Raw genomic sequence first — 540,429 nt, 5'->3', positions numbered from 1 at the left:
TGTTTTCTCCTTGGTATACTCCCACCTCTCCTTACCTCTCCCACCCCTCACTGCTCATCCTCTCCAAAATGCCAATACTCCCACTCAATTTTTACAAAACCCTCCTTGGTCCTGCCTTATGCATCCAGACTATGTCGTTAGACCAAGGGTTGGGAAAAGCCACAACCCCTGGGCCAATTCTGGCCTGTGACCTGTTTTTGTAAATAAAGTTTTATTGGACCACAGCCAGAATCACTTGTTTGTGTATTGCCTGTGGCTGCTTTCTTACTACAAAAGAGCTGAGTAGTTGCAACAGAGATCATATGACCTATAATATGAAGTCTAAAATATTGACTCTCTGGCTCTTTACAGAAAAGTTCACAAACCCCTACCTTATACAATCAAGATGTTCTTCAAAACATGCAGTTCTAAGAAACATTCTTCCCCTGAGATACCTGAAAAGTGCAATTCTTAGTACCATATGGTCCCTTGAGAAATTATTTTTTAAAGTTTTAATAGGTGCCTAGGATATAGCAGTCTTTTTAACTATAAAGAATTAATAAAAACACACAAAAAACTCACTTTTGAAGCAAATTCTGTGAAATGGTATGAGTGATATGGTGGGCAATAAAGATTTGAAAGAGGGCAGACATCTCTTTGCAGAGTTCTAGCCATGGAGGAAAGGAAAAGCTGGGGCAGTGGCTGGAGAGAAGTGGTAATTCTTATTATGCCAACTTGCTGTGGTGACCACAATGTGTGAAGCAGTGAACATCCAGCAGACACTCAGAAAAAGAGCTGTCACAACACTGCCTCCCCCCGTCCCCCAACAAAGTCAGAAGAGGACTTCTGAAGGTCTAATGACTAGTAAACCAACATATGGAAATATGTTCAGCCTTAGCAGTTACAATAATGTGTGATGCTATTTTCACTAATTAGATTAGGAAAATAATTTTTAAAAATCTGACAGTATCCGTACAAGCCAGAGTTCAACGGTCACTGCAACCAGTCCACTCACACTGATAGCAGGCACTGTTCCAGGGCTCACTACAGCCCTTGTTGCCATTTCAGCGTCACCTCAAATGGACCCACACCAAGGGACTCTCTTCCTCCTACCATTAGCCCCACCCCCCCACCCATGGGAGAAAAATTTAACCACCAAAAGAAGTCACATTGAAAAAAAGTTTATTTAAAAAAGTTCTAGCAGCAAGAACAGTAACAAAACAAAAGGAGAGACGGACAAACAAAACAAGAAGGAGGCTGTGTCCTGTGGGACTTGTCTCCACTCTTTAATCGAGTTCTTTATACCGAGCAAACATGACTCTTCGCACAGCGTCTCGGTAAGTCTCATTGGACTGTCTCTTGCTGGTTCTTCCTGGAGCTCCCACATTGGGACCCCTCATCCGGCTTTCAGTCTGTAAAACAAAGACAAACAATGAAGTGAGCTCTATGAATTAATTAGCCTCAGGGCTGGTCTTTGACTATAAGCATTTCTGGACTAGTAAGGAGCAGGATATAGGAGAATTTTAAAAGAATGCTTAATAAACAAACACTCAAGATGAATAAGGAGGGTGGCGATGCCATGATTTCAGGATACAGGATTCAACACCAGAAATGTGAGAAGCCCATCTCATATATGTGGCATTTTCAGACAGGGACTAAGACAACACAAAATGGAGAGGGTTCCCTCTTATCACCTTTTCTATCTTCTCTTCTTTTCCTTAAACATGAGGGGTGAGGCCCTTCATGGGACCCAGGACTAGTCTGTCATACAGAGTGAAGTAAGTCAGAAAGAGAAAGACAAATACCATATGCTAACACATATATATGGAATTTAAGAAAAAAAAATGTCATGAAGAACCTTCGGGTAAGACAGGAATAAAGACACAGACCTACTGGAGAACGAACTTGAGGATATGGGGAGGGAGAAGGGTGAGCTGTGACAGGGCGAGAGAGAGTCATGGACATATACACACTAACAAACGTAAGGTAGATAGCTAGTGGGAAGCAGCCGCATGGCACAGGGAGATCAGCTCAGTGCTTTGTGACCCCCTGGAGGGGTGGGATAGGGAGAGTGGGAGGGAGGGAGATGCAAGAGGGAAGAGATATGGGAACATATGTGTATGTATAACTGATTCACTTTGTTATAAAACAGAAACTAACACACCATTGTAAAGCAATTATATTCCAATAAAGATGTAAAAAAAAGAAAAAAAAAGACTGACAGCCTTCGGGGCTTTCCTGGTGGCGCAGTGGTTGAGAATCTGCCTGCTAATGCAGGGGACATGGGTTCGAGCCCTGGTCTGGGAGGATCCCACATGCCGCGGAGCAACTAGGCCCGTGAGCCACAATACTGAGCCTGCGTGTCTGGAGCCTGTGCTCCGCAACAAGAGAGGCCCGTGCACTGCGATGAAGAGTGGCCCCCGCTTACCACAACTAGCGAAAGCCCTCGCACAGAAACGAAGACCCAACACAGTAAAAATAAATAAAATAAATTAATAAACTCCTACCCCCGACATCTTCTTTTTAAAAAAAAAAAAAAAAGACTGACAGGCTTCTCAGCTCTCACGTTCTTTGCCAGCAGTGGTGAAAGCCCAGCTAATAGGCAAGGACATAGCTCTGGGCCACAGAATGAGAGGAAACTAAGTATATGCCAGGTTCATGCCACCCCTAACAAGATGGAAACCATTTCACCTCCTCTGCTGAAGCCAATCCAGGATGGCCATATCCGAGGCCTGCCCCCTTCCTCCAGCCAGTGGCCTGTTGGACACAGCCTCCTTTGCTGCTATTGTCGATGCCTTCTTTACCAACAGGCTTACGATCACTGCAAAAGAAGCATACATACTTAGACACCAGCACTTTCAAAGTGACATGCTTGTGAGCCCAATAAAAACCTCTGTCCTCTTGATTCAGATTTGCCTCCTCTTAAGAATATTAAACAGTATCTTTGAGTGCCTGCTATCTATGAAACTGGCTTTGTCCTGAGGATACAGAGATGACCAAGACCTGACTCTGTTCATGGGGAAGGATGTGAGAAGGATAATATGTGAATAGATGCTTACAGCACATTGAAGAGCTCAGCCATGGATGTAGCAACAGTATATACCTACTATGGAAATACAAACAGGGAACACAAACCTGAAGGGGCATCACCAAAAATGAGGAATTCTAACAGGAGGGTATACCTGAACTGGGTCTTAACAAATGAGGAGGTTGTGAGCTAGAAAAAGCATGGGAGGAAAGGAGGACACAAGCAAGGAGAAGTGAAAGAATACAATTTGTCCAGAGGAAGAGTGGCAGGAATTGATAAAAGGCTGCTTGAGCCAGATTGTGAAAAGCCTTGAACATCATGCTAAATCATGACTCTGTACTTCATACTTCAGGCAAAGAATCTCTAGAACCCAGGCCTCCCTTTAGGCAAGGTATATGTTCACAAAAAGGCTAGTTTTAGGAGATTTCTGTTTATAAAGGTCATTTTGATGGTAGGGTAGAAAGACTGAAGAGCAAAGATGGGGAGTAAGCAGTCCAGTTTGGAGGTGAGCTAGGAATTGGGGCAAGGCTTAATTATGGATGTGGCCACTAACGATACAGAGGATAAAGGAGGAAGATTGGGACAGACCAGGTAGACCATGATGCGATGATGTTACTACTCTGAAATAGGAATACAGCAGGTTTAGCAGGACTGGACTAGAAAATAATGTGGAATATAATATTGAGTAATTGTTTAGTGTGAGGAGGCTGAGGAGTGGCCAAGAGGATATGCCCAGAAGGTAAACAGAAATGATGATTTTGAGCTCAGAAAACAGAAATGACTTGAGATGGAGCCATAGGACTTGTTAGCCTGTGAGTGGTGGCTAAAGCCTTGGGTACCGTAGGCAGTCCAAGTCAAGAGGATGGAGGAGCAAGAATAAAGGAAAACTGAGGGCAGAGTCCTGGAGAATATCTGGAATAACCCAGAAAAGGAAGAGGAGCAGGAGAGAAGACTTAGAAGGAGGAGAGCCAGTAGAATGTGATGTGATGGGTGCTGAGAATAGAGAGGCATCTCTTTCTACACCCAGCTACACCCAACTGACTCAGGGCTAAGGTGCTCTTCCTCCTCCTGGCTGACTCCTTCAGTTTTGTCATCGTTCAGTGTATTTCAAATTGCAGAGAATGACCCAATGGGATGCTACATTGATTAAGTGGTCCCAACTTAGCACTTCTTACAAATGCGAATAGAATAGACTAAAATAAAAATGTCAGAGTTTACTGCACAGTAAGGAAGTATTTTTCATGAAGATTTCTTTTTCAGTTATTTACACACATACATATATTCTGGGCCACGATTCAAAATAATCTCTTATTGAGGGCTGTGAACAAATAAGTTGGAATGCCAGAGCCCCAGACCCCACCTAGACTTCTTAGGGGACTTTCTCCATCAATTATCTCCCCTTTCCCCACAGGCATACTCTACCCTCGCTACTAGTTCTTTTGCTTACCAATGTAGAGACTTGTTCAAGTTTCACTAGATCAATACCCTGCCTAAAACCATTTCATAACCTCCCACTGCCCTAAGACAAAGTCTTAGCAAGGTGTTAAAGGAGCATGAACTTCAAGAACTGGACTGTGTCTGTTGAGCCAGCCTCATCTCCTTGTCACTCAACCACTTATCTTCAGTGTTCAGCCCATCAAGCTACTTACAGCTTCTCAAATGCATCATGACCTCTCTCTCTTTCATCCATGAAGCATGCAGTTCCCTCCAATTGAAATGCCCTCCCCTTCTCCACCGGATTTCTGTGTCTGCCCTACAAGACAAAGTACCACCTAAGCCTTCCTATTCTCTGTTCAGACAGTCAAGGATAATACGTGTCTTGTCCACATGAATATTCCTTGCCCTTGGTGCAGTACCTGTACACAGTGGGCTATCAGCAAATTCTGTATAACTCTGGACTCACAACTTTGGAGCTCTCTGACCAGAAACAAGCACAGGAAGCTAGAGATCATATATTTCTATCAGCAGCCAACCATTTATTCAGCACCTAATGTGTGAGAATGGAGGTTCCCTAGAGAAAAAAGTCCAAGAGTGTGACATTCTTATCAGGCTAATACGGAGGTACAGTGTTACTGATGAGGAGAGAAAGGGTTCCCAACTATAGCCACTCCAGCCCTGGTTTTGAGCAGCTAAGCAGCCAGTGATTCTTACATGCAAACATACATATTCCCTGTGTTAAGACAGGTGGTAAAAAGGCTGGGGTGAACTTCATGCTCAAGAGTTCAGACAGAACCTGCTCCCGATAACCTCACTCCCCGAGAGAGAAAAAGGCAGCATGTTAAAGAAAGTGATGGTTTCATCATTAGGCTTGAGACCTAGGCTGAGTGAAGAGTTTCTAGCTTACCTGTCAGTTTCCCTGGAGTATTTAATTCGTTTCCTTTCTGGAGAATCAAAAGATTGGAGCTTTTCCCTGCGATCATTTCCTCTTTCTTTAAACCTTCCCTGTTGGTAAGCAGAAGAACAGATCTGAGACTCCCATCTGAGGGGGTGGGAGAGTGCGAAAGCTTCACTTTATTCCCGATATTTCTTCTAATGTGAAGGGATTCAACTGGTAACTCCTGGAATCTCTCATTCCTTCAAACATTCTTCTTGAGAAAGTAGTGGCTTCTCTAACTGGTAAATTTGGGAAGAAGAGGCTATCTTTTCCTCTTCTGAGGAGGAGGTGCTCTCCAATACGCCTCCACAGGTGGATTCTTGACGGTCACATAAGACCTGTCATGGGCCAGTGAAGCCTGTAGCTGGGTAAGTGAGTCTGCCTAATTGGTCTAGATAGCAAGTCCATTTGGCTCTCACTCTAAGCTACTTCCTCCAACTTGGCCTTTAACAGTAAAAGATGCTATTTCAGCAGCCCTATCCAACACTCCTTCATTGATTTTAAAAGCTGGGCAGGAAAGAGGAATGTTATTTCACCTACCCAAAGACCCTAACATCACCTTTAAAAAAAGCAACTTTACTAAGGTATAATTTATAAACTATAAAATGTACCCACTTTAATGTAGTTTGATGAGTTTTGAGAAATATATACACCATCTTTTGGGGCTTCTTCGTTCTTTATCTTCAGCACAGCCTACAAATGCTACACCAGAAAGCAAAAAGAGTTGGGGGTCAAGGGAGTAACAAGTCACCAAATCTTACCTCCCGTTCTCTCCTCTCCAGATAGGCTAGCTCCTGCTCAGACTGTTTTATCTTCCGATGGATTTCCAGGTTTTGCTGAGAAGAGAGGGAGTTCTATGAGTGTAGGTCTAAAAAAAGTGGTCCTAGAAATGCTCTAGGCCTTTCCTGATAGCTGCTCTAGGACTGTAGCTCCTTTCACTGACTAACCCTCCCAAGTGATCACGGCACCATGCAAGCAACAATCCCTAACTGGTCTTGCGTTAGGCTCACCAATGGGAACCCAGGTTCTAACACTGGCTTGTCACATAGATTAGTTACATGTTGTGACACAAGACAGAATTTTATCCTACTTCTCTCCAAAGTGTAGAAGACACAAATCTGGTTTATATCTCTTTACCTAAGGTAAAAATGGGAGAGGGGAATCTGACTACACCAGTGAAGAAAACCAAATGCCCACATGTTCTGCCTACCACCACTACCACCTGCCATCCTCAGACACTATTCTCTGTGGGCACTATTCAAGCCCACAGAGAAACAGGAAAAGGAACTCCAAGGTCACAAATGAACAGATTTCTCTGAGAGTCCTGTACTCCTTGAGGGTCCTACACTCCTGAAGCGTGGCTCCTTCTGGCATATATAAGAAACTTAAGGTGTCCAGAGCAGCTCTTGTACAGAAAGGGGATTCTTTGCATTGGATTACTGCAAGGAAAGGAAAAGTGCTATAGTCCACGTTCCACTGTCCCAGGGCTAGTTCAGTTTGTGGATTCATCAGACCGCTGGCTCCTCTTTCCTGACAACAACTTTTTAATCTCTTTAGCAATTTATTAGCACTTTCATAAGAGAGCTGAATTTTAAATGTTTTGTCTGATGACTCAGAATTCCAGAAGGTCAAAGGAACTTGGAGGTAGTCTGTTGCAGGGGTTGTCAGAAGGAGCCTCTCAGAATCCTAGAAACTTTGCAGAGCCTCAACAGAGGCAGCTGGAAGAAGAGGTGTGCCTATCATCAAAGCAGAGCTTTTCAGCTTTTAGCTACATAGGACTTTGGGTTTTATATTGAGAGAAAGTCTAAATCTTATCCCCTCACGTGCTCTAGCAACATCTGCTGGAAAAGGAGTGTGAAAGAAATTACTTTATACTGAGAACACGAGTCCATCTAGGGGCTTTACTTGTCCAGAATTTGGCTCCTTGGCCAGTACATATAAATGAGAAGACTGCAAGGGAGGACCAATGTATGTCAGTTTAACACCCCAAGAATAGTTTTTGTGCCATGGCTTATAGCAATAACTCACTACATGAAGAGATGGCAGAATGTGACTCACCCTTGGGGAAAACCACACACTGTCAGAGCTAGATGGAACCAGGTGAAGCCACCAAGTATCAAAGAAGAAAAGGGCCTTATCTGAAGTCCAACTCTTAGGTTAATGGTAGAGCTAAGATGAGAAACCCAGCAGGTGAGTTTCCTTTTCCACGACCCCTTCTCCTCCTGTCTTCAGCACAGCTTCCATGTTTGGTGCCCCAGCCACAGCCATGATGCTTGCCTTGGGTCTACACCCTGAAGTTTTTTGAAGGTAGGCACCATCTTAATGTAGAGCAACTCATGAACAAAAGGTGGAGGAACAACTCATTTTTGTCTTTTTTTTTTTTTTGGCCGCGCTTTATGGCATGTGGGATCTTAGTTGCCCAACCAGGGATCGAACCTGCGGCCCCTGCAGTGGAAGGCGAAGTCTTAACCACTGGACCACAGGGAAGTCCCAGCAACTCATTTTTGAATTAAACTGATTTAATTAGAGGAGTTGGGGAAGATACAGGCTGAGGAGGACAGCATAAGCTTCTTTAGTCACTGTAATGCTCAACAGTGATAAAGAGTCAAAAGTTCGAAAGGTCAGGGCCCTTCCCTTAATACCTTGTGCAGGTCTGAAAGCTGCTGGTGTTTGCTCAGAACTTCTTTATTGGGAAACTGCCTTCTGCAGAGCAGACAAGCCAGTTTATTCCAGTCAGTGAGTTTGTCTTCTTCATTCTCCTTCTTGGTCAGCTCCTCCCGCTGCTGGGGCTGTGCTGTGCGGGGCTGTGGAGGAGGGGTCTGCTCCTCCTCCTCTTCCTCCTCATAGTCACTGTCTCCTCCATATTCACCCAGGAGGCCGATCAGTGGGTTTACCACTTTAGGCTGGTAGGAGAAGGCCAGGGATTAACGCAAACTCAACCTATATTTGGGGCCTGTTTTCTGGATATTCTGATATGGGCATCTCATTTCTTTTAGCCTGAATAATGAACTGGGTTCAAAACAGGCCCACTGACCATGTTGCTCATTTCCCAGATGGAAGCAACATGGCTCGAGCTTGACTGTTCTCCTTGTCCACTGAGATAAGCCAGAAAGTTTCCCTTAGGAGTGACTCTAGCAACAGAACAGTGATGAGAAGGAAGAGAAAGGGAAACTGACAGAGACCACAGGGAGAGTTTAAAAGTTACTTTTGAAGAGGCAGAGATAGCAACCACCTCCAAGTCACTGTAACCCATGGAGAAAAGGAAAGATAACTTTCATCAAGGCTACAGTAACTCCTAGAGCAAAAGAGATTTAGGAGATGGACTAAAAGCAACTGAAGGATAAACACTCAGGTAGACAGATTCAGTTCCTGAGTAAGGTAAAGACAAAGGCATGGTTAGGACAGATGTTATAGTGAACTGAATCAATAATGTAGAGCAGGCAAAAAGTATTTATCAGTAGCTTATAGGAAATGTTAAATAATGATGCATGATCACTGGCATATGATCAATCAAAATAAAAACAGAGGGTCTCTATTGTTATATATTTGTATTTAATCGAAATAACTTGTGATTAGATTGACACTATCACTTAAAGGCATCTAAAAAATGGGTACGAATGTTAGCATTGTTCACTCTGGCAGGCAAACTATAAAAATGACCATGCATGCACTCGACATCTAAGAGATTCTCATGCAGCACCAAAAGGTAGGAAACATCAGGGCCAGGAAAATGGGTTTCCTTGGTCATTTAGAAGAGAAGAATTAACAAGACCGAGATTCTAACTTAAAAAGGGCCAGTCTGGTGGGAATGTCACAAGGCAGAGGGAAAGAGGACCGATAACTGCCTCTGATTCTCCATCAATACCCCTTTTAGCAGACAGGAAAATTTACCTCATGCTTATACTCAAGAAGAGTCTTGTCTGTGAGACAGAGAGAGCTAAAGGACCAACACCAAAGTGAGGCATCAACCTTTGAACTTCCCTTCCCATTCGGAACCAGCCCCAGCCCTAGCCCAGTGCATCAGCTTAGCCTTACTGGTGGAGGACTCTCTTCCTTCTTCACAGTGGGAGGCAGAGGCTTCTTAAAGACATCTTCTGGGGGAGCTGTCCCCTCACTGGCATTTTCCTGAAACTGATCAAAATCCCAGATAATTTTTATATGATACTTATAAAAGCTGGGTTTAGAGTTAACCCTGTTGAAATGAGTCTGATTTTCCAAACCTCTTAATTTGTGAAATATCTGTAATGTTACTATAACGATTCCAAAATTAAAAAAAAAAACTTTAAAAACATCACATTTAGTATATATTGAGTGATTACTATATGTCAGGCACCAGATGATGCATTTATATACATTATCTCCTTCAGCCTTTACTATAATCCTTCTAAATAGGCATTAATATGCTAATTTTACAAATGATTGAGAATATGGTTAGAAAGAATAAGGGGCAAAAGCAGAATCCAAGTATTAAGCCAGGGGCTTCCCTGGTGGCACAGTGGTCGAGAATCCGCCTGCCAATGCAGGGTACATGGGTTTGATCCCTGGTCCGGGAAGATCCCACATGCCGCAGAGCAACTAAGCCCGTGCACCACAACTACTGAGCCCATGCTCTAGAGCCCATGAGCCATAACTATTGAGCCCATGTGCCACAACTACTGAAGCCTGCGTGCCCATGCTCCACAACGAGAGAAGCCACCGCAATAAGAAGCCTGCGCACTGCAATGAAGAGTAGCCCCCACTCGCCGCAACTAGAGAAAGCCCGCACGCGGCAACGAAGACCCAACACAGATGAAAATAAATAAATTTATAAAGAAAACAAAAAAAACCCCACATATTAAGCCAGTATAACTTTAAAGTCTAAGTTTTCAGTGGTGATCATTTTGTAATGTATAGAAATTTTGAATCACTATGTTGTGAACCAAAACTAACATAGTGTTGTAGGGAAACAAAAGAAAAACATAACAAAACACCCAAACAAACAAACAAACTCAAAGAAAAAGAGATCAGATTTGTAGTTACCAGAGGCAGGGTGGGAGTAGGGGGTGGGGAAATTGGATGAAGGTGGTCAAAAGGTAAGAACTTCCAATTATAATATACATAAATACTAGACATGAACAGTGCTGTATGTTATATATGAAAGCTGTTAAGAGGATAAATCTGAAGAGTTCTCATCACAAGAAAAAAACATTTTTTTCCTTTTATTTTGTTTCTTTATGAGACAATGGATGTTCACTAAACTTACTGTGGTAATCATTTCATCATGTATATAAGTCAAATCATTATGCTGTATACCTTAAACTTATGCAGTGCTGTATATTAATTATATCTCAACAAAATTAGAAGAAAAAAGTTCTCAGACAGATTCTTTCTCTCTATATATGTATCTGCATAAACACTAGTAGTATTAGAAGGGGGGGGAGAAAAAAGACAAGTTATGAATTAAGCCACAGGCTAATTCATCCATTTGCATTAATGCATAACTGGTGTCAGGGTGAATCAATATAATTCTTTGGAAAACAATTTGATTTTATGTCAGGAAATGTAAAAATGTTCATCATCTTTGTTCTTGAAAATTTATCCTAAGGAAGTAATTTAAAAAAGAAAAAAGAAAATGTTAAATGCTGTATATTATAACAGAATAAGATTAGAAAGAAGAGACAAACAATGTAGGAATGATGAAGAAAACAAGGTCACAGTTTTACTATGAATTTTTACCATACAGGCATGGAAGTAATAAAGAGTATTATACAAACATGAAAAAATACTTATGATCAAATATAAAGTGAATAAAGAATAGAAAATGGTATCCCCTGCCTATAGAAGTGTGTATACGGAGTCAAGCACTGAAAAGGGATGTAGGAAAGTGAAACTGTGTGGAGCTGAGGTATTGGGGTTTGAGCTGAGCCACTTTGTTCCACCATCCACAGTTTCTGTATTTAGAAAAGAGAGGGACGACAGGCTGTAAGAGGCTAGGGGACTGCCTGCTTTTTTAGTAACTCTACACCTGAAACCCAGACCTCGTCTGTCTATGACTCTTTTCTTTTAATCTGTAATTATGTGGTGAAAAGGGAGCAGATTCACAAGTCATCTTACCCTTGTCACTCCTCGGTCTTTTTTCTCCTTGCTATCTCTTTTAGACGTTTCCTTCCTGCTGCTTGACTTTCCTTGACTGGTGGGTTTCTTTTCCTTGATGTCTTCTTCCTCAGGTGACCCAGGGTCCTGGGGCACATAGACTTCTTGCTGCAATACAGTTGGAAACAGTTAAGTCTACAGAACGTTTTACTTTCCCAGTAATTCCAGATCTAAGGAGCACAGTTCCCTTCTGAGGGAAAGAACAGCTCTCTCCCTCAAGCCTAAGAAGAGACCATATCAAACAATCGAAAACTCCACTTCAGGGGCCAGGATGTAGCCAGACCACTCACTGTCCATTTTTCCAAGAACAGCACTGTTCTTGCCTGTAATGCCACAACGCATTGATTTTCTATATGTACAACAGTTAACATGAAGATTATCATCTTTAAAATCCACCTAAATAAATATAACTCAATATAAAACCTGGACTTTTTAAAACAAGAAGTAGACATGAGGTACACATAGTACAACAGTGGAGCAGCTGCCTTGAATGGAGAAATATTCAGCTTATATAGATTTAAACTTTTATACTTTTCATGTAATGAGCAACCAGAGAATACAGGGAATAAAACCTTCAAAGTAACAAATCACAGGTACTTTTCTCAAAAGAATCACTGACAAAATAACAAAGCCAAAAACTCACCTGGGTATTGGGGTCATAATAAGTTCCTGCCAAGGGGTCATAATAGTAGCCAGTAGCAGAATCATATATGTAGCAGTCAGATGAAGCTAGAGGGAATAAAACCAGAGCCAGTGTTAGTCCCTGTCCAATGAAGCCCTTGCTGGGGACTCATCAAGAACAATCTAAGAACGAGGCTGGCCAACCCAAAACAGTACAGAACCTGTAGACGATGCTCTCTGAGACATAACCCCTAGTCAACTGCATCTCTTGCCAACTTTGTGACCATGAAGATTTCAATGAATGAGTAGTCAAGCCAAAAAGAACAATAGAAATAAGACAAAGGTCACTCACACTGTTGTCCTTGTCGATTTGTATCTGAAGACCAGTCTGAATTTCTGCCACCTCCCCGCCTATCTCGGAAATATTTTTTACCCTATCACAGAAAGACAAGTTAAAATTATGGAACTTCTGATAGCCATTTACCTTAACAATTACCCACTAGAGAAAATTTAAGATCACTCTTTCAGTCACTTGAGGATTTTAATAGAGCACCCCCCAACTGCTGAAGCCTACCTGATAGTAGTGCATGTGGTCAGAATGGTCCCCAGAATCATTTCTGCAACAAACAATACAACATGTCTTGAGCCTGCTACCAAAAGCCACTTGAGGAGTGCCCAACCCTACAGATTTGCTGAGAAACTCTTTTCCCTCTTTTGTATGGAAAGGAACCAACCCAGACAGTAAGCAAGTCTGGTGATGCAGAGACTCCCGAGGGGAGGGGCAGTGGGACTTCTACAAAGCTATCGGCTGAAGCAAAACAGCAACTGAGTTGAGGGTGCCAGAGCAAGATCTGCCCCATCCCTGTAAGCTTGCCTCTCTGATGCAGCCATTTCCCAGTTACCACTCCTGGGTCAAGATGAATGAAGGAGTAAAGAAGAATAAGATTTCCCAGCACTATGGGGGTACGAACAAAGTCAAGACAGCATTTTCTTAGGATTCCAAGGGGCAAGCATATATTGCAATTTTTTCCCTGCACATCCAAGACTGTACCATCACCTGGGACCCAAAGATACCAGAGAATCAAGAGGGAAAAAACAGAAGTACCTAGTACTGCTATTTAAAGAGAAAAACAAAAACCTAGAGTCAGAACAAGGCAAGCTTCAGAAAAAGAAAACATACACACGTACCTGAAGCAACTCATACTGGGAAAGCACCACGTTTTACTACCTGTCTCTCCAGCCAGGAATAAGAGTTTCCTCCCAAAAACCTGAGTGGGGGTAGCACCCCTCTGCTTTACCTTCGTTTTCCAGTGGCCAGGTTTACAGCTACCATCTTCCCATCAATGCTAAATGGTGGATCAAGGTTCTGCAAGATCTTCACTACGCGAAGAGCTTCCTGGGGAAGCAAAGACTCATTTGAACCCAAAGAGGGAAAAGGACATGTCCCTTGAAAGAAAACTGAACATGGATTTTCCTTCTCAAAAGAAAAATTTCTAGGGCTTCCCTGGTGGCGCAGTGGTTGAGAGTCCACCTGCCGATGCAGGGGACACAGGTTTGTGCCCCGGTCCGGGAAGATCCCTCATGCCGCGGAGCGGCTGGGCCCGTGAGCCATGGCCGCTGAGCCTGTGCTCCGCAACGGGAGAGGCCACAACAATGAGAGGCCCGCATACCACAAAAAAAAAAGAAAAATTTCTAAACATTATGTTCTGGTCATAACTGTAATACTAAGAGCACACTGGCAAAAACAGGCAACTCTTAATGAAGGGTTGATCAGAATAATGGTCAGAGTAGACATCAGTTCTTGGTATAAATTTCAGAAATTCAAATCCTCTTCTAGTCTGCAACTGTCATTGCATCAGATTCAGTTTACAAAGTCTCTTGTGATTTCTGAGCATGAAATCTAAGAAATATCAATGCTTTTCATTGTTATCCTGTGAAATCTAAGAAATATCAATGATTTTCATTGCTATCCTCACATTACTTCCATAGAAAAGGGCCCCACAACTAAAACTTCAAGCCACAAGAAATCTATTAAAGCAACACTTTGAGGAAAAAGAGGAAATGCTCTGTTTCCATCAAACATAAAACTGTCTGTGGCCAGGCAAAATGATTTTAAGAAATCAGAAAATTCACTAAAATCTTGAAAAGGTTTAGTCCTCAGATTTTCCACAAGTGACTAAGCTGTCACTTTATTTTAACTGGAAACTGTAAATGCCACAAGACAAAAATGGATCTGGAAAACCACTCAGAGTTCCAACTTTCAAGGGCAGTCATTTCACCTGAATGAACCCCAAGAAAAGAGTAAGAGGGGTTATGGTACCAAGTAGCAAATGAGAATTCCAAGATTAAAGTCCTTCAAACCTTCTGGAGGTTTCTATAGCCAGCCATCCCTGGCTGAGGTAGTAGGAGGTGAGGGATCCAGGGGGTGGGGGTGGTGGTGACGGATAACTACGACTCACCGCATGGGAGTCAAGGTCAATAAAGCCATAGGTGTGGCCCATGGGGCCTGTTCTGTTCTTGATGATACGGACGTTAGCAGTAGTAAGGCGGACGTAGGGCTCCAGCACTTCCACTATCACCTCAGGTGGAGTGGAACGATAGATGCGTTTTAGCATGATTGCTGAACAAACCAAGCACAAATGGGAGAGGAGAAAGGAGAGAGAGAGAAAGGTTTACATTTTTGAAGTCCTCAGAGCCTGAGTGTGTGTGTGTGTGTGTGTGTGTGTATTTTTTTTTTTACTGCAGATGACTGCAGATGTTACCCTGCTCTACCAAGGCTGGTTCTATAACAAAATGCTAGTCAAATACTTCATATTTTTCTTCCCCAATACTTAGATATCTAAAGTTATGCTTTGCTGCATCTGAATAGCAACTTGCTATTTGGAAGATATAGATTACTTCAGAGAGGCCGGGAAAAGCAAGAGCCTCTTCAATCAGGCCGAGCAGTTTTACTAGGGTGCAGGAAGCTGCTGGTCCAGAGCCACAACACAAGCAATCTATGTTCCAACCACAGTGGTCACGGTCTGGTACATGCCCCAACAAACCACTTACTTTTGCTTTCCCCATCCTGGCGTGTCTCCCCAGACCATGGCTCCTTCTCTCGGTCTCTTCGGAAGGTGAGCCCTTCCCTCCGCGAAGGAGGGAGATACCTTTCTGCTTCTCTCTTTTGATGTCCCAAGCGTGGTTCTTGTCCTTCTTCCCGCTTCTTGGGTTCAGATTCCTTATCAGCTGACCTTGGTTGGCTGGGTTGTTTTTCTGACGGTACTGGTATGGATGTTTTCTGAGGCTGAGGGTAGGTTATTAATTCTTGCTTGGCCTCTGTCGCTAGAGGAACAGAACAGAAAGAGAATCTCCAACAGGTTTTATCCCCCCAAACACTGTGATTCCTCCTTACCTGCCACCAAATACTTATACTGGAATGCTTTTATTTTGTTTTGTTTGGCTGCACCACGTGGCATGAGAGATCTTAGTTCCCCGACGAGGGACTGAACCTGGGCCACAGCAGTGAAAGCACCAAGTCCTAACCACTGGACCACCAGGGAATTCCCTGGAATAGTTTTAAAAGTCAAAGAAATACCTACAAAAAAGTCCTCTGACAGACTTTAAGCATGGCTAATAAGACAGCATATAAAATAGTTAACAGAAGAAACTACCCAGTATTTAAAAAATTTAATCTTACGAGTTTTCTATCACTTCCCCAACATTTAAATCTTTCATGAGACCCTGATCTTTATTATTATAACCAATGATAGAACAGATCTGGGGACAAAATTACCAAAGATATGGCCCTTGCTAGAAGTTTGCTAGAAACACTTATCTCAAACGTGTATGGCTAGGGGCCTTGCTTCTTCCAGTGTTACGGTACTAAGATAGCTGCTCAAATTCTGTAGAACCAGACACCCTATTCTCCGGCGAAGCTAAGAAGAGACCTACCTGCACACAGCTCATTTATATGCAAATAATTACAATGGGCAAATGTCCTTCAAAATATAAATGACTCATTTCAAATCTCTTTCTAAAGCAGGATAATTTGTCCAGTTAATTGGAGGTATTTCTGCAATTAATTCATTCTTAGAGGAAGTCATGAGGCTCAAAAAGACATTCTATGGGAGCAGTGTAGAGATTACTTAAAAGCAGTGACAGGCAACCAATGAATACTTGCTATGTATGTTTCCATGTTAAAGTTGTTTCAGCCATCTTAGTGGTATGGTGCTCAAGGGTTTTTATAAACCATCTGTTCATTTGTTAGAGTAGACTGAGAAAGAAGTCTTTCTTGAGGGAAAAAGTACAATTTTGCCTAATTGAAGTAATACAACAAGCTAAAAATCTCCAACCTGTCCATGGGGAAGTTATTTACTCACCTTCCCATATGCTGGTTTGGTCTCTAGAGCATGTAGAGCCTTCCCCAAAGATTTTCAGAACACCTGCTTCACAGCCCTCACTAGAGAGTAGAATCTCCACTATAGGCCAAAAGCCCAGCTAAGGAATTCTTTGTAGGCATGCTAAGTTCTAACCTTGGAACAAACAGATCTTTCAGAAGACTAACAGGATCCCAGCACTGAACTGTATTTTATGGTCATGCACTAGCTTTCCTTACAGAATAATATCAGAAAGAGGCACATAACAGTCATTGTTATAGGACTATTGTTACAGATGCCTTTGACACACTCTTCAAGGTTGTTTACCTACAGGTTCTCAGGAGAAATTAACTTTAAAACCAAGTTACTGAGAAGCTGTTAGGTTTATTACTCTATAAAAATAACACAAACCCTCAATCCTGATTATTGTCTCTTGTTTATATTTTTACTGTTACTTTAACAAATGTTTTTGTGTTGAAGATCCTCAAATGTTTAGAACGTAAATGAGAAAATAATAACAATAGCAAATTATTCCCAATAACTTCAAAGAAGCTGGGGTAGGGTGGGTGGGGTGTCCACATGGACTAATGCCATGTAGACTCCTTCTCAGTCTAATATCCTTAAAATGTATTCTGAGTAACAATACTACTGACATCTGGTCAGCTGTGTTATGGATAAGGAGCCCATAACCCATCTCATTCCCCTGGCAGAACTCTGAGATCCAAAACGATTTACTAACAGGTCACACGAAGTTAGCTATCACACTGCACTTTTAAGAGCTTTACAGATCATCTTGTATTTAGGGATGATCACTCTTTGAAGCCAAGGAAAGCATGAAATTTGTTTTGCTCAGTGCACAAAATAAAAACTACCACCTCCATCTCTACCACCACTCACCTTCCCTTGGGCACTTGCAGAATGAACATGAAAATCGGTGTCCACCAGTGCTGGCCTTACACTACAAGGGAAAGGAAAAGAATTCAAATTGACCAAAAAAAAAATTTTTTTTTAAATCTTACTTATATCCAACACAGCAACAACTGCCAAAAAATGAAAGAAATAAGCCATATCCCAGATCACCTTAAAACCTTATCAGTCTGATGTCTTCCACTCATCAGAGCTGACGTGGACTCTGATGAGCTGGTGTTTGAGAGCTGCCTCTAACAGGGTATATGGACCTTGGAGCAGCCCCAAATGCTTTTGCTCTGGACAAGGATTTCTACAGGAAGTAAACTTGACTAAGAAGACTGGACTATTAAGTGGTTTATAGGATATACTGCCCTAAAGCTGTTACCACTCAGTCTGCATCCAAAATTTGATCCTGAACTGGTTATGACAACCCTATTCAGGCTTGGCTGGAACTGAGAAGAATCCAGTGATCAATTCCTTTCTCAAACACTGATTTTAAAAAGGGCACAGAAGGAGGAGGATGATCCATAAGTAGTGTCTCTGGCAGCTATTCTGAGGATGTTAAAAGGAAAAGTTACATTCACTACCCTAGAACAAGGGAAGAGACACTTTGCATTGTGAGTGTAGTTCTTCTTATCTGAACCTATGAACAAATAGGCAAGTCTATCATTGCCCAACCCCAAACACAGCCCCAAACCTGAACTTTTGCCACTGAGCTCAGAGTGTTAGAAGGGCAGAGTTGACTGGTAAGAAACCAAAAGAGCAGGAACCATGAAAAGGATTCTATGAGTAGGGTCTTGTAGGTTGAGTAAAAGAATACCAAATGGAGGAGGAGAGAATAATAATAAAAGCAGCAGCAGCTAATGATTAAACAGCACACAGCATGTACTGGGCTTACTTTACATGTGGTCACTTGCTGATCCAAACAACTATTATCTCCCCAATTTGTAGATAATGAAACTGAGGCCTGGAGAGGTTAAGTCACTTGAGCAAGGTGATTAAAGTCAATTACTTTATTGTTCCCTTCTCTGTAAGCAGATCATACACACAGCCCTGCCCACTGTCAAGTGACTGTGGTGCCTCCCTGTAGGGTGAGTGACTTCACTGTCAGCCTTGCCACATGTCTTGCTTTGGTCAATGGAGCATGAGTGAACGTGATCTACACAGGTCTGGTAGAAGCTTTAAGAGCCAATGCTTGTGTAGATGAGCGTCCTGTTCTTTCCCTTGGCCAGGAGTCCCGATGCGGGACTAACTCCTTCCACCTGGGTCCCAGACTGAGCAGCCAAGCCGAACTGCAGCAACTGCCCACAGCCCCTGGACATGTAATGTGAGCGAAGAATATGTTTGTCAATGTAAATCACTAGGATTTGAGGGCTATTTGTTATTACAGTTGGCCCTCCATATCCACAGGTTCCACATCTGCAGATTAACCAACTACAGATCAAATATATTTGGGGGAAAAAAATTCCAGAAAGTCCCAAAAAGCAAAACTTGAATTTGCCACATGCCGGCAGCTATTCACATAGCATTTACATTGTATTATCTACTATAAGTAATCTAGAGATGATTTAAAGTACACGAGAGGATGTGCCTAGGTTATGTGCAAATACTACATCATTCTATACAAGAGACTTGAGCATCTGTGGATTTTGATATCAGCAGGGTGTCTTGGACTCAATCCCCCACAGATACCACTGGATGACTGTACAGCAGAGCTGTAAGTGGGGGAATCAGGATCCTAACCTGAGTAGGTATAATTTAAATACCATAAAATCCATCAGTTTTAAGTGTCCAATTCAATGATTTCTAGCATATCTATAATACAATCATCACCATAATCTAACTTTAGAACATTTTCTTCATCCCCAAAAGAAACCTGGTGGAGTCATCTCCCATTCTCACCCCCAGTCCTATAGAATTAATCTTTTGCGTCTGGCATAGTCTTTTCCCAGTTCATTCATGTTGTAGCACCTATCAGTACTTCATTCCTTTTTACTGCTAAATAGCATTCCACTGTATGGCTATACCACATTTTGTTTATCCATTCATCAGTTGATGGGCATTTGGGTTGCTTCTACTTTTTGGTTATTATGAGTAATACTGCTATGAATTTTTTTAAAAGTCAGTGCATTTCACATCAGGCCAAAGATCACATATGCAGGGTTGGCACCTCAACTCTTCCAGAAAAGCACAAAAATTACAAAGGATCTCTGAAACAGCTGAACAAGTGGCCTGCCATTTTAGGGAACAATTTAACCAAGCTATTCTGTTCTTTCAAGCAACAGCCTTGGCAACAGCTACATAATTCTGATGTCAGATATTAACATTTTTGTCTGCTGGTTAACAGAAAATAGAGTTCAAAACTTTCCCTTTAATGCTAGCTCCCTCCATCTCTTGATTATAAAATAAACAATACGTGTGCATTATAGCTAATAATGGAAAGTTTAAGAGACAGGGGAAAATCACTCATAATTCTAAGACGTAGAGGCAGTCACTATTAAAATGCAAAATGTTCTCAAAATTCTAATGGCCTTTTTTGCAGAAATGGAAAAGCAATCCTCAAATGTATATGAAATTGCAAGGGACCCTGAGTAGCCAAAACAGTTTTGAAAAAGAAGAACAAAATCGAAGGACTCACACTTCCCGACTGCAAAACTTACTAAAGAGTTACAGTAATCAAAACAGTGTGGTGGGTTTCCCTGGTGGCGCAGTGGTTAAGAATATGCCTGCCAATGCGGGGGACGCGGGTTCAAGCCCTGGTCTGGGAAGATCCCACATGCCGTGGAGCAGCTGGGCCCGTGTGCCACAACTACTGAGCTCTCACGAGCCACAACTACTGAGCCCTCATGAGCCACAACTACTGAGCCCACATGCTGCAACTGCTGAGGACCGCGTGCCTAGAGCCTGTGTGCCACAACAGGCAAAGCCACCGCACCACAGCCAAGAGTGCCCCTGCTCGCTGCAACTGGAGAGGGCCCATGCGCAGCAACGACGACCCAACGCAGCCAAAAACACAAAAACAGTGTGGTACTGGCATAAGGATAAAAATATAGATCAACAGAATAAAACTGAGAGTCTACAGAAATAAACCTATACATCTATGGTCAAATGATTTCCAACAAGAGTACCAAAACCATTCAACGGGGAAATAATAGTTAATTCAACAAATGGTGCTGGGAAAACTGAATATCCACATTCCAAAGAATGAAACTGGACCCTTACCTCATACCTGGAACAAAAATTAACTCAAAATAGACCAAAGGTCTAAATATAAAAGCCAAAACTATAAATTTCTTAGAAGAAAACATACGGATAAGTCTTCAAGACCTTGGCTTTGGCAATGGTTTCATGACACCAAAGGACAAGCAATAAAAGAAAAAAAAATAGGGGCTTCCCTGGTGGTGCAGTGGTTAAGAATCCGCCTGCCAATGCAGGAGACACAGGTTTGAGCCCTGGTCCAGGAAGATCCCACATGCCGTGGAGCACCTAAGCCCGTGCACCACAACTACTGAGCCTGCACTCTAGAGCCCGTGAGACACAACTACTGAAGCCCGCGCTCTGTAACAAGAGAAGCCACCGCAATGAGAAGTCCGCGCATCCCAATGAAGAGCAGCCCCCGTTCACTGCAACTAGAGAAAGACCGTGCACAGCAACGAAGACCCAACACAGCCCAAAATAAATAAATATATAAATAAATTTTTTTTAAAAAAGAAAAAAAATAGATGAATTAGACTTTATCAAAATTAAAACCTTGTGTATCAAAGGACACTATCAAGCAAGTGAAAGACAACACACAGAATGGGAGAAAATATTTGCAAATCACGTATCTGATAAGGGATAAACATCCAGAAAATATAAAGAACTCTTACAACTTTTTCTTTTTCTTTTTTTTTGGCCACACTGCACAGCTTGTGGGATCTTAGTTCTCCGACCAAGGATTGCCACTGCAGTCAAAGCACCAAGTCCTAACCACTGGACCACCAGGGAATTCCCAAGAACTCTTACAAATTAACAAGAAGACAGAGGGGAGGGATATATTGGAAGATTGGGATTGACATACACACACTACTATATATAAAACAGATTAACTAATAAGGACCTACACTGTATAGCACAGGGAACTCTACTCAATACTCTGTAATGGCCTATATGGGAAAAGAATCTAAAAAAGAGTGGATATAAATATATGTATAACTGATTCACTTTCCTGTACACCTGAAACTAACACAACATTGTAAATCAACTACACTCAAAAAAAAAAAAAAAAAAAGACAACCTAATCAAAAATGGACTTGAATAAACGTTTTTCCAAAGAAGATATACTAGTGGCTACAAACACAAGAAAAGATGCTCAACATCATTAGTCATTAGGGGAATGCAAATCATCATCATAATCATGATGATGAGATACTATTTCATACCCACTGGTGGTTGTGAAATAGTTTGATGGCTACTATCAAAAAAAAAAAGGAATATAACAAATGTTGGCAAGGATGTGGAGAAATTGGAACCCTCAGACACTGCTGGAGGGAATGCAAAATGGTGCAGCTGCTGTCTGTGGAAAACAGTTTATTGGTTCCTCAAAGAGTTAAAAAATGAAAAGTACCATATGACCCAACAATTCTACTCCTGGGCACTTCCAAAAGAACTGAAAACAGGTTTTCAAACAAAAATTTGCACATGAATATTCATAGCAGTCTTATTCTCAATAGCCAAGAAGTAGAAACAACTCAAATGTCCATCAACTGATGAACAGATAAACAAGATGTGGTATATCCATATAATATTATTCAGCCATAAAAATAAATGCAGTACTGATACACACTATAACATGGATGAACCTTGAAAACATGCTAAGTGAAAGAAGGCAGACACAAAAGGTCACATAATATATGGTTCTACTTACATGAAATGTTCAGAATAGGCACATTCATAGAGATAAAAAACAGAATAGTAATAGTGGTTTCCAGAAACTGAGGGAAAGGGGAATGGGGAGAGACTGTTTAATAGATATGGGGTTTCCTTTTAGGATGATGAAAAAGTTCTAGAATTAGACAGTGTTGATGATTGCACTTCATTGTGAATGTACTTAAGGCTACTGAATTATATGCTTTAAAATGGTTAAAATGGTAAATTTAATGTTATGTGTATTTCACCACCTTTTAAAAGATAGTTAAATGTTTTCCTAAATTGACAGCTTAAGGTACTACATCCATGAACTATGAATACTTTGGTCAATGACAATCACAGCTATTCAAATTGTATTCAAAAATGTAAAGCTAAAACTTTTACTTAATTTTATCAAGTTCTACAACACTTTTAATGAATCTTGGTTCAGAAACTTTATATAGATTTTTCAAATTTATTTTTGAAACTAAACAGTAGCAATGAAAAATGACAAAATATATTTTCATGCTCATTTGCAATCAAACTGGACTTCTAAAAAGAGTATAGCCTGGGGCTTCCCTGGTGGCGCAGTGGTTGAGAGTCCGCCTGCCAATGCAGGGGACACGGGTTCGTGCCCCAGTCCGGGAAGATCCCACATGCCGCGGAGCGGCTGGGCCCGTGAGCCATGGCCGCTGAGCCTGCGCGTCCGGAGCCTGTGCTCCGCAACGTGAGAGGCCTACGTATCGCAAACAAAAAAAAAAAAAAAAGAGTAGAGCCTAAAATCTTTATATATGCCATTCAAGAACAATACGAAGTTGAAGAGAGGAAAAATACCATGGTACCTAAAGTTCTATATCCTTGGAAACCCCTGAATATCCAAAAAAAATGTGTATCTCTCACAGAACCAGCCTCTTTATATACATCATTCCAAACACTAATAAATCCTCTTTACCCCAGGAAGGGTAACTGGGGAGAGGTTATAAGTCAAGGGACTGTTTTTCTTTCAGTTTGTAATCAACAGAAAGCATGGCATATGTCCTTGGGAAAAGGTCTCCAACTACAGACCCAGAACCCTCTATGGCCACAGGCAGTAGCTGGGAAGCAGAAATTATAGATGATCTTGCCCTGACCTCCAGTTCATCTGAAGTGAACCAAGGAAGAAGAGCTTTGCCCTTGGCAATGCATACTACACCAGGCAGCATTCCTGTAGACATGGAGGAGCTGTGATGCTGGATCCTTACTTCTAAGGAGAGGAATTCTTGGCACTTACCTGTTTGCAGTACCAAAAATCCAGGCTTGGTACATACTCAAGGGTGACCTCTTTGTCATGGATCATTAGAGTTCCCTGTAAAGACAAAGACAGAAGCCATTAACATTAACCTTTGGAGAAACAAAGAGACAGGAAAGCACAGAGAGCCTTTCCAGTCCCTAAGTTGAAACATTTTACAAAGAGTGGGCTTATTCATCAGCAAAAGGAAATGGCTGTTATAAGCCACAGACTTGGGACAGTGTGGCAGAGCAAGCTTAAGCTTAGGGAAAGGGAATGGGAGAAGGTGAAATCAGTCTTCAGCCTTGGCTCCTGTGGGTTGGGGCGCTGTCTTTGGGCAGGTTAGGCCCAGTCTACTCCTCCAGAGGTCATGTAGTCCCAGCACGTCCCCCACCTGGCTAGGGAGCTGGCACACTGTCAAGAAGCAAACTCTTTCCTTCTGAAGCACAGAGGCACAGGAGCCCTCTCAATTATCTTCTTTTCCATGGCTAACTCAAATCCCCTTGGTGAGGTAGTAAGGGCTCTTAACTTTGGTGCCTGAAAACTTTTTTTGCAATACTGCTGCATGGCAAAAGCACCAAAAGAAAGAGGTACAACACCGAAGACAGGAAGAAAAGAGGAATGTGAAAGCTTCACGGCAGGTCACATCCTTAGAGCAGGAAACTGAATGGCTGGTGGTGGCAGCAGTGGTGGTAGTGGCGGTGGTGGCAGCAGCATCACTGTGGCTTGGAGCCTTCAGAGTGAGCTGGCCATGAGAACTGAGGAGCAATCATTGGCAAATAAGCACTTTGGGAAAGCCTGGCACCAGAACAGGTGGGAAAAGGGGTTCAACAAGCCTGCAGTTACAGAGCTCCTTTGCCTCTGCATTTTGGACAAGACACGAATTCTTTCACATCAAGAAAAAAATAAATTTTGTTTAATAAACACTGGACAGCAGATATGTGTTAGAGCAGAGGAAAAAAAAATCTCTGCCTACTGACAAGGGACCCTCACCCACACTTGCAAGTGAACTAACCGAGGATGCGACTCTGGAACTAGCCCCTGCGCTGTGTTCATTCTCCGCCCTCTAGGGTCCTCTGTGTCTCCTCAGACAGGGCTCTGAGTTATACAAGGCATTTCTTTGCAATTGGACCTCAGTTTCTTGCTTGAATCCATACATCTGTCAAATAATGCTTTACCTCTCTGCTTTTCACACCAAAAGAGTCAAGAGAAATACATAGAATAAAATTATTGTCTTGTGAAAACAAAACAAAACAAAAAAAAACCTGCCCACCTACCTAAGTCCTAGAATCTGGTCTCTGAGAAACTGTTTCATGGTTTGTTCTCAAGGCTAGAGGACAATGATAATAAAAATTTGCTAACATTTTTTAAGTGCTTACTCAGAGCCAGAAACTGTTAAGTATGTTATCTCATTTAACCCCTAAATGATCCCATGATCATTATCTCCATTTTACAGATGACGAAACATGCTCAGAGAGGTAAGGTTACCCAGCTGGTGAAAGGGAGAGGCAGATTCACTTCTGGGGCTGTAGATAAGGGACTGCCTGCTGCATTTGGCAACTCCTGCTCACTCTTAGGGATAGGTAATCTGCTCTAGGAGCCAATCCAGGAAAGAGAAAAAGCTCTGCAGACAGGGAGGGTCGGGGGATTATCACTCTGCCAAGCTCTACCTATACAGGAGGTTGGTCAAAATGATACCCTTCCACCCAGATGCAGTATATCATGTCATTTAAGAATATGGACTCTGGGTCAGGTTCCCTAAACTTGCATCCTGACTCCACTCCATGACCTTCATCAGCAAGGTCCTTAACTTCTCTGCGCTTCAGTTTCCTCATTTGTAAAGTAGGAATAACAGTACCTACTTCATAAGGTGGTTATGAAGATTAAGTAAATTAATACATGTCAAGTGCTTAGCATGGGATATAGTTAGGGCTCAATACCTGTATTTCGAGCCCTAAGTGCTAGAAAAGGACTAGTCACTCATTCATCAGATTAGCTACTCACTTCATCTTACTTGCTTGTCAGGTGATAATACTTCACACTCCATTTCAATCTACTGAAAGACTAAGCTTTCATAAGGGAATGGTCACTGCATGTCAGAACCTGTATCTTTATGACAGTGCTTAGTGTTAGTTTTCAAATGCTGGGCCAAATCTGATCAACCAGGCTAAATCTTGCTGGTCTTTTATTATCAGTACCAAGCTCAGTACTTGGTACAGAAAAGGAGCTTAATAAGCAGTTATGGAACGAAAAAAAGACTGAATGGATCCAACTATCCCTGGAAGACTGGAGTGCTTTAGCACACAGCGGCTCTAGAGGAAGGTACTGCTGTCGTGTACACCTGTACACCCAGTCCATAAAACATGGGGGTTGCTATTTGAACAGTGAACAGTGCCATCAGAACAAGGTACTACTGTGAATTGCAGTCAATTGCAAATTCTGATTGTACCACTGGGAGGCATCAGTAGACTCAGGAATTCCTAAGGCAAGGAGCACGTTATACTTATCAGATAACAAATATGATGTTCCAGAAGCTGTTGATGACTTTCTGTCGAAGCTAGGGAACTCGCCCTGCTAGGAGTACTCACAGCATATCAATTTGAGAAGATTACCTTCAATTCATGTGTTACAATGGCATGCATGATTTCTTTTTTTTTTTTTGGCAGCACCACGAGGCTTTCAGGATCCTAGTTCTCGGACCAGGGATTGAACCCGTACCCCCTGCAACGGAAGTGCAGAGTCCTAACCACTGATTTCTTATTCCTCAGAGCCCCCTACAACTAAGGCGGCCCTTTCTTTTCAATCTGCACATGGTTAGACATGAGGCTACCAGACACCACTGCTAAAGAATACAAAATGGCTGTTAAACCCATCACTATTGAAGAACAGAGCGAATTGATTTTTTATAAATTTATTTATGGCTGCATGGGGTCTTCTCATTGCGGTGGCCTCTCTTGTTGTGGAGCACGGGCTCTAGGCACGCGGGCTTCAGTAGCTGTGGCTCGAAGGCTCTAGAGTGCAGGCTCAGTAGTTGTGGCGCACGGGCTTATTTGCTCCGCGGCATGTGGGATCCTCCCAGACAAGGGCTCGAACCCATGTGTCCTGCATTGGCAGGCAGATTCTTAACCACTGTGCCACCAGGGAAGCCCAGGAGCCAACTGTTTTAATAAGAATAAACAGACACGGGACTTCCCTGGTGGTCCAATGGTTAAGAATCTGCCTTCCAATTCAGGGGACACAGGTTTGATCCCTGGTGGGGGAACTAAAATCCCACTGCCTCGGGGCAACTAAGCCCACGCCCCACAACTACTGAGCCCATGCATCACAACTAGAGAGAAGCCCATGCCCCGCAATGAGGAGCCTGTGTGTTGCAGTGGAGAATCCCACGTACTACAACTAAGACCCGATGCAGCCCAAAACAAATCAATAAATAAATATGTTTTTTAAAAAATTCTAAGAAAAAAAGAATAAACAGACATAAAAAACTCGAATAAGAACAATCAGGTTGATTTATGATTTGATTCCCCAGGTGTTATACAGCAGCTGCCCAGATGTACCAAGCACAGGCGTGACTTATACTGTACTCCTCCCCATTCCTGTCAGGTCTTTTGTTCAGATTTCATAAAGATATGCCAGTGTCTCCTAAGGAAACAACCTGTGGGGAGTTGTATTAATAAGTGGGTAGGATGATTTTGTAACTTTTTGGTTGACCACTTTTTTTTTTTTTTGCGGTACGCGGGCCTCTCACTGTTGTGGCCTCTCCCGTTGCGGAGCACAGTCTCTGGACGCGCAGGCTCAGCGGCTCACAGGCCTAGCCGCTCCGCGGCATGTGGGATCTTCCCAGACCGGGGCACGAACCCGTGTCCCCTGCATCAGCAGGCGGACTCTTAACCACTGCGCCACCAGGGAAGCCCGGATGACCACTTTTAATTGTCTATTACCCACCACCTTCACACACTAGAATTTTTATTCATCATTTGAATTATTGGGTTATTTATTAAGCCACTTGAAGCAAAGGTACCATGAAGACAAGTCTGATTAACCACATCTGGCTTCTAAAGATGTACCACCATATATTTGAAAGTAAAACCAAAGACACCCCCTTTCTCAGTCGTGTTAGATTAGGCGTAAATTAGATTAAAACCTGCTAGAATCCTCCCAAGCCCAAAGCTCTCACTTGACAAAGTCACATATATGCGTCCCTTAGTATATTTCAAAGGGTCTTAATGTGAAAAAGCTGCAAGCAGCGAGAGATAATCACACTCCTGAAGAGCAAAGCGAGTCCTTACTCTCCACCTCAGGGACACTAGAGAGTAGCATATTCTGGGTCTGAGGGCTGCTAAATTCAACATTCACATTTCCATTTCCCTTTTCATCTGCTGCTCTTGGAGACTTCATAACTCCATTTTGTGACTGTTAACCTGTGAAAAGGACTTGGGTCAGAGAATTGAGACTCTATCGTAACTTCCAGCTGGTTTATAACCAAGCTCAAGGATTCTTAAGGTACTGGGGAGGTACAAGAGAAAATGGAAAGGAAAGAACGTTTCTGGCCAGCAGCTTTGCATCTTTTCTGAAGATCTCCCACAAGCAGAGTCACAGTTATACTCTGTATTGAGAATATGATTGCTGTGTGGCATAAAAGATCACCCCATTCAAATATGGAGAGAGAGGGAGACAGACAGGATCAAAGGCAGGGGGAAAGTATGTGAGCCTTGTGAATACAACTCACGCTGAAAAATGAGCAAGCCCTCTTTGCAGATTTGTGCTTCTTCCAAACACAGGATGGGAGAATCAAGTTACTGGTGGCTGAGAACTGGTACTGTCTATCAGAGATAGTAATCTTTATTCACAAAGCAATTACAGTTTATAAAGGCATTCTTCACAAATGTCATCTTGATAAATCCTCACAATAGGACATAAATAATACCTACTTCCACATGGGAAAGTATGGCTGAGATACATGGAGCACCCTGCCCAAGATTATAGAGCTAGTTAGCAACTTATATGGGACTGAATGTCAGGTTTTCTTTTCATCACATTGCTTTTCTTTGTTTTTAAACTTCCAAGGTGTCAGTCAACTCATAATACTTGCCACACCAAAGAGGTGGCTTCTCTACTGAAGCCCGCGTGCCGCAACTAGTAAGCCCACGTGCTGCAACTACTGAAGCACGTGCGCCTAGAGCCCATGCTACACAAGAGAAGCCACCGCAATGAGAAGCCTGTGCACCACAGTGAAGAGTAGGCCCCGCTCGCCACAAGTAGAGAAAGTCTGCGTGCAGCAACAAAGACCCAACACAGCCAAAAAAAAAAAAAAAAAAAAACAGGTGGTTTCTGATGAAAAGGTGCACAAGGCAAGTCTAAAGAAATTTACAGGCAATGGCCCCACAGGGAGTTTTTAGAGAGACTGCCATAAAGACTCTGTTTCTTGATAGCACTGCCAATCCTCCAACTGGCCTGCTCAAGGTGCTCTTTATGTTCTTAAAGTACCTACAATTACTTTAGGTGCTGTGTCTAAGACAAAGAGGGCTGCTAGTAAGTACATTACCAGGAATTTCAACACCAACAACAATCAAATGGACCTGCTGAAAGAGTAAAGCAAGAGGAACAAAATAACAGGTTTAAAACAGATGTATCTCTTGGTAACTGTGGGAGATTGGTTCCAGGACCCCCACAGATACCAAAATCCAAGGATGCTGAAGTCTCATCTAAAAGCCTCTAGTAGGGCTTCCCTGGTGGCGCAGTGGTTAAGAATCCGCCTGCCAATGCAGGAGACAGGGGTTCGGGACCTGGTCTGGGAAGATCCCACATGCCGCAGAGCAACTAAGTCCGTGAGCCACAACTACTGAGCTTGTGCTCTAGAGCCCGCGAACCAAAACTACTGAAGCCCGTGTGCCTAGAGCCCATTCTCCACAAGAGAAGCCACAGCAATAAGCCCGTGCACCACAAGGAAGAGTAGCCCCCGCTCACTGCAACTAGAGAAAAGCCCGTGTGCAGCAACGAAGACCCAATGCAGCCAAAAATAAATAAAATAAATAAATTTATACAAAAAATAAAACAAAGTAAAATGGTGCAGTATAGCTGGCCTTCTGTATCTGCAGATGCAGAACCTGTGCATATGGAGGGTTGACCATATGTCATTCCCCTCAGTATAAAAGGGTAGTTTTTATAGAACTCTTTTGCATAGCAGCTAGGCTCATTCCTTCTGGTACAAGGATAAGTTACAGTTCAAACATCTTGTAAAACTCAGTATCCCCAAAGGCCAAAACCAGAATGAGACAGAAAGAGAAAAGGAAAGGAAGGAAGGAGGGAAGTAGAGGCCAAAAATCCTGAAGGAAGTACACAGAAGGCTCTGTGACACCTCTAGCTTGGTCCACTGACAACCACTCTAGCTTGGTCCACTGACTGCCATGTACCCTCTGCTTAGAATGGCCTTTCACCCAACAGAAGCTGAGTTGCCCTCTGAGCCACCAGGAGGGCAGCCACCTGATGGAAACTTCACCAGAAACAAAATAGCACTTGAGGGTCCAATTAATACTGAGGAGCAAAAATAGAACTACCATACGACCCAGCAATCCCACTACTGGGCATATACCCTGAGAAAACCACAATTCAAAAAGAGTCACGTACCACAATGTTCACTGCAGCTCTATTTACAATAGCCAGGACATGGAAGCAACCTAAGTGTCCACTGACAGATGAATGGATAAAGAAGATGTGACACATATATACAATGGAATATTACTCAGCCATAAAAAGAAATGAAATTGAGTTATTTGTAGGGAGGTGGATGGACCTAGAGTCTGTCATACAGAGTGAAGTAAGTCAGAAAGAGAAAAACAAATACTGTATGCTAACACGTACATATGGAACCAAAAAGAAAAAAATTGGTTATGAAGAACCTAGGGGCAGGACAGGAATAAAGACGCAGATGTAGAGAATGGACTTGAGGATATGGGGAGGGGGAAGGGTAAGCTGGGACAAAGTGAGAGAGTGGCATGGACATATATACACTACCAGATGTAAAATAGCTAGTGGGAAGCTGCCGCATAGCACAGGGAGATCAGCTCGCTGCTCTGTGACCACCTAGAGGGGTGGGATAGGGAGGGTGGGAGGGAGACGCAAGAGGGAGGAGATATGAGGATATATGTATATGTATAGCTGATTCACTTGTAAAGCAATTACACTCCAATAAAGATGTTAAAAAAAAAAAAAAGATTGAGGAGCAAGGAGACACTGCCCTCTGGGCGGCTACTTATCTGGATATCTTTTCTTCTCCAGACAAAAGCACAACAAACATGTTTTCTAAAATGCTACTTAATAACACTGTTTACTGCCTGACCAGTTTAACTGTCATTTCCTAAGAGGACACAACCTACCTCTTGCTAAAAACTAAAACCTTATTTGTGCTCTTTGAAGCAGTATGGCTGACCTGTGTTTCACTGGGCCCTACTCACCAGGCTCAGAGATGGTGGAAGTAAGGTCTCTGTTCCAGAAACACAACACAGGCGCTGACGACACAGGCATCTGGTGCTGAGAATATATTCCACCCACTCCACCACCATTCCCTGCCATTCTTTTGTATATTTTAAAGTAAGATCCCATAAAATGCCTCTATCATTGTGAAAGAAAATCAGTGATCTGCAGTCTTGGAGATGATTTCATTAACTTAGGTCCTGGAAGACTTAGGATGGATAGACTCATCTACCAGGGGATCTATGAGAGACTTCTATTCTAAGAGTCATTTGAGTCAAAAACAAAGAGGGAAAACATAAACAAACAAACAAATAAATAATCAAAACAGCCAAAAGTCTTTTCGTTCCTTGTGAGAAGATGAGGTCCTATTACAAAGACTGAGACTGCCAGGCAGATGGGGCACTCAGCAAAGTCCCTCACCACAAATATCTTACCATAAAGAAACAATTGACAAGCTCCAGTTAACAGTGCTTAGAATAATCAAACAACTGTGAACCACTAAAATGCAAATATTTTTGAAACTTTCAGTTTGTTATAATTTTGTATGTTTTAGAACAACGTTTCAGCCAATGTTTATAGAGACCTCAGTTTAGTTAAGATTTCCCTGATTATTCAATTACTTATTTCCAAAGAAAGATACCATCTAGTTTTTAGTGGAATTAGAAAATTAGGTTTGAACATATCTTACTGATATCCTCAGAATTCCTTTCAGAATTCCGGTTTCTATAACCTCCATTTTATTCTTTCATATTCTAAGATGACTATTGTTCTAGATCCCCTGGCTCTTTTCTTCTGGGAAAAGTGGACCCTAAATTCAACATATACTCATGCTTCATTGTCTAGGTCTCTAAACTGAGTCACCGTAGGGGAAGAAAAAGCAAGTTGCTAAAATCAATGTGGAGAATATACAGCTTCTTATTTTGCTTTGTTTGCTGAATAATGTTCAAACCATTTCTCTCTCATTTCTTTTTCTTACAGAGCTGACGACTGGAGGTAGCAGGAACAGCCAAGAGAGCAGATGAGGCCCACAAGTAGGCCACACTGCTGAGCCTACCACAAAGGCTGCACAATATTCCCCAGGCATCCCCCAAAGAACCAGCAGCTATTCTTCTGGCCTCACCATTGAAAAGAGATTATTTCTCCTGGCTCTTTACCTACTACCTCCCACCCAAGAATCTTAGCTCTCTTGAAGGTGGTCTCTATTAGCCTCTCTGGCTTCAGTGTTCTGGGCTCAGACACTTCAGAGAATCCTGCTAACATACTTTCTGCAGAAACAGGGCCTTGAAAAGATGAATAAAATACAAAGCTGCCAGACTTCTGAACACTCATTGTTCAACTGCCATTTTAGCAGAAGTAACCACCCACCATTCTTTATTTCTTAGTCAAAAAGCTAGAGACCCACTGCCACTCTGACAGAAGCTACAAGACTAACAATGGAAGTTTCAAGTCAGAAAAGGTCCACTAGAACAAGTTGGATCCCTAACTCTTTTAATTAATTAATTAATTAATTTTTGGTTGTGTTGGGTCTTCATTGCTGTGCCCGGGCTTTCTCTAGTTGCGGTGAGCAGGGGCTACTCTTCGTTGCAGTGCGTGGGCTTCTCACTGCGGCGGTTTCTCCTGTTGCGGAGCACGGGCTCTAGGCGCACAGGCTTCAGTAGTTGTGGCACATGGGCTTAGTTGCTCCGCGGCATGTGGGATATTCCCAGACCAGGGTTTGAACTCGTGTCCCCTGCATTGGCAGGTGGATTCTTAACCACTGCGCCACCAGGGAAGTCCTCCTAACTCTTAGATCTACTCATTCTCACATGCAAATAACAGAATTATCAAACTTCAGCCCCTAATAAAAACAAGGGATGGCTTTTCACATGGAAGATGTGCCCACATTAAATTAGTCCATACTGAGGAAGCAACATCTGCTGAGCTGTAATATCATGGTTGCCATTGCAACAGATACATATAGAGAATGAGGGAATGATCTCTGCACAGCGCAGAAATCTCTGGTAATCCAGGAGTTTGGGAGAAGACAAAGCCAGCGGGTCTCTAACACTATCCCAGCTAGAGGTACTATCAAGTGCTACAAAGGCACAGCCTCTGGCCATGAAGAAACCCTCCTGGTCAGACCTGTGTGCCCTGGAAATATAACAGAGACTTAACCCTTGGATGCCTTGAAACACTCTCAAGACCTAAGATACACCATCCAATGTATTAAAAGGCATCCCTTATATTTGTTTGAAGACCACCAAAATAACCAAGATAAGTGATCATGTAATTGAAAATTTCTCCTCTTTATAAGAAAAACTGGGGAAAAAAACACATTAAAAAGGGGAGAGCCTTGAGCAGTGTCAGGAAGCATCTTGAGGTTTCTAGCACACAGAATAGCAGGCATGTCTAGATTTTTTAAGAAAGTTCCAACTTCATGTTTTGTCCCATCAAAAGGCTATGTGGGGCTTCCCTGGTGGCGCAGTGGTTGAGAGTCCACCTGCCGATGCAGGGGACATGGGTTCGTGCCCCGGTCCATGAAGATCCCACATGTCGCGGAGTGGCTGGGCTCGTGAGCCATGGCCGCTAAGCCTGCGCGTCCGGAGCCTGTGCTCCGCAATGGGAGAGGCCACAACAGTGAGAGGCCTGCGTACCGCAAAAAAAAAAAAAAAAAAAAAAAAAAAGGCTATGTGTCAGGCAACGCAAACCAATTTGACATTTGAAGATGGTTAACGTTACAACACAGCTGGCTCCTCTCCAAAAGATTTCAGTTCAATACACTAAGATTATTTCTTCTTGTGGAAAGACTTCTAGAGTTTTATAGATTAAAAAATGCCTTTACCCTTTCCCTACCGAGTCCTCATCCCCCAAAATCAGTAGCCAGAACAGGCTATGTATTCATTATTCAAGAACAACTGTTTTCTCACAGCAGACTAGGCATGGGGGGGTTCAGTGGTGAACAAAACCTAGCAAGGCTCTCATGAAGATTATTTTTTAAAGCACTAGGACAACAAACAAGTACAGTTTTAAACAAATAAACAGCACATATCTCTATCTGAAATTCTTATCAGGAGAAATACAGAATGGAAAGTGTTCTTTAATATTGCCAGAAGTGAAGAGGGACAAAAGGAGAGTGAGAAAGTTTATGCTAAGAGGTCAACTGTGTGACACAGTTCACCAGGTATAAAGTGCACTGTGAGCAGCACATACAATGGACAAAGCTGGATGTGACCCAGAGAGGAGAAAATGATAAACCACACTTAAGAAAAGTGAGAGAGGCTGGCTTCCCTGGCGGCTCAGTGGTCAGGAGTCCGCCTGCCAATGCAGGGGAAACGGGTTCAAGCCCTGGTCCGGGAAGATTCCACATGCCGCAGAGCAACTAAGCCTGTGTGCCACAACTACTGAGCCTGAACTCTAGAGTCTGTGAGCCACAACTACTGAGCCCTCGTGCTGCAACTACTGAAGCCCACGTGCCTAGAGCCCGTGCTCCGCAACAAGAGAAGCCACCACAATGAGAAGTCCGTGCACTGCAACGAAGAGTAGCCCCCGCTCGCTGCAACTAGAGAAAGCCCGCAAGCAGCAATGAAGACCCAACACAGCCAAAAATAAAATAAAATAATTTATATTGAAAAAAAAAAAAGTGAGAGAGGGACTTCCCTGGTGGTCCAGTGGTAAAGAATCCACCTTCCAACACAGGGGACGCGGGTTAGATCCTTGGTCAGGAAACTAAGATCCCACATGCCGCGGGGCAACTAGGCCCGCACGCCACAACTACTGAGCTCGTGCGCGTCAACAAGAGAGCCTGCGTGCCGCAAACTACAGAGCCCACATTGCTCTGGAGCCCACGCACCCTGGAGCCTCTGCGCCACAACTAGAGAAGAGAAAACCCGCATGCCACAGCTAGAAAGAGGCCCGCGCACTGCAACAAAAGATCCCACATGCCTCAACTAAGACCCGACACAGCCAAAAATAAGTAATAAAATAAATAAATAATACATAAATCTTAAAAAAGAAAGAAAGAAGAGTAAGAGAGCCAGAAATAAATAAGATCAAGATATATTCTTTTTCTTGCTAAGATGGGCCTGGCAGAAATGCTAGTGCCTTCAGGAATGGGGCATTCTACTTCTGCCCTCTATAAATCTTACAGTTTACATATAATAAGTTGTAGAATAACTCATACAGAAAAACTACATCCAAAGCTGCCTAGGTAAAATATGGTCTTTATCATACTATAACTTCTCTAGCTTCTGAATCTATTGATCTTATATTCAAATTTTAGACACTGACATCAACACTGGTCTATTCCACATCATAAGCTTTAGCTACTAGTCGTAAGTCTATGTGACATTTTAAAAAATACAAAAACAGAAGCATACATTTTAATTATATTTTATTTATATAGTTTATTATTGTTTAGTATATTTATTATTATTATCAGGATAACTAAAGTTTGAAGAAATAAGTTCCATAACCTAAAAGAATTTGGAATCTGGTTCTTAGCCTGGAAAATTAAGAGACTACAAGTAGTCTCCCAATGCCTATTTGCTTTCTTTTTCTTGGAAGCAAACCCTTGATTTTTAACTGGGTACATGGCTGCCTGAAATAAAGAAGTTTTCCAGCCCTCCCTGCAGTTAAGTGAAGCCATAAATTCTAATACACTGGACATAAGCAGAAATAGTACTTGCAAAGTTCAGGAACTATTCTTGAAGGGAGAACCATGTCCATTTTCATCCCTTCTTCTTTTCCACTGGTCAGCAAGTCAAAGTGATGGCTGACACTCAAGCAGGTAGAAGTCACAGGTTGAGGATGATAGGGTTACACAACTAAAAGAGACTGGGTCCCTGATGATCATACCACCATAAGAAAACCTGGATGGCTTAGACTTCATTTACGGTAAAGAGAAATAAATCACCTCATTTTAAGCCACCGTTATTTCTAGTGTTTTGTCACTCACCAAATCTAATCCTAACTGATAGAGATGCTTTTGGAAATTATTGGTGATAGGCAGAGGTAGGTATTTTGCCGTAAAGACTATGAAATAAAAAGAAAGCTGTAAATTAGTTAAATAGTGAAACGAAAGATACAAAAAATGACAGTGAAAAAACTGCATGTTTATTCTGCCAGGCATCAATCTTGTATCTCTATCAGTTACCTAAAGGTCCTGCTGTCACTTCACACTCAACAACCATCTTCGTCCCTCCCTTCCAAACGCCTTCCTTTTCCAGATGTTTTATTTCTGTTCAAGGTACTACCGTTCTTCTAACCTCTGAGTGGCCTCTGAGTCTACCCTCCCTCTTGCCCCTCTGTCCAATATCCAGTGTTACCAAACCTCAGAGAGTCTTCTTTCAAACCTGACTTCTTCATTACATACCTGCTCCCAGCCCCTAGTGGAAGCCATCATCTCCTCACATCTCAATTTCTGCTCCAGATTCTAAAAGACCTTTTCCTCTTCAGTTTCACCCCTCTAGTCAAGTCTATATACTACCACAAGGAGAGTTTCCCTATAGTGTCATTTTGACTTCGTTACATTCTTGTGGTTCCCTCATGTTTTTAAATTAAAGACTAAATGTAAGGCCCTTGACAACCTACCTTGCACTTTCCAAGCTATTCCTTTCACTAATTCCTGGAGTATGAGGACAAGAATCAAACAGAAACTTGGAAATTAGAACAAACAAGATGTGGCAACCTCTGTTAGAATAGAAACAGTATATTACTATCTGCTATCAAAGATAACAAGGTAGAAGCCTAATAGAAGTACCAGAATCTGGCAAGTCAAGAGGCTACTCAGGTTGGGAGAACAAGAGACTTCTACATTATGCAGAAACTAAAAAGATCACTAAAGGCTTATGAAGAAGGAATACAGAGTCAGAAACTACTTTTAAGTTGTATTAATATCCAGAAACAAATATTTATTTAGCACATCATGTGTTGCCAGTTATAGGTCTAAACCATTTAGGCAGTGAAGGAAATAAAAGTGAAAAAAAGAAACAGTCCCTGCCCTCTTGGATCTTTAAATCCAGAGACGTCTATTTCTGGTAACACCTGCTTTACTGTACATAGATCTTTGTTAGTCATGACCTGGGCACTTTGTCTGGTTTAGCTATTTACACCTTTATTCCGTATTTCTCAGGGTTCCAGTGCTATCTTGAAACTACCTAAGCAAACGCCTGACAACACAGAGTCCCGTTCCTCCCAAGCACTCAAATGAGCCACAAGAAGAATTTTCCTAGGCAAGGCGCCCAAACTAATGTTCTCTGACCTTAAAGAGGTCCAGCTGAGCTTAGAAACCAGATAGGAACAAACACAAACATTTCTCTGTGCTGGCACTCCTCCAGTTTATAGGGAACCGAACATATCCTGCATTGCTCTGGATTCACAGTGCACAAGAATCACATCGAAGAAGAAGAAAGAAAAAGACCTTTATATCTTTAAAATACCTCAGGCGGGGCTTCCCTGGTGGCACAGTGGTTGGGAATCCGTTTGCCAATGCAGGGGACAAGGGTTCAGGCCCTGGTCCAGGAAGATCCCACATGCCGCGGAGCAACTAAGCCCGTGCGCCACAACTACTGAGCCTGCGCTCTGGAGCCTGTGAGCCACAACTACTGAGCCCATGTGCCACAACTACTGAAGTTCGTGTGCCTAGAGCATATGCTCTGCAACAAGAGAAGCCACTGCAATTAGAAGACCGTGCACCACAACGAAGAGTAGCCCAGACCGCGCAGCTACAAAGACCCAGCACAGCCAAAAATAAATAAATAAAATAAATAGATTTATTTAAAAAAAAAAAAACTCAGGAATTAGACAACCTGAGCATTATCAGATGCATAGGCAGAAATAATAAATGTGCCATTTAACAGTTGACTATGAGAAGGAGAACCTATAAGGAATGGAAAGAAGAAAACTAGCTGTTCAACCATCAACTGCAAATCCTGGATATGCTCAAAACCCAAATAACAAAGGCTGATCTATGTCCAGGGCAACAAGTGCCCTGAGGCATCTGGCTGAAAATAACAAAACAAAACAACATGAAACAAGACAAAAAACCCAACAACAACAAAAAAACAATCCATAGTCCAAGGGAGAATTCAAAATGGCAGCATGAATGCCCAAAGGCATCCAAAACAGAACTGAAACCTGGCCATTGGAACTGTGAGTATTCCATGTTTTCAATAACACACCACTCCAATATGGGGTCTAATCCATTTGGAGAAAGCTCTTGAAAAAAATACCTGAAAACTTTAGCATTTCCACTCCTAGACATACATCCAAGAGAACTGAAAATGTATGTTTACACAAAAATTTGTACATGAATATTCATAGTAGCATTATTCATAATAGCCAAAAGTGGAAACAACCCAAATGTCTATCAACTAACTAACGGATAAAGAAAATGTATTACAACCATACAATGGAATATTCAACTATAAAAAGAAATGAAGTACTAATTCATACTACAACATGAATGAACTTTGAAAGCTTTATGCTAAGTGAAAGAAGTCAGTCACAAAAAAGTGTATGATCCCATTTATATGAAACATCTCAAACAGGCAAATCTATAGAGACAGAAAGTAGATTAGGGGACTTCCCTGGCAGTCCAGTGTTTAAGACTCCATGCTTCCACTTCATGGGGCATGGGTACGATCCCTGGTCTGGGAACTAAGATCCCGCATGCCATGCACAGCACGGCCGAAAAAAGAAAAAAAGAAAGTAGATTAGTGGACGGTAAAAGCGTGAAACAGGGAAAGGTGAAGGGAAATGGGAGCAACTGCTAATGGGTGCAGGTTTCTTTTGGGGTGATGAAAATGTTCACGAGTTAGATAGTGGTGATGGCTGCATAATTCTGTGACTATATTATACTAAATGCCACTTAAACTGTACACTTTAAAACGGTGAATTTTAAGATATGTGGACTATATCTTAATTAAAACAAACCAAAACAAAAAAAGCTTTCAGGGCTGCAAGACTATTGCCAGAACAAAGACATTCAGTTATTTCATTCCTCTCTCTTTGCCATACCCTGGCCCACTTAACCTGTCCCCACCCCACAGCCTCTCAGTGAGTACTCTGCCCCCAGCCTTTTCTCCTCTAACTGTGCATACCACTGCCACACTCATCCTCCTTAGCACACCTCAATTCTTGCCCAAAGCTCTGGTTCCCAATGACCATATATAACTGAAAATTAGAGAACTCTAACTAGAAGGGAACATCCATTTTCCCAACAAAAAGATGGCCAAAAGGCAACTTGACCAACCTTTTTTTAAAAAATTTATTTATTTTATTTATTTATTTTTGGCTGCATTGGGTCTTTATTTTTGGCTGCAAAAGGCAATTTGACCAACCTTTTTTTTTAAAAAAATAAATTTATTTTTGGCTGCATTGGGTCTTCATTGCTGCGTGTGGGCTTTCTCTAGTTGCGGCAAGCGGGGTCTACTCTTGGTTGCGGTGTGCGGGCTTTTTGTCGTGGTGGCTTCTCTTGTTGTGGAGCACAGGCCCCAGGTGCACGGGCTTCAGTAGTTGTGGCACGTGGGCTCAGTAGTTGTGGCTCGCGGGTTCTAGAGTGCAGGCTCAGTAGTTGTGGCGCATGGGCTTAGTTGCTCCGTGGCATGTGGGATCTTCCCGGACCAGGGCTTGAACCCGTGTCCCCTGTGTTGCCAGGCAGGTTCCCAACCACTGCGCCACCAGGGAAGCCCAATTTGACCAACCTTGAATGAATAAACTTTAGGGATATGAAATAGCCAAATGTCTACTTAATTTATTAATTAGTTTTATATGTTTAAATTATAAAACAACATGGTCTGAATTACAACTGTACCCCCAATACCTATACACTGGCAGGCATATAAACACAGCAAGGAGCTCAGCAGCTACTGAATGACTGTATCTAGGCAGCAGTCAATGAAGTTTAAACTACTAGGTGACAGACTGAGGATACACTCAAAATCCAAGTCCACCAATGGGTATATGTTAACAGGAATGAGTGTACCTATTCACCAAGAGAAGTAATAACTATGAAATAGCCCCAAATGGAAAAAAAACCAAACAAAACCCAACCCTCCATGTTCTTTGACAGTGGAACCAATGAATAAATTGTGGTATGTTCTTTTTCTTTCTTTAAATATTTGTTTGTTTATTTATTTATTTAATTTTTGGCTACATTGGGTCTTAGTCACGGCAGGCAGGATCTTTGTTGTGGCATGCAGGATTCTCCGCTGTGGCACGCGGGCTCAACAGGTGCAGTTTAAGGGCTCTCTAGTTGTGACACGCAGGCTCCAGAGCACGTGGGCTCTGTAGTTGTGGCCCGAGTGCTCAGTAGTTGTGGCACATGAGCTTAGTTGCCTTGTGGCATGTGGGATCTTAGTTCCCTGACCAGAGGTTGAAACCATGTCCCCTGCATTCGAAGGGGGATTCTTAACCACTGGACTGCCAGGGAAATCCCTGTGGTATGTTCTTATACTGAAAGACCGTACAACAATGAAAATGAACACATCCCACTTAAACACAAAATGAATTTTAAAAACAATACTCAGTATAGAAGTCAGGTAGAAGAACACATCATGTGTGATTCCATATACATAAGGATCAAAAGCAAGTCAAAGGACTCTACAGAACGACAACTTAGGACAGTGACTACCTCTGGGAAGGGGAGAAAGATTAATGACCAGGAGAGGCTTCTTCACGTGGAGCAGCATCCTGTTTATTAACCTCGGCTGCAGTTACATAGGTCCTTGGACAGAACGTTTGTGTCCACCCCCCTACCCCAATTCATATGTTGAAGCCCTAATCCCCAATGTGATGGTATCTGGAGGTAGGATGTAATTAGGTCATGAGGGTAAAGCCTTCATGAATGAGATTAGTACTCTAAGAGACAAACAAGAGAGAATCTTTCTCTCTACCATGTGAGGATACACAACAAGGCAGCAATCTGCAAACCAGGAAGAGGGCCCCCACAGGGAAACATACTGGCTGGCACCATGATCTTGGACTTTTCAGCCTCTAAAACTGTGACAAATTTCTACTATTTAAGTACTGTAACCAGTCTATGATATTTTGTTATAGCACCCAAACTAAGACAATAGGTGTATTCAACTTGTGACAATTCACTGAATAGTATGCTTATGATCTCTGCTCTTTACTGTAAGTACGTGATACTTCAAAAAGCAAAGAAGAGAGAGAAGAAATAATGATTTAGAGACAGTACCCCTTCCATTTGTACACTTCTATTTTATTCAAGCTTTTTACATGCTGCATTTTTAATCACCAACAGAGCCATTTTAGGTCATCTAGCAGTTCTCTAGAGCACATCATTCATTCATTTATTTATGGCTGCGTTGGGTCTTCGTTGTTGCATGCTGGCATTCTCTAGTCGTGGCAAGTGGGGGCTACTCTTCGATGCAGTGCATGGGCTTCTCATCGCGGTGGCTTCTTTTTGTTGTGGAGCAGGGCTCTAGGCACATGGGTTTCAGTAGTTGTGGCACACAGGCTCAGTAGTTGTGGCTCGCGGGCTCTAGAGCGCAGGCTCAGTAGTTGTGGTGCACAGGCTTAGCTGCTCCGCGGCATGTGGGATCTTCCCAGACCAGGGCTTGAACCCGTATCCCCTGCATTGGCAGGCAGATTCTTAACCACTGCACCACCAGGGAAGTCCAAACACATCATTTTTAAAAAATTTATTTTATTGAAGTTTAGTTGATTTACAATGCTGTGTTAATTTCTGCTGTACAGCAAAGTGATTCCATTAGACATATATATACATTTTTTATCATATTCTTTGACATTATGATTTATCAAGGATATTGAATACTGAGTTCCCTGTGCTATACAGTAGGACCTTGTTGTTTATCCATTCTATACGTAATAGTTTGCATTTGCTAATCCCAAACCCTCAGTCCATCCCTCCCTCTCGCACTCCCCTTCCCCCTTGGAAACCACAAGTTTCCTCTATGTCTGTGAGTCGGTTTCTGTTTCAAAAATAAGTTCATTTGGGCTTCCCTGGTGGCACAGTGGTTGAGAGTCCGCCTGCCGATGCAGGGGACACGGGTTCATGCCCCGGTTTGGGAAGATCCCAGATGCCGCAGAGCGGCTAGGCCCGTGAGCCATGGCCATTGAGCCTGCGCGTCGGGAGCCTGTGCTCCGCAACGGGAGAGGCCACAACAGTGAGAGGCCCGCGTACCACAAAAAAAAAAAAGTTCATTTGTGTCATATTTTAGATTCTGACTTAGTATGATAATCTCTAGGTCCATCCATGTAGCTGCAAATGGCATTATTTCATTCTTTTTTATGGCTGAGTAGTATTTCATTATATATATGTCCCACATCTTCTTTATCCATTCTTCTGTCAATGGACACTTATTTAGGTTGTTTCCATGTCTTGACTATTGTGAACAGTGCTATGAACATAGCGGTGCATGTATATTTTTGAATTATAGTTTTATCCAGATATATGCCCGGGTGTGGGATTACTGGATCATATAACAACTCTAGGTTTTGAGGAACCTGTATACTGTTTTCCACAGTGGCTACACCAATTTACGTTCCCACCAACTGTGTAGGGGGGTTTCCTTTTCTCCACACCCTCTCCAGCATTTGTTATTTGTAGATTTTTTAATGATGGCCATTCTGACCAGTGTGAGGTAGTACCTCATTGTAGTTTTGATTTTCATTTCTCTAATAATTAGTGATGTTGAGCATCTTTTCATGTGCCTGTTAGCCATCTGTATGTCTTTTTTGGAGAAATGTCTATTTAGGTCTTCTGCCCACAAAATGTGGTATATCTTAAGCAAATTTGATGGCAATTAAAATGATGTGCTCTAAAAAGGGAACCACTTGTACAACCGAAGCCCAAGACATACAGATCATGCTGTTTGGAGCTGCTGATAATGCTAATAAATGCTTTATGTAGCAAGTCTTCACTTCAATCAAAACATGTTGGGAGACTTCCCTGGTGGTCCAGTGGGTAAGACTCTGCGCTCGCAATGCAGGGGGCCCAGGTTCGATCCCTGGTTGGGGAACTAGATCCTGCATGCGTGCTGTAACTAATAGTTCGCATGCCACAACTAAGGAGCCCACCTGCCGTAACTAAGACCCAGCATAACCAAATTAAAAAAAAAGAGAGAGAGAGAAACAGAAACCGACTCACAGACATAGAGAACAGACTTGTGGTTGACAAGGGGGAAGAGGGGTGGGGGAGGGACGGATTGGGAGTTTGGGATTAGCAGATGCAAACTATTATATATAGAATGGATAAACGACAAGGTCCTACTTTATAGCACAGGGAACTCTATTCAATATCCTGTGATAAACCATAATGGAAAAGAATATGAAAAAGAATGTATATATATATGTATAATGGAATCACTTTGCTGTACAGCAGAAATTAACACAACATTGTAAATCAATTAAACTTCAATAAAATAAATTTTAAGAAGATATACCACATTTTGAATCTGTGAATAATGTTATTGTGGGGAAGTTTATCGTAAGCCCGAGTATTTTTTGGCATGAAACTACAATAGTCAATTCTTTCAATGGTCCTGTAAGTGAATTTGAATACTTGTTTTATTAAACATGTTATCCAACTTTTTATTTTTGAGATTATAACCCTGGAATAATCACCAAAACTGTGTTAAATTTCTTTGCCTGCTTAAAAAAAAAAAAGGATTCTCTTTTCTGAGGGATAAAGTTTTGAGAAACCCCATGTCATATTCAGGTAATATACCTATTTTCAACATTTCAAAAAGTCTAATAGATATCCCTTAAGACTAGACAGGGTAACTAAGATGTCCTCTTTTTTTCACTTTTAGCTGAATATTCATCAGGAACCAACAATTTACAAAAGAAATACAAATAACTAGTAATCAAATGTAAAAACATTCTATTTCACTAATAACCTAAGACAGAAGATTAAATCACTCCCTTCTTTGCTACACAGGCAACATTTTTTTTAAAAATTATGAAATATTTCAAACATACAGCAAGTTTGAGAACACAATAACACACATCCATGTACCACCACTCAATAAAAATATTTTGTTATTAACACTTGGCACCCATTGGGATGCAGGGAAGACAGGTACTCTCAAACACTGTTGGTAAAAAATAAATCAGGAAATTTCTGGATGGCAATTTGACTATATTTATTAAGTCATAAAATATGCTTACCTCTTAATCTGGCAAGTCTACCTGGAGGAATTAACTTAAAGAAGTAATTAAGGATGTATGACTATTGAGCTACAAGGAGATTCATCATAGCATTCTTTAATAAAATAAAGAAATAATCTCAAAATATCAAATGAAGAACTCGTTAAATCATGGTAATCTATACTATGGAGCATTACAGAGCCATTAAAAGTGGTATGATAAAAATGTATTTAATGACAAGGAAATATGCCCACAATACTTGAAAAGAAAAGGTTATAAATTCATGTGTACAAGATTATCCTACTTTGTAAATACAAAGGTTATGGATGATAAGTACATAGGAAAATTTGAAAGGGTACACATCAAAATAACAGCAATAATCTATTCAATGTTTATAGACTATTTCATCCAAAAATAGAAGAATACACATTCTTCTCAAGCTTAGATGGAACATTCACTAACACAGACAACATTCTGGGCCAAAAAACACACCTTATCACATTTAAAATAGAAATTATAAATGTATGTTCTCAGACCACAACATAATAAAACTAGAAATCAATAACAGAAAGATAGCTGTAAAATCTCCAAATACCTGGAGATTAAACAACACATTTCTAAATAACACATGGATCAAAGAAGAAATCTCTCAAGAGAACTTTTTTTTAAAATTTGAAACTAAACGAAGCTGAAAACACAACTTGTTGAAATTTGTGGGATGCAGGGAAAGCAGTGCTCAGAAGGAAATTTATAGCACTGAATGCACATAATAGAAAAAATGAAGATCTAAACTCAATAATCTAAACCTCCACCTTAGAAAACTATAAAAAGAAGAGCAAGTTAAATCCAAAAAGAGCAAAAGAAATGATAAAAATAAGCACAGAAATCCATTATACTGAAAACAGAGAATTCATAGAGAAATATCAATGAAACTAAAAGTTAGGTTTTTAAAAATATCAATAAAATGGATAAACACCTAACCAGGCTAACTAAAAAAAAGAAAGATACAAATTACTAATAGCAAAAATGAAATAGGGGCCATCAGTACTGATTTCATGGACAATAAAAGGATAACAAAGGAATATTATGAACAACTCCATGCCCACAAATTTGATAACCCTGGTGAATAGGAGCAATTCTTAGAAAAACACAACCTGTTAAAACTCACACAAGAAGAAAAAGACAATCTGTATAGGTCTATATCTACTAATGAAATTGGATCAATAATAATCTTCCAAAACTGAAAGCACCAGGCCCCGATGAGTTCACTGATGAAGGCTACCAAACATTTAAGGAATTTATACTAATTTTCCACGTCTCTTCCAGAAGACAGAAGTAGAGGACACATTTTCTAACTCACTCTATGAGGCAGACATCACCCTAATACTAAAACCAGACACAGATATTACAAGAAAAAAACCAATATCTCCCATGAGGGTAGATGTAAAAATCCTCAACGAAGTATTAGCAAAGCAAATCCAACAATGTATGTAAAGAATTATATGCCATAAACAACTGGAATTTATTCCAGGTATGCAATGCAAGGTTGGTTCAACTTTGAAAAATCAATTAATATAATCCATCACATCAACAGGCTAAAAAAAAAAAAAAGAATTACAAGGTCGTATCAATAGAAGCAGAAAAAGCATTTACAAAATCCAACAGCCATTCATGATAAAAACTCTCAGCAAACTAGAATAGATGGGAACCTCTTCTACTTGCTAAAGAACAATGCGGGTGGAGAGGGGTGGGGCAGAACCCTAGAGCTGGCAAATAAGCTTATGAAAAGATGCTCACATTCTATGTCATCAGGGAAGTACAAATTAAAATGAGACACCATTACATAGCTATTAGAATGTCCTGAATACTGACATCAAATGCTGGTGAGGATGTGGAGCAACAGGAATTCTCATTCACTGCTGGTGGGAATGCAAAATGCTACAGCCACTCTGGAAGACAGTTTGGCAGTTTCTTACAAAACTAAACATACTCTTACCGTGAAATCCAGGAACTGCACTCCTTAGTATTACCCAAATAAATGGAAAACTTATGCCCATACAAAACCCTACATATGGATGTATCCTATAGCAGCTTTATTCATAACTGCCAAAACTCAGAAGCAACTAAGTTGCCCTTTAGGTGAATGAATAAACAAACTGTGGTACATTCAGACAATAAAGTATTATTCAGAGCTTCAAAAAAAAAAAAGAGCTATCAAAACACAAAAAGACATGGAGGAAACTTAAATCCATATTACTAAGTGAAAGAAGACAATTACTAGCAAGTGCATATTACTATGTGAAAGAAACCAATCTGCAAAAAGCTACATATTGTATGATTCCAACTACATGGGATTCTGGAACAAACTATGGAGACAGTAAAAAGAAAATGGTCGCTAGGGGTTTGCAACCCAGCAACCATTGAGGAAAGGATGAACAGGTAAAGCACAGAGGATTTTTAGGGCAATGAAACGACTCTGCATGTACTATAATGGTTGATATATGTCATTATCAATTTGTCCAAACTCACAAATCTACAACACCAAGAGTGAACCCTCATGTAAACTATGGACTTTGAGTTGACAATGATGTATCAATGTTGTTTCACTGATTGTAATAAGTGTACCACAGTGGATGGTGAAGAAGGCTGTGGGTGTGGTGTTGGAGGTGGGATGCTCAATATTTTTGCGAGCCTAAAACTGCTCTAAAAAACAAAGTCTATTTAAAAGGAGAAAAGAAAAAGTCCATTAATTTATTTTTTTAAAAAAAGCAATATAGGGCTCCCCTAGTGGCACAGTGGTTAAGAATCCGCCTGCCAATGCAGGGGACACAGGTTCGAGCCCTGGTCCAGGAAGATCCCACATGCCGCAGAGCAACTAAGCCCATGCACCACAACTACTGAGCCTGCGTGCCTAGAGCCCGTGCTCCCCAACAAGAGAAGCCACCACAATAAGAAGCCTGCAAACCGCAACGAAAAGTGGCCCCTACTCGCCGCAACTAAAGAAAGCCTGCGTGCAGCAACGAAGACCCAATGCAGCCAAAAATAAATAAATAAAAAGCAATATAGAGATCACTGGAGATACTAACCCTTTTCTCTTAACCTGTGTTTTCTACTTTTTCTACAGTAAAATGAGTAACAACCACATAGAAGAGTGGGTGAGGTGGTGAAGAACCACCCTAACTAACTTTGGGAAACAGTATTTTGACTATATACTCTCAGGCTAAAGACAAAAAGAACTGTACCCAAATACTGGATTCTAGTTTTTCACAGGGGGATGAATTAACAATCTGAAACTACTTTATGTATACTCTGGGATTGAGCAAATAAGTAAACATATTGTGGAGAATGAAAGCCAGGATTTTTACTATTAGAAAAAGAATTACAAATAAGGAATGAGGTAAAGCTAGAATGAACTCTGTGATATTGGATTAGAATTGGAATTTATAACATCATGAAATCATGGTTTTTAATATATATACACAGATAGATATAAAAATGCATATGTGTGTATACACCATATTTTTTAGTTCTATTCACTACATAAAATAAGGGAGATGGGATGGTTCAACCTTATAGTAGAATTCTAACAAATGTGTAAGAAATGATGGAAATAGAAAATTGCCCTTAGACAAAAACCCACAGTAGTAACTTTATGTGCAAAAGCTATCAATGGATGCTAAAATTATTAAGTGAAAAAGGCATGCTGAGAAATAGGATATTTATAATCTCAAAGTATGCCCCCACATAATACTTATTAATAATTATAATTAATTAATTAATTATAACTTATAATAGTAAGTTAATTATACCTAAAATAGTAACTTTACAGTGGTAAAACCTGACAAACACCACCTTAACCAAGTGGTCTAACTTAATATCACTAGTAATAGGACAAAACCATGTGCTACCTGATGATATATAAGAAAAGACACACATCACTCCTGGGGTATTCTTGCCAAAAAATGCATAACCTGAATTTAATCACAAGGAAACACACAAATCCAAACAGAGAAATGTCCTACAAAATAACTGCCAGTACTTTTCTAAAGTGTCGAGGCCATGAAAGACAAAGAAAGACTGAGAAGTGTCACAGAGAGAATAAAAGGAGATATCACAACTCAATACAACATATGATCCTGGCTTGCATACTAAACCAGAGAAACGACATTAGCGGACAACTGGCAAAATCTGAAAAGTTATGTATATTAGATAATATTATATCTATGTTAACTTAATGATTATGAAATGTTGAAGAGTATTGGTATTCTTTCCACTACTTTGTACCCCCTTGAAAGACTGAGATTATTTCAAAATGAAAAGTTTTAAAAATTAAAAAATTTTAAACAGTGTCACCCCACTAGACCATAAGGAGACATGTCCATTTTTTCATTAATAAATGTATACTACTTAGTCCAAGGTCTTACACATAGAAGAGCTCAGTATTCACCATGTTAACAAAAGTTAAAATGAGTTGTTTCTGATATATCCAACATGATTCCAGAGAGACCAACCAGTTTTGCACAGGAGGGTATGTCCCATTTACAGTAAAATGCTATTATATTAAGATAAAATATATGCATCTTTTACTTTGAGTTGAGTCTCTATAACTAGTTCAACATGCTGGCTCCAGTTATAAGGCTCTGTGAAACCTTCTTCCAAAATAAAGCCAAATGAAAAGATATTCATTTGGCTTCCAATATTTGATACATTATAACCAAGGGCTATGAAAATCAGCACCCATATTTTAAATACTCCCTGGAAAACTGACAAGTGAAATACAATCTGTTTAGGGAATTCTCAACTTGTTTTTCTAGCAACTGCTATCAAATGTGTGTGATCTGCTGACCCTCAAGCCCCATATCCAGCTGGTAATGTCTGCTGGATAACAGAATATCTTAGTCATTTCTCAGACTGATTCTAAAAATCACCTTTGGGGGGGAGTTCTCTGGTGGCCTAGTGGTTAGGAGTTGGAGCTTTCACTGCCAAGCCCAGGTTCAATCCCTGGTAGGGGAACTAAGACCCTGCAAGGTGCGCAGCATGGCCAAAACAAAAAACCAAAAAAAAAAAAAAACCCCATAAAACCCTTTGGTTCTTTAAAGAACTTATTCTGGGCAATATATCAAGTAGGTCTCATTCTGAAGCTCCTACCCCAAGGGCACAGGCTAGGCTTGTGACTGGCAGTCTGGAAGGTGGGCAGGAGCCATGTCTGCACTCTATCACTACACTCTTAACCCCACCCACCACTCCCCATTCTGTTAGGACCAGGAGGAAGGTAAAGAGAAAGGTGATTCATTAAAAGTCAACCCATGGGGCTTCCCTGGTGGTGCAGTGGTTGAGAGTCCGCCTGCCGATGGGGCGGACACGGGTTCGTGCCCCGGTCTGGGAGGATCCCGCGTGCCGCGGAGTGGCTGGGCCCGTAAGCCATGGCCGCTGGACCTGTGCGTCCGGAGCCTGTGCTCCGCAGAGGGAGAGGCCACGGCAGTGAAAGGCCCGCGTACCGCAAAAAAAAAAAAAAAAAAAAAAGTCAACCCATGGCAAGTTGGGTCATCCTCTCTATGGCTAACCATAACTCCCGTCCCCTTATACCAGGGTTTCTCAAACTTGGCACTGTTTAAATTTTGGGCCAGATAATTCACTACGGGGGCTGTCCTGTGTGTTGTACGATGTTTAGCAGCATCCCTGGCCTCTACTCACTAGTGCCAGTAGTGACAACCGAAAATGTCTCTGGATATTGCCAAATGTCCAGTGGCTGGGGAGGGAAGAAAAGGATATCCAAACTGCCTTCCCCCCGCCCTCTCCCCACTGTTAAGAACCACTGTATTACAAAAAAACATCAGGCCAATGGATGTAAGCTTGCTTTGCCTTTCCCCTGGCTGCTGTTGCTTCTTGGTCTAATGCTAGCTAGCACACAAGTCCTTCTTTGTGTATCAGGCATCCAAATGCCAGCTCTCTCACGGGGGAAAACATTTGTTGGGTTTTTTTTAAGCCCCACAAAAACCTTACAGTGTGCAGGAGTGGGAGATTTGAATCTGGTCCTATTTCCCATCCTCCAACCCCAACCCCCAACCTCAGCTCTGCCCAGCAGGGGACCGACCCTCTTGGGAGCACTGACAAGATAGCTTAAGCCCTCATCACTTTCCAAAGCATCCACTCAACCCACCAGAAATTTACTTACTTTCCCCAACCAAAGAGTACCTCAAACCACCAAGGGAGGAGGTGTGATGGGAAGACAAGTTAAATGATGCCTCTTCAAGAGAAGGGATCATTCAAAAATCTCTGCATTTGTTAAGACTCCCCCTCCCGGGTTTCTCTCCTGGCCCTTGCATCCCTCCACAAAGTGATTTAGCATTCTGAGCGAGGAAATGAGGCCTGAATCGCTTGGCATTCTCCAGCTTCCGTAGGGCCATGGCTATATGTGCTGCCGCTGTGTTTCTGGGTTTTTTTAACTGGGTTTGGGGTTTGATTTTTATTTCTCTGGGGGCTTTATTTTTCTTGGCAAATACTAAAAATCTCGTCAATGTAATTTCTGTGGTTTCTATTCAGCTTGGGTTTCATGTTTTAAAATAAACAAATTTAAAAAAAAACAAAAAAACCCAAATGTGGTAAAATGTTAACATTTGGGGACTGTGTGTGCAAAGCACATAGAAAGTCTTTGTACTGTTTTTACAACTTTTAAGTCTGAAATCACTTTATGGTTGCACGACTTGGTAAATTTACTAAAAATCACTGAATTATATACTTAAAATGGGTGAATTTTATGATACTTAAATTATCATAATAATTTTTTTCTTTAAAAAAAAAGAACCTCTGTGACCCTCTGGTACTAGAGGTAAAAGATGACAGCTACAGTGTCAATACTGCTGAAAAGGGACTTCCCTGGTGTCACAGTGGTTGAGAATCTGCCTGTCAATGCAGAGGACATGGGTTCGATCCCTGGTCTGGGAAGGTCCCACATACCGTGGAGCAACTAATAAGCCCATGCGCCAGAACTACTGAGCCTGCGCTCTAGAGCCCACATGCCACAACTGCTGAAGTCCTCACTCTTAAGAGTCTGTGCTCTGTAACAAGAGAAGCCACCGCAACGAGAAGCCAGCGCACCGCAACAAAGAGTAGCCCCACTCGCGCAGCAACGAAGACCCAACGCAGCCTCCCCCCAAAAAAAGAATTAAAAAAAAAAAAAACCTGCCGAAAAGAAGCCTCTGAGAAAGATACAGGGAGGGAACCTCCCTCAGCAGTGATTTGTTCTTCTCTACCCACATTCCAGTTTTGAGCTTTGGTTAACAATTCCAGGAAACCAGGAAAGATCCATGTTGGTACCTACAAAGCATTCGGTTACAGGAATGTTGTCTCTGTAAAAAAAAAAAAAAAAAAAAAAAAAAAAAAAAAGCCCAAGGATTTCCCAGCAGCACTTTCATTTCAAATCTATCAATACTTCAAAATACTCCTTTCCTTTCTTTCTTTTTTTCCTTCTTTTTTTTCTTTTTTTGGGCTGTGCCGCGAGGCTTGTGGGATCTTAGTTCCCCGACCAGGGATCGAACCCAGGTCCTCAGCAGTGAAATCGCTGAGTCCTAACCACTAGACGGCCAGGGAATTCCCCTTTCCTTTATTTCTAACTGTATGGATACTAAAACAGAAAGCCCACTCTGTACTGAGCAACTACTGTGCACTACTGAGCAACTACTGTGCAACTACTGTGTTGAGCAACTACTGTGCACAAGCTATGTGGCCACTTCAGATGTGGCTTGTTACCAATTCCATCCATCCCCTTTCAGACATTTAGTTTAAATGTTCTTCTGTGGCATGTAGATACCATTAACAAAGAAATTCTTCAGACATTTTACGATCAAAGCTTTAAATCTCTAGCTTCCAGACAAACTGACATACCACCTTTTTTTCTGTAAGTGAATCTGTATTTTATTTTAGACCCGGATTCATTCCCATCAGGCTGGGATCCTGAACTAAATTCCATGCTAAGTTTAAAGACTTTAAAACTTGAGATATGGTTCGCATACCATAAAATTCACTCTTCTTTGGTACTTTGTACAATTCAGTGGGTTTTAGTATATTCACAAGGTTGGTCAACCATCACCACCAACTAATACTAGAACATTTTTACCACCTCAGAAAGAGCCCCTATTACCCATTAGCAGTCACTCACTATTCCTTCTTGCTTTCCCCCTCTCTATAAGAACCTGGTAACCAATTATCTACTTTCTGTGATAGACCTCTTTTTCTCTTTATATTTTCCTTTGGAAATGGTGTTCATACAGATTAAATACAAATTTCACTTGGTCATAGATTTTGGTAAAATATGTATCATTAGTATACAACATCAGCATTACTAAATCTCACCATGAGAGATTAAAGATAATTATTTTTTAATACATTTATTTATTTATTTTTGGCTGCATCGGGTGTTCATTGCCACGCATGGGCTTTCTCTAGCTGTGGCGAGCAGGGGCTATCCTTCGTTGTGGTGCCGGCTTCTCACTGCGGTTGCTTCTCTTGTTGCGGAGCACAGACTCTAGGCGCACGGGCTTCAGTAGCTGTGGCACGTGGGCTTGGTAGTTGTGGCTCACGGGCTCTAGAGTGCAGGCTCAGTAGCTGTGGCGCACGGGCTTAGTTGCTCCATGGCATGTGGGATCTTCCCGGATCAGGGTTTGAACTCGTTTTCCCCTGCATTGGCAGGCGGATTCTTAACCACTGAGCCACCAGGGAAGTCCCAAAGATAATTATTAATCTAGATAAGCTTATCCATGATTATCAAAGTCATACCATCAATACTCTTAACAAGAAATATGTACATATTATATATAATACATATTACATAGACACATATTTATGTATCTAGCTCACATACAAATGAGCTAGAGGGCGGAATGACAACATCTGAACAAGTAGCCCTGCGGAGAACGGAGACACAAAGACACATGATAACCTCCAATTTCAACTTGAATGGAGAAGACACCCAATAAACATTCAATGCCACCTGTGGCCTAAGTGAATTCTGTGACAAAACTACCAGCAATGCTAGATTCAGAAACAAGGCTCTCCACCATATGAGTGCTGGAATGGCCATGATCGTCTGCCCTCACATGCCTGGATGCCTGTGCACTCATCCCTCAGACACTGTCAAGACAGGTGCTACCCAGCCTCTTTCACTTTCAGTCCAGACACCCCAAGTTTCATGGGAGAGACACTGTGCAGCAACACAGAACTGGCTGTCAAAAGATCTAGCTGCCACCCAAAGCACTGCCTCCACTTTTCAGGCATCTCTGCGTCCCAAGAGGTAGATAAGCAGCCAAGAAAAAGGAAGGCAACCAAGTAGAGTCCAGTGTTATAGAATCACCCTGTACTACTGAGTATATACCATATGCTAGCTGCCATACCAAGCACTTCACATACATTACATACTTTAATCTCACAACTGCTCTGAGGTAGGTACTGTGATTATCCCTCCATTTTATAGATGAGGAAACTGAGCTTCAGAAGTTACAAGAGCTAGGAACTGATGAAGCTGGAATCTTAAACCTGTCTGTGCTCTTAACACTATACTGTCTGGAGGTATACAAAGTCATAAACCAAAGCTATAACCAAGACCACAAAGGGAACTGTGCCTTTGTATAACCCCTGTACTAGTTAGTTAGAATTATACAAATTCTGCTTTTTGTTTTCAATAACTGTCTGTAATCAAGTTCCAAAATTAGCACTTTGCACAATCCCAATTTTTATAAAAAGTCAAACATTAACTAAAAATACAAGCTGGGGGCCTCCCTGGTGGCGCACTCGTTAAGAATCCACCTGCCAATGCAGAGGACACGGGTTCGAGCCCTGGTCTTGGAAGATCGCACATGTCGCAGAGCAACTAAATCCGTGCACCACAACTACTGAGCCTGCGCTCTAGAGCTCGCAAGCCACAACTACTGAGCCCGAGTGCTGCAACTACTGAAGCATGCATGCCTAGAGCCCGTGCTCCGCAACAAGAGAAGCCACCACGATGAGAAGCCCGCGCACCGGAATGAAGAGTAGCCCCGGCTCGCTGCAACTAAAGAAAGCCCACGTGCAGCAACGAAGACCCAACGCAGCCAAAAATAAATAAATTAATTAATTAATTAAAAAAAAATACAAGCTGAAAGAAATATGGCAACAACAAAGCACAAGGTTAAAATATACAGGCACATGCCCAATTTAGAACAAATTAGGAACTAAATTTCTTCCAACCACAGAAATGAACCATGTGTAACAAAAATAATCATAAATCTCATTATAGGAGACACATTGGAAATTTCCCTTAAAACTGCCAAATGATAAATATTTACTTTTCAAATTCAAGAAAACTAAACTGACTCCAACTTAGAGTACCTTTTACAATTATTGGAAAAAATCTGAGATAGGCAACGCCAGTGGCTAGTTACCAGAGTTTAGGGTTTTAAGGTCATAGGCTAGATTCCCAGTGTGGTCTAACCATACTCCATGCCCCACATGTGGTATGTCTCTTGCACTTCCTCTTGAGAAAATTTAAGATTTGATCACTGAGGCAGGAGAAACACCTAGAAAGACCTGATAATCAGTCCCAATCAGCAGGCTAAATAAGAAGTATTGTTGATGTAAAAATAATCCCCTGGACACTGCCACCAAATCCTCTTTTTAACCATATACTCCATGAAGCCAAAACTGGAGCTGCTATAATTTAGGACTTTCTTGTCCAGTCAGATAAGTTGTGTGCTAATAACAAATAAACACTCAATGTTCACTGCGTGCCAGGCCCAGTTCGAATCACCTTACATGCATTAACTCATTTAATCCCTAGAAGTATGAGAAGACATTGAGACACAGAGATGTTATGTTATGCCACTTGCCCAAGTTACATAGTAGAAGGTGACAGAGCTGAGAAGCAACCCTGAGCAGTCTGCCTCCAGAGTCCATGTATTTACCTACTGAGCTAGTTGGATGGAGATCAGAGTCCATATATTTAACTACTATGATATATTGCCTGGTGCCCAGCCAAGACTCAATCACTGGACAGGTAACCAAACTGCATAATCAGATCATCAATCCTTACAATCATTTTTTAAAAATATTTTATTTATTTATTTATTTGGTTGGTTGTGCCGGGTCTTAGTTGCAGCAGGTGGGCTCCTTAGTTGTGGCATGCAAACTCTTAGCTGCAGCATGCATGTGGGATCTAGTTCCCTGACCCAGTATTGAACCTGGGCCCCCAGCATTGGGAGCTCAGTCTCAACCACTGCGACACAAGGGAAGTCCCCCTTAAAATCATTTTTAATTCTCCAGAATTCCCCAACTCTCCGGTGAGTGAGAATCTTCAATTGTTGATTTACACACATTTTAGAATTCATTTTCCTTTCTGTTTCCCACCAATACCTCTACTGAGGGCACTCAAGAGAGGGTACTGAAATTGAGATTTCCAGAAAGAATGGCATGACTCAAGCCACAAGTTATACAGCTGAGCTCTGGCCAGGATGCCACATTCTCTTCAGTGAAGTAGTTTTAGGGTGAGGGTTTAGGCAATGCCACAAGCCTTGCAGGTTTAGGCAACGCCACAAGACTTGCAGGTATTTATAAAGATTATTTTTTTTTTGTTACCTGGAAAGCACACAATTCAAGTACTGAAATGTTTCATACAATATTGCTAACAACTTAAATAAGATTCCAACAAACTGAGTCTCAGCTCATTTTTTCCATCATGGCCTCAACAAAGTCTTTCCCATCCCCCAAAACATAAGCGTTCCCTATTCATCTCATTTTAATCACAAGGACGGATCCTATTTAAGATTTGGCTTCCTTCACATACCTTCAGAAATACCCTGGCCGTCCTGGTATCTTCAAAAACTCAAACTCTCTTAAGTTTGTTGACACAAAAAAACACTATTTCATAAAACTTCATGTATTCTACAGTCTTCATTCCACATACTAGAAAAAGGCAGTGTCTGAAGGAATTTTCATGTTAGGTGATAACAGCATCCTTTTCCCTTGCACTTTATAAAGTCAGGCTGATTCTGTCATGTAGCCAAGTCATCTTTAGTAAAGAAGGTCACTGATGCTAATAAAGTTGAGTAAAAACTGCAGAGAAATGAATTATTCTCCCAGAGCCCTTTTATAAGGGCACTTTAGTGACTATTTGGTCAAACAGAAATAGGCAACAAACATCATACCTGCAAATTTGAGAAAATAAAATGCTGCAGACCAAATGACAACGGTTTGAGAGAACTAGCACAACTGGGCAGCCATTGAGAGATATTCTAACACAATGCTTCTTACTCCCCTCCCCAAGTCCCAGTGCAATGGGACAAAGAGAAAAGAGATAATAGTCACTCTCAATCCTCAGGGACTTGGACAATAAAGAAAGCCAAGGGTATATGACACTGCTAGAAATACCTTTCCCAGGAAGGGATAGAATAAAAGGTTCTGCATCTCACAGTGTTTGCTGGCTTTATACTTCTCCTAGACAGAGATGGTGAAGGTATGAGCTGACAGACCTCTGTAGGAAATTACTTTCCCAGACAGACAGCTGCTGGCTAAGTGATGCCCTGATGAGTCCCCTTGGCCACCATCCTCAGTACTGCTGCAGAGCATCCTACTAGTTTGATGTCTCCATTAAGGCACTGGGAAAGGGCTAGAGGGGCCTTAGTTATCATCCTGAACAACCTCATTATGCACACATACCCCACAGTATCTGACAAACCAAGCTGACAGAAGCCTCCTTTATCCCCTTCCCCAGACTTATAAGTATCAGTCAATGATAAATAAAAGACATTTCACATCAAGAGTCAGGATAGTGAAGAGTTATAAAAATCTCAACCCAAAGCATTTCATAGAACCCTCCTCAGAAGCATATACACAGACTACTCAAAGGTGCCCTGTAGATGGTGACTCAGAATTCATACTAATTTTTCTATAAGTAAAACTTGGACGGAAGGAGAATGGATGAATAGACATCTTCCACAAACACTTGCACCTTACTCCAAGGAGTAAGGACTTCGTCCCTCACATTCTTATGTCTCTCATAAGATTTTAAACTGCTGTGTTATTGGGAGCTTGATCCACATCCATTTCCTTAAGGAAAATCCAGAGATAAAATTTTTTTCCCCAGAATTATGATTGGAAATTACTTGACATGAAGAAGAAGAAGAGGAGGAGGAGGAGACGACTGTCTAATTTCAAATGCTTACTAGGTATCAGATGCTATGCTAAGTGTTCTGTATACATTATGCACCAAGAGTCACTACTCAAATTCTATGTTATTCCTCAAGAAGTTTCCCTAACCACCTCATCTAAAACTGCCCTCATATGCATTCTCTCAATACCCTGCTTCATTATCTTTATAGCACTTAGCATTATCATATATTATTTTAAATTTGTCTACTTGCTTATGCTCTGACTTCTATCACTAAAACAGAAGTTATATAATCTGTCTCGTTTACTGCAGCATCTCCAGCATCCAGAAAGGTGCCTAGTACACAGCAGGCACTCGTGAATGCATGATCTCGTTTAATCCACTCCAGGGTCCCATGAGGTACTGGTAACAGAGGGAACTGAGGCCAAGGGAGGTTAAGAAATTTGCCAGAGACAACCCAGCTAGGAAGTAACATCTGACTATAGAACCTACACTCCTCTTTTCTATGCTATACTACCTAATTACAAAAATCCCCCTGAATATTCCATTCTCAAAATTTTTCTCATCAGAATGATTTGTATACATCTGAGCTGTGGTAAAGGTTGTTAGAAGAATACTGACTGGGTCATGAAGTCTATGCAGTTCAGCGAGAGGATTCTATTGCATGGCAGTGTTAGCAGTGTGACCTCTGTCCCATGGCTAGGGGAAGAATAAAAATCTAGGAAATCGGGTTGACTGAATAAGGATATGGTGATATCTTATTAAGAAATAACTCCAGGGCTTCCCTGGTGGCGCAGTGGTTGAGAGTCCGCCTGCCGATGCAGGGGACACAGGTTCGTGACCCGGTTCGGGAAGATCCCACATGCCGCGGAGCGGCTGGGCCCGTAAGCCATGGCCGCTGAGCCTGCGCATCCGGAGCCTGTGCTCCGCAACGGGAGAGGCCACAGCAGTGAGAGGCCTGCGTCCCGCAAAAAAAACAAAAAAAAAAACAAAAAAGAAATAACTCCAGTGAATACTGAAAATGTTATCGGACAGAATTTGGAGTTTATCTGAGAGAACACTCTATGGAATCCATGAGTACCACATAATCTCTGTCACCTTTCTTAGTATGAGATTATAAGGTCCTAGAAGACAGAGGCTGTCTCTTATTTGCTCTCCTGCACAGAGTGACATATGCAAGAGCATGGTTACCCGTCTAGAAAAATTCTGGCCTTGCTCCTGCTTTATTCTGGTGTCCCATTCACTGGGCAAAGGTCATTCATGAGGGATCTGGGAGAGTGTTCAAAGAATGGGTGGGAAGGGTGGGGGGAGATATGTCTATAGGCCACACCCCCTTGACACTGCTTGTGTAAATGAACATTTTTCTAGATGTACCTCTAACAGAAATCCAGCATTATGATAATCCTTATTTTTAAAGAAGGCTGCCCTAGTTCTATTTGACATTACTCTTTAGGAGGCTGGATACTTTAGATAGGATTTTTTGGGGGATAGAAGGAAGAGGCAGTTAAGACACAATATGGTTATTTTTAAGATTATATAGCTCTGATAAAAAGCAACATCCCTCTACGAGAAACACACAGTTGGGAGAATGATACTAAAGAAATGGCATCTGCCATGGCTCCCCATTTATGTTTCTACCACTCACAATATTCTTTAGTACAGTGGCAAAGGATTTAAAGATTACTCACTGATAAAGACAAGATGCTTATGAATTAAATGAATGTTCTCAAATTAGGACAGATTGCTAGAATGGAATCAACCATAAGCATACAGACTAGGACTTTTATTCCTCTCCCCAAATATTGGCAGATAGCATTTGCTGACACATAATTAGTATCTGTTAAATGACTGACTCAATGATGGACACTGAACAAATCAGGCAACGAGAACTCTGTGAAGGGGATATAGTCCTATTGCAGTCATTTTCTGAGGATCTAACAGTATTTATACTACTAACAATAGGAATGGATACATCAAGTTTCCTCTAATTACTTCTTGATCCCAGAGGATTTAGAGCATGTCATCTCCATTGCCATAAAGGGGGAACATGGTCAAAGAAGGGAAAAAGTTAAGTGTGATGAGCCATGCTGAATGGAACAAAGCTGATGAAAGGGCATTCGGCTATGAAAGAGAAACAGTTCTCATGCAATACTACTCTTCCCTGGCAGAGCCTTCTTTTAAGATTCTGGGTGCATCGCAATCACAATGTTAAGCACAGGCAGTGGGTACATAAAAATCAAACTGTATCACTAAGCTTCTTTCTCCCACTTTACAGATGGAGGAACTAACACACCACAGAGAAAACAACTTTCCCCAAGGAAACACGATGACAAGGATTCTATCCATTTCATAATTCCTCCCAAAACTACCAGGCAGCGTTCAATTAAAGACCCAGATGACAGTTCTAGGTGGCAAGCTAAATACATCTAGGTGTTTAAAACATAAGGTAAGTACAGATTCAGATTCACCAGCTCTGACTATATGCAGCTAAGAACTTGAGTACGAAACCCCAATTTGCAAAGAACAATGATGAATGCAAAAGACCCCAACAATCAACAACTAACTCTCTTCTCCCCATTGGCCCTCTTCCAAAAGTAGCACTTGCAGGCAGGACCTGAGTGCCACAGGAGTTGCCATCAGTGGTCTTCACCCTAGGTCTGGGTGTTAAGTACTGACCTAGAATTCCTGTGCCAGGAAGTTCCTTCAGATCACAGACAGGCAAGGATCATTCTTTGCATCTGGATCCCAAGCTCAGTCACATCCCAAAGGGAAGCACTCCAGACCTGTCATTTTTTTCCATCTACTGTCCTTGGAATATGGTGCAACTACAACTGAATGCTATTTTTTAAAATACACTCTGTGCCCATTAACTCTTCTAGAGAAACCTTCCCAGCTTCTTTTAAAGTTTCTCCTGGTTGGAATGTGGTATGCTCCAAATACATATTTCTGGTGCCTTTCCAAAGTTTAATCATTTGAAGCCCTCCCTCCCCGTACATAAAAAATATATCCTTCCAGCATCATTTGACCGAAGTATAAAGCAACCTGGTTGGCCTCCATGCATCCGATGGCATCTTCCAAGAGTGAAAACTCCACGCAGACATAGCCATAGTCGTAACCTGGGGACAGCATTTAAATACAGACGGGAGTGGTGTTAGTGCCTTGAAAACACAAAAGACACACTTAAATCCCCTGTTTCTGAACCCCTTAAACACAAGCCCTCCCCATAGCCCCCCCCCTCCCCTGTACTAGGCAAAGCTGCTACCCCAAACAGAAAAAAGTACTGAAGGAAAGTCTGGATGTTTCTGGACTTAGAAAGTCATTCCAAAATGGCCTTTTCTATTAACCAAGAAGATTCTTTGCCCTCTTTAGCACTGTTGATCTGGTGAGGGTGCCCCAGAATTGGGTAATCCCACAGAAAGTTCAAAGGGGAACCCGAAACATTTTAACCACAGGCTGAGTCTTCTGGAAAAACAAGGTCAACAAGAACAGGAAAGTATCTGGAAAAAAAAATGTATACCGAGAGAAGGAGGAGAAGCAATTATCTCAAAGCTATACTAATAGTCACCACTTATCAAGCAGAAACCACCTTCAAAGACAGAAGTGCTGACAGACTGAGGCAACTATATACCACAGGAAGCTTCTGGTTGGCAGGGGACAGACCATATCAGGTCTCCTCTTTTTTTCCTTGTTTCAACTCAAGTCATAAGCCAGCTAAAATCTTTATGAAAGGAAGAAGGTGTAAAAGCATAAGTAAGTACAAATGGCTGGGTCCAAAACTGTGCTTATGCACAAAGTTGGGGTAGGCTGGGGGAGAGACAGGAATTGTTAGCAATCAGTACATGTTCAAGAATTGTATGTACCATCAGAGCACAAAACACCCTTCACCATTTTCCTGAGCAAGTGTCATTTGTGACTCTCGTGACCCATGAGATGGGAAGTCATGGGATTTACAAGCTGACAAACTCTAACACTAACCCCATCCTATAATTTCCTTGATACTGCCACCATATGACTACAAAAATATACTTATTAAAGCAATGCTCCACAAGTGGCTTCCATGTTTCCGCCACTCTACTGCCTCACAGGATAAAGAAGTTCATCTTTAGGAGTGACACTGTGCAGATGGAACACCAAGAAAAAGATGTGATTTGCTCAAATAAGAAATAAAACTCAGGGGCTTCCCTGGTGGTGCAGTGGTTAAGAATCTGCCTGCCAATGCAGGGGACACGGGTTCGATCCCTGGCCCGGGAACATCCCACATGCCGCGGAGCAGCTAAGCCCATGTGCCAGAACTACTGAGCCTGAGCTCTAGAGCCCGTGCTCTGCAACAAGAGAAGCCACGACAATGAGAAGCCTGCGAACCGCAATGAAGAGTAGCCCCCGCTCGCCACAACTAGAGAAAGCCCCGCGTGCAGCAATAAAGACCCAACACAGCCAAAAATTTTTTAAAAGACACAAATAAATTTATTTTTTTTAAAAAAAGAAATAAAACTCAGGGAAAGAGAAACCACACAAAACCTAGGTCAATTTTGAGCACAAAGTATATATAATAATAGAAAACTGGTATCATTGAATCAAGGTAATAAAGGCAAAAAAAGAAAAAAAAAAAAAGGGAAAAGGAAAACAACAACAAAAAAGCTAGGGCAAGAGAAAATATAACTTAAAAACAGACCAAACTTGGTGAAATGGGTTGGATCCCTTGTCACATGGAATGAATGGCCTGAAATGTTTTATTATGATATAGGTAAGGCTTTAGATCTGTTACATACTCCAAGTTCATTATGAAATGTTACAATGGTATAATTTGATTCTTCCTTTGAATTTTAGGAAATGACCAGGAAGAAAAGAAAGCTACTAGAAATCTCAGCACCCCCTTAGGTGGACAGACTTTCTACCTGATTTCACAGCTTTGACCAACACAGATTAGAACTAACCCCTGGAATCTCTATTTAAACTTACCACAACAAAATTAGTCTTCTCTAATTAGTAACTATTTAGAGAAATGAAACTACTTTAGAGAAACAGTATATGCATTTGTATATACCCTATTAACAGGAGAAATTGTTTTGTTACATATTTCCTTTCAAGTGGATTTCTTGATTCAACTCAGTGAACATCTCATACATAAAACATTCTGCATTTTGTAAAGGGCTCTGAGTGTTCTTGGGAAACACTGCAGAAGAGCAGAAGCAACTAAAGTGCCTTTTATCACCAAGTATCTACTGTAAACATTCAAATGTATGTCCACAATCAGAAAGGGGCAGCCACAGAACAAGCAGATATACTCTCAAGTGTGTTGATTACCTCTACAGAACATTGTCAAAGGAGCATCCAGGTGTGTGGAAAGCAAACCCTCTCCATAGCTGCCAAAATGAAAAACACAGAACACCAACACCAAATTGGCAAAGCCCTGAGTTTCCTTTCTGTTCTTAAAGAAGTAACTATTGTGGCCCAGAGGAGCACACAGAATCTATGTGCAGAAAAAGAAAGGATTCATGGCAACATTCATACTTTGCTAAAGAACAAATAGACTTTGATACTAATGTCACTGCAAAGGAAAAGATACTAGAGGAGACATAATGAGCATCTAGAGCAGACATAATGAGCATCTAATAGCATCTCTATACATTCCTGAGATATTATATGTTGACAATGTACTTCAGATATAATATTTAAATTTATAAGCCCAACATTCAACTTCTTCTGCCTGAAACTTTATGAAACAAAAACAGAAATTTAAAGTTTAGGGAATTCCCTGGCGGTCCAGTGGTTATGACTTGGTGCTCTCACTGCTGGCGTCCAGGTTTGATCCCTGGTCAGGGAACTAAGGTGCTGCAAACCATGCAGTGTGGCCAGAAAAAGCAAAAAAGTTTAACTATAATACCTAAAACTTTAAAAATAAATAAATAAAAATTAAAAAGGACCCAATCTTGATCCAAAGCATTTTGTGTGTCCAAGACTCAGAGTTGTACTATAAGGATTTTCATAAATTGCCAAAACGGGTGATGATATCAAGTAATATTTACAAAGCACTTGTAGGTGCAAGACTGTATTCTAAATATTTTACATATAGTTAATCCTCACATGACTATCCTATAAGGTAAATATTATTAACCTCATTTTACCCATCATGGGGAAGCAGTCAAAGAAGGAACAAGTAATTTGTTCAAAATCACCTCAATGGTAAGGAGCAATACCTGGCTTCAAACCCAGTCAGTCCAGATTCAAACTGATGCTATTAACCACTACACTGTATAAGTTAATCTGATTTCCAACCTCCACGGAGCCCAATCACAGAAAGGATCCCACATGCCTAAGCACAGATAAGACTATGTCTACAGTTAAGAAATATTGAAATTTGAGCACAACAGTTATTTTTATTCTAAAATATCTATGGCAGAACCATTGTGAGTGGGCCTGACTGTGCAAGTTAGAAAGCATTCACTTTCATGGACTGAATATACTGGCTATCAAAATTCTTCTGAAAAGACAAAACCCCAAAAGTCTTGTTGTAAATGATGGCTATAAAAATTACAATATGATAAGATACTTGATATAGTATATTGAATATAGTATATTTTAAAAACTTTAAAACTGAGAACAATTATATAAAATGTGTATAGGAAAAAGAACTAGAATTAAATACAATGAAGTTGCATCTAATTCAGAGGTCAGAGACAAAAGTCAGCATATGAGATGAAAACCATGCATTTTCAATATCATACTTGAACACCCCAAGGTGAAGAACAACATACCATCTCTCAATATAGGTTAAGTCCAACACTGCCAGTTTTTCCTCCAGCGTCGCAACAGATCACTTTTCTTTTGGCTGACACCAGATGAAGAGGTTGGCTTGCATTTAAGGGCCATAATGTATGAAAAATATATCACTTTAAATGACAGAATCACAGCCAGCATAGTGAACGCTCATACTCAGAGAAAACTGGAGAGACCACCTGAAGTCATAGCCGAGTCACACCCCACCTCTCATGCTCACTCCATGAGAGGGAAAATGGGGTGTGGGGTAGGGGAGAGGAGTTGAGCAAGCACAGGTGAATATACAGAAATCTGAAAATGATGTAATGTGACACAACTGTAAACAAAAATGATTACAGTGGTTGTATTGAGCTAATTGTGATTTTTTTCCTTTAGTTCTCAAATGTAATTTTATAATTCACAGAAAAAGTTCTAGTAGACACAGAAGATGTTCCACTCAGAGACCTAAATGTTCTGAAGACTACCAACCAACCTTGCATTCAGAATTGCTAGGAACCATCTGGAATCATCAAGATGGTAAACTCAGTGTTAACAGTCCCACAGACAAATTCTCACCTAAAAAGAGTAATAAAAAAACCTCTTTTATTACCTTTTTCTTCCATCATCACATGTTGGGAAGAAACCTGGTGGGCTGATGGGTCTTTGTGGCTTATTTGTATGACTATTAAAAAGCATATCTTTCTCCATTTCCTAACCTAAATGTATAGATTTCTCATAGAAATGTGAATGCTCCTTATACTTTTTTTTGCAGTTGAGAAGGATGAGAACAAGGCAAAGGAAGGAAATCTATAAAGGTAATATTAAATTTTCAATTCTTCTCCATCTTCATTAACCATGTGGTTGCCTGTTCCCCAAAAAAGTATCTGTGATAATAGCTAACCAGGTGCTTAGGGGAAAACAAGGTACAGAAAACAAAGCCCTGATAAATAATATCCAATCCCAGAACTAATTCTTTAGTCTCTGTCCCTAGAAAAGCTGACTCAGTGATGCTGACAAACATGGCCCTTGATCATTCAAGCCAACTGTTAGTCTATACCAAGCCCTGTTTTCGTAACCGTTATACACCAAGATTTTTATTTAGGCAAATGAGATGAGCAGCCCTATATTCAAACTGACCAAGAAAAACCCAACTAAACATAAACAAGTCCAGTTGAATTTCCCATTAGGAGAGTACTGGTTGACTTTGAAAAAGGCCAGAATATACATACCAACTATGAAATGTAAGAAAGAATCAGGATTTTAAAGGACACAGGCAGAGGGAAAAATTAATTTAAATGTTATTGGGTATCTTTGAGGAAAAAGAAAACACAGGGATTTCCCCCTTTAAACAAGGAGTAATATTTCTGTGGAAACAAAGCATTATGAATATAAAAAGCACCATGCAAAATATTAATAGAGATTCAAGAGGGCTTAGTTCTATCGGTCTTGTTTTCCTAATTCCATTTCACTGGGAATATAGGTGTTTAGAAGAAAAGTAAAATATTATCAGGTTAGAGATTTTAACAAAAGTCAAACAGAACTGATCCAGGTATCTGAATTCCCATCAATGGAAATAACATGACAAAGGAGGCCTGTGTGAAAGATTTCCAACAGGTACTTTGCTATGTTAAAACCTCAAATGAGTATGTACCTGCAGCTTTCATTAGGAAAATTAGGAAAATATCTGACTTACATGTCAAAATACCATCTGGGAAGAATGAAATTGGCCTATATGAAATCATCACTTTGACATCTTATAAGCACTTTCAATTCTCTCTCCTTCAACTATGCATATAAGGATTGCTGGTTTATAATAAGACAGATGAAACTACGAAGATATGCACTGATGATTACTTGCTAAATTTTTGAAAACTGCATATGGTTCTATTTTATCTAGCTTTCCATCTGCACCAGATGGTTATTTTTTTTTAATATTTTTTATTGGTTTGTATTTTCAAGTAGTTTTCAAAATCCAAAATTAATCTTAGGGTTACTTCATCCTGATGATGGTTCTCGGGCCCAGATTAACATTTGTTAGGAAATTCTCACCCTTATTCAACTCATTAGTTTCCACTGACATTTACAACGCTATGTGAGCACAGAGGAGGGGAGTGTCCTAGCCCTCAGAGAGCTTAGCCTAATGGAAGAGTTATGACAAGTAGATAAGCATAGACCATCTCAAAATGCTATGTAAGTCAAAAAAGGGAACTTTTTTTTTCTGAACTATAATTGACAAATAATATTGTATTACTTTTAGGATACAACATGATGATTTGATATATGTATATACGGCAAAATGATTACCACAATAAGTTTAGTTAACATCCATCACCATACACAGTTACGATTTGTTTTCCTTGTGATGGGAACTTTAAAGATCAACTCTTACTGCAACCTTCAAATATCCAATACAGTACTGTTAACTATAGTCACAACCCTGTATATTAAATCCCCAGGACTTTTTAAAAATCTGGGAACAACTACTCTTTTTAGAGCCAATGATCTAGTTCAATTTTTGTTCACTTGAAAACAAACAAAAAAACCTACAGAGCAACCATCAGGAGTAAGATCTGAGTTTCTCCCCCCAGCTAAGAACACTCCAACCTGACAGGAAAGATGGTACAGGAGTGGCAAAAGGATCACCCAAGAGAGGAGTAGCATCAATGCTGAAGCAAACTGCCCATGCAGAGAGATGATGCCAGAACAATAGAGGTCCCAGACTAAGTGGGGGAGGGGGATATTTTCATTTCTGTACACCCAACACTAGCATAATACCCGGCACGCGGTGGCGCTCAGTCAATGCCACATCACTTGTAATGAGTATCTTCACTGGAGCAACACACAAAGTAACTTCTACAGTTATGTACATAGGCAAGAAGCTACAGCTAATTCATCATGTGCCCTCAGGCAAGGCACTTCTCTCTGGGCTTGGGTTATCTCATATGCCAAGTAGCAATGATGGTAACTCCTTTGCAGGGTGGTTTCAGGGGTGCATGAGATAATACATTTCAGTACCCCTGTGCTTCTATTACAAAGCACTCTCAGGGACTAAAGATGAGACAGCTGCCCCTGTATTGCTGCTAACTTACTGACAGCACTTGTCCTCCATGCAGCCATTTTAAAATACAGGACTGGGCTTCCCTGGTGGCTCAGTGGTTGAGAGTCCGCCTGCCGATGCAGGCGACACGGGTTCATGCCCCGATCCGGGAAGATCCCACATGCTGCGGAGCGGCTAGGCCCGTGAGCCATGGCTGCTGAGCCTGCACGTCCGGAGCCTGTGCTCCGCAACGGGAGAGGCCACAACAGTGAGAGGTCCGCGTACCGCAAAAAAATAATAATAATAATTTTAAAAATAAATAAATAAAATACAGGACTATTCTTGATTAAGATTTACCAAAATCTTTCATCAGATATGCTTGTACATTGTCAAACATACTCATTGTCTGATAAACAAGGTGAGCACTTTCTAGGACTTGATATTAATGTGAAAGCTAAAATGAAAAATTTTCTAAAAAATATAGAATTTTAAATTACTTACAATTATACAAACAGAACACTCTACTCCCTCAACATAACACCACTGCATAGTTTTAGAAATTAAAATTAAGTATGTCAGAATTTTTGACAAAAATTTCTTGAGAGGATCTACTCATCCAATATTTTATTTCCAAAGTTAGCACATACATGTTAACTAATGTTAACTAATACTTTCAGGTTGAAGAAACATATTCCAATACTTACACAAATATTATTTAACCACCAATTCACACATAACCTCACATATTGCTACCAGGAATTTTTGTAGCTTGGCTAATATTTTCTTCTTTGATTTGAAGACAAGCAAAGGCAGGAAATCATTTAATTTGTGACACAAATTCAATTGCTCGGTTATTAGGAAAAAACTAATGAAGCTTAAGCTTCATTTATTAAGCAATGATTTTCCTACCCTGTCAGGGACATTTGATTCATTTTTGAAAATGATGTTATCTAAACAACAAGGTCCTACTGTATAGCACAGGGGACTATATTCAATACTTCTGATAAACCATCATGGAAAAGAATATTAAAAAAGAATGTCTATATGTATATAACTGAGTCACTGTGCTGTACAGCAGAGACTGGCACAACATTGTAAATCAACTATACTTCAGTTAAAAAATAAATAAATAAAATTAAAATCATCTTATCTAGTCACTTTCCCTCACCGGAGAGCTATGAAGTACTATTCAGCAGCTCCCACCCCAACTCCTGTACCATGGGATTTTCTAACATGCATCTGACGACTGTGACAACCAACATTCATTTCTGATAAACTCAAAAGCACTGGTGGGCATTCAAATAAACATGAAAGGAATTTTTTGTTTTGTTTTACTTTGTTTTTCCTGTTCCCCCTGCCCCTAAAACAACTGAATGAACCATGAAAGATATAAACCAAGCCAATAAATATCTTTTTTTTTCTCTTTCCAGTCCAAATCTAGTTTTTAAAATCGTGGTCAAAACAAAAACAAGGGCTTCCCTGGTGGCGCAGTGGTTGAGAGTCCGCCTGCCGATGCAGGGGACACGGGTTTGTGACCCGGTCTGGGAAGATTCCGCATGCCGCGGAGCGGCTGGGCCCGTGAGCCATGGCCACTGAGCCTGCGCGTCCGGAGCCTGTGCTCCGCAACGGGAGAGGCCACAACGGTGAAAGGCCTGCATACCGCAAAAAAAAAACAGAAACAAAAAACAGTAGGCCCCACAAAACCAAAAGAGGCAATACCACAACAAAACTAACATTCTTTCAACAGAGCCAGGACTAAGTTCTACAAATGAAATATTACCATTTCCCCTATCCTGGTTCCTAAGGTACATTTTGAGGTGGTTTGGAAGTCACATTTCAGACCACTCTAAACATCTCAAAGTGCTCCAGATCATTTAAAAACTCCCCTGAAGGCAAAGCAGCCCTCTTTTAGTAAGGAGAAATAGTAGAGAAACTTCCCAATACTGAGACTGAAATAACCAAGACCTTCAAGGCCTCCAAAGGTCTCCTATGTAGAAAACAGCTTCTCTCTGAGAATTTACAAATTCTTACAACCCAACTACATTTTTAGAGGTTGAAAATATTCTTTTTAAAAAATATGCATTGGGGGCTTCCCTGGTGGCGGAGTGGTTAAGAATCTGCCTTCCAATGCAGGCGACATGGGTTCGAGCCCTGGCCCAGGAAGATCCCACATGCCGCAGCGTAACTAAACCTGTGCGCCACAACTACTGAGCCCACATGCCTAGAGCCCGTGCTCCCAACGGGAGAAGTCACTGCAATGGGAAGCCCTTGCACCGCAACGAAGGGTGGCCCCCGCTCGCCGTAACCAGAGAAATCCCGTGGACAGCAACGAAGACCCAACACAACCAAAAATAAAAAAATATAATAAAAAATAAAAATAAAATAAAGTGAGTCTTTCATAGACAGCATATAGTTGGATCATGTTTATTTAAAAAAAAATGCATTGGAACAGAGGTACAATGAGCCTTCCAGAAAGCACACAAAAAAGGTCCATCTGTATGCATTTTTCTCTACTTCTTGTCTGATCATTTCCTATAATACTCATGAAAAGTCTTGATTTATTTTACTTCTCTGAAACTCAGGGGACATCACTTTATTTGCTGATCTCTTTGACCAGTGATTACCTTCAAGCATTCACTTAGGTGTTATTCTCTTTTAATCCTGTTGCCTCTAGAAGTTGTCAATCAGTTTTCAAGAAGGCTTATTTTTTAAAATTGAGATGTAATTCACATACCATAAAATGCAGTGGTATATTCACAAAGTAGTGTAATTCAGTAGTGTACAATTCAGTAGTGTATTCACAAAGTAGTGTAACCATTACCACCAAATAGTTCCTAAGAGGCTTGTATTTAAATTAGATAGAAGACCTAAGTGATAATCTAAGTAAGAAACATGGAAGTAGGGGAAAATTGCTTTAATTTACATTCTGAGGGTAGAGAATGTAAGCTAGAAAGGGCGAGTACAAATCAGATGTTCTGCAAGGGGAAAGTTAAAGGAAGAAGCCAATGTACTTTAAATCCCATAAATAGTTTTTATGGATGGCCTCTATCTACTTCCCATTGAAGGTAACTGTATAAATGACTTTTCCTCCCTGGACTGAAGCTGGGACTCAAGCAGGCTCCTGCACTATGCAGGCTGATTAACGACTCTTTTCTTCTTGCTACCCCATCAGAGGGAACTCTTCAGTGAATTCTTCTAACTACCAAAAGGCACAGGAATCCCCATACAGCCTTATACAAACTAAGATTCGGCCAAAGCCACCTAAGCATTTGACCAAAAAGACAAGTGAGGACTATAGCAATTCTACCTAAAGAAGAGTGAGGAACTCAGAAAGGCAGTGAACTGACACAGGGCTATAAACAGAGTTCAAACACCTTCTGCATTTCAGAGAGGCAAATTCCATCTCAGCCAAATAGTTCTAGGGAAGAGAATATAACTTGCCAATTAAGGCATCTGCTCATCACTGTCATGCTATACTGTCACCTGTCTGTTCTACCTACAGATGTCCTGTGTGGTTTAGATAGAGACCTCCAATGCTACATAGTCTACCAACCAAAAACTGCCAAGCTGGTGGTCCCTGCTTATGAATAAAGTGATGCCTTGGGTTGCAAAAGATGTCCCATTCTCAGATCCAGATTAAGACTCTATACCCAGGACTTCCTCGTGGCGCAGTGGTTAAGAATCTGCCTGCCAACGCAGGAGACACAGGTTTGAGTCCTGGTACAGGAAGATCCCACATGCTGCAGAGCAACTAAGCCCATGCACCACAACTACTGAGCCTGCGCTCTAGAGCCTGTGAGCCACAACTACTGACCTGTGTGCCTAGAGCCCGTGTTCCGCAACAAGAGAAGCCACTGCAGTGAGAAGCTCTAGAGCCCATGAGCCACAACTACTGACCTGCGTGCCTAGAGCCCGTGCTCCGCAACAAGAGAAGCCACTGCAATGAGAAGCCCGCGCACCACAACGAAGAGTAGCCCCTGCTCGCCGCAACTACAGAAAGCCCGCGCGCAGCAACGGAGACCCAACACAGCCATAAATAAATAAATTAATCAATCAATCAATTAATTAATACCATATTAAAAAAAAAAGACTCGACACCCAAAAGCCCCAAGGAAAGGTAGCATGCAGGGAGCCCAATAAAAAAGTCAATAAAAATATTAAAACTTCCCTACCAGGGCTGCAAACTACCACTAACCATCCTTGCTAACTTAAGGGGTTTTAATAAGGAAGCTTAAATTGAAGAATAAGCCAGCTCCCAGAATACAAAATGAGTTTCATCTTAAGTGTTAGGAAAGTTAACTACCCCAAAGAAAAAGATTAAGTAAAACCAGAAATTATAAAGTCTTGCTTTCCAAAACAGTACTGGGATTCTACTTTAAAGTCAGCAACAAACCCTCAAAAGTACCCAGCCCTGACCAAGCCCTGAAAACATACTTATATCCTCTTAGGCTACCCCTCCCCTTACTAGCTGACAGACCTAAACTCAAACTTCCCTTAGTCACTAAACCTTAGTGCCTTACTGCTCCTATAAATTCTACAGGGACCTCAAGCTATCGTTCCCAATAGTCCAGTGAGCCCCTATTCTGCAGTAAGTACCACACCACCTAATGAGGTTCAGAATACATCAACACCAGAGACAACTCGCTCATGTCTCTGCTCATGGTACTTAGCCAAGTTGTCCATTTCCAGAGTCTACACCAAGGTAATCTCTCAGGAGAGGTAATCCCTTAAAGTGAGGGTAAGAGTCACAAAACATCCATATTCTCTAACAGGACCTTCTACTCAAAGTCTTTGGGGTGGGAAACGTTAAAAATGAAATAAACAAGACCAATCCCCAGGTAATGCCAAGGATGACTAAAATTAACCCTAGTTCCAGCACCTCTCCCCAGTTCACCTGATCCCTCTAGGACCACATCACAGGATTCTTCTCCAGGTGTACTGTTCTCCATTCAGCCATAGAGTCCATCCACTGCCTCCACAAGACCCACCCAGCCCTAAAAAGTGCCTCTTGGCTTTCCAGACATTCTTATTTTTAAAGCTCAGCCACCTTTCCTTAAGGCTCACCTGTAAACACCCTCCCCAAATGTGGTACCAAACCCAGTAAGTCTCCTGGCTGAAAAGATCTTCTGTAGTTTTAGAGATGTGACAAGTAAGTGTGATATTTTCTGATTTGTCAGTTTTCCCCTAAGAACTAAAAGTTTTACTTGTCTATTCTGTAAGTGCCAGGAAAAAAACCCAAAAATGTGTATTTGCATTTTCCAACTATAATTTATTTTTTCTAAATGATGTTGAGCTACTCCATCTGGAATACCATAAACTATGCATGTTTTGTATCATCCATGTCAACCCATTTCACAATGGATTTCTGCCCTAAACTGAAAGATTCTCTTAGAGTTTTTTCTTTTCTTAAGGAAGGCACTTCTGTTTCATCAACACAGATGTAAAAAACTCAAACCATTTCAATTGTGAAAAATGAAAGGATGTGAGCCTATTCCCTTAATAAATGCAGAGAGCCTCTGACACTTTCAATATACCCAAAATGCTAGGGTACGAGACCAAGTGACTCGGTTGCTGCAAATGCTTACTTCCTAAGAAGAAATTTCCTTCACAGGGTCACAAAAACTGTGTCCACTCACTATATGAACACTGACAGAATCAAAGCAAGATATTGCTTCTTCCTACTAACACCACCCTATTAACCTTCTAACTTTCTGACACTACTTAATGAAGCAGTACTAAAACAATTCTGTAGTACTGTAGTTTACTGTAAGAGAGTTACTTTCTATGTCTGAGACTTATTAGGAAACATAATCCATAAGCTATATTGTTTTTACTTAAATGATACAAATTCCTTTGGGAAAAAAATCACAGCAAGCTTTATACTGTCAGTATTCAAGTCCATCTAAAAATCAACAGCAGTTCTGTCTGCATTCAAATATCAGAAAAACACTGTGAGAATGAGAACATCTACAACCATTCCAAGACCTCTGGAGGAAGTATGCTACATAAACAGAAAGAACAACTAAGAACATAAAATAACATCAACACTACTCCAGTTCCTGCCCCAGCTCTGTACAGGAGAACTGATATCAGGTAGGCAAGGCCCTGCCATGGGCTCCTAAGGCACATATGCATTAGGCTTTTCTACTTACTGAAGGTCCACTTGCTTACTGTCTATTTTAAATGGTGCAAAAAAGTTCTAGAATAAAGACTATAAACAAATAATCGAATGCAATCATTCTCACAATTCAAGGTGCATCAAAAATCACATGGAGGGGGCTTCCCTGGTGGCGCAGTCGTTGAGAGTCCGCCTGCCGATGCAGGGGACACAGGATCGTGACCCGGTCCGGGAAGATCCCACATGCCGCGGAGCGGCTGGGCCCGTGAGCCATGGCCACTGAGCCTGCGCGTCCGGAGCCTGTGCTCCGCAACGGGAGAGGCCACAACAGTGAGAGGCCCGTGTACCGCAAAAAAAAAAAAAAAATCGCATGGAGGGACTTCCCTGGTGGCACAGTGGTTAAGACTCCACACTCCCAATGCAGGGGGCCCCAGTCTGATCCCTGATCGGGGAACTAGATCCCACATGCATGCTGCAACTAGGAGTTCACATGCCACAACTAAGGAGCCTGCCTGCCGCATCTAAGACCCGGCACGACCAAATAAATACATAAAATAAGCATTAAAAAAAAATCGCATGGAGGGCTTGTTAAAGCAGAGATTGGTAGGCCCCACCCCCAGAGTTCCTGATTCAGAAGGACTAGAAAGGAATCTGAAAATATGTATTTCTAACAAGTGAGAGGTAGTACTGACACTGCTGGTCCAGGATCCACTCTGAGGACCACTGCTCTATAGTTTGTTGACAGAAATAGTTCATTGTAGTCTTTATCTTGCGAGATTTCTGCTGATTGTTTTAAAATAGGATACATCAGATTTATGTCAGTTTTTCACATTTTTATTGGAAATAATTTCCAAGTTACAAAAAAAGTTGCAAGAACAGTACAAAGAACACACTCATATGCCCATTACCAGTTTCATCTATTGATACATGCTGTCATATCTACTCCCTTGCTTCTCCATATTCATCAAATTTTTTTTCTAAACCCCATGAGAGAAAACTGCATACATCATGGTCCTTTACTTCTAAAAACTTCACTGTGTATTTCCTAAGAATAAGGATGTTCTCTTACATAACCACAGTAGTTACCAACTTCAGTGAATTTAACATTGATACACCACTGCCACAATCAATATATAAAACAGTTCCATTATGCCCCCCAATTCCCTTATGCTTCCATTTTACAGTCAACTCCTCCCCCAATACCTTGGCAACCACTATCTTCTATTACTATAATTTTTCTTTTTCCAGAATGTCATATAAATAGGATCATACAGTATGCAGTATTTTTTAAAATTATAATCAAGTACAGAGAACATAAAATGTACCATGTTAAAGTGTACAATTCAGTGACATTAAGTACATTCACCGTGTTATGCAACCATCAGCACTATCTAGTTCCAGAAGAACATTTTTATCACCCCAAAAGGAAACCCCATACCCATTAAGCAGTCACTCCCCTTTTCCCTCTTCTCCAGCCCCTAACAACCACCAAACTACCCAATCCATTTTCTGTCTCTACAGATATGCCTATTCTGGATATTTCACATAAATGCAATCAGACAATATGTGCTCTTTTGTGCCTGGTTCTTTCACTGAGCATAATGTTTTCAAGGTTCATTCAAGTTGTAGCATGTATCAGTACTTTATTTCTTTTCAGGGCAGTATGTAGCCTTTTGAGTCTAGTTTCTTTCACTTAGCATAATGCCTTTGAGATTCATCCATGTTATTACATGCACACATAGTTTCATCATTTTTGCTGCTGAGTAGTATTCCATTGTATGTGTATATCAGAGTTTGTTTGCTCAGTCACCAAAAGACATTTCATTCCTGGTACTTTCCCCAGGAATATAATCATGTAAGTCAAGGTACTTTTACAACTAATAGGGTTATTATATATTTGCACATGGCAATAGAAAAACTCAAACGTACACAATATGTGTAGGTTCACAGTCCCTTATCTGCAATTCCAAAATCTAAATATCTCCTAAATACCAAGTTTTTGGTAAATTTTCAGTGAAGTCATTTGGAGACAAATCTTGATCTATATACTACACTTAGTCTCTTTATAGTCATCTTCTTAGTAAGAATATTCATTTTGCTGCAGAAGTATTACGTCTGATACACATCCCACTGGGAGAAATAATTCATGTATGAGCTATGTACCACATTACCTTTCTATATTCAAAAAAATTCATAAATTCATCTGATCCCACAGATTTTGGATAGAAGTTGTGGCCCTGTACTTACACAGCTCTAAATGAGACAAAAATTAAACTGATATTACTTGAGTCAGTGAAGAGGCATTAATGTTTTCTCTGTTACAGACTAGCTCCCCAATACATCAACTAAAAGGATGAACTCTACCCCACAATCCCCCTCTTATGATCAACATCCATCCTACATGGTCTCTGCAGGTTATCCTAGCCTAAAAAATTGACTGCCATTTATAAAAGACACCATTTCTACTAAAATTCACACAAAACCTTTGAACAAGTAAATGTTAAAGTTCTCAGAACATCTGATTGTTTCAAGGTATGTTCTTCAGCAGATATATAAGAGTGCACAGCTGTGAAACCTAAACTACCCTTTAATGCACCTCACCTGAAAGGAGACCACAGCTGCTCTCCATATACATTACTCCACATACACCACGTTAATCATTCCAGGCATGCTGGGAACCCATCAGGGCCTGGCAGAGTGTCAAGAACTGGGTAAACAAGAGGGAACAAGACAGACGAGGCTCCTGCTATCATGGAGCTAACTCTCTAGTGAGAGGAATAAGACACACAAAACCGCTGAGAAAAATATCAAAGTGATAAATCCTATGATGACAAACCAAGATACAATAAAAAATGACTGAGGAGTGATTTTAGATTGGATGGTGAGGCAAGGCCTCTGAGAGCTGAAACTGAAGTCAAGAGCTAAACCCCAAAAGACAAGTGAGGATCAGTGGGAAGAGCAGTGCAAAGGCCTTGACAGAGAAAGAAGTCTTTATTCGCCAAGGACTAGAGAAAGGCTCAGTGTGGCTACAGTATAATAAGAAAGGTGGAGAGCAGTATGGGATGAGGTCAGACAAACAGCCAAGGGCAAACTCATGCAAGACTGTGTAAGTCAAAACAAGAAGTTGGGAATTTCTTCCAACTGAGATGGAAAGGTGTTAAAGGGTGTTAGGCAGGGGAATAACATGATCTGACTGATAATTTAAAAAGTTCATTCTACTTGCCACACAGTGATGTAATATGGATAACATGGGACTGGTAATCCAATCCATTCATTTCAAAAGGTATATATATATATACACATATATGTATGTGCATATATATTTTTTTATTACACTATCACTTCATATATTAAAATGCCAAGAAAAGTGCATTTCCTGAAAGCTGATTTTTTTTTTTAAACCACTGTCCTGTCTTGAATGATTTCACATTCGTATCAATATCTCTGGTGTGCCAGCTACAATTTTAATAGCTACCACAGCCAGGAAGTTTAAGAACTCCCTCTGTGAACCATGTAAGTTAATGTAGGTTTTACTCTGCTAATAAATCTGACAATACACATAGAAAGTCAATGACTACTACAGAAATGGAAGAACTGCAATTGCTGCTATTTAAACATCAAGACATGTCTTTTTCCTAAAAATACCAATACTTAACGAAAGCACAGCTCATGAAACAACATAAAAGCTGAAATTATTGCCCTATGAGTCAAAAAGCAACGGCAGCCTATAAATTCTATTTTTAATTCCCAAAGTTAATAGTAAATCAAGAAAGTATGTATGAGACACATGCCCCTCCCTGCCAAAAAAGTGGTGTGCAAGAACAACTTAACTACTCTTAGTCATGTTTCCAAAAATTTAGAGTTGACATATTTAAAACAAAGGAACAATAGCTTTCTGAGAAATAATGCTTCTGAGTTTGTTGTCAAATTACAGAAAAAAAAATTCTGTACTTAACTCAAACACCAGATTATTTCAAGCACAAAAATTTATTTGTGCTTGAAATTTGTGGATAGTTTTCCTCTGTAGAACCAATCAAAAGAAGCTATCTAGTTAATGCAAAAATTTTATTCCATGGTAAACTGTTTAAAAGTAAACTACTCAAAAATATGGCTTACTCTTACTTGAAGAGTTCTTTAACATGAATTACTGAAATTCTAAGTTTTGTGAAAAGACTAATGCTCTACTTCTTCAATTTAAAATTCTGCAAAATAGATCACTTAAATATTACCTTTTTAAACCATTTCATATGTGTAGTCCTAAAAATATTGGTCCAATACCTTGAGTGCATGGCATTTCACTTTTGATTACTTTTTCTGTAATAAGATTTGAAGAAACTGACCAAACCTGGTACTCTAAAATACTAGGAGGATATTCTGAAAGTCTAATCAGCAGTTCAGACCACAGAACAGAGGTCAAAAAGAAAGCTCTTCTGGATCTATTCATGGGTTTCAACAAAATAGCTGTTGCAGGAGTCTGTTCGCAGAATAAGACTAAAATTTCAAGAAACCACTAATTTGTACAATTTCTCTGGAAAGTTGACAATTCCACGCTGAAGAAATGAAATGTAAAAGTTTACATATAGTAAGATAATTAAAATCTTACCAGGCTCAAACGTAAACATTCCACCACCATGAAGAACATAAGCAGTAAGTTTAATGATTCAATTATATAAAATATATTTGGGGACAAATGCTACAACACTCACTTTATATCTCACAGGCACTCAGAAGAACTGGAACATGCATCCTTATTGCCCATGTGTGGAAGAACATCCACAAAGAACCACAGCTAACACTAAAGCTGGCTGTTATTTGAAGGCATCAACAGGAGACTTCCGAAAATCTTAACTATGGTTTCTTAAAAAAATTTTGAGTAGCTCAAGATGCAGAGATCTGACAAAGACTCTTCCTAACCCAAGGCTGCATGCAAGTCATGAAACTCACCTGTGTTATACTCCTTCAACTGCAAGTCCTTTACAGGCGTGCCATCAGGAGTCCGAAAGGCATTAAGAATCTGCAAGAATATGGTATGTACAGTAATGATACACATCATAATCAAATACTGAATATTATATTTCCCCTAGTGGCTTTTATTCTACATAATTTAAAGCTATGATTACTTTACAAAGGCAAAACTGAGCCATACACACTCCAGGCATTCAAAAACTGCTGAATAAGTAGAACATAATTATTTAAAAATTCTCAAGTACATAAAAAAAGCAAAAGAGCATAAGCTCAAGAACTCAAGCTCTGAAATCAGACTGCCTGTATTCCAAGCGTCTCCTGCTCATGTGCTGTGTAACCTTTCAGCATCCGGATTCTCATCTTTTAAACATAAGATGATGCACTGAGCTCTTTCCAGTCCAGGGCCATGGCACCTGAACTCCCTCAGCCTGGTCAGTTCTTCTCCCCATTTTCAAATGGACTGTTCTCTCACTTGCATTCAGGCCTGGGCTCAAATGTCACTTCCTCAGTGATGTCTTCCCGAACTACCCAATCTAAAATAGCCTATACCCCAATGATGCTCTAAACCCTTACTTTAGTTTCCTTCAGGGCATTTATCACTGCTTGATTTTTTTTCTTTTTTTTTGCTTATTTTTTATTATCCATGGAAGCAGTGACTTCATAATGTTCACTGCTATATCACTCAGTGCCTAGAACACTGCCTGGAATAAAATAGTGCTTAATATTTGGAATGAATGAATAAAGAGTATGTGTTTCATAGGATGTTGTGATAATTAAATGAACTAATGCTTGTAAACATCACACACTGCCTAATACAGAGTAAGGCACTGTCTGCTCTGTGTTGTATATTCTGACCAAACTCTTCCTTAAGGTCATCCATAGTTTAGTCACCAAGTCCTTTACCACTGAGGAGTTAGGCAGATCCCAGTTTTTACTACTGTCAATAAACTGCATCTTTATGTATCTTTATGTAACTGCATCTTGGATCATCCCCTAAAGGACGATTATCAGGCCTAAGGACAGCAATCATTTGTCATAATTTTTTTTTTTTTTTTAACAAACCTCACCTCAGTTGAGTACATGTGTAACTGGTGAAAAATGAATGAGCTCTATGGATTACACCAAAGCCAATTTCCTGGTTTAGCTACTGTACTACAGTAATACAAGATGTTGACACTGGGGGACGGGCAGGAGAAAGCTGGGTGAAGGATAATCAAGATTTCCCTGAATATTTCTTTACGCTTTCCTGGGAATCTACAATTTTTCAAAATAAAAAGTTAAAAAAACAATTTTAATTGATGAAAAGAAAGGAAAAGGAAAAAAGAAAATAAGCCTTACCTCTTCTTTTGATGCATTTTCAGGCACCCCATTTAATCGAATAAGCTTGCTTGGTTTCTCCTCACTTGGGCCAGTCCTATAATCTTGATCCTTGAATCCAGAATAAAAAATTATTTTAGAAACAAATACATGTTAATGCGCAAAATGAAACAACATGAAATACAGGTACTCAGGATCAAAAATCAAAATGACTTACATCATATGAAGATATGAAAAATTATAATTGTCTATTTTTCTGAGTTCCAAAATTTGATTTCTTTCTTTCTTTTTTTTTTTTTTTCGTGGGATCTTAGTTCCCCGACCAGGGATTGAGCCTGGGCCCCAGCAGTGAAAGCACTGAGTCCTAACCACTGGACTGCTAGGGAATTCCCCCAAAATTTGATTTCAAATCATTAGAATACAAGTGTGCTAAGACCCATGGTCATTGAGGGAATTTTAAAATAGTAAAGCAGAAAATTAAGAGAAACAACACTGAATGTGACTTTTATAAACAGGAAAAAAAATCACCTAGATTCTCAAAACTAAAATTTTCTTTTCCTGAATGAGAAAACAGCAAATAAATAAATAAAACCAGATGTCACTTATCAAAGATGTCATCTATAAACAAATTCCAGAACAGTCAAAAGGTGTCATATGACAATATAACTTAACAGTACAATTCAGAGAAATTTGCATTTTCCATATTCACAAAAGTCTCAGCTCTCAGGGCTTCCCTTGTGGCGCAGTGGTTGAGAGTCTGCCTGCCGATGCAGGGGACGCGGGTTCATGCCCCAGTCCGGGAAGATCCCACATGCCGCAGAGCGGCTGGGCCCGTGAGCCATGGCCGCTTAGCCTGAGCATCCGGAGCCTGTGCTCCGCAACGGGAGAGGCCGTAACAGTGAGAGGCCCGCATACAACACACACACAAAAAGTCTCAGATCTAACTGATCCTCTTTCATTTCAACAGTTATAAAAAGGGTTTAACTTTTGGGAAAAAAAAGTCTCCTATAACTATGTGACCACACCTCCCAGTTATGCCTACTCTCCTGGCACAATTATAAATAGTGTCCTCTTTTACTCTTTTTTTTTTTTTTTTTTGTGGTACATGGGCCTCTCACTGTTGTGGCCTCTCCCATTGCGGAGCACAGGCTCCGGACGCGCAGGCTCAGCGGCCACGGCTCACGGGCCCAGTCGCTCCGCGGCATGTGGGATCTTCCTGGACCAGGGCACGAACCCGTGTCCCCTGCATCGGCAGGCGGACTCTCAACCACTGCGCCACCAGGGAAGCCCCCTCTTTTACTCTTGAAAGTGTCCTGACTTGAACAATAAATTATATGGCCATCCGCCTCTAACATTCTCAAAATCCATTATTTGGTTAGCATGTCTTAGAATTACTGTCCAAAATAACAGAAACTTCAATAGAGATGGGTAATACCTATTTTAAAAGATAATATTTTCAATGTCCAACTGCAAACATAATTCTCCTCGCTTAGATTATATATACATTAGATTATACATTATACATACAGAAATTCAACATTTAAGTCAATTAAGTTAGCTTCAATAGAATACTTGCAACATTAATATCACCGCCTCATAACTAGGTATTCTCTATCTCTATATCCTAGGTATCCTCTAAATGAGTTTAAATAAGAAAATGAGCCCTAAACAGCCACAGGCCTGACCGTGTAAGAGTTGAGAGAACCAACTCGCAAAGACAAATACTTTCAAACTAAATTATCCCAAAGCATTTCGATCAGTACCATCAAGCAAAATAATGAAGAGACACACATCAAAAATATGATCTGAACTGAGGGCCCTTTCTCTAGAGATGTACACTGAATACAAATCTTGCTTTTTAATGGATGTACAAAGTTAAGACCTCGGACTAATGGTCCTGGACTCTACACTTCACCCTCCAGAAAAGTCTTACGAAAAAGCAAAATTCAAAAAAGCAATCCACTCCATTAACATACCTGAAGGTCCCGTTGGGCATCTTGGGAAGTTTTGCCCTCTGGAAAAGACTTGCTTTGGCCATAGCCAAATATCTGGCTTCCTGGAAGCCTGTGATCCACATCACGGTACTCCATGCTTCTGTAATCAGTGTCTTGCCGGCCAAGGAAGTCCAGACCACCTTCTTCTTTAAACATACCAGCATCTGAACTCTGTTGTTCACCTCCAGAAAGCTGTGACTTGTCCTGGTCTTGAAGTGGACTTTGGCTGGTCTGAAAGTCTGGTGGAGACTCATGTTCAAAAGCTACACCTTGTGTTTCTCCTTCTCTTGTTTCTGAATGCTCAAATTCTCCCTTCTGAATGCCAAAAGCAGGCCTTTCTGTTGTATGGTCATGTGCAGATTCTTCTCTCTTGTTCACATTCATACCAGAATGTTCTCTATCTTGTGTAGAGGGCTGAATGTAATCCAAAATATTTGGATCCACAGAGGGCATCTCCCTATCTTTAAATTCCATACAAGGTCCCACCTCTCTGCCCCTAAAATCCTGATCAGTCCTGGACCGGTGTCTACCTCTGAAATCTGAATGTGGTGTATCCCTGTCCCTAAAGTCTAGATCACTAGTACCTGAACCTCGGCCTCTAAAGTCCATCTGTGTTCCGTCTTTGTCCCTGAAGTCCAAATCAGATACATCTCTATTCCTAAAATCAGAACGGGACTGATCTCTGGCCCTGAAATCCAAATCTGATAAATCCCTTCCCCTAAAATCTGCATGGGATCCATCCCGGCCTCTAAAATCTAAATCATAAGTGCCCCGGCCCCTGAAGTCAGGTGGAGGAGCATCCCTACCTCTAAAGTCAACAGTATGAGCATCCCTGTCTCTGTAGTTCACGTGAGATGTCTCCCTACCTCTATAATCCATAGAAGTACCATCCCCACCCCTATAGTCCATAGGTGGTCCTTCTCTATCGCGAAAATCCCCAGAATGTATGTCCCTACTTCTGAAGTCCAACTGTGATGAATCTCTGCTCTGGAAATCAGAAGATGAAAAATCTCCCCCCCTGAAATCATGTCCAGGTCCCTCCCCTCCTCGATAGTCACCATGCTGTCCGTCTCTAGCTCCATAGCTGAAAGAATGCTCCTCTACATTTGCAAAGGGAGGCCCCGAATGCCCCTGGAAATCAAAGGGAAGTGAATCTCTGCCAGGAAAGTTGCCAGAGTGTCTCTCTTGAGCATGACTCTTAAGGGGAGGAGGAGGATAATCCCTGTTCCACCCGGGAGCAAACCTTTCTTCTTGGCTCCCACTGTAGAAACAAAGACAGTGTTATTCATATTGTCCAGAGAGTTTGAAATCTACACACCAGCATATTCTTCTCTAATCACAGCACATTCTTCTGTAAACATTTTTTTTTTTTGGCAGAGTTCTGTAACAAGGTCCTAGATCTGCAGAAAACAGCAATGTTTTGCTATTTTAAGACGAAGTGGCGTAGTAAACTTTTATATTCCCATTTCAGAACACGAGGAAAGTCAACACAAGGTTTTCAACATGACTGCTGCAGAAAAAGCTTTCACCCAGTCCTGCAACAGGGAAAATCCGCAACACCAGATAAGCTAGCAATGGTGACACTCTACAAAAATTTCCATTTCCTATAGCCAGGGAACTTAGAATTCCAAGATCAGCATGATGATTCCTATACATCAGAAAAATCAATGCACTGTAAATTTTATACAGTAGGTTTCAGGAGGTGTCTTTCTCATTGGTGCATACAGGAGTAACATTCCAAAATATTTGATTACAGCCACAGTATGGACACCACCCAGTCAGAATGGATGCAGGCCCAAAATAAAGAAACACTGGCTGTAAATCACTAGGAGTATACCAGTGTTCACCAGCTGAGCATCAGCCCTGGCTGCATCTAAATCCTAGTTCTACAGTGGCTCTGCCTAGAACTGCTCTCACCTGGGTCCTATTATTGTAACTACTCAAGGGTATCTCAGAAGGCAGCATGAATCATGCCACAAAGCATGTGTTAAGTCGACTAAACCAAGCAACAGCATCCAGGAGCTTAATACTGAAAGGGACCTAGAGAGAGCATTAGGCCTTCAAGCATTATCACCAGGTCCCCAAAAAAGAAGCTGATTTTCTAGATTCTAATGCCTCATCTAATTTTTCATGGTAATACAATATATTTTAAAATAAGCATAGTATTCACATTCTCAGTTTACAGAACTCAAGAGATAAATGAGAATTGGCCCAATCTTTCATACTACCTAACTTCCTCCCTTTGTCTTAAGCTCCAGACCATTTTATACGTTTTGACTTTGGTAAAAGATTAGGGAATTTAAATAGGCAATTAGGTACCTAGGATACTGAGCTTGAAGGGGAGGGGAGAGAAGGGCATGAAAAAGGAAAACATGAAATGATCTGAATGGTTACCTGCTTTTTAGCAGTAAAACAAAAGTATTAAGAGATCAAGTCCAACTCAGTTCTCTCCTTCCAGAATATACAGGTTCTATTACATGACCCTTCTGAACTCAGACTACACTGCTATAGAAAGATTCAACAGACAACTGCTTCTGGGTTACTCAGTGCAAGCGAAACAGTTACAATGCCAAACCCTTTCCAAAAAGTAATAGGAATTTAACGATAGTAACCTAAACAGTTGAATGATGCATATTTAATGGATTTTCAGAACATGGTAACTTCCAATAGCTCCTATTAACATTAGTTATATCTATGGGGTTCATCATAAGAGAAGTAACTTTAAATGTTCTTCATAAGTAATACAATATAATACTAAAATTAAGACATTACCACTAATTCTGGTGTCACCCATATTTAAAATCATTCAAATCCCAATAGTTAGGGACTTCACTGGTGGCGCAGTGGTTAAGAATCCACCTGCCAATGCAGGGGACACGGGTTCGAGCCCTCTTCCAGGAAGGTCCCACATGCCATGGAGCAACTAAGCCCATGCGCCATAACTATTGAGCCTGCGTGCCACAAAAATTGAGCCCACACACCGCAACTACTGAAGCCCACGCGCCACAACCACTGAAGCTCACGCGCCTAAAGCCCGTGCTCTGCAACAAGAGACGCCACTGCAATGAGAAGCCTGTGCACCGCAACAAAGAGTAGCCCCACTCGCCACAACTAGAGAAAGCCTGTGCACAGCAACAAAGACCCAACACAGACAAAAAATTTAAAAATTAACGAAAAAAAAATCCCAATAGTTAGCTTGCAGGAAGACTTAAGCCTCAGCAGACACTCACAGGCTGAGTGCTGCCGTATCTAAATCTACATGTTCTCTGACCAGAACACATCCAACAGTGTCTTTGAATACTACCCTAAGGATTACCTTACCCTCTTCAGCGGAGAAGATCAAAGAGATCTAGAGTAACCACTGTATTAGGGTTCTTAGAACTGTATTTTATGTAGACTATTCAAGAAACACTTCTATTAGTATAAAATAGCAGTGGCTACGAAAATCATTTTCAACCAAATTTTAAAAAATTTTAAGAAGATGAATACAAAATTATTTTCCTGCAAGATACCTTTTTCACCCAAATTAGTCCCCCCAAAAGTTATGCTATATAAACTATGTCTCTTTCTGGTCAAAGATCTTAAAAAATAGCATGTAATGACTTATATTTAAACTAAAATTAAGGTGGGGAAATACAACTTTAAATAATAAATTCAAAGAGAAAATGTTCTGAAAAAAATTTTTAAGTGATGCAATAGAGCTAAAGTTACCTAATTCCTGAAGGCTTATAGGAAACAGCCTTACTTACAAATAATTATCCATAAATATAAGTAAAAAGGAGAGATTTTTAAATGTTAAAGTACAAACTCACTAATCTAGACTAGGGATCTGCAAACTTTTCCCATAAAGAGTCAGACAGTAATTACATTAGGCTTTGCAGTTTCTGTCAGAACTATTCAACTCTGCCATTGCAGCATGAAAGCAACCATAGACAATTTGTAAATGAATGATCAGGGCTATGTTCCAATAAAACAAAAACAAGCTGCAGGCTGTACAGCTTGTTGTTGTTGACCACTGATCCAGACCTTAATATTGTGAAAGGAAAAACATAACCAGCATCACCACCACTGCTTTAATTTAAAGACTGTTAAGCAGAAAGTAAAGACCCCTGTATTCATGAAACTAGTTTTACTAAATATTATACGGATTTTTTTTTTTTTTTTTTTTTTTGTGGTACGTGGGCCTCTCACTGCTGTGGCTTCTCCCGTTGCGGAGCACAGGCTCCGGACGCGCAGGCTCAGCGGCCATAGCTCACGGGCCCAGCCGCTCCGTGGCATGTGGGATCTTCCCGGACCGGGGCACGAACCTGCGTCCCCTGCATCGGCAGGCGAACTCTCAACCACTGCGCCACAAGGGAAGCCCTATACGGATTTTTTTAAAACTTAGTTCTCTCCCTTAATTTTTCATTGGAACCCCAAGCTTCAAAATAATAAAACATCTGTTGAATTTGCACAAGAAGATCCTGCAGACTGCCAATCAAAAAGAAAATTTACTAGTAACAGAAGTTTCAATTAGAACATAAATTTTGTTTTTTGGCCACACCACGTGGCTTGTGGGATTTTAGTTCCCCCACCAGGGACTGAACCCAGGCCCTTGGCAGTGAGAGTATGGAGTCCTAACCACTGGACCGCCAGGGAACTCCCTGGAGCATAAATATTTTTTAATGTATAGCTTTAAAGGTCAGATTTCTTTGCCATATACCAACTAAAGCCATAACAATCATATTCCAATTGTAAACACAATGCAAAAGTTTTAAAATACCATCATCAGTGTTTATTATACTGCCTATAAGAAATTAACTTCCCACAATTCTAAAATATAATCCATTTACAACTGAATGGTACCACCTTCTCCACTTATCTTTGTACCTAGTAATCCTTAAAATTGAAATGTAGCTTAGAAAATTGCATCGAGTAATTTTTCTTTCTCAGAACTATTTTTGGTAGCTGAAACACAATATGTCACAGGAAAGACAGAGCTCTGGATTCTAGACATAAATTACTGAATTTAATGAAACATTTACATACATTTATGTACATTTTTTACTAGCTTTCCTTATTAATCAAATATGTATGACTTTGCTAAAAGAGACAAAAAATATTTTTAGAAATTGGGGGATTTTGTTAATGCTTTTAAAAATGCTAAAACACAAAACACTTGGCACACTGGGTATTTATTTAGTCTCACAATCACTTTAGAAATGACTAGAAAAATTTTAAATAGTTTCTATTTTTAAAAAATCAGAGCTATTTCTAGAAAATATCCCTCCTTATGGTAGGCCAAAAATATTATACTGTATCATTAAAATACTGACATTTCAATATTCAAATTTAAAGACTTACCGAAAAGGTCCTGTTCTGTTAGCAGATCGAGAATCCCCCCACATCTCTTTCTATGTCAAGAGGGTCCAATAAGTAGATCCTTGCTACCAAACTCTGGTTATCACAGTACCTGTACAAAACAAACCACAAAAAATGAGTACATTGGAACATGAAGTAAAGAATAAACCAATTTCCTCTTGTTTGGCTTATCAGGGACAACATCAGCAGGTATACTTTTGGAAGTCACTTTTAAACATTTACATGCTAATTTATAGCAAGAAAAATACATTTTAAATTTAAAATGTGTACTCTAGGGCACCATCAACTTCTCAATGTACTAAGAATGCTTCATAATATATTTACTAATTTTTCTGGCACCCATTCTATCTTCCTTTTCGGAAATAGCACCTTAGCATAAACACCACTCCCAGTCTGTGCGGCTGATCCTACTCTATTCAGCCTGGCCAATCAGAATAGTCTATTACTGGGACTTCCCTGGCTGCCCAGTGGTTAAGACTCCAAGCTTCCAATGCAGGGGGCACAAGTTCAATCCCTGGTGGGGGAACTAAGATCCCACATGCCAAGCAGAGCAGCCAAAAAATAAATAAAAATTAAAAAAAAAAAAAGCAAGAATAGTCTATTACCTCACCACAGTGATTGCTTTGAAGATGGGCATGTAACCTAAGGCTGAGAAGTCATCACAGGACCTGTGCTCCAGCTACTAAAAAAGTGGCAAACTTTTTTTTTTTTTTTTTTGGCCATACCACGAGGCCTGTGGGAGCCTAGTTCCCCGACTGAACCTGGGGCCAGGCAGTGAAAGAGCCAAGTCCTAACCACTGGACCACCAGGGAATTCCCCAAAAGAGGCAAACTTTTATGACCTTGGATTTGGCAATGGTTTCTTACTATGACAACGAAAGAAAAAATAAAGTAGACTTCATCAAAATTGAAAACTTTTGTGAATCCAAGTACACTATCAAGAGAGTGAAAACACAACCCACATGTCAGCGAAACAGCAGACTATGAAATTCCAAAGCCTCATTCCTCAACAGAAACATCAAAAAACAAGCAGTCTGAACCAACTTTGTTGTAGCTTTAGAAAACAGTCAAAGCTTTACAACAACCAACTGAACACTCAGTCAAGAAAAAGTCATCCTCGGGACTTCCCTGGTGGTCCAGTGGTTAAGATCCGGCGCTCCCAACGCAGGGGGCCTGGGTTCGATCCCTGGTCAGCGGCACTAGATGCCGAATGCCGCAACAAAGATACCACGTGCCATAATAAAGATCCCACGAGCCGCAACTAAGACCAGGCGCAGCCAAATAAATAAATATTTTTTAAAAAGAATAAAAAATGAAAAAGTCATCCTCAAAATAATAGCAAAGTTTTTTGGTGTTTTTACTGATCCTTGCCCCACCCCCACCCCAGCATGGCAGTGGTTCTTGTCTTGAAGGCAGCCCAGTTTTCAGCTCCCTCCCTAAACCCAAGGGAAACCTGATTTGTAAATTATTGTGTACATCTGTTCTAATCTGTATGGGGGCTATCTGAAGGACTGATGCAAGGTACTTGCCTCTGTTTTACCTAACTCAGAACTCTGGGGGGAAAAGCGCAGGCACTGCTAATAAAAGCTGCAAAGCAGACTACAGACTCACAGATATGGAGAGGTTGGGGTGAAAACACTTTGGGGAGTTAGGACATTCCAAGGCACCATGTATATGAGAAAATTTAGAACACCACAAGCATACCCAGACACATGATCAGACAAAACCTGAGAAGACTCTAAGCTTTCACCTCAGGCTGATCTCTAGGTTCAGAGCAAGCCTAGCTAAGTGTTGAAGGAATGGCTCCAGCACAGAACCAATCTGCAAAAACAAAGAGAGGTGGGTTTTTCTTTCTCTTATTTTTGTTGGTGTGTTTTTTGTCCATTTTTGTTTTATCTGTTTGAGCTCCTAGAATTCAAGGAAATCTTGGTTAACACATTAGATGAACAAAGGCTAAGAGAACAGGTGTCAGTGATCACACCTAAGGAATACAGCCTTTGCAAAAATGGTATAGGAAAAGAATTCTATATCTAGCAAAACTCTCCTTCAAAAATGAGAAAGAGGGACTTCCCTGGTGGTCCAGTGGTTAAGACTCTGTGTTTCCACTGCAGGGGGCACGGGTTCAATCCCTGGTCAGGGAACTAAGGTCCCGCATGCCACTTGGCGTGGAAAAAAAAAAAAAAAAGAGTAAGAAATTAAGACATTTCCTGATAAGCAAAAGCTGAAGGAATTTGTTACCAGTAGATGGGCCCTGCAAGAAATGAAAGAAAGTCAAAAGTAACTTGAAGCCATATGAAGAAATAAAGCTTCAGTAAAGATTTAAAAAGCAAGAGCAATTATAAAAGCTAGTATTATTGTGACTTCAATTTTTAACTCCAGTTTTTACTTTCTACATGATTTAAAAGACAAACGCATAAAAAACAATTATTAACCTAGGTTAATGGGACACAATTTATAAAGACGTTATCTGTGACATCAGTAACAGAGGGAAGGGGGACTTCCCTGGTGGCGCAGTGGTTAAGAATCTGCCTGCCAATGCAGGGGTGACGGGTTCGAGCCTGGTCCGGGAAGATCCCACATGCCGCGGAGCAACTAAGCCCGTGCGCCACAACTACTGAGCCCACGCACCTAGAGCCCGCACTGCGCAACAAGAGAAGCCACCACAATAAGAAGGCTGCTCACCGCAACCAAGAGTAGTCCCCACTCGCTGCAACTACAGAAAGCCCACGTGCAGCAACGAAGACCCAACGCAGCCAAAAATAAATAAATAAATGAATAAATTTATTTAAAAAAATTATTAATCTAGGTTAATGGGACACAATTTATAAAGATGTTATCTGTGACATCAATAACAGAGGGAAGGGGGACTTCACTGGTGGTGCAGTGGTTAAGAATCCACCTGCCAGTGCAGGGGACAAGGGTTCGAGCCCTGGTCCGGGAAGATCCCACATGCCGCGGAGCAACTGACCCCGTGCACCACAGCTACTGACCCTGCACTCTGGAGCCCGCGAGCCACAACTATTGAAGCCCATGCGCCTGGAGACCGTGCTCCACAGCAAGAGAGGCCACCTCAGTGAGAGGCCTGCGCACCGCAACAAGGAGTAGCCCCCGCTCACTGCAACTAGAGAAAGCCCGCGTGCAGCAACAAAGACCCAATGCAGCCAAACATACATACATACATAAATAAATAAATAGAAGCAATGGGATAATATATTAAAAAACAAAAAGACAGAGGGAAGGAAAGGAACAGTATAGAAGCAGTTTTTCTATGCTATTGAACTTAAGTTGGTATAAATTCAAATTAAATTGTTATAACTATACTATGTTAAATGTAATTCCCATGGTAACCACAAAGAAAATATCTTTAGAATATACACATAAGAAAATGAGAAGGCAATCAAAACATTTCACTATAAAAAAATCAACTAAACACTAAATAAGGTAATAATGGAAGAAATGAAGGGAAAAAAGCTATAAGGAATATAGATTACAAATAGCAAAATGGCAGAAGTTCCTCCTTATTAGTAATCACTTTAAATGTAAACAGTTTAAAATTTTCTTCTCAAAAGACAAGATTGGCATAATAGATTAAAAAACATAATCCAACTATACGCTGTCTACAACAGACTCGCTGTAGATCCAAAGACACAAATAGGTTGAAAGGGAAAAGACAGAAAAAAATATTCCATGCAAATAGTAACCAAATGAGATCTGTGGTGGCTATACTAGTATCAGACAAAACAGACTTTAAATCAAAAAAGGTACAAAAGACAAAGGACATTATATATTAATTTAAAGGTTAAAAAAACACAAGAAGATAAATCATAAACATTACACATCTAATAACAGACCCTCAAAATATATGAAGCAAAAACTGAAAGAAACTGAAGGGAGAAGTAGACAGTTCTATAACAGTTGGAAACTTCAAACCTCACTTTGAATAATGAATTGATCAACCAGACAGTATATAAGTAAGAAAACAGAGAACTTAGCACAATAAACCAAACACATCTAATTGACACAGAACACTCCACCCAACAACAGTAGAATCACATCTTGTCAAGTGCACATGGGATATTCTTCAGGATGGACCATTTGCTGGGCCACAAACAAGGCTCAACAGATTTTATAAGATAAATAACCGTACAAAGTATCCTCTCTAACCCAAACAGGATAAAGTTAGACATCAATAACATAAGGAAAAATTCTACAGTTTTCCATAGTTTTCCTTCTACATAAACTAGAATTCACAAAATTTTAAATGCATATTACTTCTGACTTTCTAGTTCCTCTTCTAGGAATTCATTCTCTAGAAACTTACAATGTGAGGTGACATGTTTACAAAGGTACATAGTGCAGCACTGTTTGTAATAGCAAAAGATTATAAAATCTATATTACATCAACAGAATATATTTGTACTACTGAAATACTATGCAACTCTCAAAAAATGAAATAGCTATGTTAATTTATATAGGATAAACTATTACATATTAAGTTTAAAAATATGTGCAAAATATTATTTGTAATATGGTATCATCTGTGCAAAATAGAAAAGAACACATACCACAAAGTTAGGGGACTCACATTTCCTGATTCTAAAACTTAACTACAAGCAACCTAAATGTCTATTGACACATGAATGGATAAAGAAGATGTAGTATATACATATACAATGGAATATTACTCAGCTATAAAAAAGAACAAAATAATGCCATTTGCAGCAACATTTAGATTATCATTCTAAGTAAGCCAGAAAGAGAAAGACAAATATCATATGATATCGCTACTATGTGGAATCTTAAAAAAATGATATACATGAACTTATTTACAAAACAGAAAGCGACTCACAGACATAGAAAACAAACTTCTTGTTACCAATGGGGAAGGGGGGATGCAGGGAGGGATAAATTGGGAGGTTGGGATTAACATATACACAATACTATATATAAAATAGATGACCAACAAGGACCTACTGCATAGCACAGGGAACTATACTCGGTATTTTTTAATAACCTATAAGGGAAAAGAATCTGAAAAGGAATATGTGTATGTGTGTGTGTGTGTGTGTGTGTGTGTGTATACGAAAAAACTGAATCACTGTGCTGTATACCTGAAATGAACACGATATCCCAAATCAACTATACTTCAATTAAAAAAAAAAGAAAACAAAGCTACAGTTATCGAGACAGTGTGGCACTGACATAAGGATAAACAAAGATCAATAAAACAGAATTGAGAGTCCAGAAATAAACCCTCACATTTAGGATCAAGTGTATTAGACAAGAGTTCTAAGACAATTCAATGAAGAAAGAACAGTCTTTTCAACAAATGGTACTGGGACAAGTGGATGTCCCCATGCAGAAGCATAAAGTTGAACCCCTACTTCATGTCATGTATAAAAATTAATACAAATGGATCAAAGACCTAAATGTTTTAAGAGGTAAAACTATAAAATTCTTAGAACAGGCATAAATCTTCATGACCTTAGATTAAGAAATGGCTTTTTGGATAAGATGAATACCAAAAGCACAAGCAACAAAAGCAAAAATAAAATAGATCAATTGGATATCATCAAAATTTTAAATTTTGTGCTTTAAAGGACACCATCAAGAAAGTGAAGACAGCCCACAGAATGGGAGAAAACTTGTGTAAATCATATTTGATAAAGGACCTGTATCTAGAATACATAAAGAACTATTTTATAACTCAGTAGCAAAATAACCCAATTTTTAAAATGGGCAAAGGCTATGAATAGACATTTCTCCAAAGATGATACTTTTAAAAGGCCAATAAGCATAAGAAAAATGCTCAACATTACCCATAAGGGAAATGCACATCAAAACCATAATAAGGGGGTTCCCTGGTGGTCCAGTGGTTAGGACTCAGCACTTTCAATGCCGTGGCCCAGGTTCAATCCCTGGTCGGGGAACTAACATCCCATAAGCCAAAAAACAAAACAAAACAAAACAAACAAAAAAACCACAGTAAGATACCACTTCATATCCACTAGGGTGTCTCTAATAAAAAGATAAGTTGACAAGAATCTGGAGAAATTAGAACCCTCATATACTACTGGTGTGAATGGGGCCAAAGATATGTACAAACATCTAGTGGTTCCCTCCAAAATTTTCCTCAGAATAGCTGGAATTCTTTGGACAGTTTAATCCAGCAAAGCAAATGATTACAGGTCTTGGGGCTGAAATGATGTTAAACTATCCTTAAACTTTAAATGGGTAAAAACTCTTGAGTTGGGCTTCCCTGGTGGCGCAGTGGTTGAGAGTCTGCCTGCCGATGCAGGGGACATGGGTTCGTGACCCGGTCCGGGAAGATCCCACATGCCGCGGAGCGGCTGGGCCCGTGAGCCATGGCCGCTGAGGCTGCGTGTCCGGAGCCTGTGCTCCGCAATGGGAGAGGCCACAACAGTGAGAGGCCCACATACCGCAAAAAAAACAAACAAAAAACCAAACAAAAACTCTTGAGTTACTGGCATGGAGCCAGGGCTACTTTTGGTAAACAGAACTGGCACTGCGGGATGAACTGAATGCCAGGTTAAGGCTTTAAATTCTGAAGCTCATCAGAACCCAGCAGGGATATTGGTTGATATACACAGCAAGACAGGAGCCAAGAAAGTCAGAATCCACTAAGGAATGTATAACAAGTCACCTGCCATACCACCTAACTCTGAAAATAAGTGGCACTATAACACTAATTACACAACTGTACCTGGCAGTGAACATGAGTGGGAACGGAAGGCCTGCCACCTCAAATGCCCAGATCCCACCCCTAACAGATGCAACATAGCAATGAGTAAGAGGGCCCCTGTGGCAAGGCTGAGATGTAAGTCCAGGTGAAGCTGCTGCAGGTGTAGATCTTGGTGGTAGTAGTAAATAGTCAAATGAGAGGCTTTTGTTTGTTTGTTAGTTTTTATTGTAGTATAATTGCTTTACAATGTTGTGTTAGTTTCTGCTGTACAGTGAAGTGAATCAGCTATATGTATACATATATCCCCTCCCTCTTGGACCTTCCTACCCCCTCATCCCACCCATCTAGCTCATCACAGAGCACTGAGCTGAGCTCCCTGTGCTATACAGCAGGTTCCCACTAGCTATCTATTTCACACATGGTAGTGTATTTACGTCAAACCTAATCTCCCAATTCATTCCACCCTCCCCTTCCCCCCACGTCCACACATCAGTTCTCTACATCTGAGTTTCTATTCCTGCCCTGCAAACAGGTTCATCTGTACCATTTCTCTACGTTTCACACATATGCGTTAATGTAAGATATTTGTTTTCCTTTGACTTACTGCACTCTGTATGACACTCAAATGAGAGTTCTGAATGCTGAATTGAAAAGTAATTTCATGTGAATACTGGTTGAACAGGAGTCATTTAATCCTGAGAGATGGCAAGCATCACATTAAACCATGGATTGCACTCCTAGTGATGCCCTTCTCATCAATTCCTTTAATTTTCAGCTTTACAATTATACTCCCCCAGAACATAAAGACTGGTTTCCTGGAAACCAACCAGTGGGTATGGGAATAAAGCCTCCCCATTGTATAGGGTCAGCAGCCTTTAAGGTTAGAATGATGATGTTAGCTGATTGTTTCTAAGCCTCCTCTGCCTTTGACTCTTGATTAATAAAAACATTATTGGCGGGACTTCCCTGGTGGCGCAGTGGCTAAGAATCCTCCTGCCAATGCAGGGGACACAGGTTCAAGCCCTGCTCCGGGAAGATCCCACATGCCGCGGAGCAACTAAGCCCGTGCGCCACAACTACTGAGCCTACACCCCAGAGCCTGCAAGCCACAACTATTGAGCCCACGTGCCACAACTACTGAAGCCCGCATGCCTAGAGCCCATGCTCCGCAACAAGACAAGCCACCGCAATGAAAAACCCGCCTGTCGCAACGAAGAGTAGCCCCCGCTCGCCGCAACTAGAGAAAGCCCGCGCGCAGCAATGACGACACAACACAGACAAAAATAAATTAAATTAATTAATTAAAAAAAATTCTCGGCAAATAGTTTCACTTTGGTCCATTCTGCACATGTCCAAGAAATTTACCTCCAGCAAAATAAAACCAATACCCAGGGCCACCCCTCTTACTCATGACTTCAGTTCCAAAAGCCAACAAAGCAGAACCAGGGGTACTATTCCATTAGTTTTAGCTGTGGCATATAGCAGCCTGTTCCTGCTTTAAACATTCTAATTTTTTCCAAAGTAAATGCTTTGAGCCAAACAGGACACTCAGCTAAGAGGATCAAGGGGGCACCAACAGGCAAGGACTGGTGTGAGCACCTACCCAACTATGATCCAACTATGAGTTTTTAAACAGCAGTAATTTTAATATGCACTATTGGACCTAGAATTAGTGACTGCTGGAAGCACCATTGCTCCCCCAACCCCTGCAAATTCCCATTAAAAAAATTTAAGTGTATTCATTTCAATTACACTTAAAAAGATTTGTCCTCGGGACTTCCCTGGTGGCACAGTGGTTAAGAATCCACCTGCCAATGCAGGGGAACCAGGTTCGATGCCTGGTCTGGTAAGATCCCACATGCCACGGAGCAACTAAGCCCGTGCACCACAACTCCTGAGCCTGTGCTCTAGAGCCCGCAAGCCACAACTACTGAAGCCCACGTGCCCTGGAGGCTGTGTTCAGCAACAAGAGAAACCACCGCAATGAGAAGCACATGCACCACAGTTAAGAGCAGCCCCCGCTCACTGCAACTAGAGAAAGCCCGTGAGCAGCAATGAAGACCCAACACAGGCAAAAATAAATAAATAAAATAAAATAAATTAAAAAAAAAAGATTCCTCCTCAAATGTAATAGCGATTTTTCAGGCTTCCTCTCCAGAATCATATCCTAAATCCCCATTGATGGCATTTGCTTTGCCTACTATCATACCACATTAAAAATGGATCTACATAAATGCAGAAGCTAAAACTATAACGTTTCTAAAAGAAAACACAGGGAATTCCCTGGCGGTCCAGTGGTTAAGACTTTACGCTTTCACTGCGGTGGTCCGGGTTCAATCCCTGGTCAGGGAACTAAGATGCCACAAGCCAAGAGGCATAGCAAAAAAATAAAACACAGGAAAAATATTTTTGAGCTTGGTATCAGCAAAGACTTTTGTCAAGGACCTAGAAAGCATTAGCCATAAAGAAAAATATTAAAATCAAAATCTGTTCTTCAAAAGACACTGTTAGGCTTCCCTGGTGGCGCAGTGGTTGAGAGCCCGCCTGCCGATGCGGGGGACGCAGGTTCGTGCCCCGGTCCGGGAGGATCCCGCATGCGGCGGAGCGGCTGGGCCCGTGGGCCATGGCTGCTGAGCCTGCGTGTCCGGAGCCTGTGCTCCGCAGCGGGAGAGGCCACAGCAGTGAGAGGCCTGCATACCGCCAAAAAAAAAAAAAAAAAAAAGACACTGTTAAAAAAATGAATAGGTAAACTACAGAACAGCAAGTAAATATTTGTGACACATGTCTGACAAATGCTCCCTATTATTAGTCAGAAGGAAAAGATTAAAACCACAATGAGATACCAATACACACTCACTAGAATTGCTAAAATTAAAAAGATTCACAAAATCAGATACACAAAGATTTCCAGCAATCAGAACTCATACACTACTCGAAAGAATGCAAAATTGTAGGGCTTCACTGGTGGCGCAGTGGTTGAGAATCCGCCTGCCAATGCAGGGGACACGGGTTCAAGCCCTGGCCTGGGAAGATCCCACATGCCGCGGAGCAACTAAGCCCATGTGCCACCACTACTGAGCCTGCGCTCTAGAGCCCGTGAGCCACAACTACTGAGCCCGCGTGCCACAACTACTGAGTCTGTGCTCTAGAACCCGCGAGCCACAACTACTGAAGTCTGTGCACCTAGAGTCTGTGCTCCGCAACAAGAGAAGCCGCCCGGGCATGGCAAGGAGGAGTAGCCCCCTCTCACTGCAACTAGAGAAAGCCCCGCGTGCAGCAATGAAGACCCAATGCAGCCAAAAATAAAATAAGATAAATAAATCAAAAAAAAAAAAAGTTCACACACACACACACACACAAAGAATGCAAAATTGTACAATCACTTTAGAAACTGGCCTGAGAAACACTACCCTATGACCCAGCAATTCCACTTCTAAAGTATTTGCCTAAGATAAATGAAAATAAAAGACCTCTACAAAAATGTTCACAACAGCTTTATTCATAATAGCTTTAAAAAAAAATGGAAACAACCCAAATATCCTTCAATGAGGGATGAGATATAAACATTGTTTGGTGTCCTAAAGGGTATCCTCCCTGGCACAGTGTACTTCAGTTAGATTGCAAATGCAAAGGTGACTTTTTGGTAAAGTGGGAGAAGGGTTAGTAAGAAAGAGGAAGTGGAAAAGGAGAATCAACAAGAGCCATTTTTTAAAAATAATTTAAGTTTACCACTTTAACCATCTTTAAGTATACAGTTACGAGGGATTAAGTACATCCACAGTGTTTTGCAAATATCATCCCCATCCACCCACAAAACTTTTTTCATCTTGCAAAACAGAAACTCTGTACCCACTAAACAGTACTCCCCACTCCCCTCTTAACCTAGTCCTTGGCAACCACCGTTCCACTTTGTCTTTATGATTTTGACTACTCTAAGTACCTCAATACTAGTGGAATCATACAATATTTGTTCTTTCTGGCTTATTTCATTTACCATAATGTCTTCAAGGTTCATACATATTCCAACAGCTATCAGAATTTCATGTCTTTTTAAGGCTGAATAATATTCTATTGTGTGTACATTTTATCTATTCATCCACTTATGGACACTTGGTTACTCCCATCATTTGGATAATGTGAATAATGAACAAGGGTATACAAATATCTCTTTGAGATCAGTTCTTTTGGATATATATACCCAGAAGTAGAATTGCTGGATCATATGGTAATTCTATTTTTAATTTTTTGAGGAACCACCATACTGTTTTCCACAGCAGCTACACCATTTTACATTCCCACAAATAGTGTACAATGGTTTTGTTATGAACTGAACTGTGCCCCCTCCAATTCATATGCTGAAGCCCTAACTCCCAATGTGACTGTATTTGGAAATAGGGCCTTTGAGGAAGTAATTAAGGTTGAAAGAGGCCATAAGGGCGGGGCCCCAATCCAACAGGACTGGCATCAGTGGAAGAGACACCAGGAATGCATGCACAGGGAAAAGGCCATGTGAGGACATGGACAGAAGATGGCCTTCTGCAAGCCAAGGAGAGAGGCCTCATCAAAACCCAAAACTGCTGACACCTTGATCTTAGACTTCAGCCTCCAAACTGTGAGAAAATAATTTGCTGTTGTTTAAGCCACCTAGTCTGCAGTATTTTGCTATGGCAGCCCTAGCAGAATAATACAAGTTCCAATTTATTCACATCCTCACCGACACTTGTTATACTGTTTTTCTGTTTTGTTTTGTTTTTTAATAACAGCCTTCCTAATGGGTATGAAGTGGTAAATTATTGTGGTTTTGATTTGCGTTTCCCTAATCAATAATGATGCTGAGAATCTTTTCATGTGCTTATTGGCTATCTGTATATCCTTTTTGGGAGAAATGTCTATTCAAGTCCTTTGCCCTTTTATTTTTTTTTTTTTGGCGGTACGCGGGCCTCTCACCGCTGCGGAGCACAGGCTCTGGACGCGCAGGCCCAGCAGCCATGGCTCACGGGCCCAGCCGCTCCGTGGCATGCGGGATCCTCCCGGACCAGGGCACGAACCCGCGTCCCCTGCATCGGCAGGTGGACTCTCAACCACTGCGCCACCAGGGAAGCCCCCTTTGCCCATTTTTTGATTCAGGTTTTTTGTTGTTGTTGTTGAGTTTAGAAGTTTTCTATATATTCTGGATATTAATCCCTTGTCAGACGTGTGATTTGAAAATATTTTCTCCCATTTTGTGAGTTGCCTTTTTACTCTGTTCATAGTGTTCACTGACCACAAAAGTTTTTAATTTTGAAGTCCAATTTGTCTATTTTTCCTTTTGTTGACTGTGCCCTTGGTGTCATATCCTCTAAACGATCATTGCCAAACCCAACGCATAAAGCTTTCCCCCTATGTTTTCTTCTAAGAGTTTTCATTCTTACACCCAGGAGCAAGATTCATTCTTTTTTTGTTTGTTTTAATATTTATTTAAGCTGCACCAGGTCTTAGTTGCAGCATGTGGCATCTTTCAGTTGTGGCACACAGACTCCTTAGTTGCGGCAGGCATGCAGGGATCGAATCTGGGCCCCCCACATTGGGAGCGTGGAGTCTTACCCAGTGGACCACCAGAGAAGTCCCCAGATCATTCTTAAGAAAAGTATTTATGGAAGGCAAGTTCTGCATATTGATTCCTTTAAAAATATACATGGCCATAGTCTCTCTGGGATGTTTTTGTGTACCCGTTAATTAAAGACTGTAGTCTGAAGAACGTACCCTTATCTTGCTCCATCACTTAACTCATTTTTTGACCTATATTACCACTCTGCTGACTACTTCCTTTTTGTTTGTAAACATACTCAAGTCTCCCTCATGCAAAACACACACCCACACACCCAATACAAAACCTTTAAATATTAGTTCAATATATAAATGAACGTCCACCAAATACTGCTAATCCCCTAGCCTCTATTCTGTTCCCCAGCATGGTTCTTGATGCCGTCTCTTGGTGCTATAGACTAAACTGAATGTTTGTGTTACCTCAAAATTCATGTGTTGAAGTCCTAATCTCCAATGTGACGGTATTTGAAGATGGGGCCTTTAGGAGGTAATTAGGTCATGAGGGTAGAGCCCTTAGGAATGGGGTTGATGCTCTTATAAGAAGGGACAAAAGAGGACTTCTCTGGTGGTGCAGTGGTTAAGAATCCACCTGCCAACGCAGGGGACACGCGTTCGAGCCCTGGTCGATTCCACACGCTGCAGAGCAACTAGGCCCGTGCGCCACAACTCCTGAGCCTGCGCTCTAGAGCCCGCAAGCCACAACTACTAAAGCCTGCACGCCTAGGGCTCGTGCTCCGCAACAAGAGAAGCCACTGCAATGAGAAGCCCATGCACCGCAACAAAGAGTAGCTCCCACTTGCTGCAACTAGAGAAAAGCCCGCACGCAGCAACGAAGACCCAAAACAGCCAAAAATAAATAAATAATTTTATTTTTTTAAAAAAGGGACAAAAGAGAGATGCTCTCTCTCTCTCCCTGCCATGTGAGCATACAGCGGGAAGGCAGCTGTCTGCAAATCAAGAGGATCTCACCAGGAACCATACTGTCTGGCACCTTAATCTTAAACTTCCCCGCCGGCACTTCCCTGGTGGCTCAGTGGTTAAGAATCCACCCACCAATGCAGGGGACACGGGAAAGAGCCCCGGTCCAGAAAGATCCCACATGCCACGGAGCAACTAAGCCCATGCGCCACAACTACTGAGTCTGCGATCTAGAGTCTGCAAGCCACGACTACTGAAGCCCTCACGCCTAAAGCCCACGCTCCACAACAAGAGAAGCCACCACAAATAAGAAGCCCATGCACATCAACAAAGAGTAACCCCCACTCGCCACAACTAGAGAAAGCCCACGCACAGCAACGAAGACCCAACGCAGCCAAAAAAAACAAACAACAACAAAAAAAACTTCCCTGGCTCCAGAACTATGAGAAATTTGTATTGTTTAAGTCACCCAGTCTAGGGTATTTTGTTAGAGCAGCCCAAGCTAAGACACTGGGCAATCTTACCCATTCCCAATTTAACCACTATCTCTACCATCTCTATGATGATAATTTCCACATCTCCATCCCCAGCTTAGACTTCTCTATAAAGTCCAAATGCCTGCCAGAAATGGCCACTTAGCTATCCCATAGGAATCTCAAGCTCATGTACAAATAAGACTTTACTACTATAGGGAGACATTTAAATACTTCATTAGAGCTGCTTTTTCTTGTGAATAGAAATTTCCCAGATTTTAAATATTATATCCTGGTCCCTTACACCAGCAAATTACAGTCAGGTTCCTAGTTTAAAAGTGAGTTTTATAAGAAAGCACAGTGTGGTAGTGAAGGGACAAGAGTGCAGTCTCTGGACATACTCTGCTGGGGTTCACAGTTAGATTGCCTAGAGGCAAATCTTGGCTCTGCACAATGTAGCTCCTTAAGCAAGTTATTTAACTTAATGCCTCAGTTTACTTCTCTCTAAAAATCAGGATAAAGATGTCTACTTCATAGTTATCAGGATAAAATGACAATGTAAATTCACTAGAACGGTGCCTCATAAATAAATGCTCAGTAAATGTTATTACTCTTTTTAACAGTTTATTTCAAAAATCATTGGGATTTGGAATGTTCCCATTGATGCAGTCTGGTTTGGCTAAATGATTGACATTAAAGTTTGATTTGCCAATTAAATTAAATGGCAGACATTTTCCATAAATTAAATCTGCAGTTCCAAGGTTTTGTCAACTACATAGTTAAAGCATATATGCAGCATATATATTATACCAGAAAATACATCCTTTGCAGCCATTTATGACAGAAGTGTTAAGATGCCAACATAGAAATGTACAAGGTGGTAAAAAATTTTTTCGAAATTTTAGGGGTTAAAATTTTTTTTAATCCTTTTAGGTGGTTCAAGAGTAAAAGGGTTTCAAGACCATTGGCCTAGTGAATATGTTTTAGAGTCAGACTGCCTGAGTTTGAATCAAAACTCCAGCTTCTGGTAATTCCCTGGTGGTCCAGTGGTTAGGACTCCAAGCTTCCACTGCACGGGGCATGGGTTCCATCCCCGGTTGGGGAACTAAGATCCCGCATGCCACGCAGCATGGCCAAGAGAAAAGAAAAAAAAAAAAAAGGAAGACAAAACTTTAGCTTTCTTTCTTTTTTTTTTTTTAATTTATTTTTGGCTGCATTGGGTCTTCATTGCTACGCACGGGCTTTCTCTAGTTGTGGTGTGTGGGGGCTACTCTTTGTTGCAGTGCGCAGGTTTCTCATTGCGGTGGCTTCTCTTGTTGCAGAGCGCAGGCTCTAGGCACACGAGCTTCAGTAGTTGTGGCTTGAGGGCTCTAGAGCGCAGGCTCAGTAGTTGTGGTGCATGGGCTTAGGTGCTCCACAGCATGTGGGATCTTCCCAGACCAGGGCTCGAACCCGTGTCCCTTGCATTGGCAGGAGGATTCTTAACCACTGCACCACCAGGGAAGCCCAAAACTTTAGCTTTCTATGTACCCTTGGTAAGTTATATTTAACTTCTATATGCCTCAAAGCTCTCCTCCTACACAAGGGGAATAATAATGGTACCTACCTCATATGATTACTGTAAGGAGTAAATGAGATCATGCATCAGAAGCAATTGCATTGATAGCAACATTATTCATGACAGCCAAAAACTGAAAAGAATCCAAATGTCAATCCACAGGTAGATGGATAAACAAATGTGATATACTCGTAAAAAGGAATGCAACATGGATAAATCTCAAAAAAGATTACAAGTAAAAGAAGCCAGACATTCCAATTATATGAAATTTCTAGAAAACATAAAACTACAGAGGCAGAAAGCAGATCAGTGGATGCTAGGACTTGCAGTTAAGAGTGGGAAGTGTAGATTAACAACAAACAGGAACTAGGGAATGTTTTGAGGTGTTGGAAATATTCTAAATCTGAATAGAGGTGATGACTGCATCAAACTGAACTGTTACAATAAGTGAATTTTATGATATGTAAATTATGCCTCCAAAAAAAAAGTTTTGAAAAATTTTAAAGCAACAATGTATTAAATATTATTACTACTGCTACTATGGTCAGGTGTTTAAAATGACAATAACATTAAGCTGGAAAGGACCTTTCTGAGTATGTCTATTCCTACTCTCCGAAACAAGAGTAATAAAGGCAGGCACAGCTGAGTACTGACTCTGCCACAGTTGCGCATTTTACACGGGTTCTCTCACTTAATCATCACAGGTCCTCCATGGGGTAAGTTCTGTTACAATCCCCACTTTACAGACTATGAAACTGAGGCTCAAATAGGTTGAGAGACTTGCCCCAAAACAATATAACTAATATGAGGAAAAGCCAAAATGCAAACTCAAGACCATCTGATTCCAAAGCCCATCCTAAAATTCGTATAGAATTTCATAGGTCTCTGAATAGCCTTGAAAAAGAACATAGCTGGAGGACTCTCACTTCCCGATTTCAAAACTTACTTACTATAAAGTTACAGTAATCAAAACAGTGTGGTATTGGTATAAGGACAGACATACAGAACAATGGAATAGAGAACCCAGAAATAAACCCTCACATACATGGTCAAGTTATTTTCAACAAGGGTGCCAAGACCATTCAATGGGAAAAAGACAGTCTTTGCAACAAATGGTCATAGGGAAACTGGATACCCACACGCAAAAGAATCAAGTGGGGCCCTTACCCAACACCATATACAAAAGTTATCTCAAAAAAAGGATTCAAAAGAGGGAAGAGGGCTTCCCTGGTGGCGTAGTGGTTGAGAGTCCACCTGCCGATGCAGGGGACATGGGTTCGTGCCCCGATCCAGGAAGATCCCACATGCCGCGGAGCGGCTGGGTGCGTGAGCTATGGCCGCTGAGCCTGCGCGTCCGGAGCCTGTGCTCCGCAACGGGAGAGGCCACAACAGTGAGAGGGGAAGCTTCATGCATTGGATTTAGCAATGATCTCTTGGATATAACACTAAAAGCAGAGTCAAAAAAAAAGACAAACTGGACTTCATCAACATTAAAAACTTCTGTGCTTCAAAGAACACTATCAACAGAGTAAAAAGGCAATTCACGAATGGGAGAAAATATCTGCAATACACATATCTGATGAGGGATTAACATCCAGAATATACAGAAAACTAAAAGTCAACAACAAAAGACAACCTGACTCAAAAATGAGCAAAGGACTTGAACACACATTTCTTCAAAGAAGACATACAAATGGTCAATAAACACAAAGAAAGACTCTCAACATCATTAGCAATTAGGGAAATGCAACTCAAAATCACCAGATACGCCTTCACACCCATTAAGATGGTTACTAAACAAAACAAAAATAAACGAACAAACAAACAAACCTAACAAAGGCTGGTGAGGATGTGGAGAAATCAGAACGCTCTGTGTTGCTGGTGGGCATGTAAAATGGTGCAGCCACTGTGTAAAACATATGGCAGTTCCTCAAAAAATTAAAAACAAAATTATCATGTGATCCAACAATTCCAATTCTGGGTATAAACCCAAAAGAAATGAAAGCAAGAACTCAAGTAGATATGTGTACCCGCACCCATGTTCATTCCTGCATTACTCACAACGGTCAAAAGGTGGAAACAACCCAATGCCCACCAATAGATGAAAAGATAAACGTAATATAGCATATATATATATATAATGGAATACTATTCAGCCTCAAAAAGGAATGAAATTCTGACAGATGCTATAACATGGATGAACCTTGGAGACATTCTGCTACGTAAAATAAGCCAGTCATGAAAGGACAAATATTGTATAATTTATGATTCTATTTATGTAAGGTACCTAGGACAAGCAAATTCATAGAGATGGAAAGTAGAATGGTGGGTACCAGGGGTTGGGGGAGGGGAGAATAGGAAGTTATTGTTTAATGGGTACAGAGGTTCAGTTTGAGAAGACAAAAAAGTTCTGAAGCTGGATGGTAATGATGGTTGCACAACAGTGGGAAGATACTTAATACCACTGAAGTGTACACATTAAAATGGTTAAAGAAAGAGAGGGAGAGAGAGAGAAGAGAGAGAGAGAGAGACACTACTTCACACCCATTTAGGTGGTTACTGAAAAAAAACAAAAACAAAAAAACAGAAAATAAGTGTTGGGATGTGGAGAAGTTGGAACCCTTGTGCATTACTGGTGGGAACAATGCAACTGCTGTGGAAGACAGTATGGTGGTTCCTCAAAAAGCTAAACACAGAATTACCATATGATCCACTTCTGGGTATATACCCAAAGATACTGAAAACAGGGACATGAAGAGATATTTGTATACCCATGTTCACATCAGCATTATTCACAACAGCCAAAAGGTGAAAACTCAACTGTCTAGCAAGTGAACAATTAAACAAAATGTGGTCTATACATACCAACTGAGTTTTGTTCAGCCTTAAAAGGGAATGAAGATGTCAATTACATCTCAGTTTTTAAAAAAATCTTTAATTAAAAAGGAAAGAACGGGGACTTCCCTGGTGGCGCAGTGGTTGAGAATCTGCCTGCCAAAGCAGGGGACACGGGTTCGAGCCCCAGTCCGGGAAGATCCCACATGCCGTGGAGCAAGCCCATGCACCACAACTACTGAGCCTGTGTTCTAGAGCCTGTGAGCCACAACTACTGAGCCACCGTGCCACAGCTGCTGAGCCTGCGCACCTAGAGCCCGTGCTCTGTGGCAGGAGAGGCCATCGCGATGAGAAGCCAGCGCAGCACAACGAAGAGTTGCCCCCGCTCGCCGCAACTAGAGAGAGCTCGCGCGCAGCAACGAAGACCCAATGCAGCCAAAAATAAATAAATAAATTTAAAAAAAAAAAAAGAAGAAGAAGAATGAAGTTTGGACACACGCTATGACATGAAAACATTTTTACCTGAAATAAGTCAGACATGAAAGGACAAATATTGTATGATTCCACTTATATGGGTTACCCAGAACAGGTAAATAAACAGAGACAGAATACAGATTAGATGTTACCAGGGGCTAGAGGGAGGGGGTAATAGGAGTTACTTGCTTAATGGTTAGGGTTTCTGTTTGAGGTGATGAAAAAGTTTTAGAAATAGATAATGGTTATGGTTTCATTACATTGTGAATGTAATTCATGCAATGAATTTTATGTGAAGTTTACACATAAAAATGGCTTAAATGGCAAATTTTGTTACAATGTATGTAACAAAATATATTCATCACAACTTTGTAAAAAAAAAAAGTAACGTAATATACGAAAAAACACTGAATTAAGCACCTTAAATGGGTGAACTGTATGGTGTGTGAATTATATCTCAACAAAGCTATTTCTTAAAAAGGTAACCATGGCTAACATTTAGTGAACACTTTCCACACACCAGGCACCGTTCTAAAAGGATTACATAAACCTCAAAACAACCTACCGAGGTGGCTACATTTCTTAACCTCATTTCACATATGAGGAAATTGAAGTTAAGTAATTTGTCCAATGTCACTCAGGTAGTGGAAGAGTCAGGGGTTCAAACCCTACCAGATTTTAGAGCTCCTACAGTTACCCACTCTGCTCTACTGAGTCCCACAGTGTGATAGGAAGGTTATTAAAGGCACCCAATAGATGCCCCGTTAACTAAGTGAATGAGATGAACAACTACTGTGGAATTCTAGCAGGAAAATAAATTCTAAGCACTTGGAATGTAGCCAGAAGAGTCCATGATTTATCATCTTTAAAATTTCAGGACTTTCCAATAGCGGGAATTTCCTGGTGGTGCAGTGGTTAAGAATCCGCCTGCCGATGCAGGGAACACGGGTTCAAGCCCTGGTTTGGGAAGATCCTACATGCCACGGAGCAACTAAGCCCCTGCACCACAACTACTGAGCCCGCGCCCAGAGCCTGTGCTCTGCAACAAGAGAAGGGACTGCAATGAGAAGCCCGCACACCACAACAGAGTAGTCCCCACTCGCCGCAACTAAAGAAAGCCTGCACGCAGCAACGAAGACCCAATGCAGCCTAAAATAAATAAATAAATAAATAAAATTTAAATTTTTTTCAAAAAAGAATTTTCCAATAGCTTTAATGTTAATACAACTCTGAGTTAGATTATTAACACACCATTTCATACATTTAAACACCGGCAGAAGAGTATAACCTTGCCCATGTATCTTCAATAAGACTGGAGAGTTCACTTAGTAACCTCTCCATTGACAATTCTCCTCTGAAAGGCTACAAAAAACTAGGCTCCTAAAAGCAACAAAAGTAAACCCAATTCTGGTAACAGAATTCTATAAAGAAGGGTGCTACAAATGTCCAGAAACAGAGACCTAGTACCTATTCTATAGGTTAGGTACCTAGTTAGATGCCTGTTAACCAGGCAAGGTTCAGGTCCAACTTTTGTGTGTTTCACCAGAATGCTAACATACCATTGTCAGTCCTACCGTCACTTATCAGTTCTTGATACCTCTCCTATAGTCCTCACAAGTTTGCTGATGTTGACATTATTAAACCATTCACATTGGTGGCACTACTCAACAGGAAGTTGAAAACTAACAAACCTAGGGCACAATCCAGAGTTCAGAAATGAATCAGGTGACCAGGCGCATCTAAGTCTACTGAACTCCACCTAGATCCCCGCAATTCTGACCTTCACAAGCAAACCTGGAATGTGCAAAAAATACAAGTACTCTTACAGTTTATGTACCCTACAAAACAAGGCCCTTTGTTTTATTAAAAAATGCACGCCCAGAGTTGAGCCCATAAGCACAACATCAATTCTAAAATTAAGAGAAAAACACAGATTTACAACGCCAAAAGGAATCTAAAAAGCGAATACGAGGAAACTTCCCTCTCCTCCTACCTGCGCCCAACGGGTGCAGGACCCACCAGACCACTCCCCTGGCTCCAGATTCTACAGCCCCGAGTGCCGGGCTCCGAACTCTCGCGCCCTGTGGTCCGGCTGAGCCCACTCGGGTCTGTCCAGGTCTGAGAGTGAGGCTACATGCTAAGCACAAAAAAAGCTCCCTCTTGAACGATGCCTCAGAACTGTATCAGAATCTTTAAAAAACAGGAAAAAAGGAGGAAGAAAGGGCCGCCTGCTTGGAGCTCCTCAGACCAGGAGCACCGAACCGCAACCACGCGCCAGCTACAAAACACCGCAGCCGGCCGCCCCGAGACTGGACCGGTAATTCCACCGCCGCGCCGGGCCCCGCCCCGGGCCCGCGACCATTCTGGGGCGTTCCTCCCGTGGGCGGCGCCTCCCTCACCACACCGCCACTTGGCTCTCTTCCTGAGCGAGGCCGCGGCCGCCCCGCGACACCGAAGCTGCAGCTTCTAGCCCGCGCGGGCCCGCGACGTCCAGAGCGGCCTGGCAGGCCGGCTCTTTTCCCCCAGGCTCCGGCACGCCCTCTCTACGGCCCCAAGCCCTTACCGAGGCAGCGCGGCCTCCGCGGCCCGCTCCTCCTAATCCTCGGCCGCTGCCACCGACCCAGCGCCGCGGAGACCGGAACTTCCTCCGCGCCGAGCCGCTGCCTTCACAAAGGCGCCGCCGCCTTTAGCGCTCTGCCCGCCGGGAGATGGAGTACCGCGGCCGGTCGCACCGAATCCACTCCCGGCGTACCCCGCGCGGGGGGCGGAGGGCGGGGCGGGAGGGGGGGTGCTTGCCTGCCCGGGTGGGACGTAAGGGCACGCTCTCGTCGGCGTCCAATGGGAGGGCGCCCTCCCCTCCCCCCCCAAACTCCGTCCGCCGGGGCTGCTGGGGGTTGTGGTTTGGCCTCTGGCCCACGGGTTCTAGTTCTTTTTCGGTCTTTGGAGTTGAGCGAGGCGTGCATTTTCTTGGTGGCTTGGCCTTCTCGAGTTTTGCTCCCCGCCAGAGCGCACATATGGCCCCGGCCTGCATAGCTTGAAAACGACTTATTTTCCGTTAATATGAAGGAAATGGAAGGGAGGCGTCTCCAGCCTAAGACTTCCGAGGCAGGGGCTTCTGGCCCACACAAGAGCCTGTTTTCCGACCCTCCCATAGGATAGGGAAGCAGTAGTCACAGAGGCTCGTCTCCTTTTCCTTCTGATGGGTTTCCAAGTTAGGTATTACCGACTCAGGAATACCAGGTGGGTGTCATCTGTGTTAAAGGTTTAATATCCCTACCTACGAAGGAAAATCTACTCAGTTTACACAGAGCCTTGCTAGCTCGGGCAATACATCTGGCCAAGAGTGACTTGTGCGAGGTCACAGAGGAACTGGAAAGTATCTGCAAATCAGCAATCTAGTGGAAAACGGGGCAGCACAACTTTCAGTTTGCAGCTCATGTCCAGAATCTCCTTACAGCTAATGTTCTTCAAATGGCCAGCTCCAAGCTTCCAGGTGGATCATCTACATTGTTGAAATGCTTGCTGGTTCCAGCTACCTGGTATCGCCAGGTAGTGGCTCGTCAGGGAAGGTAACCTGATTTTATAGCCTGAATTCAACATCATGGAATCGAAGAAGTCTGCTGCAAGAAAAGCCTATAAATCATTCTAAAATAAAGCAAGACTTATCTGTAGAGAAAAGAGATTGTTGAGTTAAGTAGTCTTTAAAGTTACCTTCCCACTTTTCAGACATCTTGTCTGGAAGTCATTCAAGAACTGCATGAAGCTCTTGCTGTGTGCCAGGCACTGTATCAGGTGCTGGGGCCACAGGAACCTGAACAAAGCTGATAAACTTTGCTGCTCTGGGGACTTACCTGGTGGTCCAATGGCTAAGACTCTGCCCTAGCAATGCAGAGGGCCCGGGTTTGATCCCTGGTCGGGGAACTAGACCCCACATGCATGCCGCAACTAAGAGTTTGCGTGTCGCAACTAAAAAGATCCCGCATGCCACAACAAAGATCCCGCGTGCCACAACTAAGACCCGACACAGCAAAATAAATACTTAAAAAAAAACAAAAGCAAAACTGTGCTGCTCTGGTGGAGATGGGTGTGGGGGTGGTTACTGAAGACAGACAACAAACTAAACAAGATATACAATCTCTGCTGAAATGAGTTTGATTTCTGTAAGGAGGGAGATGGAAAGCTGTCGGAGGGCTCTAAACAGAATAATATCATGGCTTCCATGTAACCGGGATCCCTCTGGCTGCTGTGTAGAGAATAACCTGAAGGTGGGAAGGGCAGAAGCATGCCAGCTGATTAAGAGACTGTTGCAGTAATAAAACCACAGAAGGATAATACTTGTACCTATGTGGCCACAGTGGAAACAGGAAACATGGACTGGGATGAGGGGAAAGAGGGAAGAATGTCAGAGGAGCAATTTTGGTAGGAAGAGCAGGAGTTCAGTTTGGGGTAGGTTGTGGGTTTTTTTGTTTTTTTTGTGTGCGGTACGCGGGCCTCTCACCATTGTGGCCTCCCTCATTGCAGAGCACAGGCTCCAGACGCACAGGCTCAGCGGCCATGGCCCACGGGCCCAGCCACTCCGCGGCATGTGGGATCTTCCCGGACCGGGGCACGAACCCGCATCCCCTGCATTGGCAGGCGGACTCTCAACCACTGCGCCACCAAGGAAGCCCTGGGTAGGTTGTTTTTGATGCCTAGTAGACAAGATGTGGAGTTGGCAGTTGGCTACATGAATCTGGAGTTCAAGGTAAAGGTCAGGGATAGAGATGCAAATCTGGGAGATATCAACATATCGCTGGTGCTGATATTTAATGACATGGGCCTGGATGAGATGACCTAGGGAATGAAGGAGTGAGAATAACCGGAGAGCAGAGTTGCAGCCCTGAGGCCTGGGGCACACCAGCACTAAGAGGTTTCAGGGAAGAGGAGGAACACCTACACAGAGCTGTGGGTACTTTGACTTTGCTTCCCAAACTGGACCATTGTTGGTGGTTCTTTCCCTTATCGGATAGTACTTTGTCCTCTAAGGAGGTAAACATATGAAAGAACTAATTATTTTTGTCTTATGCCCAAGCTCCTTGGGCAATAATAATTGCTACCCTTGTTCACAACTCTTTGCCTGGCCTTGTGCTGACATTTCATTATCTCATTTAATCTTCACAATAACTGTATGATATCCCCTTTTGTAGTTATGGAAACCAAAGCCCAGAAAGATTAACTTGCTGAAGCTGGAAAGTAGAGGGTGGGGGATTCCAACCCAGGTCAGTCCTACTCCAAGGCTCATGTTCCTGCCTACTTTCCCCTCTTCCTTATGGTGATTATTGAGTTTTCAGAGGAAGCATCTAGAATTTTTTTTTTTAACTTACATTGGCCCATAGTACTTGTAAGGTTGTTTATATTGCCTAAGACCAGGAATATGAGTATTTAGAATAGCTGACCCAGAACAGCGCCCTCGCCCGGAATGGGGAGCACAATGTCCAGCTGCAGAGGTAGCTTGACTCACTTTCAGCCCCTAAATTCTCACATGGAAGAACCCAGCAAAGAGGAAGACTGTTGTGCTGCCTGTTGTTCTTTGTTGCCTTGGTCACACTTGGGGCCATGACTCTTCAGCATCGAAAGTAGGGACTTGATCAAATGTTAAAATGAGAGACAGGAACCAGGAGAGATACAGATAATACAAGGGCCACAGAGGAAATTTTCCAGCAGAGCAGGAAAACCAGCTGCCTTACCAGGAACTGCAAAGTAATAAAAACAGGAAGGAAAACCTCTTCAAAATTTCCAGGGAAGAACTATTCTTCTTTTTAAAATTAATTTATGTTATTTATTTATTTTTGGCTGCGCTGGGTCTTCGTTGCTGTGCGCGGGCTTTCTCTAGTTGTGGTGAACGGGGGCTACTCTTCACTGGGGCGCGTGGGCTTCTCATTGTCGTGGCTTCTCTTGTTGCGGAGCATGGGCTCTAGGCGCACAGGCTTCAGTAGTTGCGGCACGTGGGCTCAGTAGTTGTGGCTTGTGGGCTCTAGAGCTCAGGCTCAGTAGTTGTGGCGCACGGGCTTAGTTGCTCCGCGGCATGTGGGATCTTCCCGGACCGGGCTCGAATCCGTGTCCCCTGCATTGGCAGGCGGATTCTTAACCCCTGCGCCACCAGGGAAGCCCGACTATTCTTATTATTAGCTCAGAATACTTCATATTATATAATCTTGTATTTGTAGGAGGGAGAAACTGCTGAAGATGCTGAAAGAGTCATTTAAAAATTTGCCCTGAGTCACACCAGCAAGATAGCAACAGGGCTGGTAACAGATTCCAGCCTCAGGATACAATCGGGTCTTTTCACTTCAGCTACAGCATTTTCACAGCACCTCAGGTTCTGAAATGTCCACTCAAGCTATGAAAGAAAAGACATCTGGGGAAGAACAGAGGTCTTATTACCTTTGCTCCAGTTCTAGCTAGTCCTCACCACTGCCCAAGGCTAATCCTCACTCAAAGCCCAAGGCTTGAAGCAGCATCATACAGGGCAGCAGAGCCATCACAGAATTGACATGTATTATTATTCCAAAAGACCTAGATTTATTTCCTGGTAATTCTATCAGTAAAAAGTGACCTTTAGGGCTTCCCTGGTGGCGCAGTGGTTGAGAGTCCGCCTGCCGATGCAGGGGACACGGGTTCGTGCCCCAGTCCGGGAGGATCCCACATGCCGTGGAGCAGCTAGGCCCGTGAGCCATGGCCGCTGAGCCTGCGTGTCCGGAGCCTGTGCTCCGCAACAGGAGATGCCACAACAGTGAGAGGCCCGCGCACCACAAAAAAAAAAAGTGACGTTTAGGAAGGGTTGTCCCAATATTCAAATATAGGTCAATAGGTTGATTTAAACAGAGTTTTAAATCACAACCTTAAAACGTTTCGTAAGTAGCCACAACGGTTTGCTCTGAGTGTCCTAGGCTCAAGAGTTAGCCAGAAGCCCATGGGGTAAATGGCCACTTGCTTGGCTAAGGAGATGCAATACTTCCAAATGACAGTGGTGCTATCTGGTTGAGCTGATGTGCTTGAAAGCAAGAGTGGGACTCAGATAAGCCCTGAGGTCACGTGGAGACTGTTGAGGAGATTGGTTAGGTATGTTAAAAAAAACTTTAAATTTGTCTTCTATAGGGATCAATTCTAGGGGCTGCAGCTTCTGGTTAATGGAATGTAGCCAGGATATTTCTGTGTCAACCAGAGAATATGAGACCTTCTTGGCTTGAACTCTCATAATGTAATATGGCAGGATTAATGAGAGTAAAACTATATAAATGATATTTACTCTAAGGGTGGGAGCCTGTCCTGCTGAGCTAGTAAGGAGAGAAAATACTGAGTGACCTGTGGAGACAGGGAGAGACTCCTCTCTCCTTCCCAGGGGAAAAGATAGTCAAGGAATTGGGCATTTTCTCACACGTTCTTAACTATCAATAAAAGGGAGGAGAAAGCTCCCCTTAAACTATGTGCGAAGGTCTAAGCCCTGTGCAAAGCCATCTCCGGTAAAAGGCCACAGCTTTGTCACAATGTCAGTCACAGTCCAGTGTTGTGGAGGTAGGCTCCAAGTGGCAGCTGTCTGAGACTATGAGAAAAGCCCAGGGGCAGAGCTCTCCCTCAATTCCAGTGTAGGACTGAGATGGAGACAGAACACTGCATTGGGGTGTTTGGAGCAGCAGAGAGAATCAAAGGAGTGACTTCATACTTTTTCCTTCATCCCTGAACTGTTGGGTGAATTAACCATGAGGTTATTAAGTGATTTAATTGCTTCAGAGAAAACATGAGCAGTATTGTTGTTAATCCCTAATTTTATTTCTTTAAACTACTCTCCAAAAGTAAACTTGTTGATTTTATGTTTTCCTGTTTTTTTCTAGAGGTGGTATCCAGGCATTCATCTTTTTTTAAAAGTTCCCCAGGTCATTCTATGTGCAGAGTTGAGAGCTACATTCTAGAGATTCATACTGATATATGAAAACGTGGCTAAAAGGATGTTCTGGGACTTCCCTGGTGGCACAGTGGTTAAGAATCCACCTGCCAATGCAGGGGACACGGGTTCGAGCCCTGGTCCGGGAAGATCCCACATGCCGTGGAGCAATTAAGCCTGTGCACCACAACTCCTGAGCCTGTGCTCTAGAGCCAGTGAGCCACAACCCCTGAAATCCGTGTGCCTAGAGCCTGTGCTCCGCAACAAGAGAAGCCACTGCAATGAGAAGCCCACTCACCGCAACTAGAGAAAGCCCGCGCACAGCAACGAAGACCCAATGCAGCCAAAAATAAATAAATTTATTTTTAAAAAATGTAAAAAAAAATAAAAGGGTGTTCCTTTAGCAGCAGTTGGTGTGCCTACATCCTTTACAGTCAGTGTGGCCGGGTCCACTAATGACATTTATCCAGCCCCCAAACTTGCACTGTCCTTCCACAATTAGTGGAGGAAACAATGCCATAGTCTCTTTCTTTCGCTTTAAATAAACCTCTTGTTGGCTCGGGCGGAGGAGCTAGGAAGTCTGGGCCTGCGGTCCACCCCAGGCTTTGGGTTTGGGGAGGTGCCTGAGTTTGGCCGGGACCCTGTAAAAGGCGGTGCGGGATGATGCCACCGCTGACCCGGGTCAGGCCCCGCCCAGGTCTCTGCCGGGACCTGGCGCCCCGCCCCACCTCGCGGCGGCCGTGCACTGCGAACTACATTTCCCATAATGCACACCGGGGCGGGCAGGGCCAGGCCCAGCGACTGGAGCCGGGCCTCCGCCGCCAGAGGCCGGCGAGTGCTGTCTTCTTGAGCCGGCAGCCGGGCAAGGGGCCGTGGGAGGGAGCGGTGGCCTGCGCTGTGGCCATGTCTGTGTCTGCAGGGGGCCGTGGTCCCGCGAACCTGAACCATCAGTCCGGGCCCGGCCGGACACCCGTGACCTCCCGGGGATCCGGCAGAGGGCAGTGACCGGCAATCTCTGTGCTTCCTGACCCCTTCCCCCTCCCCGAGAAACAGGTGAGTCCGACTGCCAACCCACGTGGCTTGGGGGCGCCGAGAGACTGGAGAGCTGTCATCTTTGAAGGGAGGGGCTTGAAGACTGGGGGCCCCTGCAGTCTACGCTGCTATTTGCGGTAGAAGGACTGGGTCTCTCTGGGGTCCCTTCGCCGGTTCCCAGCTGGGGAATACAAAAGGCGAGGCCTGGAACTCTTCCTTCGGCTGGAAGGGCAAAGTCCTGTAGCCCCAACGCACACACATTCGGCCCAGCAGAGTGCTCTCAGAGACTGGCAGAGGTTGACTGTGGGGTGAGCAGGAAGCTCCTGAAAGTGTCTTGAGGCTTGGGACTTTGCCTTCAAGGGTGCCCTGGCTCAGATAACCAAGCTGCCTCTTGCACCTGTTGAGCCACACTTTCTGGGCTCGAGTTTGCTGGGGAGGGTGAGCAGCCTTTGTCAGAAAGGGGAGTGACCACTAGCAGTGACAAGTACCAAGCTATACTCTCAGCGTGGAGTAGGCATCCTGCTGAAGCAGTTACAGCACAGCCTCACCTGGACCCTGTCTGCCACACATCCATGCATCCTGGCACCATCCTCCCAGATAGCCCACTCCCCAAAGGGTCAAGGCAGGATAGGGCACAATCTAAGCAGGAAGAGGGAGCAAGAGTGGTAGGGACCCAGTAGGGAGGAGTTCTTGCAAGGCCCTTCCTCTCTCCAGGCCAGGCACCTAGAGGAGGGAGGCATACCAGAAGGGCTGATTGAGCTAACTTGTTTGGTGACATTGCTCAAAGGCACAGCAGAGCACTTCTAGGGCAAATAGCAAGCCCTGGGGGCTTCTAGAGAGGCTGCCTGAGAAGGGGCCCCAAGGGAGTATCTGGGACTGTTTCCAAGAGACCTCTCTTGCTTAACTGCTTCAGGCCCAGCCACCCAAGAGCTTCAGCCACACAGGTTATGGCTCCAGTGGGGTTTGGGGTGGGTTTTGCTATGAGTCATTCACCCTCCCTGCCTAGTTTCCAGTGTAAATGTCCAGAGAACTGTTTGCTTCACCAGGGCTTTTGGCTGGACCCCGATACTTGCCTTGGAGATATTGAGGTACTACATGATTTCAGGTGGTTGGAGAACTGTTCGGAAGGAGATGTCCACTAGCCCCAGCCAGCTGACCCTGCCCTCACAACATGCAGGTACCATGTTGGGTAGTACTCAGCCATGCTGGGCGCAGTTACCTAAATCCCACTGGGATCAGTGGATAGTGGGCCCTCAGGGGTAAGCTGCTGTAGACCTTGTTTTGGTCTTTGAGCCAGAGGCGCAAGGCCGCAGAGTAGGGACATGTGGTAGAAAGGAGTTCAGCTTGGGAGAGACTTCTGGGAGCAGCAGGGAAGTTACAGGTCTGTCCTGCAATTTCAGGATGAATAGCCAGTGAGCCTGGAGGAACTCCCAGCCCTAGGCCCAAAGGCATCTCTGTCCCAGCATCACAGATGGGTCATTTCAGGCCAGAGCCCACCTGGCTTCATGAGGTCAGAAGCACGTCCTGCTCACTAAGGGCCTGGCTCAGGATGAGCAAACTCGCAAAGGACTGATTTACATGGCAGAGATTACTGGATCTGTGTATAAGTGCAGGTACACATGGTCTGAATAAGAATAATCATGATGTGCTAAAGACAGCTGAGTGTATATGTACCTACTCTGTGCCAGGGTAACCAAATTACATGGATTATCTCATTTAATCCTTCCACAACCCAATGAATCAGTGCTGTCATCATCCTCATTTCATAGGTGAGAAAGCTGAGATTTATAAAACCAAGCCAGGTTAATACAGGTCCCTCTGACTCCAGAGCCACTGTTACTGAACACTTAACTACTACCAAGGACTAAGTCTTCCCTACAGGCAGGAGTCTCCCAAGGCTACATTGGAGCTGGGTGTTCTCTGAGGATCTTTCATCTTCTCCCTTCCAAAGTTATTTATCTGACAAATGTTAATTAAAATCCTGCTTATGGAGCTGACATTCTGAAATTTGCGACAGCTCACAGGGTTACCTTCAATGTAGAAAAATAAAGCAGGGCAAGGGAGATAAGAATCCAGGATATTCCAGGAAGGCCTCTCTGATAAGGTAACACTTGAGCAGCAACCTGAAGGAAGTGACAGAGTGAGTCATGTAGATATTTGGCCAAGTAGTGGAATAGGTGAGGTGGGGGGCAGGGGGAAAAGTAGGGAGGTGTGGTCCAGGCAGAAAATTCAGCAAGAGCAAAGTTCTGAAGTGAAGGAATACTCAGGATTTACATTTACAGTATACTCAAGGAAAGCCATAATGTCAGTGTGGCTGGGTTGAAGCAAAGCAAGTAGGGGAAAGAACAGGAGATGAGGTTGAAGAAGTAATTTGGGGGGTGGGGTGCAGTGCGTGTAGACAGAGAGGTTCTTGTGCACCACTGTGAGGAAATTGGCTTTCTCACTGGGTTAGGTGTGACCGTTACAGACTAGTGAGCAAAGGAGCTACGTGACTTGACTTCTGTCTCAAGCAGATCACTTTGAGTGCTGTGAGAAGGATAGACTGTACAGGGACAAGGACAGAAGTGGGGAGACTGGTTAAAAGACTGTTGCAATGCTGGAGAGGGTGTGGAGAAAAGGGAACCCTCTTATACTGTTGGTGGGAATGTAAATTGATACAGCCACTATGGAGAACAGTATGGAGGTTCCTTAAGAAACCAAAAAGTAGAACTACCATACGACCCAGCAATCCCACTACTGGGCATATACCCTGAGAAAACCATAATTCAAAAAGAGTCATGTACCACAGTGTTCATTGCAGCACTATTTACAATAGCCAGGACATTTACAATAGCCAGGACCTAAGTGTTCATCGACTGATGAATGGATAAAGATGTGGCACATATATACAATGGAATATTACTCAGTCATAAAAAGAAACAAAATTGAGTTATTTGTAGTGAGGCGGATGGACCTAGAGTCTGTCAAACAGAGTGAAGTAAGTCAGAAAGAAAAACAGATACCATATGCTAACACATACATATGGAATCTAAAAAAAAAAATGGTTCTGATGAACCTAGGGGCAGGACAGGAATAAAGACACAGACGTAGAGAATGGACTTGAGGACACGGGGATGGGGAAGGGTAAGCTAGGATGAAGTGAGAGAGTGGCATTGACATATATACACTACCAAATGTAAAATAGATAGCTAGTGGGAAGCAGCCGCATAGCACAGGGAGATCAGCTTGCTGCTTTGTGACCACCTAGAGGGGTGGGATAGGGAGGGTGGGAGGGAGACGCAAGAAGGAGGGGATATGGGGATATTTGTATATGTATAGCTGATTCACTTTGTTACGCAGCAGAAGCTAACACGACATTGAAAAGCAATTATACTCCAATAAAGATGTTAAAAAAAAAAAAGACTTGCAGCAATCTGCTAGAGAGATAATGTTGACTGGGACCAATGTGATAGTGGTGGAGGTGATGAGAAGTGGTCAGATTCTGAATATGGGCATTTTCCTATGGAACATCAATAATCTGTTCCATGAAAGTTGGACATTCTGTCTGGAATCACTAACTTAGTATCTGTTTCCCACTTTTTTTTTTAACATTTTATTGAAGTATAGTTGATTTATGTGTTTCCCCATTATTTCAAATGGGAAAAAGTATAATTCTTCCTTCATCAACCCCAAATCCCCAATTTTCTAAAATGGCACTAAAACACAAGGAAAATACATACCTAATATATGCCAAACAAATTATAATGTTAGGATACAAAATGCTTAAAACACTTCCTCCTGATCAAACAGTGTTGCTTTGATACAGCATCATGGCCTCTTTCAGTACCTGCAGATAGCCATGATGTAAGTAAACCCCTTTTGTTGGCACTCAATGATCTATCAGTTCTATTTGAAATGTAATTTGAGGCTTTAAATGCACATTCCTTTATTAAAAAATATAGATCAAGTGTTGATAATAGTTTTTTTCTATGTAAACATAAGCTCAATCAGTACAAGTTTGTTGTATTAGTTATCTATTGCTGTGTAACAAGTTATCCCAAAACTTAGCAGCTCAAACCAATAATAAATATTTATTATCTCATACAGTTCCTGAGGTTCAGGAATTTGGGAGCATCTTAGCTGGATGATTCAGGCCCAGTGTCTCTCATGAGGTTGCAGTCATTCAAAGGCATGACTGGGGTTAGATGATTTGCTTCCAAGACTGCTTGCTCACATGACTAGCACATTGGTACTGGCTGTTCTCAGGTTTCAGTTTCTTACCACGAGCTCCTCTCTTTACGGCTGCTTGAGTGTCCTCACAACTGATGGCTGATGGCTGCACCTAGAGAGAGTGATCCAAGAGAACAAAGCAGAAGCCACAATGTCTTTTATGACCTAGCCTCAGAAGTCACACATTGTCATTTTCACATTATCCTGTTGGTGACATAGATTAGTTCTGCTCAGTGTGGGATGGGAGTATATAGACTTGAATGCTGGGAGTTGAGAATCACTGGGGACCATTTGGAAGGCTGGCTACCACAGCTGTGTATTAAAAACCAAGAGGCATTCTATGTGGCAAAGGTTAATGAGAGACATTTTGCTGGGTGTACCTGTATTCTGAAGTAAAGCTGACAAGATTTGCTGGTGGTTTGGTATATGAGGTACGGGAAAAAGAGAGGCATAAGGGATGCCTCCAAGATTTTTTGCTAAATAACTGGAAGTATCAAATTGTCTTTCACTGAGATGGAGAAAACTCTGAGAGGAACAACTTTTTAAGGGGATGATCAGGAACTCAGTTTTGGACATATAACTTTGAGATACTATAAGATATCCAAGGGCAGACATCAAGTAAACAGTTAAATGTGTGTGCCTCTGGAAGTCAGAAGAGAGATTAGGGCTGTGAATAAAATTTGGAATCATTAATTTATTGGTGAAATTTAAAACCATGAGACTGAATAAGGTCACCAAGGGATCGAATGAAGACAGAAAAGAGATCCAAGACCTGAAATCTTGGTCCCTCAACAGTAAGAAGAACTGTAAAGAGAACTTAGAAGGAGTGGTCCATGAGGTAGGAGAACCATGAAAGGAGAGTGATGTGCCAGAAGCCAAGAGAAGAAAGTGTTTTGAGAGAGAGGAAATAATCATTGTGGCTGCTGAGTGAAGTGAGATGATCCTGGAGGTCACTGGAGACCTTGAGGGAGCAGTGTTACTGGAGTAATAGTTGGAATGGATTCAAGTGTGAATGGGAAAAGTGGAGAGACACCTGAGCGCTCCACATTTCCCAGTCCCTCTGGCCACATGACTAGTTCTGGCCAATCTGGACTTTGAAGTATTTAAGAGTTCTGACATGACCCTCCAGCCCTGTCTTCCATTGCCAGGTGACGGCAGAACTATAAGATGCTAGTAGCCTGGATTCCTGAATCACTGCCCGGAGGGAGCTGCTCTGAATTGCTACCAAACCCACAGTACGTGAGCAAAAAATAAGCCTTTAGTGCTCGCTTCGGCAGCACTAAAATTGGAACGATACAGAGAAGATTAGCGTGGCCCCTGTGCAAGGATGACATGCAAATTCCTGAAGCGTTCCATATTTTTTGGTTCAGGCGGTAATGCGAGTGATGGGGAGCGGCGCGGGGTGGCAGATGAAGCTTCGGCTCTCCCGCTGCTCACCTCCTGCTGTGCGGCCCACTTCCTAACAGCCCACGTCCCAGATAGAGGTCCGCAGCCTGGGAGTTGGGGACCCCTGCTGTATATAATGGAGTCAGCCTGTCAAATTAGGAACTTGTAAATATTTTAATACATATTATCCTTTAGAGTTTATTAAAAAATGGTTGCAAAATCTGTGAAGGTGGTCAAAAGGTACAAACTTCCAGTTACAAAATAAATAAATCCTGAGGATGTAATGTACAGCATAGTGACTATAATTAATAATGCTTGTATATTTGAAAGTTGCTAAGAGAGTAGGTATTAAAAGTTCTCATCACAAGAAAAAAATTTTGTAACTTTGTGTGGTGATGGATGTTAACGAGACATGGTGGTGACCATTTTGCAATATATACAAATATTGAATCATTATGTTGTAGACCTGGAACTAATATAATGTTATACATAGATTATTTCTCAATAAAAAAATGCTTGCAATAAAAAAAAAAAAAGAAAAGCCTTTAGGGAATTCCCTGGCAGTCCAGTGGTTAGGACTCTGCACTTCCATTGCCTGCAGCCCAAGTTCAATCCCACAAGCCATGTGATATGGCCAAAACAAACAAAAAAAGCCTTTATGTGTAAAGCCTCTACCATTTTGGCACTCATTTGTTACACAGCATAGCCTAGCTTACGTGACTAATTAAACTCCAAGTACTGTTTACTGTTTTGAGGTTTGTTTGTTTGTTTTATAAAGGACAGCAAAAAAAAAAAAAAAATAGGGTGGTACCTAGAGGGGAATGTAGAGTTAAGGGGAGGTTTGTTTTAAGGTTTTAATTGAAATAAAACAAACATAAAGTTCACAAATCATAAGTACAGCTCAATGAATTATAACAGAGTAAACACATCTAAGGGAAGGTGTTTGGAAAATGGAAGAAACATCAGTATATTGGTGATGAATAGGGGAGAAGGGGACACTGATGATCTGAGAGAGAGAGGGACAGCTGCTGAAGCCATATGCTTGGATGGGTGAGAGGGGCTGGAGTGGAGGTGTTAGTGGAGCCCAGACAGCTCATCTTTAGTAAGAAGGAGGAAGGCAGAGTCTGGCAGGTGAGGTGAGGTGGTAGTGGGAATCTTGGAAGTTCTCTTTTGCTGACTTCCATGTCCTCAGTGAAATAGAAGGTAAGGTTATCACTGATAGTGCTGAGGGTGAGCATTGGAGAAGATGATGGAAGCTTGAGAAGAGAGAAGATGTGAAGCTCTCCACTAGGGGAGTGGGAAAGTGAGTACACACAGAAATGTAGGGCATTCCCATTTAAAGTAGTTGTTCTGGACCCTCTCCTCAGAAAAAAGCACATACCAATCCAGGCCTCCATCCAAGGAGCCAGGTCCAGAAGCCCTGGCCACAACCCCAGGACTGGCAGTAGCAGCTTGCCCTCTGCCTATATATGGACAGACTCATCTCTCTGGGGTCGCTCTCTCTTTACACAGCAATGCAGACCCCAACCGGGCTTTTAGGTTAGCTTGTAAAATAATGGTCTCCAAGGTTCTCGTGTGGCCTGTGTCTTCTTGCTCAAGATCTGGACATGCCCTAGTTTCCTTAGCACCCACTGCCCTGGGCTCCGTGGTGTTGCGGTGGCTGTTTTGGCCTGTTTTGGATTGCTCCTCTTGGTCTCAGTCTCAGAGGAGACCTTTCTGGATGCCTCCCCAGGTTCCTGTTGAGGGCATGCAGCTTCTTAATTACTCTTCATCAGAAAAGGTGGACCACACCTTGGTCTTCTGGGCTCTGACCCTCGCTGGGAACCATCACTCTTGATTGTCTTGATGGACAGGACTGGTGGCCTAGAAAATCCCAAAAGGTAGATGTTCTCCCAAATAATCTTCCTTTGAAGATTATTCAAAGGGCACTCTGTGTGGGGTGATGCTGTTGACCAGTGGTACCCAACCCCCACTTAACTCTGTGGTGCTCCGGGACCAGTGGGGGGCGTGGCCATCAGGCCAGTCTCTGGCCCTGCCTCCCTCTCTGTCTGTTTTGCACATTGAACTGCTTTACAAGATTAATTTGAAGAAAGGATTCCGTAGCTTACAACAAAGATGACAGAAGAGCTTGAAAATCAACTCTTTGGGTACACTTGCAGGAGCTGCCCGCTAGGAACTTGTGGTCGGAGAGAGTTCTTAGACACAGGTAAGCGGGGGCCACACAAATGCTAGTGCTGGTGACACTGTTTTGAAATCACTCTTCTCATGAACGTTTTTGAGCACCTACTTCATGCCAGGCTCAGGGTGGAGTCATTTGCCCAAGGTTACAGAGCTAGTAAGGGACAAGCCTCAATTATTCCCTATGGACTCTGCTCCAGGAGGGCAGGGACAGAGTCTGCTTTGCTCACACTAACACCAGTCCCCCCCAGGCCCCTGGCCTGCCTGCAGTGCCTTCCTCATGAGTCTCTGACTAGTCTTCGCTGCCCTTCTAGCCCATCCAGCCAAATTTCTATTCCCTAAAGGGTTAGTGCCTCAGATGGAACCCCTCTCCTATGGATTGTTTGTTGCCTGCCAAATGAAGACCCTTCAGCCTGACATTAAGGGACCTTAGAGGCTGATCCCAAGAGAGCCACCCAACTTCGTTATCCCTGACATCCACTCTTGGCCACCTCCACCTGGCCCTGAGGCTGCAGAAGGACTGGGAGATCAGGCTGAGTTTGTCCTTAGTGTCCATCAAATGGGCACTGAGAACCGACATGTCCATAGTTGTTTTTAACTGGAGAGGTGAGCCCTGGTGCCAAATTCAAAAGGTACAGAATGCAAGGAGAAAAGCAAGGCTTAGGCCTGTTTACTCTGACTCACTGTGTTCATAGTAAATGTCTAAATATCAAAAAGAACTGATTTGTCAACTCAGTTTTGAATGGAGAAATGTTCATGATAGGATGTACAGTGGAAGATATCAGGATACAGAATGGTTTCAATTACCAGCTCCAGCTCTTCTTTCCTGTCGTGACATTGGACAATGTACTTACACTCTCTCAGCTTCAGTTTCTTCATATATAAAGCTTGTCTGACAAGAGTGCCTGCCTCAGAGAAGAGTGATCAGGATTACATAAAAATCCACATAGGGACTGGGACTTCCCTGGAACTTCTAGGGGTAAAGAATCCGCCTTCCAATGTAGGGGATGCAGGTTCGATCCCTGGTCAGGGAACTAAGACCCCACATGCCGCGGGGCAACTAAGCCCACGTGCCATAACTAGAGAGAGAAAGAAACACTGCACACCACAACTAGAGAGAAGCTTGAGTGCCGCAACTAAGACCCGACACAGGGACTTCCCTGGTGGCGCGGTGGTTAAGAATCCGCCTGCCAATGCAGGGGCACGGGTTTGATCCCTGGTCCAGGAAGATCCTGAAGATCGCAGAGCAACTAAGCCCATGCGCCACAACTACTGAGCCTGCGCTCTAGAGCCCGTGCTCTGCAACGAGAGGCCACCGCAATGAGAAGCCCGCGCACCACAACAAAGCTTAACCCCTGCTCACCGCAACTAGAGAAAGCCCACAAGCAGCGACGAAGACCCAACACGGCCAAAAAAAAAAAAAAGTATATTTATTTATTTATTTTGGCTGCACTGGGTCTTAGTTGCATCAGGCAGGATCTTCATTGCAGCATGCAGGATCTTTAGTTGTGGCATGAGGGATCTTTTAGTTGCAGCATGCTGCTCTTAGTTTCAGCATGTGGGAACTAGTTCCCTGACCAGGGATTGAGCCGGGCCCCCTGTATTGGGAGCACAGAGTCTTAACCACTGGACCACCAGGCAAGTCCCCCATGCATTCTTTTATAATCAGAAAGAGAACAGCACGCTTCTTTAGAAGGGAATATTCAGAACCCATTCCCCAGAGGTTTGAGTTAGCTGGGTCCTGGTGAGGGATACTTTCCTGTACTTAACCACTCTTAATTATGCCAGTGACTCCTGCCACTAGCACCTTCCCGCTTACCCTCAATGATGCCTTTGTTTGCCCCACAGGAGAGCCCAAGGGATGGCTGCTGACATGCAGAGGAAGAGAAGCAGCGAAGGCCCTGATGGCACGTTGGCTCCTTCTGATGGGCAGAGTGTGGAGAGAGCTGAGAGCCCCACACCAGGACTGGCCCAGGGAATGGAGCCAGGTATGGGCAGGGTGCGCAGCCCCAGCCAGCTTACAGCTAGAGCAGCCTCGAGGGCAATCGGGATTCCCAACCACTCTTTCACTGTCACTCATTCATGCATGCTCACTTGTTAGCTATTTGTCATGTGCTGGGGATACTGCAAGGATCCAGGCTCAGTGTGCATCTGGCCTTCCTCTCCACTTCATGTTGTGCCAGTTGCCCTGTGCTGTCTTGCCACCAGTGTGGGCTCTTCTCCTATTTCCTGTGTCTACAGGCACCTCCCTGGCTCCTTCTCTCTCCCTCAGCTCTCAACTTAAATGTCACCTCCTCACAAGAGAGGCCTGCCCTGACCATGCTCTGCACAGAACACTAGTTATTTTGTAGTCTTATTTGTGTGTGTATGTATTGCCCATCTTTCTTGTCTACAAGATTGTGAGCTCTTTGAGCACAGAGCTGTTGTATCCCCAATGCCTGGTACAGTGTTGAACTCATAATAGAGACTCAAAACATATCTCTTGAACTCTTCTGTCCAAAAAAAAATCAGTAAAGGAAAACTGACATTGTCCCTGCCTTGGGGGAGCCACAGGCTAGTGAGAGCATTCCAGTGGAGGGGGTTAGGAACCATGGGTCCCTGTGCAGGGTCAGGGAGCCTTCTCCCAGGGAGAGAGATTTGCTGAGCACAGGAGGTATTCCAGGCACAGGGCGAGGTGCTGGGAACACAGCAGCAAAAAACCAGGTTCCTGCCCATGAGGGGGAACCCCACTGCAGTTGGGGAGAAGGGCAATAACTGATAAGTGCCGCAAGAGAAGTCAAGGAGGGGGATATGATAGAGTGCCTGGGTTTGGGGGTCAGGTGACAGGGACAACTAACATCTTTGCTGTGAGCTGAAGTGTGACAGGGAGCTGGCATGCAAAGAGGTGGGAGTGCCTTCCATGCAGAGGGAACAGGAGATGCAGAGGCCCTGAGGTAGGTGGGGATATCCAAAGAGCAGATGCACGAAGGGCTGTGAGATGAGAGTGAGAGGGGCAGGCAGATACTGGCTACCACCGCAGCCTTGAGGGGTTGGGGTCTTATTCCCAGTGTGAGGGGAGGAGGCTGGTGGGCTGTAAGTCACAGCAGAGCATGACTTGTAGCCAGAAGGAACAGTGGCTTACCTCATCAGGACAGGCAGAGTACTGTATTGGGCACCTTGCTGGTGAGGTGGTCTGCCAGAAGCTACTGCTCTAAACACCAGTGCTTTTGGCTGGCAGGTGCCGGACAGGAGGGTGCCATGTTCGTCCATGCCCGTTCCTATGAGGACCTGACAGAATCAGAGAATGGGGTGGCTTCTGGGGAGAGCCCCAAGGAGGGTGCTGGTGGTCCTCCACCTCTGCCTACAGACATGCGCCAGATCAGCCAGGACTTCAGTGAGCTGAGCACCCAGCTGACAGGTGTCGCCCGAGACCTGCAGGAGGAGATGCTTCCAGGAAGCTCTGAGGACTGGCCGGAGTCCCCAGGGGCAGCTGGGCGACCAGCCACAGAGCCCCCAAGAGAGGGCACTGGTGAAGGGGATGAGGAGGAGACTGCTGAGGCATGGCGCCTGCACCAGAAGCATGTCTTCGTGCTGAGCGAGGCGGGGAAGCCTGTGTACTCCCGCTATGGGTCAGAGGAGGCACTTTCCAGCACCATGGGTGTCATGGTGGCCCTGGTGTCCTTCCTGGAGGCTGACAAGAATGCCATCCGTTCCATCCATGCAGGTGAGCCACCAGGAGGGGGGGTGCCAGGAGGTCTCCCTGGCCAGGAGAGACCATACCAGGTTTCGGACTCCCAGGGACTAGAGGGCTGGGATGTGCTGTGTGACCAAGGTTAGTCCCTCCACCTCACCGAGCCCCAGGTCCTCATCTGAACACGGGAGAACAACACTGACTGCCTCATAGGGCTGTTGTGGGGGCCAAAGGTGGCTCGCACATGGGCTTTGCCCTTGGAGAAGGTGAGAAGCCGGGGGAGGTAACCAAAATAATCCCAGGTCTTGAGCCCCACCCAGCTCTTGCCACTTAGCCCAAGAACGTGTGTCTTTCTGAAGTGCTTCCTGCATTTTAGCTGGTCCCAGTCTGTGAAACAAGTGGCAGGAAAGGGGAAAGGGGGGGAAAGGGGGGCCCATGGGCATCTGTTTTTCTTTCATCCTGAAGCCCCCTCTGTGTGCACAGTTCTGAGGGGAGGTGGAGAGATTGTGGAAAGCGGGGCTCTGAGGGTGCTAGGGCAGGCCATTCAGGGAGGGCTTTCCGGAGAAGGGCTGAAGCTGACACCACCCCTATCCATCGGTCCCATCAGATGGCTACAAGGTAGTATTCGTGCGCCGGAGCCCACTGGTGCTGGTGGCGGTGGCCCGCACGCGGCAGTCGGCACAGGAACTGGCGCAAGAGTTGCTCTACATCTACTACCAGATCCTGAGCCTTCTTACGGGTGCGCAGCTGAGCCACATCTTCCAGCAGAAGCAGAACTATGACCTGCGGCGCCTGCTCTCGGGCTCTGAGCGCATCACGGACAACCTGCTGCAGCTCATGGCGCGAGACCCCAGTTTCCTGATGGGGGCGGCGCGCTGCCTGCCCTTGGCGGCGGCCGTGCGCGACGTCGTGAGTGCCAGTCTGCAGCAGGCGCGCGCCCGCAGCCTCGTCTTCTCCATCCTGCTGGCGCGCAACCAGCTCGTGGCGCTTGTGCGCCGCAAGGACCAATTCCTGCACCCCATCGACCTGCACCTGCTCTTCAACCTCATAAGTTCCTCCTCGTCCTTCCGCGAGGGCGAGGCCTGGACGCCCGTGTGCCTGCCCAAATTCAACGCAGCCGGCTTCTTCCACGCACACATCTCGTACCTGGAGCCTGACACGGATCTCTGCCTGCTGCTCGTCTCCACCGACCGTGAGGACTTCTTTGCAGTGTCTGACTGCCGCCGCCGCTTTCAGGAGCGCCTGCGAAAGCGCGGAGCGCACCTGGCGCTGCGGGAGGCACTGCGCACACCTTACTACAGTGTTTCCCAAGTGGGCATCCCTGACCTGCGCCACTTCCTCTATAAGTCAAAGAGCTCGGGACTCTTCACCAGGTGAGGGAGGGCCTTGGGGAGACTGCTTGAGGAAGACAAGGGCGTGGGGGGGGGGGTGGGCGGCTGGTTGGGCCTGAGCTCTGATGCAGTCCTGAAGCTGATGACCCCTCTGGGAATGGACCGACCTGCTGTGTCTGTTTGACTCTGATACCAGGGGCCCAAACCCCCTATCACCCTACTCCCCATCAGCATACACCTCTCTACTTCAGTCATTTCCCATAAGGCCTTGAAATACCCAATACACCCAGGGAAGGAAGCTGGAACAGAGGTCTCCTCTGTTTGGTCAGTTTGGTCCAGCCCAGGATGCACAACTCCTCCACTTCCTCCTCCAGCAGAGGGGCTGGGGCCAGATGAGGCATCTTCTATCCTCCTTTTACCCCTTTTTGGTCCAGAAGGTTCCTGGCTCACTTTTCCTTCATCTCAGACCTGTCACTCTGTCTAGGACACCTAAACCCAGATTGGTTTCTCCAAGGGAGGGTCACCAAAGATGCCATGAACTTGGGGGAGAGGGGAGAACAGGGCTCCAGTCTGGGTGGGCCCAGCTTTGTCCTGGGGAGTCTTCAGTGGTGAGGAGACAATGCCTTGTCCTGGGGTGGGGGGCATTTGGAGGGTAGGACCCATGGTGGAGTCTCCCTGGCCAGGAATAGGTGTTTCTGGATCTCCAGAGAAGCCAGTGGAAGTCATTCCTTTGCGAACCCACTCCCCCATCTCCAGCCCTGAGATCGAGGCCCCGTACACCAGTGAAGAGGAGCAGGAGCGGCTGCTGGGCCTCTACCAGTACCTGCACAGCCGCGCCCACAATGCCTCCCGCCCACTCAAGACTATCTACTACACGGGCCCCAACGAGAACCTCCTGGCTTGGGTAAGGCAGCCCTGGGATGGGCTGGGCTTCATCGGGGTCCTGGGCAAGGGCCACAAGGGTTGTCTAATCTGGATGACCACCCTGTGCCCCCTTCCTCCAGGTGACAGGCGCCTTTGAGCTCTACATGTGCTACAGCCCCCTGGGGACCAAGGCGTCGGCCGTCAGTGCCATCCATAAACTGATGCGCTGGATCCGCAAAGAAGAAGACCGCCTCTTCATCCTCACGCCCCTCACATACTGATGAGAATGTGTGTGGGCTCGGCCCTCCTAGGCACACCAGGCTGTGGAAGCCATGGGAGCTTCCAGGTGGGGCTGGCCTCTGGCCCAGGCAGCAGGCAGGGACTGTGGGTTGGTGTGTGCATTAAAGTGCTTTGGGGAAGACACTTGTGGGCCTTGTCACTGGTTCCTTCACTCTCACTCACACACAGACGCTGGATCCTCCTCCCTAGGCCCTGCCCATGCTTCCCCATGGACAGCATCACATGTGCTCAGAGTTGGCCCCTGGGCTGGGGCTGTTTTCATTCAGCTGAAGTCCTGCCACGTGTAAAGTGTTCTCTAGGACCCCACTGGCCTTCCCCACCACGACCAACCTCCCGCGATGCCCCACCCCACACTCAGTCTGAGCCCCTGGTGCCTCCCCTGTCACTCCTAGGTGGGATTCCCAGCTGCATGGCCTGAAGGACCACCCAACCACCTGGGAGCCCTGACTGTGGCTCTGCTTAATGGACTGCTGTATTTCAGCAGGGGCTGAGCTGAGTAAGACAGGGACAGTCAAGTGGAGAGAGTCTGAGCCCGGGCATGGGTGGGAGCCCTTGGTGAGGTGGCCCAGTGTTCAGCACAAATTCAGAGTCCAGCCTCACTATAGCTGTAGGCCTCTGGGGAAACTATTCCAGCTTAGGGTTCCTCATGAAGGCTGTCCACCTCAGCTCCCCTACCTCTAGCCAGCACATTCCTTAGGATGGCCCCCAGGAGTGAGCCAGAGGACCTGAAAGAAGACCCAGCTGACCTCTGGGGCTGGAGTGGACCCTGCCCTAAGAAGGGCTGATGCTCTTTTCAGTCACCCTGTTCCCTGGCATGGCCCAGCCTACGTGGGTCACTAGGAACATCCCAGGAGGCTCAGCAGTGAAGGCCCAGCCCCATTCACTCTACCATGAGACCTTCTTAGGACAGAGCCCAAGGCACAGTGCAGAAAGCTTCTACCTTCCTGCTGGGGACTCTCCCAGTTATGCCACAACTGAACCATCTCACTGGCCAGGGGAACAGAAGACCTAGGAAGTGTTTGGGAGAATAGTGTCCATGGAATATGGTCTTCAGACTATAGAGTGAATCACCTTCATGCAGTCTCTGAGTGCTGGAGCAAGATACTGTGCCACTGAAACCAACCCATGCTGGAAAATGTGTCTTTGTAGGTGGCATAGGCCAAGGATGCACTGGAATGAGTCACTTACTGTCCCAGGAAATGGCAGCACAGCGCCTGCCCTTGGCCCCACCCCAGATCACATTAGAATGGGTATGGCAGCAGGCCACCTGCCCAGACCCCAAAGCCCCTCTGGAGCAGCCACAGGCTTGGTGGGTGCTGCTCACACTGCCCACATGCCCTGGGTCTCTTTTCTGTCTGCTTGCTGTTTCTGTTCCTTCCCTGAATCCTGGAAAGGGCACCAAACCACTGCCTCTGGGGCCAGGGTGATGCCAGGCTAGCTGTCTCTGACTGCTACCGGTGTTCTGGTCAGTGGTCAGCCTCCAGGTGTCCCTGCTGGCTACCCTGATCCTTGCAGGGCTTCCAGCTTCTTGCCGTTCAGCACCTATTCTGGGTGGGGGTGGGAAGAGATAGTCACAATTAGATAAGTGTGTATACCTAGGACAGTAGGCACCTAAGAGTGCAGGGTTTACCTGTTTGGGGAGCAAGGAAGGGACAACAGACAAACAGGAAAGGTGTTCCTAGTGGAGCAACGAGCATGTGCAAAGGGATGAACCTGGTATGAAACCTGGTATGGTAAAGAACCTTGTCCGACTGGGTAACAGTGAAGCTGGAGGAGTCTTTAAAGCCTAGGGTTCTCAAACTCCAGGTAAAAGTCTGGCAGTGGGGAGCCACAGAATGTTTTAAAGCTGCAGAGTGACATGGTCATATTGTGGTTACAGAGGTCCCCCTGCTGTCATTAGGATGATCTCTTTGCGTTGGAGAAAGAGGCTGGCACTAGTTCTCTGGAGTAGTGTTCAGAGGGGAGTGAGAGCCCAAAGAGGGCAAAGTAGCTAGCACTCCTTCAGGGTGACAAATGCAAGGGCAGTGGGGTAGGTCCTTAGCTGAACGTGGGCCAGGCCTTGTGAACTCACCTTGAGAAAGTGCTTGTATTCGGCACTGCAAGGCTCCATTAGCTGACTTCACCCACATGGCTTGCCTGCCCCCCTCCCACAGACCAAGTGGATGAGGAGGGAGGAAGGGGCACTCTGTGGATGCCTGCTGTCAAAGACCAAGGCTACCTCAGAGGAGATGCCAGCCTGGGGGCAGCCAACAACTTGGCCACATGATGGCAGCAGAGAACCAACTGTTGACTGCTGCACATCCACCCCCAAAACAGGTGAACGGGGAGGACCCCTCAGGTTTCCTCCCAACCTCTATAAGTCTCTCCCAATGTCCTGAGGCAGAATAGGGGCCACAAGAACCCATGTCTCAGCGCCGGGCAGGGAATGTTTCATATCAGTTTTGCCCTGCATGACTATCTTTAGACATGTTGACTGTGGAACACAGGAATGGTGCCATAATTTCTGATGTGTGTTTATTCATTTCCGGGCCAATTCTGGTTAGCGAAGGGAGTGCCTTTTATGTTGCCTCAGGCACGGTATCCTCCCAGCACTGGGTGTGGCCGCCCCCCGTGCTGTTTCCACCCTGTCACCAGATGCTCATTAAGCTCCAGCCTGGAGGGGTAGGGGAGTCCAGCATTATGAATGGGAGATGGGGGGAGTCAGGTATCCAGAGTAAACTGTGCTGGGGTAGGTGTAGCACAGGGTCTGTGGGACCCACAAGATGGACTTGTCACCGCCTGGATCAGGTAGGCTTCCTGGAGGAGATGCCACCTAAGTTACAAGAGAAGGAAGGGAAAAGGGTGCTCCTGGAAGGAAGAACAAGGAGTATGGGCTGGATGGTGAGTAGAGGAGATACTTGTAGGGTCAGGCTGAATCCTGTTGGGCTGAGGGCTCCTCTCCCCACCCCCACCCATTACCCTCCAAAGCTCTGGGACTCACAGTTCACAGGTCCCTCAGACCTCAGCCATGGGCCACCCTGTGATGCTTTCCCTCCCTCCAGGGTCCAGGCCCACCTGGCTGAAGGGGATGTCAGGCTAAGGATGTACCCCAGGGCCCCCCTCCAGTGTTGCGGGGAGCCAAGTTACCAAGGAGCAGATGCTGAGAGATGGCAAGAGCAGAACTGAGTTGACTCCCCTATCCCTGCCCTGCATATATCACAGCCTGGAGAGAGAACTCTGGGTAACCACCTAGCGAGAACTGCACCCTCATTTCAGAGACTGAGAGGCTGAGGCCCAGCATGGCTTACAGAGCAGGTTAGAGGTGCCCTGAGAGCCAAAGCCCATGTTTCCCTCATATCAGGGAGGCCCTGGTGCAGAGCCAGGAATGAAGGCCAACATTTTGTGTTTTATTGTCCCCATCCTACAGCTTCCACCTACTGAGGCAGCAGTGGACAGACCAGAGCTAGGGTTGGGCCTCCACATAAGTTGCTTCTCCTCTGACTCTAATGTCCAGCCAACAGGGCTGGCCCCATCTTATAAATCCCACCTGCCCTGGGCAGGCGGGATGCAATGCACCATGCTGACACCATCCTGTCGCTGTCAACCCAGGGCAGGCCCACAGAGGGAGAGTCTCTGCCCACAGAGGCTAGTGCCACTCCTGAGGTCTCTCCACACCTTCCCTCTGGTTCTCCACACATTCCTGGCCTCTGTTTCCCACACGGTGGGTCCCCCAGGCCCTGCCTGGAACGAGTGTCTGAGGATGTTGCTGTATCCTGGCGCTAAGAGAAGAAATAGGCCAGGTGGTCCTCAAATGCGCTGGGGCAACACGCCCCCTCACTTCGCCCAGTCGGTCGTGGGGGGCAGGACGGGACAGCTCAGATCTACTTAACCTCTCTCCAGGCCACTCTACGCACACCCACCCACAGGCCACTGAGAAAAAGGGGACCAAGTGTAGGTGTAGGACCCAGGCTTCCGAGGGCCAGGAAAGTCGAACAGGCAGAAGGGCTGGGCAAGGCCAGGCATAGAGCAGGCCCCGCCCACGTCCCCGCCCCCACACCCTGGCCCCGTCCGCCCCGCCCCTGGCACTCAGACTTTGCTCCAAGCCCCGGCTTCTCTGCGTGTGTGTACGCCCGCGCCAGGTGCTCAGACCCGAGGGCAGGAGAAGGCGGCGGGCATCTCAGGAGTCCTGGTGGGGTCGGTGCCCCAGGGCTCCCAGGACCGGCGCTCGACGCTTGTCCAAACCCAGACTTCTCGTTGGCTCCCAGCCAGGCCCGGGCCTGCAGGAACCTCCGCAGGCCGCCATCTGGGCCTCGATGGAGCTCCACCCGCCGCCATTGCAGCCCTTCCTGTTACTACTGCTGCTACTGCTGCTGCTGCTTCTGCCGGCGGTGCCCGAGACGGGAGGGTCCTGGCAGTGCCCGCGCATCCCCTATGCTGCCTCCTGCGACTTTGACGTGGAGTACTTGGTGCCCAGCTTCTCGGCTGGCCGGCCGGTACAGGCTGTGGCAACCTACGAGGGCGGCAGGGAAGGGAGTGCCGTGTTCGTGGCCACACGTAATCGCCTGCATGTGCTTGGGCCTGATCTGCAGCCAGTTGAGAGCCTGGCCACCGGCCCTGCTGGGGCCCCTGGCTGCCAGACGTGTGCGGCCTGTGGCCCAGGCACCCACGGCCCACCGGGAGACACAGATGCGCAGGTTCTGGTGCTGGAGCCGGTGCTGCCTGCACTGATCAGTTGTGGCTCCAGCCTTCGGGGACGCTGCTTCCTGCATGAGCTAGAGCCCCGCGGGACAGCCCTGCACCTGGCGCCACCAGTCTGCCTTTTCTCGGCGCACCACAATCATCCGGAGGACTGTCCCGACTGTGTAGCCAGCCCGCTGGGCACCCTCGTGACCGTGGTTGAGCAGGGTCATGCCTCCTACTTCTACGTGGCATCCTCACTGGACTCGGCGGTGGCCGCCAGCTTCAGCCCACGATCAGTGTCCATCCGGCGCCTCAAGGCCGACGCCTCAGGATTTGCACCAGGCTTTGCAGCACTGTCAGTGATGCCTGAGCACCTGGCTTCCTACCGCATCGAATACGTGTACAGTTTCCGTGCAGGAGCCTTCGTCTATTTCCTGACTGTGCAGCCAGCCAACGTGGTAGATGCTCCTGGCGCCTTACACACGCGCCTGGTACGGCTCAGCGCTGTCGAGACTGACCTGGGCGACTACCGCGAGCTGGTCCTCGACTGCCGTTTTGCACCTAAACGCCGGCGACGCGCGGCCCATGAGGGCGCACAGCCCTACCCGGTGTTGCAGGCGGCCCACGCTGCTCCAGTGGGCGGGCGACTGGCCACTGAGCTGAGCATCGCTGAGGGCCAGGAAGTGCTATTCGGGGTCTTCTCGGCTAGCAGAGACAGCGGCCCAGGTGTGGATCCCAACTCTGTCGTCTGTGCGTTCCCTGTAGACTTGCTGGACACTCTCATCGAGCAGGGTGTGGAGCGCTGTTGTGAGCCTCCTGTCCACCCTGGCCTCCGGCGAGGCCTCGACTTCTTCCAGTTGCCCAGTTTTTGCCCTGACCCGGTGAGCAGAAAGAAAGGGCCCTCACTTGTGAGCAGTGTGTACATGCTTCTCTTCCAGCACTGAGAGGATCTGGGACGGGGAGGGCAGGCAGGGAGAAGTTTTCTCTTCCACCCATTTTCTTAGGGGGTGGTGTGAGGGAATCAGCCAAACAAAGGCCACACTGGAAGCTCATCTCCCAGCCAGGCTAGACCCTGTTGCTACACCATTTTGCTCTTTCACCCTCTCACTTACCGTGGCCCCTTGCTTTTTTAGGTAATTTCTCTTGTTATGTGAAAATTGGATTACATCATAACTGTCTCTCTACCAGGCACACTTCCAAACTCTGGGTACAACGATGGTTGTCCCTTCCTACCTGCCCACCACATATACCCTTAGGGACACACAAAAAAACAGCACCCTCCCCCCCACAGGCAGATACTCACAAATTCACCCAGACTCACATCTACTCACCAACACGTTTTCGCTTTCCCTGCGGGAATACTTGTTTTGCTCTGCTTTCTCAAGAGGGTGGGGCAGGAGTTGTCAGAGAATGCTCCCCTCCACCCCTGTTCCAGAGAGCCTTCCGGGCCTTGGAAGATGGGGGCTTGTCAGAGAGCCTGCATGCCTTGGGCTTTCTGGACCCACTCACCCCTGATTGTTCTCCATGGGGTGACTGGGGGAGGATTCAAGACATAGTGAGAAGGTGGCTTGGCTCTAGTAAATTCCAGGAGGCTCACCCCGGTCTTGTGCAAGCAACTAAACATCTGGGGATGAGTAAAGGCCTAGGAGGGGCTGGTTGGATTTGGTTCACCATGTAGGAGTCCCAGACTTTCACCATAGATGGGGCCCTTCTCACCCCAGGCAGGAGGTCTCCCAGCCTATGTTGAACTAGGTGCTCCTTCCTGCAGACCCTACCCAGGTTCTCTTCAGCCATGGTGTCAGGGAGCTAGAGCAGAGAGTAAGAGGACATTCCTTAAAATGCTTCCCTGATGACAAACCCAAAACCGTATCCCTTGAAGCCATTGAAACAGTCCCACCCTACGTTACAAGAGATTACGCCAAGGAAATGGGGTGAACGAACAAACAAATGGCATTGGACAAGTGGCCTTTCACGGAGCTAACCCACAGTCACTGCTCTCTGAGTCTTTGGCTGCCCTGGGGCTCTGGCCCTTCTGTGATATTCTTCACTGACTCCTTTCGCTCTGATTGATGCCCCAGAGGTGGGAGAGAATTTACACACAATGAGGGGTGGGGGGATCTTCTGCCTCCCTCCTTCAACTGACTCCCTCTGGGTTGAGGAGGCCCTAGGGGTTGAGATCCCTAGTCTGGGTCTGGGCAGCCCTGACTGCCCTCCTCTCCTTCTCTCTGGGGAGTCAGAACCTCTCCCTGACTTGGCTAGTGGTCAGGGGATCAGAAGACACCCAGCACGACTTGGCAGTGCAAGGCTCCAAAAGGACTAATCTCAAGCCCTGGAGCCCAGGGGCAAACAGGCAGCGGTGCAGCTCTGACCAGGGTAGGGCCTCTATTCCACCCCACAGCCCCACCTGTCCCTGAGTCATACTGAAAACACCTGGCTGGCTTCCTGCTAGGGCCAGGACTTTTACTCACCTCCAGTGAGGACAGAGTCCCAGTCCCCACCCACCCACCCTATAGACCCAGTGTGTGGAGTTTCAGAGCCCAGCTCTATGCTGAGGTCTTGTTCCCAAGACTTATAATCAGCACTGAGGTCTCAGGACTGAGTTAAGCATACTTAGTCTGATAGGGGCCTTCCATCAGCCTTGAGGAGTGCCCTTAGGGTTGGCAAGGGAGGGTCCCAAGCTACGGGGCTACAGAGCCCTGCCCCCACCTTGCACCCAGCTCCAATACCCTGCATCCATACCCTCACTGCCTGGTTTCCTAGAAGCTTCCACAGCTCTGCACTGGGGCACTGAGTGTCCCCCAAACACCCACCTGCTAAGAGCAGGGGAGAAATTAGTGTCTCCTCTTACCTGGGCCTTCAGGCCTTGGTTTATCCCTCCTGTACCCTGAAGGAAGTACAGGTAGAAGCTGGAGGTACAGAAAGACCTTTGGCATCTCAGGGAGAAGGACGACGTTACCAACCCTGTGCTGGCCAGTTAACCTCAGAGTTCAGCCCCTTAAGCAGGTGGAGAGACTGAAGGCTGAAGAGGGGACAGGGTTTGTTGAAGTGCAGGGCAGGACCAGCAGGGGGCAGGAGAGGACTCTGGTCAGGAGCTCAGACTTCCGACCTGGTTCGTCTTCTGAGAGGCGATAAGGCCTTTGACATGTGAGCAAACCTCTCTGAGCCAGTTTCCTTATCTATAAAATGGGGGTGATGAGAGAACCCACTCTACAGCGTGGCTGTGAGGACAGAATGGGGTTGGCTCTGTAAAACTCAGTAACTCATTATGAGAATGGCCATGGCAGGGTAGGGCAAGGCGTAGGGGGAGCCAGCGTTCCAGCCTTGGCCTTCTTCCCTGGCCTTGCTACATCTGAGAGCCCCATGGAGGCAGTGGGGTAACTGGCAGGACTGGGGCCTTCTCCAGCCAGGCCAGGTGACGGGTGGGAGTTTAGGCTGCTGTGGTCACTGACAGAAGCCCCAAGGGGTCAGTTCATGGAGATGAGCCCTGACTCCTTCCCTGACCCTCCCCAGCCTGGCCTGGTGGCTCCCAGCCCCAAAACCAGCTGCCGCCACTTCCCTCTGCTGGTCAGCAGCAGCCTCTTACGGGTGGACCTATTCAACGGGCTGTTAGGACCAGCGCAGGTCACTGCATTGCACGTGACACGTCTCGACAATGTCACAGTGGCCCACATGGGCACAGCCGATGGGCGCATCCTGCAGGTAGGTCCCTCATCTCCACGGCCCCTTGTCCCGGGATCCCTGTCCCCATTTTGCTCACAGCCGACCTGTCCCAGGTGGAGCTGGCCAGGTCTCTCAACTACTTGCTGTACGTGTCCAACTTCTCACTGGGCAGCAATGGGCAGCCTGTGCATCGGGATGTCAGTCGCCTTGGGGACCACCTGCTCTTTGCCTCTGGGGACCAGGTAAGGTGGGCAGGGTAGGGCCCGGGGCCGGGCTGTTGGGAGCACAGCTTCTCCATCAGATCCAAGGAGGCATTGACACACAGGTCCCCCCACCCTGATCTACAGTAGGACCAGGGGGTCTAAGGGGCTTAGTCTCCCCCTTCAGCCACCCCTGAGCCCCCTGTTTGTCCAAGGTCTTCCAGGTACCTATCCAGGGCCCTGGCTGCCGCCACTTCCTCACCTGTGGGCGTTGCCTGCGGGCACAGCGTTTCATGGGCTGTGGATGGTGTGGGGGCATGTGTGGCCGGCAGAAGGAGTGTCCTGGCTCCTGGCAACAGGACCATTGCCCACCCGAGCTTACTAAGGTATGGCTTACCTGGCAGGGCACAGGTAAGTGTGGGACAAACCGGGCCTGGGGTGGAGGTCAGCAGGTCTTAACCATGATCTTCCTCAGGCCTGGGATGTCTTCAGTGTTTACAAGGAGAACATTCTTTTTTTTTAATTTTTAATAAATTTATTTATTTATTTATTTATTTTGGCTGCGTTGACTTGGGTCTTCGTTGCTGCGCACGGGCTTTCTCTTGTTGTGGTGAGCGGGGGCTACTCTTCATTTCGGTGCATGTGCTTCTCATTGCGGTAGTTTCTCTTGTCACGGAGCATGGGCTCTAGGCGCGCAGGCTTCAGTAGTTGTGGCTCACAGGCTCTAGAGTGCAGGCTCAGGAGTTGTGGCGCATGGGCTTAGTTGCTCCGCGGCGTGTGGGATCTTCCCGGACCAGGAATTGAACCCGTGTCTCCTTAATTGGCAGATGGATTCTTAACCACTGTGCCACCAGGGAAGTCCCAAGGAGGGTATTCTTGGCAGACGGGATGGCACACGCAAAGACTTAGAGGCAGAAAAGTATTGAGTGAGGACAAGCAAGTGACCTAGAGTGACTGGAGTGTGGGGCAGGCAAGGAGTGTGGCAGAAAACTTAGGGGAAAGCAGACAGGGCTGAGAGTCCTGACCCATAAAGGGACTCAGGCTATCTTCTCCTCCCCTCTCAGTTCAGCCCCCACAGTGGACCCCTAAGGGGCAGCACAAGACTGACCCTGTGTGGCTCCAACTTCTACCTGCATCCTCCTGGTCTGGTGCCTGAGGGCACCCATCAGGTCACTGTGGGTCAAAGTCCCTGCCGACTGCTGCTCAAAGGCAACTCAAACCTCAGGTACGACTTGGTCCCTGCCCTTTCTATCCCTGATGGGGATAACCAAGCAGCCCCTTCCCTGTGAGACCCTGTCCTCTGCTTGTATGGGGCAAGGAGGTATGAGGCAAGCTGTAGTAGCTCTGTGCTTTCTGTCTGGGGGGACATCTCTGTCCCTTCTTGAGCCTACATATGCTCTACCTGTCTGTTGAGTCATGGCAAAGCTAGTCCCTTCCCCGTCAGATCCTGCCGACCCTGGATGAAGCCATGGCTAGAGAGATGCTATCTTCAAGCTCAGATGAGACCTGTGATTTGTGGTGGGCATGCAACCAGGCCTGTGTGACCCCTGGCTGACCTTGAGTTCCCCTGATGTCCCAGCCAAGTACCCCGGAAGGACTTTGTAGAGGAGCTTGAGTGTGAACTGGAGCCCTTGGGCATGCAGGAAGCCGGGCCTGCCAACGTCAGCCTCACTGTGACCAACATGCCACTGGGCAAGCACTTCCGGGTAGATGGCACCTCCATGCTGCGAGGCTTCTCTTTCATGGTGAGGCCACTTTTCCTTGTTTGTGCCCTTGGCCAACTGGGCAGTTCGGGCAGGGAAGAGTTTAGAGTGGAGTGCCTCCTGCTCCAAGCTAAGCCACCTCCGTGCCCTCTTAGGAACCCGTGCTGACAGCAGTACAACCCCTCTTTGGTCCACGGGCAGGGGGTACCTGCCTCACCCTTGAAGGCCAAGGCCTGTCTGTTGGCAGCAGCCGGGCTGTGCTGGTCAATGGGACTGAGTGCCTGCTGAAACGGTAAGTGCCAGTGGGAAAGGGAATGGGAGGCCACAGGGTCCCACGTAGGGGAGCCCTCACCAGGTGGGGCTTGAATCCCCGACAGGGCAGGGGGAGGAGGGCTCAGTCACTCAGTGTAGGGAACAGGTCCAGGAAGAAGTGTCTTCTGCTCCCTCCAGCCCAGAGGTGGTTTGGGATGGCAAGAGAGCCCATTACAGAGTCCACTGGCTGCAGCCAAGGCTGTGGGGGGAACCTGTTCCCTCCCTGACTTCTTGGAGGCCTTTCTGGGACCACCCTATCTTCAGACAGACCCATGGAGTATGGGCAAGTTGAGGAGATGACCAACAGAGGAATTGGGAGGGGTCAGCAGGCTCCTGGAGGAGTCGGGCCTAGCCATCACATGGAGGGTGCCCCTGAGCCTAATCCACCTGTTCTGCAGGGTCAGCGAGGGGCAACTTTTATGTACCACACCCCCCGGGGCTGCTACCGCCCGCGTTCCCATTCGCCTGCAGGTGGGGGGCGCCGAAGTGCCTGGCTCCTGGAACTTCCACTATCAGGAAGACCCCATCATGCTGGGTATCAGCCCCAACTGTGGCTACACGTAAGTGCCACCTCCTTGCCCGCTCTGGTCTCCTAAGAATGAGGGATCCAGCCTCGGAGAGCACCCCAAGTCCACCACCCTGCTCTCCTCTACAGTGGTTCCCACGTCACCATCCATGGCCAGCATCTGACTTCAGTGTGGCGCCTCGTGCTGTCATTCCATGATGGGCGCAGGGCAGTGGAGAACAGGGTGAGTGGGCACTGGTAGCTGCCGAGTGGGCACTGGCCAGGAGGGAGGAAGGCCACACCAGTCCCCTGAGTTCCAGCCCCAGCCCATGCTGGGCTGAGGGGTCTGGGGTGGCTGTAGGTGGGATACCGGGCTAACCACTCTCGCATGGACCCAGCAGTGTGAGGGGCAGCTCCCGGAGCAGCACTGGTGCCGCCTGCCCGAATACGTGGTCCGAGGACCACAGGGGTGGGTGACAGGGAACCTGAGTGCCCAGGGGGATGGAGCTGCTGGCTTCACGCTGCCTGGCTTTCGCTTCCTGGCCCCACCCCACCCACCCAGCATGGACCTGGTCGCACTGAAGCCTGAGGAGCATGCCGTTAAGTTTGAGGTAAGTGGGGAGGATAGGGGGTGGAGGCAGTGGAGCGTTAAGGCTGCAGCCTGCCCGGAAGAGATGGGGGCAATGGCCAGCCCTCATGACTGTCTCTGCAGTACATTGGGCTGGGCGCTGTGGCTGATTGTGTGGATGTGAACGTGACCGTGGGTGGTGAGAGCTGCCAGCATGAGCTGCGGGGGGATGTGATTGTCTGCCCCCTTCCCCCCTCCCTGCAACTTGGCAAGGACGGTGCTCCACTGCAGGTAGGCAGCTCAGTTGGCCCTCTATGGGAAACATGGGTTGAGGACCTACAGGCTGGGCCTGAGCTGCCACCTGCCTCCAGGTCTGTGTGGATGGTGGGTGTCACATCCTGGGCAAGGTAGTGCGGCCAGGTCTGGAAGGGGTCCCACAGAGCACACTCCTTGGTGTCCTACTGGCCCTGCTCCTGCTTGTGGCTATACTGGCCACCATACTGGTCTTCAGTTACCACCAGAGAAAACAGCTAGGTGAGCTCTCCACTCCCATCCTGACCCAACCCCACCCCCAAACTCTGACATCTCCAAGTCCCTATATCCTCTCTCTGCCCAGGCCTTAGTGGTCTACTCACACCTCCTGGGTAGGGGTCAGCCTCTAGGAGCTTGGAGTGGCTGGCTACCAGGAGCCATTTTTCCACAGTCCTTTCTCCGAACCTGGATGACTTGGCATCCCTGGACCGGACCACTGGAGCCATGCCTCTGCCTCTGCTCCGCTCAAGCTCTGACTATAGAAATGGCCTTGGTGAGATGGTGGAGGTGCTAGAAGCTGGGACCATACTCTCTGGTCCACCAGCCCCTCATTCCCTCTCTTTCTCAGCAGCCCCTGCCATTGATAGCCGGGATTCCACCACTCAGGTCCACAGAACATCCTTCTCAGGCAACGGGGATGGGTCCCATGTCCCACTGCTGCGGAAAGAGTCCATCCAGCTTGGGGACCTGAACTCTGCACTCCTGGCCGAGGTCAAGGATGTACTGATTCCCCACGAGTGGGTAGTCACCCACACTGACCGAGTCATTGGCAAAGGTCTGGGGGCCAGGCCAGGTGGGGTTGGGGCTCAAGGGATAGTTGGGCAGGACTCTGAGCCTCCATTTGCTCATCTGTGAAATAGGAATTCTGTCTTCCGTGGGTTCTGGTGCAGATTACGTGGGTGTGGGGGGGCTGCAGGCTCTGCCATCATGAAGCTGCTGCTTGTCTTTAATGTCAGGTTGGCCAGTTGGGGCTCTGAGGTCTGGTTGCCAGTGGGAGGGTGTGGCGTGAGCCCTGGGCACTGGGCCCCCTCTCACTGTCTCTCCCTCATCAGGTCACTTTGGAGTTGTTTACCATGGAGAATACACAGACGAGGCCCAGAATCAAATCCACTGTGCCATCAAGTCGCTGAGTCGTAAGTGGAGCAGAGGCTGGGAGGATACTCGTCCCTGCTGTGCTACCACTGCTCTGAGTGACCTTGAGCAGGAGACCTTTCTTCTCTGTTTCCCCATCTGACCCTTGTAAAGGGCCTCCCTGCCCTGGGCCTGACTCCAGCCTCTCTGCAGGCATCACGGAGGTGCAGGAGGTGGAGGCCTTCCTGCGTGAGGGGCTGCTCATGCGCAGTCTGCACCACCCAAATGTGATGGCTCTTATTGGTATCGTGCTGCCGCCTGAAGGGCTGCCCCGCGTGCTGCTGCCCTATATGCGCCACGGAGACCTGCTCCAATTCATCCGCTCACCCCAGCGGGTCAGTGCTCAGCTGGCCCTGGATTGGGGGGCTTGGGCAACAGCTGGGGATGGAGCTGCTCCGTCCTCGCCTACTGACCCACCTGTGCCCCCAGAGCCCCACAGTGAAGGACCTCATCAGCTTCGGCCTGCAGGTGGCCCGTGGCATGGCGTACCTGGCAGAGCAGAAGTTTGTGCACCGGGACCTGGCTGCTCGGAACTGCATGTGAGCAGCCAGAGTGAGGTTGGGGTGAAGCCAAGGGGCAGAGCACCAGGGCGTGCAGCTAAAGGTGCCTCAGGGAAGGCCCATGCTCCAGTCCTTGCTGTGCAGCCCTGGGCATGTCCTTCCCTCTCTGGGCTTCAGTTTTCCTGTCTGCCCAATGCAGGCTTGAGTCGGACACTGTGGCTCAGAAACCTTGTAAGGGTCTGAAACAGGTGGGTTCAGGGCCTGGTGGGGGCCCGTCCTGAGTGTGATTCTCCCCTCCCAGGCTGGATGAGTCATTCACAGTCAAGGTGGCTGACTTTGGTCTGGCCCGCGATGTCCTGGACAAGGAGTACTACAGTGTCCAACAGCGCCGCCATGCTCGCCTACCTGTCAAATGGATGGCGCTAGAGAGCCTGCAGACCTACAGATTCACCACCAAGTCCGACGTGGTTAGGCCCCACCTGCCCCAGAGTCCACACGGCCTCAGAGAACACTTGGCCTTGCCCATTGATCTCCGGATGGTGATGAGCCCAGGGAATCCCCACGCTGGGCAGCCCCACAGCCCATTCGTCCACCTCTGGGCAGGTGTCAGGGCAAGAGGAGGCTGTGAACTCATTGGCTTCTCACAGACAATCCAGGCCCTGCCCAGCCCCAGCTCTGGACGGCTCTGGTGGTGGGCGGGGACAGAGGGAAATGCTTGTGAAGTATTGAGGAATGGGCTCTGACTGGGGGCGTTGAGCCCCTCATTTCCAGCTAGAGGGCTCTAGGAGGTAGAGGACCTGGGGGGGGCCCACCTGTCCTCCCCAGGGCGAGAGCTGAGTCCCTTCACCTGTCCCCTCCCACAGTGGTCGTTTGGTGTCCTCTTATGGGAACTGCTGACACGGGGTGCCCCACCGTACCCCCACATCGACCCTTTTGACCTCATGCACTTCCTGGCCCAGGGTCGGCGCCTGCCCCAGCCTGAGTATTGCCCTGATTCTCTGTGAGTATGTGGAAATGGCGATGGGGAGGGAGCTGGGCCCCAGAGACAAGGAGGGGAGGAGGGGGCCAGAGACAGAGTTCTTGCCTGGCTCTCTGACTGATTCTCTGGTTGACCTAGAAAGGGACCCTCTCTGGACCTCAGTTTCCTCATCTGTGGTTCCACCACCGTTCGAGGCTTGGTGCTGGAGGGATATCATGGTTGCCATGGTAACACCATTCCCAACTCAGAGTCTGGGTTGAGGCCAGTGATTTGATTTCCCAGCACTCTTCTCCCCTCACCACGCCAAGAGGGGCTGTTTTCCATTTATTCCACTTACTTAACCTCAAGGAAAGGTTCCATTAGCTCTCACACTAGCCCCCTCCACGTCTCCAGATCAGAATGTTTTCTTCATTGGATATAGTTTCAGATTCCCTGTTCCCAGAGGCATGGCAGCAGCTGTGTTTCATCAGTGCCTGTCGCGTGGTTCAGCTTCATAAGCAGCATGCATGCCTTAGCTGTGCTGAGGTCTTTGAGGTTAGAACAGGAAAAGCCAGGTCATAGGTAAAGGTGGTTGATGATTACTGTCTCACCCAGCTTGTGCTCCAGAAGGGTATGAGTCACCCTTCCTCACAGCCCTGCCTGCCTTGATTTTGCTTTTTATTATTTATTTCACTAATGAACCTGGTTCAAAGTAAGGGAAATTAACTTCACTGCCTATCTGCTTCCAGGTCAGGCTCCCTGAAACAGATTCTGAGATGGAGGTTTACATGCAGGGGGTTTATTGGTAGGTTAGGGGCGAGGGACGCAGGACTAGGTAGGGGGAGAAGTTGGGCTGTGATGCAGATGCAGCAGAGGCTGCAGTCCATCCCCTGGGGACCTCTGTAATTGGGATGGCCCTTCAGAGTTTTCTGAAATTGAGACCAAGGGGCCCAGGTCTTTGCTCCAGACATCCATTAGTCACTGCTTACAGATGTCCCTGAGGAAGGAGTGTGAGCTTGGAGGAGGCATTTCTTTTCTACCTAGGCCAGTTCCTAGAGGGGGCCTCAGCCAAGAGCCATCAGAAGTCACAGGGGGAATGAAGGGGGGAAACTGGATGGCATACCATGGCATCCTCCATACCAGGGGAAGTCCCTTCTCTCTGGGCTTCAGTTTCCTCATCTGCGAAGTTAGAATGATAACAGTACCACCCTCAGAGGTCTGAGAATTATATGAGATTATTGTGTGTAGGTCACTTTTAGTATCATTTAAGGCAGGGATGACATTTCCAAGATAAAGGGTCATGTATTAGGACCCAACAGACAAACCTAGAGAAACTCTGCTTGGAATCCATGGTGTAATGAGCTGCCCCACACATCTCAGGGCTTTTAATCCCCATTTCACTGGACCTGGGCTTCCTTCCTGGAAGACGTGATGATAACCATGATAGCTTGTGAGCCGGGGCCTAAGCTAAGAACTTCACAGGAATCCTCTCACTTTATGCCCCAATAGCTCTGTGGTCAGAGAAGACTCCAGAGGCACACACAGGTTAAGGAACTTGCTCAAGATCACATAACCCAGGTCACAGGACACAGGAGTCCAGCCTCTCAGCCCTGAGGCAATTTGACCTCTGCCAGGGTGGGAAGGCAGTCGAGAAGAGCTGCCCCTAATTGGCTGATGCAAGGCACCAGGCCCTGTCACCCGCTCTACATCCCATGTGGCCTGCCAGGGGGCTAACAGCAGGTGGATAACGCAGAATCTCTGGGTAGGGGTGCACCGTGCCCCTCATGTTTTCCTCTACCTGCTAGGTACGCAGTAATGCAGCACTGCTGGGCTGCAGACCCTGCAGCACGACCCACCTTTGGAGCACTGGCAGGGGACGTGGAACGCTTGGTGGCCGCGTTGCGAGGGGACCACTACGTGCAGCTGCCTGTGGCCTACGTGAACGTGGGCCCTGGTGCCCCGGACAAGGCAGAAATGCCCTTGGAATAGTCACCATCCCCACCAGTGCACAGGAGTATAGGTGGCCCGGCCCCTCTCAGAGCCACCAAAGTCCACGTGACCTCAGCCCCAGGCAGGCATTGGGGGGTTGGACCTGCATAGCGGTGGGAGTTAACCCCAAGCTGCCTCTGGGCTGGCCTCTGCCCTGTCCCTGTCCCTGCCTCTTAACCTTCAGGGGCACAGGAGGGCTACAAGGCACATTGGTCTCTCACTCCCCAGTGGGGGCCAGTGATGGGATCCTTGATGCAGTGAGTATTTATGGAGTGTCTGCTGTGTAACTGGCTGCTGGGCACAGGGGACTCAGTGGTGACCACTGGCCCTTAGATCATTAAATGAACAAATAAATATTTAATTACAAATTGTGGTAAGTGCTATGGAAGAAAAAGACAGGCTGCTTTGAGGGAATGGAGGATAGCCTTAGATAGATGAATAGAGAGGTAAGGGAAACCACCCCAGGAGGTGACATTTTTGCTGAGACTTTGTCAGGTGGGAACTGTGCCAGAAGCGGTCGGGGGGGAAGAGAGTTTTTGGCAGAGTGAACAGCACATGCAAATACCCTGAGGCTGGAAAGGGGTTGAGTCAGCAAGAAGGCTCCAGAGAACAGGAAGGGGAGGCCAGGCCCAAATCCAGGTTACAGGGTCCTGGGGGCTTTTGGATGGAACCGAGAGGGGTGGGTTGAATACCCAGATATGCAGCAGCCAGGTTGGCTTCTCCTATTGCCCAGTCTGCCTGTCCCATTCCCCAGGCCCTAACCCCACTCCAGGGCTCCCTGCTCTACCTGCGGCCTTCCCCCAACTCCCCCCGATACCCCCCCGCCACTGATAAGTCATGGAGACTTGCTCCCCTTCCCCCCAATCCTGCCAGCATTGCTCTTGCAGCCTTGAAAGAGATGAGCCAGCAGCAAGGCCTCAGCTCCACACTTTCAAGGCACCAGCTTCAAGGTGCAGACTGCTTAGGCTATTTATACTCGTCAAGGCCACTGTACAATACCCACTAGAGGGGCAGGCTCCACCAGAGAAGGAGAACAGCTTCCTCCTTGTACTATCCCTCCCCCGTGCCCTCAATGCTGAGGGGGTCGCTGGCCTCTGCTGGTGTGGATGACTGGAGTATCAGGGTGACTGAGCCCGGGACATGCACTATGGCGGTTCCTCTCTCTCTCTCTTTTTAAAAAAAATATTTATTTATTTATTTGTTTGGTTGTGCTGGGTCTTAGTTGCAGCAGGCAGGCTCCTTAGTTGCGGCACGCAGGCTCTTTAGTTGTGGCATGCAAACTCTTAGTTGTGGCATGCACGTGGGATCTAGTTCCCTGACCAGGGATCGAACCCAGGCCTGCTGCATTGGGAGCATGGAGTCTTAACCACTGTGCTACCAGGGAAGTCCTGGTTCCTCTCTCTTGCTCGGGTCCCCCATGGCCTCTATCTCATTAGTTGGGAGACCCTGGCTCACGCTAAAGGGCGTAGGCTCCCTTCCCTTTGAGTCCCCAGCTCTTTGCCCTGCCATGCATGGAACCCTGGGTTTAGGCAAGAGCTCCCTGGTAAGCAGAGTGGGGGTCTCCTTGGGACTGGAGCTGCCTAGCTGTTTTCTACCCATCTGTTGCCTACTCTGTCATCTCAGGCCAGAGGGAGGCCCAAATATGGGGACCCAAAGGACTCTGAGGACAGGGGTAAAGCTTAAAAGGAGACTCTCACGCTCAAGTGCAAGGGTCTGAAGATCAGGGACCTATGAGCTGGAGAGGGGAAGAGATGGACTCCGTCTGCCTGTTTACCCCTACACCTCTGATGCCCGTGAGTGCAGGCACAGAGGAGGTTGTAGCCTTGCATGCTCTGCCAGGGACCCTTGGGCTCTCTCTCCCCCATTGTGTCACCCCTGAGGCTGGGAGAGAGGTGAGTGGAATGTCCTGGAGCATTCCCACAGCTGTGGTCCCCGTACCAGTTGGAAAGGACTGTCTCCATCCCTCCAACTAGTAGTCCTTGTGCCCTAACCTCATCTTGGGGATCTAAGGGTCACCCGGGGCTTGGAGCTGGGTGGGGAGTGAGAAGAAGGCTCAGAGGCTTCACTGAAGCTGGACTGAGGCTCCTTCCCTACTGGGCCTCTGCAGCGTATGGACCATGGGCTTCTCTGTTCATAAGAGAGGGACTCAGAGAGAAGGGGGTCTCTGGATGGGAGGGAAGCTTAGCGAGGAGAGGAGTCCCGGAGAATGGAGACGGAAGAAGCTCAGGGGATGTCAGGTTTCCTGTGTAGCCAGAATGTGGGGCTTTGGGCCTGTTTCTGGGCCAAGGGCCTCCAGGGCCAGGATTCTCCAGGGAGGGGACACAGTTAAGCAGGTGCTTGCCACAGCTGCACCCCCTCTCCCTGATGCTGCAGCCCCCAAGCTCTGAACTCTTTTCTCAGAGCCACTTGATAGTCCTAAGTCCATCTGGAGTGTCGGGAGCTGGAACTACTTCAGGGTTCCAATTCCTGACTGGGCCGCCAGGAAGGAGAGGAAGGGAGGATAGGTTCTAGGCCCCGTGATGGGCTGGAGGACCAGGAGTTTTCTGAGTGGTTTCCAGGGCTAATGAAGGCTGGACTGCCTTTGCCTTGGGGGAGGCCTGAATAATGGTTGGTCCAAGGAGAAGGTTGCTGGTGGCCCTGGTGGGCCTGGGCCTGCCACTAGGGTGGGATGGCGTGAGCACGGGTTTCTCCCAGGGCTTTGGGAGTCCAGCATTGCCATCATGAGCTGTGGAGAGCTGGTGTCAGTTCCTCTCCTCATCTCCAGTGGGGCTGGGGCCCAGCAGGTGCCAATAAAGGCTGGAGGAGGCCAGGATGGAAGCTGGGGCTGAGGAAGCAGCAGATGACTCACATCCTCCTGATTGCCCACTGGTGTCGCTGTTGTCTGGCACCTGGAGGGCAAGCATGGGGTAGACCGACCTGCTTTGATAGGGGACCATGAGTCTGGTCTGAGATTCCCCTTATGCCAAAGCCCCAGCCTATCAGAGAATTTCCTCAGGGATCCAAAGGTTCTCTAGGGGGTCACACCTGAGGGCTCTAGACACAGCCCCATTTCAAATCCTGAGAACTTTCTGGGACAGTGGCTTCATCCGCCACTCCCTTGGTTCAGCCCATGAGATCCCGGGTCCACCTCTGGTGCCATTTCATGAACTAACTCCCTGCACCTGTAGGAGAGAGCAGGACCCTCCACTGCCGGGTGGGGTTGGGGGACGTGGGCACTGCTGGGAGTGTCTGAGGCTCAGGAAGGCCTGGGATGCACCTCTCACACTTATTGCCTCTGCCCAGAGAGAAGCAGCCCCAGGAATCGGTAGCTGAGCACTGATCCAGTATCTGCCAGGCCCTGATGAAAAACACCATTTACTCCATGCTGGGCTGGAGAACTCTCCTCCATGAAGACCCCAGGAACCAAGCATCTCTTCACTCAGAGCCTCTGTTCTGCCCGTGTGAGGGTCCAACCAGCTTGGAGGTGGAGCTACTCCGGCCTGGAGGAGGGGGGATGACTTGATGAACCACCCCCAGCATTCCCCATCAACTGGCACAGGGGGGCCAGTTGAGCCTCAGTCTCTCCCTCCATTCTTTTGGGGTTTGTTCCAGTTGGGTTTTTTAACCCAATGAGCCTAGATGCCAAGAGAGCCCAGGACCAGCTCCTGTCCCTCCACAGCTACCCATTCCCCCACAATTTCTGCTCCACCCATCCTGCAGCCCAAACATTGGAAGGGAAGCAGATGCACTAGTGGTCCTGAGAGCCAGCCTTTGCTGGGCAGGTGGCAGGAGGGCCCTTGTATTTGGCCCTCGCCTGTCTCACTGTTGCTCTGTGGGAGCTTGAGGGCCAGGCCCATGATGGTTCCTATTCTGAGCTCAGGTGGTAGGAGCTGAGGGAAGTTGCTGAATCCCTGGGGCTCAGCATGGGCAGAGGCAGAGGGAGCGCGAGAGCCACGGGCATCCTTGCCTTCTCTCCAATCTGTTGCCTTTCTTGTTGGTTTAGCCACTTGCACACTTGTGGTCAGTCTTGGACTGGGCAGTTGGGATCTGGGAATGCATCAGGGAAGGCAGGGGACTCAAAAGCAGCAGCTGGTGGCCAAGATCACAGGATTTGATCAGCTTTGAAGCCAGAGCTCCCTCTCTCATGCTACAAGTCCACCCCCCTGACCGGCTCCATGCAGCCTGGACCATGGAGACTTAGAGACCCCCAAAGAGTCAGCTCCACCCCTGGGCTCCACCGTAGTGACAGCTTCAGCCAGGCATCGGTCCTGCTGACATGTCTCTCCAAGCTGGGGAGGCCCCTCTTCAAAGGGTGAAAGGAATTGTTTGGGCTGCCCCAGTCACTTTGCCCACGTGGGCTCCTGCCCTGGTCTCTCTGACCCAACCGTCTGTTCCTTTTTTTTTTTTTAATTTATTTATTTAATTTATTTATTTTTGGCTGCATTGGGTCTTCGTTGCTGCGCGTGGGCTTTCTCTAGTTGTGGCGAGGGAGGGCTACTCTTCATTGTGGTGCACGTGCGCGTGCTTCTCGTCACAGTGGCTTCTGTTGTTGCGGAGCACGGGCTCTAGGTGCACGGGCTTCAGTAGTTGCAGCACACGGGCTCAGTAGTTGCGGCATGTGGGCCCTAGAGTGCAGGCTTAGTAGTTGTGGCGCACGGACTTAGTTGCTCCGTAGCATGTGGGATCTTCCCGGACCAGGGATCGAACCCGTGTCCCCTGCATTGGCAGGCGGATTCTTAACCACTGCACCACCAGGGAAGAGGGAAGTCCAGCCATCTGTTCTTTTTTTTTTTTTTTTTTTTGCGGTACGCGGGCCTCTCACTGTTGTGGCCTCTCCCGTTGCGGAGCACAGGCTCCGGACGCGCAGGCTCAGCGGCCATGGCTCACGGACCCAGCCACTCCACAGCATGTGGGAATCCTCCCAGACTGGGGCACGAACCCGTGTCCCCTGCATCTGCAGGCGAACTCTCAACCACTGTGCCACCAGGGAAGCCCCAGCCATCTGTTCGTAAAGTCGCCCCCACCCTCCACTGGGCCCGGGTTCCTCAGGGACCCTGAGGGAGGGCAGCTTTCCTTACATCCCCTTCACAGGTGTGGTTGGAGGTCTTTTCTTGCCAGGCATGAAGTCCTGCCTCCTCCCCCCACTCCCTGCTGCTGGCTCCTGGATGGGAGGCTGCTCCCAGGGAGGGTGAGGAGCTGGCCGCAGCCCCTAAGCCAGCTGTGGACAGCAGTCAGGGGGGTGCCAGTGCTCTTGTCCTCCCTCCTGGCTGGTGCGGCTGGCCATCTTTCACGCAGAGTTACGTAAGCTTGAGTCAATTGGAGCTCAGAGCAGTTCATTGTGGGCTATTTTTAAGCTGTAACACATCACAGCAGAGGGGTCACTGCACCATGGCTTGCAGGGAAGGTTGTTTAAACATCTGTTATTTAAATTTCCCTGTGCCTTAAAGCTCAAAAGCCATGTCCTCCTGCACTCTCAGGTTCTGCATTTCACATCCCAGATGAGGAGTGGATTATCACCCCTCACCCTGCCATAGTTTCCTCTAGGACTGGGGTTTTCTGCACTGTGACTGCCTTTCTTTGGGGTGAAGCAGCGGGGCAGGGAGAAGGTGCCAGCTCCTTCAAACATGGTGCTGCCTCCGTGGAATGGGTGCACCCTGAACAGGAGAGACTTCCAGGGAAGCAGGAAGTTAGAGTTCACAGGGTGGAGAGGAAAACACAGACAGAGTGCTGGGTCTAGAGCTGAGAGACAGACAGAGGGTACAGCCTTCCTCCTGGGGGGCTTTGGTTTCCCATCAGGACCCAGAGAGTGTTGATCACAAGGTCCTTGTGGGTCTCTTCAGAAGCCTGCCTCTGCTTGGGCTGTGCTCCTACCTGCAGTGCCCTCCCTCCACAGACCTAAGTGCTACCCACGTGCAGCCTCTGGGACAGAGGGCTGGTGTCTGAGCCCTTGGACAGTAGGCAGAGATGAACCTCTGGGGAAACAGGCATTGCTTTTCACTCCATTATCAAGTGGTTAGCTGCACTGGGAGCCCTTTAAGGCTCCTTTTTAATTAATTAATTATTTATTTTATTTATTTATTTTTGGCTGCTTTGGGTCTTCGTTGCTGCACGTGGGCTTTCTCTAGTTGCGACGGGCGGGGGCTACTCTTTGTTGCGGTGCACAGGCATCTCATTGCGGTGGCTTCTCTTTGTTGCGGAGCACAGGCTCTAGGTGCGCAGGCTTCAGTAGCTGTGGCTCACGGGCTCTAGAGTGCAGGCTCAGTAGTTGTGGCGCATGGGCTTAGTTGCTCTGCAGCATGTGGGACCTTCCTGGACCAGAGCTCGAACCCATATCCCCTGCGTTGGCAGGCGGATTCCTTAACCACTGCGCCACCAGGGAAGTCCCTAAGGCTCCTTTTGATCCTAGATTTTTGGAGATGTCGAGTCTTCCCAGAGTACAGGGAGGGGAAGGCAGGTAGACTGGAAGAGTGCAGGGCCAGGGACTTGACAGAGCTGACACCTGAGAGCACAACAGAGCCCAAAATATGTCTGTGTTGGAGAAGCAAGTCTGGGAGACTTGGCTGGTCATGAGGTAGAATGGGGCCTTCTGTGCCTCTCCTCTTGATGCCCTTCCTGCCCACCACCCTCAAGTTCTCCTAGGTAGGAGGATTCCAGCCTGATCCACTGGGAAGGAGGGTTTCTCAGAGTGAGGTGACTGTCCCCATCTTCTGAAGTCTGACCCTCTCCACAGGGTTTGGGGCCTTCCCCCAAGCCTGCCCGGAGCGGGTCAGGTGAAGTGTGAAGGGAGGCAGTGCTGGAACCCGCCCTCATAGAGGAGCCTCTGTATGGCCTCGCCCTCAGACTGAGCTCCTTCCTGTTGCTTCCTGGCCCCTCCATCCCAGACAGCCCTCAGCCTGGGGAATGGGCTCAGCCTGGGGGAGGGGCTCTCTAGGTTGCCATGGTAACATGTTGGCCCTCCTCACTTTCCAGAATCAGAAATAGAATTGGATGCCCTTCTTCCTGGTGAGAGACTATTTAAAAACATGTTTGGGGGAGGGGTACAGGGGCAATGTCCCTGCCTGATGAGGTGGGAGGGGATGGGGGGGATGAGGGGTGGGTGCAGGAGGGGGCTAGGTAGAAGGGGCCCAGCCTGGGATCCTCTCTAACTGCCTGCTGCCCCTCCCCTCAGCTGGATAAAGCAGAGGGGCTTCAGCAGGCCAAGAATTCTGAATACAAGAGACTCAGCCAGGTCCCACAGGGTATGTAACTAGCCCCTACTCAGTACTGACAGCTTCCTGGGAGGCACTGGCTTAGTGCCCCCCAGGAGAATGCCCCCTCCCATGCCTGAGCCACCTGCTAAGCTATTGGGAGGAGGAACAGGGCCATGTGGGTTACAGCTTGGGTGGGGGCTTGGGGCTGCAGCAATCGGAAGGGAGGCATGTTGGCTCCCCTCCAGCAGGGTCCATGCCAACGTGGCCCTGCGCATGACACCTGTGATGGCATTGTAGTTTCCTGAAGTGTGGGTCCAAAGCCTGGTGGCCTGGCTTCGGATTCTGGCTCTACAACTCACTAGCTGCAACCTCTGTGAATTCTCTCTCTTCCCTGTGCCTTGATTTCATCATTTATAAAATAAGGGTGACAGCACCCGGCTCTTGTTGAATTGCTGTGAGGCTGGGTTACAGTGCTCAGCACTGCCTGGCACAGAGGAAGGGCCCAGTCAATAGCAGTCACTGTTCTTATTGCTATAAGGGGTGTTTGCTTCCCAGGTGGGAAAAGCTTTCTCCTCTCTCTGGGCTGCCTTCTTTGGTCTTTCCTTAGTGGGGCACACCCTTCTCAGATCCGTTGTTCATGAGGACTCCAGCCCGGAAAGGGAGAATTATGCCTCACTTTCGCAGGAGTCGGGGGATGGCTCAGTGGTCGGACAGGCAGGGACTCAGGGCCTCCCTCCATGCTTCTCCAGCCCTCCCACAACCACAGGAGGCTGCTACTAGCATCTCTGTCATGGGGAAAAACAAAACAAAATTAAAAAACAGTTTGCTTGGGGCCAGAGATTAATGAAGTTAATAGTGTTCAGCAAGTATGTGTGTGTGAATGCACACACGTGCAGACCACAGACCCTTGGGCTCTGTCACCTTCCTGGGCCATAGTGTGTAGTGAGCAGCAGTGTCCAGCCACATCTATCCCCATTCTTAACTGAAGGCAGCATCTGGGGAAGGGGGAGGGGTCCGGGGGCCTGAGACATGGCTGAGTCAGGCTTTGCCCAGTGCCGAGTCAGGAAGGTGCAGACGAAGCACAGAGCTAGCCTTGGTCCCTGGTCACATCGCTTCACACCCCATGGCCAACCGTAAGCACTATTTTTAACTTCTGTGAAAACACACCGCTTCAGAGGACGAGACTACAGCTTCGTTCTCCACAAACCTGTTTCCTGGGTAGAAAGACTGAGGCCTGAAAGGATAGCCCTGGAGGACAGAGGGAGGAGGCCCAGAGCTCATAGCTGGGGGAAGGAGGAAGGTCTGACCCTGCCCCAGTCAGAACCTCCAGACTCAGGCCTGTAGCACTGGTCAGTTCCCCAAACTAGGCCTGTCCTCTGTGGCTGCAGGGCACATCTGGGCCTTGGCTGGTTGTCCAGGCAGGTCCCACTCCTCCCTGACCCTCTGCCCATCTACAAAATGGAGGGTAGGACTGCCCACCTCGTCTAATAGCTTTCTTTTCTGTGTGCTACCCAAGTCCAGTCCTTTGTCCAACTTGTCCTCACTGCGTATGCAGTTGTACCCAATGTGTACGCAGTTCTGCACCCACCATACCTGCACTGTGTAGCCAGCCCTGTGCCCACTGTGTGGACAGCCCCCTAACCACTGTGTCCCCACTGTGCCCATCCTGTAATTTCCACTGGTGGCCTAGCCCTATGCCCAGTGTTCTGCCCCCCTTCTGGCCAAGGTGAAGTTGACACAATATGACAAGGGCTAGAACATTCTGACTTGAGGGTTCTGAGCAGAGGCCCCACTCCCACCCGTGTCGTCCCCATCCCCACCTCTGTGGGATACTGGTCCTGGGCCTCAAGGACATGTGACTCTGGGGAGGGGGCTCTGTGAGGCACAGCAGGGGAAAGCCATCTGGAGCAGAGAGACTGCCAAGGAGCTGCTGTCCCTGGAGCGGGAGCTGGGGAACATGGGGGAGGGGAGTTAGAGCCTGAGCCTGGGCCCCTCACCCACTTCTGCCTCGCAGGACTGAGTGGTGAAGGGGCTTTGCCCCCCACAGGGGCCTCGGGTCACACACTTGGAACTGCATCCCTGGGTCAGGGCTTACGTCTCAAGTTGCCACGTGGGAAATGGGGAGAAAGAGCCAAGTCTGGCATCTGAGGTAAACTGGGAACCCAGGGGCTTCCTCAGTATCTCCCCTGCCTACCTTTTTCCCTTGGCCTTATACACGCTCTCGCCTCTAGGAGCACTGCCCTCCCTCTAGGGCTGGCCTGGGCAGAGTGGCCACCTGGCTGACAAGGAGAGAGGAGGCCAGTCTAGGTTTGGCAGAATTCACTGGGGTCCCTTGGCCTTTCTACCTCTCAAGATTCCCTGGGCAGGCCCCCATTCCTCAGGGGGGTGGGGCCCCTGGTTTCCCACACTCTCTCACCCTCCCCCAGGTCACTGGGGGCTGTGATGTATGGGGTTGCCACACATGGCAACGAAGTGGGGGCAGGGCACCTAGGGCATGGAGCAGGACTATGGAAGTCACCAAGAAAGTGGGGGGCCCTGATCCATCGGGCTCCCAGGGCCACCCCTCAGCTGGCAGCCAGCAGCTGGGCGGTGGCCCTAGAGGGTCCCAGGGACCATGGATAAGCTCAGGATCTGTATACTTGAGGCAGGGGTTGTCACTGTCCACCGAGGCCATCCTTGATGGGTCCTATGGCTCAGCCTCCCAGGCCCATACACACGAGCCCAGTCACCAGCAACTCTGGGACCCTCTGAGGTTAGCTCCCAATGTGGCTGTGAGCGGGCCTCTGAGGATTCCCTGAGACTCTCCTCCACTAGCTCGTTTCCAGGCTCTATCGTGGGAGCCCAAACACATCTCGTCACAGAGAACAGGACCCTGGCCCTACCAGTGTGCAGGCACGGTGACCGCACCAGTGATGTGGCCCAGCTCGGACTCTGCTGTTCCCGGCTTCAGGTGCAGATGGCGGGGGAGGGCAAGGCTCCAGCTAAAGTCCTAGTAGGCTGGGGCAAAGGCCCCTGCAGCCCCAAACAGATAGCCCCATTGGGCATTAGGAAGAGCCGGTGGCTACCGTATTTTCTTTCAGGGGAGGATGGCTCAGCTGCAGCCCAAGGTCCTCTTCTGGCTCCGGCCCAAGCTCAGGGCCAGGGCCAGTGCCCATGTTCGGCTCAGGCTCCTCCAACTCCAACTCCAACTCAGGCAAATACTCCAGCTCTGGATACAATCTCAATGTCAGCAGCAGTTGAATCTTACACCTGCAACCTTGACCACCTGATGGATACCAATGCCATCACCAAGGGCCTGTCCCAAGACCTCTTGCCCAGGAAATGTGGCAACCAATGGTCTATCCAGTTGGAGTCTCCCAAAGGGGTCACATCCTGCCAGGACAAAGTGAATTTCCATTCTCAGGATGAGCCTGCCACCCCAGCACGCACTCCAAAAGAGTCCCCAGACCAGGCCCAGGAGCTCGAGGTTGCCCAAAGGCCGGTGTTACCAAGGCAGCCTGAGAACCAAGTGGAGAAACCCATGGTCTGTACCTCCAGGCCAGGCAGCCCCAAACCGGGCTCAGGGCCTCCAGAAACCCCCAAGTCCAAGCGGGGTAACCAGGAGATCTGCAGCTCTCAGCCAGGTCAGCAGCCCCTCAATGCTTGCAGCAACACCTGCTCCAATGTGCCGCCGTCTGCCTACCAAGTAACCTGCCGCAACTCCCCCACAGTACAGCCTCCCAAGGAAGCCATGCAGATACCCCCCTCCAGTGCCCCTACCTGCCAGCTCCGGGATGCTGTGGAAGACCGTGTGCTGGTGTTTGATATGGCCACGGGCAACACCAGAACGGGGCTGCTGTGCCATGACCCCATGGGCTCAAGGGCAGTGCTGGTGGGCCTCATGCCCAGCCACCCATCCATCTGTGCCTCTGAAAATACGTTGTCCACCCGGCCATTGACCATGCCCATCTTCTCCCCTGACAGTGATGGCTCTAGCTTCTGGTCCACCACACCCATGGTGTCCAGCCCTGTGCCCTCCAGCCTTTCATCTGGAAGCTACCGAGAGGTGGCCCTGGTTCCCAAAGAGGCCAGGCTCAACCTGGAGTCACGAGGCTCCCCTGGTACTGAGACACCCATCAGGATGGGGATGCTCACTGGGCATGTTCCACTGGGTATGCCCCTCCAATTTGGAGAGAGGATACTGAGCCATGCCTATGATCCTGGCTGGTCCAAACCTGACGCTGAAAAAACCGAAACTAGTCACACCATCTGGATGCAGGATGCCTCCAGGATGCAGGACACCTCTATGGTCCAGGCCAAGAAACTGCAGTGGATGAACTCAGAGCTGACCCCAGAGCCTGTACCACCAGCCAAAAACCAGCAGGTGCCCAGACCCCTGCTCCAGGAGGATGTAGGCAACCACAATCAGAAAGAGGTCGTTATTGCTCACCCTGACAGCCCTCAGGTCAAAGGTGCTGGGCACGCCCCACTCTGTGGTCAGCCCCCACTAGCTGAGCAGCATCCCCTTTCCCGGCAGCCCCCTTCGGCCGGTCAGCCTCCCTCTGCAGAGCAGCGTCCCCTTCCCAGGCAGACCCACCTTTCTGGATAGCCACCCCTAGCTGAGCAGGCCCCCTCCACCAAGCAGCCCCCACTTCCTGGTCGGGCCCCTCTCACTGGAGCCCCTATTGCCAGGCAGCTTTCTCTCACTAGGCAGCCTCCCTTTTCCCAAGAACCCCCCATCTCCAATAAGCCCACTCTCTCAAGAGGTCCCCCCACCACTAGGGACCCTGGTCAGGCCTCCACCCCGTGCCAGGAAGGTGAGCCATTGGGCCCGCCTACCCATGTGGGGGTACTTCGGGTGACCCCGGCCCCTGAGGAGACCTGTGTCTATGTAAGCAGAGAAAATGTTGGTGTCAGTGCTGGTCAAAGCTTCAGCTCACATCGGCTCTCATCCTGGCAAGCTGGCAGCTACCCCAGGGAGTGGGAGGAGCAGCCTTCCCTGCTCACATTCACCACACCTGGTCCTGGCTGCAAGGTCTTGCCCACGGCCCCCGGTTCAAGCTGACAGCTGAGGACATTACACACTCGCCAGTGGTCGTGCAGCTTGGCCTTCTCTGAGGAGCCTGCTATGAGCTGGTGCCCACCATGGATGTTCTGCCAGTACGGTCCCCAGTGCTCTGCCGCCATTCACGGGACCCCTACCAGGACATGGCATCTGTGGTGATCGACACAGGCACAGGCTTCACCAAATGTGGACTGGCTGGAGAGGACCACGTCCTCAGTGTGCTGCGCTCACGCATCCAGCTGCTCCAGCATCCAGTCCACGGCCAGCCCAGGTACGCAGTGCCTGAGAACCGAGAGGGTTCCTACTCGGTGCTGAATCGAGGAGTGGTCTCTGACTGGGATGCACTGGAGGTGCTGTGGCAGCACCTGTTCTATTGCAGGCTGGGTGTGCAGCCCGAGAAGCTGGCTGTGCTTGTGGCGGACTCACCCACATCACCATGCACGAACCGAGAAAAGGTGGCTGAAATACTCTTTGAGCATTTCCATGTGCCAGCCATGCAGACAGTGCATCAGGCCCTGCTGGCACTCTATGCTTATGGGCGGACCACTGGGCTGGTGCTGGGCAGTGGCCATGGCACCTCCTCTGTGGCACCCATCATCACCGGGGATCTGGCCCCACTTGACACCTACCGGCTGGATGTGGCGGGTGCTGACCTCACTGAATACCTGGCTCAGCTGTTGCCGGCAGGTGGCCAGTCACTGTTCAAGGCATGGCTGGTCAACCAGATTGAAGAGGCCTGCTGCTATGTGCCCATGGACATGACAGCTGAGATGGCCCGTGCCCAGGCCCTGGCCCGGGTGGACTTTTTGCTTGCAGACAAGCAGGTTATCACACTGGGCTCTGAGTGCTTCTGCTGCCCCGAGGCCCTCTTCCAGCCCAATATTCTAGGCCTCAATCAGCCAGGCCTTCCACAACTAGCCCTCCTAAGTATCAGCCGGCTGGAGGCCAAGCAGCAGGAGCAGCTGCTGGCCAGTGTGGTGCTGGACGGTGGCGGCACCCTGTTGAGTGGCTTTCCTGAGTGCCTGAGACAGGAGCTGGGCCCCGGTGCCACTGTGCTGGGCTCTCTGCACTGTGCTGCTGCTGCTTGGCTTGGAGGCTCCATCATGGCGTCCCGGGACTCCTTCCAGAGCCTGTAGCTCAGCCACCGTGAGTACGAGGAGAAGGGCCCATGGGCCATCTGTAAGTACCATCTGTGAGCACATAAAAGTTCTTTCTGGTTCTGCTTCTTTTGACCACTGTGGCATATTTTAGGCACAGGGTGGTGGAGGGAAGGGCAGGGATCCAGGCATGTGGTCAGGGATGGGGCCCTTGGCACTGCCAAGGCATACCCTGCCTCTACACACTGGAATTCCATGGGCCTTGGCAATCCTATCCTTTCCAGAGAGCCCCACAGCCCCACAGCTGACATTGGCCCTGGTCTAGCCTGACCTTTATTGCACCCCAAGGGCAACCACAGAGAGTGGCAGCTGTGGGTTTTGCCCTGTTGCCCTGGCGACAAGCTCAATTACCCTTGATTGCCAGCTCGTTGCCATGGCAATTTCAAACATAATGTAATAACCCACACAGCCTGGAGTGAGTCATGGGGGCGGGCAGCCCCCTCCCCTAGCTCCAGAGGAAAAGACTGCTTGCCTTCCCCCATGTTGGGCCCTCTACGGGGCGCTGAGGCCAGCAACATTGACAACAGCCAAACAATTCTACAGATGGCTGGGGCCCTGGAGCACTTGTTACCCCCAAGGAGGGTCCCTGTCAGAGTCTGGGCTTCCTGGGGGAGCTGGCCTGATAATGCAGATACCTCCTAAAGTCAGAACCTTGGCTGGAGCTCTATGCTGGTTTGGCAGGTGCTTCTGTCAGCCAGTCAGAATATGAAGGTATAGGAGTGCTGGCCTTTGGTTCCCTGGGGCAGGAAATCAGGGTGGGGGGCTGATAAATCCTGAATCCTGGGTGGGAGATACAACCTGAGCTGGGGGATGAGGCTCTGGCCTGCTTTGTAGTCTCTGAGGACGTGGAGACTCACACCTTATCCTGCCTCTCTGACTATCTAGTTTTGGTGGGAGCCAGAACTGTCAACTTTGGGCTCCCTTCGCCTCCTGTGCCTCCCAAGATGGGCAGCCTCTGCCCACAGGGTGGCCAGGGTAAAGGCCTCGTCAGGAGATCTTCATAGAGGCTATGGGGCAATGCCAGTGCCAACTGCCCTGCTCTTGTCCCAAACTCCACTCTGTTTTAAAGGGCCTCCCGCTGTCCCTCTGGCCAGGGGAGTGGCTAGAAGCCACGGCCCCTGACCTTGTCTGGCTCTGAATAGTGGGGGTAGGAATAAAGGTCCATGTCTTCCATGGCCTGGAAGAGCTGAGAAGAAGAATTCACCTGGTGTTGCTACTTCCTGCCTGGAGGGCAGCTGGAGGTTGAAGCCAAGACACTGAAGCCAGGACTTCCCTGGTGGTGCAGTGGTTAAAATCCGCCTGCCAATGCAGGGGACACGGATTCGATACCTGGTCTGGGAAGATCCCACATGCCACGGAGCCAATAAGCCCATGTGCCACAACTACTGAGCCTGCGCTCTAGAGCCCGTGCTCTGCAACAAGAGAAGCCACCGCAACAAGAAGCACATGCACCGCAACAAAGAGTAGCCCCTGCTCGCCGCAACTAGAGAAGCCCACCTGCAGCAATGAAGACCCAACGCAGCCAAAATAAATAAATAAATTCTTTAAAAAAAAAAGACACTGAAGCCCTACCCTGCTGGTGCCCCTCTGGCTGGGAGCTGAGGGACAAGCCATGCCCCTGTCCCAACCCTGGGTTCTCGTCTTAGGTTGTCCTCTCCACAAAGGGCAAAGACCTGGCTATCCCCACACACACCTGAGAGTGAGGGGCTGCCCTTCGTGGAGAGACTATAAATGGCCAATGATATAAGGTCATCACAGCCCCCACCCTCCCCTGGGCATGGTCCATGGTCCACCCTCTTCCCATGTCCAGCTTTCACACTGTAAGTCAGCCCCCACGATCCTGAGGCCTATGCCAGGTAGGAAGAGGACCAGTGGCTCTAGGGACTAGCTAGCTACAGCGTCCATGTGCACATGCAAGCAAGCATGCCTGGGTGGACACAGAATGCAAACACATGTGCCCCTGGGCACCGCTGCACACACTGTGCTGTTGCCATCTCCTTTGGCATAAGAGCACACACACACAGACATAATCACACGTGTGCACATACACCCTGCCACGTGCTCACCCACAGGCACATGGAGTGTGCATGGGACCAAGAAGACGTGGAGCACTGCCAGCAGCAGGCAGGGCTCTAGCGAGCCACCTCTTCCCCTGCCTCTAAATCCCCCACATTCCAGCTTCTCCTTGGCCCAGCTTTTCTGTGCCTGGATAGCCATGATCTTCAGGAAAGGCATTAAATGTGTGTACCACGTGTGGGGTCAGCAAGCCAAGGATCAGATGCACCATACAACACAGGGAACCATTGTTTCAATGACAGTGGGCAGACAGCAGGAAAGACTGAGTGCCAGGCCATTCATTAATTCTGCAGACATGAACTTAGCATACTGAGATGAGACTCAGAGCTCTGCCCTGCAGATGCCCAGCTTACCTGGAGATTCCTACCCAGTGGAGTTGGTGCCATGAATGAGACCACCCAGAGCCCAGGGAGCCCAGAGGTGACACCCACCTGGCCTGGAAGCAATGACCAAACCAGGGAAGGATGTGAAGGGCTCCTCGACACCCCCTCTGGAGAAAGATATCGAGGGGTCCTGTTCGAGCAGTCATTTCCCAGGCTAGACTTCCAGCCCCAGCATGAGCTCCAACTTCCTCACTTGGGCAGTCACTCCTGTCAGCAGCTGTGGGGAACCATCCAGGAGAGACTCACTCAACATGGCCAGGGGTTTGGAGATGACCCCACCCAGGATGGGGTCAGAAGGCTCACTGAGAGGGTTCTGGTTGGGTGGAGCCCAGTTTCAGGCACAGAGAAGCCTAAGTCTGGCCTTCAGATACTGGCCTCAAGGCTTGTGGTGGGGCGGGGCAAGCATTTGGTCCATGTGCCTCTGTGACAAGGGACAGAGAAATGGCCAAGGACTTCCTTCAGAGGCTCTTCCCGGCAGTTCTCAGCCTCCTCCAGTCAGGGGCCATGTCTGGTGGGGCACCATGGTGCTGTAGTTCTCTTGTATCCCCATATCTCAGCCCAGGCCAGCAGTAGTGATGCTGTTCAGGAAGGGTTCGAGGGTGATTAAACTGTCAAGAAAGCAGAGTCTATGCCATGTCATAGGTAACTTTTAGAGCTTGAGAAATTCAGTGCCACACAGGAGGGGGCAGGCTGAGCCAGCCACCCTGGATGGGACCTTGCAGGAGGGGAGGGGAGGATGGGTAGAAGACTCTGCCACCAAGGTCTGGAGCCCTCACTTGCACACACACACCCCGGTGTGTTTACTAGCTAGGGGAGGCCTGTCTGTAGCACAGCTTGCCCTAGCAACTGCCCACTTGGTTCTAAGTGGGTTCCGCTCTTTGGGTCAGGTTTTGGGAGCTGGGCAGAACGCCAGTCCCCTGGGGACTACTACCTGCCAAGACACTCCTGTGCAGCTCCAGGACTCAGGCTTTCCCCACACCTTCTACTCCGCACCCTCTACAATGGGCATAGGAAGGCCCCTCCGGTCCTTGTTGCCCGGTCAGTCCAAGGGCCTAAGGGAGCCTTTGAAAGCCTGGCCGGGGCCGGGAAGGCCAGTGCTCACCTTCTCTGCTGCCACCCCATCCTCAGCCCTCCTTCGAGTGAGATTCCGGGCTCAGGCTCCTCCAGGGTCGGGGCGGAGCCGGCTGAGGGAGGCCCCGCCCCCAGCCCGCCCCCGGCCCGGGGTGCGAATCCGGACGGCGAGCGGCGGGAGATGCTGGAGGTTCGCGAGCCGAAGTGGCTGCAGCTGGCGCCGCGTCTGCCCCGCGTGCCCGGAGCGGATTCTGCCCGCCGCCCCCGGAGCCCTCGGCGCCCCACTGAACCCGCGATCGCTTCCTCCCTGTGACCGACCAGCGCTGCAGGTGCGGGGTGACCCGGGAGGGGGTGGCGCCCCCGGAACGTACGTTGTGGGGTCTTAGGGGATTGAGTCTCTGGCTCGAGGTTCGGGTAGCCGAGTGCGCCGGGGCGCTGCAAGGGCTTGGGGTCCCGGCGGGGGCAGAGCACGCGGGCTCTGCAGATCCAGGGCTCGGCGTGCGGGGTTGGGCTAAAGTTCCCCATCGCCTCAGACGGGTCGGGGGTCCCAAGGGGAGCCTCTGAGACTCAAGTCCAGGCCAATCTCCCGTCCTTGTCGCCCATCCCACCTCCGTCTCGCTGGGCTCCTAATTGTGGGAACATTAACCCTCCAACATTCGTGGTGCCCCGTGGGGGTAGGGGCCGAGGGCTCAGCTGTACCTCTGGACTCCCAGAGCTGCCTCCGGCCCCTCCCAACTGCCCCCGGGCCCCCTCCCTCCCGCTAAGCAGTCACTAATTTCCATGACAACGAGAGTTCTTTATGGGCGACAACCTGAAGGGGGCTGGGCGGGGCTGCCGCGGGGTGGGGGAGGAGGCTCAAGCCCTTGGGGACCAGCAGCCCCCTAGCCAAGATCCATCTTCCAAGCCTCAACTCGAGGGCCCGCCGGGGGTCCAGGACACCGACCCAGCGCTGGGCGGTGGGGCTGGGGGACGCACATGTTTCTGCTGGGAGGTGCGGGGCTGGGTGCTCACACGTGTGCCTCCCGCATGTGTGTTGCTGTGCCAGCGGGGGCGAGTCAGCAGCACTGGGGAAGGGGGTCAGGGTGGCAGCACGGTGGGGAGCAGGGCCCCCGGCTGGCAGGGTGAACAATGAGCGAGTGAGTTTCTGCTTTCCCCAGCCTGTAGTGTCTGGCAGAGACCCTAGGCTCTCCCAGCCCCCCATAGCTCTGCCAAACTGCTTTTGTCCGCACCGCTAGGCAGAGCCTGCTTCACCAGGTTCCCTCCCAGGGAGCAGGGCTCTCTGTCCCTCACCAAAAGCTCAGTCTGCAGCAGTCCAGCCCCTGTCCTGCCACCCTCCTCCAAGGCCCAGGCTTTGAGCAACACCCCCCCACCCCCGCCCAGGACCGCGCGTGGAGACCTGGTGCCCTTCCTGCCCCCCCAACTCCCAGTTGATTCCTGCCAGCTTTAGGCACCTGCTGGGCCCCAGTTTCCTCAGCTGGGCAATTGGTGACTCTACTCCCCTCGGTGTCAGACGCCGGGCCCTGTGGTGGAGAAGAGGTCTCTCTCCCTTTCTTTTACAGCATTTGGTGTGGGCCCCCAGGTGCCATAGGCTGCCTTTCCCATATCAGCTTTTGGCCCTCCTCTCCAGCCCTTGTCCTGGCAGGTGGGCAGTCCTTGCCCTGGGAGAAGACTACAGAGTCAGTGATATCCATCCAGGGAAACTGAGGCATAGTGGAGGGATGCTGTGCAGTTGTTATCCTGTTTCTAGGTTGCTTGGGGTGCTGTTTCTGGCCCTCAGACAGGATCCACTATCAGGGAGGGGGACGGTGGTGGCAGGGAATTAGGCTGAGCTGCAAGAGAGGCCCTGGGGACCCAAGGCCTCTAGAGGACAGCAGATGGGGGTGGGGGTGGCTGGGGAGTCTAGGCAGAGCTGGGTCAGCTGAGAGGAGGGGCTGTAAAGGGAAGCAGCCAGGTCTCCAAGCTTCATTTCCATCCCCCAAGCCTGTGCCTTCAATATGTTGGACCTTCCTCACCTAAGCTGCTGTGATGACAGGGAGAGAGGCTGAGGAACTGTTCTGAGGGGACCGCAACAGCTGGCCTCTTTCCCAGAGCTACGGCTGTCCCACACCAAGTTCAGTGCATGTCTAGGGGAATACAGAAGGGGTCAGTCTCAGAGGTCCTGGCATCAGGGGCAGCTCCTGGTCCAGGTGTGCAGAGCACATGGTCATGGAGGCCTTAGGGCTCTGCTGGGCATCCACAGGCCCCTTTGAAACCCCCTGCCCACCTTCCCTCCTGTGTCCTTGTGCCTGCATCCTTTTTACTGTGTCAATTCTTTACTCCCCTTCCATCACAGGTTCTGCCTTTGTCTCTCTGTGTCCCTGCCCCTCTCTTTTCTAAAGTCTCTCAGTTCCCCACCTCCCCTTCCTTGATGGGGACCAGGGTCACAGAACCCATGGGGAAGGAATCAGGCCAAAGTCTCAGGGAATTCTTGGAGAATTTGAATAACACCTCTCCTCTCCCCTCCCCTCCCCTCTCCTTTTTAAAAAACTTCCATCACCATAGCAACCCTTTACTCTGGGGCCTTCCCTGAATTTCCCCTCCTCCGCTCACAGGGAAGCAGGGCCCCCAGTGAATTTTCCTTCAGAGGCTCAAAGACTGGGACCCCAGGTGCCTGGAAGGGGCCAGCTGGCTCTCGGCTCTGCCTGCTTATTGAAGGCTGAACTTTCTGGAGGCAGCACCTGATCCTATGCCCACCCCTGAGACTGGAGAGCACCCCCGCCCTCTGCCTGCGCCCTCATTAGATGGGAGAGAGTCAGCAGCAGGAACTACGGACCATGATTTAGCTAGAGCCTGAGGCCCAGCCAGGGCAGCCCCCTGCCCAGTTACCTAGAGCAGTTGGATAGTGGGCGAGAAACTTGACTCTGCCTCCTGACACAGACCTGAGAGTGAGGTCTCTATTTCTGCTGGTCCTGCATCCTGTGGGTGAGGTCTCTGCGGCAGGCTGGGCAGAGCTTGGGCCTAGGCATGTCTATTACAGCAGGAAACCCAGCTCCAGTCCCTGAGAGAGGAGAGCAGGGAAGGGAAGGGGTTGCCTGCAGGCTGGTGTTCACAGCTGCCACTAAATTGGGAGGTGTTGCCCACAGTTGTTGGGAGGCAGCTGGAGGCCTCCTGGGCCCCCCCGGCCTCCCTAGTTTTACTGCAAGGTCTGAAGCCCCACATGGCAGAGGACCAGGGTGCCAGGTAACTCCTGTTTATGGCTACGAAATGTGGGGCTTGAATCAGGCTGACCCCAGTAGAGGAGGGGCCAGGACTCTCTGTGGGACCCCTGGGCCTCTGGAGCTGGCCTCTGTCCTATTCGGGCCTCCCCTGGGCCAGACTTGTCTTAGGCTACAGTAGGGTCCCTAGGGGACCCTTTATTACCAAGGCAGAGGCTCCATCAGCATTGCCTGAGGGGCCAGACCTGAGGAGCAGGCAGTAGCTAGGGAATGCTTGGCCCTCAGGCTCCCTTAGAGGCTCCCCCAGGCTCTGCACTTCCCCCAAGCTCCCTTTGGACCGCCCCCTGTGCACACCAGTCAGTTTCTCTGCAGAGAATGGAAGGAACCACGTCTTTAGGGAAACAGCAGCTATGGGACCTCTGTGCCCTCCCATGTCCCAGTGTGGACTTAAGGCCGAGCCCAGGTCACTTGTCGTTGCGGGGGAAGCCCTCTATTGTTGGATGTTGAGTCTGGGCTGTCCAGGCCATGGGGGTTAGAAATGCACGCCCTCTTTCTGCCTGGCCTTCTACTGTTCTTGAAGCCGTCCCTCAGTTTCTCCTCCCTGCTTTGGGGCCAGGGCCCCCTTGTTGCAAGCAGGTGCCAGGGGCTTGGTACGCATACCGGCAGCCTCCTAGGCAGGAGCAGTGGGTAGCAGATGGTAGAGTGGGTGGGGGTGGAGGGGACCAAGATGCTAATCTGAAGCAGGGCCCCCTTTTCTCCTCTCTTTGCCCTGGGGCCAGGTTGCGGGTGGAGGCAAGTGAGTGCAGTTAGGTTAGTGAGGAGAGGCAGTGACTGGCTGAGATCAGGGCCGCTGTGGGAGGGAGGAGACAGATCTGTCCCTGCCCCTGCCATGAGGCTTCAGGACATGGCTCCAGGCTGATGTGACTGAGCAGAGATCCGGATTTCCGTGGTGGAGACAGACCCCCATGACCAGCCCTGGGTCCCTGCGGGTACGAGTGCCTGCGCACGGCCAAAAGCTGGGCCAAGATCAGGGACAGGCACGTACAAAACCTCCCACGCCATGCGGCTGAGCAGGGAGCTCTTGGTGTGGGGTGGGTGGAGGTGGAGTTTGTGGAAGTTACCTCAGCGAAGGGTGGTTTTGAGCCTGGAGCTTCAGGATCGTTGCAGCCAATCTGTGGCACAAATAGCCTTATAATGTCAGAAATCACAATGAAAGAAGAGATTTAGCCCTGGTCTCAGCACCTAGCTCATGTGGAGGCTGCTCCACAGAGAGGCCAGGATGGGCAGTGCCCTTGCCAGTGCCCACAATTCCTGCCATTGGATGGACACAGTTGAGCTGGCGAGTCACCTGTTGTTGGTTGTTTAGGTAGTTGCTGATTTTTTTAATGTTAAAAATAACTCTGCCGTGACAAATAGGATACTGATGGGAGACTTTGGGGGAAGGGCATTCCTGCCAGAGGGAATGGTGTAAGCAGAGCGGCAGAGCTGGGACACAGGTCCCTCCCAGCCCTCCTGGGGGACCTGTAGGCTGAGGTACAACCCTCCCACCCAGTACAGGGCCCTTGGATTGCAGCCTGGGAAGGGAATCGCTGCACATAAGACCAATGAGGGGACTGATGCAAGCCCCCTCCCCCGGATTGTTTGGGCATAGAGATGGGTGGCCGGCAGTGGTGGGTGGCCATGCCTCTGCTCTCAGCTGTGAGAGTGGGATTCTAGCCACAGGCTCCTTCCCGGCAGATGCAGGAGCAGGGCTGTGACAATGGCGGCAAAGATACGCAGTCAGGGACGATCTTCAAAGCTTCTCTTGTTTGCCTCTGCAGTGCCTCACAAGATGGCTTAAGCCCTAGCTTGAATCACACTGATGAAATGCGTTTGTGTTCCCTGAGTCCAAAGAACCTGGATGGAATTTGTTCCCTAAAGCGGAGGGCAAATTTGAGGGAGAACTTTCAGGACTGAGTGCCCTAGGAAGTGGGTAGCCTCCGCCCAGGAGGAAACAAGCAGCAGCCAGCGCTGACCAGGGGGCTTGTGTGGGTCCTGGCCTTTGACCCTGGCTGGCAGAGTCCCTCTGACCAAGCTGCTTCCTCTGGTGGTGGCTTCCTCTCTCCTTCACTACCCTGTGGCTATGAGTCACTTCAGGTAGGGGGGCATCTAGGTAGCCAAGGCCCCAGCCCAGCCCCTTAGCATAGCAAGTGCTAATCGGGGTGGAGGGAGACTATGCACAGTCAGCAGAGCAGTTTCAATGCAGCCTCAGCGTGAAGTGTGTTATCATCCCAGTGTCACACCAACCAGGCATTAAGGAGGCTGACTCTGGGTCAGGTCTGGAAAGGTCCAGACACTGTCCCCAATTCCCCTCCTGAAGTTTACCTCTGAGCAAGGACCGTGAGTGCCTTTTCCTGTGGGTGCTGGAGCCAGTTCACTCAGCACCTCAGGTGAGGATTGGGCTGGCAGGGTTGCAGACCCGGGGGGTGCCATGCTCCGGGTGCCAGAGTGCCTGGAACCTACTGGAGTCAGCTGCATGTGGTCATCCTTGTGCCTGGAATAGCCACCCCTGGCCAGGGGCCTCTCCCCTGGACCTGATGGTCCAGGTCTCCTGCGGGCCCTGGCAGTGAGGCACTAGGCAGGCTTGTCTTGCTTTTCTGGACCATTACCCCTTCCTGCCTCCTGGCAAATCCTTTCCCTCTAAGGCCCAGCCCTAATGCTGCTTCTTCCTCAAAGCCTTTCCTCATTTCTCCACCCAGATGGGAGTTCTCCCTCTGAAGAATCCCCAAGCAACATTTATTTATTTATTTATTTATTTATTTATTTATTTATTTATTTGCATCGGGTCTTTGTTGCGGCAGGCGGGCTCCTTAGTTGTGGCATGCGAACTCTTATTTGCGGCATGCATGTGGGATCTAGTTCCCTGACCAGGGATCAAACCCAGGCCGCCTGCACTGGGGGCGTGGAGTCTTATATACTGCGCCACCAGGGAAGTCCTGCAGTATTTATTAAATCAGTAAAAGTAATCACAGTACAAATCCTAACAGAAAATTAATAAACAATTGGTATAAATCTGCCCCTCTGACACCCAATTCTTTCCCCCAAAGAGAACTCTTATTTTCTCCCAGAAAAGAGTCTGTGAGTGTACACAGGCATATAAACTTTAAAAATTTTTTCCCAGTGTAGCACGCTTTACCCACCATTCTGTCCCCTGCTTTTTTTCAGAGACTGTCCTACAGTAGCACATTTTGATCTATTTTATGCTTTTTAATAGCTATCAAGTATTCTTCAGTATGGATAGCCATAATTTTTATTAACATTTTTTATTGTGAAATATAAGATCTAGGAATGTGCCCAATATGTGTATGTACATTTTTACAAATTATTATAAAGTTGAACACCTGTTAAACCACGACTCAGGTGGTTCTCAGGTTCAGAAATAGGTCCTCCAGAATCCCCCCGCCCCCAATCACAACCTCTTTGTTTCTCTTAGAAAGACTCATGGTGTTTATTTCTTAGTGTTTCTTTATAATTTTACCAGTATGTCTGTATCCTTAAACAGTATAGGTTAGTTCTGCCTGTTTTGAACTCTGTATCAGTAGAATCCCACTATATGTATTTGGTATTTTTTTCACTCAACACTGTATTGGTGAGATTGACCATGTGCTTGCGTAGAGCTGTAGCTCCTCATTTCCATTGTTTTGTAACAATATTCCATTGTGTGACTGACTCTACCACAATACATCTTGCTCTTGATGGATATGTGGGCTGTTTCCAGTTTGGGGCAATTCTGAATATTGCAGCCATGAGCACTCTTGTACCAGTGTCCTGCTGCACAAATGTACATAGTCAGTAGTGCAATTGTTGGTGCACAGGATATGTTCGACTTCAGTAGTTTTACCAAACTGTTTAGCAAAGGGGAGACTTGCCCTCCAACAGCAGTGCTCGTGTTCTCCACATCTTTGCCAACACTTGGCATCTTCAGACTCGTGGAGATGATTCTCTGATGGGTGGGTAGATACAGCCCCTTTCATCTGTGGAATTACTGAAATTTAAATAAATCATTTGATAAATCTTCTTTAGATTGTATATAATGCGAAGTGATTCACGGATATGTCAGTTTACTATATTTTTCATAAGCGCAGGGGCTTGTTGTAGTTCGGGCAGCCAAGCTGAGTGGTTGGAGGTACAGCCAGAAAAGCAGGCACTGGATCTGAGCCTGATCACCCTCTAGCCCTTCCTGGTGTAGACTCTGCCTCTGACTTGGTCTGAGACAGGTTGGGGTTTCCCAAACGCAACCTTTACATTGTGGGGAGAAGTGGGCTGTGGTACAGCTGAACCAGACCGCATCCTGCCCACAGCTCAGAGCCCGGCAATGCCGTTTGGGTGTGTGACTCTGGGTGACAAGAAGAACTATAACCAGCCATCGGAGGTGACTGACAGATATGATTTGGGACAGGTCATCAAGACGTGAGTGCCGGGTCTGTTGGGCAAGGGTGGGTGGGCAAGGGCTGGGGAAAGGGGAGCGGAGTACAGCCCACGCTGAAGCCAGGGCTGAGTGGAGTGCCTGCTGGCTGCAGTGAGGAGTTCTGTGAGATCTTTCGGGCCAAGGACAAGACAACAGGCAAGCTGCACACCTGCAAGAAATTCCAGAAGCGGGATGGCCGCAAGGTGCGGAAGGCAGCCAAGAACGAGATAGGCATCCTCAAGATGTGAGTATGTGGCCCAGGGGTGGGGTGGGGTAGGGGAGGTAGCCGGGAAGGGCTTCGAGGTCCGGAGGCCTCAAGTAGTACCAGCCTCTGGCCAGTTAGTCTGCTGTGGCTCACAGTGGTGACCAGAGCCTCTCTTAGGGGTTCACCCAGCCCTATCTGTTGGCTCTTCTCTCTGTTGCCAGGGTGAAGCATCCCAACATCCTACAACTGGTGGATGTGTTTGTGACCCGCAAGGAGTACTTTATCTTCCTGGAGCTGTGAGTGTGGGTCTGGGTTCCAGGATTCCTTAGTCCCCCAGGTCTTTACCTGCTCTGCTCTCTGCAGCCAGGGAAGGCCCCCCTTCTGGACCCTTGGGGTCCCAGGTCCCTGTGCCTTGCCCAGCCAGCTGCCTGGTGTAGGCAGCCTGCCCACGTGCTCCTGCCCCACCCCCGATCCTGCCCACGCCGGGCTCAGGGGCTGGTGTCCCTCAGGGCCACGGGGAGGGAGGTGTTTGACTGGATCCTGGACCAGGGCTACTACTCGGAGCGAGACACGAGCAACGTGGTGCGGCAGGTCCTGGAGGCGGTGGCCTACCTGCACTCACTCAAGATCGTGCACAGGAACCTCAAGGTGAGGCCAGCAATCAGGTCAAAGGGTCAGCTGGCAGCCGGCCTGGGGCTGGGGTGGGCAGCACCTCAGGGCCGTGGTCCAGCCTCTGAGGGTTCCATGGTCTCTTCCTCTGCCCACCCACATGCCATTCCTGGCTGGAGCAGCTGGAGAACCTGGTTTACTACAACCGGTTGAAGAACTCAAAGATTGTCATCAGCGACTTTCACCTGGCTAAGCTAGAGAATGGCCTCATCAAGGAGCCCTGTGGGACCCCCGAGTACCTGGGCAAGCAGGGAGTGGGGTGGGGCAGGGTGGGACACAGCCTTCAAGGAGTGGCTCTGGGTGGGTGGGGGGGGGAAGGAAGTCCCTATCCCAGCAAATGGGTGTGAGTGGTACAAGGCCTGGCCAGGCCTGATATTGACCAGCAGGTGGACACTGTTTGCAGCCCCAGAGGTGGTAGGCCGGCAGCGGTATGGACGCCCTGTGGACTGCTGGGCCATTGGAGTCATCATGTACATCCTGTGAGTGGATAAGCCGGCAAACAGCCTGGCAGCCAGGTGGGGTGGGGGTCTGTGTCCATGGCCTTCCTGAGTAACCCTGTCCTTGGGACCCTGTGTAGGCTTTCAGGGAATCCACCTTTCTATGAGGAGGTGGAGGAAGATGACTATGAGAACCACGACAAGAACCTCTTCCGCAAGATCCTGGCTGGCGACTATGAGTTTGACTCTCCATACTGGGATGACATTTCGCAGGCGGGTGAGGAGGTGCCCAGCATGAGGGCAGAGTGAAGGGTTGGCATGGGGGACTGCTCTCAGCCTTCTCTGTTGGACTCTGATCCTATCCCCGAGCCCATTCATCACCTCTAGACAGTGAAATGGGGTGCCCAAGCCTAGCCTCTCCCTGGCTTTGTCCCCAGCCAAAGACCTGGTCACAAGGCTGATGGAGGTGGAGCAAGACCAGCGGATCACTGCAGAAGAGGCCATTTCCCATGAGTGGTGAGCAGGGCCCAGGGAGGATGGGAGGAGAGGCCAGGGGTCCCTTGGCCTCTGTCCTCCTCACACCTAGCAGCCTCTATCCTTGAGGCCTCAAATTGGGGTTCAAGGGACACCCAGAGCTCAGGCCAACCCAGAGGGTCTGCCTGGTAATCCTTGGGTCTTACAAGAAAGGGCTGGGCACAGTCTCCATGAAGGCCATACCCCCTCAGATCCAGACGCACTTGCACCCTTTCCAGGATTTCTGGCAATGCTGCTTCTGATAAGAACATCAAGGATGGTGTCTGTGCCCAGATTGAAAAGAACTTTGCCAGGGCTAAGTGGAAGGTAAGGCTTGGATGGCTCCCTTTCCTGGCTTGATCCCAAGTGCTCCTTCTGGCACCACAGTTTCTTGCCTGCATCACACCCCTGCAGCCACACACAGGCTTTTCTTCAACCGTCAGGTGTAGCTGTAGCCACTGCTACTACCTTAGGCAGGTGTGCTGAGCAGCTGGGTCCCCGGCCCTGGGTTGGTCAGAGGCAGCCAGGGCACGATGGAATGGTCTGGGTTTGGCCTTCGCAAAGGAATGGATCCAGCTTCTGTAAGCCTCGCTCTGAGCCTCTCTCCACTGTCCTTCTTTCAGAAGGCTGTCCGAGTGACCACCCTCATGAAACGGCTCAGGGCACCGGAGCAGTCCAGCACGGCTGCAGCCCAGTCTGCCCCAGCCACAGACACTGCCACCTCTGGGGCTGCAGGCGGGGCCACAGCTGCAAGTGGAGCTGCCCCAGCCCTTGGGGGCAGTGCCACCCCAGCCACAGTGGGTGGTGTTACGAAGAGTGATAATGTAGCCCCTGCAGACCGTAGTGCCACCCCAGCCACAGATGGCAGTGCCACTCCAGCCACTGATGGGAGCATCACCCCAGCCACTGATGGGAGCATCACCCCAGCCACTGATGGGAGTGTCACCCCAGCCACTGACAGAAGTGTTACTCCAGCCACTGATGGGAGAGCCACACCAGCCGTGGAAGAGAGCACCATGCCCACTACCCAAAGCAGTGCCACACTGGCCACCAAGGCTGCTGCCACCCCTGAGCCGGCTTTGGCCCAGCCGGACAGCACAGCCCCAGGGGGCGCAACAGGCCAGGCTCCACCCTCTAGTAAAGGGGAAGAGGCTGCTGGCTCTGCCCAGGAGTCTCGGAGGGAGGAGACCAGCTGAGTGGGCAGGCTGTGGGGGGGCGGGGGATGGGCAGGAGGGTGGGAGAGTGGACGAGGGGCTTCTCACTGTACAGAGAGTCACTGGCATGATGCCCTCGCTCTCCCCTGCCCCTGCCTCCCAGCATGGGGCATGTCTGGGGGCCACAGGAGAGCAGTTTCGTCTCCTGTGTGTATGTGTGTGAGTGGTGGGCAGGCCAGAGGCAGGACCAGCCCCAGCCCCTGCATGGATTCCTTGTGGCTTTTCTGTCTTGCTAGCTTCATCAGTTTCTGTTTCTTGTGGGATGCTGCTCTAGGGATACTCAGGAGGTCCCTGCACCCCTCCCCCTTCCCTTTTTGCCTCACAATTCCCCCAGGCAGGCCCTGCAGGTCCCATCCTCTCCCAGGCCCTAAATTGGGTGGCCTTGCCCTGAGAGCTGGTCCTCCAGCGAGGCCCTGTCAGCGGTCTTAGGCTCCTGCACATGAAGGTATGTGCCTGTGGTGTGTGGGCTGCTCTAGGAGTGGAAACAGGTTGGTATAGAGAATGCTATAATCTCAGGCAGTATGCTTTAAGACAAGACTGGTCACATGGCTGGGGGCACTGCTTGGTAGCCATGGGGGTCCTCAGAAGTGAAAGAGAAAGAGTTGGAGGCTAGAAGCCTCCATCTTTGTCCCTGGAAGTCTCTCCCAAGATTCTTGTTCTATTTCCTGCCCTCCTGGGTCCTGTAGTGGGTTGCCCTGTGCCCTGAACTGCCTGAGCCTGTAAGGGGAAGGAGGAGCAATGAGGATGTGGCAATGAGATCTGGGAGGGCAGAGTGCAGGCCCAGCACCTAGTGTATCAGCCTAGCTGGGTCCTTACCCTGGGCCAAACAAGGAGTGCTGCCCCTGGCTCTTCCCACATGGGCTCCCTCAGGCTCAGTCCACAGTCCTCTCCATACCTGGGGGCCTGCTGTATGGCAGTGTCCCATAGTCTGATTCGGGGTTTGCCCTTCACAGGGGCAGATTTTCTGCTCTCTCAATTCAACAACAAAATGGAGAGGAACCCCCTCTATGTCTATGACCCACTTTCCCTTCTATCAAGGCTTGGAGAGAGGCCCAGGTGCCTCTGAGCCATGCTGAGTTGCTTTTGCTGGAATGAGGGAGTGGAACAAAGCTCCCCAGTTTCCTAACGGAGGCTCCTGGCAGGTGCCCTTTGTCAGACCCCACTACAGCCTGGGCAGGCAGCTGCACTGGTCCTGGCCCTCGCTTGGCACTTGGGGGTAGTCCTGCCCTTCTCCCTGCATGCCTGTGGGTCTGCTCTGGTGTATGAAGGTCGGTGGGCTGTGTACCTGCTGAACCTGGCAAATAAATGTCACTCTGCCAAAGCCTCTGGCCACCCTCTCGCCTTTGCTTCCTCTATATTACTGGGGAAGGGCCCCTGGAAGGCAATGGGGAGGGGAGAGGCCGGGAGTTAGGTTCACAGGTAGTGAGTGGTCTGTGCTCAGTGCCATGCGGATTGCTTGGGCTGAGAGTACAGTTCATCCCTGCCACAGGGTGTTCCTTGATGGTGTGGCAAGGTCCTCTGGACTCCAGAAATCCATGTGGGTGGTGGGTACTGTGCTGGGCGTGTGCCGAGGAATAACCTCTGGTCTATGTTCTCACAAGTCCTGTTGAACAAGGAGCCCTTATCTTAATTTAGGCGTAGACCTGGAACCCACCAAGTGCCATCCACCATAGGGAGAGACCTTTGGGCTTCCCTGGGTTGGGGAGTGGATGCAGGGTGGGCATTACACAAAGATTCTAGCCTGCCCTTTGTGTTGATTCCTCTTTCCTGTAAACAACACCTTTGTTTTCCACATAGGCCCCAAGGACTTTACTGTGGGTCTACTTCAGGTGGAACAGATCAGCTTTATATTATGGGGCTCTGTACAAGGTTTTTTTCTGGGGAGACGGGAGTAACACTGCTAAAAATAATTAATCATGAAAACTCCTAGGAATACTTGTTCCAGCCCAGATCAGCCCAGGTGAACTCACCAGGTATGCTGCTCTTTCTCAGAGAGGACCCCAAAGATAACTTCTCTGATGTGGGAATAAGAAAAAGGTTTGTTAGCCACTCATCTATGAAGCATCTGGGCCTCCAAAATTCCAACCCTACTGCAGTCCCGAGGAAAAACTTGATCCTCCTGAGAGCTAGGAACTAAAGTCAGGATACTGACCCTGCCACCTCTAAACTTAGGGATCATCAAGCTTTGCTTGTATAGAGCCAGAGTGAGCTTGAGGTGTCTGGACCTTGTCCATCTTTCTAGGACCACTCAGAGCGGAAGGCTGAGAGGGTGGAGCGTTCTTTTGGTCTGGGAACTATGGGCTTCCACCATATGGTCGAGCACTGTCCAGAGGCCAGGGGACCCGCTCTCCATCGGGACCGTCGTCCCATTCCCCTACGGCCGTGGTCTTCTCGACTCCCCCGAAGTGCAGAGGAGGCTACGCCGAGAGAACAAGGCTGAGAAGCCCGTGCCCAGCGCACCTGGCACCAGCTCTGGCTTGGGACCATAACTCCCAGTCTTGCCCCAGAAAGGGGCCCGGCCGGCGGCGCAGCTGCTCTTCGTGCCAATCCAACGCTGCGCTCCTGCGGTACCGGCTGCCTTCCCGCGAGCCGCCTGAGAATTACCGCTAACAATTTCAGGCCCGCGCTCGGCCCCAGGATTCTTTACGGCCGGTGGGCCGCTAAGCCCCGCCCCTGAGGGTTCGTCCAATCCGGACCCAACCTTCAGTCCGCGCTTTCACGTGCCTTGTCGCCACTTCCGATCCGCTCCCGGAAGTTGCGCTCGGGAGGCAAATTTGAAGCAAGCTGAGACGCGGAAGCACGGCCAAGAAGCTGAACCCGTCGCGTTTTCCTTGGCTACCTTGGCCACTTGAGACCAGTCGTCATGCCTATCCGTGCTCTGTGTACCATTTGCTCTGACTTCTTCGATCACTCCCGCGACGTGGCCGCCATTCACTGCGGCCACATCTTCCACTTGCAGTGGTGAGTGACTGCTCTGTTGGAGCTGGGCGCTTCCCCCCGTACGGCTACAGGACTGTGGGGTGTCGGGCCTCCGGGCGACCCAGAGCCCAGACTGGTGATGAGGACGGCATTAGACGGAGCCCCACGAGAGGTCCTGACCTGGGCAGAGGCGGGTTATGGCAGGCTTCCCGGAGGAGGTGACAGCTGAGCTGAGGTCGGGGGTACAGGATTGGTTTAATGAAGACAGAGTAGGGGTTTCTTTGATCGACTTGCAAAGAGATGTGATTTCAAAATTAGCACCCCGGGCAGAAATGAACTTTCACCACATTAGCGAGCCCTTTTGTTTCTTCGAGACCTAGTAGACTGCTGGCTACCCGATTTCTTGTGGTTTGTTTGATGGTTTGGAATGATTCTGTCCAGAGTCATCTCGTTGGTCAGACACTTCAGTGTATTCACTGACCTCAGCAAACCCAAGTTAACATCGAAGGGTAAGGAGGTGCTTTCTAATCAAGCCGTTCTGTTGAGTGTGCAGCTAGTGGGGAGATTCCTCTAGCAGCTGTGAACAGGCTGATTCCGAGCTCCTTTTTTAATTGTGGTGAAATATGTGTAACATAAAATTAACCATTTTTTCATTTTTTTACTATACACTATTTTATTATAGTAAAAAATATATAAGATAACATTTAACATTTTAACCTTTTAAAAACTTTTGCAAAAGTTTACGTAACAAAAAAGTTTAGTATGAAAATGTACACAACCTGATTTTTATATCATTGTAAAACAGGCCCTTTGGAAAGGGAACACGTGGAAACAATTGATTTCTTTGGTGAACACAGCCATTGTTTATACTCGTTCCAAAACTTTTAACATGCTACTATTTCTTCATATTACCACCATTTCAGTATTGTTCTGTTGCCCAGTAGTTGCCATCTCCACACATTCACCTGTCACAAGATTCATAAAGGGATCAAATTCCTGCAATATTCCTTGGACGTGTCTGCCACCATTTAATTTCAATGATAACTTCTTCATAAAATTTTAAAATTTATCAGAAGCGTGTTTACTCAGTGAGCTCAAAGATGCCTTGCATTTTAACCTTTTTTTTTTTTTTTTTTCCGGTACGCGGGCCTCTCACTGCTGTGGCCTCTCCCCCCGCGGAGCACAGGCTCCGGACGCGCAGGCTCAGCGGCCATGGCTCACGGGCCCTGCCGCTTCGCGGCACGTGGGATCCTCCCAGACCGGGGCACGAACCCGCGTCCCCTGCATCGGCAGGTGGACTCTCAACCACTGCGCCACCAGGGAAGCCCTTTAACCATTTTTAAGTGTACAATTCAGTGGCATTAAGTACATTCACAACGTTGTGTAAGCATCACCACTATCTATTTCCAAAACATTTCCATCATTCCAAACAGAGCACTGTATCCATTAAACAATAACTTTCCATTCTCCCCTTCCCACAGCCCATGGAAACCTCTATTTTACTTTCTGTCTCCTTGAATTTTTCTATTCTAGCTACCTCATATAAGTGGAATTGCACATTTGATTCTTTCGAGTCTGGCTTATTTCACTAAGCGTAACGTTTTCAAGGTTCATCCATGTTGTAACATGTTTCAGAATTTCATTTTTATGACTAAGTAGTATTCATTGTATGAAAATACCTCATTTTGTTTATCCCTTTATCTGTTAATAGACATTGGGTTGTTTCCATGTTTCAGCTACTGTGAGTAATGTTACTATGAACATTGGTGTACAAGTATCTGTTCACATTCCTGCTTTCATTTCTTTTGGGTTATCCCCAGAGGTGGAATAGCTGGATCATACAGTAATTCTATATTTAATTTTTTGGGAAGCTGCCTTACTGTTTTCCACATCAGCTGCACCATTTTACATCCCCAGCAACAATGCACAAGGGTTGCAGTTCCTCCACATCCTTGCCAAAACTTATTTTCTGTTTTGTTTTTTTTCCATAATAGCCATCCTAATGGGTGTCTTCTCTTTTATTCTGTGTGTTTAAAGCTATCAGATTCCCTCTTAGCACTGCTTTTGCTGTATTACACAGTTTTGGTATGTTTTCATTTTCATTAATCTCATGGTATTTCTAATTTCCCTTGTGATTTCTTCTTTGACCCATTGGTTGTCTAAGAGTGTGTTGTTTAATTTCCACACATTTGTTCATTTTTCTTCTGTTACTGATTTTTAGTTTCATTCTATTTTGATCAGAAAAGATACTTCGTGTGATTTCAGCCTTTTAAAATTTAAGACTTGTTTTGTGGCCCAACATATGACCTTCCTAGAGAATGTTCCATGTGCACTTGAGAAAAATGTGTGTTCTGCTGTTGTTGGGGGGAGTATATGTCTGTTAGGTCTATTTGGTTTAAAGAGTTGTTCAAGTCCTCTATTTCCATATTAATTATCTGTATGATTGTTCTATCCATTATTGAAATTGTGGGGTACTGACATCTCCAACTTTTTAAATAATTTTTTTTAAACTTTATTTTTTTGGCTGCATTGGGTCTCCGTGGCTGCGTTCGGACTTTCTCTAGTTGTGGCGAGCGGAGGGCTACTCTTCTTTGCGGTGTGGTGCACGGGCTTCAGTAGTTGTGGCTTGTGGGCTCTAGAGTGCAGGCTCAGTAGTTGTGGCACACGGGCTTAGTTGCTCCACAGCATGTGGGATCTTCCCGGACCAGGGATTGAACCCTTGTCCCCTGCACTGGAAGGTGGATTCTTAACCATTGAGCCACCAGGGAAGTCCCAACACCTCCAGCTTTTATTGGGGAACTTTTTGTTTCTCCCTTCAATTCTGTACAATTTTCTTCCACGTATATATTTCATATGTATTTTGTTAGGTGCATATATGTTTATAATTGTTATGTCTTGTTGGATTGAACCTTTTATCAATATGTAAAGTCGTTCTTTGTCTCTTGTAAACATTTTTGACTTAAAGTCTATTTTGTCTGACGATAATATAGTTACCTCAATTCTCTTTTTGTTACTATTTTTAATCTGCTTGAGAATCATAGGTTTCTTTAACTTGTGGAACAATTTCTTTAATCAGTTCTGGGAAATTATCAGCCATTATCTCTTCATGTATTGCCTCTATTCCATTATCTCTTTTCTTTCTATGTTAGTTTTTCATTTCTGCTATAACAAATTAACAACTAACTTAGTGGCTTAAGAAAACACAGATTTATTATTTTATAATTCTGGAGGTCAGAAGTCCAAAATGAGTCTTGCTTGGTTAAAATCAAGATGGAAGTGGAGCTGTGCCTTCTTTGGCTCATGGCCCATTTCTCCATCTTCAGAGTCAGCAGTGTTACATCTTCAGCTTTCTGTATGACTCCAATACTCCTGTTGCACTTACAGGGACCCTTGTGGTTACATGGGACACACCTGGATAATCTCTCCATCTCCTTAACTTAATCACATCTGCAAAATTACTCTTGTCATATAAGGTAACATACTCATAGGTTTCAGAAATTAGGACGTACACTTTTTGAGGGGAGGACACTATTCTACCTAACACTTTCTTTCTGGAATTCCTAGTTATATGTATGCTACACCTTATCACAGTATCTTTTATATCTCTTATCATTTCTCATATATTTTCCATCTTTCTAATTCTCGGTGTTTCCTCTGACCTATCTATCAATATACCAGTTCTTCAACTGTGTCTAAACTGCTATTAAACTCATCCATTGAATTCTTAATTTTGGCCATTTTTTCAGTTTTAGAATTTCTGTTTGGTCCTTATTAAATTCTGATATGTCACCTTTTATTTTCGAATTCTCTGCTGATATTTTCTTTCTTTAATTTTTTTTTTTTTTGCGGTACACGAGCTTCTCACTGTTGTGGCCTCTCCCGTTACGGAGCACAGGCTCCAGATGCGCAGGCTCAGCGGCCATGGCTCACGGGCCCAGCCGCTCCGCGGCATGTGTGATCTTCCCGGACCGGGGCACGAACTCGTGTCCCCTGCATCGGTAGGTGGACTCTCAACCACTGCGCCACCAGGGAAGCCCTTTTTTTTTCTTTAATTTTAAAAAAGTTTTTATTTATTTATGGCTGCACTGGGTCTTCGTTGATGCGTGTGGGCTTTCTCTAGTTGTGGCGAGCGGGGGCTACTCTTTGTTGCGGTGCGCGGGCTTCTCATTGCAGTGGCTTCTCTTGTTGTGGAGCACTGGTTCTAGGCGCACGGGCCTCAGTAGTTGTGGCTCGCGGGCTCTAGAGCGCAGGCTCAGTAGTTGTGGTGCACGAGCTTAGTTGTTCCACGGCATGTGGGATCTTCCCGGACCAGGGATCGAACCCGTGTCCCCTGCATTGGCAGGTGGATTCTTATCCACTGCACCACCAGGGAAGCCCTCTGCTGATATTTTCAATCTTAATTTTTATTTATTCAGCATAATGTGTTTATTATGGTCTGTGAAAATCCGAATATCTTAAGTCTTTGTGGATATGTTCTGGTTGGCACTATGTAGTGCTTTTTTCCTTGTATAACTGTTTACTTAAAAAAAAAATTATTGAAATACATTACAGGGACTTCCCTGGTGGTGCAGTGGTTAAGAATCCGCCTGCCAATGCAGGGGACATGGGTTCCATCCCTGGTCGGGGAAGATCCCACGTGCCGTGCCGGAGCCACTAAGCCTGTGCACCACAACTACTGAAACTGCACTCTGGAGCCCACAAGCCACAACTACTGAGCCCACGTGCCACAACTACTGAAGCCCACATGCGTCTAGAGCCCGTGCTCCGCAACAAGAGAAGCCACCACAATGAGAAGCCCGCACACTGCAATGAAGAGTAGCCCCTGCTCGCTGCAACTAGAGAAAGCCCATGCGCAGCAACAAAGACCCAATGCAGCCAAAAATAAATAAATAAATAAATTTTTAAAAAAGAAATGTTACATAAAAGTACAAATATAGGGCTTCCCTGGTGGCGCAGTGGTTGAGAGTCCGCCTGCCGATGCAGGGGACACGGGTTCGTGCCCCGGTCCGGGAAGATCCCACATGCCATGGAGCGGCTGGGCCCGTGAGCCATGGCCGCTGGGCCTGTGCGTCCGGAGCCTGTGCTCCGCAACGGGAGAGGCCACAGCGGTGAGAGGCCTGCGTACAGCAAAAAAAAAAAGAAAAAAAGAAAAAAAAAAGTACAAATATAGGGGCTTCCCTGGTGGCACAGTGGTTAAGAATCCGCCTGCCAATTCAGGGGACACGGGTTCGAGCCCTGGTCCAGGAAGATCCCACATGCCGCGGAGCACCTAAGCCTGTGCGCCACAACTACTGAGCCTGCGCTCCAGAGCCCGTGAGCCACAACTCCTGAAGCCCGGGCGTCTAGAGCCCATGCTCTGCAACAAGAGGAGCCACCGCAATGAGAAGCCCACGCATAGCAACAAAGACACAACACAGCCAAAAATAAATCAATAAAATAAATAAATAAAACCTTTAAAAGTACAAATATAATAAGTGTGTAGCTTGCAGAATTTTCACAAACTGAACACGCCCTTGCAACCAGAATTCAGAACAAGAAACTAGACATCAGCACTCCAGAAACCTCCTCCTGAGACAGGCTGGGACCTGGGACACTGCCAGAGTGCTTGCACTTGCACCTAGACAAACCTCTCCTCAAGCAACAGAATACAGAGAAACTATAGGGGACTAAAAATAAGTACATGTGTGCAGCAGCTGGGGCAAATTACAAACAAAAAATACAAAAAGGCCAAAACCCAGCTGTCGCTTCTGAAATGCCTGGAGCAAAAGCAGGGTACTGTGCATGACCCCTGCACATAGCACCAAAGGGGTGGGCAGACTACCTAAGCCACCCCTGTGGCTCAATCTGCCAACCCACCCCTACACTCACCCCATTTAAGGAGCCAGCTCCCCCCCCCCCCGCCCCACAGTGAGCAAGCAAGGGCACCTGTTGCTTGTTTTTGCTCCCTGAGGTGCAGCACAAGTCCCAATAAAGCCTTGCCTGAATTTCTCCTCTGGCATCTTATCAGTTTCTATTGATTAAAGAGTCCAACGACCCAGGTTGGTGCACTCTTTCAGTTACTCCCACCTGCCCGCCTTTCCGCCACACATAAGGATAGCCACTGTCTTGACTTCCAGCAAAATAGATGAGTTTTGCCTACTTTTTTACTTTATGTAAATGGAGTTATACACAATATACCTTTTTTTGTATCTGGCTTCTCTTCCTCAATGTTATATTTATGTAATTCATCCATAATTTGTTCTTAGTTGTAGACTCATTCGTTCTCATTGCTGTGTAGTATTCCATTATGCATTGTTAGCTTTGTATTATATGTATTTGAAAAATTATTTATAGAAAAAAAATTGAGGCCTAGGATTATGGTATCATCTTCCTGAAAAGATTCTGTTTCTCCCTGGTTCCTGGGGGTGGGATTGTTTACCAGTAGGAGACTACGTTTTGTTTTTGTTTCTTTTTGACTACGCTGCATAGCTTGTGGGATCTTAGTTCCCCCACCAGGGATTGAACCTGGGCCCTTGGCAAAAGCACGGAGTCCTAACCCCTGGACTGCCAGGGAATTCCCTAGCAGGAGACTATTTTAATTAAAATTTAAAGCAGATGGTGCATAGCTGGGCTGTGTTTTGCTTTTACTGCTACTTGCTTTTACCTCTAGTTTATCCTTACTTTGAAAGTGTACCCCTTTGGAGCCCTAGCTCACATGGGGGTATTATTACAACCCCCATCTCTGAGGGAGTCTGGCTTTGACTGTTGCTCCCCCATGCCCTGCTCCAAGCCTAGAAAGTTGACAAAATTGCAGCTCAGGGGTAGGGAAATCTAAGCCAACAGGGCCCAAAAAAGGGCCAGTTGGTTGGAGTGCTTGTACCAGTCAGGCCTTGTGGGATATACCGTCATGGCCTGTGGTGCTGCCCTCCTGGGTAGGCAGGCATTGGGTCGAGGAGGAGCAGGACAGGCGCTGTTCTGGTCGGGGTGGCTACCTGGCCTGTATGTCTCGCTCCAAGCCATGGCTCACAAGTCTGTTTTTCTGTTTCTCATTCCAGCCTAATTCAGTGGTTCGAGACAGCACCAAGTCGGACCTGCCCGCAGTGCCGAATCCAGGTGAGGGTGGTAGGATGAAAACACCTCAGCTAAAGACAGCTCCTTGCCAGGGAGCAGGAATGAGGAAAGATCTCTGAAGCTAAGCAATGTCTTTGACCTATTTGGACCCTCGTGGTTTGAGGCTGGTCGAGCCTCACTTGTGCTTTTGAGCGGCTCGGGAGGCCTCTTTGTACCCAAAGATAGCAGACGGATGGACTCATTGCCTGGGCCAATCTTCACCTGGGTAGATTTGGTCTCCTTCCCTGCCTTTCCCCTGCAATGCCCAGCACCTAGAGTTGGGGTTTCTTTTGAACAGTTACCACATGGGTCTGCAGTGACATGACTTCAGTAACCACCAAGCTAGTGGCACCAGCTTGGGCCACCTACAGGGTTACAGAGGTCCTCTCACTCCAAGGGATGTGCTGTGAAAGGTTAGGCCTGAGATGGGCTAGGCTGAATGTACACCCTTATCCTTGCCCATGACCCAGCTGTGCAGTCATACTGTATCTTGTTCTTTCATTCAGGTCGGTAAAAGAACCATTATCAATAAGCTCTTCTTTGACCTTGCCCAGGAGGAGGAGAGTGTCTTAGATGCAGAATTCTTAAAGGTACCCAGAATTTATCTCATTCTACTGAACCCCAAGCCCTCTGAGAGTTCACTTTCTGCTCCTACCCAGGGAGAGTACCTCGAGTATGGAGATGGAGTTCTGGAGGGAAGACTTGGTAGAGATTTCAAGGCAGAGGCTGAGAGAGCAGAGGACAAGTGATGATGCTACAGTCATTGGAGAAATACGCTGTTAGCGGGGAGGGGAGCCACTTGACTGTGAGCCCTCCCCTGGGGATTTCAGAGCAATTCTGACCATAGTTCAGAGTGCCTCTCCTGAAGTTCCCCCACCTCGCAAAGGGTCTACAACCATCTTTTCAGTCCTCAGCCAGGGAATATGTGTGAACCTACTGTTCACAAACCTGCCTGTGCTTCAAAACTGCCTGGGGAACTTGGTATATATCCAGGTGCCTGAGTCTTTCTCAGAGGAGGAATGGAGGGTAGAGCCCCTGGAATCAAGATATGCAGCCAGGATAGAAACCCACACTGCAGGGGAGGATGGGTGGCTTCCCTCCTACACTTATACTGCTTCCCCTCCAAGTGTAAAGTTTAGCTTTCTTTGTGTACAAAGGGATTGGATTGGCAGAAACCTCTCAAATAAGTGGGATTGGGATTTGCAAGTGAACCTGGACTCTGAGGGTTAATTTGCTGGGCATCTGTCAGATCAGGATTCATTTGGCCCTGGTCCCAGGGTGCTGTGATGTCCTTGGAACCTCACTGCTTCAAGAACGTGGAACTTTTATGCCTAAAGCTAACATGTTCATCGTCATGGTAACTGCTCCCAGTTTTAAGCCGTGTCCTCCCTGTGATAAAGGCAACAAAGGCAGCTTCATTTCTTTCTGGCCTTCTGAGCCAGATCTAGGAGACAGGGAGGCAAAATCTTGAGTAGTTTGGAGCAAGGGCTTGGAAGGCACCCTGCTTGGGTGTGGAAGGAGCCAGGGGACTAGCGGTAGCTTTGGGCTGGCAGCCGTTCTCAGGTAGCCCGTGTGTGCCCTTCTCTGCCCACCGCTTCCACCCCAGATGTCCGGCCTATTTGACCAGCTCAGCCACCAACAGTTCCTGCCCCAGAGTCCTGGGTAGAGAGTTTGACAACAGGGACTTATCCACGCACTGGGGCTAGGCCTTAGTATTGGTCACATGTGATATTCTGAGCCTTTTTTTTTTTTCTAAACTTATTTTATTTTATTTATTTTTTATTTTTGGCTGCGTTGGGTCTTTGTTGCTGCGTGAGGGCTTTTCTGTAGTTGCATTGAGCGGGGGCTACTCTTCGTTGCGGTGCACGGGCTTCTCATTGCAGTGGCTTCTCTTGTTGCGGAGCACAGGCTCTAGGCGCATGGGCATCAGTAGTTGTGGCTTGCGGGCTCTAGAGCGCAGGCTCAGTAGTCGTGGCTTGCCGGTTCTAGAGCACAGGCTCAGTAGTTGTGGTGCAAAGGGCTTAGTTGCTCCACAGCATGTGGGATCATCCCGGACCAGGGCTCGCACCTGTGTCCCCTGCATTGACAGGCAGATTCTTAGCCACTGTGCCACCAGGGAAGCCCGATATTCTGAGTCTTGCGTTGACCTGGGGAGGGTAATCTGGAGGAGGATTTTTCTGGATTGCATCGAGCTACCACCATGAACCCTAGGCCAAGCCTTTCAGGTCTGCCGAACCTGGTTTTCCTGCTTATGGAGTAGGCATGTCTCTTGCCCACAGGGGTGTTGAGTACATGGGACTCCTGAATGGGAGCTGGGCTCAGTTCTGCTTCAGCCTCTCAGTGGTTCTGTAGCAGTGGCTTCGGAACATAGGCACGCACTTTGAGAGGCCCATTTGACCCTCACAACAGTCTGGTTAGAGCCTAGCGCAGGTGAGGTTTCATCCAGGGGTGCAAAGTTGTCCTGGTTCACCTACCTGTTGGATTCTGGGGCTGGAAGATTCATGGTGCACAGAGCCAGCTTAGAGCTTGGAGAGGGGCAGACCATGAAGCAGGCAGGACCCAGGGTGGAGGGAAGCAGTGGTGGCCCAAGGTGCTTGGACATCCCAATTCTGTGTCCCCAGTGAGTGCAGCTAATGCCAGAGAGGGTCAAGGCCAGCACAGGCCCAAGGAAGCGATGGAAGCCTCTGCCATGAGACTGACTGCACAGGCGCAGCTCCACTTCTTTTGCCGCTTTTATGCCTCTTTTCCTGTCCTAGGGTCTTGTACCTGAGATTATTTTCGTCCATTTTACCTACTTTTTAAAAAGGCACACAGAGATAAAGCAAGGTTTCTCTCTACATTGTTGACTTAGCTTGGCCTTGAGGTGTGCAGGGTTCATGCTTCCCTGGGCCCATAGGCCTCCTTGTCCCCTCCTGGGGCTCCCCACAAGCCTTATGGGAGGCTGAGTGGAGGCCAGCTCTGATGCCTTCTTGCTGCTTATTGTGGATATTGCCTTGCAGAATGAACTGGATAATACCAGAGCTCTGCTTTCCCAGAAAGGTGAGTTCCCAAGGGGCCCTGGGAAGCCCCTGACTTGGGTAGTGGAGGGAGAGGCCCTGGGAGGAAGGCCTCCAACCTTCTGGCAGAGCCAGGGACTCTCCCTGCTTCATATGTCCAAGAGTCCTATCAGCTCTTGTGATTGGCAGAAAAGGAAAGGAAAGGGAGGTGACTGAAGCTGTCCACCTAGATCAGGTGAGCCTCTTCTCTTTGTCTGAGGCTGCTTGCCTAGGACCCGGGCTGGGAGGGGGCTATCTGATAGGACAAAATATTTGTAGGTGAGGGTTCCACTGCCAAATTTGGCAGGAACTTGTTTGAGTTCTGGGATGATGAATTAACTAGACCCACAGGAGCACAGAGCAGTGAAATCTTTACTCAAGTAGTTCCAAGCATCAGAAAGAGGGTCTCATCCCCTGAAGGAAGAGACTCTGGCTGGGTGTCCCTGGTTTGGTGTCTGCCAGAGAGAGAAGCGGGCCACCCAACTTTCTGGCCTGAGACTTGTTCCTCACCTGGCTCTGGGGTGGTGTGCTGGAGCCCAAGGGCCCATGTTCTCATACTGCAGTGTGGACGGGCCTCTCCTCTCCCTCTATCCCCCACCCTTGCTCCAGAGAAGGAAAAACGAGACGGCCAGCTTATCATTGACACTCTGCGGGACACGCTGGAAGAACGCAACGCCACTGTTGAATCCCTGCAGAAGGCCTTAGACAAGGCTGAGATGCTGTGCTCCACCCTCAAGGTGGGTCCCCAGGCCTTGTGGACACAGATTGCTGGGGAGATATAGTTTTAGTCCTGGACTCATCACTCTGGGCTTGTCTTTTGGTTCTGCCTTGGTCAATACCTTGGTTTGTGCAATTGTAAAATGGAGGCAAATCCCATCTTCCCCAGGCTTCCCATGCTGTACCCATCCAGCCCATGAGAAAAGGGTCGTATTGCCTGCACTTATGGATTTGGTACTAGGTAGTTTCGAGAGGTGAGGCCTGCCCAGTGCTTCATGGAGGGGCTGCTCAGCCAAGACGTCAGTGAGGCTGGGCCGTGCTTCCAAAAGTGGTTTGTACTCCACTGACAAAGCCAGCCTGAAGAACCTTCCATTAGCACTCTAGTTCTTTGCTGGGCTGCTCTCTGGAGCCAGATCAAACAGCATCCCAGGGAGGAGCAGGGGGCCTTTGAAGTCGGCTGTGCTGAGCTGACCGGGCAGATCAAAGCCTGCAGAGCAAGTGGCTCTAGACCCAAATGAATATTGTGTCAGCCTAGGTTGGTGAGCCTCTTGCTCTCCGAGGGGCATGAGGTGATTGACTTGAATCCACAATTGATATTCTGGCCTCGTAGGAAGGAGCAGTCCTTGCTGGATGCCATTTGAAAGGGAAAGGGAGCCATCCTTGTGAACAGATAGAGCCCCAGGGTGTTCATTGTTTCTGTCTCTGCTTCGTGGCTGGCCTGGATCACGTGGCCTGGCCAGTGGGAAGGAAGGAGTGAACCAGCACCTGGCTGTAGAGCAGGAGTCTGCTGGCAGTCCCAGGTCAGAGATGAAGTGGCCAGGTACTGAGGGCAGCCTGGCCAGCTGCCTCTGGCTCAGCTCTCCTACCCCAGCAACTGTCCATAGGTCTAGCTGGTGGATAGCGCAGCCTGGATTTGTGCTCCAGGCTTCTTCAGCTTCCTACACAGCAGGCCACAGGACCCTGGCAGCCCCCAGCAGGCCTATAGATCCTGGGAGTGGGCTGTGCCTATGGTAAGACCTATCTCAGGAGGAAGCAAACAGGGAGGTGAGGAAGCAGCTGGCCTAGGGCCTCTTAGCAGAAAAAGCATAAGCCAGAGTGGGGCCCAGGAGCCTTACCTCCTGGGGGTTGGAGCATATGCTTATCAGCATTTTCAAAAGCATACAGTTCTAGGGTAGTGTTCTCCCAGTGACTTTAGCCTTGGCCCCAGGAGCTTCCAAGCAACAGATATGTAGGGGTACGTTTGCTCTTCAGAAGCAGATGAAGTACTTGGAACAGCAGCAGGATGAGACCAAACAAGCACGGGAGGAGGCCCGCCGGCTCCGGAACAAGATGAAGACCATGGAGCGGTGAGCTTGGATCTGGGGCCTGCCCTGTGCCCTTGCATCTAGGGCCCTCTGGGGCACAGCTCTCAGGACTTCAGCAGGGGCTGGCTCACCTCTGTAGCTCAACTCTCCATAGGCCATGGGGGGCTCAGGCTAGCTGAGTATGGGCACAGGTCTTACTCAACCTCTATGGGCTCCTCTACTTTCCATGGGGGCTCTTGCCACACTCCTCCCTGTCCCTGTTGCCTGTGGCCAAATGACCTGGCAGGGGTTTTGTTCCAAGAACCTCTCTCTGGGGATCCCTGACCTGAGGCTCTCTGTCAACACCCCTTCTTCCTCAGCAGCATCACTGCAGCTGTGCTTAGCTCTGCTGTGGGGCCTTTCTTTGGACAGACCTGCCTGCTGAAGCATCCTAGCAGCTCAGGCTGTCACCATAGCAACGGCAGCAAAGGGAAGCAGAGCTGCACTGGGTACCTACCCATCAGCCTCCAGATTTTAAATGCCGTGGGCTGGGTGTTTTTCAGAATTGAGCTCCTACTCCAGAGTCAGCGGCCCGAGGTGGAGGAGATGATCCGCGACATGGGTGTGGGACAGTCAGCGGTGGAGCAGTTGGCTGTGTACTGCGTGTCCCTCAAGAAGTGTGTACTCTGGCCCCTCTATCCAAGCCCAGGAGCTAAGCCATGGCACCCCAGCCATGCCTCTCTGTCTGTTGCCCATCTCTTGTAAAGCACAGCAGGTGGAGTTAAGGGGCAGGCTCTGGAGCCGTGCTGCCTCAGTTTGAACCCTCACCCCTTTCACCATGTGGCCAGGAGCCAATTTCTTAACCTCTCTGATCCTCAGCTTCCTGAATGGAGATAATAATAACTTGCCTCACAGGATTTTGAGAGAATTGAGTGTGAACTATAAGTGTTATTTCTAAAGACGTTGGCACAGCTTTCTGAGCCATGAGCCCCATCATGATATCTGGAGCCTGTTTCCTATTAGCACTGTTACTGACCCTGCCTGGCTTGCATCAGAAACTCAGCTCAGATGTTTACTACAATGGGTGTGAGGTGGGAGAAAAGGGACCACTTGGCTGACAGGCATGGAGGATCCCAGATGCCTCGTGTAGGGGTCAGGTGGTGTAGGGGGCCTCGTAGTGGGGCCGGGGCTTCCTGCACACCCTCTCAAATCGCCAGTGCCTGCAGGCAGGCAGGGAACAGAGACTCACCAGCTCTCCTTGCATTGGGTGCCAGACCCTCCACAGCACCACCTGGTCCCCTCTGGGCTCAGGTGTCAGAGTAGGAATGAGAAGGGCTGAGGGCTTGGGCTGGGCTTTGTGTTTGGTTGGTGCTGTGGCTCAGTCTGACCAGCAGGTGTCTGGTGCTGACATGTCTTTCCATGGCCCCTTTGTAGAGAGTACGAGAATCTAAAAGAGGCGCGGAAGGCCTCAGGGGAGCTAGCCGACAAACTGAAGAAGGATTTGTTTTCTTCCAGAAGCAAGGTAATTCAGTGGGGAGCTGACAGTGAGGGGAGAGGTGGCTGTCCTTTTGTCATGCTCATGTGTGTCTCCTAAGCAAGGCCATGGGGCTGTTGGATGACTCACAGAGGCTGGTTTCTGATCCTTACTGGGCATTGACTCTGGCTACATGGCTTGTCCAGTTAGGGTGGTAGATCAGGCAGGTATCCCCCCAGCCTCTGCACACTTCTGTTCCTCTCTGCTCTTCTGGGTACCTCTCAGCTGGCTGGAGCACACAGGTCCCAAATGTGACAGCTGCAGGTGCCTGTTTTTTGTTCCAGGCCCAGAGTATGAGGCCTCTTGTTTGGGGGTATTTTTTGTTTTGTTTTTATTTTGTTTGTGTTTTTTGGCCACGCCGCTCGGCTTGTGGGATCTCAGTTCCCCAGCGAGAGACTGAACCTGGGCCATGGCAGTGAAAGCCTGGAATCCTAACCACTAGGCCACCAGGGAACACCCAGTAGAAGGCATCTTGGAACCTGATGCAGTCAGCACAGCAGTTTTTATTTCTGGGCATGGTGCATCCATGGGCAAGGGTGTAGGAAGTAGCCCTTGCTCCTGGGCAGCTCCAGATGGACATTGCCGGACTAAGGTCCAGCCCCATGGAGCTAGGGTCTCCCTCCCGTGTTCCCAGCTCTTCTGGACCCCGGGCTACCACGAGCTGGTGTAGCAGCAGGTGCGGGCAGGGCACATGGGCACCCCTGGGTTCATCCTTTTCTCCTTACACTTTCTTGTAGTTGCAGACAGTCTACTCTGAACTGGACCAGGCCAAGTTGGAGCTGAGGTCGGCCCAGAAGGACTTACAGAGTGCTGACAAGGAAATCGCAGTGAGGGACATCTCTGGCCAGGCGGGAACGAGGGGTGGCTTATGTGCCCTCCAAGAACAGGGCTGGCCAGTTCTGCCCGCGAAACCTTGCACCAGTCAGTGGTGGTGGCTCTGGGATCCCTGCATCCTCCTGGGTCAGGGTGGGTCAGGACATGTGCCTTGGCCCTTGGTCTGGAGCCGGGGCCTCCTCAGCAGAGGACAGAGAGCACCTGGGTCTTCCTCACAGTCTGTCCTGTGCCTACATCCTTGAGACCACCAGAGTAGGGGCTCCACCAGAGACGGGTTCTGAGGTCGGGTGGTCCTGGCTTCCTGAGCCTGATATTTGGGTTTCGGGCCTTGTTCTGTTCCCAGTGGGCTTGCCTTTCGTGTGTGGTGCTCAGTCCTTGGTAGTCCCTCTGGACTTGGTGCCTCAGCGGCTCTTTCACTCTCTTCTCTTTCCTTCCCCAAGAGCCTGAGAAAAAAGCTAACGATGCTGCAGGAAACTCTGAACCTGCCACCAGTGGACAGTGAGGCTGTCAACCGCCTGGTTTTAGAGAGGTTTGTTGACCCTCTGGGGTGGTGCAAGGGCTATAGGCTGGAAGAGCTCCCTGGTAAGGGTGTCCTCACTCTTCCTGGCTTTGTGGGAGTGGGTGGCCCATGTGGGCCTGAAGGCTGTGGACCCCCTGCCCTGGGAGATAGGCAAGATTTAGCTGGAAAGCAGCTTTGAGGTAGATTCTGGGTTCTGACAAGGAGAGGCCAGGGGAGGCCAGAAAGTACCTAGGGCTGGTCAGAGAAAGGGCAGGAGCACCAGCTCAGGGCATCCTGTTTATGGAATGGCTCACCTAATGTATCCGTCTGCCCCAGGTTCTGAAACAACCATGGAAATACTGTAACTCTCTTCTGGTTCCAGGAATATGCACATTAAAGCTGCCAGCAGAGGGAGCCAGAGGCAGAGGGATGGGTGTCCTCCTCCCCAGTGTTCCACAGAAGCCAATGGGCTGAGAGGGTCCTCAGGGCAATCTCCTGCCTAGCAGCCCTCCTGATGGTCCAGACAGAAGACACAACCCAGCAGCCCAGCCACTTTTTTTTTTTTCCCCGAGCCACGCGGCATGCAGGATCTTAGTTCCCCAGTCAGGGATTGAACCCATGCCCCCTGCATTGCTAGTGCGGATCCTTAACCACTGGACCACCAGCATAGTCCCCAGCCACTTTTTTTTTTTTGGCTGTGTTGAGTCTTCGTTGCAGTGCATGGGCCTCTCATTGTGGTGGCTTCTATTGTTGCAGACCATGGTCTCTAGGCGCGTGGGCTTCAGTAGTTATGGCACGCAGGCTCAGTAGTTGTGGCGCACAGGCTGAGTTGCTCCGCGGCATGTGGGATCTTCCCGGACCAGGGCTCGAACCCGTGTCCCCTGCATTGGCAGGCAGATTCTTAACCACTGCATCACCAGGGAAGCCCCCCAGCCACTTTTATTTCAGCCACTTTTGTTTTTATTTAACTATTTATTTATTTAGGCTGAGCAGGGTCTTAGTTGCAGCATGAGGGATCTTTAGTTGTGGCATGCAGTCTTCTTAGTTGCAGCATGCGGGCTGTTAGTTGCAGTGTGTGGACTTCTTAGTTGCGGCATGCCTGTGGGATCTAGTTCCCCGACCAGGTATCGAACCCGGGCCCCCTGCATTGGGAGTGTGGCATCTTACCCACTAGACCATCAGGGAAGTCCCTTTGAGCCACGTTTCAACGTTGGAAACTCATTATGCTCCCTCTTCCCCACATCCACTCAATTGCTAGAGCCTGCCCATCTAACTTCTGTGGTGCCTTCCTGACCCTTTTCCTTGCTCCCACCTCCGTGTGAGACTTGTGACCCATCGCCCCACTCCTCCCCCCTGTCCTGTATAGCAGCCCCAGGGCATCATGCCACTCCCTTGCCAAACATCTCCCAGGACCCTTGGCACTGGCCTCAGGCCCTCATGGAGCTGGCCTTGTGGGCTGCGGTGGATATTCAGGCTTCAGCCAAATCACACTGCCCAATGCAGCAGAACACCCCTTGCCTTCCTGCTCCTATGCCCTCCTGTGTTTCTGCTCTTCTCCACACTGAAGTGTCAGCTGCCCTGCGGAGCCTTCCCTAGTCTCCTCAGCAGAAATAAGCTCACTGTCCTCTGCACAGGTAGCACTTCTTATTCAGATGTCATCAGCTGCTAGGGTCCACAGAGGTGCTCTAGAGGCTTTCTGGAGCCTGGTCTACCCCCTGTGTACACACCCGGCTGTGAGTAGACCGGGAGCTGCCTCCTGATCTGTGTCCCCACCATCAGCTTCCTCACACACACGCTCCTTCCCCCACACCATAGTACCCGGTCAGCATCTGAGGGGGGCAGTGAATGCATGCAAGCCAGTTTCCTCTCATTCTCCTACCTTTCATTCCTCAGTCTTTCTCTTTCCTTTCATACCTCAGGTCCTCCAGTGTTTCATTTTTTTTTTTTTAATTATTTAATTTATTTATTTTTGGCTGCGTTGGGTGTTCGTTGCTGTACACGGGCTTTCTCTAGTTGCGGTGAGCGGGGGCTACTCCTTGTTGTGGTGCGCTGGCTTCTCGTTGCGGTGGCCTCTCTTGTTGTGGAGCATGGGCTCCAGGCGCGCTGGCTTCAGTAGTTGTGGCACGTGGGCTCAGTAGTTGTGGTGCACGGGCTTAGTTGCTCTGCAGCATGTGGGATCTTTCTGGACCAGGGCTTGAACCTGTGTCCCCTGCATTGGCAGGCAGATTCTTGACCACTGCGCCACAAGGGAAGCCCCTTCCAGTGTCTCTTTACAGAGCCAGGGCTGCCTGCCTGCCCCAGTTTAGGTCTGAGGGCTGTGGGAGTGTGATGGGCACATGACTCTGTGAGGTCCAGCCTGTGGCTGATTTTGACAAACTGAGCTCTGTTTCTGGTCCCTCCTACCTACTCTACACTCAGAGTCTATCGGCCCAGCCACCTTGGAAGCCCCAGGTAACATGAGGGCTCTGTCCGGAGCTTGGCAGGTATAGTACCCACCCTCAGGGAGCTGTTAGTCTCAGTGACCATCTCATGTAGATAGACCTTTAGAACCCAACCTGAGTCAAGGCAGAAAGTAAAAATCCTTTTTTTTAGGATATCACTCAAGGCTGCTGTCTGCAAGCTCCCCATCGTGCTCCCTCCACTTTCTATTCCATGGGCCTTGGTGTTTCCATGCACTTGTCATCTGTGTCTGGCGTCCACAGTAAGGGGGAGCACAAGCACAGAGGCTTCCTCTAGGTGCCCAGGGACTTTCCATTCCTGCTTTTGCTTACTTTCTTTTTATTTATTTGTTTGGTTGGTTAGTTGATTGCACTGGGTCTTAGTTGCAGCAGGCAGGCCCCTTAGTTGCAGCTTGGATGCTCCTTAGTTGCAGCACATGGGCTCCTTAGTTGCGGCAGGTGAGCTCCATCGTTGTGGCATGCGAACTCTTAGTTGCGGCACACATGTAGGATCTAGTTCCCAGACCAGGCATCGAACCTGGGCCCCCTGCATTGGGAGCTTGGAGTCTTATCCACTGCGCCACCAGGGAAGTCCCAATTTCCTTCCTTTTTAAGGCTGAATCAGCAATCGCATTTTAAATTTGCACACATTCTTTCTTGCTCGCTGAATACATCCTTGGCAAAATATGCTATACCTTGTTTTATGGTCTAGCATTTTCATTTCTGTCAGGGCCAGTGTTTGCACATCATGGCCTTTCTCTTGGACTTCCCTCTCATGCTTGGGGGTCCTTGGCTGCCTGTGGCCCTCTGAGGAGGAATAACAGAAAGGTGTCCTGGGAACCCAACCTTTATGGGCAGGGATTGGGAGAATGTGCAGTCATCTGGTATCATGTCTGAACCTAGGTGCAGAGGGATTTGCTGTCAGGTCCAGTACTGGCTGCTGTAAGATCCCGTGGATGGTTTGCAGGTGACTTTAGAAAAGGCCCTTCTCATTCTTGGCCCCAGGTAGCAGGCTCACTTCCTGGTGCTCACTCCCTGATGTAGGGAGGGGTGGCACCAAGCTCGCACCTTCCATCAGTACCCCCATTTTCAGGCTTGTTTAATGCATCTGTAAATCCAGGTCTTCCCCGCTCCTCCCTTGCATCCGTAGCCCTCTCCTGGTGGGTTCTGGCTATTGTGTAAGTCTCCTATCCCCTGGCCATGCTCTCTCCCAGATTTTTGTGGAACTCTATGGGTACTGATGATGGCTGCCCATTCCATTTGTTGCAGTAGGGTTATCCTTCACTCCTGTCATTTTAGGGAGGCCTCAGGAGGTAGCTATCACCCCCAACCACAGAGGAGGTGTTTGGAAGACCTCTCTCATGGACCCCAAGAGCCCCTGACCTCCAAGCTGAAGGGAGTTGGGGAGGCCTTTGCTTAGGGTAGGCCTGCCGGTTGCCATGAGTTCATGGAGGACACACTGACTAACTCCCGTGCCACACAGGTAATAGGTCTGCCCAGGGCCTTGGTTGAGTTTTGGAAAGAGGGGTGTCTTGCCCCAATTCCTGAGTCCTCTGGCATGAAGCCCTGTATGTTGGCCATGGGTGACTATCCCAAAGATGATGGTATCACCCAGGAGGACCTAAAGCCAAGCCCTCAACCAGTTGGGGGGTGTATATGGCCACTAAGCTCTAGACTCTTCCACCTTGTCTGTCAGACAGACAGAAGGTGGGAAGGAAAGAAGGACCATTGGCAGGAAGAAAAACAGGGTTCGAGCTTATAAAAGAAGAAGGATTTACCAGGAAGTGTCTGAGGGAACAAGAAATGTGTTCATATGAGCCAGATGGTGTGGGGGAGTGAGGGAGGCACTGAGAGAACCTCCTGAGTCTTGAATTTAGTGTTGGGGATGGCCAGGAGGTGTGAGTGAAAAAGACTGGCTTGGCTTGAGCCAAGGCTGGGCACATGCCATGAACACCACTGGGCAAGGTCTGAGGCAATGGCAGCAGGAAGTCCTACCCTGAGCCACCTGGAGGGCAAAATGGCTGTCATAGCCAGACCCTGCCTGCCACCTGAGTGCACCTCTCTTAACCCGGACCTGGACTTGCTGAGATTGGTAAAAAGTGGCAGAGTAACAGATCTTACAGAAGATTGGCATGGGGCTTCCCTGGTGGCACAGTGGTTAAGAATCCTCCTGCCAATGCAGGGGACACGGGTTCAAGCCCTGGTCTAGGAAGATCCCACATGCCGCGGAGCAGCTAAGCCGTGCGCCACAACTACTGAGCCTGCACTCTAGAGCCTGCGAGCCACAACTACTAAAGCTCACGTGCCACAACTATTGAGCCTATGCTCTAGAGCCCCTGGGCTACAACTACTGAAGCCCACGCGCCTAGAGCCTGTGTTCCACAAGAGAAGCCACCGCAGTGAGAAGCCCGAGCACCACAATGAAGAGTAGCCTCTGCTCACCACAACTAAAGAAAGCCCGTGAGCAACAACGAAGACCCAATGCAGCCAAAAATAAAAATAAATAAATAAAATAAAATTATTAAAAAAAAAAAAAAGATTGGCATGAGTGGTCCTGACTGCTGCTTTATGCTGTGGTTCCCAGAGTGGGAAGCAAAGCAATGCGTGAAGTTGGTCTGAGGTGGGTCTATGCAGCCTTTGCTTCCACCTACAGGCAAGGAAAGGGTAGAGCTTCCAGGGGTCTGGCCAGGGAAAGAAAGAGAGAGTCCAAGCTTCCCAGATTGCTTACCTACCAAAGTCAGTGCAGGTAGTTCCTTTCCTCTGATCTGCACACCCCATCTGGCTCCTGGCCAGAGACTAATACGGCACAGCTCATCCCTCTGTCCCTGAGTAGTGAGAGTAGGGCTATGGGCAGCTCTGAAAGGCTCCTGAGGGAAAGAGTGGTCTTGGGGCTTCCCCTGCCACTCCCCGGAGTTCTCTGATCACAGGAGCTGGGGAGCCCCACCAGGTCTGGATGGGCTAGAAAAAATCCTGTTGGCTTAAATTTTCTAATAGAATTATACCCTTCCCCCATTAAAAAAAGTAAAAACACATGCATTGTTGAGAATTTGGAAAATATGGACTTATCCCAGAGGTAGTCACCATTGACCAGCGGAAAATCCCTTCAAGTCCTTTTTCTGTATGTGGTAGAGTGGGGGATGTGTGTGCACAAGTCATGTGATTATACTATACATAGAGTTTTCTTTGGTTTTTTTCCCCCCAATTTTATTGTGGTAAAATATACATAACATAAAATTTACCAACTTTTTTTTTTTTTTGGCTGCATCCGGTTTAGTTGCGGCACGCGGGATCTTCTTTGTGGCATGTGGAATCTTTCACTGTGGCGCGCGGGCTTCTCTCTAGTTGTGGCGTGCGGGTTTTCTCTCTCTAGTTGAGGCACGCAGGCTCAGTAGTTGTGGCGCATGGGCTTAGTTGCCCCACGGCATGTGGGATCTTAATTCCCCGACCAGGGATCGAACCCGCGTCCCCTGCATTGGAAGGCGGATTCTTTACCCCTGGACCACTGGGGAAGTCCCTTACCAACATTTTTAAGTGTACAGTTCAGTGGTATTAAAGATGTTCATAAGGTTGTGCAACCATCACCAACATCTATCCCCCGAATTTTTGTCTTGTAAAAAATGCTATACTCATTAAACAGTAACTCCCCATTTCCTCCCCCTCCCCCTCAGCCCCTGGCAACCACCATTCTCCTTTCTGTCTCTATGGTCTTGACTACTCCAAATACCTCATGTAAGTAGAATCATACAGTCTTTTTGTGACTGGCTTCTTTCAGTTGGCATAATGTCCTCAGGGTTCATTCATGTTGTAGAATTTCTTTTTTGAAGCTGAATAATATTCCATTGTATGTATATACCACATTTTGCTCATGCATTCTTTTGTAGATGGACTCTTGGGTTGCTTCCACCTTTTGGCTATTGTGGATAATGCTACTGTGAACACGGATACACAAATATCTCTTTGAGATCCTGCTTCCAGTTCTTTTGCACATACACCCAAAAATGGAATGGCTATATCACTTGATAATTCTAGTTTTAATTGTTTGAGGAACTGTCTTTCTGTTTTCCACAGTGATTTAATCACTTTACATTCCCACCAACAGTGCACAGCGTTCCAATTTAAGAACATTCTCACCAATAGTTGTTATTTTCTGTTTTGTTTTTTTTTATGGTAGCCATCCTAATGAGTGTGAGGGGTGTCTCATTGTAGTTTTGATTTGCATTTCCCTAATGATTAGTGGTATTGGGGGTCTTTTCATGTCTTCATTGGCCATTTGTTTAGGGGGGTGGTTTCTTTTGGCCATTCTGCGGCTTATGGGGATCTCAGTTCCCAGACCAGGGATTAAACCTGGGCCACAGCAGTGAAAGCCCAGAATCGTAAACATTAGGCCATCAGGGAACTCCCCTTTATTGGCCATTTATAAATCATCTTAGGAGGAATGTCTGTTCAAGTCCTTTGCCCATTTTCGATTGGGTTATTTGCTTTTTTGTTGTTGGGCTATAGAAGTTCTCTATATATTCTGGATTTTAATCCGTTAACAGATATATGATTTGCAAATATTTTCTCCCATTCTGTGGATTGCCCTTTTACTCTATTGATAGTATCTTTTGATGCGCGAAATTTAAAATTTTTGTGAAGTCTAATTTTTCTGTTTTTTGTTGACTATAGAGTTTTGTATTGCTTTTTAAATTTAACATATGAGCACTTTCCCATGTTATTAAGTTTACTCTCTAGAAACACTACTTTAATGTGTATATCATATTCAAGCTATGACAGTACCAGCCCCCTAGGGGAGTCATTTTGCCAGTTTCTAAGATTGTGCCATTTGTCATAATAAGTAGCACTGGAAGGGACATCCCTTTACTTCAGTCTGTGGTCACCTCTCTGACAGGATCCTTGCCTTGCATTCTGAGAAATGAGGCTACGTGAACAAAAGACCTTTTAGTTGTACATTTGGGTTTTGTGTGAGTTTTTGCTTGCTTCCTTTCATGTCTTCCAGACTTCCACTGTGTGAAGGACTAAGCCAAGTGGTTTTTTCTGTAGAGATTTGGGCTTCCTTGCAGGATGGCTCTAAACCAGGTGTGGGCTCCAGGCCCCTGGAGCTGAGCCATCTCTGATGCTTGAGGGGCTTTTGTCCTTCTGGGCTGCCGCTGTGGTCTTGATTAACCAGGCCATCTCTGCCTATAGCCCAGCTCCTGTGGAGATGCTGAACCTGAAGCTTCGCCGGCCAGCCTTCGGCGATGATATTGACCTCAATGCCACCTTTAATGTGGATACTCCCCCAGCCCAGCCCTCCAGCACCCAGCATGGCCATGCCAAGAGGCTCTTCCCAGAGAAGGCACAGTAAGTGGTAGCCCCTGGCCCTTCCACAGCCTGGAGGGAGGATGGCTAAGAGATCTCTGCAGGTCCTACCCTAATAACTCTGAGTGGCTGACAGGGCAGTGAGGGTCACCTGGGCTTGGCCATGGCCATGGCCATGGCTTTGGTTCCAGCTACCTTTCTGCCCTCTCCTGAGTACTCAATCTGTACAAAGCCCTTCTGTTGCTTGTCTCATTAATCTTCACAATCACCCTTCAAGCAAAGTTGGGGATGTGAATTAGAGAGAACATGGGGGTCCCAGCAGGGGCAGGTCTGGGCTGATGCTGTTGGGAGGCAGGGTGCTCCCAGTACCTTGAATGGGCTCGCTGGAGTCTTAAGTCAGGGACTCTGAACTTCCTCTTCCATTGTGTGCCCCACAGGCTCATGCTTGAGGCAGGACCATATCAGACCATGGAACCAGAGCCCTACCACTTAAGGAGGTAGCCCACAGGGGCAGACATGAAAAGCTATGAGGAGCTGCAGTGGTATGGGTGGGACCTGCACTATTGGTACAGTGGGACTGGGAGTAGGGAGGCTGTCTCCTTGGCCAGGCAGGCCACTAGTTCATCATGGAGACAAGAGCTGCTCCTGTACATCCATGTAGTTGTATGCTGCTCAGGTAAGGGAGTCAGGGGCTGAGCAAGTTTTTTCTCAGTCAAAGACTTTGGACATGAGAGAAAGAAATTGAGATGTTAGGCAGTGGAGGTAGAGGAGGCCCAGGGAGAGGACAAAAGGGAAAGCCAGCTGGATTTTCTACCCCTCCCCAGACTCAGGGGCAGAGGCACCAGTGCTGTATAGGGCCAGGCCTGGTAGCAGTGAGAAACAAACCTAGAGCATGTGGGCTACAGTCAGGGGGCCTATCAGTGCCTGCTCGGTACGCTGGCTTCCTCTTGTTGCTCTTTAACTATACAGGTTGAAAGTGGGCACCTGGGGCCTGCAGGCTACCATACCTTTTAGAGACATTTCTACCATCTTCAGTGCCTGTGAGGGGGGTGAGGGAGCCCAGCCTCCCCAGAACCGGACTTGCAAGTGGAGCAAGAGGAGATTCTTCCCATGGTCATCATGCGGCATCACCACAGGCTATGGGGACAGGAACAGAGGGGTTCAATATTTGCAGGCCCTGATCCTGCCCCTGTCCTTATGGCTTTGAGAATCCACAGGGTCAGCCTTAGGTCACCATTCTCCCACTCTTCTGGGAAGATATGAGAAGAGGGTATCCAGCTGCTAGGGTCCCCAGGAGTTGGATGGAAACACTGGGTCCAGCTCTGGAACTAGGAGTGGCAGACTAGGGCCTGGGGCCATGACCTGTTCTGCCCCAGACCCTACCTGCACAGATTTATCTAGGGACATGGCCTAACCCTGTGTTCTGAGAGTACTTTACGGGCTCTCTAACTTACTGAGGGTCCTCTGGAGGTGGTGACCCCTCTCTGGGCAGATGGGGCTAGGCCTGAGCTCATTTTCAGGGCATGAGTGGCCTGCCTTCTGTGGGTAGTGAATTTGTTGGGCTCTCCAGCCCCACATACAGCCCAGGATGTGGTGAGGTGACTGAGAGCCCATCATTCCAATGGTGAGTGGAATTGGTTTGTCCCTGAGTGGAAGCCACAAGATTGGAATATGGCCCAACCTCCCCTGCCTCCACCACTCTGGTGGCTGTGGCTATCCAGCTGTTCACAGACCTGCTCTTGGGGTAGGGATTACTGAGGTGCCTTGCCCAGCACGCAGCCATGCCAGCAGCCATGCCACGCGGTGGCTCCCCAAGGGGAATGTGCTGAGCCTGGTTCGCCTGCCCCCCCCTTTTAAAAATATATTTATTTGTTTGCTTGTTTGTTTATGGCTGCGTTGCATCTTTGCTGCACGGAGGTCTTTCTCTAGTTGCGGCGAGCGGGGGCTACTCTTCCTTGCGGTGCGCGCGCTTCTCCTTGTGGTGGCTTCTCTTGTTGCAGAGCACGGGCTCTAGGCATGTGGGCCTCAGTAGTTGTGGCTCACGGGCTCTAGAGCACAGGCTCAGTAGTTCTGGCTCACAGGCTCTAGAGCACAGGCTCAGTAGTTGTGGCGCACAGGCTTAGTTCCTCCGCGGCATGTGGGATCTTTCCACACCAGGGCTCGAACCCGTGTCCCCTGTATTGGCAGGCGGATGCTTAACCACTCTGCCAACAGGGAAGTCCCTCACCTACCCCTTATGTCTTGCTCACCTGCCTCTTGTCTTCACGTTTTGCTCTTGCAGTTCTCCCTTTCAGGACGTTCTCAAGAAGATGCCCAAAGGCCCCAAGCAGGTAAGGCTTCCCAGAAGAAGCTCAGGCAATCACCCTCCAACTCTGGCCGGGACTGAGTATGAATCTGGTTTTCTGAGAGGTCAGGGTCTTGCCAGAGTCCTCTCACCCCTGGAGGACTGAAGCACTTTGGAGCCACCCTGGGAACCCTACTCACTGTCCTTCCTGCCTCCTGATGAAGCATCAGAGATCCTGATCCTATTCCAACACACCTCCTACCCTCCTTGTTTGCTGCCATCCGGCTTATCAAGCCTGGCTCTGGGGTCTCCTCTGCAGGAGTCCCAGCTCTTGCTGGGTGGCCAGCGCTGTCTGGGAGAGCCTGATGAGGAGCTGGCTGGTGCCTTCCCTGTCTTCATCCGGAATGCTGTCCTGGGCCAGAAACAGACCAAGAGGACCAGGGCAGAGCCCTGTCGCAGCACAGATGCAGTGAGTGTGGTTTCCTAAAAGTGGCAAGTGCCAGCCTCCTTGGGGGTGGGGCTGGGTGGCCAGCCCCCTAGCCCATTAGCCTGGCCCACTCACCTCTTCCTTCTGCTTTAGGTAAGGACTGGCTTCGATGGACTTGGAGGCCGGACAAAATTCATCCAGCCTGTATCCTTGTTCTGTAGCATTGGGCTGAGCTGAGCTGTGGCGCCCACATCATCCCTCACCTGTACCCCCAGACCCCAGCCCACCAGTGGCTGCAGCCCCAGGTGTGCAGAGCCAGACCTTACTCAGTATAGCAGGGCTGCCCACCACCAAGTCTGAGCCTTTCCTGCCCTGCATTCCATTCCAGTCCCCTCTTTGGGCCTCTTCCTTGACATTTCCTTCAGACTGACACGACTATGATCCGCTCACTGCCCGTTAAACCCAAGCCCAAGGCCAGGGCTAAGCAGAGACTGGGGGCCAGGACAGTGCTCCCTCCCTCCCAGGCCAAGCTGGACACCTTCCTGTGGTAGTGAGAACAGTGAGTCTGATCAGTGGCCAGATACATGCCTCTGACTTATAGGCCGAGGACTGCGGACTGGCTCGGCAGATGGTTTGCGGGGCATGGCCCCTCTTCTAGGACCAGCCCTGAGGACAAGGATAAACAAGAAGATGGGGGTGAAGGTGAGGCCCAGAAACTGTGCTTTTCCTGCACACACACACTGCCCCACCCCCCATCATACTGGGTCTCCCTGTGAGAGCTGATGTGATCAGCTCACTGTTCCTGCCAGCAGGGTTTGCTCCGTATTCCAGGCTCCCATTTATAGCCATGATCGGATGTGGCTGGGCTGCTTCTGGTCCTCCAGACCAGGGTTTTTTGTTGACTGTAAGGACCAAAGTGCTTGAGGCTTCTCAGGCAGCCTCAGCCTGCCCAAGCTTCTGCCTGTCTCTCTGACTTGCTGTTGGCCTGGACCAAGCAGGGCGGGGAATGGGGGATGGTGGTAGGGAGAGGAGGGGGGCCAGATTTCTTCGTGAAATAAAAAAGATAGAGTCTTTTCTTCCTGACTCTGGGAGTGTAAATTTGCCCTCACTTTGGAGAACTGTCTGGCATGATTTTCTAAAGCGGGACCTTCACCTAGACCCAGACCCAGCAGCTTCACGCTTAGGCATTTGCCCTCTCATAGGGCACAGGGAGACTGTAGCAAGAGTGACATCACCTCAGCTTTGTCCACAGTCTCTAACCTGGGCACAGTGCAAAGGCCATAAGCAGGAAAGCAAATGGGTGAACTAGGGTTTAGACACACAGGGAACTCACAGCAAGCACAACAAATGACCAGTGACACCCCCCTCTTCACCTTTCAACTCTGCCAGACAGATTGCTAGCCTCTGCATCTTAGCTTCAAAAGCACTTTCTCCCAGAAGACTTCCCTTTGAACTTCTAGCTTGGATGAGGACCCCTAAACTTTCCTCTCTCACTACTGGATGGGAGTTCACCTGTTTCTGCAGATCCCAGCATGGACGTGGCACAGGGGAGAATGCTTCAGGCTGAGAGTGCCCAGCTGCTCTCCAGCAGGTGTGGAGGAGCCTTGGGCTTCTTGGGGAGGAAGTGACGCTCTTGGTTATGGGGGTTGGACCCCTCTGGTGCTGCCTTGAGACGGGGACAGTTAGTGAGGGGAAGTGTAGCATCAAGTTAAGGGTGCAGTGGCTGGCTAATAGCTTTCTTATAGATCAGTAATGAACGATTCAAATTATTTTTAATTTTTTTTTAAATGTTTATTTGGCTGCATCAGGTCTTAGTTGCAGCACATGGGATCTTCGTTGTGGCATGCAAACTCTTAGTTGTGGCACGTGGGATGTAGTTCCCTGACCAGGGATTGAAACTGGGCCCCCTGCATTGGGAACATGGAGTCTTAGCCACTGGACCACCAGGGAAGTCCCAACAACTAAAATTAAAAACCCAATACCATTTACTTCAGCACCAAAAAAGAAGAAGAAAAAAGAAAACAAATATTTAGGTATAAATCTAACAAAATATGTACAAGATCTCTGTGAGGGAAAACTACAAGACTCTGGGTCTATACATACAATGGAATATTACTCAGCCTTTTAAAAAATTCTGAAACATGCTATAACATAGATGAACCTTGAAGACATTAAGCTAAGTGAAATAATCCAGGGACAGAGGACAAATACTGTATAATTCCATTTATATGAGAAACCTAGAGTAGTCAAATTCATAGAGACAGAAAGTAGAATGGCTGTTGCCACGGGTGGGGAAGGAGGGAATGGGAAGTTATTATTTAATGGGTTGAGAGTTTCAGTTTAGGAGGATGAAGTTCTGGAGATGAATGGTGGTGATGGTGGCACAACAATGTGAATGTCTTTAATGCTACTGAACCGTACATTTAAAGATGTTAAAATGGTTAATTTCATTTTATGCATATTTTATCACAATAAAAAAAAAGGACCGAAATTCTGATACATGCTACAACCTAGATGAATGTTGAAAAGGTATGCTAAGTGAAATAAATGAGACACAAAAGGGCAAATACTTTATAATTCCACCTACATTAGGTACCTAGAATAGGGAAAGTCATAGAGACAAAATAGAATAGAAGCTCCAGGGAAACAGGGGATCTAAGATTGTTGAAGAGTTACTTTTCAATGGATACAGTATTTCTCTTTGGGATAAAGAAAAAGTTCTGGAAATAGTGGTGATGGTTACACAATATTGTGAATGTACTTAATGCCACCGAATTGTACATTTAAAAATGGTTAAAACCACAATTTTAAAAAATATCTACTTCTATTTTAATAAGAGTTAAAAAAAATCAGGAATGGATGTTGAATTTCATCAAATGCCTTTTGGTATCTATTTGAAGATACCACTTACTTAAGAATCTGGCCCTGGTTTCTGTACCTAGTACGTATAACACAGCCAATAAATGTTCACTGAATGAAAAAAAAAACCCACAATTACCTACTACTTTACACCCTCTAGGATGGATATAATTTGAAAAAAAAAAAAAAAGGAAAACCAGTTTGGCCATGATGTGGAGATCACTTCTGTACATTGCTTGTGGAAAATAGCTTTTTGGTCTGTCAAAAAATTAAACATAGAATTACCATGTGACCCAGCAATTCTACTCCTAGACATATACCCCAAAGAATTGAAAACAAGTACTCAAATACTTGTCCAAGAACAATCGTAGTAGCACAATTCATAATATCCAAAAGGCATAAACAACTCAAATGTCAACAGGTGACTGGATAACAAATTGTGATATAGGCCTCTGATGGAATATTATTCAGCCATAAAAAGGAATGATGTACCGATACATGCTACAATTTGGATTAACCTCAAAAAGATTAAGTGAAGGAAAACAGATACCAAAGGTCACATTTTGTATGATTCCTTTTATATAAAATATCCAGAATGGGCAAATGCCTAGCGACAGAAAGCATATAAGTGTTTGCCAGGGGGTGAGATGTGGGATGTGGGATGGGTAGCAATTATTTAACATGGTTGTGGTGTTTTTCCGTGGGTGATGAAGTCTTGAAACTAGAGAGAGATTGTGGTTGCACAACATAGTCAATACACTAAATGCCACTACATTGTATACTTTAAAATGGTTATTTTAATGTTGTATGGATTTTACCTCAATTTTAAAAAAAGAATTTATGATAGCACCTGGTTTAGCTATTGTGGACTTTTGTGGGGAGCTGTGGTCCATCCTCTAAAGAACTGGCCCCAAGTTCCTAAGAAGGCAGAAGGGGACATCTGTGGGTGAAGGGTACACAGGATCTCTCCTTTCTATTTTTGCAGCTTCCTCTGAGTCTATAATTATTTCAAAATAAAAGTTTAAATGACAAATAAGGACACGTGATCATGGCTGCCCCATGCCTCCCACTCTCAGGGCTGGCACTCAGAGACTGAGAACCCTCTTTGAGTCCTGGCACTCATCAGTGAGAGATCCTGACAGGCCACCTAGAGCTGCCGACTGTCCTGACCAGGCAGCTGTGGGCAGAGGGGAATCCCTGATCCCTGAGGAGATGGCGCAGGGGCACACAGGTGCTCTCAAAGATGTTAGGCTCCACCCCAAGTCTGTAGTTTAAACCCTGGATGTGGGACAACATAATCCATAAGCTCTCACAGCCTCTGGGATGGGACTGGCTCTGCCCTCTAGGGTCTCTAAGTCTCTGTGTGTGGTTAGGAGACCAGGTGAGTGCTCAGGACAAGGGAGTTCCCACCGGTACTCTGTGGGCAGGAAACCCATCCAGGCAGGGGCCCCTGAGGGGGATAGGGGCCTGAGGTTCAGGACATCTAGGGAGCTACAGGAGACCGCATGGATCCCTCCTATGGCCCTGCCCCCTCCCTCAAGAGAAATACCTGCTCTCCCAGAGGGGGAACAGATCCAGGAATTCTGTCTTACCTTACCAGTGCCCTAGAGCTGCCAGAACTCTTCCTTGCCTGGCTAGGCTGTGCTGGACAGGCTGGAGGCAGGACCAGGAGCCTGCTCAGTCTAGTTTCACTTTCACTTTTGCTTCCCCCCCCCCCCCCGAAATGACAGAGGAACCAGGAAGAAAGCTGTGACTAGCAGTGTCCTTCACTCCTTAGCCTTAGTGCCTGTTTGCACTGGCTCCTGCTGGCACTACCTGCCACGCAGAGACCCTATCTGTAAGCGCTGCAGCCTGTTTTCCGGCCCCAGGCCTCAGGATGGATGTCTTGGAGACCTCTAAGTTGCTGGATGAAGAGCTATACTCGCGGCAGCTGTGAGGCCCGAGGTGGGGAGGAGAGCGGGGTGGCCTTCTGACTTCTGATCTCCAATCGCCTGCCCTCTTACTTCCCACCCACAGGTATGTGTTGGGCTTGCCAGCCATGCAGAGGATTCAGGGAGCCAAGGTGCTACTGTCAGGCCTGCAGGGCGTGGGGGCTGAGGTGGCCAAAAACCTGGTCCTGATGGGCGTGGGCAGCCTCACTCTTCATGATCCCCACCCTACCTGTTGGTCTGACCTGTCTGCCCAGGTGAGGGTCCTGGGGGGCTATGGGTTTCCAGACCATAGCCCTTGGGGAGAGGGCCCAAGAGAAAACTCCTTGCTAAAGCCAGACTGGGTCTCTCTTTAGTTCTTCCTCTCAGAGCAGGACTTGGGAAGGAGCAGGGCTGAGGCATCTCAAGAACTTCTGGCTAAGCTCAATGGAGCTGTTCAGGTGTGCATCCACACAGGTGACATCACCGAGGACCTGCTGCTGGACTTCCAGGTGCCCTCCCAGCCCTACTCTCCAGGCCAGCCCAGTGTCCCCCTCCAGCCTTTAGCAGCAGGGTGGGCTTGAAGTGGTTCTGGCCCTGCTGATCATGAGGTCCACCCAGGTGGTGGTGCTGACTGCCTCGGAGCTACAGGAGCAGCTGAAGGTGGGCACCATCTGCCATAAACACGGAGTCTGCTTTTTGGTGGCTGACACCCGAGGCCTCGTGGGGTGAGATGGCTTACCTAGCCTGCCACATCACAGGCAGCAACTGGTCCCAGTGCTGTCCCCAGCTCCAGGCTTGCTCCAGATCCCCTCCACCCAACCTCAGGCCTGTCCCGGCATCCCCTCTTGATTATACAGTCCCCAGTCCCATTTGTGTGCTTCCTCTACCCCAGCCTCCAGACTTGATCCAGTAAATCCTTCAAGCCTCTCCCAGCATTCTTTTCCCGATTCCTCTGGGCTTGCCCTAGTGTACGTCACCCTTCACCACAAATGTGGCAGTTAACAACTGAGCCATCTCAGTGACCCCTCCCACCCCACCACAGGCAGTTGTTCTGTGACTTTGGTGAGGACTTCACTGTGCAGGACCCTACAGAGGCAGAACCCTTGGTGGCTGCCATCCAGCACATCTCCCAGGTGGGTGCTAATGTGGGGGGTGCTCACCTACTAAGGAGGGGCTGCCAGAGCCTGTGGAAAGCAGGGACAGGCAGCCCTGAGCAAGCCACCTCTTATCCAGGGCTCCCCTGGCATTCTCACTCTGAGAGAAGAGGCTGATGCCCACCGCTTCAACAATGGGGATTTGGTGACTTTCTCAGGCATTGAGGGCATGGTGGAGCTCAACGGCTGTGCTCCTCGGCCTCTCCACGTGCAGAGTTAAGTCAACCCCACTCCAACTCCAGGCTCAGTGCCCAGGTCCCCACTGGGGGTGGACACAGCCTGGTCCTTGGAGATAAGTTCTCCCTCCCCCTTCCTCAGGGTGGAGCAACATCAAGAATGTAGATGCAAGACAGGATGGGGTGTGGGGAACTAGTCAGGTTCAGAGGGCATACTGACCAGGCTCAATCTCCCCCAGGAGATGGGACCTTGGAGATTGGGGACACAACAACTTTCTCTCATTACTTGCGTGGTGGGGCTGTCACTGAGGTCAAGAGACCCAAGACTGTGAGCCACGTGAGTTCAAGTGCATCTGAGGTTGGGGAGCTTGGGCACCTCGAGGGACCCACAGTGTTCTGGACATGAATGTGAACCGAGTGCCCCCTGCAGGAGCCCCTGGACACAGCCCTGTTTCAGCCCCGTGTTGTGGCCCAGAGTCCCCAGGAAGTTCACCGTGCCCACTGCCTGCATCAGGCCTTCCATGCACTGCACAAGTTTCAGCAGCTCCGTGGCCGCCCTCCTAAGCCCTGGGATCCTGTGAGTGGCCCCGATGCCCCTCCCTCCAGCCTCTGTCTTAACGGGGCCTCACCTACCAGGAGGCAACAATGACTGTCTTACAGATCCAAGACTGAATCCAGAAGCAGTTCCCCGCTCATATAAAGGAGATGGTACACAGTATCTGTAGACCAGAGGCTGGGTCCATGAAAGGGCCAAGCACAAAGCCTGGGGACCCATGCTACTCCTAACCCCTAAGATCTGGCCTGGAAGGTGCCTCCAGGTTGGGGAAGCCTCCAGGGCCATTGTCTGCCACCGGGCATCCACTAGTGGGACCCTCCCACTCAGGCTTCTGCTTCCTCTTCTGTGGAACAGGGTGGATGGCTGCCTGAAGGTTTCAAATGGGGAGTGGAGCTCAAGCTGGGGCTGCTTTACCGACGGAGTTCTACCCGATAGGTTGATGCAGAGATGGTGGTGGACCTAGCCCAGGCCCTGGAATCACTGAAGGGGACAGAAGGAGAGCCTTTGGAAGAGCAGCTGGATAAGGCTCTGGTGCGGAGAGTTGCCCTGAGCAGTGCTGGTGGCTTGAGCCCCATGGCAGCTGTGCTGGGTGCAGTGGCTGCTCAGGAAGTGCTGAAGGTGGGTACAGGTAGAGGCAGGGCGGGGCTGGGAAGGGTGCAGAGGTCGGTGTGGGTGCCACAGGGTGCCCAACACCAGATAGTGACCCTGGGGGTTTCACCAACCTGGGTGCAGCCCTCAGCCAGGATCTGAGGGGATTAGGAGGTGGGAAGAGTCCCCAGACTGAAGTGCTGACTTCTAGGCAGTCTCCAAGAAGTTTATGCCCCTGGACCAGTGGCTGTACTTTGATGCCCTTGATTGCCTTCCAGAAGATGAGGAGCCCTTTCCCAATCCTGAGGACTATGCACCGGTGAGAACCTGGGGTAGGGGTGCAAGCCTTATCCAAACTCAGGACTGGGGGGAAAGAGGAAGCACGGTCCCGAGATCCTGACCTGGAAAACTGGGTGCAGGAGGGAGATGCAGCACAGGCCAGTGGCCATCACTGACCCCTGTCTGTGTCCCCTAGAGAGACTGCCGCTATGACGGGCAAATTGCAGTGTTTGGGGCTGGTTTTCAGGAGAAGCTGAGCCACCAGCGCTACCTCCTGGTGAGCTATGTCGTGAGGTTGGGAGTATGTGGAAGGGCAAGTCCTGGCCCTCTGGCTAAGGTTGCTCCTGCTGGCAGGTGGGTGCTGGCGCTATCGGCTGTGAGCTGCTCAAAGGCTTTGCCCTAGTGGGCCTGGGTGCTGGCGGCAGTGGGGGCGTGACTGTTGCTGACATGGACCATGTGGAGCGCTCCAACCTCAGCCGGCAGTTTCTCTTCAGGCCTCAGGACTTTGGTGTGAGTGCTGACCTAGCCCCACACCCGTGTCCTGGACTGTCCTCCCACAATGCGCCCCTTCCCCCACCCAACGTCTTCCTGCTTTCTTCTCAGAAGCCAAAGGCGGAGGTGGCTGCAGAGGCCGCTCGCCGCCTGAACTCAGACTTGCAGGTGACCCCGCTCACCTACCAGCTGGATCTTACTACAGAGCACATCTATGGGGACAACTTCTTCTCCAGTGTGGATGGCGTGGCTGCTGCCCTGGACAGTTTCCAGGCCCGTGAGTGCTCAAGCCTAGAACTCACCCTTTGTCTGAGGCTGTGCCAGCCCCACTTCTGACCCTCTGCCCCCTTCGCCAGGGCGCTATGTGGCTGCTCGCTGCACCCACTATCTGAAGCCACTACTGGAGGCGGGCACAAAGGGCACCTTGGGCAGTGCTTGTGTGTTCATACCACACGTGACTGAGGACTACAGAGCCCCCGCCTCCGCTGCAGCTTCTGAGGATGCCTCCTACCCTGTCTGCACTGTGCGGCACTTCCCCAGCACAACCGAGCACACCTTGCAGGTGAGAAGAACCCCAGAGACTCCTACCCACCTGGCTCAGTCCTCAGCTGCAGACCCCTTTGCCAACCGGCACCTCATGGTTCCTCCCTCCCCTCACAGTGGGCCCGGGATGAGTTTGAAGGACTTTTCCATCTGTCTGCCGAGACCGTCAACTGCCACCAACAGTAAGACCGCCAACAAGGGTGAATGGGAGTCCAGGCTCCCTAACACCAAGAGGCTTAGGGCTTAGCCTCAGACCTTCTCCTCTGTCCGCAGGGCACTCACGTCTCTGGCACACTTGGATGAGTCACAGGTGCTGACCGTGCAGCAGGTGGTGCTGGGTGTCCTGAGACAGCGTCCACAGACCTGGCGAGACTGCGTGCTTTGGGCCCTTGGCCAGTGGCAACTCTGCTTCCATTATGGCATCACACAGCTGCTGAGCCGCTTCCCACCCGACAAAGTGGGTGGCTAGGGGTCAGGAGGCTGAGGGCTCAGGGTGGCCCGACTGAGCCCAGCAGCCTCCATTTCCCTAGGTGCTAGAGAATGGAACTCTTTTCTGGTCGGGTCCCAAACAGTGTCCCCGGCCCTTGGAGTTTGACGCCAGCCAAGTGAGTGGAGTCCCTTGGCGGCCCTGAGATGGGAATATGGCCCCTCAGAGCGGAGGTGGGCACCTCTATATTTTGTAGAGATGCACAGATGCTGAGAGGGAGAGAGCCATGTTTGTGCACATGTGGGTGTCCAAATGGGAGGCAGAAGCAGGCACTCAAAACAGATCCACAAATGGGCGGTGACCCCCACCCCATGCACCCACACAAGCTCGCTCAAGCCCATGCAGCCACCCGTGCTCTTGGTCTCATTGCAGGACACACATCTCCTCTACGTGCTGGCGGCTGCCAACCTGTATGCCCAGATGCATGGGCTGCCTGGCTCACGGGACCAGACTGCGCTCAGGCGACTGCTGAAGTTGCTGCCATTGCCTGACCCCCAGGACTTAGCCCCCATTTTTTCTAGTGACCTGGAGCTGGCTTCAGCTTATGCTGAGTTTGGTGAGGTCCCTGACCCTGGCCCCCCGTGCTGTCACCCAAAGGCCTGACCCTCCTCAGCCTGTGCTGCAGAAAGAAGACAGGGTCTGGGGGCCCTGAAGCCAACTCAATACCTCTCAGGCCCTCTGACCTTGCTTCTCTGTAGCCTTGGGTTCATCCTCTGGCCCCTCAGTAGGTCCTCTCCCTGCTGCCTACCCCACCCCCACCCCACCCCCATTCCTTTGGCAGACTCTCAGCCAAAGAAAACAAAAACAAAAAACAAACAAAAAAACACAAACCGTGGAAGCAACTAGCTGTGGCCCCCAGATGAGAACAGAGTCACATAGGTGTGCATGGGCGCACACACACACACATACACACACACAAGTGAGGGCTGGGGCTGCTAGACAGGAGACTGCACCATCCATCAAGGGGTCTCCCTGAAAGTGGTAAGTGATAGGCTTGGCAGGGACCAAGGATAGGCAGCAGGCTCCAGAGGAGCGCAGGACATGGGGACTAAGGACTGCCCCAACACCCCCTTCTCCTGACAGGCCCTGAGCAGTCGAAGCAACTTCATGAAGCCCTGGAAATCTGGACTGTGGGCCCTCCCCTGGAACCCTTGACATTTGAGAAGGTGGGAGCCCAAGTGGGGGTGAAGGGCCGGGCTAGAGAGGTTGTTGGGGAAGGTCAAGAGCTAAGAAGGTAGCTTTGAAGCCCCTTGGCCTGAGTTTTCCTCCCAGAAGGACCCCAGAAGCAGCTCAGCTTCCCCGAGCCTCAGCCTCCTTATCTGTTAAGTGGGGAGATATGAGCATCCACCCCACCGAATTGCGTGAAGAGCTGTGCAGTGGCACAGGGTCGGCCGAGGTGAGGGGCACTGGGACAATGCTAATACTACTGTGCCTTGGGCCTCACAGGACAATGATTTCCATGTGGATTTTGTGGCGGCAGCGGCGAGCCTGCGAGCTCAGAATTATGGGATCCCACCAGCCGACCGCACCAAGGTACCCTGCCCCTTGGGGCTCAGGCCTGGAGGTGGGGGTCAAACCCTAGCCTTATGCCTTGGGCCCAGACCAAATCTCCTGTCCTTGGCAGACCAAGCGAATTGTGGGCCAGATTACCCCAGCCATTGCCACTACTACGGCAGCTGTGGCTGGCCTGGTGGGCCTGGAGCTGTATAAGGTGGTGGGCAGCCCACGGCCCCGCAGTGCCTTTCGCCACAGCTACCTGAACCTGGCTGAAAACTACTTTAGCCGCTGGGTACCTCACGCCCCAGCCATCCAGAAGGTGAGCCCTTGACACCCCACCCATACCAGACCTGAGTTTTCCCTGCACCTACCCAAACAGGCCCTACTTCAGCTTCAGGCTCTCATCAGGACCCAGACTCTGGGGGAGTCATCAAGACTCCCTCCAGTCGCCTCCCTGCTGCAAAGCCAGGCTGGGACCTGTCAGACACAGGAAGCAGCCGTCAGCCACCCCCACCCCCCAACAGTCAGGGTCTGGGGGAGCTGCAGCTTTAACTCATTAGTGGAGCCAGACATCCCCCGCAGTTCCCTCCTTCCCAGAAGTGCCCCTGAGGGGGAGAGGGGACTAGGGCCCTAGCCCCAAACAGAGCCTAATATCGGCCTGCAAAGCATGGGGATCCTGGCCCGCCCCCTCGACCTGAGTTAAAGGGCACTGAGCTCACCACCACGGGTGTGGGGTGTGCAGCCCTGTGGGGATGTGTGCATTCATGTCACAGGTGTGAGTGCACACTGGTCTGGGCATCCCTGGCCCTGTGGTGTGTGGGCATGGAGGGAGCATGCTTGCACATCTGTGTGCCAGATGGGACTGCAGGGCTCTTTCACAATGTGGGCTTGCGTGTGTGTGCATGTGAGTACACATGTGGGCTTGTGTACATGTGTGTTCCTTCAAGTGTAGGGCTATGAATGCCCCTGGCTGTGTGCCCAGGCTCTGCAATAGTTGGCATTTCCTTAGGGCAGAGGAGAGGGTACAGAGAGAATTCCCTCACCAGGGGAGAGGGGAGAGGTCATGGGCCAGCACTGGGCTTTTGCTGAGCAGCCCTGGGGTCCCTCAGGGCACAGCACACAGAGCCCCTTTGTGAGGGGCCCCTCCTCTAGCTAGAACACAAGCTGCCTTTGTCCATGGAGGAGGGGGAGGGGAAGGGTCCCCCATCTCACCTCTGGCCTCGTCTCAGCTTGACCCCACTGTGTTTTCTGGGGAGCTGGCAGAACTCCTCCTGTCTTGGTGCCTGGCTGCCTGCCACCCTTATGCCCTCAGCTCTGGGTACCAGAACCCCAAGACTCCAGAAATAAGGAAGGAACAAAGGGACAGGAAGAGGAGTCCTCTGTGGACTGTGTTCCTGCTAGAGTCACTGTGCCTCTTGCCATGTGTCCATGAGTAGTCCAAGGCCCTGGTGGTAAAGGATTAGGGGACAGGATTTACCCCACCCCCAGCATCCAGCCTTGCATTTGAGGAACAAGCAGTTTTATCAGAGACTGCAGCAGCCCTGCTCCCGCTTCCTCAGGAAGCATTGCTCCCCCCAACAACACACACACACACACACACACACACACACACACACACACACACACACACGACTGTGTGATGGATCGCCTGTTTCCCTCTGTGGGGGCCCCGTAGCCCCATTTCCTGTGCTGGCCCCAGCATGGGCGGGGAGGGTGTTGAGATTCTGGGCCCAGATCCCACCTTCCACCCCCACCCACTGGCTTCTCCTTCCTGCCTCTAGTCCAGCTCCTCCCCTAGGAAAGGGGCCATAAGCTATTGGTAACTGGGGTAGGGGGAGGGTGTGTGTGTAAGAAGCTTCTCACTCCTCCCCACTACCGCCCCCCAGTTCCATCACTGGAAGTGGACCTGTTGGGACCGCCTGGAAGTGCCTGCTGGGCAGCCCGAGAGGACCTTGGAGTCACTGCTGGCCCATGTCCAGGTGTGCCCCATTCCTGCCCTTCCCCCAGGCCTGGCCCAGCCTGGCCCAGCTGGCACCTAACCTGTCTCTCTCTAGAAACTAAATGGGCTGAGGGTGAGGATGCTGCTGCACGGGAAGGCCCTACTCTACTCGGCAGGATGGTCTCCTGAAAAGCAGGACCAGCACCTGTCCCGCAGGTGAGCCCACACCTGGCTTTAACCTCATTCTGTCCTGGAGGTTGGAGGTGGGGGACAAGCAGCCTTTCCTCTTCCCAATCCCATTTGGGCCCCTCACACCTTCCTGAAGTTTTCTTTTGCCAAATGGAGCCAGCAAATGGGCTGGGGGCGGGGTGAGGGCCAAGAGCCTGAGGAGGGGCCTCTAGGAGCTGCCTGCTTGGCCAGCCCCACCAGCTCACGCCCTGCTCAGCTCCCCTTTCACGGCCCACTCCCAGAGGACTCACAGCTTCCTGCCTCCTGCCCACCCCGCCAGCCGCTCTTAAAATAGTTTCAGATGTTTCCTGTCTTGGGCTGCTCCTGCTCCTGGCTTGGGCTCCTTATGGCCCGCCAACACCCTATAGTCCATGCCAGGACACTCTCTGCCTGCCACTGCTCACCTACCCAATCTCCCCACCCCTCTTCCCCCCATGCCACCAGGGTGACGGATCTGGTGCTGGAGGTGACACGCCAGGTGCCTAAGCCTGGGCAGCGGGTGCTGGTATTGGAGCTCAGCTATGAGGGTGAGAAGGAGGATGTTACCTTCCCACCCTTGCACTACAAGCTGTGACAAGGCAGCAGCCCCACCACCCAGTTCTGTTGAGCCATGCATCCCAAGCCTACAGTAGGCGCTTAATAAATGCTTGTTGAAGGAAGGTGTAAGTGGACAGGATGGATGATGGAACACGGGGCAGACACATGGGGTGTGACATGGACATGACAGGGACCCCTGCAGGGAGGGAAAAGGCTCTTTAGATTCGCCTGCCTGAGTTGTGCCTTGCAGGACTGAGGCTGCCTCCTGGAGCCTCAGGGGTATGGAACCAGGACAGTGCAGAGAAAGGCCTTTATTGTCCCAGGCTGGAGGGCAGGGTCAGAGGTAGCTGACAACATCATTGCAGATGATGGGCTGGCGACTGCGGCAACTCATGAGGGCTGCAAAGCGTGAGACATCTGCAGGCAGTTCGGGTTCCGGGCGAGGTGGGCATGACAGTCGCTTTCCTGCCACTGCTGCCCGGCGTGCCCTGGCCAGCTGGCGCCGCAGCTGCTCAGAGAGGCCAAGCAGGAACTGGGGGGGCCGAGCACGGGCACGGGGCCCACCCCCATTGTCCCCCTCACCTGCTGCCTCGGGCAGCTCCATCCAGTTGTGCACCAAGTCAGCAAAACAGTTGTCTCCCAGCACCAGGGGCTGGCGACTACGACCTCTGCTAAGTAGGGCTGCTGTCCAGTCCTCAGCTTCCAGCCCCTGCCAGTGCTCCAGGCAGGCGTCTGGGGTGGACTTGGGCCGTGGTCGGTGGGCAGGTGGTACACTGGCCGCAGGAGCTCTGCCAGGCAGGGGGATGCCACTGGCCGAGAGGCGCTGTCTACGGGGGGGCCATGCTGAGGGTGCTGGATGCTGGAGTACAGGCAGCTCTTCCTCTCTCCATGTGCTGCCTGACACCTCTGAGAAGCCAGAGTCCCAGTCTAGGGCATGCTCCCTGGGGCCTCCCAAGGCTGCACCCCTGTCTTCTGTCACCACAGCTTCTTCCTCCTCTTCCTCCACACCACAGGCTGAGTCCTCTTCCAAGGCATCTGAGGCCCTGAGCCGGTGCTTGAGCCGCATGCCTGGGCCAGGTTTGGGGGGTTCTGGAAGGGGGCCAGGCATTGGGGGTGAGTCTGTGTCCCGGCCACACAGCTGTGGAAGAAGAGAGGGCAGAAGTCGAAGGAGCAGTGCTTGTCACCCCTGTCTGCCTGGTCAGGCCAATTCCAAAACAGAAGGCCCAGGAGGGCTGGATTGGCCTGCAGGCCTAGGCAGCAAAGCCTCTAGTGGGCACAGGGCCGGCATGGGGCGCTGGCACACGAAGCTCGTGTGGCTCCCATCGGCCGACCTGGTGGCAGTCCGGCAGGCTGCAGCACGCAGCACCGGGCAAGTCGGTACCCGCCACCAGGGCGGGAGGCAGGGTTGCGGGCCTGCATTGGGAAATAAGTCCTGCTCAGGGCTGGGGGGGGGCATCCTGTGACTCTTGAGGGATTCAGCTCCCCAAAGCCCGCAGCGTCTTTCAGAGAAGAATAGAGCACCTGCCAGGTGGGGTATAGAGGACAGAGGTACAGGCCAGCCTGGAATAGGGGGCATCCATAGCAGCGCCACACCTCTTTAGTCCCTCACAGCCCCCTGCTCCACCCCACAAGAAGTTTCTCCCACCAACTTCCTCCGCCGCGCCGGCAGCACGGCCAGCTGGGCGGCTGTTACTTGATGCCCAGCACAGCTTCCAACCGTCCGAAACCCGACGCGGGCCATCTGGGTCATCTGCGTCGCCCCGCCCCCATCCTGTCTTGGATGGGCACTCGGGAGAGCCCCCCACCCGAGTGCCGTTCGGGCAGGAAGGCAGCCGAGCACCCCACACACGTCCTCACAAGCCACACCCGCTCCCAAGCCTCACCAGTTCCCAGCGGAGCTGGCCCAGGAAACTGTCAAGCCGAGCACTGTGCATGCCCGTTCCGGAGCCCCCGCCAGGCCTGCCAGTTCCTCTTCGAACTCCAGCCAGAGGGATGCGGAGAGGGCCCCGCGGGCCGTCCAGCGGCGCCCTTACCCTCCGCCTGGCTCCGCGGCTCCTCCCTCTCCCTAGCTCCCGCCTTCGCTGCCGCCCCAACATCTGGCAGCCCCGGCCCCGCCCCTAGCGCCGCAGCCAATGGGGCTGGGGCGGGGCTGATGTGGCCCCGCCCCCCGGACTCTGCCGGGTGGGTGAGCCGGACACCCACTACCAACTCCACAGCAGCTCTGGGGGGAGGGGCGGGACTATAGCTGGAAGCTGGGCCGCGTCCGGCCCCTGACTACCCGGGCCGTTGAGCTGACTCCGGGTTCGCTGCATGACCCAGGACAAGTCGCTGCCTTGCGGTAGCCTCAGCTTCCCCATTTTTCCCAGGATAGAGTTGTGGTCCCTCCCGCGCGGGTTCCCCGGCTGCGCCCTTGGGCGGGCAGAGCGCCCCCAATCGTCGGATTCGGCACTGATGTGGCCCACTCGCGGTTCGACCCACTGAATCCGCTCCTGTAGCCGGCCTTGACAGTCCCTGGAAGTCATGGGAGGGGTCCGGCCCCTCAGAGGACTCCGGGAACGCCGAACCTCTTTGCAGCACCGGGGAGGAGCCTCGGCCAAGGCCCAGACCCCGCCCTATCTGCCCCTCATCTCGGCCTAGCTAAGCAGGGCTGCCCTCTAGTGGGCAGCGCCTGGTTAGCTGCGATTCCCCCGGCGACACTCCCATCCCCTCTGCCCCAGACCACATGCGGGCTGAGTACAAGGGGCTACGGCGGGGCTCTCTGACCCACCTTCCCTGAGCCCGCTCCATAGTCGGAGGCTAGGTTCAAGGACACAGACTAACTGGAGACAAACTAGACAAGTCTGTAGACAGAAAAATACCAGGGAATGAGGGCAACGGGCCAGGTTGGGAGAGGGGACTCTCAGAGGAGGTGGCATTCTGTATGGGATCTGGATGAGCCATCAAGGGGAGATCAAGAAGAGGGGCATTCTAGGTGGTGGGATCAGCCAGTTACAGGCCCTGAGAGGACAGGAGCTAGACAGGACATAACATAAAGAAGACTTAGATATCTCTGATGGTGGTAGTTGGGGGAGTGAAGAGGTCAGCAAAACCAGGCTCCTAGCAGTCTTAGAAAGGAATAAGGGGTTTTGTTCTTGGTGTGATGGGGAGCAATGGGGGCTTTTGAGCATCACCTGGGCTGCAAAGAAAGGGGTCCCTTGGGGGAATGTTTTGGAATTAAAAATCAAGCCTTGCTGATGCATGAGTATGGGAAGAGAAAGAGAAGCATGAAGCATGACTCCTAGATTTCTGGCCTGAACAACTGATTGGATGGAATGGCCATGAATCAATCCAAGCAAGACTGGAGAAGAGTGGGCTTGGAGACGAAAATCAAATGATCATTTGTGGACATGTGACCCTTAAGATGCCTGTTAGGCATCTAAGAGGAGATGCGGGGTCAGCCACTGGGTGTGTGACTCTGCTGCCTGGGAGAGAGATCAGGACTGAAGCTTTGGATCTGGGAGGCAAAGTGAGTGGATGGTATTTTTTTTTTTTTTCCAAAAGAGAAGTCATTAATTAAGCAATGCTTTTATTTTTATTTTCACATATATTTTTTGAATTTTATTTATTTTTTTATACAGCAGGTTCTTATTAGTTATCTACTTTATACATATTAGTGTATATGTATCAATCCCAATTTCCCAATTCATCCCATCCCCCCACCCCCACCCCACCACTTTCCCCCCTTGGTGTCCATATGTTTGTTCTCTACCTCTGTGTCTCCATTTCTGCCCCGCAAACTGGTTCATCTGTACCATTTTTCTAGGTTCCCCATATATGTGTTAATATACGATATTTGTTTTTCTCTTTCTGACTTACTTCACTCCGTATGAGAGTCTCTAGATCCATCCATGTCTCTACAAATGACCCAAATTCATTTCTTTTTATGGCTGAGTAGTATTCCATTGTATGTATGTACCACGTCATCTTTATCCATTCATCTGTCGATGGGCATTTAGGTTGCTTCCATGACCTGGCTATTGTAAATGGTGCTGCAATGAACATTGGGGTGCATGTGTCTTTTTGAATTATGGTTTTCTCTGGGTATATGCCCAGTAGTGGGATTGCTGGGTCATACGGTAATTCTATTTTTAGTTTTTTAAGGAACCTTCATACTGTTGTCCATAGTGGCTGAATCAATTTACATTCCCACCAACAGTGCAAGAGGGTTCCCTTTTCTCCACACCCTCTCCAGCATTTGTTGTTCGTAGATTTTTCTGATGATGCCCATTCTAACTGGTGTGAGCTGATACCTCATTGTAGTTTTGATTTGCATTTCTCTAATAATTAGTGATGTTGAGCAGCTTTTCATGTGCTTCTTGCCCATCTGTATGTCTTCTTTGGAGAAATGTCTATTTAGGTCTTCTGCCCATATTTTGATTGGGTTGTTTGTTTTTTTAATATTGAGCTGCATGAGCTGTTTATACATTTTGGAGATTAATCCTTTGTCCATTGATTCGTTTGCAAGTATTTTCTCCCATTCTGAGGGTTGTCTTTTCGTCTTGTTTGTAGTTTCCTTTGCTTTCCAAAAGCTTTGAAGTTTCATTAGGTCCCATTTGTTTATTTTTGTTTGTATTTCCATTACTCTAGGAGGTGGATGAAAAAAGATCTTGCTGTGATTTATGTCAAAGAGTGTTCTTCCTATGTTTTCCTCTGAGAGTTTTATAGTGTCCAGTCTTACATTTATGTCTCTAATCCATTTTGAGTTTATTTTTGTGTATGGTGTTAGGGAGTGTTCTAATTTCATTCTTTTACATGTACCTGTCCAGTTTTCCCAGCATCACTTATTAAAGTGATTGTCTTTTCTCCATTGTATATCCTTGCCTCCTTTGTGATAGATTAGTTGACCATAGGTGTGTGGGTTTATTTCTGGGCTTTCTATCCTGTTCCATTGATCTATACTTCTGTTTTTGTGCCAGTACCATATTGTCTTGATTACTGTAGCTTTGTAGTATAGTCTGAAGTCAGGGAGTCTGATTCCTCCAGCTCCGTTTTTTTCCCTCAAGACTGCTTTGGCTATTCGGGGTCTTTTGTGTCTCATACAAATTTTAAGATTTTTTGGTTCTAGTTCTGTAAAAAATGCCACTGGTAATTTGATAGGGATTGCATTGAATCTGTAGATTGCTTTGGGTAGTATAGTCATTTTCACAACATTGATTCTTCCAATCCAAGAACATGGTATATCTCCCCATCTGTTTGTGTCATCTTTGATTTCTTTCATCAGTGTCTTATAGTTTTCTGAGTACAGGATTTTACCTCCTTAGGTAGGTTTATTCCTAGGTATTTTATTCTTTTTGTTGCAGTGGTGAATGGGATTGTTTCCTTAATTTCTCTTTCTGATCTTTCATTGTTAGTGTATAGGAATGCAAGAGATCTCTGTGCATTAATTTTGTATCCTGCAACTTTACCAAATTCATTGATCAGCTGATTCACCGATCAGTTTTCTGGTGGCATCTTTAGGATTCTCTATGTATAGTATCATGTCATCTGCAAACAGTGACAGTTTTACTTCTTCTTTTCCAATTTGTATTCCTTTTGTTTCTTTTTCTTCTCTGATTGCCATGGCTAGGACTTCCAAAACTATGTTGAATAATAGTGGTGTGAGTGGACATCCTTGTCTTGTTCCTGATCTTAGAGGAAATGCTTTCAGTTTTTCACCATTGAGAATGATGTTTGCTGTGGGTCTGTCGTATATGGCCTTTATTATGTTGAGGTACGTTCCCTCTACGCCCACTTTCTGGAGAGTTTTTATCATAAATGGGTGTTGAATTTTGTCAAAAGCTTTTTCTGCATCTATTGAGATGATCATATGGTTTTTCTCCTTCAGTTTGTTAATATGGTGTATCACATTGATTGATTTGTGTATATTGAAGAATCCTTGCATCCCTGGGATAAATCCCACTTGATCATGGTGTATGATCCTTTTAATGTGTGGCTGGATTCTGTTTGCTAGTATTTTGTTGAGGAGTTTTGCATCTATATTCATCAGTGATATTGGTCTATAATTTTCTTTTTTTGTAGTATCTTTGTCTGGTTTTGGTATCAGGGTAATGGTGGCCTTGTAGAATGAGTTTGGGAGTGTTCCTTCCTCTGCAATTTTTTGGAAGAGTTTGAGAAGGATGGGTGTTGGCTCTTTAAATGTTTGATAGAATTCACCTGTGAAGCCATCTGGTCCTGGACTTTTGTTTGTTGGAAGATTTTTAATCACAGTTTCAATTTCATTACTTGTGATTTGTCTGTTCATATTTTCTATTTCTTCCTGGTTCAGTCTTGGAAGGTTATACCTTTCTAAGAATTTGTCCATTTCTTCCAGGTTGTCCATTTTATTGGCATAGAGTTGCTTGTAGTAGTCTCTTAGGATGCTTTGTATTTCTGTAGTTTCCGTTGTAACTTCTCCTTTTTCATTTTTGCTTTTTTTTTTTTTTTTTTTTGTGGTACGTGGGCCTCTCACTGTTGCGGCCTCTCCTGTTGTGGAGCACAGGCTCCAGATGCGCAGGCTCAGCGGCCATGGCTCACGGGCCCAGCCGCTCCGCGGCATGTGAGATCTTCCCAGACTGGGTCACGAACCCGTGTCCCCTGCATCAGCAGGCGGACTCTCAACCACTGTGCCACCAGGGAAGCCCCTCCTTTTTCATTTTTAATTTTATTGATTTGAGTCCTCTCCCTCTTTTTCTTGATGAGTCTGGCTAAAGGTTTATCAATTTTGTTTATCTTCTCAAACAACCAGCTTTTAGTTTTATTGATCTTTGCTATTGTTTTCTTTGTTCCTATTTCATTTATTTCTGCTCTGATCTTTATAATTTCACCGAAATTATAAAGCCTGAAACATTCTTTATTTTAAAATCTATTTTATCTGATATGAGTACTGCTACTCCAGCTCTCTTTTGATTTCCATTTGCATGGAATATCTTTTTCCATCCCCTCACTTTCAGTCTGTATCTGTCTCTAGGTCTGAAGTGGGTCTCTTGCAGACAGCATATATATGGGTCTTGTTTTTGTATCCATTCAGGAAGCCTGTGTCTTTTGGTTGGAGCATTTAATCCATTCACGTTTAAGGTAATTATCGATATGTATGTTCCTATTACCATTTTCTTAGTTGTTTTGGGTTTGTTTTTGTAGGCCCTTTTCTTCTCTTGTGTTTCCCACTAAGAGAAGTTCCTTTAGCATTTGTTGTAGAGCTGGTTTGGTGGTGCTGAATTCTCTTAGTTTTTGCTTGTCTGTAAAGCTTTTGATTTCTCCATCGAATCTGAATGAGATCCTTGCCGGGCAGAGTGCTCTTGGTTGTAGGTTCTTCCCTTTCATCACTTTAAGTATATCATGCCACTCCCTTCTGGCTTGTAGAGTTTCTGCTGAGAAATCAGCTGTTAACCTTATGGGAGTTCCCTTGTATGTTATTGTCGTTTTCTCCTTGCTGCTTTCAATAATTTTTCTTTGTCTTTAATTTTTGTCAATTTGATTACTATGTGTCTCGGCATGTTTCTCCTTGGGTTTATCCTGCCTGGGACTCTCTGAGCTTCCTGGACGTGGGTTGCTATTTCCTTTCCCACGTTAGGGAAGTTTTCGGCTGTAATCTCTTCAAATATTTTCTCTGGCCCTTTCTCTGTCTCTTCTCCTTCTGGGACCCCTATAAGGCGAATGTTGTTGCATTTAATGTTGTCGCAGAGGTCTCTTAGGCTGTCTTCATTTCTTCTCATTCTTTTTTCTTTATTCTGTTCCGCAGCAGTGAATTCCACCATTCTGTCTTCCAGGTCACTTATCCGTTCTTCTGCCTCAGTTATTCTGCTATTGATTCCTTTTAGTGTACTTTTCATTTCAGTTATTGTATTGTTCATCTCTGTTTGTTTTTGGTCTTTAATTCTTCTAGGTGTTTGTTCTTTAATTCTTCTAGGTCTTTGTTAAACATTTCTTGCATTTTCTCCATCTTTGCCTCCATTCTTTTTCCGAGGTCCTGGATCATCTTCACTATCATTATTCTGAATTCTTTTTCTGGAAGGTTGCCTATCTCCACTTCATTTAGTTGTTTTTCTGGGGTTTTATCTTGTTCCTTCATCTGGTACAAAGTCCTCTGCCTTTTCATTTTGTCTATTTTTCTGTGAATGTGGTTTTCCTTCCACAGGCTACAGAATTGTAGCTCTTCTTGCTTCTGCTGTCTGCCCTCTGGTGGATGAGGCTATCTAAGAGGCTTGTGCAAGCTTCCTGATGGGAGGGACTAGTGGTGGGTAGAGCTGGGTGTTGCTCTGCTGAGTAGAGCTCAGTGAAACTTTAATCTGCTTGTCTGCTGATAGGTGGGGCTGGGTTCCCTCCCTATTGGTTGTTTGGTCTGAGGTGACTCAGCACTGGAGCCTACCTGGCTCTTTGGTGGGGCTAATGTCGGGCTCTGGGAGGGCTTATACCAAGGAGTACTTCCCAGAACTTCTTCTGCCAGTGTCCTTGTCCCCATGATGAGCCACAGCCACCCGCTGCCTCTGCAGGAGACCCTCCAACACTAGCAGGTAGGTCTGGTTCAGTCTCCTATGGGGTCACTGCTCCTTCCCCTGAGTCCCAATGCTCATACTACTTTGTGTGTGCCCTCCAAGAGTGGAGTCTCTGTTTCCCCCAGTCCTGCCGAAGTCCTGCAATCAAATCCCTCTAGCCTTCAAAGTCTGATTCTCTAGGAATTCCTCCTCCTGTTGCCGGACCCCCAGGTCGGGAAGCCGGACGTGGGGCTCAGAACCTTCACTCCAGTGGGCGGACTCCTGTGGTATAAGTGTTCTCCCGTTTGTGAGTCACCCACCCCGAAGTTATGGGATTTGATTTTACTGTGATTGCGCCCCTCGTACCATCTCACTGTGGCTTCTCCTTTGTCTTTGGATGTGGGGTATCTTTTTTGGTGAGTTCCAGTGTCTTCCTGTTGATGACTGTTCAGCAGCTAATTGTGATTCTGATGCTCTCACAAGAGGGAGTGAGTGCACATCCTTCAACTCCGCCATCTTGAACCAATCTGAGTGGATGGTGTTTAAGGCCATGTGCCTGGATGTGAGGCGGAAGGTGGACAGAGGATGGCAGCAGTCAGGACTGAGCCCTGGAACACTCCACTGGGTGGAGGTAGGGACGATGAAGCAGAACCAGCAAAGGAACTGAGCAGGAGCAGCCAGAGAGGTGGGAGGAAGCTGAGAGAGTGTGGGCACTTAGGAGCCAAGGGGAGCAAGCATCAAATGCTGCCGAGGCGGTAAGAGTAGAGAATAAACTGCAGTTTGAAGGTCTCTGAGGACCCCAACAAGGGCATTTTTATGGAGAGAGGGACAAGCTCAACTATAGTGGGTAGAAAAGAGAGTGAGAGGTGAAGAACTGGAGAGGGCATGTGTAGACAACCTTTTAAACATTGACATATAATGTAAATAAAATGAACAGACAACTCTCAAAGGTACAGCACTATAAATGTTAAAATCTGTAGAAACCTGTGCAACTGTCACCCAGATCAAGATATAGAGTATCACCAGCCACTCCAGGAAGCCACTTTTTGCCCCCTCCAATTGATACCCCCAAAAGTAACCACCATTTTTATTTGTCACCAAGGATACCTTTTGTTTGTTTAATGTACACAGGTTTTGAGAGATTTTGTTGATGGTTGGGCTCAGGTTTTATAGGCAGATAATGTTCTTTCTTTTTTTTTCTCTTTTTTGTTTGGCTGTGTTGGGTCTTCATTGCTGCGGTGAGCGGGGGCTACTCTTTGTTGCAGTGCACAGGCTTTGCAGTGGCTTCTCTTGTTGTGGAGCATGGGCTCTAGGCGCACGGGCTTCAGTAGTTGTGGCACGCAGGCTCAGTAGGTGTGGCTCATGGGCTCTAGAGCGCAGGCTCAGTAGTTGTGGTGCACGGGCTTAGTTGTTCCGTGGCATGTGGGATCTTCCCAGACCAGGGATCGAACCTGTGTCTCCTGCATTGTCAGGTGGATTCTTAACTGCTGCACGACCAGGGAAGTCCCTAGGCAGATAATGTTCTAATGAGAGTGGGCAGCTGGAGTTCAGACTCTGTGGGGTAGCAGGTCCTGGGCCCAGTTTTCCTGGGTTCTGTGCTTGCTCTGTCTCCAAGGACTGCATGACCAAGACTTCCTTGAGCCTCAGTTTCCCTATCTGAAGCTTGATCCTTCTCCCCTCACATCTCCTTTGAATTCTAGTAATAAATAGGGGAATTCATTGGGAGCAGTGAAAAAAAATGGAGTTTTCCAGGCCTCTTGATGGCTGTAGAGTCTAGAGCTCAGTCACTAGGGATGGGCAGGGCTAGAATCTTGGAGGCCCAGCTTTGTTTGAGCAACTGACCTGGCAACGGGGTGGGCCTGACAAACACTTCTGGCTTTCTGTAGTCTCCTCTGCTGTCTGTATCTTCAGGCCACTATGGTGCTGCTCAGGCCCCTGGTGCTTCTTCTTGCTCTGGTTGTCTCTGGTGAGGAGCTGGTGGGTGGGGGAACTCCAGTTCTCATCCCCTGACTCCACAGTGGAGTCTTGATCCCTCTCAGATAAGCTACCATGGAGGACAGGGGGTGGGGGGAGCCAGGAAATGGCAAAGATCTGTATCCCTGACCCTCATTCCTTCTCTTGGCTGCTTCCTCGACCAAGTTCTCACTCCCAGTCTGTGAAATGAGCTGACCCATGGTTGGATGTGGGGGACAAGGAAGGACTTTGGCTGCTTGTTTCCAGGATGTGGCCAGGCCCTAAGGCAGAAAGGAGGGACTCTGATTGTGTATATGGTTCCATGAGAATGGGCGCCTCCAGCCTGAATCATCTCTTCCTCACAGACCTCCACTCCCTGCCCTGGTTCATAAATGTCTCTGAGAGCCAGGGACCTGGCACCATCCTTCAGTCTTTCTCCTTCAACTGCTCTTCACACACACCCACCCTGGAGTTGCTCCATGTGCAGCCACCCACCACCTTCTTCAACCCACCTAGCCTAACTAGATGGCAGGGGATCTATGTGGGCAAGGTAGGGTCATGGGCACAACTGGGGACCATGGGGGAACAAGGACAGACCCTAAATTCACAAAGCCAGAGGTGGCATAGGGGGATGGAGAGCCTAGGCCCCACAGGGCACTGCCTCCTGCCACAGATGACCTTGAGCAGCTCAGCCCGGCTGGATGCCCTGACAGTGAACCACTATGAACTGCAGCTGCGGTTCACATGTGGCAACCATGTGATGGAGGGGCCACTGTCTGTGGATGTGCAGCGGGACCCTGGCCATATCCAGTGTGCTGGTCGATTTGCCAGCCCAGGTGAGGCCAGGGACAGCAGGCAGGGGGTGTGGGCAGGCATGACCTGAACAGAACCCCCCATGACCTCCCCTCTGGCCAGCTGGGGAAATCATTCAGGTGCCAGAAACTGTCAAACCTGGGGCCCGGCTGTACACTCTGCTGCTCCCAGGCCAGGGAGCCCAGGTGAGCCCTGCACATGGGCAGTGGTGGTGGTGGGGGGTAGGATGGAGGGTCAGGGGGAGATGCGGAGACCAAGCCCAGCCCCTGCCTGGCCAAGCATAGCCCGCAGAAGGATTCTTTAGTCTACAGCTGAGCCTCAGCAATGATGCATGTTTTTGGAGAGAGCCACTGAGGGCTGCCCACCCCCAATGACTATGGCTGTTCCCATAGGGACATCTCAGGGGCTGAGTTCTTCTTTAAATTCTTCTGAATTCTTCATGAAATTTCTGTATCATGAAATTTCTGTATCAGATTTCCAAAAGAAATCTAGATTAAAAACAAAATAATTAGTTTAAAAGCAGAGAGGATTGAGGATCAGGGCCCGGGGGAGCCCAGGCTAGAGTGGCAGTGGCAGGGTATGGGAGAGTTGAGAGTGGGCAGCTACCTGCTGGGTTGTTGGGGGACTTTGACAGGGATGCTTGGGGCACTGAGGGTTGGGGAAGGGGCCTCCAGCATCTCTGTCCTGTCAGATGAGCATCACCAGTGCCCAGGATCCGCCATACTTCCCTGGACCTTTCTCTATCAATGGGCAGGGTTGGCTGCAGGCGCCATCCCAGGGCCTCAAAGGCCAGGCTCAAAAGGTGAGCATGACTTGGGACCTGGAGATATCCATGAATTGGGCATAAAATGGGCAGAGCCACTACCTCCTGGAAGTTTGTTTGTTCCTGACCTCCTCAATCATGCTGCCTTTTCCAGACATAGCCCATACCTGTACCTGCTGCCCCATGCTGGCTGTACTCCCACCTTGGCCTGGTTCTGTGCTGGGCTCTGGAGTTCTAGAAAGAAGAGGGATCCCTGGCTCCAGGAGCCCATGGTGCCCCTTATAGAAAGGAGAAAGTTCTGAGCAGTCACACAGGAAGTGAAAGCTCTGGGTACAGTGCCTAGTGTAGTCTGGAGGAGGTTAGAGAAGTTCCTTCTTTAAAACTTCCACGTCTTATTGACTGACTCTTAGCAACTCTAAGATGATAATTCACATTGTGAATGATTCATATATTACTCTTTTGGGGGCTGTATGCATCCTAAGAGAAGGACTTATGACCCAGAAGAGTGAGACACAAAGGAATATCTGTCAGCAGAGTGACAGGTCATAGGGAGGAGTGAGTGTCGGGGTTCCTTGCGGAGGTCCTGAGGTGGCGCTGCCTATTTGAAGGGACGACTGGGCACAGATATACAGGTAGACACACACCGTGGTTCCCTTCTTGTTTTGTGTGCACCGCAGGTCTTCCAGCTTCAGATCCTGGTGAACTTTGGACAAGGCCGAAGCTGCTGTGGGATGCTGACAGTGAAAGTTTTGCCTGCTCCCTCCAGCCAGGTCTCCTTCCTGTAAGGTTCCCCTACCCTGGGAACAGTGGGGAAGGCAGGACCTAGCCCCAGGGAATTAGGAGTAGGGTTAAGGTGTGGGGCTGCTTGAGCATCCCCAGCTGGCTCCTGTACCAGGGAAGACCCAGGGGAGGGGTCGGCAGACCCCGCCGGGGTGGCGGGAGAAAGTAGGAGCCAGTGCCCCCATTTTGGTCCAGGCAGCAAGCCCAGAATATCACCATCCCGGAGAACCTGGTCCCCGGAAGTAAGGTGGTTCAGGTCCAGGCCCGGGGCTTCGATGTGCGCTACGAGATCCTCTCCCCAGTGCCCTGCCGGCTCTTCTCCATCGGACGCGGTGAGGGGCACGGAGGGCGGGTAAGGGGATGCCTCTGCGGCTGGTCTAGAAGCGACCCGCACTACCTCATCGCTCTGTTGAGTAAACGAGCCTGGTGCCGAGGCAGAAACTGGGGCGAGGTCGCGTTTGGGGGCCCGAAGTTAGAAGCGAGCCTTGGCGGAGGCGGCCAAGTGGTCAGTCTCTGCGCCCTCCCCCGCCAGCGGATCCGTGGGAGGGTGGGAACTGGACTGAGCTGGGGGCGGGGCCGAACTCTGCGTCCCCCGCCCTCCCAACCCGCCCAGTCGACGGAGTGGTCCGGACAACGTCGCCCCTGGAGCTGGCGCAAGCCCCAGACGCCGCGGTCACTAGGCTGCGGGTGAAGGCCTTTGAGCGTCTCCGGCCGTGGGCCAGTGCCGAGCTTGATTTCAAGGTGGACGTGCAGTCGGTCAACCGCTGGCCCCCGCGCTGCACACCAGCGCTGCTGGCGTGAGTATATGGGAGCCTTACCTTGGCTATTGGGTAGAGCCATGGTTCGCCGCCCAGCCCCAGCTCCCGCCCTGCCGCCCTGCCCTCTGCTCCCAGGACTCAAATCCCCGAGACCATGCCTGTGGGCACCGTGCTGAATACCTTCACTTGCACTGACCCGGACTCTCCTGGCTCCACCCTGGACTACCAGCTACTGTTCCACAGCCCTGCTGGCGCAGCCAGCCTCTGCCTTCAAGACAGAGTCCTGGAGGTGCCCAGTCCCCGATCCCAGACCCATGTGCAGAGTGCTTGAACAGGAAGGGGGGGTGGGCCAATGGTCTGCGGGAGCAGAGACCATGAGGGTGAAGGAGATGGTGGTGGAGCCAACCTGCTTTACAGTCTGGAAAACGGAGGGTCAGGGTAGGCTATCTGTGAGTAACCTGGCCTGAGGCAGCCCAGTGTGGCTCAAGGCTCTCCCAGGCCTTGGCTGGGCATCACCCTCTGGCCCCTCTGACTAGGTGAATGCCACACTGGACTGTGACACTCCTGGCGCCTGCTTTCATCATGCAGCTTCCATCCTGGTGCTTGATGGTGGTCAGCCTCTGATGACCAGTGAGTGACCATGCCCAGGCCTGGACATTCAGGACCGGGTTCTTCTATACCCTTCTTCCTATTCTCAGGATGGGGTCATCTCTCCTCCCTCAGAAACCAATAGGGCAGGGTTGTCTCCACCAAAGACCCCTGGCAGAGGCACATTTCTCCTCGCTGAGACCCCTTGGCAGGGGAGGGCTATTGTCCTTCCTCCTTCCAGAGCCTCTACCTCCTTAAGCCGCCAGGGCAGGGCTGGGCAACCCAGGCCAGCTCCCTGACTGCCAAATGGCTTCCAGCTGAGGTGCCAGTACTGGTGATGGTAACACCTGTCAACGAGTTCGCCCCAGCCTGTGTCCCACGCACATTCCGGGTTCGTGAGGATGCAGGGCCCCACGCTCTTCTGGGCTCTGTGGTGGGCAAGGACATGGATTACCCGCACGACAGCATTGAGTACTCCACCCCTGGCGGGTCTGCCACTTTTGCTGTGGACCGTCTCAGCGGTACTCCCACCCCAGGGCTGGGATGGAGGGGTGAAGCCAGAGTGGACTCTGCAAGCTGAGGCACTGGCCACCCCTTCTAGGGGAGGTTCGCCTCCTGGGGCCTTTGGACTATGAGCTGCAGAAGTTCCACAGGCTCACTGTCCTGCTGACTGACCATAGCCAAGACCAGGACCCCACCTGCCACCGCTCAGGCTCTTGCACAATTACCATTGAGGTGGAGGTAATTGAGCCCCGAAGCCTTGGAAAGAATTGGAAAGAGTTCATATCTCCCTCTGGCCTTCTGCTTTTGCACTGTCTCAGGTTCCTCCACTGGTTGGCTGGAGAGGGGTGGGGTCTCACTGTGGAAAGCTTTGGAACCTGTTGCCTGATACCAAGGTTCTGGCTGCGGTGGGAGGAGGCTGAGGGGCTGGCCTGGGGGTTTGGGAGTGGGTGATCTGACTACCTGCCTGCAGGATGTGAACGACCATGCCCCCGAGTGTGAGCCCCCATTTCAGGAGCTCACCGTCCACACTCACCTGGGCCGCAGCATGGAGGTGACCAGGGTGTCATGTCGGGTGCCCCAAGAGCCACAGCGCCTGGCTTTCTCCTACAGCATTGTGGGAGGTGAGGGCCAAGGGGACCACTGGGCTGTGGGGGAGAGGCAGGCCAGCAATGGTCCCCTTCTTCTGCCACTCTGTTTTCAGGGAATAGTTGGAGCCAATTCAGTCTGCAAGGAGCTGTCCTGGTGCTCAACGACCTCATGTTGGGGCCCTCCTGGCCAGAGCAGCCCCATACTTATGAGATATTGATCCGTGTGGCCGATGCAGGTCCCTCCACCCCCCACCTCAGCACCACAGCCACTGTCATTGTGCATCTAGTTCCCTGGAGGGCCAGCACAGTGGCCACCAGCACCCACAGAGCCACAGTGAGGGGGGTCCTCAGGCCCTTGGTGGGTGGGAAGAAAGGATCTTGGAGGATGCAGGGACCTAGTTTTCCAGGTGGAACGATGGGGGAAGGCATTTTGGAGGGAACTGCTGAGTGCAAAGAGCCTGGCAATACAGAAGAGAAATCTGGGGTGTGGAGTGGCCCAGCCCTTGGAGGGCTTTGAAGGCTGGATGATCAGGGCATTTTGGTAGGGCAGTGGTGAAGCTGTGGCCCCATTTCAGGTGACTTCAATGATGACACCTCTGCTTGTGACAGACACGGAGGCTTTCTGGCAGCCGGAGCCCTGGTTTGTGGTGGTGCTGACAGTGACCAGTGCCCTTCTCCTCTTGGCTCTGGGCTGGCTCCTCAGCAGGCTCCTGTGGGGGTAGGGTTGCTATCCCTGTACTGACTGCCTCCCCCCAGCCCACTGGGGGGCTGGATCGCAGATGGATCGCATCTGTGATAGCTGGTTTTACCCAAGATTGCCCAAGTTGATGAGCAGACAAACTGATATTCGGGACTGCTCTCCTTCCAGTGGTCATCAGGTTAGAGGCAGAGATACACTGGGAGAAAGTTGTCTCCATCGCTGGCAGAACCCAGTCCTGGAATGAGATGAGGCCCAGGGCTTTAGAATCTGAGTCTGTCATGCATTGGGCATTTATCCCTATTTCTGACCCCTGCCCTCCATTTGAAACCTGACCTTCCCCTTAGACTCTGAGTTTCTTGTGAGCACAGGACTGAACCCAGGGGTAGGTGGGAGTAACAATGTGGGCACTGCATACAGACATAGGCTATCCCCAATAAAAGGGGCAGATGAATGGTGCTGGTTTCTGGAGCCAGCAGGTCTGCTGCTCTCACTGCTTGGTCCCTCCTCCTGGCATTTTAGGTTGGCCCAGGTGCTACAGGTACCAAGCAAACCAACCCAGGCTCTACTGCTGAACAGGTAAGCCTCCTTTGCATACCTCTATGCCTGGAAGTACATCTCTTAAACTCAGGCTGGGGCCCAGAGCCCTATCCTGTACTCCAGCTCCTACTCTGTCCCAGTATCCAGGGAACTGAGGGGTCCGTTGAGGGGTTCATGGAGGCACCGAGGATGGAGACACCCCAGGCACCCAGCAGTGTCATGAGCCTGGTATGTCAACCTACCATCCTGTGCAGTGGGCACTGAGGCTGCTGCAGAGTGCTCCCCTGCCAAGCCTGCCCCTTTTCCCATGGATGGCTGTTCCTGTGGGAGGGCCCATACCAGCACCATCAGCATGGAGGAGGCAGGTGGGCTCCTGACCCTTCTGGGGGCAGGCCTCCACCTGCTCCCCATGGGCAGGGTTCAACTCATTGCACCCTCTCATTCTTCACCTCAGCAGCATTTTGATGGCAGAGCACAGGACCCCCGTGAGTCCCCCTCTTTCCAAACCATTCTCTACTTGGGCCCACTTTCTTTCCATACCCCATTTCAGTATCTCTGCCTCCCACCAGGCATCCTATCTACTGTTTCCCTGAATGGGGTCTCTTCTCACCCCCACTCACCCCTCAGCCAGTGTTTGCCAAACACCTGGCGAACGTGATCTGGTTCCTGCCCATGGGGGAAAGGGGGAAAGGTGGTGAGGGAAGAGGCCCCCAAATGCTCCGCTGTCACCGTGAATTATAGCAGAGTAATCTGGCACTGGGCTTAGGGGAGCTGGTGTCCAGTTTTGGGGAATCATGGATGCTTCCTGTGCATTTGAGCCAGACCTCAAAGGATGTGCTGAGAAAGGAGGGAGGGGACAAGCTGGATCAAGCAGAAGGGAGGGGGTCACACCAAGGGTCCTGGAATACCTTTCCCTGTCCTTAGGGGATGGAGGTAGTTCTGCTGAAGCCAGCAGTACCCTCCCTCTCCCCTGACCATCTGAGCTTAGGTACAGGCAGAGATTACCTGTTCAACACGCACACAGGAGCCCGGCGCTGGCTCTGAGGCCAAGAAGCTGCATCATATTTGTGGAATTTCTTCTTCACATGATTATGTGTTTTCAAGTTGATTCAATAATAAACAAAATTACAAAGAGAAGAGTCCTAGCCTTGTAACTTACATGTGGGAGAAGCTCTGAGATCTGTGCTTCCTTGTTCTCACTTGGAGAATGCCCTGTCTTGTGGAAACATTGTAGGTAGTAAGGTTATTTTTCTTTTAAGAAGGCATTGTACAATGCTCTGAAATGTAAGAAGCTGTTATCCTTGCCAGTGACTGAGGGGGATTGAGGGGGCCTCCAGTTGGCCTGTCCCCTCAGAGGACACCTGCTCTGGCAGATGGGAAGGGCCCAAGAGCTTCCTTTTTCCACTGAAAGGAGGGCATTGTTCGTTTGAGAGCCCCACCAACTTCCAGGGCAGTTTGCCAACTGTATGTGGAGGTTTTCTTGAAAAGGATCTGGAGCTTTTGCATTGAGGTGAGGGTTGGTGCAGACTTGAGCACCCTGTGGCATGGGTGGCCATGGAGGGATTGAGAGTAGCCCCCTTTTGAGCAGGTGTTCCCATATCCTCCTTATCTGTTTCTTCTAGTTCCAGGGCCCTCTGTCCTCCCTGTGCTGAGCTGAGCTGCTGCACATGGCCGGGTGGCCTACAGTAGCCTGCAGGAGGGTGGGTTCTGTTGGGTGCAGTGCTAGCTCACTCCCAATACCCAGCCTGGCATCAGGTCTCAGGTTACTGACAGCTCTCCCAGAGGACCTGCTGTCCTCGTGGAGGCTACCTTTACTGTGGTGTCCCCAGGTTCTCTCAGTCTTCTCCCCTCTGTCAGGTCTGTGGACTTGAACCATCTTAGGGTACCAGAGATCCTCCCTTACTGAGCCAGTTATGGTACCCCAGGTGGAGGGAGAAGCTGAGTGCCTTCTGTGGGAAAAATATGCTTCACGGTGCTTCCAATAAAGTGAGGGTGTTAGAGCTGGCCTCAGGGCCAGCAACTTGACAGCAGGCCCTTACTGGAAGGGGTTGCAGGTGGATTTTTTCTGAGCACTTTACCCTGCTCTAAGGGCTTCTTAAATCCTCATCTCTGAGGAGCTTAATTTTTATCCTCATTCCGCAGGTGGGGCAACCAAGCCTCAATAGTAACAAAACTAGCTAGTCCAGGTACTTGATGTGGGTCAGGCTGTGCGACTGCATCAGATGCCAAGCCCAGGGCTAGGTTCTCTGCATGGGGGGTAACGGTCTTCCCAAAACTCATAGTTGGCCTCGGGGGCAGATCATGACAATCCAGGGCAAAAGATGTTATAAGAAGTCAAGACGAGATGCTCTAGGGTAGGAAGAAAGAGTGCCCGCTGTGTGCCAGGGCTTGTGCTGGGGACTGAATTGGGGACTGAACTCCAGGCAGGACAAACGTGGGCAACAGGCCAGGGACTGCTGGGGCAGCACAAAAGGCTGATGAAGGGCAAACCTAGGGAAGCCGCTGGGAAGAGGGCATTATACACTGGAGCCGGTAAGAGGAGGCACGAAACCTGGTGCTTACATTTCCAGAGGTGGTGTAACCTTGGCCCGGCCTCCCCCTCTGAGCCTCAGCTTCCTCACTAGGGAGGGACAAGTCCTGCCTTCTAGGGTGAGTGATTAAAAAAAAAAGGGATGTAGCACACAGCAAACATTCCCTAAGCATGCGTGGAAGAAGACGCTGCCGGCTGCGCACGGGGGCGGCATACTAAGAGATGCCAAGGGTGCTACAGACTCGGAGTACCCTGTGAAAGCTCTGCCGCCAGCAACTCCGGGAACGGCGCGCATGCGCCAACCCGTGCCGTCACAGTCATGTGCTGAGGCGTTCGGCACGGGCAGCGAGAGGCAGGGTCTGACTGACAAGCTGGTCGACCTGTCAGCGGGAGGCACTCTCCTGGGCGTCGGGCAAAGAGGTTGTTGATTGGGGATATTCTGAGCCGGGGGCGGGTTCTTTGCCGTCCAGGTTACTATGACGCCCGGCCCCCGCCCCCTCGGCTGGCCGCCATCTTGTTGTTGATCCGTACCTAGTGGGCAGCGCCGGGAGGTGGTCCGAGCGGCCGGTGTGGGGCCGCTGTTGCGGGGCTCAGCCACCTGCGTTGCCTGCCAGGGGGCGGGTCGAAACCTGGAGGCCCGGGGGGCCCAGCTCCCGTGGGGAGCCGTGGGCGCCCGCTGCCCGGGCCGGCCGGTGAGTGACAGGAGCCGGGCCGAAAGACCGGCCTGACGCCGCGGGGCGGGCGGCGGCGGGCGCGGGGTTGGAGCTGGCGCGCGCAGGGAAGGGGTATCGGCTGAGCATCGCTCGATCGTCCTGACGGGCCGCCCGTGGAGCCTCCTAGATGCTGGTGCCGAGGTCGGAGGACGGCCTCGGGGTGGAGGTCCGAGAGCCCCGCTCCCGAGGTGTAGCGGGAAACTAGTTTCTGTGACTACAGCCCTGGGCTCCGCTGACCTGCAGCGCTGAAACGTGTCCAGTGCCAGCTTGATGCTCTCCGGGGTCTTGTGTTGTTCCCAGGTGAGAAACACACGTACCATTTTCTTAGATGTCGCTCCTGCGACTGACTTTCAGACCGCTTGAGACTAAGACTAGACGAAACAGTCGAAAGCCCCCGCGAGCCAGGCAGGCCAGTGTGACGGCCCTGTGATTCTGACAGGGCGAAGGCCCTCTGCCCGGCGCCTGCCTTCTGTGCTTCTCGGAGCTTACCGTTTGCTTCTTCCTGAAGGGCCTGGTTAAATGTTCATGATGCCCGAATTTTATTTTGGGACAGAATTTCTTTGGTTCTGGACCACCACTCTTTGGAGTTGTGGTAAGGCTCTTTTGCCTCTGGGAGAAAGTGAATATTATGGTGGTGAGTTGATTGATTTTATCTCCTAAAGAGATAATCTGGCAAGTGTAATCAGGAGACAGAGGAAATGTGGGAGTGTGCTAGAATCAGAAAAAGAAATGAAACTTCTTTTTGTCTCGTGAATGCCAAATTAACTTTTAATAGAGTAAATGTATCTTGCGCAATGAAAACAGACCGCCAGCCCCCGCTTCTTGTGAGGGTAGGAGGGTTAGAGACGCTGGGCAAGGTGTGCAGGTCTAGGAAGAGTTCTGAGTGTTCCAAAACACATTTCTCTTTCCCTGTGGTCCTTTGGCTTCTCAGCATAGGCTCCTGTATATGGTCTTACAGCAAGCCTGCCTGAGACGACTAAGAAGTCAAGCAACAATACTTTGTGGGTTTGTGTCAGGATCTTGTCGCCTCAGAATGTGTTATTTTGAAGGAAACTAGCTGTTTGGTCAGGAAATCTTTTTGGAGAAGATGCTGAAACCAGAGACAGCTGGTGGCCTCTTGCTGTTTCCCTTACTTGTGAGAAGAGAGAGAAGTTGAGTGAGTAGTTTTTAGATATTTTATTACCCTCCCTTGGGCCATTTTTTGAATGTTGAATGAGTTTTGATTTTGGTGAGACTAGTTCCTTGGGCAGTTCTTTACAAGAAAGGAGGGAGATATGAAAATATTAGGAACTTCTCAAAATGGCCTCAATCTAACTTCCCCCCAACCCCCCCCCCCCATTAACACTTCCTTTAGAAAGTTAAGGCTGCCACAGGGTTAAATTCTCGCTGTTTTCTTTCCTTTTTTTTTAAAGATTTTTTTTGATGTTGACCATTTTTAAAGTCTTTATTGAATTTGTTATAATATTGCTTCTGTTTTCTGTTTTGGTTTTTTGGCTGTGAGGCATGTGGGATCTTAGCTCCCCAACCTGGGATGGAACCCACACCCCCTGCATTGGGAGGCGAAGTCTTAACTACTGGAGCGCCAGGGAAGTCCCCAGATTCTCGCTGTTTTCTATTAAAACAACCCTAAGTTAGGCTCTTAACATATTTTGGGTATCTGACCTCTTAGAGATATAGAAAGAGACAGATCCACTCAGTCAACTTCACTACACTAACTTTTGCATGCAATTTTAGGGAGGTCAGGGGGTCCATTAAAGTCCATTCGTAGTCTAACCCTGTGTTAGAATTGCTGCCCCAAGGAAATTATAGAATATCCAAGAACTTTATTGCCTTTGTTTAATGCTTTTACTGCCTCATGAATACTTATGAGTATTGGATGATGCTTGCTTGATTCAGTGTATGTTATTAATAGCAGTACTTCTGTGCTGGGCATTTTTAAGTGCAGATGAGTAGGGATGTTAGAATAGTGGCCCTTCCATCTACTTTAACTTTGTATTTACATAATTCACCTGTAAATGTCAACACTTTTAACTATTATGAGCAACAGACATAATTCACAACTATGGAGATCCTACACCAAAGTCAAACTGCTGCAGACTTATGGGATGAGATCTGATGTCCTAATGTGGCATTTAAGGTGCTGCTGCCCAGCTGGCCGCAACCCACCTTTTCAGGGTTTGTCCTAACCCCACTAACCAGATGGTTTGGTAAACATTCCATACATGATATTTACTTAGACAGATCCTTTTACCAGCTAATCCATTGGCTTTTGCCCCTCTTTGCCTTCAGTGTCACTTCTCTTTTCTCCAGAGTCCAGCTCACATCCCTCCTACCTCCTTTATGAAACACTCCCGAAACATTCCAGTTCTTGGGAATACTCCACTCCCTCTGAACTGCAGTAGTATCATTGCCCTTATTAAAAAACCAAACAAGCAAACAAAAAAACACAGTATATACTCTTTTGAGAATAATTGTTTTCTCTGATTAGACCTAACCCCTTTCCTATAGAGATTGTGTTTTTGTGTCTTGTACCTGCATGTAGTAGATAAGGACTAAACGTTTACAAAAATGTGCTAAATTTGTCTGAGTTAGAACACCCTCTAATTAAATAGGGAAATGGAGGGAATGGGCAAGTAGAAATGAGAATTTGGCCATGGATCTCCACCTCCTACGCTGCCTGGAGTGCTTGCACTCTAGCACCTTATGGAGGCCCATTCCTCATTCTGCAGGAGGCAGTAGAACTTGCTCAAAGTGCATGACTGAAGCCTGAGAACAGAAAGCAATTCTGCATCTCAGAAGGGGCTATGCGACTCAACCCGCTTCCTGGCTAAGATGCCACTTTTTTTTTTTTTTTGTGGTACGCGGGCCTCTCACTGTTGTGGCCCCTCCCGTTGCGGAGCACAGGCTCCGGAGGCGCAGGCTCAGCGGCTGTGGCTCACGGGCCCAGCCGCTCTGCGGCATGTGGGATCCTCCCGGACTGGGGCACGAACCTGTGTCCCCTGCATCAGCAGGCGGACTCTCAACCACTGCGCCACCAGGGAAGCCCGGCTCTCAATCTTTAACTTAAAAGGTTAATGCTAGTTTAGCTTCTTAATCAGATTATAGTATGGATGCAGATCATTTTTCAAAGTTCTCTAGAGGTACTAGTTTGAGAACGATTGGTATAAAACTATGATTCGAGCCACAGATTTCTGAACATTGCCCGTAGAATAAGCCTGGTCGTGTTGATATCAAGGTTGTTTGGTTTAGGCATCCAGGGATTGCATCTGTTTTTAGGCCCAGGGAGGGCACAGGTCATGAGTGTGATACGTCTTCGGAGGAGACTAGCATTCGGATTGTTATTTCTATGGGTAAGACTATTCGGTTGTCCACTTCTAGTAGTCGTAGCTCTCCTGGTTTTAGGTCTGATGTTGGGATTATGTAAGAGTCGAAATTTAGGTCTTCATAGTCGGTGTATTCGTAGCTTCAGTATCATTGGTGGCCTCTTGTTTTTACAGTGAGAGAAGGGTTATTAATTTCATCTATTATGTAGAGGATTCGTAGGGAGGGTAAGGCAATTAGAATTAAAATGATGGCTGGAAGGATAGTTCAAACAGTCTCTACCTCTTTGGCGTCTATTGTACTGGTATGTGTTAGTTTGGTTGTAAGTATTAGGGTGATGATATAGAGGACTAGGGAGCTAATTAGGAAAACAATTATTAATGTATGATCGTGGAAGTGTAGGAGTTCTTCTATAATGGGTGATGTTGCATCTTGGAAGCCTAGTTGAAAGGGATATGCCATGGAGATATACAGGATTTTCACTTGTGACTTAACTTTGACAAAGTTATGTAAGGTTTTACTAATATCTCATTTATGAAGAAAGACATAGTGGTTATGGTGTTGGCTTGAAACCGATTAGAGAGGGTTCGATTCCTTCCTTTCCTGATCATTTTGGGTTGACGTATGCTGGTTCTTCAAATGTGTGATATGGCGGAGGACACCCATTTAGTCACTCAAGGTTTGTGGAGGTGAGGTCTACTGTTAATACTTCTCGTTTGGATGTAAACGCTTCTCAGATAATGAAAATTATTAGTATAACTGCTGTTAGTGAGATGAAAGAGCCTATGGATGAGATAGTGTTTCATGTTGTGTAGGCGTCTGGGTAGTCGGAATATCGTCGAGGTATGCCGGATAAGCCTAAGAAATGTTATGGGAAGAATGTTAGGTTTACACCTACGAATATAATTATAAAGTGGATTTTTGCTCATGTTGAGTTAAGTGTGTATCCCGATAATAGTGGGAATCAGTGGGCAAATCCTCCTATGATGGCGAAGACAGCTCCTATTGAAAGTACGTAGTGAAAGTGGGCGACTACGTAGTATATCATGAAGAACAGTGTCTAGTGATGAATTAGCTAGAACGATGCCAGTTAGGCCACCTACTGTGAAGAGGAAAATAAAACCTAAGGCTCATATTAGAGCTGGGGATCATTTAACATTCCCTCTGTGAAGTGTTGCTAATCAACTAAAGACTTTTACTCTTGTGGGGATAGCAATGATTATAGTGGCTGATGTAAAATATGCCCGTGTGTCAACATCTATACCAACTGTGAATATATGATGAGCCCATACGATAAAGCCTAAGAACCCGATAGAAATTATGGCTCAGACTATTCCCATATACCCGAAAAGTTCTTTTTTTCCCGAGTAGTAGGTTACAATGTGTGAAATTATTCCGAAGCCAGGAAGGATTAGAATATATACTTTGGGGTGACCAAAGAATCAAAATTGATGTTGATACAGGATTGGGTCTCCCCCTCCTGCAGGATCAAAGAAGATTGTGTTTAGGTTCTGGTCAGTTAATAGTATGGTAATTCCAGCTGCTAAGACGGGTAGTGACAATAGGAGTAATACTGCTGTGACTAGGACTGATCATACGAAGATCAGTATATTATGAGCATCTGGGTTGGTAAACGATGCATTTACATCAAGGGCTAGCTGGCAGTAAATTAGGGAAGCAGGGTGTAAGGACAGTGGTGAGTGGTGGGGACTTCGGTGATCTAGCAACCACAGGCGCTATTGGAAAAGGGGCACTGTTTCTTAGTTTTAGCCAGTTGTTGTGTTACCAGATCTTGTGATTTTGGGGTTTTTTTTTTAAAGGAAAACCAGAAATCTGGATTTTCATGTGAAATTTCCTGATTTTAAAGTTTGGTGATGAATTAAAATTTGAGCCACTCCAGTGATCAGAGAAAACCCTTTGCAGACCAGAAATGGTGAAAAATTTGAATTGCCTGGTATACATTCCCAGCTGAGGTTGAATCAGGTGACACGCTGCCATCTTGTTTCAGCTGTAATACATATTTCCCTTGATTTCCAATGAAAGTAGAGTGCTTTCAGATGGAAGTAGAGTGCTCCTATGAAACCTTTCATGAGCCAAACGGCTTAAAGTGAAGAAGCAATTACCTTAGGACACATCTTCTAGTTGTGGCATGCGAACTCTTAGTTGCAGCATGCATGTGGGATCTAGTGCTCTGACCAGGGATCGAACCCGGGCCCCCTGCATTTGGAGCGCAGAGTCTTAACCACTACACCACCAGGGAAGTCCCCAGTTTACTGTATTTTTTATAGTTTGTTGGGAGAGAGAACTAATATGTAGTATTCCTCTTGCTTGATTGGAATCTTTATTCCCTGGTCTTCATGTTTTTCTTTTGAATAACTAAGTGGATAAGAGAAGGAATTTCTTTTTTAATAGACCTATGAGACAAGTAGTAGTACATTCACTTTACATTTGACAAAATGAAGTGAGAATAATGTTTAGGCCACACAGCCAGCGAGTATCAGTGCTCAGACAGTGCCCATGCCTTGTCATGATAAATAGGCTCTGCTTCAGTGTTTGTTTAAGTACATATTTTTTTTTTGCCCCTCAAATGATTAGATTTCCCTGTTAAATTTTTGTCTTCTTTTAAAGTAACTTTTATTGAAGCATAAAATATATATAAAGTACACAAAATTACATGATTTTTTACACCTGTATATACCTAACAACCACCCAGATAAAATATTAGAACATTTGAATAATTTGGCTCTTGGGGGACTTCCCTTGCGGTCCAGTGGTTAAGACTGTGTGCTTTTACTGCAGGGGGCATGAGTTCAGTCGCTGGTTGGGGACCTAAGATCCCTCATGCCGCACAGCGTGGCCCAAAAAAACAAAATAAAAGAGCAAAAACAAAACAAAAAAATTGGCTTTAAAAAAAATAGATTTTGGGACTTCCCTGGTGGCACAGTGGTTAAGAATCCGCCTGCCAGTGCAAGGGACATGGGTTTGATTCCTGGTCTGGAAAGATCCCACATGCCGCGGAGCAACTAAGCCCATGTGCCACAACTACTGAGCCTGCACTCCAGAGCCCGTGAGCCACAACTACTGAGCCCGTGCGCCTAGAGCCTGTGCTCTGCAACAAGACAAGCCACCTCAATGGCGTACCGCAACCAAGAGTAGCCCCTGCTCGCCTCAAAAGAAAGCCTGTGCACAGCAATGAAGACCCAATGCAGCCAAAACTTAAATAAATAAATAAAAATTGTTTAAAAAGATAAAAAATAGATTTTGTTTTTTAGAGCAGTTTTAGGTTCATAGCATAATTTGAGTGGAGAGTTCCCATATACCCCTAGGCCCCACTCATACATATCAACATTCCACACCAGAGTGGTACATTTGCTACAGTTGATGAACGTACATTGACACATCATTATCACTCAAAGTCTGTAGTTTATGTACCTTTTATGGGTTTTTACAAATGTATAACGACATATATCTACCATTATAGTATCATACAGAATAGTTCCACTGTCCTAAAAAAAATCTCTGTTCTTCTGTTCATCCCTTCCTCTCCCTCAGCCTCTGGCAATCACTAATCTTTTTTTTTTTTTTAATATTTTATTTATTTATTTGGCTGTGCTGGGTCTTAGTTGCTGCACGCGGGATCTTCGTTGCGGCATGTGAACTCTTAGTTGCGGCACGTGGGATCTAGTTCCCTGACCAGGGATGGAACCTGGGCCCCTGCATTTTGAGCACAGAGACTTAGCCACTGGACTACCAGGGAAGTCCCACTGATCTTTTTACTGTTCCTTTTCTAAAATGTCATGTAGTCGGAGTCATACAGTATGTAGCCTTTTTAGATTGGCTTCTTTTACTTAGTAATGTACATTTAAGATTTCTCCATGTCCTTACAGAGCTTTGATAGCTCATTTCTTGTTAGTGCTGAATAATCCATTGTGTGGGTGTACCACCATTTATTTATCCGTTCATCAGTTGAAGGCCATCTTGGTTACTTCTAAGTTTTGACAGTTATGAATAAAGCTACTATATAATTTGTTTTTTATACAAAATAGATCTTGATGTTTGTTTTTCTAGAGTGAAATGCTTGTTCCGTCCTCCTCCCCTTGGCCGTGCTGCGTGGCTTGTGGGATCTTAGTTCCCCAACCAGAGATCGAACCCGGACCCTCGGCAGTGAAAGTATGGAGTCCTAACCACTGGACGGCCAGGGAATTCCCTCACTTGCTCTTTTTAAAGAAGAGTAACATGCATTTCATATTTGTTGTGAGCTTAGGCGAATGTTTAGATTCATAACCTATTATAAAGTGGGCCAAATAAAGCTTTCCTTTTCCTACTTTAGCTTTCATCTGATTACCTTCTGTGTGCTTTAGTGTCCTCATCTTTTATTTTTTTAAATGATATATCAGTTTTTAAAAAATATTTATTTTATTTATTTTCCTTATTATTTTTTTTGGCTGCATCGGTTCTTCGCTGCGGCACACGGGATCTTTGTTGAGGCATGCGGGATCCTTTCGTTACGGTGTGCATCTGCTCGGGTTTCTCTCGAGTTGAGGCATACGGGCTTCTCTCTAGTGGTGTGCAGGTTTTCCCTCTCGTTGAGGTGCGCAATCTCAATAGTTGTGGCATGCGGGCTTAGTTGCCTGACCAGGGGTCGAACGTGCGTCCCCTGCATTGGAAGGTGGACTCTTTACCACTGGACCACCAAGGAAGTCCCTAGTTTCCTCATCTTTTAAATGTGGACAACTTTTCCTTTCCTCCTCAACAGCTGTGCACCCTGGCCTGATACCTGGGAAATTGGGCTTTAGGTAGGTAAGCATTTTACTTGGGAAACTATAATCTGTGCTGTGAGCAAACCTTATTGCTGTATGTGGTCCTTATTGAAATACTGGCCCTGTGGGAGGGCGAAGGATCTTGGAGCTGTTTGTAAAACTTATTGAGGGTAAAAATCCTTATCTGAAGGTGATGAAAGCAAATCAAAACCAACTTTCCTTTAAGAATTTTATCTTTTCAAGTATAAGACTGTAGTTAGGGTCATACCCCCTGAACAAAGCAGGTCGATTTTCTAGTCCTCGTACAACCTGAGATTAAGGTAAAATCCTTTGTTAGAAAAAAGTTCAGATAATTGGTTCCGATATTCTTCATTTGACTGATAAGCCCTAAAAGCTATGCAGAGGACTTTGTTTCTCCTTTGGGCTCATCTTGGAGCCTTTTGATAACTGTACCCTTTGCTCCCTGTATCCAGTCTGACTGCTGGGTCTGCTGAAGACTATGTGAGTGGCTTTGGTATACTGACAGCATTGCTTGGCTGTACTTTCTTCCCAAGTCAATTTTTTTGTTTTTATGTATTATTATTACTTCAGTTTTCCCTATTAAAATATTCAAATTTTGGACTTCTCTGGTGGCTCAGTGGTTAAGAATCCACCTGCCAATGCAGGGGACATGGGTTCGGTCCCTGGTCTGGGAAGATCTCACATGCCGCAGTGCAACTTAGCCTGTGCGCCACAACTACGGAGCCTGCGCTCTAGAGCCTGCACACCGCAACTACTGAGGCCACGCACCACAACTGCTGAGCCCGCGTTCTGCAGCTCCTGAAGCCCTCATTCCTAGAGCCCATGCTCTGCAACAAGAGAAGCCACCACAATGAGAAGCCTGTGCACTGCAATGAAGAGTAGCCCCCACTCGCCACAACTAGAGAAAGCCTGCGTGGAGCAATGAAGACCCAACACGGCCCCCCCCACAAAAAAAATTCAAATTTTGTCTTAACAGATGTTGTTAATGGAGCCCCACAGAGGCCTTGCATCTGAACTATAGCATTGTCTTGGTAGCTGAACTGGTGATGCCAGTATGGTTTCTCCTCTGCCAGGATAGAGAGTGGGGGAAGGTGGGAGACCTCATTTCTTTTGAGTTGGCTTATAAATTAGTTTTATAATGCAAATAGCAACTGCTACTGGATTTGGATGTTGTGGTTTTTTCTCTTCCATATTACCTAAGGATACAATTTCAGCCGCTCTTCTCAAAGTTTTCTCCTGACCATGTATTGATGCTGGTTGTCAGCATTCAGCGTATTTCCTGGGAGATTTGAAACCCTCCAAGATTATATTATCACCCAAACATTGGAGCTATAATGTGAAGGTTTCCAGATACCATGCTTTCTTCAGGTGGGATGGTTTCAGAGTCTTAGACATTATTTTAGATTGTGGGGACTTTGGCAATGTTGTGTTCAGTTTCTAGGTGATGTCTAAAGTTGTAGAGAAAATATGTGATATTCTTAAGGGCCAGCCTGGTTCTGAAACTTTTGGTGTCCCCACTATTTAGTTTCTCTTCCTCACATTCTGTGGCCTTGCTTCCTTGTAGTGTGAAAAAGGCACAGGAGTGTTGTCTCTAGTGTCTGAAAGGTTTGGGGTCCCCGCATCATTTTGTTAAGGCAGTAAACTTTTTTTTTTAATTTTAAAATAAATTTATTTATTATTTTTGGCTGTGTTGGGTCTTCGTTGCTGCATGGGAGCTTTCTCTAGTTGCAGCGAGCAGGGGCTACTCTTCGTTGCAGTGCGTGGGCTTCTCATGGCAGTGGCTTCTCCTGTTGCGGAGCACAGGCTCTAGGCGCGTGGGCTTCAGTAGTTATGGCGCGCGGGCTCAGTAGTTGTGACTCGCAGGCTCTAGAGTGCAGGCTCAGTAGTTGTGGCACACGGGCTTAGTTGCTCTGTGGCACGGCACGTGGGATCTTCCCGGACCAGGGATCGAACCCGTGTCCCCTACATTGACAGGTGGATTCTTAAACACTGTGCCACCAGGGAAACCCAATGCAGTAAACTTTCTGGGCAAATGAACCTCCCTGTGTACTTACTGCCTAGAGTACTAATCTCACTCAATCCTGTACAGGAGTGGTGCCTGCCTCCCCAGACTAGATTGAAAAGATCCATCTTGGAACTCTTCTTGGAACCAGGTGAGGAAGGTGAATGCTGGTATTTCAAGTATTAGTTGTGGAGCCTTACTTAGACAAGTCATCTGATTTCTCTGCTACTTTGCTTGTAATATTGGATTGACAATACCTAATCTCTTTACCTTATGGTGTTGATCAGATAAAGGGGAAGCTTGTCAAATGGTTAACCTATAGCTTGTTTTATTTTTCTAATGTTATTTTTAAAAATTTATGTATTTGGCTGCATCGGGTCTTAGTTGTGGCATGCGGGATCTTTCGTTGTGGTGTGTGGGCTCTCTAGTTATGGCACACGGGCTCAGTAGTTGCAGTGCACGGGCTTAGTTGCCCTGCGGCATGGGGGATCTTGGTTTCCCGACCAGGGATCGAACCCGCATCCCCTGCATTGGAAGGCAGATTCTTAACCACTGGACCACCAGGGAAGTCCCTATCATACTCTTTTTTTTTTTTTTTTTTTTTTGCGGTACGCGGGCCTCTCACTGTTGTGGCCTCTCCTGTTGCGGAGCACAGGCTCCGGACGCGCAGGCTCAGCGGCCATGGCTCATGGGCCTAACCACTCCGCGGCATGTGGGATCTTCCCGGACCGGGCACGAACCCGTGTCCCCTGCATTGGCAGGCGGACTCTCAACCACTGCGCCACCAGGGAAGCCCCATACTCTTTTAAAATTGCTTATTTGCCTCTCCTCTCTACCTGCTCTCCATCCTCACTTTCAGTTTTCTGAGGGCAGGAACTGTGTTTGTCTTATTACTACAGTATTCTACAGGGTCTCATTCATTTTGGGTACTCAGCATATATTTGATTATATACTTTAAAAAGGTTTTTTTGCAGATATTATTTTAATGGTTCACGACTGATTTGGAGACTTTATAATTGCGACTTAGACACAAACTTGATTTGGTGAAAAGTGTTCTGAAACTTATAAAGACTGCTCAACTGGAGGATATTGTGTGGGTCAGGGCCAAGTAGAACACTAGATTTTTCAGGCCAGCACAGGGCATGCCTAGGCTGTTTTGGTTTTTGATATTCTGCATGAAAAATACAATTATTTTTTTAGCATAGAAAGTGAAATGAATGATAAGTTTCTTCCGTATTTTGGAAGGTGTATTATAAAATATGTGGTTGTGTTAGCTATTTCATGAGTGTCTCCAAAGAAAATGCTGCCTTTAGCTTCAGGGAGCTGAATATTAAGCTTGAGTAACTTCATGAAGCAGAATGTACCAGGTAGGGCTCCTTAGGCCCTTAAAGATGTTAACTTGACTGTTTACAATGTTGTATTACTTTTCATTGGTAGATTGTGAATAAAGCAGAAGCATGTGGATTTTATGTAGGTAATAAAATTTATCATTTTAGGTGTATGCTACTTAGCCTTTTCAACTCATTGAAACAACTTTCAGGGTCCATTCAGAAACCACACAGTAATTTGAACAGGTAACAGGAGATTGGAGTAGTGATGGGTTGGCTAGTAAGAAGTAGAGTGAATAGCTACTACCTGTAGGGCTGATACAGGGTGCTTAAGGAAGATACCCTTCTGGGACTGAAATCCATATCTTGTTGGAGGATAGGGTGGCCATGACTAACTGGATGGCCGAGAAAGTCATTGTAGTGTCACACTGGCAGAACATGTTGGAAATCTATCCTCCAGAACTTGCTGGGAGTCTACCCTCTTGGATGTCAGAGAAAGCCATTTATGGAGGGGTGTCTTGCTGGAACCACTCTGCCGCAAAACTGCTTGAGTGAGGTGTTAGAGGAAGCTACTGGACACTGCGTGCTGCTGACCACTATGCATTGCAGGTGTCAGGCACCCATCAGTGACTGGACAGTGCGGGGAGCTGACTGGCTGGCAGGGGCCTGGTGATAGGAGCATACTGGAACCATGTAGAGAAGCCTCCTCTTTTTGCAGTGTCTCTCCCGTGTCCTCTACTGATAAAGTTTAACATCAGTTGGCAAAGGAAAATATTTAATGGGTTTAGCTCCATTTTTGCAGAGCAGGCCATGATGTTTGGGTTTGGAGCAAAGAGGTAATATATTGATAACTGGTAAACTGCTGTTTGTCAGCACTATATAACAAGTTATTAATTTAAAACAATTTATTTATTTAATAAATAAATAAATATTGGCTGCACTGGGTCTTGGCTGCACCGGGTCTTCGTTGTGGCACATGGGATCTTTAGTTGTGGCATGTGGGATTCTTAGTTGCAACAGGAGGACTCTTAGTTGTGGCATGCAGGCTTCTTAGTTGCAGCATGTGAACTCTTAGTTGCAGCATGCATGTGGGATCTAGTTCCCCGACCAGTGATCGAACCCGGGCCCCCTGAATTAGGAGTCTGACCTACTGGATCACCAGGGAGGTCCCAAGTTATTAATAATTTGATAAGTATTTTCTTAACAGAATTCTCTTGTTGCTACCACCTTATGTTTTCAGTTTGTTTTAATGTAAGTGATTAAACCACTGTTCTGTTCTAGCCAGAGACAACTTCTCTGACTTTTTTCATCATACATTAGTTAGGCTTGTTCTAAAATTTCATATAAGTGGAATAATATCTTGTGTACTCTTGTATAGGGCTTCTTTCATGCAGTATACTGTTTAGGGATTTATCCATGCTATTGCCTGTATCATTGGTTCATTCCTTTTTATTGCTGTGAAGTATTTCATCGCATGAACATTCCAGTTTGTTGATCTGTTCCCCTGTTGATGGACATCTGGTCTGCTTCCAGGGTTTGACTTATAAGTAAAGCTTCTGTGAACATTTTTGTACAAGTGGTTTTGGAGAACATATACATTCATTTCTCTTGAGGGGAAATGAATTGCTGGATCATAGGGTAGATGTATGTCTTGTTTTATAGGAAACATTAACACCTTTTTCAAAATGGTTGTACCATTTTACATTCCGACCAAGAATATATGAGTTGTGATTGTTCCACGTCCTCAGCAACATTTAGCGTGTTGTCAGTGTTTTGAATTTTAGCCATTTTTGTGAAAGTATTATGATATCTCCTTGTGGTTTTAACTTGCAGTTACCTGATTACTGATGATGTTGAGCACTGGTGTCTCTACTTAATGGTCATTTGTATATTTCCTTTGTGAAGTACAATACTTGTTCAGATTTTCAGCCCATTTAAAAAAAATGGAACTGTTAACTTCCATCTATTATTGTGTTTTAGGAGCTCTTTTTATATTTTGAATACCAGTCAGATATATGTTTGTGAAAATTTTCTGCCAGTGCATGGTGGCTTGCCTATTTATTTCTTATAAGTATATTTCGAAGATTAGAAGTTTTCAGTTTTGTTGAAGTCTGATTTATCAATATTTTCTTTCATGGCTATTGCTTTCTGTGCCCTTGCCTATCTCTAAGTGCAGGAGATTTTGCCTGTGTTTTCACTAGAAGTTTTACAGTTTTAGCTTTTACATTCAGGTCTTTGATCCTCCTTGAATTAATTTTTGTGTATTGTGTAAGATTGAAGTTGAGGTTCAAACTCCCTCCCCACCCTCCACCAGTATGGATATCTTGTCCCAGTACCAGCAGCATTTGCTGAAAAGACTTGTGTATTTGTTATCTATTCAATTACTCCAAAATTTAGCAGTTTAAAACAGCAAACATTTATTACTTCAGTCTCTGAGGCTCAGTAATTGAAGAGGGGCTTAGCGGGGTGATTCTGGCTCATAGTCTCTCATGAAGTTGCTGTTAGGATGTCTTCTGGGGCTGCCAGTCATAGAGGTTTGCCTGAGGCTGGAGGATCTGCTTCCAAGATGACTTACTTGGCTTTTGGCAGGAGTCCTCAGTCCTTTGATATGTGGGCTCTCTGAGTACCCTCCTGGTATGCGGTTCTGTCCTCCAGAGTGAATGATCCAAAACAGTAAGGAAGAAGCTTCTTATCTAGTCACATACTGTCACTTCTGCCATATTCTGTTTATTAGAATGAAGTCATTAAGTCCATCCCATACTCAGGGAGAGGCGAGAGGAGGGCTCTGCCTTTTGGGGGAAGGAATGTTGAAAAATTTGATGTAGTTTAAAATCACCACAACTTTCTCTGCTCCTCTGTTTGCTTTAGTACTTTGGTCAAAAATTAATTGACTGTGTAGGTATGGGCCTATTTCTGGGGTCTCTGTTTTGTTCCATTAATCTGTTTATTTACCTATATGCCAGTACCCCACTGCTGTAGCTTGTTTTATTTATCTATATGCCAGTACCCCACTGCTATAGTCTTGAAGTCAGGTAGTATAAGTTGTCAAACTTTATTCTTTATCAAGATTGATTTGGATATTTTAGGTTCTTTGTATTTCCATATACACTTTAGAATTAATTTGTCAATTTCTGTGAAAAAATCTGACATTGTGGTTGAGATTTCATTGAATCTATAGATTCATTTGGAGAGAATTGACAACTTAACAATATTGAGTCTTCTAATCCATATACATTATATAGATCTCCATTTATTTATGACTTCAATTTCTCTCTGCATTGTTTGATTGTTTTCAATGTTGAGGTCTTTCATATATTTCATTAAATTTATTCCAAGATATTTAATGTTCTTTTAGTGCTATTGTAAATGAATTGTTTTTTGTCAATATTATTCTTTTTATTTAATTGAAGTACAGTTGATTTACAATATTATATTAGTTCCAGATGTACAGCATAGTGAGTCAGTATTTTTACAGATTATACTCCATTAAAAGTTATAACAAGATAATGGCAAGAACTCACTGTTCTATACAGTATATCCTTCTTGCTTATCTATTTTATACATAATAGTTTGTATCTGTTAATCCCATACCCCTTATTTGCCCTGCCTCCCTTCTGTCTCTCCTTTGGTAACTACTAGTTTGTTTTCTGTATCTCTGAGTCTCTTTCTATTTTGTGTATGCATTCATTTGTATTATTTTTTGGATTCCACATATAAGTGATATCATACAGTATTGTCTTTCTCTCGCTTATTTCACTAAGCATAATATTCTCTATGTCCATCCACTTTGCTGCAAATGGCAGAGTTCTCCCCCTTTTATGACTACGTAATATTCCATTTGTGTGTGTGTGTATATATGTGTATATATACACACACACATATGTATATACACACACACACACACATACATATACTACATCTTCTTCATCCATTTATCTGTTGATGGGCGCTTGGGTTGCTGCCATATCTTGGCTATTGTAGCTAGTGCTGCTCTGAACATGGGGGTGCATATATTTTTTCAAATTAGTGTTTTAAGTTTTTCCAGATATATACCTGGGAGCAGAATTGCTGGATCATATGGTAGTTCTGTTTTTATTTTTATTTATTTATTTATTAAAAAAATTTTTTTTAACATTTTTATTGGAGTATTCACTTTGCTTTATAACAAAGTGAATCAGTTATACATATACATATATCCCCATATCTCTTCCCTCTTGCGTCTCCCTCCCTCCCACCCTCCCTATCCCACCCTTCTAGCTGGTCACAAAGCACTGAGCTGATCTCCCTGTGCTATGTGACTGCTTCTCACTAGCTATCTGTTCTACCTTTGGTAGTGTATATATGTCCATATATACACTACCACTCTCTTACTTTGTCCCAGCTTACCCTTCCCCCTCCCTGTGTCCTCAAGTCCATTCTCTGGTAGGTCTGCGTCTTTATTCCCGTCTTGCCCCTAGGTTCTTCATGACCTTTTTTTTTAGATTCCATATATATGTGTTAGCATACAGTATTTGTTTTTCTCTTTCTGATTTACTTCAGACTCTAGGTCCATCCTCCTCACTACAAATAACTCAATTTCGTTTCTTTTTATGGCTGAGTAATATTCCATTGTATATATGTGCCACATCTTTATCCATTCATCTGTTGATGGACACTTACATTGCTTCCAAGTCCTGGCTATTGTAAATAGAGCTGGAATGAACGTTGTGATACATGACTCTTTTTGAATTATGTTTTTCTCAGGGTATATGCCCAGTAGTGGGATTGCTGGGTCTTATGGTAGTACTGTTTTTAGTTTTTTACTGTTTTTATTTTTTTAGAGGAAACTCCATACTGGTAAATGAATATTTTTTTTAATTGTAGTAAAATACATATAACGTAAAAGTTGCCACGTGAACTGTTTTAAATGTATAACACAGTGGCATTAAGTACATTCATAATGTTGTGTAACCATTATCACTGTCTATTTCAAGAACTTTTTTCATCATCTCAAATAGAAGCTCTGTACCCATTATATAGTAGCACCCCATTCCCCCTGCCCCCCACCCCCTTGCAGTCTCTAATCCACTTCTATCTCTATGAACTTGCCTATTCTAGATATTTCATATAAGTGGAGTCATATAATTTTTTTCCTTTGGTACCTGGCTTGTTTACTTAGTATAATGTTTTCAGGGTTCATCCATGTTATAGCATGTATCAGAATTGCATTCCTTTTTATGACTGAATAACGTTCCATTGTATGTATATACCACATTTTATTTATGCATTCATCTGTTGATGGATATGGGTTGTATTCACTTTTTGGCTATTGTGAATAATGCACACTAGTGTATAAATATCTGTTTGAATCCCTGCTTTCAGTTCTTTGGGTTAGGAGTGGAATACCTAGGAAAAGAATTGCTGGATCATATGGACATTCTCTGTTTAATTTTTTGAGGAACCACCATATTGTCTTTCACAGTGACCTCACCATTTTACAGTCCTACCAGCAGTGCACAGGGTTCCAATTTCTCTGCATCCTCACCAACTTTTGTTTCTGCTTTTTTGATGATAGCCATTCTAGTGGGTGAGAAGTGGTAGCTTATTGGGGCTTTGATTTGCATTTCTTTTTTTTTTTTGGTACATGGGCCTCTCACTGTTGTGGCCTCTCCCATTGCGGAGCACAGGCTCCGGACGCTCAGGCTCAGCGGCCATGGCTCACGGGCCCAGCTGCTCCGTGGCATGTGGAATCTTCCCGGGCCGGGGCACGAACCCACGCCCCCTGCATCGTCAGGCGGACTCTCAACCACTGCGCCACCAGGGAAGCCCTGATTTGCATTTCTTTAATGACGATGTTGGGCATCTTTTTATGTGCTTATTGGCATTTGTATATGTTCTTTGGAGAAATGTCTAGTTAAGTCCTTTGGTCAGTTTTTAATTGGGTCATTTATTTTTGTTGTTGTTAAGTTGTAGGAGTTCTCTTTGTATTCTGGATATTAATCCCTTATCACACGTGGGATTGCATATATTTTCTCCCATTCTGTGGGTTGTCTTTTCATTCTCTTGATAGTGTCTTTGATGCACAGAAGTTTTAAATTTTGATGAAGTCCAGTTTATCCATTTTTTTGTTTTCTTGCTTGTGCTATTGTTGTGATATTCAAGAAATCATTATCAAATCCAAGGTCATGAAGTTCCCCCCACCCATGTTTTCTTCTAAGAGTTTTATAGTTTTAACTTGTAAGTTTAGGTCTTTGATCCATTTTGTTTATTTTTGTATATAATGTGAAATAATGGTCTAACTTCACTCTTTTGCATGTGGCTGTTTTGTTTTCCCAACACCATTTATTGAAAAGATTGTTGAGACTTTCCTGGTGGTCCAGTGTCTAAGACTCCATGCTGTCAAGGCAGGGTGCCCGGGTTCAATCCCTGGTCAGGGAACTAGATCCCACATGCCACAACTCAAGATCCCGCATGCTGCAACTAAAGATCCCACATGCTGCAGTGAAGATCCCGCCTGCCGCAACTAAGAGCACGCCAAATAAATTTAAAAAAGAAAGAAAGAAAGAAAAAACTGTCCTTTCCCTACTGAGTGGTATTGGCACCCACGTCAAAAATCATTTGACTGTATATTTGAGGGTTTATTTCTGGACTTCCTATTCTGTTCCATTGGTCTATATATCTGTCTGCATGCTAGTACCATACTGTCTTGATTATTGTAGCTTTGCAGTAAGTTTTGAAATCAAGAAATGTGATTCCTCCAACTTTGTTCAAGAATTTTGGCTGTTCAGAGTCCCTAGAGATTTCTGTATGAACTTCTGGATGGGTTTTCTATTTCTATAAAACCGCCATTGGGATTTTGTTAGGGATTTCAGTCAGCCTGTAGATCTCTTTGGGTGGTCTTTGTCATTTAACAATAGTAAAAGTTCCAGTTTATCAAATGGGCTGTCTTTCCATTTATTTACTTCTTTAATTACTTTCAACAATATGTTATAGTTTTCAGAATACAAGTCTTTCATCTCCTTGGTTAAATTCATTATTTATGTATATCTTTGATTTATGTATCTCTTTGATACTATTGTAAATGGAATTGTTTTCTTAAAATTCCTTTTCAGATTGTTCTTTGCTAGTGTATAGAAATGCAGCTCTTTTTTTGTGTTGCTTTTGTATCCTGCAAATTTGCCAAATTCGTTTATTAGCTCTAACAGTGGTTTTGTGTGTATGTATGTAATTTTAGGGTTTTCTATATATAAGACCATGTTATTTGCAAACAGATAGTTTTTACTCTTCCTTTCCAATTTGGATGCCTTATATTTCTTTTTCTTAATTGCTCTGGCAGGAACTTCCTTTGTAATTTCTTGAATCCATTGGTTGTTCAAGGTTGTATGTTATTTAATTTCCACATATTTGTAAATTTTCCAGTTTTCTTTTTATTGATTTTTAGTTTCTGTTGTGATTGTAAAAGATACTTTGTATTATTTCAGTCTTATAAAATGTATTTAGACTTGTCTTCTGGCCTACATATGATCTTTCCTGAAGAATGTTCCATGTGCACTTGAGAAGATTTATTTTTCTGTTATTGGGTTGAATATCCATATATATCTGTTACGTCTAATTGGTTTACAGTGTTGTTCACATCCTCTATTTCCTTATTGATATTCCATCTGTTTTTGATATTGTTCTGTCCATTTCTGAATGTGGGATTTTGAAATCTCCAACTATTCTTGAAGGACTGTCTTTTTTTCATCTTCTGTGCTATCAGTTTTTACTTCACACGTGTTTTGCCAAAAGCCTGCTTTTGGTTTCAAGGTTCGTTGGAGTCACTGGCAAAATAACCACTCGTCTCACACAACTGAACAGATTTAATTAATTTTTTAATAAAACATTATTTAACTTAAGTTCAATATATAGTCATTAGAAGGGGGTGAATAAAAGTATTCGAGAGACATAACAGAGTACATCACCAGATTGGGCCAACACCTACATCCAGATTCAAACAGCAGCTGGGAAGTCCCGAGTAACAGCAATCTGGAGTCCCAGTGGTGAAGGGTCCCGGGCGGTGTGTCCACCCCACAGGTGAGACTTCAGATTGAAACTCTGGGGACTTCCATTTATAATCCCAGACCGTACACTGTGATTTTGGTTTGCGTGCAAAAATGCAGCCCTGATTTAACTGTAACAATGCTGTTGGTTTCACTGCTTGAGTCACAAGATTTTCCAGACCCCGGGGGACTGGCCAGGTGCCCGGGGCTAAAGAAATTCCAAGACGCACTTCCCTTTCTTATCTTAAGTGCTACTTGTTGGTAACAATTGTTAGGTGAGCAAGCAAGCACACAGTCCAGACAGGGTCACAAATCAGTCTGAGGCCTACTTCTGCCTCTGAAGCCTGAACAAGACTACTTTACTAGTTTTCCCAAGATTTGGCCTCTAGGATTGTTTAGGCTGAAGAGCGTAAGAATAAGGCAATATAACACGAGCAGTTTTTCGAATACGGTAAGATAAGTAACAGTTACAAACAGTGAGTAAGAGTAATATAATCAAAAATACAAGCAGTGGGTTAAATAATGCAGAGAACAATTGTCGAGCCTTGGGGGGTTGAGTAAAGAAAAAGTCCCACCAAGTATGAGAAGTATGCTTTTGTACATTAACTCCCACATCTATTAATTTGTTAGCTGCAATAGTAGTAACAATAGAGTGTTCGAACAAAGTACAGTTATGTTTACCTATAAATTTCTGTAGTAACGCTGTTTACTGTAATACCTTTTTCAAAGGTTCAAGTGGTAGGTTAATATTAGGAACAGGTAAAGTAGGAATTAACATTTGAGTCCACAACAATTGTGTGTGTATGGGGGAAAAGAAATAAGTTGTCCCTTTCCAATATAAGTGATCTGTATGTGCTAGACATCCTGAAAAAGGGTTTCCTAGCTGATAATTAGAAGTTGTGTTAATATCATCAGTTATAATACATACAAATTGGGGAGCAACGTCAAAAAACATACTATAAGATTGAGGAAATATAGTCGATTCACAGTAGTTAATGGAATTCTCTAATAAACAGGGTTCCCAGATGTGTGAAGTCTGGCCACAAAGCAATCCTTGAATAGTCTTTTCACTGTCTGTCAATAAGTGGTTGTGATTATTAAAATCTAAGTAATTTCCAGCAAAATGAGGCAACCAATATTCATTTCCAAAAACAGTAGGCAACACGTGAAATTGACAGCCATAGAAAGTCATAATTAGAAAAGGACAGGCCTTGTTTGCAGGGCAGGTGAAGTTGTCTTGAGTTCGGGTGTGGCTCATGTTTTCCCAACAGAAGATTCCCCAACGTTTTCCTTCTTTATCCTTTCTCAACCAAAGCAGATATCCTGGGGTTAAGGCATGGGTGACGATCCACATTACAGTCAAGCTTCCAAAAACGGTCTATTCACGAGAATAACAATGGGTTAATGGCGCATATTTTCATTTTTCTTGTCCAGGGATCAACACCAACACAGTGTCATCCTTTCCCTGCACAATTACATCAGCAGGTATAGGAGGGCCATTGGGTTGCTTCACCTTTAGCTCCAATTGAATTGTGCTCTGTTGTGGATCTAAATCCTCCATCTCCCCAGACAGTTAACAAAGTAGGGGGTTCTCCTTTCTTGATTTTCCAATTAGACAGGGGAGAATAAGTAGTTGAGCAACCCTGTTGTGTTTATTAATAAATAAATCATCATTACCTTCATTTTGTAAAATCACTTTAATTTCTCCTTGATAGTTCAGGGTCAGTCACTCCTCCTTGGACACAGATGCCCCTAAGGGCTAAGCTAGAGCATTTCTTAATTAGCCCAAAATGTCCAGGAGGCATTTTCATACCAATGCTAATTGATATAGTAAAAATCATTCTCTTAGTAAGCCTCTGCTCAGTCATAGAATGCAAATGGAGGCCTGCTGCCTCAGGAGAGGCTCGAAAAGGAGCTAATGCTCCAGGTAAAATTTCCCAATATTCAATTATCTCTGGATGGAAATCCATCCTATGAATTTGTAGATTTGGTAGAGTCATTCTCATTAAACCCAACTGGACGATTGTTCAGAATATTTAAGGCAGCATTTAAGTTAGTCCTCCAATTTTTATAAGAACCCTGTCCCAATTTAATCACTTATTCCTTTAGCAATCCATTCATTCTTTCAGTTAAACCAGCAGCTTGAGGATAATATGGAATATGAAAAATCTATTGTGTATTATGTTCCTGGGCAAATTCACCTTTGAAAGTTACCCGTTACCACTTTGTATTTGGAGTGGAACACCATAGTACAAATTAATTATTTCTAATGTTTTAATAGTGTTAGTTTGATTGGCTTTTCCACATGGAATGGCCACCGAGTATCCAGAACAGGTGTCCACTGCAGTGCACACATATTGGCAGCCTTTATCACAGATTAATGGGCCAGTGTAATCAATTTGCCATATCTGCCCAGGCAGTTTGCCACGTGCCAATTGTCCTTTTATTAGTTGTGACAAGCTCCTGTGTTTAACATGTTGGCAGATTGGACATTGTAAAATAACAGGCTTAATGAGATCCATAGTCAAGGAAGTACTTTGATCCTGAGCCCACCTGTATGTAGCTTTTTCTCCCAGATGGCCACATTTTTCATGTGCCCAAAGTGCCAAACCTTTGAATTCACTAGAGTGTGGGTCGACTTCCATCGTCTGGATCTGATTTTGTTCATCTGTAATTGAATTATACCATCATTCCGTGGAATGGGAGTACTATGAGCGTCTACATGAAAAACTGAAACATTAGTTTTCTGGACAGTTTCCTAAATATCCACCCATAATTCTTTCCCCCACAACTCTTTTGAATGAATTTGCCAATTATTTTTAACCCACGTTGGAAGCCAAGTTGCTAATCCATTGGCCACAGACCAGGAATCAGTATAAATAGGACATTCTGTTAAGTTTCTTTTTCAGAACCTGATATACTGTATATAGTTCAGCAAATTGACTGCTTTTTCCCTCTCAAGTGTTAACAGTTCAGTTGTGACTGGGTTGTAGGCTACTGCTTTCCAGTAATGAACAGATCCTATATATTTTGCTGAGCCATCTGTAAACCAGGCATGTTTCTTTTCTTTCTCAGTTAAAGAGTCAAAGGGGCTTTCCCCATTTTACAGGCGACTCGGTTAACTCGGGTTTAATCATAGCCTCTTGTTTTTAAATTAATTAATTATTTTTGGCTGCGTTGGGTCTTCGTTGCTGCGCGCGGGCTTTCTCTAGTTGCAGAGAGTGGGGGCTACTCTTCATTGCGGTGCGTGGGCTTCTCATTGCAGTGTCTTTTGTTGCGGAGCACGGGCTCTAGGCGCACGGGCAGCGCGTGGGCTTCAGTAGTTGTGGCTCGCAGGTTCTAGAGCACAGACTTAGTAGTTATGGCACACGGGCTTAGTTGCTCCAAAGCATGTGGGATTTTCCTGGACCAGGGATCGAACCTGTGTCCCCTGCGTTGGCAGGCGGATTCATAACCACTGTGCCACCAGGGAAGCCCTAATCATAGCTTCTTGCTCAAGACCTTCAATTGGAATTTTAGAAATCCTTGCATGTAAAACAGCGGCACCCTGTGGGCCTGGTTTGGCCCAGTCCTGTATATACCATTTCCGTTTGACTATAGTAGACTCTTGGGCTTGCCCAATTCTGTGGGTCTTTGGTGAGCTTAAAATCCATTACATAATGGGCACTTGGGGTCTCAATATAATTGTGTGATCTACAGTCAGTTGTTTGGTATCAGAGCCCAGTAACATTCTAGTAGCTGTTTTTCTTTTTATTAATTTATTTATTTTTGGCTGCGTTGGGTCTTTGTGTGGGCTGTGTGCGGGCTTTCTCTAGTTGTGGCAAGCGCGGGCTACTCGTTGTGGTGGTTTCTCGTTGCGGAGCACGGGCTCTAGGCACGCAGGCTTCAGTAGTGTGGCTCGCAGGCTCTAGAGTGCAGGCTCAGTAGTTGTGGTGCACGGGCATAGTTGCTACACAGCATGTGGGATCTTCCTGGGCTAGGGATCGAACCTGTGTCCCCTGCATTGGCAGGTAGATTCTTATCCACTGTGCCACCAGGGAAGCCCGCCAGTAGCTGTTTTTCGAAGGTAGTATAGTTCTTTCCGGCTTCTGGGAATTTTCTGTTCCAAAAACCCAGAGGTACTCTTTTGCCTTGCTGTTTTTGTCATAAGCTCCAATTAGTATACAGTTCATTGATTGACATATGTAATTCTGTGTGCCCTGGTTGTAGGTCACGGGGCGTCTGATCTCCATTCAAAGATAGACTACTGAGATAAGCTTTAGAATAATTCAATTAAACTTTTTACCAGTAAAACATAACAACGAGGAACTATCTCGGAAGTGAATCTTGGTAAACACAGACCTCAATTAACAAAACTAGAATTTAATATTCAGTGAAACATAGTTTTTTTCTTTTTCATTGTGAGGGCATTAACCCTGCTGCCAGGGAAGGCTTTATCCCATCAAATAAAGAATGAGGTTTGTCAGGGAGCCAGGAAAAGCCAAGGGACCGTCTTGGATTTCCCATAACCCTGACTGTTTGATTTACAGCTATTGTTTACCCATTTTAAATTTTCTGACTTAGGAGTAGACCGTTGCCATGTTATGAGGACAACAGGATAGCAAAAGTCTGACAATGAGGGGTTAATTTTTTTTTTTAAGAAGGGGAATGAGCTTTATCTACGTGTGCCATAATCTTCATAGATCATTGTGAATTAATACTTATTTACTTTACCAAAGTAACAATATAAGATTTCAAAGGCAAATATAGAACAGATCACTTAAAAGGTAAGAAAACTTAAAATTTGTTATCAAAGGCAGTTCAACATATTAAGAAATCTTGTCCTCTTAAGAGAGAGAAAAGCCAAATTCAAGTTTTACACCTGCTTACTTTTAAAATTCATTTACTCAGTTAAATTTATTTTAAACTTTGTCAGTTCTGACCATGCACAAAACTCTTTTCTTGGGGTCCACTTTCCACAAAACTTTTTTTATCAGTTTCTATATCCATCACTTTATATTCCCATTCAGAAATAGCCAGCTAGGGGCTTCCCTGGTGGCACAGTGGTTGAGAGTCCGCCTGCCGATGCAGGGGACGCAGGTTCGTGCCCCGGTCCGCGAGGATCCCGCATGCCGCGGAGCAGCTGGGCCCGTGAGCCATGGCCGCTGAGCCTGCGCGTCCGGAGCCTGTGCTCTGCAACAGGGGAGGCCACAACAGTGAGAGGTCTGCGTACCACAAAAAAAAAAAAAAAAAAGAAAAGAAAGAAAGAACTAGCCAGCTATAGGTCAGACCTACTTCCTTTTCCCTTAATAAAATGTAATTCCATTCCTCATACCTTATTTACTGACAACACATCCTACTTTCCTACTATACACTGAAATGTTTCCTTTATTATTTTTATTAGCTTTAATTACATGTTTAAATTAGAATCCTCAGCTCTTAAAACCTTAATTTCTTGTGAAAACTAAGAAGTAAGTAATTATGAACTGTCCTTTACATTAGCATTCTGTAGATTGGTGAACATAAATACCAGTGATTTATTCTTTTTTTTTTTTTTTTTTTCCGGTACACGGGCCTCTCACTGCTGTGGCCTCTCCCGTTGCGGAGCACAGGCTCCGGACGCGCAGGCTCAGCAGCCATGGCTCACGGGCCCAGCCGCTCCGCGGCATGCGGGATCCTCGCGGACCGGGGCACGAACCTGCGTCCCCTGCATCGGCAGGCGGACTCTCAACCACTGCGCCACCAGGGAAGCCCACCAGTGATATTTTCTAAAAACATTTATTTTCTTTAGAGAACGTGGCACCAAATGTATTCATTAATAGTCCTAAGTATCTTTTGTTTCTCTGTAAAAGGAAGCCAGTGTTCAGTAATTAATGTTTCAGTATCTTATGTTATTTGGGAATGACCTAGCTATTCAACAAGCTTCCATCACTTAATTTAGCATAACTCTAGAATTTCAAGTTAACAGAATCTGGAGAGACTATTTTAGATACACATTCCTAAAGCATAATTTTTTTTTTTTTTTTTTGCGGTACGTGGACCTCTCACTGTTGTGGCTTCTCCCGTTGCGGAGCACAGGCTCCGGACGCACAAGCTCAGCGGCCATGGCTCACGGGCCCAGCTGCTCCGCGGCATGTGGGATCTTCCCGGACCGGGGCACGAACCCGTGTCCCCTGCATCGGCAGGCGGACTCTCAACCACTGTGCCACCAGGGAAGCCCCAAGCATAATTATTCTTAATAGAGTTTATCTAACAGCTCTTATCTCATTTACATTTTCTTAAAAGTTTCTTCACATCAAATTACTTTACTTGCTGACAAATCTGTAACAAATATAACAAGATTTTATGTAGCTTATATTAAACCTAGGCACAATAAAAGCATTACACTTAATGTTGATGACTCCTAACACATGTCTATATTAATTAGATTAACAAACATTAATACCAGGTATTAATTTAATACTGACTATTTCCCATTTCACATGAACCTAAAATTCATGTAGCTTAATTTCTCTTGTATTTCGAATTGTTTGATTTGTAAGCACTTACTTTGCTTTAAGCCATTTAAATAGAGCTCATTTATAAATTAACCTCAGTAATATTATCCAAAGAGAAAGACACATACTGAGACATACACATATACCCAGAGAGACAGATCTCTCATAGTTTCTGCTTGAGATTTAAAATGTCTTGGGCTTCCCTGGTGGCGCAGTGTTTGAGAGTCCGCCTGCCGATGCAGGGGACACAGGTTCGTGACCCGGTCAGGGAGGATCCCACATGCCGCAGAGCGGCTGGGCCCGTAAGCCATGGCCGCTGAGCCTGCGCGTCGGGAGCCTGTGCTCCGCAACGGGAGAGGCCACAGCAGTGAGAGGCCCATGTACCGCCAAAAAAAAAAAAAAAAGTCTCTTGGTCCCTTTCTTTTTAAAAAAAAAAAAAATATTTCCCATAATTCCTTTGTAGTTATTCCTTCAGTCTTTTGGGACCCCATTTGTAATAAGGGCCAGGAACGTGTCCTTTCCAGATATCCTGTCTGCTTGTCTTGCTCTTTCTTTATCTTCTTCTTTCTTTTCAAAGTTCCACTCTCCCAAGTCTCCCAATTGTTGTACTTTATTTAATGACTTTGGAGATGGGATTACCTGTCTCATTTAGCAGGAGAGTCACAATTACATGCTTGTAAGTAGGAGGAGCAGTTTTAAAAACTTTATTTCTCATTTGTACAGTCAGGGGAATGTCAGACATGTTATCTAGATGTACAATAAAAATAGCACCTTTCATAGCATCTTCCTTTAGTCTCTGGACACAGTCTTTAAGAGTGTACCAGGGACGGTCCCTTCCAGGCCAAGCAGATTCTATAGGATATTTCTTAAGGCACCCTTCAGCGACTATTTCCAATAGATTGGAATCTACTGGGCGATTAGCTTTATCTCTAACAGCCTGTTGCACAAAAGACTCATTGCTAATGGTGCCAAATTTATGAGCATCTCCATCATCAGTTAATATTCCAGCGGCCCCTGCATCATAGGTACTAACTGCCCAAGTAATTAAAGGCTCTCCTGACCTTTCAGTTAACTGTCTTAAAATATCGTTAATCTCATGCTGAGTATAATCCTCCAGAGTATCTTTTTTTATTGTATTCCTCTGAGCATCAGTTTCCATTTTACGCTGCCAAGCTTGCTGTGTCTTAAAGTCAGGCGGTTTCAGTTCTTCCTTTGACTGTGGGGCTGACTTCCATCCCAAATCATCATTTTCATCAGATTCTGATTGTGAGCTATCATCCCAGATACCTCCGTCCCACGTATCTGGGTCCCAGTCTACTCCAGCTTTAGCTATAGCCAGATGTACCTTTTATTTTACTTTGCCCCGCCACTTTCGATATGTGGCTTGGGCAACTTTAACAGTGGCTTTTTCGGCTACCGACTGGAAAGTGGAAACCTAATCAGCTAGAATATAAATTTGGCATTGAATCATGGACAGTCGTCCTTGTAAGTCACACAGATCTTTTTCCAATTGAGCTTTCTCTTCAACCAGTTTCTGCTTAGCTTAATGCACCTTACGATAGGCAGAAAGGAGGATCCAACCTGTGTGGTACATTCTTGCCCTTTCTCTATCAGTGTGAGCTATAAATAGTCACATCCAAAGGTTCGGCTCGCTTAGATTTAGATCTCCAGTTCTCACACAGTCCAGTCGATATGCCCCACTCTGCCACTAATGAGCTGTAAGGGAGCTCGTCCCATCCTGGAATAAAAACCTGATTAACTAACTTCTTTCTTTTTAAAGAGAGGCATTTTGCTGTACGAATCCTGCTCACAGCGCCAATTTAATGTTTTGCCAAAAACCTGCTTTCAGTTTCAGGGTTCGTTGGGTTTGCTGGCAAAATAACCACTCATCTCACACAACTGAACAGATTTAATTAATTTTTTAATAGAAGATTACTTAAGTTCAATATACAGTCATTAGAAGAGGATGAATAAAAGTATTCGAGAGATATAACAGTGTACATCACCAGATTGGGCCGACACCTACATCCAGATTCAAACAGCAGCTGAGAAGTTCCGAGTAATAGCAATCTGGAGTCCCAGTGGGGAAGGGTCCTGGGTGGTGCGTCCACCCCACAGGTGAGACTTCAGATTGCAGCTCTGGGGGCTTCCATTTATAATCCCAGGCCACAAACTGATATCATCAGTTTGTGTGCAGAAATGAAGCTCTGATGTAACTGTAACAATGCTGTTGGTTTCACTGCTTGAGTCACAAGATTTTCCAGACCCCGGGGACTGGCCAGGTCCCCAGGGCTCAAGAAATTCCAAAACCCACTCCCTTTCTTATCATAATTGTTACTTGACTCGTTGGTAACAATTGTTAGGTGTGCAAGCAGTCACGCAGTCCAGGCAGGGTCACAAGTCAGTCAGAGGCCTACTTATGCCTCTGAAGCCTGAACAAGACTACTATACTCGTTTTCCCAAAAACACATTTTGTGGCTCTGTTATGTGCATGTATAATTGTTATTTCTTCTTGCTATATCTAACTTTTTGTCAATATTTAATATCCTTTGTGTCTTGTAACCTTTTATAATTTCAAGTCTATTTTATCTGCTATTAGTAGAGCCACCTCAGCTCTCCTTTGATTAAGATTTGCATGGAATATCTTTTTCCATCCTTTTACTGTCAACCTCTTTATGTCTTCATATCTAATGTGAATCTGTTGTAAGCAACATATAGATGGATTGATATTTTTTTAAAGTCCTTTCCACTAATCTCTGCCTTTCAGTAGGAGAGTTTAGTCCGTTTACATTTATTGTGATTACCTATCAAGAAGGAGTTAACTTTCATTTATCTTTTTGTTTTCTGTGTGTCTTGCATGTTTTTGTTCCTCAGTTCCTCCATTACCATCTTTTTTAGAATTTAGTTGATTTTATTTTGTAGTGAATCATTTTGATTCTCTGTTTTTCTGTATGTTTTAAAGTTATTTTATTAGTGATTATCTTGGGGATTAAAATTTACATCTTAAACTGATAACAACCTAGTTAGTTTATACAAACATTCTGCCCTTATACACCTCTATCCCTCCCTCTTTTTATTTATTTATGTGTACATATATTTATAAGATTACATCTTTATACATTGTATGCCTATTAACGTAGATTTATAAGTTTTACGCATTTGTCTGCTAAATCATTTAGGAAGAAGAGAGAAATTACAAACCATACCAAATATACAATAATACTGGCTTTTATGTTTATCTATGTAGTCATGTTTACCAGTGGTGTATATTTTTTTCTTAATGGCTTTGAGTTGTCCTTTCATTTTAGCCTGAAGGACTCCCTTTAGCATTTCTTATAGGACAAGTCCACTGGTAACATACACCTTCAGTTTTTGTTATTTGGAAATATCTTAATTTTCCCTTCATTCTTTTTTTTAAAATTAATTAATTAATTAATTTATGGCTGCGTTGGGTCTTCATTGCTGTGCGCGGGCTTTCTCTAGTTGTGGTGAGTGGGGGCTACTCTTTCGTTGTGGTGTGCAGGCTTCTCATTGCGGTGGTTTCTCGTGTTGCAGAGCACGGGCTGTTGGTGCATGGGCTTCAGTAGTTGTGGCATGCGAGCTCAGTAGTTGTGGTTCGTGGGCTCTAGAGCACAGGCTCAGTAGTTGTGGCACACAGGCTTAGTTGCTCCATGACACGTGGGATCTTCCTGGACCAGGGCTCGAACCCGTGTCCGCTGCATTGGCAGGTGGATTCTTAACCACTGTGCCATCAGGGAAGCCCCTCCCTTCATTCCTGAAGGATAGTTTATCCAGGTATAGAGTTCTTGGTTGACAGTTTTCTTCTTTCAGGATTTTAAATACTGCCTTCTGGAGGATTCTGAGGAGAAATCAGCTGCTAATCTTATTGAAGTTCTCTTGTACATTACCAGTTGCTTCTGTCTTGCTGCTCTAAATATTCTCTCGTTGTCTTTGGGTTTCAACAGTTTTATAGTGTGTTTTTGTTTTATGTGTCTTGGTGTGGTGTGAATCTTTGAGTTGATCCCACTTACGCTTCATTAGGCTTCTTGCACATATATACTCATGTCTTTCCTGAGATCTAGAAAGTTTGGGGCCATTATTTCTTCAAATATTTTTTTTCCCTTTTATTTCCTCTTTTTGGAATTTCTAAAATGTAGATATTGTTACATTTGGGAGTGTCCCACAGGTCCCTCAAACTCTTTACTTTTACTTATTCTTTTTTCTTTTTGCCTCTCGTGTAATAATTTCAGTTGTTTTACCTTCTGGTACACTGATATTCCTTATGTGTGCTCAGATCTGCTGTTGAATCCCTCTAGTGACTTTTTCTTTTCTTTTTTTTCTAATTTATTTATTTAATTTATTTATTTTTGGCTGCATTGGGTCCTCATTGCTGTGCGGGCTTTCTCTAGTTCCGGCGAGCTGGGGCTACTCTTCGTTGCGGTGCCTGGGCTTCTAATTGCGGTGGCTTCTCTTGTTGTGGAGCACGGCCTCTAGGTGTGTGGGCTTCAGTAGTTGTGGCTCATGGGCTCTAGAGTGCAGGCTCAGTAGTTGTGGCGCAAGGGCTTAGTTGCTCCACAGCATGTGGGGTCTTCGCGGACCAGGGCACGAACCCGCGTCCTCTGCATGGCAAGCGGACTCTCAACCACTGCGCCACCAGGGAAGCCCTTTTGTTTTGTTTTGTTTTGTTGGTAAGAAGTAGATCTATTTAGAGATACAAATTCTGTAGACAGAATACAGTCCATCTCAAAAGGCAAGAGCGGCCCCAGGGCATGGGGTTGTCTTGGAAAGTGAGGGCAGCAAAGGGAGAAACACCCTTCACAGACAGAGTGTAGGCTGTCTCAGAAGGTGGGAGGCCACGGTGTTTTGTATTTTTTGTCAGATTCTCCTTTTCCTGTGATCAGGCATTGATTTTCTGTTTCTTAGTATGTTTTTAAATTTTTTGTTAAAACGACATTTGAGTAAAACAACATTTGAGTATTATGTTGTGGTAACTTTATTAATTTTTTTAATAAAAAAGTATTATTTTTTATTTATTTGTCTATTTGGTTGTGCCAGTCTTTGTTGCAGCAGGTGGTCTCCTTAGTTGCGGCCAGTGAGCTCCTTAGTTGCGGGTGGTGGGCTCCTTAGTTGTGGCATGCTAAATCTTAATTGTGACATGCATGTGGGATCTAGTTCCTTGACTAGATCCCAGGATTGAACCCAGGCCCCCTGCATTGGGAGCATGGAGTCTTTAACCAGTGCGCCACCAGGGAAGTCCCTGTTGTGGTAACTTTAGCAGTCTAACTTTCCCACTCCTCAGGTGTTGCTAGTTTTTGCTCATTGAGTGTGAGAGCCTTCCATTTGTGACTTTTACAGATAAATTTTCGAAATGTGTATTCCTTATTGTATGTGATAATTGAAGTTTCTGTTCAGTTATATCTGCAGTTATACAGTGACCTGACAAAGATTTCCTTAAATGTCTGGCTCCCAAAAGGGGGAAAAATGAAAACAAGTACTGTTCTCTTAACTCTCCTGGAAGCTGCTTCAGCTTGTGGGTGTTGGAACAATGGTCACCAGCCTCTGCCTGCTCCTCAGTGATCAAAAGCAGCCGTCATCAGTCAGAACACACAACCCCAATATTTGGAGGACAAGATCTTTATTGTGTCCACCCTAGCCTCCAGCAAGCTATATCCGGAATGAAGGTAGCCATGCCACTGTTGCTTGCTGTGAGGCTGGGGGTTGGGTAGGTGCTACACAAAAGGCTTAAATTTACCAGTATTCACCAGCCTCTTCATCAAGCTCTACCTTGGAAGTTTCATGTTTTCCAGCTAGACTCCAGAGTTCCAAAAGTTACTTCAGACAGTTTCTGCCAGCTCATTAGTTGTTTGGGTGAAGGGATGGATTCCTGAAGCCTCCTTCTCTACCGTCTTATATGAAATTAATCCACTAAATTGTCTTTTAATTTCTAATTGTTTGCTGCTAGCATAGAAAAATATAATTGGCTTTTGTATATTGACCTTGTATCCTATGATCTTGTGAAATTCACATAGTAGTTTCAGAAGTTGTTTGTAGATAGCTAAGTATTTTCTATGTATTTTATGTATAAAGTATTGCTATTAGGTTATCTATGGATAGAGAAAGTCTTGTTTTCTTCTGGTCTTTATGCTTTAAAAAAAATTTTCTTGCTTTACTATACTGACTGATAAAATGTTGAATAGAAATGGTGAGAATGGACATCTTTGTCTTATTTTGATTATATGAGGGAAATGTTCAGGATTTCACATTGACTGTGATGTCAGCTATAGTTTTTTGGGGGTTTTCATAAATGCTCTTTAGCAGGTTTTTCATAAATGCTCTTGAGCAGGTGAGGAAGTTTTTTTCAAATTTTTATTTGTGAGAGTTTTAAATTATGAGTGGGTGTTGAATTTTGTTGAGTGTCTTCCTGTATGGTTTTATTCCTTTCTTCTGTTAATATGATGGATTACATTGATTGATTCTACAGATAGTTAGTCAGCCTTGCATCCCACACTTTGTCATATTATTCCGTCTGTATGTCACTGAATTTGTTTTGCTAAACTTTTATTTATTTATTTATTTTTGGCTGCATTGGGTCTTCATTGCTGCGCGCGGGCTTTCTTTAGTTGTGGCGAGCGGCGGCTACTCTTTGTTGTGGTGTGTGGGCTTCTCATTGCAGTGGCTTCTCTTGTTGCAGAGCATGGGCTCTAGGCGCACGGGCTTCAGTAGTTGTGGCACATGGGCTCAGTAGTTGGGGCTCATGGGCTCTAGAGCGCAGGCTCAGTAGTTGCGGTGCACGGGTTAGTTGCTCCGTGGCATGTGGAATCTTTCCGGACCAGGGCTCAAACCCGTGTCCCCTGAATTGGCAGGCAGATTCTTAACCACTGTGCCACCAGGGAAGTCCCTGTTTTGTTAAACTTTTAAAAGGGATGTTTGTGTCTGTGTTCATGAAGGATATTGGTCTCTATATATATATATTTTTTTTCTTTCTTTCTTTTCTTTCATTTGTTTTTTCTTTCTCTATGGTTCTTTTTTAGTTCTTGTTATCAGGGTTACCTGACCTCATAAAACAAGTTGGAAAGTGTTCTTTCTCTCCTCATTTTCTGAAAGAATTTGTGCAAGATTGGTGTTATTTCTTCCTTAAATGTTAGATAGAATTTACTAGTAAAATCATCTGTGTCTGGACTTTTCTTTGTGGAAAGAGTTGTGATAAATTCAGTTTTCTTCATAGATATAGGTCTATTCAGATTTTATGTTAATCTTGTGTCAGTTTTGGTAAATTGTATTTTTTAAGGAATTTATCCATTTTGTCTAAGTTGTTGAACTTATTGGTATGCAGTTGTTCATAATATTACCTTATTATTCTTTTAGTGCCTGTAGGATCTGAAGTGATATCCCTGTTTTTCATCCCTGATAGTGGTAATTTGTGTGTTTTCTTTTCACTGATCAGTTTCTTTAGAGATTTTTATCAGCTTTATTGATTTTTTTTTTTTTTTGGCTCTGTTACTCATTCTCTCTCTCTCTCTGTCTCTCAGTGAGTTCTCGTTGTATCTTATTTCCTTCCTTCTACTTACTTTGGTCTTTTTCTAGCTTATTAAGGAGAACCTTAAGTCATTAATTTTATATTTTTACTTTTAAAGCTGAAAAATTTTAGCATTGCTTTAGCTGCATCAGTATAGTACATATTTTTATTTTTTAATGAACACTGATTTTATTACATTTTTAATATTTTTTAATTTAATATTTTGGCTGCACCACGTGGCATGGAATCTTAGTTCCCTGACCAGGAATCAAACCCATGTCCCCTGCATTGGAAGCATGGAGTCTTAACCAGTAGACCACCAGGGAAGTCCCTGTAGTATATATTTTTAAATTGATTTCTCATATATTACCTCACCCTGAAAAGTAGGACATACAGTCTCAAGTCTAGCTTCTTGTCAGGGAAAATAAGGTGAATTGGTGTATTGAAGGGTACACAACTTACTAATCATGGGATTGATGGTTGCTTCCAGGTTGAGTTCCACTTTTTTTTTTTTTAATATAGTTTTTGACTCCCAGAATCATGAGAGCTCTCTACATGTTCACGCTGTTCAGTTCCTTGTATCACATGAAGGTCAGGAAAGGAAGCTGAGAGAGTGGAGAGATTTGGAACATGCTCTTAAGGAGTGACGTTTCTTTGGAGATATCTCTACACTTTCCTGAGTTGGGAAGTTGTTGTGTGGGTGAAAGTTAGTCCCTTCTCTATCTAGAACTATGAGTTATTTATGAGGTAGATAGAAGTTCTTTTCTGATTTTTAAAAATACATTTATTTATTTATTTAGGCTGTGTCGGGTCTTAGTTGCGGCACATGTGATCTTCGTTGCCGCGTGTGGGATCTTTAGTTGCGGCATGCGGGATCTTAGTTGGCGGCATGCAGGATCTTAGTTGTGGGATGTAGTTCCCTGACCACGGATCGAACCCAGGCCCTTTGCATTGGGAGCTCGGAGTCTTAACCACTGGACCACCAGGAAGTCCCTCTTTTCTGATGTTTAAAGGTGCTTAAAAGTACCTTTTAAAATTCTGGTGTTTCACTGGAAGGTAGAAGACAGAATCTGTCTTGACAGAGCAGTCAAACTCTGTTGCATTTTGTGAGGCATTAAACAGGTCATTTGCCTCTTCTGTTTACAGGTTTTCCCCACATTCACTGTCATTTTGCATGTTGCTCATCTGCTTCTGGGTACTTGCTAATAAAATCTTTACCCACAGGATAGATGTTCAGATATGTCATAGTGTGGCCGTGAATCGTATGTGGTTCTAAGTGGAGGGACTACCTGTTGAATTTGTGCTCTGAAATCTCCTTGCATTGTTTTCTGAATGTCTGACTATATAAGGAAATATGCTTTATGGGCCTTGAAGGGGAGAGGTCTCACAGGAGGTTAGGAACATAGGATACTAAGAACATGGTCCTTGGAGGAGAACCTAAGTTGGTCTCAGCCCCTTTGTGGGAGTAGCCGCAGATTATCCCAAAATAGCAAAACTCAGCAGTGCTATATTTTGTGGTGGACACTTCATTGTATCCCCCAACTACAGCTGAACACAATACAGTGCCCATGTCTGAGGAATTTGGTTTTTGATTATAGTTTCAGGTAATCTGCAGAGTAGTATAGTATCAAGACCTTTAAGTATGTGATTTCACCACCAAAGGCAGCCCTCTGGATTGTAGCCATCTTTGATTTTTAGGTGTATATTGCCTCTTGGTGTGCCTCTTTTAAATAGTACAGAATTCGGTGATTTAAAACTCCTTTGGAGTTCTAACAGTTGTGTGGTATCATTGAGATGTCACAGGAAAGACAGGAGCTATTCTATGGTTGCCTAATTCCTTACTCTGGAGATTTTCTTGTTTTAAGCTAGTAGTCATCTTTCATGGCAGGGGGTGGGGGATCTACATGAGGCCCCCAAGTAATCTGAAAAGCTCAATGCTGTGACTAGAACTTTGACTTCACCTGTCCTAGGTACAGGAGATTTTATTTCCATGTTTTACCTCTTTAACAGGACACATGTGAATATCACTAGTACAAGGTAGCAGATTTGTACCTGGAGTGACTTCCAGTTATAAACTCAGAGTTACAGCTAATTGAAATTTGGGTGAGTGACAAGAATTATTTTTCTTTTGTTTCTCTTCTGAAATAGAGCAGATTTTATTCAAAAAAAATTTTATGGTGGGGGGAAATCTCAAGTAGGGAGGTGTCTACATCAGTTTCCCAGTCACCTTAGGGTGTGTTCACTTCTGCCTCAGCCCTGTCAGCTTGCCTCCACTGTGCTCAGCTTCTCTTTTAGTTGAGCTGCAATAGGATGGTAGTAAAGAAAAGGAACTAGAGTTACCAGTCATGTCAGGAACCTAGGTTGCTAGAACAAGCCTTGTACTGTTCCTTTGCATCTTTCAGTTGTGCAGAAGCTTCTGTCTTCAGCTTTGGGTCTTCAGTGGGATCAGTAGTATGAGATAATAAGTCTGGAAAGCTCCCCATTCCATACATTAGCATTTTAGACAGTCTCATTTTAAGTGTTCTTTGGTTTTGTGTTCCTTTTTGAACCATTTCTCCTATCCTTCTACATGTGTGCTTTCTAGGTATGACCATGTTTGTATTCAGTTCTAACTGTGCTAGGCAGAGACTTACCTGATCCAGGTATGGCTTGTCTGAACTGACTAGTCACAGCACGGGTATTTCTTTGGATTCTTGTTAAAGAATAATCCCGTACAAATTGTGAGCAGACACTCTTTCTGGTGAGAAGGATGGGGTGCCTTTGTTTCCCCTTTTTGGTGTTTTCTAGTTTTGATTTCCCTATATCACTTTGGACCTGTGTTCTTAAAATTCTGTCCTGAAACCTCCTTACTTACACTCTTTTGAGCAAGTTGAAATAGACACTTTCAAAAGGATCGTCACTAAAAAAAAAAAAAAAGAAAGAAAGTGTATATATATACACATATACATATATATATATGTCTGGGGAAGCACAAGTTTCTAATCTTTAGAAATACAGTAAAAGAAGGAAAGGGGTTCACTGGATTTTACTTAGATTCTCTCTTTGTCCTAAATTAATTCTGTTCTGGCTGTTTCTTGATGGGCTGGCACATCTCAGGCATCCTGCCAAGTTTCCTTTCCTCCCTGTTTGCTCTCAGCCTGGTGTCCTCAGGAGGATGCCACTGTGTCCCTTGCTCCTGGATAGGACCAAGATGTCTAAACAATCCTTCCTCTTCTCTGAGGATAAACAAAATAGATACCTTTAAGCCTTTTCCCCCTTCTCCTTTTTTCAAACCTCCCAGATTGCTCTAGGCCTTTGCACATATTTCTGGTTTCTAGGTGAGGGATGTCCCAGTTCCTGGTAGATTGGAAGGGCAGGCTCAGGTTGGCAGCCATACTTACCTCAAGAACGATGCCTATATTTCTGTCTTCCTTAAAGGAGAGGTTTGTGAGCATCTGCTTGAAACAGTCCTTAGGGGTGAAGGAAGGAGGATTGTTCTCTTTCACCCTCATAAATATACCTAATCTATATCAGTACCTACAGTCTCATACGTAAAAGCACTAATCGACCTGAATTTCGGAAAGCATTAGGTTCCCTTGATTTTATATGCTTCAGAGAACAAACATGCTTTCATGTTAGTTTTCAGCTGTAGTTTTGGGTTTTTCTGTCCTTGAATTTGAGAGTATTTCAGTATCTTTTCCTGTTAGAGTCCATATTAGCTTATTATTTCTGAAATAGTTAGAAATTAGTTTTCATAAAGTCCAGAGCTATGCAACCAGAGCTTTATGTGTTGTTCTTTTCTGTTAGAGTGACTTATCAGTCCATTGTGTTCTTTTCAGTTACGAGTGATTTTGCTGTTTTTCCCTTGGATTGTATCGGAGAGTAAAAAACAAATGAAAGATACATTATTGCCAAAATTTTACTTAGCATTCCTGTCTTATCAAGTTTAAATTACTTTTAAAAGACTTTTAAAAGACTAAGTAGGACTTTCTGGTAGCGCAGTGGTTAAGAATCCTCCTGCCAATGCAGGGGACACGGGTTTGAGCCCTGGTCTGGGAAGATCCCATGTGTTGCGGAGCCGCTAAGCCCCGTACTCCACAACTACTGAGGATGTACTCTGGAGCCCGCGAGCCACAACTGTTGTGGCACACGGGCTCAGTAGTTGTGGATCGCGGGTTCTAGAGCGCAGGCTCAGTAGTTGTGGTGATTGGGCTTAGGCGGCTCCACGGCAAGTGAGATCTTCCCAGACCAGGTCTCAAACCTGTGTCCCCTGCATTGACAGGAGGATTCTTAACCACTGTGCCACCAGGGAAGCCCTCATATGCTTTTTTAAGGGCGTGATACTTTGTCATTATGCTTTTAGTGCTTAAGTGGGTATATTTATTTTAGAAGAGGTAGTAGAAATACTGGATTTTTAAACCAGTTTCAATGAAAATTTGAGGAAATTTGCAAATATACCTTGTTCAATGTGAAGGTACTAAGTATGCTTCTCTTTACAAAAAGATTGTATATCAAACCCAAGTGGTTAATCTCAGGCTATAAAAATACATCGGCAACAGAATTTCCAATTCTTTTTTCTTTTTTTTGGCCGCACCACGCAGCATGTGGGATCTTAGTTCCCCGATCAGGGATCAAACCCCTGTCCCCTGCATTGGAAGCGCGGAGTCTTCCGCTGGACCGCCAGGGACGTCCCAGAATTTCTACTTCTAACCAAGCTCCTTAGAGTGCATGTCTGCTGGTCTGCATTTTGAGTGTGTGTCTGTGCTTGCCCGATTAACAAAGTAGGTGACCAGGTATTGTCTTTCTCTTGCTGTGAAGACAGTGCTTTCCTAGTTCTTAAAATAGTTTGGACCTCATTCACCACCATATCTGATTGCAATTTCTCTTTCTTTGCCAGTGCTTTTATTCATTGCCACTTTCTAGCTTTGCTGTGTTGTTGAATTAAAACAAACAAAACTACTTATATATCCTAAATTTGGTTCAAGTTCTTTGATGTGGTTTATTCTTTATAATTGAGATTATCTGTATGTTTGCCTGATTTTTTTGCCCCTTGTTTCTCTTTTGTATCATTAATGAAAATGATCTAATCATCCTCCCTCATAAGATGATTCTTTTTTCCTTCCATATCTAGTTTAGTTTCTGTTGTTGTCATTCTTATCCAGGTAAATTTAAACATCTTTTTCTTTCATATATCAACTCTTTTTCGAGTCAAAACACAGAATTTTGCGTTCTTTTTATTTCTTTGGTTTGGAATTCTATCCTTTGGTCAACATACTTCTCTGTAAAGGCACGTTAACTCTTTGTTCTGGGTTTGGTAGCCCTAGGTTAGAAGTCTGTAAACTTTTCTGATTTACAATCCTAATAGTAAAAAAAAAAAAAAAAAAAAAAAAGACCTTGTCCTGTCATAAACATTTTTCATATGTTGTATACTTACCCTACTGTACACATCTGTTATATAATCATATACATACATTCATTTATTCAGCTGTTTTTATTGTGTGGCTGCCACATGCCAGACACTGCTCCAGGCAGTTTGGATAAAATATAGTGAAAAAACAAAGAGCCTTTCCTTCATGGAGTTGACATCATAATAATAATAAACCACAGACATTATCAATAAATAAAATATATAACATGTCAGAAGGGGATAAGTGCCATGAAAAAAAGAAAAAGTAGAGCAGATTAAGGGGGATGGAACATCCAGGCGGGTTTGCAGTTTAAACTTAGGGAGGTTAGGGTAGACCTAATTGAGAGAGACATTTGGGCACAGACTTTTGTTTTGGCTGCGTTGGGTCTTCATTGCTGCGCACGGGCTTTCTCTAGTGGTGAGTGGGGGTACTCTTCACTGTGGTGCACAGGCTTCTCATTGCGGTGGCTTCTCTTGTTGTGGAGCACGGGCTCTAGGCGTGCAGGCTTCAGTAGTTGTGGCACGTGGGCTCAGCAGTTGTGGCTTGCGGGCTCTAGAGCTCAGGCTCAGTAGTTGTGGTGCATGGGCTTAGTTGCTTCACAGCATGTGGGATCTTCCCGGACCAGGGCTCGAAACCCTGTCCCCTGAATTGGTAGGTGGATTCTTAACCACTGCACTACCAGGGAAGTCCTGAGCCAAGATTTTTGAAGGACGTAAGGGAGTTAGCCACTTGGATATTTGGGGGAAGAATGGTCCAGACAGAAGGAATGGCTGGTGCAAAGACCCTAAAGTAGGAATATTCCTGTATGTCTAGCCAGTATGACTCAGAGTGAGGTAATAAGCAAAGGGGAAAGGGGTAGGAATCAGATAAGAGAGAAAATGGGGGTGGGGAGGAATGCAGATCTTATAGGTTATGGCAAGGTGTTGGGTGAGATGGGAGCCATTGCAGGATTTTGAACAGAGAAGTCACATGCTCTGACTGTCAGTTTAACAGAGTCACTGACTGCTGTGTTGAGAACAGATTGCAGGAAGGCCATGATAGAAGCTGGATACCAGTTGGTGATCACACCAGGTGGTAGCATTAGAGATGGTAAGAAGTAGTTGGATCTGGATTTGTTCTGAAGATAGACTCGGTAGGATTACATGATACCCTACTGATATCATGGGGTTTGAGAGAAAAAGAGGAATCAAGAATGCCTGTCAGGATTTTTGTGAGAACAGCTGTGAAAATGGAGCTGGGGATGGGTAAGACTGCAGGTGGAGAGGTTTTTTGGGGGTGGGGGGAAATGAGTTCTGTCAGCAGTGTTAAATTTAAACTTCCTAGATCAAATAGGCAGTTGGATATATGAATTTGGTGTTCAAGAAAGAGGACTGAACTGAAAGTGTAGCTAGACAAAAGAGAACCAAGGACTGAGCCCCAAGGCCTCCAGCGTTAGGCTGGGAAGAAGAGAAAGAACCAGCAAAGTAGATTGAGTAACAGGAAGATGAGGGGAGTGTGGTGCTTGAAGGCCAAGTGAAGAAAACAAATCAAGGAGTTCTAATATTTTTTTCCCATTTCCAGGGGACTGTGATGGTATTCATACTCCACTTTGGGAACCATTGCTAGTATGTTCTTCTCCTGTCATGTGCTGTGTATTGACATCAGGCTTTTAGCACTGTGAAGGCTTTTTGTTTTATTTAATGAAATATAAGTTCAGGGAATAATACAATACTAGTGTACTGGGCACATAGATTAAAAAATGTTAACATTTTACCATATTTGTTTCAGACATTTTAAAAAGAAATTAAAAATTATTAAAAGAGCTGAAGTTCCCTTTTCTTCCTAGATACCAGTCCCCTCCTTTCCTTTCCTCCTGTAAAGTTGATGCACATTCTTCCATTCCATATCATTGTTGTCGTTAATACATATGTGTGTCCATAAATTCATGTATAATACTGTTTTATGTATTAAAAATTTACAGTGATGGCATACTAGAAATATTTCCAAACATGCTTTTCCAATTTGTTTTGAAATGTATTCATGTTGACATATGTAGATTATTAATTCAGTACTATACAGTTTATGAATATACCCATTCATTTATCCATTCGCCCATCGATGAACATTTAAATCGTTTCCCATTTTTCTGTTATAACAATGCTGCAGTGAACATCCTTGAACCTGCCATCTTGGGTACGTGCTGGGTTGTGGAGAGTACAGATCTTTGGTTTTGTGTTACCATAATCAGAATAGGAGAGGAGCCATTTCTCCCCGGTTTGCCAGTGCTTGGTATGTTCACACTTTGTATTTTTTGCTGATCTTACAGAACTGAAATGGTTTCCTGTTTAAATTTGCAGTCCTCTGGTATTTGTGAAGGGGGGCATCTTATCACATGTTTATTAGCCATCTGAGTGTTTTCTTTTTTTCCATTTTCTTTTTTTTCCCCACTTTTATTTATAGGAGTTCTTCATATATTGTTTACTAATATTGCTAATTATAAATATTGCAAATATCATTTCTTTGTCTGACTTTTATCTTCACTTATGATTCTCTTATACAGAAAATAATTTTATTGTGGCTGGTGGTAGGAAGGGAGGATTGCAAGTGGGTATGAGGGATCTTTTGGAGTGATAGAAATATTTTAAAATTGGGTTGTGGGAATTGTTGTACAACTCTGTAAATTTACTAAAAATAATTGCATTGTACACTTAAGTGAATTTTATGGTTTGTAGATTATACTTCAATAAAAGCTTTTAAAATTAAAAAAATATTTAATGGCATCTTATCAGTGTTTCCTGTTGTGGTTTGTGTGTTTTATGTCGTATGGAATTTTACTTAATCTATTGTCAAAAGGCATTTAAATTTTGTATTTATTGCCTTCAAGTTTTATTTTGCACATTTATATGTTGGGAATTTATTTTGGATTATTGTTGGAGGTAGGGATAGAATTTTATCTGTATGTAGCCTGTTTATGACATAGATCATCTTTTTCAATTGAATAATGGGTATTTAAATATTTAATATTATTTAAATTAAATATTACTTCAGGCACACACACACACACTCCCATGTGTGTTCCTAAGATCTCTTTGGTTCTCTTTGCAAAATATACTCTTTTTTTTTTTTTTTTGCGTTACGTGGGCCTCTCACTGTTGTGGCCTCTCCCATTGCGGAGCACAGGCTCCGGACGCACAGGCTCAGCGGCCATGGCTCACGGGCCTAGCCACTCCGCGGCATGTGGGATCTTCCTGGACTGGGGCATGAACCTGTGTCCCGTGCATCGGCAGGCGGACTCTCAACCACTGCACCACCAGGGAAGCCCTACTCTTTCTTAATTGCTATAATTTCATAAAGAGCTTTGCTATTGGGGAGGGCAAGTCATCTTTCATTACTCTTTTTTTAAATTAATATCATATTACTATTTATAGATTTATCCATTTTAGAACTAACCTATACATCTTATCACAGAAGGTAAGAATTTAACTTTTTTTTTTTTTTAAAGAAGATGTTGGGGGTAGGAGTTTATTAGTTTATTTATATATTTTTGTTGTGTTGGGTCTTCGTTTCTGTGCGAGGGCTTTCTCTAGTTGTGGCAAGCGGGGGCCACTCTTCATCGCGGTGCACGGGCCTCTCACTATCGCGGCTTCTCCCGTTGCGGAGCACAAGCTCCAGATGCGCAGGCTCAGTAGTTGTGGCTCACGGGCCCAGTCGCTCTGTGGCATGTGGGATCCTCCCAGACCAGGGCTCGAACCCGTGTCCCCTGCATTAGCAGGCAGACTCCCAACCACTGCACCACCAGGGAAGCCCCACTCTTTTTTTTTTTAAGTTTTTTTAAAAAATAAGTTTCAACATTTTTTAAAAATATTTATTTATTTTTTTGGCTGCCTCGGGTCTTAGTTGCGACACCAGGATCTTTCATTGAGAGCTCGTGGGCTCTTCGTTGTGGCTCCGGGCTTTTCTCTAGTTGTGGCGTGCAGGTTTACTCTTTAGTTGTGGCACGTGGGCTCTCTCGTTGAGGCACATGAGTTCAGTAGTTGTGACGCATGGGCTTAGTTGCCTCGCGGCATGTGGGATCTTAGTTCCCTCACCAGAGATTGAACCTGTGTCCCCTGCATTGGAAGGCAGATTCTTTACCACTGGACTACCAGGGAAGTCCCTTTCATTTCTCTTTGACATTGCTGTCTAGCTACATTACTTGGTCTTTACTCCTCCATATGAATATAAAGTCAGCTTGTCAAGTTTGTCAGAAAACTCTCTTGGAATTTTTATTGAAATTGCATTACGTTTCAATATCGAGCCCCCCCCACATGAATATGGTGTATTTATGTCTTCTTTTAGGTCCTTCAGTCAAGTTTTATTTGTCATAATTTTTAAAGATTCATATGTACTTTATATAGTTTTGGTTGCCGTTGTAAATGGGATATATTTAAACAGTTTTCATTTTGTAATTGTTTTTTGCTAGTATAGGAGACTACTATTGATTTTTTTTTCCTTTTTATTAAGTCTTGACTTATAGTAAAGCTATACACAGCTCAGTGGATATGTATAGTACTCGTCTTTGTCACCTCTACCTTCGTGCCCCTTCTCAATTAGTATTTTCCCAGAGAAACCACTGTTGTGGTCTTCATAATTTTGAATTTCATATAAATAGAATCACACCACATGGCCTCTTTTGTGTCTAGATTCTTTCTTGCTACATCACACCCGTGAGATTCATCTGTGTTGTGTTTAGCAGTAGCTGGTTCTTTTTCATTTTTCTGTAGTATTCCACTGTATGAATATACCACAATTCACCCATTTTAATTTTTTTACAGAATTAAATATCCCATTTATTAATTTATAAGCCATAATAACACCTGACAGTCATTTTACCTAACCAACAGCTTTTGCTTTGAAAAAGGAAAACAAATTAATATATAAATTTCAGCAATATCAGAAACTTTATTTTACTTGAATTAGAACATGATTCATTTCGGAGTTCAATTATATGTTCAAGGAGTTAGTAACTATAACCAGAAAGTCAACCTAACTTTTGTTAACTAGTGTCTTTAAAGTGCAAATTTATTTTCATTTCTTGCTGTACACCAGTGGAAAAAATTCAATTTCAGAATCTCAGCAAGTTCTTCTTAAAAATAGCCTCCTTCCCATTTTATGCAGTGAAATGTGGAACCAAGTTTTTTAAAGAAAATGAAGGACAAACAAATATAGACTTCTGTAGCTGGTGGTATACAAATTCATAGGCAGAGCAGTGGAACTCCATGACCTCTGGGGGAGCAGTCCATTCATAAGCTGACAAAATTTTAACCATTTTAATATAAACTTCCAATGATCTAAAATAACTGATTCAAACAAACTACATTATTTCCTCTCTGAACATCAGTCACCAGGATATATGGAGGGAATTGCTGCTACTTAAGCCCCTCTTACTCCAGCATCCACATTTGTGAAGAATGTCTGCTGCTCCTTTTCCTCAGGTATTTAGACCTCTGCTCTGCTCCTGAGGCTGGTGACAGTGTTGAATAAAATGCAGCTATTACTGAAAACCCCACAAGCTAAGCCAGTGGTCCTTTCATTTGGGCACAGTCTTTTTTTTTTTAAATAAATAAATAAATTTATTTATATATGGCTGCGTTGGGTCTTTGTTGCTGCACGTGGTCTTTCTCTAGTTGTGGCGAGTAGGAGCTACTCTTCGTTGCGGTGTGCGGGCTTCTCATTGCGGTGGCTTCTCTTGTGCAACATGGGCTCTAGGCCTGCAGGCTTAGTTGCTCCGTGGCATGTGGGCTCTTACCGGCCAAGGACTCGAACCCGTGTCCCCTGCATTGGCAGGTGGATTCTTAACCACTGCACCACTAGGGAAGTCCTGGGTCATACAATTTTAATCACCACATGATTTTGCCAAACGTTCCAAATCCTAGCTTGGTGCTATACTTTTCCTGCCTCCCCTAGAACCTGATTCAGACCCCAGTGCAAACAACCCAGTAAGAATAGACATGGTAGTCAGAACACAGTGGTCTTGTCTACTCTAATGCATGATATTAAATAATATTCTTGATTAATTTCCATTATTCAAGGTTGTGTTAATCAGATAGGAGCTTTACTATTAAATACTGAAATGTATCATGTTTCCACAATGGGAATTTTCTTATTTTTAAATATTTTAAAGTAAAATAATTTTCAATCCAATACACACAATGCTACAAACTATTTCCGTAGAAAAGGGCAGTTTCCTTTTCACAAAAACAAGATTTCCTCACCAAATATTCTATCTAGTCATGGCAGAAATGGTGAAGTCTCATCAGAAAAAGAGCGAACAGGTACTCTTGCAGCAGCACTTAAAACACTGATTCTGATTTCTGCTCTAGACTGAATGTTTGTGTCCCTCACAAATTCATATGTTGAAACCTAATTTCCAATGTGATGGTGTTTGGAAGTGGGACCTTTGGGGCTGATTAGGTCATGAGGGTGGAGCCCTCATGAATGGAATTAGTGCCCTTATAAAAGAGGCCCCAGAGAGCCCTTTCATCCCTTCTACCATGTGAGGACACAGTTACTCATCGAACATCAAACCTGCCATTGCCTTGGTGTTGAACTTCCCAGCCTCTGGAACAGTGAGAAACAAATTTCTGTTGCTTATAGGCCACCTAGTCTATGGTATTCTATTACAGTAGCCCAGATGGATTAAGACAGTTTCCTAAGGATTCTTGTCAAAACCCTAAGAATGTAACTCCTTGTAATTACCTCCTTTCAGTACTCCGTAATGCCCCCAAAATGAGAAATACCCTATTTATGCCAAGGACAAAAAGGTGTAGAGAGAGGAAGGAAAATAGTACATTTCCCTTCAACCCTGAATCCGGGCAAATGCCACTTCAGATTTTCATGTCAAAGAATTAGGCTGTAGGAATTAAATACTAATTGCAATTGCTTTTCACTTCTGCATGTTTGTCAGTCACAGAAAAGGGCCATTGGGATGACTGGGGAAAGTGGGAGCCTCTTTGTGTCCTGGAGATGCTTTTAATAAATGCCAGCTTTCTGCTGGTCTTAGAAACTGGGATAGCAGCTCACAAGTTCCTCCACACTGTATGGTTCCTGGGTCTGTCTGAGTAGTGGAATTAAAGTGGCTCTTTTGTGGGACTTCCCTGGTCTGAGAAGTGAAATTAAAGTGGCTATTTTGTGGGACTCCCTGGGACTTCCAGTGGTTAAGACACCACGCTTCCACTGCAGGGGGCACGGGTTCGATCCCTGGTTGGGGAACTAAGATCCCGCATGCCACGCAGCATGGCCAAAAAATAGGGGGAAAAAAGTGGCTAATTTGTAATTTTCAAGCACTATTCTTCATTCCTTTCCTTGACACCCAGGAAACCAATGCTTGCCAGCATAGAGGTCTGTATCTGTAGGAGTTCCACCTTTCCAGAGAAAATTCTTTATGTTACCTGGGAAGTAGACAAGACAGGTAACTTGGAAACATATTTACATGGGAACACATCTACACAGAAAAGTGAAACTTGGCCATGATTTCTGTAGTGATGCAGATCTAAGATGCCACATAGGGAAAAAGAGTACCATTTATAAAGTTTTCCCCAGGGAAAACCTTTGGAGTTTTGTTTACAAAACCAAACCAAACCAAAAACATATTCTGGTAGGGAGTTTTTTTTTTTGGTTTGTTTTTAGTTTAAAAACTAACAGTGAGGGCTTCCCTGGTGGTGCAGTGGTTGAGAGTCCGCCTGCCGTTGCAGGGTTCACGGGTTCGTGACCCGGTCCGGGAAGATCCCACATGCCGCGCAGCGGCTGGGCCCGTGGGCCATGGCCGCTGGGCCTGCGCGTCCGGAGCCTGTGCTCCGCAACGGGAGAGGCCACAACGGTGAGAGGCCTGCGTACCGCAAAAACAAAAAAAAAAAAAAAAAAGAAAAAACTAACAGTGAAACCCATGGCAGTGAAACCAGAGTCCCTCATGATTGCTGTTATGTGATATTTTTGATACTTTGTAGCTTTTAAAGAATTCACAAGTTTTTCTTTTTTTATATATTTTTGTTTTTATATATTTTCTTTATTTCGAAAATTTTTTAAAATTTTTATTTATTTTTGGCTGCGTTGGGTCTTGTTGCTGCGTGTGGACTTTCTCTAGTTGCGGCGAGCAGGGGCTACTCTGTTGTAGTGCACAGGCTTTTCATTGCATTGGCTTCTCTTGTTGTGGAGCACAGGCTCTAGGTGCGCGGGCTCAGTAGTTGTGGCTCGTGGGCTCTAGAGCGCAGGCTCAGAGTTGTGGCGCATGGGCTTAGTGGCTCCGCGGCATGTGGGATCTTCCTGGACCACGGCTTGAACCCATGTCCCCTGCATTCGCTGGCAGATTCTTAACCACTGCCCCACCAGGGAAGTCCCTTCTTTATTTTTTTTGGCTGCGTCAGGTCTTATTGCAGCATGTGGGATCTTTTCGTTGCAGCCCGTGGGCTTCTCTCCAGTTGTGGTGCGTCGGCTTCTCTCTAGTTGTGGCGTGTGGGTTTTCTCTCTCTAGTTGTGGCGCGTGGGTTTCAGAGTGCCTGGGCTCTGTAGTTTGCGGCACACAGCCTCTCTGGTTGAGGCGCGCAAACCCAGTAGTTGTGGTGCATGGGCTTAGTTCCCCTGCGGCATGTGGGACCTTAGTTCCCCAGCCAGGGGTTGAACCCATGTCCCCTGCGTTGGAAGGCGTATTCTTTACCACTGGACCACCAGGGAAGTCCCCACAAGTTTTTCTTTATGCTAGTAGTTTCTTAAGTCTAGAAAAGACTGCAGAAGCTATTGACATCTTGAATGGCATAAACTACTTGAAATCAGGTCAATGTATTTGCAGAGCACAGTCTGCAAAATCTTTGAGAATTAATTACACTCTGGGAAATATGATTTATTGACTACATGGTATTTAGATCCGTTTGTAAAAAAAAAAATAATGAGCAGTAAGGTCCTGAAGTGGGAAGAGTATCCATTTCTTTTATGGTCTGCCTCCTGTTGAAGCATAGTAGAATCAGTTCTAAACTAATTATTTGGATATTTGGACAGGTTCATTTCTACGTATGAGAGAATGAATTTTCTGTTGGTCAGGTTCTTTTTTAGTATCTTGGTACCAGCGCTATGGACCAGACATAATTCACATTCTCTGACTTCAGGGACACTTTAAAGATTATAGAGCAACATTTTTCATTTTGGGGCTTATGGAGAATATGCCCTTTGTCATTAGTGAAAAGAGCTTGTTCTTCATTTGTTGGAAGTTTCCTTATTGTCATCAGAAAACAGTTAGTGACCTCTTTATGTGCAAAGTGTATTAACTGGAGATCTGGGGATTTTGATGCAACTATTTCTGTCCTTTCATTTATGATGGTTTTGACTGCAAGTGACAGAACATCCTAATGTGACTGGCTTAAAGCATAAAGGGAAATTTATTTTTGTTACATAACAGGATATCCAGTACTTTAGTGACAGCCTCATGGGCCCTGATTTTTATTTCCTGTTCTGTATGCTCAGCATGTTGGCCTTGTCTTAGGCAAGTATCTTTTAGAGTTACAAGGTGGCTGCAGTAGTCTCCGATATCACGTGCAGACAGAATAATATCCTGAGGAAGAGGAGGTACCCCTCTCTCGTGTTAAGAGCAAGGTATCTTTTCCCAGAGAATCCCTGGCCAACTTCTCCTCATCTCATTGGGAAGAAGAGAGTCACATGCTTTTTCCTAAATAAGCTCGTAAGAACTGAGGTACTGTTCAAGATTCTCCCTGAGCTAGAATGGAATTTCACATTCCCTTGAGGTTTGGCTGCCTGAACAAGATTGGGACTCTATTAGGAAAGGAATAGTGGAGACAGACACCATCGTCCATAGCCCTCTCAGTCCACGGTTTTTACAGCAGGCCTTGGTGGACACCAGACTTCAGGAACGACCTCCGATTGTTTATCAAGAAGAGTCAGAGCTTTTGCTATTTCCAGAACTTTCAAGGCTGGGCGGTAGGTGAGTCAAGCCCAAGCCCTTCACCTACGTCGGCATATCCCACAGGGTTGGCAGTGGGCATGTCTTCATGAGGAAACTTGAAGTTTCTTCCTTCAAGTGACATACAAGTCTCCACACCTTGTAGGTCAGGGCTTTACAGAGGTTGAGAGAGTTCTGGGCACTTCCACTTTTTCAGGTTCCCAGTTTATTTAAAAAGACACGCCAAATCAGAGCTATAGAAATGTGGTATATTTTACATGTTTACTTCTAAGAAAATATTTCAAACACAAAAACAGTACCATGATTTTATGTAGACATCAAGGGGAAACAAAATATCAAAAGTCTACATCTGACTGGAGATTGAACTTCTTCCTTTCAGTCCTGTGGGGGCTGCAGAGGATGCCACGGATCTCTCAGAGTCCAGGGAATGGCCCTAATGTCCAACTCTTCTGGGGCACTTGGCACTGTTGACCCCTCTCCTAAACCAGATACCCACTGACCCAGGCTAGAAAGTCTGGCACCTTCTTGGTATCCCATCTGTGGTCAGAGGCAATCCCAGGATGAAGAGGAGCCAGGGCAGGAGCCGATTGACATTGCTAGCTAGAGTCCACTGCCACAGTGGGCACCTCTAGGAACCCTGAGATAAGCCTTCCGCAATTGCTTCCTGCCCCCACTTTCTGCCCTAAGCACTGCCACCGTGCTTTCATATTTTATTTTCATATCGTTGTGCTTTTACTCACTGTGGTCCTCTTCCTGGAATTATTTTAATTCATTCTAACAAACCTCATTTTGAGTACTGCCGTGTGCCAGGAAATGCCTTGGATCCTAGATGGAGTTAAGAGAGAATGGTTTGGTGGTGGTGACAGATGACAAAATAGATGACAGTACAGTGATTTATTGCTGCCTTAGAGTTGGCACAGGGTGCCGTAGGAGTCGCAGAGGTGTACATCGAACTCTTGTTTCAAGAGAATGGAGTCTCAGAAAACTCCCTGGGGCAGGGAGTTGCCTTATCCTGAAGGAGGACTAAAAAATGAATAGTTTTAAAGTGGTGCTGATCTGTTTGTGGGAGCGGGAATGGAGAATAATTTATTTTTGTTGATAGTGGTGAAATAGAACATAGTTTCCTGGGCAGCTTTGGATTAAGAAAATTTTGCAGTTTTGCAACAGTGTTCTTGTATAGCTCATTTTGCCCATAATTATGAGGTTCAGAAAAAAAAATAGTTTATTATATCTTGCAGATAAAAGCATATTTCTGCTCTATATTTTCTTTTTCTTTTTTAGTCTTGATCTTTCAGATGTTGTCTTGCCTACTACATTCCTTTTTAATTTTTTAAAAATGTTTTTGAAGTATAGTTTATTTACAATGTTGTGTTAATTTCTTCTGTACAGCCAAGTGACCCAGTTATACATATATATATATATATATGTTCTTTTTCATATTCTTTTCCATTATGGTTTATCACAGGATATTGAATATAGTGCCCTGTGCTGTACAATAAGACCTTGTTTATCTGTTCTATATATGATAGTTTGCCTCTGCTATCCCAAACTCCCAATCCTTCCCTCCCCCACCCCCGCTACCTACTACATTCCTAGTTTTTAAAATATATTCAGTATTAAGTTGCCCACTATATTAACTTTCTTGAGAGAAGACTGACATTAAAAGGAGGTTATTTAAGTACAAAGAGCTTTTCTTTGTCCTTAGAGTCAAACAGAAAGGGAAGCTCTGTGGTGCTAGACATGGTCATAAATTGATGGCCATAAATTTAAAGTAGAAGAAATATGAAGCCTGAATTCCTTTCAGAAAAACAAAACATTTTTTAAAACTATTTATTTATTTATTTTGGCTGTGCCAGGTCGTATTTGTGGCACGTGGGATCTTCGTTGTGGCATGTTTTTTCGTTGCGGCATGCAGGATCTTTTAGTTGTGGCATGAGGGCTCTTAGTTGCGGCATGCAGACATCTTAGTTGCGGCACGTGGTCTTCTTAGTTCTGGCATGTGAACTCTTAGTTGCGGCATGCATGTGGGATCTAGTTCCCCCACCAGGGATCAAACCCAGGCCCCCTGCATTGGGAGCACGGAGTCTTACCCACTGGACCACCAGGGAAGTCCCAAAACAAAACCTTTTTATGCTTCTGCAACTCAGGAAGGAATGGCTTTCCCTGTCTGGTCCTTGGCACCTTCAGCAGAAAAGTTGGGAATCTAGAGTGACCTGATTTCTCAGGCAAAAACCCTTCCTTTGAGTCAGGGAGAGACCCTTACCAGTACTGAGTATTGTGAGAAATCCAAACAGAGTGAGTTGGTGTTGCTTTCTGTTTTTTTCTTGAGCTCTTAACTGAATGTGAAGTGAACAGGGATAGTTGCCTTCCTGATGGCTATAACATACTGTAGCTCTAAAATCAAATCCTTTAGAGAACTTAGAAGGGATCTGAGAACTAGGAAAGGAAGAGAATATGGGCTTCTGTGCATAAAAAGACGGATGGAAGAGACCAAAATTACATCATTCAACAAAAATTGACTCAGCTACCTCTCATGCATCAGGCAGTGTTGTACTTACTGGGGAACACATAGCAGGGAACAAGACAGAATCCCTGTTTTTCCTCAGGAGTGGATATTCTGTGAACTCCAGGGAAACTGTGGCTTGCCTGGTGTTTTGATTCCCTCTTTTCCTCTCTTCCCTCTGTTAGGAGAGAAGAATAAGCTGAACAGACTCTGACCGTTGGTTTTCAGCTCGCCAGGACCTTCTACCTAGCTCTCCTTTCGTGGCTCATGTGCTGCATCCTCTGCTCTCAGTGTGCAACTGGCCCCCAACGCAATGTGTGTTTGTCAAACCATGGAAGTGGGGCAGTATGGCAAGAACGCAAGTCGGGCCGGAGACCGGGGAGTCCTCCTGGAGCCCTTCATCCACCAGGTGGGCGGACACAGCAGCATGATGCGCTACGACGACCACACTGTGTGCAAGCCCCTCATCTCCCGGGAGCAGCGCTTCTACGAGTCCCTCCCTCCCGAAATGAAGGAGTTCACTCCTGAGTACAAAGGTCAGTCACTGGCCAGTTTGGAGACGGCAGCAGCTTATAGGCCCTCAGCTCAGTTTTCCTTGTTCTGATGGCCATGTGGTGTGATTGTAGGTCTCTGTTGTCTCAAAGCAGCAGAGTCACTTTGTTAAGCAAAATTTGAAGCTGAAACCATCAGCAAGGTCTTTAGATCTTGAAAATTGAATTCATTGATAGGTAAACCTGAGAAGAATTCACAGCATTAAGTCCCATTGGTGAAGAGCATGCTGTTGTCAAGGAGGTTTCCCTGTTTGCTGGAATGGTCTAGGAGAGAAGGGGCAGCACTTATCTGGTCCCAGAGGAGGAAGAACTGGATGCTTTCCAGGCTAAGGCGATGAGACAGCTGGCGAGGAGGCTCTGTGGAGCTTGTGTATGTATGTGCTGGGGGATGAATTGATGGTAAGAAATCTACAGAAGGATTGGGGCCTGGAGGGTCCTAACTTTTAAAGGAAAAATAATCTGTTTTAAAATGTAAATTACCTTTATAGACTAGAACCCCGTGAATATATACCAGAATTTAAGGTACTTGATTTTCAAATCTGACTTTTGTCACTATGTTTATATATTTTTATGATTGCCCCTCACGTGTAAGTTATGTTTTTTGTGTTCTGTTTTTTGTTTTGTTTTGGCTGTGCCACATGGCTTGCGGGATCTTAGTTCCCTGACCGGGAATTGAACCCGGACCACTGAAGTAAAAACACCAAGTTCTAATCACTGGACCGCCAGGGAATTCCCTGTGTTCTGTTTTTTTTCTTAATTTATTTATCCAATTTATTTATTTTTGGTTGCATTGGTTCTTTGTTGCTGTGCGCGGGCTTTCTCTAGTTGCAGCGAGCAGAGGCTACTCTTCGTTGCAGTGCGTGGGCTTCTCATTGTGGTGGCTTCTCTTGTTGCTGAGCACGGGCTCTAGGTGCATGGGCTTCAGTAGTTGTGGCGTGCGGGCTTCAGTAGTTGTGGCTCGAGGGTTCTAGAGCGCAGGCTCAGTAGTTGTGGCGCATAGGCTTAGTTGCTCCCTGGCATGTAGGATCCTCTAGGACCAGGGCTCGAACCTGTGTCCCCCGTGTTGGCCAAGCGGATTCTAAACCACTGTGCCACCAGGGAAGCCGCTCTGTTCTGTTTTTTAACTTTTCCAAAGCAGTATGAATTCAGTCATGTTTGTATCATCCTTTACTTGGGGGATCCTCGATTTAGAAAAACCAATCCATATTGGTATTGACTTTTGTTTCCTTAAATCTTTAATTGTGGTGAAATATACATAACATAAACATTTTTAAAATTATTTATTTTTGGCTGCGTTGGGTCTTCGTTGCTGTGCGCAGGTTTTCTCTAGCTGCGGTGAGCGGGGGCTACTCTTTGTTGCGTTGCGCAGGCTTCGCATTGCGGTGGCTTCTCTTGTTGTGGAGCACGGGCTCTAGGTGTACAGTCTTCAGTAGTTGTAGTGTGCGGACTCTAGATGGCAGGCTCAGTAGTTGTGGCGCACGGGCTTAGTTGCTCCGCAGCATGTGGAATTGTCCTGGACCAGGGCTCGAACCTGTGTCCCCTGCATTGGCAGGTGGATTCTTAACCACTGCACCATCAGGGAAGTCCACGTAACATAAAGTTTAACCTTTTTTTTTTAAGTGGACACACCTTGTCTTTTTTTTTAATTGAAGTATAATTGATTTATGATGTTTGTTCATTTCTGCTGTACAGCAAAATTTACCATTTTTAAGTGTATAATTTAGTGGCATTAAATGCATTCACAGTGCTATATACCATTACTATTATCTATTTCCAGAACTTTTACATCATCACAAAATCTCTATACCCATTAAATAACTCCCCATTTCCCTCTCACCTCCCCTGGTACCCCCTAATCTACTTTCTGTCTCTACAGATTTGCCTATTGTAGATATTTCATACAAGTGGAATCATGTAACGTTTCTCCTTTTGGGTCTGGCTTATTTCACTTAGGATAATGTTTTCAAGGTTCATCCACCTTGTAGCATGTGTCAGAACTTCATTTGTTTTTATGGCTGAATACTATTCCAGTGTAAATATATGCCACATTTTGTTTATCCTTTCATCTGTTGATGGACACTTGGGTTGTTTCCACCTTTTGCCTATTGTGAATAATGCTTCTGTGAGTATTTATCTGAGTCTCTGTTTCCAATTCTTTTGAGTATATAGGAGTGGAATTGCTGAATCATATGGTAATTCTGTGTTTAACTTTTCTGAGGAACTGTCAAACTGTTTTCCATAGTGGCTGTACCATTTGACATTCTTACCAACAGTGTTCCTGTTTCTCCACATCCTTACAAACCCTTGTTTTCCATTAAAAAAAAAATTATAGCCACCTTAGTAGGTGTGAAGTGGTGTCTCATTGTTTTGATATGCATTTTCTTAATGATTAATGAATGATGTTGATGTGCCATTGGCCATTTGTGTATCTTCTCTGGAGAAATGTCTGTTCAAGTCCTTTGTGCAGTTTTGAATTGTATGGTTTGTTATTATTTTCAAAACAGAATCAGAATAATATCAAATTTGGAGGAATAAATATTCTAAGGCTGCAAAATGAGAGAGAAGCCAGAATCACACACACTGCTGTCTCTAAGTGGCTAAGAAACAACAGTTATAAATGCTTTATAAATGTAGCTTTAGCCACCTACTTATCCACACTCAACACATCCATGGCCAAATCTTCTGCTATAAATATGCCAAAACCAGAAAGAGAACTACAAGCCCTGTTAGCTCATGGAGTTCTTCTGATGCTCAGGGAAAAAAAAAACACTTAAAATGGAGTTGAGCCCCTGGCTCCAAAGAAATGTTTTCTAAATCACAACCACCAGAATTGGGACAAGTTAGAATTTCAAGGTGCCACCCAGGGAAGGATTGTCAGTCATATATTGGTTCAGTTTTTCCCCCAACCTTCTCTCAGACTGGGGAACAGAAGTCTTTAAAAGCCATAGCAAATCCTTAGTATCTACCTGATTTTTTTTTCCTCAGGCTGCATTTTCACTAGGGAAGAATAAATACACTTTCTCAAAAATACAACTAAACTAAAATTGATCTCTTCTTTTTAAGTCAAATGAAGTCCAGTTTATTCAGAGAAAATGGAAGATATGATGGGTCCAATTCATGTATTTCAAAGACTGATACTATAGGGTTTTTACCTTTTTTTGTTTTGTTTTTGGCTGTACCACGTGGCATGTGGGATCTTGGTTCCCTGATCAGGGATCAAACCCATGCCACCTGCAGTGGAAGCATGGAATCTTAACCACAAGACCGCCAGGGAAGTCATTTACTTTTTATTTTGAAATAAATTTAAAATGACAGAAAAGTTGCAAAAATAATAAGAGTTCCTCTAATGGTCCCATGATACTGATGTACCAAGTAAAGCCCTGTCATTGTGTGGCTCATCTCTCTGTGTAGATGCACGTACTGGCTCCCCAGTATGCATGGCGGGACCATCAGCCCCGTGCTAGATACAGGAAGAGTCTTCAGCCTCTTGAGTTCCGCCAAGATACTTTATTTTTTCCACCAAGGTGATATTCTAAAGTATCTGTATGAATTGAAAGTTGTAGTTGATGGTCTCTCCAAGATGATTCAGATGCCAGATGTGGATTTGGATATTACCAACATAATCCAAGCTGATGAACCCACTGCTTTAGCTACCAATGCATTGGGCTTAAATTCAGTGTTTGGAAGAGACCACAGGGCACTGAAAGACATCTTGATCAACACAAACCCAGCCACCCCTCCCTTCCCCTCTCTCTGCTTGTGTTGCACTGGCTACTCTGTGACCACTAGAGTCTCTCTCTACTGTTCACACACATTCAGTAGTCAAGAGCACGCTAGAAAACCTTCTTAAGTGCTGGGTTTTACTCTTAATTTGGAAGAATGTGCTAAAGACTCAGATGAAGTTCAGTATCCAAATGATGTATCCCATTGAAGGAGAAGGGAACATGCACATTTTGTGTTTTCTGTTTGGCCAGAAGCATAATGCTGTAAGTTTAACCCTTATAGATAGCTGGGTAGATAGAGCTATTTTTCAGCTAGAAGAGGGAAGCCAGTGTGTTCTGCTCCATGAATTCAGCTTTTGGGAAGAGCTCCTGGCTTCTTGGGAATGAACTCACTGTGGCAGAAATTGTGCTGTGGTCTGTTCTCCAGCAGACAGGAGGCTGCAGTGTGATGGTGCCAGCCAACGTGCAGAAGTGGATGAGGACCTGTAAAAACCTGGCCCTTTTTAACACTGCCCTTAAGTTCCTTAAGTGAATTTCAGTACCTGATTTTAAAGGGTTTAGATTTTAAGTATGATGCTGTTTCATGCCGATTGTTACTAAAGGGACTTATACTAAAATCAGAGTCTTTACTTAGGCTGGTAGTCTAGTATCAATAAGCAAAAGCATCATTAAAAATATATATAACCATAGTATAATTTATAATTACCAAAGCCAGGAAAGGAACATTGGTATAATACTATTAACTAATACGTACATTTTATTCAAATTTTGGCTGTTTTTCCACTTATAAATTTATTTATTTTTGGCTGCATTGGGTCTTTGTTGCTGCGCACGGGCTTTCTCTAGTTGTGGCGAGTGGGGGCTACTCTTCGTTGCGGTGCGCGGGCTTCTCATTGCGGTGGCTTCTCTTGTTGTGGAGCATGGGCTGTAGGTGCGCAGGCTTCAGTAGTGTGGCACGTGGGCTCAGCAGTTGTGTTCATGGGCTCTAGAGTACAGGCTCAGTAGTTGTAGCACATGGGCTTAGTTGCTCTGCGGCATGTGGGATCTTCCTGGACCAGGGCTTGAACCCATGTCCCCAGCATTGGCAGGCGGATTCTTAACCACTGTGCCACCAGGGAAGCCCCCCCCTTTTTAAAAAATATTTATTTATTTATGTTTGGCTGCATTGGGTCTTATTAGTTGCAGCACGCGGGATCTTTGTTGTGGCACATGGACTTCTCTCTAGTTGTGGTGCACGGGCTCCAGAGCACGTGGGCTCTATAGTCATGGCACGTGGGCTCTCTAGTTGTAGAGAGTTGGGCTCAGTAGTTGTGACATGTGTACTTAGTTGCCCTGCGGCATGTGGGATCCTAGTTCCCCAACCAGGGATCAAACCCGTGTCCCCTGCATTGGAAGGTGGGTACTTAATCATTGGACCACCAGGGAAGTCCTGACCTCAACACTTTTGAAGAGTACTAGTAGTTATTTTGTAGACTGTCCCTAAATTTGGATTTGTCTTATCTTTCCTCAGAATTAGATTGAGGTTGTATATTGGGTTGACCAGAAAGTTCATACAGGTTTTTGTAAGATGTCGCAGGAAAACCCGAACGAACTTTCTGGCCAACCTAATATTTTGGGGCGATAGAAATGATCCTGTGTCCTCTTCAGTTCATCATGTCACAAAGTACATACCTTGTTACTAGTGATTTAACTTTTTTTTTTAAATTAATTTATTTATTTTTGGCTGTGTTGGGTCTTCATTGCTGCGTGCGGACTTTCTCTAGCTGCAGTGAGTGGGGGTACTCTTTGTGGTGGTACATGGGTGTCTCATTGCGGTGGCTTCCCTTGTTGCAGAGCACAGGCTCTAGGCACACAGGCTTCAGTAGTTGTGGCACATGGGCTCAGTAGTTGTGGCTCATGGGCTCTAGAGCACAGGCTCAGTAGTTGAGGTGCACAGGCTTAGTTGCTCCACGGCATGTGGGATCTTCCCAGACCAGGGCTTGAACCCGTGTCCCCTGCATTGGCAGGCAGGTTCTTAACCACTGCGCCAGCAGGGAAGCCCCCCCCATCATTTTTTTTTTTTTTTTTTTTTGCGGTATGCGGGCCTTTCACTGTTGTGGCCTCTCCAGTTGCAGAGCACAGTCATCCAGACGCGCAGGCTCAGCGGCCATGCCCCACGGGCCCAGCCGCTCCGCGGCATGTGGGATCCTCCCGGACCGGGGCACGAACCCGCGTCCCCTGCGTCGGCAGGCAGACTCCCAACCACCGCGCCACCAGGGAAGCCCCCCCCATCATTTTTGACTATTGCTTTACTTTCAGTTACTGCAAGATCTTCCAAGCTCATCTTGTATTTTTCCTGTCCCGATTCAGGAATCAAATACTTCTGCAACAACCTCTTCTTCCTTTTAGGAATGGTATTTAGAAAAAACAAGATCTTGGTGCTAGATGTTCTGATTGCTACTGGAATATCTTTGCCTTTAGCCCCTTTGAACACACAGGTTTAGAAAATACATCTATTAATACTAACCCACAATTATTTATTTATTTATTTATTTCCAGAGGTACAGGTATTTTTAAAACTCAGCTAAGGAAAAATGCCAGTAATATTTTATATTTTGGCAGTAGGTTTGAAGAGGGATTTTCATTTATTTAGTATGACCAGCGGTAGTTACCAAGTGTTAACTTCTTTTTTGTTTTAATATTTTATTTCATTTCATTTCATTCCATTCCATTTCATTTCAATTTGTTGTGTCTTTGTTGCGCGTGCGGGCCTTCTCTACTTGCGGCCAGCAGGGGCTACTCTTTGTTGCAGTGCACGGGTTTCTCATATTGGTGGCCTCTCTTGTTGCGGAGCATGAGCTCTAGGCACGTGGGCTTCAGTAGTTGTGGCACATGGGCTCTGTAGTTGTGGCTCGCGGACTCTAGAGCTCAGGCTCAGCAGCTGTGGTGCACGGGCTTAGTTGCTCTGCGGCATATGGGATCTTCCCGGACCAGGGATCAAACCCATGTCCCCTGCATTGGACGCCTAACCACTGCGCCACCAGGGAAATCCCAAGTGTTACTTCTTTTTTTTTTTTTTTGCGGCACGTGGGCCTCTCACTGCTGTGGCCTCTCCCGTTGCAGAGCACAGGCTACGGATGCGCAGGCTCAGCGGCCATGGCTCACGGGCCCAGCCGCTCAGCGGCATGTGGGATCTTCCCGGACCGGGGCACGAACCCGTGTCTCCTGTATCGGCAGGCAGACTCTCAACCACTGCGCCACAAGGGAAGCCCAAGTGTTACTTCTTAATAGTACTAAATATGAGGTTCTAGGCTTCTGTATAGTTATTCAAAACTTTGCCTCATTCATTTTTCTGTTACCAGTACTTACTGAGCATCTACTAGATGCCAAGCCCTGTGCTCATTAGAGTAAAAGACAAAAAAGGCCCATACCTTTATGGAGCTTGCATGCTAGTGTGAGAAACAAAGAATAAACAAATTATAGACAAAACAATTATAGATTGTGATAAGTACTTTGAATAAAATAAGTCATGTTCTGTAATTGAAAATAATAAAGCTTCCAAAACAGAGCACTTGATATAGAATGATCAGCGAAGGAGTGTCTGGGGAGACTTAAAGGACTGAAGGATGAGGAGCAGCTGTGGGCAAAGGACAATGGAAAGGACATTCCATTCCTCTCATAGACAAAAGCCCTGAGGTAAAAAACAACTACTTCTAAGAACTAGTCTACCTCTTTTTGCCAATTAAGAGTTAAGAAACAAAAGCAATTATACTCCATTAAAGATGTTAAAAAAAATAAGTTAAGAAACAACCGTATTCATAAATGGTCAAAGGAGTTGAATAAACATTTCTCCAGAATAGATACACAAATGGCCAATAAGCACATGAAAAGATAATCAGCATCATTAGTCATTAGGGAAATGCAAATCTAAACCACAATAGAGACTACTCACTACCAGTGGATGGCTATTAAAAAGAAAGAAAACTGATACAACATTGTAAAGCAACTATATTCCAATAAAAATTAATTTGAATAAATAAATAAAAATACATTAAAAGAAAGAAGGAAAAGAAAGGAAGGAAGGAAGACAGGAAGAAAGGAAGGGAGAAAGAAAGAGTGGCAAAGATATGGAGAAATAGGAACATTGCTGGTAAGAATGTCAAATGGTACAGCCACTATGGAAAAACAGTTGGACAGTTCCTCAAAAAGTTAAACACAGAATTACCATATGATTCAGCAATTCCACTCCTAGGTATATACTCAAAAGAATTGGAAATAGAGACTCAAACAGATACTTGTAATACTCACAGAAGCATTATTTACAATAGACAAAAGGTGGAAACAACCCAAGTGTTTGATTGGGTTGAACAGACGAACGGATAAACAAAATGTGGCATATATTTACGCTGGAAGAGTATTCAGCCCTAAAAACAAATGAAGTTCTGACACGTGTTACAAGGTGGATGAACCTTGAAAACATTATGCTAAGTGAAATAAGCCAGACCTCAAAGAACAAACATTACATGATTCCACTTGTACGAAATATCTACAGTAGGCAAATTTGTAGAGACAGAAAGTAGATTAGAGGGTACCAGGGGTTCAGGTGAGAGGGAAATGGGGAGTTATTTAATGGGTATAGAGATTTTGTTTGAGGTGATATAAAAGTTCTGGAAATAGGTAACAAAAGTGGTTATACAACATTGTGAACGTACTTAATGCCACTGAATTTTACATTTAAAAATGGTTAAAATGACAAGTTTATGTTAAATATGTTTTTACCACAATTTTTAAAAGTAAAAAAAAAAGTATATTAAAAAAAACCCCGAAAACCTCTACCTAAATGTAATTCTCTGTGTTTAAGCCAATCTTAAAAATGCCAAGAAAATTAGGACTTATATCAAATGAAGTAAAGGACCATTGATTTTCATTTTCCTACCTGAATTCTTTCTAGGTGTGAGTAATGAGGTAAAAAAAAAAAAAAAATTAGGATCAAAAAAATACATATTTTTTAAACTAGTGGTAGGTTGCATGGCTCATTTAATTACCAGATCTTACCCACTCTTGGAAGGCTCTTCTTCCTGTTCGACCCATAGCATAACCACTTCTCCCTTGATCAGGTATGATGCTCTGTGTGTGTGTGTGTGTATGCAATTCAAAATCAATAGGAAAAAAGACAATTCAGTAGGAAAATGAGCAAAAATAAAGAAAATCAGTGAAAACTAAAGACCAAAGGCTAGGATAAATCTCTAGCCAGACTGATTAGGAAAAAGAAAAGACATAAATTTCCAATATCAGAAATGACAGATGTGGGACTTCCCTGGTGGTCCAGTGGTGAAGACTTCACCTTCCAATGCAGGGGATGTGGGTTCGATCCCTGGTTGGGGACCTAAGATCCCACATGCTTCACGGCCAAAAAACCAAAACATAGAAGCAATATTGTAACAAATTCAATAAAGACTTTAAAAATAGTCCACATCAAAAAAGAAATCTTAAAAAAAAAAGATAGATGTATCATCACTACAGTTTCTACCGATATTAAAAAAAATAAAAATATTATGAACAACTTTATGCCAGTAAATTCTACAACTTAGATGAAATAGACAATTTATTGCAACACACAAACTATGAAAACTCACTCTAGAAGAAATGAATAATCTGAATAGCCCTATGTAGTAAATAAATTGAAATTGGAATTTAAAGCATTTTAGCAAAGAAAACTCCAGGCCCACACAACTTCACTGGTGAATTCTACCAAATATTTAAGAAATACTACACAAACTCTTTCAAAAAGTTGAAGCAGGAATACATCTCTACTCATTCTATAAGGACATTACAAGAAAATTAATGTCCTAGACGAACCTAAAAAATTTGAACAAGATTTTAGCAAATTGAATATATTAAGAATATATTAAAGAATATATTAAGAATATATTAAAAGGACAGTATGTCGTGACCAAGTAGGGTTTACCATAGGAGTAATGCAGGGTAGGTTTAACATTCAAAAGTTAATGTAATTGACCATATCAATAAACTAAAAAAAGAAAAATCATATGATTATCTCAGTAAGTGCAGAAAAAGTACTTGACAGTATCCAACATACATTCTTTTTTAAAATTTATTTTACTGAAGTATAGTTTATTTACAATGCTATGTTAATTTCTGCTGTACAGCAAAGTGATTCAGTTATACATATATGTACATTCTTTTTCATATTCTTTTCCATTATGATTTATCACAGAATATTGAATATAGTTCCCTGTGCTATACAGTAGGACCTTGTTATTTAATCATTCTATATATGTTTGCATCTGCTAATCCTAAACTCCCAATCCATCCCTCCCCCCCAACCCCCACAAGTCTGTTCTCTGTGTGTGAGTCTGTTTCTGTTTCGTATTGTAGAAAAGTTCTTGTCATATTTTAGATTCCACATGTAAGTGATATCATATGGTATTTGTCTTTCTGACTTACGTCACTTAGTATGACAATCTCTAGGTCCATCAGTGTTACCGCAAATGGCATTATTTCATTCTCTTTTATGGCTGGGTAATAGTCCGTTGTCTATATGTACCACATCTTTATCCATTCATCTGTTGATGGACATTTAGGTTGTTTCCATGTCTTGGCTATTGTGAATAGTGCTGCTGTGAACATAGGGGTGCATGCATCTTTTTGAATTACAGTTTTGTCCAGATATATGCCCAGGAGTGGGATTGCTGAATCATCTGGCAACTCTAGTTTTTTGAAGAACCTCCATACTGTTCTCCATAGCGGCTGCACCAATTTACATTCCCAACAACAATGTAGGAGGGTTCCCTTTTCTCCACACCCTGTCCAGCATTTGTTATTTGTACATTTTTTAATGATGGCCATTCTGACTGGTGTGAGGTGGTACCTCGTTGTAGTTTTGATTTGCATTTCTCTAATAATTAGCCATTGTTGAGCATCTTTTCATGTACCTGTTGGCCATCTGTATCAACATCCATTCTTGATAAAACAACAGGAGTAACAAAACTCTTAGCAAAGTGGGGATGGAAAGAAAGTTCCTCAAACCTGATAGAAGGCATCTATGAAAACCTACAGCTAGCTTCCTACTCAGTGATGAGACAATTGCTTTAACCCCTAAGATCAGGAACGAGACAAGAATGTCCATGCTCTCCATTTCTAGTTGACATATAACTTGGAGGTTCTGGCCAGTGCAGTTAGGCAAGAAAATGAAATAATAAAAGACATCCAGATTGGAAAGGAAGAAGTAAAACTGTCTTTATTTTCAGACAACATAGAATTCTGTCTTCAGCCAAACTATCAGTCAAGTGTTGGAATAGAATAAAGTCCTGCAAAGGACTCAGAAAATTGACCTCCTGAGCACTCTTAGGAAGTTACTTGAAGATGTATTCCACTCAAATAAGGAGGAAACCAAGAAAGAAGGGAAAAGGAGAGGACATAGAAGGAACAATTCTCACTCTGGTCAGCTGCAGCAAGGAGGGGCCCAGCATGGGAGCTATGTGGCAGGCCTGGAGGACACTCTAGATCAGAGTACGAGGGGGAGCCCAGGAAACAAAGAATATTGTAGACCAGAGGGCATTCAAACTTGAACATAACTGAAGCTCTGGAAAAGACAAAGAGAAGAAGTTACAAAGGCAGAAACCTGTAGGAGAGGCAGTCATCTATGTAAGGAAGCCAGGACACAGTTGTGAAGCTCACTAAAGTGAGGTGTACATTTAAGCAATGTAATGAGAAGGTAAGAAAAATCGATTTCACCTTAATGTCTTAAGGATTTTTTTTCCTAATAGAGACCAGGGATTGGGGCAGTGCCCTCCTGGAGAAGGAAATGGGCCAAAGAGAAGGATATTCTTGGTCTAGCATACTGACATATTCCTAAATGCTTCTCACTGATTCTCAATAATGCTGATATTGCACACCAAGAATGTAAACGAGGAGTGTAGCTGACAGAGGGTTGGATATGGAAGTTAGATGAAGGGCAGCCTCGACCTTTTTAAGAACAAATAACAAAAAACTCCTTGATTTCTAGGTATTGTGTTTCAACTCGTTTGGTAATGATCCAGAAGAAACTATGAAAACCTGTTTGATAAAAATGGGCACAACAAACTGTTTTGCATGAGTACAGCATGGAAAATAGGTGTTTCAACTTAGGAATGCTGGTGGTTTGGTGAGGCAGAAGTTCTGCCTGTTGAGCTTAGAATAGCCTGATGTTCAGTGTCGGCAGAAGACATATTTTGGGGACTGTCTTTGAGAAGTCTTGATGTCTCTCAAGGTGACATTGTCAGGCAGAAGGAAACCAGATCTAGAGGAGGACATAGGAAATGACAGCATCATAGAGCAGTTAAATAAGTAGAGGGTTAAATTATGTCGAGTGTGGATGTCACCTAGAAAATACAGTTCTTTTGAATGGTACAGAAGGCAGTAGTTGAAAGTGAGAGGGTGGGCTTCCCTGGTGGCTCAGTGGTTACGAATCCGCCTGCCAGTGCAGGGGGCACGGGTTCGAGCCCTGGTCCGGGAAGATCCCGCATGCCGCGGAGCAACTTAGCCCGTGCACCACAACTACTGAGCCCATGCTCTAGAGCCCGTGAGCCACGACTACTGAGCCCACATGCAGAACTACTGAGCCCACGCGCCTAGAGCCCATGCTTCACAACAAGAGAAGCCACAGTGATGAGAACCCCCACGCACCCCAATGAAGAGTAGCCCCCGCTCGCCACAACTAGAGAAAGCCTGTGCGCAGCAACGAAGACCCAACGCAGCCAAAAATAAATAAATAAATAAATTTATTAAAAAGGAAAAAAGAAAGTGAGAGGGTTAGACAAGAGAATGGGAAAAATATATAGATTTATCCAAAATCAAAGGTAAATAGTGGACTTAGAATGGGGGATTAGTGGTTAGACTTAGAATGGGGGATTAGTGGTCAGCTGTGTTTTGGAAAGATGTCTGCTAGTCATTGTTCCCACAGTTGATACAGGGCAGGTGATGTCAGTGTGCTGAGGGACAGCATGTGCCAGCAGTCTGAACTGAAGGGACCCAATCTCTGTAGACATTTGTTGACTGGCTGCCTTTTTTTCTCCAACAGGAGTGGTGTCAGTCTGCTTTGAGGGGGACAGTGATGGTTACATCAACTTGTTGGCCTACCCTTATGTGGAAAGTGAGACCGTGGAGCAGGATGACACACCAGAGCGGGAGCAACCTCGGCGTAAGCACTCTCGCCGGAGCCTGCACCGGTCAGGCAGTGGCAGTGACCACAGGGAGGAGAAAGCCAGCCTGTCCCTTGAAACCTCAGAGAGGTAAGGGGATGGTAAGCAGGACTGGTGGTTCATGTCTGGTCCTGATATACTCAGAATATCTCTAGAGTCCTGATACATCATGTGGAAGTAAGGCTCAAGGTTGGGGGAAGGTGGCTGATGTTCTTAGGCCACCCACATAGGTGCAGGCTGCCGCCTGTATGTCACATCACCCCAGTGATGCCTCCTTCTGAGTATGGCTGTAGCTAGTCAAGAGAGAATGAAGTTCCCTCAGCTTTTTGGGAACAAGAACACCCTGTTTTCTCCAGCTTTGTTATGTCTCGCACCCCCAAGACAGAGGTGGAAATGCATTGGTCCACGATGAGGTTCCAGCTCCTTTCTCACCTGCAGGATGTCAGAGCCCAAAGGCAATGAGTGGCATCCAGACTAGTGTTCCTTAAGGGTTTGGGTGTCATATCTCTCTGAGACTCTGATATCAGCTATTAATCCTTTCCCTGAATCTGAAGTTCAGTTTATTGCATTGGAAATTGACTTTTCTTGTAGATTAGGAAAATAGTCTACAAAGAATTATTTTTCTTGATATATCATGCAAAAAAATGTGAACCCTGACAAGGGTGGCCATAATCAAAAGGATAGACAATAAAAGTTTTGATGAGGATATGGAGAAATTGGAACCCTCCTACATTGCTGATGGGAATGTAAAATAGTGCAGCTATTCTGGAAAACAATTAGGCAGTTTTTCAAAAAGTTAAACCTGGCAACTGCACTCCTAGGTATATGCCCAAGAGAATTGAAGGAATATATTCACACATAAAACTTGTACACAAATGTTTATAGCAGCATTATTCCTAATAGCCGAAAACTGGAAACAACCTGAGTGTCCATAAATTAAATGTCGTATAACTATACAATAGAATATTACTCAGCAATAAAAAGGGATGGGGTACTGACACATGCTACAACATGGATGAACCTTGAAAACATTTATGTTAAATGAAAGAAGCCAGTCACAGAAAACCACATATTATATGGTTCCATTTATATAAGATGTTCAGAATAGGCAAATCCATTGTTTCTGTCCAAGAGACAGAAGGCAAAGTCAGTGGATGCCAGGGACTGAGGGGGAGGGATAGATGGGAAGTGACTGCTAATGGTGACAAGGTCTGTTTTTGGGGTGATGAAAATTCCTAAAAATTAAATAGTGGTGATGTTTTATAACCTCATGAATATACTAAAAAAAACGCCAGGGCTTCCCTGGTGGCGCAGTGGTTGAGAGTCCGCCTGCCAATGCAGGGGACGCGGGTTCGTGCCCCAGTCCGGGAAGATCCCACGTGCCGCGGAGTGGCTGGGCCCCTGAGCCATGGCCGCTGAGCTTGAACATCTGGAGCCTGTGCTCCGCAACGGGAGAGGCCACAACAGTGAGAGGCCCGCGTACCGCAAAAAAAAAAAAAAAAAAAAAAAAACGCCAAAAAACTGAATTGTAAAAAAAATAAAACTAATGTAAATAAAAAATGAGCGTTTTGAACCAAAGTGAAATTAAAATTGTATGATTAAATTACTTTATATATATTTAATATCACTCAAAAATAAGTTTCAGTGAGGGAATTCCCTGGCAGTCCAGTGGTTGGGACTCAGCACTTCCACGGCCGAGGGCCTGGGTTTGATCCCTCGTCCGGGAACTAAGATCCTGCAAGCCGTGCAGCATGGCCAAAAAAAAAAAAAAAATTCAGTGAATAGGATGCTCTGTGACTTGACCTAGAAGTTGGAATTGGGACTTTTCTTAGATGTGGCAGCACATAGTTTGTCTCTGACATCAGATCAGATCAGTTTAGCAACACAGGCTGCACACCCTAGCTCCTTAGTACTTATACCATTTACTCACTTTGATGGGCTCATGCATCTGGGCCCCGTGTCACCCCTCAGGAAGGTCTATGCGTGGCACATTAGACTTGATCCAGGCCTCCGCCACCCTGTGTAGTGAGACCCCAGAGGGTGACTTGTCTGAGCCCCGTAGCAATGGGTATGTTCTTCCTTCTTAGCCCCCAGGAGGCAAAGACTCCGAAGGTGGAGCTACACAGCCACTCGGATGTCCCTTTCCAGATGCTGGATGGCAACAGCGGTCTGAGTTCCGAGAAGATCAGCCACAACCCTTGGAGCCTGCGCTGTCACAAACAGCAGCTGAGCCGCATGCGCTCCGAGTCCAAGGACCGAAAACTCTACAGTATCCTTGTTACTGCTTCTCCAGCAGTGCCTGCTACTGGGACCATGAGTCCTGTGTCAGGGCACCTAACAGTACCATGGCCAGCGCCCTCTCTGTTCAGGGGCTCCTCTTTTGTTCTCATCTCCCTTTTCCATAGGCTCTTCTTCCTCTTTGTCCTTCTTATTTTCATCAACATGTTGTTTCTTTCCTGCGTTTTGGGGCTGGTAAGACTGAAGCTTAAACTTGGCAGTCTAGAAGAGTGCTGTCCAATAGAACTGTCTGTGACAATGGAAGTATTCTGAATCTGTGCTGAAATTTGTGGTAGCCACTAGCTACACTGTAACCGAAATGTGGCTGCTGTGACTGAGTTACTGAATTTTTTATTTATTTAATTAATTAAAATCTAAATTTAAATCACCAGGCATGGATAGTGGCTACCATATTTATCAGTGCATGTCTAGAATTGGGGGGTGTGTGTGTGTGCGCGTGCGCATATGTACACGTGTACATGTGTGTATTTCTCCCCTCCCAAAAGATAATAATTAAAAAGTAATATGTTTGATTTTAGTATGTTTTTTCTAAACACTATACCTGTGCAATATAAAACAGTTTTTTAAGATACCAAAGGTAAAAAGTATTATGAAATGGGAATTCTTAAAATCATTTAGTGTTTTGAAGCAGTAGACAATAAATAAATCTTACTGAGAAACTGAGGGAAGTATGCTGAGCACTTCATATATACTTACTCAGTTTTCCTAAGTCTTTTGAGGGAGGAAGTGTTATGATTTCCGTTTACAGACGAGTAAATGGAAGCACAGGGTGGTTAAGTGTTGTGCTCAGGGCCAGTGAGTGGCCGAAGCAGGATCCAGTGCTCTCAGGCATTGTGAGATATTTCTGCAACCTTCTTTGAGTTTTACTGTCACTTGTTTATAGCTTATAGCAGGTGATGAGACTAGTTAAAAGCCATATTTAATGATTTTTTTAGTGTTACTCCTTAAAGAATTAGCGGATATTAAAATATTCATCATCATAGTGATGCTGAGGGTCTTATCCTCCAAGACCATGTGATTGCTACATAGTCCCAAATATGGAATTGAGGGCCAGGCTGTGAGCCCTGATGACTTTTGGCAGACATGTGACAGGCCTGTACCTTTAAGATTGTTGCAGACAGGAGATGTAGATGAGGACATGGATATAAATGCCAGGAGGCCAGGACCACAGAGCCATTTTAAGCAGAAGATCCTAGAAGTACTAAGGGATAAGTTTAAATATATGGTCCACTGGTTTGAAGTTTATTCAGAAAATGGCAAGATAGAAATTTAAATCCAGATTTTTCTAAAGATTCCTGTTTGGGAATGTTAAATCTGATTTATCATTTTTGTAGTAGTGCTACAAAGGAAGTTCCTTACTTCTTAGGCCTGAGTGAGACACTGGATTGAGCAGGGCCTTGGTTTACTGATGGTGCCAGGGATGTATGTGAAACTGCCAAATCTTCTTTGGTTTATTGTATGCCTGCAAGACAGATCTAAAGAATAAAATAAAAATGATATCAACAAATGTGGTATATACATACAATGAAAAATTAGTCAGCCATAAAAAGGAATGAAATTTTGTCACATGCTACAATATGGATGAACCTTGAAAACAATTTGCTAAGCGAAAGAGCCAGATACAAAAGGACAAATATTACATGATGCCACTTATATGAAGTATCTAGAACAGGCAAATTCATAGAGACAGAAAGTAGACAGTGGTTATGGGGGCAGGGGAGAGGGGAATGGGAGTTACTGTTTAATGGGTACAGTTTCTAATTTCTATTTGGGAAGATGAAAAAGTTTTGGAGATTGGATGGTGGTGATGGTTGCACAATAATATGAATGTACTTAATGCCACTGAACTGTATACTTAAAAATGGTTAAAATGATAAATGTTATGTGTATTTTACCACAACAAAGATTTTTTTTAAAGAAATAATAAGCCAGTGGTTTGAAATCCACATTTGAGAGTTTGTGAGGTGAACACAGATTACATTAGAATGGAATGCCTCCTTTTATAGAAAAATGGAATTATGCTTTTCTGGCTGGGGCTGATGGTGAGTTTGGTGGTTATTCCCCTTGACTGTGGCCCAGAGTTCCTCCTGCTTGAGAACGTGGTGCACCACTTCAAGTACCCCTGTGTGCTGGACCTGAAGATGGGCACCCGGCAGCATGGTGATGATGCATCAGCTGAGAAGGCAGCCCGGCAGATGCGGAAGTGCGAGCAAAGTACGTCAGCTACGCTGGGTGTCAGGGTCTGTGGCATGCAGGTGAGTCATCCTTGGTGAGAGCCTAGGTGCTCCTGCTTGCATGTTTTGGGTTGTGTGTGTGCCTGCCTGCTATCCGAGCCAGGTGTCCTCCTGGCCCACAGTGGTCCAGAATCTCCTCCGAGAGGGTGAGTCCCCTACAGAGTGCTGAGTGCGTTTTTGTAGACATGTTCCCTGAGCCCTCTTGTCCTTACCTGGGGACCTTGGTCTGGGCTCCAGTGCAGAACCACTGTGAGAGCCTGTTGCCTTCATATTGGGGCAAGTAAGACTCTTGTCTGTCAGCAAGATAATTCCTAGTTTGAGTCCAGCTGGTCTCCTGGGGCAACTTGGAGGAGGGCTCCAAAGGTAGTGACAGAAAACCTGTAGGCCTGGTCTCTGCACATTGCTGGCTTTACCACAGGAAAACTTAGGGTGAACTTGGCCTGCCTACTCTAGTTGTGTAGGGTTGAGCAGAAAAGCTCAGGTTGGTCAGAAGTACTTTCCAGATAGTGCCTGCCCAGGGCACCGTGAGGTCATCAGACCTCCCTGGTACTCACCTGTCTGTCTCCTGGGGTTTCAGGTGTACCAGCTGGACACGGGGCATTACCTCTGCAGGAACAAGTACTATGGCCGTGGGCTCTCCATTGAAGGCTTCCGCAATGCCCTCTATCAGTACCTGCACAATGGCCTGGACCTGCGGCGTGACCTTTTTGAGCCCATCCTGAGCAAACTGCGAGGCCTGAAAGCTGTACTGGAGCGGCAGGCCTCCTACCGCTTCTACTCCAGTTCCCTGCTTGTCATCTATGATGGTAAGGAGTGCCGGTCTGAGTCCTACCTGGACCGCCGGTCCGAAATGCGTATCAAGCACCTGGACACAGGGCTCCCTGAGGTGGCACCATCCTGTGGCCCTAGCACCAGCCCCAGCAGCACCAGCCCCGAGGTGGGCCCCTTCTCTCCACCCAAGGTGGATGTCCGCATGATCGACTTTGCACACAGCACATTCAAGGGCTTCCGAGATGACCCCACTGTGCATGATGGGCCTGACCGAGGCTATGTGTTTGGCCTGGAGAACCTCATCAGCATCATGGAACAGATGCGGGACGAGAACCAGTAGGCCCAGCTCTGGGCTTCCAGAACCCCTTCCTCTCCACCCTCAGGCAGGGACCATTGCTCTGAACTCGCCATGAGGACACACAGACTTGCTTTTAAAAGGGTTATATTTCTCTTTGGTGTAAACTAAAAGAAATGTTTTTAGCTGTAGCCTGGAATCCATATATATAAAGTGAAGGAGGGCAGAACACATCCTCTCAGCCAGGCTTCCTAGCTCTATGGTTCTGACTGCTGTGTCCAGGCTGACTTAGGAAGGAAGAGATACCCCTGGTGGGCTTGGCAGCAGGGACAGGTTGCCCTTGGACATTGGTTTCTCTTGCCTAGGTCTTCGGGGTCTGTGGCTGCAGGGTCCTGCTAGTTGTGGAGTGAAGCCCTGGGTTGGCTCAGGGCCCCTCCATGCTCACTCATCCCTTGTTCCCAGTAGTAGAGGGTTGGGTGCCCATCTCTTGGGGGACTTTGTAGCTTGTGTTGTGGGTATCATCCAGGTCTGTAACAGATGTCCCCAGGGCACCACAGGGCCAACTGCACACAGCTGGACCCTTCTCGGTTCTGACCTTGGCATGAGGCTAGATTCATGAAGCTGTGCTGAAGCCAGCAATGATAGAGGGCAGGCCCTGGGATCCCCAGGCACTATTTGGCACTTGAACCTGCTCCTCCTCCTGCCTGCACAGTCCAGCCAGCGTTTCTCACCAAGATCCCTTGCCTAAGGAGGCCATCCCCTCTTGCTCCACTGGAGGGGGCCCTGCTCTGTTTGCTGAGGAGAATCAGTGTTCCAGCAGGCCTCAGGGCCTCTGATGGCTCTGACCCAGCTAGTATTTGCAGTCCTTGTGCTGTGGGTAGGAGTCCTCTTCCTCTAGCTTGGGCAGCTGTGCTGCCTTGGATGGGCTGCTCCTTCCAGGGCTCAAAGGCTGTGGTCCGCTCAGGGTCTCACCTCTCCCCAGGCCAAGCTCAAGGCAGCAGCCCATGTGAGGAGCTCCAGGCTTGTGAGGGAGAACTTTAAGCTTGTTTGCTTATAGGGACATTGGGTGCTGGGTGCAGGTGCCCAGATTCTGCTAATGAGAGTTTTGTCTTATCAGTACTGGGGTCCATCAGTCTGTCCATTTGTCCATCTACCAGCCCCTGTGATCTTTCCCCTGGGGTGTAGCCTTGTTCATTAGTAAATATTGATTTTCTTCATGCTTCCCTCAGCAAAATATTCTCTTTACCATTTCTGAGGTGAGCTTTTGCCCCTGTGCCCTTCCTCAGCAGGTGCTACCTTTTCTAAAAGAACTGGTAGCAAAATGAATTGGAGGAGGTGTTTCCCTGCTGGCCCAACACCCTCTCTGTGAGCCTGGAGTGTGGCCCCCTCAACACTCAACACTGACAGTAGCACAGTGAAGGCCCAGGGGGTGACCCATTCCTTGCCCATAACTTTTGCTGCCAGCCCTTAATGGCACAGAGACCTGCCACCTCTAACACATGTGGCCAGGTGATACTGCACTCACCTAGCCATTGCTGAGGTTAGTGCTCTCACCTCTGAGTCTAGGGCCACTGTCATTGTCACTTTTAGCATGTCCCTATTGGGGCATTAATGGTAAGCCTGCCAGCCTGTGTCTCTGAGAGGCCTTGGTAACTGATGGACTAATTTCCTGGTCCTTAGAGATGCAGCCCCACACATCTTAAATGGGCTCCTTGATGGGATCCCATCTCTCTCGGCCCTCTGACCCTGGTGCCATTGGTGGGCAGGTTCCCATTCCTTGGGGCTAGGAGGGGCAGCTTGCCTGTTTCTGGTCAGTAATGACCATCTTCTGTACTATTCTGTGGCTTCATCCATGGGGGCAGTAGCTCTTCATTAGTGTGGATAGTCATTTCCTGGTAAGGCAGAGGCTAAAGCAAAGGGTCTGGGGCCACTCGGGACCCACTTGATGGCACCTCTCCAGCCTGCGGATGTGCTGTGCTTCCTGAGTTTGTATATTATGGGAGATGCTGCCCCATTCCGCTCTTCATCGCGAGAGAGGCTGTACCGACTTAAATTCAGTGTTTGCCTGGCACTAAAAGAGCAGGGCTGGGATTTGCTGCTTCTCCCCCAGGGCAGGGTCCCTTGTTTTCAGTACTTTTGAACACTTGGGAGACACAGCCCTGTTTTCTGGTGGGTGGTGGGCATGTGTGTCTGCACACGCTCTTTGCCACCATTTCGCCCTGTTCCATGCTAGAGAGCCCTGTCCCTGCCAGGCCCTGCCTTCCCAGCCCCAACTTGGGACCAAAGTGCAAGATGGGATCACGGGTTGGGGCGTTCAAGCGACCCCTCTCTATAGTGCTTCCCTGGGCGAAGTCGACACCAGCCCCCTAGCGGGGTGGGATGGGCGGTGCTTAAAGAGGAAGGGGACCAGTTTTGCAACTTGCCCGGGACGCCACCCCTCCCTCACATCCGGGCCTGTACAGTGGGCGTGGGGATTCTCCTTAAGGGGCCAAAGGCCTGGGCTAGTTCGTATCCTTTGCTCACTTGCTCACATCCCGCCACGTGCACCCCCCCCCTAGATGCAGATTGCTTGAACTTTTAAAACTGTTCAATTTGGTTTTGTTTGTGCCGATTTAAAAAATGTTTTAATGGGGAAAAGTTTGGGGAGAACCAAGGGAAGGGCCTGGTATCTTTGCTTCTCGGGGAACTGCAAGGCCTCGCCTGGAGGACCGCTCTCTACTCCACTTTCCTGGAAGCTGCCTAAGCCTGTCCACGCCGCCCGAGCCCTGCGCCCGGATATGACACGTGGCTCCGGTCGCGTCTGGGCGCGGTTGCGTTTTCTCGGGACCTTGCGTGCAGGGGAGGGGCTGCTCCGGCATTGGACTGAGCCTGCCCCTTTCTGTACACCTAGCGCTGCCCGCCCCGCTTGTGTCTGAGGTCGTGTATGTCAAAATAAACCGCTAGAAACCGAGGCGTGTCCGTGTCTTTGAGAAACCCCTCGGCCTCCGGGAGACTGGCATAGTCCGGCCCGCCCGCATCCTCGGCCCCTCCCCGGCCCGGCCGGCCCGGTGAGGCGGGGAGGGGCCGGAAGCGGTTGGGGCGCAGCGCAAAAGAAGCCTCGCCCTTGGCGCCAGCTCCGCTTTTGTATCCGCCAATGGCCAGCTGACCCGCAGGTCCGGGTCCCGGTCCCCATGGTAGCCCGGCGCGCTCGGTTCTCATTGGCTGCGTCGGCCGGAGCGTCGCGTTTCGGCGCTTCGACGCCGACTGTGTGCCACGTATACGGTAGCTGATTGGGCCGCCCGAGTTTACGTCACTTCCCGCCGGCCGCCGGCCCGAGTTGGGAGGCAGTCTGTCTCCGTCCGGCGTCGTGTCCAGGTTTGCTGCGGTCTCGGCCCTAGCGTCAGCGCGGACTGGGCGGACAAGGCAGAGCCAGAGTTGGTCAGTCTGGCGGGTGAAGGGCGAGGGGCCGGGCACAGCGGCGGGAGTGTGCGGCAGGGGTCCGCCAGGCAGGCCGCGGACACCTCGGAGCCCGGGACTCACTCTCCGGCCGCCCGCAGGCGCAATGAAGGCACTGATTTTGGTGGGTGGCTACGGGACGCGCCTGCGGCCGCTGACGCTAAGCATCCCGAAGCCGCTGGTGGACTTCTGCAATAAGCCTATCTTGCTGCACCAAGTGGAGGCACTGGCCGCGGTAAGGCCCGGGGCCGGGATCTTGGTAGGACCTGATAGGATGAGGGACGGCCAGCGATCGGGGATCGGGGACACCTGTGCCTTCGGCTGAATCCGCTTGGCGGCCGGCGCTGTTCTGTTGCCCACAGGCCGGCGTGGACCACGTGATTCTGGCTGTGAGCTATATGTCTCAGGTGCTGGAGAAGGAAATGAAGGCGCAGGAGCAAAGGGTGAGGCACGGACTTCTCGCTCTTTCCCTTGGTCCCCGCTCAACTTTTCACCGTGGTGAGAGGAACCTGACGGGGGGCTTCTTCCTTCCAGCTAGGAATCCGAATCTCTATGTCCCATGAAGAGGAGCCTTTAGGAACAGGTCAGTAGAGATAGGAAGGTCCCTTGGGGAGGGTTTAGGGCCAAGGAAGGAGCAAGACTCAGCCTGGATGGGGACTGCTGAGCCTGGATCCAGGGTCTCAGACCCCCAAAATGATGGTGACCTGTTCCTCTCCCCCAGCTGGGCCCCTGGCACTGGCCCGTGACTTGCTCTCTGAGACTGCAGACCCTTTTTTCGTCCTCAACAGTGACGTGATCTGCGATTTCCCCTTTCAAGCCATGGTGCAGTTCCACCGGCACCATGGCCAGGAGGGCTCAATTCTGGTAAGAGAGCACGTCTTTCTGCTCTAATGTACCTGTCCCCATGCGCAGCCTCCCTAGCCTCTCCCATCCTCCAGCCTTGAACTGCCCCTTGGTGTTGCGGTTGCAGAGCTGTGCAGTTTGTGCCTTTAAGCATTTTCGGCAAAGCCCCTGAAATTTAGGACAGCATGTATATCAAGGCTCAGGAGCCCTGGACTAGGCCTGAAGTCCCCCTGCACTCAGGTGACCAAAGTGGAGGAACCCTCTAAGTATGGCGTGGTAGTGTGTGAGGCGGACACAGGCCGCATTCACCGGTTCGTGGAGAAGCCGCAGGTGTTTGTTTCCAACAAGATCAACGCAGGCATGTACATCCTGAGCCCTCCAGTGCTACGGCGCATCCAGGTGTGTAGAAGCCAGCTGCTGGGTGGGCTGGGGTAGGGCAGGCCACCACTGCCATGACCCTGCTCATGAGCTGCCCACTCCCACAGCTGCAGCCCACATCCATTGAGAAGGAGATCTTCCCTGTCATGGCCAAGGAGGGGCAGCTCTATGCCATGGAGTTGCAGGGTGAGGCAGGGAGGCCACAGGGTGGGGGGGGTCTGTGGCTGGGCTGAGCCCCCTGATGCATTCTCTCCCTACAGGCTTCTGGATGGACATTGGGCAGCCCAAGGATTTCCTCACCGGCATGTGCCTCTTCCTGCAGTCGCTGCGACAGAAGCAGCCTGAGCAACTGTGCTCAGGCCCCGGCATTGTGGGCAACGTGCTGGTGGTGAGGCCCTTGCCCAGAGCATTGTCAACCCCCTCAACCTTGGGGGACAGATGGCCCACTTGTGTTTTCCCCGCTGTCCTCAGGACCCAAGTGCCCGTATTGGCGAGAACTGCAGCATTGGCCCTAATGTGAGTCTGGGTCCTGGTGTGGTGGTGGAGGATGGTGTGTGCATTCGGCGGTGCACGGTGCTGCGAGATGCCCACATTCGCTCCCACTCCTGGCTTGAGTCCTGCATTGTAGGCTGGCGCTGCCGCGTGGGCCAGTGGGTAAGCCTCCGGGCTGGGTCAGATGGGGAGGGTGGGGGAATGCCTCTGCCTCGCTGACAGGCCTGCCCCTCCCCCCAAGGTGCGCATGGAGAACGTGACAGTGCTGGGTGAGGACGTCATAGTTAACGACGAGCTCTACCTCAACGGGGCCAGTGTGCTGCCCCACAAGTCTATTGGTGAGTCGGTGCCGGAGCCCCGCATCATCATGTGAGGATGCTGTGGGGCTGGCTGAGCCCCCATTTCCCCACTGGCAAGGGGATCACTGGCTCGACACATCAGGAGGCCCTGGACTCATTGCCATCTGACTGGGGAGGATTGGACAAGGTTGAAGCCATCGGACACCCGCCTTCTCCTGTGGACATAATCTGGCAAGATCCTTGCTGGGCATACCCCACAAAGCCCACTCCCTCAAGATGGGCTGGGCCAGGACTGTATGGAATAATAATTTAATGCTCACTGTGGCCCTGACTGAAAGTCAAGCTCAGGCACAAATAGGGCATGGTGGGGGGCCGTGGGGGACAGGGCAAGGGGCTCATAAATAGGGCCCAGCCTGGGTTTGAGTTTAAGGGTAGAGGTTCCTGCTGTGTGGGCCAGGTAGGCCTAGGCAGCCGAGGAAGTGGCACTTGCACTGGCTGCCTTGTCCCAGTCCTCTACAGACATGATGGTGGCTTTGCAGAAGAAGCAATCCTTGTTGTTCATCAGGTGCTGGTTGATGCAGGCTCTACAACAGGGGAGGGCATAAAGATGGCCTGTGTATCCCTGCTGTTCCCCACCCAGCCCCTTGTGCCCGTGCAGCCCACTTACTTGCAGGACTTGTGGCCACAGGGCTGGAACACAGCAGAAATGGGGTGAGCATAGCAGATGGGGCAGAGGTCTTCCTCACTGGTGGGCTGCAGGGAGCAGAGTGCAGGGTGGGCTGGGGTCGGGTGCCCAGACAAGTTGGGTGTACACTACGCACACAGCTGTGGTGACGTGTACTGGGGTTGTGTGGACCCGTATGCTGTGGCCCCACTCACCAGGGAGGCAGCTGCTGCCTGGGCAGATGCAGAGGTCAGGTGTGCCAACATCTGTTCCACCTGGGCCAGTTCCTCAACACTGATGTAATCTGTGTCTGGCGGGTGGTAGGAGGTGTCAGGCCAAATGTGGCCCTAGAACCCAGTGCCTCTTGAGTACTCACTGCCTGGGAATTTGCTCCTCTTAAGACTACTAACCTGGCCCAGCCCCAAATCCCTCTCTTCCCTGACCCACCCCCAGCCTACTCACAGCTCTGTAGGGAGAAGCGCTTCTGGTCAGGGGCAGGCAGGGCAGTGCCAGGGGTAGGGGGCTCTGGCTGCCCCAAGAGATAGCATATGGAGCGGAGCTGGAAGCAGGGATCAGCCAGGAGCACTGATGTGGCTCTCTCTGTCCTAGGTGGGAGAGGGTACAAGGGTAGTCAGAAGCTGGGCCTGTCTGAAATCAGTATCTGTTCGGAGGGGTGGGGGTGGAAAGTCCAGCCTATTTGCATTATTGCCTGGTTCATTCCACCCAGTCTCCCTGCTTCTCTTCAGTCCTCCCAGTAAAGTCCTAGATCCCAGTAAGGACCCACATTGTCGGGTACCAGTTTAAAGGAGCACCACCAGAAGATAATGGAAGTCCACCTGCCCCTTCATTTACGTTAACCCTTAAAAGGAAACAGCTGCCCAATCATATACGTTAACCCTTCAAAGAAAACACCTGCCCCCTCATAAACGTTAACCCTTAAAAGGAAACAACACAAGAAGCTTAAAGGCATGCTTCCCAAGGTTCCGGGAGACGGGCCCTCTGGAAAGCCGCCAGCCAAGCTCAGGCTAGGGTATTGTGGCCCAACTCGCTCACCCTCTGGCGGCCACGCGGGGGCCTATGAACGCCGGGGGACGCGGCTACCCCGCCCCTCCAATGGGAGCCAATGGGAGCCTGAGGCCCCGCCCCCGAGAAATCGCCTCCCGGAGAGTATTTAGAAGCTGAGTGCTCAGAAAGGCACTCAGGAGAGAGCTGGGGAAGCCTGAGAAGGGAGTGCTGAGCAGAGCGTGGCCCCAACTCAACCCAAAATCTGGAGCCGGGCAGCTGGAGCGGTCGGCCTTGCGGGACGGAGCCCGCATACTGTCTCGCTGGCCACTGGCCATTTAGCGCCCCGCACTTCTAGCCGGATGTGAAGTGGGTGAGTCTCGGAGCTGCGCCCCGCACCAAGCTGCCCTGTCCCACCCTTGGCAGCCGCCGCCATGGCCCGGCTGGTGCTGCAGGGCACACTGCTGTGCATGCTGCGTGTCGGATTAATGAGCACCCTGGACTCCGAGGGCTTCCTGTCCCCTGCGCCTCATAACTGTCCCTACAAATGTGTCTGCGCTGCCGACCTCCTGAGCTGCGCCGGCCTGGGGCTGCAGGATGTGCCGGGCGCGTTACCAGCTGCAGCTGCAGACCTCGACCTGAGCCACAATGCGCTGCAGCGCCTGCGCCCCGGCTGGTTGGCGCCCCTCTCCCGGCTCCGCGCCCTGCGTTTAAATCACAACGAGCTGGATACGCTAGGTCCGGGAGTTTTCACCAATGCCAGCGGCCTGCGGCTGCTCGATTTATCATCTAACGCCCTGCGGGCCCTGGGCCGCCACGACCTCGACGGCCTGGGGGAGCTCAAGATGCTGCTTCTGTTCAATAACCGCCTGGCACACTTAGACGAGCAGGCCTTCCACGGCCTGGGCGCGCTCAGTCGTCTCTACCTGGGCTGCAATGAACTTGCGTCCTTCTCTTTCAATCACCTGCACGGCCTGGGCACGACCCACCTACGTACTCTGGATCTCTCCTCCAACCACCTAGGACGCATCCCTGTACCTGACCTGGCTTCACTGCCAGCCTTTCTCAAGAACGGCCTTTACTTGCACAACAACCCATTACCCTGTGACTGCCGTCTCTACCATCTGCTGCAACGCTGGCACCAGCGGGGGCTCAGCGCTGTGAGCGACTTCGCGGGCGAGTACACATGCCTGGCCTTCAAGGTACCCACCTCCCGCGTGCGCTTCTTTGAGCACAGCCGTGTCTTTGAGAACTGCTCAGCTGCCCTGGCTCGGGGCCTAGAGCAGCCTGAAGAACAGCTGCATGTGCAGGTGGGGCAGTCCCTGAGGCTACACTGCAACACCAGCGCCCCAGCCGTGCACATTGCCTGGGTCTCGCCGCAGCATGAGCTGCTTGTGGCACCAGGGTCTCGCAACGGCAGCATCGCAGTGCGGGCTGATGGCAGCCTGGCCATCAGCAACGTGCAGCCATGGCACGAGGGTGTCTTTGTGTGCCTGGCTACTGGACCCCACCTGCATCACAACCAGACACACGAGTACAACGTAAGTGTGCACTTTCCACACCCTGAGCCTGACACTTTCAACACGGGCTTCACCACGCTGCTGGGCTGCGCCGTGGGCCTGGTGCTCGTGCTGCTCTACCTGTTCACGCCACCCTGCCCCGGCTGCCGCAGCTGCTACCATCACACCTGCCACTGCCGCCGCTGGCCCCGAACACCCAGCCCACTCCAGGAGCTGAGCGCACAGTCCTCAGTGCTCAGCACCACGCCGCCCGACGCACCGAGACGCAAGGCCAGTGTCCACAAGCACGTGGTCTTTCTGGAACCTGGCAGGAGAAGCCTCAATGGTCGTGTGCAGCTAGCGGTAGCTGAAGACTTTGATCTCCACAATCCCTTGGGCCTGCGGCTCAAGGCTGGCTCTGAGTCCACTAGCTCCACAGGCTCTGAGGGTCTGGTGATGACCTAGGCTGCCCAGGGGCCCCACCAAGGCCACTGCCTGCCCACTGCTTGCCCTGCTCCCCGCTGCTGCCCAGAGAAGTGCCAGATGCTGGTGGGAAGCACTGGGCTTGGTCCTCCAGCCTCCTGTGTGGGCCTCGACATAAACCACAGCAACACCACTCACTGGTAGAGGGGCTGAAGTCCCCAACTCTCTCCTGCTTCTCCCCAGCAACACAGGACCAAAACATCCCAGGACCTAGCAGGGCCTACCTGTGCCCACATGAGGATTGGAACCGAGGGCCATCTGGAAGAGCCCTTGCATTAGAGCCCCAGGTTCACCCGCAGGGGCTAAGGCAGCCATCAAGGAGAGTCGTGGTGAAGAATTGAAGCATGACCACCTTCTGCTTCCCAAGGGGACAGGAGTGGCCCACAGGGGAAAAGGAGGAAGACTTCAAAGGAAGACTGAGTCCCCACCCCGAGGGTGGAAAGAGGAATTACAAGCCCTCCCTCTGGTGAAATGTGACTCCCCACGCACCAACATTCAAACTACTTGAAGCTTCACGAGTCCATGCAGTCTGGTGAGAAGGCAACCAGCAGGCAAGGCTCCTCAAGAGACCTCCAGGGGCATCACTGGCACTTGAGGGCAGAACCTCTCCCATGGTCTCACAAGACAATGGTAAGGGGCACCAATGACCTGTTCCCCCAGCTTTTCAGCAGTAAAAAGCCTGCTGAGCATGGCTAAGATGGGAGGGCTGAGCCGGAACTTGCTGTCTCCCAAGGGCAGAATCCTCTTAAGGGCTGGCACTGGTATCAGCCTAATGGCTGAAGCAGTGCCCTGGCTTCATATGCATCTCACCACTCCCACGGCAGGGAGGCAGGGAAGCGGGGACTGGGAACCCCTCCTGAGTGAGGGCTGAGCTGGGGGGCCCACAAGTGTCCTGGATCCAGCTATCATGGAATTTCTTAATAAAGGTAGTACATGCTCGTCGTTGGAGCCTTCACAGACACAGATGGCAGTATGTGTGCTCAGCTCTTAACCCCAGCAGTGTGTCCCTGGATATCACAGGATGGCACCCCGCCCTTAGCACAGTCTTAGTTCCCCTGCCCCTGCCTGAGGCACAGCCACAGCCAGCGGCTCTGCCCATGGGCCAGGGCACCCTGCTCTGTGGAGCTCCTGGATTCTCCTACTTTAGGCTGCTGCTGCTGCTGCTGCCGCCACCTACTCAGTTCATACCTCACTACCTTCCTTCCAGCTCCAGACCTGACGCTGAAGTCCATGTGAGAGATGAGCTTTGGAAGGCCCTGCCCAGCCCCCTCCCCATCAGACAAGCCCAGCACCCACAGGGGACCCCAGCCCCTAACACTCACCCTGAGGCTGGGCCGTGCACCAGGAGTCGTACCAGGATGCCTGTCACTGCCACCAGAATAGGGTAGTGGTCCACACTCTCCAGGCCTAAGGGAAAGGGAAGGAAGGGGATGAGCTACCCAAGTGGTCCCGCTGCAGGGGCTCCATCCCTGCCCAGCTGACATCATCGTCATTCACACTTCCCACCCTCCTCCCCACAGAAGGCTGAGCTAGGCTGGGGGTGCCAAGCCAGGCTGTCCCAGTGCAGAATGTAGAATCAGGCAGCACTGCTCCTGGCAGAGGAACCAAGGCCTGTGGTGTGTTGGGTACAGGGCTTCTAGGTCCTCACCAGGCAGCCGCAGGGTGACCACGCGGTCAAACAGGTTCCTCTCAGCTGTCACCCGGTTCAGCACCTGGTTCAGCAGCTGTGAGGGCAGGAGCACATTGGTGGATGGGTGGGCTCACACCACTGGGGTGTCCCCAGGGTCCCAACCACCCTTGCCCAGATGGACACACCTGTGCGAGACGCCGCAGCAGCATCTCAGAGGTAGGCTGGGCCCAATCGAGGAATATCTCAGGCACCAGCGTGATGGTCATCTCCAAGACACGCAGCAGGCTGACCGAGAGGTCAAAGCAGGTGGCACATACCTTGAGCTGCCGGCTGTCCACAAAGTTCCGCTCCAGGCGTTCAGCAGCCTGCTGGATCTGAGCCACCAACGTGGGGGCAGCAGTCAGTGGTCTGGCCACACTGCAGATTGTGCCTCATCCTCTGCAACCCCCTGGCCCACAAGGTCCCTCCGTGACCCACCTCCTGGATCATGCCGATAAACTCAGAGAAGGCCCAGTTGAGCTGGTTGAGGACGCTGTTGAGGAAGCTGGGTGCCACGTCAGGACCCTCCCGCAACAGGTCTGCCATGTGCTGCTGCAGCAGGGTGGAGGGGCAGGGCTCTGTGGGGACATCAGGAGGGGCATCATCGGGACTCCAGTCAGCGGCCCCTGCCCGTCTGCCTCTGTCCTCACTCACAGGCCGTTGGTGTAAGGGCAGAAAGACAGCTCCCTGGGAACACTCAGGTCTTGAAGGCAGGGGGACAGGGTGCAGTGCTGCCTGGGGGTCAGGGCTAAATCTGTCCCCTCCCTCTGCTGGGCCAACCACAGGCTGCAGTTGTTCCCAATGCCTCCCCCACCCCCAGTTCTAGAACCGCCCCCAAGCCCCAGCCTGATCCCCAGAAAGTTCTCAGTCACATGCCCTTCAGGAAGGGCTAGACCTAGACGGGGCAACCTAGACCCCTCTTCACTCGTATCAAGGCCATTTCTCCCAAGAGCCTCCTCTGAGCCCTGCCATCCTCCACTGTCCTCTGCTGCCCTTGGCCTGGCCTTAGCATACGGCTGAGGTGGTGGGCGCCAAGTCTGGGCTGACAGGCAGCAGTAACCAGAGCCCTCAGCCACACCGGGCTAGGCATACCTCCCCCCCCTGCAAATCAATAGTTCCTACAGCAGCAGGATGCATATCTGGCCCCACTGCTGTTCTCCACTTGCAGCTCAGGTCCACCCTGGAGGCAGGACCAAGGCAACTGGCAAGGACTTGCTGTGTGACTCTGCACAAGGAACTTGGCCTCTGGGGACCCCTTTAGGCCCAAACACTCCCACAAGGGCAGAAACATACCACATGGGCTAAAGAGAGCCACTGTGTGTGGTGAGTACAGCATGTGGCAGGCAGATTCTGCAAGCAAGACAGCCCAAGACCCTGGGCTGGGCCCAGTGAAGGTCCTCAGGCTCACAGGGCTTTGCTGGACCATAGGCCCAGGACAGAAAATGCAGACTTTGCTCCCAACCAAAGGCCACTTCCTCCAGGAAGCCCCATGGACACCCTTTGGGGCCCTGGCCAACCCTTAGTCTGTGCCCCTGCCTTGACTCAGGTATCCAGGGTCTGGCACCAGCTAGTGAAAGTAAAGGGGCAGAAGGACATGGTGTTGGGACAAGGCTGGAGGTCAGGGAGCTGGTTCAGAGGGCAAGGGATAGGGTCATCACTTTGCATAAGCTGCCAGCAGCCTGGGAAGATGCTGCCCCTTTTCACTGTGACACATGCAGACCGTTCAGGACCAAAGGGCACACATGGGACTGGAGAGCAAGACTCAAGAGCACCAGAGTGTCCTTAGACTGGGAGGAAGCAGGGAAATGGAAACCCCAGGGGATACACAGGGGGTTTGGGGCCCAACACGAGTCCAGGACTGAGGCTGGAAGAAGTGGGAAAGTCTGCGAGAACGCAAGAGCAGCGGGTGAGGGCCCCCGCCTGCCAAACCTGGATACTCACTCTGGAGGCTGGGCAAATTGGCATCCTCAGGTTTGGTTTTCAGCAGGTGTGGCAGCCGTGTATAGCGGTACCCGAACCCACAGCCCTGGGGGTGGAGTTGGCGGGAGGTCAGTGGGGCAGGGCAACCTCTCCCTCCAGCCAGCCATAGCCACCTCCTCTCCAGCCAGGCTTACCCTCCAGAGCCGCACCAGGATCCAGTTGGTCTGGGCCCAGGGCCGCTGCTCATAGGGAGCCAGGAGACTCCTCACCATGGCGATACGCCTGTGAGAGCAATGGGTGGTAGGCACGGGGTGACGCTAGTGCTATGCAGGGCAGAGTGCGTGCCCCCCTGCCCCTGGGCCCCCACTCACTGCTCCTCAGGGATCCGCTCCACGGCCCGCAGAGAGTTTGGGTAGCACACGTAGCTGGCCAGGGCCTGCATCAGCGAGTCACGGATATCTGCTGGGACAGGTCATGCCTCAGCAGGTGCCTGGCATGAGCCCTGGTGCCCATGCCTCATACCCACCTGGCTGGCATTGTGCGCAGAGAATAGCCAGCCAGAGGTACCATCCCGTCCGTCCCCGTCTCCCCCAGCCCTCTGTCGGGCACCTCACCAGTGCCCACGATGCGTGTGTCGGCAAAGTGTTTGGCAAGGATGGCAGCCAGACGGGTCAGGGTCTCTTCATAGCCTGCAGGGTTGGGTAGTAGGATGAGCTGATCGGGAGTGCGAACTCCAGAGGCAGCACACCCCTTGGTGGGTGGGCTTGGGTAGTGGGCTCCAGAGCTAGCTCCAAGGGCTAGTCTGGGCCCAAGCTGACATCTGGGGACTTTAGGCAGGGCATTCACTAACAGTTGGTAAGAGTTGAAGGCACAGACTCATTGTGGGCGTTGGGCGGGTCCCAGCAGGAGGATAGGTCCTGACAAAGAGTCCTCCTGCCTGGGCTCAAACCCATCTCAGCACACACACTGGAGGGCTCAGCAAAGTCCCCTGGGCACCCACAGCCCCACCTCTGAGGACAAAGCCTGCACTGAGGCCTAGGGCAGGGCAAGGGGACAGGCCAGGAGCGTAAAAGCCCACAGCCTAGTCCAGACATAAACTGCCAAGCCCAGCCTGGAATCAGTGGTCTGCAAGAAGCCCAGACTCCTATGTGGCCACCAGCAGGGCCCCCCTACTCCTTGCTGTGATCTGCAAAGACAAGCCACTCTGCCCCTGCATGGGATGCCACACCCCATGGCCAGCGCCAGGGCAGCAGGGTAAGAGGCCAGCTGGCTCCTGGGCCACAGAAGCACCAAGAAGGAAGTGAAAGCCGGGGTGGGGTGGGGCGGGGCAGGGTGGGTGGGGTAGGGGTGATCCCCACACCCTGTACTCCATTTCGTCTGTTTCCCTCCTAACACCAGGGAGGAGCTGTTGGTTCTATGGCTGCTGGTACTAGGACAGGGCTCTCCACCATGTGGGACTTTTGCAAATGCTTGTGTGATGCTGGGCAGAGCCTCACCTCCTCCCCACGTGGGATGTGTGAGGCTGGGCCACGAGGGCTCAGAACAGGGCTTCTAGGGCTCACTCCAGAGGTCCCCTTTTCTGTCCCCTCCCAGGCTGAATGGCCCCATCACCTGGGAGCTCCTCCATGCTGTGCACAGGGCCAAAGTAATTCTTGAGAGCACTGTAGCTGTTGATGGCCATACTCAGGTAGAATTCGGGCATGAAGGCAAAGAGAGGACCTGTGCGGTCTCCATGCTCGATGGTCCGCAGGCAGACACGCAGCAGCCAGTAGATGTCCTGCATCTTCTCCTGTGGGAGGCACACAGGGTGTTGCTGGGCTGTTCATGGGAGGGGTCACAGGGGGTGTGGCCCGGTCTGGAGATTAGGAAAGGCCTCCCAGGAACATGACATGAGAACTGGATTCCAGGAAGTGGGAGCAGTGGCTCAGGTAGGAGCAATCAAGCACTGTACTGGGCAGGCAAGACAGGCCACCAGCCTGGATAGGGCAGCACTACAACCCCAACCAGAATCCTGGGTTGCAATTTTTTAAGGTACAGAAGGTGTTAAGCGAGAGGGTGCCATGTGACCAGAAGCCTGTGTTGGAACACTGCCCAGAGCAGAAGGGGCTGCAGGGACAAGTGGGGACAAGGCAGTGAGGAAGCTACAGCCTTGGCTAGGCCCAAGACAGCAAAGGGACTGGATGGCCAGGCATGCGGATGCACCGATTGGCTGTGAGGGCAAGGGAATGGTCGCAACAAGAACAGGGCCCACATTTCTGTGCGTAATGGAGCCTCCATGGAGGCTGGAAGTCCTGGGGGAGAAGCAGGCCTGGTGAAGGGCAGAGGGGATGTGGCTTAAGACATGTGGAGCATGAGGTGCCCAGCGATGCCCCCAAAGAGTTGGTGTTAAGGAGGCAGGCAGAAAATGAGTCTGGAGCTCAGAGGAGAAGGTGGTGTGAAGGTCAAAGGCAGCATGACTGCTGGTGGAACAGAGGCCACGGAAAGCAGACAAAACCTGCCAAGGGCCCAGTTCCCCACAGTATGGTTTCCAGATAGTCTATCCCACAAAAGGGGCCAGGAGGGGTCACCAACCAGAGTGAGGCCCTAGGCCCCAGTCCAGACCCATAGCACCACATCTCCTGGAGTGGAGCCAGAGCAGCTGCACTTTCCACCAGCTCTCTGATGTGCTCTCAAACCTGAGAGCCCGAGAAGATGTAAGCAAGAAGTCAGAGGGTGGCCCTAGGCCTGGAAGTACACACGGACAGGGAGGCCTACAGGAGCTGGCGTCACCGAAGGCCAGAGAAGACCGAGTCTGAGGAAAGGATGGCAATGGCACCGACGCGGCCAAGGGGGCCACTGTAATGGGAGAGGAGATGTGTCCACAAAGGGAGGGGGGGAGCTTGACAGACACCTTGCAAGACTATTTCAGAAAAGTGGAGGAGCCTGATCTGGGCAAAGAGTGAAGAGAAGATGAGGAAGCCAAGACACAGAGAAGGAAGGAGAGAGCGGTAGTGTAAGCAGATGTACAGTGAGAGAAAGGCATCACGGGCCTTTTCCTTTAGTAATGGGAGAAGCTGAAGGAGCAGGAGGCAAGAGGGTAAGCATTGCAAATGTAGAAGAAAAAAAAAGGCAGTTCAACATAATAAAGGCTGTATTATGAAAAGTCCATAGCTCACATCATACTCAATGGTGAAAGAATGACAGGCTTTCCCCTAAGATCAAGAACAAGACAAGGTGTCTGCTTTTGCCACTTCTATTCAACATAGTATTGGGAGTTCTAGCCAGAATTAGGCCAGAAAAAGAAGTAAAAGCCATCTACGTTAGAAAGGAGGGAGTATGGGACTTCCCTGGTGGTCCAGTGGTTAAGACTCCACGCTCCCAATGCAGGGGGCCTGGGTTCGATCCCTGGTCAAGGAACTAGATCCCACATGCATGCCACAACTAAGAGTCTGCATGCTGCAACTAAAGAGCCTGCATGCCACAACGAAGATCTTGCATGCTGCAACTAAGACCCGGCACAGCCAAATAAATAAATAAATAAATAAATATATATACATATATATATATATTTTTTAAAGGAGAGAGTAAAATTATCTCTGTTTGCAGATGACATGATCTTATATGTAGAAAACCCTAAAGATTCCACCAAAAAACTATTAGAATTAATAAACGAGTTCAGGAAATTTGCAGGATACAAAATCGACACACAAAAATCAATTGTGTTTCTATACACAAGCAAGGAACAATCCAAAAAGGAAATTGAGAAAATAATTCTATTTACATTAGAATCAAAATTAATTAAACAGGTGTAAATTTAACCAAGGAAGTGAAACACTTGAAACACTGAAAACTATGAAATGTCACTCAAAGAAATTTTAAAAGGTACAAACAAATGGAAAGACATCCCACGTTCATGGACTGGAAGACTTAATATCGTCAGATGTCAATACTACCCAAAGCAATCTACAGTTTTAATGTAATTCCTATAAAAGTGGATTTTTTTTTTTGCAGACATAGAAAAAACTATTCTAAAATTCCTTTCGAATCTCAAGGGATTTTTTTTTTTGCAGACATAGAAAAAACTATTCTAAAATTCCTTTCGAATCTCAAGGGACCCCAAATAGCCAAAACAATCTTGAAATAGAACAAAGCTGCAGATCTCACACTTCCTGATTGCAAAACTTATTGTGAAGCTACAATAATCAAAACACTATGGTAGGGCTTCCCTGGTGGTGCAGTGGTTGAGAGTCCGCCTGCCAATGCAGGGGACATGGGTTCGAGTCCTGGTCCGGGAAGATCCCACATGCTGCCCGCATGCAGCAACCAAGACCCAACGCAACCAAAAATAATAAAATAAATTAAAAAAAAAAACAACAGTGTGGTACTGGCATAAACATAGACATACAGACCAATGGAATAGAGAGCCCCCCACCCCCAAACCCTCACATATATGGTCAAATGATTTTTGACAAGGGTGCCAAGACCATTCAATGGGGAAAGGACAGTCTTTTCAATAAACGGTGCTGGGAACACTGGATATCCACATACAAAAGAATGAAGTTGGACCATTATCTCACATCATATACAAAAATTACCTTAAAATGGGTCACAGACCTAAACTTAAGAGCTAAAAACTCTTAGAAGAAAACATAGTGGAAAACCTTCACGACCTTGGATTTGATAATGATTTCTTGGATATCACAACAAAAGCATAGGCAAGAAAAGAAAAAAATAGATAAATTAGACTTCATCAAAATTAAAAAATGTGCATCAAAGGACACAATCAAAAGAGAAAATGGGAGAAAATATTTATAAATCATAATCTGCTAAAGGGTTGGTACCCAGGATATATAAAGAACTCCTACAAATCAAAAACAGAAAAACCATCTGATTTAAAAATGGGCAAAAGGATTGAATAGACATTTCTCCAAAGAAGGATATACAAATGGACAATAATTACATGAAAAGATGCTCAACATCACTAATCACTAGGGAAATGCAAATCAAAACCACAATGAAATACCACTTTACACAGATTAGGATTACTATTAATAAAAAAAAATTTCTGAGAAACAAGTGTTGGCAAGGATAGGCAGAAATCAGAACCCTGTGCCCTGCTAGTGGGAATGGTGCAACCACTATGAAAAACAATATGGCAGTTTCTCAAAAAAATTAAAAATAGAATTACTATATGATCCAGCAATTTTGCTTCTGGGTATATACCCAAAATAATTAAAAAACAGGATCTTGAAAAAGTATTTGCACACCCATGTTCGTAGCTGCATTATTCACAATAGCCAAAAGGTGGAAGCAACTCAAATGTCCATAGATGGATTAACAGATAAATAAAATGTGGTATATACACACAATGGAATATTATTCAGCCTTAAAAAGGAAAGAAATCCTAACACATGCTACAACATAGATGAACCATGAGACCATTATGCTAGGTGAAATAAGCCAGTGACAAAAATTCCACTTATATGAGGTACTAGAGCAGTCAAATTCACAGAGACAGAAAGTAGAACAGTGGTTGTCGGGGACTGAAGTGAAGGGGGGAATGGGAATTAGTGGATATAAGTTTCAGTTTGGGGAGATGAAAAGAGTTCTGGAGACTGGTTGCACAGCAATAAATATACTTAACACTGCTGAACTGTACATTTAAAATGATTAAGATGATAAGTTACATATTGTATTTTACCGCAACTTTTTAAAATGGTTAAGATGGTAAACTTTACGTTGTGTATATTTTATCACAATTTAAAAAGAAGGTACAAAGATGGGAGAGTGAGGTTCCTAAGAAGACAGTGTGGGAGGGGATGGCAAGATCGCCTAGGGAGGTGGACAGGCATGAAATCCTGGTGGTGGGATGACAGTGACCATCTTTGTGGGGCTGGAGCAAGGTGGTCTGTGGCAAGAGAGAACAGAGGGGTAAAAGGCAGAGGTGGTTTGGGTTGGGGAGGAGTCACCAGAAGAAAGAGCAGTATAGACAGGGATACCAAGCGCCTTGATCACCCAGTTATGGGGGAGGGGCACGCCCAAGAAGGTGAACAGATGCCCTACATGGGCACCTGGGGAGCATCCCAAGGCACTCACTTGTGGAGGGGGAGACATCAGGGAAGGTGGGGAGATAAAACAAGTGCGGCGGGTCCGGGGCCTGGGGTGGCGGGAGTCAAAACATGGTCGCTGCGGGAGTGCACCGTCTGTCCGTCTACCCCAGGAGGACAGGGACTCAGCTTTCTGGTTCACTACTGAGTGTCCCCAGTGTCAGGATGGCACCTGGCATCCTCCAGGCTCTGGGCATGTTAATAAATGAACGAGTGAGTGAATGAGTGAGAAGAGAACAAGCCAGTGGCCTCGAGTGGGAGGGGAGTCAGAGAGAAGCAGATGCAGATGCAGGGTGAGGCTTGGGAGAGGTCACAGAGCCCCTGATGCGCTGGGAGAGGAGCAGGGGCAGCGGACAGTGGGAGGCAGGTAGAGACAGGCTGTTCCTTGAATGGAGGGTTATGAGCTGCATGGGGAAGTGGGGTCTACAAATGGCATCTACTTAAGTTCATGGGGCATGAAAAGTTCAGGGGATGTGGCACTAGGTGGGGAGGGAGGATGAGGAGCGGGGAGGGGGCACGTGTGTGCCAGAGGCCCAGGAAGGCAGGGAGCACTGAGGGGCTGGCACAACCCTGCCCAATCAGTGACTAGTCCGGGGGCTTGGGGAGGGCAGCTGCTGCTGGCCTAGGCCACACCGCTCACCTGGGAGTAAACGGTGGCATGGACCCAGGCAAGACGGCGACTTAGGTGATCCAGCTTTTCTGAGAAAACCTTCTGGCTCTTCGTCAACTCTGCAAGGATGTCCTTCCTCTGCCACCCAAGGAGAAGGGAGGAGAGGACAATCAGGACATGGCCCCGTGCCCAGACCCACGCAGCCTAGCAGGGGCCCCACTGGTGCCCGGGGCAGGCAAAGGGTTGGGCGGACCCAGCTCCACTCTTCAAAACCCTCCTCAGCCTCTGACCTGCTGGTGAGCCTGAGCAAGACAGGGCCACAGGTGCCCCTCAGAATGTGGAAGTGAGACGCAGCTGAGGGCATGTGAGATGAGCCCCTGGCTGGGACATCCCAGGGACTCCACGCTAGAACTGCAGCTCCGGCAGCTGCTTTTGCCCTGGACAAGCGCAGGGTTCTGTAGACAGGTGGGAGCCAGGGGCTGCCAGGAAAGCCCAGACTGGGCATTCTTGGCTCTGTTCCCCAGGCCAGAGAGCTACGGCAGAGGGGCTCCAGGGGAGGGAAGGAGGGAGGGAGGGAGGCCCTGCTTCCTGCTGACTCTGCAAGTGGCCGAGGAAGTACTCAGGGTCGAATCCATAATTGATGAGGAGAGTGGGTGTGCGTCAGCACTTAGTGGCCAGGGTGGGGGCACCCTGGCACAGGCCATGGCTGGCTGACGGGGCTCAGGCCGTGCCTAGCCCTGGTGCCAGCCCCACTCTCACTGATGTGGTCTGCCCGGGGCGGGGGTGGGGAAGAGGAGAACTGCTGGGCAACCCCAGAGGCAGGGGCAGGATAGCAGCTTTCCCTCATGGGCTTCCCTGGGGAACCCCAGCGAGCAAGCTGCCCTCTTTAATGCCCTGCCCTCCCAAAGACCCACCTGCCCATCCACCTTACCCGCTTGGGGCACCGGCGGAGCTTGTCCTCTGTGTCCCTCAGAGCCATCGCATACTCATTGACATCATCGGACACTCCCACCATCTAGAGCACCAGACACCACATCCAGGGTGACCCTTGGGCACTTCGCACAGGTTTCTCCACACCCAGTCTGGACCCCAGCCCTGCCAAACCCTTAACCTTAGGCCCAGGACAGCCCCCTCCCACAGAAGTCAACGAGGTCAGGCCCAAACGGCACTGGCAGAAACCAGTCTTGCTGTGGCATATGCTAACGTGCACAGTCACGCCCAGGCACCCCTGGAGACACGTGGGCACGTGTGGGTGCACACACACATGCATCCAAACACCCAGAACCACATAACATGCGCATGGACCAGTGGTGTGAGACCTTGCCCAGCTGCTGGTGAACGCTGAGATTATACATCATGATGGCACCGTCCAGGACTTCCAGCAGGGAGTTCTCGGTGAGGGGCTGCTCAGGCTCCTCGGGGGGCCGCCCCACCAGCAGGCCCTCATTCCACTGGCTACCCTCGACTAGGGAGTAGGGAAGGACAGGGTCAGGGTCAGGGTCGGAGCCATTCCAGTTCTCTTCTAAGCCTATGGAGCCAGGATGGGCCTTATAGGAGGAGAAGGAGGCCCTCTCCCCCTGCCTGGGCCCAAGGAGGGACCTGCAGGGAGAACGTGTGGGCCGGGGCAGGGAAGGTGCTGCATTCCAGGACCTATTTCTGTAGCATCAATTTCCTGCCCTCAGAGTGCACTTCCCACACCCCTGACATACTGCCAGGCCACAGGACCAGGAGGGAATGGGGTGTATTTGGCTTTGCCCAGGGGGAGTGTTGTATAGGAGAGAAGGATCCTTCAGCGCGCCACGCCTGGCCCTGTCTGGCACCTACTGTCCTCACGGGTCCTCTGCTCCGCGCTCAGTGTGCGGACCTTCACTTTCTCTGAGGTGCTCAGAGGCCGCCGTGGGGTCATCAGGCTCACAGCTGCTGTGCTGAGGAAGCGGTTGGCTCGGCCCAGGGTTGGAGAACTGAGCCAGCTGGGCCGAGGCAGGGGCAGCGCACCCCCCATGGCCAGGGCCTGCATGGGTCGCTGTGGTGGAGAGAGGAGGCCAGACGCCACTCAGCAATCCCAGGACCCGGGCCCACTTATGGCTCCCTTGATATGTGAGGCTGGGGAACGGGACAGCGAGAGGGTACCGGCTGGCTGGGCAGGAGGCCCCGCAGGGCCCCATTCACCACTGCGCCTGCGCCTCACCCTCCACCTGCTCCAACCCAGCCTTCACTCTGCATCCCAAGGCCCTGTGTCTCGTAGGGGCTCAGCAGCAGGAGGCATGCCCCACCACACCCGTCAGTTCATGCCTCCACCTACAGCAAGGGAACCTGCCTGGGGACAAGCTCCTTGCTTGCATGGAGGGGGAGATGGCCCCGTGTGACACCCCTGCCCTTATGATAGAGGGACAGCCCAACACAAAGCCCCCTGCCTGCCCCTACCGCGGCACCTGGGCCGCAGCCGGGGCTGGCTCCTCATCCTCATCCAGGTCATCCATGGTGGCCGCCTGGAGCTCCAGTGGGTCGATCAGGATATTGGCCTTAGAGGCAAGGTCATCTAGGAGGAATGACAAGAGGGCTCTCAGACCAGTGGAGGGCAGAGGGGTCATAGGTGGCACCACTGAGGACAGTGAGAGGGCAGGAGGCCCTGCAGGGCCCCATTCACCACTGCGCCTGTGCTTCACCCTCCACCTGCTCCAACCCAGCCTTCACTCTGCATCCCAAGGCCCTGTGTCTTGTAGGGCGAGTCATGCTGAGTGAGGCAGAAGGCTCTCCCCACCACGACCCCATCACTCCCTGTCTTTATCTGCATGACCTCACTCTCTCCAGGGCCCTACTTCTCTGACTGCTCCGTTGCTTTCTTCCTTGTCCTGCCCCACAAAGGGAAATCCAGAGCTGCCCAGGGCTCTCCTTGCCTCACTCTGCACACTCCCCAGGGGGTCCGGTCCTCACCGCAGGCTTGTCCCCACCTCTACGCTGACAGCTGGACACACCACCGCTTCCTCCAGCCCAGGCCTTCATCCTGGCTGCATCATTGGGCACCTCAAACATACTAAACTGTCCTCTCCTGCAGCTCCTCTTCCTGATGGTGCCTCCTCCCCACAGCCTCTGGCAAGAAGCCTGGGGTCATCCTTGTCCCCTCCCCTTTACCCTCCCCGCCTCCTCTGTTGCCTGGACAACTGGCTTCTTGTCTCCTTTCTTGGCCCTTGCACTCTACCCTCCACACTGTAGCAGCCAGAGGGAGCTTCTTACAACGCAGACCCCCCAACCTCGCACCCTTGCTTCAGGACCTTCCAAAGCTACCACTGTCCCTGGAAGGAGCCTACAGCCGCTTTGTGGCCCACAAGGCCCTCAGACTCTGCCCTTCAGACTCCCTGGCCTCATTTCCCATCACTCCCTGCCTCTCATTTTCCTCTCTAGCACGCCAGCTGCTTTCTCTCTCCAGGCCATGCTGGGCCGTTGCTGGCATCCCTGCCACCGCTCACACTGTGCTCTCAGCCCTTTGCACTGGAGACATTTGTGCTCATCCTTGAAAGTAGTTCAGGCAGCAAATGCGAGCCCGCCCCCCCCGGCCCCCGCCCCCCCAACAACTCCCTCACCAAGATCCCATGGTTCCCTCCTCCATCAGCACACTGCCCCCTATTCCATCACAGGGCTCCCAGACCTCCTCTGGGGTGGATGTGCAAGGGAAGGAAGGAATAGTTGGACACAAGATCGGGGCAGAGGAGGCCCATCAGCATCTCCCTGCAGAGCAGGTGGAGTGACTTGGGCGCCCTCTGGTGGGCACAGCGCAGCTCAGCACTCAAGGCCGAGCTGGCTCAGGAACCACCCCCCATCCTGCCCTGCTAACTGCCCAAGCCTGCGCGCACCTTTGAGGGTCTTCCGAAGGTGCGAGAGGAGGCCTCCAAGGCGCTGCAGGTCGAAGTAGTCCACCTTGCCATTATAGAAGACCTGGGGCGGGATGTAGGCCTCTGCGAGGAGTTGGGAGGCCGGGCCAGCAGTCAGAGCCCAGCAGGACCCCTGGCCTAGGCCACCTACCTGACCAGGCTTCCCCTACCACCCCGCCCTCTACCATTTCAGGTCAGTTCCAGCAACGGCACAACTTGGGATGAAGGGGGCATTCTTGGCTGCTGGTCACCCAGGTGAGAATCAGAGAGGGCCCTGACCCAGCCCTATGGGAGATTGCCCAATGCAGGCTGCTTCCACTGACCCCTGGGGACTCCGTCCCACACAAACACAGGGCCCCCAGCACCTCAGAGCCCACCCAAGGCGTCCCCGACAAAGGACTGCACAGAGGGCTAGTGGGCAAGGACTGAGGAACAGGGCCCATAGAGGACAGGAACCCAGGGGACCATCAGAGCAAACACGGGCTCACCGTCCAAGTGCAAGGCCTCCGCGCCCAGTGGGTAGGACTCAATTAGGCAGGAGGCCTGGGACAGCTCCCCCCAGCCCTGCCCTCAGCTATCACTCCACACCAACATTAGGGGCTGCCCTGGGGCTGGCTCTGCCCAGCGTCTACAACTCGAGGCCCTGGCCACACTCACCGTCACTGAAGGTAGCGCATGGATTCGAAGCCTTGTATTCGTCCCAGTAGTAACGCAGGGCTGAGATCAAGCGGTGTAAGAAGCAGACCATGTACTCGGGGGGGCAGAGCATGGGCATGTTCTGCAGGCACAGGTGTAAGACATGCATTTGTGCAGCCCGGAGGCCAGCCCACTCCTCATCCAAGGCCCTGCCCCAGGACCCTGGGCTGAGCAGAGAGGGTAGGGCGGCAGGCGGGGAGGAAATGCAGAAGTGCCAGAATTACAGGTGCAAATGCTGCGACAAAGCCAGGGGGCCCTGGTGGGCTGGCCTGGGGATACCTACCCCCCGGCTGCTGGCATTCTCCTGCAGAAACTTTCGGAACTTGGTCAGGAAGATGTACCTAGAAGCTTCGCCCTTCGGGGGAAGGAAAGCCAAGGCTGTGATGAGCTGAGGATCCTGGCCCCGAACCGGACTCAACTTAGCCTGCACCCTGCCACAAGAGCCTGACCCAGCCCTGCCCTCTGGGTCTCCAGGCCCGGTCTGATACCCCTCCTGGCCAGGGACCCACACAGGGGTCTGGGAATCACTTACCCCGTTGTCATCTTGATTGTTCAACAGCAGCTTCAGGATCTGGACCTGTAGTTCTTCCACCACTGGGGGTGGGGTGGGGAACAGGACAGCTTTCCTCAGGCAGGGCCTTGCCCTCAGGCTCCCGGGGACCGGCAGGGGGAGCAGGTTTGGACTGAGGCTCCACCACCAGGGATCCCCAAGTCCAACCTAAGCATGGTCACTACCAAGTGCCCCCAAGTACACAGGCACAGAAATCCTCCACCCCCTACCCAGTGCCTGAGGAACGGGGCTGACCTTCGATGCGCTTCTTGAGCCTTTGGCAGCCCCGTTCATAGGCACGCCGCCGGAGCCGCTCCTCGGAGGTTTCGTCCTTCATCTCCTTACTGTCTTTGCCCTGGGCAGGGGCGGGGCAGGGGAGGGGGGTGAAAGATGGCAAGGCTCACCCTGGTCTACTTCAGACAAAAGACCCCCTACTCCCACCCCCAGCCCAGGAAGGGGCCTCGCGTGTCATGTACAGGTGGTTCAGACACCCCGGGTCAGCCCTCACTGTGACCACCGCCCACCCAAGTCAGGGCTGCCCACCTCCCTGCTGGAGCGGTGGGGCCACCAGGTGGTGGGGATGAGCTCCTGTAGGCCAGCCTCCTCCACACGCAGGGGGCTCTTGATGTAAAAGAAGACAACGGACCGGAGCACGTCGAAGCTGGTGGTCGTTAAGGCAGAGCTCCGCTCACCACAAGGTGCCCCGTACACCCTCATGAGCCCTCCCGAAACTTACCCACCTCTGGATATGCCCACCACAGCTCTCCCAGTCCTCAGGGTGCCATCGCTGCTGTGTGCCTGTCACCACTGACTGTGAGCCCAGAGAAACAGCTGTGGCTGTCAAACCCACCAAGCCCAATTCCAAGCAAGGGCACGATGAAGACTTGTCACAGGAACAGATGACGGTGGGACAGCTGGAGAGAGGGCCTGGCAGCCTCTCTATTTGTTTCTGCCTCCTAGAGGCTGAGGACCCCACAGAGAGAAGACAGCTACTAGCACAGGTTTCCCAGCCAGGGGCCCGAAGCTATGCTCTCTCTCCTGCACCTGCAGTTCTCAACGTTATAGGGAAACAGGAGGAGCTGACTCCTTCGAGAAGATTTCATAGGAACCCCCGCCATGGAGCACAGATAGAAGTGCAGTGCTTTGGCTGAAGAGGGCAGGCGCTGATGGCTCCCCCCTGCCCCCCACCCTCCACCTCTGGGTGGCCCAAGAGCCTGCAGGCATCTGGAAATCCCTGCTCAGGCCAGCCAGCCAGCCAGCCTGGATCCTTTGCTCTACCCTCCCTGCTCTGTAGAGAAAGTGCTGGGAAGGCTGGGTCCTGGAACAAGGACTCACACGCTGGGTGGCTCTGGTCTTCCTGAGCCTCCGTGGGGAACCCTGGGCAGAGGCACACCACCCTCCCTGGTTTCTGCTGACCCCAGAGGGCACCGCATGTCTGGCCTGCCTAGTAGCAAGGAGAGGATACAGGACGTGGCTAAGCAGAAACTTGCGGGACTTCTCATGACTGAGGATGGCAATGGTGAGCCGCAGGTAGCGGATCTGTGGGGAGAGGGTGCTCAGAGTGGGCAGGTGAGGCCCAGGGGGCTCAGGGCCAGGGCAGGAGCTCCTACCTGCAGGCCCAGGTCAGGGACGATGGGCGAGAACCGGTACAGCCGCAACAGGGACATCATCAACTGCTTGAGGCAATCTTGCATCTCATAGTCCTGGAAGAGGGAGGTGAGGTTGCACAGCTACCCGCTGAGGGCAGGCCCCGGGACAGCCATCTATGCGGCCTTCTCCAACACCCTCCCTGTACTCAGTGGAGCCTGACATCCTGGCCTGAGGGCTGATATCCGGCGCCTCACCTCCATGAAGAGCCACAGGAGATCCAGGACCTGGTGCACCACAGACTGCGCCTGTGCGGGGGTGCCCGCCTCCACGACGCCCAGCAGGAAGCTCATGAGCACGGCCTCCACCAGGTACACCTTGCGCTGCACCAAGGGCGGGTGCCAGTGAGGTGGCAGCCTCCTGCCCCACTCAGGGCCCCCCTGCCCTGGCACGTGGCCAAGGCCACAGATGGACTCTTGGTCCCCGTCAAGCAACCCCAAGTCATGGATGAGCCCTTCTGGGGTCTGATGGAGACACAGGAAATGCTGCTACCCAACAACGCCTCTGGGGCTCTGCACATGCCATTCCCTTGGACTGTGATGTCACCACCCCTCGATCTTCTTTCTAGGAAGCCCCCTGATACCCTCAGCTGGAAGTGTCTCCTCCTCACCCAGTGACATCCTTGGGGTTTAAGGGCTCTGGTCACAGGGGCCCCTGACAGGTGATGCTGCTGGACCTCATGCACCTCAGCATCCCAGCCCTCAGCAGGGGTGTTTCTATCATGGCCCGCCTCTCCCCTCCCTAATGTCCCCTCACCAGGAGCGGTGCGAAGCGATGGAAGATGTGAGCCAGTGTGAGGAGGACGGTGGGCTGGCCCTGCAACTGCCACTCAGAGCTTTCCTTCTCCACCAGCCGCCCTTGCTGTGTGGGCGGGGAGGAAGGGACTGTGAGAGGCAGAGGGCTGTAGAAAGCCCCCAGCATACCCGGCCCAGACGCTGGCTCACCACGGGGTCCAGCTCCACGCTCAGCACTGCCTGGAAGCAGCCCAGCAACTCCTGTGCCCGAACCAGGTCGGCGCTTGGTGGGTCCTGCAGGGGCCGGTAGCCCACCACTGGGTAGGTGCCACAGAGTTAAGCCAGCAACACCTGATCTGTGGCTCAGAATACCTACCCCCTCCCACTGAGACCCCTGCAGAAGGGCCTGGGCTCCAGGGCAGGGCTGAGAGGTCAGATTGCCTGGTTTGCATCACAACCCTCCCGTTTCTCTGTGAAGCAAAACTTCTCTTGCCACTTTATGCTCTTCACCTGTTCAGTGGAGACAGCAATGGTACCCACCTAACAAGGTTGCTGCAAGCATTGTCCTCAGCACCCACCTCAGCTGTACCCTACTCACTCTTCCCGGCAGCAGGGCCTGCCACCAGCCCGCAGAGCTCCTGGAGCAGGGAGACCCCCATCCTGGCTTCCTCAAGAGCATCCAAGCAGCCCACAGCCTTCTTCACAAAAGGATATCGCAGGGGACGGCTGCCGAAGTTGAAGGCCACAGACTCCTTGAAGGAGAGGCTGATGGCTGGGAAGTAGGCCATGCCCAGGCCCCTGGATAAGTTCTCAAAGGCAGTGCCCAGAGACACACCATTCCTGGAGCAGAAGGGAGGGTCCATGAGCCAGTGCTAAGAAGGATGTGGCTGAAATGGACCAGTGAGCAGGCCTCTGTGGGGGCTGCCCACCCTCAGGCTACCGAAGCCAGCCTGGCCCCTTACAGGGCCTGGAACACGAGGGCAGACTGGGGATGCCCCAGAGGCCAGGCCTGTGAATAGAGGCAGGAGACTCACAGGCAGAAGGACAGCGTGCCTTCATCCAGGTCGATCAGGCAGCTCACAATGTCCCCCGCTGCCCACGCCTGCCAGGGGAGGAAGACTTATAGATGTGCAGAAGCCCAGCAGCCTGCCCACTCTGCCCCCCTCCAGCTGTGTCTCCACTGCCACCCAGGGGAGACTGGCCACAAGGACAGAGGACCTCAGTCCCTGCCCTCCCCCTGGTGCCCTACATTCCCTCAGCGCTGCCCAGTGGCCCCCACCAAGCTGTGGGGATGGACATGGGCCAGTTGGGCTGCAGGGGGCCCGGGCCTCACCTTCCCGTAGTTCGTCGTGGTCACGTTCCACTTGCGCACCCGGTTGCCATCGTAGGCATAGGAGTTGTGTGTATCTCCAACCCCCTCCTAGGGAGGAACTGTCTGTGAGGTCTGGGGGAGGTGGGGAGGGGCAGGGCCAGAGCCCACCAGCCACCAGCCTTGGACCCACGTGGCTCTACAGAATGGGGCTGATGCTCTGAGGGAAGGAGTGAGGGCTGTTTCGGGGCTGGATTGCCCTGGGATGGGGTGGGACACATTATGTCTCCTCCAGAGGGAAGTCCAGATGAGGGTGCTGAGCAGACCCTATGTGGGTTGGGGGATTGCCTGAGCCCTGATGAGGCCTGCTGCCAAGAGAAGGTCTCCCTGGGAGGGGTCCCTCTCCCACATGTACCTCCTGATTGAAGCGGCAGTTGATCGTGCACCAGCCAATCTGCATGAGCCCCTGGGAGGAGATGAGCACCTCGTAGACCCATTTCCCTGGAAAAAGTCACGTCAAACCCAGCAGGGAAACAAAGACTGCCTCCTGCCTCTGGCCCGGGCCCTCAAACTTCCTCCCAACTCCCTGGGCCACAGCAGAGCGTGGTCTCACCTTTGTACACGCATGTGGTAGAGCGGATAGTACCAAAGTTGCTGTGTCCAATCACCTGGGTGGAGAGCAGGGGTGGTGAACCTCCTCCCGGGCATACGGGGTGCCACCCCAAGGGAGAACGACCCCACTCCAACTCGGCTCGCCTTGGTGGCGACGCCTGTCGTGGCCAACACTGTCCTGTGCCTGAACAGGGTGGAAGGGGCTAGACCCAGGTCAGCAGGGATTTTGGGCCGGGAGCATGATAGGAGGGGCTCATGGCTATGCTGGGAAAGCCTTGGGGCTGGGGTCACACCAAGAGGGTTTCGGGGCTATGTCAGGAGGGTTTGGGAGCTGGGGACTCAATAGTCCACATCAGGAGGGGTCTGTGGCTGCAGCCCCATCAAGAAAGGTCGAGACCAGGGCCACATCAGGAGGAGCTTGGGGCTGTGTCAGGAGGGGCTTAGATCTGGGACCCCACGCCTTGCCCTCGCTCACCCCCAAGAGGTCATCATCCACCAGAAGAAGCCCTTCGAAGCCACCCGTGTGGTCCAGGACCACAGTGGACGGGCCAAGCCGCCCTTCAACCTTTCCTGGAAAGGAGAGAAGAGGGTGTGGGGTTGGGCCAGGCACAGGGCCTGACAGATGCAGAGAGGGTACTGAGCCCCCCAGGCCCAGCCCTGGCTCCCCAGTCCCATTCCTGAGGCTGTCACCGACCCTGGCTCTCCTCCTCCTCCTCCGCCTCCTCGTCCACATGTAACAACTGGTCCAGGTGCTCTGGCAGGTTCTGGAAGTTCAGGAGTTTCCTGGGGAGAGCGAGAGGCTGCGAGGGTCCCAAAAGTCCTTGAAACCAGCCAGATGACGTTAAATCCCTCTCCCAGTCCCTTTCTCCTGAGCTTAGGAGGGTGGCTGCCCAGACTCCAGAAAAAGGGCTGTACCAGTCCCAGATTCTGGCATGCTGGGGGTCAGAAGACTGGATTATCCACTAAATTTGGTGCACCTCAAGACTGTTTAAAAAAAAAAAAAAAAAAGAAGGAAGAACTCTTTCTAAACCTTAATCCTCTCATCTGTATAAATGGAACAAGAGCTGTAGCTCAGAGATGCTGTGAAGATTCCTAGGAATAATGCGCCCTCCGTAGCCCATAACCTCCCCACTCTTGGAGGTGGCTTGTTGATTATGCCTGGGCAGGGAAGGCTGGGAGCAGTGCTGATCCCCAAGATGGTCAGTACCAAGATCAGCTAGTCCAGTCCTTGACCCCAGGTCTGTGGTCCCAGCCAGGGAAGCCTGTGTGTTGAATGAGACATGTCCTGGGAGGATAAAGGGCTCAGCCCTCTTAGCTTCTGGCTGGCTCTGTCCTGGACCCACCTGTAGAGGAGAGTAGAGCACACAGCCTGCCTATCTGTCAGCTGCCCCAGCCAAAGGGCCTAGGAAAATCTGCCTGAGTGGCCCCCTCATCCTCCCAGCACACATGCCCAGAGGAGAAAGAGCTCTAACACTGGCCAGCTAAGTCCTGAGTTCAGTTGCTAAGAATAGCAGGGAATGAGGTGGTGCTGACTAGCAGGGCTCAAAGAGCAGAGGCCTGACGCCCATCTGGATCCAGCCCACAGACTGCTGGCACCTGCTCTTCTAACTCTAATCCCAGTTCCCACCCCACTCATCCCGCTAGAGAGTAGGCTCTGGAAGGGCACGTAGATGGGCCAAAGCACTGACTCTCTGGCAAGGTAGCTTCAACCCAGGCCCAGGGGCCACATGTTCCCACACTGTGAGCTACAACTGACCTTGAGCTACAGGAGGTGGAGATCCATGAAGCCTCCTCCCTACTCCTACTGAGCCCCAGGCCAAGGCGAGCAGGCAGCCGTGCAATGGGGTGCCTCGCCAGTAACATGGAAGGCTGTAGCCAACCCTGTCTCTCAACACCCCAATGCGCCCAGAGATCAAGCAGGCTTCTGCAACAGAATTTCTGACAGGCCCACACCTGGGAGGGCTGCTCTAGTCTTGTGCCTGCTCTTAAGAGCAGCTTCGGGTGGCCAACCTGACACTCAGCCTCAGTGAACGCCTGCAACATTGCCCATTTGGCCAACCCCAGCACTTGCCTACCCTTTCTGGATTGCTCAGGTTCCAGCCCAGAGTTCTGCATCCACACAACCACTGACTAACGGCTCTGCCACCTGCTCTCCCTCCTGGCAGCCACGGCACCAGTGGCAGCAGGATCATTTCTGGTATCACATGAGGTAGGGATCAGATGGCCCTGGGAACAGGCCAGGGCTGGGGTTGGGGTGGAGGTGGGCAGCAGCCCTCCACAAGTAGAAACCCTTTGGTCACCACAGCTGCTTAAATGGAACAGGCAACGATGCTGCCCTTTGGGTCTGCCCAGCGAGCAGAGACTGTGAAAGACAGAATAGCCCTGGCTGGCAAGGGGGCTGAGACATGGGGACACACATGCCTCACTGCAGGGAGAAAGAATGTACAGGCCGGGACTTCCCAGGTGGCGCAGTGGTTAAGAATCCACCTGCCAATGCAGGGGACATGGGTTCGAGCCCTGGTCTGGGAAGATCCCACATGCCGCGGAGCAACTAAGCCCGTGCGCCACAACTACTGAGCCTGCACTCTAGAACCATCGAGCCACAACTACTGAGCCCGCGAGCCACAACTACTGAAGCCTGCATGCCTAGAGCCCATGCTCCGCAACAAGAGAAGCCACCGCAATGAGAAACCCATGCACCACAACAGAGTAGCCCCCACTCGCCACAACTAGAGAAAGCCCGCGCACAGCAACAAAGACCCAATGCAGCCAAGTATAAATAAATAAATAAAAATAAAAATAAAAATTTATTTTTTAAAAAAAGAATGTACAGAACCCTTTGAAGAAGAAATTCAGCAACAGTCCTAAAAGTGATTGCAATTCAAATACTCTAGCCTTGTGATTCCAACCCTGGGCGTCTATGCAGCACTGTTTACAAAAACAAAAGCCCCTCTAAACTAGGGCAGTGATCAGGCAGATTCCTGGACCTAAAAGATGCCCACCGAGATCAATCTGTAGTGTAGAAAAACATTCAGGAATAACGTCTGATGACAAAAATAGGATTTAAACTATACACTTTTGGAGGTGTGGGATATGTTCATGGCACTGCTGGTTTCACAGGTTATCCATGTTAAAATTTACTAGATTGTATGTTTTAAATACATGTAGTTTACTGTATGTTAATTATTCCTCAATAACTTCAAAAAAGCTGACAGTGACAAAAATCTAAAAAAAATTTTCCACACAGCATAACCCAAACTACATACATCATGAGGTAAAGAAAACAAAAAGGAATCACACTCAAATGGTTATATTAGAATAAGAAGATGACAGTTGCTTTTTCTTTTTCTATGTAAGTTTCTGCTAAAGGGCACTCATAACTTTTTTTTTTTTTTTTTTTTTTTGCCGTGTCAAGTGGCTTACGGGATTTTAGTTCCCCGACCAGGGATCGAACCCAGGCCCTCGGCAGTGAGAGTGCAGAGTCCTAACCACTGGACCACCAGGGAATTCCCCACTTGTAGTTTTGATATGAGCTAAACTTAAATACATTAAATTTGCAAGGAATAAAGGGCTGGTGGCATCTGTGCTGTACAGATCAAGCAGAGGCTTCAGAGGGCCAGGGTGCGACAGTGGTGAGGGCAGGTGCACATGGACCAGATGCTGAGTGTAAAATAGGTGCGAAGTGCCATGCTGAGTGCACATCATGCCCCTGACCTCCACTATACTCTCAGAAGGAAGGTACTAGCACTGCCAGGGGAAAGGAAGAGGTGGAGTCCAGAAGGCGGACTCTCTGGCCACAGGTCTCACAGCCAGGAGTGGCAGAGCAAGAACGGAACCCAAGCCAGCCTACCCAGAGCCCCGGCCTCCTTCCCCACAATGCAGTCTCCAGCCTCTGGTCTGGTCCCACAGAGTGAGGAAGGGAGATCCACCTGGCCATACCTGCTGGTGGCTGCCGTGGGTGCACGATCAGTAGAGGAAAAGATGCGGTGCAGGTAGTCGTCCAGTAGCTTCTCGTGCACGATGCCTGCGCCACAGGTCAGAAGGGAGAGAAGGGACACATGGTCAGTGGGGCTCCCAGCCCCTACTGGCCACAGAGGCTCCTGGTCCTAGGCCAGCCACAGGAGTCAGCGGAGCAGTCACGGTGGGTGCCCTGCTCCATGGCTGCTAGTGGAGAAGAGCTGACTCACAGGTACAGGGGGTGCAGGAAGGCCTGAGGCTCAATGCACCTGGGACTTTGCTGCCTCTCTCCTTCTTCCCTCAGCACTAGGAGCCTCATCCCAGCCCTTCCAACCCTTACCTGTGACCCTAGATTTCTCAGCATCTGAGGTCAGCCTGTGGCTCTTTCGGGAGAAAGCCATGCCGGCCCCCTTGGATGCCATCTTTCATCTCTCGTGGGCAGCCAGTGGTCCTGGGGGCTGAAGCAGAGGCAGAGCCTGGCTATTCGAAGCCAGCCAAGGGCCCCCATATTGACCTCAATCCTGTGGTGTCAGGAAGGCTTGGGAGCAGGTGAAGCCACTGCATGCACACTCACGCACACATCAACCCAGGGCAAAGGAAAGCAGGGGCTTCCAGCTTCCTACACGGGGGGTGGGGGGGAGGGGGTCTGGGGCCATGTGACAGGGCCCCACCATGTCCCAGTGCTCACACAGGGCCCAACAGAGAGCAGGTGCCAGATATATGTTTGTTAAACTAAACCAAATGCTTCTGCCGAGTGTGAAATCAGACCCAAGGGTCCAAAGTGAGGTGGCCCAGGAGCAGAGCCCCTGTATCCTTCTCGGTTGTAAGCCACTGTGGGTCCACATCTGGAAGAGAGAACCCTACATCAAGTAGAGTCCACCATCCAAGGCCTTGGTGCCATCTCCAGCTACAAGTCCTGCTTACATCCAAAGCCAGGATCCCCTTCCTCAGTTCCAGAATCCTCCCTTCTCTATTTCAAAGGCCTGCTAGCTTTCTTGCCCCCAATCAAACACACAGCCTCCTACCCCATCAGAGCACCACCCTTGCCCTCCTCACAGGCGCCACTGTCCCCACTGCTGTCCATCCCTCACATACCATGGTGTTGCTACAGCTGCTTCAGAAGCTGCACTAAGTCCCTGGTGCCTGGTTCACTGATCTAGGGCTGTGCTGTCCAACACAGCAGCTACTAGCCACACACGGGTATTTAAATTTCAATTAAAATTAAAAAGTCAATTTCTCAATTATATTAGTCACATTTCAAGGATTCAGTGGCCCTATGTGGTTAATGGTTACTGGACTAGACTCCGAAAATAAAGAACATTCCCATCCTCACATAAAGTTCTATTAGTCAGTGCTGGTCTAGAGGCTGGCCCTCCAGCACTGCCTTAGACAGAACTTCTCTTATCTCACCCCAAACAGGTCCTCTGCTCCCGCCACACACTCTTGCCCACTCCCAGGCGGCACCACTCCTGCCCCTCAGAAAGGTGACTCCCCGCCCTGCCGCCCACCACCAGCCCTCTCACACCAGAGCAGGTGCAGGACAGATTAGACGCTGTCACTCAACTGATGAGCAAACCTTCCAGACATCCACTCCGGGTGTCAGGTGCTGAGGACCCAGGTGAGAGGCGGTGCTTGACTTTGCTCGGGGGCTCCCTGCCACGTCGATCCTGTTCAGCCCCGCCGAGAGTTCAAGGCTTGTAACCGAACCGACCCCATCTCGGATCCCAAGGACGCGAGGGCAGCGCTTGTTTCCCCGAGTCGCCTCTGCCCGGCCCCAAGCTCCGGAGGATCCTCCAGGCCAGCTCCGGCCCGGAGTCTGGCACCACAGGCTGCGACCCCTCGCGCGGCGAGCGCCCTCACACTAGACGGGCTGGGGCCGCAAGGGGAGCCGCGGACACCCGCCCCCCTCGGAGCCCGGCCGCCCCTCACACTCACCCCCAACCTCGGCCGCCGCGTCCGGGCTCACAACATCCGCCCAGCTCTCAGCTACGGCGCCTGTCCAGGGCCAAACCGCGCGGCCGCCGCGCACGCGCACCGACCCGCGCCCGACCTCCGCCAGAGGGCCCCCTCCACAGCCTCCAGCGGGCGGGCTCCCTCCGCGGCCTACAGCTGGGACGTTCCCGGCCCCCGCCTCGCCCCACTGCCCCACTGCCCAGACGCCTCCGACCCCCGCCTACGCAGGAGGAGCTCCTGGCCCAGCCATGTCGTAACGCTGTGTCCTGGGAGAGACCTTGGCCACCTATCTCAACTCCTACCCGTACTTGGAGGTCCGGCCCACAGGTCCCCTAGGACGTCTGAAAGGCCGTGCCTCCCAGGGTCCCTGCCACCTGTCACCCTCACCTCCATTCAGGCCAGAAGGGTGGCCTCGCTCATCTTCCCTGGGATGGCACCTCTGGCGGGGCGAGGGGAGCCTCTCTGGGCTCTGCTGACAGGGGCGTGGGCAGACCTGCCTCCAGCTGGGGCCGATAAGACAGCAAAAGGGGCAGGCTCCTTGAGGCTGGGGCAGGGAATATTCTCCACTTTACGGGGGAAAGCTGAAGCTCAGAAAAGTTTAATATCACCACCTTCGGGCTGGAACCTAGGCCTCTGGCAGCAACCATGTCCACACTGCCCTTCCCTTCAAAGCAGCCTAGGGTGCGGGGAGGGGGAGGGGGTGGGGCTAAGGGAGGGGGGCAGTGGGGCCCTCAAGTGTCCCCACTGAACCTTTCCAACACTGCCCACTACATAGGGAGGCCTCTCGGGGGGCTAAATGTGCCAGAGTGAGGACACTTGTACCTCACCTATAGGGCCTAAGGCCTGGCACCACCCGCATTCCTGCCACTGGGTCTCAGGTCAGGCCCCAGCAAGTCTACAGTGGGGGTGTGGAGACAGAGCCACCCAATCCCGTAGGGACAGGTTTCACAACTTCCCGGATGGGGCTGTGGTGGGTCACAGTGCAGCCTCCAGCCAGGAGGATGGGGTGGCTCCCACTCCTGCTGCTTCTGACGGGGTTCTTAGGGGCCCCTGGTGAGTGCCCTTCCCCTCAACCCTGATCCCCATCTGCGTTCAGAAAGGGGTTGGCCCCAGGCCCATCCGGCTCTTTGAGCCAGGAACTTACTTTCCTATTGGGCATGGAGCAGCGAGTGACCTTGGCTTCTTTCACAGAGCTGGGCAGCCCCAGGAACACATAAACACATTGCCTATTCAGGCCTGCGTTAAAAAGTCTGCTGTAGCATTGAGGCAGTATTAGGGCCACACAGACGCAGGCACACGTGCAGGCAATTACCCCTTATGAGCCAGATCTAATTCTCTAATTTAGCATATGCCCTTATGCTAGTGAGAGCCTAGACTTGGAGTCAGAATGCTTGGGTTGGGCCTCTGCATGGTTAATAAGATACCTCTGAGCCTTCTCAGTCTCATCTGAGAAATTAGATGGGATAAGCTCCATGGGGCAAGCACCATCACCCACTGCTCTCAGAGTATATGTTTTACAGCTGAGCCTAGTGCCTTGCCCACTAAACAGGTGCACTAGTGATAACTATCATGCCTGGGCCTGCTTCTCCCACCCAGTACAGGGGTCTGACCCTTGAATGGGCTGACAGGGTCCACTCCAGAGGCCTTGTAGTTTGATCCCCTGAATGAATAAAGTGTGCACGTGCTGATATACATGTGCTGACACGCATGCCCACCCTGCAGGGCAGCGCTCGCCCTTGAATGACTTCCAGGTGCTCTGGGGTACGGAGCTGCAACACCTGCTACACACAGTGGGGCCCAGGCCTTGGCAAGAAGATGTGGCAAATGCTGAGGAATGTGCAGGGCTTTGTGGGCCCCTACTGGACTGCAGGTGAGTGGCCAAAGGACCTAGATAACACTGGAGGTAGGGGAACCTGGGCACTGAGTTACCCTGTGGCTCCTCCTCCCAGGGCCTTCCACTACAATGTGAGCAGCCATGGTTGCCAGTTGCTGCCATGGACCCAGCACTCACCTCATACACGGCTGCAGCGTTCCAGGCGCTGTGATCTCTTCCAAAAGAAAAGTGAGTGGCTGCAGAGAAGGGCGGGCTGGGGAGAGGGCTGCTGGGGTCTCAGGCCTTGTTGATCCTGGGTCTTTTGCTCCCAGTCTATGTTCGGACTTGCATCATGGACAACGGGGTCGAGTACCGGGGCACCGTGGCCATCACCATGGGTGGCCTACCCTGCCAGCACTGGAGCCACAGGTTCCCCAATGACCACAAGTGAGACAGACTGCAGCTCCCCTCTGTCCCTGCCGGCCTGGCGCCTGCCCCCAGTACGCACTGTATTGCTACTCTCACAGGTACACACCCACACTTCGAAATGGCTTGGACGACAACTTCTGCCGCAACCCGGATAGGGACCCCAGAGGTCCCTGGTGCTACACAACAGACCCTGCCGTGCGCTTCCAGAGCTGCGGCATTAAGTCTTGCCGGGAGGGTAAGCAGCTCCGGGTCAAGCCTGGGGCGGGAGGAGCATGCCCACGCCCGTCCACGAACCCATCGGCCCTGTGTCTCCAGCCGCTTGCCTTTGGTGCAATGGCGAGGACTACCGCGGCTCAGTGGACCGCACGGAGTCAGGACGCGAGTGTCAGCGCTGGGACCTGCAGCACCCGCACCCTCACCCCTTCGAGCCCCGCAAGTACGCGTGGGCGGGCTCGGCAGGAGGAGGGCGGGCAAGGGGAGGGCCCAGCACTCCAGAGGCGGGGCGATGTAAGGCAGCACATAGTTGGTTGGGGCCAGACAAGGCCTGAGTCCCAGGCTCTTGTTCACGCCCGGCTACCGCCTCTAGGTTCCTGGACAAAAGTCTGGACGACAACTATTGCCGGAATCCGGACGGCTCGGAGCGGCCCTGGTGCTATACCGCGGACCCGCAGATGAAGCGAGAGTTCTGCGACCTCCCCCGCTGCGGTAGAGCGTGAGGGCGGGGCCTGGGAGGGCACCTGGGACACGTGGGGGCGTGGCCTGGCTGGGACTAGAGGAGGGGCTGGGCGTGACCCGGTGGTGGCCCAACAACAGTGGGGCTCCGCCCCAGCCCCAGTCTCACCTCCCACTCGGGCTCCGACCGGCCTCGATCCATCCAAGGGTCCGAGGCACAGCCGCGCCGGGAGGCCACGACGCTCAATTGCTTCCGCGGGAAAGGCGAGGGCTACCGGGGCACGGTCAACACCACCGCTGCGGGCGTGCCCTGCCAGCGTTGGGACGCGCAGCATCCGCATCAGCATCGCTTTGCGCCGGAAAAGTATGCGTGCAAGTGAGTTGGCTGGCCGCCGCTGGGAGCCTGCTACTCCTGCGGGTGGGACCTGAGGGGGGCCCCGGGCGGGGCTTGAAAGGAGGCGGGGCTTGGGGAGGAGCTGGAGGCTGGGCTCCCGACCAGGCGGGCTGGCCAGCCCATGACCTGGGACCCACCCGGGCTGAGCTGCGTGCTTGCTCAGGGACCTTCGGGAGAACTTCTGTCGGAACCCCGACGGATCGGAGGCGCCCTGGTGCTTCACATCGCGGCCTGGCATGCGCGTGGCCTTCTGCTACCAGATCCGGCGCTGCACCGACGACGTGCGGCCCGAGGGTAAGGCCTGAGCTGGGGATGGACGCACGGGGCCGGAGGGCTGGGGCGACAACCGGCTGACGGTCGCCCCCGTCCGTCCGCCCGCCGCAGACTGCTACCATGGCGCGGGGGAACTGTACCGCGGCTCAGTCAGCAAGACCCGAAAGGGCGTCCGGTGTCAGCGCTGGTCCGCGGGGACGCCGCACAAGCCGCAGTAAGTCCGCCAGCGCGCCTGGTGCCTCCCAGACCGAGGCCACAGGCCCCGCCCGGGACTAACCCTAGGGCGGCATGCCTCGGCTCTGCAACTGGAGGCTTGCGAGGGCTTGGGATTACCCTTTGATTTTGCTCCCCCTCCCGCCTAGGTTCACCCCCACCTCCGCCCCACACGCACCACTGGAGGAGAACTTCTGCAGGAACCCAGACGGGGATAGTCACGGGCCCTGGTGCTACACCACAGATCCGGGGACTACGTTCGACTACTGTGCACTGCGGCGCTGCGGTGAGCACGGGCGACACAGCCCCGGGGCCCCGCCCCTAGCCTCCACCGCCAAAGGCTGGCTCCCTTAACGCGGTTGAACTTGGGTCTTTCAGATGATGACCAACCGCCGTCCATCCTGGAGCCCCCAGGTACGGACTTGGGCCAGTTATGCGTCGTGGTCCCTTTACCCCCCATCTCCATCCAGTCCGGGGTTTCAAACAGCACATTCTATCCCCCAGACCAGGTGCTGTTTGAGAAGTGTGGCAAGAGAGTGACCCGCCTGGACCCACGGCGCTCCAAGCTGCGTGTGGTGGGCGGCCAGCCTGGGAACTCACCCTGGACAGTCAGCTTGCGCAACCGGTGAGGCACAACTGCCTGATTCTCCAAGACAGGGGCTGATGCTACATCCTCTGTGCTTGTGCCAGTAGGGGGGGCGGGAACCTGCCCCAGCCTCACAGATCCTAGCCAAGACATGGCAGGTCCAGCCTGTGTCTGTGTCTCAGGACCGTTTCCTAACCTGCACTCCTCCAGGCAGGGCCAGCACTTCTGCGGAGGCTCCCTAGTGAAGGAGCAGTGGGTTCTGACTGCTCGGCAGTGCTTCTCCTCTTGGTGAGCCTTCCTTGGGTTTGGGGACTCCCAACCCCATGCCTTCCTCTCCCCCTTAGCCACCTTCCCTAGGCAAGCCAATGGGTGAGTGTTGGGCAGCAGACTATTGAGTCTCGACTGATGTAGCAGAGCTTCTCTCTCAGCCATGGGCCTCTCACTGGCTATGAGGTGTGGCTAGGCACCCTGTTCCAGGACCCACAGCCCGGGCAGCCAGGCCTGCAGCGCATCTCAATGGCCAAGATGGTCTGCGGGCCCTCTGGCTCCCAGCTTGTTCTGCTCAAGCTGGAGAGGTGTGTGACAAGTCAAGAGGGTGTGAGGTGGGGCTGGGCCTTGTGGCCTCAGACCCTGAATGCCGTCATTCTTGCTGAAGACCTGCGACCCTGAACCAGCGTGTGGCCCTGATCTGCCTGCCCCCTGAGTGGTATGTGGTGCCTCCAGGCACCAAGTGTGAGATCGCAGGCTGGGGCGAGACCAAAGGTAAGAGTACACTGCAGGGGCATGGACTGTTCCAGGCCAAGAGGCCCAGCCTTGTGTACTACCCACAGACCCTATCCTTCTTCCCATTCTCTTCACTGTAGGTACAGGGGACAACACGGTCCTGAACATAGCCTCCCTCAATGTCATCTCCAACCGGGAATGTAACATCAAGCACCGAGGTCGCGTACGCGAGAGTGAGATGTGCACTGAAGGACTGTTGGCCCCTGCTGGAGCCTGTGAGGTCAGTGGCAGGGCCCCTGGCAAGCTGAAAATGTACTGCTTCACCCCGAAGGGGGCTAGTCTCTACCATGGTCCAGGCCCTCACCAGTTCTTGCACCTACCAGGGTGACTACGGGGGCCCACTTGCCTGCTTTACTCACGACTGCTGGGTCCTGGAGGGAATTATAATCCCCAACCGAGTGTGCGCACGGCCCCGCTGGCCATCCATCTTCATGCGTGTCTCTGTGTTTGTGGACTGGATTCACAAGGTCATGAGGCTGGGCTAGTCCCAGCCTCAATCCTGTGGGCCTTGGGGAGGACGAAGCTTTCTGTCAGACATAAAGCCACCTTTCCTCTTTATGCCTGTGCAGGGTGCTTCTTAGCCTTTACTTCTAGGGAATGAATTGGCAACTCCTCATTAGGGCCTGAGTGGCAGAGTCCAACACAACTTGGGCTGGGCGATCTGACCCTAGCCCTACCTTAGCCTGTGGGTGCTGTGAAGGGCAGGGCCTCACTAGTCCCCTAAATAAACTGTTGGGAGGAGAAGGGTGGTGTAGGGCAGTTTCTAACAGAAGGGGCTGCAGTAGAGGGAGCTAGCCTGGTGGAGTCCTACTTGGCCAGGACAGGCAGCAGCTGAGCCTCTCGCTGTCCCCTCCCCTCTCACGCTGCAAGTAGTTGCCGTCCTTATGGCTACCATACCCAGGGCCTATGGTCTCTGAACCCCAAGGGTGGGGCTGGGGTTACGGGTGGCTTGGTACAAAGTACCAGCAGGAACTAGACTCTGTGTCCTCATTTATTATGAGTATATAGCCCACATTCCTCGGCTCACCCATCCATGAAGTCCAGAGCCCAGGAAGCCTCTTGCCGCTCTGCCAGACCCTGGGGCTCTCCAAGAGCCAAGTGTGGCATATGTCACCCAGCTCATACAGAGTGGTAGGGCTTCAGTTGCCCAAGTGCGTGCACAGCCAGAGCGCAGCATTCATGAAGCTGTCTGATTCCACCTCCACCTCTGATAGTGCATGGGTGCTTTTGGGATAGAGCAGGAGCCTGTAAGGGTTGGGCAGCAATGTTTGAGGATTGAGGATCCTTCCCTGCTCACCTGCCCACCAGCTGCCAGGGCTGTCTTGCTGTACTCACCGAACGGGCACGTTTCGGGCCTTGAGGGCACGGTAATACTCCATGCCCTGCTTGAAGGGCACACGCCGGTCCTCCTGGCCCAGCATCAGTAACACTGGTGTCTTCACCTAGGTATGTGGGGAGTGGAGGTGAGCAGGGCCCGGGGCCCTGGACAGATTGGTGGTGCACTGGGCAGGGGGAGGGCTGCGTACCTGAGGGGTGTACTTGATGGGCGACTTGTGCAGCATCTCACCCCACATGTTGAGGTCTGGCAGGCAGTTGCTGCTGTAGGGGAAGCCAGCCTCCACCACGCACCTACAAGACACTGAGATGATGCAGGCCCAGGAGCTCTGGGGCCTGCCGGAGCTCCATGAGGGTACGTAGTGAGGGGGGAGAAGGGCGGGGACCTCTGGGCACACCCACCAGTCAGGGATGTCAGTGGAGCCCATCATGGAGGCAATGTTGATCACAGGGTTCCGCACCACGCAGGCACCGTAGGTCTCCGGGTACTGACCAATCAGGTGGCAGGACAGGAAGCCACCATGGGAACCACCCATAAGGGCCACACGGCCTGCATCAAAGTGTTCCTCCTGGAGCACCTGCTCTACTGCAAACTACAGGGTGGGCAGATCATGCTGCAGCCAGCTGCCTGCCCAGCTGAATGGAGCCACACCCCCAGCCCGTCCAGAAGCCCCAGCCCCTGCTACCTGGACGTCCTTCACATCCTGGTGGCCCACATTGCCGGGGAGGGAGAGGATGCTGTCCTGGCCAAAGCCCGTGGAGCCACGATAATTCACTGGAGGCCAGGGAGGGACCAGACAGGGTGGTCAAGTGACCTTCCCAGCGCCCTTTCACCTATATGTGAAGTAGGCCTTGAGGCTAGCTGCACCAGACTCAAGGGGAAGGGGCCAAGAGATTTGAGACTGCCCAGTGACCACACACCCTTTCCGTGGCAGTTGCAAGTTACTTCATGTTATCACCATGCCATGGAGCCAGAGACTGGCCAGGGCAGTTTCTGATAGTGATTACCAGAGGCCTGGAGACTAGGGTGGTACCCGCAGTGCTTGTACAGACCAGGCCCACACCATCACCACCACCCCACAGCTCTACCAGAGCTGCAGCACCCTGCTCCCTCACCTAGTAGTACTGCAAAGCCCATCTTGCAAAGCATGGCTGGGAGCAGCATCCAGGCAGTGACAAAGGATGAATGGGGTCCCCCTGCAGATAGGGAACAGAGAGAAGGTGAAAGAGCTAGCTAGGAGGGATTGTGGAAGGGCAGGGACCCTTAGGCCAGTTGCCTACCGTGGGGCATGACCACCATGGGCACCTGGGTCTTATCTGGAGGGTCGCTGGGCTGCAGAAGGATTGCTTCAAAGTCAAGGCCAGCTGCAGGGGAAAAGCAGCAATCAGCAGAGCCAGGTCTACTGCCGAGGGGCTTCCCCAGCCAAGGCCTCAGCTGTAGCTGCAGGTCTGCAGCTGACCTCTGAAACAAGAGACCTGGCCAAGGTAGCCCACACTGTGACACATGGACCCCAGGACGCTCATGCTCCTTCTGCCCTAGTCAGGGAGTCCCAGTCTCTGCAAGGACAACATTCTGGAGGAGGTGTGGTCACAGAGGCCTCACACAGGCCTGTCTTCTTTGGGCTCCGTTATCCCACTGCAGACGATCTGGCCTGGTGATGCCCAGCTCTGATACCCAGAGTAGGTGCTCAGATGCCTGGACACTACTCCCCATGACCGTCCACAAGAGGAAAAAAAATACCTCTTAGAGGTAATCTCAAAAAATCCCAAAATGTGAGACAGGAGACGGGAAAGGTGACCACAGACACTGTGCTGGGGAACTTGGAGAAGGTGCCCCTCTGCCCCTGCCCAGCTCACCATACTGCACATGCTCTTGCTCTGGGGGCGGCTGTAGTACCCGGATGCTCCAGGAGATTTCAGGAATGGGCTCGGCCTCCTCCAGGGACACCCATGATACCGCCTGCTCCTTCCCCTCAGGAGGCAGGAACCCAACTTTCTGCCAAAGGGAAAGAGTGTGTCACAGGTGGCCTGGCTGCCTCCCTGCCTTTCCACCAGTGTGCGAGTGGGCAGCTCTCATTATACTGGGCCATCTGCCCACCTCCAGAGGGCCCAGCATGGACTCCTGTCATGAGCTGGTATATACACAGGTACTCACACAACCACACATATGTACCCCTCCCTCCTCAGCTTCTAGGCTGTTATGCTAGAGGACTGAGCACTTTCCCAGGCACCCTGTTCTGAACAGAGCAAACCTTAACCCAGTAGTTTCTCCCCATAGTGCCAGACCCTCGTGGACTATACTGGGCTGGGTCCACACCTTGGCCTCTCACATGCTGACCAGCCACAGTCAGACTCGGGCCAGTTCCCTGACCTGGGGAACTCTGCCTGCACCGAATCCCTGCCTCCTGGCCTGGGGCCCACCAACACTCACCAGGCATGGGGGTCGGCTGGGCGTGGAGAACTGTGCCACCATGAGGTCCCGGTCAATTGTGAGCAGCTTCCAGCTTCCACCTGACCCCCCTGGACAAGGCAGATGCCACCACTATTCCCACCCAGTCCCTGCAGAGCCAGAGTCCCAGGCTGGAGGCTTTATAGTGAGGTGCCCCTTATTCCCTGGGAAGCAAAGGGATGCCCACAGAGGGACTGTCACAGACAACCGCACACAGCTCTGGGTGAGCCGCCTTCTCAGTCCATTCATCCAGCAGGCGCTGGTTGTCCCCTGGGACTGCCAGATCTGGGGACACACCAGACCACATGGCACAACCACCCACCACCTGATGACTGCCGTCTGCAGGGGTGGCAGCTAGGCCCAGAAGGCTGGGGGGGAGGTGCTAATTCTAGGCAGTGGGGTCCAAGGAGATTCAGATTCTTAAGCAGATACTATACAATGAGATGCAGTTTGGGAACAATCCTTTGGTAGCTTTGTGGAGGAGTGAGTACAGCCAGGGCAGGTGGAGGACTCAAAAACACTTTAGGTGCAGAATCATCAGGCCTGGGTAAGAGGAAGATCAGGGAGCCAACCCAGGGCTTCTGCGCCCTGGGTTGGCAGAGGTGCCTCTGCCTGAGGTTTGGGGAGAGGGAAGGATGACTCTGGCAGATCTTGGCAAGAGAGAATTTTGTGGGTTTGAGAAGTAGGGTGGGGGCCGTGCTGAGGCAATGCCAGGACACAGGGAGCAGAGCAGAGCCAGGAGGCAGTCTGCTGGCTGGGTAAGGGTCCTGCATAGGCAGGGTCCTCGCAAGACTGTCAGTAAAGGCTGTGGGACAGTCAGTGGTGCAGAGTGGCCGAGAGTGCTGCCCCACATGCTTGAGCTCCAGTCCCTCCCCTGGCCTGGCTGGCCCACTCGCCAGCCCTGCTCACCAGCCGTCAGAGAGGTCACACTGCCCATCTGGGTGTCCACAGCAAACAGGTCCTGAAGCAGAGAGGAGGCCATGTGTGGTACCACATCCAACAGCCCTATGGGTCCTGCCCCCACCTCCTCTCTACCCTCTTGGGGACCCTTGGGCCAAGGCCAGAGCTGTGAGTATGGTGATAGCTACTCAGTGCAGTAGGGAGTGGCCTGAGGGCCTGGGTTCAAATCCCAGTTCCATCACAACTTGCTAAGTGACCCTGGGCAAGATAAGGAATGCCTTTGAGCCCCTTAGAGCTACCCTGAGGACCAAACGATATCTAACCCCAAAGGAGTCTGGCACACTGTGGTGTCCCCACACAGTCCCTGGGAGAAAGCTGCTGTCCCATCTCCATCAGCTCCCCGTATGGTGTTCAGGGGCCCGCCCCAGTGGCAGCCCCCTTGCCCACCACATGGAAATGCTGAGGGTGGGGGCTTTGCATCTCTGCCTCAGGAGAAAGGGCCAAGGGCTCTGTTGTGGGGTACCAGGGCAGCCAGCCCCCTCAAGGAAAAATGAGTCCAGGACAGGGGCAGGCAGGGCCTTAAGGGGCCAGGGAGACCTGTGAGCTGGGCGGTCCACCTGGCAGTGTGTGTGTGCTATGTCCCAGGCCCACAGCTCCTGGGGGTTGGTTGAGGGCTGCCTCTCAACACAGTCAGGGCTCCTCACCTGCCGGCTGCGCTGAGCTGAGTCAAAAACCACTCTCTGGCTGTCAGCTGACCAGCATCCCGGAGGCAGAAGGCTGCAGTAGATCCCAGAGAAGTTCTCTGCAAAGGCAGAGAGCTGGGGGCCACGTCCAAGAGTGGAGGGGGTGTGTGTGTGTGTGTGTGTGTGTGTGTGTGTGTGTGTGTCTGTGTGTGTGTGTGTGTGTCTGTGTGTGTGTGTGTGTGTGTGTGTCCAGACTATGAGTGTGTGTGTATGTGGGTGCGTGCGTGCGTGTGTGCGTGCGTGTGTGTGTGTGTGTCCAGACTATGAGACAGACCGGGTCGCTGGGGAATTCACCTGGGGCCCCAGAACTGTGACAGAACAACAGCCACATACACGGGGGTACCCTAGGCAATGAGGAACTGCTTGAAGAGGGGGCTGAGGGGCAGAGGCCTCTGAGGGCCCAAGAGAGGCGGAGCTGAAGAGCTTCTGATAGAAACTGAATGCACTGGCATTCCTCTGAGCTGCTCTTAAGGGCCGCTAGGAGGCAGCGGATGCTGTAACCAAGACACCTGTCTGTCTCTAACCGTACTTAGCAGAGTACCTGGCACTCGGGCCTGAATAAATCCTACCCTCTAACATCATCACTCATTTACCGCTCACTACAATCCTACAAAGAAGGCAGGAACAACCACCCTCTCCTCACATAAATAAATGGAAGATCAGGGGGTCAGGATACTGTCCAAGAACACACAGCTAATAAGGGGCAGAGTTCGGATTCAGACCAGGTCCCCACTGCTGCATCCCTGTAACCCAAAGATAGGAAAAGGAGGCCATCCCTTGTCCTTGACTCCTGGAACTGACCAGGCGGCCTAAGAAAACAAGAGACTCACCCCTCACGTCCTTGGGATAGTCTGGGATCCCAAGCAGAGTTGTGAGCACCCAAGACTGTGACTGGAGCTTGTCAGCCAAGAGCCACCCTCCCAGAGACCCTGCTGCCTCAAGGGCTTGGACTAGACAAACGCTGGGGTGGGGGCTGGGAGTGGGAGAATGAGCACCCTTGGGGCAGGACCTGCCAATCTAGTGTACTTTCCGAGACCCCTTGAAGGAGCAGTGGCTTTAAGCAGCCACTGGAAAAACAAGATAAATCTATGGGCTGCAGCACAAGTGAAATAATCTCAAGCCTCAGCCAGCTTGGGCCACTCGGATCTCAGCTTTGGTCCAGCTGACCTTCTATGAGAACCATTCCCTATAGTAATGGCCCCACCCCCTGCAGAGGCTGAACCTGGGGCTGGCCCAGCAGCGGGGAGACTTCAGAAGGAACCCAGGCAGGAAGAGCTGAGGAGGCTGGCCCTGAGCAGGGATAACAGATGGCAGGAAAACAGAACTGCATGTTCCTTGGCACCCACCCAGCCGACACCCCTTACCTCCCAGCTGCCGAGGCACAACGTCCACCACCACGGAGGTGACCCTGGTATACCAGTCATACTGCAACAGAACACAATGGTCAGGCTCACCAGGGGACTGGCAGTGCCCTCAGGGCAGGGAGGGGAGGACCTGAGAGAGGCCTGATGTATTTCCTTTCTGGTGACCTGGAGCAGATGTCTGGAGGGGCCCTTTTACAAGGACTGAGACTCTGTAACTGCCCATTATATCCCAGCCCCTTGCAGAGCCTGGCCACGTGCAGATGAGAAGCAAAGGGAGGAGCATTCTCGTAGACAGAGGATGCTCTCAAGGTGGTGAGTTTTGATTGTGCAGAGCCCCCATGACAGCACTCTCAGCCTCCAGCCCTTGCCTGGAGAGAAGGAAAGGCAGAACTCACACCATCACTGTACCCAGGACAGGAGGTCCACTGAGGAGGCCATGGGGAGATGAAGCTGACCCTTCAGCTCTCATCTGCCATCCCCTCCTCTTGCTGACCTCCCCCCACCCCCACCCCAGCTCACCAGGCACAACTGCCCACACTGCTGATGCGGGACCAGAGATGGGAACCTCAGGTAGACGATGCGACATTGGTCTGGGCTCAGCCGGGGAGAAGAGACAGCCAGAGAGTCATCCGAGAGGAGCTCTGGAACAGACAGAAATGCAAGCATCATGCAGGCTGCCAGGGCCAGTGTGTGTCAGTGAAGCACAGGTAGGTGCCAGCACTTACCACACTTCCCCCCGATGAGGTCTACATAGTACAGGGCTGACCTGGAACCACCAGAGAGACACTCAGCTTCAAGGCCAGTCTGAGCTGCAAGGCCCCCTGCCCTGCCCCTTCGACTGTCCCCACCTTCGATTGGTGCAGAAGCGGATGCCCAGCCGGAAGGGCTCATGCCACCAGCCCACAAACACAACACCTGTGTCTCCAGGGGCCCAGAATGCCTGTAAACAAGACCACAGGGCAGGTGTGAACAAGGGACAGTAGCTCAGGCAGGGGCCCCAGACTTTCGGAGTCATGTAGGCCAAGTCAGCACTAACCTGTCCAGGGGACACACTCTCAGGGACTCCCTCAAGCACAGAGATGTTGCCACTCTCGACATCCAGCACACAGAGTACAGGAGTGCTTTTGGAAACCAAGTTTTCTCCCCAATCTTCGTAAAATAAAAATTGATCCCCCTGAGAACACAAGACACTCATTGCCCAGGCTGTCCTGCAGGAGATGGCCCTGCCCCCTAGAAGCCAGTACCTCCCTGGTTCTGATAGGCACAGTGTGGGCAGAGAGCATAGTGGACCCCAGCACTGCCCTGAGGGGCCTTCATGGACTGGCCATGGCCATAAGCACCTTAATGGCCTGGTCTGGTTTCTTCAGCCTGGCCACCTCGTCATCGCTGCCACTGACGTCCAAGGCTTTGGTCTGAAAGAAGGACTCAGCCTTGGGGCGCTTCTTCTCTGCCACGTATAATAAGTGTGTCTCCGAGTGCGACCAGGACAGGCAGCCAAAGCAGTCTGGGTGCAAGGAAGGCCGATCAGGGGGAGCCCTGGGCTATGGCTGCCCCTCCTGTCCGCCCTGCCTGCTCACCAGCCAGATGCCTCACCATCCTCATAAACCAGCCCATGTTTCTCCAGCGCTGACAGGTTGAAGCTCTTGAGCTTCCGGTTCTTCTCCCAAACCTAAGGACATCTGGGAGTCAGGTTGCCTATCCTCCAACAGAGCCTTATCCGTGGGACTGAGCCCCCAGTTACCCACCACGTGGTCCTATGCAGACTTACCTCCAAAAACTGCTTCTCCTCCCCAGCGCCCGGCCCTCCAGCCTTGCGCAGCACAGCTTTCATGGTGCCTGAAGGAGATTCTCTGCTCAGCAGCCTGAGGAGGATGTAGGGGAGCAGGTCAGTATTACCTCCCACCCAGTGATAACCCATCCTGTCCCCTTATTGGCCACAACCTCTTAGACAAGATTCTTGAGGCTCTGGCCCACAACCGCCCCTGCAGCCCTTCTAGCCCTACCACGGCAGCTGCCTTGCCTCCCTTCCCTGGGGCAGGGACTCTAGTCCCAGCCCAAGTTTGGAGCAAGCCTCCAATGCTTGTGACCATGTCACTACTACCTGAACTCCCAAGGGTCAGGGATCTGGCTCCTGGCTTCCCTTCTGGGCCCTACCCACACCAAGGCACAGGGTGGGCATTCATAAAAGGCTTGCAGATGGCCATGGCCTTGCCTACAAGCTTCCTCCTTCAAACTTACTCGCCCCGGGTCTCCACACTGTTGCCCGCAGGCCCTGCAAACACCACTGAGTCCGCATCATGGAACACCAGGTACTGGCGGCAGAATCGGATGTTCTCCATGCGTTCCAGGTCCCTCTGGGTCCACTCTGCGAGAAGAGGCATGAGGCTGCTCAACTTGACCAGTCCCAGCACAGGCTACCCCCTCCCCTACCCCACCTCTCTCAGTCTATCTCCAGATATTCTGGGGGGCAGGATGGGCAACACTTGGCCACAACTCTCAAGTCTAGGCCTCCAGAGCCTAGGCTGACAACGTCTTGGAGAGAAACGATTACTGCTCCTAGCATCCACCCTAGAATCTTGAGAGCAGGTGTGGGATACGATGACGGGGGTGACCCTTACAAGGCCCACACTCTGCACTCATGGGCACCATCCCATAATACCCCAAATAGGCCGCCCCCCCATACACCTGTGTGCACAGACCTCTTACGGATGCACTGTTCCACACCCACACTCTCCAAGCCCGGCCTTCTCCACACACCCGTGTGCACTGTCAGGCAGCTAGCCCTCCACGCCCCCCTCCTCTCCACCGACTCCCCTCCATACACACACCAGTGTGCACCGTCCGGTAACAACCCCCGTACTGCGTGGTGACCTCCGGGCCCAGGCAGGCGGCGCTCAGCGCGGGCTGGCGGCTAAGGTCCCGGTACAGCGCCGCCGCCTCTTCGGGCTCGTTCAGCAGCACCTGCGCAGGGGACACAGCAGGGTCAGGCCCGGCCCGGGCTGCAAAGACCACGGGAACCGCGGGCCGCTCCCTCACCTGCCGCTCCATGGTGGCTCTGGGCCGCCGGGGTGAGGCGGGGCGTTCAGGCGCCCGGAAATGAGAGGCCCGGCCAGTCTCCGCCGCGGCCTTGCCGCACAGTGAGAGGGGCGGGACTTTCGACGAATGAGCGAGGACGATTAGACGAGGGGCAGGGCCTCGATGGTAAGGAGGTGTGGCCTGCGAGGAACAAGTTGGAGCTGCGGCCCCAGGAGTCCTGGAGGGGAAGAGCAGGGACCTCGGGGAAAGGAGCAGGCCTTTCGGGGTGGGCTAGGCTGGAGAGAGGCTAGCTCTGTGGGCCAAGGCCCGGCCTATTACTGGGAGGGGAGGGAATGGGGTTTCCGAGGAGAAGGGGTGGCGCTGTCGAAACGGAATAAAGGAGCGGGTCTGTAGGGAGGGGCGAGGTGTGTGAAGAACGACAGGGCCCACGGGAGGAGGGCAGATGAGGCCGGACGGGGGTGGGCCCTAAGCATCCGGGGGCAGGTCCTGAGAGGCTGCGGACCGAGGACTCCGAAGACACGGGGGTGGGGTGGGAGGGCGGGGCTGAGCCCTGCGAGGGTAAAGTCGAGGAAAAGAGAGATGAGGGGCGGGGGCGTGAGAGGCAGGGTGCAAGCCGAAGTCAGCCCCAGCTGGGGTCTTCCGCAGCCCGGAGGCTAACTGTCGGGTCCTTCTGGTCCATTACGGGGCAAGCATTCACCAGACGGTGCCAGGCCCTGCTCTGGAGGGGCCCTCAGGCCGACGAGAAAAGAAGGGCAGAGGTGCGCTCCTGGCAGGGGGCACAGAGCTCGAGCCCTGGAGCTCCGGGGCGTGGGGCAAAGAAGGGCGGGTGCAAAGGTAGCAGGGTGTCGCCTGGTCTTATCGGCCACCAGGCCTACCCCAGAAGCTATCTGCCCCTGCAGCCCTCACCCGCCCCGCTCAGTGGCACCTTGCTGGGGATCATGAGCGTGTGGGCCTCTGTCTGCCTTCCCAGGCCTCAGCCCAAGTTCTTGGGTGTAGAGGGCCTGGGGGGTCAGGCTCCACCCAGAACCAGAGAGCTTCCTGTGGAAAGAAAAACCTGGGCAGGCAGGCTCCCTCAGGACAGTGGCACTGGACTGGGCAGGTTACAATGGCAGAAGAAGGCAGGAGAGGCTGGGCAGCGGTCAGGCCAGCAGCAACGGATGTCCCCTCCTCCATATACCCTGAGCCTGGCTGGTCTTCCACACCTCAGGGCCCTGGCTCCCTGCACCCTGCCTTGCCTTTGACTGAGATCCCACTTGACTGGCCTGCAGCTTCTCCTTCCATTGGATTAGTTAACTAAAAACAGTTTCCACTTTCTGAGGCCACTTAACTTGTGAGCATCCAGTGTGTGCAGGACTGTTAAGGCCAGAACTGGGAGCAGAAAGAGTGGCCCCAGCCACCAATCTGGGTGGAAAGTTGGAAACTAGGATGTTCATTACAGCATTGTTTATAACAGGAAAACTGGGAACATGGTGCCTGTCCTTGAGGGCATGTGCAGTAGACTGGCTGTAAACTCATGGTGCAGCTCTCTGGAGGCCGGGCACTGGAGGATGAACATCTAAATACTTGGAATGAATGTGTAGAAGTAAGCAGGAGGCTAGAAAACAGTAAGTACTGTGCCTTCTGGCTTCTGTTTAAAATGAAAAAGAAAAACACAAACAGGAAGGAAAGACATGCATCAAGATACTAACTTTAGGGAAGGCCAGAGGTGAGGCTGATACTCGTTTCATTTATCTGTGTTTTAAAAAATTTCTAGCAACTCTGGGTTACTTTGATAAGGAGGCTCTCCCATCCTGGGGAAGGACTAAGATCTAGCAGCCCCCAAGAGTTTGGGGGTTGGAGTGGACACAGCAAGGCAGACAGGTGTAGGGCTTGTTGGCAACACCAGGGGGCAGCACCTGCTCACCTGCTTCCCCAGGGAACCAGGCCCTAGAAAGCTGTTTGTGCAGCCCCGACACTCAAAGGCTGTGGAGGCACAGTCCCTCAGCAGTCTGCCCAGTGAGCTAACCGCTCCCTCCAGGTCCAAGCATTAAACCTGCCTTGGGGCGCCTTTGTGGAGAGGCCCACTGTCTTTGGACAGATTGGTATGAACTCAGCCCTGGCCTTGCCAGTACTTCTGCAACTTTGCCTTTTCACTCTTTTCCCTTTAACTGTGAAAAGATAGGACTGTCACAGTTTGGGGATTTGTTCCTCTGCCTACGCCTTCCCGTTTCAGAAACCATCCCAGAGACAGTCTGTAGGTTGTTTATATCAAGTCCTTTTATTCTGATACCACAGAATTACCTTGTTACAATACAGGGGGAGGGACACTGAAGTACCACGAGTTCTCACAGAGCACAGGAGGACGGCACACGATTCACAAGGTCATGTGGAGGACTCGGGTCATTCATTGCACTTACAACTGTAAACTTGTTTGTTTGACTTTGTACAGCACTCTTCCCCCCTCAAATAAAGAAGGAGAGAAGGAAAGAAAGGGAGAGAGGAAAGAAGGGAGGCAGGGAAGGAGTGAGGGGGAAGCAAAAACAAGACATGGAAGCTAGCAGAGGAAAGGCATTGGGCGGCCACCACTCTCCAGGGCATTGCACTTAGAGAGAAGGAGCTGATTTGATCCCAGAGGCCAAATGAGGCAGACACACACACACATACACACTCACACACTTGTTCACATGCACACACACACAATATCTCATGACTTCCATGGCTCTCCAGTGCCACCCCAGTGCACATGGCAGCAGGGCTGCTGGTACCCAGGGAGACAGAAGTGATATCTCTGAGGAGTTTCAGTTGGTCAGGCCTGTCCCTCTGACCCTGTCGGAGTCCACAATGACAAGTATTTACAGAATGGGGGGAGGGGGCACGAGGGCAAGGGAGGGGCCAACAGGCCAGGACCTTGTTGTCATGGTAAAGAATCTGCCTGGAAAACTCCCCACAGGCTCCAGAAGACAGGCCATGGTTGCTGCCACTGCTGCCCAGTCATCATGGGCCCTGAGACCACCCTCTCTTCCCAAGGACTAAGTGGATGGTGGGGAAGCGGGGTGTCACTGTGAATGCATTAGGCCCTGAAGTAGACAGAGGCGGCAGTGCCCTTGTTCATGACACTGGGTCGGGAGAGGGTGTAGAGAAGGCCTGGATTGCATCCCAGAGAACCCCTTGCCCATGTGGAAATGTGCTTGGTGCTCCCCACTGCCCAAGGCATCGAATGCTGGTCCCTCAGCCTCTGGCCCCCAGAGCCACAGCTGTATCCACACAAGGGCCAGGACACCTGTGGCCCAGAGGCCTGCTCCAGCCACCTTCACAAGGGGTGATAGGCACAGATGTGTCCTGTGGATACACTGGGGGTTAGGGAGTGGCAGATGTCAGAAATTTCAAACTCAGAAAGCTTGGCCAGAAAGGAGATTTGCTGAAGCGTCAACATTGGAGAGCGTGAAACTAGCTTTGATGGAGGCTGACCTGCTGTCATCTCCCTGCCTGTTCCCTGCTCCTGGTCCCATCCCTTGGCCTTTTATCGGGAGGATCGCTGCATTAGTCCCTCATGTATCCAGCCACTAGGCACATCCCCACAAAGACCTGGCCCTGGGTGGTCAGAGGTGCCAGATGGTGGCCTCCTTCAGCCCTTGCACAGATGGCCTCATACAGCCCAGGCCTGAGCTCTGGGATGAGGCAGGTGTCCCGTTGGATGGGTGAAGCCCAAATCCAGAAGGGCAGGGTCTTAGGCCCAACACAAGGGTTGACAGCCTCCTATCTCATCCACAGCTGCCAGAGGTGGGCCAGGATCCCTCTCTGAAGGGGTTTGTAGACCTTATGGGAAAGAATGAGAAATGTGGACCCCTGAGAAATGCATGGTGCAAACCAGAGCACTCTGGAGGAAGGCCAGGCCTGGAGGGGTCGGGCAGCTACCACCTGCCACACTCTTGGCTCAGTCTTAGAGAAGCTGATGAGCAGTGGGATACTTAGGCTTCAGAGATAGGGGCTGGCAGGGAGTTTAGGTCCTGGAGACAGATGCAGAGAGTGTCACAACAGAACCTTCTGTAAGTTTTGTTATTGAGAAGCTTCCCAAGAAACTCAGCTTGAAGCCACTGTCTATGTGAATATGCACTCTGATCAAAGATGACACTGTCAGCTGTCCTCACCACAAATGCCAAAACTCCAGCTCTTCCTGAGCATTCTCTGGCCCCCTGGCCAGATCTCCTGGCTCACAGACCTTTGAGCCTCCCAGCCACAAAGGAGAAGTGCAGTCAGGAGCTGGGCCCTACCCTTGGCCTCTGTCCCTCTGGCTACAGACGCAGCCCAGCTCTGCTCTTCAGCAGTGCCCTGCTGGGAAGGGGCGACCAGATGTCTCTGGCTCAGGGCTGGGATAAGTGGGGGAGTGACTTACAGATGGAAATCCTACAGCAAACCTTCCGAATGTTCACACGCACACATCCTGTGCGGGCTCCCACCACATGTCTCCTCAGAGACATCTTGGTCAGAGAAACCTGCAGAGGGTGTGGGGCCTTGTACTGCCGGGCCCACAGCCTGGCATGCTCAGGCAGCAATTCCGGCGGGTCCTCACTAGCTCGTGCAGAAGTTAGCTAGAAGCACTCCTGAAGGAGAGGTTCTGAGACAAAAAGAACTCCAAGCAAGAGGGTCGAGCATTGAAAATGGATGAAATCGTGCAAAGAAGCTGCGAGCTGTGCATGCTCCACTGCGGGACAGGCGGTGACTCGCCTGGCAGCAGCGAGTCCTGCCACAGGTCGAACATGCCACAGACTGAGAATTTCACACACACAGTGGGAGCAGGGGAGGGGGAAGGGAGCGAGGGGTTTGATATGAGCATATCTATCCAGTTTCTCAATTGCAGGTTTGCAATTAACTCCTTATACATAACACAGAATTTAATAAATATTAACAGTTGTCTTTGAGGGTTTATATTTCATTGCATAGAACGTTAGAGATGAGACTTGTGGCTGTGCCCAAGGTGAAGGGAGGCCCCTAAGGGAAGGGCCTCAGGGAGGAACACTGCCCAGTCCACCAGGTGGATGGACGGTGCCACACTCCCCAGCACAGGGCCCTGGGCCCTTCCCTTGGCTGGCAGAAGCCCTGGCCCCTCTGCTCTGAGCATGTTCACTGGTGATGGCTTAAGAAGGACTGGAGTTGCACGGTAAACAGAGGCGGGCTGAGGGGCCTCCCTAGACCCCGCCCTGGGGTTGTGCTCTTGGTGGCCTGCTGCCCACTATTGCTTCTAAGTCAATATTCTCCCCATGCTGAGCAGGGGCAGAGCAGAGAGGGAACCAAACCATCAGTCACAAGGTGGTGGTGGAGGGGAGAGGCAAGGAGGTGAGCCGAGAGAGCGAAGAGAGAAAGGGTGGGGGGAGAAATAAAAGAACAATGTTTATGAGGTATACACTTAAATCAAACTGAAATAATTAAGGCTGTTCTTGAAATCAAAAGAAATCCCCAGGTGTACGAACGAGGAGCCGGCTGGTCGAGACAATGGTGGTGCCGCTGGGATGCTCACGATGACTGGGGGTGATGGCTTTGAAGATGGTGGCGGGCGTGCTAGCACGCGGCCACCCACGGGCTGGGAGAAGCCTCAGCCAGCGCCCACGCTGCTTTTCGGTGCTATGGCCTCTTATTTCAGCGATGAGACAGTGTTAGGTCCTAATGTTTGTAAAGTTCTCCCAATCCCACGCTAGCCACATGGAAGTCTGCTCCGGTGTCACCCAGGGGGCAGGGTGAAGGGGGCAGGGCCCTGTGGCCACAGAGGGATCTGGGCCAGCTGGAATGTGAAGGAAACGGAGCCCAGGGCCCCCAGCCCTCAGTCAAAGCCCCTCTCCAAGGCTGTGGAAAAACTTCTGGCATTGTGGAGGGAGGGCAGCGTCCGTCAAAAACAGGCTGTGCGCGCCCAAACTCTGTGTATAACGCATTGGTAGCCTGGCTGGCCAGGCCGCGGAAGGCGGCTGTGGGAAGAGCAGCAAGACTGCCGCGTGACAGGGCCTGAAGAGAGGGTTCCTCCCTCCCAACGACGGCTACGCCTTGAAGGTGGTGCCCTGAGGAGAGCAGGGTCTCTGGAAAGACAATCACAGGTCCCCCTGGGCCAATGGTCCCACTTGACCAACAGATGTTTCACCCCGGCAGCTGCTGTTAGAAAACATCCCGTCCTCAACTGAGGCCCGCCTGCCACGTCCCACCTGGTGTGAGTCTTTGGGCCAAGGTTTGCCAGATTGTAGATGCTTGGAGGAGAAAAGGGGGGAGGGGGAAAGGAAACAGGAAAGACAGAAGAATTTTGTCAAGAACTGTGGACAGCTGCTTCCCGCCCGCACTCCTTCCAGCTGTCTGCCACAAGCTGACGGCCTGGCTCCTCCTCACCCACGGGATCCCACCCCACTGAGGCTGGGGGAGAGGGGTGCTTGGGCAGGTTTGAGGTCATAAAGAGAAGATCAGGAAGAAAGAATCAGGTTGGCCAGGAAGGGCCATTTCTTTAACACAAGTTGCTTTTTGTTTCTTAAGAGTGAGGGAGATGGGATTTTGTTTAAAACAACAAGCCTCTCCCAGCCCACTTCTGAAATTTCCACAGAAGACACCAGGAGATAGACACTCACAGAAGCACTGACCACTTGGCCCACTCAGCCAAATGCCAGAACTTGAGGGTGATTCTTTTAATTACAAAGTTAGTGGTCTCAGTAGCCCACGCACATCGTGTGACAGGACACAGAACAAAAGGAACGACGCAAGTGGTTCCTTTCCCTCCCTGGTAACAGTGCCCTACACCCAAGGTGGGTCCTGCCATAGACCTGGTCCATGGGCTGCCCCTCTTTCCCCTCCCTTCAGCACAACTTCTGATTTCATACCTGTTTCAGGGCAACTCAGAGGAAACATCCAGCTGGGTGGGAAAGTGTCAGGGAGCCCGCTGTCGTGGGGTGAAGGCAGGAAGAACACTGAGGTGCTGCACTGTGGCTACTCTAATTAGAATAAGTTCCGGGCTCTTTACTTTCGCCTACAAAGCCCACCCCAGCTGGCTCCTGCCCCCTCTGACGTCACCCCGACCATCTCTCCCCTCCACTGTGGATCTAGCTGTGCTGGCCTTTTGTCTGTCCCTGAGGCCTATCTGTCTCATCAGAGCCTCTGCGGGTGCTGTTCCCTCACTGGGCACATCCCACAGCAGCCTCTTCTCCTCCCTTGAGCCTTACCCATCACTGACCACTTTCTCTAGAGTGGCCCCTCCATGCCATAACCCTGCGTCCCTGGCTTCAGAACACTTATAACCTTCAGAAATTATCTTTTAATCTCATTTTTTAAAAACTTATTTATTCTCTGCCCCTCTTAACGGGCTGTCAGCTTGAGAGGGCAGGGACTTGGTCTTGTTCCCTGCTGGATCCCCAGAACTCAGAACAGGGCCCAGCACCTACCTAGGGCCTGACAAACATTTATTGAATAAATGAATAAATGGATGGGAAACTGGACCTTTCCAGTTTCCCTGCTAGTCCTCCAGAGATAGGTGGCCCTTTTGGCACTACACCTAGCTCCCTCCCACAAGCAGGCCAGGCCTGGGCAAAGGCCCTTGCTGGCCCCAGCGCTCCCTCGTGATTTGCTTGTTGAGTGCCTGGCCCTGCCAAACACACACCTGCTCACTATGAGAAGCACCCACACCTCCATACTCTTTAACAGTAGAATTCGCAAAGGCGCGGTAGGAAGAGGGTCCCAAGGCTATGGAATGGGAGGAGGTGGTCCCTGGCTGTGCGCAGAGCAGCACCAACAGCCAGCCTACCCTCCCTGCCATCCTGCATGATGTACCGCTTCCTCCTTCCCGCCCAGAGGCAAGGCCAGGTCCAGAGGAGGCTCTAGGCAGAGGCTTCAGATCCTGCTTTGGCCATTGCAGCCCAGAGAGAGCCAGGGCTCCCATCCTGAGGCCCTTCCACTCTCTCCCTGGGCTGACCTGGTCTGGAGCTGAGACTCCTGTCTGGGTGACCTCCCTTTCCACTCCATCCCTTTCCTGTCTGCCTCTCCACTCATTCTGCTTTTCCACCTTGCAGGTCTTGAACTCAGCCTGTGAAGCCAATTGTATCTTGACGTCACACCAAGGAGTGCTAAGCTCTGCAGGGTTTGAGGACTCCAGCCTCATCTGAATGTCTGGAGCAAAGGTCCCAGCACTAGGCCTCAAGGACGGGGCTTTGGAATCAGTGCCTAGTGTACAGACCCCAAGTTGTGGGGCACGGTTTGCTCTGCCGGGCCCCTTTCCCAAGGTTACTTACCTGACTCACCTCAGCCAGCTCAGTTGTCTCTGCCTCCCAGGTAGCAGCTGGGCCCATCCTAGCTGAAGGAAGCCCACCAGGTCCCTCCTGGCTCACACTTACAGGAACTGGGTCAGTCTGGTCAGCTAGGCCTTGGCCCTTCACTCCTTCCTCTGCCTCACCCAACCCTAGTCCTGATACTCACTGTTATACGCAGAGTCCAGAGCTGCGCCCAGGCCTCTGACTCCAGAGATTTTTCCACAGCAATGATATCATCTCCCTTCATTTCTTCAAGAGCCTGTGGAGCATTTACAGAGGAGGGCTGGGAGGAGCTGTATCCCAGGGGGACCCACCTACAACCTAATGTCAACTCATAGCTTTAGGAACCCTGTTGGGGGCTAAGGGGTGGTAGAAAAGGACAAAGGGATGTTGGCCTTGGCTTCCCTTTGCTGGGGACCTCTACTGTGTTGGCCACATGTTGGGACCTCTGTGCACAGGGTCCCTCTTCCTCTTCCTCCTCCCACTCTCATAGGGGAAGGACACTGCAGCTCTGGCCACATCACCCACTACTGAAGACCACATTCCTCCCAGAAGACCCCGCAGGACTTAAGAGCCCTGACTCGAGCACCAGGAGAGGGTGGGTACAGGCAGCTCATACTCACCCTGCAGGGCATGGTCACCAGAAGGAGGAGAATTTTTTGCCAAAAGCAGACACAGCTGTGACAGAAAAAGGAGAGAGGTGTCAGAAAGTCGGGCTAGGCTCCCTCCTAGTCAAGGCCGTTTGGCACAGTGAAGCCAAGCTCAGCCTAAGGGGCAGGGACTACCCAGAGAACCACTAGGCCGCAGCAGGTGGGCCCTCGGGCTGGCCTGTGCCTGGGTGACTGAGCCCGGAACCAGTCCCCAGACCCGACCTCTGCCAGAGTAGGGCCCTGGAGCAGCCGTCCACCCTGGACCTGGCTGTAGGCAGTGCGTACCTTCCGTCAGCTTGCCGGCCTGCTCTGCTGCCCCACCAGGGAGGATCTTGGAGAGCACACTCTCCCCGTCGGCACCTGGCTGGCCGGCAGGAGCCCCTGGGGTCCCTCCAGGCTTGGCTCCAGCCTTCATGCCTAGGGGTAAAGAAACCACCATCATAAGCTGTGCTTGGCCTGGCTCTTCAGCGTCTGAGTGGGAGAGCAGCTAAGAGGGAATCTGACCACGGGTACCCTGTGAGGTGGAGGGTGAGGAGGAGGATAGAGAAATAAAGAGAGGAAGGTAAGAGTGGGAAGAAAAGGGGTGGGAGGAAGCAGCAAAAAGGAGACTGAGGAAGATAAAGAGGGAGAAAGGGAGGAATAGGCAGAGGAAGATGAGAAGGCAGAGGAGAGAAGGGAAGGGGAAGGAAGGAGACAGTAGGAATCCATGGTCCTGGCCCTGTGATCACCAGCACCTTCGAGGCTCCCTGCCCAGAGCTGCCTGGGCCCTAAGGCCCCAGTGCTGGTGATCCCATTGGCTCATTCTAACCCCAGGCTCGTTTCTGCTGGGGAGGCCTGCAGTGCACTGGGCACCTTCTCAGAGAGCAGTGAAGGCATGCAGTGCAGGGGAGCTCAGGGTGCCAGTCAGCACAGGAAGAGGGCAGCCCAGGTACTCTTGGTCATAGCCAAGGGCATCCAAAGGCAGGCTCACCTGCAGGTCCAGGTCCTGGTGGTGGCTGGGCCTGAGGAAGTCTCCCCTGCTGGGGTGCTTTGGCAGTCCCTTTAGAGCCGTTCGCCTGCTCTGCCCGCGGCTGCAACACAGAACCCATAGCTGAGCTACCACGCGTCAACTCTGCCCAGCCTGGAACCAAGGGGCTGTCCAAGCTGCAGTCCCAGCATCCACCCTGGGGAGGATCCACGTACTGGAGCCTTACTTACTGGCCCTGATGGCTGCGGGCCTGTGGCTGTCGAGGGCCCTGGCTGAGGCTTCCCTGCTGGCTGGCTGGCAGCGGGGGCCGGACCCCGAGCAGCTGGCTGGCCCTGCTCCTGCAGGCGGGCCTGCGAAGGGGCCTGCTGCAGAGGCTGTAGCCCGAGACCCTGCTGCTGCTGCTGCTGCTGCTGTGTCTGCGGCTGGCGTGATGCTGTTGCTGAGGGCGTCTGCCTGGATGGAGGAGGCTGAGACTGCTGTGGACCTGGAGCTGCCTGCCGACCTTGCGGCTGCAGCTGGGGTTCTGGCTTTGGCTGCAGTGCAGCGGGCCCTGAGTGGGCCTGCCGGGAGCCCTTCTTGCTCTCAGAGGCATGATGGTACGCTGATGGAACACGGGATGGCTGTGAATATTCACCGGAGCTGGGGTACCCAGGCTGACCCTTCTTCTGCATGGTCAGGGCAGGGCTGGGCTGAGGGTGAGGCCGGGCCTCATGGCGACTCAGGTCTCGAACGTGTGGTTTGGCAGCACGCCGTCCCGGCTCCTCGCCAGTGTGGCGGCCTGAGTGCCGCCCGTGGTCACCATGGTGTCGGTGTTCCTTGGCTGAGGCATGGCGGCCTGGGCCACCCTCATCGTGTGGCCACAGGCCCTCCTCGGGGGGCTCATCGTAGTCGTGGTAGCCGTGCCTGGCAGGGCCTCGCTTCTGGGAGGAGGAGGAGACTGCGTGGCCCCCGTGGTGCCTGAACCGGTCAGAGCGGGCATCCCGGGGCTTATCAAACCAGTCTGTCTCCTCCTGGCCCAGGTGATACGCTTCAGGGACCAAAAACAGAACACCATCAACCCCCGGGCTGGCCGCAGTGGGAGGCCCAGCTGAAGCCATGCAAGGAAAACAGAGGGTGGGCGCCACAGCCACAAGCGTAATGCCAGGCCCCAGCCCCCTCCCACAACCGGGCCAGGGCGCGGGTGCAGCAGGCAGGAAGGGCAGCCTGCAGCAGGGCCCACTGGGTGAGGCGCCAGGCCAGCCCCACTGAGACATCTTAGGGCTCAGGGCCCCACGGGCGGGCAGGCCCCCCAGGTGCTGAGCATCTGCAGAAATCACCCCCAGCTGCCATTACCTTCGCTGTCGGAAACTACGCAGTGGGAATCATCCAGGATGTAGCCCTCCTCACACTTATGCGCGTGGGCTCGCGGTCCATCCTTGACATGCTCCTGGACGTCAGGCATGGAGTGGCTGGAGCAGAACTGTGGGCAGGTGTCCCCCGGGGGGAGGGTGCCCCCAGCAGGGTGAGGCCGCCCCAAAGGGCTGACGGGGCTCTCCTCTTCAGAGGCCTGGCTCCGCATGGGGGGCCGGGGCCGGCCATGGGCCATGCTCAGAGATGAGGGCTTGGGGCCCGCTTTTTGAAGTCGCTCCACAGCCTCCCGTTCCCGCTCGTATCCCTTGGCCCGGCCACTGACGTCATGGCTGGAGAGCTTCTCCCCGCTGTATGCAGATGCCACCCGGGACCGGCTGCTCCCACTGTACACGCGGTCATCCTCTTCCACTGGGTCCCGGCTGGACACCCCATAGTACCTCTGCTGCTCATACACATTCTTCTTGAGCCCATAGGTGATTTCGTCCTGGAACTTCCTGCCCCGAGAGGCCAGGCTGCTGCTGACTGCAGAGGACGGGTAGGAGGCCAGGTCTGACTCTACATCCTTGGCCTCTTCGATAGGTGAGAACTTGGAGATCTTTTGCTCCATGCCCTGCTTCCGGTGCTTGCTGCGCTTTGAGGAGACGGCAGCCGGGGCCAGGCTCTTGGAGGGATGCTTGGGCCCCACGGGGCCTGGGATATACTTCTCTGCTCGAGCCCCGTGTCTGTAGTCACTGTCACTGTAATAGTGGGTGCTAGCTAGTCGGCCATTGCTCTCCACACTCCTGTGATGGCCGCTCTTCCCACGGGGGTCGTAGGAGTCCTCCTCGGATTCTTCCTCCCCTCTGGTATAGCAGCAGGGCAGTGTGGGCCCCTCAAGGACACCTGGTTCTCCTGGCTCTTTCCCTGGATGCCCACTGCTGCTCGGCCCCAGGGGCTCCAGCTTCTGGCTGTCAGGGGCAGTGGAAGCACTGTCCTTGGTCAGCTCACTGATGTCGTCAATCATCACATAGTTCCGAGGGACATTCTGCTCCAGGCTGGTGTAGTGTGAGTCAGAGGGGTAGGTGGGGGCTGGGCTCAGGCTCACACCACTACGGTCACTGGCCCGCGGCAGCTCAGGGGCCTTTCCTTGTTCATAGCTGCTGCTTACTGCTGGGCCACTATAGCTGGTTTCAGACGAGGCTGCAGACATGGTCACGACAGGGCTGGCGATCACCTCATAGTTGGTGGGCACCTTCTGCTCCAAGTCGGCTAGTGATGTCTGGCGTGGCTTCTGGTGGGGGGTACGGCTGTCAGTCGGGACTGGGTAAAGGGTGCTCTGTGTGGTTGGCATGGGTGTTTGGGCTGTATAATGGCCTGTGGGACGGAAAGCCTGCTGGCTTGGCAGGCCAGGCTCAGCAGGGTAACTGGTGCCGGGAAGAAAGGCAGGTGCTGGGTACGTGCTGGGGCCAGGGTAGGTGGGTGCCTGGTGGGCTGGGAATCCATTCTGTGTTGGCCCACCGCTGCCTGCAGCATACTGTGGCGCTGGAGGTGGGAACCGGGATTGCTGGAAAGCAGTGGGGCCGGAGGGAGTGGCAGGAGCAGCGGCAGTGACAGGGAAGTCTGCATACTGGCCAGCCGGAGTGGCACAGCCCTGGAGCCGCAGCTGGTTGAGCTCACTGTCTGACAGGTAGTCGCGATGCTCACTGAGACCACGCAAGGGCGGGTAGTCACGGCCACCCCGGTCTCTGGCCAAAGACTCTTTGCGCTGGGTGATGCCCAGCTCCAGGTACTTGAGCTTGGCATCGATCTCCTTCTCCTCCTCATCCAGCTCTGCCTGCTTCTTGCGCAGCTTGGTGGACTCGTGCTCCACCAGCCGCAGGTCCCGGTCCAGCTCCCGGAGCAGGCTGGCCTTGGTGGCAGGGACAGCGGCGGGCCCCACCAGCCCACGCTGCAGCAGGCTGGCCGCATACAGTTGTGGGGGAGCCTGGCCAGCCAGGGGCAGGTGAGCCTCCTCTGGAGGGGGGCTAGGCAGTGTCCGCTTCACCTTGCGGACCAGGCCGTTGGGTGGCAGCGCCGACACCTGAGACAGAGGGAAGGGCGGGCAGCACTGAGACCCAAGGTGTGGGTGGCCTGGCAGGCACAAGGTAGAAGAGCCCTGGCCTGGGCTCGGGTAGGGGCTGGGCTCCACGCCGTCAGTGCCCCGATTCACCAGGCAGCCTTGAGGCCTGCCCTGCCCACCCACTGGCCTTGGAGGGAGGGCCTGTGATCATCTTACAGGCCTTCTCCTTCCCAGACCTCGGGGCAGTGGGACGGGAGGAAGCAGCAGATGCCCCTCTGTGCTGATGTCTAATACTGGCCTGGCACACAGCACGTCTCCAACAGGCTTGCCACCCTCCGCCTCCCACTGAGGGTACTGAGGTGAGGAGAGTACAGGTCTGGCTCTGGGTTTGGGTCCTAGCAGCTGGCAGGAGCCAAGGGCAGTGGAGGGCCATGGACAGGAGTGGAGTGGGTCCTGGGCCCACCAGGTTCCCTAGAGGATCATGACAGGGGGCGCATGCTGACTGGATGTCAGGTGCTGCAGGCTCCGAGTCTTTTCTGCCTCCTGCCCTTCTCCTCTCTAAAGTGAAATGCAATTCAGCCACCTGTCCGCTCTCCTCCTCCCGTGGCCCTGTACCACCCTCTGTCAAACTGTGCCCTCGGTCTGGCCCCAGCTCCCTCCACATCCCTGTCAGCCCACCGCTCTCTGAGGCTGCCAGGCTCCTCTAGGGCCTCTCCAGCCCTATCTCTGGCTACCTGGCTTCCCAGTCAGGGCTCCCTAACATGTTCTCCATGGGGTCCTCCTCACCTGCCCGAGGCTCCACATTGCCTAAAGGTCCACATTGCCAGAAGCTTTGTCCTGGGTCCTCCCATCGTCTCTAGCTCCCAGGCCTCTGGGTTTTAAGGGCCACCCAAATCCCCTAAACACACTGGGGACTGACATCAGGCTTCTTACCTTTTACCTTGCCAAGAAACTACATAAAAGCCTCCCACCTACTTTCACCATATGTCATAAAGGAAATGATAATGTGTCCCCAAACCTCAGGACGAAGGGTGGCCTTTGATGGAATGGAATAAATTTCCCTCCTTGAACTCCTCACTCTGTTGTCTGTCTTTTGTCATTTGGTCTCACACCATGAGTGCCCATCATGGCGTGGCACCCCCATGGCCAGCCCATAGGACCTCCGTGCCGACCCTAGCACGGAGCCAAAACCACCTGCCTCTCTGACGTACCTTCCCTGCCAGCCCAGACTCCTGATCCCACCCCCACCCCTCTGGCCTGCATACCCCAGGGCTCTCCACAACCCAGACTCACCTCCACAACCCCACCCCGACGCCTCACCTCTCTCCTCTCTGCATCACACTCAGAAAACGGGTAAATATACCTCCCAGTGCCTCTGGCTCCTAGGCGGTCTCCCCAGGGCCACCGTGCAGTCACTTCCTTGAGTCCATCTGCCCATATTCTGCCTAGGAAACTTTCTAAGATACCCATCTTGTCCTGTCTCACCTGCCTGAAACACCCAGGAGCTCCAAGGGCCTTTGAGAAAATCCCAACCCCCTCTTGGCCTGGCACTCAAAGTCCTTGGTGTCAGTCCCTTGCAACCTCCATCTTCCTAACATGCCGGCCACCTCTCACAGTCCTGGGACATCATTGGCAACTAAAGCCACAGACGAGGGTAAGTTTAGACTCCAGGAGCCCCTATCTAGGGCAGCAGACAGGTGTGTAAACAGATTTGCTGAGGGCCAGATAGGGGCATGGGACAAGATGAGGCAGAGAGCACCCTGCAGCCCACTGAAATGGGCCTTGAATGGTAGTCCAAAGGACTTTGGCTTCCTGTGGGGCAAGGGAGCCAGACCGGGGCTGGGGAGTGGGGAGCAGCCCAGCCAGGTCGGTGCTATGGTTTTCTCAGGAAACATCCAAAGAAGAGATTTGGAGTGCGAGGGGCCCAGGCTGGAGGGGAGAGCTGAGGAGGCCTGACGGGGGAGGTGGCAGGGACTGGACTAGACACGGGCTGTGAAGAGGCAGTGCTAGGGTGAGGCTGAAGTTTCTAGCAGGGTCTAGATGGCTGTGGTGGCCCAAGTGTGTGTGTTTTGCCCAGGATGTCCTTGCTGGGCTGCGGGCTCCACCGGATGTGCATCGAGATGTGCATCCGTTCCTCGACTCCTAGCTCTGGGCCTCTGGAGCTGGAGGTGACTCCACCCCCACCCCAGGAGACGCCCCTCCCTGTGGGGCCCCCCAGGCTAGGCAGAGACCCCTGTCCCACCCTGGACCAGCCCCTGTGCCCATACCTGGCTACCCAGTCCCCCCTGGTGCTGGTAGAGGGAGAACCTCTCTTTGGCAGACTCCTCGGCGGTGGGGCTGAGGGGCTTAGGGTCAGACAGGGACCGCTGCAGGGTCTTCATGGGGCGCGGCAGTGTCTGCTGGCGGAGAGCGCTGTCAGCCGTGAAGTGCTTCTGGGGACTCACGTGAGCCTTGTTCAGCCTCTCACTGGAAGCAAAGGAGGTGTCCAGGAGCCGGTGTGGGGAGAGGGGTGAGACTGGTGAGTAGAGGACCTGGGGGGACTTGGGAGGCTGGCGGCTCACAAGCTGTGAGAGAGACTCCGGGGGCAGGTGGGCCTGGTATCCAATCTCCAAGGGATCCGGCTTCTTTTTTTCGAATCTGCCCAGGGGCCCTGGGGTGACAATCTGGATGCCAGGCAGGTAGGGGCTGATGGCAGTTGGCCCTACAAGCTGCGGCCCGGCCACACCCTGGGCCTGCCCATCCGGCTCCGTCTGGCAGGCCAGGCTCTCCCCACGCCCAGTCTTCTCTGGCGCCGATATGTACCTGACGATCTCCACCTTGGGGTCGGTGGCAGCTGTGATGTGGATGGCTGGAGAGACTCTGGGCAGCTGGTCAGGCTCTGTCTGCACAGAGCAGTCGCTGATGGTCTGGATGCCCACGCTGCTCATGGCCCTCACGGCGGGGGCGGCAGTGGATGATGAGGCAGTAGCATCGTGCTTGCTGTCGGAGCCAGAGTCTGAGTGGCGAGAAAGACGGGACCTGCGGCGGCGCACTGGCTGCTCCCACTCGGCACTGTCCTCGTCGTCCGTCTGCACGCTGCAGTCAGCACTCCGCCGTGCCCGGCGCCGCCGGGTCAGGAGATAGCGGCCCTCTCCATCCTCATCATCCGTCTGCACGCTGCTGTCTGCAATCCTCCTGACCACACAGGGCTCAGGCCCTGACTCTGGCTCGCACACATCCCGCAGGCGTGGCATGGAGTGCCGCTTCTTGATACCACTACGGCCTGCCTCCCACTGCTCCTCAGTCTGCAGTGACATGTCTGAGGCGGAGCTGGGGAGACCTCGGTGCAGCACGGGCTCACGAGGCTGCCCAGGCCCCTCAGGCCCAGGCACGGCAATGAAGGCTGCGTGGGTCAGGGGTGGCCAGTACTGGCCATTCTGAGCCAGCTCTGTGGCAGCTGGGGGAGGCCCTCGACCGGGTGCCTCACAGGCCACAGGGAAGGGAGCCTTCTGCCGCTGCTTCTGTTCCTCCAGTTGCTGCTGCAGCTGCTGCTGCAGCTGCTGGATCTGCTCCAGCTGCAGACGCTGCTGTGCTAGCTGCTCCCGCTGCAGTGCGAACTGAGCCTGCCGTTCCTCCTGCTGCTGCTGCAGCACATGGTGCTTGATGGTCTGCAGCTCCTGCAACTCCCGCTGCACCAGCAGCTGCTCTTCCTCGCGGTGCCTCTGCAGTTCCACACGCTCCCGCTCCAGCTCCTCCTGCAGCCGCAGCTGCCGCAGCTTTTCTAACTCCACCCGCTCTCGCTCCAGCTGTAGCAGCTGCTCCTGCTGCTTCCGCTGCCTCTCCTCCTGTGATGCTTCCTCCTTCTCGAGCCCTGGCCGGCTGAGGGCCCCACTGCCGCCCCCAGGAGCAGCATCTACCGGCGGCTTCTGGCCAGCCGCTGGGGCTGGGGCTGGGGCTGGGGCTGCTACAGCCTCCTTGACAGCAGCAGGGGTGGCTGTGGAAAGAGGCTCTTCCCGAGCAGCCCCTGCTGGCAGCTCTGGCCTTGGTGGGCCCCCAGCCCCTGGGGCCTTGGCAGCAGCAGGCTTCCCCAGGTAGACAGGACCCTCAGCAGGTGGAACGCTGGAAGCAGTGGGGAATCTACTTGGTACAGGATATCGGTATAGCCCTGTGGGCCCAAGAGGTACCCGGGGGGCAATCATGGGCATGCGTGTCAGGCTGGCGAGTGGCACGGCTGTGACTCCTCCGGATGCATAAGGCCTGTACATGCCACCACGCACCATGGGCCGCAGTACTGAGGCAGGCTGGGTGGTGATGGGCAGTGTTGCAGCAATTGGAGTGTTGATAGTCGAGTAGATCATGCCGTCGGCTGCACGCACAGTGGCTGTGGATGGCAGCAGCTGTCTGATTGCTGTTCCCTGGCCTGCTGTAGGCCTGTACTGGACCAGGTTCCCAGGACTCGGGTGGCCCTCCGGGAAGGTGGGGTTCCCAAGGAGGCCAGGTCTGAGGGGAGCCAGACCTTGCGGGGCACTGAGCCCTGGCTGGGGCTGATACTGCATGAGGTCGGGGCCACCACCACCGCTGCCACGCCGCCCTCCGTACTGGTCCATGGAGTTGAGGGCAGCACACATACGGCTGATCTCACGGGCCGTGGTGGCGCTGTACTGGGCCAGGCTGGCCTCCTGGAATCCAGCTGCATCTCCCCGTGGGCCATACCTGTGGTCTGAGTAGATGTTTGACACTGAGCTGTAGCGCCGCATGGGAAGCGGGTGAGTCAAAAGGTCTGTGGGATGACGTAGGTCCGTGAATGAACCATACTGCAAGCCCTGCCCAAGGTAGCGTCCATCTGCAAAGCCCAGGCTGTAGGAGTGCTTCAGTGAGCTGAGGTCCATGGCCGAGTCTCGTCCAGGGCCCTGGAAGAGGTGACCAATCCTGTGGGTGTGGTAGTTGAGGCCAGCCTCAGCCAAATTGGTGTCGGACATAGAGGAGTACAGCCTGCCAGGGAGGCCCTGTGGGTAGGGCCTCTGCTCCTCATGGGGCCCAGGCCCCCCGACCACCTGTGCCCGGTAGGTGGAGGCCTCGGGAGGCTCAGGGTCCCGGGGACTGTAGAAGGGGCCGCTGCTTTGGCCGGGTGGGGCAACATCTGCCACACTCTTCTCAGGTGCGCTGGGGGTGGGGTGAAAGGTACCTGTACAGCTACTGCCAAAGGGGAACTTGTAGACCATATCACAGCACGCCAGCTGGCTCTCGGGCCTCATCCCAGTGAGGTCCAGGGCACCTGCCGGCTCCTCTGGGAGCAGTGTAGTCACAGTGCCTGCTGTGCCTTCTCCCATCTGCACCACCACTGTATGTGGCTTCCTGGCACCTGGCAAGGCGTGTGACCGCAGCTCTGCGGGGGTGGCCCGATGGGGTTCGGAACCAGGCTCTGGCACTGGGCCTGACTTGAGGCCAACGCTCTGGGCAGTGCCCACCTGAGTGATCAAAACATCCCTTCTGGCCAGAGGTGCCACCTGGTTGGGCAGGTTATACCTGGCAAACTTGGCCTCCCTGGGTCTTCCTCGGGGCCCACCACGGTAAGGGGCTGTCTGGACTGCCTGCTCTACCTGCTTGACCTGGGCCAGGCACACGGGGCTACCCGCACCCTGGCCAAAGTCCAGTCGGCTCTGGAAGGGGTCTCCATAGACCACAGGCTGCTTCTGCTGAGCCATGAGCACAGATGAGGCCATGGTGATGCTCACGGTGGTGGCGGTGCTGAGGAAGGCATGGGTCTGCTCCTGGGCATTGAGGTTGATAACCAAAGGCTGTACAGCGGTCGACTGCCGTCCTGGGATTGGATCCAGAGCAAGGCCGTACTTCCTCGCTTCCACAGCAAGAGAGGTCAGGTCCATGCCCTGGTCAGTGAGGATGATGGGCGTGGGCTTGATGGCTGTGCGAAGGTCTACCACGGCACTGCCAGGGGGCCTGGGGCCGGGCTCGACCCTAGACGTTCCAGGGACAGAGGAGATCCGGCACAGGGAGATGTTCTCAGCAGGGAGGGCGCCCCAGCTGTATAGTGCCAGGGGCCCATCTGCACCAGCACTGGCTACCCGCGGGAAGCCAGGTGGCCCAGGTGGCTCTGGGGGCAGCTGAGGTGTTGTCTGGCTGTAGCTGTGGTTGGTGGGCTGGGTTTCAATGGGTGAGCACACTGGGGAGGTGGAGGCACTGGCATGAACCATCTTGGTCTGGCTGGAGGCATCTGACCCCAGTGTGATGACCATAAAGGGGGCATCCTGAGGGGACTGCTGCCGTACCAGGTGAGGCGTGCTGGGTCGGTGTGGCGTCTGTGTGCCCTGAGCCACCGTGGGTGCCGGGCTGGGGGCACCAGGGCTCCGTGGCATGTCCAAGGCAGGGGTCGGGCTTGGCGTCTGTGTAGAGAACTCTGCTGTGGCCCTTGGGCCCAGCTTGCCAGGGGAGAATGTGGGACTCTCTGAGGGAGAAGATGGAGAGAGAGGGGGGCTGGAGCCTGCAAAGTAGGAATATCCCCGGGAGGTCTGCGGGGTGCCACTCTCGCCATCACTCACACTCAGGGGCTTCTCTCTGGCAGCCCGTCCACTGACAGCAGGGCCACGGGGGGCCTGGGGTAGCTCCTCAGTTTGAGACCCATAGTTTGCAGTGGTTGGGCTCTGTCCATAGCTGTGGCCAGTGGAAGAGAGCAAAGGGCTGCGCTCAGAGCCTGCCGGGGAAGTCGGAGTCATGTACCCTCGTGGCAGGCCAGCTGGACAAGGAGCCGCAGCTGTGGAGGCTGGGGTCCCAGGGCCCTGGGCAAAGGTTATGCCTACTTCCTTGGAGGCAGAGCTGGGGGAGGCAGGAGAGCTGTGTAGCTTGAGGGGGTCCTGAGGCTCCTTTGCAAAATGCTGAGTAACACGGACATCGGGAATGACTCGGCCCCCACTGCTGTCAGAGGAGGTGGAGGTGGAGAAGGACACAGGGGCGGCGAGCTGGGTGGGACTGGTACCAGGGGTAAGTGGGCCGCCATTTTGTTTCATTGGGTCCATGTACGCACTCTCGGCATTTAGAAACTGCTTCTCCTTCTTCTTGTCCTCAGCAAAGGCCAGGTCCCGTGAGGAGGCCTGATGCATGCGGGCAATGCTTTGTGACGTCTGAAGGATCTCCTGGTACACGGCTGCTCCCAGGCTGGCTGGCGTGCCCTCCGAGGCCGGCTGAGCAGCCCCACCATAGTCATGGTCTGGGGTGTCCTGGTATTCGAAGGAACCCTGGCCCCGGGGGCCTACGGGCTGAGAGGGGCCACCATGGGGCCCACGGCCCCCTGCTGCCTGGCCTTGTTGCCGCTGGAGCAGCTCGGCCTTCCGCATCATCTCCTCATAGGCCTCCTCAGCGCTCTTGAGGGGCCGGCCGGAACTGGGAGTGGTGGTGCTGCCCAAGGGTGTCTCGGTTGGAGAGTAGAGGGACATGAAGGTGGGCAGGTTGTACTCACTGCCTGACTTGTAGAGCCGAGGGGGGCCCCCATCCAGGGCTTCAGCCTCCGAGTCAAGGGAGGGCGAGGGCGAGTACTCGGAGCAGGAGGAGCGATGTAGCTCCTCCATCTCGGCCGCCTGCCTCAGCTCCTCTGTGGGGGAGGCATCCTCAATGGGCGACAGGTTGCTGGGGGGGGTCTTGGAGCGCTCACGCCGCCGCTGGGCCCGCAGCTCCTCCTTGTCACGCCGGGTCTTGCGGGCCGTGCTGCGGATGCGCTGCTGCTCCACCTCCCGCATCTTCTCCTGCTCGCGCAGCAGCTCCTCCTCTTCCCGCAGCTCCTCCTCCTCTGAGGAGTCCTCGATGGTGGGCAGCAGGGGCCCATGCGAGCGGTGCCGGGCCTTGCGCTGCTGCTTGGCTTCTTCCAGCCGCTGCCGGCGGCTGGGGCTGCTGTCACTGTCCTCCTCCAGCGAGGACAGGGAGGTGGGCGAGGTGCCCGAGGTGTAGCTGGGTGTGGAGGCCGGCAGTGTGGAGGAGTGCTCCCCGCGGGAGCGGTCCTCAGGCGAGCCCGTCAGGCTCTCCATCTCCAGCTCGGGCTCCCGGTCCAGGCTGGGGTCAGGGCCTTGTCCCAGGTCCAGCTCATGGCCGTAGCTGCCCGTGCTATTGAGCTCGATGGTCTTGAAGCGGCGGAGCCCGCCCTGCAGAGCCCCACTGCCGTCTGCAGCCTCTGCTGGGCCTCCCTCGGAAAGCAGCTCCTCATAGCCCGTGGTGGCGTTGTGGGGCAGGCGCCTCTTGGGCAGCGCTCCCTGCTCTTGGCTGGGCTCGGGCCTGGGCCGGGGGCTGCCCTTCTGCGAGCCATGTTTGACGGGGCCGTGCCTGGGGTGGGCAGCGTCATCCTCCTCCAGGTTGTCTTCTTCGGCACTCATCTCCAGGATCTGCCGCCTCATGAACTCCTCATCAGTCAGTTCTGCTGCCCGGGATGGGGGCTGGGGCGGAAGAGGGGACAGGCCACCCTCACTGCTGTCCTCCACATAGTCATGCCTCAGCTGGCTGCCGAAGTCATCTGAGGACTCAGCTGTGTCCTGCTGCTCCCTCCGGCGCCCCCACTCCAGAGAGTCTTCTTCCTCCAGGATATCCTCCAGCTCCTCATCCGAGTTGAAGGCCTCGGGCATGATGGACAAGGAGTGGGGCCGCCGCTTCTGCTCCTCACCACTGCCGTAGCGGGGCTTTCTCCGCTCACCACTGGGGGCCGGGCCCTGGGCCTCCAGCGAAGGCCTCATGCTGCTCCCCACCTTGTGGAGCTCAGAGGGGCTGGGCGGGCATGGCCCTGTCGCCCCTGCACTGTCCAGCTGTTCCACCTCCTGCTGCACAATGCCTGTGATCTCACTCTGGGAGCTGGAGACACCATCGGAGGAATAGCCTGTGTCACTGAGGCTCTGCGGGCTCCGAGACAGGTCCTGAGAGTAAGGCTTGCCCACCGGCTCCTGCAGCAGGGTGAGAAGCAGACACTGACTCCCCATGGCAGACGGCTCGTGGGGGGAGTCCAGCCCTCTCCATCAACCCAGGGCCCTGGGGAAGGGTACCTCCACCTCCCGGGGGATCAGGGCCCACCACCCACTCCATTGCTCTGGTCTTGAATAACCTGCAGGTTCCATGTCAAACCCCAAGCAGCCCTAGGTTCTCAAAGAGAAATTTTACTAAATCTGCTGGTAGCAGAACCCAGCAAAACATCCGATAAGGTGTCAGACACAGGATCGGCCTAGAACTCACAGGCTCTAGGCCCTCTAGGGCCTCATCTAGGCGTCCCTGCTGTCCTCTGTGGCCCCAAAGGGCCTGTCCCAGGTCTACATCCCAGTCCCGCAGGGAGCTAAGCCCTTCTCTAGATTGCCCTGCCTGAAAGCTAGGATCCCTGGGAAGTAAATGAGACTGACCTCCGCCTCCCCACCCTTGGGGGCTTCTGGAACCCCTGCCTTGACGACGGGGGTGGCAGGTTCAGTCCTCCGCACCCCAGCCTTTGCTTTAGGAATCCCAGGGGGCAGGGTAGTCTCTGGAGGTGGCTTCAGCACCGGCTCAGCTTTAGCTGGGACTCCTGTCTTCTTTTCCTGGGCACTGCTCGGGGTCCTGATGGGTTCAGAAGCCCTGAGGGGCTTGGCTTGGGGACTAGCCTTGGTAGGAAGGGGACTGGCCTTGGTGGGCAGGGGACTGGCCTTGGCAGGCGGGGAGCCTGATGGCTGGCCCAGCCCCGGTGGCCCTTTCTGCTTCGGAGGGGCTGTTCCAGCTGCACGGTGAGGGGCCCCTACAGGGGGCTGCTGTGAGGTGGGCAGGGTCAGTGGGGTCGGCTCTCCCAGGCTGCCCTCCAGCAGCCGCTTAGTTTGGCAGTTCAGACAGAGCCACTCGGTTTTCTGTACGGAAACGAGAGAGGAGGAATTTGATGAAAATCACAAAGACACTGAAGTACTCAAAGATTATTCCTGTGACTATTTCTGTAACCTTAAGGAGGAGAAAATCTCCCAAAGCATGACACTAAAGGCACGAGGAGAAAAAGACTGATAGGTTTGTTGCCCCCAAATGACAGATGCCCCATCCTTCAGAGGCATATGTAGAGTTAAAAAGACAAACCCAAAGGAAGGGTCGCTTCCTTACCCCATAGAGAGCTTTTCACTTGGCCTGAAAAGGAGGAGAACCTGTATGAGACGGGAGGCTACAAAAGTAGCACAGTGTCTGGAGAAGAGGGGGCACTGGGGACTCACCCCCAGGGCGTGAACAGCTTCTGGGAGGGGTGCAGAGTCCCCCAGGTGAGAGCTCCCGCAGACCAGGAACAGCAACCGGCAAGAAGCACCTCCCAGAGGCACTGCCCCGCCCCAGCCTCCGCGCTCTCAGGCCTCAGATACCATCCTTCTCCACCCCCAAGTAAGGGCTGTGCTGGGAGGGTGCAGGCTCATGGGGCCAGGGGAGGCTGTCTGGGGGAAGCCTTGCTGGGGGGTGGGGGATGGAGCTAAGCAGTCCCCTCTGTTCACACCCCCCAGCCCAAGTCACCTTGTCTTAGGCCAGCAAAGACGCCCAGGCGAAAGCCTCCTCCTGCTCCCCCGGCCTCTGGGCTGTTCTTCCGACGGGACCTGTGTGTGCCAGCCCTTGAGCCAGAGGCCCTGCTTCCTCCAGAGTTGGGCTGGGATCAAATCCTCAACCATCAGTCCACCAGTTTCAGGATTACCCTCTCTGTGTCAGTCTAAGTGCTGGGGACTGGAGACATAGCCATGATTAAGACGGACACACAGGCTGGCATGCAGCCTTCTTGGAACCCAGAGCCCCAAAGAGGTCATTCTGAGTATGACATGGGCATCAATGGTGAATTTCCCAGAACACCAGAAACCAAGTCTAACTCCCCAGGTCCCACTGTCTGCACAGGGAGAGGGTCAAGCATCCCAAGCCCTGAGCAGGTGATTTCTGTAGCAGGTCAGAAGCTGGCAGGAGCATGTCTCCCAGGAGCCTCCTCCAGGGTGAGGGCTCCTCCTTGGCAAGACTTGAGGCCCTGTCCTGGCCCACGAGGGAGGGTTGGGCGGGGAATGAGAGTAACAGCACACACCTGTGCCTGCTCTCATCCCAGGGATGCAGAGCCTCGGCACCCCTACTGTCCTACTGTTGCACATCGGGGTGCCAAGACACTCAGGCTCCCACCAGCAGCTTGACCACTAGGATGGGGCATCAGGGGAACCAGAGGACACAGAACTACAAGGTCAAAGAGCCAGGGACAGGGCAAAGAGGTGGCCCTTGGCCCTCACCAGCCCAGAGTGGGCCAGCATCCTCAGCACCCTTACCACGCACACTGCCCCTAGGCCCAAGTCAGACCCTAGCCCACCTGGCAGAGCCTTGGAAGCATGGCACCTCCAGGATGCCTGCCCTCAGCCTGGCATCCACAGGCCACCATGGCAAGTACCGTATCAATGATTCTGCCCTCATTTCCTGCCCACAAAGCTACACACCACATCTCTGCCCTGGGCCCCAGCAGAGGCCAGGTCAGGCGGGTGGCAGGGCCTTGGTGTTGATTGAGTGACAGGTCTGCTCCACAAACTTGTTACTCAGGGCCTTGAGACTGCTTCCCTGAGACTGGAGCTCCAACTCTGCCTGGAGGTCCAATTCCACACACAGGTCCTGAGCAGAGGGGCTCAGCTATGGAGTGGGACCCTTCAGAGGTCCTGCAGGTACTCACCCTGTTCCTTGTAGGGCCTGGCTCTAGCACCACTGCTGACTCCCCTGGACCTTATCTGATGCTCTGTGTATCCCCCATACAAACTCCTATGAAGCAATGGGTGCTGGCCACTTGCTGGGCCTTGGGCTCACTTGGTGCCTAGGGAGAGTGCTGGATGGGCTGAGCCAGGAATCCCATCCACGTTCCCCCAGCATCACCTGAGGTCACAGTGGAACTCCCTCCATGTCAGAGAGGACTGTAAGGTGGCAAAATGATCCTAGAGAAGTGGGAGGGGTGTTAGTAAAGGCCCAGAGAGAGTTCTGGAAATGAGCGAACAGCCCCTTCCCTAGCCCCAGGATCAACGTGATGGGGTTAGGAACTGGGCCTAGACAGTGGGCTGGCCCAAGGCAACACTGCCCTGACTCCACCTTGGGTCCATGCACACAGCCATCCAGGTTAGGCCTCTGAAGGTTCTGTCATCTACTTTGGCTCACCTTGCTGGCTTGGCAAACCTCCGACCTCCACCTCTGGCCTGCAGATCCCACCCCAGAAGTAACAGTCCAAATGAAGCAAGGGCACCTTGGAAGGGTGGCCTGGATGGAGGCGACAGACCTAATGCCAAGAGCTCAGAGGCAGCCCCTGCAGTGGCCTGCTTACCTGAGCCCAGAGGCCCAGCCCTCAGCAGAGCATGTCAACTGTGGTCACATGCTCCCCGGGGTTTCGTTCCTTCCCACGCTTATTCACAGAGGCAGCCAGGCTGCAGAAGGGGCTGCCCAGCTGGCCCTCTTGCTCCCGGCTCTGCTATAGCAGGCAGTGAGGGAAGGAGGGAGGGAGGGAGGGCAGGCAGGAGGAGGCATGTGAGGTAAGAGCTAAAAATAAACCACTGAACTAGCTGCTGGAGGCCCTTCCCCAGCCCTCTGGGGTTGGTGGGAGAAGGGTACAGGGCATTGGGGACACTAGAGGTGGAGCCAGGGGAGACCTGGCCAAGGCTGGGGATGGGATGGGAGGCAGGCTGTGCCTGGGGGCTGGAAAGCAGCTGCAAACTGAGGCCCTGCCTCCTTTATTCACGTTGCTCTCATCTCTGCCCCTCACTTCATGCCCCCACCCCCACCCCGCTCCTTCATTCCCTGTTCATGCATTCCCTCTCCCCCTTTAGTGTTTACCCCCCTCATTCAATCATTCACTTGCACATTCTCTCTCATACTCTCCCTCATCCAGCCCCAGCCCTTGGGGAGCTGCTGCTCACTGGCCCCTTTTCCTACCCCTTTGACAAGTGGGCAGGGGACGATCTGGGACATGGGGATGGACATGAGAGGCTCTGATGACCATTTCTGCCTTGCCTCCCTCTGTCCAGTTCCTTTCTGGGGGCAGGAAGGTAGGAATCCCCCAAGGGCTATCGCCACCTAATAACGGTGGGAGGCGTAGATGTGCATACCTTCAGATGGAGCTAGGTGGGTTCGGGGCGAGGCAGGGGAAGTGAGTTATCTGAGAGAGTTGGTAGGGTACCCCACAGGCGGGTGAGACCTGCTACCTTCCGGAATCACTGGCTGCTGTACCTCATGGGCCAAGAGAGCCCAGCGAGGCTGCATTGGAAGCTGGGCATCCTCCCTGCACTGTCTGACACAGCCTGAATGACCCTGCAGAACACAGTCTCTCTGCATGTGGAGCTGGCCTAGGTTACAGCAATGCCGGACTGGCTGCCTAGCCCAACATACCCCCAGCCCCACTGCCAGACCAGGGGCAGTGGATGAGAACTCCTGAGAAAAGGATGCCCAGAGGTTAAAAATAAAAGAGCCCAAGACTTGCACACTGGACCACAGGCATGGCCATCGCTGGTGCTGCTGTTCCTCTACGGACCCTTGCTCTGCTCTTCCCTGTCCCCAGACATGCGTAGGCTCCCCTTTTTGGGACCTCTGCCTCCGAATAAGAAGAATCGTCCCTGATATCCCCAACGTTTGCCTTTATGGTTGGGCTGTGCTCTCCTCATGCTCCAGCACCAAATGTGTCCATTCCCTGTGGCCATCCCTCATGAGAAGAGGATCTTGCACTGGCCACGGGGTCAATTCATACCCAGGTAGTAGGGGCTGGTGGGGACTCTTTCTTTCCTGTACAGAGACCCTCTTTTAGGACACTCTGGTTCCAGTCTCCTGGCTCAAGGGCTGACTGTGTGTTGGACCTTGCACAAGTATCTGAAGTATGGCATCTCACCTGGTTCTCACAGAAACCTAAAAGGGAGATCTATGGCCCCCAATTCCACAAGGGAGGAAACAGGCCTCCCTGAGATCACTACCCCACAGGCAGACTGAAGCAGGTCTAGAGCAGAGGCAGCCCCCACCCCAAATAGGCCCAGCCCGTCCCACACATCACAGGTGCCAGGCCCTTTGCCCAGGGAGGCCTGACTTCTCAAGGCCACGGCTGGTATTTTGGCAATTATAATAAGATAAGAAACGGGCAGTGTTACTGTAACAACTCCAACTCCACTAATTTCTTCACAAACTCTATTTTGAACCGAAAGCCAATTAAAAATTAAGCCAGAGGGTACTATTATCTTTCAAAAAGATAAATAGGTAAAAAATTTGGAATCAACAACTGTTAATCATGAAATGACTCACATTTTATAGCACTATGGTTAATTTTTCAGAGAAAATTTCAAAGGGAAAAGGGATCTAGTCTTATTGCCTCCTCCATCGTATGCTCTGGACTTCCTCTTGAGAAAGAAGGTAAAAAGGGTTTTACAGCTCAGAGAGTTGGGGTAATTCCCACCCTGGCAGCCCAGACAGGTGGCTCCAGCCACAGGTGGAGCCACAGCAGGTCTAACAGGTCTAGGGGGGAGCTGGCCCTCCCTCAGGCCCCCAGCCTGCATGCAGACATGCCTCATGCTGTGCACAGAGACAGCCAGATGGAGAGAGACAGCCAAGGCAGACCTACCCCTCCACCTCCCTCCCAAGGCAGGATGTGTCTGGGCCACCTGCTGAAAAATCAGGAGCCTCTTACCAAGAACACACAGGGAAACACAAAATTGCTCTAAATGCCAAGTGGCCATTCACTGAGATGGGACCAAAGATGGCCCAAGGCCTGGTTAAGAGCCTCAGCTGGGAAGGGCAGGGGAGGGGGACACACCAAGCACCAGCCCTTCCCCACCAGCCTCCCCAGGCTGCCAGCTTGCACCTCTGATGGATGATGGTGGCACAGTCTCATGGTGGGAACCACGGGAGGGGGCATGATGGCTGCCCATCCACACTTTCCCCAGGAGCAGCCACAGGCCCTCTGGGGATAGCAGCATTAACAAGCAGAGCCATGAGGAGAAAGGAGTCAGAGAAGCTGGGCCATCTTCTGACTGCTGTTAGGAACAGGAGGCAGGGAAGCAGAAGCTGCGGGTAGGGAAGATCTAGGACCAGGACGCCCAGCAGCTTTGCCATCAGGCCCATGGAACCCACAGATCCTGTGGAGGCAAGGGTGGCCCTGGCCAAGGAGGTGGCAGTGGGGCAGGACATGGAGACAGCAGGACATGGAGGGATTGGGGCAAGGGGCAACGCTAGCTACCGAAGGGCAGAAGCTCCAGGGGCCAGGGAGGCAACAACCAAGCCTCTAATGAGGGGCTGAGATCAGAATCCAGACCGCTCACCCAGAGTCAGCATGTGACTGAGACACTCCTGTTTGGGCAGAATCAGCACTTCCCCTGGCCTGGCCCAGAGGGCGCTGAAAGGAACTGTCAGGAACATTTATACTCCTGGACAGAGACAGTTTTCCCCTCCTCTCTGCACATCCTGCTTAATGAGGAAATGTGGGCCCAGAGGTCCCTCGGGGACAAGGGTCCTCCAGGCTGGGCCAGCTCAACAGTCCAACAGGGTTCAGTGTCAGGCTGCCCCACCCGGCAGTGGGTGTGTGCCTGGCTCCGGACTGGAGCTCCTCTGGCCCTGTGGTGACCCCTTGGTGCCCCCTCACCTCTCTGGGCAGCCAGGCCAGCCATCCTCCAGTGAGCCACTGGACCTAGGGCTTGGGGAGGTGGCAGTGAGGACCTGGAGGGCATCACATGAGGCATCACACGAGGAGGTCACTCATCTTGCTCAGGCTGCTCCTCCCTATATGTTGGAAAATATGGCCTGTGGCGGCCAAAGTAGTCTTCCTTATCACAGTGGGCTGCTCCCATGGAGGCCTGGCCCAAGGCAAGTCACAACAAGGCGCCACAGAGACCATGACTACAACCACACACTCCTCTGTTGTCTCTGGGCCAGCGGTGGTCTGCACTCCACACTCTGCCCAACCATCAGTCACATATGGCTTAGCCCAGGGGCCCCAAGACTCAGGTGGCTACCGTGTACAGGAGGAGTGGGCTTGGCTTGACATCTCCTGATATGACACAGCTGGGGACACATCCACCTGCCAAGATGAGCCAATCATAGACCTCAAGGGCACACACGGAAGGGGACACACCCAGCTATGGGCAAGGCAGCCAAGGTAGGGGTCACATGGATGGCCCTGAGCAGGGCGGAGTAGATGAGGGCAGGGGCAGGAGCAGCCTTCCGGCCCAGGCTTGTCCTGCTCTGCCAGGGTGCCTCCGCACCTTCTGAACCTCCCAGGCTGGGCTCCAAGCTTCAAGAGAGCACCAGGCCTCCTGCTCCCTTCCACCCAGCTCTGCACGGGGCCCAGAACCCTCCTGTGGAAGAGGGACTGCAGAGAGACAGGCCCCAACCCCAGCACTCCCTCAAACTTCCCTCTGGGTAAGAAGAGCATCTCTGAGCATCCCCACAAACAGCCCCAAGGAGGGCTAGGCCCTGCCACAGGAAAGTATGTGGACCAAGGACTGTGGCTTTGACAAGCAGATATCAATATCCACGACCTCAGACGAGGGGATGAAGGGAGGACACTGCCTGGCTGGGCTGCCCCGCTGTAAGAAAGCCTTCTGCCCTGCCCTGGGCATGGGGGCACAGCCCTCTGCCTAACAGCCTTTCAACCCTTGTGAGGGTCACAGACTGAGGGCAGGGTACGACTTCAGGTTCTTCCTGCCTGCGCAGCGGGGGTTGGCATCATCCATGAGGGCCATGCCCATGATAGCCAGGAATGGGGAGGCCGGTTCAGGGCCTCCTGAACCTGGCTACCTCTGGGACCAGCCTCAGGGCACTGGTCAGCCGATCAGAGGCAGCGGGCACCATTATTCTGTCCACTGTGCCAGTTAATTCTCTGAGTGGAATGACAGGCCCGGGGCAGGGACAGGTAAGGGAGCACAGACTCTCTGCAGCTGTGTAGGGGCAGCCCTGTGATTGCTACAGACCCCGATTTCTACAGTCCTTTCTGGTTCCCATGCCCCCCCATCACCCCAGGCCTTGGCCCCTCACCAATGCCCAAGGGAACATGCTTGGTCCAGCTCTCTTACCTCCACCAGGTGGGGCGTCGGGTTGAAGCCACACAGGTTGCACACCTGCAGTTTGCATGTGGTGCAGGTGTTATAGTTGGCGGGGCCCTTGCTGTCCACGTTGAGCTCAGCTTGGCACAGTGGGCAGGTGGCCCTTTCCTTAGGCATGGTCTTTGGCTTGGCAGCAGCCTTGGCCACTGCCTGGTGTTCTGCTCTGCCATGCTTTGGACTGGTTGTTCCCCCAGTTCTTGCCAGGGCTCCAGGCCCTGATCCAGGACCTGTTTTAGCTCCAGGCTCAGTTTTGGCTCCAGGTGCTGGCCCAGACCCGGGCCCTGAGCCTGGAGGTCTTGGGCCAGCCTGCTTGCTGGCATCGCTGAAGACGATCTTGGGCGGCCCCTTGCTGGGGGCAGCCTGGCCTTGGGGGTCGGCCTCAGGCTGCACAGACATGAGGGTGCTCGCCTGGGTCAGCAGCGATGCACCAAGGCCAAAGAGCTTCCCAGTGAGGCCCTCCTGGGTCGGCTCAGCAGCACCAGGCCCAGAGGGCGCTGTGGTGGCACTTTTGGCCGGGGCCTCTCCTGCAGGTGGCCTGGGCTCAGCTGTGGAACGCTTGATGGGGAGAGGGGGCTGAGGAGACACGCTCCCCACCTCCAGAGGGGCAGCTGCTTGGGCAGGCCCCGGCACTGAGGTGGCTCTGGCTGTCTCAGCCTGGTGGGGGCCAGGCTGTGGTCCCCCTGGGCCCCATGATCTCTCTTGCTCCGGCTTCCCCAGGGGCTGTTTGGCTGGGGAGTGGACTGGAGACAGGGCTGGGGAGTGCAGCTGCTGCTGGCTCTTGGAGCGAGGCGCAGTGGTCATGTCCATCCCTAGAGCCCTCTGCATCTGGCAGTTCAGACAGAGCCACTCCTTCACCTGAGGAGGAAGCATCATGGTCATCAGGGTGGTCAGGACTGGGGGTGCCCATGGTCCAGGTCATTGCAGCCCACAGCAGCCAGGGCCAGCTCCTAGCACAGGCAGGGGAACCAAGCCCGGCTCCGGTGTTTCTGGGCTGCCAGGAGGTGGGCTGAGGGACAGATAGCACTGCCCTGCCCTCTAGGAGCTGCCAGGTGCGTGGAGCCGAGCAGAGGCAGTCACACACTCCCTACCCCCAACTACCAACACACTGCCTGCCAGACTGCCTGCCAGGGTCCTCCCCATGCATGCCACTGGCTGTACCTCAGACCTGCGTACATCATCCATGTCCACATCCCGCCTCACCAATCCATGCTCCCATCCTCCTGGTTGGATGACCCCAAAAGCCTCCAACTGGTCACTTTCTTTCCCCTGCTGCCCCCTTCAGGCTGTTTCCACACAGCCGCCAGAGTGACCTTTTGAAATATAAACCAGGAGGAAAAGCATGGCCCTAGAACAGTGCCTGGTATGCGATAGGTACTCAATAAAAACTTGCAGAATGAATAAAGAAGTGAAGAGTAATAGGTACGAGAGGGAGGCATAGAAAATAAAAAGAAACCATGATTCCTGTCCTAGAGGAGCTTAGAGTCTAGCTGAGGAGACAAGATATAAATGAGAAATCTTGAGAGCAAAGTAAGTGAGGGCAAAGTAATGCAATGTAAGTGACGTAAGTAGAATAAAAATACCTTTTGCTTTCTTAAGGAAGAGAAATTTTTTTAAAGAAAATGGGATAATCTGTGCCTCCAGAATAAACAAGGCATGTGTTGCTGTTCCCACGATGGACGTGTAGTTTCTCTCTGTCATTAACTCCTCCCTAGGACAGCAGGCTCATGACTCAGGTTGGGCCAATCACTGGTTGCAGCTAGGGGTGCAGGGATGGGCATGTGACCTTGCAAACAGGGCCAATCAAGAGTCCTTCCATGTTACTGGGTGAGTGAACAACAGGAGATAGGCTCACTCATCAGAAGGACGTAGCCTTGGAGTGGTCAGTAGCCTTCTTGCCCAACATGCAGAGAGGCACTAAGGATGAAGTCAAGAGACAGTTGGAAGCGGAGGTGAGACAAAGAGGAACGAGCAGAACTGATGACTTTATTCAATTCCCTGGATCCAGCTCTGCCTTAAGTCTACCCTCGGACTTCCAGTTACATGAGCCAATATCATCTTCCTCCAAAAATCCACATACAAATCAGAGAATGTCATTTACAGGCTCAAACCCCTCTAGTGAATTCCCACCACACTTAACCATGGGAACTCTTTACTGTGACCCATGAGGCCCCCTATCTACCCCAGCCTATGCCTCTCTCTGGCCTCCTTTCCTGCCCTCTCCCCTTTGCTGTCTCACCCCAGACACGCCGGACCTCCTGTTCTGCCAAGTGGTCCTCTGAGCTCTCTTCTGTAACCAGGGCCTTTGCACTCACTCTTCCCTCTGCCCCCGGGTGTTGCTAGCTATGCAGGTCTCAACCGAGTATCACTTCACCAACAGGGCCCTCCCTGGCCACACAATCGAAAATACCTGGGACTTCTCTAGTGGTCCAGTGGTAAAGACTCCACGGTCCCAGTGCAGGACGCCCGGGTTCAATCCCTGGTCAGGGAACTAGATCCTGCATGCTGCAACTAAAGAGCCCACATGCTGCAACTAAAGATCCCGCACGTGGCAACGAAGATCCCGCATGCTGCAACTAAGACCCAGCACAGCCAAATAAATAAATACATAAATAAATACTTTTTTAAAAAAGAAAGAAAGAAAATACCTCCGAAGCACTCTGTAGGTAATCACCCAGTTTATCCTCTTCACTTATTCTTTCCCAAAGCTTCTGCTACTTTGTCCCTTTGGGTATCTCCTGTATCCTTGCCCCAACCATGCGCTCTTGTTTAGGCGGTCTTGGGACAATGCACAGTGTGTGGCACAGAGCAGGGATCACTCCAGAAATACTTGCTGTAGGATTAATCCTGACAACCTATTAATAGGGGCATAGCTCTTGCAAGGCTGCAGCCATGAGAATGGAGATTCAGCATCCCATGAAGAGGCTTCTCCTTCTCAACCAGAAAGGCAGAGGCCAAGTCTGCTCATCTATGGTTGAGCAGCCAGAGTCTTTGAAAGCACCACAGTGGCCCAGTTGCCAGGGAAAGGTCCAGTCTGGTCCCTGGGGCAGAAAGTTCCTTCTGCCCACCCTCAGGGGTGCCTCCAGCCCTGCTCTCTGCCTTGAGGTCACAGGGCTGTGCTGCTGCCGCTGTGGCTGACTTGCCACAGTTTGGAAGCCTGGGCTTGGTTGCCTTGCCCAGCAGCCCAAGAGCAGCATCCAAGGAGTGGGGAGAAGACTGCACTTTGATGAGTACCCCCTGGCACCCTGCACCACACAGGGCATGTTCGCAGGCATTCTTGCATTTTATCTTCACGGTAGAGAAAAACAAGGTCTAGTGTGATTTAGCCACCAGCTCTCACAGTAGCCCAGCTTGGAAGTGGCACTACTGGCAAGACTGGCCCTGCCAGCCCTGCCCAGCTCCTGAGCTGCAGGTTGCAGCCTGTGGCCTTTTGCATGTCTGCCTCTTCTGCAGACCGCTTAGCCTCACCCAAGTCAAGTCATGGGTCTAGAAGTTGCCCCTGTGGAACTCAAAGACCAAGCCTGGCTCTAGAAACCATAAGAACAGTGATGCCGCAGCACTGGGGAGTGAAGCCATCCCCCAAGCCGGGAACTGTTAACTCATCTAGATGCTTTGAAGACCCAAGGCAGTTTTGTCTGCCTTTGGACAAAGAAAGCTACAGAGGAAACAATCTGTGTCCCGGGGACTCAGCCCAAAGACTCCTTTAGAAAAGTCATTTTTGGCGAGGGTGATGGGGGTTCACTCCCATCAAAAGCGGGAGCTCCCAGGGGCAAGCTGTTTTGGCTCACCCTCAGAGGGACCCTGGGAGATGATTACCCTCTTGAGGGGAGGCCTAGGTCCTGGCCCAGGACGGCAGCCACAAACTCAGTTCCTGTGGTGGGTGCGCAGCCCACACTGGAGGTCCCATCTCTGCAGCATGCCCTGAGGTGGGACTTCCCAAGAAGAGGAACCTGAGAGGTGAGGCTCTTTCTCCTGGGACTTCAGGGTGACCCTCCTTTGGGTTCTGGACAGGGTTGAACAAGGGCCTGTGCTAAAACTCCTGCACTCACCACCAGAACCTTCACTTACCCAGCCTCCATCATCCAGGCTGTCACAGGCGTCTCACCTAAAATAGAACCTCTCCAAGAAACAGCTAAAACGCCCCTCAGTGACTCATATCCCAGATGGGCGTAGCTATTTCTATCCAGCCTCTTCCAGACGGCAGGAGCCGTGACCGTGCCCTCCCCCAACCCCTCCCAGGCTCAGGCCCAGGCAGATAGGGCCAGCACACAAGGCCATCCAAGGAGAAAGCTGGCTGGGGGATCTCTCTGAACCCAGCAAGACTTCCCTCTCTGCCTCCCCCGTGGAACTTCAGAAGCTTGCTGGGAGGGGCTCATCCTCAGCCTCTTCCTCCCTCCTCCAAGGTCCTTACCCTGTGTTAGGGGGATGGAGGCTGTCCACTGGGTAGGGAGGGAGATGGCTGTGCACCACCAGCCCACCTGCCCACCTAGGCTGGGTATACATGACCAGGCCTCGGGCAGCTCCCCTGGCTCTGGAACCAACAACAGCGAGAGTCTTCCTCGGCTGGACACAGTGTCTGTGGCTCCTGGGTACCCTCCTAGCTGGCTGCCCACCAGAATCAGAGGGCATGGCCTTCTACCAGTGTGACAGGGAACCTCTCTTAGCGTCTTGTTATCAAATATCTCCATAAGCCCTTGGCCCATGGCCAGGAGATGGGCAGGTCACAGACTTCATGTCCCAAGACCCAAAGATGGAGCTAAGGGGACTTCCCAGGGCTACTCTGAGGTAGATGGTTCCACCTGACATCAGCTTTGGTCAAGCTGATCCTTCTTGCCAGCAAGGGGACCCATTGTGCCATCTCAGAGGCATAGATGCCCCTGCACCCAGCCCAGTGGGGGTCTGAGCAGCAGTGGGGATGGGAAGGCTCAGCATGGTGTGCAGTCAAGAGCTGGTCCGCAGATGCGGGAAGGAGAAGCTACAGGAACATGGTTTCCCATAGGGAGCCAGTGCCTGCTCTGCCAGGAGCCGGCCAGAGATTCAAAAAAGCAGGCCTTGTGGGTTCCTGGCTCTGAAGGGACTTTCTCCCCGAGAAGAGCCTTTCTCAGCTGCTCCCTTACTTGCACTGGTCAATCACAGAAGGGCAGTAAGGCAGTGCAGCCCACCAAGGATCCAGAGGCCTGGGACCAGGCTGGGGGCTCTGTGAACCACACGTCTGCGTGGCCTCTCCCTGCGGCTCCCTCCACTGGGCTCTGGGGCAGGAAGGGGAGTGGGGAAACTTTGGGGGAGGGGTTTCTACATCTTTCCCACAGGGGCACTGGTGGCACTGCACCTGCCACCCTGCATCTCAGTCCCAAAGGGTGGGATCCAGCCTTGCATGTCATATTTGGCCCCAAAGGATGCTGCCCAGGGAACTTGCTTCTGCTCCTGGGTGGGGCCTGCCGCACTGTCACCTCCGTGGCTACCAGGAAGCTCTGAGGGCCCCCAGCAGTAACAGGTTCTCTTTCCACCATCCCCTCCCACGTCCCCACCAGCAAGGAAGGAGGGTGGCAGACGTCACTTAGCCTGCCTTCCTGCAGAGAGCAGTGGCTTGCCTCCGAGCCCAGCCCCGCCTGGGAGAGCGGGCATGCAGGGTGTCAGATCACTGCACTGACATCATGCCTGATGCTGCATTCATTCTTTTTTCCATTTTGGTACAAGTTGAAACATCACAGGAGCAGCTTATAAATGAGCCTTCCCTGCTGGTGCCAAGTCTAGAGATTCCTGGGAGGGCCCCTCCGTCCAGTGTGACCTCATGCTCTTCCAGGCTGTGAGTCACTCGCCAGGCCTCGACAGGAGGCACATAGCCCACTGTGTGCTTGGAAGAAGGGTGGGCCTGTGCCCTCGCACTGCCCCTAGCATTGGACACATCACCTGCCTCATCCAGTATCTAGCTGCCCCAAGTCTGCCACCAACCTGCTTGGCCTGTCAGCTGGTTGACCTCAGGTTTAGGGGCAGGTACCACAGGGTCCCATAGAGCAGGGCACATTGATCCAGAGCTGGATCAGCCAGGCCTGGCCCACTGGGGAAGCCTGTGCCAATCTCATCAGGTCAGGACCCTGGGAATCTGCCCAGCAACTGAGGCCAGGATTTGGGTGGTGGAGGCTGAACCCAATTGCTGCTTGGGGCTGGAAGGCCTCACTAGCCTGGAGCTCCATGAAAGGGAGAGAATCCATCCCCTTGCTGATCCTCCTCCCGATATCCCTCAACTCCCCACCGATCCTACCCCAGACGGCCTCCCCTCCCTCCCAGGCCTGTCCACTGTGTCCTATAAAACCTCCTGTCCAGGACCGAGCCAACTCCCCTACACCCCATCCCCATACCCCTCTTGGACCCCAGATGATCTCTCTAGGAGAAGCTGCACTCCCTGGATTTCAGAATGTGGCAATGCCTCACCTTCTCTTCAAACTCCCTAGGGCCCTTGGAGCTCAGCCTTTGGCTTCCCCACCCTGTTCCCCTCCTGGCTCCTGCTGTCTTCCAGGCCCCCTCATCAGGCCTCTAGTCTCAGAAGTCCTTGGCCCTGGTCTCCCAGGCTTCCACTGCACTGACACCCACAGTCACTGCAGATGGCAGCCACTCGCTAACCCACCTGACACCTCTATCCCTCAGCCTCACCCTCAAGCTTACCCTCGCCCAAGACTGTCTCTCCTCCCAAACTACCCCTGTGTCTGTCCTCCTCCAGCCTCCAGATCATCTCCTAGGCCTCCCCACTGCAGCGGGCCTGGGGCCTTGTGGAGACCTCCCCCACCGAGCCTCTGCTTTCTGTCCGTCCATGGGCCCTCTGCTTTCGCATCCCTTCCTACCCAGCTAAATCTATGGTCTGCCGATCCTGTCACACTCTGCTCAATGTCTGTGCTCTCTTGACCTGTGTCTGCTCCAGAATTAGATCCAACTGCATACCTTTTTCTCCGGGCCTACACCTGAACAGCTGAATGGGTACCAGGCAAAGGGGCTCCACTGTAAACTAACTTATGTCCTAGCTTCTCCCGGGCCCCCCAGCTGCCTTGTTAACTCACTCCATCTCTCCAGTTAGCTCTTCTCCACAAAGGCTGGTTCAATTTCTCCATCCCCATCCCTGCCTGTCATCTTCCCCTGCCTTCTGGATCAAATGATGGCCCTGCTTCCAGTGTCTCAAAAAGGAGCCACATAATAGGATGCCTCCTCCACACTCAGGATCTAGACCTGCCTTTTCGGGGGCCCCACTCTTTCAATCATGCCCCATCTCCCACATGCCTAGGCATGGCTTTCCTCTCGGAGCTCAGACAGCACCACTGTCTCCTGCTTTTCAGAAACCCTCTCCTGCCTGCACACCTTCCCTAGTTACTGTCCAGGCTCTCTCCTCTCCTTCTCAGCCAAGCTTCTCGAGAGTTGACCACACGGATGAAGCTCAAAAAACACTGTGCTGAGAAAGGACTTACACAAAAGAGTGCATTCTGTATGATTCCATTTATATGAAGTTCTGGAATAGGCAAAACTCATCTACGGTAGATAAAAAAATCACAGCAGCAGTTGGCCCTGGAGGAGGGATGAGGATGGACAGGGATGGGGCCTGAAGGGACTTTCTGTGGTGACGGGGATGTTGTCTGTCTTGACTGGAGGGCTTTGGGTGACACAGGTGCATGCTTTTGTCAAAGCTCACTGAATGGTACATTTAAGCTTTGTACATTTCATTCTATATAAATTTTACCTTAAAAAAAAAACCCTTAAATACTGATCTCTAACTAATGAGAGGCTTACTGAAGTGTTTAGTGGGAAGTATACTGATGTCAGTATATGGCTGTGAATCTCCAAGGTCTCCATTCCTGACCTGCCTGCACGCCAGGGTCTTAGATTTGTCACCCTATTGCACTCCACTTGGGTGCTCACAGACAACTCCAACTTGACACGACCCAAACAGAAGAATTCTCCATCTCCATCTCCTACCCCCATGTCCACTACATTTCCATAACCTGTCTGTTTAGCCTCCAAAATACACCAGGAATCTGTCACGGTTCCCCTCCACCCCATGACCATCTCTACCCCAGCCCCAGCCTGCCTCTATAGGCTATTCTCCACACAGCGGCCAGAGTGTGGGGTGTGTGTGTCTGTGTGCTATTGTTGTATACATATACATCTAGGAAGGGGAGTAAAACAAACATAACATAAAATGTGCCATTTTAGTCATTTTTAAGTGTAGATTCAGTGGCATTAATTACATATATGATGTTGTGCAACCATCACCATTATCTATTTCCAAAAAGATGTTTTTAAATGCATACCTTACCTTCCCACTGCCATCATCCAAAACCCTTGACATCACATCTGGAGCCCCCAGCAGGACCTGCCTGCCCTCTGGACCTGGCTTGCACCCCGGCCCTCACATGGGCCACGTACTTCCCCTCAGGCCTCCCCTGCCTCCACCTGTCTCTGGTCCAGCATCAGTCTAACATCTGCAGTCTAACCTCCCCTCCCTGTAGAAGTCCCCAAGAGTCTTGTCACAGCATTACAGCAAGTCCCACCAGCCCTCCTCCTGGTCCTCCACAACCCTGACCCCCAGGTGTGGCTGTGTGTTTGCGGGCGTGGTTACTGGTGAACGAGCTGCCTCTCCCTCTGGCCCGGAGGCTCCCCAAGTCTGAGCAACACATCTGCTGCAGCTCTGCCTGAATCTCCAGTGTTGAGGACAGTTCCTGGCTTATATATGGACTCAAAAAGCATTTGTGGAGGGAAGAAAGGATGAGAGAAAGGGAGAGGGCCACCCTCTGACTGAGTAGATACAAGCGGGCCTGCTCAGGCCAAAGTTTGAGCTAACAGACAGCAGAAACGGCAGAACCAACAGGTGACCAGCCAGCAACTGGCTACTTTATGGAGCTTTCCTCCTCTGCCTCTTCCTGCCTCTGGACCCCTGCCTCTCCCCTTCTTGTCCCTTCTCCCTGCTCCTACTTTATTTCTCTCTTTCTACCCTTTTCACTCCATTCTTTTTCATGCTGTTTTCTTTTGCCCTCACATACAAAATCAGGTGTTTTAGGAATAAAATTTCGTATTTTCTGTTCTGATTTAATTTTACATTCATTCTTAGATAACTTTACAGCCCCCTTCCATAGCTAAAAGTTAAGTGCCATGCCTGACGGCCACAGCTATAAAAAACTCCCACTCCTGAACAGCCACCTCTTCTGCCTGCCCGCAGTGGCTCTGGCCTCCACCCCGTAGTGGCCCAAGCAAGGCGGCCAAGGGGCCTAGTTCCTGGGAGCAGGGACTGACAGCACGGCTGGCTGCCCAAGGCTGGCTGAATCTTGGGGGGCATTTCCCTACTGACTCAAGAGATTGTTTGGGTCAAAGTGGCTACTGCCAGGCAAACCACCCAAGGACTAGACGTACAGAGGGGAGAAGGCCTCCCAAAGGGCCCGCCACCTGGAGATCCATTTCCTCTTTGTTTGGAGGTGGAGAGGGGAAGGCTGGGCCCAGGAAGGAGTAGGACACCTCTGCCTCTCCTCAGCTCACCGCTGATCCATGTCCTTCTAACACCTGCTCCTCTTTCCTCAGTGGCCCAGGCAGCAGTGTGGCCAGGAGGGAGCAGAGGGAAGGGGGCAAGGCTGGTGGCTGCAGCAGAGGGATCTGTGCTGCACTCACAGCACCACCCCCGAGCCAGATGGTGGCCCAGCCCTCGCCGGAAAAGAGTGGGATGCAGGCAGGAGAGGAAGAGGCTTGTGGCCACTGCGTCTCTCCCTCCCTTCTCCACACCACCCACCCGGGTAAGTGCCTAAGCCCAAGGCTTGCCAATGGGGTGGGAATGGGGGAGGGCGCAGTAGCTTGGTCTTGGCTTCATCTCAGCAAAGTCTAGACCTTGGAACGGGTGAAGAAAGACCATGATCACTCTTCTGTAGTTTTCTTAGAGGGGCTTATAAGCAATTCTGACTAGAGCAAGGGAGGTTGAAGGCACATGGGCTGTCTGGACCTGGAAGGCTGGGGATAAGGTGGCAGCTCTGCTGCTACCCACAGGGGTAGAGGGTGGGCCTCCCACATGCAGGCTACAGCCTCACTTTAGGTGCTGCTCTGAGAGGATTCTGCTGATCCGACCGGGAAGCACAGGCGTGCAGTCAGCCCTGCCTCTGCAGAGCACTCATTCCTGTGATGCTGTTGCTAGCGCAAGGACAGACTCCACTGAAGGAGTTCCAGGCCAGGATGTGCTGCTGGGGCTGCTCTGAACAGGGCAAGGAGGCCCCTGAGGGGGCTGACAGAGACAGGTCATGCCTGCCCCCAGCCACGGCTTGTCCTCTCCAGGAGCTCACTCCCACCCCGCTGTCCACCCCGACCTTACCTTCCCCCTCCACCCAGCTGGCTCATGGCCACACCCATTTCCTTCCCACAGCTATCAGAACAGGTGGCTCTGTCCCAGAGGAGAAAGGGGTGGCAGGCATGAATGCTGAGTTACCGAAGAGCAGACAGGTGGGCTAACGTGGCACGGAGCAGGCTTGGGGCATCGGCAAAGCCACTGAGACTGGTCCCTGGACCCTGCTTCTCCTTAAACATTCGGGAGGTTTAAGGTACTTGTGTAAGAACCCACATCCAGGCAGAGAAGAGAACAGTCTTCCTGTCTTTTCCCCATCACTGGGCAGTGACTTGGCTTAAATGCTAACACCTCTGGCTTCCTCCCTGTGTCCTCACAGGGAGGGTCTTTTGTGGGTGGTGAGAAATGTTCTGACCCCACAAGGAAACCCCCAGTCTTTTGCCATGGTTTCAAACAGGTTAAATTATTTACCTGCCCTGAGCAACCAGGGCTGGAGATCTCCAGGAAAAAACAGCCTCCACCACGAAGAGTGGCCAGGATAGCCCTGCTTGCTACGAACCATCCTCAGCCCAAGCAAAAATGGACTATGAATAAGGAGAATGGGGATGGGAATCCTTGGGGTAAAACTGGAGACCTAGCTACTGGTTCTGGGTCCCCAGCTCCCTTGCTCCAATGAATCAGAATAAACGAAGACTTGGTCTCCTCAACTGTAAACAGAGGGTGCTCTGAGCTGCTCCCTGACTTCCATGAAGTCTTAATGTGCTCCAGGCACTCAGACCCCCAGCAAAGTGCATGCGCAGGCATCTTCCTCTCAAGGCATCACAGCCTTGAGAGCCAGCCAACCTGGGCACGGGCAGGACAGCAAGTGCCACATCTGTGTGAGTGTGGTACCCATCCAGCAGCCCCTGGGCACACTGGCCAGAAAGCAGTGGTTCCAGATCTCAGACACTATTCTGGCCACATGGGGCTGACCTGTATGTGATTCTCATCTCCAGACCTGGTGTGCTGTTTCCACAGGACCCAGCTAAAGTAATAAGATGCTGACAGATGCCATGAGACAGAAAAACCAAAACTCTGAGTTCCAGTGACCATTGGCCCAGCAGTGCCAGTCTTTTCCTTCCTTTCTACTCCTTTGTCCTCACATAGCCATTCAGCACAACAGTTCTATCACATTCCTAATCTGTGCTGCAACTTGAGTTACCAACCAGCCCCTGATTCTCTCCTTGTGACACGCACGATAAAAGGTTCGTTTTCCATGGTCTCATTTCCAAAGATCCAAGAGCAGATTCATTAGTGGTCTGAGAGGCATGAAACCCTCCAAGTCACTTGTGTGGTGGAAAGCTGAGGAACAATGCATCCTGCTCACATGCCCTGATGAGGCTTCGGTGACCTTCAAGGCAGGATGCAGGACCCAGGCTACCTCGGCATTACCACACTAGCAGTTTCAGGCACAAGTTCGCACCCCCAGACAGGACCCCAATTAAGCTGCCCAGTGGCCAGTGTCTGTAGTGCATCTGTGCTGGGACTGGCAGTCCCCCCACCCCTTTCCACTCTAGCTGGGCTACTCCTAGGAAGTGAGAAATCAAAAAAGGAAGTGAGTAATCAAAAAAGGAAGTGAGTGCTGGAGCTGGAATTCCTGGAAAAGGTCACTCTGCCTGAGCCCCTGCCACCTACACCAGCCTGACTTCAGAACCCACCCCTTGCGCTGCCCAGAACCTCAGGCCAGGCAGGAGCCCAGCCCAGGACACCAGGGCAACCCCACAGATAGCCTTGTTGGCTGATGAACATCATGTTAGAAGGGCCAGAACATATGTGGTTTGACCAAGGTGGATCTATCAGCAGGTATGTGGGCAAAACTTGCAGATGTGCTTTCTCGTTATGTGGAAGCATGACCAGGGAAGTGAACCTGCTTTTAGTGAAGTGACGAAGGGCAACTGCTCTGACTCAAGAACTAGGCTCTGCCAGCCCCTCAGGAAAATGGGCCGAGGGTTCTCTTCCTTGACAGGAACACCACTGAAAGCCAACCATGAAGAAGAAAAGGTTCTGCTTGGAGACCATGGCAGAAAAGGGCATCCACCAGGCGAAAAGCTGGAGAATGGTCAGCACTTCCCAAACTGAATGCCATGGAACAGCAGCCCCTAATGTTCAGTGAAAGCAAGTCTGGGAAAGGCCACCAGCAACAGCCCTGTCTTGGAGCTCCTGCATGTATATGCCTTGAAGGACCTGGTCCGGAGGCCCGCTCTTCACCAAACACTGTGAATCTGCAGTAAGCTGGAGGCCCCTTTCCTCCTGGCCCTGAGCCCCGGCTTCCTCCCAGCACAATGAGGCAGATGGACCGAGTGTCGCCAAGGTCCTCCCACTCTGCTGTTTTTCCAGGCACAGCCAAAGGCTGGTTCCCCTCCCACCTCACCAAAGGTCCTAGGCTGGGGGAGTTTGTTGTGTGGGAAGGACTGAGATGCCCACCAGGAAACTGGTGCCACCGTGTGCAGCTCTCCCTTGATCTCCGCCTACCCCACCCAGAGTCGTTCGGGTCCTGCTGCTCTAGTGAGCGTCTCTGGAAGCTGAAACCTGGGAGACAGGGCCAGCACAAGAGGGGGATCCCCACAGCAGCCTCTCTCATCCCTGCCTGCCAAGCCTCCCTGCTTCTCGCTAGCAGAAACAGCCAGGTGAGCTTCCCTGGCCTTAACCACACTGTTCTAAATACTGAGGAGCAACACTTACCTAACTGATCAGTGCAGGGATGGGTTGTTTCTAATCACGGATGTAATAATCACGAGTGTACACGCCTCCTCAGAAAGCCCCCACACTCCAGGAGCGACTGCAAACGCACTGAATCATCTCCCCACACCGGCAGCTCCTTCCTTGGAATCTCACACTTACCTCTCGCAAAGCACACGTCCCACACCCACAGCACCTCATATCACAAATAGACCCCGACCTGTGAACAATTATTCTCACTCATCCCCCCGCCCATGTGGTCCAAACGGCTCCTGCTGCTGATAATCCCAGCTGCGGGCATGCAGTCACCACTCTCCACCCGGCCCAAGGGCAGAGCCCTGGGGGTCTACCAGAGACTTCTGTGGGTTACCGCGGAGGAGAGGGAGGAAGCTGACAACCCCACTTATTTCAAAGGCACGGCCCCAGCCCAGCTAGTATATTGGGGCACCCAGCCTCCATGGCACCAGAGAGAGGCTCAGGGGCTTGGCTGAGCATCCCACAGCAACTCAAAGCATCCCAACACAGCAAGGGTGGGGCTGGGAACCCAGGGTCCTCTGGGGGAGAACGCAGGCCAATCTCATGGAAATGGCCTTGCAGTGGCCTCTTGATGAGTGTAGGACACTGCCTCCATGTGGATGCTTGGCCCCCAGTCTGGGTCTCTACTCCAAGGTTGTTTCTTGGGATGGGTAGCTCCTCCACTCCATCAGGCCCCAGCTTACTGGAACGGAAGCCCAGGGGAGGCGGTTCCTGAAGCCCAGGTGGGAGGCAGTTTCCTATCTCCCTTAAAACCTTGCTCCCCTCACTGGCATCCCTCTCCAAGACCCACTGTCAGGGAGAGAGGCTGGCCAACGGCCAGGGAGACTTGCCTCCCTTTGGGCCCTGCAGCTGCTCGTGGCCCTCTCCAAATGAGCATCCACTGGGAAAAGTCCGTAAGACTGTCGTTGACCCTCCCTAAGGCCATTTTTCCAGGTCAAACTTGGACCAGGTAAGAAAGCGCCTTCTACTCAGGACTGAGCCCAAGCTTTCAGTCCTTTCCCTCAGGACATCTGGGGCCAAGACTTTTTCTCTGCTACCACATCTGGGAGCCAGAATACAAGCCCTGGGAAGACACAGAAGCTGATGGCCAAGGGAAATGACCAGGAAAAGAGAGCTGGTAAAAAGGGGAACCGGGGAGGCCTGGGAAGGCAGGTGGGATGGAGGAAGACGGCACAGAGCTGATTACCTGGGTGAGATGAGGGTTGGGGTTGAACCCACACTGGTTGCAGACCTTGTTGTGACACTGGGTGCAGGTGTTGAAGTTTGGCTGGCTGGGGGTTGACGTGAGATCCGAGGTCTTACATATGGGACACAGCGTGCTGCTGGGAAGGGGGGCGATCTGGGGGACGGAGTAGGGTGATGTGGGGGTGCTGCCTCTGTCCGGTGACACAGAGGGGGACCGCCCTGATCTCTGCGTCCTGCTGTCTACCTGCAGCGTCCTGCGGGGGCCATCAGCCTCCTGGCCAGCTGGGCCCTGTGCCCTTGTCTCCTGGGGGCTCTCACGGCTGGGAGCAGGAGCAGAAGGCTGCTTCGGGGTTGGGGAAGCTGCTCTCTGGCTACCCAGGGGCTCCTTGGGGTCCAGTCTCCTGGAAACGCTGAAATGACATTGAAAATGACGATGTTAGAGATATACCTTAGAGAAGTCCCCTGCAGAGGTCTCCACCAACCTAGGTGACTCTGCCAAGCCCCGTTGCCACCCTCCTCTGCTGCCCAGTGGCATATCACAGCCCCCACTGGCCGAGTGCTGACTGACAAGTGTCCCCCGACTTGAACCATCAGCACCGGGCCATGTGATCAGCTCATGAGTGTCCCCTCTTACATCCCACTAAAGTGCAGAGTCTGATTCAGTAGGTCTGGGGTGGAGTTTGCACTTTTAAGAATCTCTAAGGTACTCCAATAAAGCTGTTAAAAAAAAAAAAAAAAGAATCTCTAAGGTGATGCCTTTACTATAGTCTGCAGACTACACTTTGAAAACCAAGGCTCTAAACCTATACATTAGTAACACCTAAGCTGATTTTAAAATTTCTGACTCTCAGACTGCACCCCAGACAAATTACATCAAAATCTGTGGGGACAGGACCCTGGCATTACTATTTTGTTCCTCCCTAAGTGATTTCAACATGCAGCTAGTTTAGAGCTACTTCCCTGGCAGGTCTGTTACATTCTGGCTTGTCCACTTCAGAGGCCGACCCCGGGCAGTTGGAGGTGAGGGTGGGGAGGCACTCCAATGCCCAGTTAATGCCATCTCCATTAACTGGCAAACCATCAGGCTAAACTCAATGCCCTATATTCCTTCTCATTTGACCCAATTTCAGTTCATTTCTGCCAGTTTTCCAATTTGAAAAAAGCCAAGCACAAAAAGCCAAAAGCAATGCTTCATATTGCTTCCCTGAAATTCAATACTTGCTTCAGTCTGTATTCATTTGGGTGGATACTGGCACCCAGGCGACAGGGCAGCCTGGCTGAGAGCCACTGCAGAGGCCCGGCCACAGCCGCCTGTGGAGCATCCTGGCCTGGCCCCTTCAGCCCCAGTGTTCCTGGTCCTTGTAGGGTCTGACTAATAGGAGGGGATTCTAAGTTTGCTGCCTTTATATGAAGACCATCTGCTTGCCAAAAAAATTCAGGAGCCAGCTGTAGGATGCCTTAGGACAAGCTATTTCAGAGGGGAGACGAAGAGCTTCCCTGGCGAGGCCCACTTCAAGACACTCTGCAGTCCTTCTTCCCTTCCGAGGAACTGCTGGGGAAGAGACACACCCTTGGTCTAATAAAGACTCTTCCAGGAAAAAGAAACACTGTTGAATGTCCATCAACCAACAACAGAATACACCCATCCATCCAGTCTCACAGACCTGCCACTTTCTTCTTCAGTGGGATAACCAGAGTCTGAGTCTCGCCCCTCTGAGCCACCTTTGCCACCAGCTGTGAGGCCCAGTGTGGTGGTGGCTGCAGCCATGTCTGGCCCACACTTGGAACCTGGGCTCTAGGGCCTTTCAGTAGACTAATTTCTAGGTATTGTAAAGAAATAATCCCACACGGCTAACTTCATAATTTCATTTTTTACTTAAATTATTTGGGGCTAGAATTTAAAAGCAGCCCTTGAAAGCCAATCAGAAACGGGCTTCCCTGGTGGTCCAGTGGTTAAGACTCCACACTCCCAATGCAGGGGGCCTGGATTCGATCCCTGGTCAGGGAACTAGATCCCGCATGTAGCAACAAAGATCCTGTGTGCCGCAACTAAGACATGGCACAGCCAAATAAATAAATAAAAATTTTTTAAAAAAGCTAATCAGAAGCTACGAAGAGCCCTTTATAATATGTGAAGAGACTTCTCAGGCTGTGCAAGGTCAGTGGTTTCTCCTGAGAAACTTAGCAATTTCTACTGTGTTTGTTTTGCGTGAGGTGTGACAGGCAATCTTCCGTGTACACAGTGACTTTTTAAATTCAGTGTTGCATCACAATGTAGTCTTTCTGGGGACATTTTATGTGACACTTAGGGATCCAAATTCAAGTTAACTTTCAACTCAGCTGTGGTGACAGTGAATAAACAAACAATGCCCACTGCACCCAGCAAAGTCTGCACTTGGAAGGGCAACGCTCCCTGCACAGAGGCCTGATGTGTGTTCACACATCATACGGTGACTGTAGTTGACACCTGGCAATCACAATACACGCCCATGAGCCCTTCACTCTCCTGTCTCCTGGATGATTCCTCACACCTCTCCTTGATCTGCAAGCCGCCAGCATGTCCCTCCCTCTCCTTGCTGTAACTGACGACTTGCTCACCATCTCGCAGGGAAAGCGGGAGCCACTGGAGGGGAATTTGTACATTTAAGGCCTCTCGGCGTCTGTCCCACTGTGTTTGCCTGTCTCCTGTTCCCAAGGCCCACTTCTCACCTTCACAAATTCTCCCCTCTCCTTCATCGTCCATGTTTACCTCTCTACTTGGATGATTTCAATGGCCATACAAACATGTGTCTCCCATCTTGAAAAAGAAAAAAGAACTTTGGCCCACTTTCCCCCTCAGCTATGCCTCATTTCTCTGCTGCTCTTTACAGCAACACTGCTTGAAAGAGTGGTCTCTACTCACGGCCTCCAGCTCCTCTCTTCCCTTCCTCTCAACCAATACAGCCTGGCTTTTGCCCATCCTTCCACAGAAATCGCTCAGGTGACAGTCACCGGTGGCCTCCACATCATCAAATCTGACAGTCGCTTCTCAGTTCCTCCTCCCACCTGATCATCCCCTGACCAGCAGTGGAACTTGAAAGCGCTGAGCATTCCATCCTTCCTGAAATAAGCTCTCCACTGGCCTCCCAGAACACCACCCTCTCCTGGGCGACCTCCTCTCTCCTGGCCATACCTTTCCAAGCTCTTCTGCAGGTTCTTCCTCGTGTCCCAAACCAGGGACCCCACTTCCTACACTGCAGGGACTTAGCTTCTGTCCACACAAGCATTTCACAAATGTACACAAACCCCTGAGGTTCAAGACCCACCCAGACTCAAGGCTTTAACTCTCACTCCCCACTGATAACTACAAATGTGTATCTGGCCCAGACCCCTCCCCTGAGCTCCTCCCTTGGCTCACTGCCAACTCTACATCTTCACTGAGATGTCTTACAGGCACCTCAAACTTGCTGTGTCCAAGCTGAGCCCCTGATCTTCCCACAAATGTACCCCTCCTCATCTTCCCCTTGGAGTCTCTGACCCCCTTCTCTCAGCCCATGTCAATCATCAGTAAATCTTGTGGGCTTCAGCGTCTGGCCACTTCCTCTGCCTCCTCGCTCCACCTGTCAATCACTGTGCCCTCTTTTTTTTTTTGCACAAGCTGGGTTGCTCCCACTTGCCCCTCTATGTGGCAGTCTTCACCATGCGGCAGCTGGGATAATCCTTTACGTACATAAATCAAACCACTTCCCTTGTCTGCTTAAACCTTCCTTTCCCTCCCACAGGAAAAGCCAAAGGCTTTACAATGGTCTGTGAGGCCCCATGAGATTTGGGCCCTTTCCCTCCAGCCTCATCTCCTACTATCTCTCTCTCCCTGTGTCCACTTCCCTTACGCCAGGCCCACTCCTGCCTCTGGGCATTTACGTCTGCTGGCACTTGCGCTCTCTCGAGTCTTTGCTCTGGTGGCATCGTTTTGGAGACACTTCCTGGACCACCCTATTTAAAATGCAGCTTCCATCCCTCCTGCCTCTTTGTTCCCCATGGCACTGAGCGCCTTCCGACTCATCATATACTATGTATGTTGCTTCTGTGCACCCTCTGTGGTCCCTGCATTAGCCTGCCAGCGCTATGCGGGCAGGGCCTCTGTGCTTTCTCCACAGCTGCACCCCGGAGCCTAGCACAGTGCCCGGCACGTGCTGGATGCTCAAGACATGTTTCCTGGATGGATGGACTGCAGTCACATCACGACTCAGAACATTAAAATGTGGCCCCAAAATGTGTTCGAGCTGAGGAGACATGGCATGTGACAGGTATGCACTCAGCCCTCTGCTGGATCTGACCTCATGCAGGACAGAATGACAGGAACAACACCCGGAGTCCTCTCTGGCCAGGGGCTGCACCCCCAGTCCCACCACATAGAACACTCCGCTTGACCACGGCGATGGTGATACTAATCGGGCCCTCACCATGAGCACCACATGTGCCAAGCACCTGTCACATATTAACTCCTTTAAGCCTCATAGCAAATCCATGCGGTAGGATCCAATTTGCCTATTTTATAGACAAGGAAACTGCCACACATAGAAGTTATGGAACTTGCAAAGCTATTATGACCTGTAAGTGGTGGCACTGGGATTCCAATATCAAGGCCACCAGTCCATGTCCCTAACCATGTCCCACACCACCTCTGGGAGAGCATGGTGAGGCTATGGAGGGGTGGGAAGCACTGCAATTTGGATTCTTTGGATTTTTTCTTTCTTCTGAAGAGCTGTTTAAGTGGAAACTCCCTCAGAAGCGGCCTGACATTTTGCTTCTCACTGTAGCCCAGGCCCAGCACCATGCTGGGCACTGAGTGGACACTCAATAAGTGTAGATGCAAAGTAAACAGGAAGTCATATGGCAGTGCAGTGAGCTCACGGAGTGGGGCTGAGCTAGGGCAGTGATGTTACTTAGTTATGACCACTTCCCCTGGAGTTTGGCCAGCAACGCTGAGAGACACATAGAGAAAACCACGTTCATTCACTCATTCATTCGAGCATTCAGTCATTAGCAAAGATTCACTGACCCCTGGAATGATAGTTCCAGGCCCCGTGATAGGTACTGATGGCAAGAATGGATTACATCTCTTACAAAGGAAGGTGGGCCCACAGGTGTTCGTTGTATTGCTAACCTTTACATCTTACACATATTTTATCAGTGTTCTTATATCCTCTATAAATACCTATTCAATATTTAACTAAAATAAATTTTTTAAAAAAGTGACTCAGACAGGGATCCAGTCTTCTGGGAGCCTCCAGTCCAGAGAGGAGACAGATGTGCAAACAAATCACTGTAAGACACCTCCACACAGTCCAGGGAAGGCAGAAGTCTGACAAGGCTTTGAGGACTAGGAGACATCTAAACCAGGTCTTAATGGATGGGCTGTTCTCCCCAAGGTAAAGGGCAATCGAAGCAGAGGGGAAAGCACTTGCAACGGCCCAGAGGCCTGACAAGGCGTAAGTCAGTGCTATTCTCAGCACCTAGAACAGCTCCTGGCAACAGTGTGCACCCAACTACCAGAACTACCTGGGAAGCTCAGAGCTAAAATAGGAAGGGCCAGGGGAGCAGGGCCTCCGAGCTTTTCAAACAAGGGAGTGCTCCAGCTCTGCGTCAGGGAGATGGTGGAGGTAGGGAGACAGTGAGAATAAGGCAACAGCCCAAAAGATAGTCCAGGGACCAAGAGGGAGGGAAGGCTCAGCAGGGGTATTCTGACCTGGGGTCTAGGGAGGAGTGGTTCTTTTGATTGAGACAGAGGATCCAGGGAGAGAAGCCAATTGGTGGGTGGAGGCTGGGGAGTGAAATGGCAAAATCACTAGGTTGAGTTTGGTTTCGCTGAGTTGGTGGTCTTCGGGGGGCATCCAAGGAACATCAGGAAATGGGTTGGAGCTTGCGGTCAATTCAGACAAGTCTAGATATTTTTATCTGAGAGAGTTAAGGGTTCAGTTCACAGGCGAGCCTCAGGGGATAAAGATCACATGGAGAGCAGTGGTCCAGAAAAGATTTGTGGGGAGCATCAACGTTAACGGGAGCAGAAGGGGTATCAGAAACAGAGAGGTCAGAGAAAGGAGAACAACAAGAACACAACCCCCAGGGTCAGAGAAGTTCCCATAAGGAGGAGCATTCAACAACATGCTCCTGAGTCTACGTCCCTGAGGGCTGAGAAGCCTCAGAAGCTCTGAAGGAAAAGGCCACACCCACGAGGGCCATGAGCCCTCTCCCACTCAGTCCCCTATCCTCAGGACAGGCCAGCTCTCTATCCTTCTGACCACAAGGGCCCATCCATGGCCAGAGATCCAGATTTGTGTGTGACACTCTACTGGACACAAGTCCCAAGGGGGCCAGGGTTGGAGTAGCTTAGGGCCTCCTGGGGAGGGCAGAGGAATGCCCTCCCCAGGAGGCCCTCCTTAACAAAGGTCTCCACTGGGCACAGAAGGGAGGGAGGGAGGGAGGGAGGTGTCCACAATCGGGACCCAGCCCAGCCCCAGGGAAGACCTGGCTTCATGGATATGGCTCATCAGTAGTGAGAGCCCTGGAGGCCAGTGCTCCTCTCAGCAGCCTCCAGGAGTCCTGCTCCTTGAGGAGGGCTGGGATGAGGACAGGTGAGCAGGAGGGGAGAGGGACACTGCCGTAAAGTGGAAAAGACACAGGAGGACAGGCAGGTGAAGAAGGAGGGAGAGGGCAGAGCTACGAAGGAGTGGCTGGAAGACAAGCAGCGGAAGACTAAAAATGCCTTATCCAGGATAGATATTTTAAAAAGATGGCCAAGAAAGGTAGAGGGTGTAAAAATTGCTCTATTTCTACCAGGTTTCCTCCCTTTCAGCATTTAAGGCTACTGACTAATCAGAAACAAGTCTTAAAGCTAGCTAGCAGGGCAGGAAGGAGCCCCCGCCACAAGACCAATCCCGTCGGCCTCCCCACCAGCTCTCCTCAGTACCCCTGTGGCCTTCTGTCCCATACCATGATCACTGCTGGGAGGAATAATCCAGTCAAAAGCTGGACTCCCCTCTGTCAGAAACTCCCAAGAGAGGCATGAGGCCGACAAGCTCCAGTGACCAAAGATGCTCAGACACCAGGTTTGTCCATAAGGGCAGGGCCACCAGGGAGAGCCGTGGCTGCCTTAGTCCACGTGGGAAGGAGCCTGGAGGCCCTCTGGCGGCTGCAGTCAGGGAGGGCCTGCTCAGGCTGGGCAGACTGGCAGGAAAAGCAGGAAGAGACCGTGTGAGCTCCCAAGGGAAAACTAGGCCGGGGTCCACATGGCAGCATTCTAGAGCATGCCCCCCGCCACCTCCAGTTGAATATTTGAAAGAGAAATATTTCACACAAATAAATGGCTGCCTTTGCTCACCAGGAGGGGAGTGAATTTAAAGAAACTGTTTTTCTAAGAGCAGCCGGAAGAGTTCCCACAGCTTCAAACAAGGTTTTGATAAATTCTTGGCTGACCTTTCTATAACAGGCAATTATGGCCAGGAAGATGCTATGGGAGGATTTCTCCTTTAAGGTCCAGGCCAGGAAGGACCTCTAGGCCAGCCCAGCGGCCCCCAAGTATCCAGGCAGAGAAGCAGGGGCTGCAGAACGGTGGGCACCAGGATCTAGGTCCTGGGTCCTGGAGCAACTCTCTCAGGAATGGATGGGAGAATTCAGAAAGTTTGAGTTTAAAAAAAATGCCAGTTTTCACACAAGAAAACATTTCTTGACCTGCTTAGCTTTCAGGCCAGTGGCCTCCTGCCTTTTTGATCATGGGTCCCTGGTAGGGATAAGAGTTGCTGCCATCAGACACAGCCCCAGGGAAGCTGGAAGCATAAGGGGAGACACCAGCAGGAGGCTGAGAGCAAGATGGGACCCAGGCCGTAACTGTAAGGAAAGCAAGTCCTGGCTACCTCATTCCCCAGCCTTGAGGCCTATCTGGGTCCACTAGGTTGAGAGCATTTCTCAGGACAATCTGATTTGGCCTTGGTTCCCTTTAGGTCCAGTCAGTCTCCAGAATCCAGAACAAGGATGGGAAATAAAGGTAACTTTCCTCCAACCCCATTAATTGGTAGAGACTGCCTGGAGGGCTGGGTTTGAGAAAGATCAGTGGGAAAGATTGTTGCCACCAATTAGAAAGGTCTGTCATGAACCCAGGAGTAGGGCACATAAGCGCAAAGGCCATGAACTTGTCATCCATGATGCAGAACCAAACCAGACCCTCAGACCTGCCTCAAGTGATACCCAGCTTCCAGGATTGTCTCATTCAGAACTGGGCCAGACCCACCTCGAGTCAAATTCATCCCCCGAAAGAGACCAGAGGATGCATGTAGTGTTTACTTCTGACCTTTCCCTTGGTCCTATTTTCACCTCCAATCTGTGGTCTTCCCAGAGTCACAAGAGCTGTGTGTGGGCATCAGTCAGCTGAACCATCAAATGCCATAAGCTCGGTGTAACTCTGAAGGCTGAATGTCTCTTGCACTGTGGTGCTTGTGTGAACCATGGCTCACCTGAGGGCAAGCGAGTGGTAGATGCCATCCCCCTTAGGACTCTGTTGAGGGGTTACTAGTCCTCTAGTCATAGCTTGCCCATTCATGTCTTATGGAGTGTATCTCTAGAAATTTTTATTCATTCATTCATGTTAAAAGAGCTCATAGGAACCATGTTCCCTAGTTCTTGAAAGTCCGAACATACCTTTGTGGTCATTATCTGAACAACAGCTTGGCTGGATGTAAAATTCTCAGTTGACAGTTCCTTTCCCTGAGGACTTTGCAGGTACAGCCCCTGTGTTTTCTAACTATGACTGTGGAGAGCTCTGGGCCAGCCCAATTAGTTCCCCTTATAGGTATACTAACATTTTCCTCTAGGTGCTCTAGAACTCTTTTTTCTTTTCTCTTTGAAGTTTAGTAACTTAATATTCCATATCTATTTTTCCTGAAATTCAGTATGTTCTCTCAAACTAAAGATTTATGTGTTCCTTTACTGCAGGGGGGAAACGTTTTCTATTAATTACACCTTTGAATATTTCTCTGTTCCATTTGTTTTGTTCTCCTCTCCAGAGATACCAATTACACCTACTTTAACTTTCCTTTGTCTTTCCATTGTTCAGGCTGCTGGCAGCCCATGGTTCCCCTCCACTCCCCCACCCCGAATCTGCTCAACTCCTTGAGCAACTCCACCTCCCTAGTAACTTCTTGGCATCACACAGGGTTCAGGGACACTCCTAAACATCCCCACATATAGTGGCTTTGCTAACCAGTCCAAGGAGGTGGTTCTTGGGTTTGGCCCTCTGGACTCTGACCTCCCTGCCCTAGCTCCACAGAGGCAAATTTCCCTTTCTGTAGCCCTCCCTCATCAGAACTAATTTTCCCTGTGTTTGGAAACCATTCTTTGTTCATTGCATTCCTACATATAGGTGTTCCTTAGTTTTGTTGAAGAGAGTTTTCTGTTTCTTTCTTTTTTTTTTTTTTTTTTTTTTTGCGGTACGTGGGCCTCTCACTGTCGTGGCCTCTCCCATTGCGGAGCACAGCCTCCGGATGCGCAGGCTCAGTGGCCATGGCTCACAGGCCTAGCCGCTCTGCGGCATGTGGAATCCTCCCAGACCAGGGCACGAACCCATGTCCCCTGCATCGGCAGGCGGACTCTCAACCACTGCGCCACCAGGGAAGCCCGTTTTCTGTTTCTTATGCTTCTTGCAGTTTTTGGTTAGTTCAGTAAGGAGACTGAGCAAAGAGATGCTTTTAATTTATCGTATTTAACCAGAAAGACATTTTACAACACAAAACAAATGCCATTTTCTGGCTTTTCACCTGTGCAAGTTCTAAGTTTTCTAAAGCATGGTCCCTTTATAAATCTGATTTAAAACTTTAGATCTTATCCTTAAGAAGAAGAAAAGTACACGTTCATAAACATTTCTGTTTGCTCTCAGAAGGCATTGGACCTCCTGAAGCCCATGGAGTCCAAACTCCTCAATGGCTGGTCTGGGCCTACCACACCAGCCTGTCTCTCAAGCATCACCCACACGTCCCCTAACACAAGCCCTGCCTGAGGCCTGGGAGCTCCCCAACAGGCCAGGGGCTTTCCTGCATCCACGCCCACAGGCTCTCCAGAGGGCTGGCTGAACACTTCCACAGCACCATTCCAACCTGACTTCTGGTGTGGAGCCTCCTGGGGTCTCCCTCCCTATGCGTCCCCCTCTGGCCTGGTCCCAGTGCTGCTCCTGCAAGGCACTATCTGTTTACAGTGTCCCTTAGGTCAGACTGAGCACCCTATAAGGGCAGAGATTCCCAGAATCTAATGTGGGTGCAATCCCTGTTTGCCAGTCAAAGGAAGCAGAAGTTCACACAGGTTGTTATAAACAACTGACGAAAGATAATTTGTAATTAGGCAAGATTTATAGGAAATGACTCTGGTAGGGCTCGAAAGCAACTTCTTATTTTAGGTGAATTAAACAGTCATATTTATATCAATCATCTTTTACAAACGTCTGGTTCAGCCAATTACCACAAATTCCAAGGGGAAAGGATTCAAAGACTGGGTTTTACTACAGTGCATAGAGGAGCTGGCTTCTTTAGCTAGAACTTAGTAGGAGGGGAGCATTACTGCTTTTAGGGCCCTAATGCCTTTTTCCCACTTATTCATCAGACTTGGGTAAAGCTCATCAGTAGGAGATTCTTGAGGGAGCCAGGAGAGGTGAGGGCCCACGCTGGGAGCCAAGAGGGCCAAAGGAAGGAAGAGGAGGCAGGCAGGTGGCAAGCCCAGAGTCACCGCCCAGAGATGAGACCCAGGTCAGCAGCTCCTCAAAGGCTCTCCCCGTCACCTCCTAGGCTTTCCAGCTGGCCTGACCTGGGACACCAGAGGAAACAAGGCCCCAACCTTAGGGACTCTTCTTCCCTTTGGGCACCCTTCTTCCCTTTGGGCACCATGAGGACTGAACCCAGGATGCTGACATTCATCTGGGCAAATCCCAACACATCCCTGTACTAAGACCTACAGCATATATAGCATTTGAATTTTAAGGCACCCCCTGGCCTTTTCCAGCCTGTGGTGACCAGGGTACCCTTCAATGGCACCTCCAGGCCCGCCACATACCCCCATGAACTCCCCTCCCAGGCTCAGCTTTCTGAGGGCACACATCGTGGACAGGCAAATTCTTAGCCCCCTCTCTACAGCCTTCTCAAGATCTTTGGCCCCAGGCCGGCCCTTGATTCTCATTTACCAACCCTGTCTTCCAGGAGTGCCATGGTTCCCAGGTGTGGCCCAGGAATTCAGCCCAAGCCACCGAGGTTCCTACCCCCACCCAGCCCCAGGCTTGCAGACATCTGCATGGGAACCCCACATAGGGACAACTTTGAGCTGCGAAGTGTCCCAGTTTTCTGGCTCAGGGAGAGGACTCTTAAAGCTAGGAAGCTCTAATCAGGAGTCAGGAGTCATTACATAAAGCTGAGCCAGCTTTTCCCCTGCTTCTCACTCCAGCAAATTCTACTACTACAGCCTTTTACCAAGGGGAAAGCACTATGCTTGTCAGCTCTCTTCCAAATTCTGCTGAAACCAGGAGATAAGAGAAAACTGCAAGTCTTTGTGACAATGGAGGCAGCAGGCCCCACTCTCTCCACTCCAACCCCAACATGGCAGAAGCCAGGACTCTGGCTCAGAAAGCTTGACAAGCTTCTGCCCTGTCTTCAGACCCAGTGCAGTGGATTCAGCCGTCAGCCTGTCCTCAGGGACTGCCGGGACACACCCTCAGCCACAAAGATGGCTGAGGACCTGCTCCATGCCCGCCCCGATCCAAGCACTGAAAGGAAGATGGGGGCCAACAATGCAGTTAGTAAGATAAGCCAGTGCCTGCATCATTAATACGTGAACTGGCTGAACACCTGCCGTGCACAGGGTACTGGGCTGGACCTGAAAAAACCTCAAGTGTATGAGGCTTCCCAGAGCTTGCCCTTCCAGACTTGCAGGGAAACCCCACCTAGCCTGAGGACCCCTTAACTCCCTTCTCATGGAAAGCCAAGGGGATCCAAAAACTATGTCTATTGTGTATTTGGGGGGAGAAAGAAACACCAAAGTAACGTCTGCCCACTCCATGTTAAAAACCTCTCTGTCCAGAAATCAGCCCTGCTCTTTTTTTTAATTTAAAATTTTTTTAACTTTTTTTTTTTAACTAGTAAGAGCTTGCTTGCTTTTTATGTTTCTATACAATAAGGAAAAACTTATCTGTGACCCAAAAATGGTAAAAGAAAATTGTGACCGAGGATCATCCATGGTCCTTGGTTTCAGCTGAGTGAAAAAATAGAAGGGGTTCCATCCCTACTCATCTCCCAAAGTCACCCTGTCGGCGCTTGCCCTTCTGTCACTTGCTCCCACAGCCCAGGGCACAGTGCTGGTTCTTGTGCAGGGCTATTCCAACCGCTAAAGAATGCTGCCTTTGGACAAAGGGCCTGCAGCACCGGAAGTAACAGGTAATGAAATGAGGAGGAAAGCCTCTGAACAATACCTCTGCCTTGCAATTTCAAATTTATTACAATCAAGAGAACTCAAAGCAAGTGTTCTCACACACAAAACTTTACCATACACAAAATAATTAGAACTTAAATGTGCAGACATGTTTGTGTGGTGGGGAGGGGTGGGGGATTCGGGGACTCCCAGAAGGAGAAATGGATGTGGGCTGGCACAGGTAGAGAAAACTCTGGAGGAAGATGCGGGGAAGGGGACAGGCTTCCAGAGAGCAGTGGGGGCAGTCTGCCTTTCCTCCACACTGGGTCACCACTTGGTCCTCAGAGCCTGGCACAGGGCCTGGCATACAGGGGGACTCAGTAGTTGTGGACTGAATGGCCGATGGCCTGGGGTGAATGATTAGGGAATCGGCGGTCCTGTGTGGTGGTGACGGACACAACCAGGCTTGGAAGAGAGTAAATGTGTTGCAACAATCCTGGGGCCACAAGACTTCTGAGGCTGATGAGAGACAGTCTGGGGGCAGAAAGGACTCTGAAGTCCAGGACAGAGATACCAGGGTAGGCCCTGTTCAGGAGTTTCACTCAGAAAGCCCATTTGGGGACTTCCCTGGTGGTCCCCAGTGTTAAGACTCCGTGTTTCCACTGCAGGGTGCACGGGTTCAATCCTAGGAACTAGGATGCCACCTGCGGTGTGGCCAAAAAAAAAAGAAAAAAAAAAGCCCATGAGGCAGCTGCCACAATCGCACAAGCCACACTGCGCCAAGTGCTCACTCTTCCCACCTCCGAAACAGGTGCAAGGGAAATGCCACCAGCCCCACCCATGTTGCCACCCCACCCTGGATACACTCGGCCTCTGCCTTCAAAGCACTCTACAATGGGGTCCTCCCGCCCGCAGTCTCCTCTTTTTGCACTGCCTTCAGGCAGGGAGTCCTGAGGCTCCTCAGCTGACCCTCACTCCTCCCAGCTTATGCTCTGCTCTCTTTCTAGAAGGCCCTTTCCTTAAACTCCAAGTCAACTTCAAAACCCAGCTCAAGCATCCTGCCCTCTCTGGGACCTTCCCCAGAGTCCCCTGTCCCCAGAAACCTGCTGTAGACCTTCCTGCAGACTCCCACAGCCTCACACAGGGCAGCTGCCTGAGGTGCCTGAGGGCAGCTCTTTGGCCTCTCTCCCTGCCCTATCTGCATGCAGCACAGGACTAAACACCCAAGCCCAAATGGGGTCTGTGCTAAGGAAGTGTTGATCTAGTGAATGCAGTTCTTTACAGGGCTTGTGAAAAAAACCAGAATGACAAAAAACGACATCTCAAGATGGTAAATGAGACTCAAGATTCCAGCAGGAAAAACATGCCCTCTTCATTAAAGGAAACTGTAAAAGGAAAGCCACCCACCACCCTTCCAGCCTTCAACAGCACTGTGCCCACTGTTCCACCTTCCCTGTCAGCCTAAAATGTACATGGATGGAGGCTCTTTTTCCTTTTTTGCCAACTCCGCAGTCTTTCCTCTGTGGTTCTCTTGCCCTTCACTTCTGAGGGATCTAACTCAGAACGAGAAATCTAATATCTACCTGTGGCACTTTGGTTCCTGAGCCTCCCTCTCCCTTAGACTGTGAGGGCCATGAATGTGCTGTGGGTTCCTTCCTAGATCCCTCCTGTTGGAGTTTCACCTATGAGTCCCTCAGGGAGCTTTGCCTGCCACTGGTAGAGATTTCCCAGTAACATGAGAGGCTAGGGAGGCCTCCTGCAGGAAGTGCTCCCTCACCCTACCCCTCTTCACCCCATGTGCCTATTCCTTCCTCCTGCTTGAGGAGCTGACCCTCACACACCCCAGTGCCCAGACTGCCATGGGGTAGCTAACTCTCTTGCAAGGCCCCCTGGGCCTGGCCTAAGGCCAGAACCTTCCATCCAAGGAGGAAAAGTCCCTTTCAGGTGGGACCCTTGACCAGGAGAGGTCCTTCCTCGGGCTGACCACCAGGAGCTCCCTTCCCTACTCTCTTCCCCTTCCCAGGGCTCAGCATCTGACCAGCAGAGGCTCAGGGATGCCCATGTTCCTACCTGAAACATGTTCACATGTCCAGAGTGTTAAACTCAGCTACCTGTGCTTAAAATCCATTAAGACAGATGCACTCAAAAGGAAAATGTGAGTCTGAGGGTGGTGATTAAGATCCAAGAAAAAAGCCTCATGAGACGCTGTGTGACTGTGCATGCACATGTGTGAGTGTGGGGCACTAGTGTGTGCTCCTGTGTGTGCAGTGCATTGCACACACACGTGTGTGAGCACATCAGCACATGTATGACCACACTTTTCATGGCACATGGAGTTACAGCCCTGAGTAATGAGTAAGACCCTGTCCAGGAGGTCTGCTCCCAAGGGGAAGGGCAAATGCCCTGAGGGACTAGCCCAGCCCTGCGTCCCCGCCAAGAGTGCCCAGGCCAGCCTAAGCCAACAGAGCGACGAGGGTCATCCCAGTCTGAGGAAGAGCAATGCCAGGTGCACAGTAGGCACTGAGAAAAACATTAGCTCTTTCCTTCCTCCCTTCCTTCCTTCCCTGGCTTACAGCAAGGGGAGTGGGCAGGAAGCCTAGGATTCTGATGCCAAAATCTTCAGGGAAGTGGGAAGTAATGAGAGGTCCAGCCAGCAAGGCCGAGGGAGAGAAAGTGGTAGAACCATATGGCCTGTGGCTGACAAGAGAGGAAGGACCAGGGTCTGAGGGCCAGGCTCATGCAGCCCCAAAGGCCCCCTGGCCAGGAGGGACATGCGAGTGAGTGTGGGTCTGCAGAGCCCTGCCAAGGGGCTGAGGGGACTGCTGCAACCTCAGGCATAGCCAGGCTCTCACCTGGCAGAAGGTGGGGGCAATGTCTGAGAAGGTGCTGGGGACCCAGGATAGTTTGGGATGACGTGGACAGAGCACGTAGTGAGTGCAGATCCAAATGCAAGCTGGGGAGACGAAAGGGGTTAAGGCTACGATGGCAGTCATGGCAGCACAAGTGTGAGGCTTCACCGAACATTAGATCCTTTTTATCAAGAGCCCCAGGGTGCCTGGCACTGGGCTGCACTGCAGATGTTGGTTACCTAGCAGTGAGCAAGGCAAACAAGGCCACTCGTCTCATGGAACTTGCCTTATGGTGCAGAGACAGGCAAAGACCAAGAAGACAAATGGATAAACCTGACTCGTTCAGAACAATACAAATGAGGAAGGAGGGGGATGACCCTCAGAAGAGGGGACACCTGAACAAAGCCACGCAAACACCCTGGGGCATGGGAGCAGACCCTGCTTCTGGACTCCTTCCCGAGCCTCCGCACCTCATCCCAGTGCCTGTCTACATGTCTTTGCTCTACCTGTCCACCAGGCTGCTAAGACTCAAGGATCCCTGCATTATTCATAACAGCCAAAAGGTGAAAACAACCCAAAAGCCCATGATGGATGGGTAAATGGATACACAAAATGTGGTATATACATACAATGGAATGTTATTCAGACTTAAAAAGGAATGGAGGGACTTCTCTGGTGGCTCGGTGGTTAAGAATCCGCCTGCCAATGCAGGGGACACAGGTTCGAGCCCTGGTCCAGGAAGATCCCACGTGCCGCGGAGCAACTAAGCCTGTGTGCCACAACTACTGAGCCTGTGCTCTAGAGCCTGTGAGCCACAACTACTAAGCCCGCATGCCACAGCTACTGAAGCCCACGTGCCTAGAGCCCATGTTCCGCAATAAGAGAAGCCACCGCAATGAGAAGCCCACACACCGCAAGGAAGAGTAGCCCCCGCTCACCACAACTAGAGAAAGCCTGCACGCAGCAGCAAAGATCCAACGCAGCCAAAAATAAATAAATAAATTTATAAAAGAAAAAAAGAAGCCAGACACAAAAGGCTACATATTTTATGATTTCATTTGCATGAAATATTTAGAATAAGTAAATCAATAGAGAGGGAAAGCAGACTACTAGTTGCTAGAGGCTGGGGGAGGAAGAAATGGGGAGCAACTGCTTCATGGGTATGGGGTTTTCTTTTGGGGTGAAGAGAATGTTTTAGAACTAGATGGAGATAATGGTTACACACATAAATAAAATAGAAACATGCACTTGGAAATTCATCTTGGAACGATTTGTGACAGCAAAGCTCAGGAAACAACCCCAAAGTCCTCAGTAGGAGTTGGCTGAATAACACTGTGGTCCAACAACATAATGGAATTCTCCACAGCTGTGAAAAGGGATGAGGAAGGTCTCTGAGGACTGCTGTAGGATGATCCTCAGGATCATTGTCAGGGGCAGAATTGTTAAGCCTAGGATATCTTATTGTGCTACAGTTAAGGAAGCTAGAGCAAACCAGGGAGGCCAGTGTAGGCCCAGTCAGAGGCTAGTGGTCCGAACACCAGCCACAGGGTGTTGCACAGACCCCTCACAGGGTCAAAGCAAACTGGTGCTTGTTGCTGGGAAGGAGAAGCTGTTTCATGGATGTACCAGGAAAGGGAAGCACCTAACCCAAAATGAAGGGGTTGTTGGGGGTGGGGGCCTCTGCACTCGCTGGGAGCTGGCAAGGTCAGCTGAGCACTTTTTTGGGCTGAGTCAGATCTTGAGTTTCAGCACAGAGTGACAGTATGGCTCACCAAAAACCTGCTAAAAGAATGGCCAACAGAAATCTATCTCCCTGGGCCTTCAGATCTACTGGTATCACTGTAGCGAATGGCTTCTGGGCTGTCTCCAGCAGTGGAGCGGGGTCCACTCAGCACTCCTCACACAAGGCTCACTCCTGGAAGAGGCTCTGGTCACTTGCTAATTCGGTAATCACGATGCATCCTGGCAGGCCTGTGTTGCCTAGGGTGCCAATCTAGACAGGTAACTCCTGGGACTTCCCTGGTGGTCCAGGGGTGAGGAATCCGTTGTGCAATGCAGGGGACGCTGGTCCGATCCCTGGTCAGGGAATTAAGATCCCACATGCCGTGGGGCAATTAAGCCCGTGCGCCACAACTACAGAGCCCACATGCTCTGGAGCCCACGTACCACAACTAGAGAGCCCGTGCACCACAACTACTGAGCCCGCGCGCCACAACTAAAGAAAAGCCTGCACACCGCAATGAAGAGCCTGTGCACCGTGACGAAGAGCCCACACGCCGCAGCAAAACATCCCACGTGCCGCAACTAAGACCCGATCCAGCCAATAAATAAATAAACAAATAAATACATAAACAAACAAACAGACAGGCAACTCCTGTGATACACCCTGTGCAGTTGGGAAGAAGGAATCAGGCTAAGCTGGTGGCATCTGCTTACAGGACCACACAGCCACTACAACTGGCCCCACAGGAGGAGGAATCCACTGAGGTTACACACAAGCCAGGCAGCACACCACCTACAGGCAGAGATGAGGCTGAGTTACAGAGGAAAGGGCACTTCCTGTGACAGCTCAGAACAAGGTCTCCAGGGCTAGAGCAGAAGAAGAGAGCAGTGGAGTAGCACCTGTGCCGCTCAAGAGTTCCCAGGCTGTTGGTTCTGGAGGAGCCAGCAGAGGTGGGGCACGACTCTATGGGCCCAGCCCCTCCAGTGGGTGTGGAAGGCCAGGCCCCAGCTGCCCAGTGAGAGGCAGGTATATGAGCAGCTAAGCAGGGCAGGCCAATCTGCTGATTGAGCACAAAGCTCTGGGAGCAACTTGCCCCACCCACAGAGCAGCTATCCCTCACAGGAGCTGCAGGGGTGTGAGAATCCCATGTGCTGTGCCCCTGACTCACAGGATACCTCTTCTTTCACTCTGCACATGAGAAAGACCTGTCACTAATGAAAGAGCCAGAGGTCAGTGGACAAAGAGCCCTTGGCTCCTGCCCCCAACCCCGTCTCACCCAAACACAGTGACTAATTGCAGAGATCTCAAGTTGAGAAGCTCTCAGGAAACAGGGTCCTCTTTCCCATATCTTTACTTGGTGAGGCTTGTGTCTGACAGTCAGTCATGGTTAGCTCACAGAACACCAAGTTCTCCTGCTTCCCTTATAGCTTAGTCACAGAGAACAGAACTGGAGACCACGCAAAAGCAACAGATGGAGTCCTCTCTGTTTCAGCCAAATGCTGTGACTCATTTAAACAAATCCCACATTTTTCAGAAATCTAATAATTACCTCCTATTGAGAAATAAAAGTATAAATTCTTCAGAAACAAACAATGCTAGTGATTGATAATTGGAAAACTGTCTGGTATCTTTCTGAGACTGGATATAAACCAGGCTAGACTGAGACTCAGCCTTCACTCTGAGACATCATGGAGTGACTTCAGTGAGGAAAATGACATCCAGGAGACTCTGCCCCAGGGACTACCATCAGAGCCTTGGCCTCTGTTTGCAGCTCTAGACTTACTTCACCTGCAAATTTTTTGGCCAAGACACAGAGCCCCAAGATAGCACTGGAACAAGTGTTACACTCAGAAGACCAACCTCCAAGAAACCATGCTCTTACTAAGATCTTTCTAGGCTTCTGGTCACTCACATATCTCACGAGGCCTCAGAAAGGAAAGCAGAGCTGAGCCCATTGGACACTGCCATGACCAGGAGTACAAGTAAGGACCTCCTTAACTTCTGAAGAACCTTCAGGGAGAAAGTCTCATGTGTGATGTTCAGGCAGCTCGGATGGTTGCCACCTGCACTGCAGACCACTTCCTCAGTCCCTCCAATTTTCCTGGCCATACTTCCAGGCTACCCACCCCCACCATGGTTTCCTTTTTCTGGAGCCTAGGAACCTCCCTACTTTCCTTCCTCTTGGAGAACTTACTCTCCTCTCTGCTCTCCCAGAGGAGCTTTTCTGATACAGAGTTGGTTTCTGCCATTGGTCACTGACTACATCACAGGGGTGAGGAAAATGAACTGGGGCTTCTTGTCCTGCCTTGACCTAGACTTAAAGATGGCTCCTCACCTACTCTTTCCTCACTCTCCGTGGGCCATTATTCTGTCTCAAACCCATGTTCAACAATCTCTGTCACTGGCTCCAAGATGGGGCTTTGGGCGGTGACTATAGCCTCCACTCATTACTGGGCTCCAGGCTCGCCTCCTCCACGAATGCCACATACAGTAGCCAGAAGAATTTTCCTAACAAACTCAAGTCCAAATCCTGCCTGCCATTCCAAGCCCTCTGACCTCTGGTCTCACCACCCCACTCAACCTGATGTCTGGACGTCCCTCAGTCCAGCCCTCCCTTCCAGCCACTCCCTCATCACTCTTAGTTAACATAGTACTGCAAGTTCTAGCTGCTGTAATAAGGCAAGTAAAAGGAATAAAAAACATACAGATTGGAAAGGAAGAAATAAAACTGTATGTGTTTGCAGGTGACATGATTATCTACATTAAAAACCCCAAGGAATCTACAAAAAAGTCATAGAACTATTAAATAAGTTCAGCAAGGTTGCAAGACACTAAAAAATATATATAAAAATCAATTCCATTTCTATATACTAACAATAAACATGAAGAAATCAAAAGTAAAAACACAATACCACGTACAATCACTCCAAAGAAAATAACACACTTAGGTATACACTTAAAAACATTTATAGAATCTGTACCTGAAAATTTCAAAATGCTGAGGAAGGAAATCAAAGACCTAAATAAACGGAAGAGCATACTATGCTCATGAAATAGAATACTCAACATAGAAAAGATGTCAATTCTCCCCAAATTGATCTATAGGTTTAATGCAATTCCTATCAAAATTCCAATAGTTTTTATAGACATAGACAAACTTACTCTAAAATTTATATGGAAAAGCATGGGACCTAGAACACGAAAATAATCTTGTCAAAGGAGAGTAAAGTGGGAGGAATTACTCTATCCAATATTAAGGCTTACTATATAACTATATTAATTAAGACAGTGTGGTATTAGTAGAAGGATAGACACATAAATTAATGGAAAGAATAAAGGATTCAGAAATAGATCTACACAAATATGCTCAACTGACTTTTTTTTTTTTTTTTTGCTCAACTGACTTTTTACAAAGGTGCAAAACCAACCAATTGAGGAAGGATAGCCTTTTCAACAAATGGTATTGAAGACAGGAAAACAACAACAACAACAACACCTTGGCCTAAGCCTCAGACTTCATATAAAACTAATTCACAATGGGCAATAAACTTAAATGTCAGGAAAATTTTCAAGATCTAGCTAGGCAAAGAGTTCTTAAATTTGATACTTTAAGTATGATCCATTACAGAAAAATTGATAAACTGGACTTCACTAAATTTTAAAAGTTTTGCTTTGTAAAAGCCTACGTAAAGAGAATGAAAAGAAAAGCTACAGAGTAAGAGAAAGTATTTGAAAATACATATCCAATAAAGGACTAGTATCCAGAACATATAAAGAACCCTCAAAACTCAATAGAAAAAAATTAATTAGAAAGTGGGCAAAAGACACGAACAGACCAAATGGCAAATAAGCATATGAAAAGATGTTCAACATCATTAGCCATTAGGGAAATGCAAATTGAAACCACAATGACGATCAGCATAACTAAACTAAAAATGATGACAATACCATAGGCTGGAAAAGATGCAAAGAAACTGGATCACTCACGTACTGCTGGTAGAAATGTAAATGGTATAGCCACTCTGGAAAACAGTTTGGCAGTTTCTTTAAAAATTAAGTATGCAACTGTCAAACGACCCAGCCACTGTATTCCTGGCATTTATCCCTGAGAAATGAAAACTTATGTTCACATAAAAACCTGTGCATGGGGGCTTCCCTGGTGGCGCAGTGGTTAAGAATCCACCTGCCAATACACGGGACACGGGTTCGATCCCTGGTCTGGGAGGATCCCACATGCAGCAGAGCAACTAAGCCTGTGCACCACAACTACTGGGCCTGCGCTCTGGAGCCCATGAGCCACAACTATTGAAGCCCACATGCCTAGAGCTCATGCTCCGCAACAAGAGAAGCCACTGCAATGAGAAGCCTGCGCACCGCAACGAAAAGGAGCCCTCGCTTGCCACAACTATAGAAAAGCCCGTGCATAGCAACGAAGACCCAACACAGCCAAAAATAAACAAATAAATTAATTAATTTTTTAAAAAAACCTGTACATGAATGTTCATAAAAGCTTTATTTTAATAGACCAAAACTGGAGTCAGCTCAGATGTCCTTCAACAATGAATGGCTGAACACACTGTGGTACATACATACCATGAAGTACTATGCAGCAATAAAAAGGAATGAGCTATTGGTTGACACATCAACTTGGACAAATCTCTATGGAATTATAGGTGAAAAAAAGTGAAAAAAGCCAACCCCAAAAGGTTATGTATGATTCTACTTGTGCAACATTTTTGAAATGACAAAACATTTAAAATGGAGGACAGATTGGTGTTGCCAGGGATTAGGGATGGAATAGGGGGAAGGGGCAGGAGGGAGGCTGGATGTAGTTACAAAAGGACAACACAAGAGATCCTTGTGGTTGGAACCGATCAGAATCTTGACTGTGGTAGTGGGTACACAAATCTGTTCAAGTGATAAAATTGTATACCTTAATTAATAAGCACACATAAAGTGAGTACAAGTAAAACTAGGGAAATCTGAATAAGATTGGTGGATTGTATCAATGTCAATATCTTGGTTATGATATACTACAGTTTCACCACTGGGAGAAACTGGGCAAAATGTAAGAGGAATGTCTCTGTATTGTTTCTTAAAACCACATGTGAATCTACAATAATTTCAATTTAAAAAATATGTCTCAAATTACCCTACTCCATTGGCTTGCTATTTAAAAAAATTTTTAAACATTTTTAACAGTTTTTAAAAACTGTGAATAAGAAATATGTTGATATTTCATCATTTCATAATATTACTCTGTGCCTTTGGTTCTCAACCTTATCAGAGTCAACAATCTTTAATAACAAATATAAAGTGAGCTTAAAAATCTCTGGAAAAATAGATATTTTTTAAATGAAAGCAAAATAAAGCATTCTCAGATAAACAAAAGCAGAAAAAAACTGTTGATAGCAAATTACCTTACAAGAAATAATAAAGGTCAATTATACCTCTGTAAAACTAAGGGGATAAAGAAAAAATAAATTCCTCAGGCAGATAACAAGTGATACCACACAGTAATTCAAATTCAAACACACAAAAAAACAGAGTGCTGGCGAAGGTAATTATGTAAGTAAGCATAAAAGAAAGTATAATTGCATATTTCTTCTCTTAACTGATAAAAAGGCAATTGCATAAAACTGTATGTGTTGTTGAGCTTATAATGTATAGAAATGTAATATGTCTGACAAAAAGAGCACAAAAGAGGTGGGTGGGAACAAAGCTGTATTGAAGTAGGGAAATGACATCACCTAGTAACTAGAATACAGGAAAAAATGAGGAGAATAAGAAGTAGTAAATAAGAAAGTTAATATAACAAATTCCACAAATATATACTTTCTCCCCTTTTTCTCTCAGCTTCTTTAAAAGGTCTATATAAGATTGTATATAACATTACATAATATTATATAAAGTAATAATTATAATGACATACTGTTAGGTTTGTAATATATATAGATACAGTATGTATAACACTAATAGCACAAAAAGGGGGAAAAGTAATAGAACTGTATAGGAGTAACGTTTCTATATTTCAATGGAATTAAGTAAGCATAAATCTGAAGCAGATTCTGACAAACAAAGATGTATACTGTGTAAGTCTTACAGCAACTACTAGACAAATAATCTAAACCTATATAATTTAAAAACCATCGGAGGAACTAAAATGTTAAACCAAAAGTGTCCACTTAATACAAAAGAAAGAAGTAAAGGAGGAAAAGAGGAATAAAAAAGCAATGAGACATATAGAAAACAAAAAGCAAATTGGCAGATGTAAATCAAACTATACCAATAACATCATTTAAATAAAAATCAATTAAACAATCGAATCAAAGACAGAGATTATTAGACTTGATTTTTAAAATCCAACTATATGCTATCTATAAGAGACACATTTTAGAGTCAAAGACATAAATAGCTTAAAATTTTTAATGGGAAAATATTATTACACAAACAGCAACCATAAGAGAGCTGGAGTGGCTATACTGATATTAGACAAAATAGACTGTAGAACAGAAAAATGTTACTGAAGATAAAGATTGATTTTAAAAACTCAATTCATTAGAAAGATTTAAATTATATATAATTATTATAATTATATACAATTAATATACAATATCTAATTATATACAATTATAAACATATATACATAAACATAAATACACCTAGAAACAGACTGCCAAAATACATGAAGCAAAAACTAACAGAATTAAAGGGAGAAACAGAAAATTGAACAACAATAATTGGAGACTTCAATACCCTTTTTTTAAAAATTTTTTGGCTCCTCAACAAGAGAAGCCACCGCAATGAGAAGCCAGTGCACCGCAACGAAGAGTAGCCCCCGCTCGCCGCAACTAGAGAAAGCCCACATGCAGCAACGAAGACCCAACGCAGCCAAAAAAAAAGAGAAATCAATAACAGAAAGACATTTAGGGAATTCACAAATAGGTGTAAATTAAACAACACACTCCTAAATAGCCAATGGGTCAAAGAAGGGAAATTAGAAAATACTTTGAGAGAAATGAAAATGAAAACACAGCATGTCAAAATATATAGGATGCAGCAAAAGCAATGGTCAGAGAGAAGTTTATAGCTGTAAACACCTATATTCAAAAGAAGAAGACCTCAAATCAGTAATCTAAACTTCCACCTTAATAGGCAGAAAAAGAGCAAAGTAAACACAAGTACAATGAAAGAAACAATACAAATTAGAACATAAGTAAATGAACAGAAAATAGAAAAACAATGGAGAAAATCAAGGAAATAAAATTCTCTTTCTTTGAAAAGATCAACAAAACCAAAAAAAACATTCTTTTGATAAAGAAAAAAGAGAAGGGCTTCCCTGGTGGCGCAGTGATTGAGAGTCCGCCTGCCAATGCAGGGGACACGAGTTCGTGCCCGGGTCCGGGAAGATCCCACATGCTGCAGAGCGGCTAGGTCCGTGAGCCATGGCCGCTGAACCTGCGCGTCCGGAGCCTGTGCTCCGCAACGGGAGAGGCCACAACAGTGAGAGGCCTGCGTACCGCAAAAAAAAAAAAAGAAAAAAGAAAAAAGATCAAATGACTAAAACCAGAAATGAAAGAGGGACACCACTACTGATCTTAAATAAATAAACAGAATTACAAGAGAATACTATGAACATCATATGCTCTTGGTAATTTATTTTATTACTTTAAATTTTTTTAATTAATTATTTTTTTAAATTAGTTAATTTATTTTTGGCTGTGTTGTGACTTCATTGCTGCGCACAGGCTCTCTGTAGCTGTAGCTAGCGGGGGCTACTCTTCATTGCAGTGCGCGGGCTTCTCATTGCGATGGCTTCTTTTGTTGCGGAGCACAGGCTCTAGGGGTGCTGCCTTCAGTAGTTGCAGCATGTAGGCTCAGTAGTTGTGGCTCGTGAGCTCTAGAGCACAGGCTCAGTAGTTGTGGTGCACGGCTTTGGTACTCCGCGGCATGTGGGATCTTCCCGGGCCAGGGCTTGAACCCATGTGCCCTGCATTGGCAGGCGGATTCTTAACCACTACGCCACCAGGGAAGCCCGCTCTTGGTAATTTAGATGTAATGGACAAATTCCAAGAAAGATGCAAACTACCAAAACAGACTCAAGAGGAAACAAATTTGAATAGACCTATAACAAGTAAAGAGACTGAATTGGTAATTTTAAAACTTCCAACAAAGAAGAGTCCGGGTCCAGATGGCTTCACTGGTAAACTCTAACACCGAAAAAGAATTCATATCAACAAATACACTACAAGGAAAAAGAACTACAAGTCAATCTCCTTATGAATATAGTTGCAAAAATCCTCAAGAAAATACCAGCAAACCGAATTCAGCAGCCTATTAGAAGGACTATACATCATGACCAAATGGGATTTATTTCTGGAATACAAGCATGGTTGAACATCTGAAAATCAATCAATGTAATATACCACATTAATAGAATGAAGGAAAAAAACCACATGATCACATCAACGGATACAGAAAAAGCATTTTACAAAATTCAGTATCTTTTCATGATAAAAGCTGATTTAGGAATAGACTAAGCACAGAAGGAATCATCCTCAACATGATAAAAGCCATATATGAAAAAAACACAGCTAACATCATACTCGATGGTGAAAGACTAAAACTTTCCATCTAAGATCAGGAACAAGACAAAGATGTCCACTTTCACCACTTTTATTTAACATAGTACTGGAAGTCCTAACCAGAGCAATTAGGCAAGGAAAATAAATAAAAGGCAGTCATATTATAAAGAAAGAAGTAGGCACTTCCCTGGTGGTCTAGTGGTTAAGATTCCATGCTCCCAATGCAAGGGCACAGGTTCAATCCCTGGTCAGGGAACTAAGATCCCGCATGCTGCACAGCACGGCCAAAAAAAAAAAAAAAAAAAGGAAAGAAGTAAACTATCTCTATTTGCATATGACATGATCTTGAATATAGTAAAGTCCTAAGGAATCCACTAAAAAACTATTTAAACCAATAAATTAGTTTAGCAAGGTTGCAGGATTCTGGCTCAACATACAAAAGTCAATTTTATTTTCATACACTAGCAATGAACAATACAAAACTGAAATTAAGAAAACAATTCCATTTACAATACCATCAAAAAGAATAAAATACTTAGGAATAAGCTACACAAACAAAAAAATGTGACTTATACACTGAAAACTGCAAAATGTTGAAATTGATTAAAGATCTAAATAAATAGAAAGACATCCATGTTTATGCATCAAACTTAATATTGTAAAGATGACAATATTCCCCAATTGATCTACAGATTCAATGCCATGTGTCAAAATCCTAGCTGGCTCCTTCGCAGAAATTGACAAGCCTCTCCTTTCCAAAATTCACATGGAATTTCCAAAATTCATATGGAAATGTAAGGGATCCAGAATAGTCAAAAGAGTCTTGAGAAAAAACAAAGTTGGAGGACTCACACTTCCCAATTTCAAAACTTACTACAATACAACAGTAATCAAGACAGTGTGGTAGTGGCATAAGGATAAGCATATAGATTAATGGAATAGAATTGAGAGTCCAGAAATAAACTTATATGTGTATGGTCAATTGATCTTTGATAAGGACGCCAAGAAATTACAATAGAGAAAAAACAGTTTTTTCAACAAATGGTGCTGGGATAGCTATATGCAAAAGAATGGAGTTGGACTCCTACCTCACACCATACATAGAAATTAACTCTGATGGATCATAGACCTAAATGTAAGTGAAACTCAGAAGAAAACATAGGAGAAAATCTTCATGACCTTAGGTTGGGCAATAGTTTCTTAGATACAAAACCAAAAGCACAAGTGACAAAAAAATAGGTAAATAGGACTATATCAAAATTAAAAACTTTTTTTAACTGTAAATGTATCATTAAGAGAGTAAAAAGACAAATCACAAAATGGGAGAAAATACTTGCAAATCAAATCTCTGACAAGAGTCTATTATCCAGAACATACAAATAACTTCTACAACTCAACAATGAAAAGACAATCCAATTTAAAAATGGGCAAAGGATTTGAATAGATATTTCTCTAAATAAGATATAGACAACAGTAACATGAAATATGTTTAAATCATTAGTCATTAGGCAAATGCAAATCAAAACCACAATGTATACCACTTCACACCCGTTAGAATGGCTAAAATCAAAAAGAAAGATAATGACAAATGTTCACAAGGATGTGGAAAAAAAAGGAACCATCATTAACTGCTGTTTGGAATGTAAAATGGTACAGTCACTTTAGAAAAAAGTCCAATAGTTCTCCAAATGTTAAATGTAGAGTTACCAAATGACGCAGCAATTTTACTCCTAGGAATACATCCAAAAGAATTTAAAACATATGTCTACAGAAAAACTTGTACTCAAATGTTCATAACAGAATTACTCATAATAGTCAAAGCCAAAAAGTGGAAACAACCCAAATGTTCATGAGCCTATGAGGGAATAAAATTTGGTATATCCATACAATGGAATATTATTGGGCAATAAAAAGGATGAAGTACTGACACATGCTACATCATGGATGAGCCTTGAACACATGCTAAGTGAAAGAAGTCAGACACAAAAAACCACATACTGCATGATTCTATTTAATCATGAAATGTCCAGAATAGGCAAATCTAAGAGACAGATAGATTAGTGGCTGCCTAAGCCTGGGGGTGGGGAAGAATAAGAAGTGACTGTTAATGGATATAAGGTTTCTTTTGGGGGTGATAAAAATGTTTTAAATTTAGATTGTAGTTTTTGTTGTACAATTCTGTTCTAAAAAACATTGAATGGTACACTTAAAATTGGGTGAATTTTATGTTATGTGAATTATATCTCAAAAAAGAATTTCAAAATACTACCTGAGGGATTTCCCTGGTGGTCCAGTGGGTAAGATTCCACGCTTCTAATGCAGGCAGCCCGCATTCGATCCCTGGTCAGGGAGCCCTCCCACATGCATGCTGCAATTAAGAGCTCGCATGCCGCAAATAAGACCAGGCACAGCCAAAATAAATAATTTTTTTAAAAAATGCTACCTGAGCCTATACCCCCAAATATGCAATATTCATTTCTAAACTGTAAGCATGTGCTATGGTGCTAATGTATTAAGCATTCACAAAGTTATAAAATAAAAAGTGATATTTAAAAAAAAATCTTGACTGATGAAATACATAATGGTTTCAATGTCTTTCGTTCGTGGGAGTCAGACCACTAACACCATCACCCCTAGCACCATCAGGCTCTCAGCTCACTCCATGTGCCAGACTCACCCTTTACATAATCAACCTCCTAACAACCACGCAGGGTGTGTACTCTTATCATTTCCATTTTTTTTCCAATGAGAAGACTAAAGATTAAAGAAACTAAGCAGCGTAAGGGCACCAGAAAAACAGGCAGTGTGAGGCTGGGACCTGGCCTGGGAACTTAGGTCCCCCCGAACCTACTCTAACACTCCCAACTCCTTAAAACTAAGTGCCTCATCAGAAACACACCAAGGCCAGTTTCAGGGAAACACACCTCCTGTTCCTTCGGCATTTCATAGGAGAATAAAATGCTCCTGGTAGGATAGAATTTGAGTAAAAACTCAGGGAAAAATTCTTGTGATTTATTTGGTTGGAAATTTGAAATTCATGTTCCTGAGGCAAAAGCTTCCCACAAGCAGCGAGGAAACCAGCAAAACAAAGAAATCTGGGAGGAGGACATGATTAATAGGCAACAGTAAGGACTGCCTAGAACAGTGCTTAGCATGTAGTATGTGCTCAATAAATATTTATTAAATGAATAAATGATCCCAAGCACTATTCTGCCCTGGAGTAGAGGTCTGGTCCAACATGGAGCTGGGCTGCACTAAAAAAAATCTTCAAATTTCAAACACCAAAACCTTTAGCGGGAAGAGGTTAGAAAGTTGGAGTCCACCCTCCTTCAGATTCAGGGTTGGGTCTCTGAAGGGGCATAGACAGTGTGTACTAATACAGGTCACCATGGGGACCAAAAAGAAAGGCAAGATGCCAGCACAGATGATTCCTTATGCTGTAAGTGGCCCTGCCCTGCGAGCAGTCTTCTACTCAGATGATTGTGAATCTGAGCAATGCAACCTGCAGAAGGTATGAATAGAGAAAGGGAATTCACACCCCATGTCAGGGAAGAAAAAGGAATTTTGCAGGGAACCCTGCATCCAGGAGACAACCCTAGCTGGAAAAACAGATTAGAACCTGGAAACCCTCTGAAGTTCACAGGCAGAACTCAGGAACAAGTCCTCAGGAACAAGGGCACTGTCTTACCCCTGCACAGAGCTGCTCAAGCTCATGTTACCCTCAAAGGCTGAGCAAGTAGGTGTCCAGCTACACAAAGGTCTGGTAGCTTGCTTGGAGATATGCCTGGGACACAGTACTGGCCAAGAGACTCCAAAAGGCACAAGGATTGCTCCAATTCAGGAAGGGACAAGGTGACAAAAAGTTATCTAGGGCCCAAACTGCTGATTCTTTGAGAAGTGAGGGGGATAGGGAGAAATGTCTCCCCATACTTTTCTGTGAAAAAAAGCTGGCTGCAAAGCAACATATTCAGTGTGATCCCATTTCTTTAAGAAAGTATGTGTTGATCTTTTAGCGGCCAGTGGAGAGGGTGGGCGGATTCAAGATGTCAGATGGTGAAGGAGCCACAAGCACAGTGGAGGAAGGTGCAGAAGCCATGGCCAGTGCAGTGGGTGCAGCAGGTAGCACTGACAGCCAAGGCAGGCCAGGTAGTCCTGGAAGTCCTGGTGGCTCAGGTGGCCCTGGGGAGCCGAGGCAATCCTAAGGCCCTGGCATCACAGGAGAGGAAGATGCCACAGCCGGTGGCATTTCCCATACACAGTGGGCACCCCATACACCAGGGCCTGGTGGCTAGAGGTCCAGGTAACCCACTGCTCCAGTTCACCTTCCCTTGCCTTTGCTGTTACCTATGGAGGTGGAGATCGCCCACCAATTCCTGATCCCAAATGCTGAACTCTCAGGGACAGTTCAGAAGTAGCTCAATGTGAATGGCTGAAGACCCTGGCCAACTCCAAATTTCCATCCCCTCCTGTCTCGACCAGCTTTCTCTGGTGGTGCAGACCTTGCAGAGCTTTGTGCCCCATTTTTTGTTAACCCTTAGCAGGGAAAAGGGGGCTAAGTCTAACTCTGTGCCCCTCCTAGGCAGTGCATCCTTCCCTAGGGCATTGATTTCTGGACTAGGTGCTACTTTATTATTGCAGCCTAACATTTTGCCTGTGATGGCCCTTGGGTGCTCAAGGTCCACAAGTTTTGTTTGGTGATTAAATGTTTGCTACTAAAGAAAACGAAACTGATCTATTTTTAAAAAGTGTGTGTATATGTACACAAAAGAGTCATGAATATAAATGCTTGGAGAAAGATCTTAGAAATATACACAGAAAAGTAATAATGCTAGAAAAGGAAAGGAAAATAGAAGTTTTACTCAATATATGATTGAATTGTTTGAATATTTACATCAAGAATATATTCATGTCTTACTTATATAATTTTTATTAATTCCAGAACAGTCTCATCAGCAAAGTTAAAACTCAAAATTACCTGGATATATCAGGAGTCGGGAGAGTAACATAAAAAAAAAGGGAAGCCAAGAAAAGAGCATGGGAACAAATACAAAGAACAAGCCTCACTGGCAACAAGACTGCTGCTCAGGCAAGATCTCTGAGAAGCATGGGGGTAGCAGGACCCAAAGAGGGCTGAGAGCTACCTCTCAGCAAGATCCCTTCCTGAAATCCCTACTGAGTGTCCATCCTATTCTTGGAGCCCCCACTATGCCCCACCCTACTGAGTACTCACAAGCCCAGGGCCCACCTGTGCACTAGTCAGGGATGAAAATATAGTAAACTTGCTCCCCCTGTCCCAGTCATGCTAAGCAACCACACAGTTAGCACCTTGATCAGTGGTATCACGGTCACCGGAGGGAAGCCACCCCATGCAGGCTTTCCTGCCCCCGCCCACTCCTCTCCATGTCTCTCCTCCCTTAGGGAACATAGCCAGATCAGCGGGACAATGGGGTCAGTCCTGGGGAGGGGTGGGGGGCAAGGGGGAAGCAGAGTCTCTGTTACATCTGTCTGGAGGCCTGACCTTGGCTTCCAAAGGTGTGGCTTGTGCTGCTAGGGTTTTAAGAGGCTCACCTTGAAGCCAAAGTTGCAAGGAAGAACTCCCTACGAGCCCTGTCACAAGCTGATACGCTGATGAGAGCTAATGGTCTTGCTCCAGGGTGCCCTTGCTGTATACCTGCTTAGAAAAGGGAAATTGGCTGCATCCTTACAGGAGATCCCAATAGGATAGACCAAACTTCCAACTCCAGGAGAAACACCTGGGCCCACCGACCTGGGCCCACCCAGAAGCAAGGCTTCTCCACAGGGAGGCCGCAATTCACCATGGCTGACCCTGAGCCCCATCCGTCCCTAATGTTTCTCATAGGGTTAGACAGAGTTCCTGCCCTTGGGAAGCCTGGTGGGTGAGCCCCAGTAGCTGTTCACAGCTGCTCAGCACTGTTATACCATGAGAAAAGGAGGGAGCAAGCCCCTTTCTGCTCCTACCCCCAGTACCAAGCCTTTAGACTAAGGCAACAGTCACAGGAAAGGCTCCAATGCCACGGTGATGGTACGCTCATGGAAGAGAGAATGGGACCAGAGGCCAGGACCTGGCTGGAGAGCAGAAGCAGTTGGGTAGAAAAGAAGAAAAACACTTACGGTCCCAAAGCAAAAAATGGGACCCCAGAAGCAGGCTTCTGGGAGGAAAGCCTGCTGTTGTGAAAGGCAGCTGCCCATTGGAGTCTGAGGGGATGGGGTGGAGTCAGCCCAAGGTTGCTGGAATATGTTCTCCTCTTCCTGGACAAGCAAAGAATCAGGTCCAGAAGCCAACCACCACTCTCTGGGGAACATGCCCTGGCAATCACTCTGGTCCACCTGGCCTTCTGTCTCACCTGGATACCAGGTTCTCCAGGGTGTAAGATAGAGTCAAAAGGGCTGCACATGGAAGAGGTTTTAAATGGGCACTCTGACACGCTGGCCAGCAGCAGGGATCCTATAGATTATCCTTGTGGGTGGACCATAAGCTTTCCACTTAGTGGGGGAATCTGGTGGAATGACCCTACAGAAGAGTTCTGTGCAGACTGTACAATGTGGCTCCACCTGCACTGTGGATCAGAGCTGATGCTGGCCCCTGGCCCACACTGAGCCTCTCAGAGTCTCTCCCCGGAGAACTGAAATGGGGGAGGGAAAGGAAAACAGGGAGAGGGATGGGTGAGCTGTGAGTTGCCAAGATTCCCACCAGCCCGTCTGGTGAGAAGCCAGACTCACCAGGCTGCAGAAAGAAGCAGCAGGGAGGAGAAGAAGAGAAGCAGATTTGGGAGGAGAAGATGATCTCCCAGGTCCTCATCCCTATCTGAGAGCTGACTATAAACTACTTTTGAGTTCTGAAAGACACAACTCTGATCTTATAATATGGCCCCCTCATTTTGACTTAAGGCTGTCCAAGTTGGATTATGATATTTCCCACCAGAAGTGTTCTTTGACCATCCGCACTCTGCTCACCTGCTCCTACTGACCTGGGGAGCCCAGGCCTGGGCCTGAGAAGAGGTTCCATTCCCAAACAAAAGACTGTTTAAGGGACTTCCCTGGTGGTCCAGTGGCTAAGACTCCACGCTCACAATACAGGGGGCCCGGGTTTGATCCCTGGTCAGGGAACTAGATCTCACAAGCCACAACTAAGAGTTCGCATGCTGCAACTAAAAAAAGATCCCACATGCCACAACTAAAGTTCCCGCATGCCACATCTAAGACCGGTGCAGCCAAATAAATAAATATTAAAAAAAAAAAAGACTGTTTAAGATCTCTTATGGATACCAAACAAAATCATCGACATTCCTGTCCTCAAAAAAGTCTTATGTCAGATTAAGTTCATTGTGGTACAGACTCAAGTTTTCCAAGAAAAGGGGTCCTGCTAACCCAACATTAAACACTATTTCAGCCAAAGGGGAGAGGTGAGAGGGCAAGTGATGGCATAGTGATGGTCCATATGGAGCTGTCCACTGGGAGTGGGAGGACCAGAGCTGGAGAGTTTGGGGAGCCGTCAGCATGCAGCACCTTTTGTGTAGAAGCCTTGGGCAGGCCTAGTGAGAAGAAGAGATTTGGCTGAGGGCTGAGTCCTGGGAACCTCATCAGACAGGGCAAGCAGTGCCACAAAGGAGACCGACAAGTAAACAAGGACATGCTACAAAACCAAGAAGGAAGCATGGTCAGGAGGGTCTGAGCCCACAGGGAGGTCTAAGCAGATAAGGACAGGAACCTGGCCATTAGGCTGTCCCTGGAGCACCGGGAGGTAACAGGGTCAGGGTGTGTGTGTGTGTGTGTGTGTGTGTGTGTGTGTGTGTGTGTGTGTGTGAAGAAGTTTTGCTGCTCCTTTCTCTGAACTGTGTGGCTTTGGCTGAGTCCCTCATGCTGACCCAGACTGTGGGATCCAAGTAGGCTGACTATTGCATTTCCTCTGTGAACTCAGAGCCTGCACAGACCCAGATACACAGCAGGATTAATAAATGCTTGTTGAATGAACAAACACTGAACACAAATAAATAATGAACAAAAATGTTGGACAAAGAAACAGCATTCTCAGAATGAGAACCGTTTGGGAGCAAAGCCTTTCCTGGGGATAAAGCAGGGCCTCTGGAGAAATTAATTTTTCGGGGGAGGGTGTCAGTGGTGCTGTATAGATCCTAGGTATCTAAACCCACCCCCCAAGGCAGGTCATGGAATAACAACCAGCACCCTTTATCAGAATCGCTTATACCGATTCTGATAAAGTGGCCATGGGTCTTATTCCTGAAGGCTGTACACTCCACAAGGTCCTGGAGCTTGCGTGCTTGTTCAGAAGGTACTCCCTGCATCCATGCCAGCACATAAAAAAAGACTGAATGATTTCTGTCCTCATTCCCAACTGAACCCTGAGGCCTCTGGGGCCTGACACAGAGTGAGTGCTCTACAAGAGTGAGTTGTTTGGAAGAGACTGCAGCAGAGGCCTTGCTCCTAAACTCCATCTAGTGGGGACTGGGCTCTTCTCTTCTGGCCCTGGAGCCTTATATCCCCAAGGCCACCCTGAGATTGTCACCTGCTCCCCACCCCTAGCCCACTCTACCCAGGGGCAGAGAGTATACCAAGCAGGCCAGTCCTGCACACCGATGTCTGATCCCTTTACTGGACACATGGAAGTTTCCTCATCCCAAAGTAGCGAGGGAGATTCACTGAACAGAGGCCAGGGTGGGCAGTCCAGGCTCCTCCTCCTGGTCCTGCCCCACCTTGCTATGGGTTCTTCGAAACGCCCATTACCTCTCTGGCTTCAGTCTTTCCACCCTTCAACAGTGATTCTGACCCTCTATTGGCCAGAGCTACACAGAGGAAAAAATACTGTATAAGCAAAATCACTCAATTATTACTAAGTATTGTTACTATCTTTTCAAAAGCTATGTACATCTTTATCTGAATGTCTTGTTTCTCCTGAGCCACCAGCAGGGACTAAGGAAAAGGAAGCTGAGGGAGCCTGACCAAGGCCCATGTTCCCTGAAAACCTTGCCAGGAGACTCAGCCTTTACTCCTGGGGTCACTGCCCCTGCATCACACCAGCCTGAGAATCCCAGAATAAGGGCTCATATGGGAGTACAGGGAACACAGGATGGTTTCCAAAAAGGCAAAGCTTCTCGTTTCCTCTTTTTTCATGCCACTTAAAACAGGTTTTCAGTACCGCCAGGAGTGGTACTCCTCGAGCAGGAGTCAAGGTCTTGGCAACTGAAAGGGGCAGTGTTGCCCCCAGGGGTCCCCACCAGGCTCTATGAATTGAGGACAGGGAGGACATTTTTCTTTCTCACACCACACTCAGGGGTGTGGAGGTTCTTACCATTTAGAAAAGGACCTGGTCAAGGGGGAGGGAGGGTAAGGGAGGGAAGGATTGGGAGTTTGGGATTAGCAGAGGCAAATTATTATATATAGGATGGATAAACAACAAGGTCCTACTGTATAGCCCAGGGAACTATATTCAATATTCTGTGACAAACCATAATGGAAAAGAATATGAAAAAGAATATATTTTAAAAATATTTTTTAAAAATAAAAGGAGCTGGTAGTGTGACAACTGTCTCTGGAGCCCTGGATGTGTTCCCCAGGGTTCCTCATACCTGACTGGATACCTGGGTAGGGACAGCAGAGGCCATGTACCTGCTGCCCCTCAGTCTGTGTTTCAGCTCAGGCAATCTAAGGGGTACACCATGCTGGCCAGGGAGGTGCCAAGTACCAGTGAGAGCAGGGATCCTTGGAGGGGCTCCACCATACACCCTGACAAAGCTGGGGAGTAAAGGGTAGGGTGGGGGCAGACCTGGTCTGTTGGGAGAATCTAGAGCAAGCTTCCCTGTTCTGTCTCTTCCCTTCCTTCCTTTCTTCCACAGGTTCAGCCTGCATCACAGCTCCCTGAAAGCACCCTGGCAGGAAGCCTCTCTCACCCTGGCAGTTAGCACTAAGCACTATCATTTGCAAAAGTGCTTCAGTACAGGAGGGGAGCAGAGAAGAATGCTTGGCCACTGGGAAAGACCTACTCCAGTCCACCGGCTTTGGAGCCAGCTCCGTGTGCCACAGCCTGCACCCAGGCCCCAGGGCCCAGAGAAATGTACATCACAGAGTCAAATTATGTTATCTCTACCCCAGATGCCCATGAGCAGATCACTACCCCAGAGCAGCAACCACAGACTTGGAGCTCCCTCCCTCCTGCCCTCTTCCTAATCCCCAAAATCTGCCAAGGGAACCCTCTCCCACACCACAGTCCAGCCTTCCTGGAGTTTCATGAATATAAGTGAGGGTTAAGAAGAAACAGTGATACTCTTCCTACAGTGAGAGGGTGTTCTCTGTGGCTCTGGTGGTCTGGGCTTCAGATCCAACCAGCAATGAATTCTGAGAGCCTGTGGGATGGGCCGGAACTTTCAAGTAAACTCTCTGGTCTGAGGCTCAAATTCTGTATCTATTTTAGCAGCTGTGTGTGAAGATGAGAAGGATGGACCACAGTGGGCTTTCTGAGCATCTCCCAATGAGTGAGTCAGAGTTCCCAGAGGGCAGAGTCCATACCTTCAATCAAGTTTAACTCAAAGGTTCTCTGTAGTAGGAAACAGGGATGCTAATCTACCTGTTCACCTTTATATCCTCAGCCCTGGGCAGGAACCAGGCACCAGTTGGCATTTAATGCCAGGCCTCTTGTGAATGCTTTCATTTCTAGCACTTCATTTGATAAAATAAATGCTTGTTGAGTTGAGCATACTTGACTTGCCCTCTTGGAACTCCAGTATGGCCTCAATTTATTCCTCTTCCTTATTTCTTTCTCAGAGTGCTTGTAGGAACCAGGTGGCATCAATATTAAAGCATTTGCAGGTGAAGTGCTACTTTATGTTTTTAGCCGGGACTAGAATACCCAGCCGCCTACCTAACATCTCACTTGGATGCCTCTAAAACACAAGTTGTCCAGGAAAAAACTCCTGATCTTAGACCCCATCCTTGTTGCCCTCAGTGTGCACCAGATGTTCAGGTCAAAACTCAGGAGTCCTCCTGACTCCTTTCTTTTTCTAACCCTTCACAGCCAACCCTTTAGCCATCCTGCACAATATATTCAGAAGTTGAGCACTTTTCAGCACTCTCACCCTCTCCCCACTCCCCATCACCCCCTCCTCATTCTCGTCCAGTGACCATCCTCTCACACCTGAATACCTTTCAAGCCCCTCACTAGCTCCCAGCTTCTGCCCTTGCCCCTCAGGCTTGGCAACACATAGCAAAATGTGCATTCACCATTTTGTTTCCGCATCCAACAGGAAACTATCCTACAGATACAGTGGAAAAAACACAAAATATCCCATAGATACACTGGTAAAAATACAAAATGACACAGATACCAGGTTCCTCACTGTGGTGCTATTTGTAAGAGCAAAAGACTGGACACAGGTTGATGCCAAGGGAAAACCATAGCATGTGCATATGATAGAGCAGTGCCCAGATGCAAAAAGAAATCAGGAGAATTTCTATATTCTGCTATGAGGAGATCTTCAGGATATATTAAGTGAAAAAAAGGCAAAGTATAGAATAGTGTTTAGAATCTGTTACCTTTTATATACAAAAGAAAGGTAAATAAATGTATATTTCTCCTCATATTTTCAAAAAGAAACAATGGAAAAATCTGATAAAAATGGTTTCTCATCAGGGAAGGCAGAGAACAAAGTGGAAGGCAACAAGATGGAACTAGACTTCTCTCAATACACCTTGTTTTATTTGGAATCACATGAAAGTTTTAAATAATTTTAAGAAAATTAAATGGTAAAGAAAAAATATGGTAGATGGCATTGTTCTCCATTCTTTACCTTCTGTGGATTTCTGCCCTTTACCATGTGACTTTGCAATTCCTCCCACTAGAGGTGCAGTATATTTTCCCAGCTGCAGCAGACTCTATTTTTGAAAATAACCTCAGCGAAATTTCCAGTCTCATACGCTCTTTTTTTTTTTTTTTGGCCAAGCTACACGGAATGCAGGATCTTAGTTCCCCAACCAGGGATTGAACCCGCGCCCCCTGCAGTTCTAACCACTGGACCACCAGCAAATTCCCTCGTATGAACTTTTTTTAAAAATTTATTTATTTTTATTTTTTGGCTGTGTTGGGTTTTCATTGCTGTGCACGGGTTTCCTCTAGTTGCAGCAAGGGGGAGCTACTCTTCGTTGCAGTGCGCAGACTTCTCATTGCAGTGGTTTCTCTTGCTGTGGAGCACGGGCTCTAGGCACGTGGGCTTCAGTAGTTGCGGCATGTGGGCTCAGTAGTTGTGGCTTGTGGGCTATAGAGTGCAGGCTCAGTAGTTGTGGCACACAGGCTTAGTTGCTCCGCAGCATGTGGAATCTTCCCAGACCAGGGCTCAAACCCACGTCCCCTGCATTGGCAGGCGGATTCTTAACTACTGCGCCACCAGGGAAGCCCTCATATGCTCTTATAGAACCTGGACACTCGCAATCAAGAGATGGAGTCTGCCTCCTCCTCTCAAACCTGGGCAGGACTTTGTGACTGCCCCAATGAATGGAGTGTGGCAGAAGTAACAATGCACATCTTTTGAGATTAGGTAATAAAGGCAGCACAGTCTCCACCTGACTTCCTTTCTCAGGACACCCTTGGAACCCAGTAACCATGTTGTGAGGAAGCTCAATCTAGTCCACATGGAGAAGCACTGAGGCCCTCCCAGCTAATAGCCAGCATCAGCTGTAAGACATGTAAATGATGAAGACATGTCAAATGATTCCAGTCCCCAGCTTTCAACTCTTCCAGCTGAAGCTCCAGACATTGTGAAGCAGAAATAAGCCATCCCACTGTGCCCTGCCTGAATTCCTGACCTACAGAATCTAATAAGCAAAGTAATGGATGTTTTATACCACTGAGTTTTGGGGTAATTTGTTAGGTAGTCATAATAACTACAGTACCACACCTTGATTTTGGGCTTAACTAAAAATTGCTTTGACTAAAGAAATGTTTGCAGATGTGTCATTTCAAGCAGAGGCTTGAAATTGTGTGTGGTTAAGTATGCCCTCTTGTGCATCTGTCATCACCATCGGAAGAACATGCCCTGGCTAGCCTGCTGTCTGAGGAGGATGAGAGACACGTGGAGCAGACCTGGACTCACCTACAGCCTGGAGCCCAGCCTAGATCAATGAATTCTAGCCAGCATGCAGATGCATGAGTGAGAATTAAAAATTGCTATTTGAAGCCACTGAGTTTTGGTTGACTTACTGTGCAGTATGACAGTGGCAACAGGTAAGAGATCAAAAGGCAATCCTTACAAACTGAACACAAACTGGAAAAAAAAAAAACCAAACCTTAATTGTATAGCCTCTTAGTAGCATAACCACACAGAGAAGAATCATTTCTAATAGCTCTAAAACACAGAACTTTGGGACTTCCCTGGTGGTCCAGTGATTGAGACTCCACGCTCCCAATGCAGGGAGTCCGGGTTCAATCCCTGGTCAGGGAACTAGATCCCGCATGCTGCAACTAAAAGATCCCGCACTCAGAAACGAAGATCCTGCGTGCTGCAACTAAGACCTGGTGCAGCCAAATAAATAAATAAATAAATATTTTAAAATAAATAAATAAAACACAGAACTTTGACTACATATTCCTGAAAATATATAAACTAAGGACAAAAGAAACTACAAGCGAATTTTAAACTACATTCAGTAGTATTGTTAGTAAAAATATCTATCATTATTTTGAAATAAGCACACATATATACATTACATATATATAATAGTCTATATATATGCAAGGTTTGTTTGGATTCTGATTTGAACAAACAAACTCTCAAAAGTCATTTTTGGAAATCACATTTTTCTCTGAACTCCCCCATACATACATAAATAAAAATCTGTGTTTTCTCTTGCTAAAAAAAATTTTTTTTAATAAAAAAATCTTTTAAATAAAAAGTCATTTTTGAGATAATCAAGGAAAATTGAACATGGACTAGGTATTAGGTTATATTAAGAAATTAGAGGGAAGATCCCACATGCTGTGGAGCAACTAAGCCCGTGCACCACAGCTACTGAGCCTGCGCTCTAGAGCCCGCGAGTCACAACTACTGAAGCCCGCACACCCAGAGCCTGTGCTCCACAACAAGAGAAGCCACTGCAATGAGAAGCCCACGCACCGCAACAAGTAGCCCCCACTCACCGCAACTAGAGAAAGCCCGCGCGCAGCAACAAAGACCCAACGCAGCCATAAATAAATACGTAAATAAATAAAGTTGAAAAAAAATTACAGTTAACTTTTGTTGGCTGTGATAATGTCATTGGATTAAAATTAAAATATCTTTTAACTATGAGAGGTACATCCTAAAGTATTTATGAGTGAAATGATATGTTAGGATTTTGACTGAAAATAATCCAGCCAAAAAAAAAAAAATTGGAGGAATATAGATGAAACAAGTTGGCAAAACACTGATCGTTGTTGAAGCTGGGTGATGGGGTCACAGGAGGGAGTTCACCATACCATCTTCTCTCCTTTTATGTGTGTTTGAAACTTTCATCTGCAGAGTACGTGCTGCCCCTGGGGACATCTAACCTACAGAGCCAAAGGCCAACGCACCCCAAAGAGAGGCCAGCATGACCTGGCCAACCTGGGAAGGACAAGCCTGCACCGGGGCTGCCATGGCTAAGATGCAAGCAGTGGCTGCCTCTCCAATCCAGCCCTGTCTCTGCCACTGTCCTCAGCTGGCACCACTCCAAACCCAAGCTAGCAAGGCTGTGGCCTCTACAACCCAACACTGGCCACTCAAGATCAGATAAAGGGGTTTGGAAAGTGGGCTCACAAGGCCATAGGAAAGGGAGAAGTTCACATAGCATGATTACTGAAACAATCACACTGCCTTAGTTATTACCCCAGTTCAGAGGACAGAGTCAGGATCCAAAAGGGTCTCACTAGGTTGGAAGGGATCTCTAAGTACAACCAGAGATGTCATGGCAGGGACCCATGCAGAACCCCCAAAGATTCACACTCAGGTCGCACAAGCCCAGGATGGAGGGAATCCAGCCTTCATGCTGAGATGCCCAGCATGAGGCTGGACAACTGTGTGGTGCAGTGACAGAGAGTGCTCAGAAAGGTGTAGGATGGTGTTCTCAGGCTACATAAGCCAAGGCCCCTCATCCTTCAGACTGTCACTCACAGTCCATGTGACATGCTGAGCCCTGAGCCCTGTTCTTTGAGCCTTCCTGTCCTCAGGATCTGACAGTCTTGGGCAGGACAGCCCAGGTCAGCAAGGGTCCCAGAGTCACATTCCAGCCACAGGAGTTGGAGAAGCCTAGAGACAAGACCAGGGTTGAGGAGGTGAGAGCACAGTGAGCTCCTGCCAAACCTGTGAGCGGATAAGTCAGCTGGCCCAGAGGGCAGAGCCAGCACCCAGAGACAGGAGGTATAAGGAGACACACAAAGGGAAAGAAGAACTTTCCAACAGTGGAATCATCTGCCTGGGAGGGACCAGAGGCCACGGACCACTGGGGTATTCGCACCAAGGCAGAGCTCCTGCCTTCAGGGAATATGGAAGCAGCCATTCCGGTATCCATTAGGTGTTGGATTAGATGCTCAAAATAAAAGGAGGACAGAGCAAACATATCACGTGCTGAAGCTAAACCATGCTCCTGAAGGATGTGGCCTCACATGCCAGACCTTGACATTGGAGGAGACCTGGCCTGAGCCCACAAAACCCACGGAGCTACAGGAGAAACTGCAGTGAGTACCACATCCATCTCCTCACTCTACAAGGGAAGGAAGCTGTACAACTGCCAACTGGAGGGGGCAGAACTAAAGTCTCTTTCAGGCCAGCCCTATCCATGCCCCACCTCCACCACCACAAAGTGTTTGCTAACTCTGGCTCCCCTGGAAAACGTGAGCACACTGGCTGCTGCCAGAGCACCTGTGGGATATGGATGGGACAACACTCAGGAGATAAGCAGTCGAGCACGGCTGGGAAAAGGGATCCTGCAGCAGGCTCTGCAGGTCCAGGTGGGAGCCTTGCTGGCTGGCCAGCCAAGCCAGTAGAAGGATGCCAAGAGCTTTTCAAAAGCCCGTGTTTACCAGGAGCAACCAATTGGCAAGGCAGCAGCCAGTCCCTCTCCTGGCTCCAGGCTTGATTGTGAGGTCATTTTGTCCACTCCGGAAGATCTCTGGGGCACAATGGAAGAGCAATCCTCTTCATTTAAAGCTCTTCTAATTAACCTAAAGGCTGCACATTGTACTTGTTTTCTCTCCTCTGTGAAGCTGAACAGTGGGAAGCATCCCCCTTCCTTTTCAATCATCTCACAGAAATAAGCTGTCAGAGGTGGAGGAGACTTTGGGGATTATTTAGTTAAATTTCTCATTTTACAGATGGAAAAAAACTGAGGACCTACCCAACACGTACAGCCAGTTTCAGGCAACATCAGGACTGATTAAAACCTGAGTTTCTGACCCCCACCCAGGATGCTTCCACCATTCTTCATCCCCCACCCCACCCTACCCCATCCTTTGCTCAAATGTCCTACTTCCAGATCCTTTTCCTGTCCTCAAGGCCCTCCCATCCTCTTGCTAAATTTTCCATCTTCTGAGAACAGGAGGCAGGGAAGTGACGTGGTTCTCCAGCTGTGCTCAGTGTATGGCATTTGGGTTTGCTAAAGTCAGCTAGCTGGCTGTTCTTCTGAATCTCTCATGTTAGACCTTTGGAGCTCCCAACAGAGTAAGTTAGTGCTGTGAATGTGTTTTGTAAGCTGTTGAACACCATACAAATATGTGCTCTACTATTTTAGAAGATGAAATAATACAAACCCTTTTAATCGTGTGCTCATTTCTCTTACCTCTGTGAGACAAAGAGAAGGCAGGAGCAAACTCTAATTTAAGGAAGTTGAGGGTAAAGATTTGAACTTGTCTCTCTTTCTCTCCCATCACGCTGTGAGCCCTTTTGAGGGCAGAGCCCATATCCTGCGCCTTCCTTTGTTCCTCACATTTCACCCAGGGATAGGCATCCAGTAGGTGCTCAGCAAAGGGTTTCCTGAATACGTGGCTGAACATCACTTTAAAGTCCTCCTACTTCTAAGTAGAATTTAACTGTAGAAATCCCTCATAACTGCTCCCGTATACAAAAAGCGCAGACGATCCTTATTACCTACCAGCACACGTGAACGTATCCAATGTATGGATGTGACTACCAGGAAATTTCCTTACCTCTCCTTTCCTCCTAAGCACCCAAGTGTCTTACTGGTTCTTCCAGCATCCCTGGCGGGGGGGCAGGCACATCCCCCTCCCTGAGCCTGGGGCACTGGAGAGCTTGGGCTCCTCTGGGTATAGGGGCAGTCCCAGATAGGACCAGGTTGGGTGATCCTTGTGTGAGCTCCTAGACAAGCTGCTGAGGCTCTTTGATCTCCTCAGTGGTTGGGACCAAGTCCTTACACTACTCCTTAGGGAAAATCTCTTCCTCACCTTTGGCCCTGACAGCAGTCCCACCACTTCAGAAGCAGCCAGGCCTCTCCAAAGAAATCTGGATTTGATCTCAAGGGTGACCTAAAGTTCTCTGGAGCCTCCCAATATGCCTCCGTGTGACCCTCCTGTTAGAAAGAAGTGGAGATACCACGTAAGAGGGCTCTGCTAGAGCAAGGCTCTCTTAACCCTAGATGCCCCTAAGAGCAAAGTACGGGAAGGAGAGATCAAAGCAGCCCTGAGACCAGCCTGGGCACCCAAGGTTTAGCACAGATCAATCAGGGAGCATGCTCCTCTTCTCCATCCTACAGGCACAGCTGGCCAGAACCTAAAGTATAAGACACATGCACTGAGAGAATCCCAGAAAGGGACAGGTCCCCACCAGAGGCCCAATCCACGGTGGGGGTGGGACACCAGAATTCATCTCCCTTACCATAGGCCAGGGTCCTAATTCATTCCCCAGCTACAATCAGCTTCCACCACTACAATGGTGAAAGGAGATGGCAGAAGGCCCTACAGGAAAGGAACCTGCGCAAGTCCTACGAATGCAGTACCAACACCAGCATGACATGCCCCTGGCACCAATTGAGATAGGAGTCCCCAGAGCTGGATTGTCCACCAAGTCCCAGCTTACTAGGAGGGCCTCAAGTCCTAAAGTGACACTTGGCCCTTGCTGCTGGCAGGTAGGTCTCAGCCACCATTTCACCATTTTAAAAAGTGAGTCCCTGGGAAGGAAGGACGAATAAGGCCAGGACAGATGGAGCCTGCAGGAGCTGTATGGCCAGGCAGGTGGAGTGAGGAATAAGTGTGTGTAAAACACCTAGAGGAATGACTATGGTGGAACAGGCACCCAGCAATGGTAGTTATAACTATTACGACAGCTTTGCCAACCTGTCTCCACAGTCAGCACCAACTGATTGCGTATGGGCCACAGGCTCCAGGTACAGATTCTCCCCAAGCAGCCCACACATAGCAAGGTCTGCCCCTCCCCACATCCAACACAGATTAGGGGAAAGGGCCCCATTCAAATGTGCAGGACCTATGAAAAGGGGGAGGATTTACTGAAGCCCCAAATCCTCTCTCCTAGCAGCCTGCTACTTACATATACAGGGAAGGCTCCCCCTGTTATGCTGGAGTGAAAAGGTGTGATCCAGGGGCTCTGAAAGCTTTGACTTCTTAAACTCAGAACCAAACCTACTCAGTGGAAGGAGAAATTTAGAAAAAGAACAGAAAAGTGGCCCACTGTATTGTTCTTTGGTTCCCAAACTAGTCCAAAGTCTAGATCTACTTTCAACAAACTCTCAGTCCCTTCACATCTGAAGCCCTCAACGAACTCTTTCTTAAAAAGCTAGAATTTATTGGCCAAAAAGAGAAATGTGATTCTGAGTGGCTTCTAGATGTAATTCCCAGTTTTCAGGAAAAATACGGGACAGAAGAACATCTTAAATAACACCACAAGGATACAATCAGCATAATCCAGAATATGAGAAACCACAGGACAAATAACACAGCCAATCATAAATCGCAACGGGGAAAAAAGGAGAAGGAACATACAGATTTAAAGAAACTGAAGAGATGTATCAAATGCAATGTGTAGATCCTGTTTAGTTCACAGTTCCAACAAACCAATTGTAAAAAATAAATTAATAAGATAATCAAAAAAACTGAACCCTGACAGGATATTTGCTGAGATTAAGAAGAGAATGTTAGCTGTTTAGATATGATCATGGTGCTATGGTAATGTTTTTACAAATCCCTTATTTCTTAGAAATAGACACTAAAATATTGATGATGAAATGTTGGGATATCTTGAAGATGGGGGTGGAAGTGAGGGAGATAGATAAACTTAATCAGCCATGAGCTGATGATGGTGGTGGCTGGGCAATGGGAACATGGGAGCTTATTAACTTATTCTCTCTACTTTTATGTATGTATGTTTGAAATTTTCCATAATAAAAAGTTTTTTTAAAATAAAATAGACTTCCTCCCCTTAATGCATCCATAACTTTTTTTTTTTTTGTATCTGCAGCATCTTATCAGTCTTACTAATGCTAGGAACAGCTATATTATCAAAACTGTCCCTCTCTCCCTGGCAAGAAATGCAAAAATGGTTGCCCCCTTTGGGTGAGCTTTTGACATCATCACCATTCAGATGTTAGGTCACTTAAGCGCAAACTCCATGACATGCCCTCCATGAGAATCCAATGGCCTCACAGGATCTCTAAATAATAAAGGATCATTATTTCCAAACCTAACAATTGTATCCTTTCATTTTAGCCTTACAAATTAATCCCAGATTTTTCTAGAGCCTGACTGATAGCTGACATAGTATAACAAGTCTGGCTAATCCCAAACCAGAGATACTATGCCTGACAAATCCATTCATTCATTCATTCATTCATTTTTGAGATATAATTATGGCAAACCCATCTTGAGAAAGGAACTCTGGGTATGGTTCTCAGAGCAGCTTCAACCACCTTCCAGCAAATGCCCAGGCTCTCTGTGCCCAGCTGCCTTTGGCTCAAGATGTCTCCCTGGACTGAAAGTGAGTGAGAGCTCAGCACTGATCACCAATTTCAATGGGGTAACGAGCGGGAGGCGCCTTACCTGGTTTGCCCCAGCTTTCCACACCCCTGCACTCAGCCCCAATCTCTGCTCACTGTCCCTGCCTGTGTAAACCACGCTCCTCATGTCATTTCTATCTCTCTCCACCTCTTAGATCCCCATCACTCTCCCAAGAGTCTTGGGATTCTCCTTCTTTTGAAGCCTGGCTCTGCCTCTCCACTCTTCTCACTTGACAACCCTTCTATAAGCACTACCTATTTGACACTTCTCAGACACTGAGCTGCCTACAGTGTCACTCCTAGGAACCTTCCATGACTTTGTTCTCTGAGAGCTCTTCAAGAGCTATCTGACCAACCAGACTGTGAGGTGCTATAGGACAGGGGAGCATCATATATTCTTCCAGACCCTCCACAAAGCCCAGCACAGTGCTTGCTCTTGATACCAGTAAATATACCTTGGTTGATTGACTAAAGATCAATTTGCAAATGTCAAAGTTCTGCAAGTCCGCAGAGCTGGTGTAGATTAAACAGGCCGCCACTGGTCTACGTGGCTTCTTTGTGCAATTTTTTTAAAAGGTGCTTTCTGGAGTACTCATAAAATTTCTCTTGAACTGGTGATGTGTGTACAAGTAAAATCCCATCAACTTGGGACCTTCACTGTACATCAGGCATTCCACCATAAAAATAAGTGAATGAATGAATAAGTGAAAGGTGCCCCTTCCTGTAGGAAGATGCAGCCCATACCAAGGCATATAGCTTGGAGCCTGAGATAGAGTTCAGCCTTCCCTGACCTGGCAGTCCTTGGGAAAGGCACAACGTATATAACTGCACATGTGACCCTGAGACCAGAAGCAGAGAGCCCTGCCTTGAGAGACTCTTTGATGCCCAAAGTGCCATATCATCCAAACAGGTTAAGAGGCGGCACTATGGGTGTGGTGGCACTGCTACTCACAGGATTCTAGTCAAGCTCTTCAGCCACAGATGCTGGAGCTGCCCCCTCACAGAACCCAAGTCAGCTCAGTATGAGGATGAAAAGACTAATTCAACCTGGGGTGACAAGGGGTAATACAGCAACAGGAAAGAGACAGGAATCAACTCCCCCAGGACCTCAGTTCCATTCCCCTTTGGGGTCAGTAAAATTACCTCCCCCTTACCTGGCCCTCCACCTACCTCTATTCACAATATAATTCCCCCAAATTCACAAGCTGGCTTGAAACTATGCCAATGCCTTTCCCGAATGCCCAGAAGCACATGCCACAGGGCTTTTTCTCCATCAATGGGCCAATCTGTTCAGCAGCATCTCGGAACAGAACATGCTAAATTTGGCATCAGGTACCTGAGACGCTCTGGTGAGAGGAAGTAGAAGCCATTCTGATGCTGAAGGAGAGACGTATCATGGAGATGCAGCTCAGCTGAGATGCTCTGACAAGCAAATATCAGCTGGAAGAGTAAATCCCATCTCCTAAGGGCCCCCAATTCAGAGCTTTGGTGACAAATAGCCAGCTCACCCCCTGAGCCTGACAGCTGTAGGACCTTAGCTCCACAGGTCCACTCCTGCCCACAGCCAGGAGTGAGATTATGTGACTGCTAAATCCAGCAGGAGCCCATGGTTCCCTAACCCACAGTAGTTCATGGGTCTGCCCTGTAGCAGAACACATAGACACGGTAGAAATGAAATACTGAAAAGGAATATGAATAGACACTAGCCTCTTCCTGTGTCTTTGGGCTGCCCTAGTCTTTCCAAATTTTCATATGCTTGGCTCTGCAACATTAGATAAACTACAAGCAGACTAGCCTATTTGGTTATCAGAAGAGAAATGACAAATTTCCCATATAGAGAACTCCTAACAACAATGTGTTTTTCCACTCAGCCGTAGATGCTTTCCTTTGGAAGGAGAGCTCTAAAGCCTGAGTGAGCCTCCCCCAAGCTAAAACTCAAACAGCAGCTCAACACGCAGCAAAATGGACAGTATTTGCAGTGCTAAGAACTGTGTGCTATCCAACTGCATTACCATAATAGCTAATGTAAAACGGGCAAATCCCTACTCTAAAAGGGATGGTCACAGGCTGGCCTGTCTGTGGCAGGTTTCAGGCTACTAAGAGCCTTTCATTACTGTTAATTGTCTAAGAAACAACTTCTGAGAAAATAACCACATGAGAGGCACAGTTGGGCAGCTAAAGAATCAAAAATTATGCTCCCTCACAGTTTATGCGCTCCCACACAGAGAAGCCAAGGCAACATTATCAGCAGACTCACATGGATCCAGAAGCACTCCCCAGTTTTGCTACTCCCCAGGTCTGTTTGGTGTAAAGATAATGCCTTCCATTTTATCTTGTTGTCTCTTGGTAGCTTTCCTGAGTTTTCAGTCTACTGGTTTATTATATATTGGCATTTCCTTCCACTGCATTTACTGCCACTTGATTGTTTATAGGACCTCGGGATGCATTTTAAACAAGCTGGTTTCACAGTATTTGATCAGATATGTTCTGTTTAAAACATTCCACTGATCTGAGGTGGTAATCTAAATCATAAGAGAACATATTTGGTTCTAGATGATTCAACTGCATTTTTGCTTCACCCCAAAGTGTTTTTCACTAAACCATTGTGAAAGCACATGACCCTGTTAGTATTTATGAGCCTAAATAAGTACCTTTTGGTGTCCAGTGGCATTTTCCCTTCCTCCAAAGATGATTTTAGCCACTAAATGCCTGAGGAAAGCACATGACCAAGTTCATGGTTCAACTATTTCCACATCTTTCTGTTCCTCGCAGTGACACTTATCTTCCCTGACAGCCACTCCCATTGTGCTCTTTCCTTGGCCCAACACAATGGACACATGCAGACTCCAGCAGACAGGGAGGACGCTTTCCGTCCCATTGCTCCCCAGTGCAGAGGGACCCAGCAGAGGTTACATAAGCCCCTCCTTAGCCCGGCATTGGGGAGGGAGCGAATTTGGGGTTCGTGACGGAGTCACGGTCTGCAGGCCCGGACTGACCCTGCGCTCACCATTCTGCTTTACTAAGGCAGGGCGGCTGTAAAGGGAGGGCCGCTTCCCGCGACCACCCGCTCATGCCAAACCAGCTGGGTTCTAAGTGTGGCCGGACGTCCGACCTCGCTGTCCAGACTAGACCGCAGGGTCGTGGGCCCCGGCCCCGGCCTCGGCCTCAAGCTACAGATTCCCGCCCCCCGGGCGCCGCCGTGTCCCGCACTTACGTGCCCGGGCCGGCACCGGGCCCGGGGCCTGGACCCGGTGGTCCGGCGGTTGCCCGCGCCCCGCCTGACGCCGGGAGCTGTCCTCCACCAGCCGGTGCTGAAGGCGGCTTCCCTGCGCCGGGGCCGGGGCCGGAGCCGCCGGGCGGCAGCGGCCCGTCGCCAGCGCCGCCCTCCAGGCTGGCCTCGTTGCCCATGGCGGGCGGGCGGGCGGGGTCGGGGTCGCACTGGGCCCGGGCCGGCGGTTCCCGAGCTGCTGCTCACACACTCCGTGCCGCCGCCGCAGCCGCCGCCGCCGCCGCCGCCGCCGCCGCCGCCATCATCTCCCAGCTCTGCTCGCGCCGCCGCCTGCCGCTGCGCATGCGCGGCTCGGGTGCCCCTTCCCTGCTCACGACGCCCCCCACGCGTGCGCGCGCTCCCGCCAGCCCGTGAGGACTCTAGTACACGAGCCAGAAGCGGGGTCGCAGGGAAACAGCCACCGGCGGCAGCGCATGCGCCGTCTGAGGCCGACGCGAACGGCGAGTGCTACCAGGAGCCCAGCGGCGGTTGGTGGGAGCTTCCCACCCAACCAGGATTGGAGGGACACGGATCACGAGAAGGGGCCGTGGGGGCGTCGCGCCGTGCCCTGCCCTGGAGTCAGTGGCGCTTTCTGACTCGGAGAACTTGGGAGTGGGAGCTCTCATTTGGGTAACTTCAGTGTCCCACCTGGCAGACTTTGTGGGAACAGGCCTCAGAGAGGGGACACCGAGTGTGGCATTAAAGGATGTTTAGGAGTTGGAAACGCAAATAAACAAGAGTGTTAAGAGGCACGATGTCATGGGAGGACGGAGATAAAGGATGCTGGGTGATGGGGCTGGTTATGAGGGTCTCAAAGGCTAGCTGGGGGGTGAAGATTTTATTCAGATGGTGCAATGGGAACGAACCATCTGGGATTCACTCTGAGGCCTGGTCCCGCAGGACAGGAGTCTCAGGAAGTGTCCCTGGGAAAGGTAAAGGGTGTGTCAGGGCTGGCCTGAAGCCAGATGGAAGGATGCCTCAGCAGGCCCTGGGACAGTGACCTTGGAGATTGGGAAGAGGAATTGATATTTCTTAGAGGCTTTGAGCTGCGGTTCCCAGGGACTGTTCCCAGATGAGGGGCTGCAGGCTGCCTCTGCATTAACCATTACCTCACTTTTACAGACTTCAGTGTTTGCATACTACTCTGCCTCCTGGCTTCTCACACAAACCTGTGCTTTCCTGAGGGAGAATATTTCTTAGAAGATCCAGACTATATTCCAAACTATTCCTGGCTTCATAAATCATGGCTGTGTAGAAGAACTTGAGTAAATTTGGACCCATTTTACAAACCCATTTAATTCTCCTGATGATGAATATATCAAAAGGGATGTCAGCAGTTCTAACCTGACCTGGACAATTCCAGGGATCCCAATGAACACTGATAACCAGGCTGATGGACAGACCTTGGCTGGGCCTTCCCATACACTCTGATCTGCTGCCCCCCAACCTCTGGGATGGAGTTTCCATGAAGCCTGGATCGCTGACTTGACTACCTGACTCTGACTGCCCGGGATGATGAGAGCCTCTCTGCCTATGTTATGATGGTCTTCACTGTGTTTCCTCCTGTGTTTCAATCATCTTTGTGTCTGGTGACTAGGTGTGCACATATAGGCTCCACAAGGATCCACACCTCAGTCTTGCCACTTTCCAAATGGGGCCTTGGCAACTGACTTAGGCTCACCAAGCCTCCATTTCCTAGCCTGCAAAGTTATAATAATACTAGCCCTTCTAACATGGGGGATTATGAGAGTGGAGTGGCTGATACAAATAAAACAACAAGTGCCCAGCATACACATAACTAACTTTATTATTAGTTGTCCCTCTGGTGGGTGGTCTGGGATTTGGGGGTTTTGTGCCACACCTTTTCTCCTGCGGAAGAACGTGTACAAAGGCACTATGGGCAGGCCAATGACCTGACCTTGGCCCGACCCAGGCCCTTCTGGCTTCACAGACACCAGTCAGTGTGGGCTGGGCCACTTGATAGTGGGGGAGAGAAGGATGTTTGTTTTCTGTTTTTGTAGAAGTCATAGGAGCTGTGGCTTTCCACAGATTTAAATCAACATGTCCCTGGTACCAATGGGGGTAATTAGCCCTACCCAGGCAGCAGGCCTGGGGAGTTGCCTGCCTCAGAGTGGATTGCTGGCTGTTAGCAGAACTCCAAGGTCTTTGCTGCCTTGGTGACAAAGGACACAGTACAGTAGAGACCTGGAAGTGTGGGTTAGCGGTTCCCCTACCTTCCTTTCAAACTCTCAGTCCCACTTCCTCTGAGAAACATTGCCAGGAACATGCCTGCCCTGTCCACATCCACCCCTGGCATTCAGCCTAGGGACTCCTGCCAACCATGGGATGGTGCTGGCCTCTGGTTGTCTGGGGCTCTGATTCAGTTTTTATTCATTGTTCCAGGGGTTGTTTCCTTCCTCTTGACCTACAGTGGGCATTCCTCAAGAGCAGGACATTGTCTGGCTTGTCCTATCCCCTGGGCTGCTTTCAGCAGGACCTCAGGGGCTAATGATTGGGCTGAGTTCTCTTTGCAGCTCTGAGCATTTCCCTTACTTGCACTTCCAAGGGCTTCACCAACCACCAGGCTAAAAGCACACCAGAGGGACCTTTGGCTGTAGCTCCTGCAACACTGCATTTGGGTTGTTGACTTAATGAGTAAAAGGAGGGTGCTGAGGTTGTGTCCAGAGTGTCTCCTGGTGGAGGGGTCATAGACAAGCTGCCTATACTGACCTAGGAGAATTCACTAGGCTTGACTTCATGACAAGTGAATGCACAAATCTCTCGGTTTGTGCAAACCAGCTGTGTGGTATGTCTGGTACCACTCCCTCCTTCGTCCAGCTGCTGCCTGGCCAGGGACGGGATGGACCTGGAGACCCTACAGAAGCTCCCCAGCCCCCTAAACTTCACTTGCCAAACGCATTTTCTTCCCACTTCAGTGTGACATATGACACATAGCAGTCATTTTGGAGAAAGACCAGATGGGAGGAGAATCAGTCCACATGCCAAAATAGAACTGATGGATGGACACATGTCCACTTACTTCTCCAGTCTGTGCTCTCAAACACTTATAGAAGACCAGAGGGAAAATGAAATCGGGGGAAAAAAATCTATCCAGGTAGGAAAAGGCCTAGTCAGAGCCAGCTTGCTGCTGGGATTTGTAGAAATTATTAGTCATTGGAAGGCAAATCTTGGAAGAATGAAGAGATGCAGGGCCTCAGGAGCTGCACTTGGATGCCAGCTGGGCCATGGGCAAGGCAACAGGCATGCAAGCCCATGCACAGGGGTCAGGGTGCAGACTCTGAGGCTGTCCTGCTTCCCCACACAATCCAGTTTACCCTGGGCTGCTACTTTCAGCATGGTGACCTCCACAGGGAGGCTCAGGAGCCAAAGATGAAGATGCCGACGGTGGTGAAGAGGAATGACAAATTTTGCAGGCAAGAAGAGGAGGTAGAGAGTGTGGAGATGGGAGAGAATGACGAAGGATGACTGAGGACAGTTCTGGATGACGTGTTGCTACGGGCTTTGGACTATTCCAGAGAGGCTGGGAGAGCTGGCTCCCATCTACAGGGCCCCCTGACTTCTGCACTCTTCTTTTTTTTGTAGTGATGCTGAGGCTTATCTCACCTCCCAGTGAGAAGCAACTCGGGAAATTGGATCCCTGTGTGCATTCCTCCTCTGGGATGGAAAAACAGGACTGAAGAGGAAGGAAGGAAGCCCAAAGAAACAGAAGGTTTCCCTCCTGGCTGAGGTTTGTCAGCAATACCCACTAACATGGGGAATAAGGCAGCTCTCAAGCAAGCCTAAGGCTGGTATGAGGCTACAAACAAGAAACCTGATTGATCTTTGTCCTGCTCAGCAGCTCATCTGGGCTGGCTAGGACAATTTTGCTTGTGTACTAGGATCTTCAGATGACCCATGCCCTTTGTAGAGTAGGAAAAGGGAGCAAAACTGAAAAGTATAGAATTTGCTTGATGCCTTGTCTGCATACTTCCTTTACTGTTGCAATGTGCAAATCTTTACTTGAATTATGTGAAAAAAGCCAGTAAAAAAATTATCGGAAATGTTTATCACTAGCCTAGCCCCACCGCCCATGCATTGCTCCCAAGAAAGCTAATTAAGCCCATTGCTATTAGAGTTATGTGCTTCCAAAGGCTTGTTGTGACATAATGAAGACATGGCTTCTCCAAGTTGTAATTGTCCAAGTCAAAACATGCTGCTTTCCTTGCCCCTCTGCCTTCCCCCAAACAGGCCTCCAGGCTGGCTTTGCAGATCTCATTCGTGCGTGCACGCACACTCATCCTCCTTCAGCCAGTGCATACCTAACTCTTACTCGGCGCCAGGCCCAGTGAAGACTGTGGGAACTTCACTCAAGAAGTTCAGTTTGCAGAAGGGGAGAGACAAGCACACAAATGGTTTCCTGTAAACTATAGAAAATGCTACCTCGGGACTTCCCTGGTGGTCCAGTGGTAAAGAATCTGCCTTCCAATGCAGGGGAAGCAGGTTGGATCCCTGGTCAGGGAACTAAGATCCCACATGCCGCGGGGCAACTAAGCCCGCACGCCACAACTACTAGGCCCGCACGCCACTAATAGAGAGAGAAAACCTGCCTGCCGCAATGAAAAGCCTGCACACCAAAACAAAAATCCCACGTGTTGCAACGAAGACCCAACACAGCCAAAAATAAAATAAATAAATAATGAGAAAAAAAAAAAAGAAAATGCTACCTCAGTTACTATTGCAGTCCTTCCCACTAGGATCCCAGTTTCCATGGAGTTGCTTCCACCTACCTCTGTTCCATGGATGGGGAGCGGGGGGAACAGGTCAGGTGGCAAGTCATGCCCCTATGCCCTCTCTTAACCAGCCCATGTATCCTACTCCAGGCAACAGAGGATCATACATGACTTGGACAGTTCACGGGAAGGGAAAGCTAGTTCAACCCCTTCATCAGACTCAGTTCCACATGTCTTCAGGGAAGTCTATTAAAGGGAACCCTACCTCCTGACCCTCTGTGGCTCCACTACTGCAAACCCAAGCCCATTACTGGGAATTAACCTTTACCACCAGGTATTTCAGGCCATGGGACATAGCTACTCTCTGCACTGAGCTTTATCTTTGTCCTGATCAGAGTGGATTATGATAAGGTTTTTTTTTTGTCCAGGGAGCTTCCAGGAGCCACTGGAAGAATTCCTGCCTTCCAGGAAAGATGGACAGAATAGGGCAGGTCGGTGAAACAAAACGCTTATGGCAAGTAGAAAGGTCCACAGTCCCTTAGGCCTCTTCTAGGATGGATGATTTCAGTTCAGTTAAATTCAATTTAGTTAAATAATTTCAGTTCAATTTGGCACTTTTGAGCCCTAGATTAAAGACAGCATCATGCTAGGGCCCAAGGATGCAGCAGAAATCAAGGCTGTTGAGCTTACTCCACCCTCACTGAACTTGCAATCTCCAAGTCTGGCCTTTGTCTGCCTGCTGCGCAAACCAGGCCCTGAATCTGTAGGGCTTGACTGCTGGCCCTCCATGCAGGACCACTACCATCCCCTGCATCCGTGGGTGTGGCCAAAGCACCACCAGGCCAGGCCAGGCTGTAAGGGCTGAAGTCACACTCAGGTTTCCCTGGGGTTCTGGGGTGGGTAGCAGCAGGTATCAGTTGCACAGCAGCAGCTGGGTTAGCACTGCTAGTTATGTATTAATAACTCCCCCAGCTGGCAGGCCTGGCATGGGCATCAGCTTTCTGAGAAGGTGGCCTTTCTGACCATAAGCTAACAGTACAGACTGAGGAATTCCTAGTAAGGCTGAACAAAGTACATCTTCCTCTTGCCTTCAGAGAACAGAAAGGTCATGTGTTCCCCTGAGCCCTCCCTCCCCCAGTCTGCTCATTTCAACCAAGCCCTCCCTCATCCCCGGATCTGCTCCAGGGATCTTCTTGGGGCTCAGAGGGTGGCTGTGTCCCTCTCCTAGCCCTGCCTGGCCTAGGGTGTCTCTGAGGAGAGGAGTAAGCTGATTGTACTGCCTGGGACACAGGGTGAGCCTTGGGAGGCACAGTGGCTGCTGAGTCAGAGCCATTGGGGTCACACTGGATGCCTCCTTAGCCTCTCATTTGCCCTCTAATCACGGTACTGGACACAGAAACGCTGGCCTCCCCCCTACACACATATGCACCATGTGCTCCTCAAACAAGAGGAGGACTCCATCCCTTTCAGCGGATCCCCCAGGCCCTGCTTCTTGTCCAGCCCAACTAGGCACATGTTCCCTGAGGGTGAGTTCACCCAGGACAAAGCTGGTCCTCTCCCACAGGCACACCCAGAGGAAAGCTGCTGCCACCTCCCATCAGGACCTCCCCATCCCCTACCATCGTGGGCTGGAGCCAGCCCCATTCTTCACCTTTCTCTCCCAAGACCTTTTGCAACAGAGATGCTGAGGGAAATGGGGCATGATCCCTGGAAAAGGAGCTGGCCTAACCTGAACTCCCAGCCATTTTAGCAAGTCCCAAACCTGGGCTTTGCCCTCTACAGCCTGAGGCTGCAACACCATGAGGACACAAGGCAAGAATACACTCAGCCCTGCCTTTGGGAGCTCTAGCCAGCTGCCAAATGGATGTTCCCTGCTGTCCTAGTGAGTGCCCAGGGCTGTGGAGAGAGCTTTGGGCAGGGTGTTCCCTGGGGCTTCAGGGTGCCCCCACTCCAGGGTCGACTCAGAGAAAGTGTCATCTGCTACCGCATCCCTGTCTGTTTCTACTGCCAAGTGTCTTCTCCTAGGGGCACAGCAACTGGAGCCGCCTGGCTTCCATCCAGGACCCTCCCAGATCCGCAGCACTTTAGGCCGTGTTCTCAGCTCTCAGGCTGGAGGAAGAGGAGACTCAGGGAGCATCTAACAAGCGCTGAGCCCTACTGTGTGCAGGCCCCATGCTGGCCTCCACCGCAGGAATCCTGGAGGTTTACAAAAGCTAAGGTGCAAAGGAAAGGTCCTTATTCCTTCCTGCCTAAGTACGTCCGAATTCAAGGTTTGCCAGCAGGGCCCCAGTAACAGAAGGCATCTGGAAGCCTGGGCCCCAGACTCGCCCCTCGCATTTATTTTCTGCTAGCTTCCCTTTCTGAAGGAGAACGGCCGCGGCGAAAGGCAGGCTCCAAACCCCAGCAACTCGCACCCTAACGCCCTCAGGGTCTCTGCCTAGATGTCTGAGCGAGAAAAGACCCGCCCAGTTAAAGCGCCAGTCCGCGGCCTAACTCGGAGCGGCTCTCGGCAGCAGGCCCTACCGCCTTAGCCCTGCCTACAGCCCCGCTCGGCCCCGCCCCCCTCCAGGGTTGGTCCAGTGCCCGGCCGTCTCTGCTCTGCTCTAGGCCGGGTTCCACCCTCCTACAGCCAGCCTCCGCTGTTACTTAACCCCGCCCACAGCCTGACTCGCCCATTGCTGTCAGGCTTACTCCAGCCTGAGGCGCCACCTCCTGGGAGTCCATGGACACTGTCCCCCCTCTTTGGCCCAGAGCCCCTGGCAATTGGCTCTCCGCCGGGCTGACATGGGGCGCCCCTGAACCACTACCAAGGCTGAGAGCTGCCCCTGCTACCGCCCGGAAACCACCCAGGGGCACCTCCTGGACACAAGGAGCCTTCACAGGGACACAAACAGACCAACTTAGCCCCACCCCAGCTGAGACTCTAGGGTCACCTCCATCAGTGGCTTCAGGTTAAACATGAAGCAGAACTTCCTGAGGCCAAGAGAGCAAAGGCAGGGTCATTTCCTGGGCTCCTGCTGCTAGGTCTTGGGGTGAGGTATGTGTCCCTGAACTCTGCACTGGGGACAGCTTTTCCTGGTATTTATCAGTGTGGTATCCTACAAGTAATTCACCCCCAACTCCCCACTCTGGGACTCAGTTCTATCTGCAATACAGGACCAGTCTCAGCTCTGGGTCTTGAAAGCTGTGAGCAGAGCAGCAGCCTGGGTGCTGTAGGTGGAGATGGTGAGGACCCTGTGGTGGTGGGAGTGAGCCCAAAAGAGGCACCAGTTGTTCTGTGACCAATGGCCCTGATCCTGCCTCTGAAGACACAGCTGCTGCATGCCCTGCCTCCCACGCCCTGGCAGTGTCCCAGGACAACCTGCCCCTTCCTGGGCACTAAGTCATGCTAAGGCTACCCAGCTGGCCTGTCCATCCCAGGCAGGGCACTTAGGGGCAGGCCCCCAGAAACTACAGGCCCAATGAAGGCAGAACATCCTGGCCAGAAACCATTCTCCCCTTCTCCCCACCCCAAGGCCAAGGCCAAGGCCAAACCTGCCTGAGACTACCTGGGAGACTGGCCAGCCTCAACCCCACAAGGTAGTAGGCAGGGGGCCCAGCCTGAGGGACCCCTGTCTGGAACCTGCAGAAGCTGACCCACTCTGGGGCAGACAGCTTGTAACAAGACCTCTCCCACCATCCTCCTCTCCCGCCCAGTCTCACTGGGTTTTCTGCCCGTTCCTCTCCCCACCCCGCACTACAGATGAGGAAATTGAGGCTCAAGGAGATTTATCTCAGCTGGCTCAGGCAGAAGAGGTGCTAAGGAGGGCTCACTGGTTGACAGAGCTTCTGGTGCACACACCCACCCCTCCCAGAGGAACAGAAATGGTAAGGATGTGAAGGCTATTTGGTCAGCTGCTCAAAGGCCACCTCCGAGTGGGCCTAGCTGGGTCCCCTCTTCCCTCTGTTACATGGACTCTAGTTCCACCCTACACTCATGTTGTGTAGGGGCTAGGGAAAAAGATGCTTGGAGGCAATGGTATTGTAATAAAGACACTTTTATTTAGTTCGATATGTTTCTATACAGAATGCAGAAAACACATCTTAAAATCATATAGAAGGAAATAAAAACACGTCAGTGGTTGGTGAACACTTGAATGTGAGATTGGCTCTCTGTCTCACAGAGTCCAAAGACCACTGCCAGCCGGGCACTCAGGGGAGGAGGCGGCCCGCAAGGGCATTGTTGCTGTTGTTATTCTGTTCACTGCCCCATCGCCTCCTGTTGCTATGGTAACAGGCCATTCTGGGCCAGCCACGTCTCTGCGTGGCAATGCCCGATGGTGGGGTTGCTAGGGGCAACGGAGCTATTTGGAAGGCCTTTCAAAGCCCTCACCTGGAACACTGGAAATTGTTTATCTTTTGGCAAGGTCATCAAAAATAATCTCACCAGGTCAGACTCAGCTTGCGCTCCTGACTCCGGGGCACTGGGGAAACTCCGGCTTGGATCAGGGCTTGGAGGCACAAGGCCCAGTCATCACAGGTCCACTGAGCCCTCATCTACAGGCTTCCCCCACAGTGGCACTGCTCACCCCACCAGGGGACCAGGCAGGAGAGAGAGGCTAGGCCCTGGGGGAGAAGGCGCAAGCGGGAATACCCTCCAGAGAAGGGCAGGGTGGAGACCCCTCCACTCTGACCGTTCCTCCCCTCCTGAGGCAGCACACATGAATCCTCTGCAAAATGGTCAGTATGGCTTAGAAGTGGCTGCTTGGTGTGCAAAGGGAGCCTGGGTCCACCCACCCACCCGCCCTCGATCACGGAAGGGATACGTTATTGCAAAAGGCATTCCTCCCTAAAAGGTACCCAAAATAACTCTCAGACATCAAGAAGTCATGCTCAAAATGGTTTCTTCCAAAGGAGGAGAATCAAAGCTGAGTGGGTGCCCCTGAGTCACGGGACAGAGATGCAGATGGATGGACGGATGTTCTGCTAAAAAAGGCAAAAGAAGCCCCAGTGTAATTCCAGAATTTAAACCATTAGGAAAAGAAGGGGGGAAAAAAATCAAAATGAGCAAAGCCGTCAGTCCCATGGAATCAACACTAGGAGCTTGTACAAACTGCTGTAAGCATCACCATTTTTAATCGTTTTTTTTAATAAAACAATTTGAGGCTGTATAAAAACTTTAGTAAAAAATTAGCTTTGAGAGCCCCCCTATTTTTACTATGAACTATTGCTGGCACTCCTCCCCAGCCACCAGACCTTTCCCAGCTGTTCAAGCCCAAGGCCTGGGACTGGAGCGCCAGAGAAAAGGGGTGGGGTGGGTCAGGGTTGGGCTGTGGACTGTTGGGACAAAGTGGCCAAGGTCAAGTGAGGAAAGAGCATCACATGACATAAAAATATTGCATCTTCACCAAAATGTCCCCCACTGAGTGTTTCAAAACTCCGTGATATTCCTTTTAGGAGGGGGAAAAAAAAACACACAGAAAAAGGGTAAAAGAAAACAGGCTGATGTGGTCGAGTCTCTCGACCTCCCCAGGCATCCCCACGAGCAGCTGGCCCACCTGGAGCACCTAGGTTGGGGGCCACGGCCACCACTGCCTCTTGGAGTCCCTTTTCTATGGAAATGAAGACCCCTTGGTTGTGGGCCGCTAGCGTGCATGGGGTGGGGGTGTGGATGTCCATGGCCTAAGAGGCCCCTCCAGCTTCCAGCCCCTGGCAACAGTGGGACAGCAAACCCAGCACCAGGGCCCTGGCCCCTGAGCCAGGGCCAGGAGGCCCCCAGTCAGGCTCTCTGGGGTATCAGAGCAACAAAGTTTACGTAGTGTGAAAAAATAGGATTCCTTTGATAAAAAATACTGTCCCTTGGTCTTCTCTAAGTTTGAAACACCCTGGGAGCTTATTTTTAGCAAAGCAATTTCCCATACCCACCCAAAAATTACACATACAAGTTTAGGTAAACAGCAGATTAAATGTAAAAACTTAACCTTAACTTCTGAAAGTCCTTTGAATTTAATCTTTAGCTACTGTTTTCCATGTTACATCCTGCAGCTAGACACACGTGAATAGAAAAAACAGTACAGTTAGTGTTAAAGGCAAAACGCAGAGAGCCGGGAGGCCGCCCAGCACTGCCTGCGAGTTCATTCACGGTTCCTCGCTCCCTCCATCTACCTCTACTCCAAACGGTGCTTTCAGAGCCAGCCTTCAAAAACGCAGCGAAGAATTTTCTATGAACAAACAAAAAGCTGTTAGGCAAAAATTAAAAGTAAAAATGTCCCCAAAGTCTCTCCAGCTGCTTTGGGGTTTAGGAGGACCAAGTGGGCGGGCTTGTCCAGGCCCCGTGTGTGTCAGCGTGTGCTAGGTCAGGTGTCGGCTCCCAGTGGGCGATGGTCTGCAGGCCACTGGTCTCCACAGACAACACCGTGTTGTCTCCAGGGCCCTGCCCTACCCCTGCCTCCACCCAGGCGCTTGTGGGTTAAGGGGGGACATAGGGAGGGGGCGACCGGTATGGGGTCATGTTCTTGGGACGGGAGCCCTTGCCCTCCATGGGGGCTGTGAAGGGCGGCGGGGGCTGGTAGGGAGGCGCATTGGGATCCTCATCCCGCAGGGGTGTGTACTCTCCCACGGTGTCCTGGTTCAGAGGAGTGGTCTCGGGCACATTCTGGTTGGGGTACTCAGGAGGGGGGAGGGGGGCTTTTTCCTCCTGCAGGATAAGTGGCATGCTGGAGGAGGGTGGGGGCTTGGAGTCGTCCAGTTCGTCTGCAAAGATGATAGGCACCCCCTTCTTGATGAAGGTGGCCTGGTCCTCGAGGGTGAGTTTGCCCTTCCTCTTCTTGCGATAGCAGATCATGGCAATGATGCCAGCGATAAGCAGGATGGCTGCAACCACCACGGCCGGAATGACCGTGTGCAGGTAGACATCATCCTCGCTGCTCTTCTCAGGGTCCCGATCTGGCACCTCCGTAGGTGGTGCCTCTGAGGGCACCCTCCTGGGTGGCGCCACTGGGACAAACTGTAGATGCCGACAGCTGCCAGAGCCTGTCACAGAAATGCTCATGGCCTTGAAGTCGGGCTCCAAGGCGTTGGTGAAGGCAGCTCGAGGTCTGCCATCATCCTCAGCGATCCTCCGGCTCAGCCCCGTGATCTGCTCCTTGGGGCAGGGCTCCAGGGGCAGTGTATTGTTGGTCCATTCCACCACAATGGAGCCCCGGGTGATATTCTGCAGAGTGATGGTGCTGCAGTTGCGGTCCCCAAAGGCGAAGGCCAGCTTCTTCACCAGGGCAATCTTCTTGTGAATGTCATTCACCACAGCTGCTGGGTCACCCACAAACTTGGCCTTGAACCTAGCAGGAGCCCTATCCCCTTGAGGGCGCCTGTGGACATGGATCTCGAAGGCATCCACAGCTGATAGGCCCCCTTTGTCTGTGGCGTGCATGAAATATTCGTGCTTGCCCACGTGGCTGCTGTCAGGCAGGCCATACATGAGCTGGCTGTTGCTGTTGAACTGCACCCAAGACTTCTCGCCTACCAACTGCTGCTCCCGAAGCTTCAGGGTCAGCTTCAGCTTATCAGTGGTGGTGTCCTCGTTGTCATAGAAGGTGTCTGACGGGATCTTCACCTCAAAATAGGTGCCAACCCAGGCATCCACCCTGTCGATATGGTTCTTGAGCTCTGGGCGCTGGTTGGGTTCTCCTCCGCGGGGCATCCCACTGGTGGTGGTGCGGATGCGAGTAGGCGGGGAGGCGGTTTCCAATCTGGTGACGGGAGCTTTGGTGGTGACCCGGGGCACTGGTCGGGGTGTCCGTGGCTTCTTGGTCGGCCTTCTAGTTGTGGTGGTTGAGGAATCAGTAGAAGGTGTGGCTGGTTTTGGCGTGGATACTCGTGGCTTCTTGGTGGTAATTGTGGGAGGGGTAGCAACTGCCGTGGGCTCCACATAGCCAGGAATGGTCATTGTTGGGCGGATCTGGCCAGGAACTGTGGTGCCAGCTTCTGACACCCGAGTGGGCTGGATGGGGCCGAGGGTTGGGGTCTGAATAATGGCACCTCGAGTCCGAATGGTGACTGTGGGCTTCCCAGGAACAGGATCCCTGACTGGAGGAGTCATGGTCTCGGTTGGAGGAGCAATGGCTGGAGATGTGGGGGTGGGCACAATTCTGGATGGTGGCTCCTGGATGGCTGTGGTTGGGGGCCCAATGGCAGTGACAGGTGTGGGTGTGGCATGGATCTGCCTCCGGATACGTTTGGGGAGAGGGGGTTTCTTGTTGGCGATGTGCCAACCCACCACAGGGTAGCCAAGCTGGGCAGACATAGCACCTTCCCTGGCAGGGACCTCCACACCACGAATGTCAGGCACACTGTTCTGGTTCAGGGAGCAGCCCAGCTTCCAGGAGAGCAGGGCCCCATTCTCTACCACCTTTTTTGCATTTCCTGGGCCAGCCATGAAAGCCGACATGTCAAACAGTCTGTTATTCACTACTGGCACCAACTTCATGTTGTGAAGCTCCACTTCTGAGAAGCTCCGCATCCTGTGCAGAAGGTCAATCCTTTGCTTTGGGGTCATCTTGGTGAGGTCAGCATCCAGAATTACCGTCAGGACAGTCACAGGCTCATCGGCAGCACAGACAGATGATACCACCTCACCAGGGTCTGGTGACGCCGCCCGCACAGACTGTGGCTCACTGTGGTCTTCAGGGTAGACCTCAACAGAGAACACACTGGAAGTCTGCGGGACGTGGCTTCCATTGGCCCCCAGCCGTGCAGTGCTCACTGAAATGTAATGCACGCCCTTATCAGTGTCAAGGGGGAGACCCTCCAGGGTGTGGCTCTGTGGGTCCCACTGCAGCCAGGATGGTAAGGTCTCCTTCCCTGCTGCTGATACCTAGAAGAGATGTCAGCATGAGTTAATTGCCACCATCACTGCATAACCCGAAAATGATCACAACAGTGAACCAATGGCCTAGCCTGTGTGACAGGCCTGAGGTACATTCAGAATTCCTGGTGGAGGAACCAACGCCTCTCTCCTGGAGCTCATTTACCTATCACGAAAGACTGGGGCTGCCAGATGGGCTAGCATGGAAGGCAAATGGTTCGCCCAAGGCCACACGGTGGGGAGACAGCAGTTCTGGCACTCAAAACACATGTCTCATCCCAGAGAACTGATGCCAGGGAGCTCAAGAACGTTGCAGGTTTTTATACCAACGAAGTGCCCTGCCACCTACTCGTCCACTCTGCCTGCAGAATCAAGCCTGGGTGTCTCACCCCTCAGCACTACTTTCCAGCCTTGCCTCAGACTTCTACCCTACCCTCCACAGACACCACAACTTTGCTCAAGGTATATGCCTGGCCTAGAGTGCCTCTCCTGCCCAGAAGTGGAAATGCACACAGGTCTGGGTGCAGGGACAACTCAATACCCCCAAATGCCTCATTTTACAACCACCATGTTACATTCAAGTGTAGTGGGGCACATTTGGTTAGCTGTATCTAATGTCTTAACAGTGCTTTTCAAATCTCAAGAAAAACTGCAATGTCCAGGGTAGGGGAATGTAAACAATTATCCTAAGAAGAGCGTTTATGAAAGGCATTCCAAGGACCTCCAGTCTCTCTAAAAGAGAATTCTATAGTCAACTAAGTTTGGGAAATGGACAGAGCTCACCTCTGTCCTTGGAAAGCCGAAGCACAGAGCAGGCCTCAGGAGCTCATCCCCTTTTCCACCCAACAGCACCTCCCAGACTTATTTCAGGGTGGAAGTCCTTCTCCACAGCAACATGACTGGTAATACGTAAAGCCCCCAAGGGAATGCCACCATAAAAACTTCCACCATCAGCTGACAAGAGGGAAACAAGACTCGCCTCTTGCCCAGGCCCCATCTATGACTTCTCTCACCTTCGGGAAACACCTACTCCTGCCCCCAATGCAAGAAAGGTGGGACCCACTCTCTGGTCTGCCTAAAGGCACTCTCAGTCAGCTCCACTGCCCTGTCCGTCAAGTCCAGAAACACAATGGCCAACAGATGGCATGTCTTACTGCCAGCCTCGGCCCAGGGATTGCCCTTCATGGTCACTGCTTGTCAGGAGAGGGAAACTAAAACGCTTCCCTCCCTGTGGCAGGAAGGCCACAGCTATAGCTTCTGGGTTCCCCAGGGGCTCTGGTTCGTCAGGCTTCCTCCTTCCAAGAGCCGGGTGCCTGAGTGATTGGGGAAGAGACCCTGAACTCATACCTGCTCTTCCCAGCTAGGACCCGGGTGTCAATGAGCATGCCATTCCATCAACCTTATCAGAGACCAGATATTTACCCTGCCTGTAAAGAGATTTCTTACCTCCAGCAAAAAGCCATGAGAAGACATATGACATTATTAGGAGTTGTCCTTTATTGACTGCTCTCTGAACTACTGAGTTCACAGAGTTTCTTTTGTGACCACATTCCATCAACACTAGGGTGCACAGTCATCTAATTAATGAACCACTAAGAATCTCCCATCCCATCACTCACCATCCACTGCAAACAGAACCAACATCAGAAATGGTAAAATAACTGTAAACATGGGTGTCTTCAAATCCATGAAAAACACTAAATATATTCTTCCTTTACAATCTTTTTTAGCCACAAAAATACTTATCACAACTGCTTTGACTGAAAAACCTATGCTTTAAATTTTTTCAGTTCAATTATGTTAAATACAAAAACTGCCACATCCACATACAAACATATAAAGCAAAGGTTGAATGATCTAGTTTTGCAAAAAATGTGAAGCAAAGATGTTAAGGCCAAATGGAGTAGTCAAGGGAACCATGAGATCTTTTACAGGGGTGGGGTAAGAACTTCCTGAGAGGAAGAGAGTAGGTGAGCCAGGGCGCAGACCCAGGTTTCCGGCCACCCAAAGGTATTTCTCCTAAGCCCACTCCATCCCAATGACTACCACTGGAATGAGAGCACATCTGCAAGAGATCAGGCAGAGAAAGGAGAAAGGGAGGGCCAAGAATGGAGCTCTGGATGAAGTCAGCCAAGGAGAAGCCACTTGTAGAGAAGACTGAACAGGGCCAAGAGAGACCAGGAGAGGCTCCAGATGGGTGCCAAGTGGCTGGCCAGGCCCATGGGATATGCCTCAGTGGCCAGGCAGTTAGGCCTGTGCCCAGCGCCGTGTGTTCCATCAGCACAGATGAGTAAGCAGCGCCAGTGCTTTTTCAAGTCTGTCTCAATTACGTAAGGGCACTTTATAACAGAGAGAACAGAGAAGGGCCCTCATCTCCTCAAGCTCCCCTGGCTGGCTCAGCTTCCCATTCTGCTGACCCCCAACAGCCACAGTTCTGTTGTCAGACATGCCCTAAGGCATAAACCCAGGTTGGTCAAGGCTCCCACACAGCCAGACTTAGAAAATATACACTTATTTGAACTATGCCAAGTCACATTTTAACATGTTAATAACGTGTAATATAAATAACAAACATTAAAGAAAACCCCAGGTTTCACCAAAGTAAGTTATAATGCTCAATCTCAAACTGGGCGATGGAAGAGCAGAACTGTGTACCTTCATTTTGGTTACAGAAACAAATTCTTTCACTATGGTCTACCCACAGCTTTAGAGACAACATTTGGGATAAGCCATGTCAGAAAAACAGAGCCAAGCCACTCCACCCTGCACCTGCCCTCCCTTCTGCAAATTCTGGCTCCTCAAGGTACTAGAGCCCTGGCCACAGGATAGGTGTTCAACCTGGATCTACACCCGGAAGCAAACAGTCCCTGGTGTCTTGGGTACTCCTCAGACAAGGAGAGATTCTAACCTGAACGTTCTAAAATCCATGCATCTCTGAACATCTTGGTACTGCAAACATCAGATCCAGGCAGCACTTTGGTTGGCAATGATTCATTTTAATATAAAGGCCACAGGAAGCAAAACAAATCTGAGTTCCACAAGGAACCTACCCAAGTCACAGGGAAGCTGACATCTCTGCATTTTCAAGGCCATTTAGGGAAAGCCCCTGAACTGGGAAGTTTGAACATGCCTGAAGGTCTGGCAGTGTCCACAGTCCCCAAAGGATTCCACTAGCAGCCCCCCTCCCTCTCAAGGGCACTCAGTTGAGGGAACGCTCTGGGATGCAACACCTGCTCTACTGTGACAAAGCAGGAGCCCCTCAGTCCATGGGAACTCTGGACATCCTCCCCAGCTTGCAAAACTTCCAGGATCTAGACCACTTTTCCTCTCAGGACCTAAGGGTGAAGTGGGATATGAAAGTTCCTTCTCAGAGACACAGCCCCCATGACAAACCAGGACTCATCTCTATAAAAACACCGTATCCGAAGGGAAGCCCCATCTCCAGGCAGTCTGAGGCTTCATCTAACCTCAGCCTGTTTTCTCACATGTAAGAAGGGGGAAAAGATGCCAGCCTTGTATGATCACAGGGGCAGGCACACGCTGGACTCTGTCAGTGCTGGTTCCTCACCCGCCCCTATGGGCTGAGAGAGGACACAGTACACATTGTGAGGCTGCTGCAGGAATGGATCCAGGGCGTGTCCAGGCTCCACTCCCTCATCCTCTTTCCCAAATGGCCTTGGACCCAGCACACACTGAGGCTTTGTCTCCCTGTTCATACTCCAAAGCAGAAACTCAAAGCATCAAAGGGAAGTGGAGAGGCCACAGGAAGAGGAAGCCAGGACCCTAGAGGGGAACACGGCCAAGGCTGGGGACCCTCAGGGACTTGCTTACCTGTTAAGACCTGTTTGCTAAGAGTGGATGAAAACGTTGAGGGGCAGAGAGGGCAGGGAGAACTTGCTGCAGGTGACAGCCCAAAGCCAGCACTCACATCCTCTAAGTCTAAAAGAGATGTGCTTGATCCTGGCATATTTGCACATGAGATTCCGACTATCCTTGGAATCCTTAGTTTACTCATATAGAAATTTCTGTCCTAGCTGTACTGTAACCACCCACAACTGACCCTCTAAGGGCTGCCAGGCTAGGAATGGCATGCAAGAAGCAGGAATCAGAACTCTGTGTGAAGTGCTCATAACACCAGCACATGTATTTGGGGTGACAGGCTGTCCCCGGCCATGGAACTCCCCCAGGGTTTCAAGTCACCCCTAGGTTTTCAAGTCACCCTCCATCATTAAATACCAATACTCCCTTGCTGACCTTATAAAGCAGCCATCTTGGAAAGAAGACTTCAGGCAATGGGAACACCTGCAGGAGGCAGAAACTGCAGGAGGAAGCCTGATTTGAGATCATGGGCTCTAGATCACAGGCCACTCACAAAGAGCCAGAAATCTTTCCAGTTTCAGCAACCCTCAGAGAGAACATGCTTCTGAGATAGAAGGCAAGCCCAGCACTGAGGAAAATAAGATCTTGAACAGCCACATACCCAATTTTAGAAATCCTGATCCATAAAGTACATCCAAAAACATTAAGAATCAAAACCACAAAACCTGGGAAGACACATAAGGAGTTCTGAAGACTACCTGCCCAGCATTGCCCACAAAATATCACCATGACCAATGATTGGGGAACTGCCAAACGTGAAGGTTTTGGTCACTCCTCAGTCTATACTAGCAGATGACTAGTAACTGGCTATTCAGTTCTCAGACATTCTCTTCAACTTCTCCGCTGGAGCCTTCTCTGGCACAGTAGACTGTCAAACACTTGGTCTGATAAAGATACAGCACCTGTGCTAAACACCATGCAACGTAAGTAGAGTCTCTCACCCCAAATCAGCATAATATACCTGGAGAAAGAACAAATCGGCAGAGGAGCTTGTATTACTTAGTCCCTCATCAAAGAGCAGATTTCTGCCCATCAAAACTGAGGAGCTGGACTCTCACTAGGGCTTAATTAACTATATGACCACTGGTTTCTAAAACCAAGAAAACCTAAGCTTTATCATTCAGAACCCACAAGGTGGTATCTTACCCATGCAGGAGTTATGGGACTTAGAAATGGCAAGCAAAAGTTCCAGAAAGATGGATGAGCACTTTCATATCCTTGTCACTTGGGTGAGCTGATGCTGGCCAGCAAAGAGGGATCTTAGGAATAAAGTATAATCAAGAAACTGCATTTGGGGCTTCCCTGGTGGTGCAGTGGTTGGGAGTTCGCCTGCCGATGCAGGGGACATGGGTTCGTGCCCCGGTCCAGGGGGATCCCACGTGCCGTGGAGCGGCTGGGCCCATGAGCCATGGCCGCTGAGCCTGCGCGTCCGGAGCCTGTGCTCCGCGGTGGGAGAGGCCACAGCGGTGAGAGGCCCGCGTACCACAAAGAAAAAAAAAAAAAGAAACTGCATTTGGTGAGAATTCCCCCACACTACAAACCTTTTGGAGGGTCCTTTGAGCCTCAGTGGTGGCACCTTCCAACCAACACCTCAAGACAGGACAGCCCCAGGGGTTCAGGCTGGGCCCTTCCCTGAATCCCTAACAGATGTGTCAGAGGGTCTTCTCACTGGTCCATTTCACAGTGGCACAAACTGCTGCCCTGTGACACCCCACTGCTTAGGCCTCTTAGCAGCCTGCCCTGGCAAAGTCCCTGCCTTCCCTCAGACCTGGTCACTGGCTCCTGGACCCTTCAGCCCCTCACCCCTCACCCAAGCTGCGGAGCTGAGACAACCCACAGCCGTCTATGGCTGGATACCATAGGCAACACCCTGGAGGCACTCACACATGAGGTGATCAAGGCCTCCTGGGGGCAGGCCAACTGTGTGGTGGGCTCCTTTGCTCAGGGGGGTAGGAAATAGTCCCTCTGATGGAGTCAGCTTCCAGTCACGTTTCAGAGGCCCCCACGGTGCTGACTCACATTCAGGGTGATCCTGTGTCTGTGCCATGGACTATGACAATGAGACTAATCTGTGGCCAAGCTCAACTTCCACAAATGATGCACATAGGCAGTCACATGGCTGGGCTGTGGGGAGATGGCACATGTCAACACAAAGAGCCTCTGGCTTGAGGTCAAAGGCCAAGCCTTTGCCCCCACAGAAGGTGAGGAACCAGGGTAGAACCAGGGTAGACATACTTTGCTTTACCGAGTAGAGGAGAGCCACACCCATGAGAGACAATAATTGGTTCTGCTGCTTGACATTCAAACCTCAAGCCAGAATATGGCTGTTGCCACAAAGGCCAAGGCCACAGGATCACATGTTGTTGAATACAACTTGTCCAGCCCAATCAGTGCCCCTCTGGTCTGAATTATGAAGCATTTTATCTGCTGTTAACTGTTCTCATCTGAAAACAAAAATTAATCATTTTCCCCCCAAAGTAAGGGACAGCTTAGGATGGTTATAGCCACTAATAAAATTCTCAGAATCAGTCCCTCAATCCCAAGCCCTGACATCAACTATTTTTACTTCATCATGTTTTCAGTCCTTGTCAGTAATTTTTTTTCTAAAACATAGAAGCCTATATATTCAATAATAAGTATTTGAGCTGATATGTCTGGGCAAATGCCATTCTGACAACCCACCCCCAAGGATGCCTTCCTTCGCCAACCCACATTTCCCAGTGTGCTCTGTTCACAAGGGATCAATTCAGAGCCAGGGAACACCCACTTGAGGCAGGAAGAAACTGCAGTTCATCTCACGCAGGCGGGGTTGCCACAAAGCTCGCAAGCATCCAAAGAAATACTCCTTTCATGAGCTCCCCTTCCTGGCCAAAAAGAGTACCCATTGTTCTCATGGGAACAATTGGGGGCCTATGCCAGCAGATGAGAGCACAGTCCCAGGAAGGGCTGCTCCCAGTCTGCCAACATCTTGGGCTGAGAGAAATTCCACATTGTCTCCAGACAAGGAGGTTAAAGGGAAGCAGGGATGAAAAGCCATCCTCATGGGCACTACCAAAATGAGACATCTGAGGGGGATCTAGAGGGGCAGCCCAATCATTTCATGAGATGCAAAGACTTCTCTCCTGACCAACCCAGAGAGGAGGAGTTAGAACATCTCCAGCCATATCATCACCTTCCTCAGCCAGTCCTACACTCAACTCAAGTCAGAGGAGAGGCACCCTTAGGGAGCCAGCGCCAATCCTGAGGGAAGTCAGGGGGTAACTTATACTATGGCCAACTTGGGACAGCTTAGGATCTGCCCAGCAAAGGCAAAGCTGGCTTCTGTGGGACCTATACCTACAGACCCTGATGAAGAGAGAGGGTGTTCTAAGACCTAAGACTGCTGTGAGAGCAAAGAACAGTCGAGACCTGGGATGAGCTTTGCATACAGGCATCTAGTCTGGTCCAAGGGAGCACACACCAGGACCATCTCCTTTAGGGCGCCCTGAGGCCACAGGAGAAAAGAAGAGAGACCCAAGGCACAGGTCTTTCAGGAAGGTCATGCTGGCCACAAAGGTCTGGAGGTAGCCCATAGACCCTTCTTACATCAGATCAATGGAGTCCATTTGGGAGTTAAAATGGGGTCAGTAATAGCAAACTGATTCTTGAGGTAGAGCTAGAGAACAGCAGGGAAGTAATAGGTGCTGGCTGGGATGAGACTGGATAAGGGCTGTTTGGACATGAAAAGAGTCTCAGATGTGGGGCAGAGCAAAGGATCCAGGACCTCAGGGTTAATCCTCCAGGCAGGCATGTCCCCTTCTTCTTTCTCCTGACCTGTTTCCTTGAAGTCTGGTGTATAAAATATAGGGAAGTGCTTGTTTTAGGAGTTGATATTACCCGATGCGCATACCTGGCTGATGCCAAGCAGCACTTCCCCTGTCACTGTGATTCCCAAAGTTGCCACAATCTCCTGAAATACCACAACCATCAGCCCACACAGGTCCAACAAGGCTTGGCAGGTAGCCAGGGCAGCTCACTTAGCATAAGACTTGATTTTCTACCCCTTCTATAGATTGTTACATGGTCTGTTACAAACACTGAATTATTCTATCACCAACCCCCATGCACATCTCCTGACCAGTCAGCAAGTATGACAACCACACCATCTAATCTCATCAGGTCTCAGGACAGACCATGTTCTGCCTATGAGTCCTCATTAGGCAATTCAGCTAATTGACTGGAAGGCCAACCCTTACCTGGGAACCCCACATGAGGCTTAGGCAAGCTTAGTCTCTTACTGCCCTGACATAGGCTGGCATTTCTTCCTACAAACAGGCAGGTAGGCTTTTTTTCTTTTTTTAATAAGTTTATTTTATTTATCTATTTTTGGCTGTGTTGGGTCTTCGTTGCTGTGTGCGGGCTTTCTGTAGTGGTGGGGAGTGGGGGCTACTCTTTGTTGTGGCACACGGGCTTCTCATTGAGGTGGCTTCTCTTGTTGCAGAGCACAGGCTCTAGGCGCACAGGCTTCAGTAGTTGTGGCATGAGGGCTCAGTAGTTGTGGCTCGTGGGCTCTAGAGCACAGGCTCAGTAGTTGCAGCACATGGGCTTAGTTGCTCCACGGCATGTGGGATCTTCCCAGACCAGGGATCGAACCCGTATCCCCTGCATTGGCAGGTGGATTCTTAACCACTGCACCACCAGGGAAGTCCCTGGCAAGTAGGCTTTGACAATCCAAAGCAGGTTTGCAGGTACTGAGGGGGTTCTCCTTCCCTCTGCCAGCCCAAAAACATTTGAAGGCCTACTATGGGACTGGAATCAAACATGCAGACTAAAAAGAATTTCAAGTACAAAAATTTGCTAAGAAGATAACACAGGGTTTTGTGAGAAATCTGCCTTCATCAGGGTGGAGGGAAAGGGCTCCAATGCTGAAACTAAGCCTGAAAGAGGTGGCTGTACCCATGCTGACAGAAGAAAAAAAGAGCCAGCAGCCTGGGGTGGGCCCTAAGCTTGGCATATCTGTGGGGCAGAAAGAGGCTGGTGTGGCTGGGACAAGGTATGCAAAGGGAAAGGGGAGAGAGAAGAGGCCAGAGGCCAGATCAAACAGGGCTTAATCTTAAGGGCAGGGTGGTAGGGGAGGCCTGTTTTTAGCAGATGTAAGCTTTACAAAGATAAAGATGTCTCTTGACTCAGTATGGAGAACAGACTAAGGGGTTAAGAACAGAGGCAGGGCGCCTGGGAAGAGGTGAGCGAGTGGTAGTTTGGATGACAGTAATAGTGATAGATATGATTTGGAGGTCACCCCAACAAGGCTCCTTGGGACCAAGATCTGAAATATTCCTCACATACACAAGAATATTGGGCAGCCTTTAAAAGTTACATTCCCAAAGAATACTTAATAACCAAGGAAAAAAAACTCAAACTACAGTGAATGAAAAAAAGGTTAAAATATAGATTCAGCATGATTTCAGGTCTGTCTAAAATGTCTGTGTGTGTATGTGACACAGACACCTCTTGATGAACACAGAAAATGATAGAGGAGTATGCTAGTGGTAGGAACCACAGGAGATTTTCTTTCTCCCTTTTTCTACAATGTACATTTATACATCATTATTATAATAGGGGGGAAAAAAAACAACTCCTTTAGTGTAAAGACTTTTCAATCCTGTTTTACACACAGGGAAAACAAAGCTCCAGGAAGGAAGTCAGGCTTTCTGATCTGATTCCCACCCCACACAACCCTGATGTCAAGACGGTTCAGGATGAAGAGTCACACATTTTCACCTGTTTTTCTACAGGCTAATCATCTACTAAATGGTGTGCTTTCCACAGATAGATATGCTCAGATAAAATCCTGTTTTCCTAGTAAAATCTCTTTGCTCCCCCAGTGAATAAGCCTGTTAAATGTCCCTCTGCCAGATACAGCAAATACTCAGCTCACAGTATCGACTCAAGGCACCTTTGGTCAAGACTAATCCATGTACAACATTCCAGTGGCCACTGGAACAAGGGTCATCGCTACAGGGTTTGGATATTCAGAAGATGAAATTTGATGCTGGGTAAGAAATGTACCTCCAAAAACGCCATTTTTCATCTAATAAACTAGAAACTGGCTTACTGGGGTGTTTTGAAGATTACATGGAAATCTTTCTCAAAGACTCTACAAACTAGAAAGAGCTCCATGGAACTGAGACAGGATCTTCGGAAGTATGACCACCTCTGAGAACACAAGGCCACCCTAAGAACAAGCCAAGAGCTAAAGAGAGGGGGTCAAAAAGGAAAAGGAAGAGAACACAAGGAGGGTCAGGTGAGGAGTGGGTCTGCCCAGATTCAAGGGAAAGGGGCATAGACACACCTCTCAATGAGAAGAGTGGCATGGAATGGAAGTGGCATGGAAGAGTGACCATTTCTAATCTAGATGCCTGGGGCTTGTGGGTCAGAGAGAGGCAAGTTGGTAAAGACTCACTGGAGCCCGGGTGTGCTTTGACCAATGGAGTACAAAGGAAGTGTCACTGTGCAAGTTTCCAAGCTCAGGCCTTAAGAGACTGGCAGCTTCCACTTCCTGTATCTTGGAATACTCAATCTTGGAACCCAGCTACTGTACTGTGAGGAAATCCAGGTATCTGTGGAAAGGTCTACATGGAGAGAAACCAAGGACCTTGATCAGCAGTCCCAGGTAAGCTCCCTGCCAACAGGCAGAACCAACTTGCCAGCCATGAATGAGCCACCTTGGAAGTAGATCCTCCAGGCCCAGGTGAGCCACTCTAACTAGTACCATGTGCAGCAGAGATGAGATTCCCAGATGAGCTCTAAATCCCTGAATTCTTGGCCACAAAATTGTGAGCAAAACCAACTGGCCGTTTCAAACCACTATGTTCTTATGCTTTAAACCAATAAACAGCCAGAACACTATGTGTATGTAGAAATCTAAGTGCAAAACAGATATTAAAAACTACCATAACAGGGCTTCCCTGGTGGCGCAGTGGTTGAGAGTCCGCCTGCCGATGCAGGGGACACAGGTTTGTGCCCCGGTCCGGGAAGATCCCACATGTCACAGAGCGGCTAGGCCCGTGAGCCATGGCCGTTGAGCCTGTGCTCAACGTTGAGCCTGTGCTCCGCAACGGGAGAGGCCACAGCAGTGAGAGGCCCGCATACCACACACACACACACACAAAATCTAGAAACAATAAATGCTGGAGAGGGTGTGGAGAAAAGGGAACCCTCTTGCACTGTTGGTGGGAATGTAAATTGATACAGCCACTGTGGAGAACAGTATGGAGGTTCCTTAAAAAACTACAAACAGAACTACCATATGACACAGCAATCCCACTACTGGGCATATACCCTGAGAAAACCATAATTCAAAAAGAGTCATGTACCAAAATGTTCATTGCAGCTCTATTTACAATAGCCCGGAGATGGAAACAACCTAAGTGTCCATCATCGGATGAATGGATAAAGAAGATGTGGCACATATATACAATGGAATATTACTTAGCCATAAAAAGAAACGAAATTGAGCTATTTGTAATGAGGTGGATGGACCTAGAATCTGTCATACAGAGTGAAGTAAGTCAGAAAGAGAGAGACAAATACCGTATGCCATCACATATATATGGAATTTAAGAAAAAAAAAATGTCATGAAGAACCTAGGGGTAAGACAGGAATAAAGACACAGAGCTACTAGAGAATGGACTTGAGGATATGGGGAGGGGGAAGGGTAAGCTGTGACAAAGCGAGAGAGAGGCATGGACATATATACACTACCAAACGTAAGGTAGATAGCTAGTGGGAAGCAGCCGCATAGCACAGGGAGATCAGCTCAGTGCTTTGTGATCGCCGGGAGGGGTGGGATAGGGAGGGTGGGAGGGAGGGAGACGCAAGAGGGAAGAGATATGGGAACATATGTATATATATAACTGATTCATTTTGTTGTAAAGCAGAAACTAACACACCATTGTAAAGCAATTATACTCCAATAAAGATGTCAAAAAAAAGAAAAAAACTACCATAACAAAGTATAGACCTTGGAATATTTTTAATTCATATTCAAGCCACATCTCTGGGGAAAGAATGCTGTAGGCCAAGGGTTAGAAAACTATGGCCATGAGGACTTCCCTGGTGGCACAGTGGTTGAGAATCCGCCTGCCAATGCAGGGGACACGGGTTCGAGCCCTGGTCCGGGAAGATCCCACATGCTGTAGAGCAACTAAGCCTGTGCACCACAACTACTGAGCCTGTGCTCTACAGCCCACGCACCACAACTACTGAAGCCCGAGCGCCTAGAGCCCGTGCTCCGCAACAAGAAGCCCACGCACCACAACGACAAGTAGCCCCCGCTCGCCGCAACTAGAGAAAGCCTGCGCTCAGCAACGAAGACCCAATGCAGCCAAAAATAAATAAATAAAATAAAATAAATAAATTTACTAAAAAAAAAAAAAAAGAAAACTGTGGCCATGGGACTTCCCCAGTGGTCCAGTGGTAAAGAATCTGTCTTCCAATGCAGGGGACGCGGGTTCGATCCGGGCTGCCACCTGTCTTTGTACAGCCCATGAGCTAAACATGTTTTTTGAGATTTTTAAATGAGGGGGAAAAAAAATCAAAAGATATAGTATTTCTTGACACGTGAAAATCACATGAAATTAAAATTTCAGTTTCAGTAAAGTTTTTAAAAGTAAAGTTTTATTGGGGGCTTCCCTGGCGGCACAGTAGTTAAGAATCCGCCTGCCAATGCAGGAGACACAGGTTCCAGCCCTGGCCCGGGAAGATACCACATGCTATGGAACAACTAAGCCCGTGCTACTGCGCTCTAGAGCCCATAAGCCACAACTACTGAGCCCGCGTGCCACAACTACCGAAGCCCATGCATCTAAACAAGAGAAGCCACAGCAATAAGCCCACGCACCACAATGACGAGTAGCCCTGCTCGCCGCAAATAGAGAAAAGCCCGTGTGCAGCAACAAAGACCCAATGCAGCCAAAAATAAATTAAATAAATAAATAAATTTATTAAAAAAAAAGTTTTATTGGAACAGAGCCATGTCCATTCGCTTGCATATTGTCTATGGCTACTTTCATACTACACTGGCAAAGTTGAGGAGTTGCAACAGAAACCATATGGCCAGCAAAGCCAATATCTGGCTTTTTTAAGAAAAAGTGTGCTGACATCTGCTCTAGGAGATGTTCATAGCTTGAGGAGTACACCCCACCCACCCACATGTCTCCCATGCAAACTCAATCAGGAAGTAGGGGAAATTCCAAGGTCCCACAACCCCAGACAAATGGATGGTACTTCTTCACACAAAAGCTTCCTGTTTCAACTAATTTCCACCCTGGGTTGGACAAGACACTCTTCAGTTACAAAAATCTCAGATCTCCTTGTTTTCTGGGTTGCCTCCCCAAAAGGAGATGAGGCGAGGCTGAAATTTAAGTACTAATTTTGGTTCTTAAGTGACCAAATACATTAGTAAACATAGAACACCAAAGCAAAGCAAAACTCCAATATTTACTTATACCTTATTTTTTAAAAATAGGTTCAAAGCATTTAACAGTTCCATATTTCTTGGGTTTAATCCCATGGTTAAAGAAAGCAGACCATTTCCTATACACAGGCCCTTCCATCAAATCCCTAACTTGATGACCAAAAGATCTTCCAGAGTACATATGTAAAAGCTTTTTAATGGTGACACCCTCAAAATGGGAGCAAGAATAAAGGTTTAGGATGCTATTCTGAGATATATGGGGACCCTCTAGTGAACGTCAGTGGCTGTCCCTCTCTTAAGGAACATTTAGCAGGTCCTGGAAGAACTGAGCTCAGAATTCCTGGAAAACTGACACACTAAACCTAAACTGAAAAACTAAAAAAACCTAAAATTAACACTAAAATCAAAACTAAAATGGAAGATGAGAATTATTCCTCATTTACAGTTTATATCCAGTCTCACCTTGATGACTTCTCCATTGGAGGCAATTAAATCTGTTGGAATGGTCACTCGAAATGAGCGTCCGACGACAGCGGTGCCATCAGGAATGCCAACCACCGTGGGAACAGCCTCATGGAGGTCTGAGAGTACTGAGTGCATGGACGCCTCGAGCTGGTTCTCCCAGTCCCTGACGGCCTCCGAAGGCTCACTGGGCCAGCGGGACTGAGTCACAGCCACAGATAGCAGAAGGAGAAAGGTCCTCCCCCAGAGGGGGAGCAGCAGCGAGAGGGCCACAGACATCCTCATCCCGGGCTCAAGTCTGCTCAAGCAGATAGTCTAAGAAAGGAAGCAAGTGACGTGGTCCCAGAACTGGGTCCTCAGCCTCTCCACACCTGCTCCATCCCAGAGCACCCAAAGCCTGAAAAAGAAGAAGAGTAGACTCAGACTTCAGCAACTTCCATGGTTTCAAAGTTGAGCACAGGCAGTTATTACCCCCTAAGTGTTTCTGCCAAAAATATCTACTCTGAGTTGGATCAAGTCTCACCCTGCACTGTCCAGTACAGAGCCACCAGCTACATGTGGCTACTGAACACTGGAAATGTGGCTGGTCCATTAAGTATAAAGCACACCATGGATTCTGAAAACTAAGTATAAAAAAGGAATGTTGGGGACTTCCCTAGTGGTCCAGTGGGTAAGACTCTGTGCTCCCAATGCAGGGGGCCAGGGTTCAATCCCTGGCCGGCGAACTAGATCCTGCATGCATGCCATAACTAAGAGTCCGCATGCCGCAACTAAGAAGTCTGTAGGCTGCAACTAAGACCTGGCACAGCCTAAATAAATAAATTAATTTTTAAAAAAAGAATGTAAAATAGCTCATTAATACTTTAAAAATATTGATTACATATTGAAATAATATTTTGGATATGAAAATATTAAGTATAGTTAAGTAAATAAATATTAATAGTACATAATAAAAATATTAAATATATTATTAAAATTAATTCCACCTGCTTATTTTTATTTCATGTGACTACTGGAAAATATTAAATGACATATGTGGATCACATTATATTTCTGTTGGGTAGTGCTGCTCTAGAACTAACTTCCAGTTCATAGGAAACACAGGGCCATGAAGACACGATCAGACAAATCTAGAATGTGGGACCTTCTACAAGATAACTGGTCTGGTCTTTCCAAATCTGACGCCTCTAAATACAAGGGGACTATTCTAGATTTAAAGACTGCAACCAGATGCAGTGTGTACATCTTGATTGGACCCTGGATTTACTTTTTTTTTTAATTTATTTTTTATTGAAGTATAGTTGAATTACAATGTTGTGCTAATTACTGTTGTACAGCAAAGTAACTCAGTTATACATATATGTACATTCTTTTTCATATTCTTTTCCATTATGGTTTATCACAGGATACTGAATATAGTTACCTGTGCTATACAGTAGGGCCTTGTTTATCCATTCAATATGTACCAGTTTGCATCTGCTAATTCCAAACTCCTAATCCAACCCTCTCTTACCCCCCACCCCCTTGGTAACCAGTCTATTCTCTATGTCCCTGATTCTATTTCTGTTTCATATATAGGTTCATTTGTGTCGGATTTACTTAAAAAAAAAAAAAACCAAAAAACACACAAGACCAGCTCTCAAAGGGATAGCTGAGGAATTGTGCATGTGGGCTGGAGATTATATTTATTGTTAATTTTCTTAGGTGAGATGATGGTGGTGTGGCTCGATAACAGATTGTCCTCAATTTTGAAGTATTTAGGGATGAAGTATCAAAAATCTCTGCAACTCACTTTGAAATGGTCCGAGGGGGGAAAAAAACCCATGTGCATGCATATATAGAGATAAAACAATGTGCCAAATATTACAATTAGTAAGTCTTAAAAAAATACTTTTGAAAAAAATTGAAAAGCCAAGTATTTGCACAGAGAAGTGTGGCAACCACCCACTTCTCACACCCCACATATTGCATATATTTGCAAACTCAGTGCTAGTGAACAAAACTTATTTGAACTCTCTTGCCCCCCAACCCCCAACAGTGACTAAAACCCTGCACATTGTCCCCTCTCCCCCACACCAGCTTCAAGCAGCTCATGACCCTGCTCTAAGGCTGGCAGCCACACAGATGCACTGTGGGACTTTCTGGGTGCCCACAAGTGGCCACAGCCATCACAAGCAATTTCCCATTCTGGAAAATGATGAAGCCCTGCCCTGAGCCAAGCTGTTGAGGAGCCACGTGATATTTTTTGACCTGGGTAATACAAAGTAAATAAAATTGCTGAAGAAAACAAGGCCACTGAAACAGACAGCGTACTCTGAAGTCAATGCAAATCCAAGCCAATGCCAAAAGGTTTTTTTTGCTATTGACTTCGTTATTGCTGTTCTTATTTTGTTTTTGAACTAAAAGTCATGAGACAGAGACAAAACCCAAGAAAGTAACACAATTTTGAGGGCTGGAAGTCCTATCCTACCAAACCAAGACTTATCACAAAGCTACTGTATTTAAGGCAGTGTCACATGGGGCAGAGTAGACACTGGACTGTGGAACAAGAGGGAGAGCCCAAAATCTGCTTGCAAAGAAGCTGTTCAAAGATACCAGGACAAGTGGCTATCTATGTAGAAAAAAACAATTAGGTTCTTCTGTCACTTCTCCATCAAAAACAAGATAAGGGGCTTCCCTGGTGGCACAGTTGTTGAGAGTCCGCCTGCCGATGCAGGGGACACGGGTTCGTGCCCCGGTCCGGGAGGATCCCATGTGCTGCGGAGCAGCTGGGCCCGTGAGCCATGGCCGCTGAGCCTGCGCGTCCGGAGCCTGTGCTCCGCAACGGGAGAGGGCACAACAGTGAGAGGCCCGCGTACCGCAAAAAAACAAAAAACAAAAAACAAGATAAATCCCAAGTGGATTAGATACATAAATGTAAAAAGCAGAACTTTAAAATGTTTAGAATATAGCAGAATGTCAGAATAAGGAAGGATTTCATTTTTAAAAGATATCAAAAAACACAAAACATAAAGGAAAAAGACCATTGGACTTTCACTTCTAGGAAGATGAAACAGATGTACTTCTCCTTAGTTTCCCACTAAATACAAGGGAAAATCCTAGATATTATATATATATAATAAACATGAGACTCTTAAACAGTCAAGAGAAGAAGGCAGAGCAGCTAGGGACCCCAGGATTCAAGGAATGACACAGCAGTGAGTTCCCTGGGTTTTCTTTTGCCTCATGTATACCAGAAGTGGGAGCTGAAGAAGCTGGCAACCCAGTAATGCCAACAAATGAAACAAAAAACGTCCTAACAAAAGTCTGCTCTCTTTATCCAAAGGAGCAAGAAGGGGGTAACCTAGCAAGACATAAAACATTTAGACAGTAACAGCTCTATTCTAGCAAAACACCACAGAAAAAACTGTGGCCCCACTCCCACTCATGCCAACAAAGGCCAAGTGGGGAGCCAAGACTTCCACCCTCATGAGGCTGTAACAAGGCACCCTAATATCGCCACTGGGGAGGGAGCTGGGACTTTCATCCTCACTGGCTAGTAACAATGCACCACCCTCTACCTCCAGCCCCTTGGTGTCAGTGGAAACCACATGGGGAACCTGGATTTCTATATTCCCACCCAAGCAATAAGAAGGAGTCTCTCCCCATCCCTACTGGGATGGTGTCAGAGGAAGACTGGTGGAGAGTCAGAACTTTAACCATTGCTCAGCAGTCGCGAGGCCTAGGGAACTAGAATTCCCACCCTCAACCAGCAGTAACAGGGGCTTCACCTGCCTTCAGGTGTCAACAAAGGCTGAGTGGGGAACCTGGGCTTCTACCTAGACTTCCCAGTAATCAGGCAGTGCCTCCTCTACCCTTCCTCTGCCAGACAAGTGTCAAACAAAAGCCAGCTAAAACAGAATCTAGAGTTTCAGAACAAAATACAAAATTGTTCAAGTTTCAATCAAAAATCACTCATCATGGGAATTCCCTGGCAGTCCAGTGGTTAGGACTTGGTGCTTTCACTGCCATAGGCCCGGGTTCAATCCCTGGGTCAGGGAATTAAGATCCTGCAAGCCATGTGGTACAGCTCCCCCGCCCCTGAAAAAATGCTGAAAAATCACTCATCATGCCAAGAACCAAGAAGATCCCAAACTGAATGAAAAAAAGACAATCATCAGATGACAACTCCAAGATGAAAAAGATAGGTAGAAAGGAAAAGGATGGGAAAAGATATATCATGCAAACAATAATTAAAAGAAAGCAAGAGGAGCTGTATTTATATCAGATAAAGTAGACTGAAGAACAAAGAAAATTATCAAAGAGCGGTACATTATATAATGATAAAAGGGTCAATCCATCAAGAAGAATACTAATCCTAAATGTATATGCACCAAACAACAGAGTTGCAGAACCATGAGAAGCAAAAACTGATAGAACTGAAAGGAAAAATAAACAAATCAACAATTCTAGTTGGAAATGTCAACATCACTCTCTCAACAAATGATAGAACAACTAGAAAGAAAATCACCAAGGGTACAAAAGAACTAAAACATGCTAACAATCAATATGATTTAATCAACATTTATGGAGCACTCCACCTAACAACAGAACATACATTCTTTTCAAATGTCCACAGAACATATACCCTGAGAGATCACATCTAGGGCCATGAAAAAAATCTCAACAAATTTAAAGGAACTGAAATAATACTGAAATGTTCTCCAACCCCAATGGAATCAAATTAGAAATCAGTAACACAAGCATAGTAAGAAAATCTCCAAAGGCTTGAAAACTATACAATGTACTTCTAAATAATTCCTGTGTCAGAGAGGAAGCCTCAAGGGAAATAAAATGTTACACTGAACTAAATATACATTTGTGGGGTTATAGTAAAATTTGTGGAACACAGCTAAGCAGCTCTTAGGAGTGAATTTACAGCACTGAAACCACTAGAAAAAGAAGGAAAAGTCTCAAACCAATAATCTATGCTCCCACATCAAGAATCTCAAAAAAAAAAAAGAGCAAAATAAACCAAAAGCAAGCAGAAGGAAGGAAATAGTAAAGCACAGAAATCAATAAAACTGAAAACAACAGAAAAAACTCAATAAAACAAAAAACTGGTTCTTTGAAAAGATTAATAAAATTGACAAATCTCTATAAACAAATTACCAGTACCAGGACTGAGACGGGATATCACTACAGATCCTGCAGACGTCAAAAAGGATAGTAAGGAAATACTACCAAATAACTCACAGATTTTGATAATTCAAATGAAACAGACCAATTCCTCAAAATTTGTAATTTAAAAAATTTATAATTTAAAAACTCCCACAAAAAGAAATCTCTAGGCCCAGACAGCTTCACTAATAAATTCTACCAAATATTTAAAGAATTAACACCAATTCTACACAGTCTTTTCCAGAAAGTAGAAGAAACACTTGCCTATTCATTTTATGAAGCTAACATTACCCTGACACCAACATCAAAGACAATACCAAAAAAAAAACAGAAAAGAAAATGCAGATGAACAGACACAAAAATTTTAACAAAACATTAAGAAACAGAATTTAGCAATATATAAAAAGAATTATATACCATAACTACGTAGCACTTATTTCAGGGTGCAAGGCCAGTTCAATATTTTAAAATCAATCAACGTAATCCACCATATTAACAGACTAAAGAACAAAAATCACATGATCATATTAATTAATGCAGAAAAAGTACCTAACAAAATTCAACACCCAGTCACGATAAACACTCTCAGAAACACAGGAACAGAGGACAACTTTCTCAATTTGATAAAGAGCATCTAATGGTGATAGACTGAATGCTTTCTCCTTAAGATCAGAAACAAGGCAAGGATGTCTGCTCTCACCACTGGTTGTTTTTGGTTTTTTTTTTTTTTTGGCTGCGTTGGGTCTTTGTGGCTGTCCATGGGCTTTCTCTAGTTGCGGTGGCGGGGCGGGGGGGGGGGCTGCTCTTTGTTGCAGTGCACAGGCTTCTCATTGCGGTGGCTTCTCTTGCTGTGGAGCGCTGGCTATAGGCTTCAGTAATTGCAGCATGCAAGCTCAGTAACTGCAGCACAGTTGTGGCTTGCGGGCTCTAGAGAGCGGGCTCAGTAGTTGTGACACACAGGCTTAGCTGCTCTGCAGCATGTGGGATCTTCCTGGACCAGGGATCTAACCCGTGTCCCCTGCATTGGCTGGTGGATTCTCAACCAGTGCACCACCAGGGAAGTCCCCTACCACTCTTATTTGACATAGTGCTGGAAGTTCTAGTCAGTGTAATAAGGCAAGAAAAGGAAACAAAAGGCATGTAGATAGTAAAGGAAAAAATAAAACTGTAGGGACTTAAAAATAAAACCATGTGTCACAACTACTAAGCCTACGCTCCAGAGCCCGCGAGCCGCAACTACTGGGCCCACATGCTGCAACTACTGAAGCCCATGTGCTCTGGGGCCCTCATGACACAACTATTGAGCCTGTGTGCTGCAACTACCAAAGCCCACGCACCTAAAGCCCATGCTCCGCGACAAGAGAAGCCACCGCAATAAGAAGCCCGTGTACCGCAACAAAGAGTAGCCCCTGCTCTCCACAACTAGAAAAAGCCCGCACACAGCAACAAAGACCCAACACAGCCAAAAATAAATAAAGTTAAAAAAATAAAACTCTCCCTACTTGCAGATAACATAATTGTCTATGTAGAAAATCCCAAGGAATCCACAAAACAAACTCCTAGGACTAATAAGTTTGGCAAGGCCACAGGATATAAAACAAACATACAAAAATCAGTTGTAGGGCTTCCCTGGTGGTGCAGTGGTTAAGAATCCGCCTGCCAATGCAGGGGACACGGGTTCAAGCCCTGGTCCAGGAAGATGCCACATGCCGCGGAACAACTAAGCCCGTGCGCCACAACTACTGAGCCTGCGCTCTAGAGCCCACAAGCCACAACTGCTAAAGCCCGCACGCCTAGAGCCCGTGCTCAGCAACAAGAGAAGCCACCACAATGAGAAGCCCACGCACCGCAACAAAGAGTAGCCCCCACTCGCCACAACTAGAGAAAGCCCACGTGCAGCAAGAAGGACCAAACTCAGCCAATAAATAAATAATAAATAAATTTATTATTTTTTTTAAATCAACTGTATTTCTTTCTTTTTTTTTTTTTTTGCGGTACCCGGGCCTCTCACTGCTGTGGCCTCTCCCGTTGCAGAGCACAGGCTCCAGACGCGCAGGCTCAGCGGCCATGGCTCACAGGCCTAGCCGCTCCGCGGCATGTGGGATCTTCCCGGACCGGGACACGAACCCGTGTCCCCTGCATCGGCAGGCAGACTCTCAACCACTGCGCCACCAGGGAAGCCCCTCAACTGTATTTCTGTATGCTAGAAATGAACATGCAGACACCAAATTTAAAAGATAATACCATTTAAATTGCTTTAAAAATGGAATATCTAGGTGTAGATCTAACAAAACATGTACAGAATTTGTATGCTGAAAACCATACAACACTGGTGAAAGAAATCAAAGATCTAAACAAATGGAAAGACATACTGTGTTAATGGACTGGAAAGCTCAACACAGTAAAGATGTCAATTCTCCCCAAATTGATATACAGGTTTGTAATAGGCTAAATAATGGCCGCCCAAAGATATCAGGTCATAATCCCTAAAATGTGCAAATGTACTTTACAAGGAAAGTCTTTGCAGGTGTGATTAAATTAAGAATCTTGACCTGGGGAGATGATTATAAATCCAATCACAATTCTCATTATAAGAGAGATGCAGAGAGAGATTATACACACACACAGATGGAGAAGGGGATGTGAAGCCTGAGGCACAGATTGGAGTGATGTGGCCATAAGCCAAGGAATGCCAAAGAATAGTGGCACCCACCAGAGCTAGAGCAGACAAGGAATAGATTCTTCTCCAGAGTCCACAAAAGGAGCACAGCTCTTGCCAACACCTTAATTTTAGACTTCTGATCTCCAGAACTATGAGAGAATAATTGTGTGTGTTATTCTAAGCCACTAAAGTTGTAGTAATTTTTTACAGCAGCCCTAGAAAACTAATTCAAGGTTTAACGTAATTCCTATCAAAATCCCAGTAAGAATTTTTGTATATATAGACAAGATTATTCTAAAATTTATATTAGGACTTCCCTGGTGGCACAGTGGTTAAGAATCTGCCTGCCAGTGCAGGGGACACAGGTTTGATCCCTGTCCAGGAAGACCCCACATGCCGCGGAGCAGCTAAGCCCGTGAGCCACAACTACTGAGCCCGCATGCCACAACTACTGAAGCCCGCGCACCTAGAGCCCGTGCTCTGCAACAAGAGAAGCCACCACAATGAGAAGCCGGCACACCACAACGAAGAGTAGCCCCCACTTGCCGCAACTAAAGAAAGTCCACGTGTAGCAATGAAGACCCAATGTAACCAAAATAATTAACTAATTAATTTAGAAAAATTTATATGGAAAGGCAAAGGAACTAAAATAGTTGTAATGACTACCAAATGTAAAATAGCTAGTGGGAAGCAGCTGCATAGCACAGGGAGATCAGCTCAGTACTTTGTGACCACCTAGAGGGGTGGGATAGGGAGGGTGGGAGGGGATATGGGGATGTGTGTATGCATGTAGCTGATTCACTTTGTTGTGCTGCAGAGGCTAATGCAGCATTGTGAAGCAATTATGCTCCAATAAAGATGTTAAAAATAAAATAAAATAAAATAGCTGTGATGAGAAAACAACTATTTTAATTTGCTGCCTAGGCATTTCCCAGAGTCTGGACATTGCAATAAGGATCTGAGCTTAAGATTCCCACCATAAATTCCCACTTTGCTTTTCCTGGGGCATCTTTTAAAATATCCACTTAGAGTTGAGCCCCTGAAAAATAAGGGACCTCTGCCCCGACCACCATGTAAGTAATAGGTGCTCTCTATCTCCTGCTCGCTTGTGACCTGAGACAGATGACTGCCCTTCCCCTGGCTCACTGCCCACCCCCCTATTTCTGGGATCTGTAAGTAATAGACCTTGTGAGTTTAGTTCCTTTGTGTGGGTGGATTGGAACTGCACCTTCAATCAAAACGACCCTATGGTCTTCACTTCCCCAAACTGGGAACTCAAATGCTGAGGGAGCTACCTGCTGATCTCATGTGGATGGCTTGTGCCCCCTCCTTCAGCAGGTCATAATCTGCATATTCTTAAATTTAATACACCAGCTCCAGCTTCTCAACACAATAACAATTTTGAACAAGAAGAATAAAGAGGAATTAGGGACTTCCCTGGTGGCACGGTGGTTAAGACTCCATGCTCCCAGTGCAGGGGGCCTGGGTTCAAGCCCTGGTCAGGGAACTAGATCCCACGCATGCCACAACTAAGAGTTTGCATGCCACAACTAAGGAGCTGGCAAGCCGCAACTAAGGAGCCCATAAGCCGCAACTAAGGAGCCCGCCTGCCACAACTAAGACCTGGCACAACCAAATAAATAAATTTTAAAAAATAAAAGAAGAATAAAGAGGAATTATTCTACCTAATATCGACTTAGAGAGCTAAGTAATCAAGACTGTATTGGTGGGGACTTCCCTGGTGGTCCAGTGCTAAAGAATCCACCTTCCAATGTGGGGGATATTCGTTCAATCCCTGGTTTGGGAACTAAGATCCCACATGCCGTGGGGCAACTAAGCCCACGTGCCACAACTATTGAGCTCTTACACCTCAACGGGAGAGCCCACATGCCGCAAACTACAGATCCCACGCGCTCTGCAGCCCATGTGCCCTGGAGCCCCCATGCCACAACTAGAGAGAAGGCCAAGTGCCACAACTAGAGAAACCTGAGACCATGTGCTGTAACAAAAAGATCCTGCATGCCTCAACAAAGATCCTGTGTGCTGCAACTAAGACCCGACGCAGCCAAAAAAAAAAATAAGGAAAATAAATATTTTAAAAAAAGAGACTGTATTGGTGGAGGGACAAACACATAAATCAATGGCACAGAATACAGAATCCAGAAATAGACCTAAACAAGAATGCTCAACTGATTTTTGATAAAGGTACAAAGCAATTAAATGGGGGAGAAACAAATGGTACAACAAATGGTACAACCATTTTCAACAAATGCTACAAACCAGATGTCCCTTCAACAGATGAATGGTTAAACTATGGTACATCCATACCATGGAATACTAGTGAGCAATAAAAAGGAATGAACTTTTGAATTGACACACTCAACAATTTGGACGAACCTCAAGGGAATTATGTGGTGTGAAAAATGTTAATCCCAAATGGTTACACAGTATATGATTTCATTTATATAACATTAATTTTTAAATTAATTAATTATTTTAAAATTTTCACCGCAGGGCTTCCCTGCTGGCACAGTGGTTAAGAATCCGCCTGCCGGGCTTCCCTGGTGGCACAGTGGTTGAGAGTCCGCCTGCCGATACAGGGGACATGGGTTCGTGCCCCGGTCCGGGAAGATCCCACATACCGTGGAGCGGCTGGGCCCGTGAGCCATGGCCGCTGAGGCTGCGTGTCCGGAGCCTGTGCTCCACAATGGGAGAGGCCACAACAGTGAGAGGCCCACGTACCGCAAAAAAAAAAAAAAAAAAAGAATCCGCCTGCCTATGCAGGGGTCTCGGGTTCAAGCCCTGGTCCAGGAAGATCCCACATGCCGCAGAGCAACTAAGCCTGTGTGCCACAACTACTGAGCCTGCGCTCTAGAGCCTGCAAGCCAAAACTGCTGAGCCCATGCACCACAACTACTGAAGCCCACATGCCTAGAGCCCGCGCTCTGCAACGAGAAGCCCGCGCACCACAACGAAGAGTAGCCCCTGCTTGCCTCAACTAGAGAAAGCCCGCGCACAGCAACAAAGACCCAACGTGGCCAAAAATAAATAAATTTATTTAAAAAAATTTTTTTTGGCCACACTGCACAGCATGCAGGATCTTACTTCCCTGACCAGGGATTGAACTCGTGTCCCCTGCAGTGGAAGCTCGGATCCTTAACCACTGGAACACCAGGGAAGTCCCCATTTATATAACACTCTTGAAGTGACAAAATTATAGAAACAGAGAACAGATTAGTGGTTGCCAGGAATTAAAGAGGAAGTTAGGACATGAGGGGAAGATGTGGCTATGAAAGGGCAACGTGACAGACCCTTGTGGTGATGAAAATGTTCTGTATTTTGATAGTATCAATGTCAATATCCTGGTTGTGATATTGTACTATTATTTAAGATGTTATCACGGGGGGAAACTGGGTAAAGGGCATACAGGATCTCTCAGTATTATTTTTAACAACTGCATGTGAATCCGTAATTATTTCCAAAAAAATGTTTTAACCTAAAAAGAAAGATAAATTTGAATTAGAATTTTAAATTTCTGTACAATAAAGGATACCATAAAGAAAATAAAAAGGACCAACCACAGCCTGGGAGAGAGCTTTTTCAGTGCATATGATAGCTAAAGGATCCCTATCAAAATATATCAAGTGCCCTAAAACAGTAAAAATGGGTTGAAGAGATAACAAACAAGTAATTCACAGAAAAGAAAACCTGAAAGCAATAAACATACAAAAAGATGCTCAACCTCCAAGGAAAGAAAATTAAAGCAACATGAAAAACACTTTTTCCCACCAGACTTGCCAGCAGTGTTAAGTGCCACACTTCTCAAGCGGGACACCAAATGATCACGGACTTAGAAGCTGAGGTCCTGCAGGCAACAGTTCCACTTAACTCCCAGTGACCTTTGTGAGGTCCTCTACCAGGAAAGGCAAGGAAGGAAACACCCAGCTCTTCAACACCTGGTGTTCTCTGTATCCTGGGTGGAGGTCTTCTCCTCAGATCCTTATAAACTGCCCCCAAATTTAAGTTTTTTCTTCAAGCCCTTTTCTGTTTTGTTTTTTTTTTAATATCTCCCATTTTTTTAATTGTCTGTGCTTTTGTACCCCTTTTATAGTTTATCACTTAATTTTTTAAATATTCTAGGTCTTTTGTTTTATACTATCTTAAATTATAACTTTATTGTTTTCTTTACTGTTGCAATAGTACTTTCTATAACTTTTCCTTTCTTATACATATTGACTATTATTTAGTGAATGGCTCAGCTCAACCAACACTCCACAAGACTGTAAGTTGTAGAAGGGAAGGGCAGGAAAGCACCTGTTGCAATCACTGATGTATGCCAAGCACACACGTAATAAATGAATGGAGAGGATACAGGATTTTTTTTTTTTTTTTTTTTTTTTTTTTTTTTTTCAGTACGCAGGCCTCTCATTGCTGTGGCCTCTCCCGCTGCAGAGCACAGGCTCCGGACACGCAGGCCCAGCGGCCATGGCTCACAGGCCCAGCCGCTCCGCGGCACACAGGATCCTCCCGGACCGGGGCACGAACCCGTGTACCCTGCATCGGCAGGCGGACTCTCAACCACTGCGCCACCAGGGAAGCCCCATTTTTTCTTTTTTTTAATCTTCTTCTGATACCCTTACTCTTCTGTGTACTTACTTTTCTACTTATTAGATCCAGTTGATCTTTTGCTTTTCTAATCTGATTCTCCATTTAAAAATTCTCAGCTTATTTGAAAACAGCAACAGTATGAGACACACCCTGTCCTACCAGGAACATAAGCTCAGTGTGCTATCTGTGGACATATGACGACACGGGGTATCTGTTTCACAGGCATGACTAAGTGCTCTGCATTTAGCAAGCAGGCATTGTCCAGGGCACAACTCCAACTGCTGCTATGTGTTGGTTTTCCATGTTCTGGGAAGAAAAGATCTTTTTGCAAACTGGCAAAAAGCAGCCTTGTGTCTTTCTAATACTGGCTTCCTATAAACAATGGTCACATCTCCCTATGCTAGGAACTTGTCAGGCTGCATCCAAACACCACTATTAGGACGTCCCTTTGGAAGGCTTTCCACATAGTCTCATACTCACACACTTGGTCATGCAGAGATGGAGGCACTACAGAGATCCTCCTCCTCAGTTTTCAGAATCAAGGCCTAAAGAGAGGTAACACTCAACCATGGTCACACAGAGCCTGTGGCCAGAAGATGGTGGGAGGAGAAGGTGCTGAGGAACCAGAGAAAAGACTATGTCAAAAGTCTTCCTGACACAGCCATTCATTTCAACACTGCACATGCACACTCACATTATACCCTCTGGAATACCAGCAAGTGCTAAGGGTAGCCCAAGAATATGTCTCAGCTGAACTCACCACTGTTTGGCTGATTGACACTGCTGAAGCTCTCCTGCTGAGAAATGGGTAGTGGGAATGGGTAACTCATTCCTCTGTGCCAGTCCCCAGGGCAATGTCCGCCACTAAGTCTGAGCTCGGCACTGCTCCAGACCCCAGCAAAAGCCAACTCTGTGAAGAGGGACCTTCCCAGAGCCTTGGTGAAGCCCCTGGCGTTCTGAACACCTGCTCAACAAGCCATGGCATACAATGTGAAAAATGGGCATACTTCCTTTCTCCAACTGTGATACTGGGGACTCTTCAGTGATGGGCAGAAATAAAAAGCCAAGTTTTCAGCAGTGCCTAAAAGGTGGTGCTCTTTGTAAAACAAAATACATAAAATCTGCCCTGGAGGCAGGTGTATTTAAAGTTTACCAGATCAGGGCTTCCCTGGTGGCCCAGTGGTTGAGAAGCCGCCTGCAAATGCAAGGGACTTGGGTTTGAGCCCTGGTCCGGGAAGATCCCACATGCCGCAAAGCACCTAAGCCCATGCGCCACAACTACTGAGCCTGCGTTCCAGAGCCCCGAGCCACAACTACTGAAGCCCAAGCGCCTGCAGTCCACGCTCTGCAACAAAAGAAGCCACCACAATGAGAAGCCCGCACACTGCAACAAAGAGTAGCCCCCGCTTGAACGAAGACCCAACGCAGCCAAAAATAAACAAATAAATAAGTTTATAAAAAATAAATAAAGTTTACCAGATCAATCGGCAGGGACACAACCAGAGACTCAAAAGCGTTATACAGTGGTAGGTGAGGACCCCAGACATCTGAGTAAAGAATCCTTCCGGGCTCCTTCCTGTCACTAATCCCTATCTATATGCAAATGAAGCACGTTTGGGGTTGGGGCGGGGAGAGGAGAGGCATGCGAGCGCCTTGTGACTCTACCCTGTCCAGACAGACTTGGATCCCTGGGAACTAGAAGATTCCCTCTGGAATTCCAGCCCCAGGAGAGAAGTAGCTCTGTTCCAGCACTGGCTACCTCCCAGAGCTAATGAGTGCCGCATGCATGGAGGAGGCTCAGTCAATAAAACTTTCCACTCAAAAAACACATGGAACAAATGCATACACGACACTAACTCAATTTATAGTAAACTTAACACTTCCTCAGGTGCAGAAAAACCTACAGAGACTGAAACTTTAAAGTATCTTAACTAAAAACTCTGAAAGAACGGCTCCCTACTAGTTTTTATTCTCTAAGAATGAAGGAAAAGTTGTGGGATTCAACCCATTATTAACCATACAAAACGAAGGAGAGGCAGCCCAGCCCACCACTCACAGGAACCCCTAAATCTCTAATAGCTATATTACCTAAAAATAGTATTTAAACTGTCAAACTGCTACAATTCACGATGTAATTAAAACACTTAAGGAAAATGGGATTTTCTTCTTAAAACAAAACTAATAAAATTCCATGACCTTGTTTTAAATGGTCAAAAGGAATAATCTTAACTGAAACAATCACTTTAGGTTCCATCTAGCAAAAAGGCTTTTGTCCAGACACTCAGAAGTTAAAAGTAAATGTTAAATGTCAGTCTAATATTAATCTAAAAATTCTAGAGGGTTAACCGGTTTAAAACTGCTCAATCTGATGGCCAACAGGATGTACTCAACACAATGGAAAACAATAGTGTGAAGTCATTGTTTACTTGGGCTTCAAACACCAAAAAGACAGGCAGATTGCTCTGCTTTGAGTTTAAAACAGGACTTTTTCACACCTTGGGGTCAGATGAGGAAGGTGTTGAGCCAAGTCACTGGTGAAGATGCAAGGTGTCACCCTAAAATCGTTCACTGCTCAGGAGGCAGATGAGGTTTCCCTGACACAAAGCAAGTTCCTCTCTGGCCTGTGTTCTGTGGGAGTATCATCAGAGGTGTGGGGGCAGCCTGGCGAAGACACCATCAGGGAGCTTGGGAACCCACCAAGAGACCAGGGCCACATACACAGCAAGATATTTAAAAGTAAAAATATGTGGAAGAAAAAAATTACCACCTGTGAGAAACAAGTACTACTCAACAGTCTATCAAACACAAAAGCTATTTGAATGCTTTTCTCACTTGGAAAACTCTTGGAAACTCTCAGTTATCACAGATACGAAAAGCAGAGGTCCCAGAAGAGCAATGATTTCTGCTGACGGTGGTTTGGTTTTCTCAACAAAGGCAGGAAGGAAGTTAAGGCTTTACCTGGGTACAAACTCACTCAGGTGCAAACACATCCTAGAGGAAGGGAAGAAAGACAAGGTTCAGAAGCCAGGGCTGAAAGGCCATTTCTCCACTGGACCGTAGTTTTTAGCCTGAGTAGATTTTTAACATCTTATGTGATAAAGCTCACTGAAAAACAGTTCCTTCTACACTCCACTGAACTCCATATGCTGCTGTTAAACATTACTCAGTACTCAACTGCACACTTAAAACAGTTAAGATGGTTATGTTTTATGTTGTTTTGTTTACCACAATTTTTAAAAAATGTAATGGTTAAGGAGGCATATTTTACGTTATGTATATTTTACTACAATTATAAATATTTTTTTAAAACCCACATTACTCAAGTGTCACACCAATTAGACTTCAGAAAAAACTTATAAGGCTTAAGTCCAGTCTTCTAATCATCGATGCCCAGGTAGGGCACTGAGGCTGGAAAAGGATAAACTGAGCCCAAAGACAAGGACCAGGCCTAACTGTCCATTTGGCTGCAGCAGCTGGACTTGGAGGTGGGGTGGAAGTAGGGGAGTAAGTGTGAGAGGTGGGTGGCCAGACTCAGCAGAATACAAGTGGGAATGAGTTACTACATTTGCATACCCTTGTGGCATCCAAGAACCCAATTAAAGTAAATTACAATTATCTCAAGAGAGCCCAACAACAGTTAACACTTCAGTGTATATTTACCGACTACCTACCCTGTACTAGGTGTGAAGCTTCATTTGCTATGCATGTAGTCTTCCCAAATTTCATACAAAAATAGTCAATTAAGATTTACATACATTACTAAATCATAAAACACAAGAGGTAATAAACTAAATACTTATATAAGTGTTTTCCAAGTACGTGCTTACTAGAAAATAAAAGTTGCGTTCTGACTCCCCAAACTTCCTCTGGCTATCCAACCCCTTCTTCATCTCAGTACGAAGGTAGAGTTGGGACTACACTGTGAGGGCAGAATGGTCAATTATCTGTCGGGTCAAGGCTGGACACCAAGGGTTGCCCAGAGAGGAAAGGAGAGAGAAAAGGTCCACTGCAGGGGTCTGACGCCACTTATGCTCTGCTGCCCTCTTCCCCAACTGATGCCTAGCACCAAGCAGGCACTCAGATATCAGGGAATAGCAACAGGGTTTCCCCTAAATCCCCAAAATGATTCACCAAGCACAAAGCAAATAATCATCTGATTTCACACTTTGAAGTTAAAAGCTGAGCTTTCTGATATTTTTTCCATTATACTACAAAAGACTAAAAATAAGTACCACAGCTCAAAACTAATATGCTAATCTGACTTGAATGAATTGAGGTTAGAAAAAGATTGTTGACTGCTGGCCTTCCTGACCTAACTGGCTAATCAGACTCCAGAAAAGAGGAATGAGATGAAATACTGGGGTGGCCACAGCCACTCCCAGCTCCCTACTCAGGCCCCCCATTACTGCAGCCCTTGATCCTGCCAGCAACCTCACAATACAGGCCTCAGGAGCCAGACAGGGGTATCCTGTCTCACGGTGACTGGGAGCTCTTGCACTTTCACTGTAAGGTGCCATTGTTCTGAGTGTTTATCTAGGCAAATACTAGCCTTCGGTGTTTAAAGCTGTGACCTGCTTTTGGCCACATTCTTTTGGGGGCCACATTCTTAAGGCCCAACCATCAAGAACATTTCAACCATGCCAGAAATTGCCAGATCAACAAACCTTGTTTATAGAAGGACAAGACACAACTAGCACCCACTCCCTTTGCTCAGACTTTCTTGCTAGCAGAATTCCTTCCCTCCCACATATGGCTCTGATTCGCCCTTCTACCTACCTCAGCCTTGCTACAGCTGCAAAATCTAAATAATCGTAAACTTCTCTGGTAGGTTTTAGGGCTGTGTTTCCAAAGGCTGGAGCAAAAGGGCCAAAAGATGGCCTTGCAGACTCTTGGAACCCCTGCTCTGCAAAGCCACAGCCACTCTATGACCAGGCAGTGAAGCAGTGAACAAGGCCAATGCTGAGCAGAAGAAGGTCATGCCATGCGTGACCTCGGAATCAGGCCTAGAGTGGCACCTGAAAGTACCAGCTCCCAGTGAACTGGTGAAGGCAAAGCTCCTGGGCCAATCCCAACAACTTCTGCATTGCTGGCCTTCCCCAGTAGAGGATATGGGGCTGCTCTTCAAGGATCACAGCACTGATTCAGAGAAATACAATATATCCAGTTCAGGTACCTCTACACCAAGTAAGATGGAGGAAATGTATTACTCCCAAGTGCTTTCCCCCTCCTCAAAGCTCCAGGAGATCCAGTCACTGTCTGCCACAACAGATTTAAACCCAGGTATAACACAACTGAAGAAATCCTTGAAGATGCCCTTGTCCTCACCTCCCACTGCTTCTACCTTCTCTTCCTGCAGGCTTTGATCACTCCCTTAGCACAAAGGAAAAAGTGTGTTTCCACTCAGTAGTAATTATTTGGAAATTAGTTCCTGACTTTTAGAACCCAAGGATTAAAAATTAAAAGCAAATACAGATAAGGGAAGGACAAATGCAGAGGATCGTCTGTCTTATCAAATGGGTACAGCTACAATTTACATACTCCCAAGTACTGGGGAGAAAGTAGCAGCTACCAAGTACTTTTCAGTAGTGGCCAGCATCTCCTGATGCTCGAAGGTGTTGTTTTCTTCTTCCTAACAGAGCCAAGATCGTCTGAATTTCCAAGCTGGGCCCGTCAGGCACAAATAGACTCCCATAGCCCAAATGAACAAAGATTCCCACCAGCCCACAGCTTAATTCTTCAGATACTCTATCTTCTTTTCACAGGAATCTTCAACTGGCTTCTAATGAGAGCACAGAGGCACCCTGCCCTTCCCAGGCTCTACGTAAATCATTTGTGCTGGGAGCTAACTACTTAAAAGACCTCTTTTGCAAATGATAAGTTTATGTTATGTCTTCTCATTGTATACCAATCCAATGAATCTTGTTAAGTTCTGTGGTCTTAATAACAGATCTAATCAAGAGTCAGGAACCTCTGCATTTATCTCACACAGGGATAAAGATGACACTGTGAGGGATTCATGGCAACAGTCCTCCTAACAGGCTGGCCCCTCACAGAACCATAGGGATAGCTGCTGCTTACCCCTCAGAGCTTCCTTGGTCAGTAAAGGGATAGGAAGGCAGAAAGGTCAGACCAAGCTGCCCTGTAAAGCCTGACTGATAAAACAGGATTTGGTCTCTGTCCCTACGTAGATTTCTGTATGGGGGAGTGGGAGATGCAGAGACAAGACAGGGCAACAACCAACAGGGACTGGAGAGAGTGCCCTCCACACTCTTGTCAAGCTGTTCATCCTAAGGCAGCAAGACATGCTAGGCTGGAGATATTTCTTACTGGATTAAGGAAATGGCCACAAAAACAGCAGTCAGATCCTTTTCGGGATTTCGCTCACTATTACCACCCAAGTAGATGTCTCACCCATCAACCTGACTCAGAACTGGAGGGGGAGCAAATGGAGCCATGAGCTCCTCAGAGATGCTTCTCATCCCAAGGGAGAGAGCAGCCCTCCAGTCCTTTGCCAGCCTTAGATCATTACCTGCTATATTCAGCAAATGATTAGAAGAAAATCCAGAATTCTCTGTGACAAAGAACTAAAAATAAGTAAATTATCAGTAGCATTTATCTAGAGAGCTGGAGTTTTTTGTTTTGTTTTCAAGTCAAGCTCTCTTTATAAACTCATAATCTACAGACGCCTCAAAAAGTTACTCCAGCTCTCTACTTGCAGAAAGGCTAAGAAGCAGGAAGTCACCCAGCAGGCTCTTGACACCAGAGTTTCCACCTCTCGTACCCCAAGCATTAGTGCAGCTGCAAACTTGAGCAGCAGTTTCTGAAAAAGTCCACCCTGTAAACAACTGCAGTTAGTTCAAAGAAGACTAACTTAAAGCTTGCATATGTTTTTTGGACTACTTGCAATGCATCCAGGGATCTCAGCTATCTTTTGCTTTTACAGACTAACTATTAAGTACTTGAATTTGACACTGACCACGGAGCAAGAAAGTGACAAGGCCTCAACCTCAACAGGAATCTAAGCTTCAGTGAGCACCTCAAACAGGACTGGTGTGCACCTGTCTGGTACTGGTTACTTCTTTGTAGCTCATATCCTGCTGGATGACCCACAGCAACGAGTGTAGCAACTGGGCACCAAGGCCTGTACATGGTTAGTGCACAGCACTTATTATGGGCCGTGACACAAAAGGCTTTAAAGGAATCATGTCCAAAACATTCTCTCTCTTTTTTAAAAAATATTTATTTACTTATTTATTTGGCTGCGCCGGGTCTTAGTTGTGGCACACGGGATCTTCATTGCGGCATGCAGGACCTTTAGTTGTGGCACGTGGGTTCTTTTAGTTGAGGCATGCAGGCTCTTAGTTGCACCATGCAGGAACTAGTTCCCTGACCAGGGATCGAACCGCAGGCCCCCCGCATTGGGAAAGCAGATTCTTAACCATTGGACCACCAGGGAAGTCCCACGTCCAAATCATTCTCAAGGAGAATGAACATATTCTAACTTCATCTACACCTCAACAGGAAAGCAGTGGTCCTGCCCAACAGAACTTCAGGTGTGGCTGTCCTCTGGGGATGGAACAGGAAAGAGGTCAGTGACTATCAGAGGTCGCAGCACTCGACAGAGCAGAGCAACACCAGGTGCAATGGACCAAAAGCAATTTTTTGGCCGACAGAATTTTTAAAAAATAATTTTATAAATCTATGTTCTTAGAAGCCTTGTTTTCTAGGCAAATACGGAATGAAATAACACCAGCTATAATTATAATCAACAGCATGAACAGAGATAATTTAGGCAAATGGCAAATTAAATAATACTTCTGCAATTATTCCTTTTCTTTTTCCATAAGCACCTTGCTCTAACAAAGAAACACACAATAGGAATTATATTTCCTTGATGATTTGTATTCAAAAAATTTTGACCATCCAGGGCTTCCCTGGTGGCGCAGTGATTAAAAATCTGCCTGCCATTGCAGGGGATGCGGGTTCGAGCCCTGGGCTGGGAAGATCCCATATGCAATGGAGCAACTAAGCCCATGCACCACAACTACTGAGCCTGCGCTCTACAGCCCAAGAGCCACAACTACTGAAGCCCATGTGCCTAGAGCCCGTGCTCCACAACAAGTGAAGCCACTGCAATGAGAAGCTTGCACACCACAACAAAGAGTAGCCCCCGCTCGCCGCAACTAGAGAAAGCCCGCGCGCGACAACGAAGACCCAATGCAGCCAAAAATAAATAAATAAAAATTAAAAAACAAATTTTTGGCCATCTACTCAATATCACATATCATCCTACCTTCCACCATCTGCTCTTTAACTCCAACTCCATTCCATTTGTGTTTCAATCTCTTCACAAATGAAGAACACCATAAAAATGAAAATGCTTCCTCTTATTTAGAGCACTAGTCTCAAGAAAAATGATATGTGGGAATTCCCTGGTAGTCCAGTGGTTAGGAATTAGGCACTTTCACTGCTGTGGCCCAGGTTCAATCCCTGGTCTGGGAACTAAGATCCCACATGCCTCGCAGCATAGCCAAAAATAATAATAATAGGAGCTTCTCTTGTTTCTCAGTAAAAACTTTCCCCACTAGACTGGGTGTCTCCTGAGAGCTGGAATAGGGTCTAATTCACCTAGGTCCTGAGCTCAGGCTGATGCAGTGGGGACTAGACAGCAGGGCCTGGCCAGGGTGGAGAAGAGTGAAACATCATCAGGGAAAGCTGAGTCCTCAGAGTGTGACCTCTACTTTCCAGACCGGTCTGTTCATCCAAGACCACTGGGATAGGAAGGGATAGGAGGGCTCTACTCCTCCATAAGTTAGGACATTGCATCACTGCCCAGAGCAGAGATGTCTACTGAACCCTCAGGTTCTCTGCTTATCTTCAGAACTAGGCTCCAAGTCCTCCTCTCCTCCTCTCCTGAGAGACTGCCCTTCCTTTACCACTCCAAGAGTGCTTTCTCTTCTATCCAAGCATGCCCAATCCCTGCCACTCATTTAACGGGTTATGCGCACAGCACGTTCTCCTCCACACAGAGCCACAGAGCCGCAGGTGTTGCTACAGCGCGATCATGCTCCAATTAACTTGGAATGCTTACTCCCACATCCGGCCCAGCCCCTCAATGGAACAGGTGCTCAATAAACATTTAGTTGGAGAGTTAAACACAAATCACTGTTTTTCCGCAATATGGCACTATACCAAAGTCCATTCCTTTCCACTTCAAAAACAGCTAGACATTTACAGCATCAGGCATGAGAATTCCCAGGAAGAGGGAAACAGAAGGCACCCCCTTTCTGATGCACTGGCCATCAAGGCCACCTAAAGCTTGTTTCCTGGTTGACCATCTTCCTCAGATGAACTTTGATCTAATGGGCAGGTTCATCAGCACCTTTTGTTGTTTTTTTTTAACATCTTTATTGGAGTATAATAGCTTTACAATGGTGTGTTAGTTTCTGCTTTATAACAAAGTAAATCAGCTATACATATACATATATCCCCATATCTCTTCCCTCTTGCGTCTCCCTCCCACCCTCCCTACCCCAACCCTCTAGGTAGTCACAAAGCACCTAGCTGATTTCCCTGTGCTATGTGGCTGCTTCCCACTAGCTGTCTATTTTACATTTGGTAGTGTATATATGTCCATGCCACTCTCTCACTTCGTCCCAGCTTACCCTTCCCCCTCCCCGTGTCCTCAAGTCCATTCTCTAGAAGGTCTGTGTCTTTATTCCTGTCCTGCCCCTAGGTTCTTCAGAACCATTTTTTTTTTAGATTCCATATATATGTATTAGTATATGGTATTTTTCTCTTTCTGACTTACTTCACTCTGTATGACAGTCTCTAGGTCCATCCACCTCACTATAAATAACTCAATTTCGTTCCTTTTTATGGCTGAGTAATATTCCATTGTATATATGTGCCATTCATCTGTTGATGGACACTTAGGTTGCTTCCGAGTCCTGGCTATTGTAAATAGAGCTGGAATGAACATTGTGGTACATGACTCTTTTTGACATCAGCACCTTTTGAATACCCAGTTCTGCCTTCGTGAGCAGGCTAAGTTTCTTACTTCAACCAAGGATACAAGCTCTCCTAAGCTCTGGAGCGGTGGCTCTAGACCCTGGCTGCACATTAGAATCACCTGGGCAGGGAACGGAGCTGATGCCTGAGTCCCACCCCCAAAATTCTGATGTCACTGACTGGGGTGCAGATTTCAACCAATAGTAAACCCTGCTCTAAAGATACAACAGCTCTGAAACAGAACAGGAGGTAGACAGTATAGTTTGGGGCCCAGACCACACGGACAGCAGGTACTGAAGGAATTAAAAACTGGTGCACAGCTGAGAAAAAGGGCTTGGAAATGCAGAAACTTACCCTCAACCCAGTATATCTGATCAATCCTCACCAGGACAAGGACTCCTGTGTTGAAATTCTCATCAGAGCCCCAGACCCACAATTCTGGATCCTCTAGAAAGTTTCTCCCATATGTCCTGGCCCCCTCACAAAACACATCAATGCTACTCAGCAGCACTGGCACCACATGGAATACCCAGGAGTGTTACTGGAGTTGTTCTCCCTCCTGCCTTCCAAGCCCCAGTCCTTCTCAGAGTCGTAGTGGCTGTGGCAGTCGCTGGCTCCACTCTGATTCTGTGACATGAGCTCAAGTTGGCCTCCAGGTGCTGCCTAAGCTTGTTTTCTCATCAATGAAATGGGGACCATGTGTCACTGACCTCAAAGGGCTACTGTCAGGATGAACTGAAAGTGATGCATCAGCCACTCAGCCCAATGTATGCACAGACTAAGCATTCCACAAAGACTGCCCTTCAATTATTATGGTTTACCCTACACTAAACTGCCATAACAAGGAGTAATCAGGTTCTGGATGCTGCAACACGTTAAGGATGGTAAGTGACCCTACGTCACAGCAACCCTGCTGAATAGCTAATGTCCCCTTTACGACATGCAAAAACTTAAGTCCATACCAAGTAAGGGGCAGAGCCAGGACTTGAAGCCTGGTTCACTAGATTAACTTGCCTGAGCCACAACTGCCATCACATGGCTCTTGTGTTCTAGGCAGCTCATGACAGTTGCCCATGAATCAGGTCCACCCTCTCTGCCTGGCACACACAAAAAAATTACTCATGAGCATTTTTAAGTAGAGTTTTTTCCAACTCCCTCTCGCCCTTCAGTTCCCAGCCCGCTAAATGCTGCTTCCTTGGGAAACCCACCCAACTCAGTCCTCCATTATCCAGTTAACCTCCCACTATACCTTTCCTTCTTCATTCAATTCTCAGAATAGTGACAGCAGGGGCCATATCTGATTTGCTCACATAGTATAACGATGGCACAGAGAGAACACAGGTCAGACCCAGGTCTTCCCATGACACTGGAACCCACCTAGGGAAGAACTATGTCAAAGACCACCTGAAACACCAGGGAAGCTCTGCTTCATTGCCTCGAAAGACACTGCCATTACTCCAAAGCTCTGACAACAGAGTCAAGGGCACTGCCTCATGGAGCTGGACTTCAGGCAGTCCACAGCCTGGAATAAGGGTCCCTGGCATCAATATTCAGGCATATCCTTCCTCTTCAGAACTTAGCTCAGTGGTTTTGGTAATTTCTGTAACAGTTAAGCAGAAATAAATTCTTTTTGAGCAGGCAAGACCTTCTTTTATTTTGTTGCTAAAGTCCACCTTAGTCTGCTTATATCGTGTTTACTTGTTCAACTTATAACAAAAGTCAAGAACTGGATCTCCTTTATTTAAGTCATGAAACTCCTTTATTCAACTGCAACATGATTAAGTAACTGAATACAAAATTAGATTTATTTTAAAAGACTTTAGTAAATAAAAATGTGTACCATGCATCCATATCCTGGTTACTAAATGCCACTTCAACTAAAAGAAACCAAGGCTCCTTGTGGAAAGGGCTGATGCCAGGCTGGGGAAAGGAACCTGGAACATCTTCTTGCACTAGAAAGTCAGGAAGTGCTCAAACAATGATGGAGACATGTCAAAAGAACAGGAGCCAGCCTAAAGGGGCTCCCACTGGCCAAACCTGGGACAATCTGGGCATCAAAATGAATAATGACAAGAATGGGCTATATCACATTGAATAAGTTATCAATGTGAACTAATATAAACAAAACTGAATAAACAAGTGAAGGAGGTGAGAAAGCTCTTCTTTGAGTAAGATGACAACTAATTCAGAAGGAATGATGGTCTTAGAAGCATCACTGCATGCTGAAAGTAGAGGGTCAAAGTTTGATAAGGAACAGGATATTTACATAGTGTCCTACCATAAATTACTTATTAATTGCAAAGGGAAAAATAGCAACTTTAAGGAGGAAAAAACTGTCAGGTACCTCCTCAACCAGAACTGATCATCAAGACAAACCAGCAACTTGTGCCTACTCACATGGGGCTATCAAAGGTGTTATTAGGACAACTGAGGAATCTGAGTATGGAATGTAGATTAGATATTAAACCAATATTAAATTTCCCTCATATTGACAGATGTATTGTCATTATGTAAGAGAATATTCTTATTCTTAGGAAATACACAATTAGGTATTTAGGAGTAAAGGGGCATGATGTTTGCCAATCACTCATAGATGGTTCAGGGAAAAAATGTACAGAGTGAAAAGAAACAGAATGACAAAGCGAAAATGAGGCAAAATGTAAACAAATGGTAACTCAAGGTAAAGCGTATTTAGGAGTTTCTTGTACTACTTTTGCAATTTTTCTGCAGTTTGAAGTTATAACAAAATTTTAAGTTACAAAAATATAAACTGTGTGAAATGAAAAGAAAATAAGTGTTAAGAAAAAGGAACGTGGGGCATGGTCGGCCTCTCGTCTCAGAACGTCAGTTCTTCCCTGACGAAGCAGCAATATTCATCAACAGCTGTGAGGCAAAGTCAGCAGATGAGTTCTGTAAACGGTGATGGCCTAAGTAACCCTAATCCTACCACTTACCTCACACCCTCACACTTTGTCCACTAGCGTTCCAGATTCCAGGCACCAAGGCCCCTGACTTCGTGATTCAAAACATAGCCCACCAGGACCCCAAGCCCTCCTTTATAAGGAGGGGGTATCTTAAAAGCTTTTCCCTCTAGAAACACTACAAGCACAAAATGTACAAAAAAGGACTTTGCTTTAAAAGTGACTCGGATTATAATGGAAGAAAATGTCACACTAGGGCCTGAAATTACTACATTGGGCTATGTTTGCTCAAGATTAAAAATAGTTTCATCTTTCCTTCCCAGGAGCCTTCCCTCCTGGAGGAAAAAACCCCCAACCAGACCATCACCAAGTTCAGAGGTCCCAGAGCTAAACACAAAATATGGGCAGGCTGAAATCAGTGTTTCCCAGTATCAGATTCCCCATTAACAATCCCCGGGCATGATTCAGAAGATACACAGTAAGCCTCACAATGATGCCATCAGCTGTCTGGTCCTTTGAACTTAATGCAATAAAAATAATTCACATGGAGGTAAAACAAATTTCAATAATACACTAAGCCATAAGTGAAAAGGTGGTTTCCCTCCCAGGCCTTCAGGTAAGCAGGCTGGGTTTCTTCAGTAGTTCTCCACAAATGACACATTTAATGTATCTCTAAACACATAAACTAGTACATCTCTTTTTATTTCACTCAAAGTTCAAATGGTATCACATACTTCATAACTGTTACTTTTTAAAGTTTACTAGAACTGGAAGACCTCAGCCCCAGTGGGTGGATCCACTTCCTCACCACCCCCTGCTGCTTGTGGCACATACCTGTCTAAGTATCCTGCATATTTTGCTCTGAAGGGTGCTCTCTCCCTCTCAGCCTTGCATTCTTCTGGTAAGAAATCTGAGGATAAAATCCTAGATGTGGAATTGCTGGGCCAAAGGTTATGTATATTAGAATTGCTAGATATTGGCAAAATATCCTTCAATTTACATTCCGACCTAAAGATATGAGTGACTTTTCTCTTACTTTCACTAAAATTGAGTTACTGTTATTGTTAAACTCCTTCATTAATAACATGAGATGGAAGAGAAAGGAGTGTGGGACAGGTTGAAAGAGCATGAGACAGTTTGTCCCTCTCATATTGTTGGATTAATGGGCATAGTGGGCAGCAGATATCATAAATTCAAGCTGGGAGTAATGGTACTTCATAGTTAGCCAGCATGAAAATATGGGAGGGTGAGCATCCAGATGACTAATGAATCAAAACATGGCACTATATTTTTCTAGTCAAACTTGACTGCCTCAGAGGAAAATTGCTATGGAAAATTTATGGGTTAATTACTCCAAATAATAAGTTATCTGTGGTGCTCTTTGCTCCTATTGTGGACCAGCCCTGTGGACCAGGGTACCTTCCGGGCCCACCCTAAACAACTCTGGGCTCAGGGCAGTGGGAACACAAATACAAGTGCTGAGCCCAAGGAGAACAGGAGAGGGAAGCTAGAGAGTATTTTGGAGCTCCCAAGTCTAATCTTCATACTGTAGCTTCACTGTTCTGAAAAACATTAACCTTTTCTAAATCATATTGCCAAACCTAAGTTTGAGGCCTATTGTTTTTCAACTGAGGGGCAGAGTCTGAGAGGAACGCTGGAGCCCGGCTATCCTGGAGGTCACACCCTCCAGACTCTTGGGGCAGTGGGGGAAGAACCATCTGTCCCTGGCCAGTGCAGCCACCTGGGACAAGCAGTTGTGTGTCTGAGCACAAAAGTACTCACCAATCCACTCTCATCTTTCACTCAGATCAGCCTAACTTGTACACATGAATGATTAATCCAACAGAAAGTGGTGCCCACAACAGTGACTGACATTCCAAAGTCCTAAGATGACCCTCCAACTCTATACCATGCTGGTTCCTGGTTCAAAAACTTCCTGGAAAAACCAGGGACATAGGCAACTCCAGCAAGATGAGGAGTAACAGGAACTGGGAACCACATCCTACCATGAGGACCATGATACAAACCCCTAGTGAAGAACACCAGGACCAGATAGGAGCATGAAGCCCTTCAGCAGCTGCTGTGGTTACATTACCTTCTATAGATACACACTAAACTACCGATGGATGAAATGACAGGATGTCTGAGATTTGCTTCAAAATAACAGAGGGGTGGGGTAGGGACAATAGTTGGGAGTGTGAATGGGCAAGACTTGCCAGTAGGTGATGGATGTTGGGGCTGGTGATAAGTACATGGGATTCGTTGTATTATTCTGTCTTTGAGTGTACTTGAAATTCTCCACAACAAGAAGATCAAAAATAAAATACAACAGAGACATACAGACAAAATCCCCAGTAATTAAAACATCAAGTATATCCAGCAATTCACTCTTAGATATATACTCAGAAGCCATGGACAAGAATGATTCATATCAGTATTATTCATGATAGTCAAAAATTAAAAACAACTCAAATGTCCACCAAGAGGAAAAGCAGTAAATTGTGGTATATTCATATGTGAAATACTATACAACAAAAGAGAACAAACTGCTGTACAGAACCACAAAGATGTCACAAACCTAACATTCAGCAAGAAAAGACAGGCACATGAAAGTACATATCATACTCTCCATCATTCCACTTACATAAAGGTCAAGAGTAGCAAAACTAAGCTCAAGAACAGAGGTCAGAAAAATGGTTACCTTTAGGGAGATGCTGATTGGGTAAAGGCACAATAGAACCTACTGGAAATGTTCTGTATCTTGATCTGAGTGATATATACAATATCTAAAACTGTCAAGCTGTACATTTATGATTTATGCATTTTGCTACAAGTAAATCTTGCTTCAATTGTTTTTAATAGTAACCAAAAAAAATCAAATACTGCTAGTTATCAGGAGATTCAGTGAAACAACTTCATCTATAACAGAATAGATTTTCAAAGCCTAAAGAATGAGATAATTCAGCTCTGGCCTGGGACAATTTTGATTGGAGCCTGCTACCTGCCTGCCACCTGCCCACACCTGAGATGAAAGCAAGGACTCCCTCTAAGGACCTTCACTCTTAGCTGATCACAAACACCATAGAATACCAGAGCAGCCAACATCAGAAAACATAGCTTTAACTCCTGCTTCACCACCTAAGCAACTAGCTCTGGTTGTGGTCTTGACCTCACCAAATTCCAAGTAATGCAATTTTTAAAGGTAGTGATACAGATCTCTCACACAGGAGATTCAGCGCTTTCCTCACCGCCATGCCCGCTGCTGACACCCACTCCTTCAGGCAACTCCTGAGCAGTGCCCAGCAGCCTCTCCAGCCCTTCCACTAGCACAATCCACACCTCGCTAACTCTGGAATTCCTTACATTCTCCTCCCTAAAGGACAACCCTCAGAAAACTTGGATTCAAAACAAGAAAACAAAACCTGGTCTACTTCCTTAGGCCTAAGCAACCTTGACGGACATACAGGATGCAAAAATCTGAATTTACATGGCTTCAAAATTATTTAAGTATAAAAATAAATGGAATTTTAAATGTGTGAAATAATAGCACAACAAAAACTCCACAGGCACATGGTAAGTGTCACAGCACTGGGAAAAGCCCAGAAAAATCCTGGTACATCACAGGACATCTCTTCTCAGGGGCAGCTCCCATCTGAAGGGCAACGAGCTTACTATATACAAAGGTATAGGCCAGCCATGAGCAGAGCCCTTTTCCTCCAGATCTTCACGGCAATAGTTGACCAGGCAGCAGCTCTCTGATGTGAGCACATAGTTGCCCTCACACCAGATACCGGCTTACGCTGCCCAACAAATTCTGGGGTAAGCTGGGGTGGGGCTTCCAGACAAGAAAGCCAGAACTAGCTGATGAGTTCCTGGGCCTGGAGCCTGAGCCTACTCTCAACACTCACTCTTGGACCTCCACATGCTCACATCTTCAGCTACCAGCCAGCAAGGCGACAACACTGGTAGCTGACATACCTCTCCATTCTGTAAGGCAAGTCTCTGTACCCAGAGACTGCTTGAGACCAGCAGGTGAGGCCATGACCACAGCCCACAAAGCTTTCTACTATCCACCCAACCTACCTGGTCTGATGGTGCAGATATGGGGAAAGACTAGATTCTGGCTGCTCTCTAAGCTCTATCCATTTCTCCATTTCCTTACCACTGGAGCTGTGTGGCCTACATGGAGAAGCAGGAAAATCCTCTAAAATAGCTTTCAAACACAAAGAAAATTTGTAAAACACAATGCTCATAAGACAGAGTTTGAGGAGACCATTTAAGTCATCAGGAGCTACACCTTCATTTTACAGATGGGTAAACCAAGGCTTCTACAGTCTCCCAGATGGTGAGCAATCACGCAGGATGAGCATTCCTCCCCTAAGTCTCAAACAACCTTTTCCCCATCACAATACCCTATCAACAAAAGAGGAAAGGAAGAGAGGAAAGCTGAAGAGGGGACAAGATGAGGGACAGACAATGAAAGGCAGAGGAGCTGAGAATGTGGGGAGAAGAGCAATGTGAAGGAAGAAGGGAGGGCCTGAGAGGGGGACAGCACTGTGAACCCATCTCAGTGAATTAGGCCAGAGAACACATCCAGGCTTTTCCTCTTCCAACACCTGTCACACTGTGCTGGGGAAACTGGTTTGACAAGGACCACAGAGCCACTTAGAGGCTGAGCTGGGCCTAGCCTCTCCTCAGGCCCCACTGTCCTGCCACAGAAGTGGTGCTCTGGGTACCTGCTATGAGCAAAATACGGAACAAAAGGAAAGCAGCACTCCGGAGGAAAGACCCAAACCACCTCAGCCTTGCCAAAGGGACCAAACCTGAGGCTGATCAAGCCTTTGGATCCAGCTGCTGATTCACAGGAAATACAGAGAAGAGCATGCTCAACTGCACCCTGGGACACAATCTGCTAAATCTGGACTGTGAGAGATTCCACAGGTCTAAGGGCCCAGGTTCTTCAGCAGATAATTGCAAGGAAAAGGGACAGAGGGGAGAAAATGCAGATAAAGAAACTTACAAGATATGACAACTTTAAAAAAAATGGACAAAATTAAACTGCAGTGCCTAAGGATACACATTTGGGAGATAAAACCATTAAAAAAAAAAAGTAAGAAAATGGCTACAAAAAGACAGGATGGGGTCACCTTGGGAAGGAAAGGGAGAGGGGGCTGTGGCAGGGTTGGGGCTCACAGAGAAGCCTCTGGTGGAACCAATAAAGTTCTATTTCATGACCTTATAATTCACTAAGCTCTACTTTTTTTGGGGGGAGGGTGGTCTTGTTTTCTCCATTTTTGTTTAATTTTACACTAGTAAAGTTTTTTAAAAGTTAAAAAATAGGGCTTCCCTGGTGGCGCAGTGGTTGAGAGTCCGCCTGCCGATGCAGGGGACACGGGTTCGTGCCCCGGTCCGGGAAGATCCCACATGCCGCGGAGCGGCTGGGCCCGTGAGCCATGGCCGCTGAGCCTGCGCGTCCGGAGCCTGTTGCTCCGCAACGGGAGAGGCCACAACAGTAAGAGGCCCGCATACCGCAAAAAAAAAAAAAAAAAAAAAAAAGTTAAAAAATAGATTTAAAAAGACAAGATTAAGTTGGGACTTCCCTAGCAGTCTAGTGGTTAAAACTCCACGCTTCCACTGCAGGGGCATGGGTTCAATCGCTGGTCGGGGAACTAAAATCCTGCATGCTGTGCCATGCGGCATGCATGCATGCACACATGAATGAATATATAAATAAATAAATGGATGAAGTAAACAGAAAACCAGTCCTGGAAGAGCTTGAGGACTTTGCAAAGCAGCATATGCAGAAAGAGAACCCCACCAGGAAGCATGGAACAGAGAGGGTGGCCTCATAGGCAACTGGGTGGAGACCTCTCTCTAATTCAGAGGTTTGGCCTTAGGAACCACCACTGGCTGCTCACCCAGGTCCCACACTCTCCAATAGCTCTGCTGGTTATTAAGCTGATATTGTAGCTACCTGCATGACTCCTTTATCCTTCTCAACTGGTTCCCATGGCATCAGGGTTAGGAAATGGCTCAACAGGTCAGAGACATATCACTGTATACCCAAATGTCAGCTTGGCTTTCAAAATAATCTATTACTGCCCGGCAGCTCTCTAAGGTCCTCTCCCTGATCCCTCACATCACTCTCTAAGATGGGCCTGGCCCCCCAACTCCCCTTTATGATGAATCAGAGGCACACTGACTGCAGTCACTTGCCAGGGGCGTGACCCTCAGCCTCTCCAAATCACTTTTCCTGAAAAAAGGAAAAAAATTTTTTCCTTCAACTGAAGGGAAATAACTTCATCACTTCTCCCTTTTTTTTCTGGTCAGGGCAACGATAGGGCCCATACCTCTCTCATCCATTGCCAGATCCATTCCCAGGGCCTAGCATGGTGCCCAGGACATGACAGTGACTCAAAAACCACCTGCCAGGGCTTCCCTGGTGGCGCAGTGGTTGAGAGTCCGCCTGCCGATGCAGGGCACACGGGTTCGTGCCCCGGTCCGGGAAGATCCCACATGCCACGGAGCGGCTGGGCCCGTGAGCCATGGCCGCTGAGCCTGTGTGTCCGGAGCCTGTGCTCCGCAACGGGAGAGGCCCACGTACCGGAAAAAAAAAAAAGAAAAAAGAAAAACCACCTACTGAATGAATGAACAAATAACTGAAACCCAGCGACAACAGGGCCTGCTGGGTGCCAAAAGACAGTCCCCTCCATAGTTCATGGGCTAGCCTGTCTTGCAAGGCTGCTTAACAGCCAATATTTCATCTTAAACACTTCCTAGATCAAATTCCTTTTTTCTTTAACTTTTTCCAATTATAAACATATATTCATTAGGTAAGCTAATGCATGTAAAGGACCTGACACAAAATACACTACTTAAAATATATATACAAAATACAAACAATCTTAATCCAGCCACCCATAATCTCTGATGGGTGTAATATTTCCGTGCTTCAGACAACCTACAAGAGCAGACTAGCTAAGGAACATGGACATCACTATGTATACCACTGGGCATCCTGCTTTCTCCACCCCAGATCCAAATTTGAAATAAAACTGCCAAGGTCAATAATCCCCCCACAATGACAAGGAGTCTGCAGTGACTGCAGTAGAAATGGACTTACTTTCACAGCAGGGTTTCTTCTCTTGTACTGAGAATCAGCTCTGGCACAGTGGCCTCCTCTGCACTGCCCTGCACTGCCCCAGGACTACTCCCAGGCTGGGAGAAGGCCTGTGGGCTCTGCTTCCCCTCTATCCTATCAGAGGATTTAGAGTGAGTATTTAGAGATTTTCAGCTCCCCGCTGGTGGTATCATGTCATTTTCTTATCTGATAACAGCCAATAGCTTTACCCTCACCTGCCTCTAAAACAAAGATCAGAGACCAAATGCCTTCACTATCTGGAAATCACCTGGAGCCCTCTCCAGTGGGAACCCACAGGCAGCTCCCCCTGAACACAGATTCATAAAACTCGGCGTCTTCATCATCTGGAGGCTGAAACCCCATTTTTGTCTTTAGGATAATCATCCTCTGCTCAGAAGTTGGGCACCGGTGCCTGTACCCTCATCTTCCTCCCACCCCGGAGCTCTATGCTCAATTTGTCCCTCAAGGAGTCAAGGAAACCCAAAATACTTTAGGTTTCCAGGGAGGATGCTGACTTTACAGAGTAAGGTTCTGACATTCCAGACTGAGCTCATCCTCCTATACAACAAACAAAAAAGTCTTAAAATTTCTGTTCTAAAGAGCTCCAACACTACAGCTCAGCTGAATTACATGCTCCAGGTACAGAATCTGCTGCTGCCCAACGTTCAACCAGGAGCACTCACTTGCTCCAAGTCTCTTAAAATGCATCTGTTGACTGAAAAGTCAAAGTTACCTATTATAAACTACCTAGGCAAGAAGTCATATGGTCACATGGGGAAAAAATAAGTAGAGGTATAGCTCTTTGAAAACCAAGGGCTTTTCACACCAGACATGCACTGCTGTTGATAACTCAAACAGAAATAAACATTATACTAAAAAAGGAAACAAAGCACTTCCAGGCACTCAACTCATGCAGCAACCTTGCCAGTCCATGCTCCTTCTACTGCACTAGTGAGGTTCAAGAAAACAAACCTGGGCACACAAAGAATTTCCAAAGAAACTCCTTAAAAATATAAACAGTACTGTAAAGTTAACAGAATCCTTGGTCCTCAAACTATTTTTGTCCTTTATTCGTCTCGATGGGGCCAGTGCCTCCAGGACGATGCACCCCAATAAGACACCACAGCACTCAAAGCTCCACAGGTGGGCAGCTTCCCTGGTGGCGCAGTGGTTAAGAATCCGCCTGTCAATGCAGGGGACAGGGGTTCGAGCCCTGGTCCGGGAAGATCACACATGCCACAGAGCAACTGAGCCCATGCACCACAACTACTGAGCCTGCGTGCGCGCCTAGAGCCGGTGCTCCGCAACAAGAGAAGTCACCAAAATGAGAAGGAGCCCGCGCACCACAGCGAAGAGTAGCCCCTGCTCGCTGCAACTAGAGAAAAACCATGCAGCAACGAAGACCCAATGCAGCCAAAAATAAATAAATTTTATTAAAAAAAAAAGCTCCACAGGTGAGCAAGCAGTCAAGCTAGAGCTGCTTTCTGAGAGGTATCAATGGGCTCACGTCTAAGGCTTTTTTTTTTTAATAAGATTCTACTTGGTACATATAAAATATGATCTATTATGTATGTAATTATAAACCACAATAAAAAAACACCCCTGAACCAATCACTTAACCTAAGAAATATGTCCAGCCTTTATTAAATATCGGACTCTCAGTTTACACTAGAAAAAGGATAAGTGTAATAATAGTAGCAATTATGGAGAGGTGTAGGGCATATTACTAGGAAGCTTTTATTTCCTCCTCAGCAGCCTATGGGGAGGATATTCTATCCCAATTTTGCTGAGGCAGAGAGGTCAAGGGCCTTACTTAAGGCCACATCAGGATGGGAGGGTTCCAAGGGACTCAGTACCTCTGGTACGTTCCTTCCTCAGGCTCGAGTTTCTACTGCTGAGGGTAGTCAGTGTTTTCATTGTCCAACCTCGTCACACTTGTACCAAAAATCTTGCCTGTCTTGCCAAAAAGCAAGGGTTCAGTGGGTAGACCTCACCTCTTGGGAAGTCATGACCCAAAAGACCATAGCATGACCAGGCACTATCTGAAAGAACAGTTCTTCTTTAGAAAACTCAATACCATTTTATAACAAGTGCTGGCATTTGCAGTGTGATCTCAGCATGGCAAATATGTTTTATTCCTTTATTTGATAAAAACAAGTGCCACTCCCATCTTAAAACAGAGAAGGAAACGTATCACTCTGATCAGATAGCAGGTTAAAATAGGCTAGAATTTTTTTTTCCTGTAATAAAAGAAAGAAAAAAGGTAGGAGGAAGGCAAACATCCAGGGCAGTGCCAGTGCCAGCTGCTCCTTTCACAAGACACTTCCACAGAAGACAAAGAAATTGTACATGTTGAAGCATCATGGAAAGAATGGAATTTTTTTTTACTATGATCAGGAACAATTTCCAGGACCATTCCGAAGTCAACCTACCTGAGTTTTAGAGGAGCAAATTTCTCAGCAGCCTTCCATGCAATCAATATAGACCTCAAGTAGAAAAGCCCTTCGCCAATTCCAGAAAGGTCTGACTAGGCCTCCTCCATCCCCGCTACCACCACCACCAACTCACTCACCTACCCTTCATGGAACCTGCTAAACAACAGCTGATCACAACTCTGGCTCCTTATCTGAAGTCAACACCCCCGAAAGACAAACAGCCAGTGACCTCTATCTGTTCACTCATCAAAACCAAAAATATCTCATACATTTTTTTTCCAGGGACACACTTGCCTGGGGTCAGGAGAAGAACTGTCTGATGGGTAAGGCAGTCTGATATCAGGAGTGAGCTCCCATATCCGGAACAAACCTGTTTTTTAAAAAGTTGAGTCTCTCTGGCTTCCCCTACGCCATATTCTGGCATTTCACATCTTCAACAAGTTCTACAGTTGATTAAGGCCAAAATAAGTTTTTCCTTGGCTTTACTGAGATATAATTGAAGGCCAAAATAAATTTGAAAAACAAGAGTTTGAAGTCCAATTTCATTCACAAATAGATTAATCCTATGCCTCCCAGTGGATTCAGAATACTGGGCCTCCCCAGTGGCCTGGAGGAACTGCCCAGCCTCCTGTGACCTGGCACTCAGTCACCCTTGGGAGCAGCAGGCCTGCCTCTCCAAATATGGCCTGAGATCTGCAGTAAGAGTGAGCTCAGGCCTGCAAAAGGGTCCACAAGAATGTTTACCAAGACTGACAAACTTAGAGGGCAGCCCCAGGAGCAAAGAAAGCACAAGCACCATCCCTCAGAACACTCCTGAACAGCAGGGCAGCATGTGAGGAAATGACTGCTTGCTGGGCTTCTTGCCCCTCAGCACCCTGTAACCAGAGCAGACCAACAGAGAGGCCATGGCAGGCCTGACACTTAAGCGGAGGGCTGTGCACAGCCCACAATGGGCCCCATTCTCCCTGGAAGCTCATGGCAGGAGGGCAGAGGGGAGGCCAGGACATTCCTTCACCCCCTCACATGGAGGGAAAGGGCACAGGCAGCCCAGGGTATCAGAGGCCTGCATAAGAAGAAAGCCTGAGCAGCCATTTTTCTATCCAGCTGCACAAATCAAAAAGGGCCCCTCCTAAAAAAGCAGAAGGGAGTCCTGAGGTGCCAACTGATTAAGTCATGCGGATTAGATGACCTACACAGGAGTCCTCTCTCTGGGCAGCAGTGCCCAACCAGAAGGAAAAAAAAAACACCACCACCACTCAGGGCGTTGAGGTGACAAGGGACCCCACATCCCCCGTCAGCCCAGGGCTGGTACTACAAGCAGAACAATCAACTTTTCCTACTAAAGATTTCTTCCCAGTGCCAAGGAATCCAGTCACTTTTTAAACTACTTTTAAAACTGGAAAAAGCACATGTTCAGACTGGCAAACACAGTATGTTAAGTCTATACTATTGGGACTTCCCTGGTGGTCCGGTGGTTAAGAATCCGCCTTCTGGGCTTCCCTGGTGGCACAGTGGTTGAGAGTCTGCCTGCCGATGCAGGGGACGCGGGTTCGTGCCCCGGTCCAGGAGGATCCCACATGCCGCGGAGCGGCTGGGCCCGTGAGCCATGGCCGCTGAGCCTGCACATCCGGAGCCTGTGCTCCGCAACAGGAGAGGCCACAACAGTGAGAGACCCGCGTACCGCAAAAAAAAAAGAAAAAAAGAAAAAAGAATCTGCTTTCTAATGTAGGGGACCCGGTTCGAACCCTGGTCGGGGAACTAAGATCCCACGTGCTGTGGGACAACTAAGCCTGTGCACTCTGGTGCCCGAGTGCCACAACTAGAGAGAAGCCCGCTCACCATAACAAAAGACCCCCACATGCCACAATGAAGACCCAATGCAGCCAAATAAACAAAAAATATATATATATATATATATTTTTTAAGTCTATACTATTGACCCTTCTGACAAAATATTGTGATCTCTTCCAGGTAAGCAGAAGCAACAGCTGGTAGCACAATCCAGAGAAGGAAAGGAGACAGGAATCCTACTGTTATCTATTTGTGACTTTAGTGAATTCTATTTTTAGATCTTTATTAAAGAGCTTCTCTTCTAGTCTCCTCTTACCAAATTTCTCTCCTCAGGCAATTCAATCTTCACAATATTGCTCAAAAGTCTAAAAATATAAGACGCTTATTCAGGTATGCTTAACATAACAGATAAAGCAAAGTTCACTACACTTCCTCGTTTTCCACAAGACTCAGAATCCACCCCTGTTCAAGGGCTACTCATCAGGCTGGTCTCCACCATTAAAAAATCCAGTAAGCAAGAGACTTCTCTGGCAGTCCAGTGGTTAAGACACCATGCTTCCAATGCAGGGGGCAGGGGTTCGATCCCTGGTCAGGGAACTAAGATCCCACATGCCGCACGGCAAAGCCAAAAAAATCCAGTAAGCAAGGCTCCCTGAGGTCAGGGCAGATCTGATGCAAAGACAATCTACCAGCCCAAGCAGGAGTATACACAAGACATTTACAGTGACGAGAGATGCATGTTTTATAAAAGCATTTCATAGTATAATAAGGGCCCAGAAAATGGATGGTATACCGGGTGCTGATTAACAGCCAAATAAAAAGGAACCAGTATTTGCAATTCCATTATTAACTTTATCATTTTTCTTGGCAAAAACTGGTTAGAGAATCAACCCAGCCCTGGAGAACAACTAAGCTAATTAAAAGAGGCATTTATGAAAGCCAAGGCAGAGCTGGTTCACTTCTGTCATAGACAGCCTTGGGAATCTTCTTAAGTAATCCCATATCAACCCCTGGAATTCCTAGAGTAAATGTTCCCAGTACAGTGAGAGGTAAAACAGAGACAACCATAACATTTGCCAAAACAAGCATCTACCAATTCCACGAATCTGTTTCAATACATATTAGAAAGAACTTTGTAAGCAGTGCTTCTTGTCTGTCGATTCCCATATTGCATACATAAAAACTTAACATTCATAGAAATGAAGAGCAAATGCCAAAACAGACCAAGCTGGGCACTGGCCTCTCTTTCCCTGAGTATGACACATCCTTCCAAATGTTTCACTCATCCTTAAACTCCCCTCAACTGGCACACTCCCCTATACTTAGGGTGTCCAAGGGCTGTGACTGCCTCAGGAAGAATGAATCTGTGGCTACACATACCCCCAATGGCAGAGAATATCGAGTCTAGGCCTCTACGTGACTATAAAAATTGCATACCCATGCAAGTCATAGAAAAGGAACTGGGGAAAATGTACACAGTGCTTAAAAATGAAAATCAATAAAAACCTGCCTTACTTGATGTTATAGATGTGCTCCTCCAAAACTGTAAGTCACACTGCACTTTTTTCAAAAGTTTTATATTTAATATTGCAGTAATAAAAAGATTCTAAAAAAACTTTATGCACAAAGATGTTAACTGCAACATTATCTATTATAACCAAAGTAAGATTAACAACCATGTAAGAACTGAGGACAGGTTAACCATCAAAAATGTTATATTGGGCTTCCCTTGTGGCACAGTGGTTGAGAGTCTGCCTGCCGATGCAGGCGACACGGGTTCGTGCCCCGGTCCGGGAAGATCCCACGTGCCGTGGAGCGGCTAGGCCTGTGAGCCATGGCCGCTGAGCCTGCGCGTCCGGAGCCTGTGCTCTGCAACGGGAGAGGCCAAAGCAGTGAGAGGCCCGTGTACCACCAAAAAAAAAAAAAAAAAAAAAAAAAGTTATATTTATAGAACAATGATCATGCTATAATGCTGGGAGGGCAAAAACAAGATTAAAAATTAAATTTATACTCTAACCTAAACTCAGTAAAAGCGTTGCCCAAGGGCCATCTCTGGAGGACACCCAGGAATCAGGGGATATCGGCTGCTCCTAGGGAGGGGAAGCAGGGACTTAGGGGGTGGGTGGAAGAAAGATTTCTTTCCTCTGTCCAATCCTTTTGAACTTTTTGAGTTTGAACCATGTGTTAGCATTTCCTATTTAAAGAAAGAATACAGTTGGGGGACAAGGGATTTTTCCCTTCCTTTCTACTTTTTTCTTCCACATTTATTTTAAATATATCTATTATTTAATACAGCTTTTCCCCCACTATAGTGTCTTAAAATTCCGTGATCATTTTGCCAAGTACGTGATTATCCACCATCTTTCTTTCACAGAAATCTCCCTTTTCGAGTAACTTATCTCACCTTCTAGTGCTATAAAAGCCTTATCTTGGGGGGACTTCCCTGGCGGTCCAGTGGTTTAGACTCTGTGCTTCCACTGCAGGGGACACAGGTTTGATCCCTGGTTGGGGAACCTAAGATCCTGCATGCTGTGCAGCACAGCCGAAAAAAAAAAAAAAAAAAAAAAAGCCTTATCTTCCTGGAGAACAGAGGCCCTACAGGAAAAGAAGGAACCAATATTGGTGAAAGCCCACAACCGAAATAGAATTACATACACCACAATGACCACCTCCAAAGGAAGTGGGGAATGCCACTCAGTCTCCCGCCCACACCACCAATCAGTCACCCTTTATTGTCAAAGGGTAATAATGAAAATGAAATGTATTCTGTAGAGTCAATTCAGGACCAAAAATTATAAACAGCTTCAAAAATATAAAATTAATTCCAATGTCTAAAATTTAGACAGTGGTATTTTCAAAATCAATTAGCTCAAGAAGGTATAACTGAGAAGCAAAACCTCAACACTAGTAAACGCACCCCATGATGTATAGGATAAAGGCATTGTCATAAAAGTGATTTTTTTAGGGACTTCTCTGGTGGTCCAGTGGGTAAGACTCTGTGCTCCCAATGCAGGGGGCCCGGGTGTAATCCCTGGTCAGGGAACTAGATCCCGCATGCGTGCCGCAACCAAGAGTCCACATTCCGCAACTAGGAAGCCCGCATGCCGCAAGTAAGAAGTCCGCATGCTGCAACTAAGACCTGGCACCGCCAAAATTTCTTTTTTTTTTTTTTTTTTTGCGGTACGCGGGCCTCTCACTGTTGTGGCCTCTCCCGTTGTGGAGCACAGGCTACGGACGCGCAGGCTCAGCAGCCGTGGCTCACGGGCCCAGCCTCTCCGTGGCATGTGGGATCTTCCCGGACTGCGGCACGAACCCGTGTCCCCTCCATCGGCAGGAGGACTCTCAACCACTGCGCCACCAGGGAAGCCCCAAAATTTTTTTTAAAAACTGATTTTTTATATTCAGTTGATATTCCCACTAGAATCCTATTTTTAAAATATAAATTAAGTCAACATACTGCAAAAGTTTCATTCAGATTTACTTCACTCCAACAGAGAACACACAACAGTTTCACCAATTTAGACACGCTCTGTTCATGATATTGTACCAGAGCATCCCATCCATCCTTCCACCCTGGACCCAGAGCAAGGCTAAGAAAATGCTTAGCTATCAAACCTAAGAAACAGGAAAATAGGAAACCCTATTCATTAAGGCTAAATTAAGCACTCTAGCTGGTGTAATTTTGTAAACTACTCTAAAATCCTATTTATAGAAATTGCTATCTGAGCAGTATTACTGACTAATGATCAGAGTGAAGAGGGACTGTCAAAAGGCAAAGCAGGTTATGCAACTCACAGGAAGACTGCTTTAAATCAATACCCAGAGGCATGCGCACACAAAGACCTACTGGGAAATGACCAGATCAATCAGTGGTATATTCAAAACCACCATCACCTTACTCCAGAACTGAAGTGTCAACACAGGAAAAGCAGAGAAAGATGGGGGCTTAAGAAGCAACAGCACAGGGGCTTCCCTGGTGGCGCAGTAGTTAAGAATCCGCCCGCCAATGTAGGGGACACGGGTTCAAGCCCTCATTCAGGAAGATCCCACATGCCACGGAGCAACTAAGCCCGTGTGCCACAACTACTGAGCCTATGCTCTACAGCCCATGAGCCACAACTACTGAGCCCGCAAGCCACAACTACTGAGCCCATGTGCTACAACTACTGAAGCCTTTAGGTCTAGTCTGCAACAAGAGAAGCCACCGCAACGAGAAGCATGCGCACCGCAATGAAGAGTAGCCCCTGCTCGCCACAACTAGAGAAAGCCCATGTGCAGCAACGAAGACCCAACGCAGCCAAAAATAAAATAAATTTATCAAAAAAAAAAAAAACTTAAAAAAAAAAAAAGAAGCAACAGCACAATAACACTGGCAAAGGCACAGAAACACTCTTTAACATGGAGGAGGGAGAACACTTATTCCAGAAAAGGAGGGAGAAATCCTTGACCAATATACAGGACACACTGAAGACCATACTACCTGTATGATACTCTGGAAGACTCCAGCCTCCAAGCAGTCATGCTCCGTAGTGGCTCAAATCTAAACAATGTGCCCCAGAACCTGGAATATTGAATCAAACTTCTCATTGCTGACTTCCTATACTGGCTAGAAAAAAACTCATGAGACTTCACTCTTATTCTTGCCCATCCACAAAATGTATCTGTCAACACTTGCAATTCCACTAGGCTAGTTATGTGCCTCTTATCAAGAAGGCTATGACCAAAAAATCCCCCAAAAAACCCAACTTAAAAAAGCAAGCACAGGTATAGGGGCTCTAACTTCACACCACCACGGGCCACCTTCAGTTTGCCTTGCACAGGTCAAATCTGTGAGCCAGTGGCCATTCTTTAACTGAATCCAGTCTAAAGCTACATTACGGGGGACTTCCCTGGTGGCCCAGTGGTTAAGAATCCGCCTACCAATGCAAGGGATGCAGGTTCGATTCCAGGGCGGACAACTAAGCCCACGCTCTAGAGCCCATGTGCCACAACTAGAGAGAAGCCCAAGCACTGCAATGAAGAGCCCGTGCACCGCAACGAAAAGATCCCACATGCCGCAACAAAGATCCCCCGGGCCGCAACTAAGACTCAACGCAGCCAAATAAATAAATAAATATTAAAAAATAAAGCTACATTACACCCACCATGATTCTGAGTATCCAAAACTATAGACACTTTAAGTCAAACTATTCCTCTACCTACCAAGTGGGTCAACAAATCATGCTTTCTCTTTCATAAGTTCACTTCTTCCTTGCCATCTTACCTGCCTGCCACAAAGACTCAAGCCTTCCCCCATTCCCATTCCTGCAGTCTAGGGGGCCCCTCTTTTTTTTTTTTTTTTTGGCCACACCACTCAACTTGTGGGATCTTAGTTCCCCGACCAGGGATTAAACCCAGCCCTCCACAATGAAAGTGCAGTCTTAACCACTGGACCACTGGGGAATTCTCTAGGGGCCCCTCTTTATTTGGAGTTTCTCGAGACCTCACCAGTGCTTGGCTGATGCAGCCTTACATCCTCATCTTTTCACTGTCAACCTCCTGCCTCTTCCACTCAGTGGTAGACCCCTGCTGGTACCAGAACCATTCAGGTCCCTAACATCTGCTGAACTGGCTCATCTTGAACCTTCTTTATCTCTCTCCACTCCTCTGCTGACCACTGTTCTTGTTCAGATCCAGTGTCTCCCCCACTGGACCACAGCAGTAACCAACCTGCCTCTGGTCCAGCCCAGCCTCAACATTCACAGTGAGGGCTCACTTCTTAAAACACAGAGCTGATCCCATCACAGCTGTGCTCCGAGATCTTCAAGGTTTCCTATTCTTACATAACACCAAACTCCTCCACGTGGCATTCTGACTGCAACCCAACCTTCCAGAACATACAAAAAAAAAAGTGCCCAGTCTTCTCCCTCCCACCCCTTTCCTCTGCTCATTTCTTCTTCCACAAAATTGTGACCTTGTTGCCACCACTCCTTCACCAATCAAACCACTAACCGTTCTTGAAGGTCTAGCCCAATGCAGTTCTTCCCTAAAGTCTGCCCTCTCCAGCCTAGGACCCAAGTTCCTTGGCTTACTTCAGCATGGTACCCAGAGCAACCAGCACAGGCCTCAAGAAGGCTCTGACAAACCCTAGGTTTCTGAAAAATGGTCCCTCACAACATGTTCCTGGAGTTCCACATGGGATCACTGATCACCTTCCCATATCATCCTGGCATTCTGCCCACCACCAGACACCTGGGCTTGGTCTTTGCCAGAGAAGGACCCAACTGAGGCCACCATTATTAGTCTGATATAACAGAAACACAGATGGGTACAGCCAAATGTTCAGCCTGGGTTCAAATCCTAATTCTGCCACATGACAGTTGTGTGACCTTGGGAACATTCCTTCATCTATGACTCAGTTTGCTAAGCCACTATAAAGGATTCTCATAAGCATTAGCAATGGTGCATGTAGAGCAGAAACACAGAAGGCCCTCGACTGTGGCTGATGTAGATCCATCGTGTCACTGGCCCAGAGCACAGGGAAGGGTGGAACAACTGTGAGGTAAAGGACTGAACATGCTCCCATCTGCCTCAACAAGGATGAACACATATCTACTCTCAGGGGTTAATATACCAGCCCTGCCCAAGAGGAAATGCAATGCCCCCAGTTCAAGTGAGAAATAAGGTTGTTAAAAGTTTTTAACAAACAAATGCCATGCTTCTCCTTTTCTAAATAATCCCAGTTTAAGTGGCCCCAGGGTCTCTCCAAATCCCACCATATTCAATGTTTAAGAGGCACTAGCAAACCTGCAGAAGACGTGGTTTAAAGCTTTGGTCATGCTAAATATTCTGGCCCACACATTCCTGAATGCAGTCTCCTCCCCCATTACAGCCTGGTATTCCCTTTGCTCAAACTTTTCAGCCAGTCTTTTGAGCTGGCTCCTTCTCCCTCCTCTCTCCTCTAAGGGCCAACCTCAGAGCCAGAGGTCCTTTTCCCATCCCCTCCCTGCCACGACCTATGTGGCCACCAACAAGATCTTTCTAAACATGGGTCTGGACGATACCACTCAACTGAGGAAAAGCATTCCCAGACTCCTGCACCTTGAGTATGAAGTCTGAACTACTAAGCACAACAAGAAAGGCCTGGGGCTCCCACCTGTCATGCTGGAGGACTTACACGTGCTACTTTAGGCACTCATATACATGTGGTTCCCTGTGTCCAGAACTTGCTGTCCCCCAGCTAATTTCTGCTGGCCCTGCAAGCCTCAGCTCAGGAATTCCCTTTCTCCTCAGGCTCCCAAGCACCATCTGAGCACACTTAGTGGGCAGACACTATCAATCATAGGTTCCCCATCCCCCACTGTCCACGAACCTGAGCTCCTTAAGGGCAGAACCAGTCTCTTGGGTCCCCTGGACCTACCACAGAATTTGGTAAGCAGTGAAGCCAAATATTTGTTAAATAAATGAAATGTATTTTGCTAAATCAATTTTTCAGAGCAGTAAAGACTGGCTCTCTGCCTCCTTCAACAGAGGCATGTAACAACACAAGCCTTCATGTTCCAACCAGATGTTTGTTGCCTATATAGTAATGCTTACTCCTTTCTTACAGTAACCCACAGGCCTTAAACAGGCTCATACCATGCATCCAACTCCCTCCTCAAATCTCACTCCTCCAAGAAATGCCTCCTCAGCCTCCTTTAAGCATGTAGGCCAGGAGCTCTTATTACTTGGCTTCAAGGCAAACAAAGTTCAATTCAACTTCTCCATATTCAAACTATGCCTCCAATGTTCAATTCTTTTTCTAAAAAAGGACATCCCAAAATTATGTCTCTGAACGCTGAGCATAGAACCACCTGATAAAGTTACAACATCCGATCTACACCAAACTCCAAAACACCTGGTAGCACATCCAACTCTTTATCTGGACTTAGGTCCTATAAACACCACCCTCCCTGCAGAGTTTAGCTTCCATGCCAGGAATCACGTCTACTCGCTTATTTAGGGAAACAGCAGGCCGGACTCCTAAGTTAGAACTCTAGGCTATAACCGTGCTGTCCCAGGCTGTAGCTCTCACCAAGGCAAAACTTCATGATCACCATTAAAACTAATTCTGAAGTAACTTTACAAATCTAAGAGCTTCTCAAGTCACAGAATTAAAATATGCATTTTAAATTAGTAGTTGACTTCGTATGAAATTAACTCGGAATTTACGGCAGAAGGATTCTAAACCGAAAGAGCATTTTCTCTGGAGACATTTTCCAGATATACCCGCGGGTGAATATGGTTTTCCAAACACCAAAGAAGCCCAAGTGTGTATGTGTGTGAAGGGGTGACCCCAAGGCTCTGAGCGGCTCAGGATATAGCGGCTGCGGCGCCTCCTGAGGGGCTCAATGCCCCATCCTCGAGCTCTGGCCAAATTGGGCCGCGCGACCCTCTGAGGAAGCCCGGGAGACAGTCCGCAGGCCGCACACGCCCGCGACCGCCGCGCGTTCCCTGGAGCGCGGCCCGGGCTGAGGCCTGGCCCACCGCCGCGACGCGCAGCCCGGGGCCGGACGCCTCCAGCCTTCGCCCGAGGAGCCGAGAGCAAGGGGCCGTTCTACCCGGGCCGCGTCGCCCCCTCACCCGCAAGGACGTCCGCGACCGTGTCCCCGCCCCGGGCCAAAGAGCGAGAGCAGCAGCAGGTGTTCCTCGGAAGGCTGGGCCAGCGACGGAAATGGGGGCCTGGGCTGCCAGGCTCGGCGGCAGTGGACGCGCGGCGCACTCACCGAGCGCCGACGGGCGGGCCGCGGCAGGTGCTCGCTCTTCCCGCCCGCGAGACGCCGCCCCGCTCCCCGGGGACTCGGCGCGAATCTCCTGCCGCCGCCGTCGCCGCCGAGCCCGAGGACCTCTAGCGCCGCACCGCAGCCTCGGCGCGAGCACGTACCGGGCGGTGAGGGAGCGCGAGGGCGGGGCGCGCGACCGAAGCCTAGCAACCCCCTGACACGCGAGTGCCGCAGCCAATCCCGCTGCCAGCTCCGCGCGGCGCCGACCGGCAGTCCCCGCGACGCCCGCTTCTGCCTGCGTCGGCCGCCCCGCAGAGCGCCGCACCCGCGCACAGGCCCCGCCCCCCTCGCCCCTCTGCTTATTGGCCCGCCGCGCCCCCGTCTGAAAAGACACGCCCCATCCTGGAAATCCCGCCCGCGGCGGGCCAGGTCCGTACCCGCGACACGCCCCGGCCCGTCCGGGTTACCCGGAGAGCTCAGGACGGGGAGTGGGGGAGGGGCGCCCCGCCCAATCTCAGGCATGTGGGCCCCTGAGAGGCATCCAACCTACCCGGGTGGTCAGGCCCGATAACTGGCCCGGCCACAACTGGCCACCCATAGACTGCCTTCCGCCCTCCTGATTTGTGTCGAACGCAAATCAGGTAATTTTAAGACAAGAAAACAATCAGGAAGCGTCCTCCAAATTGCGAAGGACCATGGCCCCGTTGCCCGACTCTTATACTGATGAGGAAACTGAGGCGAGGGCCGAGGGCTGGAAGGGCAGGAAGCCTGCCCCTCTCCGGGGGCTTAGCCCCCAGCAGGCGGGGGTGTCCGGGAAGCGCCTCAGGCCTGACCCTCGTCCCCTCCTCCTGCCCTGAACACCCGGAATCCGGTGCCTCCTCAGCCGCCAGAAATAGCTCTGACCTGCTGGCGCTGGTCACTCACTGGAGGCCCGCATTCTTTCAGGGAGTTGGGGGAGTAAAGGGCAGGGAGTTACAGCTGAGGTCTGTCTCCCTACAAGGGGAGGGTCCTAAAAATGCTCTCACTCCCCAGGGCTTACCTACGCCCACTATCTCAAAGACCCCCGACAGTTACTGGACAGGTATGGGCATGGGACTCGTGGTGGGCTCTGTTCCCCAAACCCTATGCAGGATGTGTCCATTCCCTCCTGGGCCTGTGGCCAGGCTGGAATTCCAGGCCCGCACTCTTGTCAACGAGTACATTCTGAACACAGAACGGGCTGCTGCCTGCCAGGGGTTCCTCCTGGAATCTGGACAGCCCTGGGTCTCCCCTGCTTTCTCCCCCTCCTTAGGAAGGACTAGAAGAAGCAAATTTCAAAGAGAGCAAAAAGGAATGCCTCATCTCTCAAACACACATACTTGTTTGTGATGCGTTATACTTAAATGCTTAGGCTCCAAACTTCATTCACACAGACCAGAAAAAGAAGTAAAAACCAGGAAAAAAGCCCCAAATTATCCCTTGGATGTTAAAACTAAAAAATTTATGGCCTTTCAAATCCAGTTCTAAAATTCTCCTGCTTCAAATAGGCTAAAAATGCAGCACAGGGAGATCAGCTCGGTGCTTTGTGACCACCTAGAGGGGTGGGATAGGGAGGGTGGGAGGGAGACGCAAGAGGGAGGAGATATGGGGATATATGTATATGTATAGATGATTCACTTTGTTATAAAGCAGAAACTAACACACTATTGTAAAGCAATTATACTCCAATAAAGATGTTAAAACAAAAAAAAAGGCTAAAAATGTAGAAAATTATTTGGGTTTCTAAACAAAATACATTCTTTCCATTCACTCCTTCAGCTTGCAGAGTTTCCCTGCCACCACAAACGCACACCAGACACTGCTTTGCAGCCCTAGGTTCTGCTGGGTATTTTAGTGTCTGACTGTATAATTTTATATATATATATATATATATATATATATATATATATATATATGTTTTCCCAAAACAAAGACAGCAGTGAGTACAGGCCTCATCCCTCCTACCGTCTACACAGAAACTGCTAGCTGCTCTTTAGTCCTCAATGACCATCCATGGATACTAGAGTAACTCCCCTTCTTCATTTTTGGCACTTCAGTGAGGCCACTCACTCTGGCCTCCAGGGTCCCATCACCCCATACCCAAGCTCCCCCAGAGCTCTGGCCATGGGAAGGTCTCTACCTCAACCAGCTGGTGCCAGAAGGTGGGATAGGCCCTTCCTAGTCCTAGGAGGAGGGGAGCAACAACCAGAGTTTGCCTGAAGCCCTTACAGCCAAATCCTTCCAGTCCCTGCCTCTCCAGGTTTGGAACTCACTTGGAGATGCTCTGGTCCCAGGCTGGCCCCAATGTTCTCCCCCTTCCCCAGCCCTCCAGCCTTGGCAGCTCTCCCCACAAGGCCAGAACAGATGTGAGCTCTGGCTCTCATTGCTAGCTTCTTCTTTTTTGTCTGGAGTTGGGGTTCCCCCAACCCCCTGTTCCTTCAGGCCCTAGAAGGCAAGAGGCCTGGATGGCCAGCCTCTTGGGGCCTAACCAGCCGCCATGGAGCCCATAAAGAGAGGTGGACAGTCTTCATGGGCCCCTAGGTTGGGTAGGGGCTGTAAAGTCAAGGCCATTACTCCCTATAGTCTTGAGAATTGAAACCTTTCCTCTCCCGGGGCTCCCACATTTCACCCTAGGGCTCAGCACAAGGTCCTCAGTGACTCACCCTTGGGAGCTATTCTGGAACCCCAGCAGTGCCTAGTCCATCCTAGATCAGGCTTGGTGTTCACTGCCAGTTGGAGAGCACAGCCAAGAGTGAGGCCCAGGGCACACCCAAGAACAGCTGCCCAAAGGGCCCATGTGGTATGGGCTCAGGGAAAACTGATCAAGAGGCCAAGAATGAGGCTATTTAGGCATGAAAGTCAACCCTCAACTCTCCTGGCCATATAGCCTCCAGTGCTTCCTCCACCCTCCAATTAGACCCCCAGCCAGAGGCTTCAGGAAGATTATCAGATTGCGGTTTGTCTTCCCCACTAGAGTATGAGCCCTTGAGGCCAGATATGTGCACCTGCTTGATCCCACATTGCAACGATCACCTAACAGCATGCACATAATAGAGGCTCAATTTCTGTTTGGAAAAGAAGGAATCAGGGGATGCAGCCTGCCTCCCTTCTTGGTTGGCAGTTATCCCCAAGGGTCTAAGCCTTGTACAAGGCCCAAAGCAAATGTCCCAGTGCTTACTTGGCGCTGATGTGGTTTAAGGTAGGGCCTTGGTTCTAGCTCAGGTGAAATCCAGCAGACACCTACATGGACCAAACTTTCTTCTGGTCCTAGGCTTCCAGGCCTTTTTCATTCTGGCATATTCCCAAGGAACCAAGGCCCAAGGGCCAGTGCCCAGCCTCAGACTTCAAGGGGGAGGGAGGCTCCTGCTACTGATCCTCCGCAGGGCCCAGTGGAGAGGGGCAGGGGTCAGTGCTGGCTGAGGGTGGAGGCTCCTGGTCCAAATGCTAGGCCTGCAGGTCTGCCTGAGGCAGTGGGCTGGCCTTGATTGAGGGGTCCCTTTTGTCTGGTTTTAACAGAAAGCAGATTGTCCAGCAGCTCTGGCAGAAAGAAAGGGCTGATATGTTCATCCGGGAGAAACTGCTAGTAGGCATGTTTGCGGGTCAACACCAGTCTTCCCAGAAATCAGCTCCTTCCCTTGCAGGGACCTCAACTGCAGCACTTCCACCAGACCCCTTCATACATGTCTAGCATAGGGCCTTCCTTTCTAGTCAGCCAGGCAGCTGCTTCTGCACCTGGACCTCCAGGAACATACAGTCCTGTGGGGACAGGAACTCCACAGCAAGGGTGAGGGTTGGTCGAATGAATAAAAGTCGCCTCTCCCCTTGGTGGATACATGTCCACTGCCCTCTCCCTCAGTCACATTCCACTCCCTTTTGGCTCTGGGATAAGACAGTCCCCCAAGGCCAACTTTGGGTGATTATACTCAAATCACTGGGCCTGTGGCCTTGAGCACTGGACTAAACACCAGATTAGGTCTGGTCTGGCCGAGGAGCCAGTGGAGGCAAGCAAAGCTGAGGGGCCTCTTTGTTAACTTTTTTAGTCACTGACCAGCTAGTCTCTAAACGCAGAGTCTTGGCAGAAGCCACCCACAGTCTTTTTTTTTTTATTTTATTTTATTTTATTTATTTATTTATTTTTTGGCCGGCCACGCAGCTTACGGGATTTTTAGCTCCCTGACCAGGATTGAACCCAGGCCCTCAGACCGACACTCTTCTTGTTCAGCCAGATTAAGGGTCCCTTCTCCGCGCTCAGTCATATGTCCATGTCTGGCCCAGAGCTTGGCCAGGGCTCCTCCATGGCAGAAAGACCTCTTCCTCTCAGAGCTGGCCTGAGATCTGGGAGTGTGCATCTCATCAGCCTCGGCTCCTCTCAGTGGCCCCTTAGTCAAGAGACATTAACAGGTTACCTGACAACCACTGGTTCTGACTCTGCTCTCATGGCTAATGGGTATGCCATCAGAACACTGGAAAGTGTTGAACCTGAGTGGACAGACAGCCTTTGCTCTAGGCTGAGTGCTGACAGATACAGGCAGTGTCCCTAGGAGCCTCACCTGCAGTCTGGGAAATCCCCAGCATTTGGGGGAGGAGTAAGAGGGATCCATCCAGGCATCTTGAGGGGAGCTAATAAAGGATAAAGAGTGAATGTTAGCAGATCAGCCAAACCTCCAGGTTTGTCCATATGAGGAATAAGCCCCTGCTGCGACCCAGAGCTAAGTTCACTGTGTGACCTGAAATAAGCTACTTGCCTTCTCTGAGCCTATCCCTCATCATCAAGTGACGTCATATGTGGGCTTCGGATTTGCCTGCTCACTGAGAGTGACAGAATATCACTTTATATGACTGAATCAGGACCAGTGTGAAACATGTCAGTGTATTATTAATCCAGAGATATTTACTGAGTCTACTGTATGCTGGAAACACAGCAAGGGATAAAAGGAACAAGCTGCTCTTGTGGAACCCAAATTCTAGTGTAACAAGCTATACAGTAAATAAAAAAGTAAATAAAAATGTAATAATCAGGGGATGAGAGGGCCAGGAGGGGCCAGGATCTGCTGTGTGGTATCAGGGAAGTCCTCTCTTTGAAGGCAGAGCCTGCAGGAGGTAAAGCAAGAAGTCCTGGGGTTTTCTAGGGAACAGACAACAGTGAAGTCAGAGGAGAAAGTGGCCAGACGGGTCTGAGGAAACCGGGAGGTCACCATGGCCTGAGCAGTGAATGGAACACTAAACAAGGGAGAAAGAGTAACTGGTGGGAGGGCAGGCACTGGAGCTGGATTTAATCAGGCTTGGGTCTGCCAGAAGTATAGGATCCCAGAAGCAAGGGGCAGGGAAGCTAAAGGGTGGGAGCGAGGAGGAGAAGGAGGAGGAGGAGGGGAAGGAGGGGGAAGAGGAGTCGTCGGGGAGGAGGGGAGGAGGAGGAGGAGGGGGAGGAGGGGGAGGAGGAGGGGAGGAGGAGGAGGGGGAGGAGGAGGGGGAAGAGGAGGGGAGGAGGAGGAGGGGGAGGAGGAGGGGAGGAGGAGGAGGGGAGGAGGGGGGAGGAGGGGAGGAGGAAGGGAGGAGAAGGAGGAGGAGGGGGAGGAGGGGGAAGAGGAGGAGTCGGGGAGGAGGGGAGGAGGAGGGGAGGAGGAGGAGGAGGGGGAGGAGGAGGGGAGGAGGAAGGGAGGAGGAGGGGGAGGAGGAGGGGAGTGGGACAGGGCCCTCAGGCCTCCTGGAAGGAATGCAGTGGGGTGAGGAATGAGGGGGCAGCAACTTGGCCTCAGCCCTGGAGCTCCTCCTTCCCCTTGGAGGCGGGGAAAGGGGTGGGAGAGCAGGCAGGGGAAGGGGCACAGATGGGGATCCCCAGGGGGAGGGACAGCAGGCACCATGGAAGTCAAGTCAGAACAAGCATTTAGAGAGAAAATTTCTCACTTTCCCTGCCTCCATCTTCCACGGAAATACAGAGAGGCCAGAGAGCCAGCACCCCTCCTTTCAGGGCCAGAGGAAGAAGGACCAGGGGGGAGGGAACATGCCTGTGGGGAGAGGAATGGCTTGGACAGCTCCTGGTATGCACTGTAGGTAAGGGCTTTAGGACAGACCATGCAGAGCCCAACAGAGAGGGTCTAGCACCAGCCCTCTGAGGAAAGGAAGCACTTGGTCTGGGCCAAGGTGAAGGCAGGGAGAGAGCAGAGGAGTGTGTGTGTTGCGGGGTGGGAATGTCCTGCCCCAAGACAGGCTCTGGGCGATCCCCCCACCCAACTCCCCTGGGGCTGCTGCCAGACACAGGCTTGCAGGAAGCCCTCAGGACACGCGGGGTGTCACCTGGCAGGCACATGAGGCCTCAGCCAGCTGTCCCATCCATCTCCCTTCTGCTCACCGATCAGGACCGTAACCTTCAAAGCTCCCTCCCTGCAGCTGCCACTTAGCCGAATGGAATGGACTGAGGTCCTGGCAGGAGAGGGTCTATATTCATCAGATGGGTTCAGTCGGCTGAACTTGACAAGGGACCCCAGGGACCAGGAAGGCCTGGAACGGGGGACTTCCCTGGTGGTCCAATGGTTAAGACTGCACTCCCAATGCAGGGGGCCCAGGTTTGGTCCCTGGTCAGGGAACTAGATCCCACATGACGCAACTAAAAAGATCCTGCACACCACAACTAAGACACAGCACACCCAAATAAATAAATTTTTTTTTTTTAAAAAAAAAGAAGGCCTGGAACAGGACAGACTGGGTACTGGGCTCTTGAGGTAAGAGAGACCCCAACTTGAAGCCAGGGCTCTGGACCTCTGGGTGTGGGCACGACTGGCTACAAGCATGGTCGTGGCTCTTTGCAGAGGCACTAACATGTCCTAAGAGCCATACAAAGACCCATTCATGATCCCTGGAGAATTTTTACAGCAAAGGTAAAAAGAAACATTTCATCTCTTCATTCCCATCCCATCTCTGTGCCCCTAAGCACATGTGGGGATGTGGCAGCTGGAACAATACAAAGGTGGGGACATCAGGGTGGAGGGAAGGCTGCTCCTGAAGGGGATAGTCCAGGCCTCAAAGCAGGGCTGAGCAACTGCTCGTCTCATGTTGCGGCCCCCAAGAAGGAAGACTGGCCTCAGCTGACCCCATGCCCTCCCTCTGCCTGAAACTTCCTTGTACTCGCCCTGCTGCCTGCGACCCTCAGCAATTGGGTCAATGGTGATGGTGCTGAGGCCCTGGTGTTGAGGTGAACAGAGAAGTGGGAGCCCACAGGCATCTTTACTGCACCTACAACCACTGGGACTAAGTAAGTCCCATCAATTCCCAGTTCTCAGGAGGCAGTTCCTGGGGGTGTACCAGGCCTAGTTGCTCTTATAGTGGGTACCTAGGGTTGAGGCCCCAAGGGCTAGCTGCACATAGGCAGGGGCCCCTGTGCCTTCCTCTGACTGACTGGGACCTTGGGCAAACCCCTTTCCCTCTATGACCCAATGGGCCAGAGCTTTCCAAAAGGCTCTACTTTCCTTCCTAGAAGGGCCAGGACACAGGTGCAGATAAGGAGCGCTGAAGAGTCGGTGAGAGGGGAAAAAAAAAACAACTACCCCACTAGGGTTGAGGAGGGCTCTAGAGGGGTCCTGAGGAGGCAGTGCAGCCCAGGAGAATGGTCTTTGGGGGAAACCACTGGAACACAGAGAAAAGTACTTGGCTCCCTCCCTAGTCTCCCCACCCCCATCCTCACCCCAGCCTTTCCTTCCCAGAGGAATTCCAGTTGCCTCTGAAAGCACTGGAGCCTGGGATTTCCCTGGCGGTCCAGTGGTTAGGACCCTGTGCTCTCACTGCCGAGGGTGCAAGTTCAATCCCTGGTGGGGGAACTAAGATCCCACAAGCTGCGGGGCACAGCCAAAAAAAAAAAAAAAAAAAATACACTGGAGCCAGGCTGGTCCATTGGCAGCAGATGCTGCCTCTCCCCCAATGCCCTCCCACCCCCCACTGGCTCTCAACCTCTGTTCCCACAGCCCAGCAGACAGGGAGCTTCCTCACCTGCTGCTGCCTGGGTTCCCTCCCTCTTCCGGGCCAGCAGCTGTTCCCAGACAGCTGGATCAGAGTAGGACACTGCATCCCACTGAACTGCCACGACTTCCCCTTCCCTGGCCGATGCCCTGCTGGCCCACCACAGCCCTGCCTTTCAAAGGTCTTTGACCTCAAATCCTGGAGACCCACCACAGCTGTGGACTGCCTGAACCCTCATGAGGAGCAACAGCTGCTGCTGCTCCCAGGCTCCTCCAGAGCCAAGGTCCCCTTGCCTCCTGTCAGTCTGAGGGGGAGGTGCCAGCCCCTACCCTGCACATCCCCCTAGTCTTTTGGGGCCTTGTCTTCTGAGAACCTTCTCCCATAACACCACTGTGGCCTGCAGGGAGTGGGGGCCATGGGGCCCTGTCCTCTGCTGACCCAGTCTTTGTGAGGCACCAGCCAAAGTTAACATCCAAACTGAAATCTACCTGTGATCCCGCCCTGCTCAGTGCTCTGCCCACGACTTCCCAGGGCTGCTGGGAGGGGGGCAGGTGTGTGAGGACCTCTCATTCACCCTGACCTGTCCAGCTTGGCCCCCACCCTCCACTTCTCTCAACACCTACCGTCACATCTTTACTCCAGTTTCTCTTTGCACATGACCCCAGCCACAGGGAACCTCTTTAAGTTCCTACAAACATGCCAGGCATCTGCCAGCTCCCCTCAAGCCTTTCAAGCCTTCCCATGTGTGACACTTCTGCTCACAGCATTCTTTGGCCACTTGGCTGACCTCATTCCTGCTCATCCCCTGTCTTAGTTTCTGGCCTGGGCAGGGTGTCTCTGCTGTGGACCCTTGTTTACCCCGCCATATTATTATGTCTCACTTAAAGTTTATCCCTAGGACAGACTAGAGGATCTATGTCTGGCTATTTCCTCCATCCTGGGAACCTCTAGCACCTGAGACAGGGCCTAGCACTTAGAAGGTACCCAGTAAAATTGGAATGAGTGAACAAACATTTGATTGAAAATGAGGCCTCTTCGAGCCTTAAGTCTGTGCTGGAGACCTGTAGCCTTCTGGAGAGACTTCCCAGAGAGTCCAATTGGCATTTTGGAGGCCAAACCTTACAAACCAACATATCTTCAGAGACTTCCAGCCTCCTGCAGAATAAATTTGAGCCCCACCCTATAACACCCTGGGCAATAGGGGCCTGCCCCAGACTGGTCGAGACTCACCAGTCTTATCCCCTCCCCCCAACTCCCTGCAGAATGCCACCTGTGTGGGCCCCTCTTCTTCCGCCTACCCAAGTCCCGCCTATTCCACTCAAGAACAACACCCAAAAGCCATCTCAGCATCTCAGACTCCCTATTGTTTCTAGGAGACCTCAAGCTCCTGGAGAACAAAGATTTCCCTTGATAATAACAGCTTCCGTCACTGAACTCTGTCCTGCACCCTGGACACACAAAATTTCACTTTGCCTCCCAACAACCCTCTGCAACGGTTGTTATTATTGGCCCCATGTTACAAATGAGGAAACTGAGGCCCAAGGGTAAAGTCACCAGAGGTCACACAGCCAGTAAATAGCCAAGCTGCGAATCTTTATTCATCTTCCTAGCCTTCACTGTCCCTGGCCCAGAGTAAGGAACTCCACTGATGCTTGCTGAGTGAAGGAACAGATGGATACAGCTGCATCAAAACTTCAGCTACCGGGACTTCCCTGGTGGCGCAGTGGTTAAGAATCAGCCTGCCAATGCAGGGGACACGGGTTCGAGCCCTGGTGCAGGAGGATCCCATATGCCGCAGAGCAACTAAGCCTGTGCAACACAACTACTGAGCCTGTGCTCTAGGGCCCATGCGCCACAACTACTGAGCCCATGTGCTGCAACTACTGAAGCCCACGTGCCTAGAGCCTGTGCTCTGCAATAAGAGAAGCCACTGCGATGAGAAACCTGCTCGCAGCAACGAAGACCCAACGCAGCCAGAAAAAAAACCCCAAAATCTTCAACTACCAGGACCTATCCACCTCTAGAGCCCAGGACACAGAGGCCTTGAATTCATGAGAGGGGCTTCCAGACTTGGGAGAAACAGGGCAGGTCTCTGTCTCCTTCTCCCTTTGTTCACATGGCCTCACCTTGGTGGGGGTCTTGACACTGTTGAGTTGTATGAGTAGTCAGGGACCAGTGAGGGAGAGAAGAAGCTTCAGGGCAACCTCAGTGAGGAAAAGGCAGAGGGCTCCAGGTCAGCCAGCCCCATTCAAAGAGGAAAAAGACCTGGGTTGGGGGGTGGGGAAGGCGGAGGCGGGACGATGGGGGCGGGGGGGGGGGGGCAGTGGTTGAACACAGGTGTTCTCAGGGTAGCCTGATTATAGGGTCTTCTAGAAGTTCTGGCATTTAATCTAAGCCCACTTCAGTCCTTAATTGTAAAAGGGTAAGGAAGTGGGTAGAGGACAGGGAAGTATGCAAATCAAATCGCAAAGCCCTTGGACTTCCCTGGTGGTCCAGTGGTTAAGACTCTGTGCTTCCACTGCAGGGGGAGCAGGTTCCATCCCTGGTTGGGGAACTAAGATCCCACATGCCACGCAGCGTGGCCAAAAAAATAAATAAGTAAAATAACAAAGCCCTTTACTGAGCACCTACTCTGTGCCCAGACATGCAAGAAGGCCAAAGGCAGAGAACTAGAAGTCACGACCAGGACAACAGAGAAGCGCGCGTTCCAGCTCCTCAGGGAAAGCTGCACACAGGAAACAAGGCGGTATATGAGCAGGGTCAGGCAGCCTGGCCTGGTCTGTGGAAGTATATGGAGTAGGGGTCACCGAAGCTGGGTCTTATGGGAGGGGCGCAGCTTAGTTTCCTGCTGGCTTGGGGAATTCCCAGGAAGGCTTCAGCAGTAGCAGAGCCTGTCCAGGCCTGGACAGATGGACAAGAACAAGGAAGAGGTGACTGCCTGAGCAGGCCCTGACCAGGCATCCTAGACTTTGCTGGAACTTGCCTGACTGAGCAGAATGGTCTGGAGTTGGGGTCAAGCATGGGGAGCTCAGGGAAGGAGGTAGGGGAACTGACAAGATAAGCCAGCCGGGCAGCCTCCTGCTGGTCCTGCATTGCCCAACACTAGAGCCAACTTGTTCCAGATTCCTTTCATAATGGGATAAAATGTACCAACAGTGAGGCCCAGAGTGGGGCATTGTGAGGCCCAGTGACTTCAGCGGCAGGACAGCAGGTCCCAGGAAAGCCAGGGAAACACAGGCAAGCATTCCCTGGCTCCCTGTCCCCAGCAGCTGCAGGAAGCTGCTCCAAGCTCCCAGCTGTACCCAGTAGCCCCCAAGGACCGGAGAAGGTCTTATTTCCTGCCACCCCCTGATCAGGCACACACATTCTGGAATGGAAGTGGCCGAGTACTCCATGGCAGGCCCCAAGGGAGATGGTGGGGCTGCCAGCCAATGTTTGGGAAGACAGCATAGAGCCTGTCTGGAGATCAACTCTAGGAAGGGGGTACCATGTATTTCATTCCCTGTGGCAGCGTTCCTTACCTCCATCATTTGAAAAAGCTATTGACACTTTCCCAGACAAACACTCCCTACACACACAGTCTTGCCTATAATTTAAAAGAGTCCCTAAACATCCTGCAGTGCTTGCAGGGATTCCAGGCTAGAAGCCTCTGCAGTGCACTTAAGGTCAGAGAAATTCTAGTCTGGTTCTGCCCCAACTGGCTGAACCTTGGGCCAGCTCCTGGTCATCTTGACTTGCACTGCCCTCTCGAGCCCTCTCGAGCCTTGAGGGAGCCTCAAGGGGTCCATCTGCCCTGCCACCTCCTGGGAGCTACTTCAAATCATCTTATTGGAGATAGTATAAAAGAAAGGGTGGCTTCAGACCCAGCTGAGAAGCTAGACCTGCACTCACCAGGGCTGGGCTGTTCTACGCACACTCCAGCAGTATCTTCTGCCCCCCTGCCTTCTGCTCATCCAGATGGGTCTGGGTGCCAACTTGCGGACCTCTGGGAGCTTTTGAAGTTCTGAGCTCTCATTCACAAACACACCCATCAATACAAGGGTGTGTGTTTTGTTTTTGTTTTGTTTTTTTCATTTATCAACTCTATCAGTCATTCACCACATTTACTAAGCACCTATTATATACCAGGGCTTGAGCTAAGTAAGCATAGCTCAAGTCCAAATCATGCCCATACTTCTGGGTCCTGCCTGAATCTCATGCCCTCCCAACCTTCACTGCCTACCCAGCACAGCCCTCCCAACTGGTTCACCTTGAAACTGAATCCCTCTTCTACTCATTTAGGGCTTTTGGTCAGCTGCCAAGTCCAGCTGCAGAACCTGGACTTGTTAGTCACTTTCTTGCCACCTCCTGCTGCCAACCAGCAACTTTTTTTTTTTAATTAATTAATTTATTCATTTATTTTTGGCTGCTTTGGGTCTTCATTGCTGCGCGCTGGCTTTCTATAGTTGCAGCGAGCCGGGGGCTACTCGTTGCTCTGCAGCATGTGGGATCTTCCCGGACCAGGGCTCGAACCCGTGTCCCCTGCACTGGCAGGCAGATTCTCAACCACCGCGCCACCAGGGAAGCCCCAACCAGCAACTTTGAACCCAGGGTAGGAGATGAGGAAAGAACTGTTGTTGTCTGCCCTAAGATCCAGGAGGCTTTTTTATTTTTATTTTTTGGCTTCGCTGCATGGCTTGTGGGATCTCAGTTCCCTGACCAGGGATTGAACCCTGGCCATGGCAGTGAAAGTGTCGAATCCTAACACTAGACCATCGGGAACTCCCCAGGAGGCTTTTAACAAAGGGCCTGGCTGAATCCTGGCAAGAGTATTTTGGATGTATTACTTGCTGTTTCGTTCACAGTGCGTATCACTAGGAGACATATGTAAACTGATTTATTTGTCTTATCTCCTCCACTAGAATGAATCCTCTATGAGAGGGACTTCCCTGGTGGTCCAGTGGTTAAGACTCTGTGCTCCCAATGCAGGGGGCCTGGGTTCTAACCCTGGTCAGGGAACTAGATCCCACGTGCCACAGCGAAGACCTGGCACAGCCAAATAAATATTTTTTAAAAAAATGAGAGCAGAGACTTTTGTTCGCTGCTGTATGCCCATGTGAAAAAAAGTGCTCAGTTAATATTTATTAAATTTAAAAAATCATGGAGTTCAGACCAGATTCTATATACAACATGGTGTCCTGCCAGAATTGAACCCCAGTATGGCTGCTCATCAGCTATATGGCCTTGGGCAAGTTGCTCAAACTTTCCACTCATTTTCTTACCTGTAATATTAGAATAATTGTGATTTCTACCTTGAAGGGGAGTGGAATAAGGAAAGAACACAAGCATAAAGAGGACAGTGTCTGGCATATAGTAAATGCTAAATAAGTGTTAGTGGTTATTATTATTGTTACTATTAATATTCTGCTCTGTTCATTCAACGTTGCTAGGAGCTTTCTCCACCTGGATCAAAAACTTGATTGTTATTGTAGACCCACTATGCCATTAGACAAAGGTGCCATTCATTTAGTACAACTTTTTAAAAATATTTATTTATTTATTTTCGCTGTGCCAGGTCTTCGTTGCGGCATGCAGGCTCTTAGTTGCTGCATGCAGACTTCTCAGTTGCGGCACGCATGCAGGATCTAGTTCCCCCACCAGGGATCAAACTGTGGCCCACTGCACTGGGAGCGAAGAGTCTCACTCACTGGGCTACCAGGGAAGTCCCCATTTAGTACAATTTTATACATACTGACTCTTTCTGGATCCCCAAACATTACAAACGCGCAACTTGTGTGTGTGTGTGTGTGTGTGTGTATGTGTGTGTGTGCGCGAACGTCCAAGTGTAGTCTTGGAGAAGGTTGACTTTCATCAGGTTCTCAAAAGGTCTAAACCCAACAGAAGTTAAGAAGGACAGGGCAGGGCTTCCCTGATGGCTCAGTGGTTAAGAATCCACCTGCCAATGCAGGGGACACTGGGTTCAAGCCCTGGTCCAGGAAGATCCCACAGGCCGCGGAGCAACTAAGCCCAGGTGCCACAACTACTGAGCCCGTGCACTCTAGGGCCTGTGCTCCACAGCAAGAGAAGCCACCGCACTGAGAAGCCCGCACACTGCAACGAAGACCCAATGCAGCCAAAAATAAATAAATTAATTAATTAATTAATTGAAAAAAAAGAAAAGGACTGGGCAGAGGGCTGGCCTGTAGGAGACTTTCAGGCAGCCATTTCCAGAGTTCCAGTGTAGACCATGCAAAAGGGAGCCTGTCACGGTCCAGTAGTTGTGGCGTATGGTCTTAGTTGCTCTGTGGCATGTGGGATCTTCCCGGATCAGGGCTCGAACCCAGTGTTCCCTGCATTAGCAGGTGGATTCTTAACCACTGTGCCACCAGGTAAGTCTTATTATTGATGGAATTCTTAATATGATAGTTACCTTGGTAATACTAGGAGATAAGGTCTGGGAAAGATTTTTGGAAAAAAGAGGGTCCAAGACTCAGGTAAGGAATAACATTCCAGGCATCCAGAGCCCACCTCCTGTCTTTGTCCCCTCCACCAGCCTCGAGTCCTGGTGCCTGATTCTCATGGGTGCGTGATTCCCCATTCCCCAGCAGGTGGCGCTGCTGTCCTGACTATGACTGATGGTTGCCAGCCAGATGATGTGCTCTCAGAGGGCTGGGACCTGTCCTACGGAAGGGTGCCAAGGAGTGCAAAGCCATTCTATTCATTCACGAATTCAACAAACACTAATTGAATATAAAATATGTGCCGGGCACTGTTCTAGGTGCTGGGGATTTAGCCAGGAACAAGACAGACCAAGCTCTGCTTGTACAGGGCTTACATTTTAGAGCAGTGCTGTCAAATATGGTAGCCCGTAGCCACACGCTACTATCGAGCTCTTGAAATGTGTAGTCTGAATTGAGAAGTGTTGTAAGTGTAAAATACATGCCTGATGTCAAAGATCTAGTAAAAAAATAATGTTAACTATCTAACATTTTAAATATTGATTTTATATTGAAATGATCATATTTAGAGTATTTTGGGTTAAATAAAATATCTTATTAAAATAATTTAACCTGTTTTTGACTTTTTTAAACATTACCAAGAATTTTAAAATTACATATGGTGCCCACATTTGTGGCTTGCATTATATTTCTGTTGGACAGTGCTGTTCTGGAGGGCGACCAGACATATAAACAAATGTGCAATATGATGTCAGGTGAGGAGATATCAGGACTGAGAAGTGACAGAAATAAGACAGTGAGCAAACAGGTGGAAATAAACCTGTGAGCCTGGGACAGTGTGGAGGCCAATGTGGCCAGAGCAGGGGAGAGAGGAGTGTAAGAGAAGAGTTATAAAAGGAGGGCCAGAGATGCAGTTTTTTTTTTTTTTTTTTTTTTTTTTTTTTCGGTACGCGGGCCTCTCACTGTTGTGGCCTCTCCCGTTGAGGAGCACAGGCTATGGACGCGCAGGCTCAGCGGCCATGGCTCACGGGCCCAGCTGCTCTACGGCATGTGGGATGTTCCCGGACCGGGGCACGAACCCGTGTCTCCTGCATCGGCAGGCGGACTCTCAACCACTGTGCCACCAGGGAAGCCCGGAGGCCATAATTTAAAATAAAGAATACTAGCAAAAGTAACTTCATAGGTAAATATAAAAGCCAAGATCATGATACTTTTGGCTTGGTTTGTAATTTCTCTCTTTTTTCTACATGATTTAAAAGGCAAATGCATAAAACAATTATAAATCCATGTTAGTAGTCATAAAATGTATAAAGATATAATTTGTAACAATAACAATATAAAGGGGGAGGAACAGAGAAGTATAGGAGCAGAGTGCTTGTAAACTCTTGAAACTAAGTTGGTTTATTCAAACTAGCTTGTCATAAATTTAAGATATCAATTGTAATCCCTAAGTAAGCCACTAAGAAAATAGTTTAAAAATATACAAAAAAGGAAAGAAAGGAATCAAAGTGATACACTACAAAAGATCAACTAAATTTTTTTTAAAAGACAGAAATGGAATAAATAAGCGTTCCCTGAACCCAATTCCAACATGTGTGTGGAGGCTTCCCCACAGGGTGTCTGAGAATTTAACTCAATTCTGATACTATCTATCCAGAGATAGAATCAGATTCCATGGGTAAAGGGCTCAGTCCCACAAGACTGCCTTCTACTTCAGACACAGGTGAAGTTGTTACCTGTGCTTCTAACCAACTGGCCACAAATTGAGTTTACCATGACCCCCTCCAACTAACAATGCTAATCTCAACTCCAGGTTGTCACCTGTACTTCTGACCCACTGGCTATATATCAGAGGTTCCCAAGACCTGCTCTTCAATTTCGATTAATTTGCTAGAACAGTTCACAGAACTCAGGAACATTTTACTTACTAGATTACTGGTTTATTATAAAACAATTATTAAAGGATACTAATCAACAGCCAGAAGAAGAGATTCAAAGAGCAAGGCATGGGGAAGGGGTGTGGAGCTTCCATGCCCTCTCCAGGTACATCACTCTCCCCATATCTCCACATGTTCACCAATGCAGAAGCTCTCTGAACCCTGTCCTTTTGGGGTTTTATGAAGGCTTCATTACATGGGCATGATCGATTAAATCATTGGCCTTTGGTGATTGATTTAACCTCCAGCCCCTCTCCCCTCCATGGAGATCTGGGGAGTGGGACTAAAAGTTCTACTGGGAATCAGCCCCCGCCCTTGGGTGGGATCCAAAAGTCACTTTCCCTGAAGAGTTTTCAGGAATTGAGGACAGGACAAGAGACCAGATATTAAACCATTGCTCTTCTCTCTCAGAAAATTCCAAGGGTTTTAAGAGCTATGAACCAGAAACTGTGGATGAAGACCAAATATATATGAGAAATATATATTTTGGTCATTCAGATGGCATATATATGTATATATATATATATATACATATGTAGTGGTTTTTTATTTTAAATATTTATTTATTTATTGGTTGAGCTGTGTGGCTTGTGGAATCTTAGTTCCCTGGCCAGGGATTGAACCTGGGCCCTCAGCAGTGAAAGTGTGGAGTCTTAACCACTGGACTGCCAGGGAATTCCCCAAACTGGATTTTTTTTTAAAAAAGGTCTATCTACGTATATCTATAAGAGACTCACGTTAGGTATAAGGGCACAAAGAGGTTGAAAGTAAGGGGTGGAAAAATATATTCAATTAAAATAGTAACCAAAAGAGAGTTGGGTGGCTATACTATTGTAAGACAAATTAGACCTAAATCAAAACAGTTTACAAGAGACAGAGAAGGAAAGTATTGATAAAAGGTATAATATAAATAAAAAGGTACAATATAGCAAAAAGATATAACAGTTATGAACATACATACATCTTACAACAGAGCCCCAAAATATATGAAGCAAAAATTGACAGAATGGAAAGAAGAAATACACAGTTCTACAATAATAGTTGGAGACTTCAATACTCCATGTTCAATGATGGATAGAACAACCAGACAAGAGCAGTAAGGAAATGGAGGACTTGAGCAACACTGTAAACCAACTAAACCTAACAGAGATATACAGAACATTCCACCCAACAATAGCAGAATATACATTCTTCTCAAGTGAACATGGAACATTCTCCAGAGTAGGCTATATGTTAGGCCACAAACAAGTCTCAATAAATTTAAAAAGATTGAGATCACACTGAGTATCTTTTCCTTTCTGGTCACAATGGAATGAAACTACACATGAATAAGATAAGGAAAACTGAAAACAAAAATCACAAATATGTGGAAATTTAACAACACACTCTGTGATGGTTAATTTTATGTGTCAACTTGAAATGACCATGGAGTATCTAGACATTTAGCCAAACATTATTCTGAGTGTGTGTCTGAGGGTGTTTCTGCGTCAGATTAACATTTGTTTATTTTTTCTTTTTCTTTCTTTTAGGTTTTGAGATTAATATTTGAATAGACTTGAGTAAAGCAGATTACCCTCCCTAATATGGGTAGGCCTCATCCAATCAGTTGAAGTTCTGAATAGAACAAAAAAGCTGAGTAAAAGGAAACCCCTCCTGTCTGATTGCTTGAGCTGGAATATTGTTCTTTTTCCAGCCTTTGGGGTATGACCAAAACATCAGGTCTTTTAGGGTCTCTGAGACTGCTAGATTTTGGACTGGAATTTATACCATCAGCTCTCTTGGTTTTTATGCCTTCAGATTTGAACTAGAACTACACATTGGCTCTCCTGGGTTTCAAGTTTGCCAATGGCAGATCTTGGGAGTTCTCAGCCTCTATAATCACATGAGCAAACAGTTTATAAGTTTATAATCTCAATCTCTTAATTGATCTCTCTCTCTCCCCATATATATATGGAGTGGAGGTGGCTGTCCACCAGAGAGATATTGAAACCGTGCACCTCAGATTGGGACTCGGAACCCAAGTGCTGGGACTCGAACTCAGCCAAAACCCTGATTGGGACTCGAACCCATGCAGCTGGCCAAAACTCACAGTCTTCCAACTGAGATCACACACCTGGTTTCAGGATTTAATGAAGCTCAGGCTCTTGATGTCTCATTGCAGAAAGAATCCAGTGAGAGACAAAGTGATAGGTAAGAAGTGGATTTATTTAGAGAGAAACACACTCCACAGACAGACAGTGGGCCATCTCAGAAGGCGAGAGGAGCACCAGGCTATGGGTTATCAATTTTTACAGGGGTGGGTAATTTCATAGGCTAATGAGTGGGAGGAGTATTCCAGCTATTTTGAGAAAGGGTGGGGATTTCCAGCAATTGGGCCACCACCCACTTCTTAAAAAAATTTTTTTAATTTAATCTACCTATTTATTTATTTATGGTTGCATTGGGTCTTCGTTGCTGCGCATGGGCTTTCTCTAGTTGCGAGGAGCGTGGGCTACTTTTAGTTGCGGTGCACGGGTTTCCCATTGTGGTGGCTTCTCTTGTTGAGGAGCACGGGCTCTAGGCACACGAGCTTCAGTAGCTGTGGCACGCAGGCTTCAGTAGTTGTAGCTCACGGGCTCTAGAGTGCAGGCTCAGTAGTTGTGGCGCTCAGGCTTAGTTGCTCTGCAGCATGTGGGATCTTCCCGGACCAGGGCTCGAACCCAGGTACCCTGCATTGGCAGGAGGATTCTTAACCACTGCGCCACCAGGGAAGCCCCACCACCCACTTTTTGATACTTATGATCAGCCTTGGAACTGTCATGGCTCTGTGGGTGTGTCAGTTAGCTTACTGATGTGTTACAATGAGTTGTATACTGACGCTCAAGGTCTAGTGGAAGTTGACTTGTCTGCCATCTTAGACCCATTTGGTTCTAATCAGTTTATGTTATGTCCTCGGGCTATGTCATTCTTTCAAAGGTTGTGCCCTGCACCCTTCCCTCCTGTTTCAATATTGAGACTCATCTGCAATGAGGGGCCACATGGGTCTGTGTCTGCTCTCAGAGCTGAGGCCTGAATACCAAAACCTGTCTGTATCCACCTGATTCTCAGGAGGGCTATAGTCCTCTGGGATTTAGGGAAACCTCTGCTCCAGTATGGGGGGGTGGGTGGCTCCCTAAAAGGGAAACCCTCAAGAATCTGGAGGGACCCAGGCAATGAATCATTAGTCTGAGTCAAAATGGAGATAGCAGGCTTCCTGGTGGCACAGTGGTTAAGAATCCTCCTGCCCTTGAGAACACAGTGAGGGGGAAGTAAACTGGGACGAAGTGAGATAGTGGCATTGACATATATACACTATCAAATGTAAAATAGATAGCTAATGGGAAGCAGCCACATAGCACAGGGAAATCAGCTCGGTGCTTTGTGACCACCTAGAGGGGTGGGATAGGGAGGGTGGGAGGGAGATGCAAGAGGGAGGGGATATGGAGATATATGTATATGTATAGCTGATTCACTTTGCTGTACATCAGAAACTAACACAACGTTGTAAAGCAATTATACTCCAATAAAGATGTCAGAAAAAAAAAAAGAATCTGTCTGCCAGTGCAGGAGACACATGTTCGAGCCCTGGTCCAGGACGATCTCACATGCCGCGGAGCAACTAAGCCTGTGTGCCACAACTACTGAGCCTGCGCTCTAGAACCCATGAGCCACAACTACTGAGCCCGCGTGCCACAACTACTGAAGCCCGTGCGCCCAGAGCCTGTGCTCTGCAACAAGAGAAGCCACCGCAATGAGAAGCCCATGCACTGCAACGAAGAGTAGCACCTGCTTGCTGCAACTAGAGAAAAGCCCGCACGCAGTAATGAAGACCCAATGCAGCCAAAAATAAATAAATTTATTAAAAAACAAAAAGCAAAAAACAAAATGGAGATAACAATGACCAGTCCAGAAGCCACAGATTACAAATTATGATGAGACAGGGAAAGTTTTCTGTCACTGGAGGTCTCCAGGTCTGGGCTGGGAAGGCTTAGCTCCTCCAGGCTGTTCCTTGGGCTGGCTTGGAATCCTGGTTTTGTGTCTGTTTGATGTCACATTATGAGAATCCTATGAGCTACACTGGGCCTGTGTCTCTGGAGCCCCTCACACAGAGAAGGCACAGGTCACCAAAGATGACTGTTGCCTGGAGGGTTCTGACCTATGAGGTAGGAGTCCAAAAGAGGCTCTGTTTCCAGCTCTACTTCATATTGCTTTCTTGGCTTGGGAA

At 48.6% G+C, this 540,429-nt stretch overlaps 17 protein-coding genes, 3 non-coding genes and 3 pseudogenes across 54 annotated transcripts; 15 read left to right on the top strand and 8 right to left on the bottom strand.

Annotated features, from left to right (window-relative positions):
* Positions 1-1,144: 1,144 nt before the first annotated feature.
* Positions 1,145-108,118, bottom strand: RBM6 (RNA binding motif protein 6). 3 transcript variants are annotated; one of them, XM_067754477.1, is made up of 21 exons: positions 107,934-108,118; positions 86,807-86,915; positions 81,446-82,724; positions 79,491-79,580; positions 78,132-78,201; positions 60,319-60,392; positions 23,559-23,633; positions 17,390-17,450; positions 15,186-15,458; positions 14,594-14,754; positions 13,433-13,530; positions 12,709-12,751; positions 12,487-12,568; positions 12,157-12,242; positions 11,475-11,621; positions 9,417-9,512; positions 8,024-8,284; positions 6,143-6,217; positions 5,352-5,449; positions 2,671-2,800; positions 1,145-1,391 (listed from the first exon to the last, which is right to left on the bottom strand). In XM_067754477.1, the coding sequence occupies exons 2-21, from the start codon at positions 86,848-86,850 to the stop codon at positions 1,266-1,268; spliced, it is 3,369 nt and encodes a 1,122-aa protein (XP_067610578.1). In that variant the 5' UTR covers positions 86,851-86,915; positions 107,934-108,118; the 3' UTR covers positions 1,145-1,265. The 3 variants fall into 3 exon arrangements, with proteins under 3 accessions (XP_067610578.1, XP_067610579.1, XP_067610581.1); XM_067754478.1 differs by lacking the exons at positions 79,491-79,580; positions 81,446-82,724; positions 86,807-86,915; positions 107,934-108,118 and adding an exon at positions 24,571-24,737 and having other exon boundaries at positions 78,132-78,168; XM_067754480.1 differs by lacking the exons at positions 60,319-60,392; positions 79,491-79,580; positions 81,446-82,724; positions 86,807-86,915; positions 107,934-108,118.
* On the top strand, positions 42,940-43,012 carry TRNAA-CGC (transfer RNA alanine (anticodon CGC)). The gene has a single exon. It is a non-coding gene; the product is annotated as a tRNA-Ala (tRNA).
* Positions 92,682-92,753, top strand: TRNAE-UUC (transfer RNA glutamic acid (anticodon UUC)). The gene has a single exon. It is a non-coding gene; the product is annotated as a tRNA-Glu (tRNA).
* Positions 108,119-114,051: 5,933 nt separating the features above from the next.
* Positions 114,052-128,384, top strand: MON1A (MON1 homolog A, secretory trafficking associated). Of its 8 annotated transcripts, none has more exons than XM_067754471.1 (8): positions 114,052-114,344; positions 115,429-115,500; positions 119,681-119,767; positions 123,945-124,084; positions 125,314-125,799; positions 126,374-127,139; positions 127,854-128,001; positions 128,102-128,384. In XM_067754471.1, the coding sequence occupies exons 3-8, from the start codon at positions 119,700-119,702 to the stop codon at positions 128,240-128,242; spliced, it is 1,749 nt and encodes a 582-aa protein (XP_067610572.1). In that variant the 5' UTR covers positions 114,052-114,344; positions 115,429-115,500; positions 119,681-119,699; the 3' UTR covers positions 128,243-128,384. The 8 variants fall into 8 exon arrangements, with proteins under 8 accessions (XP_067610572.1, XP_067610577.1, XP_067610570.1 ...); XM_067754476.1 differs by having other exon boundaries at positions 115,370-115,500; positions 125,443-125,799; XM_067754469.1 differs by having other exon boundaries at positions 115,370-115,500.
* On the top strand, positions 119,794-119,894 carry LOC137233222 (U6 spliceosomal RNA; annotated as a pseudogene).
* A 4,037-nt stretch (positions 128,385-132,421) lies between the features above and the next one.
* MST1R (macrophage stimulating 1 receptor) lies at positions 132,422-145,220 on the top strand. Its single transcript, XM_067754467.1, has 20 exons — positions 132,422-133,801; positions 136,431-136,619; positions 136,694-136,822; positions 136,996-137,166; positions 137,845-138,005; positions 138,360-138,525; positions 138,639-138,775; positions 139,194-139,355; positions 139,451-139,544; positions 139,702-139,911; positions 140,013-140,159; positions 140,240-140,402; positions 140,572-140,673; positions 140,749-140,955; positions 141,233-141,313; positions 141,465-141,646; positions 141,741-141,850; positions 142,113-142,278; positions 142,675-142,811; positions 144,575-145,220. The coding sequence occupies exons 1-20, from the start codon at positions 132,554-132,556 to the stop codon at positions 144,756-144,758; spliced, it is 4,146 nt and encodes a 1,381-aa protein (XP_067610568.1). The 5' UTR covers positions 132,422-132,553; the 3' UTR covers positions 144,759-145,220.
* A 9,134-nt stretch (positions 145,221-154,354) lies between these two features.
* On the top strand, positions 154,355-158,723 carry LOC137233109 (uncharacterized). Its single transcript, XM_067755870.1, is given in 3 exon segments — positions 154,355-154,663; positions 154,666-156,948; positions 156,951-158,723. Coding segments are annotated over 3 exon segments (3,729 nt in total). The 5' UTR covers positions 154,355-154,434; the 3' UTR covers positions 158,168-158,723.
* A 3,075-nt stretch (positions 158,724-161,798) lies between these two features.
* Positions 161,799-173,669, top strand: CAMKV (CaM kinase like vesicle associated). Of its 2 annotated transcripts, XM_067754463.1 has the most exons (11): positions 161,799-161,987; positions 169,193-169,301; positions 169,412-169,543; positions 169,726-169,800; positions 170,014-170,152; positions 170,296-170,416; positions 170,577-170,652; positions 170,751-170,887; positions 171,048-171,126; positions 171,363-171,450; positions 171,747-173,669. In XM_067754463.1, the coding sequence occupies exons 2-11, from the start codon at positions 169,207-169,209 to the stop codon at positions 172,317-172,319; spliced, it is 1,515 nt and encodes a 504-aa protein (XP_067610564.1). In that variant the 5' UTR covers positions 161,799-161,987; positions 169,193-169,206; the 3' UTR covers positions 172,320-173,669. The 2 variants fall into 2 exon arrangements, with proteins under 2 accessions (XP_067610564.1, XP_067610565.1); XM_067754464.1 differs by lacking the exons at positions 161,799-161,987; positions 169,193-169,301 and adding an exon at positions 169,302-169,312.
* A 123-nt stretch (positions 173,670-173,792) lies between these two features.
* On the top strand, positions 173,793-205,037 carry TRAIP (TRAF interacting protein). The gene is made up of 15 exons (XM_067754465.1): positions 173,793-175,298; positions 182,291-182,348; positions 182,852-182,935; positions 185,345-185,384; positions 185,990-186,117; positions 187,349-187,443; positions 187,944-188,057; positions 188,815-188,902; positions 189,652-189,741; positions 190,189-190,277; positions 197,870-198,025; positions 200,265-200,313; positions 200,587-200,736; positions 200,848-200,898; positions 201,120-205,037. The coding sequence occupies exons 1-15, from the start codon at positions 175,201-175,203 to the stop codon at positions 201,243-201,245; spliced, it is 1,416 nt and encodes a 471-aa protein (XP_067610566.1). The 5' UTR covers positions 173,793-175,200; the 3' UTR covers positions 201,246-205,037.
* Positions 176,121-176,309, bottom strand: LOC137233108 (small nuclear ribonucleoprotein G pseudogene; annotated as a pseudogene).
* Positions 205,038-205,354: 317 nt separating the features above from the next.
* UBA7 (ubiquitin like modifier activating enzyme 7) lies at positions 205,355-214,061 on the top strand. Its single transcript, XM_067754462.1, has 24 exons — positions 205,355-205,485; positions 205,570-205,738; positions 205,838-205,972; positions 206,082-206,188; positions 206,506-206,596; positions 206,697-206,832; positions 207,033-207,130; positions 207,224-207,370; positions 207,785-207,967; positions 208,149-208,256; positions 208,413-208,493; positions 208,571-208,726; positions 208,820-208,985; positions 209,065-209,270; positions 209,369-209,433; positions 209,525-209,708; positions 209,782-209,856; positions 210,111-210,294; positions 210,822-210,904; positions 211,185-211,271; positions 211,363-211,554; positions 213,122-213,214; positions 213,290-213,390; positions 213,847-214,061. The coding sequence occupies exons 1-24, from the start codon at positions 205,430-205,432 to the stop codon at positions 213,974-213,976; spliced, it is 3,033 nt and encodes a 1,010-aa protein (XP_067610563.1). The 5' UTR covers positions 205,355-205,429; the 3' UTR covers positions 213,977-214,061.
* Positions 214,062-214,235: 174 nt separating this feature from the next.
* On the bottom strand, positions 214,236-216,521 carry INKA1 (inka box actin regulator 1). The gene is made up of 2 exons (XM_067754466.1): positions 215,823-216,521; positions 214,236-215,077 (listed from the first exon to the last, which is right to left on the bottom strand). Exons 1-2 carry the CDS (start codon positions 216,033-216,035, stop codon positions 214,277-214,279), a joined length of 1,014 nt encoding a protein of 337 aa, XP_067610567.1. The 5' UTR covers positions 216,036-216,521; the 3' UTR covers positions 214,236-214,276.
* Positions 216,522-224,587: 8,066 nt separating this feature from the next.
* On the top strand, positions 224,588-231,536 carry CDHR4 (cadherin related family member 4). The gene is made up of 17 exons (XM_067754461.1): positions 224,588-225,217; positions 225,297-225,379; positions 225,886-225,996; positions 226,635-226,738; positions 226,933-227,069; positions 227,351-227,534; positions 227,631-227,784; positions 228,032-228,125; positions 228,401-228,604; positions 228,685-228,824; positions 229,057-229,207; positions 229,288-229,508; positions 229,750-229,892; positions 230,394-230,450; positions 230,552-230,639; positions 230,869-230,896; positions 231,400-231,536. Exons 1-17 carry the CDS (start codon positions 224,650-224,652, stop codon positions 231,453-231,455), a joined length of 2,523 nt encoding a protein of 840 aa, XP_067610562.1. The 5' UTR covers positions 224,588-224,649; the 3' UTR covers positions 231,456-231,536.
* A 1,900-nt stretch (positions 231,537-233,436) lies between these two features.
* Positions 233,437-306,914, top strand: IP6K1 (inositol hexakisphosphate kinase 1). 8 transcript variants are annotated; one of them, XM_067754452.1, is made up of 6 exons: positions 233,438-233,633; positions 285,097-285,320; positions 298,246-298,456; positions 300,454-300,635; positions 302,744-302,919; positions 303,476-306,914. In XM_067754452.1, the coding sequence occupies exons 2-6, from the start codon at positions 285,179-285,181 to the stop codon at positions 304,007-304,009; spliced, it is 1,245 nt and encodes a 414-aa protein (XP_067610553.1). In that variant the 5' UTR covers positions 233,438-233,633; positions 285,097-285,178; the 3' UTR covers positions 304,010-306,914. The 8 variants fall into 8 exon arrangements, with proteins under 8 accessions (XP_067610557.1, XP_067610553.1, XP_067610551.1 ...); XM_067754450.1 differs by having other exon boundaries at positions 285,097-285,447; XM_067754451.1 differs by lacking the exon at positions 233,438-233,633 and adding an exon at positions 233,642-233,954.
* LOC137232453 (aminoacyl tRNA synthase complex-interacting multifunctional protein 2 pseudogene) lies at positions 285,872-292,237 on the top strand (annotated as a pseudogene).
* Positions 306,915-307,233: 319 nt separating the features above from the next.
* Positions 307,234-309,735, top strand: GMPPB (GDP-mannose pyrophosphorylase B). Its single transcript, XM_067754459.1, has 10 exons — positions 307,234-307,381; positions 307,501-307,634; positions 307,762-307,842; positions 307,934-307,982; positions 308,121-308,263; positions 308,483-308,641; positions 308,728-308,806; positions 308,881-309,008; positions 309,092-309,274; positions 309,354-309,735. The coding sequence occupies exons 2-10, from the start codon at positions 307,506-307,508 to the stop codon at positions 309,483-309,485; spliced, it is 1,083 nt and encodes a 360-aa protein (XP_067610560.1). The 5' UTR covers positions 307,234-307,381; positions 307,501-307,505; the 3' UTR covers positions 309,486-309,735.
* Positions 309,705-341,148, bottom strand: RNF123 (ring finger protein 123). Of its 12 annotated transcripts, none has more exons than XM_067754430.1 (40): positions 338,654-338,739; positions 338,244-338,385; positions 337,059-337,176; positions 336,701-336,785; positions 333,456-333,544; positions 333,237-333,331; positions 332,763-332,817; positions 332,565-332,650; positions 332,174-332,260; positions 331,875-331,942; positions 331,555-331,680; positions 331,051-331,165; positions 330,863-330,967; positions 330,304-330,429; positions 330,070-330,162; positions 329,925-329,998; positions 329,003-329,120; positions 328,715-328,814; positions 328,442-328,503; positions 328,193-328,264; positions 327,871-327,991; positions 327,196-327,297; positions 325,777-325,883; positions 325,169-325,367; positions 324,664-324,809; positions 324,276-324,359; positions 323,375-323,482; positions 318,260-318,437; positions 317,263-317,337; positions 317,020-317,107; positions 316,843-316,930; positions 316,670-316,754; positions 315,167-315,306; positions 314,875-315,063; positions 314,708-314,783; positions 314,382-314,466; positions 310,538-310,680; positions 310,291-310,385; positions 310,079-310,164; positions 309,705-309,995 (listed from the first exon to the last, which is right to left on the bottom strand). In XM_067754430.1, exons 3-40 carry the CDS (start codon positions 337,138-337,140, stop codon positions 309,875-309,877), a joined length of 3,954 nt encoding a protein of 1,317 aa, XP_067610531.1. In that variant the 5' UTR covers positions 337,141-337,176; positions 338,244-338,385; positions 338,654-338,739; the 3' UTR covers positions 309,705-309,874. The 12 variants fall into 12 exon arrangements, with proteins under 12 accessions (XP_067610531.1, XP_067610535.1, XP_067610533.1 ...); XM_067754434.1 differs by having other exon boundaries at positions 338,283-338,385; XM_067754432.1 differs by having other exon boundaries at positions 338,295-338,385.
* Positions 310,676-314,020, top strand: AMIGO3 (adhesion molecule with Ig like domain 3). Of its 2 annotated transcripts, XM_067754449.1 has the most exons (2): positions 310,676-312,375; positions 312,589-314,020. In XM_067754449.1, exons 1-2 carry the CDS (start codon positions 311,512-311,514, stop codon positions 313,039-313,041), a joined length of 1,317 nt encoding a protein of 438 aa, XP_067610550.1. In that variant the 5' UTR covers positions 310,676-311,511; the 3' UTR covers positions 313,042-314,020. The 2 variants fall into 2 exon arrangements, with proteins under 2 accessions (XP_067610550.1, XP_067610548.1); XM_067754447.1 differs by having other exon boundaries at positions 310,676-314,020.
* On the bottom strand, positions 336,195-336,267 carry TRNAE-CUC (transfer RNA glutamic acid (anticodon CUC)). Its single transcript has one exon. It is a non-coding gene; the product is annotated as a tRNA-Glu (tRNA).
* MST1 (macrophage stimulating 1) lies at positions 339,616-344,392 on the top strand. The gene is made up of 18 exons (XM_067754446.1): positions 339,616-339,724; positions 340,394-340,541; positions 340,621-340,733; positions 340,817-340,931; positions 341,012-341,148; positions 341,229-341,349; positions 341,500-341,618; positions 341,793-341,961; positions 342,143-342,273; positions 342,364-342,466; positions 342,615-342,751; positions 342,844-342,879; positions 342,970-343,090; positions 343,262-343,339; positions 343,480-343,626; positions 343,707-343,813; positions 343,915-344,054; positions 344,158-344,392. Exons 1-18 carry the CDS (start codon positions 339,631-339,633, stop codon positions 344,317-344,319), a joined length of 2,178 nt encoding a protein of 725 aa, XP_067610547.1. The 5' UTR covers positions 339,616-339,630; the 3' UTR covers positions 344,320-344,392.
* A 415-nt stretch (positions 344,393-344,807) lies between these two features.
* APEH (acylaminoacyl-peptide hydrolase) lies at positions 344,808-353,810 on the bottom strand. Of its 3 annotated transcripts, XM_067754442.1 has the most exons (22): positions 353,662-353,810; positions 353,454-353,586; positions 352,864-352,990; positions 352,394-352,487; positions 352,219-352,294; positions 351,966-352,129; positions 351,662-351,799; positions 351,474-351,565; positions 351,351-351,391; positions 351,145-351,266; positions 350,626-350,686; positions 349,223-349,320; positions 348,528-348,579; positions 347,601-347,689; positions 347,027-347,165; positions 346,451-346,534; positions 346,286-346,366; positions 345,856-345,944; positions 345,572-345,762; positions 345,361-345,463; positions 345,170-345,276; positions 344,808-345,079 (listed from the first exon to the last, which is right to left on the bottom strand). In XM_067754442.1, exons 1-22 carry the CDS (start codon positions 353,671-353,673, stop codon positions 344,974-344,976), a joined length of 2,199 nt encoding a protein of 732 aa, XP_067610543.1. In that variant the 5' UTR covers positions 353,674-353,810; the 3' UTR covers positions 344,808-344,973. The 3 variants fall into 3 exon arrangements, with proteins under 3 accessions (XP_067610543.1, XP_067610545.1, XP_067610546.1); XM_067754444.1 differs by lacking the exons at positions 351,966-352,129; positions 352,219-352,294; XM_067754445.1 differs by lacking the exons at positions 351,662-351,799; positions 351,966-352,129; positions 352,219-352,294.
* A 2,083-nt stretch (positions 353,811-355,893) lies between these two features.
* On the bottom strand, positions 355,894-447,259 carry BSN (bassoon presynaptic cytomatrix protein). Its single transcript, XM_067754429.1, has 12 exons — positions 446,950-447,259; positions 398,168-398,576; positions 383,901-384,785; positions 376,272-376,742; positions 369,180-375,824; positions 364,857-366,933; positions 363,755-364,551; positions 363,528-363,627; positions 362,843-362,974; positions 362,531-362,585; positions 362,074-362,166; positions 355,894-359,870 (listed from the first exon to the last, which is right to left on the bottom strand). The coding sequence occupies exons 1-10, from the start codon at positions 447,141-447,143 to the stop codon at positions 362,545-362,547; spliced, it is 11,751 nt and encodes a 3,916-aa protein (XP_067610530.1). The 5' UTR covers positions 447,144-447,259; the 3' UTR covers positions 355,894-359,870; positions 362,074-362,166; positions 362,531-362,544.
* An 8,493-nt stretch (positions 447,260-455,752) lies between these two features.
* DAG1 (dystroglycan 1) lies at positions 455,753-522,549 on the bottom strand. Of its 4 annotated transcripts, none has more exons than XM_067754427.1 (3): positions 522,526-522,549; positions 474,375-474,771; positions 455,753-460,584 (listed from the first exon to the last, which is right to left on the bottom strand). In XM_067754427.1, exons 2-3 carry the CDS (start codon positions 474,657-474,659, stop codon positions 458,182-458,184), a joined length of 2,688 nt encoding a protein of 895 aa, XP_067610528.1. In that variant the 5' UTR covers positions 474,660-474,771; positions 522,526-522,549; the 3' UTR covers positions 455,753-458,181. The 4 variants fall into 4 exon arrangements, with proteins under 4 accessions (XP_067610528.1, XP_067610527.1, XP_067610525.1 ...); XM_067754426.1 differs by lacking the exon at positions 522,526-522,549 and adding an exon at positions 520,006-520,151; XM_067754424.1 differs by lacking the exon at positions 522,526-522,549 and adding an exon at positions 519,848-519,999.
* Between the last annotated feature and the right edge of the window lie 17,880 nt (positions 522,550-540,429).

The sequence above is a fragment of the Pseudorca crassidens genome, chromosome 10, assembly GCF_039906515.1.
Source record: "Pseudorca crassidens isolate mPseCra1 chromosome 10, mPseCra1.hap1, whole genome shotgun sequence".
Classification (NCBI taxonomy): Eukaryota; Metazoa; Chordata; class Mammalia; order Artiodactyla; family Delphinidae; genus Pseudorca; species Pseudorca crassidens.
This window is presented reverse-complemented; position numbering and strand designations above follow the sequence as displayed.

What these genes read in the sequence shown, in the direction of transcription:
- RBM6 (XM_067754477.1), bottom strand. Translation starts at nt 86,850, where the DNA reads ATGTGGGGGGATTCTCGATCTGCTAACAGAACAGGACCTTTTCG. An exon ending in GTTGAAGGAGTATAACACAG is followed by an intron (nt 60,393 to 78,131) that starts GTGAGTTTCATG and finishes TGCTGTCCCCAG; the next exon opens with GTTACGACTATGGCTATGTC. An exon ending in CTGCAAGTGCCCAAGGGAAG is followed by an intron (nt 15,459 to 17,389) that starts GTGAGTGGTGGT and finishes CTGTTCCTCTAG; the next exon opens with CGACAGAGGCCAAGCAAGAA.
- MON1A (XM_067754470.1), top strand. Translation starts at nt 119,700, where the DNA reads ATGCTAGTAGCCTGGATTCCTGAATCACTGCCCGGAGGGAGCTGCTCT. An exon ending in GGCCCAGGGAATGGAGCCAG is followed by an intron (nt 124,085 to 125,313) that starts GTATGGGCAGGG and finishes TTTGGCTGGCAG; the next exon opens with GTGCCGGACAGGAGGGTGCC. An exon ending in ACGAGAACCTCCTGGCTTGG is followed by an intron (nt 128,002 to 128,101) that starts GTAAGGCAGCCC and finishes CCCTTCCTCCAG; the next exon opens with GTGACAGGCGCCTTTGAGCT.
- MST1R (XM_067754467.1), top strand. Translation starts at nt 132,554, where the DNA reads ATGGAGCTCCACCCGCCGCCATTGCAGCCCTTCCTGTTACTACTGCTG. An exon ending in AGCCCCAACTGTGGCTACAC is followed by an intron (nt 139,356 to 139,450) that starts GTAAGTGCCACC and finishes TCTCCTCTACAG; the next exon opens with TGGTTCCCACGTCACCATCC. An exon ending in GAGTATTGCCCTGATTCTCT is followed by an intron (nt 142,812 to 144,574) that starts GTGAGTATGTGG and finishes TCTACCTGCTAG; the next exon opens with GTACGCAGTAATGCAGCACT.
- CAMKV (XM_067754463.1), top strand. Translation starts at nt 169,207, where the DNA reads ATGCCGTTTGGGTGTGTGACTCTGGGTGACAAGAAGAACTATAACCAG. An exon ending in TACTTTATCTTCCTGGAGCT is followed by an intron (nt 169,801 to 170,013) that starts GTGAGTGTGGGT and finishes GGTGTCCCTCAG; the next exon opens with GGCCACGGGGAGGGAGGTGT. An exon ending in GAGGCCATTTCCCATGAGTG is followed by an intron (nt 171,127 to 171,362) that starts GTGAGCAGGGCC and finishes CACCCTTTCCAG; the next exon opens with GATTTCTGGCAATGCTGCTT.
- TRAIP (XM_067754465.1), top strand. Translation starts at nt 175,201, where the DNA reads ATGCCTATCCGTGCTCTGTGTACCATTTGCTCTGACTTCTTCGATCAC. An exon ending in CCTGTCGCAGCACAGATGCA is followed by an intron (nt 200,737 to 200,847) that starts GTGAGTGTGGTT and finishes CTTCTGCTTTAG; the next exon opens with GTAAGGACTGGCTTCGATGG. An exon ending in GGACAAAATTCATCCAGCCT is followed by an intron (nt 200,899 to 201,119) that starts GTATCCTTGTTC and finishes CATTTCCTTCAG; the next exon opens with ACTGACACGACTATGATCCG.
- UBA7 (XM_067754462.1), top strand. Translation starts at nt 205,430, where the DNA reads ATGGATGTCTTGGAGACCTCTAAGTTGCTGGATGAAGAGCTATACTCG. An exon ending in GACACCCGAGGCCTCGTGGG is followed by an intron (nt 206,189 to 206,505) that starts GTGAGATGGCTT and finishes ACCCCACCACAG; the next exon opens with GCAGTTGTTCTGTGACTTTG. An exon ending in TTCAGCTTATGCTGAGTTTG is followed by an intron (nt 210,295 to 210,821) that starts GTGAGGTCCCTG and finishes TTCTCCTGACAG; the next exon opens with GCCCTGAGCAGTCGAAGCAA.
- INKA1 (XM_067754466.1), bottom strand. Translation starts at nt 216,035, where the DNA reads ATGTTGGGGCGGCAGCGAAGGCGGGAGCTAGGGAGAGGGAGGAGCCGC. An exon ending in GCCAGCTCCGCTGGGAACTG is followed by an intron (nt 215,078 to 215,822) that starts GTGAGGCTTGGG and finishes CTTCTTCCACAG; the next exon opens with CTGTGTGGCCGGGACACAGA.
- CDHR4 (XM_067754461.1), top strand. Translation starts at nt 224,650, where the DNA reads ATGTGGCCAGGCCCTAAGGCAGAAAGGAGGGACTCTGATTGTGTATAT. An exon ending in GCTCTTCTCCATCGGACGCG is followed by an intron (nt 227,070 to 227,350) that starts GTGAGGGGCACG and finishes CAACCCGCCCAG; the next exon opens with TCGACGGAGTGGTCCGGACA. An exon ending in CAGGCTCTACTGCTGAACAG is followed by an intron (nt 230,451 to 230,551) that starts GTAAGCCTCCTT and finishes ACTCTGTCCCAG; the next exon opens with TATCCAGGGAACTGAGGGGT.
- IP6K1 (XM_067754450.1), top strand. Translation starts at nt 285,225, where the DNA reads ATGTGTGTTTGTCAAACCATGGAAGTGGGGCAGTATGGCAAGAACGCA. An exon ending in CAAGGACCGAAAACTCTACA is followed by an intron (nt 300,636 to 302,743) that starts GTATCCTTGTTA and finishes ACTGTGGCCCAG; the next exon opens with AGTTCCTCCTGCTTGAGAAC. An exon ending in TCAGGGTCTGTGGCATGCAG is followed by an intron (nt 302,920 to 303,475) that starts GTGAGTCATCCT and finishes CTGGGGTTTCAG; the next exon opens with GTGTACCAGCTGGACACGGG.
- GMPPB (XM_067754459.1), top strand. Translation starts at nt 307,506, where the DNA reads ATGAAGGCACTGATTTTGGTGGGTGGCTACGGGACGCGCCTGCGGCCG. An exon ending in TGAAGGCGCAGGAGCAAAGG is followed by an intron (nt 307,843 to 307,933) that starts GTGAGGCACGGA and finishes TCTTCCTTCCAG; the next exon opens with CTAGGAATCCGAATCTCTAT. An exon ending in CAGTGCTACGGCGCATCCAG is followed by an intron (nt 308,642 to 308,727) that starts GTGTGTAGAAGC and finishes CCACTCCCACAG; the next exon opens with CTGCAGCCCACATCCATTGA.
- AMIGO3 (XM_067754447.1), top strand. Translation starts at nt 311,512, where the DNA reads ATGGCCCGGCTGGTGCTGCAGGGCACACTGCTGTGCATGCTGCGTGTC.
- RNF123 (XM_067754436.1), bottom strand. Translation starts at nt 337,140, where the DNA reads ATGGCATCCAAGGGGGCCGGCATGGCTTTCTCCCGAAAGAGCCACAGG. An exon ending in CCCACCGCTCCAGCAGGGAG is followed by an intron (nt 328,815 to 329,002) that starts GTGGGCAGCCCT and finishes GCCCCTGCCCAG; the next exon opens with GGCAAAGACAGTAAGGAGAT. An exon ending in TTATCGGCATGATCCAGGAG is followed by an intron (nt 315,064 to 315,166) that starts GTGGGTCACGGA and finishes TTGGTGGCTCAG; the next exon opens with ATCCAGCAGGCTGCTGAACG.
- MST1 (XM_067754446.1), top strand. Translation starts at nt 339,631, where the DNA reads ATGGGGCTGTGGTGGGTCACAGTGCAGCCTCCAGCCAGGAGGATGGGG. An exon ending in GGGGTTCTTAGGGGCCCCTG is followed by an intron (nt 339,725 to 340,393) that starts GTGAGTGCCCTT and finishes CCCACCCTGCAG; the next exon opens with GGCAGCGCTCGCCCTTGAAT. An exon ending in CTGTGCACTGCGGCGCTGCG is followed by an intron (nt 342,752 to 342,843) that starts GTGAGCACGGGC and finishes TGGGTCTTTCAG; the next exon opens with ATGATGACCAACCGCCGTCC.
- APEH (XM_067754442.1), bottom strand. An exon ending in GCAAGAGCATGTGCAGTATG is followed by an intron (nt 346,535 to 347,026) that starts GTGAGCTGGGCA and finishes TTTCCCCTGCAG; the next exon opens with CTGGCCTTGACTTTGAAGCA. An exon ending in CATGGTGGTCATGCCCCACG is followed by an intron (nt 346,367 to 346,450) that starts GTAGGCAACTGG and finishes CCCTATCTGCAG; the next exon opens with GGGGACCCCATTCATCCTTT.
- BSN (XM_067754429.1), bottom strand. Translation starts at nt 447,143, where the DNA reads ATGGGCAACGAGGCCAGCCTGGAGGGCGGCGCTGGCGACGGGCCGCTG. An exon ending in GCCCGCAGCCATCAGGGCCA is followed by an intron (nt 363,628 to 363,754) that starts GTAAGTAAGGCT and finishes TCTGTGTTGCAG; the next exon opens with CCGCGGGCAGAGCAGGCGAA. An exon ending in ACCAGGACCTGGACCTGCAG is followed by an intron (nt 362,975 to 363,527) that starts GTGAGCCTGCCT and finishes CTTTACCCCTAG; the next exon opens with GCATGAAGGCTGGAGCCAAG.
- DAG1 (XM_067754427.1), bottom strand. Translation starts at nt 474,659, where the DNA reads ATGAGGATGTCTGTGGCCCTCTCGCTGCTGCTCCCCCTCTGGGGGAGG. An exon ending in CCAATGGAGAAGTCATCAAG is followed by an intron (nt 460,585 to 474,374) that starts GTGAGACTGGAT and finishes CATCTCTTCTAG; the next exon opens with GTATCAGCAGCAGGGAAGGA.